Below are 576716 nucleotides of genomic sequence, written 5' to 3' on the forward strand. Positions count from 1 at the left end.
TATAAAGTAATTAAATGTAGCATATAGCCTGGTTGTAACACGGGCATTACATTTAACACAACCAAACAATTGAAATCTGTGACACATCAATGTCATTTCGAACATCGAAGGACCGAGATTGTATACTTAAGTTTAGTAGCAAATGTATAAACTCATTCTAAACACTAATCAGTATGTAAACCGGCCCTAAGGCAAGTGTACACGCTTGTAGAGGCCTTATAGGAAAAAAATAAATTATTGATTATCTCCGAAATGGAGTTAATTAGGATACCGGTGTCTTTGAGAAAGTTACTTGATTTAAGCTCAGGAATGTACCCTTGAAATTAACGGAAATCAAAAAAACACGGTGTATATTAATCGCAAACCTTCCTTGTTTGTCAGGATAGTTTGTATAAAAAAATAATTAAATATTTTTATCCGTTTTTCTAATACAGCAAAATAGTGTAGGTACATCTACTGCGCAACCGATCTTTGTATACAATGTATTGTAACGGTTATGAATAAGTATTTATGATAAGTATCATATTTTATTTGTATGTATGACCCGATAAAGACCACGATAAGACTGGCGCTTATTAAAAATCACCAGTCTTATCGTGGTATAATTTGGTAACAAAGGCAAACAATCTTATCTGCTAAGATCATAAATTGTTTATTATGACTACGCACCATTACGCAATGACAAGATTATAGTTCAAGATGTTAATGTTATGTAATGAAGCGATATCATGTCAGTTTTGTATTGTGTTTAGACGCAGGATGTCGTATGAGTGGAAGGATAACGTTGTTTTGATCACGGGGGCCGCAAACGGCATTGGAGCGGCCGTTGTGCGGCAAATTTTAGAGGAAGGTGCTAAGGTAAGTTGAGGTATTCAGGTTTTTATTTTTTCAAATTGTCTTTTAAAATGTAATGGTCTTTTCTCCTACGTCTATTATTAGATGTGTTCGTTTTTCTAGTTGATTATAAAAATTGCTCGCTAACGCCTATTTAATTAACTATGCATAATCTTAAAAAATGGTTTCAATACGTCGATAAAATTATAAAGTTGACAAACTCTTAGGTTCTCAAAGCGTAACAAACTACCATTTAACTACCCGTATATGAATTTAACCATATATACGTATTTTTAACAGAGGACTTTTTATACAGAAATTTCAAAAATTCTGGCCCTTACGATTAGAATATTAAGAGGATATATTAGTTGATACCCTTCCCAGTTTTGAGAATTTTAGGTAAAATCTCCGTCGTGCTGACGGGAATGGCTCCTTAAATTAGAGCGATAAGGACAACTGCAGCTTATAGGCGAAAAATCCTGCGTAAAATTTCAGATATCGAGGTTTCGTTCTTGACATTTTCCGTTTATTATTGCCGATTTTGAATGCTAGGCGTCTGTTTACGGCGCATTTATTTGGCTGTTATGAGCTATTTGAAGTAACATAGTTCTTATAGAAACAAGAATCTCATAAAAAGCAAAATGTACTGACACAGATTTACTGGTAATATTGACCTCATATAAAAAAAATACTCATCTAATAAGGCCAAAATCCAGAGAGGAAAATATACGAAAAAGTACCGGCTATAAATGAAAAAGCGCCAAGAGCATGTTGGACTATGTTCAGTACGAACATGTAGGGCTCAGTAGTAGCGGTCGAGTCCGTGTTTCGTTTACACGTTTCGAATACCCGTTTAGTGTTCTTGTCTGGAGCACTATTTCTATGAAATAATACGCGGAGATAGAGAGGATGAATATTTACATATAATGAGAGAATATTTACAATGATTAATTTACAATTGATTTGCAAATAAGATTTTAGCTTCCGTATCGTACGAAGGAAAATTGAGTTGTGAATGACATTGACTCGTTGTCTCGTTGACGTAGACGGTTTGTGGGCAGCCAGCATTGCGGTGCGCCACAGGACCCCCCTGGGAGAATCAGAGTCCTGCCTGTAAATGAGAAGGAAAGGTTACTTTCCGGCCAGACCGAGTGGTTCTCACCGGGACAACAGCTTGAGCAGGCCTAGCACTTATGCCTGTAGGTGAAGCTGTGTCGTTCTGCATGTAGGCTGGTTTGACGCGGTCAATGGAGACTGTCACTGGTCCTCGTAGTAAGTCCAGTGTGACGGTCTTGTCCGTTCTCTTTAGAACGCGATATGGGCCTGTGTATGGCGGTTTTAGTGATCCACGCAGTGCATCCTGTCTAAGGAAAACATGGCTGCATGAACTTAGGTCCTTGTGAACAAAGACTGACTTGTTTCCGTGCCTTGATGCGGGGACAGGTCTGAGGTGTGACATCTGGCGTTTCAACTGAGTGACAAAATCATCAGGCTGCAGGGTGTTTGAGGTATGAGAATGAAAGAACTCACCCGGGATGCGTAAAGGCTCACCGTACACCATCTCTGCAGCTGAGCATTTGATGTCTTCCTTCCACGCACTTCTTATGCCGAGTAGGAGGATCGGCAACACCTCAGTCCACCTCGTGCTGTTGTGGGCCATGATTGCAGCTTTCAGGGAGCGGTGAAGACGCTCCACCATCGAATTGGCTTGAGGATGATAAGCCGTCGTGTGACGCAGCTGTGCACCACAAAGCTCTGCCAAGACCTTAAACATACGTGAGGTAAATTGACGTCCTTGGTCAGTAGTTACGGTTTGAGGACAACCAAAACGCGATATCCAAGTATCGTAGAATGCATGGGCTACCGATTCAGCCGTGATATCAGACAGTGGCTTTGCCTCGGGCCACCGTGTGTACCTGTCAATGGCTGTGAAAAGGTAACGGAATCCTGATGAAGGTGGCAATGGGCCGACCAGATCAATGTGGACATGACTAAACCTTTCTTCCGGTAATTTGAAATTTCCAAGAGGAGAGGAGGTATGACGTTGCACTTTAGCACGTTGACACGATTCGCATGCACGTACCCAGGTACCGCAATCTTTGCGTACAGATGGCCACACGAATCTCTGAGTAACAAGTTTGATTGTGGATCTCGTACCTGGATGACTCATGCCATGGATAGTGTTAAATATCTTCTGGCGATGCTGCTTGACGATAAACGGACGTGGCTTTGCTTGAGACGTGTCACAATATAAGTAAACATTGGTACCTGGTACGGGTACTTTCTCAAGCTTCAGTGACGAAGATCGATTGGCAAGAAGTTCTTGTAGTTCTGGGTCTTCCTGCTGAGCTTGCGCGATGGCTTCGAAGTCTGGTGGCACGGCAATGGTCTCGATACGGGAGACCGTGTCAGCGGTGATGTTGTCTTTCCCGGAAATGTGTCTGATGTCGCTTGTGAACTGCGAAATGAAATCAAGGTAATTGAATTGTCTCGGGGAACATTTCCTGTCTTTTTGCTGAAAGGCGAAGGTGATAGGTTTATGATCTGTATAAATGACGAAATGTCTGCCTTCAACCATGTAGCGGAAATGTTTGACACTTTCATATATAGCGAGCAACTCCCGATCATACGCGCTGTATTGCGTCTGTTGCCGTGTCATCTTCTTTGAGAAGAAAGCAAGTGGTTGCCACTGTCCTTGCACCAACTGTTGTAAAACGCCGGCCAAGGCCGTGCTTGAAGCATCAGTAACTAGAGCGAGTTCTGCGTCCATAATGGGATGAGCCAGTAATGTAGAGTTTGCAAGACTAGACTTACAGTTCCGAAATGCCTCTAACTGTTGATCTGTCCAAGTTAGTGGAGACGAACTTTTCAGTTTAGGTCCAGTTACCATGTCGTGAAGAGGGGCTTGGTGTTCGGCAGCGTGAGGAACGAATCTTCTATAAAAGTTCAGCATGCCGAGAAACCTGCGTAAGCCACCGACGGTCTTTGGAGGAGGAAATTCCTGCATAATCTTTACCTTCTCGTCGATGGGACGCGTGCCTTCTTCAGAGACAGTAAAGCCAAGAAATGTGACTTCCTTCTGACCAAATGAACATTTGGATTCATTGATGAGCATACCGTACTCATGGAACCTATCGAACACTTGCCGTAGATGATCTAAGTGCTGCTCGGCATCTTTAGAATAGATGAGCACGTCATCGATGTAGGAGTACACGAAGTCTATATCTCTGAGCACCTCATCCAGGAATCGTTGAAAGGTTTGGGCAGCGTTTCGGAGTCCAAATGGCATGAATGGGAAGGAGAACAATCCAAATGGTGTTGTAATGGAAGTTTTGCAGATATCATCTTTGTAAACGGGAATTTGGTTGTAAGCTTTAACTAAATCTATTTTTGAAAATATTTTACTACCAGCGAGTCGATGTGCGTAGTCCTCTATGTGGCGGACAGGGTATCGGTCAGGGATAGTGCGTGCGTTCAGCGCGCGGTAATCCCCGCACGGCCGCCAACCATTGCCTTTCTTTGGCACCATATGTAGCGCCGATGCCCACGGTGAATCAGACGGTTGTGCTACACCGTCGCGAAGCATCTCTTCAAACTGCTCCTTAGCAATCTTCAGGCGATCTGGAGCTAAGCGGCGTGGTCTACAGAAGGTAGGAGGACCTGGAGTAGTTCGGATGTAGTGAACAGTGGAATGCTTTACCTCTCGCGGCAGTCCAGATGGTTTCGTTAAGCTGGGATACTCTGCTAGCAAGCGGTGGTACTCACTGTCACCCGAAATTGCCTTAACGCTGGGTTGGTTGCAGTGCTTAAGCTGTCCCGTAGTCGACAAAGTTGTTAAACTGTCAATAAGTAGTCTTCTATTTCTGCAATCGATAAGAATACCATAATGTGCCAGAAAATCAGCGCCAAGTATAGGTTTGTTTACGTTTGCTACGACAAAGTTCCAAATAAAGTCTCTGCGTAATCCTATGTCTAACTTTTGCTTGATTATGCCGTATGTATGTATGAGCGAACCATTAGCGGCAGTAAGCGAGTAGTTGTCAGGCGACTTGCAATTAGGCATAAAATTGCGTGGCAGAACGCAAAGGTCAGATCCGGTATCAATGAGGTATTGAATTTTAGTTACTCTGTCCGTGATAAATAGGCGGCAGGTTGTAGTAGGGGGACAGTCAGCAGCCGCCACGGTAGACTGTCTTGCTAGTTTTCCGCTTTAAAGTTGCACGGCGGAATGCAATTCCGTGCGTTGGTACTAAAGTGACTATGATACCAGCACATACCTGATTTGACAGCTCGATACCGACCGTGTGACTTCGATCTGCTGTGACTGCGCGACCTGCTGCTGTTAAAACGTGAACGTCGCTGACCGCTGCTGTTACCGGTGCTTAGCTGAGCAATTTGTTGCGTCATTTCGCTTTGGATGCGCGCCGTTATAGATTGCTCCATCTTCTTAAACATGTCTTCGAACGAAGTCATGCTTGCAACCTGCTTAAAAGAAGAACAAGGTGTCACGTCGATGATTTGGTCTGCAAGGATTGCGATGTCGTCTAAAGTAGCCGTCTTCTGAGACGCGATGATCGCTTGCACTTGAGTAGGTAAGCGAGTGGACCACAAACTTCGGAGAAAATCGTCAGTGACACTATCGCCAGCTAATCCTCTAAGGTGACGAAGGAATTGGCTTGGTTTCCTGTCTCCAAGTTCTTCAAATTGCAGCAACTGACGTCTTTTGTTTTCTTGCGACGTTGACAGTCGGTCGATCAATTGTTTTTTCAACTTTTCGTATTTATCTGTTTCTGGGGGCTTCGTTATGATATCCCGTACTTCTCGAGCCGTTTTGGGATCTAGCTCTCTGATAACCTGGAAATATTTCGTTGAATCCGCTTTCACGCCCCAAACGGCGAACTGCGCCTCGACCTGGGCGAACCAAACTTCCGCATCTTCTGCCCAAAATGGTGGTAACCTCATGGTTAACCGATCCACCGCAGCACCTGATCGTTCGGGCTCTATTTTCTTGCAAACTGAATCTTCGAATTCATCGGTCATTTTGAAAATTTTGAAAGTCGCGGGTCACCAATTTAGTGTTCTTGTCTGGAGCACTATTTCTATGAAATAATACGCGGAGATGAGAGGATGAATATTTACATATAATGAGAGAATATTTACAATGATTAATTTACAATTGATTTGCAAATAAGATTTTAGCTTCCGTATCGTACGAAGGAAAATTGAGTTGTGAATGACATTGACTCGTTGTCTCGTTGACGTAGACGGTTTGTGGGCAGCCAGCATTGCGGTGCGCCACACCCGTTTCCGAATAACACGTACACGGTTTTCTGGCCCGTTCCGCACGTGTAATTAAGAAACGTGTAATTAAGATCCGTCTCCACGGATAAACGGGTATTCGAAGAAACGGATCTTATTTACCCGTGGCTCCGGACACGTCCTTGACGAGTAGCGAAGGAACGAACCGGCGCGGCGTACTTAAGAGTCAGATTAGTAGACAAAAGATTCATGACGAGTTTCCGTCATATTTAACCTTATTCCGTGGTTCATAGAGTCGAAATTCAATAAACGGTTTACAGAACCCTTTTTGAACAGGTAGTTTTTGCTTGCAATGTTGCAAATACGAGTAGAAAATTAGAAATACAATAGGTATACCTATGCTAGTTATCAAAATAGTATTTTATATAAGACTTCAAATACTAATACTTTATGGTTTATTAATATAACTTGATAGCAATAAATTTAAAGTGCTTAAACAAAATAAAAACAATAAAGAGTATAAATACTTTACGTTACAATCTGGCCATGCATGATCTGGTAGGTGGTGGTAGGTAAGTATACAATATTCTTACCAATTGCATATCGACGCTGGAAAGGAGAAATTGGATAAGCGACATTTTCAGAGATATTGAGTTATATACATCGTTGGAATCGCCCGATTTTTCTGCATCGAATGGACTAGGTTTCGTACCAATCTGACGACTTTAGTGTCGCTTATCCAGTCGGTGATTTGGAGAATCACTGGTACATTTAAGTTACTAAACGACTTGGATTTCAACAAATTTTTGAAAAGCGGAGATTAGATGAAAAGTTATTCAATGTAATGAACCTTAGAGTTTTTTACTTATTTGCCAGTTTAGCTTATCCTTAACTTGGATAATTTTGCCTTATGACAACTAACCTTTCACTGTCGGTTAACTATTTTTACTTGGCCGAATAATAGGTTTTAATGTCATATAGATAAATTTACTTGACTGTCAAATGTAAACTTTTGGCGTTTATGATCATTTACCTAATTTCAGATATAAAACTTTTGTCGTTTATTCCATTTTACCTAAATTTTGTTGGAAGTTACCTAGTAAATTTTTAACTTACTTTCTTTTTGTTATTATTTTTCATACTCAGAAAATGCCAAGTTAGGGAAATAAGTAGATAAAATAACACTACATATATTTTAATCTAAGCTATACACGAGATAATATATTTTCCTATTTTGGTTTCAAATACAAATTTCCCATTCTTACTGGTACCTTGTAATTAAGTTGGCACTTGTTATCCTATATAAGACTCGTTACATAACTTATTATTTGAAATAAAGCTATACAAATTCCTTAAAGGGTATTTTTTATCATGCGTAGGTATGACAACCATTTCCTTATGGTCGATAACTATAAAACTCATAGAATGTAGATGTATCATAGGTTGAATGTGTCGCATAAGCAGCTTATCGAGTTTGAAATTGCTCCTTAAAAAGTGATTAGATAATTTATCTTGATTTGTTTCATGTCAAATTTAACGTATATAGTTTTTTGCTTGACTATAAAATAAGCATATTTTGCAATAAGATAGTTTTTACTCGATCAATTCTGATGACAAATTTAGCTTGGACTTTTTTACCTGACTTATTTCTTGTGAAACATGTTGGTAAGATAAATTTACCATAATTTATTTTTACGATCATTTTGCTTAAGCGACACTAAATTCTTTAATAACTCATTTGAAGATAAAATAATAATAGGATAATGTAGAATACATCACTATAACCACATAAAGTCTCTCATGTAAGAAATTCGTCATCATAATAAATTTTAATGATTTTTTTTATAGAAAGGGTTGCAGTTTTTTGGCTCCCCCGTAAAGTTAGCTGCGTGTCGCTTATCCAATTTCTCCTTTCCAGCGTCGATATTTTTAAACAGTTCTTATATTTTTAATAATTTGTATTCTGTATATTGTATGTGTGAGTTTTTACGAATATATTCTGTCAATAAGAAATGTATATTTTTAATCTAATTATTTTTTAAGTTACGTAAGCCAGACATCTTAGTATTATTATAGTAAACCACGTAAAAATTAATAAATACAGTGTAAACTCTATATAACGACACTGAAGGGACTGCGGATTTTTCGACGTTAAGTATAGAGAGTGGTTGTTAAATGGAGTGAAATAAAAAGGTCATCTTACTATTCTAAATATTCTAATGTATCTGTTTATAATATACTTAGGACATATTTTGCACAAGAAGAACATTCATTTCATTCAAATAACAACACCTATTAATTTATAACGTGTAACATCTTGTCAAAAGTCTAGTGCCCGAGGTAAACATGTGCAAGTTGATCATACAAAAACAAAAGACAAATTTTCTTAGAATCTCCGGTACGTCAGTCGAAGTAAACACGTGCTAGATAATAAGACAACAAAACAGCAAACATAAAAACGTACACAGCTGCAGTTTATATCAATTTCGGCAACTTAGAAAGTATTTCTTAATGATGTATTATGCCGTATTGTTGTCGTTAAATAGAGTGAGCGTGACGCTATATAGAGTGTATTACTGTATAGTAAACCAACCAAAGTCAAGCAATTTCGACATTTTAAGGAGTTTGTCGTTAAATCGAGTGACGTTATAAAGAGTTTACACTGTAATCATGTGTATCTGCCAATAAGTAATGTATTTACAACTTTTAATATAATTTAGTATGAATTTATGAAAAGTAAGACTTTTCTTAAATTCATTATCTTATTATCATATAAAATGAACTTTAAGACTGTACTAATAAATATTATTTACAATTTTAGCAACAAAACAACAAAACGATTTTAAATTAAAGTAACTTGGAAAGACTGTATTTTACGAATTGGCCGACTAAGTGGCGAACTGGAGTCATACCTACTTACCTAAACATAATATCTTAAAAGTCATATTTATTTCGTGTTCATTTGCTTCGATACATTTGCTTCTTTAATTTTAGCCGCTGCATTTGTTACAATTTCATATATGTGTAGACAGGTTCTCCTTATTACACCGACATAAAGCTTATAATTAGCTATGGCAGTTCTGATAATGGTTTGGGACCCTACTTGTTTTCGGCGATATCAGACAAAAGGGTATTGGAAAACAACACGTTCTAAAGTTCTAATGAATGGAACACCACCGGCCGGCATTTATTATCTGAGCACTAGTGTGAAAGTGACCCCAGTCAACATGAATGATTACCAATTTTGAGATCTATCTTAATGTATTTAGCAATATAATTGCAAGGTAACCAAGGTAGCATAGGTTTTTAAGGCTCTCGCGTGAAATCCTGCGTTTCAAATGCCGCTGTACTTTTTTTGCTTCGTTGGTAGATTAGTTAACAGTTAGGTAATTGATAAAAATAACAAATAACCACAAAGTAGTAGTAGGTAGTATTTGTCTGCATACCTATTCTTCGCGAAACTATATAACTTACACCATTATATATAAAATGTGTTTCTTTGATTGAAATGTAATATGTAATGAAATTAACTTAAAAGCAATAATAGTAAAAAAAAATTGGCCAAGTGCGAGTCCGACTCGCACACGAAGGGTTCCGTACCATTATCTATAAAAACGGCCACCCATCCAAGTACTTAAGTCCCAGAGCCCCACTTAAGTCTTTATTTTATTCTGTTTTTAGTATTTGTTGTTATAGCGGCAACGGAAATACATCATCACAGATCACGAGATACAGCCTGGTGACAGACGGACGGACGGACGGACGGACGGACGGACGGACGGACGGACAGCGGAGTCTTAGTAATAGGGTCCCGTTTTACCCTTTGGGTACGGAACCCTAATTAAGGTTCTAAACTAGGGACGAGTAAGTTCAAAATTAAAAATAGTAGACTATACACCGTGTTTTTTTTGATTTCCGTTAATTTCAAGGGTGCATCTCTCTTCTTCTTCGTCGTAACCTCATGACTGAGGGTCGTGACCGCCATAAGTTGCGTTTTCTTGGATTGCTCTCCAACCTGGCCGATCTTCTGCCTTCCGCATAGAGCCCTGGAACTTGACGCGTGTGACTGCCTCAATGGCATCAAACCAGCGTGTGGGTATTCTGCCTCTGCCTCTTCTGCCCTCAACCTGGCCACCGATCATCAACTTCTCTAGACTGTCGGGTCAAGGGTGCATACCTGAGCTTAAATCAAGTAACTTTCCCAAAGACACCGATATTCTAATTATGTAACTCCATTTCGAAGATAATCAATATTTTATATTTTTCCTATAAGGCCTCTACAAGCTTGTACACTTGCCTTAAGGCCGGTTTACATATTGATTAGTGTTTAGAATGAGTTCATACATTTGCTACTAAACTTAAGTAAAATCTCGGTCGATCGATGTTCGAATTGACATTGATATGTCACAGATTTCAATTGTTTGGTTTAGTTAAATGTAATGCCCGTGTTACAACAACGCTATATGCTACATTTAATTACTTTTTAATATTAATTTTTCTGAGAAAAAAAAGCAAAAAAATTTTTTTTTTCAAAATTAACTATGCCATTTAGTTTTCTTAAACGTACTTAACCATACCCCGAAGTTAACGGAATTCAATAAAAACACGGTGTATAGAATAGGGACACCTACTTCCATTCATATACAGAGTCATTTTTGGACCGTTAGCCATATTGTGCGAGGTGATTAGGTAATAGGTCATACTGAACAACTTTTTCTATGGGACCGACCTCGAAATCCCAAAAAAAATTTGGCCTTCCCATAGAAAACGTCGACATCCACTCGACCAAAATGTATGAAACGGCCAAAAAAAATTTTGTGATTTCGGAGTTGGTCCCATACAAAAAGTTGTTCAGTATGGCCTACCTAATCACCTCGCACAATATGGCATACGGTCCAAAAATGACCCTGTATTGTATAGTTGGTTAAATATGTTATATTAACACATGTGTTAAAACTGTTATAAATAATTAAAAAAAAAATCGTACGCTAAACGAGTTCATCTGAAGTCAACATTCAATACTAGACCTTGCATACCCAGAGCTAGAGCATTGATTAGCTCAAACAGTTTCGGATCCGTTCGGGCCGGTCTTAAGTACCCGTGTAAACGGAGATACGTATCTGAGAAACGTTTCTTGGGAACGGTTCTTGGATACGTATCCGGATCTCGGCGGTTCCGTGTAAACCGTGTTCTTAGCACCGCCGGTCTTAAGAACACGGGTATACGTTTCGGCGTGTAACACGGATACCGGGAGCCCTACTCAGTACCCCTGTACGTCACAACTCGCAACAGACAGAGTTACAAAGTGTTTGTTTTTTTGTACATGGACATAATATGGCTAATAAGTAAAAGGGGGTATAGTGTTATAGTGTTTTACTGTAAGCCGTATTATTTCTCCCACAGGACAGGCTATGCCTACTGTGGGAGTCAGCATAACTGTAACACTGCTATTTTTCTATTTCAGAAATAAAGAATTTGTATTTGTATAATTTGTGTTTACATATTTTTTCTTCGTTCTATTTACAGCACATTGCCATTCTCGACGTAGACGAGAAGTCTGGCGTGGCTCTCCAAGATGAACTAAACTCAAAGCACGGGCCCGGCAAAGCAAACTTCCACCGCTGTGACGTGACGAATGACGTTCAGCTGTTCGCAGCGTTCGACTCACTGGTCAAGGAACAGGGGAATATTGATGTGGTCATTAACAATGCGGGAATTATGAATGACGCCTCTAATGTTTACAAAAAGGAGATCGAAATCAATGTGGTTAGAATATTTGGTTCTTTTTAACCCTTTTCCAGGCATAGTACGACTTATCGACCACATACGCGCCACTAGAATTTCAACTTTAGCATTCCGATTTAAGATTCAAATTAGATTGCACTTTCGGGAAATTTGAGTTGTCTTCAAATTAATCATCAAAGCTGGATTAATTGGAATATATTTGGATTTTTCGGGAAAACCTTGTAGATTGGTGCGGCCTGGAAAAGGGTTAAAATAATATGGAAATTGCAAGGTATACATTTCTGGGCATGTGTAATTTTATCAGTCCCAGTCAGCGAGCAAGTTTTTTTGTAGTTAGAGACGGATAATATAGACGAAGCTCTTAGTACATTTATGACTTCGAAAAACGGTCCAATATTGATGATTGACACTTATCTAACACATATCGCATAAATGATATGTAGTTGGAGGCGAGCAGCTTTGAACATTACCCAATGCACAATTTCCCGCTATTAAAGATAAATCTTTTGAAAATCATTCATTATTTTCAGACTGCTCTTGTGACAAGCACATTGAAGGCCTTGGAGTTGATGAGAGTAGACGAAGGTGGCAAAGGTGGAACCGTCATAAATATCTCATCAATAGCCGGGCTAGCGCAGTCTCCCTTACTACCCATATATTTTGCTACCAAGTCTGCTGTTTTACAGTTCAGTAACTGCATCGGGGTGAGTATATTTTTTGCATAAGTTCAGTAACAATTATCTAACCAATTATTGACTGATGTTCTACTGAGTTGAACAATTAAATGTAAAAGGCTGTCAATAAAAATGTATCATTGTGTGTCATACTGGTACAGTTGGCCAGACACCGCAGATAGAATGAGGGATAAAAACCTATAGACTTGAATGAGACTCGACTTGTTAGAATAGTTACTGTGATTATTTACAGGGGATACTTTTTCTTATAATTTGATATACATTTTTAGAAAGAGGAATACTTCGCGCAAACAGGTGTGCGTGTGGTGACGGTATGTTTTGGAGCCACGGCCACTGAGCTGGTTAAACCGACCAAAGTAGGATCCCTCGACAAAAACGTTACGCCAGAGTTCGTGTGTGGCGTGTTTGAAGAGAGACTGCATATTCAGAAGTAAGTAATCCAATATAATACAATATAGGGGCCGATTTTGAGACGTCATAGGTAGTGAAGATGTAAATAGGTCGTGCTGAACACGTCTACGTTGGGGTCAACCTTGGGATCGTTGTGTTTCATAGAAAATATTGACATAATAATTCATTGGAATGCTGATGAAGCTGTCTCATAGATAGCTGTATTTATTGTTCGTTTTCGAGGTTGGCTCCATATTAACATTTATGTAAGTATGCCCTTTACATATAGTGAAATACAGTATAGTAGTAGTAGTAGTAATCACTTTATTGTACACAACACAGGTTTACATAATATTTACAGAAATAAAGGTACAAAGGCGAACATATCCCTGTAAGGGATCTCTTCCAGCTAACCTTCGAGTAAATGAGGGATAGTAACAGAGATACTACTGTATTTCACTAGTGGTTGAATGAAATTTTCTGTCGGTGCATGCTGTTTTATGCGGAATCCACCTCCCATCTCATCGTCCAAGGCGGCAGACTAAAGGATGATTCACGCTAGACCGGGCCGGGCCCCGGCCGAGGCGTCCGACATGTCATTTTCTATGACGGCTGATCGGTGATCACGCGTGGTGCTTTCCATAGAAAACGAAGCGTCGGAAGCTCCGGCTCGGCCCCGGCCCGGTCTAGTGTGAGTCATCGTTAATAGTCGTTTGTTGGGGAAATTACCGATTATCTCTAGCAGTCGCCTCCGATGACCGGCTCCATTGACTCCGGAGATAAGTTTGCTTAACCCTCGTGCCTCGAAGAAACGTGCGACGCTCAAGATTCCCCTTTAAGACCCATATTTAGGGGTAGCCATCAGATGAATTAATTGTCGAGTGTGATTACGGACAATAATTATGAGATTATTACTTTGGTATACTTACTGGGACCACTAAGGACTGTATCGTTTATTATGGGTACAACTTTACTTAGCCGTTTTTCTGGTATTATATTTTTATTAAAAAATTACACATATAGTTTAATTAGTGCTTTAATAATAAGTAACATTTCGTCCTGGGAGATCACGTAAAGCATATGGTTTGGACAATATTTACCTAATCCTCCCGAGTAACTACAACGATTTTGGACAAATACTACAAGAAAATTTGCGGTTTGCGAACAAGACGAGATATTACACAAAAAAATCGTACTATGTAAACAGCAATTACATATGATTCGTAAAGCGAAACATCTGAGCATAGTCTAATCATTTCTTTTAGTTGGAAAAAAAGTTTTGGATCTGTGCATGGTGGCCTTTTAGAGAATATGGCATGTTACTTACGACAACCCCGACTTTTGTATACAATATAACCATCATGGAGCGTTTCTATCGACCTGTTCTAGCCATGGTTCAACGCCATGAATGTCCGTTAGGCTTTGGATTTCGGTAGATTCTTTTAGCTGTTTCCCTCAATTCGCTTGCGTCAGAAATTGACGGGAATCCAAAATGTTGCATAAAAAGTCGTTTACATGTAAAAATTCACCACATGTATTCTGTGGATGTTCAATTGAGCAATCATGAAAAGGACACTTAGATGGCATATTTTGGCCTTTTGTTTTTTTAATCGTACCAAGGAATCGGTGAAATAGTCTCAAATTAAGCTCGATAAGCTTGTCCAAATTATATTTGATAGACGGTATTAAAATCATCATAAAGTCCCTAAAATAAAATAAATGTAAAACCTTCTAATATCAGATATGGCTTAAAAATACCCCCAGAGTATACCTTAAGAACATAGTAAGTAATACAAAATAATACACACGTCAACAGTTAGACCAGGTTTTATCTGTACCCATAATTAACGATACGGTCCTTACCAAGTTAAGTCAACACATGTTTTCAGGGTAGAGTCCGCGGCGGCGGGCTTGGTGACAGCGTACAAGCAAGCAGCCAGCGGCAGCACGTGGCTGGCCACGCGCGACCTGCCCGTGAGAGACATCACCGACAACGTCGTCCGAGCATACCAGATCCTTGGCGAATTCAATTAGCCTTCTCCCACATATTGTCGACGCGGAATCGGCAAAATCCGATGAGAAAAAGCGCGAAAAAGCCGTCGACGCGTCGGCAGGCTCCGGCCGATGCGAGCCGAGCCGAACGACGACTTTTTCGCGACGATATATCTGGGGAGACCCTTAGCCCTTTGAACTCGGCGAATACAATTAAATAAGGTTACATGGGGTAAGAAAAACATTGGGGCAAGAGATACATATGTAGGGAATCCTCATACTGCAAAATAAACTAAGTTTTTCTTACGCCACATAATCATAATGATAATCGTTTATTGCAACCATGGAATGACATGATCTTACATGGATTTATGAGCTTTAAAAAAATATATTGCGTTTTAATCGTGTTCAATTGCTAGTTAAAACCTACCCCTGCAAATAAATAATAACTATAAAGTATAAACGTATATTTATGGAAATATATCTCAAATAGGTATACGCCATACGCGGTAATACGCCAATCCAAAACAGCTTTGCGTATGTCATTAGAGTTACTAGGTCCCTAAAACTGTGAATGAAACCCAAATATCACACAATAAAGATGTGTAAAATATCAATAATACTGATATTTTAGTAGGTAAATTAAACGAATTCTAAAATTTTAGACGACAACGGTTTAACTCACTTGAATAAAACTTGACTTGACTTGGTTGTCGTCTAAACAGTTTAAATATGTCTCACGAAAGTTTAATTTCAATTCTAAAATAATATAATAATATAACACCTTTTACATAATATACAGAACCTAAATTAAAGATGATAGTATGCGTAAAGCACCATACCCACGCATTAGTCAAAACAGTATAAAGGGGCCCACTGATTAACAGCCCACCGGACGTTATCGGCCTGTCAGATAGAACAAAATTTTGACAGTTCCGAACAACTGACAGGCCGATACCGTCCGGCGGACTGTTAATTAGTGGGCTCCTTTACTTACTGACCTACGTAATTCAGTTTCCAAAAAACATAATTTTGCCGATTATATTGATAAATATGTTTCATAATCAACATCGATTTATTATAATTATGTACAATCACCACACGGGATTGTTATGCCATTTAGGGTTCTTGCTAAATTGAAAATTCTATAGCGTAAGTATGGAACAACCAATTTAGCTAGGACACTAAATGGCACAACAATCGCGGAGCATGATAGTACATAAATTATAAGCATTATATTGTTTTTGCCACACACGGAGTAGATAAGTCCCTACTTAAATTTTTTGCTCGTCATCACAGACTAAGCGAATTCGCGAACTACGTACTGTTTGATATGAAGAAGATAAATACTTCAAATCCATACCTATGTGATCAAAACTAAAATAAGATAAGATATTTTATTGTATAAACAGCAACACTTATTTATAACCGTCCATCGGTGGACGTTATGCCTTTTGTAATAAGGTCCACTAATGCACAGTTAACAGTGTGGGATGATAACAAGAAATTATGGCATGGCATGTACAGCGAGTATATCATAAGCCTTTCTGATGTCTTCAGTGATATCTTTAACGGGCTCATCTCGTGTGGCCAACCACGTACTGCCGCTCTCTCCGCGTTTGTAGGCTTCTATTATTCCTTTGGCTGCTGATTCCATCCTGAAAATAAAACAGTTTTTTCATACATTAAAATTAAGAACTTATTTAAATTAAATGCAATTCAGACGAACTTAACCACATGTTACTTAGGTAAGTAAAAGTAGGTTACCATCATATCATATTCAATTATTCATACTAAAATATTACACCATATTATGTATGGGTACGTTATGGAAAAACAACCTATATTAGGTACACATGCTTAATTAATTATTGTACCTATCATTTCAAGTATTTGTGGCAAAATAAAGTGATTGACGAAATGAAATATCGACGATAAATATCTTATATCGATGTTACCTTAACGTTATACTTAGATATTTATTACATTTTATAAGAATTACATCTCGCTGTCGAGACCTCAGGCTGCTGGTGCGCTGAGGGTAAGTTCTTCCTCCGGGAGCTGGGTCGTCGCCTGCTTGAAAGGGGCCTTGACCCCCGCTCCGGGTTTTTCCTGATGCAAAGGTTGTCCATCGCAGTCCAACGCGGCAACGCAGTGAGCGTGATGGGCACCTTTGCGTCGGGGGCAGCCCGGGACGAGCCATTTTTTTATATACTTATTTAGTTTATATTTATATTTAAGTTTAGTGTTTAATTAGTTTTATGTTTAGTTTATGTATTATTTTAATTATGAAATAAATTTGTTTTTTATAAGAAGATACACAACACGTTCGATATCTTCTTCTCTTTTCATATAGGTACTTATCTTTTCTTTTGGCACTGTATACTACAGTTTACGTTTTAAATTTTAAGTACTAAATATATGTAATAAAGAAATTATTTACCTGGCTTTGTAATTGATTTGTATTATTGAAATTTCTACTTACCTACACCAAGTAGAAGTTACATATTGTAAATATTAATCTATGAGTTATCGATAACAGATTTATCGATGTTTCATTTTCTCAAACACTCGTTTATGCCACAAAAACTTCTATGTCTGATCATTTCACTGAACTGCGCAATCTTCCTCTTTAATCTAGGTATTTTAAGAAGTCATCTTAAAAATTGTCCGATTTGACTGATTAACAGAACTCTCATTGCAGTGAACCAGTGAAGGTAATTGTGGAGAGTACGGCATCAATTTTGTTCAAGCTAACTCTGAAATTTTAATTTAAAAATACTTGAAACTTGCTTCTGTAATCTCATCACTGGAAATATTTCCCCGTATTGAGCGGCGAAATACTTGTCGAAGCGGCCTGTCTTCTGCGGCGTGAGTAGCCCCGTATCGGTACAGCCTAGACATACGGCAATCACTCGTACACCCGATACGCTGTAGTGCTCCTCCATCTGAAAATATTTAGGTTGTAGGTTGCGATTAAAATTAAACTGAAATGCATATTTTGTTATTTTGAAGAATTTTTCTCCACTTATATTTTTCAGTGTACTACTTAAGTCTATTAATGTGCAGCGTGAATCGATGTAGTGGCAACCAGGTAAAGTGTACTCACTCCAAGGCAGTTGCTGAATTGCAGGACCGCGCTCTTGGTACCCCAGTAGACTGGCAGCGTTGGTTGCTGGCACAGCGCGGCCACGGATGCCATGTTGATGATGGTGCCACCCCTCCCACCTTCGTCGCGACGCATCATTTCCAGCGCTCGAAGAGACCCAGTTACGAGAGCCGTCTGAGAAACGATCGTTAGTCAAGGTTAAGACCAATATTAGTTGGCCCCCCTCTTGGTTGATGATGGGTATCTATGGAAACCAATGGGATTCCCGGGTGCGTTGTTTTGGTACAGTTCCCAGCATGGCCAGCACCGTTACTTTCATAATCATAACATTAGCTCGATGATTAAATGGGTCAGGGAAAAATAAATTAAAGTTTGTAAAGTAATATATATATATAGATGGTCAAGCAGATCTTGTCAGTAGAAAAAGGCTGCAAATTTGAAAAATGTAGGCGCGAAGGGAAATCGTCTCATAGAAAATTTGAATTTCGCTCCTTTTTCTATTGACAAGATTTGCTTGACCATCTATATTAATCAATTCTATTTAGGTACTTACCACATTAATAGATATTTGCTTCTTATATGTCTGCCAGCTGTCATTCATGATCCCGGCATTGTTGATCACCACATCTATCTGGCCACGTGTGTTCTTGACCTCGGCCATGATGCCCAAGAACACTTCTTCATCGGTGACGTCACACTGGTGGAACTTCACTTTGTCGGGCCCGTACTTCGCGTTCAACTCGTCTTGGAAAGCTTTTCCCGCATCTTTGGCTATATCTAGTATAGCTACATGCTGAAATATACATATGTTTATATGTGAGTCTAGAAGAGTAGGGAAAGATAGTTAAGGCCTCGGCGAAATTGTGACCGATTTTTTTTTCGAAAGTAAGTTTGCATATTAACATAAATTTAGCGTTGTTTGAAGCTCCATCGATGTTTTCAAGCTTTAAAATTAAGTATATAGGTACTAAGTAAGAGTCACGTGAATCAAAATCAGTTGTTATATGTATTACCTGAACTTTTTCTTCCATCAACAGCCTGACAACGCCCGAGCCGACGCCGCTGGCCCCGCCAGTGATCAACACTACCTTGTCTTTAAAATCATGCATGTCGATCTTTGAGTTTACGTCGGCAACAGGGTTTTATAAATTTTATAATCGGGAACCACTTCTACAATTTAGATATTTGATTTTCACGGTAACCTCCCAGGCCCTACACAGGCTTCGACATAGGTTTCGCTGGTCGTGGTCGCGGCTAACTGATGTCCCAGCAAAATGTCAAATTAGAGATTTGTGCAACTACCCGTCACACGACCAGTGAAACCAGCGTCGAAATGTCGGTAAATAAAGGTAATAAAATAAATTCGGGATAGACCCGTCTATAAATGTGAATTAATAGGTGTTCAAAACGCGAAAGTTTTAAATATTATAAAGGCTTCATTGTTTTAAAGTTAGAGAGGAGATAACTAAAAAAATCTTTTGTCAAAATACATTTTTAAAGATTTCTAATCTATTTGAAACACTTATCCAACGACTCCTTACTAAAGGGTTGCAGCGAAAACAAAAATTATGGTTTTTATTTTAAATCAAATTGCAGCTTTCTACTACTAACTACCACTGAGCTAAGCTGCAGACGGACAGACAGACGGACATGACGAAATTATAAGTATCCCTGGAGCAAAGCCTCTAGGAATCAGAAGGATATTTATTTAAACTTTATTGCACAAACAAAGAGAAATGTACAAATGGCGGACTTAATGCCACAAGGCATTCTCTACCAGTCAACCATTGACATTTTTCACTCATTAGAACAACTCACAACTATCTTGTTCCGTGTGTAAAAGAAAACTAAATCAAACTGGCGATTCTGGCGTCATGAAACAAGGAAGTGAATTAGATTAGATTTGATATCGGTAAAAAAATAAGCGTTTTATCTACAACTTCATAGGTTATATCTATACCATGATGTCCATGATAGCATTGTTACGGGAAAGCGATGGTAGGTACACGGAAGTGAGGTTATAGGCCGTTTTTTGTAAAAATAAACGTCGGATTTTTTCTTTCCAAATAATACGTATGTAGGTACCTACTAGTGGCTCTGTAAGCTTTCGAGCTCGCGATAAGCTTAGAGAATGAAAAATATAAAAATAATTACTTCGTTGAGTCATTATCACAGGGAACTCACAAAAGTCATGTCATATACCCTACTGGTCTAAATCCGTGGTCTCTGCCTACCCCTCCGGGAAATAGGCGTGATTATATGTATGTATGTATAGATCCTATTGGCGCTTAAATCTTTTATGTCACTTTCCACCATTTTGAACTTTTTTGAAATATCTAAAAGTCATCTGCTCTCAAAAGTTTCTCGAGAATTGGTTGAAAAATGCGACCTGCAGAGGAGAACATCCGGACATATGAAAGCATTTTTGCCCAAGCTGAGACGGAGACCTTCGCTAACGCTCGGTTGATAATGAATAATCCTATATTGTATGCCCTAGTACGGTATCATGTACCGACTAAAGGTTGGAGCACACCAGAAAGCTCCGCACCAGACCACCGCCGCCTCTACCAGACCCGCTCAGTATTACGCACTCCCAAGAGGTGCTAACGTTTCGCCATCGTGGGCGCGGGAAGGGTATATTAAAAATTCCTTCTAGCTCAGCACTGGTATGGTTCAATTATAGAGTGCATTGCCCTAGAAAACGTGATCACTCTACATTTAGAGGTACCTAATAAAGTGAATGTGATTCTAGTCACTCCATGTCACGACTGCATTGATAACACTCTGCAACCGTCCACAGTTAGTCAAACAATTTGTGAATGAAACCCAAATATCACACAAAGGTGTGTAAAATATCAATAATACTAATATTTTAGGAAAAAAAAAGAAAAAAAGAAGTTTTTTTAAAAATTAGAAGAGCCGACCCCACCTAATGAGGGAATGAGCAAAGAAGAAGAAGAAGAGACTAATATTTTAGTAAATTAAAAGAATTCTAAAATAATATAACACCTTTTACATAATATACAGAATCTAATTTAAATACCTACCTACTGATGGTAGTATGCGTAAAGCACCATAAATGCCCACGCATTAGTCAAAATACTGACCTACGTAATTCGGTTTCCAAAAAACATAATTTTGCCGATTATATTGATAAATATGTTTCATAATCAACATCGATTTATTATATGTACAGTCACCACACGGAATATATTATGCCATTTAGGGTTCTTGCTAAATTGAACATTCTATAGCGTAAGTATTGAACAACCAATTTAGCTAGGACACTAAATGGCGCAACAATCGTGGAGCGTGATGGTACATAAATGATAAACATTACCTATATTATATTGTTTTTGCCACACACGGAGTAGGCAAGTACTTAATTTTTTTGCTCGTCATCACAGACTAAGCGAATTCGCGAACTACGTACTGTTTGATATGAAGAAGATAAATACTTCAAATCCATACCTATGTGATCAAAAATAAATAAGATAAGATATTTTATTGTATAAACAGCAACACTTATTTATAACCGTCCATCGGTGGACGTTATGCCTTTTGTAATAAGGTCCACTAATGCACAGTTAACAGTGTGGGATGATAACAAGAAATTATGGCATGGCATGTACAGCGAGTATATCATAAGCCTTTCTGATGTCTTCAGTGATATCTTTAACGGGCTCATCTCGTGTGGCCAGCCACGTACTGCCGCTCTCTCCGCGTTTGTAGGCTTCTATTATTCCTTTGGCTGCTGATTCCATTCTGAAAATACAACAAGACAAATTTCGTATTTTCATACACTAAAATTAAGTACCTACTTACCTACTTTACCTACTTATTTAAGTTAAATGCAATTCAGACAAACTTAACCACATGTAGTAAGTAAAAGTAGGTTACCATCATATCATATTAAATTATTCATACTAAAATATTACATCATATAATGTATGTGGGTACGTTGTGGAAAAACAACCTATATTAGGTATACATGCTTAATTGTATCATTTCCAGACATTTGTGTTGTTGTTGTGGCAAAATAAAGTTATTGACAAAATGAAATATCGACATGTCTGTTATCGATGTTACCTTAACGTTATACCTACTTATATATTTATTACATTTTATAAGAAGATAGCTACCGCGAAATTGTACAACACGTTCGATATCTTCTTCTCTTTTGATATATTGGTAGTTTTCTATTCTTTTGGCACCGTATACCTACTACAGTTAACGTTTTAATTTTTAAGTAGTAAATAATTATATGTACCTAATAAAGAAATATATTATGTAGCGCTTTGTAATTGATTTGCATTATTGAAATTTCTCGGTAACTTTAATACCTACAGCAAGTAGAAGTTACATATTTTAAATACTAAAATCTATGACTTATCGATAACAGATTTATCGATGTTTCATTTTCTCAAACACTCATTTATGCCACAAAAACTTCTATGTCTGATCGTGATCATTTCGCTGAACTGCGCAATCTTCCTCTTTTATCTATTTAGGTATTTTAAGATGTCATCTTTTTACCCGATATGACTAATTAACAGAACTCTCATTGCAGTAAACCAGTGAAGGTAATTGTGGAGAATACGGCATCAATTTTGTTCAAGCTAACTCTGAATCTTAATCTAAAAATACTTAGAACTTACTTCTGTAATCTCAGCGCGGGAAATGTTTCCCCGTATTGAGCGGCGAAATACTTGTCGAAACGGCCTGTCTTCTGCGGCGTGAGTAGCCCCGTATTGGTACAGCCTAGACATACGGCAATCACTCGTACACCCGATACGCTGTAGTGCTCCTCCATCTGAAATTATATAGGCTGTAGGTTGCGATTTAAATTAAAAAACAGACATGCATATTTTTGTTATTTTGAAGATTTTTTCTTCAATAGCATTTTTTTTCTGCAGCATTTTGTTGTCTCAAAATACACTCAGGTATATCAACTACGGTAGAATTCAGTGTACTGCTTAAGTCTATTAATGTGCAGCGTGAATCCGATGTAGTGGTAATCAGGTAAAGTGTACTCACTCCAAGGCAGTTGCTGAATTGCAGGACCGCGCTCTTGGTACCCCAGTAGACTGGCAGCGTTGGTTGCTGGCACAGCGCGACCACGGAGGCCAAGTTGATGATGGTGCCACCCCTCCCACCTTCGTCGCGACGCATCATTTCCAGCGCTCGAAGAGACCCAGTTACGAGAGCCGTCTGGGAAACGAAGTTAAGACCAATATTAGTTGGCCCCCCTCTGGGCTGATGATGGGTATCTAATTCTATTCCCGGGTGCGTCGTTTTGTTACAGTTCCCAGCATGGCCAGCATCGTTACTTTCATAAAATTAGCTTGATGGTTAAATACATCAGGAAAAAAAAAGGTTTGTAAATAAATATATAAATAATAAATTCTAGTTAATAGGTAGGTACTTACCACATTAATAGATATTTGCTTCTTATATGTCTGCCAGCTGTCATTCATGATCCCGGCATTGTTGATCACCACATCTATCTGGCCACGTGTGTTCTTGACCTCGGCCATGATGCCCAAGAACACTTCTTCATCGGTGACGTCACACTGGTGGAACTTCACTTTGTCGGGCCCGTACTTCGCGTTCAACTCGTCTTGGAAAGCTTTTCCCGCATCTTTGGCTATATCTAGTATAGCTACATGCTGAAATATACATATGTTTATGAGTGTAGTAGAGTAGGGAAAGATAGTTAAGGCCTCAGCTAAATTGTGACCGATATTCTTTTCGAAAGTAAGTTTGCATATTAACATAAATTTAGCGTTGTTTGAAGCTCCATCGATGTTTTCACGCTTGAAAATTAAGTATAAGGTACTAAGTAACAGTCACATGAATCAAAACCAGTTGTTATATGTATTACCTGAACTTCTTCTTCCATCAGCAGCCTGACAACGCCAGAGCCGACGCCGCTGGCCCCGCCGGTTATCAACACTACCTTGTCTTTAAAATCATGCATGTCGATCTTTGAGTTTACGTCGGCAACAGGATTTTATAAATTTTATAATCGGGAATCACTTCTACAATTTAGAATTTTGATTTTGACGGTAACCTGCCAGGCAGACTGCACTGATCATACTAATAAAATAAACTCATTGAAAGTCTTCATTTATCAACTCACATTTATAGACGGGTCTATCGCGAATTAATTTTATAACCTTTATTTACCGACGTGGTTTCACTGGTCGTGGTCGCGGCAAACTGATGTCCCAGCAAAATGTCAAAACAGAGATTTGTGCAACTACCCGACCACACGACCAGTGAAACCAGCGTCGAAATGTCGGTAAATAAACGTAATAAAATAAATTCGCAATAGACACGTCTAAGTATACCTAAATTTGAATTAATAGGTATGTGTTCAAAACGCGAAAGTTTTAAATATTATAAAGGCTTCATTGTTTTTAAGTTAGAGAGGAGAGAATTAAAAAAAATCTTTTGTCAAAGAATATTTTTAAAGATTTCTAATCTTTAATAATTTTACGGTTTAGGTCTCCTACGCGCGACCAACGCGACGTTTAGTACGCGACATAGTCTAATAAAACATGGTCTTCTATTCCCAGAGTGACACAGGCCTACGTCACAATAACATGGCCGCTATATATAGCGCTATCGCATATTATCATATAGCGCTGTCGCATGATGACGTAGGCTTGTGTCAGTTAGGTGACCTAGAAAAGACGGGAATGGAGTACCAGGCGGAGTATATTATTATACCATGGTACGCGATAAACGGCCGTCGTGAATGCTGCTCGCACTGTGAGTGCTTGAGAAAGGAGTCCTAGGCTCTCCGAAACATGTCGCGCGAGTGACTAAAAACAAGTGAGTCTAAACCGTAAAATTATTCAATGTTAGTATGTCTCACTACAGTTTAAATTCGATTATTTCTAATCTATTTGAAACACTTATCCAACGACTTCTGACTAAAGAGTTGCAGCGTAAAAAAAATCTGGTTTTTATTTTAAATCAAATTGCAGCTTTCTAGTACTAACTATCACTGAGCTGAGTTGCAGACGGACAGACAGACAGACGGCATGACAAAATTATAAGGATTCCTAGAGCAAAGCCTCTAGGAATCAGGAGGATTATTTAAACTTTATTGCACAAACAAAGCGAAATGTACAAATGGCGAACTTAATGCCACAAGGCATTCTCTACCAGTCAACCATTGACATTTTTCACTCGTTACAACAACTCACAACTTTCGTGCTCCGTGTGTAAAAGAAAACTAGATCAATCTGGCGATTCTGGCGTCATGAATTTAAATAAGGAAGTGAATTAGATTAGATTTGGTATCGGTAAAAAAATATGCGTTTTATCTACCTACTTCATAGGTGATACCATGATAGCATTTCTATTTGAAATATTAGAACAAATTAAATTATTAGAAGTATTAGAACAAATTAAATTATTTTCAGAAAATTAAATTATTAACAGAAAATATTTTAATTTGTTTTTATTTCAAGTAGAAACACTCCTGTATAAATTATAAACTGAAAGAAAAAGTGAGGAAGACCTCCAGTGCCCCAGGCTGAAATCGAACCAGCGTCCTCTGCTACCGCGGCATTTATCATAGTATATGACATTTATTCAGGGTTGCCAACTCCAATTTTTTTTTACCCCTAGAGCTCAACTTAAAAACCCCTAAAACTGTACTATTGTTTTGGAAAAACCACTAAATAAAAAATAAATAAATTATACGTTTAATTAATTCTTTATTTATCCATTTTCCAGAATTTCGTACATTAAATCATTTTCAACCGGTTTGACATTTTTAGAATTTTTCTATGATCATACATATGAACGTTATTTTTTTTTTATTTGTCATGCTCTGAAAGAGGATCATTGTTGTTCTAAAAGGTGTGCAGAAAATGATACGTTTCTGCAGTAGAGCATTTTAGGTTCCAAGTAAGATTTTATTATTTTTTTTACGATAATCAATTGAAATTTGGGTATAAAATTTGGAATTTGTTATACAATTTCCATTCTGATATTTGACTCCCCATTCCATAAATAACGATACTTTTGTCTAAATAATTAGTGAAAATACCCTCAAAAAATACTATAAAAAATTATACTTAGTCATGTTTTAAAAAAACACATGCATTTTACTTTCCTCGTATTCGAAATGAAAAGTAGAGTGTTTAACTCGGGTGAAAGGCATCATTTCAGGCTCGGACTATTAGCCAAACTACCTCGGCGGAAATGAGTGCCTTTCATCCCTTGGTTAACAATCTACTATTAACTATAACATTTTATTGGTTGGAGTAAATGTCACGCAAGATAACACGAATTACACGACACTTTTGGTGGAGCCCAACACTTGTAGCCGTAATAGACTACCGCACGTAAGTACCCTGCCTCTCCCTGCTCCGCCGTACTTGCTTGCTTTTAATTATTGCTTATATATGTATATATGTACCGGTACATACGGAGTTTCCAGTCGTCTTCCGTATGAAATGACATGTGCAAACGGTACAGCTCTACGAATGTGTATAGCGACGTCCCACGTCCCGTTCACACAGGTAATTTCGTAAGGAAACCGGGTAAAAATTCCGTATGTATGTGGCCGGCCTATCACCTCCCGACCCGACAAGGGGGCCCGACCAAAAGTATGGTCTAAACCGCCTTTAAAGCGACGAAAGATCATACAACCACGTTACAAATCACTGTATAGCGTAAATCCGAACGTTCAGCCGTGTATTTCCTTCTCAGTCGAACTTGCGAGTTCAAGCAACACAGAGTGGGATACACTATGGTATCGATAACGTTTCATTCCCAGTATAGTATGTAGCTTCTCACATCGTGAACACTTTTTCCATATCACACAAACATGGTATAGAAAAATCCCTGAAAAAACCACTAAAAATATTTAGCCCCTAAAAAAACCCCTAGCTGGTTTTTTTCCCCCTAGATCTAGTGGTAAAACCACTAAGTTGGCACCCCTGCATTTATTTCAGTTTAGGACAGCATTTTTACGGGAAAGCGATGGTAGGTACCAACACGGATGTCAGTTTATAGGCCGTTTTTTGTAAAAATAAACGCCGGATTTTTTATGTCCAAATAATACTACCTCCTACCTGTTGTTTACCTCTGCTTGTATTTCTGTTTTCTTTTGTATTGTCTTCTTTTATTGAGGTGTGTCGTGTCGTGTCGTGTCGTGTCGTGTCGTGTCGTGTCGTGTCGTGTCGTGTCGTGTCGTGTCGTGTCGTGTCGTGTCGTGTCGTGTCGTGTCGTGTCGTGTCGTGTCGTGTCGTGTCGTGTCGTGTCGTGTCGTGTGGTGTCGTGTCGTGTCGTGTCGTGTCGTGTCGTGTCGTGTCGTGTCGTGTCGTGTCGTGTCGTGTCGTGTCGTGTCGTGTCGTGTCGTGTCGTGTCGTGTCGTGTCGTGTCGTGTCGTGTCGTGTCGTGTCGTGTCGTGTCGTGTCGTGTCGTGTCGTGTCGTGTCGTGTCGTGTCGTGTCGTGTTGTATTGTATTGTATTGTATGTAATACTAGTGGCTCTGTGAGCTGTGGTGAAGACCTCGCGATAAGCTTAAAAAATACTTCGTTGAGTCATTATCACAGGGAACTCACAATAGTCATTATGTCATAGACCCTACTGGTGCTTAAGTCTTTTATGTCACTTTCCGCCATTTTGCCGTCGTGGGCGCGGGAACGGTATATTAAAAATTATTTTTAGCTCAGCACTGGTGATATGGTTCAATGATAGAGTGCATTGCCCTAGAGAACGTGGTCACTCTACATTTAGAGGTAATAAAGTGAATGTGATTTTAGTCACTCCATGTCAAGACTGCATTGATAACACTCTGTAACCGTCCACAGTCCGTCATCCGCAAACAATTTATGAGCATTTGGCAGCACCTTCGTTCGGCAAATCGTTTATAATCAAAAATTGCGTTGGGCCGAGCGTGCTACCTTGGCTCAATCCTGAACGGGTAAAATTAGGCCGAGAGTCGTAAAGAATTGAATACGATTGCTTAGGTAGTTTACAAAGAGGCACAACAATTTGGGAGTACACCCTTTGCAAATTTTTCTCAATTTGGTTGTAGGTTTTCAGTTCTAGTACTATGATCATGCACTCATGCCAAATCAAACAAAGCGGGTGCTTATTTTCGGGTCCGATCTCTTCGACCGACTAAATAAAATTGGTGACGGTATCAATGTTATCTTATCATAGTTAAATCTAAATCATATCCAATACACAAGTTAGAACGAATTTCTGAAGAGAAATAAAATTGCCCGTAGCTATTAAGTATGTTAATGAAAGAATTGATTAAGGTTTTGTGTTAAATTATAAATTAAATTATATTAATTATATATTTTAATGTATTTCTTTCTGTACCTACATAATTAACGATTATTGTATTGGTTTGTATATACCCTTAACTTGCTGCTGGAAGAGCGGGGTCTCCTGTCACAAGTATTGATATACTTACTAGGAGGTCCCAACCCTTTCTCAATTTGAAACACAATGATTGTGACCAATAAACGATTTTCGTAATAATATAATAGTTATACTAGAATAAGTATTACCTATTTATATTTGCATGTTTTTATTGACAAAGCATGTGAAACTCAATGTTGTAATACTTTCGCACTGACCATGTTATAAGTAAATAAAAAATTCTGATTACTGAATTGTGAGAAATAAATAATTCGTGTAGGTACTCGTTATTTAGGAGACATACAGAACGGCTTAGCTACGTTGCAATGACAATATCATGCAGGTTACAAATAGAGTGAGAAAAGTTTGCACGTTTTTATAATACATATTAACACAGGTGTTATTGACTTTATCAACATTCTGTGTTAGTATTGAGTTTATTTTCTTGTTAAGATGTCGTATGAGTGGCGGAATAAAGTAGTGATGGTCACCGGGGCCGCTAACGGCATCGGAGCTTGTGTGGTACGGTTGCTGCTCGAAGACGGGGCTAAGGTAGGTACTTGATTACATATCGTCATCGTCACTACTTTGAATAATTCTCGTATCTCACACTGCTACTCAAAGTTAAAAGGCAGTAACTCTGTACATGCATCCAATCAGTGGCGTAGCTAGCATGGGTGGCACCCGGGGCGGAAATTGTGGATGTCACCCCAAAATTCAATCAAAAATTTTAAATATAATTATTTAAAAAAGTAATAGTAATTTATGTTTAATATTCCATAGCTCACAATTATACTCTATTGCTTTCATTTTAGATTCCATGAACTTTCAATAGTCCACCCCTGGCGGGTGTTGCCTCTGCACGCGTTCTAATATGACACGGGCAGCATCCGCTCGGTGTAACCCACACTTCATAAGTGTCAAAAGGGCATCTATGTGTTGGCCTGGGCTCCGCGCACGCCTCCCAAAGGTCCAAGTCATCATTGTCCCGTGAAAGATATACAAATCATTTTTTATTTAAAAAAAATTAAAAACTTTTTTTGCCGAGTGCGAGATTTGGAAAAGATTCTGTAAAATCCCAATTCACAATGAATTTCAAATATTCTAGAGTGGTCCGGAGTCACCCAAATTAAAAACAGTGACATAGTTTCTCAATTACAGAAATAATCACATAATAAAAAAAACCTTTCTAAATAAAAAAAAAACCTACGAGGCGCCAACATATTATTGTTACATACCAGGTACCCACGAGGAACCCGAGAGATTTTAACTAAACATTTCTGAGGCCAAAATAAGAAAACAAAACTAAAAGAATTTACGCCAATTTCGCCCAAAAAAAATTGCTTTTCGATTTCTTGTACGTGTTTAACACTGTCACCAAAAAATTATTTTAACTTTTTTTTTGTCAATGGGATTGGCCGGTGGAAGTTTTCAGCAGATGGCGCCATCATAGCTTGCCCTGGCAATCCCTAGAATTGTGTCAAATTTTTGTTTTTTTTAATACCCTGGATGCCAGCCCTTTAAGCCAAATCTCATAGAAAAAGGGGCAAGCTATGATGGTGCCATCTATGCAAACCTTTGACAGTTGCCAACCCCATTACAGAAATAATCACATAATTAAAAAAAAACCTTTATAATGGTCCTGAATTTTAAAAAACCTACGAGGCGCCAACATATATTGATGGTCAAGCAAATCTTGTCAGTAGAAAAAGGCGCGAAATTCAAATTTTCTATGAGACGATATCCCTTCGCGCCTACATTTTTTAAATTTGCCGCCTTTTTCTACTGACAAGATCTACTTGACCAACTATATTATTGTTACATACCAGGCACGAGGAACCCGACAGATTTTAACCACGCATTTCCGTGGCCAGAAGAAGGAAAAAATATTTAAAAAGTTGACGTCAATTTCGCGGAAAAACATTTGTTTTATAGATTTTTGTACGTATTTGTAGATAAAATATAAATGCTATTTGTAAAACTATCACTCAAAAAGAATTTTAACTTTTTTTGTAATACCCACTGACTTAATATTAGAAATAGACACACAGAGCGGAACAAAAATGTCAACAAAATGTGGATCAGAATGACATTAGCTGCAAATTTGCATTGATGATAAAAACGCTTACGTAAATTTTGAGTCAAGATAAATGTTTTGTACGGAAAAGAACTTACTGTCGTAAGCATTAAGTGTCAAATTTGTAAACATTATTACCAACACTGTTAAAACTTTAAGTCCGATGGCACTAAACGTAAATTCACCTTTGTATTTACGTCAAACAACGTCAAACGAGAATAATGAACGAATGGAGTCCCTTTGGTACATTTTAATAGGTATTACTGTACAGAAAAACCGAAGTAATAAATGAAACAAATTTAATTTGATCGGGAGTTCAAATAAAATTAATTCATGGTAACAACCCGTGTAAGTTATCATAAAATAAATTTATAAATTTATTATATTTTCCTTGAAATAAATTCAACTTATTAAATAACTGTGTATTTTAGATCTACATAATACTCTTCGCACTTTCGTTCTTTGCAATATAGTGCACGGGGACATTCAGGTCGCTACTGGTACTGATTGGTTATGGTCTTTATCAAAAAAATCCTGTGGTTGTCACTGTGTTCAGACAGGTTTAACATTTACAGTTAGTCGATGTAAGCCCTTATTGGTCGTGTATATGTCGGAAACAGGGAAATGCGCCGAACACACAAGTGCCGTTTTGCCTTGTTTAAAACTGCATCACCCCTATCTCTTGCTATAATAGCAGTCCACTCTGCACGTCGCATAGGTTTTCTTGGAAATCTTGAATTTAAACATAATATTATATCTTACGAATTCCATATAAAAATAAAAAAGTATTGGCCTCACATCGACTCATTAGATTTTTGTTCCTTCACATTCCTTCTTTGGTACTAACAAAATAATTTATTCAAAATCATGAAATTACCACCAGATTACATAAATTATGTAATGCTATCCAAAGAACTAACCGAAAGAAATACATTCCATGCTTTTTCCTCGTTTTATCATTGTTGTTTTTGCATATTTTTACGACCATTTTACGACATTGTTGACAACTTCACATTTGAGCGGTCCATACAAGACTAAACGAAAAAGTAACGCGTGATCTGTTTTAACGTTACTTTTGCGGGGCCATTTTTTTGCGGCTGATTGGGTATCCAGTTCTTATTCTATATCAATGGTAATACCTAGTTTTTGTAAAGTGTACCTTGTTGTCACCTTTTTACGTGTAGGTACCCCACATATCCAAATATCATTATTGATAGAATGTAAAAAAGTGACAAGTACACTTTGCAAAAACTAGCTTTTACAATTATTGTTACTTAGTGCAATCATTGTAAAACCCAGTAACAATAAAAAAATGTTTTTAGCTGGCTGGTGGTACTGGCCTCTGAAACTAGGCGAATTCCAAAACGGTTTATAAGACATTTTAGTCTTTAAATATGATCAGGAATATACTGTTAAAATCTCTCGGGTTCTTCGTGGGCATGTTGTATATTATTTCCTTAATGGCGGTTGTGCAATCTGCCACAGTTTTACGAATTTTTATAGATGGCACTACTGATGTTCACCCCTGACTGATGGTCGGGTGTCACCTCTAAATGGGTGACACCCGGGGCGGGCCGCCCCCGCCGCCCCCCCCTAGCTACGCCACTGCATCCAATATATTTTTCTTTTGATTGACAGAACAAGATACGAGTTTTGTCCAAAGTAGTGCCGATATTTCGATGAAGCACTCAACGTATCTAAGGCGATCTGTGGCGATTTAACAAGGAGCGATCGACTACTCGCTCGCTCAAGAAACGAACATATTATTAGAGATTCATTTAAGCAAAACAATTTTGACATTGGAAATGTCTTTTCGTTCGCTCCAGTATACGGTCCGATTTCACGAAAAAGTGCGATCCCCTTATATCTCGGAAAGTTGTGAAGATATGATATTAAAAAATAGGCTCAAAAGACGCATAATAACGAGAGCTGTAAGGTGCAAAAATAATTATTCGAGAAAGTCAAAAACAAAAAAAGTTATGGTCGAAATAGTGAAAAAAAAATTCAATTTTTTCCGAATTTTTGATTTTGGTTCTCGATAATTTGGAAACGAAGAATGATATCAAAAATTTGAGAAAAACGGCTCTGGACAATTTAATCAGCTACAATTTGAGCCTAAAACAAAGACGATCGGGTAAAGGGTTTGCCCTGTAGCCTAACCTTAAAATAGTCAAAAAGTCAGAACGACATTTTTCACAGGACATTTATGACTTGATGTTCTGCAGAGTTCGTTATCGGTGTTTGTTGTGAATTATCGGGATTATGACGGCAGAATAACACTTGCACTGCGTGGGCTTTCAAAATCGCTGCAGATTTTTCTTGGTCTAACTCTATCCATCCTGTTTGAGACGGGCGTAGATAACGCACTATTCGACAATCTATGCATTCTTGTGGTGGTGGAAATAGAAATAGAGATAGATATAGGGAGAGGGAGAGGGAGAGGGAGAGGTAGAGGGAGAGGGAGAGGGAGAGGGAGAGGCAGAGGGAGAGGGAGAGGGAGAGGGAGAGGGAGAGGCAGAGGGAGAGGGAGAGGGAGAGGGAGAGGGAGAGGGAGAGGGAGAGGGAGAGGGAGAGGGAGAGGGAGAGGGAGAGGGAGAGGGAGAGGGAGAGGGAGAGGGAGAGGGAGAGGGAGAGGGAGAGGGAGAGGGAGAGGGAGAGGGAGAGGGAGAGGGAGAGGGAGAGGGAGAGGGAGAGGGAGAGGGAGAGGGAGAGGGAGAGGGAGAGGGAGAGGGAGAGGGAGAGGGAGAGGGAGAGGGAGAGGGAGAGGGAGAGGGAGAGGGAGAGGGAGAGGGAGAGGGAGAGGGAGAGGGAGAGGGAGAGGGAGAGGGAGAGGGAGAGGGAGAGGGAGAGGGAGAGGGAGAGGGAGAGGGAGAGGGAGAGGGAGAGGGAGAGGGAGAGGGAGAGGGAGAGGGAGAGGGAGAGGGAGAGGGAGAGGGAGAGGGAGAGGGAGAGGGAGAGGGAGAGGGAGAGGGAGAGGGAGAGGGAGAGGGAGAGGGAGAGGGAGAGGGAGAGGGAGAGGGAGAGGGAGAGGGAGAGGGAGAGGGAGAGGGAGAGGGAGAGGGAGAGGGAGAGGGAGAGGGAGAGGGAGAGGGAGAGGGAGAGGGAGAGGGAGAGGGAGAGGGAGAGGGAGAGGGAGAGGGAGAGGGAGAGGGAGAGGGAGAGGGAGAGGGAGAGGGAGAGGGAGAGGGAGAGGGAGAGGGAGAGGGAGAGGGAGAGGGAGAGGGAGAGGGAAATGTAACACACTTTCTTTTTGTAAATTTGATGTCCCCGACCTCTTTTTATAACAATAAACCGAGCAAACAGGCATTTTTGTGCAGCAGTGTTCACGCGCGCGTCTGGACTCGGTCTAGTGAAAAATCCAAGTGCAACTAGTTTTATTACCCGCGCTAGATTAGATTGACGCGCTAATCTTGTACCTCGGCAGAGGGGAAATAGTGCGAATGCCGCCTCCCTTCCGTGTTGCTCGAAGGTACCTATACTTATGCGCCACGGCGACAATTATTCAAACTTGGATACGCGTGTGGAAATTTTGCAATTTGTTTGTTCACATGCGTTATGTCCAGGATACTTGTGTTAGTCTAAGAATAAAATAATTATCATTCAACGTTGTAGTTTTATTTTGTAACTTTTTCCTTATCCAGACTTTCTCGTCGCTCAGCGACAATATTTTTTCGAATTCCGTAGATTCATTTCCAATGTGCTCGATAGTCGTGTGAGGCACGAAATCTGTGAATTTTTTCTTTGATCTACAGCATATTGCCGTTCTCGATGTAGACGAGACGTCTGGAAAGGCTCTCCAAGATGAACTTAACACAAAGTATGGGTCCGGCAAGACGAGATTCTACCGGTGCGACGTGACCTCAGATGATCAGCTGATCGCCATATTCGACTCACTGGTGAAAGAAAAAGGGAATATTGATGTGGTAATCAACAACGCGGCAATTATGAATGATAACGTTTATAGGAAGGAAATCGAAATTAATGTGGTACTTATATGTATACTTTTCTTATTATGTTTACAAAATCTAACGGTTCAGAGTTTCGCTTGTTAGGGTTCCGTACCCAAAGGGTAAAAACGGGACCCTATTACTAAGACTCCACTGTCCGTCTGTCCGTCTGTCTGTCAGTCACCAGGCTGTATCTCATGAACCGTGATAGCTAGGGAGTTGAAATTTTCACAGATTTCTGTTGTCGCTATAACAAAAAATACTAAAAAGTACGGAACCCTCGGTGGGCGAGTCCAACTCGCACTTGTCCGGTAAGTTTTTTAATGAAATGTGTGTATTAGGTACTTATTTTCAGACTGCTGTAGTAACCAGCACATTGAAAGCCCTCGAGCTGATGAGAGTAGACGAAGGCGGCAGAGGGGGAACTATCATTAACGTCTCCTCAACAGCGGCACTTAAGCAGACTTCTTTGATGCCTGTATATTTTGGCACTAAGGCTGCAGTACTACAGTTCAGTAACTGTATCGGGGTAAGTGTTCAAATATGTGTATTTAACAACACAACAATGAATAATAGGGTGTTGCTTATTTCGTCGAAATTGAAATTTTCTATGTCTCACCCCCTTAAATTGTTCTCTTTCAGTAAAAAACAAATGTGGATTTTTTTCAGAATTTTCAATTACGTTTTAGGGGTTGATACCGAATTTTAAAAATTTCACATCTTCAGATCTTTTTTTTTGTTGTTTTTTTTTCTCGTTTCTTTTTAAGAGACAACGGGTCAGGGTGTATTAATGTGCAGTTTAACATAAAATAATACCACTGTTTTTTTAAAGCTTATTAATGCGTGTTTTAGGCGTTCTAAATATTGATTTAGCAGTGCGCACTCCTAAAACAGGAATAAAAAATATTTAAAAATATATATTGACTATACCTAGTATTGAATTACATATAACTAGCTTCCTTATACAGGATGTATGAAGGATCCAAATTTTCTAAATTCGGTAGCGACCCCTAAAACGAAATTAAAAATTCTGAAATAAATCCACATTTGTTTTTTTAGTGAAAGAGAACAATTTAAGGGGGTGAGACATAGAAAATTTCAATTTCGACGAAATAAGCAACACCCTATGAATAAGTACAATTCTATGAACATTATGTCCTGGTAAAGAAAGGACGGTTAGCACGAGGGATTTCGTACATTGACCTGCCTGTCCCTATCTCTATCACACGCGCGAAATGTATATTGGCGTCCCGCTCATGATGCTGGCGGTCAATGATCTGTGCAAACGGGACAGCCATATAATTACGCGCGTCCTTTCTGTAGTTGATAAAAACGTTTCCGTTTGCAGAATTTGAATGTTTTTAACAGTTATTTTTGACTAGTGAGCCGTATTTGCCTTCGGTACCATAAGTGTAACAAAAAAATGGGACCTCATGGTGATTGGGATCGTTAGAATGGTCCAATAGTACCATCACTCACACTGTTAACCTTATGCCTTTTGTAATAAGGTCCACCGATGTATAGTTAGGAGTTTTGCTGTTTGTATGTACATATACAGGCTGATCAATCCAAACGGGTCAGTATGGAGAAGTCCGAAACTATGAGAGATAGCGAAATCTGTTCTTAGGAACCATGGCGTCGATTTTAGATTTAATAATAACGACATTAAACTTTTTTTTAAACTCTCATACATAACCGGGAATCGAACCTGGTCAATATTCTTTATGTAATCGCGTGTAGTATTTGTTTGTATAATTGATCCTGAAAGTATAAGGACCAACGGCTCGATTCGGGAAATGAATTAGAGATTCACTAGATATGAAATAGTAAAGATATGTGACGTTCCACGACAAAAGGTACCTTATGGCGGCTGGCGCTTACGTCGCATAGCGCCGCAATAATATTGGAGCGGCGTTAATAATAGCGTATTTGGATTGATCACCCTGTATATGTAATGAACAAAAATAACGATATGAAAACCTGTTTTAATTTTAACGAATCATTAACTTACAGAAAGAAAAATACTTCGCCAAAACAGGAGTACGAGTGTTGACTGTATGTTTTGGACCTACAGCCACTGAGCTGGTCAAGCCTACCAAACTGGGCTCATTGGATAAAAACATTACGCCAGAGATTCTTGCTGGAGCACTGGCTACAAAAACCCACCAGAAGTAAGATTTCATTTATAGGATCATATTTGACGTATTCGACCAAAAGGTACCACATTGTCGGTTGTTGATAAGGTTGATTTCAAATTGAAGCTCTATGGAAACAGCGCCTAATAGACAACCGACCCTTTTAAAATAAATAAATATTATAGGGACATTCTTACACAAATTGACTGTAGAAAGGTATAGAGGCAATAGAGAGTACTCTCTCCAGGCGGGTGTTATGCCTGGGGACCGAAGTCCATTGAGAGTTGGTCGGAAGCAGTGTTGGCCGTAATGGTTAATTCTAATTAACAATTAATAAATTGCATTAACCATTAATTCCGCAATTAATCAATTTCATTACGCATCAATATAATTAAAATTAGTTAGAATTAAATTTTGAGACGTTTAATTACATTGATTGTCAATCTGCATTAACGTTTAATGGAATTAAAAATTTTTTTTCATAAACTAATAATTAATGTTACTTTTGCTTGGAACTCGTGATACATATTTTAACATGAGACTCTACACTATATGTTTCTATACACTCATTATAGGTGTATTCCTATTTGTCCCTGCCATATGTGAGTTGGAGACAAATGGGAAACGGGGACAAATTTATTTGCAGAGCCTATAATATAGGGTGTATCCCTTTTGTTCCCCGCCGTTCATATTCATTCATATAAAACATTCCCATTTGTCCCAGCTTCATGCATGGCGTAGGTCACGCGAATCGGGAACAAATGGGAAAACATGGGAAAATGATGTGTTCCCATTTGTCCCTTCTCATGTATGGCGTAGGACACGTGGATAGGGGACAAGTGGGAATACACCAATAATGCACCCATTATAACCAATAATGAGTGTATTCCCATTTGTCCCTTCGGGGAACATATAGGAAAAGACTGCATATAAATATTTCCCATTTGTCCCCACCTTATTGGTGTGGAGACAAATGGGAACACATCATTTTCCGATGTTTTCCCATTTGTTCCCACCTGGAACAGATGGAATAGACGCTGCATATAAATCCCATTTGTCCCCGTTTCCCATTTGTGTCTACACCAATAAGGTGGGGACAAGTGGGAACACATCATTTTCTGATGTTTTCCCATTTGTTCCCAACTGGAACAGATGGAATAGGCTCTGCATATAAATCCCATTTGTCTCCAACTCACATATGGCAGGGACAAATAGGAATACACCTATAATGAGTGTATAGAAACATATGGGAAAAGACGCTGCATAGAAATATTTTATTTTTCCCCATCTCATTGGAGCGGAGCCAAATGGGAACACTAATATCGGGTGTATCCCTTTTGTTCCCCGCCGTTCATATTCATTCATATAAAACATTCCCATTTGTCCCCACCTTATTGGTGTGGAGACAAATGTGAACACATCATTTTCCCATGTTTTCCCATTTTTTCCCACCTGGAACAGATGAAATAGACGCTGCATATAAATCCCATTTACCCCGTTTCCCATTTGTCTCCACACCAATAAGGTGGGGACAAATGGGAACACATCATTTTCTGATGTTTTCCCATTTGTTCCCACCTGGAACAGATGGAATAGGCTCTGCATATAAATCCCATTTGCCCCCGTTTCCCATTTGTCTCTAACTCACATATGGCAGGGACAAATAGGAATGCACCTATAATGAGTGTATAGAAACATATGGGAAAAGACGCTGCATAGAAATATTTCCATTTTTCCCCATCTCATTGGAGCGGAGACAATTGGGAACACTATATAATATCGAGTGTATCCCTTTTGTTCCCCGCCATTCATATTCATTCACATAAAACACTCCCATTTGTCCCAGCTTCATGCATGGCGTAGGTCACGCGAATCGGGGACAAATGGGAATACACCAATAAACGCGGGGAACATATGGGAAAACCCTGCATAAAAATACAGAGACAAAAATTACGATGTTTATTCTTGTTAATTGTTAATTATCAATCACATTTTTAATTTTCATTCAAAATTGATTTAATTTTTAATGGTTTGTAAAGCAATAACCATTAATTCTTTTTAATTGGTAGTGGTTCGAAATAAATTAATATTAATGCAAATTGATGATCAATGCAATTGATAATTAATTTTCCTTCAATGGTTAATGGTTAATGGCAATTAACCTTTTCAATGGTTAATTTTTAATGGTCAATTGCATTAACGTTCGGCCAACACTGGTCGGAAGTTATATATATAGAAACTGACATTATATTCCGTAAGCGCGATGTAGGTCTCACATACTAATTGCGTTCTAGACGTAGTATCTTCTTAGCAGTTTGTGCGTTCTAACTCCCTAACGCCATCTGTTAGATTATTATGGCACGGCGTTGGCAGTGACAGGCTAGAGGAGACGCCACATCAGCCCCCCTTTGAGCGGAGGGGTCAGCGACGACGTATGAAGAGTGCAGCGAAACCAGATGTGCTCGAGCCAGTGTGGCGAGCGAAGATGCTCAGAGTCACAGGCGAGCGGAGCGGCTCAGAGCCAGTGTGACGAGCGCAGTTGCTCAGAGCCAGAGAGGCGAGCGGAGTTGCTCAGAGCCAGAGTGGCGAGCGGAGTTGCTCAGAGCCAGAGTGGCGAGCGGAGAGAGTGAGAGAGAGAGAGACATTGAGGTACCAGGCATGAATATTTACAAGAAGATATTTACAGGTATATCACATATGTACAGACTGTACAGAGGCATGCTAGGTGGTACACTCAGGGAGGGAAATGGCTTGCTGCGAGGCGGCGTCGTCAGGATCTTGAGGTCTTCATGGCTGTCCAATGTCGGAAGGTCACCAATGTAGAAAAGGTATAGAGGCAATAGAGAGTACTCTCTCCAGGCGGGTGTTATGCCTGGGGACCGAAGTCCATTGAGAGTTGGTCGGAAGTTATATATATAGAAACTGACATTATATTCCGTAAGCGCGATGTAGGTCTCACATACTAATTGCGTTCTAGACGTAGTATCTTCTTAGCAGTTTGTGCGTTCTAACTCCCTAACGCCATCTGTTAGATTATTATGGCACGGCGTTGGCAGTGACAGGCTAGAGGAGACGCCACATGACTAAGTCCCACGGTAAGCTCAAGAAAGCTTCTGTTGTGGGTACCTACTTAGACAACGATATATATAATATGTATACAAATACTTAAATACATAGAAAACATCCATGACTCAAGACCAAAATAAATATCTGTGTTCATCACACAAATAAATGCCCTCACCGGGATTCGAACTACCCACTAGGCCAGACCGGTCGTCTTTTGGTTGAGAATGGTACATATTTGCGTGAATGCATGTGTCATTAGGTACCTATCTACGCATTACATCAGTTTACATGCGGCTCCTGCAACTTCTTGCAAAACGCGTTTATCTCAGATTAACTAAATAAATTAGATTATGGTAGACTTTTGTCTACCATAGTTTAAGTTATGCTTAATGTGTATATCATGTTCTTTTTAATATTGGTGAGCAATAAAGAATATTTGTATTGTATTGTATTGTATTGTATTGTATTAAGTACAGCTGTAACGGACCTCAAAGTGATTGTTACGAGCACGGCAGATTTGGTTGATGCTTTTACGCTACTATTATTCAAGAATAAATATATTTTTTTTCATGAAAGACAAATTACATAATAAGTTTGCATTGATGTCAAAAATATAAGAATTTCTATCATGATCGACAAAGTAAAATAAAATAAAAATGAAAATAATAACAATAATAATGAAATAAGATTATTGCTCCAATAAAGATTGTCAATACAATTAGAATAAGAGTAAGTAGGTAAATACAATTAGAATAAGAGTAATAATAAGAGTAAGTAGGTAAATATAAATTCACAAACAAAATACAAATACAATATATTTAAGTCTTCGTTTAGCCACATTGGTAGAAATGTTCTGATTAAAACCAAAATATTACTTTGCTAATCCGCGAAAAGATAACGTGCTAGTCAATCAGTGCTAACCCGTTATACTTACTTGCGTATTTTTACATGCAATTAATATTCCCACCCTCCCACCGCAAAAATAACTAAATAACGGAATATTCCGTTGCCGGGCGTCAGACCGTCAACAACTCCTGAGGATGCCTAGTAGAGAGGCGAAACACGTGTCGAGGATTATTCTTTTGGTGGTGGTTTGTTATATTTATTTGCGTATTTATTTTTGCGGTGGGAGGGTGGGAATATTAATTGCATGTAAAAATACGCAAGTAAGTATAACGGGTTAGCACTGATTGACTAGCACGTTATCTTTTCGCGGATTAGCAAAGAAATATTTTGGTTTTAATTAAAATGGATTTCCGCAAAGTAACGCCTGATTCTATTCACTATTAGAAATGTTCTGACATGACCTCAAGAGGATTGAGATATTGTGGTGGTTGATACGGGTACAAATTAAATAAAACAAATGTTATCCATTGTTGTCTTCTATATACTTTGGACGCCTGATAAATTCGAATAGCATTCTTCTTCCTCACATTATTCCGGCATTTGCCACTGCTCATGGGAGCCTGTAGGCTCTAGTTTTTACGAAAGCGAGTGCCATCTGACCTTCCAACCCAGAGGGGAAACTAGGCCTTATTGGGATTAGTTCGGTTTCTTCACGATGTTTTCCTTCACCGAAAAGAAACTGGTAAATATCAAATGATATTGATAAATTCCGAAAAACTCATTGGTACGAGCCGGGGTTTGAACCCGCGACCTTCGGATGAAAGTCGCACGCTCTTACCGCTAGGCCACCAGCGCTTTGAATCTTCGAATCGAATAGCATTATTGAAGCATAATACAATTTTCAGAATAGAGTCGGCGGCGGCGGGCTTGTTGTCAGCGTACAAGCTAGGTGCTAACGGCAGCACGTGGCTGGCCACGCGGGACCTGCCCGTGAGAGACATCACCGACAACGTCGTCCGCGCATACCAGATCCTGGGCGAATATAATTAGCCCCCTTAACGCTGAGAAAATTTAAAGGCATCGTGAGATGTGCCCGTAGCTCCTAGAAGACTTATAGGTTAATTTGTACGCTCTTGAAGCAAAAAGTAAAAATTTTACGATGGCTTACATAATTATGGTAATTTCGGATTATGATTAAAGAGTTCAAAATGTTAAATTTTAAATATGATTTTTCAGTATAAAAATCCGCTGATGCCACCACCCTCCTTCTACGTGCCTACTTCTTTTACAGATTGGATTCTATATATGGCTAGGTACTAAAAAAACATATATAAGCTAATCACTAATAGTACAAGTTTTAAAGTATTCCAGTATAGGTACAAACAGCAACCTGGTGGACCTGATGCCTTTTGTAATAAGGTTTACCGATGGACAGTAAACAGTGTTGGGCGATGGTACAGGAGACGTCAAAGATATGTTTACATTTTTTGCCTTATTACATAGTCCGTGGCGTACACGACAAAAAAGTGTGATATACGGGAAATGATGATGATGAAATTTCCTTTTGCAGAGTTGCTTCTTTTGACTCACAGATTGATTTAGGAAGGGGAGCCAACCGGATTTTTGATGCACAATTTTGACTTAAGGGAGGGGGGGTGCACCCCGAAATTTGTAAAAAATTTAGTTTGGCTATGTGCGCAAGTTTGGTATCATTATCGGGTAAATCAAGGATGCTGAATTCATTTCTGATATTTAATTTATACGGTTTCATATAAATAATTTGAATAAAATAAAAAATAACATTTTTCTATTTTATTTATTTCCGAATAAATGCCAAAATTTTTCTTTTATTTATATATTCACAAAAAATAAAAATTCATGAAAAAGCACTATTATTCCTCGTTATAAAAAGTATACACAAAAAAAATGAAATGTAGACCTACTTTCGACCACCAGCTCACTGAATAGTATATATATTTGAGTTACTGTACAGCTATGAGAATTACGGCGTTTGATGATGATGAGATATCCTTTAGCATAGTGAGTCCTTAGAACCCTTAGATCATTTTAGGAACGGGAGCCACCTTGATTTTTGGTGCGGTGTGGTTGAAAGGTTGAGGATGATTTGTCCCATACAATCATAAATTTATGAAAGCATCTGTTTAGGTTTCTGCATTAAGTTTGGTGTCATTATCGAAAATTTGAAATTGGAAAATTTGAATAATTGCGGTAACAGAAATTAGGTTTGATCAAATAACGAACCATATGCTTTTGCCGGCGGAAAAACATCTTTTAGACACATTTAAACCTGACGCTTCAAATAAATTAGGGGACCCTCTCAGGAAAAATGTTTCCCTAAAATTTAACCTCAAGCAGAAACGAATTACGCAGGCACTACACTGGGGCAATATGTTGAGTTTATTTTGAATACACCCGGCGTTCGACAGCCACTTCAATAGCAATTGGAAAAATTACCTGCACCATTACGTGTGGAGTCGATTTGCGTCTTAATTTTGGTGAATTTTGGAGATACGGCCGAAGTAAGTACTCACGGGAACGTTTTTGTGGGTAACTCGGTTTTGTGAATGGCAATTTATTATATGCACTGTGCCCAGCGGAAATAACAAAGTCGGATGAATAAACGAGTAACGTATTTTTGTTTATTTACATTATTTTCCAATGACTATTAAACAGACTACCTAAAGGAACAAATAAGTGCCTATCACACCATTACCCCAGTATAAGTATGTATGAACCAGATTCGTCTGCATAATTTCATAATTCATAAATAAATATAAGTTGTTTTGACATGGGCCCTGGTTGGGCACGGCAATATTCTTAAATCTAAGGATTGAGTTTGTATGTATGTAGGTACTATTAACAATTTTACTGTAGGTACGTACGGTCAAGTGTAAAAATATGGGCGCATATAATATAACTTACACAAAATATGTCCCAAAGTTCTTAATTCGCTGACATAAGAGCTATGGGACATATTATAGTATGATGTGTGCACCCATATTTTTACACTTATACAGGGGTACCGACGTGTTGTTTAGTATATGCTGACCAGTGACATAGTTACCTTTTGTGCCAGCAGCTGGGGCCAGTAACAAGCCTAACGCACTGAAGTAGCCTTAAGAAACCTCTTTGTTCTGAAGTGACCAAGTATTGAGCAGGACTAAAGACAGAACTTCACCCGCAAATAAACATTATATTAGTTTATTTTTATTATATGCGTATTAACTGACTTCATATTTTTGTAGTCACATTATTAGCAGCTGTATGTTATTGAAAATACGGACTAAGGTACTTACATTGTATGGATGTAGATGTTTTGGTTTACACAGTTGGCGTCACATGTAAATTGTATGTCCACTACCAAAAATTATTGCCCATCACCATACCTACACCACAAACACCTGTTAATTTAACTTTTAGCAAAAAACTTGAAACATAGCCACTGAATATCGAATATTTATGAATTATCACTACAGGGTGGGCCAAAAGGGTGTTGGTAGTTTTAATCTTGAATTTTTCAAAACCGCTTGGCGGGGTGCGGCGGGGGGGTATGTTGCTATACGCCTCGTTTCGTGGAAATTTTATTGGCATAGAGCAATACACAGGAACGGAGCCTACATTTTGTGTATGAGCTTTTTACCAGAACCCTAAATCGTTGTTTACTGCACCATGGGTGTATCGACAGGAATATCATTTACGAGATTAACGTGAGGTTCCAAGTGTTAATGTTATACGCAAATTGATCATAATGGTTGAAACAACCAGCTCGACCATAGCAATAATGCCTGGCGGACGTCCAGCCTCTGAGAGAACGGCCGACATTGTGGAGCAAGCGTTCGGCAAAATCCGCAACAATCAACGCGTAAGAGAGTTTGGGCTACGGACAATAAAAAATTCAACATTGCGACAAGTTTTGAAGCATAATTTTCATCTTAAGGTTTAAAACATTCAGTTTGTTTATGAATTAAAACCAAATGATTCGAATAACCAATCAGATGCTCATCTCATTTCCGAAAGGAATGATAACAAATGGCCACCACCCAGCCCCGATCTCGGTCCTTTTGATTTTTTTTCTGTGGTATTACCTCAAATCTGTAGTCTTTGACTCAAATTCGAAAGATTTTGAGCAGCTCTTAAGGAAAAAAATTCGGAAAATCGCCAATATCCCCGAGGGGAATATTTCGAAAAAAAAATCCATAATTTGGGATTTTGCCTTCAAGAGCGCCTAGAAACTCAGGTTGGCCACTAATCTACACATTATTTTGAGTCATAAATTTCCATAACTTGTGTTTTTAAAAGTAGTATTAAAAATGTACGATTTGAAGTTTTTTTTTTTCAATTTTCAAACTTTTGGCCCACCCTGTACAACATCTTATAAGACAAAGTCCCTCGCCGCGTTTGTCTGTTTGTATGTTTGTTCGCGATAAATTCAAAAACTACTGAACGGATTTTCATGCGGATTTCACCTATCAATAGAGTGATTCCTGAGGAAGGTTTAAGTGTATAATTTAACTAACCCGTGCGAAGCCGGGGCGAGTCGCTAGTTATTCATATTCGCGAGTATTGCACTGTCGGACAGTCAAACGAGACAAGGAAACTGACAGTTATAAGATTTTTATGGTTATATTGGTAAAATATAGACTGACAGTATATATATTATCTGATAATAATAGGATGTAATTGCGTATTTTTTTTGGAAATTCTCAATAGAAGAATTCTCTATTCTCTATGTATTCTTTCTCTGCGCAAGAGTTAGACTGGACCCATTGAACAAAAGGTAATGTTTCCTAAAAAAGTGTGCGCGTGGTCACCGTTCTTATACCATAAGTACATAACGTCTCTCCTAAGAGGATCAGTACTCTGTTCAGTCTAAGAAGCTTTAAACAGAGGACATACTTCACCCACAAACTATTCCTGAGATTGCGTATATTGGAAATAGTTAGATGCTACTTGAATTTGGCCGGTAACACCTCTAACAGTTTCAAAATGTCAAGTTGTGTAGAGTTAAAATATTTGTGGACGCAATAGCGTATTAGCACGTGACACAAAGTTTTAAACATGCGGCATTAAAATAGGGATACTTATAGTGCGACATAAAATAGTAGAAATTAAATAAACTGGAACCTAACATTTTCCATACTGAATTGTTGCCATGTTTAAGCATTTAATAACTGGAGGCGCCTTTGAGAGCTTACCCCTCTGCACAATTGTGCAAACTTTTGTAAGGACTGACATGGCTATTTGTACGTTACGTACAAATCATGTAGAAATAGCTGTTGGTGGATGATCAAAAGTCACTTTTTATCAAAGATAATTATATATTTTCCATTAAAACTTAATTATTTTACAGAGCGATGTTAATAGTGGGAGTTGTTGAGAAAGAAGAGAGTGAGTGAGTCGGTGAAAGGATACACGAATAAAACCATTCGGTCAAATATGGTTGCGTTCAGAAACATAATCCCGGGTTTCGGCACCATTTATGTTGGTGGATGATTAAAAGTCACTTTTTATCAAAGAAAATTATATATTTTCCATTAAAACTTAATTATTTTACAGAGCGATGTTAATAGTGGGAGTTGTTGAGAAAGAAGAGAGTGAGTGAGTCGGTGAATGGATACACGAATAAAACCATTCGGTCAAATATGGTTGCGTTCAGAAACAATAGCAATACATTTGACGTCCCCTCCCCCGCAAAAATCGGCAGACTGTTTCGTAAAGAAAATAACAGCGATGACATCTCCAGTTACTAAATGCTCTAAGATTTAACGTCATAAATGTCACAGTTAGGTACGAAACGCCCTCATTTATTTTATACTATTTTATGTCGCACTGTACATTGTTTACTAGAGTCTGTTCGGAAAGAGAAGAGTTGTGGAATGTATTGGGCCTCATACATTCCACGATTCTTCTCTTTCCGCACAGACTCTAACCGAAATTAATTTGACAGAATGGGTAGTATTAATTTTGCGCTTGAACGAAACACGTGTTTTTGGCTCAGCTGGTCCCGGCTTTGGGCTATACTATGGGCACCGACGTGGCGTTGACTGGTAAATAGGGGTAAGATTAGTTAATTTAATAGGGACTTGATTCATCTCGCCTATTCCACCTATCCCTACCTGAAATACAGGGCTAACGACTGTTTCCCCTTACCTGACTTGATGAGCTGCCATTGTTTTTATTCCTCAACACGCTTTTAGGACTAAATGAAGTTATTAAAACTATTTTCATCATGCTGGGAATCAATTCTTCGAAAAAAAAAAACAACGGGTTGACAATGACATTGTAACTATAAATATTAATAACAGCGCCACCTAGTGCAAAATGTCTGCAACACTATGTATAATTGAGGTTAACGCCGTCTAGCGTTATTTCGTCGCATTATCTGAAACCCCTAAGCACATCACTGTGAGTACTAAAGTTATATTAGTACCAGTTTGAGGGAAACTCACTAGATGGCATTTAAATCAAAAAAGAAAAACTCAATGACATTGTAACAGTGTCCATCACACGTGACGTCACGTCTTACGTCTTACGCTCTCGTGACTTTAACATTTTTTCCCCATCACAAAAAGTGCTCAGCGCCGCTAAAGAAGTTTTTACTTCAAAAATCTAATTTGATTAGCCTATCTATACAAGGTAGAAAGCACAGAAAGGTATCTGTAATAATCTTAGAGGATATAACCAACAGAGACGCCATGTCGATAATTTTCGGTACAAAATAGTCTGCCGTATATTTAAACTTTTTATTGGTCCAAGCTATAGTTTCACAGACAAGACCATATAAAACTTTTTTTATCTACCAGAGACAACAACTTTTTAATCCGTCAAATTCACATTTTACGTTTAACGTCGTCCGTCAATCATGGTTTTTCGTCTGCTCATATTAATGTAGTTTCAATTATAATTTCTTACTTTAGTTTAAATAGCCTTGTTAAAATAAACAATCATGGCGATGGCCGAAAAGAAAAACGAGTATCCTGTGTCCGTGGAGGCCGATAGACGGTTACTGGCCTTCGACACTTGGGAGGACTACTTGGACTCCTTAATAGATATAGCGGATCTGAGAAATCTCAGGAGCATAACAACTTCTCGGACTGTTGCTGCTTTGGGATACAGGTAACATCCTATCCGATCCGACATCTATGGTCTGCCAAGGATGAAACATTAAATGCGATGTAATTTCGACCATTGAACTATTAGAACTACAGAACCGGCACAGTGAACCAGTATTTTGCGCCATGGGTTGTTGACGGCCGACATTTGTTGTCGAAATGTACTAAAGCGAAACGTAAATCTCGCGACCTAAACGCGTAAGCGCCATGATTTTCTCGGCGCTTACGAGGTTTTGGTCGCGTGGTTCACGCTGCGGTGCAGACAACTTCATTGTGTGGTATGGCTTCTCTATGAAGTAATAATAGCTCAATGATTTCGACAGATAGGTACTTGGCTTGAGACTCGATATTTATTATATTATAGTATAAGACATAAAAAAACTATAAGAACTTTAGTGGAGGTTTTCGATGCGAGGCACGACGCCTAATATTAGTGAAAAGTTATAACCGATGGGCGAGGTCTTGCTGAAATGCGAATTTATTCATTTTATTTACTTACTTTTCCTGCGCAATGAAAACTATTAATATCTAAGGTATTAATGATAAAATATAATACATGCTTTTTATTTTAATCTGGGCGTTTAATTGTGTGAATGTATGGGTGATGATACTGATGATTGATGATAAAATAAGCTCAATAAATGAGTCAATGATAAAATAAGCTTAAGTTTATTTTTTTTCTTTGGACACGACATTCGAATTAAAAACGAAAACTAACAAATTGTGATAATGAAATAGAATTGGCATTCCTATATTTTCCAATAAGTGACAAACATTTTACTATTTCAAAGGTATGTAAGTATTTCATTATTACTACATGTACCTACTTTCATCCGGTTTCAGAACACGAGATATTTTAATCATGTGTAATGAAATTATTGGAGTTATTTTGTTAGTTGAAAACCTTCCGCAATTTATTAACAATCCGTTTAATTGTGTTATGCCAGTATTATATATCGTCCAACATTCCACCAATACCAATAAATAACCTCAGAAATCAACTAATTAAACAATATTTAAGTTTTTCGGCATAATTTGCTGTTACTCCTGCTAAATCACCCGAAAGATGTGTTGCATTATATTTTGGCAGGCACTATTGGCATCGGCCATGATAATCTACCCGTAAATTTTACTTTTTAGTAATAAAACTGTTAAAAGTCGAGTGTTCAAGAAGTTGAATTAAAGAATAAGATGAGAATAATGAAGGAAAATAACCCGTTTTTATCCTTAGAGCTCATGGCGACACCCTATCAGAGAAAGAGTTCATCCAGCGTCGCGCATTTATCCACGAGATCGTATACCCGACGGTCAAGCCGTACGTGCTGGCTAGTGAGGGAACCGATGTCAGTGATCCCTTCAACCGTGAGCTGGCAGTTCGGGAGAGAGCCAACAGGCTTGGTATACTACAGGTGACTATGACTATCTCTGCCTGTGATCCATGTGATTGTATACCCGAAGGTGATACCATAATATGTGCTGGCTAGTGAGGGAGCCGATGTCAGTGATCCCTTCAACCGTGAGCTGGCAGTTCGCGAGAGAGCCAACAGGCTTGGTATACTACAGGTGACTATGACTATCTCTGCCTGTGATCCATGTGATTGTATACCCGAAGGTGAAACCATAATATGTGCTGGCTAGTGAGGTAGCCGATGTCAGTGATCCCTTCAACCGTGAGCTGGCAGTTCGGGAGAGAGTCAACCGGCTTGGTATATTACAGGTGACTATGACCAAAGAGAATTAAGCAGATATCTCAGCCATTGAACCATGTGATTGTATACCCGAAGGTGAAACCATAATATGTGCTGGCTAGTGAGGGAGCCGATGTCAGTGATCCCTTAAATCCTGTGCTGGTAGTTCGACAGGGAGCTAACCGGCTTGGCATACTGCAGATATGAAATTTTAAATTTACTAGCCGTGTCAGTAAGACCTTATTTTATTAAACCCTAAAGTGTCGTGTCGTGAAATATAAGCGCGCGTAAGCCAAACTGGAGCTAGGTAATAAGCTAGATTAACTTACTTGTTCTTAAAGGAGTGCCATAAAAAAAAATTTAAAAACAAAGGGGATGTACAGGAATGCAACAACTATAGAGGAATAAAGCTCATGTCACATAGCATGAAAGTATGGGAAAAAGTGATAGAGAGACGCCTGAGAAATGAGAGTGATATAACACAAAACCAGTTCGGGTTTATGCCGGGGAGAGGTACAACAGACGCCATTTTTGCACTTCGCTATCTGTGCGAAAAATACAGACATGCCAAAAAGAACCTGCATATGGTGTTTGTTGACCTCGAAAAAGCATACGACCGAGTACCCCGAGAGGTTTTGTGGTGGGCTCTGAAAGAGAAATGCGTGCCTGGGAAGTATGTAGAGTTAATCCGGTTAATGTACAACCGATGTTGTACACGCGTCCGGTCAGCTGCTGGCACCACCGACAAGTTCAGTGTCACGGTAGGCTTGCACCAGGGATCGGCTTTAAGCCCTTACCTCTTCCTGCTTGTTATGGACGCTCTGTCATCGGACATACAGTAGGAGGCACCCTGGTGTATGCTGTTTGCCGATGACATTGTGCTTGTTGGTGAAAACGAACTCGAGGTGCAGAGCAGATTTTTAGAAATGGCGGCAAAAATTGGAGAATGTTGGCCTGAAGATCAGCAGATCTAAAACAGAACACATGTTCTGCGATTTTGGCGGTCTCTCCAGTTTTGCTGCCATAGAACTCGATGGCGTTACATTGCCGGTCTGCTCCGACTTTAAGTACCTCGGTTCGCTCGTACAGTGCGATGGCGATATTGACCGTGACGTGAAAAACCGGATTAGCACAGGATGGATGAAATGGCGACAGGTCACGGGAACCATTTGCGACGCCCGAATGCCTCTTCGGTTGAAGGGTAAAATTTATAAATCAGTCATAAGACCTGCCGTCATGTATGGATCAGAGTGTTGGGCCCTAAAGGTGACGGATGGAAAGAGATTGCATGTAGCGGAGATGAGAATGTTAAGATGGATGTGTGGCGTGACGAGAATGGATAGGATAAGGAATGAGTATATAAGAGGAAGCCTGAAAGTTGCACCCATAACAGAAAAAGTAAGGGCAAATCGCCTAGCGTGGTACGGGCATGTGATGCGGAGGGATGAAAGTCATGTGACGAGAAAGGTATTACGAATGAATGTGGAGGGAAGTACGAGGAAAGGAAAACCGAGGAAAAGGAGGATGGACTGTGTGAGAGATGATATGAAACGAACGCAAGTGAATGATGAAATGACGGGCGACAGAGAGGTGTGGAAGAGAAAGACATGCTGCGCCGACCCCAAGTAAATGGGGCTTTCAGGTAGCCAAATCGATAAAATTTCAATTCTGCAGACGCCCGCTCTGGACTTATAAATGAATATGCTGACGAAACAATTCCTGACTTCCGTTTGTTATTCCACAGTCAATAATATTCATCCGACACTTCACGAGGGGCGGTTTCGAAATCTCCGGGTATATCGACTACGCGCACCGTCTTATATCAGAGAACTGGGTCCCTTTCTTCAGAGCCAGCAAGATGCTGTGGCCGAGGGACAGTGACCTGGGCTACTACCATTGGCGCCATGGGACTGTTAGGAGCAACATGAGCAGGAACTATAAGGTAAGTGAGTAGAAGCTCCAGCAGGAATTGTAAGGTAAGTGAGCAAGAACTTTTTGTAGCGACAACAGGTTGTCATCTTCGGCATTCTATTAACAGAATAACGGGGCGCTAAATTGCGCGTATAGTAGCTGTATGGAATAAAGTGGTTACTATTTGTATAACCTACTTCTACTTAAGTAAGTATTTATTACCGCTGTTTAAAATTATTCCGAGATAAAGGTGTATCCTTACCCTTACCTACATAGATTTAGGTTATAAACACCGCAGATGTCATTATTTTCATTGCAATGCAACTAGTGCAATTTGTGGATATGGATAAATCTGTTTCTCTGCAGAAAACCAATTTAGTAGTTTCAATAAGTAGATAAATAAGAAAGAAGGTGAAAAGATATTCAAAGCAAACGTTTGTCTTTGTACGTACATTATTGCTTTGTTTTCGTTTAATTGAAGAATAAAATAAATTTCGTTTGCTCAAAGAGTGCAACTATTTAAACGCAACGTAATTGCTTAGGTATTTATACGTAATACTATGGACTATGCTCGTACAAAGAGTGACATTTAAGGGTTTATTTATCCAAACGGCGACAGTAAGTGTTTTTATAACCAGGCGCCCAAAGAGAAAACAGTTCACAGACATCGCATTATAAGATATGACCTAGACTCGTCCTTTTTAGCCTGTCATGGACCCGGAAAAAGGACTGCTGTTCCAAAACCGACACGACCACAAGATCATCTGGCCTGACCCTCAGCAGGACCCCGGGCAGAACACCATGAAGCAGAGGATCTTTTCTCCGAGATACACACAAATAGAGATTTATGACCACGTTGTTAGGAGAAAAAGTTAAACAACTCGGTATAGTTTTATTATTAATAAAAATTGTATTTTCCCCAAACTACACAAGTTTATCAAAAATATTCTAAAGGTATACAAATAAATAATCTAACATATTTAATTAGTTTTACCTCTAAATATAACAGTTCCTTTTATGTTCTTGAAAACAATATTCACGAAATGACAAGCTGAGCAAAGCTCAGTGAGCATGTCATCTTTTTTCTCAACTCAATATAATATGTACTTAGGAACCGTACATGGTCCTTAATTTTTTCCAGTTATATAATATGCTACAGTCCTGGGCCTTAGTGTAAGTTTGACACATAATAATAACATAGAAGACATAAAAGCTACGTGCGTCCACACAGAAAGGCAACATTTGCGCGACTGCGGCGCGGCGCGGCGCACTGGTATTCATATTGAATTGGCGCAGAAACTTTTTTGAAGACGGTCTAAGGCCTAGGTACTTATTTACAACTGGGACAAAGTTTTGTAGTTCTGTCACGTAGCTGCAGTACACATTGCTACGCACATACGTGTTATTGTCTGTGTAAATAATGAATGAACTGTAAGTAATGTTAGATACACAATGTGTAGGTATGTCTAAACCGTAACAGTACTTATTTGGCTTGCTTCACGCTTTTCAGTCATTGCAATAAAATAAAGCAGTTAATAAATAAGTATATTAAATCTAAGTAAACGTCCCTTAATTATTTTGAATAATTTATATTTTAAATTACCTATAACCTATAACACATTTAATGATTTCAAACAATTCTCCAATCACAAAAACAAATTGAGTCTTGTGTTAAGGACCTATTGATATTATATTAAAAAATACTGAATTGGAGACCTTTCAATGTACATGGTAAACAATTTCATAATTTAATACTGCATAAAATACTACTTTAGAAATTAATTCCATCAATCAAATAATATAAGAAGTAATATAAAACTTAATAATTACATAAAAGTTATTGGTCCATCACTGAAGTTTGTTCTGGCTGGAATAACTTGCCATAGACCAGGTACTTATTATGCCATCGTGTTACCATAGTGGAATAGGAAGTGACGCTAGTCGATATAAGTAAGTAATATTCCTTTAAATACCTTTTAATCAGTAGGTAAGAGAAATCAATCCCGCTTCTAGTTCTATACCTAAATGCATGCATTTTAATCATAGCATTTCTCTGAATGAATTTGTAAACTATATACAATCTTTGATTCCCCATAATTTGTTCCCTTATCACAACATGAAATTTGCGGAGTGTTAGTTAAAAGGTAAATGAACTAAATTGTAATTGATTTTAATATTGAGATTGTGCTGATTCCAGTCGGGATCTACGAGCGGTTTCTCTGGAGGCATTCTTCACCTCAGCCGTGCGTAAAACGATGCCGAATATGTCTTCATGATATCGGTTATCGTCCTGAAACGAATACAGAAAATTGAGTTCACGTGTAATTATAATGGGACACTACATTTTGCATTCGCGGATAATTACGAGCCATCGCGTAGTTAAATACAGTGTGAAAATATCAAACAGTTTCATATTTTTAGTTTGATTAAAATATTCACAAACGTATATTGCCCAGTAAATTTTATTTAGTAAAATTAAATAAGAAGCTTCTGAACATCAAAAACGTTCATGATTGTAGTGTCTTTCCTAATTTGAATTTAAATGTCTGTAGTTTCAAAGTTCCAAATATGTATGTCAGTCAGCCAGTCAGTCAGTCGGTCTGTGTCAGGTCGCCGCGGAGGTCGGAAGCCACGACAATGATTATTTCCAGTGTTTTTTTTCACTAAAATATTTCAACTTAATTATGATTTGAAGCAGAAGGCAAAATCTGATAGGCATCATGAATTTCGAGTATAATTTGTCGTTAAAAAGAAATAACTCATTCCAACACTAAGTTTATACGACAGTACTAAAGTGCCCATATTCTAAAACTGTACTTAAAGAATGAGCGTAAAAATGTACTTTGTGAAACAAGTTACTACCATTAAGTTCATTATGAAATGCTCCGCCTCGAGCTCCGTGAAGTTGGTGTGCCGTTGCAGAATCTGCTTGAGCGTCTGTTGTACCTCTTCCGCCATCTTGCAGTCTCCACACACGTAGAAGTGTCCGCCCTCCTCCATGAGCATTCTGGTTATTGCTTTGCCCTCCTCTCTTAAGTGGTCTTGGACATATTTCTGCAATCGAATGTTTATTGTTGAAGTAATACCGTTATTGATACGCCCTCGGTGGCAATCTAGGATTTGTTAGACCTGTACCCCAAAAGCATAAAATTGTTGTAGTAATTCACCGAATCGCATTTCACCTTGAATGAAAAAGATATCACTAGATTTTTTTACTTGACGCACTTTTTCGCGTAGCTTTTGACATTAGTATAATTAAATTGTAGTATTAAATTTTTTATGTAGTATGTTACCGTAGACGCATTTCGCCGTGATTGACTTTTTCGCGTAGCTTTTGACATTAGTATAATTAAATTGTAGTATTAAATTTTTTGTGTAGTATTTTACCGTAGACGCATTTCGCCGCGTTCGACTGCTGCTGTTTGGGACTCTAATTTGTGTTAGTTTAAGAAGATAATTAGGTTTCTTTTAAGGAGTAATAAAGCAGCTTTGTGTCTTAGATCATTTGTTTTGCTTTATTTAACGCCAAGTATCCGAAATTAAGAATTACACCTATGTCTACAGAATCATCAATCTACTCAATCTTCATACTGTTGCGTTGAATCACGTCGCCAATACAATACACGATCGAGGTAAAATGCGACTAAAGTAATAAACGATTGAGTCATAACGCGAAAGTTAAATGCACGATCGAGGTGAAATGCGACTAAAACTAATAACGTATAAAATAATAAACGATTGAGTCACAACGCGATATTTAAATGCACGATCGAGGTGAAATGCGACTAAAACTTATAGCCACTAGAAAAAAAAACTTTTGAGACACAATGCGAAAATTAAATATGAGATCGAGGTGAAATGCGATTCGGTGAATTACTACAACAATTTTATGCTTTTGGGGTACAGGTCTAACAAATCTTACAGTAAACCCCCGCCTGGTGGTAAGCGGCTACCGATGCCTAAAAACGCATGAAACTCCAGACTTCCAGAGTTACTTGTTGCCTACCTTTCAAGAGCTTGTTCTTTAAGAAGGTGATTTGTGGCGTTCCATGCCTAAAAAAACCCTTTATCGGGCATGAAAACGCTTTAGGCATAAAACCTCACATTTATATTGATGGAAAGGAAAATAAAGTAATTTGAAACATATTTATGCATGGATGGATTTTGTGTAGTCTATTTTTATAGTAGAAAAATATCGTATTTGCCTTTTAAAATCTATTTCGGGGAAGGAAATTGCTTTCATTATTTGAATGTCGTGAATTAAGCATATTGTGTCAAGCAATTTTACCGACGGTTTTAACTATGTTATTGTATTTAATTACCGAATCGCTACTACCATTTCACATGCTATCGTGTCTCCAAATAGCCAACAATTTATTTACCTACAGTAGTGCTACATTGTTGGTGCGAGACAACTAGAGTACGAGTAAGATCATGGCTACGAATAGTGTGTGGTTTTCAAAATAAAGAGTAAAAAAAAACAGACATAAAAAAATATATTTAAATACAGTTAAAAGATTACCTTGTCCTCTTTTTTTTCTCTTGAAAGGGCTAAGAACACTTTGTTAAGAGTCCCTTCTCTAAGAGCTTGTTCTTTTTCGACTCTGTATATATCCATTCCCTTAGTTCGACACCCAAAGAATAACCAAACTTGTCCAATCTTCTCCTTCTTACTTAGTTCTTTTATTTGGTATTTTCTGTGATGCCAGAATCCTCTCAGTGGGGCGATACCAGAACCGGGCCCAATCAAGATGAGGGGTACCGACAAACTCTTTGGCAAGTGGAAGGTTGGTGCACTGTAAATAAAAAACTTGGATTGATTCCTTAATATTAACTCTTGTTTACATAAATTAAAGTCATATCATATTATTTTAGTGCCTTGGTGCAACCATACCTACCTACCTGCCTGTATGAAAAATAATTATGTCGGCATCAGGTAAGGATTTACACTGTGTTCAAAGTATTTTATTCTTTGTTAAAATGACATTCATGTTTATACATTTTGGGAACAGCATCTTACCGTCTTGTAAAAACGAAGATTTCGTCTTTATTTTCTATGAGATTCTTTAAATAGTTTGAGCAAACTCCATAATGAACTGGACCAGCACCATCTGAAATATAACAAGAAATTAATGAAAAATAACCAGCAATGGTTAGCGCGATCAGAGTGCATTACGGCCGTTGCGTAAATAAGAACTTACTTCGAACTTTGTAAAATACGATAGCTACAGTGAGATGTATACGTTTCGGGTGCGCCAGCGGCGACGAAGAAATAGAATAGAATCTTGGTTGTAAGGTAGGGAGAAGCGCTGCTAGAAGTGAACCCTGAGGCTTGCACGATGGTAAGTCTTCCAAAACTTCTCCTAGATGGGGGACGTGGGAATGCTTCCATTCGTCATATTTATCGGAGTCCTGAAATAAAATAAAATAAAAGGTTTAATTCCAACTCTTAAAAAGAAATCACAATTTATAGGCTTTGCTTTAAGATGACTTACCAGAATTAGTTCATTTATTTTCAACGTGTCTTTTTCGTCAGTGCAAGCTTTGGCTAAGTACTTCAAAACAGTCGTTGAAGGTGGAGTTGTTATGTCTACGAAACGAGTAAATAGATCTCGGATAGACACTGGGGGTATTATGCGTTCATGTTTCTCCCACGTCTTTGATGAACCTATAAAATTAATCAAAGTTAAAAATAGCTCCCCAAATGCGTATTTTCATACCTTTCGTTTTATTACAAGTCAACGTCCGATCTTACCAAGAGGCGTAAGTGTTTCCTTCATAACTTGTAGTTGTACAGGGACGTCGAAGTCTGTCTCTTTTAGTCTTTTCAACACCGAGTTTACAATTTCTTCACGGTTGCATGGCATAACTCCCAGATGATCTCCTGGGTCATATTTGACTTCATCCTGTAAGATTTCAAAAATGTTATTGTTTATAGATATGGTATTGCCTAATTTGAAATAAAAGGGTTATTATATGAATAAACTTACTCTTGGTTGCATATCAACAAATATGGTTTCCCGGTCTTCAGTGTGATCGCCTAGACGTTTAACTTTTTTGACCAAACTAGGAATTAATTGTCTCTTATATACACTCTCAAGGGCCTCTTTCATAGATACAGTTGTAGACGGTTTGCCGAATCTGACGGTTTCTTCCGTAAGCGGCAATTTAGAGATTGCGTTTCTAGCATCCATTAGCATATTTTCTTCTACGCAGAATGTTTCGGCAGCAACCTAAAACAATTAGATTTTTAGTAAATAGTTCTACAAGGGAAGCATGAGTTAGGGGCATCAAATGCTTAGGATCGATTTAAGTCCATAAATTGAATTCGGTTTTTTTTAATGTAAAATTAACAATTTGTTGTTTCTTTTCGTATACAAAATGTTATCGTATACCTGGAAGATTTTAGAAGACCAAGCACGAAATTCCTGTTCTTGTGCAAGCATTTCATCACCAGTCGCAATGTCCAAGATCCTTTCACCTCCCAGTTCTCCCAAAACTTTGTCGACAGTTTTGGCAAAGTTCGCAAACTTGGGATATGCGCTGGATCCCAGACCAAACACTGCGAAGCTGACATTACTCAACGGACCAAGGTGTTCGATGGATGATTCTCCGGTTGTACCTGTGTGTAAAAATGTAAAGATATAAAATCAACTCTTGTTTGAATATCGTAAGATTATGAAAGCCTTGTAATAATATTTCTTACTCCTATTGGATTCCACGCGCGAAAGAGATTTTTTGCATCTTGGTGGTGGTGACATGACGCTGTTAGTCCTCATTAAAGATTTTGGTGTTGGTGTCCTGAAACTGCAAAATTAAACATCTTAGAATGTTTGCAGGTCATTATGTATGGATCTAAGTATGTATTTTTAATTTTTCGTCTGTATAGTTACCCTGGGCTGGGAGCGCTTTGAGAACCATCTAGTTCATTTTCCATATTTTGTATTTGGAAGAGATGATCTATAAAATCCTGTAAAACAAAGAATTCACATTAAGTATTTGAAAAGCATGATTTATTTCTAAATGCTACAGTTTGCACTAGGTCAATATTTTGTAACGATTACACCCGATAGTTAAATTATACATTAATTCATTTCATCAAAAACAGCATTTTGGCGTACATTAACCTTGAGTCATTTTGTTGGTTATTTTTAACATTATGAGTAAAATAAAGGCGCTAGCGTATAGGATATCAATAAACCCATTAAGTTTAATAAAAAAATGTATTATCCATACCTGGCCGTTTGCAGGAGGCTCTCCATTGCCAAATGTTGACGTCACGATCAAAATCAGCGTTTCGTGTTCAATAGAGAACATGTCATACTCATCCATCGCGAAAACCTAGACAAAAATTAACAATCATATGAGCTGTCCCTTACTTAGTAATGGCTGGTTAGCCAAGATATTATAATTATGTTCTACTACTATTAAATACTTCATTGGGCAGATTATTTTACCTACATAATAATGGTAGCATACTGTGCACTGTAGGGACTAGGCCCTATATTATGACTACACACAAAAAATATGTATGGCCAGTTCATTGTGATGATGATACCTACATAAAATTTAAGCTTCGTTTACGGAAAACAATTCAATTTGTAACAGTTTACAAATTAGTGCCAACTCACCTGAGCATTAAAAGCGTGTCCAAACATAGTTCCTAATTCTTTGGCATATTGTTCAGATTTGCCTGTCTCCGTGGCATAGAGGATGGTGACCTTGACGCGACGGGACAGGGCCGTGGTGAATAGCTTGGAGGTGAACTTGACGGCTCGTGCTATTTGCTTGAAGTGGAATTTACGATGTGGCTTTTCTCCTGATTTTTCCCAGTTGTATTTTTTCCAAGCATCAGTCTACAAAAAAGTAGAATAGTATCAATGACGACAAATACAAAAATTTGCTCGATGCTGGCGTTGGCCAATGCTGATATTTAGATGAGAGATGTAACATTAACGTCGGGTATCAAACAAACATAAAATTATAATTATATTTTGCTAAAATTGCCGATCTCTTGCCATAGCTTGCATACATGCTTCTGAAACACTTAAGCTCGATTTTAATGTTTCTTTTCAAGTTTGAAGTAGGTAAATTGAGAAATTTTAATTTTATTAATGTGAATTAATAAAGCGTTTACTTACTTGATACTCATAAGACGGTTTCATGTAATAATTAGCCATTTCTTGGTGAAAAACTTGTGTTAGGGACGATGAAAGCGGAGGAACTATCCAGACCCAGTCAGCTGGGCAGCCTCCCCTGAAAAAATAGAAAGTAAGAAATAATTGAGATTACCTTACGCTTTAGGGAATTTAGGAATGTCATGCTTTCTTCACACAAATACAAAGTTATTTCAAATATCAGTAAGGTACATACGCTTACGGTCACTACTGGGATCCACACAATATTTGTTTAAAAATAGATTTAACCAACCTAGCCTTGTTTTCGTTTTCCAAATGCTTCATAAACTGTTCGGAGGCAGAGTGGTGGTCCACGATGGACACTGTGTCCCTGAGGAAACTGTGCAACACGGCTTTGTTGATCTCCACCACTGCCTGATCCTTCCAAAGGGATACCGCCGAAGTAGTCTCGAGGCCCATTTTCAGCGCTACTTTCTGCAAATTCGTATACATTTTAAGGCCCCGTAGGTTCAGCTTCTTCTCTCACTGAGTGTAGGGTCGTAGGCTGGGATGGCGGATGACATATTTTTGAATTTAGATTTTTTTGTAAGTATTAACAAAAAAGAAAGTAAATAATCTATGAGTTCGGTCACAAATAAAATTGTTCATTATCAGAAGCAAATTTCATATTTTTAGCTTTTTATTGCAAAAATTGTTACACATTTTTAAGGTGCGGTTTAGGCCTACGGTCATGAATCATGATTTTTTTCTATAGAGCGAAAGTCAAGAAATCAGGTTTCGAATCGATAAAGTTACTAGAGGAAGGCCTTAAGTTTGCTAATTAAAATTTTGGCAACCGTATTGTGATTTCAAAAAGCTCTACGATTTTTCAGGAACTCCGCTGGATGAACCTACTGCACCTTAATTCAAGCACGAGGAGTTAAAGAAATAATCGTTTAGAGCTAAGGGTTAATTGCTGGTTAGTTTGCAATAAAAATGTAATAACTTTTATTAAGCCCGGATGTCCGGTTGTAAACCTAAAATTCACTAGGCCATTGAGTTACAGAAGGATCAATTATTGGGCTATTGTAGTAATTAATCCCTTCTATAACTCAACGGCTTAGTGAATTTTAAATTCTATTAATTGCATTTAACACCAGCGGGTTCTGTTCCTGCATGCGCTTCATGCATGACACGAGTACCCGCTCGGTGTACCCTTTACATGAAAGTTTACTACGTTGCCCAAATATCCGGGACACCATTATTCCTGTACTAACAAATTCTTCATGACTTTCCAGTGTCTATTACAGTATAACAGTAGTATCGGTATAGATCTATATCTATACCGAAACGTTTTAATCACTACTATATTTTATAAACACTATTGTTTAAAAATATACGCACTTCCAATATATTATAGCGGCTGGCGTCGCAAAAGTTGCGGCAGCCGATCTCGGTGCCCATGTACCAGCCATTGAATGCGGTGGCAGTAAACTCGATGCCGCCGCAGTCCAGTCTCATGTTGGCGACGGCAGGCAGCGCGTACCATCGCAGGCCGAGCTCTTTGAACCAGTCCAATCTGAGAAAGGAAAAATTAATTTTAACATTAAAAAAGGATTTAAAAATATGTATGCAGAGTACTTCAGAAAGGGTAAAGTTCCCGTTCATGGAATTTGTAAGTTTGTGAGTGATTATAAAATATAATATGCTTCAAAAAGGAAGAATCTAAATTTAATGCCCTTCTTACCATATAAATAAAGTTAATTTCACTGCACAATTTACTGCCCTATCGGAAAAAGCATCCAATCTCGCGCGTGGTGCCACCTTATGCACAATTGCGTAAAGTTCCCTCTACAGAAACTCGAATCGAAAAATTTGCATGTCGACCTCGGCTCACCTTACTTTAAGGACCGACATATAAGATACAAGAGCACGTAATATTATTTTTCTCAAACATGCACAGAAATATTGCCTTGATAAATAGACTGTGAAAGATCATATCGTCTCGAAAACCACGAAACTATTACGAGACCTATAAGTTCATTTTCAAGGGGACCAGCGTCAGGTGTCGGTGGTTAATTAATGTGTATAACATTAATTACGGGGCAACCTGTATACAAGAACGAAATAGGTATTATATGTGCTTGTTTTCTAGAAACATTGAGAAGCATGTTTTTATAGTTGTCATTGAACTTGAAATGTTATTTTCTTGGGATATGATAGACGCAATATCTTTTCATCGTGGGTTATGTCTCACGTAGTGCACTTTAGAATAAGTATCGTACACTTCTAGCACGTTTCTCTCACTACCTACTTTTCATTTACCAATGAATAGAAATTGAGCTGAACTTTTTATCTAGTACCTACCTATATTGTAGCTTATTACCGACGCCGTTATTTTTATACAAGTCTGCATCAGACCGGCTGCCAGAAAGGATCGGAATTAGTTACTACGATCATGCATAATTTGATAATTTAAAATTTGTTAAAAAAAAAATCTGTGTAACGCCTCACCCATGGACAAATTGAGAAATGTTTCAAATCAGAGGCACAAACACATTGACGGTATTTGGTAGGTATGTAAAGTTTGTATCAAAGGCATGCCAGTGTGGCACATCGGGCAATCTGCGGTGCGGTTTGCGGAAGGGTACGAGAGTGATTCCTTGCGGGATAATATCTGTGGCCCTATTCATGAAAGCTTGTAACTTGTCATTGTACTGTAATTGGGATTATATTTTTATTTAAAAGAGATAAAAACCTATTATTATAAGTGTGACTAACTAACGCGTGAGAAAAATAAATAAAAGATGAGTGATAAGTATTTTGCGAGATAAGAAACGAGGTTCCCACAAATGTATATCCAAACCATTCGATTTGTAGGTACACGGCAGCATTTCCATAAATGTGCACATGAATCTGGATAATAGATACCGTAAAATTGTGTTTACAGTACCGAGATACGCGGAATTCTTGTACAAGAAAACATCTACAAAATTAATTCCTGAATCACCTTTCTAACGTCAATTTAATTACCAAGTTTATTTACGTACGCGTATCCCGTGTGTCATCACATCGTCATTTCGCCTACGTTTGACATCAATACGTAATGATGTCTTACACATCACCCATGTGGAACAATGACGTTTCCCTTTAAGATCATTGATCCATAAAATATACAATTATTACCTATTACCTACTCCTCAGTAGTATAATATTAATCTACCTACTATGAATACCTACACCTACACGTCGATAAATTAATTTATCATTCGTTATGAAACTTATGAAAATTAGGTAACAACTTGGTAAGTACCTATAAGTCCTATAACTATTTAAAATATAGGTATAATTTATTTTAGCAATAAAGTTACTGACAAGTCTTAATTTATATTTATTCTTATTTGTATCTGTTTAACATTATGCAATAAAATTAATGAACACATGTTCTTTCCAGTTTAGTTATATTTTGTGTCATGCTCGCTGTACAATAATTTTGCGACTACGATTTTAATTGTGGGTCGCTAAACTTAATAAGTTTTTGGCAAAAATTTCATTTTTGGTACAAGCTTTTATCGCTGACTGTACTTTTCTTACGACAGACAACTAGTACTCATCGAGACAATTCTAAAAACCCCTAACACAATTAGGTTGCGTTGTTTCATCACAGAGTTCCTATGGCCACCTCCTGTCTCCATCATCAGATCAGCTCGATGGTACCATAATATTGCATTGTCATCCGATTTATACATGCATGCAAAATTTCAGCTCAATCGGAAACCGGGAAGTGGATCGAATTTAACTTGCAAGATTTGATTACAGACCGACAGACAGACAGACAACGGGACAGGTGAAACTAAATAAAAGCTTGTAAAATGTATGATATCATATAAAGTTTCTATAATCTATATGCAGTGCAGTTAGATTATTATTATGGCATTTTCACAAGTCTATGAAATCTGAAATGCCATTGATATTCGTTTTTCTTCTTCTTCAGTCGGTCCCTCAATACTGAGGATCGTGACATCATATCCTTCTGTTGAAGACCAGGTTCCTCCATAGGGTTCTGTTCCCCGTTTTCGATTCGTTTTTAATCCGCCCCTTTGCCCTTTTGTGTTTGTAAGAAAGAGATAAAGTTAGGGGTTGACTTGTAGGTAGGTTACTTAGGTACTTACTCAGGATGCTCCATCTGAACTTCCAATACAATATCTCGGGGTAATTCGAAGAACTCTGGCTCCTTGCCGTCGGCCTGCAGGACCAGCGGCAAAATGTCCCACATCGTGTACGGCGGCTTCCATCCCAGCTTTATGCAGATCTAGTAAAAAAAACATTGAGTTTTTGATGCAAGTCGAAAAAAAAGTTAATAAAGTTGGTCAAGCAGATCTTGTCAGTAATAGAAAAAGGCGGCAAATTTGAAACTTGTGGGCGCGAAGGGATATCGTCTAATAGAAAATTTGAATTTGTCGCCTTTTTCTACTGACAAGATTTGCTTGACCATCTATATTTATTATTTAATATGACAATTGGCGGTCAAAAGGTTAAATCGCGTGGCATAGACGGATGACGTACGAACGTTGAACAGATTTTGGCTCTTTGACGTTTGAGTGAGTGTATAACTCAATGTTTACTAATACCTACCAATTGAAAAGTAAAGTTTTACCTATTTGGAGCCTTCACGGTAATGTAATACGGTTGAAATTTTACAAACAAAAGCTTTCTTTTAATAAGTTTTTGGCAAAAAAAATATTTTACGACAGACAACTAATACTCATCGAGACAATTCTAAAAACCCCTAACACAATTAGGTTGCGTTGTTTCATCACAGAGTTCCTATGGCCACCTCCTGTCTCCATCATCAGATCAGTTCGACTTTACCATATTATTGAATTGTCATCAGAACTACATACAGCTGCCAATTTTCATGACGCTACGATCCTTGGAAGATGGTTAAATTAGTTACCTTAGATTCCATTACATAGTTACATACAGGTCGATCATCACAGAGTTCCTATGGCCACCTCCTGTCTCCATCATCAGATCAGTTCGACAGTACCATATTATTGTATTGTCATCAGAACTACATACAGCTGCCAATTTTCATGACGCTACGATCCTTGGAAGATGGTTAAATTAGTTACCTTAGATTCCATTACATAGTTACGTACAGGTCGACCTAATAAAAGCTTGTTAATATAAAGTAGGTGGAACGTTAATGAAACTAAGTGCTATACTTAGTCCTTTAGTAAAAAAAAAACATTTTATCAAAAGCGTAACAAATTGAAAAATCCAAGTCTTGTAGCTAATAAATTTGTGAGATCTAATGAAGCCCATATTAAGTCTATGGAAGCATCTATAAAACAAAGTTGTCACAAATTACTTAACAACATGTTATTATGACGGTACTTATATTTTTTATTTTCAATAGTATGGTCAGACAGTGACAGAACTAAACATTCCAACAGTGTACTTAAAACTGGTCAGATGATTAGTCGTGAGACTCGTGAGAAGCCGACAAAATGGAAATCCCTATTTCGGTTCATTTCCTAATCCCGAACCACACTGGCTAGGAAATGACCACGTTGATTAGATCACATCCGTGAATTTGACTCATCTACAACCGCATCTAATCGACTTACCCAGCTCATTTAGACGGCTCCTTTATACCAATCTCAACAGTCATCAGTCTTTATGTACCTAGTTCAAGTTTTTTTTAAATTTATAATTTATATTGAAACGATCCGCTAGTGAACATTGTGTTACGGTGGCATGCAGCGTTTGCATTTGTATGGTACTGCAATGAGTTGGTACATAACTATTTTATAAAAATGTATCTAATTATTTTAGCTTATTCTCTATCGTTACCCTCTCTCTCTATCTTTGTTGCTAGTATGTAGAGGCGGATTACGTAAATGTCGAAGTTTTTTGTCTTATGGGAGAGTCAATATTTTATTCGCGATTCCGAGATTAGTCCAGTCGTCATCAAATGTAATATCTGGGAGACCGAGCTTTGCTCGGAAAACATATAAAAACTCAAAAATGCGCGTTTTCCCAGAGATAGGATAGGACCTAGCTAGATCGATTTTTCGCCCCCTAATACCCCCATATAGCAAATTCCATTGAAATCGTTAGAGCCGTTTCCGCGATATACACATATACAAGAATTGCTCGTTTAAAGGTATAAGATAGTGACGGCCAAAGTGGCCAAATATATCGGAACACACTTTCGTTACAATAGAAATCAGGATCTTGCAAAATATGGCTAAGGGTTAAAATCTGGCAGTGTGGCCCTTACTGCATACTTATTGTATTAGTACCAATAATAAAATGATTCACAGATATTGTCACGAGGTTGTACAATACAATACAAATACTCTTTATTGCACACCTCATTACAGAAAACAATACAAATAATACGGGAAGAAAAGGTTAAACAACTTGTGGTGTACTTACATTTGTAAATTCGACTCTGCCAGGGTCGCCCAAGATTGATCCGTCTTCTTGCACGTAGCCCGCGTAGTTGATGAGCTGTGGGTTCCATATCCTGTAGTCATGGTTGCCGTCTGTGCGTTGGGGGAATATGGTGATTGCCGATCTGTTCACAGATGATAAGGAATTTAAATTTACTAGTAGAAAGCTGTAATGACAGTGAGTATTAATAGTCTTCGGACATAATTTAATTCAAACATGATATTTAATAAAAGTATTCGTAGTATCATTAACTATATTTAACTATTATAGTAACATTTTGAAATCGTTTGCGTTTGTATATTTATAATGTAGAACTTAATCAACATTGTCTGGCTTTTAAAACGGAATTACATTACGAAATTGGTGGCGTGAAATTGATTTCGTGACATTAGTTTTATCAAGAGTTTCACGTGTAATTTTATATTTTCGTAATGCATGCATTAATTTCATGAAAGCAAATCAATTTCGATCCCTGCGCGATTTTTTTGGTGAAATTAGTGTCATGCAACTAATTTCTCGAAAGCTTAATGTCGCGAAAGTGTCTGCGCTGTGTGGACGTGTAGCTTCGATGCTGATGGGGCCATGGTCACTGCGATACTGTGAATTTCACGACACTAATTATTTCACGAAATTACTTTCGCATATAACGAAACTACTTACGTGAAATTGATTTCAACATGCATGATACTAATTTCGTAATGTAATCCCGGTTAATAAACAGTGATTTCTACCAATCAGGATCGCTGATTCTTTATTACTTCAGGCGATGGTTGTCATACCAATATACAATATGAAAAGCTGATGAAGAATGGGTTAACATTAGAACTGCCCAATAACAAAATCACACCACTTACTAACAGGTAACATCGATAAAAAATGGAATTGACCTTCATATAAAGCGGTTACACGATTGCAATAAAATGTAATACGGCGCAACTCGATACTATCACATTTTTTATCTCAGCATGGCGTTTTATCATGATCTCCGTTCGGCATCTTTAGATGTAAGAAGTGATTTGTGAGCTGACATTGGATCAGGCGAATGGAGTTCTTACCGAATATTTCCTTTATTCGTCGCGTATTTTATATGAGTACAAAGCGCCTCGTACATTCCTTTTGCAGTCGTCACTTCTCTACAATCGAACACCTGGAAAAATAAATGTTTTGTAATGTTACATTGTTTATTTTTCTCATGATAATTATACTCATCAGAGTCAAATCAGCTCAGCGGAGCCACGACAGTATTAATTTCTAGTACAGGTAGAGTTAGGTAAAGGCAGTTCCTCTAAAATAAAAGAATACCCACTTTTATTTTTATAGCTTCAGAGAATTTTGAAACTGGTTTACATTTAGTTTGATTAAGAGATCTTATAAAAAGTTAGTAAGTACCTACAAAATGTCCCATTTTAAACCTAACGCCAGACAAATGGCGTCTCATCTCAGTCTCGTTATAAGTTGTCGCCGGTCTTTAACTTTGTAACCCTAATTAAAAGTTCACATGTATTCTTTGCGGTAAACTCAAAGAAATATTATGAATGAGTTGGTTTATGCTTACGGTTTAAGCGCGCCTAAATTCTACTTATTTATAAGTACCTAACACTAAGTAAGCAACTAGCACTAACCTATTCTGGTCCGTAAATCAAAAACATTTTTTAAGTTATATATTTATTGGTTAGACTTCAATAGTTCGCAACCAGTTCAAGTCAAAAATTAAATATTTCTAATTAATTATCTCGCTTTTTCGGTGTAAAATATACACTTTCTGAACTTTATATAAAACAAGCAGATATTCCTAATCAGGATATTTCTATTCCATTTTACACAACGCAGGTACCTTTTGGTTTTGTAAATTTTTTCCTGATTGCTTTAGAAATTTGAATACGTAGGTACGTATGTTACGACTTCACCCCTGAGGCATTTCTTCACACTACTTGTATTCACATTCACACATCGCTCTAGCTGAACGAAAAAAAAAAAACGCCTAAGAATGTTATATAGGGACTTTGATAGGACTTTTTTATTTGGATGAAAAAGCTGTAGCGATACCATCAACGCTCTATTATTTCTGTTCACGAAGTGCAGATTGCCTCTCTGAATTCAACGAGTACGAAAAAACGCAACATTAAAACAATCCATTTTTAAATCCCTAAAGAAATTTACATTTCAAACGCTACCTTGTTTATGTCCAGTCGACGTCAAAGATATGTTTACACTTTTTGCCTTATTACAAAGGAGTAAGGTGCAAAAGTGTATACATATTTTTGACGTCGACTGTCCAAAGAAAATCGGCGCCAGTCAAAGCAAAACACGACATGAATGTTTGAAAAATCAGGTTTTTGTAAATTATGAATGGCAGCGATAAAATTATCTGCATTACGTGATATACCGAGCTATAAAAAGAGACAGAAATCTAATTACGTTTTGTACGAGTATTCTCGATATACCTGAAAGCAAAATAAAAGAAGATGATTGTATTTCTTCGTCTCTTCTACTCGTCGGATCATAACTGTGTATGTAGGCATACTAGTTAATGTCCATAAAAAAGCTACAGATCATCATCATCTTCCTCGCATTGTCCCGGCATTTTGCCACGGCTCATGGGAGCCTGGGGTCCGCAAATAATCCCAAGAATTGGCGTAGGCACTAGTTTTTACGAAAGCGACTGCCATCTGACTTTCCAACACAGAGGGTAAACTAGGCCTTATTGGGATTAGTCCGGTTTCCTCACGATGTTTTCCTTCACCGAAAAGTGACTGGTAACTAGTAGTTCGCCCTGAACTGAGAACTCGCGGTTTGCCAAAAATTATATAGAGCGATTGACTTTGTTGCACCTACTTACTCGTATAGTTCGACATAAAATAGTAGAAAATAATTTTCAAGAAAAAAAAACCGACTTCTTTGGGGGCCGTTGAAAGTACATAGATGGTGCACTATGGGGCTGTCCATAAATTACGTCATCGATTTTTGACGATTTTTGACCCCCCCCCCCCCCCCTATCATCATCCAAAAATCATGCTTCAAATGACCCCATTTCCTCCTACTTCATGCTACCGTCATCCGATGTCCAGACCCCCCCCCCCCCTAATTTGAAATGACGTAATTTATGAATAGCCCCTATGTAGAAAACGAGGTAAAACCACCCACTTTTCTAGTAAGCATTTCGTTTCTGTAAGGGTCGCAGTTTTAGCCTCACGAACCCACTTCTCTGATAGCAGTTCGGTTCTGTGAGGATTGCAGTTGGAACCTAACCAAAACCATTTTTCTATTAGCATTTTGTTTCTGTAAGGCTCGCAGTTCTAACCTAACCTAACCCACTTTTTTTCGGTTCTGTGAGGATCGCAGTTCAAACCTAACCTAACCTAACCCACTTAACGGCGCGTGCGGTGCGGTGTACGGGGGTTTGAGCGGGAGGGGCTATTAAATTTGGCATCATTATACTTTATACAGACCTACATTTTATGGTAGGTAATCATAGTGGTTTATTTAGCTTAGGTATCAGTGGTTTTCCGGGTCAAGGTCCGAGTCCGGGTCTGAGTCCGGGTCTGGGACCAGTTCCAAGTCCAGGACCAGGTCCAGGTCGAGGTCCAGGTCTAGGTCTTGGTCCAGGTGCAAGTCCAGGTCCAAGTCCGGGTCCAGGTCCGAGTTCAGGTCCAGATAAGAGCCCGGATCCGGGTCAGGTCCGACTCCAGGGCCAGCTCCGTCAAAATCGAAATTCGAAATCGCCAAACGTGTAGTCATTGAAGAGTTCTGTTCTGATCATCATCAGCAGTTCCACTTCATCAAATGTGACCGTTTATAATGTAAATTCTTGATTTTCTGATGAAAATACACAAATCTCTATACGCATGCCTTTAAGATTTGAGGAGTTCCCTCGATTCCTCATGGATACCATCATCAGACCTCGAGCTTGGCAAAAATGTGGCTTAAAAACTTAACTTGCTTAACAAACATAACGAAGAGGACAAATCGCCAAACGTGAACTATGCGACGTTGAAGAGTTCCGTTCTGATCATCATCAGCAGTTCCACTTCATCAAATGCGACAGATTTTAATGAAAATGCTTGATTTTCTGATGAAAATATAAAAATATCTATACGTATGCCTTTAAGATTTGAGGAGTTCCCTCGATTCCTCGTGGATCTCATCATCAGAACTCCAGCTTCACAAAAATGTGGCTTAAAAACTTAACTTGCTTAACAAACATAACGAAGAGGACAAATCGCCAAACGTGAACTATGCTTCATTGAAGAGTTCCGTTCAGATCATCATCAGCAGTTCCACTTCATCAAATGTAGTTTTTGAATGTATATGCTTGGCTTGTTGATAAAAAACATAAATCACTATATGTATGCCTTTAAGATTTGAGGAGTTCCCTCGATTCCTCATGGATCTCATCATCATCAACTGGGTTTTGACAAAAACGGGACCAATCTGTATGCATATACATACAATCAAAAAAATATTTTTTTTTAAATCGGTCCAGTAATGACGGAGATATGGAGTAACAAACATTTAACAAAATCGAATCTCCTCCTTTTGAGATTTGGATGTCAGTTAATAAATGAGGGCGCCACTTTCTACGTAGCTGTCACATTTTTGACGTAAAATGCTTACACATGGCAACAATTTATAGTCTGTCAAGCCATTTCCGTCAGTAGAAAAAAGCGGCAAAAAAATGTAGGCGCGAAGGGTTATCGTCCCATAGAAAATTTGAATATCGCGCCTTTTTCTACTGACAAACATGTTTGACCGACTACAGTATGGAAATTTTAGAGTTCCATTTTATTTAATTTATACTATTTTATGTCCCACTATAGGCGGCAATGGATCAAACATCGCGTGGATATATTACAAGGTCTGTGGAGCCCTTAACTGATACTGTATCTGTGGTAAGCCGAAATATTTCCTGTCAAATGTCAAATTCCTATATTATGTTTATTTTTATCTTGCTAATTATTTCAAAATGGTTAATTTAAAAACGATATTATAAAAATGCAAGTCGAGCACTTTCATTTGATACCAAACTCGACCATACTTTCTTGCAAAAAATGACCAGAATAGCAAGACCCCTCACAAACAGCTTTTTAGCCTTTTAAGCTCTTCTAGCTCAATAACCCATTGATCGAGCCTGCTCATAATTTAATGACTAAAATATAATGCCCTCAACTACACGTTTACCCAATTTCATTTAAATTAGAACAAATTTACTTAAGTTCTTGAGTATCAAACTATTCTCTGATAGTTCAGCTTAAAAACATCGAAATGCCGGGACGTGCCCCTAGCCAGCCGCGTGTCGCAAGTCGAATGTAAAGCCCCCTCCAGACTATGCGCGTGAATCGCGGGCGAAGCCGCGAACGCAAGTGTGGAGTCGATTTCGCTGTCTGTGAAAATCGACTCCACACTTGCGTTCGCGGCTTCGCCCGCGATTCACGCGCATAGTCTGGAGGGGGCTTAAGAACTTCGTTCGCTTCGCTCGCTCGTTCGAATATCAAATGATATTTCGTACATAAGTTCCCAAAAACTCATTGGTACGAGCCGGGTTCGACCTCCGGATTGCAAGTCGCATGCTCTTACCGCTAGGCCGCTAGCGCTTCAAAAAAAAAAGATCAACAGATATTTAATAGAAATGTTCTTGCTTAAGTATCTGGTTTACTAGAGAGTACGCCTTGTTTATCTAATAATATCTATTCTGTGGAGGTTTGCATAAACTGCGCACACGTTTAGCAACGTACACAACAAATTAGGTACAAGGCAGGCAAGTCAACCAACTCGAGAAGAAGTGCTATGGCTCTAAGGGCCTCTAGCGCAAATTTGAAGTTTCGTTATCTGCTTATCTGTCACACTTGTATATTCGAGTGAGAGAGAGGTAAATAGACGAACGGACAAAAGAAGTGGTTCGTAGCAGACCCTCTGCTAGCTTACAAAGGCATCACGTATCAGCCCGGTTGCCATGATTTGCGGTTAGTGCGGTTCCCGGGTTGCCCTCAGAACCCTTAGTAACTTGGAACGTTCAAATCGTTAATCGAGCATGGGCGAGTCGAATTAAACTAATAATAATATGAGAGAAGCTATTAAAAAATATATTTCTTTCTAATAATTAACATCTTTTGGCTAATTTCTACTCAGATTACGTATTGATTTAGAAAAAAAAAGTAAAAAGAAGTAAGAGTTTTTATTTATTTATTTAAACTTTATTGCACAAAATATATACAACAATGTACAAATGACGGACTTAATGCCAAATGGCATTCTCTACCAGTCAACCATAGGGCCAAACAGAGATATCTACAGTTGGTGCAGAGAGAGAAATATACCTATTGAGTGAATTAAAAAAAAGCAAACTATACATATAAACTACATAAGTAAATAAAATATATACCTATAAACAACCACATATTTATACAATACATACTATAAATATAATAATGATGGATATTATTCGAGTATATTTTTGTGATCGGAATATTTTGTACAAAACTGTTTTTTGTACGGAAAACTGAGGACAATTTTTTTTCTTCTTTCAAATCTTCTCGAAAACGTCACGAAGAGTAAAGAAACTTTCATTTTAGAAATGGAAAATTTCGCACCCTCTAGAAAAATAATGTTCCTCGTTTTAATGTTCGGAATCGAACTGACCAAGGTATTCATTACTAAATATGAGACAAATGAAGTTTGTTAATCATTGGTGTTATTTCTTTTAAATAATACTAACCTGCAATTTCTTCCACTGTATCCGGCCAATGCATCGCGTCGCGTTTCGCCACGCTAGTTTAGTCGCGTATACCAGTTCAGGGCTCTTCAACTCGTACGTGCCCTTTTTTTCCAACTGCACCTTCACTTCCTGCAGCCTAGCTCTGTGCGCATCCGAATTTTCTCTGCAAAAACATGACATTATTACTTATCAAAGTAAATAAAACCTTGTACACATAATTTTAAAGATGAAAAAGTGAACGGCTGGAAATGGTTTCATAAAACGTATTTTTATCACTATGCAAATAGTAGCTTTTCCGCAACGTTTCGCACTGTTTCTTTTAGTTTTTGCTTTTATCTTCAGCAGTGTTTTAATGGAAAAAGCGTGCGTTATTCCATTTCATCTCAATTTAATGTTGAAATTAAAGCTAGTGCATACGTGCACAAATTGTATAAACATGGTACATTATTCTGTGTAGATGTTGCACTGGGTTGCTTCAAGGCTCTTATGAGCTATAATCATCACATTTGTATGGCCTGAAACTCTTTTCGTCAAATATTCATTTGTCAGATAGATGCATCATTTCCCAAATGATTTATTGTGCATTTGTTACTTCTTCATCGTCAGCGCTTCCAAAAAAACTGTTGGCAAGCAAAAGAGTTGCATACAACATTTCAACATTGAGAGATAAATTTTCTTAAAGTAGGTACTAACGGTATACCATTTTTTTTAATGTTATTTTTTAAACATTGTGACATCAACGGCGCCTGAATTGAATATGATCTTGTTGTTATTCCGTCCCGATGTCCAAGTTTATTAAAAGAAATGTTGTATCACGTTCTACTAACATGTTTAGTAGATGACCCATTGTGTAAAAGGATTATAACTAACAGACAAATGCATAATTGGTAAATTTAAATATGTAAAAATCCTGTTGTCCTGAAAAACTCGGCCATGGTAAGTAGAGATAAGTATAAGTTGATTCACCCTACTGTATTTTATACACTAGCTCAGTGGGCCTACCGCAAACCACGTTCGACGTGTTGCCTCTTGTAAATTCGTACGTAAGTGTGACAGGGAGGCAACATGGTTCGTGGCCCTCAGGGTTGTCAGTGGTTATCCTACCTGCGTATTGATGCGTAGTATTCGTTGAAGAACTTTTCGGCGTCGCAGTATATCTCGTCGGGGGTGCGCACGGCGTCCGGCCGCGGGATGTCGATGACGCTGCCCGAGCACACGACGCGGGTGCAGCGGGACTCCTAAAATGTACCAAATAAAAGTCAATTTATGATTTTATCGACATCATAGCCTAGTTGGTAGCGAACTTTGAGGCCCTGGGTTCAAATTCCGGTCAAAACTGACTTTCTTTCAACAAAAAACGCCACTTTTGACACTGACTAATCAAATCCATATCTAATCACATCCTCTTACTAATATTAGAATACGTCTGCTTATCATAAATATATGTTTTTGATGATTTGTGAAATAAATAAATAAACATTGGACAATTTTTCTCACAAACGGTTAGCCCGGCCATCTTAGGCCCGAAGGTTACTAAACTCTTAAATATTTTTTATTCATAGATAAGAAGAAGGTTTGGAATAGATGGCTAGGTAGGTAAGGACCTTTCAATGCATGATCTAATTGAGAAATTATAACTCGACCATCAATAGATGATCGCTGATCAATTATCGTTCCTTTTGCATTGCACGCTATACTTAACTCGATCTCACAAAAACGAAAGAAAAAAAGACGGACCTTGAGACAATTATTCGTAGATCCATTGTAATATTTTTTGTTGAGGTAGCTGCTACCTACCTATTGCTATGTGCTATTGAACTGTATAGTAATTTACGAATACCTATAGTCATTCAACATTGCCATCAATCTATATATGTCCCACTGCTGGGCACAGGGCTACAATTATATTCTATTATAGATGATGAAATTGTGTGGACAATGTCATCACTTAATAGTTAGGAACCTATAATTAGTTTTTGTTTGATTTTGTAAAGGCTTTATCTCCGTACGTAAGGATGTTCATACAGTATGCGTAATGCAATATTGTTTTTACGAGTAAGAAGATAATTTCAAAAGCGCTTTCACAAATATAACGAACGCGTATGTATCGTGTATAGGTAATAAGTAAGTAACATACATATGTATGTTTTACTAAAAATATATTTGTGTTTGTGTTTTCCAAATTGATTAGTCAGTCAACTAATTTTGTAAAAAAAATAGTTTAATTTATTTTTATTTGTCATTATTATTTAGTTTATATTTATATTTAAGTTAAGTTTTTAATTAGTGTTATGTCTGTTTACTTTTTTGTTGTTATTAGATAAAATACAGAAAAAAAAACTAAATTATAATTTGTATAAATATAATAAACTGAACCAATAAAATAATGTGGATCAAGAATTCAAGATAATCGAAAACTTTTATGTTAGTCATACACCTTAATAAAGTAGGTTATTTTTTAAACTATACCATATTTATTATACTATAGTCTGTATCTTTAGGTATTTAAATAAAAGTAAACAAAATCTACCCTCAAATGGCTCCTTAAGCCAGTTTAGGTCAGCAGAGATCAAATAATGTAGGTTAAAGTCAGGTCGTTCAGTGACAGATCCAGGCGGTTTTGTATTTGGTTGGTTAACCAATAAATGTTATAACTACCCGAAAATGTACACATTGTTTGTTTACTTTTATTTAAATACCTAAAGATACAGACTATAGTAGCAAACCGCTAAACATCAAAAACATATAGTACGCTTATTTAATATATAATCAAACAACGAGGTATTACCAAATCGTAAATATTAAAGCAATAACATTAACATAAAATCGAACCACACAAGGAGCGTGTTCAAGTATAACGGTATAACTACCCTACCGCAATTGATCACCGGCCCATAGTTATCCAACAATACGTCACGTACATATTACCGCGATACATATATCGGCTCATTGAAGCCGAGAAGCGGCTTGATTACACGCGTAGTCGGAGACACAATGCCTTCGAACCCCTATCGATAAGTAATTACGGTTAATGCAAATATACAACAACTGTTACACGATTGCCGTAATTATAAATAGATTTGTGGGATTATACTGGTGAATAAATTTATCAAGAAGAATCATTTTCTTAGCGCTGTCCCGGCATTTTGCCACGGCTCATTTGAGGAGCCTAGGGTCTTCCGTAAAAATCGATAATCGAAATTTCGTTATTTGTCTTTATCGTATGAATATGCAAGAGTGATAAAGAAAGCTAAAGAAATTTCAATTTTCGCGAATTTCAATCTTACCTCATGAATTGGCAAAGGTACTAATAACCAACATTACACATCACACACACACACACACACATTACATACATACAGACACATTACTACATTAGACATCAAGAATATTAATGATTGATATCTCAAGAAGTTCTCGTATTATTTTTATAATAGTTGATTAATTGCTAAGCTGTTTTCAAAAATAGGAAAAATACATGGTGTTGTCTAGAGTAGATATATTGATCTCTTGTAGTACGGCAGATAAACAACTACAAAGTTTAACAAAAGTACATTTACAGCTTTTTTTTATACCTACAATTTACGTAAATTATTATTGAGTGCATTATGCATGTCGATTACATTTTAATCTCCTAGTTAAAAGCATTTTGCGGTAACACGAACCGCAAACAAAACGCGTGGTAGATAACGTTGATTATGTTGTTGTTGGTATAATGATTACCTTCGCTGTGGTACTAAAATATTTTAACATATTTTATGCTCACTAGTGTTCTATTAAGATGTCAAATCTACGAGTAGATTTATCGCCTATGATATCAGCTTGGTAAAACTGAGTAGACACCTTAGAAAGATAATGTAATATATATGTGCCATTATCAACCAAAAAGCTACTTATTGTTGGTTATAAGGCGCTATTTCCATATACATAGCTTCAATTTGAAATCAACCATATCGACAACCTCTTAAAAATGTCACATATTAATAAAACTTACTTTGTTTCTAATAAGCTAATGAAGATGTAGCTGATTTGAATTTGAATAGGATCAATTAATCAGGCAACTTAAAAAAATGCTATATGACCTACATAATCGTACATAATTATTAAAATATAAATAATGTATCCTAGGCTGTACCAATACAGTAACCGATTTATCGTTTTTTTTTTCCGTCATAAATATATTTGCAAGAAATAAGAAATTAATAATGTCTTTACAGTTCTATAATCTATCAAATCTAATTTTAGAGATGTACGTTTTTAAATATAACAACTTGAAAGAAAAAGTTCAAAATTTCTCTATTCACCTCGCGATTTCTGTTGGTTCGTTTTACGGTAATTTCTTAATTATTCTCATAGATTGCTCGGACTACTCTTACTGGATTTTTTTGCCTGTTCTGTTGAGCAGTTGCGACCAAGAAACAAGTAATTTACAAGCTTGTGTCTAGAAATTCATTAGTGACTTACCTACACTATGCTGAAAGAAGTTTCTTATTTAAATCGAAGTAAAGGGCAGACAGATCCCCAGTGGTTTTATTTTTCTTGTCATTGGATGGCTTGATAACCATGAAATTAAAAAAGGTGGTCGTACTATTGAATGCCTCTGTTCCTTGTAATTACTATGTATTTTGTACAAGTGAAGTGCACGGTTGCGACCAATTCACCATAAAATGTGTTTATTATGCGTAATAAAGGTTTTGGACCTGTTTTGCTATTTTTGGCAAATTGGTCTATTGATATCTTAAGGGGCCCACTGATTACCAGTCCGCCGGACGATATCGGCTTGTCAGTTAAAAGCAAAAATGTGACAGCTCCGAACAACTGACAGGCTAATATCGTCCGGCTTACTGGTAATCTGTGGGCCCCTTTAGGCTTTGGCTGTAGGTACTAGGTATAAATAAGTTCGCGTCGGAGAAAATTTTCATTCAGAGGTAGACGTAATAGTCCAATCATCACCAATTCATCCGAAATCTCTCTGGATATTTGCCTTCTCAAATTCCTACAAATATTTTCCAGTACTTGGTCAGCTTTACATATTCGTTTCCAAGTATTATAGGTAGGTACAGTCACCAGCAATAATATGTTACACAATGAAGGCCGCAAAAATATGTGACGCGCTCTTATTGTACTACGAATAAGACCGTGGCAGATATTTTTGCGGCCTTCGTTGTGTAACATATTATTGCTGGTGACTGTACTATATGCAACGTGCCCACTGTCCATTATCATAATTCTACTGTCTATTTCGCTCATATAAATTTTCCTGTGAATCTCTTCTGGTACAGTTCCACATAGAAATTCTGAGAATGTGTGCTCTAAATACGCTACATTTTGCCACGAAATTCATAATTTTACCCAATTTTACTACACATCTGAATATCTAGGTAAAATTATTCCTAGTCCTGAGACTCAAGTATAAAGTTTGAATTATCTACGTCAATTTCCAGTTCTAGCATCAACTTTGCCTAGTTTCATAGAAAGAGCTTAATTCCTCAAACGCCACAACTTTAATGCGGGCACTGCCTAATTATGATTGCTTTTTTTAGGGTTCCGTACCCAAAGGTTAAAATCGGGACCCTTATTCATAAAACTTTACGGGCCTGATTAGTAAAATTATGTTTTATCCCTTTCTTACAAATACATAAGTCAATATGACAGATAAAGACAAACGATTAAAAGCTAATTGAGGTTTGTAGCACGTTTATGAATAAGGGGGAAAGACTCAACTTTCCGTCTCTCTGTCTGTCACAAGGCTGTATCTCAAGAACCGTGATAGCTAGACAGTTGAAATTTTCACAGATGATGTATTTCTGTTGCCGCTATTTCAACAAATACCCACTAAAAAGTACGGAACCCTCGTTGGGCGAGTCCGTCTCGCACTTGTCCGTTTTTTTTTTTATTTGAGCGTAGAGCGTGACTAATACAAGGTGAACGACTTGTCATCGAACTAATTTGAAATGAAGTCCGGGTGAGGAAATTTCACAGTGTTCTTATCTTGATCGAATTAGAACTATTAGAAGGCATTCAGTGGCATTCGAACTTGAAATCTAAACTTGTTTTGATATTGATTTGAAATTATTGGCGGATCTTTTCGCGTGCACTCCTTTTATAGGCGCAAGCCAGCTGCACGGAGCAGAGGGTAATGTCAAATCATTATCAAATCAAAATCAGATTTTGAAAGAGGGAATGCCGCTCATTGTTTAGCTAACACTGTTGCGCGGACGCAGGGTATTTCCCGTATCCGTCTCGAGTCGGCTGCCTGATTGGTTGATCGCTATGCGTGACGTCATATGCAACTCCGTTACTTCGAACTTGGTGGTCTTGACTTTGTAAATGAAACCTGTTGCCGTGGCTCGATTCAGAAACAATACGGATAAAATAAAATTATACAGGTTAAATATTATATAATACGTATTGCGTCATAATAGCACCCCACGTAGGATTGAGATAAACGGAGAATCTATTGCATATGTCCAGGAGTACCTTTACTTGGGCCAAATAGTCTCCTTTCAGGCGCGACAAGAGATGGAAGTCGAAAGACGGACTGAAAACGCCTGGAGGAGCTATTGGTCCATGAAACATCTCATGAAAGGTGCGCATGCAGGAACATGTGCATACTTCCAATTCTCACCTACGGTGCACAAACTTGGTCTTTGACAGCGTTTCAGAAGTCCAAACTCGGGGTTTGCCAGCGAGCCATGGAGCGCAGCAAATATCCGGAACACCACACTGCGCTCCAGAACACAAGTCATCGATGTAGCTCGGAAAGCGGCTAAGCTGAAGTGGGACTGGGCTGGCCATGTCTGTCGTATGCCGAGTGAGCTATGGGCCAAGATTACTACAGAGTGGCAGCCCAGCTCAAAACGGGGATTTGGCAGACTACGTCGGCGATGGCGAGACGAGCTAGACTCCTTTTTAAAAGAATGGCCGAAGACTGCTCAAAACCGGGAAGAATGGAAAAAACGGGGGGAGGCCTTTGCCTAGCAGTGGGACACAACAGGCTCTCAATAAGAATAATAACGTATTGTGTACACATTCATTAATACTGCTTGATAGAGCTGGCCCAATTAGTAATAGGTCCAGTCATGAAATTTTATTATTACAGTTCAGTTCATAACAAAAGGTAAATATACTTAAAAAGAGAGCATTTGATCATATAAATATAACCTACAATATTGCATGATTCGGGCGTATTGTCATTGACATCAAGTCGGTATTGTATTTTATGTTTGCGAATACGACCCCGTGTGTGTTACAAATTATGTACATATTATATTGTTACGAAGAACAGCTGATGTAGGTATAATAATAAGGTATTTTCCGACCTATTATTCTAAAATTATAAATTATTAATAGTTGAAATTAAAAGTACAATATATGATAGTGTTTTACTTTGGTTTCAATATAGGTACATGCTTAGCTTGTAGTTAGGATATAACGACAAAAATATATAGGTCAGTAGGTTGAACTAGAGTTCTATAACAGTCCCGGAGAAGTGTGGTAACTGTAGGTACTTACGGCCTTACGGCAGTAAATATATCCTAAATTACGAGTCAGCTTAATATAAACATACAGGGACTTGATGCAGTAGTGGCGGTGCGTGAAAAGTATTCATATGTAAGCTGGCTGGACATGTACCCGACCATGAGTCACAGACAGTGTCAATACTGATATATACGCCAACGTCTACGTAATTTACTTTCTATACATCTCGCTCGCACTAATATGTCAGTACGAGCGAGATGTAAATTACGTTCACGCTAGCGTTTATGCTTTGCTTTTTCTTTTTTACATAACATGTAAGAAAATGTGTTTGAAAATTAAACAAGTCGATGGTAATAAAGTTCTGAACCACTACCACCAGTTATGACATTGACAGATACGCTCGCGTCTAAGTAACTTACTTTCTATGCATCTCGCTCGTACTCGCATATTAGTGGCATTAGTGCAAGCGAGATGTATAGAAAGTAATTTACGTAGACGCGAGCGTATCTGTCAATGTCAAAACTGGTGGTAGCCGTACTGGTAATAGACGTTTCGCCACTTAGGTGTAGAGCATGTGTAGAGCTATGCAACATTGTGTAATGATCTAATGATGAAGTGGGAACAGGTAGATATACTTAACTTAATAAAATAATTAAGAATTTACAGCGCGTTGATATGATGTAATTAAACATATATTCGTGAACTGTTTTATCAGGTGTGGCCTGTAACACGAGCAAATAATTAAAACATAGATTGTACTCCTCAAAAGGCGACACTTTTGTTCAACAACTTTTAAAAATTATGAAGTATTTAGACTCCCTATTTTTCATACAAAATAAATATTATCTTCAATGGACGCCATCGCCACGTCATATCATTGTGATTGACGTTGCTTGTCATGCCTTAAACATAACAAAATTCGCAATACATTGCGTCTTAGAATAAACTTTAAAGTGTATTAAAAATCAAACCACAAGTTATTTTTAAAAGTCGCTGAACAAATGTTGGTCAGTATGAGGAGTACAGCCTACAGTTAAATTTTTTGCTCATGTTACAGGCCACATATATTGATTTTAAATAACCCATTAGTTTAGTGGTATATGAATAAAGATGAACTTACCGTTTATAATATTTGCGTTTCGTATACAAGTTAGTAAGCTTGTGGTATATTTTAGCGATTAATCTGATTTCGTAAAAATAGATTGATCGAGTTCTCACATAAATTAAAATTGTTTTTCCAAACAAGTCGGAAATCCGTTATGAATCTCAAAAACTTCTTAATACTTAAATTTGCCACAGCTACTTATGCTTTAAGCTTAGCTAAATGTTACCTATTTTAGTTTACTTGAATGGTATTTAAAAATAACCGGTAGCCGGTATAACGTAGGTACCTAATCTTAGGCAGATTCGTGAAGACGTGATTATGATAATCGAAATACGTGGAACTATTATTACAAGGTTTAATATGTGAATAACTCGTTTATAAATATTGATAATAAATTCGTTATGAATAAATTGTTACATTTATATTGTCCTTTTATTTTTTTACTAAATTTGACTGTAATGGGCGAAGAACGTTGTCATTTACTAAATATTTACCATTTACTTACATATAGTGACTCTTCTCTTTACTTCAACGTGACGTATGATCAGAAGTCTAACTTTATAATTATAGTAAGTGTGATGTTCACTTTTACATCATTTATCTAGTTTACTTTAGAGGAATTATATTGTTTGTAGATAAATAAAACATTTTTTTGTTTTCGTCCATCAGGACAGGCTAAAGCTCTAAGCCATACTGCCTAGTCATAAGTAAAATTTTTTGTCTTTTCAGTAAGTTCAATCCGGTAAACGTCTTCAGTAAATACTATTCATATTAGGTCAATTCCGATAGTAATGTCTTCAGTAGTCTTCAGTTTCAAAATACTTTAAGTAAAAGCGCCTCTTCCAGTTATTTGGGCATATCCATTAAACATCCATTCTCATTGGTGATTTAGTTCTTGTAAAGCGATAGCGAACTTTACAAGGAACACATGGACAACCGGCCGTAGACTCCAAAATGACGGTTAAACGTGCTTCATGATTAATTCTCCATTCACTGCACACTACCACATTAGTTTACTGTATAATAGGCTATCGATATTACAGTTTAAACAATATTAATGAACAAAAAACAAAGCAATTGATCCCAACGCGTGACAGTTAAGATGGCGCTCGAACCGGAAGTCATAAAACAATTTATTATTCGGTCCATACAGTGCGCCCGTAACACAGCCGCCGCCATAATGCGAATGAATGTTGCCAGCACAACTGCATATTTATTGATGAACACCACAGTAAGTATGACTGTTGTTTACCTCTGCTTGTATTTATGTTTTCTTTTGTACTGTTTTCTTTTGTATTGTTTTCTTTTATTGAGGTGTGCAATAAAGAGTATTTGTATTTTATTGTATTGTATGACAACATTATGATAAATTCGAACAGCTGTCAACTTCTGTCCTTTAGACTTCTGATCAAAGTTCACTTGCGTTAATCTAGATTTTATATTGGAAGTAAAACTAAAGTAACTACTGTGTGAAATAAAATAGTTATTGACCAACTAGGCTTTCGGGTAGGTACGGAGATTATATGTACCTAAGAAGTTATTTAAACAATTTGTGTCAATACTACACATATATTTAACCACAAGGGCCAATTTTCTGCCCTTCATTAACGTAACATGTAACGTATTACCAGAGACGAGTTATTAATAAGAACTTTATATTAATTTTACATCTACAGGGTCTCTCTGAAATCATTGATTTTTGCTGAACATCAAAGCTGAGGTCAAAACAGTAGCTCTTATATCTTGGCTTTCGTTTGATCCATACTGATCGCGACACCGTGTAAGAACAATGATGACCATAACTTACTTACTTTTTACTCACAAATTGTTTCCCGGGCATGGGATGATTGATGATTAGTACACCTGATATTATAAAAGCAAACCAAACCAACACGTAGATGAATTTATTTTCGAATTCAATGAACTATAAGGCTGCGGTATACTTGAGACAGGAGAGTACGGCGAGCGGATACGCTGGTCCTGAGGGAACCACGTTCGACGTGTTACCTCCCTGTCACACTTACATACGAATTTACAAGTGCGACAGAGAGACAACACGTCGAACGTTGTTCACGGTAGGCCATCTGGTCCCGCCGCCCGTAACCTTGGGAACACTCAGAGACTTCACCCGCCAGGGTGTGATGTCAGACGGGAGTGAATGTCTGGAAATTGGATTGGACAGTCCTCATTATTGACATGTCTTTGGTAAACGGTGGTTGGCATAACGATGATAAAGTACTTTTAGGCGTCGTCTGACGGCCGTGAGAACTTCACGTGTTAATTTAATAACAAAGCGGGCCTGTAGCAAACGTTCCAGTTAAATACGCACGAGTTTCCCAACGGCTTGTTAGTGAGTTATTATTAATTTATTGGTACGAGGAATTTGCACGTGGGTACAGACGGTTTCCGATTCTGAGTAAAATGTCTGGCGGTTTAAGGAAACTTTGATAAGAATTAATTATAAGTGCTAATAACCCGCTAATAGCCGCAAAAAGCAGCTCACATAATACCTACCTATATTTTATTTTGATAGTCTTGGTATTAAGCTTAGAAATATATTAAAAGTGGAAAAATTCATTGTTCACCCAGGACAGTGAAATTTGGGATATTTTTTTATTTTTATTTTATTTCTGAGGTTATAACATCGTTCGCAGAGAAAATTAATTTAGTCTTGATATCGTTTTTAATTCTTTGAAAGTCTTTGAACATTTAGATATAATTTATGATCAGAGCGCTAAGGAGCAGATCATGTAAATCAATGCAGTCGTGCGGGAAATTCCGAGGTGTGATAACTTTATTGAGGATTCTGTCAATACTTAATATCACCAAGTTTGATATAATATAATACTAGTATCAAGATATTCATCGAAAGTATAAGATACTCATTGAAAAATCCCTATTGACTGTTATTGGGTTATACTCAGCATACAAATTGTTTTATTTAAGTAATACTGTATTGATTATCGAATGTTACTGAAATTTATTTACATTGATGTATCTATGTGGTATAATTGATATAAATTGCTGGTATTAATCTAATGGTTAAAGCACCGAATAGTGCCATTGTGTTTTTTTCTCTTGCCTTGACACCAAATCGGTACAATAGAACGGTAAAGTATCACAAATTACAACGGTCGCAAATGTACATTTATTATGCATCTATTTTATTCGTGGTTATGAGACGCATGGCTTATTATCTTCAAGAAAAAAATGGGACTCTCCAACTACTCTTATCTGATTGAGAAATATATGAACGAGGATGACATGAAAATGTTTCAAATCGCTAGTCATTGTGATACCTACATTTTGAGTCTGAAGTGTCATTGTCATCCAAGAAACTTTAATATTATGCTTAATTGCTGAGCTGCAATATAGTGCCTAGCATACACAATCTGGTACAAACTTAAGAGGCCCACTGATTAGCAGTCCGCCGGACGGTATCGGCCTGTCAGTTAGAACAAAAATTTGACAGTTCCGAACAACTGACAGGCCGATACCGTCCGGCGGACTGTTAATCAGTGGGCCCCTTTTAGAGAGATGTCTTTAACCGTTTAAACAATGATTGTTCTTTTCGGAAACTGTATACTTTATTGAGGTGTTCAATAAAGAGTGTTATTATATAGGTACCTACTGTAAATGTTAATTTAAATATTCTTATTCAGGCAGTTGTTGCGCCTCTACCACAAAGTAAACACACAATCCGGACATACGATACATGCATAATGCGCAGGGCACTCTCCGTTCACTTGGCGCGCAACCAATCCGCTTTCCACAACCTGCATCGTCCATAATGTACACACACGTGACACACAGTTTAGGCTCCTCTCGCTCTAATGGCTTGGGTAGGCGTAGGCGTTGCAACTGAAACCTAAAGGGATACTATTCGAGATTTTTTGTAAGCTTGTGACATTACTAATCTTTTTATGGCCTGAAACTGTGCAAATAATATGGTAGAGGCATGATGGCCATTTGGCAGAATTATTAAAGCAGGTTTGCTTTTAAAATCCGTGTAGCTAAGTAATGTATGAAAACACACTTTTTGTTTCTATCTATTGCCTCGATGCATTTTAACGCATTTTTGCCGTTTTTTAATACTTGGCAAAATGAGATTTCATTGTAGGTATTAGGTACATGCAGACCAACGAACTCCTCAATATAATGAATGACACTTAACAACATAAGCATGTCCATGTCAACACACCATTTTTGGTCACGATACTAATACGTAGTTAGGCATGATTATTTCCGCCGAACGCTGGACAAATGTTTGATTGTTGTGATAACGTTGGAAAGGCTTCGTGTGTGCGTGGAATATGAATTATCATTTAGACGAAACGCATAAGTATGAACTTTTTGACATACATTTTAGTGATAGGGATCTGCGTATTGTATTATTACTACAATAAAATGAAGACTGAAATGTTTTCCTCTATATTTGTCTACAAGAAGGGGCCGTCTAATGATAATTAATTTTTCACCACACCAGCTCGGAAAGGCTTATTTTGCACTTTAAAAACTGATAGCAAAGTTGCATTTTATTCACATGTGAGTAAAAGTAATCAAATGCAAATTTTGAGTTGTTTTCTTATGTTTGCTGGTAGAATTGACTTTTAAATGATGATTTTGGATGATAAATATTTAATAACATTCATTTGGATTTGATTTGGCTTGATTTTGTTTGATATTTTACATTTAATATTTGCTTAGGGTTGGTGTGGTGAAAAATTTTGTTTCACTCGGGGGCAAATTTGGTTTAACCCTCGTGCTTTGAAACCCTCGCAACGCTCAAGATTCCATTTTTCGAACCACTCGCTACGCTCGTGGTTAAATTTTGGAATCTTTCGCTTGCTCGGGTATCAATATTAGCACGAGCGGTTAAACAACAACTTTGCCCCCTTGTAACACAAATAACTATTAATCCACCGTAGCATATGGGCGCATATACGAGTAGCAGGTCCGTTGCCATCAGCATAGTGCAATTCAGTCCATACTGTCCATAAATACTTAGGTTATTACATATGTGACGCTTACTATAAGGGCGCAGTTTGTTTGTATCTTTATACGAATAACCTGGCAGAGCGTCCTTATGGAAAGCGACAATGTGGTACATTTTGCTTGAAAACAACACATAATCCAGTAATCCCATAATCCAGTGTATTTCAGTGATGCTTAAGTGATATTTATTATGCAGAAGTCCTTTGTAATCAGCCGGGCTAGCACATGATTGTCGCGAGAGTATCGCGAGCTAGACTACCCGTCTTTCTTTAGTTAACATAGTTAGAAAAAGACTCGCCGCGAGATACTGTCGCGCCAATCATGTGCTTGGCCTACAGTGATCATCTATACCTAGTACCTAAATGTCATGTCAAATGTACCTGTTATTTATAAATACTGGTTCGCCATGCAGATCTCTTAGTGATATCACCATGTATAAAAGTGAAGTAGGTACTTTATTCTCATTAAAATACAGTTGCATTTAAGATGTTTTCGGAACAAGACGTCGTGACTACTCAACGTGTCTTGCTCTTTAGTTTGTATACCTAGTTAATTCATTATAGCATCTTGCTAACTTTACCACAGTAAAATTGATGCAGATACCTAGAGATTTCTAAATAATATACCTAATTTCTGTAAAATAAAATATGTAAGTGAACAACACCTACTTATGTATGAAACACGTATAGGTACGTACGTACAAAAAAAAAGTAAAATAATGACGATATGTTACAATTTTATTATACCTATTAAAGGGTTCCTCGGACGTTGAAATTAAAGAACTTCTTTAGACTCCTTGTTTTATTGACCCAGTATTCTCAGTAATTTCACTCTGCACAATTCCTATTGTAGAAACTGCCGGCATTAACAATATAAAACCGAAATCACATAAGATTATCACCGCGTCTTATTGTTAGTTGCTTCCGATTGGTTTTTTTAATGCCTCCCTCAGTCCCGACATTTGTCACTTTTCCCGCGCATAAGTTTTTCTTAAAACGGTCTCACACTATTAAGCCACGTTCACATTTACATACAATTTGATAAAGTTAAAATATAAAACTTCAATTAATTATGGACGCGATGTCGGAACCTAACACTACATTATCGTTAACTATATTGGTGTGAAATGAAGGTTGACATTGCATTGTTAATATAAATATAATATGTATTAGGTAGGTATATAAAGTATAAAAAAGCTATTATTTAAATATACCTATGATCCAATATCAACTATAGGTAACCAAATTTGATTTAGCGCGTTTGTTAATATGTACATATTTGTGCGAATGGATAAATAACTGAATAATAAATACAGAATACAGAGTAGGTATTTGTATTGTTCATAGGTATGTCATCGCTTGACAGCTTGATGAATTGACATTACGGGTTGTCGATAAATGATTCCGTTGAATAATTTTCAAGCTTCGGCCTATATTAATCTCCTTTATTGACTTATATAAATTAGGTGAATAGACAAGTGCTAGGAAGTACGTTGAACTCAAAATTTATAGATTCGGTCGAAGAAATAAATGCATGCGATCATGAACTATTAAGGGCATAAATGACTGACTGGAAGAGAATTACATTTGGCATTAAGTCCGCCATTTGTACATTGTTGTATATATTTTGTGGAATAAAGTTTAAATAAATAAAATAAATAAATGCCTGTTGTACACCATTTTTGTCCATATGACAATATATGGGTATATATTTATGACTTAAATTAAAACACGACCTAAGGGAGTGTTTTAAATCGACACGAGTTGCGAATTACCTATTCGCACATGTATGTAGGTATAGTACAACGTTTTACAGTACATATGGCCCTTTAAATTGTCACGTAATGTGCTAATTATCGCACTAGTGCGGTAAAGTAGCACCATAAATATTGTAAAACAATAAAAAGTCTGGCAAATTACACGAATACTCGTTTCTCTTACGAGTGCTGAGAGTAATCCATAAAAAGATACCTTTACAGGATTTACATCTGAATTAGTTTTTGTAGTTACGTAGATAAATGAAAAGCGACAGAATGAAGCTGTGCCTTCCGAATGGACCGCCTGTTGCATATTTATATCTTCTTTGTCCGCGAACATTGGAAGTCACCCATTTATCCGAGTGATTGTAACTTAATTACGGTTAAAAACCCACGGTTTATTTACCAAGCGCTTTATGTGGTTGGTTTGAATCTGAATACATGCAGTTAAATCACAGCGTCGAGTTGGGAGAATTTAATTTAGTTAGGTACAGTCGACAAAGGTATGTTTACACTTTTGAACCTTACGCCTTTGTAATAAGGCGAAAAATGTAAACATATCTTTGACTTCGACGTACCTACTCACTCGATACGCGCTCACCTTTGTTACGATTTCCCGCGCGATACTTTCGCGGTCACCATCATACCTAACCTCGTAATAATCTGCTATCGAATAAATAAATAGCAAATAATGTAAAAAAAAATACAATAAAAATAATTATGGCAAATGTATGTTATGTACAGTCACGCTCCGTGATTGTTGTGCCATTTCGGGTTCTTGCTAACTTGGACATTCTGTAGCGTAACTACTGAACAACCAATTTAGCTAGGACGTAATAAATGGCTGAACAATCGCGGAGCCTGATGGTATACGCATAATTTATGTTAAATGGTTAGGTTAGGTTATGGCTAAAATCGGTCTGATTTGGATATTAATTTTAAAGTTAAATACGACGTATCGCTGGTTTGAAATGACTTACCGGTTGAATTATGAATCATCATCCTTGTTAAAAATCTTTGATCAATCGTAAATCGTACAAAAAGTACATTAAATTACCTATTACCTCATATATCTATGAAATCGTATTAGCCAGCCACTCTCCATATCAACCTAGTCAGCGCACCAGTAATACAGTGTAGAGTACGAGTATGATCGACAAACATTGACGTTTTAGACATTTTCTAAACCAATTAGAGCCATCCACAGGCGTTTGCTTAGCGCGGAATGTGTCCATCATAATCGCTTGTGTCAGCATCAATGCAATTGGAGTCAATTGGAATCCTGGTTTACAGAGAGACCAAGGTCGCTAAATTAAAATTTATCACTTTGTTTATAATTACTTTGTCTGGAAGAGATCGCTTTTTAGCGATAAGAGCGCCTGTTGTTTCCCTCTGCTTGAGTTGCTGTATTATCTGTAGGTATTATTTTCTTGTATTGAGTTGTGCAATAAAGAGTTTTTGTATGGTATTGTATTACATATTCCTATTTAGTAGGTAGGTATAAATTACAGGGGTTAGTTTGTCTTTCTGAATGCATTTTCTTATTCTAAAAACTTGGTATATTCTACTGTGGACCGTACTAATGAGTGGCTTAACTTAACAATGTGAAGTAATTTGGATGAATCATTTGAAAAAAAAGGACAAGTATTCATCTTCGCACCAAAATGCCATACAAATCTGAGTTCAGGAAAAGGTGAAAAACATGTTTTTAAGTATATTAAGTTCATAAGAATGAAAAAGTGAAGTGCTCGAGTGGAGACCACGGACTAGCAAGTGCAGCGTAGGACGTCCACCCACAAGATGGACAGACGACCTTGTTAAGGCCGCCGGAGGACGCTGGATGCGGGTCGCTTCCAACCGGTACGAAAGGAGGTCCAAGGGGGAGGCCTATGTTCAGCAGTGGACGTCTTATGGCTGAGATGATGATGATGATGATGAAGAATGAAAAAGAAATGCGGTTGTACACATTTATTGCATAAGCGTTTTATATTTAATGCAAATAGCCACCAAACTTCGTTACGCACTCTAAAAATTGACATTAATTGACCCTGCCACCACTGATAGAGTTAGTTGACCTCCCCCGGAAATAATAAGCAATAAGCCTATTGTTTTTTCGCTTATCTATTATGTAATCTCTGTCCCAAACTCTAATTTTGTTTACATTTAATCTGGGCGTGAAGTTACCTGTGAGTGCTGATAAGTGATAACATAACATTATTCTGATGATCAATTGACATACAATGTATGCATCAAGATACGGGCTTTGAAGTCGAGAATAGCCGATGCGGGTTAACGAATATAAAGCGTAAAATAATTAACAGTCAAAAACAAAAACCGGCGTGGTTCGATCAAAGTGGTCTGATACGTTAGATCATGTATTTCTAATTATCCCACCGACCATTTTATTGCTGATATGCCAAGGGCTTTGTTTCATGGATATTAAGTGCATTATTGCTTAAAACTAAATGAATTGGTTGAGTAGGTTTTTTGAGTTCGATGAAGGATGTCTGATAATGAACAAAAGTCATGAGATTGCTTTGGCGTTTTTGTTTGCAAATAGTGAATTCAATTGGTAATTCTTCAAAGTGCTAATAATGCTTTTATAATGTAGAGAGATTCTTTAGGATAGAGATAGAATAAAAGTACTATCAGCCGCAAAAGTTCATGGTGACTTTATCAATGAATTCATTCATAATTTCTCCATGAAATTTTGCAGGTCATGGTACATATTGACTGATACGTGTTATTATTAAATGAACTATTTTACTAAAAGCGTATTTTTTTTTCAAATTTGGGAATTTCTATGTTATTTCTACTTAGAATCACGAGCTCTTTCAATCCTAACAAGAAAAAAAAGCCCAAGTATCTAAAAAAGAATCTAAAAATTATCTTAATTCTGCCGTAAATTAAATTTGTTGTATCGCAAAATATACGCACTTACCATAATATTTACTATACTACCCGCCGAAGGTTAACCTACACTTAGTCATTAAAATGCTACATCAATATTATTCTAAATAACACAATCTCTGTGCGAAGCAAATTAAGTCGAATACCAATGGTCACTGTTACCATTGCGTTTCATTTGTAACGGACTTATTATTACTTATAATCAGTGCCGGATTTAGACATTTGCCGCCCGTAGGCTATGTCGATTTTGCCGCCCCTATCCATACCTCGCTTACCTATTATAGCTTTTTAAAGTACTTTCCAATCAGAGGCGTTTGATTTAATAGTACAACGTACCATAGTCATATTAAAATGCATATAAGGTGACGTCACTATTCTAGATACAGATTTAAATGGGCCGTTTTTGTCACTCAATGACGATGCGACCTCTTTATATTTTCCTGATCTGATCGGCGACCGGTGGGTACCGCTGGGTTTTCGCCATTGAGAATCAAGGTGAGGCGTTGGCAGTCAGGCTGGATATAGCTAAGGAGTTTGATCGGCCGTATTAGTAGACGGAAGCTGCTTCGATAGTGTGGACATTATCGCTGGCGTTCCGCTAGGTTCTGTGCTATCCCCAACGCTGTTACCTATTGCTACATATCAATGATAATTACAAATAACGTGCCTGAATGAAAACGCGAGCGTAGCGAGCGCGAAATTTTTTCGATAGAAATAACGCAATTTGATAGAAAATGGTACATTTTTAGGGTTCCATACTTCAAAACGGAACCCATATAGGATCACTTTGTTGTCCGTTCGGCCGTCTATGTCTCAATATAAAGGGTCTTGACATACATGACAGAGGGCGGCAAAATCGACAAATAAAGCGTGTTATTTAAATTTTACAAATAAATAGGGGAGCAGCAAAATTCTGGGCAACCCTATCTGAACTGCAAATATTTTTTTTTTTACCCAAATTTGCCGCCCCCTAAAATCTGCCGCCCTAGGCTTCAGCCTACTCAGCCTAGTGGTAAATCCGGTACTGCTTATAATTATATTTTGCATGAAAAAATCTTAGTTTTTTAAGAGTACTATCCCAAGAATGGCGGTGGGTTAACACTTGCCAAGTAATTGTGAAAATGTTTAAACTCATACCCCCTTATTCATAAAGAAAGATTGGAGAGCTGGGCCGGTGCTTACGGAAAAGGGGCTGCGAGTTATATGGATATGTAGTTCAACACTCAACAGGTCTCAATTGCAGAGCAACGAGGGAATGCTGTAGCTCTTACCAATGACAGAGCTTTGACTATTTGTTGCACCATTTCCAATATTTTCTAACAGGTAACTTCACTATTATACGCATATTGAAAGAAGCGAAATATACGAGAATTAATCCTAACAAATATGACGTTTACTTAATTTGAATTTAATATTAATTGCAGTTTGGTATACTTGAACTTTAATAATTTAGTAGAATGAAGATGAAACACCTAATATCGAATTGTCAACTAAATAATTTATTAGAATAGCAAAGGAATAATCAACCCTTTTGCTATGAGATTACGTAACTGTTAGCTATTCCATGTTATAATGGAATAGTTACTCAAAGTCGGTTGGAACTAGTTTAGTCTTTACTTTATACATAATAATTTGTAGGGACCGATTCTGTTGTAACAATTTGATATAGCTTTCGTCTTGTTTTGATATTTATGACCTTGACCGTGACCAATCAGCATTAGCGGCCAGAGCTGATCGGTGCTGACGAAATTAAATTGGGAAGGGAATCGTCTCTTAAGTCTTTTGCTCGCACTTAGAGTAGTGCACGTAAGATACATGATTGTAGGTCGTATCGTATCAAAATGTGATGAAAACCTTTTATATTATTTTAGATTAAATAAATCAGAATCAGCTTTAACGCTAAGTTTGCTTTAGTCGCCGGTAATTCATGAAAACATTTTTATCGGTGTTCTGCACGTAAATAATACATTAGTGGACACAACTGCTTCCCATCATTATTAACTTTGATCATAATACAAAAATGCAGACTTTAAGAAGTAATGTTTGTTTTTGTTTATTAAACGTTGTCAATATTGAGGCGAGGGATATATAAAGCTATATATAAAATATATAAAACAAAAAATATTGGATGCATATTCATATCTTCACATGTTTATATAATGTACATTAATTTATTTCAATCATTTACTTTATTTTTTATTTCAGTTAAATTATATTTTATCTGAATTTTAGGTTTCGGTATTGAAACGTTCGTGTAGGTATTTTTTTCTAGCCTGTTTGACTGTCCCATTGCTGGGCAAAGGCCTCTCCCCTTGATTTCCACGACTCCCGATTTGGTAGGTATATACAAATGTATAATAAATTTGTATGCATGAATACAAATATACTTCTAATTATTGATGTATCATCCAATAAAGGCAACAAGATACAAAATGTCAAAGGTTTGTTGTAACCTGTTTGTAACCAATATGGGAAACACTGTTTTTTATTCCTATCATCCATCCAATCATCCTTTTCTGCACGACTGACTTTTTTAAGAAACCTACTACTTTAAACTACCTATTTGTCTTGTTTTTGCTGTTCTGTTTCCTGATCCATAACTTGGAGAGCGAGCAGGTATATTAAAAGTTCAACTTAGCGGTTGGGTGCAATTTATCTGCATCATTAAACCCGTTTGTGTTTCAAAACCAGATAGCATTATAAACCTATTTGTTGGTTTTCCTTTTAACTGACATAAAAAAGAAGGTTGCGAATTGGTTGACTGAACTCCTATTTACAGATTGGTCCCATTTTCACCAAATTAATAACTTGTAACCCATTGAGAAAATTTCTCAAATAAATATGTCAGTAAAATTTCGGTCTTTGTGCAATTTTTTTTTATGTATAACGCATCATTTAGTATGGAGGACCTAATGGTTTGTGTACAAGGTTAATTGAAGTTTCCATTTGAACTATATACAATTTTATAAAAAATGATATAAGGAAAATACAAAATGGGTGATAACCCATTTTGTATTTTCCTTATAAATACCCAAACCATAAAAAATATTTATAGTATAAAAGCCACGAACTATTAAATTGCTTCATTCGTCGTCTCACACCCCTCTGCGAATTGTTCATCAAGTAAATGTTAAGAGATGTTTTCCCGCCTGGCTTATTTTGGAAAAAAATGAAGGTTAGCTTCCTAATTAACTGCACCTTCATATCCACTTATGATAATGTACAAACCAGACAAACATTCTTAGTGTTCATACAGGGTGAAATTTTAATCATCGGTTACCGGTTTTCTTATAAGACCTATGAAGTAGAGTTAAAAACTCCTATTCGTTTAAGTGGAAATAACGTGTGAATACTAGAGTGTTGCTTATTTCGTCGAAATTGAAATTTTCTATGTCTCACCCCCTTCAATTGTTCTCTTTCACTAAAAAACAAATGTGGATTTATTTCAGAATTTTTAATTTCGTTTCCTGGGTCGCTACCGAATTTAGAAAATTTGGATCTATCATACATATTTTTTTTTTAATTTTTCGTTTTTTTTTAGTGACTCAATGAGTCAAAGTATATGGAAGCTACTAATATGTAATTCAATACTAGGTATAGTCAATATATATTTTTAAATAATTTTTATTCCTGTTTTAGGAGTGCGCACTGCTAAATCAATATTTAGAACGCCTAAAACACGCATTAATAAGCTTTAAAAAATAGTGGTATTATTTTATGTTAAACTGCACATTAATACACCCTGACCCGTTGTCTCATAAAATAAAAACGTGAAAAAAAAAAACAAAAAAAAATTTCTTGTATGGAGGGTTCAAATTTTCAAATTTCGGTAGCAACCCCTAAAACGTAATTGAAATTCCTAAAAAAAATCCACATTTATTTTTTACTGAAAGATAACAATTTAAGGGGGTGAGACATAGAAAATTTCGACGAAATAAGCAACACCATGGTGAATACGCAAGTTGATTGTTCTTATTTGAATTTTTATGTCAAGCTCATATTGTACACAATGTCAAACAGGACAGGCACTTAAGTTTATTACTTATAGCATTGTATATTACAAGTAGTAGTAGTAGCCTAGGACTTAGGTACCAGTAGAATTATGCTTTATAAATTATTACTAAAAGTATGTAACTATTCGATGTACTTATGCACAATGAATTACGGCCACTTATTCATCAATTACTTACAGTGACAAGAAAATAGTGAATGTTACTTCTACGAATTAACTAATAATGTATGTTTTACGTAGGTAAATACAATACCATGCTTAAGGACTTCATCGATCATGGAAGCCATTTCATCTCGTCGTAAATATAAAGATAATATTTGCTCGTTACGTAAGGAAATAGGCACATTCAAACAATAAAAAATATCGACCTGTTTTAAAATTGATTTGACATTACTCGCAGCGTATAACGCTCTCACCAATGATATGTGTTGCGAGTAGGTAAGTTAAGATTTTTAATTTTTTTAAATGGTTCAAGTACAAAACAAAAAAAACTGCAGCCACTGATTTTTTAGACTAATAACGAATTTCTAAAGTCCCTAGAGTCCCTACCATGGACTTTGCTTTTGTTTTGAAAATTCCTTCTTCGTGATATAGTAACCTTGATATAAAAACCTTTTACATTACTCAGAAGGATATAAGTATGTAAAGAATCACTACCTGTGTATTTGTACTAACATTAGCTCTAAGTAAATTTTGTTACTAACAACTTTAGATATGGTTCTGAAATAAATGATTTAATTGATTGATTTCTTGACTGATTGAAATATTAATAGCCATTCAAATCCATTATAATTTGAATGGCTATTCATAAATGCGTATTTGTAACCACATACACGAAATTTACGAGGAACGTAGAGAATGCACAAAATGAACTGCTATAATCCTTACCATCAATATTATTTTATACCATCGCAATACTACTTTGGCACGTGTCAAATAGTGTTCCTGTCATAAACTAGTTCGCGTTGCCATAAACATGAGACTCAGATTTGACAAGTCGATAATCACAATGAGATTAGGCACAATGATTAGCATTACATCATCCTTTGATGGACCGCGGCTGTGACCGTTTTTTATAGATTTTCGGTAGTGTTACGTCATGCCTAAATATATTTTATGATCTATTATTACACGAATCAGGTCGGTGATTTGTGGCAAGAATTTGACACGATGGTTTATTTTTTTTAGGAAAAATGTAACGCACTGGAATATATATGAGTCAAATATTGTATACGTATATGTAGTTTTATAAGCACTTATTTATTTTAAAAAGTACTGATAAAAGTGTTGTACTCGTACCTATCTCAAGTCATTATGTTTTTAAGCGACTCCAAATTTCCAAAAGAAGATAAATTCGTGAGTCGTGAGTTCAAGTCTCACCCAAGACAGTAATTTTTCCACCTTTAAGTTTATTCTAAGCTTAATAGCATCGTACGTTTCTGCTTGTTAAAATTTAAAATGAGATAAATTCGGTTGTAGCTCTTTTTGAAGTGAAAACTTCTTTAGCGGCGCTGTGCACTTTTTGAGGTGGGGAAAAAATTATAAACTCGAGACAGCGTAAGGCGTAACGCGTAACGCGCGGCGAAAATGTATGCCTGAGCCTGCTGTTTCGTTTTTATTCACCAAAGAACTTTAGTCATAACGTACAATAATCAGGTCAATTATTTAAAACTGGACTTTTATATTAAGCAATAAAGCTCAATGTTCTAACGGGCTGAAATATGGGGATCTCACAGTTACATTCTAACTTTATATCACTCAAATATAATTCAATAAAGCTACATCTTGATGAAATCGCTAATAAAAGTGAACTCTAGTACTGGTGAATAAAACTCAAAATATCATGACCAAATATATTTAGATGCGAGGTCTGCAATGCAAGGTAACTTTACAATTTCTATTCGAATTTTAAACAATTAACGCTACAAATTTGAATTTCGAATTTTAAACAAGTTCACTGACCAGCAATTTCGGAACTAAAGTTTTTTAATAGAAAGGAGGATGGGTCAATTATACATAGTGCTGCAGACATTTTGGACTAGTCATTGAGTTTTCACTTCTGTCGGCACTCCCGGAGTGCAACCTGTTGTTTTTTTTTATTATTAAAGTTTGTTACATCCGAACTCCGTTATAGCTGGTTTGTTAGTGCACGACTCCTTGCATTTTGTGACTATGCGCTGAAACTTGGCACAGTTGATTTTTAGCTGGTCATGAGCAGATACAGACCGGGAGACGTCGAGAGCCACCACTCATTTAGTGGGAGGGAGGGGGGGAAGTTCGACGCTGCGGCGCTTCACTTAGAGCAACATTTCTCTAAAACTATACCTATTAGGGCATGTAATATATCATTTTCGGATAAATTGAGGATTAGGAATCTATTTTTAGAACAAAAACAATGCACTTTCTAACAAAAAAAAAGAATAAAGTAGAAAGGACTAAAAAACGTATTTTAGATTTTTTTATAATTACCAATTTTTTTTTAAAGTGTAGCAGCAATCTGAAATCTAAAAATATAGTCGTAAAGCTACACTTATTACGTTTAAAAATATATATACTTTATTATACAAATCTGTTGATAAATGGGAGATAAAAAATAATATTAAGCGTGGGTCAGAGTGATCTCAATGCAAAATATTGACATGAATAATTTAGATAAAATTTCCTACAAAAAAGGTTATTCAAACTTTTTCGCTAGGAGTAAAAACGATATTAAAGAGAGAAAATAAATTCTAAGGTCCCCTTTTTAAATATTGATCGTAGCGAAAAAGTTTGAATAACCTTTTTTACAGGAAATTTTATGCAAATTATACATGTAATAAAAATTTTTTTGCTATTGGCCATCGTTTACGAGTTGTTTACGAATGACTAATAAAGGGGACCTTAGAATTTATTTTCTCCCTTCAATATTTTTTTAAATATTGATCCTAGGGAAAAAAAGTAGCACTTATTTTATAATTAATCTGAAACAGATTATTTACGTAACAGATATTTTTTTGCTGTGGGCTACCGTTTACGAGTTATTTACGAAAAACTAAAAAAAAAACGATTGTAGAACAAATTATAAGTAACTTTCCCACCTTAATAATATTTTGCATTGAGATCACTCTGACCCACGCTTAATATTATTTTTTATCTCCAATTTATCAACAGATTTGTATAATAAACTATATATATATTTTTAAACGTAATAAGTGTAGCTTTACGACTATATTTTTTTATTTCAGATTGCTGCTACACTTTAAAAAAAATACGTTTTTTAGTCTTTTCTACTTTATTCTTTTTTTTTTGTTAGAAAGTGCACTGTTTTTGTTCTAAACATAGATTCCTCATCCTCAATTTATCCGAAAATGATATATTACATGCCCTAATAGGTATAGTTTTAAAGAAATGTTGCTCCAAGTGAAGCGCCGCAGTGTCGAACTTCCCCCCTGCCCCCCACTAAATGAGAGGTGGCTCTCGACGGCTCCCGGTCTGTATCTGCTCAAGACCAGCTAACAATCAACTGTGCCAAGTTTCAGCGCATAGTCTCAAAGTGCAAGGTCCCCATACAACGGTGTGCACTAACAAACCAGCTATTATTTCTCAAAGTTTATTGAAGACGACGATATGTTTATAATTTATACCTATATATTAGTGAGACTAATTAAAAACAGAAATCTAACTTTTAAATAAAATAATTTATTTTGTAACCTAGTTGCATCTTTATGCACAAATAGACACGATTCTCGTTCTTATAACTTGAATTCAAAACATATCTAAATCGCCACAATTTAAAAATACCTAAACTTAACATTATTACGATATGACAATAATACAGCTATGATCAAATATTTGTGATTAATTTTGTTTGTTCCGATTACTCAGAGAGCAACTCTATTTAAATGCTCGACTGCATTGCCCTTGTCAACATAATGTTTATGTTATTTGTTAAATAAATTATCGTGATCACAAGACATACCATATTTATATCTACACATTTTTTACTGGCTTTCCCACACAGTAAAATGATCTCACCAACCATTTTAACGAGATTGCAAATATTTATTTTAAATTTGAGACAATGAGAGAGTGATTTATAATATTCTAATAAAAACCATATACAGGCTGATTTCGGGGTCGTGGAGCAAGAGAGCTAGACATCATACAGAATCCAAAGATGAGCCTAATGATGTTGTTAATTATTGTTTATCACCAATAATGATGATTATTTTCCAGATGACAAGTAGGAAAAAACATTTTTGCATACAATTTGGTGAGCCTACTCAATGTGACGTCTTGTCGCTTTCCATACAGCGTATGCCAAAAGTCATAGGGTGACCATAATTACTTAGTATAACATTAATTTTACTTGAAAAATAAGAATAATTCAAGTAATTATCTTTTAATCAAATACTACCATATGATAATGTGGATCATTTACAGAGTCAGAAAAAGTGGTTCTGGATCACGACCCCGAAATCACCCTACAGATATTTGAATAATTAATTGACATACATAATCAAAAAATAGTAGTAGGATATGGACATTAAAATCCATCAATAACTTCGGTGGTAATTTAAGCGTCAACAGTTTGGCGAGTTTTATGTAATTTATAAAATGTATTTTAGTTTATCATGAATAAAAGATTAAACAAAAAGTATTTTTTGTTATATCTGTAAACAGAAAAAAGTACTTACAATCAAAGCGATATCATTTTCCCTGGTATGTAGCGTATCTAAGGTCTGCAATGAGCTGTCCAAATAGTTTCGCAACTTCATTGGCTGGTTTAACTTCACACGCAAATTTTTCTTTTCATTCACACTTTCAGCACTATTACCACTGAAGGGACAGACCGCGGGAATGTGATTCCCGTTAACGACAACGGGTTCCATTTTAGCCGATTTTTTATTTGGTTTTAAAGTCTCTTTCTCCGAGTCATGCAGGGCCAAGTGACCCTTACCACAGCAGAGTAATGGATTTGACATTATTTATTGAGACACCGTTCTCACGTGTGAATTTCTTAAACTGAAAGATGTTTGACTCGGTCATAGTATATATGCTTGCCGGCGTTCGGAGCCATACTGAGTGGACGTTGTCTCGGCAACGCCGTCATTATAAACAGCGCAAAAAATATAAACAAGTTGTAACGTCACTAGTTACATAGCGCTCGACGGAACTGCATGGGAACTTTAACATGGTTAACATGGCCGTTAAAGCGACTAAAGTATAATGTTTTTAACGCTTGAAACATCTTTATTTTAGCGTTTTTTTTATTTTTTCCCACTTTTATATATTGAGACCTTTGTTGCTACTTTTGTGTTATTTCTAGTCAGGATCACGAGCCCTTTCCATCCTTATAGGACAAAAAAGAGTTCTAAAATTTCCATACATTTTTCAAACTTTCCTTTTTGTTACCACCATACAAAGTATATGGGGAAATGGTAACATAATAGGAAAAAAACTCTGGGACCTTTTTTTATTCCATTAGGATCGAAAGAGCTCGTGATTCTGAGTAGAAATAACACAAAAGCGGCAAAAAAGGTCACAATATATGAAAATGACAAAAATAAAAGAAACGCTCATTTATCGATTGTATAATACATGTTTCTACTTAACTCGTGCGCAGCTCATCTGGTTTGAAGAAAATTAATTAACGGTAAGTAGGTACTTTGTGCACTCGAGTAATTTTTTGTGTCTAAATTGGTTAAGTTAAAACACGATTTTTTTAATAGTTTAGCGTGAGCTGTATCGTCTTTTGATATAAGTTACATCAATGTCACTAGGAAAATACAACTTTAAAACTACTTCCCTTTCAATTCTTCTATCCCATAAAGACCAATTTTACTAACTATCATGGTCACGTTTTGCTCTAGTCTACACCAGAATCTGGCCACAATCGTGTTTGAACGAGATAATAATAATCTTCACAGATTAGCGGGAGATGATGATACCTGATTTCCTTCTGATTATGATTTATTATTGGAATTTACAGTTATCAAATAAGGCCGTTGAACAGCCAAATGCGGGTTGCCGATAAGAATAGAAAACGCCCGCAGTTATGTTCGGAAGAATTCGAGCAGTATTTGTTTTGACAATTATTCATTGCAATTGTAGGTATGAATTTATTTCTGATTGTGATTCATAGCATACGTTTACATTTAAAAACACGAGTATTTGTGCCAATAATAGATTTTAATCTTCTCTTATGGTAACGTAATATCTACACCTAACGGCATAGTATTTTGAAGGTATCGATTTTAAAGACGAGTTTTTCTGAAAATATTAGGTAATCTTACTCAGTAAAATTAAATATGAAAGGTCATCCCAGACTACACTCGGTGGTATAAAATTGGCGCAGCTCTTTTACAAATGCGATTAACATCTGACCTTCTAAGACAAAGGCCATAGTCGGTTTTCCATAGTAAGTTGACCCTTAAGTCAATTTGATTCGGGTTTTTTTTTGTGAGTACCTCTTATGGTGAAGGATATTTTTGCTGAGTATCAACATCCTACTAGTGACAGTTTTTGAACCGCCAACTTACTATGGAAAACCGACTATGGCCTTTAGTTTAGTAATACCACTGTATATATCTATTATGTAAATAAATTTATTTACTTCAGACAAAAGAGGAAACCAGGATTTGTTACTTATGATATTTGTGATATTTTTCTTCAGCAAATATCAAATAATATTTCGAATAACATTCGTTTGGAAAACACCGGTAAAAATAGTTCTCTTGAATATTAATAAAGCCGCCGTGTATAAGTATATAATATAAGTAATTAGGTTTGTTATTTATAGTTTTTGTAAATGAGACTACATAGCACGTTCTATAAAAATCCTTCCCTTTTATTCTATAAGAACAAAACTAGTATATTTAAGTTAAGTGCCAAACATTTTTATTTATTGTTGTGTTGGTGCTTACGGTTGATTTAGGTCATCTTTCAAAATATTATAACCAGGATGATAAAATGATAGAACTATTATAATACTGTATGTAATATAAATAATAATAATAATTCAGCCTATATACGTCCCACTGCAGCTGGGCACAGGCCTCCTCTCATGCGCGAGAGGGCTTGGGCTATAGTCCCCACGCTAGCCCAATGCGGATTGGGGACTTCACATACACCTTTGAATTTCTTCGCAGATGTATGCAGGTTTCCTCACGATGTTTTCCTTCACCGAAAAGCTAGTGGTAAATATCAAATGATATTTCGTACATAAGTTCCGTAAAACTCATTGGTATAATACTGTACTTTTAATTAAAATACGATTTTGTATGGAATAACACAATGAAACACTCGAAATGAAATTTGGTTATGTATGATCGATCCATAAATGAAGACGCGTGCTTTGGTTCGTTTTGTCATGATAATAAAGTTTAGTTTTGACAAATCTGCGATCTATATACCTAATGACTTCACACAAAATTATGTTTCACCTTAGGCCCACTTGCACCATTCCACTACCCCAGGGTTTAGTGGTTAAACCGTTAACCCGTTGTCAAAATGTACTGGTAACCATGGTAACTTCAGGTTTAACCGATTAACCCCGGGTTAGCGGAATGGTGCAAGTGGCGCTTAGTGATTTATTGAATAGAATACGATCATAGTAAGGTTCCGAACCTTACTCACATTAAAAGCATAAATTATATGCGTAGAAAAGGTTCAATGGCAAGATATACGAGTAGTCTGATTTGGCAATCGCCTCAGCAACATAAAGGAAATAACATTTTGTACATAGACAAGACATGCGTAGGTATATTTTCTATATTTCGCCTTAAAATTTCAACTTTTTATTCAATCTATTTTTTTTATCAGAATCACAATTAACCCCTAGGCAAGTAGTTTTCAAATATATTAGTATAAAGCCAATTCACTTTAATTTTTTTTCAAAATGTGTGTCTTATTGTTTGTATAATTGAAGGATATATCCGATATTATTATACTCTGAACATTGTCTTAAAATATTTGTGTTGTATGAAAGAGACTCTCTTATATATATATATAATTATATAATATATTTATATAATAAAAATGTACCTTTTTTCATTTTTAACCCCCCACGCAAAGAGGCGTATTACATGCTTGACGCCAATGACTGTCTGACTTTCTGTCTGTGTGTCTGTCTGTGACTTCGTAGCTCTCCAACGGGGACCGATATCGATGCGGTTTATTAAAGTGAAAGCGAGTTTCCTTGCAGTTTGATAGAAATCGATCCAGCAGTTTCAAGAGTATGAGAGTTTTTCCAGAATTATATAAGGCATATTTGGCATGAAATAGATTATTTTGACATTCAGCAAAGGGGTTCTTAATTTTTAATTTAATAGTTACAATTTTTGATTAGGTACTTAAGCATTTTTTATTTGCTAAAAAACGCTTCCATAACATTTTTCTAGACATCATTCCTAACCCAATTAGGTATCATAAGAATTTTTAGGAGCAGTATCTCTATTTTTACCAAATTTGTTGTCGTTTGACCGGCGAGTTGACCTTGTTGACCAGACTATGATAATCATAAATTTTACCTTATCGCAATTTGATTTAAGCTCCCTGTATTCGTTTCGAGCACAAATGTCTGTCATTCTGAGTTACCTAAATCGAATAAAGACGTCTATTCAGTAGTAAGGTAAACGTAGGTACTGGTACTTGACGCGGTCCCAGTATATGTCATCTTGAAACTTAAGTCATTGTCAATAGAGGAGACAGTAAGGTGTCATCTATAGGGCATTAGCATGTCGAGCACTAGTACGTTTACCTTATGTAGGGAAAATCCCGTTTCAGAATATTAACCAACGCAATGAATGTCCTTGTGGTGATGAGAAAAACAGGTTTCCTTATTTTTTACCTTAAAGGGATGAATAACTAAGTGCAATACTTACATATACATGGTTTTCCTGTATTCAAGCAGTTCACAAGATTTTATAAGCTTTTATTTAGTTTCGGCCAAGCACATGGTTGGCGCGACAGTATCTCGCGGCGAGATAGACTACCCGTCCCTCTTTTAGTAACATAGTTAGAATAAGACGGGTAGTCTATCTCGCCGCGAGATACTGTCGCGGCAATCATGTGCTAGCCCGGCTGATAGTGTTTGGGGTTTTTAGAATTGTTTCGATGATTATTAGTTGCCTGTGGAAAGAAAAGTACAGTTAGCGATAAAAACTTGTACCTAACATGAAATTTTTGCCAAAAACTTATTTATTGATTAATAATAAATTCTGTCCAATTTTGTAGCAAAAAAACAACTTAACTTTGGGGCACTAGCATTAAGTTTACTTGAAAGTCCGCACTCTCAAGCAAGAACTATATAATCGTTTTATATATATGTATATATATATATATATATATATATATATATATAATAATCGTTTGTGTCTTTACAATTCTCGTTCTAATTAAATAGGTAATTCCAGTTTCTATTTTTGCGGTTTAAAAACACATGGGTTGATCCTTAGGAGAAAAATGACTGTGATAATCGCGATAGATAACTTAAATGAAAGCTTAGGGTAAGAGAATTAAACAATGTCGTATTTTCGAATATGAAGGAACTTTATTTGATCAATTACAGACAAATGTATTGAAATTCAAGTATTATACTCGACAGCGTAACATGTTTAGTAGTCTTTATTATTTCAAATAGTGCATAATTATATTTAACATTTGCGTGATATGATTTAGACAGTAACATTATTATTATTTTATTCGTGCACTCTATTATAAGATATGAACTCAGTTATTTGTAGATATCCCGTTATTACAATAATAAGGTATAATTAGGATTTTTATTTTAATGTAGAAATATTAGGTATCAGAAAAAGATTTTAATTTTATATTAAATTCTTGGAACATGAATAATAGAAAATATGAATACATTTCTTACAATTAATTTACAAGATCACAAATTTTCAACACTCACACTTAGCATTAAAAGGACAGAACAATTTTTGGAATACCACAGAATGGAGACAATGTCGCAAATATTAAAGTTGGTTAAGTTTCTTAAACCGCCATGTGTAAATAAATACCAAAATAAGTCAGTACTTATTAGCAGTGATCGTTAATTTTCCAGCAATTTTGGTGCAGCATTGTTGGTTAAAAGCATCTGTATGCCCTACTCTAGGTGGAATAGATAATTAGGGTTGATAACAGTAATATTAACCTTAACCAATCCTCTCCCTAGGAAAAAAATTAAGAAAATCCTTTATTTTTACTATGCTGCACCAAAATTGCTGGAAAATTAACGATCACAGCTTATTAGTCGTGTAAGTTTGACGTGGTGTTTATCAATGACCACTTTTGATATTTTTCAACACATGTGATTATTATATAGTATGTACTATTACCATTTTAAGATATAAAATACTTTCTTCGATTAATTAACAATATATTACGTTTGCGACAAAATAATATGAAAATTAGCCCTGACTGCTGAAATAATGTACAATTAAAATATAAAACTTAAATTACTTTTATTTACATAGAAATTAATAAATTCATATCTGTACAAAACTTAAAAAATTGTAATACCTGCTTAAAATATAAGTATCGTTGTATTATTCTATCTACGGGTAAAAGATGAAAAATATAATTTGGCTTTTAATATTCTAAATGAAATGCAGGCAAGCACTTTGTATGTTGGACAAAATTTTAGCTTGAAACACTTTTTTTATTACATTGAAATATTATTAACGATCATTTTCTATTAATGTTTATAGATCATTATTATGTAAAGTAGTAGATAGCTTTTTAATGAATATAGAAAATATAATGCATTGTGCGTTATTCACTTACAGACACCCTGCTTTACTTAATTCCAAAATATTTCATTTAGAAAAATGGAATCTAGTCATTTATTGCTACAATTAGCAAACCAAGTTACAATCACAGGAATAATTGCAAACAACGTAAATTATATTGCAATATAGGATTTTTACATTAAGTATATATCTCATTTTGCACAACCTATTTAAAATAGAGATCATTAAAACATTTGGCCAAAATTTGTTAACTAGATGTTTCTCTGGTGTTTATATTTATAATTGACTTCGCAAACCAAAATTAAAGCTCATCTGATAGCAATACAGCAAATTTAAACAAACGTTCATTATATAAAATCATGGATATAGTTAGGATATCAATATTAAGTCTCATCATCTTCATCTTAACTTAAGAGCTTTGATCTTGTCGGTGGACTGTAATCGCCACTCATTTCTTTCTTGTGCCAGTCTTTTAATTTCTTCATAGGACGCATTATTTTTTATTTGGCCGAGAAAAGTAATTCTAGGTCACTCTACTTCTCTTGTTTTTTCAATCCTGCCTTCCAGGATGTTTAGGAAAAACTTGTCATGCCGTATAATGTGTCCTACCATCATGCCTCTCCTATTTCTTATTGCATTTAATAAGCATCGCTTTTCCCCTATCATACTCAGGCCCTCTTCATTCGTCTTCCTTTCAGTCCAGCTAATCCTTTCCATCCTCCGCCAACACCACATTTCGAAAGCTTCCAACCTTTTTCTATCTTTTTGTCTCAGTGTGCATGTCTCACTCGCATACAACGCAATGCTCCAGATAAACACCTTTATCAATCGTTTTTTGGCTTTTTTTGAAATGCGTGCCTTAAGTAGATCTTTTTTGTTATTGAAGGCTCTTTTAGCCATAGCGATTCTCTGTTTGATGTCTTCGTCGTGAATTTTAAGTCTGGCTTTAAATATCTTATGACCGTCCCGTTGGGCTCATCACAATTTGTATACAATAAAAGTTTGAAAATGTTACCCATCAAGTTAAAAACCATGAAAGATTTTGCATTAAAATCTCAGCGGGTTTAGAAATGATCAGAGTTGCACGGCAGGAAGTTGAACATAAAATAATACACAAAAGGGCACCAGAGAACGGGCTGATTTGCGCCGGAGCTCTCATGAGCTATTTAATGCTATCAGAATTAGCGGTTAGACCAAAACCCTCATAATAATTATATGATATACGTATCAATGGAGTTTCATTAATTTCTCACCATCACTGGTGTGAATTTATGTTAAGTTTTCCGTATTCTTCTGGTTTGGTATACTATATTGTATCATTCTTGTTGTTAGTTGTGGGGCGTACTTGCTAGATGAGCGAGTTGGGCCTAAAGCGAGAGGACCGGCGTCAGGGCTGCGCGGCAACCCGGTTGCGCCGTGCCGACTCCCGCGACGCGCTGTGTACCTCGGCGGTACGGAGCGTGATGCCGAAGATGTCTTCATGGTAACGGTTCTCCTCCTTAGAAAGTATAAGTTAGTTTATATTGATATAAATAAAAAAAACTTGTAATGTTTCAAGAGTGATTCTCAAAAAAGTGGCATCGACAGGTTAAATTAAGGTAATGAAAATTTTTTTTTTGTATTTTTTTTACTTTTAAGAATGAAAAATATGTTTTACTACTTCAAGTACCCCAAATTTTCAAAAGGGAACGGAAAATAAAGAAGTTATTTTCAAGACTTACAATAAGCTATACATTGAACACAGGTTAAAGTTAAGCAGGTTACAGTGAAAAATATATTCATTTTTATTTTTTCCCTTGAACGGATAATAATACGAATGTCTCACTTTTAGCATAGATGAATAAACCTTCATACAATATTAAAATGATATTATTACATTAGGCCCCCTACCAAATTCTTAAAATAATCGAGACAAGTTAAAGTTAATATTCCGTTACAAAACCCCAGATGTCTGCCTTTAACCACTTGTCTCTACGAAACTACGACACTTGGGTCATGATGGTACCCTACGAACGGTGGTTAGCTTGATACTTACCTAATATTTTGCCATAGTTATGATCTAAATATTTTTTTCTGTGTATGAGTCAGATGCAATACCGCGCATGTACAGGTTGGTACAGGTTAGCAGTGAAAATATCCTTGGACAAACTTAGTGCGTAAGGCCTGTGCAAAGTACATTTTAAAAGGTATTGTTTATGTTATTATATAGCATGATATTTTATTTACATAAATTGATGCTTATAAAATCTAAAGAACTAAAACTGGAAGAGCGATGCTTTTGGACAAGACAGGTTACAGTGAAAAGTGCTACTCTTTATTTTTTATAAATATAAGTATTAAATTTAAATAAAAATAATGACTTGGCCTCGATAAACATTGTTTTAGTTTATCTAGATACATTTTTGTTTCATATGAAAAAAAAAGCAAATAAAGATACATTCAATTCAAAAACTCGATGACAGGTTAAGATGCCATGATATTTTGAGAATCACTCTCAAAATGGTTAATATATTGTCGTTTCAACGCGATATATCACAGTTTTGTATATCTAGAACGATATTTATTCAGGTTAATTTTAATGTAATTTATTAATTTAATGATTGAGTATGTTTAGGTATTTATCAAAGAATTGTTCTTGATTTATAACCACACAATTTAATAGACATTAAACATTAAATAAGCTTAAAAGTAATAATATTAACTATAAAAAATAAAATAAAAATGAAGGGTCTATGAATAAAACACGTCCTCCAAGTCACTGTCGTTGGGCAGTGTGCCCAGAAGGCTGGCCGCATTGCCACGTTGAATGGCAATGCTAATGCGTTGAGCAAAAAACTGGCCAGAGCTCTGGTCCCTTGTGGCGTCTATAAGGCGCGCCGCTAAGGCTCTGTAGGTATATCCGGCGCGCGCTTGGCCCCCACGGCCCCAGCGTTTCGACCCCAAAAATATAACTACTGCCAAGGGTGGCATATTTGCGGCGTTTGAGGTCTTCGATATTTCGACAATGTACCATTGTCTCCCATATTGATATTGGATTAGTGTTTAAATATAATTTCAACTTAAGGTATGTCATAAATTTGAAGCATTTTAAACGGGTCTCTATTGGTTCCCATAATTTTTTTGTTCCGATTTATTCAGTCCATAACGTTTTCCATCATAATTTTTATTAGTCATATTGTCAATAGTCATAAATTTTAACAATATAAATTGCAGTTCCGATTTTTGCAGGTCATTATTATTGTTAGTCATAAAAATTTGTTACTCATAATATTCAAAGTCCAGAAGGTATACCATTACATAATGTTGAAGGCAATAAACTTGCTTACAATAATCGTTGTAAGGTCTTTCTTTTATCGCAGGTTATAATGATAAGTAAAGGCTCTATTGTATTCCCTAAATTTTAAGTTCCGATTTTTTTAGACCATAACGTTTATCATCATATTTTTTATTGGTCATATTGTCTACCTACCTGGGGATTCTTTTTTATTTGGCTTACTAATTTCCCCTCCATTTCTTATTTTTCATGTAGTTTATTAAGCCATTTCGTCTCGCCAACGAGTCGACGGAGCCCCGCTTCGCGGGGCTCCTATTTCCGCTCTGAGGGACACAAGGTAACTAACGAACCTACCCGAGGAAACAGTTTTTTTATTGTTTGGTTTACTGATTTCCCTCCATTTCTTATTTTTCATGTAGTTTATTAAGCCATTTCGTCCCGCCAATGAGTCGACGGAGCTCCGCTTCGCGGGGCTCCTATTTCCGCTCTGAGGGACACAAGGTAACTAACGAACCTACTGAAGAAACAGATTTCATTTTTCTTTATATGAAGGATGTCATTAAAAATGGCCCTTTGTTTGACATAATTATTGAAAGTCATAATGTTTAATATAGCTCCTAAATATTAGAATATTAGAGGATATCATTTTCTGACTATCGAAATTCGAAACAGTAAGTTTATGGGAAACAAAGAGATGACATTAAAACGATATGATTAACGACCATTAGTCTGATAAAATATATGCCTTAAAATATTTCTGTATAATTATTGATATAAGTACCTTTGAATGTTATACTCATCAATTTTATAACTTTTGTGATTATAGCGTTTAATATTATAGATGTTTAACATTAGAACTATGAAACGTTATACTTAACAAAATTTATGACTATTGATGTTTATGTCCATAAATTATATGGATATCAATTTCTGAGTATCGAAATTTGAAACAATAAGTTTATGGGAAACAAAGGGATCCCATTTTAAACGTTTGGTCACAGGAAGTTACCAACCTTTAACTTAAACATGAAGCTTTGAACTTGGTCTTTGGTCATGTTGCTGTACTTCACTATGATTCCTCTGAGCTTTTGATTGACGTCCTCTGCCATTTTGCAGTCACCGCACACATAGAAGTGTGCTCCCCGGTTTATTAATAAATCGTGAATTTCCTGTCCTTCTTTTTCAGCTAGCTCTTGAACGTACATCTACAATAAAAAAAACCACATTTAGAAATAGAACTAAAAAAATTAACATTTTATAAAACATTTAATAGCGTGTCGGTTGGAATACTTTTGGAATTTTCTTTTCCCTGGATAAAGCAAGGAACACTTTGGTTAGGACATTGTCTCTCAAAGCTTGTTCCTTTTCTTCTCGATACAGGTCCATAGTCCTAGTTCTACATCCAAAGAAAAGCCAAACAGGGCCAATGTTACTGCGATTGCGAGAGTTCAGGAGTGCTCTTCGATGGTGCCAGAAACCACGGAAAGGTGCAATGCCGGTGCCGGGCCCGATGAGGATTAATGGAACTGATAAGTCATCGGGAAGATGGAAGTTTGGCGCGCTGAAAATAAATATTTGGTTAATATCTTCATTGAGCCTAGAATTTAATGAAAATAACTGGGATTTATGATAAATAATACCTTCTAATAAACAAGTATACTTCATCACCGGGATTCCGGTCCATAAGGTAGTTGGAGCAAACGCCGTAGTGAACAGGGCCTTCTCCCTCTGTTAACAAATATAATTAATAAAATAAATACTTTTGTAAAATGTGAAAAATCTAATAAGATTATAGGATTGATAGAAATTGTCACCTTGAGTTCTATACGTAACGACAGCCACTGTAAGATGTAATCGTTTGGGGTGCGCAATAGGTGAAGACGATATGGAATAAAATCTCGGTTGCAGAGGCGACAACAGGGCAGCCAATAGGGATGCGCTTGGTCTAGCTGAAGGAAACTGTTCCAATACTTCAGCCAATGTAGGGAAGTGGAAGTGCCGCCAATCTTCATATGCTCCAGGATCCTAGACAAAAATAAGCACAAAATCACTTAAAGATCAAGTCGATCAAGCAAATAAACTTATATAATAAAATTATTGGCTTACAGTGGCTAATAAATTGAGCTGTGTTCTCTCCTCCTCATTTTCACAGGTCGTAGCCAAATACTGCAAAAGTATCGTGGTTGGAGGAGTAGTGATGTCTAAAAAGCGTGTGAATAGCTCTCGCACACTCACTACTGGCAATCTTTCATGTGGCTCCCAAGATTTTACCGGTCCTAAAAATATGCAAACAGTTATAGTACTTAAAATATATTATCATAGTATAATAGATTTTTTTATTCGTTATTATTCTTCCTGTTCATTTACCAGCTGATGTATGCGTTTCCTTCATGAGCTGCAGCTGCAAAGCTTCGTCGTAGTCATCGATGTCTTTTAAGCGGGCTAGCAAACTATCCACCAGTTCTTTACGATTGCAAGCAATTATACCAACGTGATCTCCAGGGTCATACTTGATTTCGTCCTGAAAGCAATATTTGATTGTTATAAAACTATTAGCAATTGACAAATTATACGTGACATTCATATCTGTAATAATGTTGCTCAATATTACCTTTGGTTCCAGGTCAATGAAAATAGTAGATCTTTCAGCTGATTCATCGCCCAAATCTTTATTCGCCCGAACAACGCACGTCACTAGTTGTCTATTGAGAGTCGATTGAAGCGCAACTGTCAAAGTCGGGGCTTTGTTTTCTGGATGTGTAAACCGAACAGTTTGTTCACTCAGTGCTACCGTTCCTAGCGCTCTCTTTGCTTCTTGTAGTGTTTCGTCATCGTCCAAGCAGAATGTCTCACAAGCAACCTACAAATAAGTAAAATATAAACAAAGTTCATATAAAAAAATATTTATATCAATTTTTTGTTTTATTTTTTTAGTAAATTTTGCATTGTGATTGACATCTGTATTTACAATTTATATATTGTAATAATGTGCTACGTCCTCGGAGTAATTAACAATGGAGCCGCCATGTCTAAAATTTTCGGTACAAAATAGTCTGCCGTTTTTTGCGGGGGAGGGGCACATCAAATGTATAGGTACGTCATGTCAGATAAACGTCAGTCCATACATATGGTTGACATGTGGTTGACCATTGGCCGCCTTTTTTCGACAGAGGGGAACGCCTGTTAATGGCGGCTCCATTGTTAATTACTCCGAGGGTACGTCCCACAATAAATAATATATTAAAACACATTTAAATAAAGATAGCCGTTTAGTTATGGTTTTATTTATGGATAAACCCGAGACAAAAAAATACTCACATTAAATACACTGGAAGCCCATTTTCTAAACGCCTGATCTTGTCCACACATTTCGTCACCAGTGGCCACGTCGTGGATCCTCTCTCCGCCGAGGTCACCCAGCAGTTTGTCCACATATTTACCAAAATTGCAGAAATTGGGGTATGCGCTGGAACCCAGAGCGAACACAGCAAAACGAACATTGCTGAGTGGCCCAAAACTATCAATGGACACCGTGTCAGTGGCGCTTCCTAAAACAATGGTGAATTTTTTTTGTAAGCAAAAGTACTTGATACTTATAATGAGAACTAATCATCTGTATCTTACCTTTAAGTGATTCCAATCGATTCAACTGTTTGGGATTCCCCACCGTAAATTTTTGCATTTCCATTTGGCTGTTAGCTTTAATGAATGACTTAGGTGTCGGCATGTTTTGAGCCCTAAAATGTGTCAAAATGATATTATTTTCTTCTAAGACAATACCAATGTTAGGATCTTAATTTATTAAACTTATGTTGTGTTGATTCTTACCCGGCATCTTCAACTTGATCTGCGTACAATATCTCGCAAAGATGTTCTCCGAAAGCCTAGAAGTAAAATATATACATATAATGTAAATCAAAACTCACGTTAACACGTTACGTTGATTAAAATATTTACTTACCACACCGTTTTCTGGGGGATCACCATTTCCAAAAGTGGATGTAATAACCAACAAAAGCGCCTCGTGCTCTATTGAGGTTATATCATAGTCTGCCATGCAATGGACCTAAAACAAAACAAGTTCTGAAGTTAGCTACTGCGATGTTTCACTAGTACTTTATCTAGTTAGCAAACTAACAAAGTACCTGGGCATTGAAGGCATGTCCAAATATGACTCCTAACTCCTTGGCGTATTGCTCAGATTTGCCGGTCTCGGTCGCATACAAAACCGTCGCCTTAATCCTCTTCGAAAGCGCCCGGCCGAACAGTTTGGATGTAAATTTGACAGCTCGAGCTATCTGCTTAAAGTGGAACTTTCTGTTTATCGGCCTTTTACCGGTGATTGGCTTTGACTTCTGCCATTGATGGGTCTTCCACGCTGGTTCCTAATTTACGCAGACAGGGGTTAATAGGTGAAATGTTGCCAAGCTTTTGTTTCTTAATCAAACAAGATAGTGGTGGAGTTGGCGTTTTTACCTAGAGGTATGGTGTGGCATAATGTTTGGAATTGATTAACGTTTATTGCTGATTAAAAAGAGCTCATATACAGGGTGTCCCATAAGTGACACGTCACAGTGACACTGGAGGTAGACCAGGCCAAGAGGATTCAAACCAACTTAACATGACTCCAGTAAAAGTGGCACGGTTTTCGAGTTATTGCCAAATTAAGGCTTTTCATGAATTTTGACCGTTTTTAACAATGTTAGTGCCAGTGTGCACTCGGAAAAGTCTCGAAGTTAGTTTTTTTATGTGTACGGCATCATAAATAGTTAATTAAGATAACAGAATAGGTATTTTATTGATAAACAATGTAAAATGCAAAAAAGTACTGGTTTAATCTTGAATTAAATTCACAGCGAAACATTAATTTCGACTTTGACCTCCTGTCGTGAAAAAAAAATTACTAGAAAAGTAATGAGCAAATAACGGCAAGCTATTGAACATGTTATGCAGATTCAAAAATGGTATGACACATGTATTCCTGCAATAAAATAGGAATTATTATCATCTTTCAAAAGCCTCATAAAAAATAAGTTAAGACTTTGAAATCTGCAATCCGTTGCTACTTAGTAAAAATAACGATTTATGTTAAGATATCTCATTCTGGATACAGATAAAAAAAGCCTATTCAGTATTAGCCGAATGCCTAAAAGAAAGAGATAGAAAATGATTATCTCCCTTTTTAAGGGTATCATTGAGTTGATAAAGGTTCAAAGAAAAAAATACAGGTTGAAGTTTGAAAGGGTAGGTTGAAATAATTTTACAATAGGTGCTCGAATTGTTTTTCTCCGGCTCGTATGCACGCTTGGCACCGTTATGTAAAAATTCAAGTTAATTTTCTTAAATTAATTTCGGATATGTTCCGTGCTGCCTCGAACATTTTTTTCATTGGAGATGCTTAAAATGCTTAAAAGATAAAGTTTACTCCAAGCCAATAATGTCCCAAGAGGAACTACGGCGGCGTATGTTCGAAGCAGCACGAAACATATCCGAAATTAATTTAAGGAAATTAACTTGAAGTGTTCCAAACGGTGCCTAGCGTGCATAGTTGCATACGAGCCGGGGAAAAACATTTGAGCACCTATTGTAAAGTAAAATTATTTTAATAAATTGATTAAACTTCAACCTGCAGTATTTTATTTTCTTTGAACCTTTATGAACTCAATGATATCCTTAAAAAGGGAGATAACCATTTCCCATCTCTTTCTTTTAGATATTTGGCAAATATTGAATAGGCGTTTTTTTATTTCTGTATCCAGAATTAGATATCTCAACAATCGTTATTTTTACTAAGTAGCAACGGATTGCAGATTTCCTAGTTTTAACTTATTTTTTATGAGGCTTTCGAAAGATGATAATGATTCCTATTTTATTGCAGGAAGGTACATGTGTCATACCATTTTTGAATCTGCATAACATTCTCAATAGCTTGACGTTATTTGCTCATTACTTTTCTAGTATTTTTTTTCACGACAGGTGGTCAAAGTCGAAATTAATGTTTCGCTGTGAATTTAATTCAAGATTAAACCAGTACTTTTTTGCATTTTACATTGTTTATCGATAAAATACCTATTCTGTTATCTTAATTAACTATTCATGATGCCGTACACATAATATAAACTAACTTCGAGACCTTTCCGAGTGCACACTGGCACTAATATTGTTAAAAACTGTCAAAATTCACGAATAACTTTAATTTGGCAATAACTCGAAAACCGTGCCACTTTTACTGGGTTCATGTTAAGTTGGTTTGGGTCCTCCTGGCCTGGTCTACCTCCAGTGTCACTGTGACGTGTCACTTATGGGACACCCTGTATATATCGTTCGGATATGGTAACTATGTTAAATGTTTAAGTGAAACTGTAAGAGATGAAAGGTTGCTAAAATAAGCAAGGACAGACCTGATATTCGTAGGAAGGCCTGAGATAATATAGCGCCATCTCCTGATGAAATACCGGTGTGATGGATGACGACATCGGCGGAACGATCCATATCCAATCCGCTGGACAGCCCGATCTGCAGCAAACATATTCATGATATACATGATGTAATTTTTTAGGTGATACATGTTATACGCGATTGAACTCATTAGTGTGAGAAATTTTTGTTAAGGGAGCAACCCTGAAATTGCAAATAAAGGTCAGGTGTTTCATATTAAAGTTCAATTCGACTATTGTATGGAGACCTCAAAATGACACCCAGTAGATTAGAAAAGTACATTTTAAAAAGCATTAAAATAACACTGATTTCATGCCATTATTCATCATATTTACTAATGCCTAATGTTATGAAATTTTCGTATTCTTTGATCGCTTCCATTTTTAAGTAAAACAAATGCAATTATTTATCAGTTATCACTTTTCAAATTTGTACACATTAATTAGCACACTTCGCAGCCAGCAAGTCATGCGCAGTCATAAAAACCGAATAAGGTGTGAATTATACCTATAAAATAAACTATTAATTGTTTCATGGGAGCCTGATCCAAATATAATTCTCAATAGTTAACCAAAACGATCACACGACATTATGTTTATATGCCCGTTCTTAAACATGTGCATAATGTTATTTTGTTTACAGCTGGCTCAGTTCTCAAGACTGCAAGGACAACCTTAATGACAGGTTTATGGTCTTAAAACAGTGCATCATCTTCCTCGCGTTATCCCGGCATTTTGCCATGGCTCATGGGAGCCTGGGGTCCGCTTGGCGAGTAATCCCAAAAATTGACGTAGGCACTAGTTTTTATGAAAGCGACTGCCATCTAATCTTCCAACCCAGAGGGCAAACAAGGCTTTATTGGGATTAGTCCGGTTTCCTCACAATGTCTTTCTTCACCGAAAAGCGACTGGTAAAATATTAAATGGTCTTAAAACAGTGCGATGGTTGAAATTAAGTGAAACCGCGGATTCTTTTGTTTTTACTAGCGAGACCACTTTGAGGCCTGCATAATAGACGGATATACGGATATTTAGATTCCGGATTGTGAAGAAAAAAATAAATGGTGAATGTAACGTATTTCTTGTATTCTCGCGTCATCGTTATAATGGGTAAACATAATCAACAATTGACTTCGCGTTAGTCAACAATTTGCCTTGATAATATTATTATTCTCTAAAAAGTTTTAGCAAATTACTTTAGATACTGGTATTAGTTTAGCAATACGATCAAATTGTGAGAAATTCTTAAGTACTTACATCGACAGTGTTATATTATATTGTCTTTATACTGACAACTAAAATACACATTAAAAAACGCATTCACGATGATCGTATGAAGTAGTTATACAAACTTGATACGTATGAAACAAATTCAAATATGTAAGTTAATAAACTTAACATTAATTTCTTACCGTAGCCGGTTTTCATTGTCGAGATGTTTGATGAAGCTCTCAGAAGCGGTGTGGTGGTCGACGATGGTTGCATTATGCTGCTGGAAGCTGTGTAACACGGCCACGTTCACTTCCACTAGAGCCTTATCTTTCCATAAGGTCACTGGCGTTCTGATGTCACATCCCATTTTCTGGGCCACTGTCTGATATAAAAAAATACGTTTATTCCATTTTTATTGCGGTCTGAAATAAGGCATATTAGCGATATAATAGCTAAAAATGTGGGAGATCGTGCTTTGCTCGGAAAACATATATAAACTCAAAAATGCGTGTTTTCCCAGAGATAAGACCTAGCTAGATCGATTTATCGCCCCCGAAAACCCCCATAGAGCAAATTTCATCGAAATCGTTAGAGCTGTTTCGAGATCCCCGAAATATATACAAATACAAATATCTTTATTCAGTAATAAAGGACAAAGATATTTGTATTTGTATATGTATTTATATTGTATTTATATACAAATACAAATACAAATATAATATATGTAATATATATAATATTTTTTTATGTATTTATTTATATATAAATAAACACGAATTGCTTGTTTAAAGGTATTACATTTGCCCAAAAAATTTAGCATTCCTTTAAAACTTTTTTTTTTCAATGTAGCATGATCACCAGCATATTATACGTCCCACTGCTACCTGAGTCGCTAATCTCTCACAAGAGGCTTAAATTTTCACGCACAATGTTCAAAATATGTAATATATTGTAAAATGAAACTAAGTGTCATATTTACCATCTTGTAACAAACAAATACTTTTCTATCCCCGCCTTTTCATACATACATACACACACACACACACACACACACACACACACACACACACACACACACACACACACACACACTCACAGCATGCAATTCTAAACTCCTTTTAGTTTAATTTTTCTTCTACTTCTCTAATATTGAATATTTTGTTGTTTTGATATGTACCTCATTAATGTAATTTTACTACATTGCAACTTATGTTTTAAGAGTAAATCTTACTCTTCGTCTTCCGGGGTGAGGGCCTGGAGATCTGTAATACAGGTTTACGCCTAGTTCAGACTCCAGTCTCTCACAAAGGATATAAATCTAAGTTGTCCTTTACTCTGTCAATAGTTTAATATTGTTAAATGTATCCTTTGTGAGGTGGAAATAAATACATTTTTATTTTATTTATTATTATTTATTTATAATATGGGGTGTATCTATACAAAATGTTGAACAGACAAGTATCGTAACCAGAGTTTGAGTTGTTTTCTTTTAAAATATTCAATTATCATTTTTGCCATTTTATTTTCTAATTGTCAATGAGTAGTTTAAAAAGCCATAGCATTATAAATCATAGTTTTTTTTATTGTGATATTGTAAGCTTGTTTCCATTCTTTTGGCCTGGAGTGTATACAATTAATGCGAATTAAGTTTTCTCGAGATGTTTTCCTTTATCGAACGGAGATGGTTAAATATGAAATAATATTATGAGCATAAGTTTTGAGAAACTCATTAGAGTAGGAGGCGGGGCTCAAACTCTGGAGCTTTTGAAACCGCAAGCGCGCTAGTTGGGCTACCTGGCCCCTGTTTCACCACGCTGGCAAAATCACCTAACAAGTAGGGGAGATGTGGGTATAATGATCCCTCGGAGTAAAATGATTCCCCATCGTATCTGAGCAACTACTGGTGCCATCTATCTAAATATGCAATAAACGTATGCCCCGTGACCCCGCCAGTTGCCTCTTAAAATGTCATGACGGTACCAGCATGCAGCGAGATTTTATTAGGAAATAATTAAAAAATATATGTCTAATCTACGGTATGCCTATTTTCCGAATTCCATTACTTTTAGCACGTTTTATTCAAATTGTGTTTCACTGTCGGATCTTAATGATGTTTAGCTATACTTTAACGATGTTTATACTGACGTAAGTTTTTTGAAAGTTATATTTTTGTCGATGTTTTCAAATTTGGTGTTTGAGGTAAAATGATCCCTATTCGTAGGCGTAAAATGATCCCTGGTATCATTTTACCCCCTAAGTAATTTACTGTGAGCATTTCCTGTACAGGCCACAACATATCATGTCGCGAATTTATGTGCGCAAAGCCACTTACTTCCGAAAAAATGACCGTAGGAAGAAATGCTCAGGGCTCTTAATGCGATTAAATTATGGATTGCCTTTTAAAATAGCAAGCAAAATCTGTGCCCCTGACGGCGTTAAAAATAAGGCCAAAATAGAAAAAAAAAATAGCACTCATCTTCTGAAAATAAAGAAACGCTGGAATCGACTGACTTAAATGATTAAGACGAAGAAATCTTGATATTACAAAAGAAACATCTGTGATTATTTTAACTCTACCCTAGGGATCGTTTTATACATACCTATGTATAAAATGATCCTTTACTAAACCTTTAGAAAACATAACATAATTATTTAAATATATAAAAAAACAACGAGAAATAAGTAGGTATGCGTTACTTAGTTAAGTAAATGGACTATTCATAAAGACCTAAATCTTGTGTTTTTGTCTCCAACTGTGAACACAGTAAAGTTTCTCCCTTAAGGGGATCATTATACCCACATCTCCCCTAAACATTGACGATCTGTACCGTTGTCTAAGCAACCCAGAAATTGGCCATTGTCAAATTAGTGAAATACTCGACTCGTCTTCTAATAATTATTGATGTAAAACAAAAAACTTAACTTTGCTTTGTTTTTATTTTACCTAAGTTTTCCAAGTTCGAAAAATGAGTATGCTATTAACAATATTCACCGCCGCTCCCTATTGTTAGTAATGTAGGTGAACTTTCGCGTGTAAAAACCTATTGTGCATTGGAATAAAAGGTACAAACTTCAACAATAAGATCAAAGTTTCACGTATTTCAAAACGTGTTGGGAAGGTAGTCATGGTTCCTTACGAGCTAATAATCTCACGCCCGTTTATGTGATTTTATTACTGCAAGGGTCCGATCACGTCTGCTGCTTATCCAACGTGATTCCTGTTAACGATTATATTATATCGTTTACCGAATAATAGGAAAATAGATGGATATTTTCCTGTGACATAATATGCCCGTATCTTATAAACAAAAATAATACCTATAGATAAAAAAAGACGGTGTTCACAAGGAACCCGAAAGATTTTAGATTTTTAACCAAGCAAAAATAAGAAACACCACGCCGCGCTCTAAAACCCGCATTGCTGACGTAGGCGAGAAAACTGCTAGGCTCAAATGGGACTTGATTCGGTTAAATTGTGTTCTAATGTATGGGGAAGACAAACTAATTATAGCCAGCCTTTTATGAATGTAGTATGATACCTTAGGGTATGGCACACTAGCGTCCCTTCCCCTCCCCCTGATGCAACCAGGGGGGGTTTGTTTTTATTTTTTTGAATGTATTTGTACATAAAAAGTAAATGCTATTGGTAAACTTGTCACTTAAAAAGGATTTTTACTTTTTTTTCGTAAAACTTAGTTTTTGCAAAGTGTTACTTGTCACTTTTTGACATCTATCAATAAGGATATTTAGACTACGTCCCATAGTAGCCACATCGCCATCAAAAAGGCGTTTTGTATTATGTAACAATAAAAACTTGTTTTTTTTTTTCAATTAGTATTAACTCTGTAACTAGGCGAATTTCAAAAAAGTTTACAGAACATTTTTGTCTCTAAATATGATCAGGAATACGCTGTTAAAATTATTCGGTTTCCTCATGTTACACCGTGTATAATAAATCAGTTTCGAACCCTAAGTAAAAACTATGTTATTTCGAATTTTGACAAGCTAATACATAAATATGGTGCATCATATAAAAAAAATTAAAATGACCTTTTTTATTAAGAATTTATTAAGGATTATTTCTTTCATTGACAGTTTTTTCCTTTCCTCAAAAAATGTAAAAAACTGTGAACCGGGACATATTTCATGCAAAAAGGGGGGGTTGCGTCAGGGGGAGGGGAAGGGACGCTAGTGTGCGTAAAGCACCATACCCTAAGGTATCATACTACATTCATAAAAGGCTGGCTATAATTAGTTTTTCAAAAAACACAATTTGACCGAATCAACTGGGCCGGTCACGTCTACCGCATGCATCCGGAGAGGTGGGCTAGCTTAGCCACCAAGTGGATGCCGGTACCTGCCGCGTCCACGTCCCTCTAGGACGTGGACGCGGCAGGCCCATCGGAGATGGCGGGATGACCTGTACAGCTTCCTGAATAACTGGCCGGAGGAAGCACCAAATCTTGTGTCATGGAAATTAAGGGGAGAGGCCTTTGCCCAGCAGTGAGTCACTCAAATAGGTTAGGAAAAAAAAACAAGCATTGCAAAGGCCAAAAGAAGGAAAAGACATTATGTTATGAATATAGGTCAATTTTGCAGAAATAAAAAAAAATGTTTAGATTAGTTTTTTTCGAATTTTCAAATGTATTTGTTTATAAATAGTAAATGCTATTGGTAAAACTGTCGCTTAAAATTATTTTTATTTTTTTTATCTTTACCTAAATCTAGTTTTTGCTAAGGATATTTAGACTAGGTCCCATAGTGTCATCAAATCATCATTTAAAAGGCGTTTTAAACTACTTAAGTAACAATAAAAATATGTTTTTTTATTGGTATGAACTCTGAAAAGGTGAATTCCACAAAAGTTTATAGGACATTTTACTCTTTAAATATGATCAGGAATACACTATTAAAATCTTTCGGGTTCCTTATGATTACTCATGATTTCAAAGAGTATTTACACATTTAAGATTGATACATGACAACGGGTATGTTACAAGTACTAAGTAGGTAAGTACATATACTCGTAAGTTAAGATGTTTTTTTTGTAAACCTTACCAAATGACATGCCCCGAAAATGCCCGCTGGAGTGCGACGTACGTATGCTCATGAACATCGTGTATATCAAACACACACATGTAACAATAATTAAGGTTCTATGATCGACAACTTAGAAGATTTATTGTTAAAAATGTCTGAAACAATGATGTCTGAATATATTCAGTCTATTTAGACAGATACTTAATCCTATTTATATGTCTTTTTATGTAGGCATTATAAGCACCTTTTGCTACGCCTACAACCTTTTTTTTACTTTTATTATTCCGTTACCTAGCTTAAAATAGTTTGGACATATAGACATCGTGTTTATATATATCTTTCTTTAGATCTGTTAGTGAAGAATGACTAGTATTTTACGTGTATTGTATGCGAAGTGCTAGGAGCTTTAAAAGTGGTTGTGCCCGATGTTGCAAATCGAGACCTTTCGTGGGTACAAATCATAATTTCTATCTGGCATCAGGCAACTGTCACACATAACTAATGAGACCCATAGTTTTGTACCTACCGAGACTGTCTGAAATAGCAAGACACGTTCGTACGTTACCGTGAAAATACGAATGAAAATAATTATGCACTACATCTGAAGATTAAGTAGGTAAGTAGTCTAAAAATTACCTCAAGCATATTAAGTCGGTTGACATCACAAAAGTTCCTGCAACCGATCTCCGTGCTCATGTACCAGCCATTGAAAGCATTCGCGGTGAACTCGATGCCGCCGCAGTCGAAACGCATGCTCGATACCGCGGGCAGCGCATACCAGCGCAGATTTAGCTCTTCGAACCATTCGTACCTGCGCCAATCACATTTCATTAGGGCGTTTGGTGGTTAGATGGTTGCATTTTGGGACGTAGTTACGCTAAGTAGTTACGCACAAACGTTCCAATCCACATAAAGGATGACTCACGATAGACAGGGCCGTGCCCGGGCCGAGGCGTCCGACAAGTCATTTTCTATGACGGCTGATCGGTGATCACGTGGTGCTTTCCATAGAAAACGACGCGCCGGAAGCTCAGGCCTGGCCCCGGCCCGGTCTAGCGTGAGTCGGCTTAAGTCTGTCACTCTGAATTATTGAAGTTAGTGAGAGAAGAGAGTGAGAATATGTAATTTATTTGTATAGGTACCTACATACTTGCCTATAATTATCTACAAACATAAATCATAATACCTATTACTATGACAAGATTGTTTAGGATAGATCGTTAATTAGCAACATGATCACTGTTTATTATTATCACTGATATTGACTTGGGTGCCTTTCTCTGCATATATCATTTAAGCATTTATATGTTATATTTCTGTGCTTTAATTATAAATGTGTAATAAGAGTATATCTGCTGTATTTTAAAACGCGTTCAATAAGATTCTAAAGGGAAAAATAAGGCATTTGGAACGATTTCCGTGTGTAAGACGAGAAAACCTCTTAGAAAAGGCCTGAGGGAAATCGTGTTCATTTTAATCGCTTAAAGCAGGTTACCTATACAATAAGTGGATCGGGTGATAAAATTCTATTGAAACTCTTAATTAAAACCGAAGGCGATCAAAAAATCTATCGACATTTAATCACGAAGAGAAATCGCATTAGTCAATACTCACTGCCATCATGAAACTCAAATAACCATAACGGCTATGCCAAATGTTCAAGAAGATAACCTTGTTCACCTCGAAAATATGTGCCTCTTTTCACTTAGGTACAGCCTAGCACTCAATTATGAGATATCACGTAATTTAGACTTGCATTAACACCCGATAACATTATTATCAAAGCAATAGATTATTGAATGGGCACAGATTTATAGGCAATAAACGCAGATTGGAGATCACTGGACCACAGTTTTACGATAAGCAATCTACTCTGTATGGGCAAGCCGCTCTTTTCGCCTATTTGCAGGCCTTTACTCGCGAGGCACAATATGCATTCCCCGACTTTTTATGTTGGCATAAATCTGTGATGGAAGGCGATAGGGCGACGTGTTGCTCGTGAGTAGCCGTGTAATACATAGTTTGCTGTCGTAAATCGTACATCGTGTATGCAAATCCGGCATTTTATTTCCACAGAGGCATCGAAATAGGCCTTATTGCGATTTAGAAGAAAATTTGTTTTCTATTTTGCCAATACGCACTTCATTGGTGGTCCCATGGAGTTTTCGAGTTTATTCGATCTTTTTTCACAGAAAAGACATTTTTTACTTTCGTAAATCTGAGGGGTTTAGATATGGTACCTACGTATAGTAGTACCGAAAACTATATTTGCTATATAAGTAGGTAATATTTCAGACATGATATGTACGTTATATTATATTTATATTAAATAGGATTATTTTCTCGACTAAAATATTGAAAGAGTGTTTTTACTCGTAATAGAGAACTGAGCCATTCATGCCACTCATATTTTCTGCGTGTATTTGACATTCAATATGCCCACTTATTCATAGAATACAATATACTTACGTGGGATGGGTCATGTGAATCTCCATGATGAGTTCTCTAGGGATCTCGAAATAGTCGGGGTCTTTCCCATTGGCGGAGAGTACCAAGGGTAAAATATCCCAAGTGGTCCTAGGTGGCTTCCAGCCCAGTTTCAGGCAAAGCTGGAACAATTGCTTAAAGTTAATATTGCATATTATTCCTGGGAAATCCGGGTGGTTATAGTCTGTTGAACGAGACTGGGGAGCGGTTAATGAAGCCCTAAGGGTTTAATTAGCAACTTTAAAATGAGACGGTATGCCAAAGCCCGGCCACGTTTTATGGAAACTAATAGGTTGTATAAGTTAGTCGCTTAACAAAGCTGACGTCTTTTGTCATTTTCGCTAAACAGAAAACTTTTACTTGAAGTTTGGTAGTGAAGTGCAGTTTACTCATACAGATAGTTTAATGTATATAATGTATAACAACATATACAAAATAGATATTTGCAAATAATTTTGCGGTCAGCGTGAGGTCGGCGGTAAAAGAAAGCAGGTAAATTGGGATACGTCAAACATGGAGTAATTTATTTATACCGCAAACAATGGTTAGCCATTATCTGATAGTGTGGTTTCGATAGGATGTACGAGTTTGTATCATGTTTTTGCACACACAGGGGTACTAATATGAATACTTATCCACAATGTTTCACAAACCAAGCTTGAGGATTTATTGAATCATTTTCCTATAAAGTCTTCATGCATCTTTAATAAATGCAATGTTTATAAATGTATAAATAAATTTTATTATTTCCTTATAAATTGCGTACAAAAAAAAAAACAACAACTCGGAAAAAACAAATCTGAAAGGTCATACATAATTATTATTTATTTTAGTATTTAATTAGTATTTACCTTGTTTGTCGATTATTTCAGTACGGGAATTACTGCAGGAAGCTTTGGGAAATATTATTTGCTTTAAACTGTTTTTATACATAGTATATGCAGAGTTGTATCCATAAAGTAGTCTTTATTTTTATGGGGTGATTGTTATATTGTTTAATACACTAGCAGCTGAAAGCTGATGCGTGTATAATCACTACACTTGTTTTTTAACTTGTTTGATTGCCAAGCAATTAATTAATACCTATTCAATAATCATTTAATTTTATATTAATTACCTAATTATAAGTGTGTAATGTTATTGTTCATAAAATACTTTGAATTTATAAAATAATGGATAGTAAAGCGAGAACTTTAGTAGGTACATACTTATAATATGAGTACGTTAATTGGACGTAACCGAATAAAAAATGTCGCGGATAAATATGGACAGGCAGTAAATTTTAAATAAAAAAATGCTACTGTGTACAGTCACCTGCATTAATATGTTACACAACGAAGGCCGCAAAAATATCTGACACGACCTTATTTGTAGAGCCATAAGAGCGTGTCACATATTTTTGCAGCCTTCGAAGAGTAAAATACTATTGCTGGTGACTGTACGTAGCTTCACTTTATATGAATGTGGATTAAGAAAACAAATCAATTACATTGTTTACATTATTAATTTTAAATGTTTTATGGTAGTGTAAACCGTAAACATGCAAATATGAATTCATTTGCAATAATATATTTAAAAAAAATCTCTCTGTACGAGTAAGAAAGCTAAGATATATATAGTTCACTTTCGTCGTCCGTTATTCTCATTTCTTATTTTACTGTTGCTTTATGCCTTAATGCGAAAAAAGTCAGCCAAAGCTTTATGGCTGATTATTAATGTATGCCTCTAAACCCGAATCAGGTTTATGTTTTCTATTTGCTTCATAATAATGTTGACATAAATCGAACATGTTTTCTTTGGAGATATTAAGGGCCTATCGGGAATATAAAACCTGGATCGTGTATGATATGTCATTCATGTTTAACGACTTGTTGAACTCGGTTAGGCGGCGTCTATGTTGATATTACTGGAATAAGAGGTTAAGAAAATAAACATGTTAACATCATGCATGTATTTATACATTACAAAATACGTATTAATATATTTTATGTTTTTTTTTAATAGATCCATGCCGTATATAGCAACATAAAAACATTTTAAACTGATTATCTGGTAGAGATATAAGTAAGTCTCAACCAGAAATTCCAACATAATATCGTCTTTATTTTTTTTTCTTATTATGCAAAAGAGTGTTTTAGTTGACGTAGAACAATTCATTACCTATTTAAACTTACTTTTTAAATTGATAAACTTGAATTGAACTGGGGCTTACCTAAATAAATTGACGTAATAAACACAAAGGGCTGACGAATTTAAAGGAAGGTATTCTGTACTTCCCCAAGTAGAATTGTTGCCTTAAGGACAAGTGACAATATCGGCTTTAGTATGTAGCAGCTACTTGGCGAGTATAGAGTTGTTATGCTAGTCACATGAGAGAGTATTTACATCCATAATTTTATTTTATAGGCTCTTTAATTATTTTTAAACGAATAAACTGAAATATAAAAAGACGCCTTCTAGCGGACGCCCTAAGTAGTTGGCGAAAGAACCTTAGCTGTATTATTTTGTTTCTTTGAAGTTAGGTAATACCGAGATATTTTGTGTGTCAACTTTTTATTTTTGTATCGAGTATTAGTATCGTTTCAGTAGGTACTGAATTAAGAGGTGACTAAAAATAGTAACATTCTTATAAACTACCTGTTATCGAAATGCACAAGAACAATTTATAATTAATTCGCGTAAAAATGCAATGCTATAAAATATTTCAATAAACGTTTAATAATTTAAATTGTAGTTATAAAAATGTTCCAATTTTAAAATCGATCTTTTTTCGCCGAAGCAATTAAAGCGCTTGTCCCGATTAATTGCTTTTGGGTGTTAGGGGATGCGATGTATTATTGTGTCGAACTTTTTCTGCAGGCTTAACAATTACTTTGGATATGCTACTATAAAGCTTAGAATAAATTTAAAAGTGGAAAAATTACTGTCTATGGCTATGGATGAGGTCTTGGTGGCTCAGATGGCAGAGCACTGAAGTATCGATCCAGTGGTCGTGAGTTCAAGTCTCACCCAAGACAGTAATTTTTCCACTTTTAAATTTATTCTAAGCTTAATAGCATCGTTCGCAGACGTTTCTGCTTGTTAAAAATTAAAATTATGCTACTATAGTTAGTTTAAGTATGGCATTATCACTAATGTATTTGTACTACTTTTATCATTTACTACAAGATTCAATAACTAATATAATATCACTTTATCATGATATTACTTTTTAGGGTTCCGTACCTACCTCAAAAGGAAAAACCGGGCAAGTGCGAGTCGGACTCGCGCACGAAGGGTTCCGTACCATAATGCAAAAAAAAAACAAAAAAAAAAGCAAAAAAAAAACGGTCACCCATCCAAGTACTGACCACTCCCGACGTTGCTTAACTTTGGTCAAAAATCACGTTTGTTGTATGGGAGCCCCATTTAAATCTTTATTTTATTCTGTTTTTAGTATTTGTTGTTATAGCGGCAACAGAAATACATCATCTGTGAAAATTTCAACTGTCTAGCTATCACGGTTCGTGAGATACAGCCTGGTGACAGACGGACGGACGGACGGACGGACGGACGGACGGACGGACGGACGGACGGACGGACGGACGGACGGACGGACGGACAGCGAAGTCTTAGTAATAGGGTCCCGTTTTACCCTTTGGGTACGGAACCCTAAAAAACGGAACCCTTATAGGATCACTCATGCGTCTGTCTGTCTGTCCGTCTGTCACAGCCTATTTTCTCGGAAACTACTGGACCAATTAAGTTGAAATTTGATAGACATATGTAAATTAGTAACCCAAAGATGCACATGTTTTTTTATAATTTTAAAATACATAGGTTCGAAGTTATTTAAGGAAATAGCCAAAAAATGACCATTCCCTCCTTTATCTCCGAAACTACTGGGTCTAAAATTTTGAAAAAAATACACATAATAGTTCTTTACCTATAGATGACAGGAAAACCAATCAGAAATGTGCAGTCAAGCGTGAGTCGGAGTCGGAATTATGTACGGAACCCTAGAAACGCGAGTCCGACTCGCACTTGGCCGGTTTTTTTATATTCAGTGTGCTTTGTAATGTTTTGTATTCTTTTAATTAATGCTCTGAATCCGATATTTCAAAGAAAATCAATATTAATTCTTACAAAGTAACTACTAGTCATTTGTTGTAGTATTTTTGTTTCGACTAAAACCTATGTTTAAGAAAATATTATTAGGTTTACCTAATACACGAAATAACCACACAGGTTAGCTGAATCCTACAAAAGTCAAATCGGAGACGAAAACGACCAAGAAAGGTAAACCCATAATACTTTTATAAGTGCTATAAACTCACCTCAGTGAATTCACAGTGCATCGGGTCGCCCAGCACGGTGCCGTCTGGCTGCTTATAGCCCGCGTAGCTGATCAGCTGGCTGTTCCATATTCTATAGTCGTGCTCCACGTCTGTGCGCTGAGGAAACACCGTGATGGCGGACCTGGGAATATATACGGGTATAGAATACCTCAACGACAATTGCTGTCACATGTCTCTTTATTAAGAAAGCGACCTTGCGGTGTATGACGTAAAGTTAAATTTTAATTGCAAGTGATATGATTTTTAGAAATCAGTCGTAAAAAGTAACTCATGTACAATTGTACAGATGTAGTGCATAGTTGTTTTCCATCTTATTTTCAAGGGAGCGTACGAAAGTGTCTTGCTATTTCAGTCAGTCTCGGTACAAAAAGTACTGAGGTTGACTGAAGTAGCATGACAAATACAAACTTTTCGAAATACGATGGAAAATAATACAAAACAATAAAACAATACACGATGGAAAATAATGATGTATTTGTGGTGATATAAAAGAAAGTTACATCGATTAAATTTTGAGGAAAACTACGTAAATACGTAAGTTATACGTGAATTGAGATAAAGAGAAACTATAAAGCGAGCGTGTTCAGTTGAATTTTAATCAAATCGACACGTAGGTACTGTAGTTTTTACTTTTATTTTGGTCGAGCGAAAATTCTCTTTGCATTTATCTCATCGACATTTTCATGAAAGACTGAACCGGGAATTGAGCAGAATATATTATACAATGTGCACTGCATATCCTATGATGAAACCATTAATTTGAATATTAACAATGTACTTAGCATCTGCGTATATTGTAATTTGTAATATGCCATTAGCTGTAGCGTAGTAGTGTAGTAAAGGGAGATAATACACATTTACCGATCTTATTTTCTATCTACGTAGATTTCCTTAGGCCCCTATTGAGTGCATTAGTACAAAAATGACGCACGGGTTTAGTAGGGAAACTTGGAAATCCCTCTTGTCATAATGAGTTTATTACAGTGGTCTGGGGAAGCGACGCCATCGGCAAAATAAAGCAAATAGTTTTTTCCTGGTGGGTAAACCTGGGAGCTTATTCAAGTTGCAAACATAACGGGTGTGATGTGGTTACTATATAATATGTTCACATTTTAGCTAAGTGGTCGGCAATTCATACTAATTAGCACTTTGATGAGAATCCAGAAATCCCAGAGCGCAAAAACTAAGTTAAAATCAAAACAACCTAAACTTATAAGTCATGTCCAGAGAAGTCTGTGTTTAGAAGTGGAAAGGAAAAGTAATGTTGAGTGAATTTTCTTACTACTGAAATTGGGCTCGTTATCCGCATTGCTTGCTTTTAAGGTACGATTGCGATATTTTTAGTTTTCCAAAAAAAAATTGTTTAATAGAGCAAACCAATGTTTATATCTCTTTGGAATGTACACTGATTTAACAGGTTAATAAAAAGATTGGCGACTCCTGTCTTATTCTAAACTAACTGGATAAAAACGAACCTAATGTTGCCCTTGTTGGTGCTGTACTTGATGTGGTTGCACAGAGCTTCGAACATCCCACTTGTAGTTGTTACTTGTCGGCAGTCGAAAACCTGTTGAGAAAAAATTGGAATACTTCAGAAAAATAATACAACTTAAAGGTTAGCTTAAAGCGTATTAAAGCTACATTGATTAGTGCTACCATATTTTATAATGTCACATCTCTACGACTGTTATTTTGCCTTGTTTGTTTGTTACAAACTAATTTCAACTGTATAAAAATTGTACCAAGAATAATTCGAGACTAAAAGTCTGAGTGTCCGAGTTTTATATTTATATATTACTTATTACTTATGTTAGGAATATTGTTTTACATTAATTATATGCAATTTTCTTAAGTTACGTAGATAATCTTAACAAGCACTTTGATCTCAACTCAACTTGTCAGTGGAAATGCAAAGAAATCGGCAAAGGATAATTTAGTGTGCTTCCGTGAGCGGACTAACGTACGCTCTCCAATGAACTGTGCTTCTGTCAATATTTAACGTGAGAGGTTTACTCTTTAACCCGTTAGCGAATTTACCTGAAAAACATGTGGAAGTGTCACGGAGTTAGTGGTACTTTTCGATAAAATGTATACCATTTTGTTGTGTAAATATAGAGGTACCTAAATCATTTTAATCTAGGATGGAATCTCTTATTCATTAGATAATATCAATATCTGTCTCATACTCGTATCTCTGAAACTATGATTATTTATACTTTAACAATGTAAAAGGTAAGAAATGTCTAGTGGGATACTCGGAAATCATAATAAGTAAAAAAAAACTGAGTTTACAATCTATCCAAATAAATATCACTATATTGCTTGATAGACAACTATGAGAAAAAATTTAATAATTTTTTATCAAATTTTTAGTTTACTTGATATATGTATTTAGTGTTTTCTAATGGAACTCATATCCTAATCGTTCTGAGTTACGTAAATAAAATTCATATCTAAAAATGTATTAGTGTATATGTGTTATGGTGCACAATAAAGAATATTTACACTCTTACCTATTAGTTTGTTATGCCTTAGTTATGCTCTAACTTGTCATTTAAGAAGCAGATTTACAATTATCCTATATCTATTAGTATGTAATGTAATTAAAGCAGTGTCAGCGTAAATAACCAACTTTGAAGGTTCCCGCGATTGATGGCGGAAGTTTCTAGCCCGAAATAGGAATGTTAATCGACGAAACATTTTAAACAAACGTGGTAAAGAAGTGGGAAGAGTTGTACTACGTGTAGTTCAGCTTCTTCCCACTTCTGCTTGGTCTAAACGAAGGGTGACTGTCATCAATGAACATCAATAATCAAATGTTTTGCACCAAGTGATTCCAATTCGTTCAACCCTGAATAGGGACACGCCATTTCAAGTACGAAATCGCTTTTTTTTTTCATGCTTTGCACGCACGCGGATCCAACAAACCGTTAAGCGTGATCAATGAGACAAGTAAAGAAATTAGGGAATGTCGTTTCTGAGCTTGAACTTCCTGCTCACGGTGTAATAATGATTAATAAGATTAATGATTTCACATTTTTCCAATTTCTCATTTTTAATATGTTCTAATCTTTGTGTCAAGAAGTACGTAAAATGGTCAATGGTACAAGTATGTTACTATAAATTTTTAGTTTACTTGATATATGTATAAAATACCTACGCTTAATTATTTTCCTTGCTTAGAATAGTAGTTGTACTTAAAAATGTCGAAGAAAAGTTTCTTGGTGTTAGCTTTATATTTCGTAAACAGCTTTTGTTTTGGATCGTGTGTATTATTATTATTAAGTTTGGCTCAACCTCCAAATCATCTATACCTATTACTTATAAAATGTATTTTAATCTCTCATGTCATTTTTTATTTAAAAAACTTTTAGTCATAAAGCTGATATAAGGATGCCTAATCGTTTGTCATGAAAGTATTATTAAAATGATGGTCATTTACGACTTACGTTAAATCGTTCTAGCTCAGTGAAGTGGCTAATAGTGAGTAAATATTTGATCGCCACGGAGCTCATCACGTCAAGTGCGCGTCGGTTAAATTAACTACAATTTTATTACGACTCGACGGTTTTGGGGGCCTATTCTGGTTTTTGTAACAAATTAGAATGGTTTAGTATTAAACAATTGATTACAAAATGAGATTAAAATAAAACCTAAAACTACCTACTAAACTATTAGAACTAATACCTAAAAAATGTTTATATTAGACTAGATCACCCAAGTATTATCCCGGGTTATGAGAGGCTTGTTACGTTCCCCCTTTGGATCGCTGTGCCGACCCTTGGGGCAAGAAACGTCAATGATTTTTTTGATAGCTGACTAGTTATAATACGTAAGCTTTATGTAAGTACTTATGATAAACCAAAATTTATTACTATGTTATTGTGTCCCACTGCTGGGCAAATGTGAATTTTAAATCAACATGATTCACCAAAAATGTACATAACAAACATCTGCAAAGATAAACAAAGTAAGGTAATACCTATTTTTCATTTAATAACTTCTTTAGCATATAAACAATGAAGTTATGATAAGAAGTTTACTAATACAAGCCTTCGTTTTCATTTCATTTAATCACTCTTATTTGTGCACCGAAATAGGCCCTACAAAATCCATCAAATCGGTCCGATTAGCGGCAATCATGAGCGGTAATTACAAATCGCTCGCTATCATGTCGACGACTTTACACTAAGCCCTGGAACGCTCATTTAAAGCTTTTAACCACAGCCGATTGAGTGAATGGAAGTGAATGAATGAATTAATATTGTTGAAAGCCAATCGGGATGCTAATTTGTAATAGTTACTTACTACTACTTTTAGATGAGATTTTACCAAAATTTAATTTATAATTCTCTGAGATATGAATAGCGATAAATAAAAATAATTATCTTTATCAAGGCGCTCATGGCATTGTAGAAGATCCTTATTGACATGAATTTATGCAAAGCAATATCTGCTGCGGTCACATATTCGATGCATGGCCGTGGTAAACTGAGCTATTCTATGTTACAGACAGCCTCAATCTAGTTGTCGTCCAGGATATTTTCACACGTTTACATTGGATTGATTTTCACCTTTAACATTCTATAATCATTCTAAATACATTCTCGATATGGAAAAGTCTTAAAACTAAGATTGCATTTAAAAATTGCTACTTATAGCTGTGCTCGTATACTCGAATTGCTACGTATTACACTAGTTTTGCTTAGTATTCTCGTACACAAAAAAAAAACTCCGTGTTAGATCCGAGTGGAAACTGCGGTAACATCATAGTTTATTTTGTCACGAAATAATATTGTTACTCGCAGGCAAGCTGCTAATTACGCTCTGTTTACAGGGTTCCCTTGAAAATACAACAAGGGAAAAGGATGTCCTAATAATTGAACACATATACCTACACAGTTTACTTTACACTGGTTAGATTGTGATCAAAATTTGAAAATATAAGATTATATATTATTTTAAAGATAAAGCCAGTTACAATAGAATTAAAACATAATGTACCACTAAATATTGTTTCATTTTAAGCCTCATCTTCGAAAACATAAAGCTAATGGTAATGCTTTAACCGTTAAAAAGTTTTCTTAATTATTATTTAGATTGAAATAAAGTTTGAAAACAAAAAAAAAATACTTTTACATAAGGCAAATTGTGCTCCATCTTTGGTTTGGCTGTCGCCCATCTAGATTTCCGAGAAACATTAACTTCCGGAACAATTGTGTTGTTATTTGAATTGTTTCCTGTCGGTTTGAACTTGATAACTTCATAAAGTAAATCAGGGTTGATTGACGAGTAAAGCCGTTTAATTTCAATATTTGAATCGTTTTGTTATAATAACTATAGAGGATTAATTTTCTTAGACAAAGACTGCTCGATTAGACAAACAAAGATAACAAACAGCCTTGATTTATTTACATTTTGAAGTAATACTACTCGAAAATCATACATTTTATTGAATTGTACCTACCTCTAATGCTTATTTTTACGCTACATTTTTTTAAATTCATTCATATATACTCTCTAGTTTTAAACCATTACGAGATTTTTTTATGTACCTATTCATTTCATTACCTAGGCCCTGTATTGTCTGTAATGTAGTAAAGAAAATATGGCTTTATGAACCGTTTACGCGAGGTATACAAAAACAAATATAATATTTGTTATAAAGTACTAAATTATAATTTTAGAGAGTGTACGAAGATAAATCTGCCCTGCTTAACGATATCACAAAAGAAAATTCATCGCTAACTAGGTACAATAGTTTCTCTAACTGAGAATTCATTTTCGAAATCATTTGTTTATTTAATTCGGCTTAGGAGGCCGGAGGGCAGAAATATAGTGTAAGTACAAAAACACGATCCCGCTTGTACATTTTCCTGAGCCATTTTCCTAAGGTCCTTCCGTAAACCAGCGGTACCCAAATACGAACTACTGGTTAATTGCTCATATTTTTTTCCCCATTGCACTGCGAAATGGGAGTTTTCTCATTACAGTCGGCAAATTCATTTAGTTGCTTTGCTCTCGCCACTTAGGGGCCACTAACCAAGAACAAGGTAAATTGATTTGAGTGTTCTACTTTAGCATGGCTGGCTTCTTTTTTTTTCTCAAAGCTGAAATTAGTTTTTAAATTGCTGGTTTTTATGCAACGTGAAACTTTGTAGCAAATACTTAAGGAAATTACAATATTTTACAAGTCTAATAAAAAAAAGAAATTTTATTCCGCATCCTCACCTGCATACCTACGGGATTTAATCCATTGCTCTGCTTATTTTCTTCTTTTCTATCAAATAGGTACAGTGCAGTACTAAAATTGTCCCGTGCTCCGAATCTCTACGCGCGTCCCATCAGGCATCCACTCAGTGTAAGATACCCCTTAATTTTCATTAAAAAAATGTCATAAGTGTTCTCCGTGTTGTTTTCGGCTCAGCTTAGTTCTCCCAAGTAAAATATCCGAACACTAGTATACTAGTACCATTTATTTATTGAAAGGACATAAACCAACATTAAAATTAATAAGTAAGTAGGTAATCATTGTTATTAGTGTTTATGCCTTATTATTTTATATTAATAAGAATAATAGGAGGATGCAATTAACTAATTGCATTAAGGATGTTCTGGCAGATGCCTGCATCTTGACATTGGAGTAAATGAATCGTTATAATATAATGTTTTACGTGCATTTTCCTCTATTTGCATTTATAAACAATACAATTTAATTACTTATCTGTTGCAAGCATTTGTTATTGTTATTACAGAAAAGTATTTAGATTTTAATATGTTTTATTAAAAGCTGAGTGCTGTTATTGAAAAGTGTGAGTGCCCTGTTATGAGGCATTGGAACTATTTGCATACAGGCGACAGACCTCTCATTTTTAATGTAAAATAATTAGGAATTTAATTGTTTAATTTTGATTTTATTTTAATTTTGATATATTATTATTACATGTTAATTAGTTTTGTGTCGTGGATATTATAATAATTATTAATTATTTTAATGTATGTTTAGTATGTAGGCACTAACTCTTAAATGTTAAGTACTTGTAATACTAACAATTTTATGGACCTATGCAGTCTGAAATAAATATATTGAATTGAATTGAATTAAGGTATTTGATTCTGTAATGTACACAAAATTGAAGAATGAGAATTTTATTGAAATCGGTGTTAGGTACGTCAAATCATATGTCATTAAATATGTATAGGAGCGGTAAGCGATTGTATAAATTAAACAAAATTATTAATTCGTGCATTGAAAATAACTTCATGTCTATTAACAGTTCATTCATTTCATTCGTTTCTGTACAAATAAACGTCTTTAGCCCACTACAGAAATACCTGACTCCATCCTGCTAACAATTTTTTTCATGCGACATTGCAAGTACATACATGCCTAGTGTGTGAGGGTATACTTATACCTAGATACATGGTTAATATAAGGTACCTGCAGTTTAGACCACTGTATCCTGCCTATGCACCGGCTAGCATTCCTCCAGGCAAGCTTGCAACCGAACACCAACTCGGTGGTGGTCAGCTGGTAGGTGCCGGTCTTCGTCACCTCCTCCTGGACTGCGTTCCAGCGCGCTTCGTGGGCTGGGGTGTTTGCTCTGTATGAAACAAATACTTTAGAATATATTGCATTTTGGGTTATTTTGGAGTCGTAATCCTGAATGTCAAAAATGTATTAAGATGGTTATACTAAATAAATTCCCCCATGGGAATAACCACAAAATCGCGAAAACAAATCTAATGGACACCTTAGTAAAGTTGACGAAACGTATGATCCCAGGGGTATAAATATTGCATGATTTTCACATCGGTCCCATGAGAAAGCTTGTTCAGTATGACTATCTTAAGACATTTTAAACATCACAATCCCAAAATCTAGCACAGCTAAATTATAAATAATGTAATCAAGTGGTTGAAAATTACCTTCTGATGGAAGCAAAGTATTGGCCAAAGAAGTCCTTGGCGTCGCTGAGCACTTCCTCCGGTACTCTTGGCACATCCCCGCGGCCAGGGATGGCCATGACGCTGCCCAGACATGACTTCTCGTTGCATAGTGTTGGCTGTAACAATACAATTATTATATTAAATTATAACCATATTTTTAAGTTTAATCTGTATCAAATAAATTTTACAAGACCGCCTGCACGCAATTCACGAGCAAAGTTTTACAGTAAAGGAAAAATGCAGTAGGTAGCCTTCATGCCTATCAACACGGCTAGCGGACCTTCTGGACGGGGTATTATTTTTATAACTTAGATTAGATAGTAATAATTTTAAGTAAGTATATATCTATAGGTTTTTCTATTTTAGTTTTCTTTATACTGTTACCTTAAATTTTGATTACACATAGTTTTTTTTAATGTATTTATTGTTTATTTAGTTTTTACTTAATTATTCCTTTATTTGAATTATTAACTTGTATTTATGTGCTCAATAAAATCACGTTTACACTTATTAAGATGGATACGTATATGACTTTCATATGCAATATCGCCGCTATTTGGTTAAAGAACGCATTATTTTCAAACCGATATTTCAACCAATATTTGCCGTAGTATATATTCGCATTACGGAAACGAATGTTAAAGATTCACAGAAGTATTTCACTAATATTCCGGCTCTCGTCTGTCGTTTTCACGGAAGATCACTTATCAAAGCTTTGACTTTGAGCAAGCGAATAGGTATCTCTTCAAATATGTTTTACCTAGAGCAAGATTGAGCTTATATAAATATCAGCTGTATGTATGTAAGCCTAACCATTTTCGATAGTAAGGCAAATACAGAAACCCAAACCTCGGGTAGGTACCTATCCGCATTGCGACTGATTGAAATCTATTCAAAATTTAATTACTTACTAAACAAAATGAACGTCGACTACGTTCCGTGTTTGGTTCTTAATTCAATTACATGCATGATATTGTTCCAAACGTTCACCTGTTACTGATATTGTTATAATTTTTTATTTTTGTAGCTTGCTCATTTGAAGTATCAAAACGCTGTTCGTTAATCCTTTTGGATTTCTGTTTCGTAATGTTTTCATATTTAGAAAATTAAATGGTAACAACTCTTAAAAGCAAAACAAAACAACCAACAACAACAAAAATGCATCTCAGTATTTAGTGTTCTTGTCATACATTCGTAGTTTTAGAAACCTATTCGAAGCAAAACTCTCAGAACAAATTATACAAGAATTATACAAATGCGTTCAGCGTTTGTAGGAAAATTGTATTCAGAATCCATTTCGAATGCAATCCATTTATATGGTAAAATAATGGGAGTGCATGAATACTATTACTTATTATAGTTCAGAGACGTACTTATACCAATAACGCTGATAAATTATATTGTTTTTGCTTGAAAGAAAGAGGTCTAAATAAACTGGACACGCTCCCAAAGTTATAGGTATTTTTTCAAATACCTACAGAATACTAAACGGATGTTATGTTCTATAATAAATACGATTCATATCAAGAGATTGCGCCAAGTTTCGTATACTATTTGTGTCATACTTAGTAGGTAAATGTATATAAGCTCCTGCGAATTCTACACAACTAAAACGGCCTACCAATATTATAGAATAAAAACAACAACTGTAATTTACGTTAAATATCTCTTATACTGTCCAATCAATCATGGTAAGAGGAATTACATACGATATGCTATCAATAAATAATTATGTGTATGGTTTCGGGAGCCAAATGTAAAGCATCACAACTTCGCAAAGACAGATGGCCAAAATGTAGGTAATGGGTATTTAGGATATTTGAAACAAGATTTATAGAAAATATACCTACAATCAGTGCGGTGAGCATTTTGACTTTGGCTATACTGCCCTCCTAAGCTAAAAAACCGTATTTGCAGTCAATTTGTATGAAAACTGAATGCAAATACGGCTTTTTAGCTTAAGATGGCAGTATAATCAGAGAGATTTATCAAAGTTAATATAACCGGAAAAACTAAACGAGACGAATCCAACAACACGTCAAATGTATAAACATGTAAGTAATAGATCGAGTCATAGAAAAATGAAGACAATGCAAGCGAATTCTAATTTATTTCCCTCTATTTTCCTTAGTAGCGTGAGTAAGTAGCGTGTTGTTTTCTGTAATGAGGTGTGCAATAAAGAGTATTTGTATTGTATTGTAAGTTATTGCCGTGAATCGAAGCGCTGATGGCTTAACGGTAAGAGCGTGCGACTTGCAATCCGGAGGTCGTGGGTTCAAACCCCGGCTCGTACCTATGAATTTTTCGGAACTTATGTACGAAATATGGTAATATGGTATGGTATGGTACGGACCAATGTTTCGATCTTGGAAGAACTCAAAGTGAAGGAGAGATTATCGTCGACTGTTCAAATACGAATCCTCAAATACTTCGGGCACGTTACACGAAACCTAAACTCCATGGAACGTCTCGTTGTCCAAGGACGAGTAAAAGGCAAGCGGTCACGAGGTCGGTCATTTACGCGCTGGACAGACCTGATAAAATCTGCGACACAAACCACCATAGTCCAATGTTCCCGTAACGCCGAAGACCGTGGCAAGTGGAGGCGCATCGCGAGGGCTGCGTTATCCACGATAGATACGTCTCATCATACAACCACGACCACTCTGTCAAGAGTGAACGACTGAGGAGGAGGAGGAGGTACGAAATATAATTTATATTTACCAGTCACTTTTCGGTGAAGGAAAAAACATCGTGAGGAAACCGGACTAACAACTTATTGTTAGTCCGGTTTCCTCACGATGCTAGAACTAGGCCTTAGCCTAGTTTGCCCTCTGGGTTTTTGAAGGTCAGATGGCAGTCGCTTTTGTAAAAACTAGTGTCTATGCCAATTCTTGGGATTAGTTGCCAAGCGGACCCCAGGCTCCCATGAGCCGTGGAAAAATGCCGGGACAATGCGAGGAAGATGATGATTGCCGTGAAATTCTCTGTTTTCAAAAATTCAACCTGTTAACTTATAGCATGTAACAATTTCAGAGTATTTAAATCTATCGCAAATAGCAAAAAATATTCAACCATTAAATCATGCGGCGACATTCGATTTCCTATATCGTGTTATCGCCTACGCCTACCCAACAAACTTGGTTCGAGATTCATTCCCGCTCAGTTCGAAACCGCCTAAGGCTTCGGAATGTATATATTTCCAAATGCAATAGTTAGGAGTTGCGCCGCATCTATTGGTGTGAAATGTTGTTGGTTTTATTACAGCAATACCAAAGATCTTAAGTTTCTGGTGATATTTTATATTTTTAAGAATATTTAATGACCCTAGAATTTAGACGAGTAAGAATTATTCATCGTGAGCTCAGAGTAAATAAATACTGACTTCATTTAAAATAAAATAAAGTTTTACATCAGTGAGACTTTGTTTTGTAGATACCAAAACGTGACATTTTTTGCTATACTTATTTCTAAATTATTAAGTACAAAAACCATCATAATTGTAGCTCTTTTAATCTTGTGTTTGTATAGAAAATATGTTTCTGCGTTGTTTGGTTGTGGGAGTAAACATTGACGTTTGGAACATACAGATCGGTGGGGTAATAAAATCAGAGACACCGTCATGGTTGTTGAATGTAATCAGTGTAACGTACGTTCGTCACATAAACATATATAGGGACTGGATACGCTAATAATGTATTATCTTCGGTAATAAAAACGGTAGGTAAAGGGTAAAAATGTAGAAATTCATGTATATAGTATAGGTAGAATGTTCTCAAAATTGCTCTACGGAACGATTAAGGCGATCAAAAGGACAAGACATCCTACGAAGTTCAGTATTCATAATTACCAGTTTACCCTTTCATCGAATGTAACCGTATGTCTACAATTTCGTAGCACACAGTAAATGGGCAATATTTAAGATAACGTTAATATTTGGCTTTAATTGGCAAAGTTGAAATGAGTTCCATAATGTCGTTGGTTATGTTATCTCAGACTGAACGTTGCTCATGCTGTCGTATCTAGAAATCTAAGCTCTCGTATGTTTAAATATTTATTTTACTCAGTAGTATTATTGCTTTTGTTAGGTAAATATTACAGTCAATTAACAAAACTTATAAGTTTAAGTTTAAGTGACGTACTTGTGGTAGTGTTATATTTTTTTATAATAATTTTATCATATGACCAAATGACCACAGGTACTTATTTGGTATTTGAAGGAATAAGAATCTTAGAAACAATGAAATGCATGTTTCATATCACATGTAAAATATTAAAGATAAAGTTTACTGAATTGAAACATTTTGGTAGACGTAAAAAATCTGTGGAATTATATGTATGAAATATGCAGAAGCTCAGAATAAGTTAAAGTATTATTAGACCAGAACACTATTCTTTTGAAGTATAATTTCTATTTTTAATACTATGAAGAATAATATATTAAGAAACCAATAATTTTAAGTTAAGGACATTAAGTTAAGGGAATATTAAAATATTCCAATCTTCAGATGAGGTGTGTTAAGTGAGCTGTTATTGAAGTAATGTAAGAAAACTTTTGCTAAAATACCACAATGATTACGAAGTTAATGCGGTCAAATTGTTTTTTTTTCCTAATCCAAAATTTTACTTACCGCCATAGGGCAACCACTGTCATACAGGCGGTCGTAAAGATAGTCGTGAGTTTCCAAATTCTTCAGCACTTTCGGTATTACAACTTTACGAGGCGTCATCTTAGTTGGCTCTTTAGTCACTACTGTTCCAATTAGATCAACCTTCACGTTCTGCTCTTTCAAAACTACATCGCCATCCGTGTGGTCAACGGGACAGGTTTTCTCAACGCTAATATGAACAATCGCATTCATTTCAGCGTCATTCGCGTCTCCATTAAGCTTAATACCGTTTTCAACTTTATCGCCATTAAACACTTCATTGATAAGTAGCTTGGTATGATCTACGGGGCATTTTTCAAGAGAAAGCTCTTTTTGAGCAATCAGGACACTGATTAGATTCTCGCCGTGGACGGAAGAAATTTCTCCCAAAGGGTTGTTAATAATGGCATCAGTATTGGAAATGACACCGGGCGCCATTTTCAATTAGGAAAATATTAGTAGGAGAGATAGTAGAATAGTTAGTAATTAAAAACGGTTGGACAGTACGCAAGGCGCATGGGCGCGGATACACTGTGCTCGGATAAGTGATATTCGACGTATTTATAAGAGTGTTCAGTTATCTTGCGGACTTCCAGGTCAGTTTGCATACTGTCACACCAACAAAGGTCTTCTGTGTTAGCGGTGCGTGCTAGGGGTGATTCACATTTTGGCGATTGTACTTTAAGTTTGAATTGCTTAGAATTCGTAAATGAGTGAGAGCTACGTCATAAACATAAATATGTCAGATCGATAAAATTATGTACCTAGGTACCTACTTGCCACCATAATTATTATTGAATATATTTTTGACAAAACGATTTTTTGTATTGTTAGTACGAATACCCTACACTTAACCGTGCTACAGCCAAGAGGCCCTTATTTCATTATATTTTTAGCTTTTTATTACGCTCAATGTAACCAATGCAATCTTTTATTTAATTTCGTTTGCAAACATCCTCTATAAGTGGGTATTTTGGAAACTTTACGCTTTAAGGTTTTTTGGAAACTTAACGGCAACCGGCAAGACACTTGCACAACCCCTCTGGTGTTGCAGGTGTCGATGGGCGTCGGCAATTGCTTAGAATTGGGTGAATTGTCGGCTAAATTGCCTCCTATATCATAAAAAAACCATTTTGTTGTTAGAGCATTTCTATTTAAAGTTGTACCAAATTTGTTTAGTTAGTGGAAAATTGTCCCCACAATTTTTGGTCCGTTTGGTTACGGTTTTCAATATACAACCTTCTATGACCGTAACAAAACGGGCAAAAAAAATTGTATGAAATTTTGGGGACACTTTTTTCTCGTATAGGATCGGAAGAGCTCGTGATTCTGCGTGGAAAAAGTATAAAAATCCCAAAATCAAAACTTAAATATAAATGCCCGTTACAATGATCGCGTGTTAGGTGAGAAAATCGTACCTATTATAGGCCTTAGGCTATATTGATTAAGTATCCGTAAGAGTCAAATAAGTGGGGGCTGTAGATACTACTTCTGCCAGCGTATTTTGGTATTATGGATGGTATTATCTAAGTGATAAAATAGCTGTCACTTTTTAACACCGCGCGTTAGAAAGTGACGGGCACCGTTTTATTACGCTGTCACATAGACAAGAACGACCATCATATCCGTACTGGATACAGTGCGCATTAGTCAGGTGTTTCGCCTTTATTTGCGACTTTGAAAAGCTCTGCAAGGCCCCATGACTGCCTGCAGCACCTTAGAGTAGGCTTTGTAGATGTATGGTTGGTATTTTATTTGTTCTTAGAGCATTTAATAACTGCTATAATAACCCCTTCAAGAGCTTACCCCTCTGCCGAAAACCTTGCACAATTCGGCAGACTGTTTTGTACAGAAAATGACAGCCATGACGTCTCCAGTTATTAAATGCTCTAAGTATTTGTTGTAGGTATGTGCTTATACATTTTACGAGTAAATTCATATACACGGTGGCTAAAAAATAACTACAATCCCGTTTTAACTCACATTTATAGACGGGTCTAACGCGAATTTTATTCAATTACCTTGATTTACCAACGTTTCGACACAGGTTTCACTGGTCGTGGTCGCGGCTGACTGATGTCCCAAACTTTTCCATGCACTTTTCGTCGGGTAGTTGCACAAATCTCTGTTTTGACATTTTGCTGGGACATCAGTCAGCCGCGACCACGACCAGTGAAACCTGTGTCGAAACGTCGGTAAATCAAGGTAATTGAATAAAATTCGCGTTAGACCCGTCTATAAATATGAGTTAATATGTGTTCAAAACGCGAAAGTTTAAAATATTATACATTCCCGTTGCCAGGGAGGTTTTGGGATTATACTGAGCAATTTGTACAGTGGGACCAACCCCAAAATCGCAAACAAAAACATTACCCTCCCATAGAAAATGGACCAGCCAAAATGCATAAAACAGCCAATTTTTTTTTTCGCGATTACGCGTTTAGTCCCATAGTAAAAGTTGCTCAAGTATACTAGACTACTCGAGAAACTGAAAACGGTGAAAAATAAAGATACTACTCCCAAAAATACGTGTGATACCTCATTAGATTCGTCATGATGCCTAGAAAAATGTATTTGAAGCGTGTAAGCGTGTTGATTAGCACACAAAAAAAAATCAAAAGGTATAAACAAAAAAGGGGGAAGAAAGTAGATATTTTTTATTTCCCCAATATCTCAAAAAGTATTAATATTTAAGAAACCAAAATTAATATTATAATAAAAAGGAGGATATTTCCAATAAAACATTCCATACTTGTAGAACTGTATCTCCATTATATATACTTTTTATTCAACGCTGAACACAGCCCTCCGCGCCTCATTATCGGGAAACGCGCGCGTCGTGAAAAAGCGATTACGTAACATTAAATATAATTTTAAAGGTATTAAATATTCAGTAAAAAATAAAAAAATAATATGGTGTATTTAAAACATATCAACAAAAGTACTACTTGTAGAAATGTATCTTAAAGTTATTTTTTCAACAAGTTAGGCAATTGTTAATTTTTTTTTTTTTTTATTATTAAAACATTTATTTACATACAAAATATATACAGTGGTACTACTAAACGAAATTAATAACTAGCTTAAATCTAAAATAGGCCCTTGAGGCATTGTACCAAGGATGCTGGCGGTATTTCCTCGCTGTATCGCAATGCTGATACGTTGTGCGAGGTAGCCGCCAGCTCTTCGGTCACCAGTTACGTCAACCAGACGCTTCGCGATTTCTGCGAACAACTTATGCGCGCTGGGACCCCATGGACCTAGAGTTTCAACACCAAATGGTACAAAATGGTACTCTCTACCGAGGCTCTTATATTTGTTACGTTTTAGAATTTCGGCGCTTTCCGCCGCTCCGCCCGCTTTTACAGTAGTCCGTTGGAGGTGGGACGGTGCCAGTGTGTCTACGCAGGTAGCATCCCACACCAACATCCGTCCCAAGCTCCAAGGAACTAAGGACACTCCATCTGGCCTCTTGCCATCATCTCTGATAATGCCAGTCGGCTCAAGAAGAGCAGGCACATTGATGGTGGCAAGAGACCGACGGACTATGTCATTAAGCGACGCATGTCTCGAAAAACGGCCTGAACTTTTTTGACAAGATAATCCGTGGTGTCCCAGTCGGTCCACGTCCGTGCCACAAGAGCATTTACCGCTGGGATCCCTGGGATCTGCTTTACGCTGACGATATAGTACTCATCAGCGAAAATGCGGAAGACATACAGCAAATACTGGAGCAATGGAGAGTCGCGCTAGAGGCAGCCGGACTGCGAATCAGCAAACAAAAGACCGAATACGTACACTGCAATTTCAGCGGCAAAAGCAACAGTAACACCGTTAGTCTTGAACCCTGACCCCTGAATAGGGTCGACTGTTTCAAATATCTAGGCACAGTCATCACCACCGACCCAACTGTTGACACAGATATAAACCCAACGAATTAACACGGGATGGTTGAAATGGAAAGAGCTAACAGGAGTATTGTGCGACAAGAGAATGCCTGTACATATACATACTACATATTAAAGGCAAAGTCTATAAAACCGCCGTACGACCAGCTCTAACGTATGGCGCCGAGTGCTGGCCCCTCAAAAAACAACAAGAGGATAGACTACATGCCGCTGAAATGAGGGTTGCGCTAGGCTGGAGGTGTAACGCTGCTAAATCGCATCCGAAATACCCTCATCCGTGGTAGCTTCTGGGTGAAACCAATCCAAGAGAAGCTAGTGGAAGGTCGACTTAGATGGTACGGGCATGTAATGCGTCGTCCACCCGAACACATGACCCGACAAGTACTCGAAATGTTTCCGGCGTCAAAAAGAGGAAAAGGAAGACCCCGCCAGACATGGATAGCCATCATCAACAAAGACATGAAAGATGCAAATGTCACATCTGAGACAACCCGGGACAGAGCGTCCTGGCGAAGAAGGACTAGGAGATCCGACCCCAAATGATGGGATAAGGCTAGGCGGAGAGAGAGAGAGAATAAAGAAGGAAGTTTGAGAAAATTTTGTTAATTAACAATTTCCTAACTTGTTGAAAAAATAACTTTAAGATAAATTTCTACAAGTAGTACATTTGTTGACATGTTTTAAATACACCATATTTTTTGATAATTTTTAATGAATATTTAATACCTTTAAAATTATATTTAATGTTACGTAATCGCTTTTTCACGACGCGCGTTTTCCGAAAATGAGGCGCAGAGGGCTGTTTTCAGCTTTGAATAAAAATTATTAATAATAGAGATACAGTTCTGCAAGTATGGAATGTTTTATTGGAAATATCCTCCTCTATTATAATATTAATATTGGTTTCTTAAATATTAATACTTTTTGAGATATTGGGGAAAAAAAAATATCTACGTTTTTCCCCCTTTTTTGTTTATAACTTTTGATAATTTTTTGTGTGCTAATACACGCTTCGAGTACATTTTTCTAGGCATCGTGACGAATCTAATGAGGTATCACACGTATTTTTAGGAGTAGTATCTCTATTTTTCACCGTTTTCAGTTTCTCGAGCAGTCTAATCCCAAAACCTCCCTGGCAACGGGAATGCAGTTATTTTTTAGCCGGCCTGTATACAGGATGATTCAGGAGACGTGAGCAGGACTAACACTGCGTATTTCGTAAATTATAAGCAACTGTTTCGTATCAGTATTAGTGAGGTTAATGTTAATTTCCTAGTCGTGTTGAAAAAAAAAGTTATTAATTTATTTACGACATGCATGGTCACCCTAAAATTAGAATACTAAACTATCGATATTCTGTGTCAAATTGAATGTCATCACGGTCTGGTTACTTTTGAAAACTCGTATCTCACTCAAGTTTAACAGTTTATTTTCTTCGTAATCAAAATGCTGTCATTACGGTTAAAGACTTTAAAGAGGTTTTATGTTTATTAATTAGGTCTTGTAGGGTAACAATGATTGCAGAAAATTCAATTTGTCTTCACTAAAAAGTTAAAAAATAGGATAAAGTGTGGTTGTTTCACCTAAATACGACGGTGATCGATCAATTATCAGTTACTGAGTGTGCAGGATTAGTCCTGCTCACGTCTCATAATCAATCCTGTAGAATCATCCTGTAGTTATAAATAAAATATTACAAAATTCTCCTCTTTACAGAAGTTATAATATTGTATAAATTGCAAACTTGGCAGGTAAGCCATGTCTCAAGATCAGACTACATGATTGCCTAAAGTGGAAAGAACCTAGTTAAGGCTCGTGTTATATGAGTCGCTTAACTTCAAATTCGGGTAAATCCATCTGTCAGATTATGCGATTTTGGTACTAAGAAAAGGTAATAGAGTAGATATTTGCTGAGAGGGTCGAATGGATTTACCCGAGTTTGAAGTTAAGCGACACATATGTCCACTCACGTCTAAAATATGTAGGTACATGTTTTCAGAAAAAAAGTACCATTTCTTTAGAATCACGAGGACTATTAATTTAAAAAATCAAAATGTGTCCCCAGTTTTACAAACAAAAAAGTCAGTATCTATTGTTAGGGTCCATACAAAATACATGTACGTGGAAATGCGTCAAAATACTTACAAAGATTTTGGGATACTTTTTTTAATGTTCATTTATTATAGTATTTAAAACGGTACTTTTAAAAGACAACATTTTACGTAATAAAAGTAATACCTTTATTATAATTATTTGTATCTCCGTTACAAACTCTCGGGTTTTTAAGCCCGGTCATTTATAAGGCGTGCGTGGGGATATAGATCCAACACGTAGAGGCCGTTTGGAGAGCTTTGATGTCATGTAGAACGCCTGCTGGAACCCATTCTTCTTCTCTTCTTCCTTGTCGTGTCCTCATGGCTGAGGGACGTGACGAATGTGGACACTTTTCACCAGCGCTCTCCAAGTGGCGTTTGTCTCTGACGTTATTCTGTCCGCCCAACGCGTGGCCATACGTCCACCCCTACGCTTCCTTGCCATGCGGCCAGTAATAAGGAGCTTTTCCAGGCTATCTGGCCCTGTCCTGCTCAGATGGCCGAAGAAACCAAGTACACGCTGGGAGCAAACAGTGAAGAGCCTCGTTCTAAGTTCGTCGAGAATGGATGCATTTGTACGGCGTTCGGTCCATGAGATCCGGAGCATTCTCCGCCAGCACCACATCTCGAACGCATCTATCCTGCGACGGGTTTCGGTTTTGATGGGAACCCATTCACGGGTACATAAATAGATACCCGTAAACCGGTTTTAGCAGGTATTGGGAGCTATTATAGAAAAATGGAAAGAGTCCTGGTCTATGGTTTAAATTTGGGTGGAGAATAAGACTGGGCTATTGCTAAGAGTTCCCGGCACCTGCCATAACATTGTGCTATACGGTGTTATCGAGGCAGGCGGTGACTCGCCACTTGTTTGATGGGCACCTGATGCGCCATCTTAAAGACGGACAGGCCCAACACCGGCGTGAGCGGCTCAGGGGTGTCAAGAGGTGTGCTGCGCTTTCTCCGAAGTTACTCGCGGCGTTATGCCCTTTAACACTTCCACCCCTGGAGCATATAGCTCTGACAACTCCCCTCTGGATGGCCAATTAAGACAAGCCAGAGCTGAGAGTCCTGCGGCACTCCTTGGGGTCCACTCCGATCGATGAAGACACGCCGGAGACGGAGGGCCTGACCGACTCTCTGGAGCACTCGGGTCCGTGGGGTCGTTATCGAGGCAGGCGGTGACTCGCCACTTGTTTGATGGGCACCTGATGCGCCATCTTAAAGACGGACAGGCCCAACACCGGCGTGAGCGGCTCAGGGGTGTCAAGAGGTGTGCTGCGCTTTCTCCGAAGTTACTCGCGGCGTTATGCCCTTTAACACTTCCACCCCTGGAGCATATAGCTCTGACAACTCCCCTCTGGATGGCCAATTAAGGCAAGCCAGAGCTGAGAGTCCTGCGGCACTCCTTGGGGTCCACTCCGATCGATGAAGACACGCCGGAGACGGAGGGCCTGACCGACTCTCTGGAGCACTCGGGTCCGTGGGGTCGTTACTCCCCAACAGCTCGCCATAAGCTGCCCTGCGGATTATTATTATTGATTATTATTTGTATGTCTTTTCCATATCTCGGGACCATGGGGTCCCGGACCTTTGGCAGGCGTGCGTGGGGCCGAAGCCAACAGCGCAGAGGCCCTTTAAGACAATTTAATCTAAAAGCAAGGGATATACATGGCAGATAATTATTATCATTATTAACTTTCGTCCTCGCAATTCGCGAATTTCGGTTTTCGCGGTAGCCCCCCAGGTCCAATAATTATAATTATCGTTTCAGTTTTGGGATTTCTAATGCGACGTCTACAGGTCATAGGGCGACTAGTTTATTATCAGCTAACTAAGTAATTGATGTACAGTGTGCTCAGGTTTAGTAAAGATAATTTAAATTCCCTTAAATATAAACTTTAGTGCATCTTTGTAAAGCCCTTCTTTTTTGTGATATAACCTGCGGAAATGTAATGTCAAGCTGTTAATTAATACATTTCATATATTTCAGATCTAGGTACTTTATTGAAATAATGCATGTATTATTTACTCACATGTATTATGTGTTATTTTATCAAAATAAGATAATGCCAAAGTTCATTGCACTTCTATCGAACCTTTAAGTTATCAACATAATCAAATATAGATTTATTCACTCCGCGCAAACAATTACCCCTCGTGGTTTCTTATCACGTGCTTTAAACAATATTTGTACTAAGTCATGCATTTTGACTTCGCGCATTATGTTGACTAGTGATCTCTGGTCATATGATTCTCTTGTATAAATATTATTATTACCTTGTTATAGAAAATCTAGTACATCATTGTGCTTAGTCACATTTTTTGGAATTATGCGTAATATTTTTTGTTTTTAATTATTTTTGCCGGAAATAACCTTCGTTTGTAATCTATACCGTACCGAACTATACAAATAAATACGCACTCAACCCATAATATTTTTTTTAATCTGGCCTATTTTTTTTTTTTAAGTTATCAGTATATTAAAAAAGCGCATAATTTAGCTTCAAGCTCTGCGCATTTTTAGAATATTTTCTCTTCCTTTGTGTTTTCAATACGAAAATTTCCAAATAGCTTTCTCATTTTGCCGAAAATTTAGAGTCCCCTAGTTTGCTTTGTACGGTTTGTTCGAACTAGCTCTGTGGGAGTAAAAAATGGACTGAGACAAACAATGAACTCATTTGCCACCCGCCGCTCGTGGAATAGGGTCAGGAAGAAAAGCGGAATTAAAACGAGACGTTTTCCGAACGTTTCCTCTCCGTGTGGAGTAAATATGTGATATTTATCGATATCTGCATGTTACCGTAAAATGGGGTGAGTAGGCGCAAAACTGACATTCAAACCTCGATAACATTTAATTTTTACATATGCAAACTGAATGGTGTATATAATAAGTGTTCCGGACGTTTGTATTTTAGTTTTTATTTTATTTTGGGTAGTTCCATTTCATAACTTTGACAATAAACAGGAAATCCCACCTCACCCCGTAGTCCCTCGTAATTGGGGTGAGATGGGCTTTCATACAAAGGTGATTTTGGAAGATTGTTGGATCGATTTTTTTTTATTATGAGTATTACTATAGCTCCATTTTAAATTGGAATACATTATTTTTGTAGCAGTAGCCTTAAATCTCATCTCACCCCCCTTTCATCCCTTCTTTCCCCATTCATAATCCAACTCTCCCCACGAACCCTACTCACTCCATTTTACGGTACATATATATCGTAACAACAAAAGGTACTGGCAAGTTTGTCATAATACTTTTTTAAACTAAATATTGGACATAATTGCATTCTTTTTAAAATTTGTAGAAATAATAGCGTTAACCATTAACAGTCTCTTTAGTTACGGTGAAGAAACTAATCAGTACGGTTACCATCAGTTTGTCACTGACATAAACGCCGTCGAGAACGTAATTTACTTTCTATACGTCCCGTTTGCACTAATATGCGAGTGCATTTATGTCAGTGACAAACTGATGGTAACCGTACTGATTTCGATATGTTTATTTATGTTAGGTAAGTGTGTCAGTCTTATGTCAGATCTTTACCTATCATGGAATAATGTTGTTCCGGATATTTGAGAGGGTGCGCGGAGCCGAAGCCAACATGTAAAGGCTCTTTAAAGACATTTCTTATAATTAACTGAGAAGGCTTAGGTTGAAACAAATACTATTTAAGATAAGTTTGAATATCCACTCAACTTCAAATAAAAACATTAAGTAATATTGTCAAAAAAGTGCAGGCCGTTTTTCGAGACATGCGTCGCTTAATGACATAGTCCGTCGGTCTCTTGCCACCATCAATGTGCCTGCTCTTCTTGAGCCGACTGGCATTATCAGAGATGATGGCAAGAGGCCCGATGGAGTGTCCTTAGTTCCTTGGAGCTTGGGACGGATGTTGGTGTGGGATGCTACCTGCGTAGACACACTGGCACCGTCCCACCTCCAACGGACTACTGTAAAAGCGGGCGGAGCGGCGGAAAGCGCCGAAATTCTAAAACGTAACAAATATAAGAGCCTCGGTGGAGAGTACATTTTTGTACCATTTGGAGTTGAAACTCTAGGTCCATGGGGTCCCAGCGCGCATAAGTTGTTCGCAGAAATCGCGAAGCGTCTGGTTGACGTAACTGGTGACCGAAGAGCTGGCGGCTACCTCGCACAACGTATCAGCATTGCGATACAGCGAGGAAATGCCGCCAGCATCCTTGGTACAATGCCTCAAGGGCCTATTTTAGATTTAAGCTAGTTATTAATTTAGTTTAGTAGTACCACTGTATATATATTGTATGTAAATAAATGATTAAAATATGATGTAGTAATATTTATTTATCAAATGAGACGTAAAGGTTGCCGCTTTAATTCAGTCATTTTCCGGAATAAACAAAACCTTGTTTGTTTAACATTTTTTGTTGTAAATAATTCTACACTGAAAACAATTGACATCTGACAGGAAGTACAAATAAGTATACCTACAGGCAATACAGGTAAACCCTTGTACTATAATATTTATAGATTCATTACCACTGTAATATTTTTTCTTAGTAGGATACACATTTGCAAGTAAATACGATTCAATATTTTTCCGGGAACAATAATATCCCTCTGTTTTGCCTAACCGTACCGGCGGAGAACCCAGCCTAAGTGGTCATAAATTTTATCAAAGCTATAAGCAACAAATAAAAGTATTTTCCTAAACGATAATTTGTCATAAAACCCTATTCGGGCTTTATTCGCTGTGTACCGAAGTTGTAATGAAATAAAGTTCCATCTTCCTTTTTGTGATTACGTCTCTATAAATTGTTTTGCTGTGCCTATGCAAATGGTTTGTGGTGTAATGTTGTACGACTGAATCTGAGTTAAATGAAATGAAAACTTTTAGGTATACCTCCGGAATAACGAATTATCGTATTATCGACTGTATAAATATCTATCAGGCTAAGTTATCAGAAACGTCTATCGGCGCGATTCGGGAAATGAATTAGAGATTCATTAGATATGACATAGTAAAGATATGTGACGTTCCACGGCAAAAGGTACCACTGTCCCGGCTGAATATTGGAGCGGCGTTAATAATAGCTTAACCCATTAGCGGCTGAATTATTTTTATGTCGCCGATTTTGATGATTTTCAGATATATTAATATATTAGGCCTCAGAAACAGAAATATGAAATTAAAATTTAAATCCGACCTGTAGTTTAGAAAAAAAAATACTGATGCCGCATGGCATCGCTAGCCCTCTACCGTGTCAATAAAAACATGTTGTTATTTGTCAGCATTTATTGAACATGAAAGTTATAATCACATTTGGCAAAAAGTCCTGCAACATTGTTATCTAGATTGGCTTTTACACTGTTCCAAAGCACATTCTACGTACATCCTCAGCACATGGTACCAAATATGTAATGACCAACACCATCATAGCGAAAATCATCAGCAACTCGGATACCAGTCTGAGATTGTCGCAACCCTTGAGGACAGACTGTTTATTAAGAAGTCTGCATACGTCTGTATACTAATAACCAGCAAGTGATAAAAACTGTCATCACAACGTAGCTTGATGTTCCCAATTCTACTATATTGGCTAGAAAATCACTGGCTCGGCGTATAGGAAGAGTCGGTTTATGGTTCTATCTGAAGTTCTCTATGGAATGGAAACCGGGATCACGATGTCTTAGATGTAAACAGCATCACCCTACCACACCAGATATCTTAATAACAACCAGTGATGTTACTAATGAAGTAACAACCAACTAAGTGGGCAAGAGGTTCAACATAGCCACTAAAACTCAAAATCCTTACTTTTTTGACAGTAATTGTATTCGAGATTTTTAAAAAGCCCGATAAGATTCTAAAATCATGATGAAAACGCTAACAAATAGGGAAAAATAAAACATAGAACATGTAACACATATCAAGTGATAAGACCACATAAGCGGCTAATGGTGCCGTACGGCATCGGAGAATTTTCTCATGCCATATACAAAATCTGAAATCAAAATTTAATAGTCTATGTATATCATTGCATCAATTATACATCCCACGTCCTGATAAAATACATTACATAAATATTTTACCAGAAAACCAACGATTTCTGACCAGTTTACTTAGAATGAACACCAAAAATTTGTATTTTTTTCTATACCCAATTTTTGGGTACCTGAAACCAGCAGGAACAATTCAAGTTGCTTAAAACATGTAATTAAATTGATAACTGGTATCCTTGAGTATGTAATTAATCACAAAACTCCTTCATTTTCTGCTTATTGTATCTTTAGAGAGCGAAATACTAAGCACAGGAAAAGCGATGCCGTATGGCACCGCTAGCCGTTAATGGGTTAAGCGCCAGCCGCCATAAGGTACCTTTTGCCGTGGAACGTCACATATCTTTACTATTTCATATCTAGTGAATCTCTAAATCATTTCCCGAATCGCGCCGTAATAATCACGAGCTCAAAGTTTTTCTATAACTACTATATATAGCTACTTAAGAGGTAAAGTTCGAACATCCCGTCTGATAATATTACTCAAGGCTATATTTTTGCAAATACATAGAGTTACACCGAGTTTTAATAATAAAAACCGGCCAAGTGCGAGTCGGTCTCGCGCACGAAGGGTTCCGTACCATTAACAAAAAATCACGTTTGTTGTATGGGAGCCCCATTTAAATATTTATTTTATTCTGTTTAATAGTATTTGTTGTTATAGCGGCAACAGAAATACATCATCTATGAAAATTTCAATTGTATACAGCCTGGTGACAGACATACAGACGGACAGTGGAGTCTTAGCAATAGGTAGGGTCCCGTTTTTGGCCTTTGGGTACGGAACCATAAAAGTAAGTCACGCTCTAAACCATCCCAATAAACCTTTAAACAGGATTACATTGTGTAATGTTGCTAAGGACGCGTCATTCTGAAAAAAGCTTTGAATGCGATTGAACTTTGAAATGTTCGGATTCAAGCTGTCCGATCCTCTTACAATTGTATACATAACAATAGGCGCCTATTTCTTAGAACCTTCAAGATTATAGGTATATTTATGTGTCGTGATATCCGATCTGACATAGACAGTCTTATTCATGTTATTTCTTCATTTTAAACAGTAACAACATCGATACCTATCATATCATTACTAACAAATTTTAATTTATGCCTTGATAGACAAAATAGTAAAGAATAAAGTCTAATAGCACACCAGTCGTAAACACCGCACACACACTGCTAAACTGTGGAACAAACAGTCGCTTGCGGTATTTCCGGACCGATTTAAACTTCAATACTTTAAGAAAAAAGCGTACTCTCATCTTAAAGACTGGCAACGCATTTGCAACCCTTCTGATGTTGCAGGTGTCCAGGGGCTACGGTAATTGCTTACCATCAGGCGATTCGTCTGTTCGTCTGCCCGGTTTGCCTCCTACATCATAAAAAAAAACTTGCATTTCAAAAACTACACTCAGTAGGTAAAATAAATACTACATAATTTATCGTTCGGAACTTTCATCTCCCGCGGATAGTCGATAAATGAGTTTCACTAGCATCTTTCACTTTCAGTGTCAGATAGTTCTGTAAGCTCCAGTGCTCTGCGAGATCTAATTAATATCCGGCAGATATCCCGAAGGTTACTTGTATAAATATTCATCGGCGGAGATACCATCGATCTTTCTAAGTGTCGCGATTAATGGTGTGCCTAATATTTTCACGGTCTTGTTAAAATGACAGATGCTTGAGGGAAATGAGATTTTTTACTCAAAAGTTTAAATAAAACTGTATCATGAGAGGGACAGGCTCATTCAATGCGTTCAAAACTAAATTATCGCAATATATTTTAAACCACTACCCACCTTACAAAAAATAGTTGCGTGAGCGTGTACCTCTCGAGCGACTTTTGTATGCTACCGTAGATAAGATTACTTTTACTTTGTAACTCTGTTCTCGTGTAAGTGACTTGTATGTCTTTTATGTGAATAAATATCTATAAAACCTAAAAACCTATCATGAGCAAAACAAATTTTAATGAGTAGGTAGACAACGGAATCTAAGCAATATTCAAGTATATTAGGTAAAAATATGAATTGTATATTACAGAAATTAAAAATATGCGCTGATTGACTTAAGATTAAGTTTGTCCGATAAGTTTAGAGCAGGTGTTCCCAAATTGGGCGCCGCGGTACCCTGAGGCGCTGTAGACAGCAGATAGGGGCGCCGTGAGGCAATCCTCCTCACCATTGTAACATACCTATAGTAGGGGAGCCCAAGAGGGGATTTTTGTGTTTACTCGAGCGCGTCAGATTAAGATATGAGTGATATCTTGCTACCCCGTGTAGTCTACCTTTACCCCTTTTAGCCAACTATGTTGAGCCCTTGGTTGGTGGGGGGGTTGGTGGGGGATTCAACAAATTGTTAAGCAGATTGTGGATTTGATCATATTAGTCCAAATTAACGCTATAATTGTGCTATTACTAAATCTGATAATTATGTGCACGCATTTCCTTAATCTGACGGTTACAATGTAAAAATTAGGCGTCAAAATTGTGTTCGTCAGATTAAGAAAATGCCTACAAATAAGTGTTATATTAAGTTATAGAAAAAATATAGCATTAACGTGGACAAAACGACCAAACCCACAAACTGCTTAACGCTTTTTAACCCTCCACCAACCTCCCGAAATTTAAAAAAAATTGTAGACACTTTCCGGCTCGCTGGAAAAAAGAACTTTATATAACTTTTTTTTCTTCTTATCATCTAATATTTCGATTCTAATAGGTCTGTACAACGCTCGAGTAACTACACATTTAGTATCGTCGGCTCCCCAACTACTAGGTTAGGGCACCGACGCCAAAATTTTAGACTTGAAAATGCGCCGCGGACTGAAAAGGATTGGGAGCCCCTGGTATAGGGAGTTTAGTTTTTCTTATATTTTTTTATAGCAAATCTAATTCATGTATCAAAATGGTTTAAGAATTATCGCTGTTGGAGTTTTATTATTGCTCCTTTTGAATAACATTCATAATGTGTTCTTTGTTTTTGAGGCCGTGAATGTATTTCTATTTTCTCGCTTATTTTAACCAAATGCGTATGTAAAACACATTTTCCTCATGTATAAACGCTTACCATAAACTAGCAATAAACGCAGGATTTTCATTCATTCTTTGTAAGCACTGGTTGCTAAAAACACGTTTTTCGTGTGCAAATTCTCCCACCCATTTACAGGATAACTAGGTTTTCAACGAGTAGAATGAGGTCAGAAACTTGTCCCTTCCATGACCAGGCCACGGGTGCTAATGTTGCGTCCTTATTAGTAAGTACCTATACTCTGTACCTTTAGGTATTTAAATAAAAGTAAACAAAATCTACCCACAAAAACTGGCTTAAGGAGCCATTTGAGGATAGATGAAAACATTACATGATCAAATAATGTAGGTTAAAGTCAGGTTGTTCAGTGACTGATCCAGGTGCTTTTGTATTTGGTTGGTTAACCAATAAATGTATAAAGTAAGTAAAAAATAAAAAATAAAAATCATTTATTGCAGATCAATGATCCATAAGATGTTAGTAACAATTTTGACTTAATAACTAAGTTAGTCGGTACAGAATAACTACTGTCCGAAAATGTACTAATTGTTTGTTTACTTTTATTTAAATACCTACCTAAAGATACAGACTATAATATATGAAGTACCGTTTACTAAGTAAATTGTATAAGTTCGATTAATACAATCTTCGAGCAACACCGGCTTCCGACACGTCGGAAGGGAGGGACCCAAGCGATATCTTACCGTACAAATCTTTCTGCCATTTTTTGCGGGGGGAAAGGTACACACAGTCGCACTTCTCACACACTTAAGCCCTTCCTACACGGTCGCCGACAAGCCTTCAGACCGCGTGGCCTTGGTCCGTCCCGGACCGTGTAGACAGTTGTTTCCAACAAAATTTCGTTTGCCCTCCGGACGTCCTTGGCATGCGAGCGCGCGCCAGCGACCGCGGTATGAGCGGCCGGTCCGGAACCGTGTAGCCGCCCGTCGCCGACCGCACTAGGCCATTTCGCTTGGAGGACGCGCCGTGTGCGCTCGTGTGGTTAGCCATGCCATGGGTACTCAGTAGCATTTCTAATAATTCATCAAATACATTCCTCTTCATTCTCAGAAAGTAATGTATGTCCCCGTAGCGTAGTCCAGCAAATTCATTAAGTTGAAATTACTCAACAAATGCCGTTTTTTGAGCCAGCGTTTCATCCATACCCTTTTCTTTTTTTTACAAGCTTTTTATTAACTTGCAATGTACCTAATGTAAGTATGTAACTAGGGAATGCAATCTCGATATCGCAATTTCGAGATCTCGCGAGATCTCGCACGGTTTTTCGAGATTCAATCTCGTTGACAGGAAATCTCGATTTTTGCAATCTTGGTCGAGATCTCGATTGACATTTTCAAGATCTCGAACGAGATTGAAAGAGTGATCTGTGTGAATTACTTTGTTTTGAGTAATATTTTTGACCTTAGATTCATGTTGTTCAGGCAGTGTAATTGTGCGCGCATTGTAGCGCGCTCTGTGCGAAAGAATCGGGCGAATTTAGCGTACCCACAATTAGGTATTTATATGAATCGGATGACCCTACATTTTTTTTTAAGTTTCTCAGTGCTTGTCAAAAATATCAACTGAGCATGTTAGTGCCTCTACTTACAATGATAATTAAAAATAATTAATAACTAGGTACCACTTTTTCATACTTACATGCAAATTAGAGCTATATATTTCTTGTTTTTTTTTTATAATACCTATATGATTTTTATTAAATGTTAATTTAATTTGTTGTTTTTATTTTCAAAATACAACATGACGTACCCTATATAAGTAGTTTATACGGAATCCCTAGAGATTGTTGATAAAAATAACACATTTTTAATTACTTTGTCAAATCTCGATCTCGTCGATCTCGAAAGTCTGGTCGAAATACCCAATATCGATTCAGATTTTTCGTGCGAGATCTCGAATCGCCAATTTTGGTGCGAGATTGCATTCCCTATATGTAACTATGTTTGTACGGGTCAAATCTTGCAAGTTAAATTAGACCCACTTTCTAGTTTCCGACGGAGCTGAAAATTGGATACATATATAAGTCGGGTGACAATGCATTATTATGGTACCATAGAGCTGATCTGATGATGGAGACAGGAGGTGGCCATAGGAACCCTGTGATAGAACAACGCGACCTAATTGTGTTTGGGGTTTTTAGAATTGTCTCGACGAGTATTAGTTGCCTGTGGAAAGAAAAGTACAGTCAGCGATAAAACCATGTACCAAAAATATAATTTTTGCCAAAAACTTATTTATTTGTCATTGCACTAGTATGAGTCGGTTATTAAATTTGGCGCCCCGGCCAATAAGTTTTGCCGCCCGAGAAGTCAAGGAAGAAAAACAAAATGCAATCCACCAGGGGCGGCATACTCCGCCCTTAGAGCCATACGCCACTGAGTAGGTACTAATGCCACGCCAACTTTCTGAAAGGTTAGGGGCTCAGGGGGCGCTTGCAATACGTGTTGTACGTCCGCGTGTTCTGAACACACTGTGGTTTGCCACCGTCTAGCCAGACAACTCAGACGGACCCACAGACCTATTATTATTTATTACCCTCCCTAGATCAGTTGATCTTGTACCTAGGCAGAGGGGAAATAGTGCGAATGCCGCCTCCCTTCTGTGTTGCTCGAAGAATACAATCGTAAATTTTACCAATTAAATGTTATTCAATCTACTCTTTTAAACTATAGTCAGGAGGCCAATTCGCACTTACATTTGGATGTCTAAATTATGTCATTTTCTTATCCGGGAAAAGATGAAGCTTTTTTTATAACAGGGTGGCTAGTATACCTTTTCCCCTTAAAAAAATCGTTTGTCTTCATTATTTCACGGTTATGAAAATGTTCACTATTTCTCTGCTAACTCTCATTATCCCACTCTTACACTTGATTGCTAAATAATAACTCTTAATGTGCCCATCAAAGTTATAAATATTGATAATATGTAAATTTTACCTTATTTTCATAGTACCTAAATATATCATATTTTTCCAAGCGCTGAATTTACATTATATTGCACTGACTGAATTGTAAGTATTGTCTACTTTCTTAATACTTTTTGAGATTTGATATTTTTATTCAAATAATGGTAACTCTTTTGTTCGGTACAATTGATAAAATAATGGATCTACCCGATAAATAAATTTTGGCATCTCTCAGTCCATTAGGATACATTTAAAAGAGGCAGCACATTATCGAATTTAATTTGCCACAGCTCACTTATTCCACTTTGTTGGTCAACAGAATTTTATCTACATTCACCATTCTATGCAACGAATTTAATTCATCCAGATTATTCGCACATTGGCAGTCAGGGTATTAATAAGCAATTTCGGGTGCCAAGAGGTGAGATTTGAGATAAGGCACGTATCGCCCTTCCAAGAGCTTGTTCGATGAAAAAATCTTCGCATTACATTGTCTCAAAAAGATAACATCAAGATTGGACCTTTTGTTAAGAATTAATGTCGCCTAACTATCGGAAAAACTATAAGAAACGACTTGTGTCAATTGAGTGGAAAATGTGTTTGCTTTGTTGCATACAAAATGGCGTCATATTGTTAACGAAGCAATGCAACCTTAAGGTGCAGTTTTTTTGCATGATTATTAAAGTTGAATACTTCTTCTGTTTATTATTTTTCATTAGACATTCAAATTATTAGATTTAGAAAAAGTTTGATTTAAAATAGTTGTTGCTAAATGTAATTAGACTCATGCATTACTTTTTTTATATTTTTTAAATCATTATTGATATCGTTTGAACACCAGAAAGAATAAAAATACTTTTATAAACTTTTCCATTAAAAAATATTTAAAATGTTGAAAAATTTTGAGCGGTTGAAACGCTCAAATTTTTGGCACGAATTCGACAGAACTGATGACGTCACTCGGTGTGGACGCAACTGAGTGTGAGACTAGTGACGAGTCAGGTCATAATTCCATCTCTTTCACTCTTGGTTGGTCTTAACAATTTGTTTAAACGAGTGACCTCACGTAGCGTTTCGACTAATGGCGTTGCGTATCGCTCACCAGCTTTTCGCGGGCAAATTTTTGTACATTTTTAGGGTTCCGTACCTCAAAAGGAAAAAACGGAACCCTTATAGGATCACTCGTGCGTCTGTCTGTCTGTCTGTCCGTCTGTCACAGCCCATTTTCTCCAAAAGTACTGGACCAATTAAGTTGAAATTTGGTACACATATGTAAATTCGTGACCCAAAAACGGACAACTTACGTAAACGAATGAATTTTAAACATGGAGGCCACTTTTGGGGGGTAAATTCAGAAAATTAAAAAATGTTTTTTAAACTATATCGTGTTATATATCAAATTAAAGAGCTCATTTTGTAAATCTCAAATATTATTTTTTGTGATTTTAAATCTAAATAGTTTAGAAGTTATTTAAGAAAATAGCCAAAAGTTTGCCATCCCCCCTCCCTTTATCTCCGAAACTACTGGGTCTAAAATTTTGAATTAAATACACAAAATAGTTCTTTACCTACTCGTATAGTCTCTATAGATGACAGGAAAACCTATTAGAAAAATGCAGTCAAGCGTGTCGGACTAATTACTTAGTTTTTGATCCGACCCCTACGGGTTTTTTAAAGGCAATTCACTCGCGTTTCACATATAAAAAATACATTGTTAAAAATTGGGTAATATACGGAACCCTTGGAACGCGAGTCCGACTCGCACTTGGCCGGTTTTTTATTTATTATTTTAAGCAATTAAATGTTAATTTAATAACGGAAATGCATTTGTAACATGATATAACGGCAACAAACATCCGAATAAAAAATATTTCGTTCAAATAAAAATTTCATGCATGCCTAATTGGCATATAGGTACATATTTGTAATCTTTTGTACACAGTGGAAGTAGTTCCACTGTGTACAAAAGATTAATCTAAATGAATATTTGTGAAACGAAAAAGCAAACAATGCGTTTTATCTCTGCAGCGACTAGTTGAAGCAGGCGTTTTATTTATACAATATTTGATACAAATATTTATTTAACCTAATACGGTGCGAAGTTAATTCCTATTTTCAGTTTGTGTATTGACTATTCAATAGTTTTATTATCTTTATTTGTTTACAGTTTATTTAACGTTAATCTATACACACTCAGTTAATCTGGGTACATTTAATAATATTATCTATTGTGTTAATGACTATCAAAAGTCAGTGACCTTTGCCTATACTGGAAAAAAATTACGGAGGGATCGAAACAGTGGAATGAAGGAGTTACACATTGCTTTTTCTTCGAAGTGAGAAGGACACACTGACTCAATACTAATAATAGATACTTTGTATACTTAATATACAATACTAGCTTTTGGCCGCGACTTCGTCTACGTGGAATCAGTAACAGAAGCTAAAGTATAGCGCCAGGATAAAGTGTAATAGCAATCATTCAATTTGATAAGCTTAATTGCCTACATCAATTATCAGGCAATTTATTGACTCTCTAAATTCCACCCCCCTTTTCACTCTCTTTAGGGATGATTTCCGACATAAAAACTATCATATGTCCTTCCCCGGGACTCAAGCTATCTCTATGCCAAATTTAAACTAAATCCGTTCCGCGGTTTAAGCGTGAAGATGTGACAGACAGACAGACAGACACACTTTCGCATTTATAATATTATATATTACATATACAGTATAGATTTGAAGAATTTCAACGGCCTTAGCTTCAACGGTGTGCGTTGTCTGTCAGGGTCTTCTTAACCCTTATCTTGGCATTGTAACACCCGTGATACATGGAACTTTAAAAAATCTAGCACGTTCACTTTATTACCTAACAAAATAATTCTGCCATCAATATATCGAGCTACCCTCCTTTGTTATAGAAAAAAATAATGGACACAAGTGTAATTGTAAATTAATTAGTAATAATCAACATGGTGCCACGGAAACAACAGATTTCGGTTCGCACTGGAAGGTTTGCATTTATTTCTTAGATTAGAATATATTTTTCCATAATCTACATTTTGATGCATTTACTATCTGTTAATGCATACATATTTACAATGCGTTCGAATTTAAAAACATTTAATACACAGAACCTTACATAAAACTGTTATGTATTATATTTGATACATTGCCAAGAACTCAGAAATGTACATATCGAAAGGATTGTATTACATTTAATACATTGCCAAGTTGTCGTCAAAATAGTTTTACGGGTTTTATTTGTTTTTTTTTTATATTTGTAGCGTTACAAAACATGTTTCAAGTATTTAATATTAGTTGTCATATTATTTAGTTACTGAACTTTGATTTTTTTAAGTACTAGATGTTATTTAACTGTATATTCGTACGCTGTAGCATTATTGCTACGCCGTAGCCCGTAGCACGGAAAAATATGTGTATGGCAAAAAATTCCCCCAAAGTAAAAAAAAAATGTTTTTTTTTTGAGTTTTAATTATTTGTTTACTTTTCATATTTCACTCAACTTTTTGCTGACGACTTTTTTGATACTTTACGGGATCAAATTTTCCACCCATGTGATCAGGTATTCGTAGATATAATTTATTTTTACAGGTGTAATAGTCATCTGATGCTTTAGATTGCGTTTAATTAACAATAAATGATAATTTTTGTTACATTACATGTTTTATTTTTATTAAAATCCACATTTTTCTTCTAAAAAGTAGGTAACTATTTTATCGAGGGATTGGCATTGTATCAAATATGATACATATGATTTTCTGAAACTGGAAAATTCTGGATTTTTTTTCCTTATTTTTTAATAGTCTAGTATGCGCAATAGGTGGCGAAAAACTAAAAAAAAATTTATATTTAAGATATTTTGAGCCTTGCCAAGATAAGGGTTAACGGAACTGCCGGCCTAGCCAAGGTTACAATCGCTATCGCTTCGACAACGAAACGCTTTGTGTCTCTCTATCACTATCCATCCATATTAGTGCGACAATAACAGTTGCGTTTCGATCGCTACCCGGAGCGTAAGCGATTGGCATGTTGGCTACGCGGCTATTTACAAAAAAGAATTCCCTTAAGAATACATATTCTATCATTACAATACAAATATCAACTTAATTACTTAGTTGTCAGCTGTATATAAGTAAAATAAATATAATTTTAGTTACCCACGATCCAGTTATGAATGTTATGATGGACAGATTAAATATTTAGGTATAAAATCCGTACACTGGAGGTTTACCTAGTGAAGATAGTTTTATTCGAAATAAAAATAGGTACAGTCGTAAACAAGAATACTTAATCTCATATTTCGACAACTCAATATCTGATTTTGTTAACTTTGAAGAGCCAAGTATTATACATATTGCACATCTTTATGCATGTATGAACTTTAAACGATACGAGCGAATACCTTTAGAAGTAAAGTTGTAAAAGCGTTCGTATCTGACTACTTCTGACGTTCGTATATGTTTAACTTTAGCTCAAAGTATTTTGTTATAACAGGTACGTACCTAAATAGTTTTTCAAATACCGAAGTACCTATTCGTTAAATTAGAATACCAATTGGACCCGGGTATGTCCTTAAACTACGTCCAAGACCACCGGTGGACGGGCAGCAGCGTCCCTCAAATTCGGTGTACTCGACTGCGATCGCCAACCCGCCTGCCAAGCGTGGCGATTATGGCATTCACCCCCCATCATGATGAGCACAATAGAACCACGGCCCCGAGGTTCCGGCGACCCCCGGTGCTCTGGCTATGGTAGCGGTCAGGGCATTAGCGGGGTCAGGGGTGCTAAGAATCTCCGGCAAAGATCCGGCTACCCGCCCCGACGACGACTGGCCCTGGTAACACACAACATACGCACTATGAGGACTGACGAAAAGATCTGCGAGCTGGAAGAGGAACTGAGCAGGTTACACTGGGACATTGTAGGGTTATGCGAAGTCCGTAGAGAGGGGGAGGACACGACAACCCTGAAGTCTGGTAACTTGCTCTACCACCGGGAGGGCGACCAACAGTCCCAAGGTGGTGTCGGGTTTCTCGTTCACAAGTCCCTCGTAAACAACATAATAACCATCGACAGTGTGTCGAGCAGGGTGGTATACCTAATACTCAGAATATCCAAAAGATATTCGCTGAAGGTCATTCAGGTATACGCACCGACCTCGTCACACTCCGATGATGAAGTAGAAGCTATGTATGAGGACGTAAGTAGGGCCATACATACTTCTAAAACCTACTTTACTGTTGTTATGGGGGACTTCAACGCAAAGTTGGGCAAGAGAAGCGGGGATGAGTTGAGAGTGGGGCAATTTGGGTATGGGCAACGGAACCCTAGGGGTCAGAGGCTGGCCGACTTTCTGGAGAGAGAGGAACTCTTCATGATGAACTCTTTCTTCCAGAAGCCGCCTCACAGGAAATGGACCTGGATGAGTCCTGACGGTTCCACGAGAAACGAGATAGACTTCATCATGACCGACAAGAAACGGATATTCAGTGATGTCTCTGTGATCAACAGGGTAAAGACCGGTAGTGATCACCGAATCGTAAGAGGCACACTGAATATCAATATTAAACTTGAAAGGTCCAGCCTGATGAAGTCTACGCTCCGACCTACTCGAGCCTATGTTCAAAACCCCGAAAGCTTTCAACTCGAGCTCTCTAACCGCTTTGCTTGCCTAGAGAACTTGGCTTCAGTGGACGAAATCAACGACGGGCTAGTGGAAACTGTCCACACAGTAGGGTCTAAGTTTTTTAGATCCCGCCGTAAAGATAGACCTCAGAAATTGACCGAGCAAACCTTGAACCTCATGGCTGAACGACGCTCGCTACAGTTGCAGTCTCCCGATGACGCGGAGTCATATAGGCAGCTCAATAGACGTATATCTAAGTCCCTGCGACATGATCTGCGTCTCTTTAATACTAACCGTATTAAAGAGACTATTGAGCGAAACCAAGGCTCCAAAGTGTTCGCAAAGGACAAGTCTATTGGGCAAAGCCAGCTGACAAAGCTGAAACGGGAAGATGGCAGCATAGCGTCGAGCAAAGCGGAGGTTTTAGGTGAGATCGAGAGGTTCTATGGACAGTTATACACTTCGATCGCAAAGCCCGTTGACAGCTTGGTAGGAGATCCAAGAGCCAAGCTGTCCCGACATTATACCGAAGATATCCCGGACATCAGTCTGTACGAGATTAGGATGGCCCTGAAGCAGCTTAAGAACAACAAGGCGCCGGGCAAAGACGGAATCACTTCAGAGCTTCTGAGAGCGGGTGGAACACCGGTACTTAAAGTCCTCCAGAAGCTCTTTAATTCCGTCTTGTCCGAGGGCATAACGCCTGAAACATGGAGTAGAGGCGAGGTGGTGCTGTTCTTCAAAAAAGGTGATAACAACCTATTGAAGAACTACAGACCCATCACGCTTCTGAGCCATGTCTATAAGCTGTTTTCAAGGGTCATCACGAACCGTCTCGAACACAGACTTGATGACTTCCAGCCTCCCGAACAAGCCGGTTTCCGAAAAGGCTATAGTACCATAGACCACATCCATACGCTGCGGCAAGTTATACAGAAGACCGAAGAGTATAACTTGCCATTATGCTTAGCGTTTGTGGACTATGAGAAAGCCTTCGATTCGGTGGCAACATGGGCGGTGCTTGAGTCTCTTCAGCGATGCCATATTGACTATCGGTACATCGAAGTGTTGAAGTGTTTGTATAGTAACGCCACCATGTCGGTCCGAGTACAGGAGCAGAGCACGAGGGCGATTCCATTGCGAAGAGGCGTAAGGCAGGGAGACGTTATCTCTCCGAAACTGTTTACTGCCGTAATGGAAGACGCCTTCAAGCTCCTGGAATGGGAAGGACTTGGCATCAACATCAACGGCGAATACATCACTCACCTTCGGTTTGCCGACGATATCGTAGTCATGGCAAAGTCGATGGAGGAACTCAGCATGATGCTCGATGACCTCAACCGAGTTTCACAACGGGTGGGCTTGAAAATGAACATGGACAAGACGAAACTTATGTCAAATGCCAATGTTGTGCCCATCCCAGTCTCTGTTGGGAACTCGGTACTCGAAGTTGTTGACTCGTACATCTACCTAGGACAAGTAGTCCAATTAGGTAGGTCCAACTTCGAGAAAGAGGTCAACCGCCGAATCCAACTCGGTTGGGCAGCGTTCGGGAAACTACGTAATGTCTTTTCGTCCGACATACCTCAGTGCCTCAAGACGAAAGTCTTTAATCAATGTGTGTTACCAGTGATGACTTACGGCTCCGAAACGTGGTCTTTCACTATCGGCCTCATCTCAAAACTCAAAGTCGCTCAACGAGCTATGGAGAGGGCTATGCTCGGAGTTTCTCTACGTGATCGAATCAGAAATGAGGAGATCCGTAGACGAACTAAAGTCACCGACATAGCCCACCGGATTAGCAAGCTGAAGTGGCAATGGGCAGGCCACATTGCACGCAGAGAAGATGGCCGATGGGGTCGAAAAGTGCTCGAGTGGAGACCACGGACTAGCAAGCGCAGCGTAGGACGTCCACCCACAAGATGGACAGACGATCTTGTTAAGGTCGCCGGAAGACGCTGGATGCGGGTCGCTTCCAACCGGCACGTATGGAGGTCCAAGGGGGAGGCCTATGTTCAGCAGTGGACGTCTTATGGCTGAGATGATGATGATGATGAGAATACCAATTTAACACTTGATGGGCTTTTGCGTATTATTTTGATACAGTGCAGGGATGTAACAGCTTCCGTTAAGTCGGAACTACCGTTTGGTATTACACATCCGTTTCTGTTCCGGTTCCGTTACTTTTGAAACGGAAGTATATCGGATGTCAATGCTCAGCGCGGCGGCAGGACATGAGCCGTACATCAAAAACAAACAGGTTTATACCAGTTATTCGCTCATCGCCCCGCTTGCCACGTGCTGCACTAATTTGTTGTTTGTAGGTATTATTCGCGTTATTGAAATTAAAACTACCTATTCGTATGTGTTGTGTTGTGTAATGTGTACCTACGGATAGTACGCTACAGACTGTGTGTGGTGAATGTTAGTGAGTAAAAAAACGAACAATGAAATCAAAATTAAGTTCGATTTGGAATTTTGTTTTTAATAGAGATAGGTACCGTCCACCTATCTATCACGCAGATTCCGATTCTGGTTCCGGTTCCGTTTTCGTTTCCGTTTTTGGTTCAGATTTCGTTTCCGATTCCGATAAACTAAATTGAAAACATCTGTTTCCGTTTTCGGTTCCGATAAAACCACATCCGTTACATCCAACCATACACTGTGAAAGTTTAAGTTAATTACACTTTACCTACATGTATTTCGATTTTATGTATGGCAAACCCAATGAGGCCTTTGGGAAATTAGGCTTTAGAATAGAGCTGACAGTAATAAAACAGCCTTACTTTACTTCTCGTGCGTCCAAAAATATGTAAAAATTTTCATGACATAAGTAGTAGACATAATTATTGTTTATTGTACAATCGGGGACATTCCCGGTGAGCCACTTCAGAATTATTTTACCTCGATCCTTACGAGCGAGCTAAACTCCACCTCCCATAGAGTTAACCAATTACGATGCATTTCGGATTCTTTATCTTAATAATGAAATGAAAAGAGTAAAAACAGGTAATGAACAAACAATAGGTAAGACAGTTTAATTAGTTGTTGTTGTTTAGGCTAAGCTTCGCCTCCCCATAAAGATAACCAATTAGGATGTAGTTTGGATTTGGATCTTAGTTTGCCGACCGTCACAAAGACAATGCGGCAATAAACTTTACCTGAGCTAACTTTTTTCAACACCCACATTTTTAAGTGCCATGCTCAGTGGCGTAGCTAGCATGGGTGGCACCCGGGGCGGAAATTGTGGGTGTCACCCCAAAATTCAATCAAAATTGTAAAATATGTTTATTATTTTACAATTATAAAATTACGTTTAATATTCCATAGCTCACAATTTACTCCATCGCTTTCATTTTAGACTCCATGAACTCTCAATAGTCCACACCCTGGCGGGTGTTGCCTCTGCGCGCGTTCTATGACACGGGCAAGGACAGCATCCGCTCGGTGTAACCCACATTTCATAAGTGTCATAAGGGTCTACATGTTGGCCTGGGCTCCGCGCACGCCTCCCAAAGGTCCGAGTCATCATTGTCCCGTGAAAGATATACAAATAATTTACGTTAAAAAAAAATTAAAAACTTTTTTTGCCAAGTGCGCGATTTCAAAGAGATTCTGTAAAATCCCATTTTACAATGAATTTCAAATAGTCCAGAGTCACCCAATTAGAAATAGTGACATAGCTTCTCAATTACAGAAATAATCACATAATTAAAAAAAACTCTCTGAATAAAAAAAACCTACGAGGCACCAACATATTATTGTTACATACCAGGAACCCCGAGAGATTTTAACCATGCATTTCTGAGTCCAAAATAAGGAAAAAATACTAAGAGTTTACGTCAATTTCGCCAAAATAAAATTGTTTTTCGATTTTTTGTACATAAAATGTAAATGCTATAATTTGTAAAACTGACACCCAAAAATAATTTTTACTTTTTTTTGTCAATTACAGAAATAATCACAATTAAAAAAAAACTTTCCAAATTTGCGAAACTTTCCACATGAGAATTTCTCGTTTTTCGATTTTTTGTACATAAAATGTAAATGCTATAATTTGTAAAACTGTCACCCAAAAATAATTTTAACTTTTTTTTGTCAATTACAGAAATAATCACATAATTAAAAAAAAACTTTCCAAAGTTGCGAAACTTTCCACATGAGAATTTCTCGGTAACTTCTGAGAATGTTCTCGAGAACGAGAATTTATTTATTTATCGTAGTTTATACCATGAATATTCACGATAGTTTAGGTGTAGTATCCTTACCCCCAGAAAATTCCGACTTTTGGTCTACCGCTTCCGGTCAGAAAAATGTATGACAGCCCGGCCAAACGGTCAGACCTAGGTGGGGGGTGCTCGACCAAATGTCATATTGACGCCGCCATGTTTTTTTTTCAATATGGCCGACTTTTTTTTTTAATTTTTTCAAGTTTGTTTTTTTTGGAAAAATGCTACAATTGCAGGAAAACTGGCCACTTTTATTTTGTATGGCAACTTTTAAACGGTGCGTGATAGGTGGGGGGGGCTCGACCAAATGTCATAGAGGGCCCCGAGACAAAACAAACTGCATTAAAAAAAAATGGCCGACTTTTTTTTAATTTTTTTCAAGTTGGTGCGAGCGCGCTGAGATTTGGCATGGCGGGAGTAGGGCTTGCAAATATTCGAAACTTTCAGGTATTCGAATATTCGACTTTTTCTGACGAGATATTCGAATATTCGAATAATTATTCGAATATTTTAAAAAAATAAGAAAAGGAACGAAAAATCGGTTTATTATCGTTTTATTCAAAAGCTTTTTTCACATATTGCTAAAATTAATGATATTTTGCAGAAATCCACTTATTGACTAGATTTTATCATCCTACTCTGAAATACCCACGTTTATAAAAGCAAGTAAGTACCTAAAACGCAAAAATTAGACATTTTCAATATTTCTTGATAAAACTTTTTATTATAAATGCGTCGTTGCGTGAATTAATATAACTTTAACCATCTAAACACGTATGTAAGAGAGAAAACATTTTAGGAGGTAATCACTAATCATTTTCTGATTTAAATTAACTTCTTGTCGTTAAGAAGCCTGTAAAATGGCCTTTAATTCCATTGTATTTTGAATCTTTATTGACTTTATTAGTCTTGGCAAGTTTAGTTTTGATTCCTAATGGTCGGCTGTTATATAATAAGTTATATAATTGGTATTGGAATATTTAAGGGAAAAAGTTGGCTGACTACGGGGTGGATTATTTGTTAGCTAAAGGTGCATGGTTAGATTACCTAGTTCGGTAGGTTTGGTATGATCAAATTTGTGAATTGCCTTTATCGCAATTCACAAGGTTTAGATTTCGAATATTTGCTTAAGGTACGCTTTTACTCAATAAACAAAATGACCCTTTATCTTAAAACTTACGTAAAGTTACTTGTACCTAGAAAAAGCATTAGCCGCACCGTAATAAAACATACTTTTTGATTTCGTTTCCTTTGAAATTGAGTTAGGTTCTTAGGTTTAACTGTATTCATGAATCCTATTGAGAGGAATACAGTAAAAACATTATTTCCTTCGCATTTGGGTACCTTTGGGTACCTACGGTTCCTCATTCACTGTTAATACCCGGCAAAATACACAGAAACTGTAACTATAACGGATGAAAATAGATTTTACCTAGTAATAAAAAATATTCGAATATTCGAAACCTGAGCGGCCGAAGATTCGAATATCAAAACAGGTCGAATATTCGACATATTCGAATATTCGAATATTCGAATTGCAAGCCCTAGGCGGGAGATAGAGGCCTCTAGATTCCTATGTCAAAAAAAAGTTTTTTTGGAAAAAATCCAACATGGCGGAACAATAATTTCCATGTTCTGAGAACATTCTCGAGAACGTTTCCGCTTTTTGGGAATGTTCTGCAATTTGTACATTGCTATGCTGGTGCTACTGGACTATGAAACTAGGCGAATTCCAAAACAGTTTATAGGACATTTTAGTCTTTAAATATGATCAGGAATATTCTGTCAAAATCTCTCGGGTTCCTCGTGGGCATGTTGTATATTATTTCCTTAATGGCGGTTGTGCAATCTGCCACAGTTTTACGAATTTTTATAGATGGCACTACTGATGTTCACGGTCGGGTGTCACCCCCCAAATGGGTGACACCCGGGGCGGGCCGCCCCCGCCGCCCCCCCCTAGCTACGCCACTGGCCATGCTATTGGTCATCACTTTTTAACCGACTTCAATTTCATGGAAGGAGGAGGTTCTGTATTTGGTTGTGGCTATATTATTTTTTTTTTCTATGTACGTTCACCGATTACTCCGACATCCGTAGTCCGATTTGAGTAATTATTGTTTTGTTTGAAAGGAGCTACCTCTGAGTTGGTCCCATTTTAATTTGGTTCTGTTCTGATGATGGGATCCATGAGGAATTGAGGGAACTCCTCAGTTTTTAAAGGCACATGCATGGTGTTTTGGGCGTTTTCTTAAGCAACTCGAGCATTTTCTCCCGAAAACCACCAATTTGATGAAGTAGACCTGATGATGATGATTATTTTGATGATAATGATGATGATTTCTTTAAATGTAAGTATGTTCAGCGATTACTCCGGCACCTGTGATCCGATTTGAGTCATTCTTTTTTTGTTTGGAAGAAGTTACCTCCAAGATGTTTCCGTATTATTTTTGGTTCTGGTCTGATGATGGAATCCATGAGGAATTGAGGGAACTCCTCAATTTTTAAAGGCACGTGTTAAGTGATTTCGAGGTTTTCTAAAGTAACTCGAGCATTTGCTTCCGAAAACCACCAATTTGATGTACTGCAACTGTAGCCGTACCACGAGTTTGACATTGACATATTCGCTAACGTCCTTATGCATCTAAATGTAACTTTTTATGCATCTCGCTCACACTAAGGTTAATACGAGCGAGATGCATAGGAAGTAAGTTACACACATGCTAGCGAATATATCAATGTCAAACTCGTGGTAAGCTGGTAAGGCTACTGATCGGGGGTTAGGGTTAGGAGTAGGGAATGCAAATCGGTTATTTTTTGTATGGAAATATTCGATTTTTAACCGAAACCGCGGTTATTTACATACAAAAAATAACCGATTTGCATTCCTTAGTTAGGAGTTAAGGGGTCAGGGATTAAGGGGTCGGGGAATGGCGGTTGAAGGGTTGCTGGTTCAGGATCGAGGGGTTCCTGGATCAGGGGTTGATGTGCTGTGAGGTTGAGTGATCGGGGGGCTGAGGGATTGGGTCAGTGGCGGGGCGGGCGGATGGATTTAGTTGACAGGAATTATAATTTCCCAGACGGACTCGACAAGATTCCTGATTAAATATTTACTAAAGTAATAGGTACACGAATTTAGTGTTATACATGATCTTGTTTTTCATTCATGCGTCGCGCTCTTAAGGGGCCGGTATATGACGTTTTCGATTTAGACCTCACTTTGTAACCATAATTTGTTCAATAAATGTTTAATAATTGCATTAAATTACACGTAAATTTGTTCACGAAGAAACCGTGTACCGACTCTTTGTGCCATTATATTTTTAATTTGCTGTTATTCTCTACAAATCGACACTAAAAGTATCAAAAAATCAAAATATGGAGTTCCGTTTGAGACAGAAGCAAAACAATTTTGTCTTTGACAGTAATTGAATTATTGTATGATTCTGAAAGCTAGATAATTCAGCTACCAATTTATTATCGATTTATATTTTTACTCACAAAGACAACACAGAAATTCAATCTCAAATGTAAACTTTCGAACAATTTCCATACATTGACGACATCACTCAAAATTCTTCTTCAAGTCAGATGCCCGTTGGGGCTACACCGGAGCACACGTGTACTTCTTCAAATGAAAATGACAGCTTGATTTTCTTGCTTTTGACAATTATATTGACATTAAATCATATACGCATACGAGAAAGTATACCAGTAGATAAATTGTATTTCAAAAAATAGGGTACATAAATATCTGCTCGCGTCTCATTTAAATTTGATTTGCTGTTATAATGGTTGAATACCGCAGTAAACTATCTTAAAACAATACGATTACAGTCGAATTTAAGTATTATGTTCCTTCAAAACTCGTTTAAAATGAAAAAAGTTTAAAGACTCATCTTTACTGATTGGGATAAATTTTTATTATGCTGGTATCATTTTGCGTCAGTTTAAAAACGTATTTGACTTCTGTACGTCAATGAATTTTGATGACAATTGTAATCTTGTATTATATTATACAAGTTTTATCTTAAAATATTGCCTATTAACAGGAAGAGTTATGTAATTCGTATAAGTAATACCTGAAAGTCTTGTACCTAGATCTGTAATACCATGGATTGCGACGAATAAATGATAATGATTATGCCGTTCGTTCCGTCTATATGTATAATGCGTGTACGTGCTGTTCTCTGAAAGTACTAGCGAGTTTTTGCGGCTTTGGAGACCGAGATGAAGCTTACAGGCCAATGGCGCTCTAGTTATTGTTATGTATACCTATGTATCGAATGTTTTATAAATTACCTATAAAAAGCAATGTTTTACTTCGATTAGGTCTACATTTTGTGCATATTGCATATCTGAAGTATTTTCGTACTAAACTTGAAACTTTCGTTGAAACTAAATAAAATAATTATTCCAAATGTACAGTCGCCTGCAATTTATGTTACACAACGAAGGCCGCAAAAATATCTGACACGATCTTATTTGTAGAACCATAAGAACATGTCACATATTTTTGCGGCGTTCGAAGGTACCTGTCATTATCACCAACTTTGCCCGCTTTTTTTTTAAAACGAATTTCTCAAAAAACATCACATCATATGACTTTTTTTGCTCAGCACGTCCATTGTGATCAAACGCATCAGTTTATTTGAAAAAAATATATTTTTTACCCATTTTTTTGCGTTTTAGAGGGCGGGCAAAGATATCCGGGGTTTTCGCCAACATTGCCCACGTCAATTTGGTATTCAAATACAGCTCGTATGATGATGATGTCTAAGGATCACTTAAAGGTTTTGGGCAATCCTACCATTCCCTGTTAATAACTTAGCGATAAGTGTAAAAACTTTAAAATAAATTTGCTGGGCAATGTTGCCTACCCGTTTTTGCCCATTTCCAAATAAGGCTCGCCTAAGCATTTTACAAAGGCTAGGGTTGTCACTTTTGAGAAAATCTGTTACAATAGTTTAATGGCCAAAAATATGATTTTTGTTGTGTTTTTCATTCGTTAATGGGATAAAACATCTAAATAAAGGATAATAAGACAAATTAAATACAGTATATATTTATAAACTTATTTTAGTGTACAAACATAACCTTCTTTTACTTGCGAAGTTGGGTAAATTAGATGAAAGTGACAACCCTAATCCGTTTTTGGTGGTGGGCAATGTTGGTATGGATGCCAAATTAACGGATTACTTTGCCCACCGCTAAAACTTTTGTGTATTTAGGCCTTTTTAGTTTAAATCTCAATAGACATAATCTATGCTTCATGTGTTATAACTCAAACCCGGAAATATTTGTCAAAGGGTTCTCAATTTTTTCTACTTGCATTTATTATTTATAAATTTTTTGCCCGCCGAAATATACCCTATATTAGACAACTCGCTCAAACTCAAAATTCCCAAGTCAAGTTATGCACAAGTTTGGTATATAGTTTTGTCAGAAATATAACCTATATTCTACTAAAAATAGCAGGGTGGCCATAACTATTATATTTTTTTCTACATTAACGAATTTGTTTAAAATTGTCGTTTTGGGCAAAGTTTCCCTGGAGGCAAAGTTGGCGCTAATGACGTAACATATTATTGCAGGTGACTGTACATAAATGTTTCGGTGATTTTGAGATTATTTTTCAGGTTAGTTTACTAACAATCAAGTTATGCAGATACCGATTTCGTGAACGTATAAGTAGTAAGGTAGATTTTGCACCTTATGAAAAACCGTATAGAGTAGTAAATAACATTTTACATCTGACTTAATGCCATCTTGTTTTATTCGCTTTAATTGTACAAAACGCGTATCTGGGCAAAGCAATATTAGGTAGTAAAACAGTCAACAATCAAATGAATTAAATAGGTAGGTACGTCACGTGTGACATGAACAGACAAGGAAAGCAAGATTAAATGCATTGTTTCTCTTTCATCTTTCAATGGAACGCTTTTACCCTCAAAGGAGGCTAGTGGTCAATACTAAACTAAAAGTCCAATCTTAAAAAAACATGATGGGTCACTGACCTGTCCCAGTAAAGTGAGGTAGTGTGCGTGAAGTGCGCTTGTGTGTGAAATGGGGTAAATTGACAGAATCTGAAATTTTACCCACCGCTACCGTCGCCTTAACAATGCGTTAAAACTAAAATTGGTAAAATAAAAACTTTTTACAAAAAAAATTAAACCGACTTCAAAAAGGATTAAATAAAATATTATCCTTTTTTATGTATATGCGTTACCTACTGATATGTTTGAAGTCGGTGCCAAGCCAAGTAGTAACAATACCAGTCAAAAATAATCAGCTTTATGGCTATAAATCCCATTAGAACTGTACTAATAACTATTATAAATGTGTAAAGAATTCTGTCTGCCTCTTTGTCGCCTTTTCATGGCTAAACAACTGAACCACTTTAGGTGAAATTTGGCAAGAAGGTAAATTCCTTGAATTGTTTTATATTTTGAAATGTAGTCCTCTGGATAAGGGACGGGAAATAACTCAGTCCCAATCCCACACTTGCGTGCTATAGACTGTTCGAGCATTCGTTTAGCTCTTTAAAAAATACGACGGCAAAAAAATGCATTTATATTTACACTAATGTGCCGACAATTATGGTACGGACTGCGCCAAGAAGGTTTGATCGTGTGTTCTCCAGGTCCAGTCGACGTCAATGATATGTTTACACTTTTGCACCTTACTCCTTTGTAATAAGGCGAAAAGTGTAAACATATTTTTAACGTCGACTGTACCTACAGAAAGTACGTTCATTGTCGTCGTGTAAGGCAATCCAACGTAGGTAAATCCTTATCGAATCGCACCAAAGTCATGGTATGCTTAAAAATTTGGCTTGGCACCGACTTCAAACATATCAGTTGGTAACGCATAGACATAAAAAAGGATAATATTTTATTTAATCCTTTTTGAAGTCGGTTTAATTTTTTTTGTAAAAAGAATTTATGATATCGCCTGCCTGTCTGCAAGACGTTTAAACGCTTTTTGCCCTTAAGGTGGTTCACCGCGAATATCCTCGATTGTACATGTAGGGCTTGCAAATATTCGAAACTTTCAGGTATTCGAATATTCGACTTTTTCTGACGAGATATTCGAATATTCGAATAATTATTCGAATATTTTAAAAAAATAAGAAAAGGAACGAAAAATCGGTTTATTATCGTTTTATTCAAAAGCTTTTTTCACATATTGCTAAAATTAATGATATTTTGCAGAAATCCACTTATTGACTAGATTTTATCATCCTACTCTGAAATACCCACGTTTATAAAAGCAAGTAAGTACCTAAAACGCAAAAATTAGACATTTTCAATATTTCTTGATAAAACTTTTTATTATAAATGCGTCGTTGCGTGAATTAATATAACTTTAACCATCTAAACACGTATGTAAGAGAGAAAACATTTTAGGAGGTAATCACTAATCATTTTCTGATTTAAATTAACTTCTTGTCGTTAAGAAGCCTGTAAAATGGCCTTTAATTCCATTGTATTTTGAATCTTTATTGACTTTATTAGTCTTGGCAAGTTTAGTTTTGATTCCTAATGGTCGGCTGTTATATAATAAGTTATATAATTGGTATTGGAATATTTAAGGGAAAAAGTTGGCTGACTACGGGGTGGATTATTTGTTAGCTAAAGGTGCATGGTTAGATTACCTAGTTCGGTAGGTTTGGTATGATCAAATTTGTGAATTGCGATAAAGGGCAAGGTTTAGATTTCGAATATTTGCTTAAGGTACGCTTTTACTCAATAAACAAAATGACCCTTTATCTTAAAACTTACGTAAAGTTACTTGTACCTAGAAAAAGCATTAGCCGCACCGTAATAAAACATACTTTTTGATTTCGTTTCCTTTGAAATTGAGTTAGGTTCTTAGGTTTAACTGTATTCATGAATCCTATTGAGAGGAATACAGTAAAAACATTATTTCCTTCGCATTTGGGTACCTTTGGGTACCTACGGTTCCTCATTCACTGTTAATACCCGGCAAAATACACAGAAACTGTAACTATAACGGATGAAAATAGATTTTACCTAGTAATAAAAAATATTCGAATATTCGAAACCTGAGCGGCCGAAGATTCGAATATCAAAACAGGTCGAATATTCGACATATTCGAATATTCGAATATTCGAATTGCAAGCCCTATGTACATGTTATCTTAAATATTATGGAAGTTCACACCTTGTTTGAAGATAATTGTTGGCTAGATTGTGTATCTATCTCAAGCCGCAGTGAGCACAAGCTGCTGCGGTTCGTCAGAGCTGAGCTGCTAATCCTATCGCTTATCAAGAGCATACGACTCATCATACTCAGGTCAAGTTGCAAGTCTTGCGACGTAACGTCTCTCGTCTCTTTCGCTTTTACTTTTATTCTATTTTATACCACATCAGTGGCAAACAAGCATGCGGCCCGCCTGATGGTAAGCGTTTACCGTAGCCTATGGACGCCTAGACTCTTTAAAACACTACTTTTTTTGATAAACCCGATATTGTAGTCGCTTGGGAAAACTTCGGCTAGGGATAAAAAAATATTCTTCTGATAACCGTTAAATTAGTAAAAGTTGAGATGGGCATTTCTCAGGAGGGCCAATTTAACGTGTCCGGGGCAATAAATGATTGAATTTACTGTTCAATAAATCTGAATTAATTTAGGCATGATCTTCAGCCTATATTCTGTCCGGGACACTATCAAATTATTTATTTATTATTTATATAATACCAGAAAAAAAAATTCAAATGCCAAAAATGATGTTCGGTGGGAGTGTCCCGCACCCAGATTTTATGAAACAGAAAATTATTACTCAAGATGGGGCATTAGATCGGAGTTATTATGGTTATTCACGCATAAGGTATTAGTTAACTTATCATATTCTTTATATCACAATAATGTGTTTGCTCAACTCATTGCATAAAACCAAATTTACGATGTGTCCCGGGCTAGTGCCTGATTTCGGTGTAATTTGCAAAACATGTCGGTACTCCTTTAAAGTTGTAAACCAGGAACTCAGTGTCTCAAACATAGTATGCTTTAGTTGTGCCTTAACCATTGAATAAAGTAGAGGTACAGTCACAGTATAATAAAGTGATTTTTTAAAGGTTTCCCAGTCCTTCGGTGGGTTTGGTTCTATGTTTTTTTGAGATCGGTGGTGCAATTTACTCCGAAAGTTTTAGTGCATTTATCGTTATGTAAGTGGTTAAGAAATCCTCAAAAGTACGTAAATCCATCATTATTACATCTCCTCTGTATCACTCATACTATTTCTGTAATTGCTGAAAAGCGATTAATTTTGACATCGCTGGTGTTGATTTCCTTGGTTTCGGTGGATTTTTTGACCACCGATATCAAAAAAGTGATCACTGAATTCAAATCCTGCTTTGCAAACTAGTTTGTTGTACTAATTCATCACCTAAAAAGTGCAAGATACGTTGTATAAACGTAAAATTATGTTTGTAAGTAAATTAAGCCATAATAGGTACAAAAAATCACTAATTTACTATGAGTAATAGTTTTTTAAACCAGACGTGTGTTGAAACTTGTAGACCCAATGTTTCTTTCTCTGTCTTGATATTCTCTTCAAACCAATGAAGTAATATTATGTTAATTGTCCATTGTCCTCTGTATCACCTGAGGCCCTACACCTCGATAGCTTTTACACGTGTCAGCCATGTTAAATGAATGCAGTCAATTGGATCCCACTTCTTTTAAAATAACTTGTGTTTGTAAGTACTATGCAAGGTGCACCCAAGGGACAGGATGTTCAGAACAAGGGATTAAAAATAAAGTGTCCGTCAAATGTCGAGATTGCTTCAAAGGCACTGAGCGTACCTTACTGATCAATATTTCTAAAGGATAGCCATAGACACAAATTGAACATAGCAAATGTTTTAACAATCCTCAATGTCTTATGTCTTTATGTCTAAATATAGGAGTTACAATTTAGCTCATGTGTTTGAGGGTGCTGGAGATCATAATTAATAGGTAAATCTTCAAGCATTAGTCGACCACTTCAAATAGTTTTAAATTGATGGAGTTCACGCTTTAAAACTCTGTTATTCAAAAATACTTGTGTTCCGTATTGCATCACATTGCTTTATAAGTGCATTAAATATTTTACAAGCATTGAACACCACTCAAAAATTTCTTGTGTATCGGGTGTAGCTAACATAATTAAGTTTCTTTTTGATGCGTGTGCGGTCGGATTGTGTGAAACAAACATCTTCTCCTTCATGACACTAATGTGCAAATTTGTGGTCGACATGTCTGAAACTCGTTTCAGGACCATGCATCGCCCTATTATATGAGGACAGTCAAATAGTATGGGATATCTTCTAGACATGTTGTTTTACAAGCCGTAATTAGGTTATTTTAAAATCTTGGGTCTATATCTATTAAATTTATGTAAGCTTTCGAGATCAGTAGCCTTGTTACATCGCTTATAATCAAATAAGAATGAAAAATATGATTAAAATGTAATATAATTGAGATATAAAATTGAAATGTGATTTTTGTGTATGCATTATTGAATTCGGTGACGCCAATTGATTTCAGTGCTGCACATGATTTCGGTGTTTTTTAAATCTCAAATATCTTAAAAACTATAAGGTTCTAATGGAGGCCTCCAGTACCAATATTTTTTATATTAAGGCTAGATTTTAGGAAATAAAGTCGCATATCAAATAAGTTAAAAAAAAAAATTGTCACCGAAGTCAGGCACCGAAGGTCATCTCTGAGAATCGCCCAGATGTAGGTACAAGAGAGGCAGCTAAATTATAACCAAGGGGGTTATAACGCTCTGTAAAATTTTGTCTTTATAACAGACAGAAATGTCAAAATGGCGGATAGGAAGGACTTGACAAACGTTTATATGAATAATATAAGTTGGATGTCCGTTGGAAGGTCAGTCATCTTGTGGCCTGAATCGGAAACATTTACTACACATTTATGCCTAGCGCCAAAAATCTGACGGCTCCTGTGCTGCCCCCTATAGTTCATGCACGTTCCCTATTGTTCCTGTCAGTATTGAGGTAATACTTACATTGCTAAACAGTAATCTATTTATGTTTTCCCAGGTGTATTGCTAATAGTTTGTAGCTTTAAATCCAACGTTTCAAATGTTTTGACGCGAGTTTTGCACGTATATCACTCAGACGCAGTACCTATCAAACAGCTACAAGTTGTCGGACGAAATTCTCAATAAGTAAGTAAAAGTTGTTTTCTGGCAGCTAATTCTTACTTGTACCAGCCTTTGTTTTCAACTTCTGATTCACAAGTCCTAAATTGGTGATAAATTGATCAAGAGAGATGTCTCAACCAGAAATGTTACTGTTGGCAGCTAACAGAAGCGGTATCATGGTCGCATTTTTATCACCTGTCATGCCATGCGTCACTTTCGCACTTACGTATTTGTTGGAACGTGACAGGCATGGTGACACATGATAAAGAGCCGACCATCTTAGCCCTACAGATCATATCAAAAATAAATCCAAATCAAATTCATAAGTATAACGACGCTTAAGAATCAACTGCATGCCATAATTGTCTAAATTTTAAATTATTTGTTACTTAGACAGTATTGATTCTTAAGCGTCGATAAGTGTTTAGCACTATGTGTTAAAAACACGTAAGATTTGAAAGTTGGCCTTATTTTCTCGTGCGACTGAGACTGACACGCCAATGATCGGGAAGCAAAGGAAATAATATGTATCGTACACGGCCAGTCCCGAACTGAACCGAATGCACAATTGCGTGCCATTTCGGAGTAAGCCACTACGCAGCAGAGCAGCTGTGCACCGCAAGTAGATCGGCTGCGGTCAGAACGTAGCTTTCCACACGAATTCTTTAGAACTAAACAACGTTGTAAGTGGGTTTTTAGCATAAATCTTTCTGAACTTTTGGCTTTGTTCTTTTATTTATCTTATAAACATACCAAAAATATTGTCAAAAACAAACATAACACTGACAGGTTGAAACCAACTATAAATTAATTATGTAAACTTCATTACAAAAAATGACAAATGTAATGCCTAAAAGCATGGTTTATGAATAGATCATTAGCATAAACAAATATATTATTTTGGTATTTCCAAAATTTTTGTGGTAATACATGTGAGTATTAAATAATGGCGGTGGGCAACCAGAACTCACGTGAGCTTGAGTGCAACAAAACAAAAGTAAACAAAGGTTATTAAACCTCATAACGGCGCTATCGGTGCATCCGTTTATAGCTTGAAATTATACGACGGGTGTTTGACTAAGATAGGCGTATTGACAGTGTTCAGACTGTGGCATGAGAAACAAATAGGTATTGTTTGTTGTAAGATTTTGCTGTGTTGTACTCGTAATATACATATTTAACCACGGAAATAAAATAAATATTTTGTTATAAATTAAGTCTTATTTACCATTTTAATAATTAGCTTGAACGATCATTTGTATGGTTTCTTCGTATGTTACGAAATATATTTAGTGCTTCTAGTATTAATTAAGTAACCAAGTGCTAAATTAAATATGCTTTTTAATTTATGTTAAGTACTTACTGTAAAAAAGGCTATTTTATAGAATTGAAGTGAATGGTTTCTGAGTATCAAGAGATCGTAAGTATTCCTTGTGAAATTAGGCCAGACATCAAAACAAACGCCAGTACCTACCTACTCAGTTCATTCAGAGTTACATGCAATCTTTAATTAAGTTTATTACATACGACATTATAATTACCTAGCTCTGAAAACATTTCTAAATAAATAGTTTCCTGTGTAATTGTGTAAATATGATAGCCGCAAAATTCTGAATGATAAGCAGCACATTTTTCTACGTAATTTGACATCATGTGAGTTAGTGACGTTTCATTTCGACCAGAAAATTGTTTTGAAGACATAATGATATAATTTAATGTTTATGGTTATTTGATTATTATATTACTTACCTACTTAATATTTATTTTTTGGTTAATAAATTACTTACCTACTTTTTGATTATAATAATAAATAAAATCTTTTAAACGAATATCAACTAGGGGGAGGCGCGGCCGCGGGCATAAATAAAGCATAAGATGGGTAAGAAAAATAATCAATATTTACTTTGAATTAATTCAAAGTAAATATTAATTGTGTGTTCGTCACAGAGTAAAAAATGGATTTTTTACGACCAAATACCTCCGTATTTTGTATATTGATTTAATATGTTATACCACTCGGGTGATGAAATAATAATAAATATTCTAATCGTAATCACGCCGACTGACTCACTTCAGCCGTCAGCAGTAGCCGTTAATGAGCGAGAAATAATTACACACGCCACCCATTAGTCAGCATTACCCGCGATACGCCTCCGAATGTGCCGGGACGTCTAATGTATTTCATCACTGCAGCGGGGGCGTATTATGTGTCGCGATCGGTGACAGTTGAAGATGAGTTTCAACGTTGAATACCTACTATAGCGGTATTGAAACTGCAAGTTCAGTTTAATTTGGCTGCGTTTTGACATGTCTTGCACTATATCTAGCTTGAAAGCTATGAGCGCTTAAATTAGACCAAATTATTAGTTTGCAAAGTTTGGATGACCGTTCTGTTAAATCTGAAATTATTTATTTGTATTGTTACAGTATTTATTCTTATAAGGATGTTACGTACAATCTACAAAACATAATATTATGCATCTGACTTATACAGTTGCAAGGTCAGATGGGAAGATAATGCATTACAATTTTAATTTTGTTTAAGATTTTTGTTTTTCTTCAAGGAAAAGATGGTTTTAAGGCGATTGCGACACCTGGAAATCATCACAGAGCAAGCCAATAAAATGATTGTTTTTTTACTAACGAAAACGCTAGTCTTGTTATCTTCTGAGAAAAACAAAATGCCGTTTCGTATTAATTATTATTTTCGTATTTCTTCTACAAATTGTACCTACAGGTTTTTGAATGACGAATTATTTAAGTAGGTAGATATACCCACTGTTTTAAACAGTACTTCTACTATTACTACTATTATCAAATCTGCTAAGGATCGAGATTATTTGTAAAAATAAGAAAATAATAATTATGATGCGGAACATGTGACTCACGCAGCGGTAAAGTGTGTTATCGAAATGATTTTCATGTATGGATGTTAGTTGCCTGAAAATACATGATATTTGATTTGATTATTAATAAAAAAAATAAAAAAAAGGAACTTTGATGGACATTAAACTAACTATGGTAAAACAAAGTTCTATTTCGTACGAACGTGTCTTGCTATTTCAATCAGTCTCGGTACAAAAATTACTGAGGTTGACTGAAGTAGCATGACAAATACGAACGTTTCCGAGAAAATACGATGGAAAACTTCTGAGTCTTTTAAGTCCCGAGTCGAGTCCTTTATTGTTGAGTCTTTTTTAAGAGCAACTCAAAAGGACTCGAGCCTCCGAATAAAGACTCCGTCAACAATTTTATAGGTTTTTTCTAAATAACAGTAAATAATTTAATCGTTATTGTATGATTTGTGTATTTCGTGCATTTCGAATTTTTTTGTAAAAAAACAAGAGTTCTCTGAAAAGGACTCGAGTCTCTACAAAAGACTCGGGTCTCTAACAAGTGAAAAAGAACTCGAGTTTAGACTTAATTATTAAGAGTCTGAAAAACGGAGTCGAGTCTTGAAGTAAATGACTCCAAGGACTCGAGTCCTGACCAACACTAGTATTGACCTTACTAAAAATAAGTACCATTTTCAGTCCATAGCGTTTACTGACACGTAATGCGGCAGGGCCTTGTTACGCAAACATGTGAAGTGATAATGTAAGGCCCCGCGCACGGTAACTGCCGTTTAAAGTTACACCGTTTCGTAATTAAGCCGCGAAGTGTCGGGGGATGGGCGGTGAAATGACATGATTGCTAAAATTGGATAAGTGATTTAGGGGACCTTTTTCTTGGAAGCGGTGAACTTTTAATTAATAATTTAATTTGTATTATTTTTAATTAATTACCTAACTAAATATTGCATAGGTACTTTTTGTATTAGCAGTAAGAGAAATAAAAAAAAATATCTGCATACTTATCGGTTTTCAAACTAAATACGCTAATGCACATAATTTGGAGCAGTACCTACCTAACGTTCTTGGTAGCAATTTCTGCTGATGACTGAACCCAATCAATTTCAAATTTCAGAAGTTTGATAGATATAGAAGTTTTATCGGACAAACGAGCACTTTCACCGTTTGATGATTCGTTTTATCTTACCGCCTGAACAGGAACGGAGTTGGCGGTTTTGACAAAAACATTTTTTTAAATGAAGAAATCCAAAAACATATCATAGATGTTGATTTATTCTAATTATTATATAGTTAATATTTTTTAACTGCAATTATATTGTTTCTGCTTACTTTCTGGTGCACACGGCTATTATGTACTTGTTATTAGTTACGTTGTTAGGTACTCAATATTAGTAACTTTGAAGTCCAACGATACTTATAAGACATTTCAATATTGCCAATGCATGCCAACTTTGTGTTTTGTTCGTGTGTGAGCGTATTGGCGAAATGAGTGGCGGAATACAAAGCGAAAATCTGAACTTTCGCGAGCCACCGCAGAGACTGCTACTAATCTCACTTGTTTTCCCACGTCCCATTTTTCTTTATACTTTTTAGGGTTCCGTACCCAAACGGTTCCGTTCCCGTCTTTACGGGACCCTATTACTAAGACTCCATTGTCCGTCCGTCCGTCCGTCTGTCTGTCATCAGGCTGTATCTCATGAACCGTGATATGAAAACTTACTGGTTTTTTCCCGAGCAGACACAATAATAGGTTAACTTTATCCCGAGTTAAATCTAGCGTCTGCATTTTTTTTCAAGAGCATTCCTTTGCTTCAATTCCGGACACTGGTAACGCGCGTTTTTTTTCGTCTATTAGCGAAGTTGTGACAATTGTGACTCCTTTTTAGAGTTCCGTAGGCCCAAAGGGTAAAACGGGACCCTATTACTAAGACTTCACTGTCCGTCTGTCCGTCGGTCTGTCTGTCCGTCCGTCTGTCTGTCACCAGGCTGTATCTCATGAACCGTGATAGCTAGGCAGTTAAAATTTTCACAGATGATGTATTTCTTTTGCCGCTATAATAACAAATCCTAAAAAGTACGGAACCCTCGGTCGGCAAATCCGACTGGCACTTGTCCGGTTTTCATTTATGTTATAGAGAGCAAACGAGAATATAGAACGCATCGCCAGATGGTAAGCAAATACCGTCGCCTATGGACTGAATGAGTGTACGCTCTTATCTTGCAGGTTTGAAGGTCGTATCAGTGCGGAAATACGAGTACCTAAACAATTAAGTGCAAAACTCTTCTCCTCTGCGGCAGTTTTATAAAAAAACGACCCGCCCCGGCTTCGAACGGGTTAACAAATTATACACCTAAACCTTCCTCAAGAATCACTTTATTGATAGGTGAAAACCGCATGAAAATCCATTCAGTAGTTTTTGAGTTTATCGCGAACAAACATACAAACACACAAACAGACAGACGCGGCGGCGGGGGACTTTGTTTTATAAGGTGTAGTGATATGGTAGACACGCCCTACTGAACCTAAAGAAAATTATACTTAACGTTATGTAATTTTAATAAAAGTCTATTATTTCGAAAAACAGATAATTTAAAAACACCTTCATCATCAAACATCCATTGAATAATAAATACCGTCAAATAAACGTGCAGCTTAACACAAATGAAACACGTCGAAAGATAAAACCACCGAACAACAGTTTCGTTCAGATTTTGCAATTTTTAAGCGCCGGCAACAAAGTTGTTCCGGTATTCAATTCGTAGGAAATTACTGTTCCATTTGTGAACCATTAGCGCAAGTTTGCGGACCACAATCGAATATTCCTGCAGCTTTGTAGACAAATGGACTCTAAGCCCACGTTGCTGCATCTGGAATATTAGTGCCTACTGCAGTTTGCTAAGTAGGTACCTATGGTTTTGATATAAAAAAATACGAATATACGAATTATACCACAAGTAAGAAAATATGACGGTCTTAAAGAATAATATACCTAAGGTCAGGTGGGAAAAGTGAAACACCGGGACAAGAGGAACACTTTTAGGGAATCCTCATACTGTTTCTCTTAATAAACTATGTATCTCTTACCCTACCTGGGGCCCATTTCTCGAAGGATATTAGTCTAATATTATTAGTACCTATTCATACGATTTGACAGTTCGTGGACTAGTACCTAATGTTAGTATCGTTTGAGAAATTGGACCCTGACCTTACACTGAAATGTATAGATCTGAGCTCGAACCTAGCAAATATTGTATGTGAGAAAGTAATTCTGGATGCATCTTCAGGATATTGACGTAATAAGGAGGAGAAAACGAAGTAGTTTAGTTTCATGGAAGTATCTATGAAAGGTAGGTAATAAAAGTAGGATACGGGCCGCTGGCAATGCTATGGCTGTATTTTGTTTAGATTGGCTTCAACCGTCGGAATTTGCGACAGATCAATATTCAAAAATGTTTACAACACTAAGTGTGATAGATTTTCATAGCGATTAAATGTGGATATTTTCAAAGTATTCCTTATTCATACAATACAAATACTCTTTAATGCATACCTCAATACAGAAACTAATACAATGAATACAGCAACTCCAGTAAAAGTACCTAAACAGCAGATTTAATGCTAATTTTATAGGTCACACTAGCGAGAAAATGGTAACAAGTTCATGTAAACTGAAATAAATGTCATATACTAAGAAAAAGTGACCAAGGCCTATAGTAAGTATGTACTGTAAGTTCATGTAATTTTGCCAATCGCCACCATTGTAGTAACTACAATATTATTGATACATAATGAACAGAGATCTTTTGTTAATTTATTTATAACATTTGTTTCTAAAGGAAAGATATGTTTCTTGTCGTAACTGACAGTGAACGAAATTACGTTAATTGTTAAATACTCGTACCCTTTCAGATTAAAATAGCGTTTGATCGTTTCCACTTTCCACCTCACACTCACACTTTCTATTGGTGTCAATGTGATACCAGAAATGAGTCGCTTAACTTCGAACTCGGGTAAATCCATCTGTCAGATTATGCGATTTTGGTATTAAGAAAAGGTAATAGGGTAGATATTTGCTGAGAGGGTCGAATGGATTTACCCGAGTTTGAAGTTAAGCGACACAAATGGATTCAGCACCCCCGATTTATACGAAAACGATACCAAACACCGCCTAGCAGCTTCACTAATGTAGATAATCAAGGTAAAAGTGAAAGCCCTAATAAACTTTCAAGAGCGGATATCTCAAAAGCTATTCAAGATATCGAAAAACTTGACTAAATAAATCTTGTAACAAATGAAATTAACTTTCATTTTGTATAAGTAGCCATGTCGCTAAGCTGCATAGCTTCCGAGATATAATCGAAAAACCGAAAAATGGGACCTTCAAACCCCCTCTCCCCTCCGGCTCAAGGGCTACGGCCGGGGACTTTTGATATGTTCACCTCCTAACTAGTCCAAACAAAGTTACGGTGTCAAAAATTGTGCTGTGATATCGAAAAACTTGACTAAATAAATCTTGTAACAAATGAAATTAACTTTCATTTTGTATAAGTGCCATGTCGCTAAGCTGCATAGCTTCCGAGATATAATCGAAAAACCCAAAAATGGGACCTTCAAACCCCCTCTCCCCTCCGCCTCAAGGGCTACGGCCGGGGACTTTTGATATGTTCACCTCCTAACTAGTCCAAACAAAGTTACGGTGACAAAATTTGTGTTCCTATTTCCCTCTACAACTTTTTTTGAGCATTCGTTGCCTGACCTACAAATAAAACCTACAAAGTGAATTTGACAAAAAGTAAAATTTTGGGAGTACCTAGTCAGTTTGTTTAACTTCTTCTTCTTCCTTGCCACTTCCCATCATTTGGGGTCGGCTCTCCTCGTTCTAAGGCGCCAGGACGGTCTGTCCTGGGTTGTCGCACCTGTAAGTTGGGCTCACTCCAAGTCGCGGGTTATGGTAGCCAGCCACGTGGTTTTGGGTCTTCCATTGCCTTTTCTGGTGCATGGCATTGCCAGCGCCTTCCTGACAACGTGATCTTCGGGACGTCTCATTATGTGGCCATACCATCTGAGTCGGCTTTCGGTGATCTTTTCTGTGATGGGCGCAACTTTGTAACTCCCTCTGATATACTCGTTCCGTATTTTATCAAGTATTGTTACGCCTGCTGCCCATCTCAACATTTTCATCTCTGCAACATGGACTTTGTTTTCGTGCACTTTTTTTATAGCCCAGCATTCGGCCCCATACATTAATGCAGGTCTGATAGCTGATTTATAAACTTTCCCTTTTACCCGGATCGGCATTCTAGCGTCACAAAGATCTCCCGTAAGGGACCTCCATCTTTGCCAGGCAGCATTCACTCTATGGGTTACGTCAGCTTCGATATTAGCATCAGCTAGTCAGTTTGTTTAGCATTTTACCTTAATTTGTACCTATTAATTCACGGAACGGATACGGAAGGGAACATAATAAATTATTTATTCATGACATTATACAAAAATCTTAGAGCAATGTCGAGTTTTTTACGACAGAGAAGAAAAAATATAGCAAACAGTGTCATAATTAAACTCCCATTTTGTGTAGGCAGTTAAAAGCGCAGTTCCTTTTTCGTTTTGGTACAAAATGGTATTGACATTAAACCTAACGAGACTACAATTTAAGCGGAATAAAATGAAGCTAATTTTCTTTATAATTAAAAGAGAACGGAGGATTAAAAGGATTGACATCTGTTTCGGGATTCGGGCGTCTGTTTGTGTTTCGTTAGCGGCATTTACAAGTCGTGGGTCAGTCACAGAGCAAATCAAATAAGGTTTAAGAACCCTCCGTTTTGTTAGTTTTTACAGATTGCAAAATCATTATGCAAAGCGAGCGCTGAAGATGGTACTTAATTCCTAATTTCTTAGACGGGCGGTTTTCTATTGTCATTAGGAAAGAAAGAGCTTTAGTGAAGACTGAACATTGTACAAAATAGCTGTAATTGTATTCTGTTGTCAAAGTGTGTTAGTAAATCTGTTGCTGACTTCTTATCGCATGAGGTGGCAAGCAAGCCAACAGTTGTATAATAGGTCAGAGATTAAGCAAATTGGAGATTGAGAAGGGCTACGGTCCTTTGAAAATAAAAACTGGATAAAAGCTTACTTTTTCTATTAAACTGTTCTATCAGTAATATGTTCTGCGGAACCGTCAGTAAAATAATAATTAACGTACTTAAATGGAGTATATTAATTTATTTAGTATATATTTATTCCGCGAGCAACTTGCAATTGATGTATTTGTACCACCTTTGCTCTGTGAGCGGAAAGATCTGACCTTATGTTTCGATTGCTTAGGCCAGAGCCACACAGTCAAACGCTCGGATGAACCTGTGTAACTATAACCTCATGATTCATTACATTTTATACTACCTACCTACGCAATTTTTTACACTACTCCGGTAACAAGCATACCTACCTACAGTCCACCCGATGGTGAGCTGTGTTACTCTAGCTATATATATAATATATAGCCCTATCTAGGCTAGAGTCAAGTCTAGCCAATGAACGCTTGCTTCTTTAGGCGTTACGTTTCCTCCTACATGCATATAGGTACACTTAATATTTGAGTTATATCATAGGTACTGCAATGTTGTGAGAAAAGTTCTGCAGGGAGTTCATTACATATCCGGAGCATTCGCGAAAGGAAAATGGACCTAAATTGGTATCATTTGACAGTACGACTCGCATACGCTCGAGAAGCCATTGGAAAAACACTCCTGAAATGTATACACTTGTAATGAGATTCGGCAGGGTGTAAAAGTGTAATGTTAATGTAATTACGACCCCTGAATGGCAGAATTGACGTCTCCTATAATGCTGCGTATTTCTTTGATCTCCTCACATGTGTCTGACCAGTCACTCTGACCTATTACGCCACAACAATTTCATTTGCAATAAGAGACTCGAAACACAACCCCCAAGGGTCTAGATGAATCGGTTGCTTAACCAGCCGGAACAAATTAATGAGAATTTCGGCGGCAACATATGCCGAATATTTTCGGTTTGGTAATCGCTTACAATAAGTGTTTTCACGGCGAGCCAATTGTTTTCAGCGGGCAGGTTTCTATTGATTATCGGTTCCGTTATACATTAAGTTTGTTTTAATTAACATAGGCAAAAAGTGGAATCATAAATAACACAAATACTTACCTACATTGCGTGCAAAACACTGGGCGCTTAATTTCGTTTTGGGTGATTGTTTTCCCCGTTACAGTACAACCTTTTTGGCAAAATCTCATTAACAAAACTGAGCAGACAACACGTTTTTCATTGAAATTTCCTTTGTTACAGGTGTCTCAATAATTGTTTGGGTTACTAATTTCGCGGAACAAATTACGGATTCGGTTCGACATTTGATGGGTTTCGTCTCGTTTGTAATTACACTAGATCTCGCGATTATCCTGATTTGTAAGGGTTATTGTTTCAAAAAGGGAAATGTTTAAAGTTTAATGAATAACAACGTGTTATTGTTATAAATACTAAGAATCAGCTTATCTCAAATCTTGATAAACAATTAACTAATAATAATAGATAACCATTATTAAACAGTGGCTAGTAATTGACGATTTACCTATAGTAAAATTTCACGCAAGCTTACAATTCAGAAAGATAAGCTAGTTATTTATATTCAGACACTGAAATCGGCCGTGAATCATCATCTTCAAACTAATCTACTCCAGTATTAAAATTAATGCCGGAATTCGTTCGTCTAATTTTAATAACTTTTGGAATTTGTGTGAACTCGGTAAAAAGGCGCGCTTAAGAAACTTGGTGTCTTTCCTATATTTACCCATGAATAATGAAGAGAGCTTAGGATCCCAAGCTTGGGTTTTTATATTCTTTGTTTTAAGTTTTGGGTAGGTAATAATTTTACTTGTATAGAATTATTTATACGGATATATTATCTGTACCAACGAAGCTGTAGGTATAAAGTGCATAAGGATATGAAAGATTAGTTTGTTTTTTTAAATTGAATTTAGAATTAGTAAGTATTATAGTAAATTAATAAGTGCACCTTTTAAATATTAACATGTAATATTATCATTATTGAACCAATAAAGTACAGTCCTTAGGACGAAAGTGGAGGACCTGTGCGAAATCAATATCCAGAGAGGAAAATGGGGACTACGTTTGTATGGAGAAGCGGCCGTCCCCTTTCCTCTTAGATAAATAGCAGATTTTCTTTCTTTTCAAATTTTAATTATAATTGAGTGCCAAAGAGAACCCTTGAGATCCTGCCGAAATAGTAACTTTTGAAGGATTGTTGTTATAAACTATCTGCTGATATCTGTTAAGTGACCCGGTTAATGGTAAACCGGATCGACCGCAAAGCACTGAGCCAGGAAAACTGCCTCAGGTCGGTAATTGAAACTAGACAGCCGGGTACATAGTGTAAGCAACTTGTAAACAACCTAATGTCGTGAGCTATTAGGCTCAAATTTGTTTGGCTACTTGCTGCAAGCACATATCAGTAACCTGTGGCCAAGATTATTGGGGATGTATTAAGTGATCCATAATTTTGTCGGCAGCTTAAAATACATGTTTGTAATAATGGTGCGTGGAATCAATATCATAGTATAGTCAGTCTTAGGTTTGTAACTTGTCTAGATATTTATTTATTCCTTATTTAATGGACTTGAAGAAAAAATGTATATATAGGCAAGTAGGAATACGACATAGCTTAACTCCGTTTCATAAGATGTATTGCGTCTTTCAGTAGATTGATTCGATTGAGTCCCAGAGTAATATTTATTAGGTTTTAAATAACCGTATATTATTTCCACAACAATTGAGTAGGAAATTTGTATTCTTCCCACCAACCTTCATTTGATACCCATGTCACTGAACTCTGAACAGAGATTCGACTGAACTGCATTGGGCGCACGATTGATTGCAGGGCCAGGGAATGCTACTTAAATCAAGTAGCTAGCTAGGAATATTTAATGGCGAAAAGGAAAGAAACTAAAATATTTTTTTCAATAATAATGGTGAACAAGTGATTGCCTTTTCTCTCGCCTCGGCGATTAATAGTACATTATTACGTAAGTACTATTAATTTAATATTCACCGACCAATATTCAATTTTGCGTCGTGCCTACAAATTGATAAAGAAATAACAAAAAAACTTATATTTAAGGCTAAGCTAATCTAAAAGAAAGGAAAATATTTTCTACCATTATCTACAATGCTTGTATTTGTCAAGGATAATTCATATAAAAAAAAAGTTATTCAGAACCTATGCTAAAGGAAAGCATTTTATTACAATGTCCTAGGATCAGCTTTTGAGTTAAATAATATAAGCCAGCATTTACCGACTTCCTTGCCTCAGAAAAATGTTACTCGAAATAAAAAAAAATACCGATATTATAGAAAAAAGTTGGGCAGTTCAATGGGGGTAGAAAAATTGCTGAGAAATCTATAAGCTTACGTCAGTAATCTGACGCCATTTACCGAGATTTGGTGTTCATTTTGTTTCCAGCAGTTGGTTCATAATGCGAATATCGGTAAAAATGAAAAGGAGCCCTTACAATATAGGGTGAAATACCGCCAGCCATACTCTGCGTAATGACTTTATGGTCATACGGCACATCTTCAACTTTTATCATGGGACCAATGCCGAAATCGCGAAAAAAAAATTGCTGGTTGATACTGGTTTCATACATTCCAGCTGATGTGATGCCGCTGATTTCTATGGAACAGCCAAATTTTTTTTTGCAATTTAGGCAAGCCTTTAAAAATTCATATATGACACGCACTTCAGACACTATGTACCTATAACTAGATAAAAGTTAAGGGGCCTACCCCTTAATTTTGGATCGTCGTGCCACCCAAATTTTTTTTTCGCGATTTAGGCAAGCCTTTAAAAATGCATATATGACACTCACTTCAGACACTATGTACCTAGAACTAGATAAAAGTTAAGGGGTAAGCTATTACTTTTCAAAAACACTGCGAGTGAAAATGTCACTTCAATTAATTTACAAAGGTATATATTTACCTTTATCTAGATGTAATTCTAACGTACCCAAGAATAATATACAATCTCAGTGTAGAGTAAATTAATCTCCGCAGGTAAATGATAAATAGGTAGGTATTTTATTCGGGAGATGTTTTAAATTTATTCCCCAAGTGTTTTCTTATCCTCGGATTACGTTTCTACGTTAAGTTGTCGTATCTCATAAAAATTCAGTGCCGCGAATAATAAAAATTAGCCTGGAAAGAATATACATTACAAAGACCCTTAAGGTAAGAGAGATCATTTAACGGACAAAATAGGATTTAATAAAGTTTTCGAAGATGTATTTGTATTTTTACATAAATGCCCGACCGGTATTCAAAATCCAGCCTCCAGCTTCGTAGGTAGCTACGCTCGCTAACGATTAAATCTTCCGTACTTAACTAAATATTTTATTCTCTGACACAAGGAAGCTCAAGCTCCATGTTGTACACTTTCCGCAATTGAGCTTAATTGGAAAGGCTGAGCTTAAAAAACGGCAGCAAGCTAAAAAGAAGTTTTTGTACTAGTGTTTTTTGCCTATACCTGGTTCCTGGTTTTCTTAGGCCAAAAGAGAGAAACGATGTCGTTAACAAATAAAAATAAAACACCTAAAATAAAAAAAAAATGTTACTCATCATTTACCTGGCTAAAACATGGGTACAATTTTTAAATTCAAACTAGTTTGTGTTTTTTATTAAAATGACCTGCTAACGCCTCATAAAAGAAGTCACAGGTATTCTTAAAAATCTGCAGTACATCTTAGTGGTGCAATTAAATGTTTACCTCAGAATCTAGTTAAGATTACTTAAACGTTATCTATGTACGTTTATGAATTATATCTACCTATTTTTTCTTGGTAGTCCTAAAAAAAGTTTAAAGGTGGTAAATTCATGACCTCCTGTTTTCAGTATTCAATAATATAATACTTAATTACATCCTGTCATACTCTTGAATAATTTATAATTTAAGTGAGAGAGTACTTAACATATTCAATAATTAAATCATAGGAAACATTTCATTTAGCCCATATATTAGTTAGTTCCCTGTCATTACAGTACGGGTATACCATACGTTGTCTCACGTCGTGATATGACAGACTCGAGACAAAACTCTACATTCAACATGATAGATGATGTATGTAAGTACCGAATTATATCTATGAACATCTGGGAATATCTGGATAAATACACGCGAGAGTTAGCTTCGGACAAACCAGGATAGCTTGAACTATTAGTAATATAGTTAATACTTACAGATCTTAAGGTTGAATTTTATAAATAAGTAAATAAAAAATAAAATAGCGTTTATTGCTGTTTCTTTCCTTACAATTAATATATGCCTACTTACTAATAAAACTAACTAAATTAATTTAATCCTAACTTATGTCAATGTTATCGGAAACCGGATGTTTGTGTGGAACAGCTTGTCTGTCGACAAAGGCCTCATCTAAAGATTTCCACGTATTCCTGTCTCTTGCTAAACGGGTCCATACCGGACCAGTGATTTTCTTAAAGTCGTGTTCCCATCTTTTGGTTTGTCTCCCTCTATTTCTTTTGCTGTCTCTTGGATACCATTCTGTTACTAACTTAGTCCATTTCTCTTTACTTTCTCTTAGCATATGCCCCGTCCAACGCCATTTAAGCTGTCTGTAGACCGTGTGTGCATTTTTAAATTATATATTATATTTGCTTCAATCGAATAACTTTGAGTGGCTTAAGGCCACTTGCACCATCCCACCAACCCGGGGTTATCCAGTTAAACTGTTAACCCAGCGTCAAATTGTACTGGTAACTAGGGTAACTCCAGGTTTAACCGGTTAACCCCGGGTTAGTGGGATGGTGCAAGTGCCCTTTAGTATAGCATTAGCGGTAAGTCATTGTCTCACTGACGAGTAAAGGAAAAAAACCGGACAAGCGCGAGTTACACTCGCTTGGAGAGGGTTCCGTCCGTCGCGATAAGGAATCTAAGTCTAAAAAAAATAATGTATTATTAACCATTAAGACTAATAGTTACTATACCTGTATTGTAATAATTATTTATTTTAAGATTTTTATAATGAAATTTTGTTGTTTTAAATATATGGTTAGTTATGAACTTGTCAAAGGGCCCTTCTTCAGGTCTTCTTGCAGAATAATTTTTTGTACTTAGAATTTTTTAATAATGAATACTAAAAAAATAAATTTTAACTAAGTTAGAGTCTGTTTGGAAAGAGAAGAATAGTGGAATGTATTGAGCCCCATATACATAGCACGACTCTTCTCTTTTCGCACAGACTCTACAAAGGTTTTTTTAAATCTAACCCATATTTAATTATGGTAACTGAAAAAAGTATGTATAGTGCCGGATTGTAGTGGGAAATTACTAATTATGTTATCTATTGTGGTATTCTGCCTTGTAGTGTATTCTTTAATTTGTGGGCTGAAACCGAGCGATAAAAGGTATTCTGATATCAAAATTAATATTGAATTCTCCCGCTATAATAATCTCTGCAGCACTCAGATTAGTGACGTCGGGCTGAGCCCTCCGTTCAGATCGCTCCGCATGCGCACCCGCGCTGGGTGCCTGCGGCACTCAGATTAGTGACGTCGGGCTGCGCCCGCCGTTCTGATCGCCCCGCATGCGCGCCCGCGCTGGGTGCCTGATGCGGCACCCAGAGTAGTGACTTCGGGCTGCGCCCTCCGTTCAGATCGCCCCACATGCGCACCCGCGCTGGGTGCCTGCGGCACCCAGAGTAGAGACGTCGGGCTCCGCCCGCCGTTCAGATCGCCCCGCATCCAGATTCCGCGCGATCGAGACGCGCGGAGACTGATTTTGTGACACTGGCATTGATATTAAGTTAAACATAGTGCCTACATTATTTTTGCGTTGGTTAGGCGTATCTCTGTTATTTCAAGATAACAGATATACGTCTGACACAGCAGTTCGGCCTTCTCATTTAGCTACTTAAACCAATTATTTGTTATATGTTTGAGCACTAACCTCCTACAGCTCATCATTCGACCTTGCGTGGTGGTGCACCTCTCTCGGATGCTTCAGGCCTTCGGTCCCACGCAAAGCTTGGCCCTCGACCTTCGTACTAGCTGTCCACACCACGTTTCACGTAAACAATTGCGGTTGTGACTTAATTGTGGCCCTGATACAGCCTACCCGCAATTTCTGTTCTTAAGTCCGACTCACGCTTGACTGCAGACTTCTTATAGGTTTTACACTATAACTTGTACACTATAACTGTTCTCTGTTTGAGCACTAACCTCCCGCAACTCAGCCTTCGGCCGCGCGTTTCAATGAGCCTCTGCGGGACGCTTCGGGCCTTTGGCCCTACGCGTAGCTCGGCCTTCGGCCTTCGCAATAGCTGTCCACACCACGTTTCACGTAAACCATAACGGCTGTGTCCCTAAAACAGCCCAACCGCGTTTTTTTTCTTAAGTCCAACTCACGCTTGACTGTAGATTTATAATAGGTTTTCCTGTCATCTATAGGTGAAGAACTATTATGAATATTTTTTTCAAAATTTTTGACCCAGTGGCATCGGAGTTAAGGGGGGGGGGGGGGAATGGTCATTTTTTGCCTAATTCTTAAATAACTTCTAAACTATTTAATATAAAATTATAAAAAAAATATATTTGAGATCGTCAAAATAAGCTCTTTCGTTTAATATATAACACGATATGGTTTGCAAAACTTTCTTTTTTATTTTTCTCATTTCCCCCCAAAAAGTGCCCCCTATCTTCAAAATTCTTTTGTTTTCATTACGTGTCCGTCTTTGGGTCACAGACTTGCATATGTGTACCAAATTTCAACTTAATTGGTCCAGTAGTTTTGGAGAAAATAGGCTGTGACAGACGGACAGACAGACGCACGAGTGATCCTATAAGGGTTACGTTTTTTCCTTTTGAGGTACGGAACCCTAAAAATGGAAAACTTATCGTCGAGATGATGTTTTCTATTTTCGCTTTAGTTAAAAAAGAACACTGTTCATTATCCCCGAGTAAAACCTCGAACCAAAAGGTAAAAGTTAGCTCTCAGATTACACAGAGTTCAGGCAAGGTCTCAGTTACATGGTTTTATCATAGCACTGGACGCAAATGGTGAACTACTGGCTCAATGGGTGGATATGAACAACTTACACTTGGTATTTGATGCAAAAGACAAGGGAACCTTCCATTCTGCCAGATGGAGAAAGGACTATAACCCTGACCTAGTATTTGTATCCAAAGACCCGTTGGATCATCCACTTCCTTGTAGTCGATCGGTACTGTCCAATTTTCCGAACAGTCAACACAGGCCCGTATTTTTGGAGATTGGTCTTAAAATTCCCCTTCAAAATTCTATGCCCCTTCCGCGATGGAACTTTGCCCGAGCGGACTGGGTGAGCTACGAGGAGCAGTTGGATCTTAATGTGTCTTCAGCTAACTTGGACCCTATAGCCTCCAACTATGGAAACTTTTGTAAGCTGATAATCAAAGCTGCAAAGGCATCTATACCAAGGGGTTACAGAAAGGAGTATACCATATGCCATGATATGCCAGTATACCCAGATGCCATAGCCAATAGACTGGTTGAACTAACTAGAGCCAAAAGTGACAAAACCTTCACGAAGAAAATTAAGAAAGAACTGACAGCTCTCAAGCAAAACTCCCCAAGAAACCATGAGCTTGCCAGACCATTCAGTGTAGAGGAACTTGTCACCGCTATTCAGCAGCTCAAAAACAATAAAGCCGCTGGCCCTGATAACATCTTTAATGAGTTCATCAAGCATATGGGGCCCGTCGCAATCAGCTGGCTTATAACCTTGTTCTCTAACATCCTGGCAAACAATAACCTGCCGAAAGAGTTTAAGTTAGCAAAAGTAATTGCCGTGCCCAAACCAGGAAAGAATGAAAACCTTGTCGAAAGCTATAGACCTATTGCTCTCCTCAGCTGTTCTCACAAGCTGCTAGAACGTCTCCTTCTAGGCCGCATTGAACCTTATATAGAAGCTGTCACACCGTCCGAGCAAGCCGGTTTCAGGAAGGGCAGGAACTGTGTCGATCAGGTGTTAGCTCTGACTAACTTTGTAGAAGCCGGATTTCAAAAACGCCTTAAATCGACCGCGGTTTTTATCGACCTCACGGCGGCCTACGACACAGTCTGGAGGCATGGCCTGGTTTATAAGTTAATGTCAGCAATCCCAAGCAGAGAATTAGTAGACCTCATCTCCAACATGCTGACTGAAAGGACCTTCGAAGTTTTCTTGGGAAACAAGAAGAGCAGGAAACGCAAGTTGAACAATGGCCTTCCTCAAGGTTCGGTGTTAGCGCCAATGTTGTTCAACTTGTACATCTCAGATCTTCCGCATACAGAAGCTACAAAGTTTATATATGCCGATGACATTGCACTTATCTCACAGAGCAAAGATTTTGAATCTGGTGCCCAAACACTATCATCGGACTTAAAAGCTCTGTCAGCATACTTTAGCGCGTGGCGACTTATACCCAGCCAAAGTAAGACTGAAGTCTCCTGTTTTCATCTATACAACCAGATGGCCAGCTATCATCCAACTGTATACCTGAATAAAGAAGCACTCAAGTACAATCCCTGCCCAACATATCTCGGTGTTACGCTAGATAGGTCCCTGACCTATAAGGAACATCTAACCAAGCTCTCGCAAAAGGTAGCAACGAGAAATAATCTCCTCCATAAACTCTGTGGCACCAGCTGGGGAGCTTCGGCGGATTGCTTACGCACTTCGGGTATCGCGCTTGTGTACTCTGCTGCCGAGTACTGCGCACCAGTATGGCTAGGCAGTGCACATACCAACAAAGTGGACGTCAAGCTGAACGAGACCATGCGATGCATCTCTGGTACTATTAAATCTACTCCGGCCCACTGGCTGCCGGTACTAAGCCATGTAGCCCCGCCTCATCTCCGACGCGCTCAGGCTTTGAAGAGAGAAGTGGAGAAGATTATGAAAAACCCAACGCTACCAGTACATCAAGAGTTCTGCCACCCTCCTCCACAACGTTTGGTTTCTCGAAACCCACCCTGTGCTATAGCGCCAGGCCTAAGCGACTTCAACATCTCGGATAGGTGGAAAGCTGACTGGTCTACTGCTACGGCTGGAAAAGACACACCCTATCTTTCAGACCCGACGAGAAAACCAAAAGGGTTTCACCTACCTCGTAAGATCTGGTGCCGTCTAAATAGGATGAGAACAGGTCACGGCCGTTGTAATTATTTCCAACATAAGTGGGGTTGGAAGGAGTCTCCCCTCTGCGAGTGCGGCGAAGAAGAACAAACCACTGAGCACATATTGCGGCGCTGCCCTCTTCACTCCTATCCTGGCCCAGCTGAGGATCTGGATGCCCTGACACCCGACGTAGTTGCCTGGCTTAACAACCTCAAAGCTGTTCTCTGATTGCCTAATCATGCATGCCATACGATTAAATAAATCATAGCACTTTAGCGTCCCTTGCTACCACAAATATTTCAACCTTTGATATCCCTACGAAACTCATAGTCACATCAAACATTATTCTACTAACATGCAAATTGTTATACTAGAAAAATGAGCATACCGGTTACTATTCCAGTCTTAAAAGGCATTAGGTACGTCTCAAGATTAATCATGAAACATAGGGGAAGGTTGCTATCATTGGACCGGCGCTTTGAATGGACCATCTAAATATCTTAAAACCTACGCATGCTAGACAGAGATAGACAAGGTACAAAGTGTCCTTGAGCGATCCAAGCGGCCCCCCCGCTTCCTCAGTCGCGCCGCGCTTCTCGGCGACGAGTGACGTGAGCAAGTGTGTTTCGAGCGTTGGCGATGTAATAATTACGCGAAAGAGAAACGCAAGAAGTGTCATTATATTAGCATTTGTTTGAGTGTATTGACGTATGATGGTTAGAAATCTATTAATCATTAAATTTATAATAATAGTTTCTGGCCAGTCATTTTTGTTATTTTTATTTTTTTGTTATTTGATACCTAGTTACTATCAATGGACCGCATGTATGTCCTATAATCGGACCGGTCCAATGATGGCAACTTAAGACTTAGTTTCTTTATGTGGAGAAGTGTCCCACTTTTTGTGTTGGTGCACAGATGGTATTCTGTTATTGATTTATATAAAAACGTTTAAATACTCTTAATAAAAAATATATTCAAAGAAATAAAAATGTCAATTTCTATAAGTCTCCTTGATTGGACCATCAGCAAAAAATCCTAAGTCCAATCCAGTCCATGGTGACTCCGTGGTCCAATCAAGGTGACTCTGGTCCAAACAAGGCACAGTACGAAAAATCCTTTTCATGTCTTTTCTCCTAGATTATTAAACTGCATTCATTTGTCTGTAAGGTAACGAATAAATATATTTCAATGGTTCAAAATTATCAAATTTGTTTTAATTGCTTACATGAATTGTGTAAATTATAAGGCAGCGAAATTAAGTGGTCCAATGATAGCAACCTTCCCCTACTAGTTTTTTTCCTTGCGGCTTACAGTAAACAGTATCGTAATGTTCGTAGCCTGAAAATTATGATTATATTTACCCAGCTTATGTGCCTAATGCCTATACTAGGGAAGCAATGAGAGCCGAGTACATAAATCATACAATATGTTCGCGAGTAATTCGCTTAGTGAGATTATTTTAATGGTGCGCTTGAATTTGCAATTCCTGGGCAATAAATTATAGTCAAGGAAGGAGAAAGCACCTATTGTTTAAATCATCTTAGGTTACATGCGTCAGTCCTTTCTGTAAATACCTAATAATGAAAATAATTATTTTCATTTTGCACTTCTCAAAAAGGGAGCACTGCTCACATAAATTCAATAAGAAAATGTTTTTATTACAGACTAACTTTATTCCCCAGCGCTAGCAGCTACCTTTTATAATTTGTGTCTACATTCACATCATCCAATCTAAAGATTACATTCGGAGCTGCAGTTACTGTTGCAACATCACTACAGCAGCGTTGACGCGGGCAACATTTCTGTCAATTTTCTTCATAATCACTACACCTTATAAAACAAAGTCCCCTGCCGCGTCTGTCTGTTTGTGTGTTTGTATGTTCGCGATAAACACAAAAACTACTGAACGGATTTTCATCCGGTTTTCATCAATCAATAGAGTTATTCTTGAGGAAGGTTTAAGTGTATTTGTTAACCCATGCGAAGCCGGAGCGGGTTGCTAGTTAATACATATTATGCAGATGAAGATTCTATGAAGAGTTTGACAATGACATCGCCCATGCCAACCCTGCAGAAGTAAAGTTTATATAACATTATTATTCAGTTTCCCGAAATCGAGGGTTTCAATGATCGTCATTATAAGGCGAAGTATTAAAGTTTGCGTATTTAGACCTGTAACCCCTATATGCGAATTGCTGAACTTTGGTAGTAATTTTAATATTACAAGGGACAATAAAATAGTTGTAGGACTTCTGAGTTCTTAATATCAGGCTGGCTTTATGTTACCAAACATTCGCCTAGCCCATTGCAAGCGTGACCTCAAGTTTCATAACAATTGTGACGTCCCACGGTCAAAGGTACCTTATGGCGGGTATGGAGTTATGCATACCCCAGTAATCTACAATAAATAAGCTATCGATAACACAAAAGATCAACCTTCTAGGTTGCGTAGTTACAGAGATATGATTTTTTGAAAATAATGTTGTGAAATTAGCAACTTTACGATAGAGAAGTTTTAAGTTTAGCCGCCTAAAAAACGATGTTCCTGAAGTAAGTTACATAGTTGACTACAAATAATAATACCTTATATATGTGAGATTAAAAAAATATTGCGACTTGTTCTGTAATGCAAATAGAAACTTTTGATATCGACTGATTTATGTGTATACTAGCCAATCTCTTGAAAATAAAGTTTTATTTCATTTTCACGATTGATTGCAATGAGCTCTCAAGATTTAAATTCTATCTATTAGAAAACGACACTGACAGACAGTTTAAGCAAAAAACAATACCGATTTAGAGGTGAAAATGTATTTTCTGACTTTTTCATATAAAATCACAAAATAGAATATTTTTACTTTTAATGTGACACACAATCAATTTTTCTGAGCACATATGAAAGAAATTCTGTCATTCAAATGAAATAAATCCTAAAACCCCAACTAAATACTATATTTAACCCTAAGGGGCCTAAGTGCCACTTTAAACTTACATAACAATAACAGTATTTGCTCCATACATTTACGAAAAGGTACCTTATGGAAATAAATCTAATAATACATCACTACAAAATATCAATCATATTACAGTTTATCTTTTATGAATAGAAAATATTAATTTACATTAAACTGCCCCAAATTTAATTAGTTCTTCGTCATAATAATCTTAAAAAAGACCAATAATTTGTATGTAATGAAAAGGTACCTTGTGATTAAGTTACATGATGAGGCATGATGATGATGGAACAGTTAGGATAAACTAATAATATTTTGGGGTTAAGATGGTATAAATCGTCTATTTCTTATCAATAATATATTTCGGTTGCTATTGAAGATAAGCGGCATTGAGGTTCAATGACCTCAGATATTCCATAAGGTAATGCGTCGGGTATTGGCATTTTTCAGCAAACCAATGGCTGATTTACTGCATGCGACCAAACCAAATGAAGATTATTCTAGTTAAGAAAGACTTGACGAGAGTAACTTTGGTATAATAGCAGGCTACTTGGATTTGTGATGTCGGTCTATGTACGGTTATAATATTTGCGAGGCGCCCCAACCAGAACTGAAATTATCAAATTAGTTTTGCAGAATGCTAATACAGTTCTCTACCAAACTTCTTTTCCCGTATTGACTAGTTTTTTTGGGAATTTTCAATCTTTTTTCCATAAGGTACCTTTTCTACTAAACTCTGAGACGACATTACTAGGCTTATAACTAACTTATAACAAAAATAAAAACAGGTAAACAAACGTTACGCATTAAGGTTTCAGATCACACAATAAAAAAAAATTGAGCATTTTTTCACCTCTTTACAAAACATTTCATATCTCCGAAACTAGAAACCCTCATAAGGTACCTTTTCCCGTGGAACGTCACAATTTTGTGTGATGTAAGATCACACTTATACTGGTATTTCTAAGGTGAAGGGATAGCAGCTTTGAGCTAAGTTTAGGGCTGAGATGAAGGTAGTAAATCCAACGTGCGCGGGATTATTGCGGAACGAGATGTGTTAGTTGCGTTTGTTTCAGGGAGAACTTAGTAATACAAAAATCCGTTGTATCATGTATCATCTTCATGTCAGCCTAACAACGTTTACCGCGGAAAAGAATCCCCTCAAGAATCTATATAGTTAATTTTTTTAGCATTAGAACGATCTTGACGAGTATTTTAAAAATCAGTAACTACTCGTATTACTTATGAAAGCAAAAGATTGTAAATAATTGTATATGATTCGTAATTGTTACATATTTGCCGTGACTTATTTTTCAAAAGTGTTTTCAATAAAAAGACACGTCAAAATTGTTTACCTTTTTTCTAATCCTAAAAAAAACGAACTATAGAAGCAGCAACAAGCTGAGATGAGGCAATTTCGTGGCACGCTTGACAAACAGTACGACTTTTGCTTTACGTAATTTTTTTAGGTTTTTAAATTTTGATTAATAATTTGGATTGTTTTGTTCCTTTGTTTGACCCAGAATGTTGATTGCACAGTAGAATTTATCGTTGAACAAGTGTTAATATTACCCAACTTCACATAAACTAACACCGTAATTCGAATAAACAAACCTTGCATATTTATTTTACGGTCGCGGACCGGGTGAAATAGCAATGTTGTTTGAGCTAAACAATTTGCTATGCAGACGTTGGCACAAGTTGTTGGTGAAATTTTACATTTATAAATATGAAAAGACGGCAAAATAAAGCTAGCGCTATAAGGTGTCCGAAGTTCCCCGCCGCGTCTGTCTGTTTATATGTTTGTTCGAGTTAAACTCAAAAACTACTGAACGGATTTTTATGTTAAACATGATTCTTGAGGAGCATTTAGGAGTATAATTTAGTAAGTGAGCAATAATTTCTATTCAATAGTGTTCACTTTCATTTTGATATTAAAATGCAACCTATTTTCGTTTTTAAAAAATAAATCTAAAACTGATTAGATTAAAATTCAACCTCTTATTAATACCTATTCTGACTAGGTTTACAAAAAGCTCATACAAATTGATATATAATATATTACAACTGGTATTGCCTGTGTAGGTAAGACGCTCTTAATTTCATTTAAAAAAAAAAAACTCTTTCTCGTCGTACTGTATCAAAAAACTTTGTGTAATGTGCTTGGATTATTTGTTTTATCATATAAACACGAATCAGACAAAATGAACACACAATCGGGAGTACAATCGAGAGGCACTGATTTTAATCATTCAAAATATACAATTCAAAAATCTTACAATCACAAAATTACAAATGTCTTAACTTAAACTAACAACACAAAACATATTCACAAAATTCGCCCCGAGCCCCTCCAGATGTAAAGGAGCCCATCAAAACTGACATTTGATTAGTATTCTTTTTTGCTTTTACGGACTAAAGTAAGAGAGGCTTGCATGGAAATAATTCTCAAACCACGCTTGAAAACGCTGCTGAAATAACTCCAAACCATTTCCTCAACAAAATTACTACTTACTATTTTATTTCAGCACATTCACGCTTGGAATATTATTTTAGACTTGAATTTAAATACATTGTCTTGTGAAACTTAGAGCGACAAAACTTCCGCAGAACAAAAGTGTTAGAGGAAATTTATCAAACACTGTCTACACAATAGAGAAACATTGTATTGAGATTAGAGGTTACGATGAAGTAGTAGCTTTTGCCCGCGACTTCGTTTACGCGTAATAATGGATAAAAATTACCCTATGGCCATCCCTCAAAATATCAAATTTCATCAAAATCGGTTTAGCGGCGTAGTTGGTATAACTTTTCCTGTTGCAGTGAATTTTCTGCAGTGTCGCAATGCAATCTCCATTGGAATGGATTAATTGGATTACCTACTTTTTTTGTTACTTATTCTACAACAGTGTAAAATGAATTTTAATTATAAACTACCATTTATTGTAAAAGAGATTTGCTTTTAATTTTTTTTCTTGTTATCTTGCTCAAACTTATGTATAAGTATATGCACCTTTGTATTGAGTACAAAAATGCGGGGTATTTTTAAACTCTTAGCCAAATTATGCTAGGTGAAAATATAAATCATACTGAGGAACTTTTATTTTGGAAGCAACCCCGAAATCGCGATGAAAGTATTCTCTGATTAGATGTCAATGTTTGTGTCAGCCAAACATTAGGTACCAACAAAAGTGAATTGTTTTTTACGTTGTGGATATCAAAACTTGAAAGGCTGTCTATTATTATTATTGCCTATGGGCCCGATTCGGATTTTGTAATAGACATCTATTAAATATCTTTTAGACATCGCCAAGATACGATAACGATATGTTTAAGATCTAACCTGTCAAATTTGACATTTCTGCGATTCTGGAGATACTCTTGAACGTTTTCCACAAGATATTACTTAGAGATCTAATTCACATCTAATAGATATCTAACACGATCTATCTTAAAAGTGACATTGGTTGCCCGAATAGCGCTGCAAAAGAGAACTAGTTGAAATCTAAACTATAACGTATCTAGAATGGATCTAGTAAGTGTCGTCTCTTGTGAATATCTTGAAGTTTGAATACGGCAGTATGACATCCCAACTTTTCATAAACATTTCGGAAGTGTCTTCTGATTTTTAAAGCGGTTGTGTGTAGCTGAAACCGCCAGGAAACGGTTACGGTTCTAGGTTTTGTCGGGAAGAGTTGGTCAGATCTGTTTCCGTCATACATTTCCCGCTTGTTTAACTTGTGTTGCATTTCAAACGCTAAACCGTCCAACTTGCAAACAATACAAGTGTAAATAGGGAACAAATCAAGTTATTTTATAAAATGTGTTTTTTAAGTAGGTAGTCACAGTATTATATGTAAATTATTAACTGAAACAGATGTCATATACTAAAGTGACCAAGCAGCCAAGCACTTCATTTTTTTTTTAGTATATGACATCTTTCAGTTTAAAATATGTATAAGTGTAGTTAATAATAATATTGGAAGTATTAGATAAGAAAAATGTATCGGAATGTCAGATGCTACGAAATGTGACATGACTAATTCCATACATTAATTAAGTTTCGATTACCATTTTCTATCAACGACTGAAATCTTGGCAAGGTCCCTTAATCCGCTACTTTTGATGCTCACTGTAGTCGCCATCAGATATATCGGAGCGGCCAAGGTGCTCACAAATATCGGAACACGCCTCTATTGTCAGGGCGTTAGAGCGCGTGTTCAGATATTGTGAACACCTTGGCCGCTCCTATATATCTGATGGCGACTGTACTAGTAGAAACTTACTGCCTGACCTACCAACCTAGCTTTGTAGGTGCACGTGTACTTGTACAAGTACAAATTAAATTCGAATTTTGAACTCATATAGAAATAAAAGAAAGTTCCAAATTCAAAACCGCAAAAATTGCCCTGGGTCTTACGAAGCTAGAGTAGTTTCAGCTTGGCTTGGTCTATTTACGTAATTATAATATATTGAATGCGTAATCTTAGTACCTACCCATATTTCCTATAAGCAAACGTGTGAAAATCATATCACCAACTATAAATCTGATTAACAAGGATGTTTGTAATCTAAGATAATCAAATCCGGGGCGGCAGCTATCATGTCGGTTTACCATTTTAATCATATTTCGTGCCAAGATAATGTAGTGAGCCGTCAAAGTTGTAACTATATTGTGTCAAAGCTGTTTCATATGAATGATCACGCATGTCAGGTTACTTAATTATTGGGGGATTATTTCACGATAACTTGCTTAGTAAACAATAACCTTACTTACGTGTGCGGGAAATATCAGGAATACTGATGTATATTCCGACAATATACTTGAGACCTCTCTGATGTTGCAAAAGTCAATGAACGACTGTAATTCCTTACTATTAGGCAATTTGTCTGACTATAAAAAGTACAATAAAATAATGCTTAAATTAAAAGTACAAAAGTTACAAGATAAAAACATTTTATCATAAACAAACAATACCCAGGTTTTCTTAAATCGTTCAAACATACCTTGTAGCTAAAATAAAGCTTCGTTTTAATTTAAAAACACTGGTTTTATTAGAAGCTCAAAAAATAATTTACAAAAGTTGGACGGATGCAAAGAATCGCACGGCTTTAGTTTAACAACAGGAGAAAAGTTGAGATTTATTCATTTAAATTCGACCAGTCCAAAATTTAAATAGGAAATGTGTTCAAAAGGAAATACAATGGCGGTTGCTTAAAATATGCATGGGGAAAATGTTTCGTGAGCTGAGGTGAATTTGTATCTTACCTTTGGTTTGGTCAAACAATTAGTATTGAGATTAATGTGCCTGGCTTTCAGTTTAAAGTCGTTTTAGAGTTTTTTAATATTCTAACCCCCTTATTCATAAAACTTTACGGGCCTGATTTAGTTAAATTATGTTTTGTCCCTTGCTTACAAATACATAAGTCAAAATGACAGATTATTAGCTAATCGAGGTTTGTAGTGCGTTTATGAACAAGGGGGTAAGTCCCTCCTGGACCTCCCCCCCCCCCCACGTGCTGGATCGGTTTAGGTGGGGTCCAATCAAAGACTATTATTGCGGTCGGCTACGTATTTGACGTTGTCTATTCACTTGTTCAGTAACTAATATTGGAACCATTTCAATAACTGATAGTCGTTTGTATTACAGTAATTCTAATTAAACGGTTTCGAGCGAGATTTTTAACATCAAGGAGCGCTAGAATTTCCAAATCAAGTTATCATATTATTATATAAATCAAGTAATTTCATTTCATTGAAGTTTGTAAAATTGGAGAACATGATAAAAAAGAACTACATGAATAAAACACAGCAGCTATTCATGTCATGTCGGACAACAATTTGTCTGCATAAATTAAGTAAAGTGCATCTAGGACGCCGCTCCGTTGCGACAAAATAAATAAAGTAACTTAACATGAAAACCACTCCAGAAACTTTTTGGACATTCCACTTATTTTTAACCTCCCAAAGCCCAACGAAAAATTGTGTACCTATGTAGTCAGTACGGCCCAGGTACGGCCCCTAGTTCTACCAGTAGTACCTACTATTGTTTTATACTCATTCAGACCCAAGTACTTAGAAGACAACGTTATTGTATTTATACATCACCTCATATAGCAGTTTTTTTTTACGAACTTATTAAAGGGCTCACCGACAAAACAAAACAGTCCCTTATAAGTTCGTACACGCCAATTTCAATAAGCGCGAAATTTGAAAACAAAATGATGGGTTTTCTATTAAGTCCTATTGGTAGGACCGTGGTACGCTATGACTACACAATTAAGGAGCTGGGTCTGAATTACAAAGTTGATGTACTATGGGTAGGACCATGGGCCTTAGGAGGGTAATGCCAGACAAACGGTTTTTGTTTTAATTATAGATTATAATTGTGACATTTAGGTACTTATGTGTCACACGGACTCAGCCGCCGCCGTACAATAAAAGTTTGCCCACATTTTAATATGAAATAACTAGCGTTTTTCTCGAACAGCGATTGCTTTTAGTTTCAGCAATCAAAAGCAAATGTTTTTTTCCTACGATTACAAATCAAAGACATGTACGCTCGTAGACAGAATAGCCCCTATGACGGAACTAGCCACATTGACCTTATTATAAAATTTTGTCTTTGTATGCATAATTAGCAAAACTAAAATGTCAATCTATGGAACTTGCTAGCTATGTAAACAAACCGCCATAATTATATTGAAATTGTCTCTGAATGATTAATTTATTAGTGACTTTTGTTTACATAGTTAGCAAGTTCCATAGAATGATACTTTAGCTACAACTATGTATGCAGGGGTACAGTCGCCATCAGATATATCGGAGCGGCCAAGGTGCTCACAAATATCGGAACACGCCTCTATTGTCAGGGCGTTAGAGCGCGTGTTCAGATATTGTGAACACCTTGGCCGCTCCGATATATCTGATGGCGACTGTACCAGCTAATAGTTTTGGTGACTGTACCTATTTCAAAATAATGTAGAAATTACTTCAAAACTATAAAACATGGCTGCTAGTTTTAGAGAGCAAAAAAAACACTGTCACTAATAATAATAACTCCACGGCTGATTCGGCCACGGCGACTATCAACTCCGCGTCTGTCTCATGGCGTGATCGCAAGTGGCTGACGTAGTAACTGTCCCATTGTTTCCGCAAACGAATTAAAATAATTATTTTTCCCTATTGCAATTGCTCTCAGAGTAGGTACGGTACAAAACCCCTAAATCTTGATTTATCGCTTAGTAATTGCACTTAAGTGCTTTGTTTGGTCTTTCATTGTTTATGTGTGCACTTACAGTAGTCATACACTACATGTGCGGATCTCTGGGAACGAAAACGTACAGGGAGGCTTACAAACGGCCCGATTTGAACTTTAGGATACTTACGTCAAATATTACGGCTAGATACGATATGGATTGGATATGTCAGTGTCAAATGTGACGTTTTTTCAAACAATAACGTCACTTTTGACACTGATATTAATCTAATCCATATCGTATCTATAGCCGTAATATTTGATATAGGTATCTTAATTGTAATGTATGAAATATTTGCACGCATACATACGGGCCCTATGTCTGCTATGATATTAGTATGCATAATGAAATATACGTGGAATTATTTCAGTGTGGCTACCACCAGTTTGGCACTGACATAAACGCTATCGAGAACGTAACTTACTTTTATTCGTAGATGTATAGAAAGTAAATTACATAAACGTTAGCGTATATGTCAGTTTTGACAGTGTCAGTGACTCATGTCATGGTACGGTTACTGACACAATAATGATACTTAACTACGTTGATGAATTATGCACGTATGCATGCATGTGCCTTTCTATAAACTTATTCTTATTCATGGAACAATATAAAAATATAATAGATTATGAGATTACGTATAAACCGTAGTTTTATGACGGAGAACGTATTTTCGAGGCGGCAAATCTTGTCACAAGCTGCCATTATAACGTTAAATTTTCGTCCGATGTAGGTAAGCTAAGAAACGATTTACGAGTTGAAGTCGCTGCTCTAAAAACATCATCATTAAATCATTAGTTCAAATCCCTTTAAGGAATCTGAAACGCAACCTTTAAGCGAATATCTCTGTCTCGAGTCAGGTCTTATCTCTGTACATAATTAATCGGAGTTACCTTTCCTCCGCTTTTTTTAAAAGCATGCAAATTAAGCGAATTTTCTTGGAGCATCCGGTTTAACAGATGACGACTCTCCCAGGATGTGACAACGGGACGGCCGCCATTTGACACAATTTCAGTGGAACAGTTGAACAAGGGTACAGGTGAAATAATAATTCTCTTCTTCTTAGTCGTGCACTCTTGACAGAGTGGTCGTGGTCATGTCACGGTCGATTTCTGCGCCACCGCAGATCTTGCGATCCGTCGCCATGTGGCTCTGTTTTTGGTGGAGTGGGAGCAATCGTTGACTGAATTGCCTGAGTCCATCACAGTCTTAATGAGGTCTATCCATCGTGTTGGGGAGCGCCCACGAGATCTTTTGCCCTTGACTCTCCCTTGCACCACCAAGCGTTCCATGGAGTCCTCGTTACGAGAAATAATAATTATGGTACCGTAAACTTAGGTTAATTTAGTCCACAACTTACAACTATGGTCCAAATTAAAGCTCAAGTTCGTGTGAAATATGTAATACCTATATAGATACATTTATCTTGTAGCCGACGTCGAACTAAACTCTTCTTCTTCTTCTTCTTCTTCTTCTCCCATTATTCCCTTTTCCCCTTATTTGGGGTCGGATCTCCTAGTTATATTTCACCAGGCTTCACGGTCCTGGGTCGTCTCAGGTGTGATTTGGGCTTCTTCCATATCCCTCTTCACTGTTGCCAGCCATATTATGTCAGTCGGGGTCTTCCACGTCGTCGAACTGAACTACGATATTCAAAGAAAAATTATCTTACTTTTGTTTACAACGTAAAGTATTTTTAAAGTTAACATGCGTAGTGTCGACCCGAAAAATATCCATGTACAAATACCTAATTTAAGTGTATGAACATTTTGTTAGGTACGTCTGCTGTTTACTTTCTCTCTATCATTTGACTCGTCTGCTCTTCTGATTAGATTTATTAAAACCCGAGTCATTATGGCCCATGAATATAAATTGGACTAAATTGGCATTAGCTTCACCCAAATCTCTGTCAAACTGCAAAGCTTAGAGACGGCTTAGAAACGGATACGGTACCAGTGCAATGTTCTACTACCTTTGGGAAATAATTCTCAAAGACTGGTATCACAAACTTTGAGTTACAAAGAAGCTGCTTAAATTAATGTGTAGGTACTTTGATTGAAGGGAATCGTTAGATTAACAATAATACCTCAATTGAAGTATAGTTGAATTATCGAGAAGATGGAATTGCATTTGTAGTGGTTGTATGCTGATAGTACAAGAAAATAGAAAATTCAAATATAGAATGCCTGTAAACAAACAATACTACTACATATGCAATTCCACGCTCTCGATGATTCAACTATATATTGAAACGCGCTGCTATAACACACCGGGTATATTTAACAGTTTATCAATTATTGAAGACGAATGTGGTAGTAAAACATATTTAAATCAAAAATTAAGAAGTTACTAATAGGAACAACGCATGATTGAATAAATAGGATAGATAAATATATACATACAACTTATACTGTGTTCATATGATATCATTATGTATTAATCTTAGTAATGTAAGTTAATCATGTAAGTTAGATTAAGGAACTAACGTTGAAAATAAGTGCATCAACAATAAGTTAAAAAGTACCATACTTTACTGAAAAAAAAAATAGCTATATTAAAAACGGTAAATACAAATGCTATAATACAAAACATCCTTGTGTTCATTGATCATATGTTGGCTTACTGTTATTACTAGGTATACGAATTTTGTATCACGAGCTCTGTGTACATAAAAAATTGACACAAAACAGTAAAGTTATAGCATAGAGAAACAGTAAGAATAGAGTGCTCACTCTATTTTTGTATCTATGGTTCTAGTATACTTACTCAAAATCAAAAGAAAACGGTTCACTTTATTAAGAATATTCAAACAATGTAAATCATTTTCATTTCTCTTTAGTTTATACAACTCAAGTCAGGTATGACATATGATGATATCATATCTCGATCTCTTGATCTGCATCAGAAATGATCCACTTGCTAATGGCAGTACCTCGTTACGTCACAACCTTAATTAATGCTTAGTACGATTGACGACGCCATCAATGACTGTCGCTAATGTACAATGTAGATCTGAGATATGGCAAACTAAACGGTATGAACTATGAAGCGACAGAACGCGTAAATATAAATTGCTTGTATATACGATCGTGTTTCGCTACCTTTGCTATGACTTTATGAGTAAGCTGCGACTTCGACTGCGTGGTAATTTCAACTAATCGAAATATCTTCCATGTTTTACATTATTAACTAGAGTCTCACACAACAGACACAACACATATTTTTCGCTATCTGGACTTTAGTTAATAATGTAAAACATGGAAGATATTTCGATTAGTTGAAATTACCCTCCAGTCGAAATTGCCCCGCTGCATCTTATAAGGAAGATTATAAAACACAAGCTGTTGCCCGCGACTTTGTACGTCATATCCATATTATGTTATCTTTTAGTGGTTAGTGTAGTGCTTTCATCTACTTGTAGAGATAATATGAGAGAACGACAAAAGTACTTAGGTACCTACTCAAGTAATTATCACAAAATATTACATGGTGATCTTAAAATATCTTATCAATTAAATATATCTACTATTTTTTTCTTAAAGAATAATATTATAACGAGTATTCATAGGTAGTAATATGTAGTAACAATCTTAGATAGTTGGAAGGCTATATTCTGAACGACTGCAGATGCAATGTGTATTTGTTAAATCTCTTGTCACTCAATTTGATCACTATTAATACCTAATATGAGTAATATGTTACTTTGGGATCAAACAATATTAATAGATACAAAGGGTACGTTTCTGGATCCACAAAGACCCTGTCGCCGCAAGTCCTTAGAAATCATACTATTTTGAGCGTCCAAGGTTCGTTAATCACGCACTGCATTTTAAGTACATTATGAATGATGTACTTTGCCGTATACTGAATAATTTTATGAAATTCTGTATTCATTATTATATTAAGCAGATTTTAATAAGCGGGTGAGATGTGTTGTGTGTGCGGAGAGGTGTGGAAACAATTAATTTGTTACTTATATAGACGTACCCCCTTATTCATAAACGCGCTACAAACCTCAATTAGCTAATAATCGTTTGTCTTTCTCTGTCATTTTGCCTTATATATTTGTAAGAAAGGGATAAAACATAATTTAACTAAATGAGGCCCGTAAAGTTTTATGAATAAGGGGGTTAACTTTGTGGCACCTATATTTTGTCTATCATTAAAATAATTATGTAAGTGCACGAACCTTATTTAAATTCAAACTAACTCTTTCAATTAAAATTCATTTGCTAATTAACAGTTTGTACACTTTTAAACTTTCAGTTGCTTTTTCTGCTGATTGCAGTGAAATTCTCTTGAGACTTATGACTTGCGCAAACTTTGTTTTTATATTACAAATCTAATGAAGGTGACCGTTTACAAAACTTGAAGACGGTGAAAGAGCGGGAATGTACATTTCTATTTTCTAAGTGTAACTTATCTCACCTGTAGCGTGGAAATAGCTCGTGCAGTTTCATCTCTTTGATAAATTGTTGCGCTGACGTGTCATTCTCAACACGCTTACAATTCATCTCAGTACCGTACTGCACTGTACTTAGAAATGGAAACAGAGATCATTCGAATAAACTTTTATCATAATTCATATTCAAGAATAAACAATAATTCACGTTTTTTTTATTCGCGAATGATTTATTCGCGGATGATTTATTCGCGAATAATTTGTCCGCGGATAAATCATTCGACCACTTTTCAAACGACGAATGATTTATTCGTTATTTCATTCGAATAAATCCACGAATAGAGTTAATACAGGTGCTCAAACTATACATACATAACTTAAATTGTAAATATTTAAGGTTTTTGGTTTATTCCATTCAAATAAACAACACGAATAATAACACGTTTAATATGACTTGTTTTTACTCTATATTGGTTCTGACATGCTAAAGATTTTTAAGGGTTAAAGGATAAGCCCAGGTAGTATAATAAACAAAGGATTAGCGTGAACACTGAATTACTCACACACAAAGTTAGTAACTTTCTAGCCTGACCTAGAAAGAGATAGCTATATAATAAAAGAGTGAGAAAACCAAATTTTCTTAGCATTTGTTTGCTTCAGAGCGAATCTCATAACGTATAATTTATATTTACAGTAACTATTTAGGTAGTTGCAGGTAGTTGCTCTGCAATGCACATCATAGTTGCCAAATATTTCTAAACCGTGAAAAGTTAATAAGGTATTTCAATAAATAAATTATTCGTGGCAATTCATTCGACGAATAAATTATTCGACGAATAATTTATTCAAATAAGAATAATCATTCGACATTTTTATTCGTCATGCGCGATAAATTTTGTTATTTTTATTCGTTATTCGTCATTCCAATAAATTTTGCCCATCTCTGAATGGAAATATCAACTCAATATAAATGTCAGTTTTTTGATCTAAGTGTTGGTAACCGGTTTAGGACGTCTGTCTTGTCTATTAAATAAATTGAGTCAATCGTGATGTGTAGTGAACGAATGAGTTTCTCGACATTTAGGTTATTTGATATTTATCACTACCATTATGGACCGTAAATTGGGATTACTTTGAATAGCGGGGAAACACTGTTCACCGATTTTTTAGAAATAGGGACTTATTTTTTAATGCAAGCTTAAGAATTTTATGATGTGGTTGGCAACCTTAACAGATATACATACATAGTTCCGTATCCAATTCCTTCTAGTTTAAAGATCGATGATCAATGTTTCCCCGCGATTCAAAGTAGTTACTACTAAATCCTTTATAAAGTCGGTATAATCCCGTCCCGTATCACCACGCTTTCTTGGCGTTAATCTCAAACGCGAGGAAGTGAACTATCTGTACGTAAATAATTTTATTCTACTCTGTGCCTTACCCTCAACTAGGTATTTCCCGGATTGAATTAAACTTATGTTTGTATTAATAAACTTTGTTTATCTACTTGTCAAACAGTCGACGTGGCCGATTGACAGTTTAACCTCAAAATTCTCTGTTGCTGATCCGAAATAATCCGAACCCCTTGCGGGCTGAGGTAGGTAGGTAGGTACTCATAATAATAATTTAAGTCGCTTTAGGTGCAATGTCTGGAGTGCTTGTCAAGGATTCGAAATTATAAAGCATGTAGGTATAATGCTAACCCTTCTCACACAGCCTGTTCTACAGATTGAAATTTTAACCACCGTTCATACTCTACGTAGTAACTTTATAGGTCATACTAACAACTTTTATTATTGAGGGACCATGCCGAAATAGCGAAAAAATTTTTGGCTGTTTCATACATTCCGGCTGATGTGATGCTGCTGTTTTCTATGGGACAGTCAATTTTGTTTCGCGATTTCAGATTTGGTCCCATAATAAAAGTTCTTCAGTATGACCTATAAAGTCACTACGCAGAGTAAGAACGGTGGTTAAAATTTCAGCCTGTATAAAAAAGAACCATGCACTAAAACTGTGGACTTAAAAAATCAACTTGTATGTAATAGTAATTGAGTTGGAGCAATAATCATGGGTTGTTGTACGGTCACCACACGGGATTGCTATGCTATTTAGGGTTCTTGCTAAATTGGAAATTCTATAGCATGAGTATGGAACAACTAATTTAGCTAGGACCTTAAATGGTGCAACAATCGCGCGTGATGTCGGTAGTACTATTAGTTATTCTGTGGTGACGGTACATAAAATGGTACGGGATACTGTTAAATGATGTGATTCATGACATGGACGGGTTTACAGCGGCCACGCTCTCATACTTGATGATGATGAGTTGGTGAGCGCGCGTCGTCACACAATGCTCCTTCTAGTGAGTAAGCGATCTTTGGTTAAATCTTAAGGGTTTCTTTAGGTTAGCAACCGGACACGACTTGATCATTAATGTTTGAAACTGGGATGGGCTTTTAGTGTTTTAAGGCTAGTATCCATAAAATTAAGTACGATTAATTGAAGAGGAAGGCCACTTTAGAGAAAGTTACGATTCAGACCAGTGCAGTGCGTCTAGAGAGCTTAAGATGCGAAGTGCAAGTAGCCGTTATAACTGCATATTATTACAACCAAGTTATTTCAAATATTTCAATTGAAATTACTCGGGTAATATTCCCTATTACATAGATACTTTATGGAAATTTAATCGTGTATAAAAGAATTGCGTTTCCATTTAATTTAAATTTATCTTTCTATTGTCACCTTAATTTAATAAAAAAAGTAATTTCGATAGTAGGTAGGTACAGCAATAGGTAGGATAGGTAGGTTACTTGCAATAGTATGTTACACATCGAAGGCCGCAAAAATATGTAACACGATCTTATTTGTAGAGCCATAATAGAGCGTGTCACATATTTTTGCCGCCATATTATTGAAGGTGACTGTACTAAAAATTCTTTGCTTGTACATTTTTTTGTTGCTGCTTTGGCGAATAAATATTTCAATATAAAAACCGTTCATAAATAGTAGTACAAGCTGCTAAAAAGTTTAATTAGACACAAACTCTCTCTCGTTATTAAAGTTAGCAGTGTTTATTATATTTTGTTTCCAGCAAGAGTTGAGATTAAAAGCAATTTCATAATCTGGATGTGGATGTTTGATAAAAACTTAAAAAGTCATCAGAGTACCCAAAACAAAAACGGAATTGCAACGTAAAAAAATACATAGCGTAAAACACTATAACATTGCCCTTTCAACATAACTTTGCCCATCGCGTCATAGTTCAGAACAAGCGTAATAACTTAAAAGTATATTACTTTCTTCAAAAAGTGTCAGTGTACCGTGCGAATAGGCCTGTAAATCGATCAACCAGTAAATAGTTTTAGTACGAAATAAAAAATGGTAACCCTTTCAGTAGGTACGAGTACGTACAGTCGTATACAGACGTAGCGTCGTTTGCAGTGTCTTGGCACGTAGCTCGCTTATGCTACAAACGTGTAGCGGGAAAGGTTTAACCACCTTGATGCACTGTCGAGGCTACACGCTGAATATGGCTGCTACAACCCTGTATAAATACATTTTATAATGTTCTCCATTATGTTTTTTTCTAAGCCTTGCCTTAGTAACCATATACAGGGTGTCCCATAAATAAAGGACAACCTTCTAACCACCCACAGATCACTTTAGGCTAGTCCAGTCCAATGGACTTTAGTAAAAGTTTAGAGGTTTTCAACTTCCTTCACGTGATGACTATCTAGGCCATATATATTGTAAAGATGTAAATAGTATGAGTTATACAATTTTAGAATCAGTCATAGATAAACTATTTTTTAGAAAGTTGGTCATTTTATTTAACAGCGATAATAAAAGCGAAATGATTTTAGCGATCTGTGTGTGTATAATATCTAGGAGATGATTTTGGTAAATGAGGTGTCAATCGATTAGTTTTTATTACAAGCTTTTATTTAATTTCACTTGACCGTTGTCTATCTGTCTGTCGGTCTGTAATCAAATCTTGCAAGTTAAATTTGATCCACTTCCCGGTTTCCGATTGAGCTGAAATTTTGCATGCATGTATAAATCGGATGACAATGCAATATTATGGTACCATCGAGCTGATCTGATGATGGAGACAGGAGGTAGCCATAGGAACTCTGTGATGAAACAACGCAACCTAATTGTTGTTGGGGTTTTTAGAATTGACTCGATGAGTATTAGTTGTCTGTCGTAAGAAAAGTACAGTCAGCGATAAATGCTTGTAACAAAAATGAAATTTTTGCCAAAAACTTATTTTTTGTAACATTTTCTTGTAGTAAACGTAAAGCCATATTTAATCGTAACCGCAGACATAGAATTGAAACTCACCTTTCATCACGTGGCAGGTTCATTTCGATTGTTTGGCGGTGACAGTCAAATTACATCTCAAGTCAAACTCTGACGTTGTTTGCTTGTCTCAATACTCGTTCCGCAGAATATTGACTTGTGTTCAATTAATTCTTGACTTGTGGTTGTGACGAATATGGTAAATAAAAGTGCGAGGGGCTTTCTGATCATTCTAAAAATTAAAGATGTGGTTATACTACAGGTAGGTATAAAAAAAATAGGTAATATTTAGTATAGTATAGTGTATAGTATAGTATATAGAGTACTAACAATATTATATAAGTCATAGTCGTAAGTACTAACAAAAATGATCTCAGTTGGACCTTAAATAAATGAAATTGAAATTGAAATTTGCACTCTAAATTTTTATGAGGCCAATTCATTGTTAATAAATAATGTAACTTGATTTGTTATTGATATGATACGATCATGGCATATCTCACACATTAATAAACTAAAAAAAACAACGGGTTGCACTCCGGGAGTGCCGGCAGAAGTGAAAACTCAACGACATTGTAACTCAAAATATTAATAACAGCGCCATCTATTACAAAATGTCTGCAGCACTATGTATAATTGAGGTTAACGGCATCTAGCGTTATTTCGTCGCATTACTTGAAACCCCTAAGCACATCACTGTGAGTACTACAGTTATATTAATACCAGTTTGAGGGAAACTCACTAGATGATTTTTAAATCAAAAAAGAAAAACACAATGACATTGTCCGTCACACGTGACGTCACGCAAGCGCCCTGCGCCGCCTAAAAGAAACAGCAGGCTCAGTCATACATTTTCGCCGCGCGGTAGAAAGAGAGGGTTACGTCTTACGTCTTACGCTGTCTCGAGTTTAACATTTTTTCCCCACCTCAATAAGTGCACAGCGCCGCTAAAGAAGTTTTCACTTCAAAAATAGAATGCACGTTAATAAATTTAAGGGGTAACATGTGCAGGTACTACAATATTTTCAATGGAAAAATCGTCTCGCCACGAATATTTTGCCTGAGTTCGGTTTTTAGGGTTCCGTACCCAAAGGGTAAAACGGGACCCTATTACTAAGACTCCGCTGTCCGTCCGTCCGTCTGTCTGTCACCAGGCTGTATCTCACGAACCGTGATAGCTAGACAGTTGAAATTTTCACAGATGATGTATTTCTGTTGCCACTATAACAACAATGATAACAGAATAAAATAAAGATTTAAGTGGGGCTCCCATACAACAAACGTGATTTTTGACCGAAGTTAAGCAACGTCGGGAGCGGTCAGTACTTGGATGGGTGACCGTTTTTTTTTGCCGTTTTTTGCATTATGGTACGGAACCCTTCCTGCGCGAGTCCGACTCGCACTTGCCCGATTTTTTATTTCATAAGCAGCGTGTTTTGTTACGAATCTCATGATATACGGCCGCGACGTGCAACTTGAAGGCTTTCTTTATTGTTTCATATTACGGAGCACTTTCTTAATAGATGGAACATAATTATAATGAATGAGCGCTAGTCACATCATTATGCACGGTAAGGAGTCTTATCACACAAAGTACAGGAGCGTGACCTTTCAGTAATGTCCACATGTTTGTAACGATTATTACATGTGCGCGCGCAAAATATAAACGAATAATATACTTATAAGTAAACGGTTCGCTTGATGGTAAGCAGGTACAATCCTACAATAAATTCCTATAAGTAGGTATTAATGTTAGTACATATCTCCGGAGATAACAGATACAAGTTTCCGTCCCTTTAATATCCTGTAGATACAACCTGCTTCGAGAAAGTTAAAAGAGAGCGGGGCATTATTGGACGGGGTGTTTTTTTGTAATGGGGCTTTTGTAGTAGGTAGGTAATCCGCTTTTCTTACTATTTTGGTTAGCGATAGACTGAATCTATACTAGATGCTCTGCTTCATACTGAACGCACGATTCTCCGCAACCAGTCGTAATGGCAACCTTTTTGTTTTATTGGCTACTCGCTTGAATTTTTTTCTGACGCAACTCAAGGTGAGTAGCGTCACCTTGAATTGCGTCAAAATAAAATTATAGATCTAAGGGCCACTTGCGCCATTCAGGGTTAGTCATTAACTCAGAGTTAACCGTTAACACACAGGGTAAAATTGTACTGGTAACTCACCCCGAGTTAGTGGCTAAATTTTATATATCAAGTTTCAGGTGGTTAAATAAAAGCGATCTTGAATGCCATCCGAAATAATGACAGAAATAAAAGACGATAGGTCCAGAAGTTTAAGGTGGGGTCAGGAGTTTGTTTGGAATCCTAATTTTTTTAAAAGGATAATATAAGATAAGATAAAAGATTTGTATTCGTGACCATCACAAAACATCTACGAATATGTACAGACAACAACAGCAAGGAAAGAAGAGATCAATAAGATGTGCATCACGAAATAGACCCAACTCAGCATAATGCTAGCTATAAAGCCAGCGCTGGTCTTCCGTAGCGCTCATTCGGTGGTTTTTATTGATATAGAAGGCAAACGAGCAGACGAATAGCCTGGAGGTGAGCAATCACCGTCGCCCATGGACACCCGCAACACCAGAGGGGTTGGAATTGCGTTTTCGGAATTTAAGGTGCGAATGCGCTCTTTTCTTGAAGGTTTGAAGGTCGTATCGCTCGGATTAAAAAAAAAAGTACCAAACAACATATTTATTTATTTCTTGATATACATAGTGTCATGCAGCAAGAGGTATCGTTAGGTGATACTGGAGTGATGGTGAAATCAATTGAAATAAATATTTTGATTTTGGCAGTTTTTGATAAAATGGTTCTAATCTCCAGGACTACCCCTACTCGTTCCAAAATATTATACATATTTAATGCTACATGCGGATAAGTATTTATTTCAGGTATTTCCTTGTTTTCGTTCACTGTTAGGTATGTAATTAGTGGATAAAGACAATTATTACTAAAATACGTATAAATATTAATAAAATATTACTGAATGTTGTCATGAACGTTTTCTACCTAAAATTAATTACATAACTTCAGTTCAGAGCGAGTCTGCAGCACAATTTTAATCTTTTACTTGTTGACAGTTAATTAATTTTAAATATATGTATAAACCTAGTTGCTTGCGTAAATGTCGAAAAATGTGGTACATTGGTAATCATAAAAAGTTACAAAACCTGTCGGACTATAATACTCACGATGGTTCCCGTCAGACGAAACGAAAAACGCAATACTTATTAAACAAAAAAAACATCGAAATTACGTATTTCATCAAAAAAAGGACAAGCAAAATACCGTTTCTGTGTTTTACGGGACATGAATATTCTACTTAAATATAAATATTCGTCTTAATTAACGGTTATGTAAGGTTTCTAATTTAATTTCCCCTGGCTCCACCACTAGTTTCACTTCAAACTAGTAGTACTTACCTATGCAATCATGAATGAAAAATGTATTCCAAGGAACGGTGAGCTAATTGAAAAGTGCAGCTTCTCCCGAACACAAGCTTCATACGTAACTTCGCCAACTTCCGCACATTAAAGTTGCAACCGCGTAAGATACTGTTAACAATTAGCTATCAGTTGAGGGACTTGAGGGAAAAGTTTACTTGATGATGAGAAAATTACATAATAAATATTTTAAGAATGGGTCACTCACGTATTTTAAGTCGAAAAATGCTCGACATGTTTCACTCCGTACCCAGGAGTGTCATCAGGAGCCTGCGTTGACTTAAAATACGTGAGTGACCCGTTCTTAATATATTTAATAAAATATGTCTGTGTCTTACGGAAGGTTTGTTATTAAAATGGCATAATGCTGACGTACCTTTGAAATTCATACAGGTGGCAAATCGTTTTAACATAACAATTAATCAAAGTTATTTATAAAACGAACATGCTTTATAGAAAAACTATTTGATTAGTATGACGAGGGAAATGTTCAACTTAAATTTAATCATTTGAGCCAATTGGCTCGCTGTAGATTTAGGAGTATTGGTTAGTTACTAAAACAATGAGTGTGTTAATTCAAAGTTTGTAGACCTTTTAATTTTAAATAGACTTTTCGAGTATTTTGACAATATAAATGTGTTGATGAACAATATAAATGTAAAGTTCATTGAAGTTCTTCTGAAACTTCATTATGTAATTATTCTTATTAAATCATTTTATTGTTAAGTACACAAGTGATAGTAACGGGACGGTTCAAACGTACACTAACATCAGAATGATATTTGAATGATGTCATTCAGTTATCGTGCAGGGGCCTTACCATGATGTCCTTATTGCGATTCTGTTTAGGACCTAAACTGAATTGCTAAGGGACGGAGTTATGCGACTTATAAACTTAGCTCCGTCCTTTAGCAATTCAGTTTAGGTCTTAAACAGAATTGCAATAATCATGGTAAGGCCTCAGTTCGATCGTACTTGTCCGTATAATGTATTACCTGAAGCGAGGCGGACGATAACTAAATGACATCAATAAAATATCATTCTGATGTCAGTGTACGTTCGAATAGGCCTGCTAACCATTCAATAATTGAAGTGAATAAGATATAACTTAACGGAAATAAATATCTATTTAAAAAAAACACTACGGACTTTATAAATATATTATGTGCCTGTTTAAAATCTGTGAGATCGTGACCAGTGTTGGCCGAAAGTTAATGCAAATTGAAAATGCTGGCCATTAACCATTATAAATTGAATCGTAAACTGTAATCGTCCGTTACGGTATAAGGTTCAATTTATAATGGTTAATGGCCAACTTTTTCAATTCGCATTAACTTTCGGCCAACACTGATCGTGACCTTTTTAATAACAAGCATATTTAGCTGTAGATAATAGAATAAAGCTCCTTATTTAAAGGCCTAAGAATATCGCAACAAGTACAAATCTAAGCATACTTGCGTAGATTACGGTGCCCTTTCTTTTATATCAGTCGGTCAAATAGCTCAATACTGCTGCAGTCAGAATAAATCAGTAGGTAATTTACTTCAAGTTACGTTCTCAGTCATAGAGTGCATTCAATTCTCAAGCACATCCAATTGACCCGACGTCGTCCGATCTCCTACAAAATGCAAATTTTATTTTCTCTCACACTGACGCTATATTCAAATTGGTATAACTCTCTTTGCTATCAGCCACTAAAATATGGATATTTTTAGCTTTAGCTCGGACAAGAAATGAGCGACATTCAAACGTTAGAACGTCGAAAGCAAAAGGAATGCGCCGGCTGTTCAATGCTATCTTTATTGTTAGCATATTTTCCTGTTAAAGCTTCCCTGTCTTGAGAATGCGGTTTTATTCGCAATGATAATGTTAGATTTTAAAGAAGTAGAAAAAATACGCGTTCGCTTCTTAAACCACTGATAGGAATGTTGTTTCCAAATGGAAGCTTTTATTTAACCTAATTTAGCGGAAACAGGATAAGTCAACATATTGAAGAGTTTAACAATCAAATCAAGTTGGTCTTCCTGTACAATGTACATATATGTGGTGTTCCATGGGAAAAGGTACCTTATGGCAGCTGGCGCTTACGTCGCATAGCACCGCTGTAGTATTGAAGCGGCGTTAATAATAGCGTAAGCGCTAACCGCCATAAGGTACCTTTTCCCTTGGGACGTCACATATTATGCTATATCTCATACGACCGTAGTCCATTATTTCCACCCAAGATAATGAATTAACTTTTTTTTAATCACCCTTAAGGATGACTCACGTTAGACCGGGTTGGGTCCGGGCCGGAGCTTCTGGCGCTTAGGTACTTTTTATGACACATGACCGGTGATCACGTGATGCTTTCTAAAACGAAGCTCCTGAAGCTCTGGTCCAGACCCGGCCCGGTCTAACGTGAGTCATCCTTTAAGTTTATGGCTATTGATTGGATGAACATTATTATATATGTATATGAATATTTTTCTACTATTTCTTATCTAAACAAAGCCCTGTTCCAATCAGTGCCCCAGCAAAACCCTAATCTATTTTACAAGAAATGAAATTGCCTTTCAGTGCGCTCACTAACAATTCATAGGGCAACCTCGACTGGCTCTCAGCGTTGACAAATAGACTGTGATTCCCGCTGAGGTCGAATAAAAGTACATTAGGATGTACTTACAGAAACAAAGTACGTAATCAAATACTTAGTCTGAGGCTTTGTCCTATGATTCCTTGATAAATTTATGTACGGTGGATATGTTTTACATTGTGTCCATCTAATATACATATTTGTATGTTTGGTGATGCACGCTGGATGAAAACCTAGCGTGACACACGATAGAACGGCCCGCGTCCGGGCCGAGGTGTTTTTTTTTTATCCTTCCTTTCTTTCTTTCCTATAGAAAACGAAGTGTCGAACGCCTCGGTCCGGTTCTAGACCAGTCTATCATGTCAAGTCATCCTTACAACTGCGGTATTTTAGACGAGTAGGTAGATCTCATGTAAGCAGGTAAATTATCAGGTTTCCTAAAACTTAAACACGAAACAACAAAAGCACAAATTCGAACAATCCTTTACTGTAACATTTGATCAAAGGAACTTCTGCTTGCTCGTGGCTTAAAACTATTACCCGGTGGCTAAAAGCTGCAGTACCTAGGTGAGGAGCCGATGTGTTTTTAATCCTTGTTATCCGAAACACGGCTAAGTTGAAAATCCCGTAAGCTCATCAATGGAACATCAGCAAGTTTGTTCGGAACTCGGACCGTGCGCTGCACTCAAATAACGCTCCGTACGATTATGAACGATCGATGGCTTAAAAATGCGTGCCACTCGATTATCTGAAGGCTCTTATAAAAAACGCTTTGGTTATAAATAGAATCGCTGCTGCCAAAGCAGGGAAGGGCGGTGATTTTGTAGTGCCTATTCGTTTCGGTGTATTTTCTAAATTATTTATGTTGCAGCTCTTTGAACAGCAAAATAGGATAGGAATAGGTAGGTACCATTTTTAACTACCTATATTCAGAAGCCGTTCTAATACGAAACGTAAAGTCTAATATCACAATAAAAAAGACAGAAACAGCATAGAGAAGAGATGAAAACCATAATATAGGTAATGTATTTTTTGCCCTAAAATATGTTTATCTTTTCTTGTTCAGATTTTACTAACAAAAATTTACCATTTTATTTTTGTTAATATTGTATAACTGTTTATTTACCTTAATTTTCTCTAGTTTTTATAAAGTGTAACTCTGAAAGAGAAAAATGGTTTTCTCTTATGTTGGAGGCGAAAATCGTCTTTAGGTTGCTTAGTAAGCGCAGTTAGTGAGGACCGAGAAAACAAGATGTCCTTTGGCGGTAATAACTTGAAGCGATCTCGTAGATGTAGCGCATAAAACATAATACTATACTTACGAAAAACTACTTTTTCGTTTAGAACAAGACTTTTTGTTATGCAAGAAATTATATGTATATTTCAATTTCAATAGTAATTTATTCACAGCACGGAAGAAAGAATGAGCGCGCCGTTCACAGCGTAGCTACGCTCGTAGCTCTACTTTGTAGCATTTAGCGTCATTTTCCCAATAGTTAGGTACATATTTAGTTATTTTTTTTTCTTAGAGTTGTACCCACAATGCGTTGTCATGCACTGAATAGGTTAATAACGGCTCCTTACTTAATTGTCAGGAAAGTACTTGTCTTATCTATTACAATGCCACTACTCACATCACAGGTATTAGACCCGCGGTTTTTACTGCATATTTCAACAAAATATCGAGTACGAGTACACTAATGCTGTTTTTACGACGGAATACCCCACGTATTACGTTTTTATAAAACATCATTGTATTCGTTGATTAGTACAGTCAACGTCAAAGATGTTTACATTTTTCGCATACTTACAAAGGAGTAAAGTGCTAATTGATATATGCGTAACGAGCACAAATGACCGACAAAAATGGATGTACCGATTTTGAAGAAGTTGTAATCAGAAGAAGCAAAGATAAATACTAGTTTCTCTATCTTAACCTCGATGTTTTGCTAGGTGTAGAAAACACCGTATGTATACACGGTGGCTAAAAATAAGTGCATTCCCGTTGTCAGGAAGGTTTTGGAATTATCCTGAGCAACTTTTACTATGGGGCAAACCCCGAAATCGCGAAAAAAATATTACCCTCCCATAGAAATGGACCAGCCAAAATGTATGAAACAGACAATTATTTCTTGGGATTTCTGGGTTGGTCCCATAGTAAAGGTTGCTCAATCCCAAAACTTCCCTGACAACAGCAATCCACTTATTTTTTAGCTACCCTGTAAATTTAGAGGAAAAACGTATCATTGATACTAGTTTTAATCTTATTTAATGGATGTACAGTGAATGAAGATAGGCTTTTTCAGTTGTGCGTTGTGCCCAGCAGGTACAATTTTATGTAGATATAATAGTACTTACTAAAACACTCGAAAATGGCTTATCTTAAAATTCGTCAGGGGCAGTATAGTTTGACAAAGACTTTTATAGCAATTCGCATAATGTTTTAATAGTTTATTAGTAAGTACCTTTTCTCAGCAGCAACAATGCCATAAGTATATTATACATTTTGTCTTTACCATCCCATTCAACTGTTATTTTGGTGGTAAAAAGTGAACTTCAACTATACGAAATGTTAATTAAAATTGATGCCATACCTGGGCTATAACCGCGAAAATCGAAGTTCGCAAATTGCGGGCATCTATCTCTGTCACTCTTATTACGCCTTCATTGGAGTATAAGAGAAAGATCCCCGCAATTTGCGTATTTCGGTACTGAGTGATATGCTCTTTATTGCACCGTTCGTAATTAGATCCCTATAACGCTTCGATATTGAACGTCATTACAAAGTTTGAATGGAGAAATGATCATTTTGCATTCATGTGAATTGGATAATCAATCGAATTTTGTGTTTAAACACACTGAAGTAGTTTTGTAAATGACTAGCGACCCGCCTCGGCTTCGCACGGATTAACAAATTATACAACTAAACCTTCCTCAAGAATCACTCTATTAGGTGAAAACCGCATGAAAATCCGTTCAGTAGTTTTTGAGTTTATTGCGAACATACATACACACAGAGGCGTCACGCAGATAAACAGACAGACGCGGTGGGGGACTTTCGGCTCGATTCGGAAAATGAATTAGATTTCTACTAGCCTTCAACAAGTTACGATATGGATAATTTAAAGATATTTGTAAGATAGATATGTCAAATTTGACGTTTCCGCGATTCTGGAGGTCCTCTTGAACGATTTTGACAAGTTATGACTTAGATATCCAAGTCACATCTAGTCGATATCTAATCAAAATCAAAATCAAAATCAAAAATATACTTTATTCATGTAGGCCTAGCAACAAGCTCTTATGAATCGTGATGTAGATCTAGTTGATCTCTATCGTCTCTAGAGCTTGTGATTATCTCGAAATCCGAATAGGCCTGTTTGTTTTATAAGGTGTAGTGATTCGGTATTTAATCAACATCAACATATTCGTGTGTAAATAAATAATAATAAATAAATATTATAGGGACATCCTTACACAAATTGACTAAGTCCCACGGTAAGCTCAAGAAGGCTTGTGTTGTGGGTACCCATACAACGCTATATTTATTATACAAATACTTAAATACATAGAAAACATCCATGACACAGGAACAAATATCTGTGCTCATCACACAAATAAATGTCCTTACCGGGATTCGAACCCAGAACCATCGGCTTCGCAGGCAGGGTCACTACCCGCTAGGCTAGACCGGTCGTCTTAAATAAATATAAATAGTACTAGAAAACAAAGTGTACAACGATAATGTTCATCCTAAGTTCGTGAGTGTGTAGGTATAACTTGTGTATCTAGTTTGGGAGCAAGACAAAGTTTAAGCAAGCATCCTTGCTCTAATTCACACAAAACCCGCAATTAGGTTTTGCAATCGTGCTGCGACAGATGTACTGCGGCATGCATACATAGTTGAATGTCTAAAGTATTTACCATAATCACTGTCTCTAGCATAAATTGTAATTAAATGTTCTTATCCTTCTGTGTACACATGTTTAGTTATGCCACAGAATAAGTTATAGTATTATCATTCAGAACGGCCACGCACCGCCCCGCCCCAACTCGCATTACCTCGCCCCGCGACTGGCAGCGACATGAATCTGGCGGACTTCTGGCGTCCTCTCAGTAATGGCTCCTCTACACGATGGGCCAGCGCCGGCCACTCCAAGGGACGCAGCCATGCGGTAGAATGAGATTGCAATATCACTTGCTCCCTCTAACGCATAAATGCGTCCCTTGGAGTGGCCGACGCTGGCCCATCGTGTAGAGGAGCCATAAAGCGACTTACCCACAGATACACATTGACGCGTGCCGCGCACACATATAAACGCAAATGAATTTTGATCTATGGCGTGTCCGCCCTGTGGTTATACGGCCCGATTCGAACAATGCTTATAAGATCACAGCGATACGATACGATACTGATCTGTCAGTGTCAAAAGTGACGTTTTTGGTTAAGAAAAATGTCACTTTTGACAGTGACAGATCAATATCGTGTCGCCTTGACATCTTGATGATCGGGCCGATAGTCTAGATCTGATCTCTATGCTAAATATTGTTATTCATGCAATTGTCTGTAACACATTTTGTGAGCCGAATAAAAAAAAACAAATGCTTTTAGACATTTGGTTAAAGATAATAAACATGAATATGAAATAAATAATAAATAAATAGAACAGCCTTGAATATAAAAACTAACCCACTATAATATCGTCAAAAAAAATTACAGATGCATTCGATTTCTATGGCATTTTTGCGGTTGTGCTCTACCATCATGGTAAGAATCTAAATTATTTATTTATTTATTATTTGTTGGCCTGTTGTGTCCCACTGCTGGGCAAAGGCCTCCCTCTCTTTCTTCTACGCGTCTCGTTCTATGGCAATATTAGGCCAACCTTTCCGAAAGACGTCAAGATCGTGCCGCCACCTCCTTCTAGGTCTACCGTGACGCCGCACTATGTTTGGTGTCTTTCTTGGCCCACAAGTCGTTTGGCATACGGCAGATGTTCCGGCCTAGTCCCATTTAAGCTTAGCGGCTGTATAGAATCTAAATGTATCTCAAAACTTTAAATTTGTGCTTGTTTTCTTTGTGTGTCCATTTGTTTCCACGATGTCAATTAAAAAATTGAACTTAAAACTGTTTAATATCAATGTCGGCGGCCGATCGTAAGATAAGGCAGAACGTAATGTTCCTGTAATGTTTTGACGATAGTCACATTAAATCAATATAGGTAGGATAGGTTCGTTAGGTTGCTTCAGATGCCCGAAGGGCAAACTGCCCAGAAATACGGAGCTCTGTTGACTCAGGGAACGAGTCAAAGATTTTCACGTTTCACGATATGCCTAGGAATTTCATGATATGCCTGATCTTACGATCGGCCGCCTACATCGACATTAAGTAAAATATGACCGCACCAATATAATTATAAGTATTCTTCAGCTCGAATCGACCTCCGGATCTAAGAAACACTCTGCATTAAAAGACCCTTTTGTATAAGGAGCCCGGAAATACTCGTATTTTTCTTTCACAAATTGACAGTGTCGAATGTTAAGAAAATATGGGTCTATGGAATATTGTAGCTTCGATCAAAAGAAAACGCCTCACTTCGCCACGCCATTACTATTAAATTCTATTTAGACACCGAATGACGGTGGCCGGAAAAAATGCTATGGTTCCATGAAATATTTTTACTTAGGTACTTCTTATTTTGGGTTGAGATCTTTCTGTTCTATTTAGTGTATTAAATAATTCACCTAACTAACACAATGAACACATTTTGACTAGCAAGGTATAATAAATAAGTTTTTGGCAAAAGTTTAATTTTTGGTAAGTACAAGCTTTTATCACTGACTGTACTTTTCTTACGACAGACAACTAATACTCATCGAGACAATTCTAAAAACCCCTAACACAATTAGGTTGCGTTGTTTCATCACAGAGTTCCTATGGCCACCTCCTGTCTCCATCATCAGATCAACTCGATGGTACCATAATATTGCATTGTCATCCGATTTATACATGCATGCAAAATTTCAGCTCAATCGGAAACCGGGAAGTGGATCAAATTTAACTTGCAAGATTTGATTACAGACCGACAGACAGACAGACAACGGGACAGGTGAAACTAAATAAAAGGGTCAAACAGATCACTGTGTTATGTCTTTCCTGTAGACATACACAAGAGTTAAGGGCTATAAAGGTTAATTTTCTTATTTAACCCTTATCCACGTGAAAAGGTCCTCCTTTTATTTAGAGAACTATGATAAAATCATTGCTTATACGCCCACAAGCTGTTAACTATAGCCCACAGGAGAGAAAAATGTGCTGTTCGCGATAACACACTAGTTTTCTCTCCTGTGGGCAATAGTTAACAGCTTGTGGGTATGTAAGCAATGATTTTATCATAGTTCTCTAAATAAAAGGAGGACCTTTTCACGTGGATAAGGGTTAAATAAGAAAATTAACCTTTATAGCCCTTAACTCTTGTGAATGTCTACAGGAAAGACATAACACAGTGATCTGTTTGACCCAAAAATGGAATCACTTGCGTCAAAATACAAAAGGTGTAAGTATGTAGCAAATAGAGGTATTAAAAGCGATTTTTTTTACCAGACTTGGTAAAACGAATTTAAACTATCGTGAGACATAGGTAGGTACTAACAATTTAGCTAATTTACTATTACAATTAAGTTAATTTTTATAGTTAAAAACAAGTAAGTGAAATTGTGTCTCTGCGAATCTGCGAAGAAATTCAAAAGTGTATGTGAAGTCCCCAATCCGCGTGGGGACTATAATAGGCCAAGCCCTCTCGCGCATGAGAGGAGGCCTGTGCCCAGCAGTAGGACGTATACAGGCTTAATTATTATAATATTATAAGTGAAACCGTAAAATTAGCTTAATGTCAGATTGCGTTTTTTTGTATGGGTATTAGCTTTGTGTGTATGCACTTGCGGGCTTACGAGTGTAGGGGTATTACCACCCGTATGCGGTACGTACGAATCACGCTTCCCATATACTGTCGCTAACAAAAACCACTTTATTATGCACAGATAAAACGCGCGTCTGAAACAGCTCTTTACAAAGTTGAAGCGCAAGTTTTTATAAATTCTTAGCCGCATTTCAAACGAAACAAATCCTATTTTCGTCTTATCTCAGGCTTGAAGTAAAGCCTTCATTCTTGAACTCCAACAATACTTGTTTCCAGCTTATTGTGTTAACTGCAGTTCTATTATCGCCACAAACGAGTAATCTTGTCTAAAGACAACTGAATGGAGGAAAACGACAACGTCCATTGCAATGTTAGCTGTTCGGGGGCATCGGGAAAGGATTTAGTGGGATTAATTTTGTTACTTTAGATCTAAGAAGTGCGGCAGTCATTAAGAGCTTATTACATTGTTTACCGCTTAAAACCGCGTTAGTAGGATGGTTCAAATGGCGCTAATGAGTTACTATTTTTTCTACTACATATATTCTAGAAATTTTTGAGTTGCTATTTGGTGCTCTAAAATATATTTAAGAAGTAATACAGTATATATTAATATACAATCAATATGTATTTAAAATTGTGTGTAGATAATATCCTGTCAGTCATCTTGTCTATAATGGTTGTGCCGTATTGTCCGTATTGAGTTATCAAGTCGGTCACGAGTCAAAATCCGCGGCGAGTAATAAAGCCCTGCCTCGCAAATGACTCTATTTTGTGCGCCGTCACGTGACTCCGCGCTACGTGCGAAAGCATGCCGCTATCCATGCTCAAAACCAAGCATGTAACATTAACTAGTTATTAAATGACGGGCTAAAAATATGTAGATTTTTGGTTATTGTACATAAATGTTTAAATGTTGTGGTCTTTCCGTGCTTCACTCGTCCATGGCCCCGACGGAAGACCAGCGTTGGCCCATCCAGGCTAACACCATGCTGAATCGGGACCAGTTCGTGGCTAATATTACTTGTTATGTTATGTAATGATATGCGCTGTAATGTTATGTGTAAGTTTGTTTTTTGTTTCCCTTTTTAGGGTTCCATACCCAAACGGTAAAACGGGACCCTATTACTAAGACTCCGCTGTCCGTCCGTCCGTCCGTCTGTCACCAGGCTGTATCTCACGAACCGTGATAGCTAGACAGTTGAAATTTTCACAGATGATGTATTTCTGTTGCCGCTATAACAACAAATACTAAAAAGTACGGAACCCTCGGTGGGCGAGTCCAACTCGCACTTGTCCTGTTTTTTTTATCTGCAAATTCGTTGCCACGAATAAACTATTTCTATTTCAATATATTACATTTTTTCTTGGTTCGGTAAGTTTGTAGAAATTCCTAAACTAAAAACATGATTTTGCACTATCTACAACTTATCTGCTTTGTCTAAAAACTTGACTGGTACCTATATAAAAGTGCCTTGTGGCATTAAGTACGCCTTTTACATGTATTTTTTTGTGCAATTAAGATTGAATGTGCATGAAAGAAGAGAGAAGAAGAAAACCGACAAATTCAACATTGAGTAAGTTTTTCGGGTTTTGTCTCCCTGTTACACTTACTTAAATACTTGCTATATGACCCTATTTAACCGTATAAAATGTTTTTTATTTTATTTATTTATTTAGGAAACAAACTGTCACAAACAAATATGTTTAAACTTGTAGATACACAATTAGACCTATAGTTCCATTAATATAAAATAATGATATTGATAACAAGTAGAAACAGGGCTAATGTTCTACTCTTCTAGGTTATTCGAGTGAAACTTTTTTTTTACTAAAAATATAAGTTTAAAAAAGTCATGTGCAAAGTTATTGGCATTATAACTGACACAGTTCTTTATGTGTGTGTCTAGGTAGCTCACCTTCGCCCTGGGACGTGTAAAGTCTCCCTTTAGAAGATATACTGACTACCCTGTCAATATTTACGGATGCAATGCATCTTTTAGTAAAAAGCATTGCTATTTATGGAGCAACTGAAGGAATTTTATTCAATCTGGATGGGGCATCTCAGATTTCCATGTAGTTTTCAAGCACATTTGGGTAGACAGGTGGGTCAAACACATTTTAGAAAAAGGTTACTTCTGTGGACAATATAATAAAAGTAAGCGATGTATGTATCTTTGTCGCTTGATCTTAAAATTATCAATATAACGACTAGGAGTACGACTTATTTTCATACGACCTTGAGACTGCGTACACCATCTGTGACTGAACGTAAAGCAAACGCTAGGTCCGTAGCCAACGTGCAATCGTTAACGCTTGCACGTTGGCAGCGAACGAACCGCAACTGTCACTGTCGCACTAGTGGGAAAGAGATAACTACGATACGCTACGGAGCGTTAACGTTTGGCACGTTGGCACAGAATAAATAATAGTACTGCCGTACAGAAAGGAAACTTCCTACAAAACCGAAGATTGACAGCGATTCAGGGTCGAATCATGATATCCCTTTCTAATATATGGCACTATCCCTTTCGGCTATTTAGGGTTGTCAAAATTCAAGTGATTATCTTATCTGTGGTCGTGCACGCAAAAGGAAGCCAAGTGGTGACAACCCTAATAATTGCTCGGAGCAATGCTGAGCCGAGCGGAGCCGAGTTTGGCCGAAGTCAGGAGTTTCGCACCCCTGACGTTGGCTACGTGACCTGATTGCTGACATTGGTGTCGACGAAATGGAGTCAGCAGTAGTCTCATAAGGCATCTGGCTCGGTACTTATCGGTGTGTGAGATGCCACGATTCGAGGTCGTATCAAAATGAAATGAAAATCCTATCAAATTGTTATAATACATTCGGCATTTTACCTTAGGCCTAGGTTTTAGGTACCTGCTGCTGCTGTCCGAAAGAAGGGTAAAACTTATTTAAAAAAATGTGGACAATATAAAAACAAAAAAAAAACAATAAAAGTTAACGACTCTGGTCTGATAATCTAACATTTTTCTTATTTGAGTCTCAGGTTAGGTAGGTACTAAAAAGTGTATCCTACATGTAAGGGTGCAGCTTAAAAATTAGCTTTAGATTCCTTTAAGTTTTCGATGTCTACGGGAACGACGCGAGTATACTTTACAAATTTGATGCTACAGTGAAGCTAAATCATTACTTTGTTTTCTACAATTTGTGTGTATGATACATATGAAACAAACACGTTCTATCACTTGCCGTTCGGTTACGTACATATCCATGTTAATATTACATATACCGGAATACGTATACCTACGCGTCTCAATCATATTTCAGAGCTTTTTGTCGAATTGTTAAGACAAACAGAATAATGTTGCGTCGATACAAAACAGAATCTCTTTTATATTCATTATTGCGAAGCTATAAATAAAACATACAACAATGGGGGAATCGGTATCGCGGTATCTTGAGCGGTGTGAGCATTATTATGAAGAAAGGTTCTCATCGAAGTACATGAATGTAAATTAGCATCAAGTGGAACAAATAATGGAAGGCCCAGAAAGCCATTATCATAAAGCCTAGCATTTGCAGCGCGACTCCGCCGTTCTTAGTCACATACTTATTTTCACCGCACCAGCTCGGAAAGGCTTACTTTGCGCTTCAAAAACTGACAGCAAAGTTGGATTTTATTCACATGTGAGGCAAAGTAATCGAATGCAAATTTTGAGTTGTTTTCTTATGTTTGCTGGTAGAATTGACTTTTAAATGATGATTTTAGATGATAAATATTTAATAACATTAATTTTGATTTGATTTGGTTCGATTTTGTTTGATATTTTACATTTAATATTTGCCTCGGGTTGGTGTGGTTCACTCGGGGGCAAATTTTGTTTAACCCTCGTGCTTTGAAACTCTCGCAACGCTCAAGATTCCATTTTTCGAACCACTCGCTATGCTCGTGGTTCAATTTTGGAATATTTCGCTTGCTCGGGTATCAATATTAGCACGAGCGGTTAAACTTGTAAAACAAATAACTATTGTACGCTTTACTTTCGATATATTTCGGTACCGTAAAACGGGGTGAACAGAAATCGCGGGGTGAATAGAGAAATTTTGAACTTTTTCTTTCAAGTTGTTATATTTAAAAACGTACATCTCTAAAATTAGATTTTTTGGAATGCGTATAAAGTAGGCTTTTTTTTCTCTACATTGATACCAAAAGAAGTTAATCAAACTGCCTAAAAGTTAGATTTTTTTGACTCTAAAGTAACGTCTCGCCGAGGTAAGAAATGAAGCCTGTCTGAACTTTGTTCTAGCGGTAAATGTTTTGACATTAACTAAGTAAAAGTTAGCTAACCTGGTAATATAGTATCTGTAGTACCTAAATAATAAATAATATCACTAATTTTCTCTATAATAAAGCATTTTTTTGCAAAAAACCAATAACAAGCAAATTTACGTGATAAAGGGGTCAGCGGACACGCATATGGGGTGAACAGTTACGCCATAGGGGGTGATTAGATACAACAAAGGGGTGTAAAGACACGCCTTGGGGGTTAAAAGACACGAAAAAATAATTTTGTGTTAAATAGCTGTTTAACAGATATATATACCATTTGCCAATAGAGTATCCACATAATAATGACCAAATTCGATGCCTATGACAGCAAAAACTTAATATTTCTATTTACCCCTTTCTTGTGTCTATCGACCCCGTTTTAAGGATATGGAGAAAACAGGTAGTTTTCTTTGATTTTCTCTGAATTGGGTAGGTAAAAATTTATTTCACAAATGCAAAATCGAAGAACTAACCAAGACTCAAAAAATGATATCAAAATAATTACTTTTATCATTTGGATTATTGGCGAAAATCGTCCTTGAAGTTGAAAATCGTGTCTTTTCACCCCGTTTTATGCATGTCAGAAGCCTTTACGATGTTTACTAATTAATTTTGTAATTGGCACATGTATAAGTAGGTAGGTACCTACTCCAAAACTACCAACTTCGACATAGTTAACTAAAAGTTTATTACAATGTCATAAGAACTTTCACCCTGTATTCGTTTGTTTGGTCAAATTAATTAAATAATTGATTACACTTCTCATAATAATTATAAATAAAAGTCCGGAGGAATTTATAAAACATCGTAGCATGGTTAAAACTGATCCATAAAAATCTGCTAACCGTATCAAAGTTTCAATCAGAGGATTGAAAATATTAAAATGTCATTGAAATCGTTACATTGCTAAATTATTAATTACGACTCAGCCACCGCAAAAAATCGCAAATTACGAATTTTAAAAAGAATATTTGAATCGATTGTAATAAGTATGCATGACCTAGTACGACCTACAGAATAAAAATAATTCTGAATCACTTTGTGTTTTCCCAAAAGTGATAAAAGGAAACTCATCACCGGCGTAGCGTCAGAAGAGGCTAAATCAGAAACGTTGTTTTGTTATCGACGCGATAACAACGCGAAATGTGTTGATGGCCTAATCATTTCGTATTTTAGAAGTGTGGAGAAATACGTGGTGGGGGAACATCACCGTCAATTACAATTTCATGAAAAGGTACTATGAAGGCACGACGGCTCAGGGAGTCTACCTGACTTACCAAAGTGACAGATCGTAACCTCTACAGAATCTACAGATGTACTGCATTTTGTCATAAAGCGTCTAGCAGGCTAAGCGAACAAGAAGTGCCCCCAACGACGGATTTGGTCATTCTTTCAGGTGGTGTACTGGCAGGTCCTAAGAACTCTCTATGCTTAATATCTGTCCTCGATCTTCTTTTGTAATGTAAACTCATCAGTGTATCATTGAAAGTGTCATATTTTGTAAACCGTTCAAGTTAGATTAACCAAACAAAATTATATTTGACAACAATAAAATAGACTACAAAATGAATATGTTTAACCTGCATCATGTCCTTATACTTCATTAGAAAAAAAATCATTTTATTCTTCTTCTCATTATTTTTTATACTATTCGCGGAGGTACACCATCAAAAAAAAAATGCATGAGTGGCTACTAGTGGCTGGTATTAGTGGCTACTAATACCCACTATATACACATATAAAAATATTTGCATAAATCTTCGTGCGTCATGTCAAAAAAAAAACATTATCGAACAAGGATCTCGGAAACGGCTCTAACGATTTCGATGAAATTTGCTATATGGGTGTTTTCGGGCGCGATAAATTGATTTAGCTAGGTCTTATCTCTGGGAAAACGCGCATTTTTGAGTTTTTTTATGTTTAGAGCCGTTTCCGACATCCTTGTTCGATAATGTTTTTTTTTTGACATGACGCACGAAGATTTATGCAAATATTTTTATATGTGTATGTAGTGGGTATTAGTGGCTACTCATGCATATTTTTTTTGTAGGTGTACCTCCGCAAATAGTATTTAATTTTTTTTTTATAATGAAGTATAAGGACATGATGCAGGTTAAACATATTCATTTTGTAGTTTATTTTATTGTTGTCAAATATAATTTTGTTTGGTTAATCTAACTTGAACAGTTTACAAAATATGACACTTTCATTGATACGCTGATTATTTTACATTATCCTGAATAACTCGAAAACAAAAGAAGATCGAGGACTGATATTAAGCATAGAGTGTTCTTAGGACCTGCCAGTACACCACCTGAAAGAATGACCAAATCGTCGTTGGGGGCACTTCTTGTTCGCTTAGCCTGCTAGACCCTTTATAAAAACATTTGTCGTATGTCACGACTTATTATTGAATAGGCATTCAGATGTTTGGTGATTGTTTGAAACTTTATAGATAAGGATTCCTGAGTTGCTAGCGTATAAAATTTTGATAGTACTATTTATGTCTTCACAATTAAATTAAATTCAACATTATATTAAAATATTATTTATGGGTAAGGTTGTCGACGACATATTTTAACTTTGAGCTTTAGAGTTCGTTGACATGTTAGAATCTGCACGAGGTTAAATTTGTAGGACCTGTGGGACTAATAGCGAAAAGGACCCTACTATAACAATGTGACGACGTCAGTGGAAGACAGGTTTACCGTTAAAGCTACACAATAAAATGTACAAGGGTCAGTTCAGTAAAAGAATAGTACGCATCTATTCTATAAGGTAGATGTCCGAGTGTCTGTAGGCCCCCATTCCCACGGGCGATTTACAACGCGCGTTATAAAAGCGTTTGAATGACACAAATGGATACATGTGTATTTATTCACACGACAGCGGTGGCGCTTTTTATCAAGCGTTGTTGGATTTTCGACTTTAAGCCTTGGTCGTTAAATCGAATTTAGAGTGCGGACAGATTCAAACGCTTTTTTAACGCTTGTGAATGAGGGCTAACTGTCCCGGTAGATGTCGTTTTGAAACATAGGTACGTCATTAGCAAACCTCGGTTTAACGGGACCAAAAATGCACTTCTGCTAGTGCTTTATAACTAAATTTTGACACATATATCGACATCCATATACATCATAATAAAGGTGCCAACAGGGTATCTTCTATTTGGCTGAAGGTGTAAGATCAGTAGTAGTACAGTTTGTTGTTTTTACCATGATAATAATTTAGAGTTCATCTAAAGTAACATCGCTATATCCCACGGGTAAATAGTATCCCTTTGATGTAGGTTGTTTGTGTACTTATCTATATTGTAGTCTTTGTCGTTGCCATACTAAGACCTATCAAAAGGATTGGCTTACGAGCGCACGATGACATTATCGTCAAAACCTGGGAATATTTTAAACTGGGAAAACTCTTGAAAAAGTTTTTAGCGTGTTTTCTGGCTTATAGTCAAACTAGAAATTTATTTTCTTCGTTGAAACTGTCACACCGCGTAAATAACAAAAGAATTCGTATTTTAATCTTGACTTATTTCTAAATTAGATTACCTGTTGTACAGGTATTAAAGTTGAATAAGCCTTTTGTGATATTCCGTATAAAATATATAATGTACTTAATACACATAACACGACATTCTCCTTAACGATGTAGCATAAACGTCAATTAAATTAATATTATTTGTATTGAAATAACGTTCCTTAATATTTATGTAATTATAAGAAAGCTGCAACCACTTACCATAATACTGTTGGAATAGAGCGTGTCATAAGACTCTGCCTTGGAGCACACATTCCTGAGCTTGTAAGGTTTCTTCAGCGGCGGTGGCGGCGCATGCCCCTGTTTGTGCGAGGGAGACGCCTGCTGCTTCTCCCCTACATGATTGAGTGATGACTTGTTTTCCTTCTCTTTCATCAGCTTGCTATTGTGGGTCAGGTTGTTCTTCGTGAAGTTGCCGATTTGCTCGAACATACTCGTCAGGTGTTGGGACATCATTTTGATGGGTTACTTGTGCTTCTATCTACTTAACCGAATTCGAATTTTCTCATGTTCCCTATCTGCTGCTTTGCTTTCAAATTTTAGTGAAACATTTCTGAAGATTGTAACTTTGTCACTTAATTGTAACATTTGTAACCTACCGGTCAAATTGAGATAAGTTTATTGCACATGTCACATGTCTAAGAAGTGTGTCAATCCAAGTTTAAAATTTAAAATTAGTAATTTTAATAATTTTGTAACAGGAGCTGTTTCAAACGTAATGGAACTTATGGAACCCAAATTTGTTTCCCTAGAAAACCTAATTAACAAATTTAGCACAATGACGAAATGTATCTTGTATTTCAGTAGACTACACAAGGGAATTAATAAAACTTTACTCACAGAACAGAAGAACAGCTATTTATCCATTAAGTCAGGAGTTTACCTATTATGAATATTCAGGACTTGTTTGAGTTGGTAATAACGCCGTGTTGAAAGTTTCTAAATAATGCCTTATGAGACATATTTGGTTGTTACACTGTTTTTGTGGGTACATCTTTGTCTGCATTAGATTTATTAATGTTTGTGTTTACTGTGGCAAATAATTGCTACAACTATTTCCACTTATAATTTCACAGGTTCACGATTCATGTGATGTTTTTATATCGCTTATGGGAAATTATCGGAAAATAATCACTAACCCCGATTCTGATCTAACACTTTGTTAAGGCTTTCGATTAGTTTTGATACGACCTTGACGGTCGCTCGTAAAATTCAGTGAGGGTCATCTCATTAGGCATCTCGCTCTTACTTATTAGTACGCGTGAGATGCCTAATGGTCCAATGACACGACTCAAGGGCGTATCAAAACAAGACAATAAATCATCCCTTAGTTGTTTTTAGTTATTCTATGCCTTTTTTCTAGCAAAGCTTATTAAGTGAATGCCAATTAAAACTGATGCGCGTACTGACTTACTGTCATTTTATATGCGCAGCGTGATGTCTGTGTCTTAGTCTTCAATTAGGAATTGAAATAAATTTATACATGCCCTTTCTCTCCTAAATACAATCTAAATACAGCGTCAAACATGTTAGAGCGGGCCGACGTGTAAAACAATGTCGCGACATCGATACCGTCACTTGTTTCCGCCGGAGTTTGCCCGCGGGACTTGCCTAGTCTGTTTACACAATGTTAACGATTTGCAGATGAACCACTAAGAGCGCTTAAACAAACGTTTTATCTGTGTTCAAGTTATTTTCACTCGAATACAGAAAATTAAAAAAAATAATCGGACCTTATGTTACGAGCCAATATCAACAAATACATTGAATTAGGATACATTTTTAACGGACTTCCGATAAAGAGGAGTTTCTAGGCGAAGAAATCAGTTTTCGTTTGAAAACCAAGAATTTTAGAGTAACTGTAGTACATAGTTGAGAAAGTGCTATAATGGCTCTAAATTTCTTGAGACTCTAGGTAAGGTTAACCATTAGAATGCCTTAAAACTGCTCGACTGTTAAGTACATAACTGCCAACTTTGTAACAATTTGTTATATTGATACAAATTTTGTAAGGAATAATGAACTCTTCAATTTTCTTCTACGGCCATCAAAAAAAGTGTCGCCAATAAATCACGACGGTATCGCCGTAATTTTGGTACAATATTGTTTCCAAAAAGTTTAAAAATATTAAGGCAATATTTTGGGAGATTTTTTTTTAAACAAAAGCTCGGTAATAATGGCCCATCAAGAAGTTGCCACAAAGAGAACAGATCGCGGGCAAGCCCGGCGTCTTATCGCGACCAAGTTTCCTGAATTACTTTTATCGACTTTTACTCTTTGGTTTGATTGAAATCTAAACAATCACATTGTTCCAACAGTACTTATGTTTCTTGAAGAGTATTTACTTAAGCATATTTTCGGGTTAGTTACGTTACATTATTTAAATCAGGTATTAAAATTAGCTTTTCTGTGCGTGACGCAATTACTAATTGAGTAATAATCGAGCCGAAACATGTTGCGGAGTAAAGTAGCGTTCAAAATTAACTTACAGTTCTGTTTTAACTTGAAATTTCAACAGTTTGGATTGCTTTGTTTGTGCCTGTTCGCAAATAAATACAAATTCTTGATTTTAATTAAGTCGTCCGTTCTAAGAATAATAATAATGCCGTCACAGATAAACGGGACTGGCGTTATATTCAAAAGTATTTTACAATCAAATATTAATTTGCGTACCTCTTTGCATTTCAAGAAAATGAAAAAAGGAAAACATTTTGTTATTATTTTTGACAAAACGAAAACATAAATGAACTTACTACCCATATATTAAATACTCTTTTTTTGAATTCTATTCTTTTACAAAAATACTGGAAAGTTAAAGTTTTTAACTATGGTTTCATTTGTACTTCTTCTACTTCTTCTTCTTCTTCCTCGCGTTATCCCTTGTTTTACAAAAATACTGGTAAGTTAAAGTTTTTAACACTTCATTTGTACATTTATTTTTATTTGTTATAGTTTTATTTTGTTTTTGATCTTATATTAACATTTAAAAGAAGACTTTTTTCATACCTATAAAAGAGGTACCTAAGTGTACGAAGGCAATCTTTCGGTAGTCCGACAAATTTTTACCATGCAATATTTATGATTACTTCGGATTTTTTCTTGTTCTACTAAAGTCTAGTTTTATGCACAAAGAAATACAAAACACCCTCATGAATACATTGTGATGGTACAAAGACAGCATAAATTTATGCTAAGGGATTTTATAGAACCTTCAGAGCTTACGTTTTGATAGAATAGAAGAAATAAGATGATAGGTATATTAAGATGATAGAATTGGACTGTTTTCAAAGTTAAAACTTTAACCACTTTTATTAACTGGCCGCCCTAAACTAAAAATTAATTCTATTTACCTATAAACAGAATTCATTTTAGTATAAGGTTTCAATAACTGGCCACCTTATACTAAAATGAATTCTATTTCATTTCATTTAGACTAAAAGTGGCCACCCTATATAGGAGACGCGTTGCCCGTATAATAGGTAGATATATTTAATATTCGCTAAAAAGATACTTTCAGTTAAAACTAAAATAAAATGAATATTTCAGAAACTCTGTGCTGCAGCAACATACAAAACAAGCACTATTATGCACAGTTTCCATAAAGCTATTAGCTACTCAACATAATTGCATGTCTTTTCTATGGTAATCACATTGAAAAATATGACATATTATAATGCAAAATGTATGAGAATGCATCTTCTAAATCTGAATCTGAATGAATCGTCTAGTTTTAGTTTCACTATAAAAACTGGGAAAGGAACTGCTCTGAACAGTGTTGAGAAAATTCAAACTTTAGTGTGCGAAGTAGGCCATACTGGCACTTACACATCCGATTGTGCTGGAACTTGCAAATGTATGATATTTGACGGGAATAGTGGGAAATATTCTGTAGTGCTGAAAAAATCAATAATGCTGCTGAAAAGCGAGTTTAACTCGTAAAACTTGGGATGTATGTTTTCTTCTTTCCGCTACTTAAGTAATAATTACCTACATAATACTGTGAGGACACCCAATTATATCGTAATCACTTAAAATTAATTCGTTATATTTATTCGGTTTTGTAATATTATCTGTTACCATGAGTGAATTATTATAGAAAAATGTATGATAAAAAACAAAATCTCATTCTTGTTCGTGGACAAACGGCGCGATTCGGGAAATGAATTAGAGATTAGCTAGATACGATATAGTAAAGATATGTGACGTTCCACGGCAAAAGGTACCTTATGGCGGCTGGCGCTTACGTCGCATAGCGCTGCAATAATATTGGAGCGGCGTTAATAATAGCGTAAGCGCCAACCGCAATAAGGTACCTTTACCCATGGGACGTCACATATCTTTTTCATATCTAGTGAATCTCTAATTCATTTCCCGAATCGCGGCGCCAGCTGCCATAAGGTACCTTTTGCCGTGGAACGTCACATATCTTTACTATATCGTATCTAGTTAATCTCTAATTCATTTCCCGAATCGAGCCGAAAGTGTCATACCTACTTACTAGCACTACGTGTGTTTGACCAGTTAATTAAAACTGTAATGACAATGTCTTTTGTTGGATATTACAGTTTAAATATTACTAAGCTATAAGTCATGCGTAGCCTGTGCTCCGTTTAAAATAAAAGGGGCAGTCACGTGGGCGAGTGATGCTCATCCTCACGTGAAATGTCGAACGAGCATCGGTGTTAGTGATAACGGGGGATATTTTCACCTAGTTTCTTGATGGCCGAGTTGGTGACGCATATACAGGGTGTTTGGTACATCGTTTGCCAAATTAAAACGGCAGATAGGTTGGGTCATTTGCTATCTTCCTAGGCCTAGAAATTTTTAATTTTGCGCACTTTTTTTCCCGTCTATTACCAACTTGTCAACCGGACATTTCACCCAGTTGGACGGTTAGTACTTTTTTTTCCCAACCGGTTATCTGGTTTGCTGGTTAATATTAGGCAATCCTGACCTACACCCTGGCTGTAGGGTTGAAACTTTTTTTTTCCTAACTATTCATCCAAGCCGCAAACAAGGTGTTCTGTTAGTATTTTTTTCCTAATCAGCCAATTAAATTGCCAACCAGGTGGTCAGTTAGTAAATTTTTCCCAACAGACCAATTAGAAATGCCAGCTGGTTGGTCGGTTAGTATATTTTTCCCGACAGGCCAACCAGACACACCAACCAGGTGGTCAGTTAGTACATTTTTCTCAACAGACCAATTAGAAATGCCAGCTGGTTGGTCCGTTAGTATATTTTTCCCAACAGGCCATCCAGACACACCAGCTGATTGGTTGGTTAGTACATTTTTCCCAACAGATCAATTAGAAATGCCAGCTTTTTGGTCCGTTAGTATATTTATTTTTTGGGGTTAAGATGGTATATATAAATCGTCTATTTCTTATCAATAATATATTTACGTTGCCATTGAAGACAAGTGGCTTTGAGGTTCGATGACCTCAGATATTACATATAGCAATGCGTCGGGTAATACATTTTTCAGCAAACCAATGGCAGATTTATTGCATGCAACTGGACCAATTGAATATTGTTCTACTTAAGAAGGACTTGACGAGAGTGAGTTTGATAAAATAGCAGGCTACTTGTGTTTGTAATGTCGGTCGATGTAGGGTTATAATATTGGCTAGGCCCCCCGACCAGAACTAAAATGATCAAATTAGTTTTTCAGAATGCAAATAAGGACAGTTCTCTGCCAAACTTCTTTTACCGTATTGACTAGATCTTTTGGGAATTTCAATCACTCCTCCATAAGGTAGGTACCTTTTCTACTAAACTTTGAGACGACATTACTAGGTTTATAACTAACTTATAACAAAAATAAAAACAGGTAAACAAACGTTCAGCATTAATGTTTCAGATCACACAATAAAAAAAATTGAGTATTTTTCACCTTTTTACAAAACATTTAAAATCTCTGAAACTAGAAACCCTCATCAGGTACCTTTGCCGTGGAACGTCACATATTTCGAAGTGAAGAACTTTTTAATTTTATTTATTTATTTAATCTTTATTGCACAAAGGAAAATACAAACGTACAAAAGGCGAACTTAATGCTACAATGCATTCTCTACCAGTCAACCTTCGGGCAAAGCAGATAACTTGTAGGCGGTGCAACATCATTAATGTTTTTTTTATCATAAGTAATAAGAATATAAAGTTATGTTCCTCTGTTGGATTAATAAATACTGAATAATTATAATTGGATTTTTATTTATTATTAAGATGTGGTATGGCTTGGTTCGTATGTAAGGAAAAATGTACTAACCAACCAATCAGCTGGTGTGACTGGATGGCCTGTTGGGAAAAATATACTAACGGACCAACCAGCTGGCATTTCTAATTGGTCTGATGGGAAAAATGTACTAACTGAGCACCTGGTTGGTGTGTCTGGATGGCCTGTCGGGAAAAATATACTAACCGACCAACCAGCTGGCATTCCTAATTGGTCTGTTGGGAAAAATTTACTAACTGACCACCTGGTTGGCAATTTAATTGGCTGATTAGGAAAAAAATACTAACAGAACACCTTGTTTGCGGCTTGGATGAATAGTTAGGAAAAAAAAAGTTTTAACCCTACAGCCAGGGTGCAGGTCAGGATTGCCTATTATTAACCAGCAAACCAGATAACCGGTTGGGAAAAAAAAGTACTAACCGTCCAACTGGGTGAAATGTCCGGTTGACAGGTTGGAAATAGACGTTTTTTTTCCAGCTCTATGCCCGTTTTTCGTAAATTTCAAATTTTTACTTGCGCAGTAGTAAAAAAACCGTGGCCAATTTTTTTTCTAGGCATGAGTAGATAGCAAATGACTCAACCTATCTGCAGTTTTCATTTGGCAAACGATGTACCAAACACCTTGTATTATGTGGGGATATGAATACTATCTTGTCTATGAAAAAAATGTGTGGGTATTTGGAACTATGAGAATAATATCGGCACTACTTTGAAAATAAGCTCGTATCTTGTTCTGTCAATCTAAAGAAAAATGTTACCCTATATAATGTGAGGGATACATACAGAGTAACTGCCGTTCAACGTTGAGTAGTAGTGTCAGATACGAGATTTTTTCAAAGTAGTGCCGATATGCTTCATTGCGATTGCTATTGTCTTTTACTATAGTGATATTTGAAACAAATGCTTGATTCAGCTAATCTCAAATAACCTCATATGATTGAAACTTGTTTGACCGTTTCAGACCGTACAACTTAACATTGGTGTCAATATTGGTTTAAAATTACTAACGGGTAGTACCTCTTTGATATGTAAATTCAAATAAAATAAGACACTGGTAAATTCTAACCGTGTTATTCAAGATATAAGATGATTCTTAGCAAAAATAAAGCGCAGAAAAGGTGAAGTTATATTTACTTGAGTTTTTTAAATATGTAGTATGTTAGAATACGTCATTGAAATATGGTATGTTATGTTGAGACTGATTTCAAAAAAGTATTAATAACTCATTATAGAAATAATCAGCTAGGACGTAGCCAAAAATAAATATACCTACTATATGTTACCCCTTTGCAAATCACCATCCTTTTCAAAACCCATGTTGTCATTATGGTCATTACTTGACATCATTAAGGTTTCGTTGACGTCATTGAAATAATATCGGTAATTTGCTCATGGGACCGCGTCGATGGGATATTAAGTCAGCGCCTAGTGTGTTAAAAGAAGCTTACACAGCTATTTTAGGGTTAATGAGCTATTGAGCCGCTGTAGCTTTTATGCCAGTTTTGAACAAGAACAATGGATTATATTTGACGTAATAAATATGTTACACAAGTTTTTGCTAGCTCACATTTCATTTGTTAGCTGTGCAAAGTTCACTCTTATTCTTGTTTTCTTTTAATTACAGCGAACTTACGATATGTTTAGTTTTATGAGTTGTTTTAGTATTTCGTCAATTAATTTACACTTCTACACATTTAAGTTGGCAGCCTTTTAGTTACCACGAACTTTTAAATAAGGCTTTGTAGAATGTTTCAGTTGTAGGTACTTCGTGAGCAAGTCTATGGATTTTTGTTTGTGTGTTTTGATACAGGTATGTATTTTAATGAAGTTTATTCATTATAATACTGTTCATATTTAGGCTGTTTAATTTGGGTAATGCAAAATAATTTATAAATGAATTAATGAATACAAACTTTTTAGTTGTTCTAAAAAGCTAGTATTAATTAATGTGTTGTTAAGTTCCTTCTTTTAGATTATTCTGTGGTTTTTGGAAACTTTGGTTTTTGACTAAAAAAATGCTTTCGGTACACTTCAAGACTATTGATAGTTTGATCCTCTTGAGGCATTTTGTTTATTATTAGATTTGCTAAATATTTTTATTTATATTCTCCGAAAAATGTTTACATATTTCTTAGCCCTCAATAATTCTCTGAATATTGACAATATTATTAGGTTTAAAATATTTAAATTTGACAAAATTTTATAAACTTTAATCTTGTATTTTCTGCATGCTAAGTTTTCATTGAGGATCAGAATTATTTAGCCATACATTACTGACTGCTATAAAACATTTTTAAACTCAATCAAGTACGACCAAACTACCAAAAAGTGACAAAGTTACATAACATACGGTTCCCAAACTTTCCAGAACTTACTCTAACTTTTGATATTGGAATGACTATTAATTCATGGTTCACGAGTGTGTGCCAGGGTGCATGGCGGGGTGTCCGGCTGTCGCCGTGGTCTCGCGTGTACTGCCGTGGTTGGCTTCGAGAGGCCATCAGCAGTTGACGGCGACGAACCATTCTTCAGCGCGTGAACTACGCATGCGTGAACAAACTCCGCCCAGCAAAAGTTTTGGATATCTGAATGGAACTTTTACGGATAGTTGGCTTGATTGAGATGTTTGCCGATCGTTTATTGCTTTTAGTTATTCCCTCTTTTTCCTTTTTGAATAGAATTTTGAAAATAATAGAAAAATTAGGTATCCCATTGAACTGATTTGATATGCAAATATTGACAAAGCATGTTGTCAAAAAATTGGATTCAAACTCACTTTTTTAAATTGCTTTTGCCCAATGTTTTATAAAACGAAGATAGTTTAGTTAAATCTGTGACCTCCAACTTTGTAAACCACCAGTATCAACTAATATCCTTTAAAGTATAAGGTCGCGAATATCATTCCACTTTAATTAGTTTTTTTTCCCTCAACAAAACACAAAAAAAAATCCTAGCAAGCGAATATCACCCAGAATAAATTACAAGTAAAACACACATCCTTATTAATTTCATCTCAATTTTAACGTTTAGATAAGTACATAAAAAGTCGAGCTTAGATGACTATAATATTTTATTGTAGTTTTGAAGACAAAAGTGCACCACGACGTAGTAATATTAAATCTAAGAATGTTGCGATTTGCGCTGTTATCACACTCTCAATCAGTGACAAACACATTTTGTTCCCTAAAAATCGAAGACCAAACATGAAAACCATGCCAATTATTCCAGACGAAAGAAGTTGATGGTTCAAAAATAAAACCTATGCCTACACTTAACACTGACGAAGCCACTTTTATGTGGAGCCATCGATTTCAACGCGAATACCTTTTCGCCAATTAAAATAACCAAGCGTTCATTTGACCCCTTGTTTTGGCAGAAAATCTCGACGTTTTACCAAAAAATATGAATCCGTTAAAAAGTTTTTTGTTTAATTTGCTTATCGAATCTACCGGTTGAAAACGGGGCATTGTTTCATTCATTACAGGAAGCAAGAAAAGCCTATAATCTACATTTGGTGTATAATTAACATTTGCAAGTCTTTTGAAGTAATGTCAATTTACAAATCCGACATTCATGGGTATGTATCTAGGTAATTCTACAGAAAAAAAAATCCTTTTAGATGGTGCGATGCGAAGTTTAACTTTTGTGTAAAAAAAAATAGTCGCATATATATACCAAACCAATTAATACTCGTATAATAACTTACATTCGAAAAAACCGTACAAAAGGACAGATGGCAACAACATGACAATATTATACATGTAACACATAAGTCACTTTAGCCGGCCAGATATACATAGAAGCGAGGAGTATGTTTACACGCTTCCAAAAGTATTACTCCCAACAGCTGGTGTCCCTAACTCAGCAAGTTCTTGCTTATGGACAGAATTTGTCATTCCAAACTGTGCTGAATACAGACGAGAGTAAAACTCAGGGTAGGTACCTAACCAGTTTTTGTAGACCGACCGGGGTTCTCGAATGATATTAGTCTAATATATTATTAGTGTGTTCATGTGTTGCCATGGTAACCCATACGATTTGACAGTTGTGGACTAATAATCTTAGTCTAATATTATTAGTGTAATGCCATGGTAATCCATACGACGTGACAGTTCCTGGGTGAGCTATTTGCCTTATAATATGACGTAAGGCATGTCAAATTATAAGGTAAATAGCTCACCCCCGCCGACCTTTGCTAATAATATTAGTCTAATACCGTTCGTGAAATGGACCCCTGTCTGTCCTGTACCTGTTCAGTGTTAGATGCAGGTAAACACTTCAACTAGTACTAATTAAACTTCGTTCTCTAGCCAGGAGACCTGCCCGCAACTCTATGATATTGATATGCATAGTTATTTTATAATAAAAATTAACGATTTGTATTTGTGTATGCAGATTTATATTAATAAAAACCTAATAAGCGCGACTAATACTTTGTATTGCATTATAATTACAAATGGTGTAATTTTACGTAAGAAGTAGGTACTGTAATTTTACGTAATAATTACAGATGATATTTTGTTTACCTACCAAATAATAAAACTTTACATATTTTATGTAACCGTAAACCTACAGAAGAGCGGCGGTGCCTACTAGGTAGGTAGGTAGTAATATTTTGCTTACCGAGCGGCTCCGTCGTCTGAATCTTATACTATCTTATCTTCTATCTATACATATAATAAAGCTGAAGAGGGTCGAAAGTCTGTACATGGAAGATATTTGAAAAAAAGTTGGCTGGGGATACTTAGAATCGATAACAGAACACGTTCCAAAAGTTTTTAGAATTTTTGTCTGTTTGTCTGTTTATCTGTTTATCTGTTTGTCTGTTTATTTGAACGCGCATCACGTGAAAACGGCTGAACGGATTTTGATGAAAACTTTACTAATCTGTCGAGAAAATCCCCGGCCAGGTTATAGGCTATAAAAATTCAACCCCTAAAAGGGGGGGTAGCCACAACACTCGATTGACTTAAGTTTGCCCCTGAATCTTATGGCGCTACTTAGGAAGGAGGGGCAAACTTTTTTCAAATATGTGCTACCACTATTGAGTACCCAGGTAAACTAACAGATGGAGCTGAATTTAATACGTTGTGACATGAATAAGCCACCAAGCAAAAGATTTTGCCAAATTAACTCTAAGTTTAGAAGACACGGATATCAACAAAAATAATTGAATAATTATGTTGATTTAATAAATTAATAATATATCGAAAAATGTTCGCGCTCGCTTCGCTCGCGTTTTCAATAATTTTCTAAGATATCGCGACTGCAGCAGCATTACTCTGTTGCAACGTTGCTGCTGCAGCACTGTCAATTTTCGTGATAAAATGATGTGACTGACTTCCATGCTAAAAGTAAAAATGTACAACTGTCTGTCTATCAAATTGGGTTTTTATATCGAAAAATTTTCGCGCTCGCTTCGCTCGCGTTTTCTATTACTTTCTAACATATGGCGACTGCAGCAGCATTACTATGTTGCAACGTTAGTGCTGTAGCACTGCCAATTTTCGTGATAAAATGATGTGACTGATTTCCATACTAAAAGTAAAAATGTACAACTGTCTATCAAATTGCGTTTTTATATCGAAAAATTTTCGCGCTCTCTTCGCTCGCGTTTTTAATCACTTTCTAATATATGGCGACTGCAGCGGCATTACTCTGTTGCAACGTTACTGCTGCAGCACTGTCAATTTCCGGATAAAATGATGTGACTGATTTCCATACTAAAAGTAAAAATGTACAACTGTCTATCAAATTGCGTTTTTATATCGAAAAATTGTTGCGCTCGCTTCGCTCGCTTTTTCAATAACTTTCTAAGATATGGCGACTGCAGCAGCATTACTCAGTTGCAACGTTATTGCTGTAGCACTGTCAATTTTCGTGATAAAATGATGTGACTGATTTCCATACTAAAAGTAAAAATGTACAACTGTCTATCAAATTGCGTTGTTATATCGAAAAATTTTCGCGCTCGCTTCGTTCGCGTTTTTAATCACTTTCTAATATATAGCGACTGCAGCAGCATTACTCTGTTGCAACGTTACTGCTGCAGCACTGTCAATTTTCGTGATAAAATGATGTGACTGATTTCCATACTAAAAGTAAAAATGTACAACTGTCTATCAAATTGCGTTTTTATATCGAAAAATTTTCGCGCTCGCTTCGCTCGCGTTTTTAATCACTTTCTAATATATAGCGACTGCAGCAGCATTACTCTGTTGCAACGTTACTGCTGCAGCACTGTCAATTTTCGTGATAAAATGATGTGACTGATTTCCATACTAAAAGTAAAAATGTACAACTGTCTATCAAATTGCGTTTTTATATCGAAAAATTTTCGCGCTCGCTTCGCTCGCGTTTCAATAACTTTCTAAAATATGGCGACTGCAGCAACATTACTCTGTTGCAACGTTGCTGCTGCAGCACTGTCAATTTTCGTGATAAAATGATGTAACTGATTTCCATACTAAAAGTAAAAATGTACAACTGTCTATCAAATTGCCTATTTATACTGAAAAAATTTCGCGCTCGCTTCGCTCGCATTTTCGATCACTTTCTAAGATATGGTGACTGCAGCAGCATTACTCTGTTGCAACATTACTGCTGCAGCACTGTCAATTTCCGGATAAAATGATGTGACTGATTTCCATACTAAAAGTATAAATGTACAACTGTCTATCAAATTGCGTTTTTATATCGAAAAATTTTCGCGCTCGCTTGGCTCGCGTTTTTAATCACTTTCTAATATATAGCGACTGCAGCAGCATTACTCTGTTGCAACGTTATTGCTGCAGCACTGTCAATTTTCGTGATAAAATGATGTGACTGATTTCCATACTAAAAATTAAAATGTACAACAGTCTATCAAATTGCGTTTTTATATCGAATAATTTTCGCGCTCGCTTCGCTCGCGTTTTTAATCACTTTCTAATATATGGCGACTGCAGCAGCATTACTCTGTTGCAACGTTACTGCTGCAGCACTGTCAATTTTCGTAATAAAATGATGTGACTGATTTCCATACTAAAAGTAAAAATGTACAACTGTCTATCAAATTGCGTTTTTATTTCGAAAAACTTTTCGCGCTCGCTTCGCTCGCGTTTTCAATGACTTTCTAAGATGTGATAAAGGTGACATTCGGGTGGCGACTGCAGCAGCATTAGGTACTCTGTTGCAACGTTACTGCTGCGGCACTGTCAATTGTCGTGATAAAATGATGTGATTAATTTCCATTCTCAGCTGTAATGCGGCAATGAACGTCACTCAATTTACCAAAAAAATTCAATGTAATCTTAATGACCCTAGGGAGAGGGGGCACCATGGTCTAGAAATGCTTAGGGCATCAAAATATCTTAATCCGGCACTGGTCGTTTGCGGAGTCTAATGATTTGGGACTCGCATTTTATACGCATTACCATGCATTCCCGAAAACAATCGAATCATTCCCGAAAGTCTTGCAACGCATTGAGGTTACATGGGCCACGTGTCTTCCTCAGGAGTCTGAAGAAGACCACGGTTAGTGGCGGTCTAGCCACAGGCAGGCCGCTTCGCTTTCGCTCGCGCGCGTATACCTTACGGCTTACTGTATCGTCCGATATACACCTACTACCTACTCTGTCGTTTAAATCACGTGTAAAATTTGAATAAGGGCGAAAAAACTATTGACTTTGGAGTGTAGTTTTATTTAGTGGTACCTAATTGTAAAATATTTTATCTGGACTACAGTCCTCTAGCATATCCATCTGTCAACTTTACCTACTTCAAGTTCCGCCTCCAGGCGTGAGGGAGAGAAATTAGGATTAGAAATTAGCCGCTTACTGACACAGACCGAATTCCACGCGGGCGGAGCCGCGGGCACAGCTAGTATGAAATAAAGAATTTGAATTTTTGACCGTTATATACGTTTATATTATAACGTTATTATAGGCACGTTTGCTGTCTCAATATTATTATTATTAATTTATTAGTACAAAATAAACTTCAATGACTTAATATTTATTAATTGAAAATGATATAATATTACCGTCGCTATTTCTGAATACAATTGCAACGCGGGAAAAATCCGCCACAATAATATACATATAGTTACATATACGTGTACGGGTCAGATATATATATATATATATATATATATATATATATATATATATGTGTACGTGTATCCTACGATACGGACCTGTGGATCCTACAACCATTACCAAAAATAAAATCTCTATAGTCGTAAGATTGTAACGGATGATAGATAAGCATAAACAGGCGTAATGTCAGCTGTAAACAGTTTACACTTGGACGTAAAGCGCCGACCTCCGAGTTTAGCTGTCAAATGAAAATGTTCACGATTTTATCTCTTATCGTAAATGTGGGCTGCAAGTGAGGAGCGGGATTTCCAGTTGAACTACAAAATGGTGATTGAGGTTGAATGGCGAATGAACATACAAGTATAATTTATTTATTCCAATTTAAATATAGTGGTGTGACAAGTAAATATTTTAAACAACACTTAAGGTAAACGTACTAGTGCTCGACATGCTAATGCCCAATAGATGACACCCTGCTGTCACCTCTAATGACAATGACTTAATTTTCAAGATGACATGTACTGGGACCGCGTCGAGAACCAGTACGTTTAACTTATATAGGTAAGTAGATAAAAACGAAATATAAAATACCTCCCCAAAGTTACCCGCTTCTGGAATGGTACCTAGAACGCTGGCGACGTTGCCCCTTTGCAGGGCCAGACTTAACCTTTGTACGAAGAACGAGCCTGGCCTGTGGTTGCCCGCGACACCTATTATTTATTTTTATATTTTATTTTATTTTCGTACTGGAGTAAGTAAAACGCTTTCCTCCTCTAACTTGCCCTGGATATGGGCGCTGGATAAGGTGACAAACATTTCCGTTGTTAGTAGCATTATACTGCCCCACGACGCATAACAGCCGTAACTCCATCGGGAAACTCATACAATTGTTTACCGTATTCTCGGGCAACTACTTCCACATTGAAACTGGTATTTAAATGGTTGCTAGGTCGCTATCAAAATAAATTGATAGTATAATAATTATATATCATAACATACAGAAATAACGTCAACATGAAAAAAATATTAATTAAATTTTTTCTTCCACTTTCTCCCAATAAATTAAAATAAATAAATTGTAGGTATATTAAATATAATAACTTACAGAAATAATATCAACATAACAAAACGCTTTTTCCAATTTGTCTCAATAAGGTAAACATCTGAAGTTTTGTTACCGTGAGTTAAGTATGCTTTAAACGTTTTATGATTCTGAAGCATTAAAAACATGGAATTGTAATTGCTGAGATTACAGATAATGTTGTTGCTTTAAAATGTAGCAAAAACAGAGTAGGCAACTACTTAGTGAAATAAAACCAACTGGGTTTTCATAATCTTGTAAAAAATATACATTTTATATGTTATATGCAGAGTCTAGAATGTTATATTTTAGATAAAATAGTATAAAACCTCTGCGCTTTGGAAAACGTAACGTTAAAAAAAATAAAGATGACTAAAAGTGATCTAACTAAGATCAGAGAACCGTTAAATGAAGGATTTGCACAACCGATTGGTAATGTAATTTTTCGGTTAGCAGTGGACGTAATTTGGCTGGTATTATAAAATTCAGTCAATTCGTAGTACAACATAAGTTTCATTAATCTATATTTTTCAACCACAAAGTATTAAAGTATTAAATAATAAAGTATTAAAGCATATAAAACAATACACAACAAACAAACAATGAGAATGTATAATGTCAAAGGTAACTAGCCACTCTCAAATACTATGTAGGTAATAAAAGTTTTTGTGGACGTAAAATGGACTTTTCTACGACGTAGTAAAATAGCAGTGAACTAGTTTGTCCCAAAAAGGTTATATATAGTATTTTCACGAGTTCATTCAACAAGTTGTTGTTATGGAGTATGTCATTGAGGTAAAACATTTTAGTACAAACAAATGTCTCGTATCTGGACTGTGCTTGAGGAACACCAATACGAGTAGTACCATAAAATAAGGTACCGTAAAATCAGGTAATTTTAGTTCACAACTATGGTCCAAATTAAAGTTCCAGTAAAATATGTATCTTTCAAATTCAATTCCAAAATAAATGTAACGAGTACAAATCATAAAGGCTCGTTAAGAATCAACGTTAAAGGACTATATAGTTACCTGATTTTGCGGAACCTATATTTATTCTGTTTACTGAAAATTTTCACACTATCCAAACTATGCTCAGGAATAATTCTGCCTTATAGTGCTCCTATACTGGCAGTTAAGTATATAACATTTAGTGACAGGGACAACATAATTTTAGTGGTTATACAGGGTGTCCAGTGGCAGATTTCCGAATTCAAAATTTGATTTAAAAAAAAAACTAAAATATATAAACCAAACCTGTATACTTTTATAAAAAGATGATGAATGTGGATTGAATTTTTTCAAACTCACATTTTCTACCGAGCTTCCAATAAGATTAGCCGACGGTGCATAACAGTGTGGCGTATATTAAAATTAATATGGCAACTTACGTCTAGGAGCCCGTTTCTGATTTTATTTTATAGTTCTGAAATTTTTGGTTCAGAAAAGTGACTATTGTCAGCTGACAGATTAAGTCCGTAACAGTTTTAGAAGAAAAAATTAAAATCAAATTCAGCGTCTTGCAGTACTGAATAAAAAGCCGTTTTTTAGATACGCCTCAATAGCACGTGCACGCTGCGCTGCTCGCCAGCGATCCATTGTCACTAATTAATCCGCAACACTCACGAAACTAAAAAAAACACTGCGTCTCCTTGGCACTACGCGTTCGAAAATTATTTGGATTTTAAATCGGAAATTTGCCACTGGTCACCCTGTACTATCAAATCATGTTGTTCATCCGGTGTTGGATCAACATTAGTTTTATGGGGCATATAGATCTTGAAAAGATAGTTTGAGCAACGAACGATAGTTTGAACGGGTAGATAAATTTATTAGTCTACCCCGAACATTTATATAGTTAATATCGGGTAGTTTAGGGTTGTCTACCAATATCTCCATTGACATTTTGCTGGGACGTCAGTTTCCCGTGACACAGCTAGTGCAACCTGGGTGAAACGTCGGAAAAAAGATAAAATATTCTATAATCGCGTTAGGGCCCGATTCGGATTTTGAAATATACATCTATTAGATATATTTTAGACATCACCAAGATACGATAACGATATGTATAAGATCTAACCTGTCAAATTTGACATTTGCGCGATTCTGGAGATAATCTTGAACGATTTCCACAGGATATGACTTAGAGATCCAATTCACATCTAATAGATATCTTACTCTATCTAACGTAAAAGTGACATTGGTTGGCCGAATTGCGCTGCAAAAGAGAACTAGTTGATATCTAACCTGTAACGTATCTAGAATGGATCTAGTACGTGTCGTCTCTTGTGAATATCTTGAAGTTCGAATACGGCAGTTAGACCCGTTCATGACATTAATTATTAGTTTGAGCAAAGTCGAAGGAGATCGGCGCGGTAGATCGTCCGTCCGTCTCTATTGCTTTTCGACGCTGAAGACAGAACCAAATGGAAGCGTAATATTATGGAAAGAAGACGATCGAACCATCTTCTTGCATAAAAATCCACTGCAGCATACACTGTAGCTCCACGAAATACATCCCTTGCTCGATGTAACTCCCAGTTATTGTCCAACTCTCATAGGTATAATGTTTTTTTATAACCCAGCAAATAGCTCTCATAATGCGCCGTGGTCAGACCTTTGAGGTTATCATATAAATGTTGGCTACATTTATACGGGATTTTACATTTTAGCGACAACACGAGTCCTTACAATGTTTGAATTGGTAGCAAACTGCATGTATAAACGAAACAATGTTATGATAATAGCCTTTGTTAAATTTTAAGCGCTCTCGTGTTTCCCTAATTACTGTCTTTGTTATGTGGTTGTACAGTCACCTGCAATAATATGTTACTCTTCGAAGGCCACAAAAATATGTGACACGCTCGTACGGCTCTACAAATAAGATCGTATCAGATATTTTTACTGCCTTCGTTGTGTAACATATTATTGCAGGTGACTGTACTTTGTTTTTATCGCGCTGATATAATAAATAAATAAAACTTTTCAAAACACCTCGATTTTATCGAGTGATCATTTATTGATAATGATAAAGATTTAATAAGATTATTTTTTATATTTTTTTCTTATTTTGAACCGGGTCCGGGCCGGGGCAACCGACACTTCATTTTCTATGACAGGTGATCAGAGATCACGTGATGCGTTCTATAGAAAACGAAGTGGCGGATGTCTCGGCCCGAACCCGGGCCGTTCTAACGTGAGTCATCCTTACAAATTAGGGTACGACCTCCAGTGAATGAACACTTAAGCAATTTTCCAATGTTGAAAAATCATTTCTCAGCAATTATTAATCATTGGAATAATTATTTGCTATTTAATTAATCCTCATTTAATAAGCAAGAATGTAATTTGTGCGATTTTTTATTATTGTCGTAGTTTTTGAGTTATAGAAGAATTTATCAAAACATACCTAAAAACCTAATGAATGAACATAAAAACTAATGAATGAACACCGCAAAACCCAGTGAATGAACATTATTTTTATGTATTTAATCGGCACTAAAAATATTTTTTTATACAATAAAAGCGTTTCCAGCTATTTTTAGCAGATAAAGCGAAAGCGTTCATATCTTTTTTACCCGTCCATGTTGATTTCAAATAGATTAGAATGTAATCAAATGAATGTTATTCACCAATAAGACAGGAATATGTTAAAATAATGAATAAGAAAAATAAAATAAATCTTTGAAACAAGAAACAACGTGCAAATTTTGAAGAAAATGTGTCTGGTTCAGCAAATAATGCTTAAAACAATAAAAATTGTTCGTCGTTACATTGTTCATACATAGAATTAGTAGAAATCTAATAAATGAGTAAGCCAAATTTTTATAGTCTACTGTATTGTTCATACATAGGCATGAAAAATCTAGTAAATGGACTATAGAAAATTGGTTTGTTCCAATACTGGCTGAAAGAATCAGAATCATTTTCTATGCAGAATCACAGAAAACAAGCTCACAAACATTACGTTTACATTTAAATTTAGAAAAAAAGTTAAATCTTGACGACTCCAGTAAATGAACACACCGTTCATTTACTGGTTTCTGAACATTTCATAATCCAGTACTGGAACTATAAAAAGTAAAGACTTAATCGCATAATAAGCCAACAAAATGTACATTTATAGAAGGTTTAACTCTTAATCTACCCAAATAACAAAACTTTCTAAAGGTAAACTTTAAATAAGCACTTCATATGTTCCTCCAAACTTACACTGTTCTTACTAAACTTGGGATCTAATTTTTCCATACAAAACCTCAAAACCAGAAACACGTAAACTTCAAACGCCAGTCATATTCCAACTTGTCGAAAATAAATTGATCACGTGTTGCAATTGCATAGGAAACAGAGTTAGTAATAAGAAAAAAATACGACAAGTGGTAGAAATGGCTTTATTTCTTATTTTAGACAAAAGAAGTAATTTTGTTCATTCACTGGGGGGTGTCCACTGGTGGAGGGTTTACCCTACTACTGAGAACATTATAATAACTACGTTAAAGACCGGAATTAACTGCTTGAAACTAACACTGAGCTTGTGTGCCGTAGTGCCTATATGTAGTTTAATTAATTATCTTAACTGTATATCTTTAGAAAAACTAGTCATCAAATTTCTAGAACCATTTACGCTTCTTTTAAAAAATAATTAATATCTAATAGAAGTCAAACACGGGCAACACGGCTGATTTATCTCAAGAGCGCGATACTCTATTTTTGTTTCATTTTTGTGCCTGTATAAACCATTGGATTAATATTTTATCAGGCACGGGCTTTATTTTGATTATAAAAGTAACATTTTCTACGTTGCTTTAGACGCTCATCGTGTTTCAAAATCCCTCAAACGCTTACTTTATGTCTAAGGATTGACGGCGGTGTCAAATAAACCGAGAGATTTTCGCAAAGAATCCGAGCGCTGCGATACAGTATACATCCATAAACGGTCAGTAGGGCAACCGATTAAGATACCGTAGTTTCAGAGAGTAGAGTTTTTGAAAAATCGTAGAGCTTTTTAAAATCAGAATACGGTTGCCAAATTAGCATTCTTGAGGATTTTCTTTAGTGACTTCATCGATTCGAATCCTGATTTTTTGACTTTCGTTCGATAGAAAAAATAATAAAACGCATTTAAAAAATTTGACACATTTTAAATTCACTGCTAAAAATATAAAAATTACTTTAATTAATGCGCAATTTTATTTTAAAAAGGAATTCATCGATTACTTTTTTGTTAAAACTTACTTACAACAAATTAAAATTCACAAAACATGATATCCGCACATCCATCTCCGCATACCGCCGAGAGTAAAATGTTCCCATACTGTATTGATGTTCTATTGTGGCAATGTCAAGCACAAAATCCGCAACAGATACCTACAAGTTAAGACAATATTGGTTCTACCACCGACATGCTCAGCGGGAAAATATCAGATGTTTGTCGCAACGAGGTTCCATTAACCTCGTATCGACCTGCAGGTGAATTGCAATTTCATGCGAATTCTGTTTAAGATGGGAAGAAGAAGAAACAAAGAAAATACATACAAATGATAATCATGTGAGGCTGTAGACCAATAGGAATAGTTTTGTGGATGACAGTAAATATTAAGAGAAAATTTGTTTATAAATAAATATCCAACCAACTAATACAATGTAGGTACCTACGCTACGACGTTGATCACTTCTAAAACTTACATAATATATGCAGCGTCTTTTTCATATATTATATCCGAACATACTCTAAGGGTTGAATATGAAGGTCACATACTAAACAACTTTTACTTTGAGGCCAACCCGGAAATACGCGAAAAAAATCAGCTGTTTCATAGAAAACATTGGCATCCAAGACCACGATGCTGGAACTTAAAAGAGCCCAACGCTCCGTTTTAAAAGTAATGTTTAAGAAACCCTTTCGCTTTCCAACATCGGATCTCTATGCTGAAGCGAAGGTTCTTACCGTTCGTCAACTGTTTCTGCATAAAATAGTTGTGATCACCCATATATCATCTAAACACTTGACTTGTTACAATTCGCTCCTTAAAAAGCGCATATTTAATCTACCGGTACCTAAAGTATCATCTGCATTTGCTAAACGTTTCGGGGACTACATAAAGGCAGCAACTTACAACGCCATTCTCAAGCACTGTGATTTAAAAGATAGCACTGCAAATGAGGCCAAAAACACTACCTATAAGCTAATTCAATCACTGAGTTACACAGAGACAGAAGCTATTTTGCAAAGTGTCAATTCACTGTAATTTTTACCTTAGACTTAGACTAAGTTAATTGTTAATTTTTAGTTTTAAGTACCTATATAATGTAAGTTTTAATGTTACTATGTTATGTGATATTAATAGTATGACCTGCACACGATAACGAAACTCTGTTATACAACTGTAATTGGTTCCCCGCGATACAGGTGTAACCTAGTGCGGGGGCCCCTGGTAACTATGTTTGTAACAGTTTTTAGAAATAAATTATTCTTATTCTTATTCTTCTTATTCTTATAATATGATTCACCGAAACGTATGAGACAACAGATTTTACTTCATGATTTCGGGATTGGCCTCACATTAAAACTGTTTCAGTGTAACCATTACATACCTGTTCACCCCTCTAAGTTTAGTACGGTCAGCCATAACAAAAACACTCTGTATACCTACTTAGTCGGACAATGTTATTGCCAATAAATTTCCAAATATTATTGATGCAGTTATTACAATACCGTGAAATGTATGCCCGAACACTTCATCAACCAAAATGATCTTGAAGATAATTTCCAAACCACAAAGACGTTCGATATTGCCTACTCGACCTTTATTCGGTTTTAATCAAACCATTATAATGGGCACTCATTGAAGACTTATTAATAATCCCTGAGCTTTCATTTTCACCGTTTCTGTTATGTCATCGATCTATTTTATGAAAAGCTATTCTAATAATAATTAAATATCTTTAGACTGACAGTTTAAATACGGGGTTCGATTACCGTTAAAGGCTTATTACACTTTGCTGCATTTAGCGTCTTAATTGGGAAAGGGGTTGCTGTTTCGATATCTAAATAAATCAGTAGGTACAATTAATCTTATTACAGGTTAACGTTGATTAACCTAACCACATGTTAATGGAATACACAAGAAACGGACGAAAGGTATTTAACATACGTCTCTTACCTCCTCTATCCCCATTTTTTAATTCATAAAACTAACCAAACTACCCTCTTGCGAGTGAAAGGAGGCCTGTGCCCAGCAGTGGGACTATATAGGCTGAATGATGATGATGATGAACCAAACTATTGTTAAATTAAGTATGATATTCATAAACGATTATCTGCGGCAATTTAGATTTTACAAACTTTATGATTTTTTACATTCCCTAGAATTAAAGTTATTTGCGTGGCCAGAGATTTGAAGACCCAGAAGCTGCCGTGGAAGTCTACAAATCGGCCATTATGGTAATGCCTACTTCAGAGTACAAAAACTGTTTTAATTAATGGTTCAAAAGAATGCAGTAATGCATTGATTGCAAAATAACATAGTTTAAAAAACAATAAATCATAATTTATGTATAACCTGCAGCTTGTTTTTTTATTACCGATCATGTCGGTGTGCCCCTCGTATGAATAATACTATTTTCTTCCTGTTGCATATTTATTACAATTATAATTATTGACAATTAATGCATACCTACAACGCTCTAACAAGTGCTTAGTGACTAATAATAGGAATTGTGGATTGATTTTAAATCAGCAACTCTACATTATTTTCCATGAATCAAAATTACACTTAAATTTATAGGCTAGCAAAAAAAACTCTTTCACATCAATTTCAATTTCAATTTCAATTTTTTTGGTAGTATTCCCTTGAGGTTCGTGTCATCGAGGTTCCAATGTACCTATTTCGCCTGGGGTATGAGTATAATTATATGTATATAGAACAGCAGAAACTTTATTCAAAAGCGCTGCATTAAAACTTAACTATAACATTCATACATACATACATAACATTTTCACGTGTCTAAAGCAAGTCTAAAGTCTCTGCAAGGCGTGATTGAACAAGTAGGTGTCTACCTTTTACATTGTTCTCTTTGTCTATTTAAGAAGAAGCGATTTACATAAATTACTAAGTAACATAATCAATACAACACGATCAAGAGGCCGATTCTCTTTTAACCATTTGATATGGTTTTCATCTCATTTTGATACGATGATCAGTCTTGCCAGTAGGCAAATGACGCGCGCATTATTGGTATAACTGCGAGCAAAATGCCTAATAAGACGACTCCTGATTCATGCTCACGGTTTAAATCGTATAAATAAGATGAAAATATCAATCAATATTTTTACACAAAATCGGCCTATTCAGCTGTCACTAGTCACACTTTTACTATATCAATTTATCTTTTGTAATTGAGTTGAACTAGAAACAATGCCCTGACCTAATTAGAAATTCTTTTCAAATCATAATTGTTCGACAAGATAGTAAACTAGGAGATTGTTGTTACAAATTGATCGATTTCAGTGAATCTATTACATAATTGTAAACAGATTAAATACTTTATTCTTTATTATTCAATTTTATTGCCTATTGTTTTGACTTAAGGGTTTTTCTTTTTCTTTGGAAAAATGTTTGGTTTAATTTATTAACATTTTCATTTGTGTTCCGTAATATTTTAACGAAAAGACAGGCAAGAACAGTTCGATTCAACCTACGCCAAAATATTATCAACTTGTAAGAAATTTACACACATTGATGCGTATACAGACATGTTGTGCACACACTAACACAAAGATGATGTCCCATGTAATACCATTCTGTGCTGCGGTCGATATTTGTGGCATCATTTTGTATAAAAACACTTATGAGCAGTGATCGTTAATTTTCCAGCAATTTTGGTGCAGCATAGTAAAAATAAAGGATTTTCTTCAAATTTTTTCCAGGGAGAGGGTTGGTTAAGGTTAATATTACTGTTATTAACCCTAATTATCTATTCCACCTAGAGTAGGGCATACAGATGCTTTTAACCAACAATGCTGCACCAAAATTGCTGGAAATTTAACGATTACTGCTTATGAGTACAGGCTGTAACATAACACATAGAACGGCGCATAATTATACGCAATGATAATGACGAATTTGGCTCATTTCTGTGCAAGATGCAAGTAGGCACGCAATTGTCAAAATGTAGATGACGGATGACATGCGGTCTAAATACTTGGACAATAGTCCTTATTCAATAGGACGAGGCTCAATTTTAACGGTCACGCGAATCACTGATTCATTATACCTTTAACTGGGTTTAAATACGACGCGAATGATTAAGGACAGGTATTGTATCTGTTGTTTCAGAGACTATCACAATGACGCTACGAGTAAGTTTTTTTTATTTCAACGTCAATTTTTTACCTTTTTCTAAGCACTTAGTATTTAATTACTACTTAATATTTTCTTTTCACTCTTGCTTTACATTTTTAAATTATCTAAATTTTGATTGGCTCACCCTCTTTTGTAAAACTTGTAAATTAAGACCTAAATACGCATAATTATTGTTAAGTGTCATTATATTGATATTTAATGTAAAATCGGATCATTATTTGTCTTGGGCCTCTTAACGAAGGTTTTTTGACTCATAATCAACAGACGATTTATACGAACAGTAAAATGGGATATGTTGCAGTTATCGATTTCATAAATAAATAACATCGATTAAAAAAAAACAATCAAATAAAAAAAATTGCTGTTAAGTTGGCTAAAACTGTAAAAAGTTAAATTCACATCTTACATGCATTATAATTTATAATAATATACGTACAGAAAATTTGCAAAATTCCAAAATTGAATTCTAGTTTTAAATCATCTAAATTACAGTTGCTTTATACAGTTTTTTTTTTGCTTTCCAGACTATAATTCTCCTGTTCCTGGTATTTTTGTTTATGACAATCAACGATGTAACGTCTCAGACAACAGAAGCCACTTCTCAAGTCACACTGAGTTTAGAACAACAAAGACTCATAGCTTTTTTAAACGCATTAAATGGATATTCGAACACCACTAGGTTATTCGTACTTGGGAAGAAATAAATATAGTTTTTTTACTATTGTACTTTTATATTAAACTAACCCGCCCCGGCATCGCACGAGTTACATAAAACCTTAACAAATTATACACCTAAACCTTCATCAAGAATTACTTTATTGATAAGCGAAAACCGCATGAAAATCCGTTCAGTAGTTTTGAGTTTATCGCGAATATACAGACAGACGCGGCGCGGGACTTTGTTTTATAATATATGTATAGTACCTAATCAGTAATTAGTCGAACAAGTTGAAAAAGTGAAGTTATTACATTAGAGGTAGGTGTATGAAAATGTTTTCATGTTTGTGCCTTGTGACTAATTTGTAACTTTTTTTTTTTTAATAATTATTATTTCTATACTAACCTTTTGGGGGTTGATTTTTGTAACGTTGTTGTGGTTAAATGTTATTTTTTTATATTATTATTTTTTTGTTACAACTGAGTAGGTACCTAATATGCTACAAGTACGTTAAACATTTTGTATTTTATACTTAAGCATACTTTCAACAGAGAGTATTTTGGGTTTCCTAGAAAGAAAATATTTCAGGTACTTATCTTATTTTAGTAGTTAGATATACCACTTGATATATTTTAAACCAGTACTTGAATGTATTTCATATCCAAAAATCACTTGTTTGCTTAGTGGAGCATCTTATTTCTTTCTAATTTTCTTTTTAAGTCTTTTAATTCTCTCCTATTAAATTAAATATAATGGTTAAATAAGTTGTTCGCAGAAATCGCGAAGCGTCTGGTTGACGTAACTGGTGACCGAAGAGCTGGCGGCTACCTCGCACAACGTATCAGCATTGCGATACAGCGAGGAAATGCCGCCAGCATCCTTGGTACAATGCCTCAAGGGCCTATTTTAGATTTAAGCTAGTTATTAATTTCGTTTAGTAGTACCACTGTATATATTTTGTATGTAAATAAATGTTTTAATTATAGGGAATCCCAACCTCAATAGAATTGCTTGGATAAAGTTTACTCGCTGCAGGTACCTAATACTCACGTTAGTAAAGTCAACATCCAAAGTCGAGGACCAACAATTATTAGAGTGTTACAAACGTGAACGCGGTGGTCCATGATTGTAGGTACATTATGTAGCATCAAAAATACGGCAACAAACTACGCGTCAAAAGTATTGCATTCTTTAATAGCTTTACCTACAAATATTAAGTCCCTGTAAGTAGAACCATTAGACTGTGACAGAACGCGAACTGAAGAGATCTCCATTTGGGAGACAATTGTAAGATGGCAGACACTTTTGGAGACTGACTGTACGTGTGGACGGGAAAAACTCAGCTGCGGCAAATTCCGGACACGTACCGAAATCATCACGGATCGTACAATCGGCAGCAATATTTTCACCCTCTGCGCTACATTTTATGATGTGAATATGAGAATAAGCTTTGTTGTTCAGTGTACGTCTTTTGTAAATGTGTACCCATGTTTAAAGAAATGCGATTTGAGGAGGAAACGTCGATCATATTATAATTTAGCAAACAAATATTTTTTCACAACGATCATCCTTTGTTATCTTACCGAGTTTAATTTGTGTAATTTTGACAAGTTTTATTTAAATATCTTACAGACCATAATATTTACATACCTTTACTAAGGTACTTAATTCATACTAAAATATTACTATGCTAATTCGAGAAAAAGATAACGTGCTAGATCAGCGCTAACCCGTTATACTTACATGCAATAAATGTTCCCACCCTCCCACCGCAAAAATAAATACCAAATAAATATAACAAACCACCACCAAAAAAACAGTCATAGCAACTCTTGCAATGGACCCAACCCCGATATCTCGAAAAAAAATTGGCTGTTTTATACAATTTTGAGACATAACTCTAAATTTCGACATGCCCTAGCCAAATTTGACAGTTCAGACGTTACATCGCCACTAAAATTAAATTGTATTCCTTTTAACTTGCTAGTTTTACTAAAAATATCTAGTAAAAAGGGAAAAACTAGTTTTCAATCCACTAAATAAAAGTTGTCGCGAATAGAATGAATGCCTTTAACCTTTATTCCAGGAAAGATACCTTTTCATTTATTTAAAGACATCCTGCTTTCATTTGACGATAGTAACGAAAAGACTCAAAGGCGCGCTCTACACAATGCTTTGTGAAACTTTCTTAAAGTTTTGAACTCTCATGGTTGTTTTCAGTGAGAATGCTCAATTTTATACAACAATAAACATTCAAAGTGTTTATTGTATTTAATTCAATCTGACTGTAACTTATTACTACTGTACCAGTCATGTTCTATGGAAATGAGTTATTACCTATTGTACATTATATAAGAATAAAGAATAAGAATAAGAAACCATTTATTGCAAAACAAAAAACAGACAGGTTACATATAGGTTAGGTATATGACATTCATTACCATATTTTTGACATTCATTACCAGTTTTTTGAGTATTTAAAGCGATAAGACGGGATAAAAAGCAAGGTAAATAAGTAGTCTTAAACATCAAGGGATTAATAGCTAATCAATAATCAGCATTGTTTTAGCACTGGCAAAATCGCAAAGAATCATCAGATATTCTCATTGTTTTTCATGAAAAAAAAAACTGGTTCTTCGTAAATTTATCAAGAGGGAATAGAGGTTTTTTTTGTGCTACCCAACATTGTTTTATATGGATGTTGTTACCTAATAGATAAAAACATGCTATGTAGAAGTGAACACTATGCACTCGTATGCGAATAAATGTTTATTATAAATAACTATAAATTACAATAACGATAAGTTTAATAAGTAAAGTATTTCATACAAAAACAGCAAAAGTATGTGAAATCACGGAGCAAAGAAAAATCGCATCACCTCACCAATAATTTAGCTCAGTTGGTTGCCCGCGCGCACTGTGTAGAATATAATCTGACTTGATTTACGAGGTGCAAGAAGCCTGTCTACTTATAAAACTTTTTAAAATCAACTACGACTTTTCTCCCAGTCTAATTAGACCCCGAGTTTCGTTACAGTTATTCGTAGTCGTAGTTCAGAATTTATACTAGACGTACCGATTTAGCTGCTGCGGTATGCTTTGTAAGGATCTATATACGTGCGGCCGCCTCATTGCCCTCCTGCATTTTCCGCTACATGTCTTATCCAATGCATCGGTGGACGAATCGGTTTACGATGTACCATACCAGAGTAAATACTTGATGAAATATGTTTAAGTAGGTATATGGTGTGCAGATTTATGTGATTATATCCCTGTCCTATTTATTTCATACTTAATCTATTTCCGTCTCTGTTCTTGTTTCTCTGTCGTTAAGCAATGGGAACAGTCCAGTATTAGCCCGCTTCGCCGGCTGCATAACCTGAGGGCCTACCACGAACCGTGTTCGACGTGTTGCCTCTTTGTCGCACTTGTAAATTCGTACGCAAGTGTGACAGGGAGGCAACACGTCGAATGTGGTTTGCGGTTGATTTACGAAGTGCAAGGAACCGGCGGCGCGCGCCTCATTGGCATCGTCCTCTATTTTCCGCTATGTGCATCACCCGTCGCATCGATGGCAGCAGTGCAGTCGCTCTAAAATATTTTATGATAAAGGATTGATTTTTTGTAGCACTATGACACATTTTCACAGTTTTTAGGTATTCTCAAGGCGGGCTCAAAATGTGCTATTCTGAGTAAGTACGCGTAATTAGAAGCTTTGATCTACAGTGCAGTTACAACATACTTGTAACTACTCGTATGTCCAAAATTACATGATGTTAGCTGTTGTGGTAAAAAATAGGTCTCACTTTATTATGACTTTTATGTTTCTTTCCATAGGTTGTATTTAAATTACTGTTTTTCAATTAAGTTCGGTGTTATTTTCTACCATATTTATCTCCCTGTGAACATTGCACGGATGCACACTTCCTATGCAATTCACAATACTTCCCGCCGTAATAGCCATTGGAAAGCTCATTCAATCGTTAACCGTATTCTCGTGCAATAAATTCGAAATTCAAACTGGGTTTGCAATGAACGTTACGATACCTATATGTGCAGGGCAAGGCGCAGGCTGTAACAGGGTGGACGCTTCATTGCCCTGTGATTTCTCGCCACATGTGTCACCTAACGCATCGGCAGACAAATCTGTAGTTTGAATTTATAGTCGATATGAATGGGTACCCCATTGCGTACTAGGTTTATAGTAATAAGATATGTAATTGCGTGTCAGATGTGATTGACTTCAGTCTTTTTGGTTATTGGGTACTGAGGAGCGCGTAAGATTTTAGCTTGAAGTAGAAAATAGTTTAGGTAGGTAATCATTTAAAAGGCGGATAGGTCACTGCCAATAATAGTCAATTTATTTATTTATCATGGCATTACAGTTACTGGATTTAAATTAAATAGTCAATGTAAGTAAATTACAATTTCAAAATATATACATTTTTACCTTTTCACGAGAATACTTGTTTAAGTACCTACATGACATTGAATCATAACCTAAAGTTATATAATAAAAGAGAACTATATACTTTGTAAATATTATTTCCTAAATTCTAGATGATTATGTTATAAACTATTTTCGGCAGCTGTTTTATCCCAAAGTTTGAGATTGTGATTAGTATGTCAAAGGGAAGGGAGGGAAAAGTCTGTAGGATAACATAACAAGATAAAATCTGTAATAAATAAAATATAGCCATGTTCACTTTTTAAGCTATTACTAGACTTTTGAATAAAATATTTAAATAATAAATTACAATTTACAAAAAAAAGCCGTTGAAGGTCGAGTTGTGATTCGTGTGCGTAAAAGAGGCAAAGTGAATATGATAATTGTATCAATATGTGACATGATTGTACCAACTACGTATTGAGCATGCCTGTGCTATCTCGGGGCACGAACACTCAAGTGTTGGTAATTTACTTAAGTATTAAAGTTTTTCACCAGGCTCGATACCTATTACATATGATAGTAAACCTGTTTACAGTAATACAGGATTTATAATAAGTATATGCATATTTACGTCAATAAACTTTAATAATAAATATCGATTAGTATTATGTAGTACCTCGAGTTAGCACAGGCATGGTAATGAGCTGATCGATTTCAAGCATTGTTTTGCTTTTAATCTTCTTCGCACTTACCTATACCTTCAAATGTAATAGGTATGTCTTTCATCTCACGGAATACTTTTCATTATTCTATTTATAATTACGCTGTAATGGAAAACGAGGTCTTCTCACGCAACATGATTCGCCTTTGTCTTATATTCAATCACGAAATACATTAATTATGAACAAAAATAGGACCGTTAATCTTGAACACAGTTTACGTGGGCTGTTTCAACCAAACTTGGTACCATACTTATATGACTTTTCTCATACAAAATAAATTATATTATCATATTGTGTGCGTTCCGTCTATATCATATTTGTGTGAAGGTTGAAAGGTAATAATTAAAATAATATAATTTTCATTTTGGTTTTACAACTGCTTTTTGTAATTTATTTATGCAGTAGGTAACCATTTTTTTAGTTGAATTCATCAAATCATGGATTTGCTAAAATACTTAATAGGTACATTTATTTTCAAGTTATCTACTAAAAACTAAGGGTCGGTTGCACCAAACAAGTTAAAGAGTTCGCTAATTTTTTATGTATGGCAAGTTTCATAGTAAAGCGCTGGGGCGCGCCGGCTGACGTTCAGTCTGTCAAATGTGGTTGGTGCAACTGGCCCTAAGAGACGAAATAAAAACCAGCCAATCAAAGTCGATATTTTAATATTTTTAGTCAGGCTAGTTATTGCCTCCTTCAGCTCTAATAATGATTAATCGTTATTGAGGTCTGAAGCATTTTGATCAAATCATAATTTGATTAGCTTGAACTTTTGTTTAATTTGCATGTCTTGCAAAAAAAATTGTTACAGAAAGTTTTTATTGAGGTGTAGGAACTGACTGTTGAAATACTTATATTTGTTGAATTACTACTTATCTATTAATTTACCTTATTTAGTCAAGAAAATTGTCAATTAGAAAATATCTAATCTATGAATTTAAAATGGGAATACATGTGTGTTATCATTTTTAGATGGTAAACAAATAGGAACTCACGCAAAATTGATTGCAAATTGGCAAATCGATGAGCCGCTTCGCTTTAAAATAAAACGCTAAATATTCAACGTTAACGCTGTCCTTTCAGAAAAACGCATGGCCGCCGACAGCCCATAGTAGAACGCAAATAAAGCCGTTTTCAATATACACGCATATTGCAGTTGGCTGCAATTGGCTTAAAGCGGGCCTCTGTTCGCGCGGACTGTAACGCAGCGGAAAATTGGCTCAAAATGGACGGATCTTGATGTTTTAGAGATACGGTGTCGTATTGGAAAAGCTGTTGCTGCTGTTATTTTATTCTAAATAATTTCACTCGGGTTTGTATAAGTTAAGATTTTAGGCGCTCATTTTCACGTAGATTAGGCGATGGTTAACAAATAGTAAGTACACTTAAGTATTCATTTTATTATTACAGGTATGCACTTAAACAAAATACAACACAATGAAATACAGACTAACTTAATTAAATCTACCAAAATAAATATTCACTTAATCAATCAATCAAATCAAAATCAAAACGTTTATTCTGTAAGTAGGCTTAAGCTAGCTCTTTTACATGTCATCTTATAACTATATATACAATATTCTACTTTAACATAAATGCATCCTTATCTTCTACGAATTCTTTAACAGTATAATAAGCTTTTTGTAACAGCTGTCGTTTCACAATAACTTGAATTTATTCATTGACAATTTCGTAAAATTTGATGGTAACTTATTATAAAAGCGCACACTGTTAAATAATAAATGACATATTATTTACTCTATTTAAACGTAATCTTGGAATGGCCAATTTATTTTTATTCCTAGTGTTAACATTGTGTATGTCACTATTCAATTTATACATGTCAATATTTTTTTTTACATACATTATATTTTCGTAAATATATTGGGAAGCAACAGTGAGAATATTGATTTCTTTAAATTTATCCTTGAGAGACACCCGTGTCCCTAAATTATATATGTTACGTACAGCACGTTTCTGTAAAACAAAAATTGAATTAATGTCAGCGGCTTTGCCCCATAATAGGATGCCGTAAGACATGACGCTATGGAAATATCCAAAATACACCAGCCGTGCTGTCTCAACATCTGCAAGTTGACGGATTCTTTTAACTGCGTATGCTGCCGAACTTAGTCTACCTGCTAGTGTAGAAATGTGCGTACTCCACTGTAATTTTGAATCCAAGGTTAAGCCTAGAAAAACAGCTTTATCTTCAAAATCTAAAATTTCTTCTTTTAAAACGACCTGTGCGTTACTTGTATGCTGGACGTTAGGCAAAGAGAATCTAACACATTTAGTTTTCTTGGCATTGAGAAGTAAATTATTAGTAGTAAACCAATGAACTATAGAGGACAATACATCATTTATTTCATTGAAATCACTCTGTTTCCTTTTTACTTTAAATATAATAGATGTATCATCTGCAAAGAGAACCAACTTATGCTTTTCATTAACTATATAAGGCAGATCGTTTATATATACGAGAAAAAAGAATGAACCAAGAATAGATCCCTGGGGGACGCCCATTGAAATAATAGACCCCGACGATTTAGTTTTATTTATGTCTACTTTCTGAATTCTGTTTATAAGATAGGACCAGATGAGATCAAGAGCTTTACACTTCACGCCATAGTGGTTTAACTTGCGAATAAGAGTGTCATGATCAACACAGTCGAAGGCCTTCGACAGATCGCAAAACACGCCTATAGCATCTAGTTGTTGTTCCCAAGCTTCAAATATGTGTTTGATTAAGGTCGTGCCTGCATCCGTCGTTGACCTGCCCCGTGTAAATCCAAACTGTTATTTATAGAATAGTTTATTAATGTTAAAATGTGATAGCAATTGATCCAGAATGATTCTTTCAAAGATTTTACTTATTGCCGGTAGAATAGAAACAGGTCTAAAATTTGTAGGGTCTTTTTTTGATCCGGATTTAAATAATGGAATGACTCGACTGTGCTTCATTAGATCGGGAAAAACTCCTATATCAACACATGTATTGAAAATCATGGCCAAGTGAGGTGCAATAGCCTCCACTATCGATTGTAAAACTTTTACTGATAGGCCCCAAATATCTTCGGTCTTTTTTACATTTAATGTCCTAAACGCTTTAATGACTATTTGCGGTGTGACGTATTTAAAACAGAAAATCATCGGGCATTCCGGCACATTTGCTTTGAGCATATTTTCGGCCATAGAGGAGGACGAGTTAAGCGTTCTAGTCGTTTCAATGGGGATATTTGTGAAGAAACGTTCAAATTCATTTGCGACATCTACATCTGATTTAATAAATTTATCACCTACTTTCAGAGCAAAATTAGGATCACGTGATTTCGCTTTAGCAGTCTCACTACTAATAATTCCCCACACAGTTTTGACTTTGTTGTTTGAGTCTTTTACTTTACGTGCAAAAAATTTTATTAGCATAAAAATTTAGCCATGTGACATATATTTTTAAATAATTTACTATATGATTTAACATATTCATTGAAATTGGGGTCACTATTTGATACCCTTTATGCATATAGTTCATACAGCCTATTTCTCTTATGAAAAGTCTCCCAGGTCTGTGACCCTCGGAAGGGTGCCCATGACGCTGGCTATACATCCCCACGCTGAATGGTGATGTTTATTCTTTGGCCTAGGAATAAGCCAGCCTCAGGGTCACTCGAAATCTCACATATTCTTTTTAAAACTCCGGGAAAAGGATATGGTCGTCGCCACTCTATATTCCTATGGTTTTTACCGCAAACGCCGCAAATAAATATGACTGTGGCTAAGGTAACAAATTTATTGGATTTATTTGCAGCCAATATTATTAGTGTTTCTCCTTATTTGCTACATCCAACACCAGGGTAGGTATATTGTAAAAACTCAATTTAAATAGGCACGCATACAAAACAATGACAAGTAATAGGTATATTCGAATAATAATTTTCTAGTTGACCTGAATAGCATTCCGTTACAACCTGTCTCAATAGATACTCTAAAACTATCTGCAACACGAATATAAACTGAGATACGACGTTGTTCTCACTACATCAGATGTAGATCCTCTGTTAAAAGACAGTGTCATATGCAGGACCCGTATTCACCATAGACAGCTAACTTGGAAAACTTTAGAGCGACGCAGTGGTTTGGACGGTAGCTGATAGGCAATCAAAATTTACATCAAGTTCAATGCATCTGAATTGAAACCCCGTCATCCATAGTTTTTGAGGAGCGTCTGCTATCTACGCTTCGTGCATTTTGTTTATGATGAATTACGTCGTAAGTATTCTACGAGAGATATTTAACTTGTATAAGAGGATCATGAAAACAGCTCGAAAGCACTTGTTTGGTAACATTAAAGAAACTATTGGTTTACTACCTATCTCAGACAATTGGTACAAAATTTGCGCGGCGGTTGTTTAGTAGATGTTAACTTGAGTTTTGGGACTAAAACTAGTTCATATGTTACATTTTTACTTATGTAACGTAATAAAAATCAGCTTCATGTAGCCAAACCTTTAACCAATTCATAGCTGACCCTAGTTACTTCTTACCAACCGCATCAGTCATCCTGTAGACTTAAAAGACTTAAAGCCACTTGTAGCTAATCATTAAAGAAACTACAATAAAGAGTATTATTTTCTGTTTTAACAGATGCTAAATATAATTTAAAAACTATACAACTTTTTTTTTTCGTTTTATGCTGTAATATAAAACTAGGCGTAAAGTTGTTGCAAAGGTGGTCGAACTGACTATTCGCATTTAACAAACAAGTGCAGCTTGGCAACTTGATTGCTTTTTGAGCGCGCGGAAACTAGCAATTTGTTTCCTATTTACGCACAAACTAAGTTGCTGATTCACTCCCATTCACTGCATATCACAGATTTGGGCCATGCAAAAGATAATAAAAATATTTGGGCTCCTGTTTGCTATTTTTAATATCAATTTCCTGTACGCGGCAGCCAAACAATTTTTGCTTTTAATTTTCTTTCTATTTTTTTTTATTAGCGATTGCTGGTTTGGTTTATCTTATGGTATGGTTTAATTTTTAAATTTTCTTTTCATACCTATTCGTAATTTTGTTGGTGCATTTGTATAAGATATTATTTTTAGGGTTCCGTACCCAAAGGGTAAAAACGGGACTTACCCAAAGGGTAAAATCGGGACCCCATTACTAAGACTCCACTGTCCGTCTGTCTGTCACCAGGCTGTATCTCATGAACCGCGATAGCTAGACGGTTGAAATCTTTTTAAGTAAGTATTTATCTAGTTTTGTGCCGTAGCGCTTAAAAGATAAACATTAAATCAATAACTTTTAGTAACGAATCTATCATAATTATTATCTTATCAGACATGGGATAAGGATAAAAGTTAAGAACGTCCAATTCAAAAATCCACACAACAAATACTATAAACCAGCCTAGTCTGTCAACTTATCCACTGCACGTCAACAGAGCGTCGACACAATCCGTCACAAGGCTCCTAATCCGACCCACCTGCCCGAGCTTCCGATTTATTACCTATTCAAGTTTATGAGTCAGGCGAACGCGCCGAAAGGAACGCTCCGGGGACTACCACTTTATTGTTTTATGTCACGGGTAACAGTCCAATTTGTCTATTCACTTCTGTCACCCTTTTCACCCGGATAGGGATGATATATGGCTGAAAAAATTTGGCGGTAAACCCGTTGACTTTGGAAAATGGTTTTGAGAAGTGGCCAGATAATCTGGCCCACTGGTCAGATTTTCATTCATGCGTTGACTTTTTGGATAATGAGTACATTAATTGCACTGTCTAACTTCTAACCGAACTTACAGGATGCTTGGTTCATCGTTTGCAATTCAAATGGCAGATATGTTGAGTCATTTGTTATCTTTCTCAGGCCTCCAAAAACCCTTGTGCCCTCGGATTTTTTTCTGACTTTTAAGCAAGTGTCACGTGTGATTTACGAAAAACATAACACATTGAGTGCGAATCTAGTCCGTCCTTTACAATTTTGTTCGAGAAAGTTTTTTTATCCGCACATATTAGAAAGAATATAAACTAGAAAATACACGAAGAATTTTATGCACATACGAGGTAAATAAAAATTACGTACTTGTACGTGTATGTCATTGAATATAAGCTTTGGTTTTAAAATTACACGAATAAATTATTTCTCGGCATTATTTATGAAAAGACATTCTACGCTAGGACAAATATTGTAGAAATTATACATAAAAAATACTGGGCTTGAATTCATTACAGCAGATTACACAGTACACACCGACCGCAAATTACAAAATGCCTTAAACCACGTAAAAGTAAATCGAGCTCTATTTGCGGATTAAGGTAGAGTTTAATTTGAGTAATTCGGGATCAATTGGAGGCAATTACGGAGAAAACTATACTGAATGGATGTAACCAGAAACCGTCGCCATAATAAAGAATAAAATAAAATTTAAAAACTTCTTGGTTGAGTGTTGCAAATTAATCAAAGACTTAAAAATTAATTTAAAAAAATCTAAAACCTGTCTATGGTCCCACTCAGTTCAGGTATTTAATACCTAATTTATACTACCTATTTGCATTCCTATTTGCGTTATTTGACACATGTCACTCACAACAGCAATACAACCTAAAATGTCTTGCACATCGAAATCACAAAGGAAGACACGTCTTTCTTTGTGATTTCGATGTGCAAGACATTTTAGGTCCGTCGTTCTACGTCTTTTTTTTTTAAATTTAGGGTTGGCCGGACACCACCGTTATGAATCGGTAGTCGTCTAAGTAAATCGATATAATTTTTTCATTTTTCTTTTAATAAAAATAAGGAAAAGGTGGATAATTAAACTGTAAATATGGATATATTTTATCGTCACCTAACAGACAACAAATTTGACAGGGAAATAACATAAATACACTTTAAAATAGATCCCCAGTTCGTTTCGATTTTGACGATAGGTGCGACCTACTCGGTCGGTGTATTAAATGCATTAACCTTGCGGGAAAACCATATAATTCTAGCTTTATTTAAATCTCAAATAAAAATTCATTATACGTCACAATTCGATACTTCAGTCTAGGTGCCATCCAATCGTAATCGGTTGCTGTGACAATCGATTTGGGTTAGTTACATCTCTATAAACGTCAGTCATAATGTGTCAAATAACGCAAACAGGAATGCAAATAGTATAGTATTAGAGTTAAGTACTCCCCTTTTTACGGACCGGACATAAATACAAAATATGTTAATAGATAGAATACACAACCCTTCTTGTTTGGGTTCGCCGCACTTGGGTAAAAAACCTTCTCTCAGTATTAGTTGGTATTAGTGTCACTTTTATTATCCAGGCTTACGATCCTGTAAATAGTTGAATGCGTAATATCCGCACATAAGAATTCCGTTACAAACAAGAAATCCTTTCTTACGCTAAGACGCATCCGTGGGATGTAAGATTCTAAGACGATTCTTAACACAATGTCCTTCTAAAAGATATTTTTCCAGAAAACTCAACCGAAAACATTTTCTTTAGCAAACGTCAAGCTTTACAAGGGTAAAGAATTTTAAGGACCTTTACATTTCTTCCAGTCACAGTCGGAGATAAAAAACGATCCCCCTCGTGTTTCAAATGCAAAGCATTATTTTCTCATTTCTCTGGGAAATCTTGAAAACGTTTATATTTAGAAATTACTCGATTCTGATTTAGAGCACTGCATTGTATTTACTTTTATGGAATTTAACATGAAATTTCAACTTACTTACGAGTTTTCTGGAAACATTATATTGCTGTATATAATATACTTTTGGTAGGTACTCGTATCTCGTATTACCTAACAAATCATGCGTAAAAACTCTTGTTTCTAAGATTTAATTTACTTAATTAATATACTAGTAAATAAATATCATCAGGTTTCGTTATAATAACAGAAGGATTAATCTTGCTGTTTGTTATTTTATTAATGTAAGTACGTGAACAAAGTTCCACATCGAATTCAATGTTCGTATCGTGTACTTACACGAAACAAATTTTAATATTTTGGAATGGCAATTTAATCCTGTACCACATGCATCAGTTACCTATGTAGGTAATATTTTTCTCAGCTGCATGGGAAAACCCGCATGTTCCTGTAAAAAATAAATCCTATTAAGAACAGTCGGAGACATTGCTCTAATACCGTCTGCAGGCATTCTTACTGTATCAATTTTTTATTTAAGTGAGCCTTGAGTTTATTTATATTTTATTTTACGTAAGTGACTTATTCGGTAACTGGATCATATTTCGATTTCAGTTTGAAAGTCTATATGCAAATTGTGATGGGTATATTAATATTGTTGGAAAAATAATATTAAGTAGGTATGTACTTAGTTAGTACATACAGTTCAGAATAGAGGGAAACAAAAAAAAATTGAAAATTCTTACTGGATTTTTAAAATAAAACTGGCTTAATACGATACAAATAATTATGGTTTGATCATAATCCATTATAGAAAAAGTATAATAATTATCTCGTAAAATACCTTTGTCTTGTGCCCGTAGCCAAATTTAAATTAAATTATATTTTAGTTTAGATCGATGCAAGTAAGGTTACCAAAAACCTTTTAGTAAACAGGGAACCATTTTGATGACGTCGCGAATAAAGCATAACTCATCACGCATGCGGCGCGACGTTGACACTTGACAGTTTAGTCTAGCGTAATTTGCGCGCACAAAGGTAAGCCTTCATTAGTACTCTGAATTTTTTAGCTACATAGGTAATATCACGGGACTTTAACATATGTTCATATTCTATGGTAATCGAGTGAACACATGAACTATGTTAGTTTCATTAGAATTAAGTTGAAGAGGAAGACCTATCTATGACTACGACCTTAGGTAAGTTCTTTACATATGTAGGTATGTATCTAAGTACTTTTTACAGGTTTTGCAAAAATCTCCTTCCTCGCGTTATCCCGGCATTTTTGGCACGGCTCATGGGAGCCTGGGGTCCGCTTGACTACTAATCTCATGAATTGACGTAGGCACTAGTTTATACGTCATTACTTTGTGGTAAAAAATAATGTAAACCTGGCATTTACAGACGAGGAATTGTCTATACTTTGTATTTATCAGCAAATGATGTTTGTATGAAATAAATTAAAATAATTGTCTTCGTGCTAATAAGCGCTGATTAAACCGTCCACCATATCCAATATACATTCATGTCTCAAAAAAAACCAGGTAATTTTATCTCTGACTAACCCATTTACGCCGCTAATGCGGTATCAAATGACATATACATACACATCAAACTTCCATGCATTTAAACGACGGAAAATAAAAATAGGACAATTTAGTACCTACCTTAATGAATTACTCTACATACATACGAGTATGCACATAGCGCTACACAACCACATGTTTGGAACAACCAAATACTTTTTGACCCGAACTCCAAAGTTTATCGTACAGCAAGGGAGCTGCGTACGGCAACAAATAGGGTAGGGTTGTCGGTCGTCGACCACCGGTGATGCCCACAAGATACCGATAAGCCGAATATCCACCTTGATTGATGAATCCTGTCTTCCACCGCTGCGTTATCCAACTTTGACAGTTCGATTGGAGATTAGATAGAGTGGTTAAATTTACAGGATCCTTTAGACCTCACCAGTGTATAAATTTAAATGTTTTGACTGGGAATGACGTTCTTGAAGAAGGATTTCGTGTATATTAATTTGTTTTTAATTTATCAAGATACTAGCACAATTTCCCCAAACCTTATAAGGCGTGATTGACTTTTTTGGTTTTGCTTGTGAATGGAGAAAAAAATGAGAGGCCTGTAGGTAGACAGGCCTCTGATTTTTTGACTTTCAGTAGGATACTTACTAAAAAAGGGTAAATTAAAAATATTTCTTTTAAGAATTTACGTGACATATTCGGTTATACACCTAAGATTAAAAATAAAATATTTTTTTAAGAGACTTTAAAATATTCCTTATATTCTTATGAATTCTAAAATCTTCAATCAGCTTTTGTGAGGCACATGTTTTATGTCACAAGTGTCACAACGAAATAATTATAAATTAATTATTATCCTTTCTTAGACGTATTTTAATTGTATTTTATTTTATTTACTATTTTTAGTTTTAATTTAACTTTATTTTATAGATAAGTTAGTTTATTTTCTTTTTAATGTTTGTATCTACCTTATAAAAAAATATTATAAAAATGTATACCCATTAAAATATATTAATTAATTACCTATACAAAATAATGAATTATCTACTCTATATAAATACTGTAGGAGGATATTGAACAACAACAAACCGATACAGTCTGGGCTTTTAGTACGAAATACCGATATCAGCCCTTGGCGATGCTATCTGCAAACGATACTTGTTGAATACTCGTATAAGAATGATTGTTTACTACGAACTTGTTTTTTGTCTTAATTGTATCGTTTTTTATCGAGGTCGTGTTATCTATTGGAATTGAAACAAAAATATCGCAATTAAAAATATGTAATAGGTAAGTAGGTACATTTTACAATGCAGGGCCAAAATTGGCCAACAATGTTTACGTGAGTCAAATAGAAGACCGACACGGAATATTACACATTACAGTACATTTTACAGTTTTTCGTTTTTCAATCTTATATTTTTACACGATCTAAGGATGCCGATTTGAATAGGTAGGCTACTTAAAAATAAATAATAATGTTAAAACAAAAAAGGTTGAAAGTGTAGTCATTTTCTCAAGTATGTAAATTACATCGTTGTTCTAATCCATTTGCATATTTTAACATAAACCCATGATATAACCGATGAAATTAGATTTGTTCGGCTCATTTTTACCCTAAAGTTGATTATAAAGAGTAAAATAAACTTTGCAGCAGCTGAAACTCATCACACAACTCACATTTTAGAGGGTCGAGTTATGATTAATGATTAAACTTCTTTGTTAATAACGTTTCTATAACTATCGTTAAGAAGCTACCAAATATGTAAGCATGCTAAATGTATTTATTAATGTATATATCTATGTGAACATATCGACAGTTAGTAAAGTTATAAAATAATCTATTTCTGCGATTGACATTTTCTACCTTATATTCTAATACTTTCCTTGGCTACAAAGGTTTCAGTTGTACTACGGACTGCAATTCGTTTGTCTTGCGTTTGATTATCGCCTTCTATCTAAATGTGTGGGAAGTATGGTGTTTTTCTTGTATAAATAATATATAGTAAAAAATACCTATGTAGAGTCTGGCTAGCTAAATATTGTTGACAGATATTTCGTTGTTGTATCACCATTTAAAAAAAAGCTAAAAGTCTGTTGTCACTGTATGTCATTCATTCAAATTGATTGCGGTTTATAAGGGGTTTATATTAAATAATTAATAATGACTATACCGAGTGTGGTCCGCAAACTATTATTTAAGGGCACGTATTTAACCCGTCAACTAATTAATCGAATTTGAGTAGTTTAAAAAAAATTTAATGGGTACTAAAATTAATAGATTGGCAACAAAAAGAGATCCTCAAAATATATCAATATGAGACATCATTTTAATGCCGTTACAGCTTTTGTTTATTTTTAGGCAGGTACCAAATATTTATTTGGCAACTGAATTATTATATTGGAGACCATTTACGAAGCACATTTTAACAAGAAAACGGCTATCTATTAATTAAAAAAATTAAGTTCTTTCAAAATATTTTGTTTGGTCACTAATACACGGTACAACCTAACACGCTCCTCCTCGCTTCGCTCGTCGTCGCACCTATCTTTTGACTCTTGCAGAACACCGTGATAACTACATATTGAAATTAGTTATTAAATATTTATAACGGCAATCATTAGGTGTTTCGTGATTACGAATTTCGACTATACTCGTAAGTATAATAGGTACTGATCATTGGTAAATAAATTGGTGGTGTTTTGTGGATTAGGAAATTTGTTAATTTAAAAAAACAAGGTATGCATAATTATGTTTAAATTATTTAAAAATGGAGTATTTAAAGCTTATGTATATAAGTATCTTAGGTATTCTGGATATGTACATATATAAACAACCAAATTTTATGATCGCTTTACAATATTAGTTGCCAACTTATTATTTTAGACGCCAACCTATCAATTCAAGTTCCCTATAATTTTTTTGGGTGGCTTGATTTTGCTGCCAGTTTTTTAATAATATGATGCTTAAATTTGAGGTTAATATAAATTTATTGGCGCTAAAATATGAATGCACAGCCAAATTATATTATTATATGCCCAGTGAAAGTTCCTGTTTAATATTTTAGTTGCCCGGTTAATCATAAGCCTTATTTACAATATATATACAGTGGTACTACTAAATTAAATTAATAGCTAGCTTAAATCTAAAATAGGCCCTTGAGGCATTGTACCAAGGATGCTGGCGGCATTTCCTCGCTGTATCGCAATGCTGATACGTTGTGCGAGGTAGCCGCCAGCTCTTCGGTCACCAGTTACGTCAACCAGACGCTTCGCGATTTCTGCGAACAACTTATGCGCGCTGGGACCCCATGGACCTAGAGTTTCAACTCCAAATGGTACTTAATGGTACTCTCTACCGAGGCTCTTATATTTGTTACGTTTTAGAATTTCGGCGCTTTCCGCCGCTCCGCCCGCTTTTACAGTAGTCCGTTGGAGGTGGGACGGTGCCAGTGTGTCTACGCAGGTAGCATCCCACACCAACATCCGTTCCAACCTCCAAGGAACTAAGGAAACTCCATCGGGCCTCTTGCCATCATCTCTGATAATGCCAGTCGGCTCAAGAAGAGCAGGCACATTGATGGTGGCAAGAGTCTCGAAAAACGGCCTGCACTTTTTTGACAAGATAATCCGTGGTGTCCCAGTCGGTCCACGTCCGTGCCACAAGAGCATATGTGTGGCGTACACACCGAAACCCCGAGTCGCAAACCAGTCGCCAGTCTAAGGGAGGCCGGATCCAAGAAGGAGAGTATTGTAAGTTAAATCACAGTAAACATTATCCCAACTCCTTTGTGAATTTGGGTTGTCTGGAAATTGTTTGCCTGGGCAAGCAATTTTAAAAGCATTTTTGGCGTCCTCAAAGCCCGCGATCTCACATTTTGTGGGCAAAGCCCTTAAGATATTTCCTATGAGACCAGACGTGCTATGAGTGGACGCCAAAAAGGCTGGGGAAGCCACACTGGAAATTTTGCGAATTCCTAAACCTCCAAACCGAATAGGGAGGGACGCTTGAGACCAGGAAGGCTCACTTAGCTGAATGTTTAGAATATTTAAGTTCGTAAACAATTACGACAATGTGCGAAGTCGACGTGAAGAGTTGTATAACGAAAAACTGCAATGCTTACAAGTCGTAGACAATTTAGTAGGTTGGTGCTCTATATATTTTGATACTAAAGTATCTGAGTAAAGTACTAGTTCTAACATTTGCCTATAACTTTGATTAAGTACGTGAATTTATTAATACCAGAATCTCATAAACAGGACAAGTGTGTAAAGAAACGGATAAACTAGAAGTTCTGGAAAATATCAATAAAATCAAAACATTGGAACGTAAACATGTGTGTTTGTCGTCGACTGTACTTTACATATTGGTAGAAATTATGTGCGTTGACTTTGAGTGCACGTGAACGTATATTTCCTTAGGTACCTTACGTGTGCACAGAAAATCAATAATATTTTCTAGTATCAAAACTATAATTCCTACTACACAAAGTGTGACCAGCCCAAGATTTTATGAATTTCCCGCCAAACATTTGTGTAATATTCCAGTAGCCAGACTCTAAAAAGATAGAACAGTAAAAACAAAACCCAGTGAGTACTGGCCAGCATTTTTCACTCATCATGGACACTACAAATTCAATTGTAGTTTCACAGAATGGAGGATCCAAAATTTATAAATTATAAGACACAAATAATGGACTTTATATACATTTGATCGCTTTGCATAAGCGTAAATGACCTTGCTGTTTTCATATTGTAATGCTTGTTTAAAATTCTGAGCGTGCGATGCACTCTGAGGCTGCTCTATCCTATTGTAAAGCGTCGAGTCTCGTGAGCGTTTCGGCCCGATTCGAACTTTAGGAAACGTCAATTAATTGATCTAGAAACGATATGGAATAGATATGTCAGTGTATGATAGATTTAGTCCTTTAATTTTAAGTTTTTCATTTGATATTCGCACGCCAGAAAAGGCGTAATATGTAGAACAAATTTGTACCTACTTAAGACCACTATGTAACCATATTACTGCAAATAAACCATTTGTATTTGTGTATTTGTGTCAAATGTGATGTTTCTTCAAACAAAAATGTTACTTTTGACACTGACACATCTAAATCATCTAATCCATATCGTTTCCAGATCTATTAATTGACGTATCTTAAAGTTCGAATCGGGCAGTTTGTCTTTAACGAACAAAAATACTAGTAGCTCTGTGAGTATTAAAGTATTCAAACGTCTTATTACCAGCATTTTAATAATCCAGTTATAGGTAGGGTCAAGTTGGGTATAAATAAGAAAAAACAATGAACAAAAAAATATATTTCATCCAAATATAACATAGGTACGTACAAAATAATTATTTGGAAAAATGATATAATATACGTTAATATACATACAATGTAATCCATAATGACAAGGCTTATAATATGAGTTATATATGTTGCAGTCAAAAGTGTGAACTGGTCAAAAGAACTTTTAACCGACAAAGACAGGCAAAACTGCTTTTGACTGAGCATGTTGGTCAAAAGTAGTTTTACCTGAAAATCATACCTATTTCTGGCAGCAGTTTCGTTTTTAGGGCGTAGCAAAAAAAAAAATAACTCTAACCTACCTATCTCTGGGAACAGTTTCGTTTTTAGGGCGTAGCAAAAAAAAAAAACTCTACCTACCTATTTCTGCGAGTACTTTTGACTGATAGTAACAGTCACAATTACTATTAACCAATGATTTTCAGGTAAAACTACTTTTGACCAACATGCTCAGTCAAAAGCAGTTTTGCCTGTTTTTGTCGGTTAAAAGTTCTTTTGACCAGTTCACACTTTTGACTGCGACATATATATGTCGCATCCTAGTCATGATTACGGATGGTGAAATGACTCAAATGGTCATGAGTCCGTACTCATGACTCGTCGGAAGTTGCTGCGGAACGCAAGCGCCATCTGTGGCGCTGTACGGAGTCTAGGAGAGGGGGCACGAGAATGGCGAGAGATCATTCTACTTCCAGCAGTGGAACAGTGCGCTAGTCTCTTAGGAACTGTACCGCGTTTCGTCAGAACTACCTAGCCTACCTATTGATTTGTGATTACTCGTAACATTAAAATTAATTGTTCAAAGATACCTCATTAATAAAATAATAACAGTGTTTTCTTGAGTTTTAATTTTGATAATTATGTCCGATGAAGAACTCGACCCTCCTGATCCGTCATCAGATGTGGGATCTCCCCGTGTTGCCCAGCGACGTTTTTTTTGCAAATAGAAACGCACAGTTAATACAATCGCGAAGTGATACGCGTAATAAAGATAATCAGTGGCGTGAACTATTTGAGCGGCAAAATGAAAACATGCAACAGTTAATCAAAGCAATATCGGCATCGAGCTCGTCAAATAGTCAACACTTTGTGCTGCCGGAATTCAACCCTGACAAGGCGGAAGTGGATGCAAGATCATGGTGTGCGACCGCTGACCTTTGTTTAGCTGACAACCCACTAAGCGGAGGACAGCTTATCGTGGTGATAAGCAAGGCGCTCAAGGGTTCGGCATCGGCATGGCTGGCTCACATATCGTATCCTGGCATGACTTGGCCAGAGTTCAAGGATTTGTTCATCGCAAGGTTTGTCTGTACAGAGACAAATGCAGGTACCCTCATTAATTTTTCTAATGACAATCCAAATGAAAACGAATCGTTGTCGGCTTACGCTAGTCGCCTTATTTCCTCCTTAATGACTCGCTGGAAAGATGTAACTAAAGAACAGATTGCGGTATCGACAGTTCTTGCGCATATTTCGCGATATGATTCGCGCTTACAACGGCTAGCATTTACAACAGAAATTACGTCACGACAACAGCTTCAAAAAGAATTACAAGCTTATTCGTTTCTTAAACGTAAAATTGCAAATAATAGTGACAACAAAGCTGTTTCCGATTATAAACGATTAAAGCTTACTCCTTCGACTTCTCTAAAATGTTTTCATTGTGGCAAGGTTGGCCACAAGCGATCAGATTGTCGACAGAAAGGAAAAGATGCTAAGCAACTCCGACCATCAGCGGCTACAGCAGCTTCGGCTTCTCCAGCGCTACAACAACCGTCACCCAAGTCAAGCTCCATCGTGTGCTTCAAGTGTGGAAACAAGGGACATGTTGCCAGCGGTTGTACCAGCAGGCCCCGGACCAGCAGCGACGTGCCTGCCGAGCGTCGTGTCGAAATATGTGAAGTTCGACCTCCATTAGGGACACTTGAACATAGTGGTGAGTCGTTTTGTTTTTTTTACGACTGTGGTGCTGAGTGCTCGTTAATTAAAGAAAGTGTAGCGCCTAAATTTTGTGGCAAACGGATTTCTAATGTAGTTTCGATTACCGGGATTGAAAAAGGCTGTATAAAATCAACAGAACAGATTTTGTGTACTGTAAAAATTAATGATTACTCAGCAGAGCTCTTATTACATGTTTTGCCTGACTTTCATATGCGCGATGATATTGTGATTGGTCGTGATATTTTAGGGCAGGGCATTTCTGCGTATATGACGGCTACTGATTTCTCCTTAGATAGAGTTAATGTCGTGAATAGTTGCGATGTTGTAAATACCCTACCTAACTTTGATAACATTGACACGGACATTTCTTCGCAAGACAAGCCAAAACTTTTGCAGGTTTTAGAACGATATTCAGGCTATTTTACGACTGGAATGCCAACTACGCGCGTGACAACCGGCGAACTCGAAATAAGACTCAAAGATCCTAATCGTACAGTGCAGAGGCGTCCCTATAGGCTTTCTGCGGACGAACGTAGGTCAATGCGTGGTAAGGTTAATGAGCTTTTGCAAGCGAACATTATTAGGCCCAGCCGTTCTCCCTTTTCTAGCCCAGCACTACTGGTCAAAAAGGCAGATAACTCTGATAGGATGGTTATAGATTATAGGGAGCTTAACAATAATACTGTCCCAGATAGGTACCCGCTGCCCTTGATTCAGGACCAAATTTCTCGACTGCGCGGAGCTAATTTCTTTACAAAACTTGATTGTGCTAGTGGCTTTCATTTAATTCCAGTCAGCCCCGACTCAATCGAACGCACAGCCTTCATAACACCTGATGGCACATATGAGTACTTAGCAATGCCGTTCGGATTAAGAAACGCAATTTCGGTCTTTCAGAGGGCTATTATCAATGCTCTCGGTGATCTGGCGCATGATTACGTCATTGTGTATGTTGACGACATTTTAATTGTCTCTAAAGATGAAGAGCAAGGACTTGAACGTTTAAATACTGTTCTCGACATATTAACAAAGGCCGGCTTTTCTCTTAACCTGAAAAAGTGCTCATTTCTTAAAACAAAGGTAGTATTTTTGGGTTACGAGGTAGAGTCCGGTGAGATAAGGCCAAATAAACGTAAGATAGAAGCATTAACTACGCTGCCTCCTCCTGAATCCGTGACCCAATTAAGGCAATTTATAGGTCTCTCTTCTTACTTCCGTCAATTTGTGCCAAAATTCTCTACCCTCATGGCACCCCTTTACAAATTAACGTCGCTGAAGGGTAATTTTGTTTGGAAACCTGATCATGAGGAGATACGCAAAGAGGTTATTTCAATCTTGACGAACGATCCAGTCCTTGTGATATTTGACCCTCAATATCCGACTGAATTACACACGGATGCGAGTTCAGACGGATATGGTGCAGTCTTAATCCAAGTTATTAACAAAAAGCGCCATGTAGTAGCTTACTATAGTAAACGTACCACCTCCGCAGAAGCCAGGTATCATTCTTACGAGTTGGAGACCCTTGCTGTAGTGAACGCTATAAAACACTTCCGTCAGTATTTGCATGGTCTTCAATTTCGTGTCGTAACTGACTGTAACTCCTTGAAGGCCTCCCGCAATAAGGCAGATCTTACCCCAAGGGTCCACAGATGGTGGGCTTATCTCCAGCTATTTGACTTTGATGTAGAATACAGGGAGGGCAGACTTATGTCTCACGCAGATTTTCTTTCACGTAATCCTTTACCAGTAGCAGACGTCAGCCAGAAACACCCCGTCAAGCGAATTGAACAAAAGCGCGTGGATATTACCGAGCTCTCTTCAAACTGGCTTTTGGCAGAACAACAACGCGATACAGAGATTGCTAAAATTGTCGAAGATTTAAGTAATGAAGCAATAAGTAGAGACCTCGCTAATACCTACGTGCTTCGTTCAGGAGTATTACACCGAAAAATCCAGCGAAATGGTAGGACAAAATGTCTCCCAATTGTTCCACATGCTTTAAAATGGTCCGTTATAAACAACATTCACGAGTCCATAGTCCATCTTGGGTACGAAAAGACACTTGAGAAAGTGTATGATTATTATTGGTTCGAGGGCATGTCGCGATATGTTAAAAAGTTTGTGGACAATTGTGTGACATGCAAAGTGGCAAAATCACATACTGGTAAAGTCCAAGCCGAATTGCATCCAATACCAAAAGTAACAACCCCGTGGCATACAATACACATTGATGCCACAGGTAAGCTGAGTGGAAAGAACGATTGCAAGGAGTATGTATTTGTCCTTATTGACGCTTTTACGAAGTTTGTTTTGCTCTACCATACCAAAAATATTGACACTAAGAGTAGCATTCTGGCTGTAACTAAGAGTGTAGAACTTTTTGGCGCTCCAGCGCGTATAATTGCAGACCAGGGTAGATGTTTTGCTAATAGGGAATTTCGTGAGTTTTGTGATAGCAAGAACATTGAGTTGCATTTAATCGCGACTGGCTCATCGCGTGCTAACGGGCAGGTAGAACGGGTAATGGGTGTGATAAAGTCTATGCTAACCGCGATAGAGGCTACTGAGAGATCATGGCAGGATTCTTTAGGAGATGTTCAACTGGCGATAAATTGTACTGTTAATAGGGTCACAAAGTTCTCTCCTCTGGAGTTGATGATAGGTAAGGTAGCAAGGCCTTTGTCACTGATGGCTAGCGATATTGATGTTGATGTAGACTTAGAGGAAATCAGGGAGAACGCGGCAGAAGGGATAGAAAAATCGGCTCAGTATAATAAACAAAGATTTGACAAAACCAAGGCAAAACTTAATAAGTTCTCTGTGGGCGACTTTGTCCTGATTGAGAACGAAGAACGCAATCAGACAAAGTTGGACCCTAAGTTTAAAGGACCCTTTAAAATCATAGAGGTACTTGAAGGTGACCGTTATCTTTTGAAGGCTCTAAATTCAAAGCGCACCTACAAGTATGCTCATGATAGGCTAAGAAAAATGCCCGAGGGACAAGCACCCATTAACATCAGTGATTCTGAAATATCTGAACTGGAAGAATCTGATTAATAACTTTACCATATGGGTAAGTGTCTTCTTGAGTCGCAGTCATGAAAATCACAGGGATGATTTCGTGTATCGCATAAAACCACAGGGATGGTTATATGTGGAGTGACCACAGGGTTGGTTGTATAGGCTACAGGGATAGCCGGACAAAAGAGACACTGTTATCCAAATAGTTATTTTGAATATAGTAAAAAAAAAAACACGATGATTTGTTTTGATGGGTGCTTGTGCTCGAAATATTACTTTTGTATCCAGAAATGTAACTATTTTCTTTGCATAACGTGTATGCATTGTATTAGTTGATTGTGTAAAATAAATCATAGAAATAATGTGAAGATAATGAACTGGATAAGAAAAATAAAAGAAAATGGCTTTTTGGAGTTTTTATTGTTCAAAACGGAATCTCAGACAATTACTTTTGGTCAGGATTGACCGAACGATGATGATACTGTTCGTGTATTTTCACTGTTGCAGATTAACACGAGGACGTGTGACACGTAGGATGGCCGTGTCGCATCCTAGTCATGATTACGGATGGTGAAATGACTCAAATGGTCATGAGTCCGTACTCATGACTCGTCGGAAGTTGCTGCGGAACGCAAGCGCCATCTGTGGCGCTGTACGGAGTCTAGGAGAGGGGGCACGAGAATGGCGAGAGATCATTCTACTTCCAGCAGTGGAACAGTGCGCTAGTCTCTTAGGAACTGTACCGCGTTTCGTCAGAACTACCTAGCCTACCTATTGATTTGTGATTACTCGTAACATTAAAATTAATTGTTCAAAGATACCTCATTAATAAAATAATAACAGTGTTTTCTTGAGTTTTAATTTTGATAATTATGTCCGATGAAGAACTCGACCCTCCTGATCCGTCATATACATTTATAACTGTAGAGTATTCGGTTACGTCTCATTTTTACCCCGCTTGACCCTAGTGGAAGACATATTTAATTGTACTAAGTCTAAGAAAAAACTGCAATTCCTGTATCTCCTAGTTTAATTCAGCTATCACGCTATCACTCTTTTTTTTTTTTTTTTTTTTTTTTTTATGAAATAGGAGGCAAACGAGCAGACGGATCACCTGATGGTAAGCGATTACCGCCGCCCATGGACACCCGCAACACCAGAAGGGTTGCAAGCGCGTTGCCGGCCTTTAAGATGGGAGTACGCTCTTTTCTTGAAGGTTTGTAGGTCGTATCGGTCCGGAAATACCGCTGGCGACAGTTCATTCCACAGTTTGGCTGTGCGAGGCAGGAAGTTTCTGGAGAAACGCACAGTTGAGGACTGCCAACCATCCAAGTGATGAAGATGGTAATGTTGTCGCGTAGGGCGATGGCGAAAAGAAGCGGCAGGGATTAATCCGAACAATTCCTCGGAGCACTCCCCGTTATACATGCGATAGAAAATGCAGAGCGAGGCTACATCTCTACGCAGCGCCAAGGAGTCAAGCCGTTCCGAAAGACGCTGGCAGTCAACAATTCGAGCCGCTCTTCGTTGGATGCGGTCCAGAGGGAGAAGCTGGTATTGGGGTGCCCCTGCCCACAGATGAGAGCAGTATTCCATATGTGGGCGAACCTGCGCCTTATAAAGCTGTAGGCGCTGGGCCGGTGTGAAATACCGTCTCGATCTGTTGAGCACACCGAGCTTCTTGGAGGCTAATTTAGCCTTACCCTCTAGATGACCGCGGAACTGGACTTCACTCGAAATGTCGACACCAAGGATTCCGATACTGGCTGCGGCACTCAGGGGAGTGCTCTCAAAACGAGGTGACGCGACAAACTCTAACTTTTTTGCGGTAAACGCGCAAACCTGTGTCTTGCTAGGGTTAAAACGGACTAAGTTAAGTCGACCCCATTCAGAGACTTCCTTTAGGGAAGTCTCAATTTCAGACACAAGTTTGTTCCGGCTCTCGATGACGTTTTCCCGAGAAATATTGGTGCGGCCGGTGTAAAAGGCATCACCTGTACTATCATCAGCATAACAATGAATGCCGCTGATTTGCAGCATGTCATTGATATGCAGAAGGAATAGCGTGGGTGATAGCACACAGCCTTGGGGGACACCAGCATTCACAGACATGGGTTCTGAGCATTCACCGTCAACTACGACCTTTATGCTTCTGTCTGCTAGAAAGCTACTGACCCATACACATAATTTCTCGGGAAGCCCATAGGATGGTAGCTTCGAAAGAAGTGCTTTGTGCCAAACGCGATCGAAGGCCTTCGCAATATCCAAGCTAACAGCCAATGCTTCACCCTTTGTCTCGATCGCCTGTGCCCAACGATGTGTCAAGTAGACTAGAAGATCACCAGCCGAGCGGCCTCTACGGAAACCGTATTGTCGGTCACTAAGCAACTGGTGATCCTCTAGGTACCGAAGGAGCTGGCAGTTGATAATGGACTCCATTATCTTCGAGAAAAGGGAGGTTATAGCTATTGGCCTGTAGTTGGACGGGTTTGAGCGGTCGCCTTTTTTAGGGATCGGGTGCACCAAAGCTGACTTCCACGAGGTTGGGACTACGCCAGAAGTGTAAGAGAGCCGGAAAAGACGCGTTAAGACCGGTGCCAACTCAGGAGCACACATCTTCAGCACAATCGCAGGGATTCCATCAGGCCCACTCGACTTATGAGTGTCGAGGGAAAGAAGTGCTTTACGCACTGAGCTTTGGTTTAACCGGATATCCGGCATACAGCTCTCGCACCGCGGTATGGTCGGCGGCGCGTATCCCCCGTCATCCAAAGTCGAGTTGGACGCAAAGAGTTTACCCAGAAGGTCGGCTTTGTCTTTTGCGTCGTGGGCCAATGAATCATTTCCCATGTGCAGTGGCGGAAAAGATGGCGTGCAGAAATTTCCCTGGATAGCTTTGGCAAGAGACCAGAACGCACGAGTTCCCGAAGGGAGGCGCTCTAATTTCTCGCCAATTCTACCAATGTGCAGTGACTTTGCTCTGGCAATAACTCTTTTGAAGGACCTGGAGGCAAAGTTATACTCCTTTTTTAATGCGCTAGTCTTTACATCCCGTACTGTCGCTGCATCTACCCAGGCTTGGTAGCACTCTTGCTTTCGGCGAGAGGCCCTTTTGCAGAAGCGACCAAACCAAGGTTGGGATTTGCCACCAACAGGAACCACAGAGGATGGAATGAATAGCTCCATTCCCTGCAGCACAACGTCAGCAACAGAATCAGCAACGACATTGGGATCATCCGGCGTGAAGCAAACCTGCCTCCAAGGGTAGGATGCAAAGAAGGTACGCATCCCGTCCCAATCTGCTGACCTATAGTGCCACACCCGGCGGCTACAAGCAACTCGCCGACGCGGCGGGCACGCGAGTGGCACCGTACTCCGGATCAGGCAATGATCCGACGAACCAAGTGGGGCCTCAACGGAAACATGGTAGTCAACCGGATGAGAGGTCAGCAGAAGGTCCAACAGGGAAGGTTCCTGGCCTTCCACATCTGGGATTCGCGTAGGCGCAGTGACCAATTGTGTTAAGCCATATGCCAGAGCAAAGTTATAAACAGATCTGCCCGCATGATCAGTCTTGCTAGAGCCCAGCCATTCGGCGTCGACTCTAAGCGCCACTTGCACCATCCCACTTACCCGGGGTTAACTGGTTAAACCGTTAACCCAGTGTTATATTGTTCTGGGTAACCATGGTAACTCCAGGTTTAACCGGTTAACCCCGGGCTAGTAAATGGTGCAAGTGGCCCTAAGTGCCAAGATGGCGCAGATTTAAGTCATTTCGATAGAGTATTTCGATAGTGTTCGAATAAGAGCAGGAAAACTATTTTTAGTCTTACAACAAAATCTTGTTCAAATAATTTCTAGCTATCTAAAGTTTAATAATGATCGTGTTTGTGTTAGTGGTGATAAAGCCAGTGTACTTGAGATTATATAACAGTTCGGTGCCCCACTTACTGATCAGGAAACTAACTCCACTAAGTCTATGTCGGTCATAAGTTTGACCAACTTTCGGGTATTCACTACACACCTTGTAAGGACTCGTCTTTATTGGGAATACAATGTAAATGTTGCAAACATGTATCGTATAGTTAAAGTTTTGGTAACTATAAATGAGTAAACATATTTACGACAATATCTATAGACGCATATTTGTCAAATATAACGTACCATGTTATTCTAAACTTCATATTGATAAATAACTTCATCTCAAGTTCCGATGAAGTGTCCCTCTTTGTATAAGTTTTAAATAGACGTTTCTAGATATTGTAAAATTAACTCAAGTTGCTACTAAATTATTGTAATCACATGCACCTAATTGATCTGAATATAGTTCAATGTTGTGACACTAACGTTTAACATAATTATGTTAACATAACTATCAAGCGTTTAACATAACTATTAAAATGATCCTACTCATGTCAAGGTAACTAATTAAAGTACCTAATTAAGTAAATATCTGGGAGACCGAGCTTTCCTTGGAAAACATATAAAAACTCAAAAATGTTTAGATGTCTAGATCGATTTTTCGCCCTCCGAAAATCCCTCATATAGCAAATTTCATCGAAATCGTTACAGCCGTTTCCGAGATCACCGAAGTATATAAATATTATAATATATAAAGATATACGTATAGGTACAAGAATTGCTCGTTTATGTCAAGGTAACTCAAGATTATTAACACTGATTTAAACTTTCACGATTATTAAACATTATCAAACTACACAACGGGACTTAATCGCGTATTTAAGTTTTAAGATTTACCTCCGACGTTTCGAGGACCGCGTTGTCCCCGTGGTCTCGGAGAAGACTGGCTGAAGTTGACATCAACATCTTCTAGCCGCGCGAGTTTTCACTTCAGCCAGTCATCTCCGAGACCACGGGTACAACGCCGTCCTCGAAACGTCGGAGGTAAATCTTAAAACTTAAATACGCGATTAAGTCCCGTTGTGTAGTTTGATAAGATTATTAACAACAGAAATACACACATTTTTAAGACAAATACAAATACGAGTAGGTATCTCAGTGACTGTGTGTAAAATCCATGTTTCAATAAATCCTTAAAATGAAAAGAAAGTTAACAACTTTTTAGGCGTCTGGAAAGAGACGGTAACTGTAAGTATTCAATTCCAATTTATCATCTATTTTCCAAGGAGATTACTGAATAACCGTTGAGGTACATAAATAGTGTAGGTACTTAATAATCACTAAATAGAATTCTGAAGCATATAAATTAATAACAAGAACATTAAAGTGTGTGTTGGTAAACATATTTCGTAACAGCGATGCGGAAGGTACCTTTTGTGCCTAATTGAAGTATGGCCGCGAATCGTAACCCATTTGTGTCAGTTGCGGGTCTGTTTCTCTTGGGACTTGTAGCATTGATACCGTAATGTAAGGTACCTAGTAGCTTATTTAAATAAGTTCTTTTAATACTACTTTTGAAAACGTTATCTACTCATTCTATAATAAAAAATAAGTTCAAAAACTAAAACCCGAGTACTGCAAATCGCGCTCTAAAAAGTATGAAACAAGATAGAATTCTTATCTGAAATTATCATATAGGAAAATTATAAGAGTTATCATTTTTTTATATATTTACAGAGATTCAGGGGTCAGATTTGGGGTCAGGATTTCGTTACATACTTACAATAATATTTGAAGTCACCTTCGGCGCCTGGCTTTGGAACGCGTACAGCGAGCCTCGTACGTCGGGCTACGCCCGACTCTTTTAGTATGAGGGCGCCTTCGGCGCCCGGCTTTGGAAGGCGTACATCGTGCCTCGTACGTCGGGCTACGCCCGACTCTTTTAGTATAAGGGCGCCGAAGGCGCCCGGCTTTGGAACGCGTACATCGTGCTTCGTACGTCGGGCTATGCCCGACTCTTTTAGTATGAGGGCGCCGAAGGCGCCCTGCTTTGGAACGCGTACAGCGAGCCTCGTACGTCGGGCTACGCCCGACTCTTTTAGTATGAGGGCGCCTTCGGCGCCCGGCTTTGGAACGCCTGCATCGTACTTCGTACGTCGGGCTACGCCCGACTCTTTTAGTATGAGGGCGCCGAAGGCGCCCGGCTTTGGAACGCGTACAGCGAGCCTCGTACGTCGGGCTACGCCCGACTCTTTTAGTATGAGGGCGCCGAAGGTGCCCGGCTTTGGAACGCGTACATCGTGCTTCGTACGTCGGGTTACGCCCGACTCTTTTAGTATGAGGGCGCCGAAGGCGCCCGGTTTTGGAACGCGTACAGCGAGCCTCGTACGTCGGGCTACGCCCGACTCTTTTAGTATGAGGGCGCCGAGGGCGCCCGGCTTTGGAACGCGTACATCGTGCTTCGAACGTCGGGCTACGCCCGACTCTTTTAGTATGAGGGCGCCGAAGGCGCCCGGTTTTGGAACGCGTACAGCGAGCCTCGTACGTCGGGCTACGCCCGACTCATTTAGTATGAGGGCGCCGAAGGCGCCCGGCTTTGGAACGCGTACAGCGAGCCTCGTACGTCGGGCTACGCCCGACTCTTTTAGTATGAGGGCGCCGAAGGCGCCCGGCTTTGGAACGCGTACATCGTGCTTCGAACGTCGGGCTACGTCCGACTCTTTTAGTATGAGGGCGCCGAAGGCGCCCGGTTTTGGAACGTGTACAGCGAGCCTCGTACGTCGGGCTACGCCCGACTCTTTTAATATGAGGGCGCCTTCGGCGCCCGGCTTTGGAACGCGTACAGCGAGCCTCGTACGTCGGGCTACGCCCGACTCTTTTAGTATGAGGGCGCCTTCGGCGCCCGGCTTTGGAACGCGTACAGCGAGCCTCGTACGTCGGGCTACGCCCGACTCTTTTAGTATGAGGGCGCCTTCGGCGCCCGGCTTTGGAACGCGTACATCGTGCTTCGTACGTCGGGCTACGCCCGACTCTTTTAGTATGAGGGCGCCGAAGGCGCCCGGTTTTGGAACGCGTACAGCGAGCCTCGTACGTCGGGCTACGCCCGACTCTTTTAGTATGAGGGCGCGGAAGGCGCCCGGTTTTGGAACGCGTACAGCAAGCCTCGTACGTCGGGCTACGCCCGACTCTTTTAGTATGAGGGCGCCTTCGGCGCCCGGCTTTGGAACGCGTACAGCGAGCCTCGTACGTCGGGCTACGCCCGACTCTTTTAGTATGAGGGCGCCTTCGGCGCCCGGCTTTGGAACGCGTACAGCGAGCCTCGTACGTCGGGCTACGCCCGACTCTTTTAGTATGAGGGCGCCTTCGGCGCCCGGCTTTGGAACGCGTACATCGTGCTTCGTACGTCGGGCTACGCCCGACTCTTTTAGTATGAGGGCGCCGAAGGCGCCCGGTTTTGGAACGCGTACAGCGAGCCTCGTACGTCGAGCTACGCCCGACTCTTTTAGTATGAGGGCGCGGAAGGCGCCCGGTTTTGGAACGCGTACAGCGAGCCTCGTACGTCGGGCTACGCCCGACTCTTTTAGTATGAGGGCGCCTTCGGCGCCCGGCTTTGGAACGCGTACATCGTGCTTCGTACGTCGGGCTACGCCCGACTCTTTTAGTATGAGGGCGCCTTCGGCGCCCGGTTTTGGAACGCGTACAGCGAGCCTCGTACGTCGGGCTACGCCTGACCCTTTTAGTGTCGCCTTTTGGACCGAGTCCGGTGCGTCACATAGGTACGTTTCAGTATGCTTCGCCTGACCACTGCGAATTTTAACGAGGTGAATATACTAAGATTACTAAGCAACTTTTACCATGGGACCTAACCCGATCTCGTAAAAAAATTTGCTTCTACTTCCAAACTTCTATACCTATTCACGTTATAAAATATTGCAGGTCATTTTAAAAAACACCATGTATATAGTGGCCAAACAAATTTCTTTTGAAAAATCCTTCTTGTATCGCCGTAGTCGCGTAACACGCGGATAGATAGAATCCAGAGCGATTGTAGATTCGTAGTTCGAATTACCTACCAGATAAATTAATGTTTTATCGGGTGCATGCAAGCAAAGCCGGGTGCAAAAGCTAACAATATGTATATATTTGAAATGTGCTAATTGAGCTCTTTGAAATGATATACAACACGTCATCATTACTTATTTTAATTTTTTTGGTTCGTGACTTTATGACCTCTAGAGGGCGCCGTGTTCATTTTTTTGTGACGTCATATAGCCTATAACCAGCGGACCATTAAGACGATTCGAATGACACGTCGTTTGTCAAATTTCAATTAATACTTTAGAAGTTATGAGGGAACAGATGAACATACATACATACATACTTACATACATACATACATACCCACAAACATACCGGTCAAAATCATAACCCTCCCTTTGCGTTGCCGTAGTCGGGTAAAAAATAACTAGTTTGTCCTAATAATTTTATGGGATATAATTTATATGTATAGGTAGTTTCAATTTCAATATTAAGTATTGTTTTTTGTTTACTTAAACTTTACTTCTATGATTCTCACATATTTAAATGAAACTTATTTATTACCTCATTGAATAAATTAGAAAATTTTATAAAACCTGTTTATTTTGAGACAACTTAGTGAAGAACTTCATAAAAAAATTGAACTGTTTGAAATCTAAGAACAATGCAAATCTAATTTGATTAACTGACACGAGATTTCATCATCATGGATCCTGTAAAAACGCTTAAGTAACTAAAAATATCTTTGGGATAATCATCAGATAACTACAGCGAGCTGCAAAAGTGTACCTATACTATACAGACTTTTATGAATGAGTTCCATTCATCAAGCGGGTATGCAGTTTTGTTTGCATTGCAATGGCTCAACACATTTGGTGCTATAAGGAATACATGAAACCAAGTTTGCTGATATCTGCAGTATTACAAAAACAGAATGGAGTAATATACATGAGACTTAATTGTACTTACGCCTTTTACTGTTTAGCGGAAGCGGTAGTATTGGGTCAAACTAATTAGTTAGTACATAAATGTGAACTTTATGTCTTAACTCCGTGCTTAGTAAAAGATAAATCTACAGAAAAAAATATTGCTAGTTTAATTTATGCATTATTATTGCTAATTTTATGACAGCCATGCCGTTAATAAAAAATACCTAAACGATTTCAAATACAGAATACCGACGACTAAAATGCTTATTGAAAAAGACAGAGGATATTATATACACGTAGGTATATTTAGCACCTATTAATGTATTGAGCTGTGTACTTTTTTGTTAGTTTGACATTTACTTAGGTATTGAACTAATAATCTTTCCTAACACACGTGAAGTATGATGACAGCGTTAAGCAACCGTCGGCAACACATCAAAATTGCACGGCGTTAATCAACTTCGAAGAACATTCACTCCCATACCTCTGTAATTAGCAGCTAGTACTAAAAGCGAATTTGTCGCTCCATTATATAGGAATTTAATACGAAATGAAGTAATTTAAGAGATTAAATATAAACATGTACTTTAGGCTATTTGAAAAACTATAGTAAGCTTGGACTTATCAAAACAATATACTAAATATTGTCAGAGAAGGATTTGTTCTCTGTAATAATCAAAACAAATAAATAACACAAAAATATTTTATTTTTGTACTTACACTAGAAACTTTATTTAATAATACAATCTAATGGCACTGTGCATTGCAGCGTATACAAAGCTTGACAACATCGACTGTCAGGATAGCTCACTGCAAACAGATTTGTAACTTATTACACGCTCAACCAACAGTGTTAAGGATGACTCACGCCAGAACGGCCCGGTTCCACGCCGAGGCGTCCGACACTTCGTTTTCTTTGTAGGATGATCAGTGATCACCTTACTAATTAGTGATGCTTTCTATAGAAAACTGTAGGGCTAAGATGGTCGGCTCTTTATCATTTGTCACCAAGCTCGTCACGTTCTAACAAATATGTTAGTGCGAAAGTGACGCATGGCATGATAGGTGATAAAATGCGACCATGATACCGCTGCTGAAGTGTCGAACGCCCCGGGGCGAACCCGTATCCTTCTACCGTGAGTTATTTTATAATTATTTATTTTAAATAACCAAATATAATCAAAGAAACCGACAATTTGTAGAGTACACTTTCAAGGAATATTATTGAGAAGAAGAAGCACAATTAAAGAATTTCTAAGTACAAAAAGGCCAATTGAAAAATTTAGTGTTCGTGAGATTTACATCGCGTGTTCTAGTACTGTGCATCCTATAATCGTCTCGCTTAAGAAACTATACTTAACGTATCATCGTTCGAAACTAATAGGTGAACTTGTTATCACAAGGTTATCACTTCCAATGACGCAAAAGTCACCGGCAGTTTTTGTCACTTTTTTATCACAAGCATATCATCAAAAAATGGTTAAAAACCACTTAATTTAGTAATAACTGTAGCATGGGTTGGATCTCAATCAAATCGCTGAAGACTTGGGTATTTTTAATCTTAAAATTTGAAGACTTCACAGACCGGTTACCCCCTGGTGGCTATGTGTAGGTACTTTGTCTATTCCTTTCTTTAAAAAAACTGTATTTTTTGTACGTCAAGGTGGTTCAAATTTGAGATCAACCCATCCTCATAATGTTTCGGCGCCGCAGCAACCGCTCCATTGCGTAGAACACGCGATCCGACCCTCAGTATGGACACACCACTCCTGATCTTCCAGGCACTCCTGATATGGAATCTGGGAAATGGACCTTACAAATATCCTTCCATGATTTGTCTGCTTGCTTCCTCGGATGTCTTTCCACGTTTCCGTACCCATTATATCCGTTGTATCCGTAGCCGGGATATTGGTTCTGGTAGCCGTAACTCGGGTTTCCATAACCACTGTATCCGTACGATCTTCTTCCGTTGCCGTTGATGGCATCGTAGAGAGCGTCGAAGAATGGGGCACTATCGATAGACGAAGCTGCTAGAAGCAGAACGATCGCGAGGACCAAGAGACGTATGGAAGACATTGCGGAAGGATTGCAAGTGGCAATTGTGTCAATTCAGTTCGCGGTCAACGTGACCTCGATCCACGGAAGCTCGCGGCGGGGCTGTGCAGTTGCGAATGGTGTCGGGTATACCCGCCGCCGGTTTATATACCGGCCTCGACTCATCCGACGGCGGCAAGGAGGCGCGTGCGCCGCGCCGGGTTCACGGTCCCTACCCTGGAATCGCATTGAAGTGTTGACACTTTACAGATTACAGAGGTTAGGTTACTACGTCTGGTGAGATAACCTTACATCATTACTTAGTACGACGTTATTAGGAATAACAAGACGTCAAGGATTTTATTTAACTTCTTGCGACACTGGCTAATTTAACAACAAACATTACAATTACAACTTTTGTATGTAGGCAACTTATAAATGAGTGTACCGTATTGCCGTTGAGCAGTTGTAGTTTGAACGTGACAAATGCTCCAGGTGCTGGGACTTTCCTGTTATCGGTTATAGCACAGTTAAGTGTTCTTAGACGCAATGTTAAGGTAAGTCAAGTTCAGCGCCGCCGTACGTTCACCTCTGGCCGTGAGATGCATTTCTTGATGACCAAGCCGGTCCGGTCTTTTTGCTCGAATAATTTATCATTGTTTTTAAACTTTATGAGTTGATTCATCGCTTTTATAACTATAAGGTGATTTATACACGGTAGCGAAATAAACATTATAGTACATTATTTTTTATTGACTCTCGAATATTTTCGTCCTCGGTTTTTAACAAATGCGTAAAAAATAATTATTTCACTGAAATCGCCACATAATTATGTTATTATAAGTAGTACTAGCACTCGTACCTACTACGTATTTTTTGGATAAAATTAAAAATGTTAATGTCAATATTAAACACATAATTATTTGACATAGATAAATATATTAATGAGGTACAAGTAATCATTTGATGCTGAATGATTAACATATCTTTTAATTCTTTAGCATTGAAGCAAACCTTAATCAATCCTTAGCCATGCCCTTTACCTGAGACTAAAGTTTCTTGTAATGCTATTCCCTATGTAACGATTTTCCTTGCACATTAATATAAAAAAACCGGTTAAGTGCGAGTCGGACTCGCGCACGAAGGGGTCCGTACCATTACGCAAAAAACGCAATATAAGAATAAAGACCCAACGACGACCCGGAACAGATATAACTGGAGAAAATTGATTGGGAGAGCTGAACCCAAATAAAAGTAGGATAAGGCCGGAAGAAGAAGAAGAGACGCGGCAACAGAAATACATCATCTGTGAAAATTTCAACTGCCTAGCCATCACGGTTTATGAGATACAGCCTGGTGACAGACAGACAGACGGACGGACAGCGGAGTCTTAGTAATAGGGTTCCGTTTTTACCCTTTGGGTACGGAGCCCTAAAAATAGAACAAATAAATAAAATAGTATAAATATTAACACAAAAATCAAGGCTAATTGTTAAGCTCATCGTGACCTTCAGTATGTTTAAAGCCAGACGCCACCACATTGTCAATACGCATTGATGTATTTAAATCCAATTATTGTATGGTTCCTACGTGTCTGCTGGAAATCATGTCCTTTGTCCGCCGTGAATGGCTCCGCTCAGCCAGAATGCTAACAAGACACGGCAAATAGGATACCTAATAACAAGCCCTAATTGAATCGCGTGCAACCGCATACAGTTCATTAACATAGTTATATGCAAATTTTCAAGAATAGTGAAAATAGTAAGGTATCAAAATACATATATGCAGACCTTCCTATTTTTTTTTAATATTCACACGGGACGAATGACAAGCAGAAAGCAAAATATATACTTACATACAAACATGAACGCTGAAAACAATACACTCTTTTTTTTGGGCAGTCGTGTAAAAACAGGTAGATTACAATTTTTACGTTTTATATCGAGAGTTTGAAATTACGACTTGTCATAAATTATGTACCTACCTAAAGTTATTAAGTGTAAAAATATAGGTGCACACAAGTTTCTCAAAAATACCTATGTCTTATAGGTCTCAATTCGCCGATGTAAGCCGAGCTATGGGACATATTTTTCCGCAAGTTGTCTCCATACAATTTTTTATTATTTTGAACACTTTTGTAACATCAAAACTACTATGAAACTTTATGGGCCAACTTTAATTCAAGCTCACGTAGACAATATTCCTTTAATTTGAAAGGTAAATGAGTGGGGTATAGAAATTCTGGTGTGAACTATGTAAGTATAAATATTAAACAGAATGAAAAATTTTCATAGATTAGTTGAATTTGTTCTTAGAGTAGAATGAAATCGACTGTGGCTGTCCATTTCCCAGAAGAACGATACATATATTGAAGAAAACCAAATAAAATTTGAATAAAACTCTCTCTAAGCCAATAAATTACAATGTAGCAATGTTTTATACTCTGTGAACGAATTGTTGATGAACAAATGAAACTAGCGAATATAAGCGAGCTTCGCAAACGTTTTCCAATCGAAATGTTCAAAGTCTGGCGAAATACCGGCGAACAGGCAATAATGGCTAGCGATAGGCTCGGTGCTGGAATTTAATAGGCTTAGGTAGCTTTGTACACTGTGGTTATACCAAGTTATGGCCTTAAGTTAAGTGAGACAACTTGCGCATAGTGTCTAAGTGAGTACGAAGATGCATAATACTAAAGGCATCTTACCTAAAGTTGGTATGGGATGCAAGCAACCCCAGCAGACGTATTGGATATTGGCCCGCTATCACGCTTGAAATGGCGCTGGTGTGACGACTCCTTAGCAAGTAAGAGACGAATACTAGTCATGTCAAGCCATGCCTCGAGCCATGCCCATTAAGCGCGACCATAAAACACTTGTAGGATCATATTTATCTGCAATATACAGTTTGAATTACTTAAAAATACGGGTAAAGGATGACTCACGCTAGACCGGAGCTTCCGGCGCTATGTTTTCCATGGAAAGCACCACGTGATCACCGATCAGCCGTCATCGAAAACGACATGTCCGACGCCTCGGCCCGGACCCCGCCCGGTCTAGCGTGTCATCCTTTACTCGTTGGACGATTTGCTTGCTTAATAATTTGACGTATATTAACCTACAACCATAGGTATGGCCCTTTTGTCGTTTTTTTTATCACTAAGTACCTACAGGAGTTATAAGCGAAACACAGATTCCATACAAATATTTGAAAGCTCCTTGTAATTAAAAATAATTAAAAAAAAACTAAAAAAATAGGGTTAGTCTTCCACTTGTCTCTTACGTTATCAACCACACTTCACGCCGTCGTTGTCTTTGTCCATAAGGTATGTCATCGGCACCTCATATTGCACTTTTGCTGCCAAGTGTTGTAGTCATAATTTAGTTTTCAATAGTACATACCATCTAATTGGCAATGTTGTGGGTCAAATGTTATGCTTAAATAAACAAATCTTCCCATGCATCTCTAGCCTTACCTTCCTGTTATTGTACAATGCAGTTTAATAAAGCACGGTGCCCCTTGCACTTTATAGGGCAAAGCGTCTTAGACGACGGGGCCAGCACCATAGAAAGCATTCCGAAACAAAATTGTGGAGAATTAAAAAATCATTACGTGAAATACATTTAATATTTATGGTCCCAACTGAGATTCTAGAGAGCAGACAAATTCAGCTTTACCTAGCCCATAGACTAGGAATCCTCTAGACCGAGTTTAGAGCAATTATTTCATGCAACCGATGATGCCAAAAATGCGGGGGTGCGCGGGACGAGGTGAGCGAAGTCCCGTGCCGTGATTGGTCCGTTAAAACGACGAACGAGTTCACGGACGTCACACAAATTAGACACTTTCGACTCGAACATGGAGTAAAATTACCGTATGAGTGGCAGAGCGGGTAGCGCGACTATGCTAAGTCTGGAGGATGTTTTGTCTGTGACCTAGCCTAACCCATTTATGTTGTTACTATGTATTTACGGTCATGGTTCATTTCTTTTGACGGAACTTTGACATACATTACTACTTATTGCATTATGGACAATTGACGCTTAACATGAGATTATAAATGATTGTTAACAACTATTCTTAGAACTTTAGTTAACCTTGAATCATCATTCATTCAACATTGGACATAAATTTGAAAAAATATAACTTTATCTGAAAATATTTAATGTATTTTATTTACTTGCCCGCCTCATCAAATTAATAGGAGAAGGATACTTTGGATAGGTATTTATTGGTTTTACTGTCGCTGTTCTGTGTGATATGGTAGAGATTTTCCAAGATCAGACGAAATGAAACTTTACGACAAAGCCGGGACAGAAAACACAATACGATAAAATATATACTTATTTGTAGCAAGAAAGTGAAACACAGAAAAGAAAACTTAATAAGTAATATGAATAGTTGATACACATTAATAGCTAATCTACTACTATGCACTAAATTTTAGGGAAGTCAAACCTACAAGTAGGTAGTCAAGTTCTTCAGAGTAGTAATTTTTAAACAGAATTAAGTATAATTAAATATTATATTATGGAAGAGCTTACGCCGTCATTAGTAATATCTTATAATTGCGAAATAACGGTATTTAAACAAAATTCGGATATTTTTTACACTCTTGTCATTACAGACAGGTGCTAATTTGAACATATTCACAAGTTGTACTGAAATGGTTGCGACGTAATATTAAAAGCAATTATTATTTTATTTCCCACATTCACTAACTCAGGTGCCCGCTTAGAGTTAATAAACCAAAACTAGGTCAAAATCATAAGATCCAGTCCAGTTTCCTTATAACTCCATGTAACATAAACGAGAAGACTCTTTATAGCCTGTGTTTTCAAACAACTCCCTAGCCGGCAGTTGGAGTCATTATATTTACTTAGGACCAGCTTACCTCCTAACTTATTGATTTAAATGTTTACCCGACGGGTTGACTGCCTTCTAATGACTATCGATAGTGCAAATTCGTTACTATTTTTGGATAGTTTGCTCAGGTGTTGAGTTTATTGGGAGTTGCGTTTTTTTTCGTAATGGCCCCTTCAAAGGTTTGGTTAACCCTTTAGTCCGTAGCGGCAACATACTTGCCATCATATTTAAAACAAAAAACCGGGCAAGTGCGAGTCGGACTCGCGCACGAAGGGTTCCGTAGCATAATGCAAAAAACGGCAAAAAAAAACGGTCACCCATCCAAGTACTGACCCCGCCCGACGTTGCTTAACTTTGGTCAAAAATCACGTTTGTTGTATGGGAGCCCCACTTAAATCTTTATTTTATTCTGTTTTCAGTATTTGTTGTTATAGCAGCAACAGAAATACATCATCTGTGAAAATTTCAACTGTCTAGCTATCACGGTTCGTGAGATACAGCCTGGTGACAGACGGACGGACGGACGGACGGACAGCGGAGTCTTAGTAATAGGGCCCCGTTTTACCCTTTGGGTACGGAACCCTAAAAACGCATCGCTGCATCAAGAATTACTGTTCGAAATCGAATGACTAGAAATGAATGTCAAATGGTTAAAGGGTTAAATATGGTTAAAGAAGGAGTCATAAGTACTTGATAATTTTTAATTCCGAACATCAAACATCAAACATCAAACATCAACATTTATTAAGCAAATAGGCCACAAGGGCACTTTTACACGTCATCATTTAATTTACATAATTACAAGCAAAAATAATAACATCAACAATTTTATAAAATAAAACTAACAATTCAATCTAACGTATTACAATTACTAAGAGATGTATTTGATCTCTTAATGTCGAATTACATAAAAAATACAGATACAAAACACAAAAAAAAATCTATAATATTTAGAGGTGTAAATGTCCGAGATTGCATGTGCCAATACGCTTGTCTGTATAAGATCTCATAGTGTCTATAAGTGTGTTTACAAGATAAAATTTATGACTAGAAAGGAATGTCAAATGGTTAAAGGGTTAAATATGGTTAAAGAAGGAGTCATACATGATAATTTTTAATTCCGAACATCAAACATCAACATTTATTAAGCAAATAGGCCACAAGGGCACTTTTACACGTCATCATTGAATTTACATAATTACAAGCAAAAATAATAACATCAACAATTTTATAAAATAAAACTAACAATTCAATCTAACGTATTACAATTACTAAGAGATGTATATGGTCTCTTAATGTCGAATTACATAAAAAATACAGATACAAAACACAAAAAAAAATCTATAATATTTAGAGGTGTAAATGTCCGAGATTGCATGTGCCAATACGCTTGTCTGTATAAGATCTCATAGTGTCTATAAGTGTGTTTACAAGATAAAATTTATCACCCTCATAATTTTTAAAAAAATTTTTTTATCGGGTACAGAAAACTTGTCAAAAAAAGAAAATAGTCATATAAACAAGAAACAGCTTACAGTGACCATCCTCGTCAGGCGTATTTTTATTGCTACGAGTTTTAAATCTTGTTATGCTTAGCCATAAAAAAGGCACGATTGATTAAATGCTGTTCTTGTGTTTTATGAACATTAGTTTTATAATATTATGTGTATTTTAATAACAATTGTTTTAGAAAGGCGAAAGAGGTTTAAAAAGTCTAGTAAAAGCGAGTCTAGTAATATTCTTCTTACTTAGCCTGAGACAGCATAAAATTTAAACTACTTAAGTAAAGAATCTAGTAGGAAACGAAATAAAGAATTTTATTATAAGCTTATGAAACCAAAAAAGCAATTTTATCTTTACGGCAAAGTAACCCGTTTTAAAACAAAACTTATTTTACCGACAATGTTATTCTAATTTATGAAAATGAAATATCGTCATTGCATTATTCAAATGCATCTCATACAAATCAGCTCCATAAAATCAGTGTAATTGAATCATTCATGATATAATCTTGCAATAAAGTGTAGTAGGAAGAGAATCCTTTATTACATTCATAAATATATCATAATAACAATACACAGAAGTCGAGAAGTCAGGGATTGGCTAATGAGTAAATTGCCGATATCTTTACAAAAAGATATGTATACCTGGAAATAAAGTTACTGAATTCGAGCATCGTATTTACGTACCTAAACATAGCAGTTTATTTTAGATTCAAAGGTGTATCTTAACAAATAGTATCTTGAATTTCGAAAAATAATTGTCGCCGTAATCTAAACAAAGGTGAAATTTTAACGAACCCAAGTTGGTTGTACGCCGCAGTGGGTTGCCGGATTCGGCCTTAAGATCGATATACCTATACCTAGTTATATATATTTTTTTTATACATATATGTATATATATATTAATTATGTACATTATATACTATTCAGCCCTGTTAGTCGACACCAAAGAAATCTCACATATTTCTAGGACCTACTACCTACCTAAAATGTATTCTGTTATAATTGATTATGGAAAGTACTTACTACCACTTTCCCTGCAACCCACAGTTTTTGTGTTCTTTGAACAAGGAGATTTGAATGTCAAACGAAAAGGCGATTAGTAAGTTTTATACTTAAAAAAAACAAGAATGGCTCTAAAATTGTACTCCGGATGTCGATGGTAGAACACACCAAATGGCCTATTAAAGGGAAGTGGTGGCCGTGCATTATGGAACATAAAACCGTTATACCTGCTCAGATGGATAGACCCAGCTTTTACTTTCATGGCGATTGCGTTAATAGAGGTAGTGTTTATTGGCTGAGTTCAGAGCAAACCGTGTGGTTATTACCGTGGCTTATCAAGAGTAGACGAGTTGAATGCTTAGGAAAACCTGTGTGAATATGACTTCAAGGTCCGGAGCAACTCTGTGCTATCAAGAAACACGTTAATTGGTTCGCCGTAGATTTCGACTTGAACAGTGATTAGAATATTATCTACCCTATTCACAATATTTTTTTGGCGGTTGTGATTGTATGGACTACCTTGATCTCTACGCGTCACACACGACACATATTTTTCAATATATGGACATATATGGCACTCTAGTTAATAATGTAAAACATGGAAGATATTTCGATTAGTTTAAATTATCCCGCAGTCTAAATTGCCCCCAACATCTTATCTATCTACTCGTCTCTTGAGGAAGTACACTACGTAAAAGAGGGTGACAACGGGAAGAACTAAGTTTCGATACGTTTTTTTTGGTTCATAACAGGAATTTGGGAAACTCTCCTGTACGTTAATGTGTCCTAATTAAACTCTTTTATCAAAGAGATAAGTTTTGTATCCAGCTGGGAGTCGTAAGTTATTTTTAATTGTTTGTTTTTAATTTTATTTTAAACAATAAATAGATTGGTAAATGTAAAAACTGTGATTAGTCTATTTTTTATCCCGCAATCTATAAGAAGAAGAAGAAGAAGAATCTATAACTACTCAGAGAGACCTAATTAGTCGATGTTATCAATACCTAACTTATCCAATACTGCTGTCCACATTTGTGAATAAAGTGTCTGTTTTGGTTATTATGGGACATGATTATGTACACTAGTATATAGTTTTTATGCGACCAGAAACGTAAACAGAGTCATTATTTACATCTTAGTATTTACAAACCATGCACGTCTTCCGCTAATCTACCTATAATTCTTCAAACAATGATTTCGTTCGTAAACTTAGGATGATTCACAATTTTTAGAATAAACAAAACGATCAACATTATACGATGCAAAAAAATATACACAGTAACTACTATTTTTCGACACTAATGTTGGTATAAAATTTAATGTCATGATGATAACAACATACACAGACATTACACATGTGTAGTGCATAATTGTTTTCCATCGTATTTTCTCGGAAACGTTCGTATTTGTCATGCTACTTCAGTCAACCTCAGTACTTTTGTACCAAGACTGACTGAAATAGCAAGACACGTTCGACGATGGAAAATAGGTATACACTACATCTGTATATGGATGCTCTTTGTATTTAGTTAGTTGCAAGCAAAATTATTTGCTATATTGCTATATTATAGCCATTAGGCTTTAAAACGTCGCAGGGAGACTTTATAAACTATCCATAATGAGTCACTTACCTAACAGTGAGCAAGTGAAAAAACAAGGTATCTAACGAAGCAAAATAAGTTCTCAGTTGGCTAACATTCATTACACTGACAAACTAGCGAGCAATTGACTTGAGTGTGTTAATGGTGAAAAGAAAAAGAACAAGCTAAGTCGAAACCGATCCAGTTAGTTACATTACCTTAATGTCTGAAGATGGATGGATATATTAAATTTTGCTAATTATAATTAAAACATCGCTGTCGCCGCCGGGGGTTGTGTAAACGAAACCAAACTGACTGTGACAAATTGCAAGAAGGGTGATACAGAAAATGCTATGGAGCCGGCATTAAAAAACTTATACCGTAAAATGGGATGAGTAGGTGCAAAACTGACATTCAAACCTCGATAACATTTTATTTTTACATATGCAAACTGAATGGTGTATATAATAAGTGTTCCGGACGTTTGTATTTTAGTTTTTATTTTATTTTGGGTAGTTCCATTTCATAACTTTGACGATAAACAGGAAATCCCACCTCACCCCGTAGTCGCTCGTATTTGGGGTGAGTTGGGTTTTCATACAAAGGTGATTTTGGAAGATTGTTGGATCGATTTTTTTTTATTATGAGTATTACTATAGCTCCATTTTAAATTGGAATACATTATTTTTGTAGCAGTAGCCTTAAAATCCCATCTCACCCCCCTTTCATCCCTTCTCTCCCCATTCATAACCCAACTCTCCCCGCGAACCCTACTCACCCCATTTTACGGTACTTATTCTTTTCAGGATATGCACTAAAAGTACCCTTACTTTTAGTGCATATCCTGTTCCTGTTCTGTAGAGAAATACTAAAAAGAGGCCATATTACTTAACTAACTAACGTCTAATAGGTACTCACTACTCACTTCAGGCGGGCGTTGTGCCTGGGGACCGAAGTCCACTGAGAGGTAGGAACTTAGGAAGGAGTATAGTTATATACTTAACAGTAAGTGACATTTGAAACTCCGTAAGCGCGATGTAAGTTTCTAACTAATTGCGTGCTAGCTCCCTAACGCCATCTGTCAGATAATTGTGGGACGACGTCGACAGTGACAGCTAGAGGAGACGCCACACATACCTAGGTATCAATATTGATGTCAAAAAGAATAGAAAGACTTAAAACCAAAAAATATAGTAAGTAGGGAAAACCTATAACTTATCATGCAATAAATATACTGAAGAGGCTCGATAGCATAACGATCAGTGTTCTTTATGAGAACCTCGCACCATTCTTCCACAAATTGTGTCCTTAAAGACTCTTGAGTTACTATTACTTCTTTACGCAGATTTTACGATAGTCTTAGGAAATGTAAATTCATCCTTGTACCTTTATTAGTAATTATTGTGTTCTAACAATCAAGAATTCTATTTTTCTTATAAATATTTGATATTAAAATAAATATAAAATACTTAAATAAACTTTAACTTATTTGATATAAATTACTTCAATATTAAATTGGCCGTTATAAATTTTTTGGCCAAATGTTCTTGAAGTTTTTAATGGCACAGTCTATTTCTTGTGACTTTTGTTGTTTTCATAATAAAAATTGTTGACACTAACACGGTGATAAATGTGCTTTGGAAGTATGTAAATAAATTTTAAAGAAACACGGTAAATAAAACGCCACTTATAGCGCTGTCTTGGTCAAAAACGATGAAATAAAACCGGACAAGTGTGAGTCGGACTCGCCCTCGTTTGTTGTTATAGCGGCAACAGAAATACATCATCTGTGAAAATTTCAACTGCCTAGCTATCACGGTTCATGATATACAGCCTGGGTACGGAACCCTAAAAACATCAATATTTTAATTTATCCTGTTGTTACTATTCGACTCCTCGGATTTCCCGTTATACTTTACCTACATTTTAGAGGGAATATTTTACAGTTAATGCTGGTGTCAGTTCCCGATCTGACGTACCTACTTGTTAACGGGATTAGCGCTTCCCGACTGACTTGGGAACTTAAATGAGGAAGTGCTGTGTATTTTTTACTTTGAAGTCCGCATTGAGCGTGGAGTTTTAAAACTTATGAAGTACTTACCTATTATTCTTACTGACTTAGGTATAACATTCTAAGAGGCCTTAATGCCACACGCCAGTAAAGAAATAAGTACCTAAATGAAAAAGTATTGTGCTAGCCTTATCACGACCTCATCATCAAGTCTAACCGGCACGACGTTCGACTAATTTTCGTAATAAAAATGGAAATTAAAGCCATATTTAGACGATGCGAGAACTCGCATACGAGTTTCATTACATTGCTGTTTTTGATCGGTCGGTAACTCCTATGCGATTTTAGTTACATTGCAGACTGTTGGTTACGTCCAATTCAACCGACCGATCAAAACCCGCAATGGTATGAAACTCGCATGCGAGTTCTCGCATCGTCTAAATCGGGCTTACGTGTTACAAAATTACTCGCACCGACACCATAATTATACCACCGAAGTCATATTAAGATTTTGATGTCTGTTATACTAATAACCAAAATACACTGTAAATACTAATAACTAGAATAATTCACCAGATGCCATTCAATTATCTCGAGTAGACTCAGCGATATAACTGACCTTGCGCAAGTTCACTGCCAGTGCGCATCGCGTTTAGCTATTCGTACGCGTAGCAATTCATGCGGATCACTGCTGAAAATACTAACTAACTAACTAACTAATATGGCTCAGCGATCCAAAGAGGATCTTGGCCTCCGAAACGAGAGCACGCCACTTTTCCCGATCCTGCGGCGATTCCTGCCAATTATCGGCTTGAAGCTGACGCAGATCCGCTTCCACACTGTCTCCCCAGCGGTATCTGGGCTGCTGAAAATACTGCACAATAAAATTAAAAACCGTGCAATCTAAAGTTGCAATACCCTTGACATGAGCAGCCAGCGCGAGTAACGCGCGCGCAGTGCTTAAACTGAGACAGTAACCTATGGAGGCTTAGAGGAGACGGCTTGTCTAAAATTTTCGGTACAAAATAGTCTGCCGTTTTTGGCGGGGGAGGGGCACATCAAATGTATCGGTACGTCATGTCAGATAAACGTCAGTCCATACATATGGTTGACATGTGGTTGACCATTGGCCGCCTATTTTCGACAGAGGGGAACGCCTGTTAATGGCGGCTCCATTATGGAGGCTATGGACAACTTAAGATGTGTTACATATTATTTTCCCATTTGTAGATAAAAATCTCACTATCTCGCCAAATTAAGATCCCAAGAGAATTCTTAATAACGTAAGTGGGATATTTATTCTTGAGGACCTATGAAATAATTATGATATTATTTAAAAGTGAAACTTTTATTTCCAATTGTTACAAATTCAGTTAATACTTTTGGTAGGATTTTTGTTTATTGATTACCTACATTGTATCCATTCTTACCCGGTTTGTTTTGTGACAGAAAACTACAAATTATAAATTCTTATTTAATTTGAAAATTACCGGTTAACTACTCCCTAGTCCACAAAAAATCGTCACTCGTTGAAAACTGTTTACTTCCACGACCACACGTATCTATTAAAATACTATTGTTAAGTTTTTATATGGAGATTTTTTATGAATAGGTATCCATTAAATTTAATTAGTCGGGTAAAAATTTTTTTACTATTTACTAGGGTGTGAAAACTTGATATTTATATACGAGTAAATCGGTGAGTAGGTAAAACAAATGTCGAGCACTTTGAGTGTGAGTAATACGTACGCTGTATGTGTAAGTAAATATTAGCCTGTTCTAGATTTCTCATACCTAAGGTCTAACATATTATGTTATTGCCATTGACCTTAATAGGGCTTTGCAAAAGTGACAAAGATTTATTTATATTCCACTATGTTATAGTATCAACTATGTAGATATGTGTTCAACTGTACAGAATACAAAACAATATCAGTTCTGTATTTCGACCTAAATGATTAAAAAAAATGTATTTCCTCTAGTCCAATTTGCGTTAGGATCTGCTATTATTAGATACCTATAATGAGAAAGAATAAGTCACACTATAAATTATGATGTTAAGCTTCAAATTTAAATAAGTACCTACTTCATTAGAGTGTATCGCACAGTTCTAGTTGGTTTTTATTCTACTTTAAATTAATTAAAACAAAGAGTTTCTTTACAATCGTGGTCAAAATTCTAATATTGGAATGTAAATGTTGTCCGAAAATAATAAATATTTATTCTTAAAAAAGGAATACAATTTATTTAAGTAAGTACGTATCCACGACTAACCCCGGGAACCGCAAACATACAAGCATCATGACCTTGTTACCCATAGAAGATTATCACAATATTTGACCTAGATCATCTAACTGCTGCAGTTATGGCCCCTCCCGAAATAAATCACAATAACATCAACAGTATGTCATCGTTAGATTTATGTCATATCTTATTTTGGGGCAAAATTAATCGGTCTCTTTCTCTCTCAAACTTAGTATGTCCATAATTTATGAACGCAAATGTTTTTGCCATTTGTAATTATACTGAAATTAATTTCCTGTCTTATTTGCGTCCAGAGATAACAATCAAGGAGAATTTCAAAGAATTGATCGTATGTCTCGCAAATGTTATTCGGCCTCCACCAGTCGGCATTGGACGACAATTACGACAATATTTGTCGCCCGGTTGAAAGGCCGGAGAGATTACAGGCAAATTCGGCTCGTAATAGTTCGGAGGTCGTTCCGTGTTATGATTGACGGAAGAATTGCAAGACCTTAAGGTCTCGAGTTTCCTATGGCATTGGGATAGTTTAAGATCTAAAGGTCGGAGGATTTTGAATTGATTGATTCGTGATGGTTAAGGTTGTCTGCTGTCGTTACCGTTGTTAGCTGTTGATCGTCACTACAGATGGACGCCAAATCGGTAAAGAATGCATGAATGCACATTTTAAGTAGGTACTTGTTTTACTAGTCCAGTTGAAATATACACATTCAATACTCTGCGACGTCTGCATAATACCAATGTCCACAGGTTTCCAGTATTTTTTCAAATAATATAATTGTTGAACTTGTTTCCATTGTTGACTTTTTGGTAAGCAAGTAAACAGTTATATACAATGTATAAGTATAGTATGTAGTAAGAAGTGTATTTATATAAGTAAACAATACATTTTTACCCAACTTCTGCGATTAAAATTATAATAAGAGACGACGCAGTTTGTTTATTCATAAGCCATTTTTCATTCCAGTAATTGTTGTTTACCCAAGTATTGATGAATAGGCTTTTGTCGTTGTAAGACGGAAGGACAGTTTTTGTAAATAAGGATATCGTCTTATAGACACATCTTTTAATTAATTTTCCATTAAAAGGAGTAGGTACCTATATGAATACATAAAGTTTCAATGAAGGCTTATGGAAGTTATATTGATATGACAAAGGCAGATGAGGTTAATATCCTTGAATCTACAGAAAGTTATATCAATGTTTGTCTTTTAACATATTCCTATTTCAAAAGACGGCACCATAATCATGACGAGAGTTAATAGGAAATTGTTCTACTCGTATAATAGGTTTTCTGAACTCAGCATGTCCTATTCCATTTAAATTGAGTTCTTATCTGGTCGCATAACTTATCAAAATATCATTATGGTAACAATTTGGCATATTGCCCTGTTCGCATTATTATTACAAATATCATAATTATGTACCTACCGTGATATGATTTTGTTAAAATATGTTTCCCAATTTTGGTGCCAACAACCAGCATATTCGTATTGCACATGACACGTGTCACATCAACATCAGTGATTCGATAATACACATTGTTATCTAACCCCAACGATTAGATGCTGCAACACTTGCAGCTCCGTGACATTGACTTCGAGTGTATAATGCACTACCGTGTGCCATCACTTGTTGGCTGTCTATCAGACAATATTGGTGTGAGAACGCGGAATGCAACCGGTTATCCTGGTCGAGTATATTCTCATTGCGTGAACGCCAGCGAGTCTTTCCCAGACTGTGAGCTGTAGACCTGGCAAGCCCGCCATTTTGAAAAAGTTTTAAAACCGAATTGACTACAAACGTAAAAACATGAGAACAGCGACCTGTAGGTACCTACGTACTACTGGTTGGACAGCCAGACTTATGAAGGCATTTTGGCTGAAGCTAAACGGAAAAAAATATTATTCGGGAATGTGGTAGCTACAGAAAAAATAATGGAAAAGTAACGATTTCGGATATAAATTATTTAAAAAATGTAGACATATTTAATTATTTTATTTTATGCCACAATTATTTGTTTTTGTGTCTACTTGACAAAGCCTGGGTCGCATGAACAGTAACTATGGATTGACGACTTGTTTAATTGTACTTAGTTCTATAAGTACCTGTGTAAACTATTTAACATATTTACACCTATATTTCCTAATGTGTATTTGAAAATATCGTACATAATTTGAGCTTGATCAAAGGCGTATCAAAACAAAAAACTGTTTTGTGAATGCAAGTTGACACTTAAAATTAAGAGGAAATATCAAAAATTAATGATTTAGGTGCTAAAAATATATCTTTATAATGGTTCGTCTGAAGTGTTGCGTTCACGTTATAACAACCGGGTGCCGAGTGCCGACGCATATGCGATGCGCAGTGCCATTCCCGGAACAATATGCGTGATGATTTCCGTCGTTTAGGAAACGCCCTGCAAGTAGGATTGATATGTTGAAGCCTATAAAAATAATTGCCTGTGAATAGTGGGGTACATAGAAGCATATATGCGATAGGTATGAGTAACGAGTGTTTGTAGATTATACTCAACTTCTTATGTCGTATGTTAAATTTCGGTAGCATCCTTAGTTTATGCGTCGGAAACGATTTTATTATGTATCTGTGTGTTTACGAATAAACTATTCTATTATATTAGCCCATATCACGAGTATTTACTACATAATATGTTATGGATCTATCGGGTGGAACAGAACGAAGGACTGTTATGCAAACGGGGAATTGTTTACTTTATTTTTCACTTAATAATCACGTCAATATTTCTAACCGTTTTTGAGATACAGTTTCTGTATGTTTCAATCCTAGCAAGTAGATCCTATGAATGACATGACATGTGTCAATTTAAAATGTAAATAACTTTTTTTTTTCTAGTTATGTCGAACTATTAAGTTTGTATGCACTAATAAATATATTAATGTTTCGTACATTAATAGATGACCCCTAAAAAAATAACTTTGTAGGGTTTTCTGATATAAAAATATATCATTTTAATGGTTTTATTTTACAATTTAATCCAGCTTTACGATTATAATAACTCGATTGTCGATCACTTAGATAACACTATCCTTTCAGCTCAGTCTCTAGAAATGTTCCATTCTGTATAGGTTTTATTTGCTTTACATGTATTGTACAGTTTTGAAGGCCACAAATACTGCTGAAATAGGTAACTGGAGACAAAGTAGGTACATGTCTTGTCGTAATTTGAGATATAAATGTTCAAATTACTATAAAATGTACCTTATTGGCACTTTAAGAAATTGTAGGTATTTAAATATAATGTACTTAATTTAATTTCCAAATAAAAATTCACAAAGCGTCCCTTAAACGGCGTAGCTGTGTTTCAAGGTAACCTTATAAACCTTATAAGAACTTATAAATACGATGAATATGGAACATATGAAACACACGACAAAACGCCAGGGGAATCACGGAGTACACCAATTGTATAATAATCATACATGAATCATTCATAGGTACCGAACTTTAAAGATACAGGTTTTGAATAAAACCGTTAGATTTATGAAACGGTCACAAATCTCTGTTCCGAATAAAAAATACAGTTTTGGAAAAATGTATTCAGATGAATGAAAATTCAGAAGAAGGTTTATATACATAATAGTAGATTGTGTCACAAGGGAGCAAAATGACATATTTACGGCGTGGGCGTACATTGAATCCTGAAGGCAGCAAAGGATTCTCAAATATAATTAATCCTGAACGTAGTGAGGTATTTAAGTATTAACGGCCAAGGTGGAAATAATTTCGCTACCATGTGACACATACTGCTTTTCACGTCACCATGAAGAATTATTATGTTTCAAAACATTATTTATGCTAAAAATAGTACCTATGCAAAAAAAGTAAATAATAGTGTCCTAGAACAGAAAATGTCCCACAATGATCCCTCCTAGCAGGGAAGAAAAAGCCTTGCAAAAATATTTTATCAGATTTGTATAAAATTTCTTTCTTACGGGTTTGAGGTTTTTGAACTGCCCGTGCATTTAAATATGCGTAACAGCAGTAGCATAATCAATTTTCAAACCACGTATGTCTTAAACTAGATTGTGTTCAAACGTGGGTCGAGGGATAAACAAATTTACCTTTTTGTAGAGTTCGCTATAGCCTATAAAAATGGGAATCCGGCCCCCGACTCGATAAATGGGTTACTTAAGGAGCAATTTTGTTTACGCCTATTTAGAGAATTTTGGACAAATATGGACGTTATAAGTACAACACCATTCAAAATTAAATGAGATTATTTTTAGAAATTTTCTTATTCGTTCTATTTTTATGTAGTTACTAGCGACTCGCCACGGCTTCGAACGGGTTAACAAATTATACACAGCCTAAACTTTCCTCAAGAATTTCTCTATTGATAGGTGAAAACCGCATGACAATCCGTTCAGTAGTTTTTGAGTTTGTCGCGAACAAACAAACAAACACACACACAGACATACGCGGCGGGGGACATTGTTTTATAAGGTGTGATTGTGATTGCTAATTTTGACCAGGTATGTTGGTGTAGGTAGCTGCAATTAAGAATCGGCAATATGTTACTTCATACCCGGCAACATTGCAAAAAGCGGTTAGGTATTTTCTCAATCAAAGTAACTAACTAGATCAACTCTACGTAGAACAAAATAGTGGATAGGATTATAATCAACGAATGTCTCACTAACTACAATTATTGTGACAAGAAACAGGTTATTTTATTGCAATTAACCAGAACTTATGTCATATGTGTAAAGTTTTAATAAATAAAATAAAATAAAAATGTCACATTACAGTTTAAGGTAGACTATGATTGTTATGAAATAATATGGAATGGGAAAGGCCTAGTTAGGGTACAAGGAGCAAATATTTAAGTCTCCGACCATGCTAAATTTGCACAGACTTGGTCACTTGGCAGTTGACTACGCATACAAATCCCATACTAGTTAGCATGGTCCGTCTCTAGGATGCCTATACCATGTCTAATTATAGTAGGTAATTAACTAATTAATTACTATTAAATCGCGCCAATTTTACCTAAGATAAAAAAACTTGGGTGCCATCTATTGACAATTGCGGGGATCACTGGTACTTTACTTAGCCTTTCCTACTCCCAGTCGTTCTACCTTAGCGCCTACAAAGTTCGCATGATATCGTATAGATGGCGATACCTGTTCCTATTTTCTCAAATTAACCCTTTGTATGCTTGCGATGTCGTTAGGTGGATGTGTCGGACGTATATTGAATAAACTTCAAAGTAGACTGGCTAAAACTTGTACTTATACATATATAGGTGTCGGCAAGAGCAACACAACAACAAATCATGTAATGACAGATTTTGAAATTAGTGTTCTTTTTCAAGTTCAAGTTGAACAGCCAACTGCAAGAAGGACCAAGAAGTTTCTTTAAGTTTATATCGGCTGAATATCGTGTGCTTAAGTCACATTCACTCATTGCATATGAGAGTATATAAGAGTTGTAGTACCTACTTAATAGAATGGTTTGTGTAGGAATAACAAGACACAGATCATGCAATAAATAATTTATTTCAAAAACTTCTTACTTATCATCATTTAACTCTTCGTAATCAATGTTTTGAACGTGAAATTAGGTATCTCTGCTTAGCTATTATCCATCATTATTGTCATCCAGGATGAACCTGATGCGGCCTATCTTCCATTATAATGTTGATTTGTAAAGTTACCATTATAATGACCGTGTTGTCTCTCTATGAAACATTTCGGGTTTTAGATTTCATATACTTAGGAAATTGGGTAAAAAACTGATAATTTTAATTTTTAACAAGCGTGTCGTTTCTGTCTGCTAACGATGCTACTAAGCTTAGAGTAAATTTAAAAGTGGAAAAATTACTGTCTTTGAGTGAGACTTGAACTCACGGCCACTGGATCGATACTCCAGCGCTCTGCCATCTGAGCCACCAAGACCTCATCCATAGCCAGCAAATCTTTCCACCATATTACGGGTCAAGGGGACCCTAGCGACATCTACCTTAAGATACATTTGAAATTTGGTGATTGGAGATTTGCTGGCTATGGATGAGGTCTTGGTGGCTCAGATGGCAGGGCGCTGGAGTATCGATCCAGAGGCCGTGAGTTCAAGTCTCACCCGAGACAGTAATTTTTCCAGTTTTAAATTTATTCTAAGCTTAAAAACTGATAATTAAATGACTCTTTAAACGGGTTGACAAAAGTTAATTGATTCTGTCATTATGAGAATGGGCACTCCAAAACACCAATCGTCGCTTTAAATATTTTAAATTAAGTAGGCAAGGTCATTGGGCTAGTTGGTAGCTATTTAGAAGGATTTGCGCTTTCATTATTGCGCTTTATTACCATTTGAGACCTGATAAAATCACGTTACCTTTTATCATTACATTTTTCAGTAGAATATAGCATCAGTGGTGCAATCTGCAATTTAGTTTTTAACCCCATTGGAACAATGACATCGATAACCAGGGACCAGCTCTACGGAACCTTGTCACTTGAGAACTATCAATAGAAGACAGTAAGAAGAGACTTCCTGGCCCCAATTTCACCACAGTGACAGGAGCGACAATTGTAAAATCACTGTTGCTGACGTCACAGGCATCCATGGACTACGGTTACCACTTACCATCGGGCGGGCCGTATTCCTGTTTGCCACCATCATTGTATTATTTAAAAAAACTTTATTATATCGGAAAAAACAGATATTTCTTTTGCGAAGTTTCTGACAATTGTCAAGATTTAGAAGAATTGTAGGTAATTCTTGACAGGTAATGAGGTATATGTCGGAATTTCGTGACAATTGTAGTGTTTCTTGTGACAATTGTCATAAACTTAGCAAGAGAAATATCTGTTTATTTCCGATATAATAAAGTTTTTTAAAATAAAACAATGATGGTGGCAAACAGGAATACGGCCCGCCCGATGCTAAGCGGTAACCGTAGCCCATGGATGCCTGTGACGTCAGCAACAGTGATGTTTTACAATTGTCGCACCTGTCACCGTGGTTAAATTGGAGCCTGGTATTACTTAGAACATGAAGACTACACCATGTGGTGTAGCGGTAAATTGACGTAATTTAGGGAAAAGGAACCAATCCACAAAAACAGCAATTCAATTTAAACTTGCTGTCAAAAAGAAAAGTAATGTTATTAAAATAACATATTTGAAGGATGGATCCTTTTCGCTAAACTACATATGTCATAATGCCGTAGACACAGGTGCGATTCCTGCCTTGGGCGCTCGAAGTCATGATCCCTTTTTCTTCAGTATATGATATCTATTTTAAATTATAGTTTTGGTGAAGGGAAAACAAACCGGAATTCTCATACATTATGGAAGACGATACAAACATTTTCTAAATCCAGTGTCACTATAATTCCTTAATTAATAAATTCACTAGCTTATTTTTAGGATACCTAAACCGAAATAATTGAAAATAGCATAACAAAGCGGGTTTCAAATATTTTAAATATTAAACTCATTTTCTGAATAAAATAGGTAATAACTTTGTAATATTTGCTTTATGATTCTCTATCTAAAATTTCAAATTTTTATTCGGATTTCTAATAGCATTTTCAACTAAATAATAACGCTCCATATAGATTTTAATGAGTAATCAAAGTGTTTCTTCATTTTTGTTTCAGTGTTACATTTAGTTGAATAAGTTAGCCATATATTTTTATTATTTTCACTAATAGTTAACGCGATATCGTAAAATTTATGAATTTCCCTGGGAAACAAACAATATCACTTTAATACATTTCTAAGATATGAATAGTTTTAGTTATATTTACACCGTTTCCAATACAATAGGATATTTCATGAATTACAATATTAGGTCTTCTACATTATGAATGATTTTTCAAGATGGTAATAATTGGAATATTCGTAACAGTAAATGACGTTAGAACAATATTTGACATCAAAAAAAGAATTACAAAAACAAACGAGTCACAAATAAATTTTATAATATTCATAACGACATACGAACAATATTTTATATAAAAATGGCAGTTTTATATCACGTATACGAATACTAGTTAAGTTATTCAGAACACAGGGTATGATTTCGATTGCACCAATCAAACAACTTTAAATAAAATTATTGCCGTACCGATATCATATTAATCCTAAACCACCTATTATAGAATGCTACATCAGACACACCAGAGGAAAAACACGTTTTTGAATTACGAGTAGTTACTATCCCACCGTTCTCGATCAAATGTCTCATTTATTTTGACGCACATCCTTGAAACCAAATTTTGACTAACTGGGCGTTTCTCAAAAGCTTGTAACTTATAATACAAGCGGATGTCACTTTTTGACAGCTTTTCTTAGAAAGGGACTTCTACTTGTATTACAAGTTACAAGCTTTTGAGAAACGGGCCCCTGGTTGATAGTCATTGCAAGCTATGCCAAATAAAAGTTCCGTTTTCACTTGACAAAATGGCCTAGAGCATTTAGTAACTGGAGACGCCTAGGCTGTCATTTTCTGTACAAAACAGTCTGCCGATTTTTGTGGGGGAGGGGCACGTCAAATGTATGGCTATTTGTACATGATTTGTACGTGACGTATAAATAGCCATGTCAGATAAACGTCAGTCCATACAAAAGTTTGCACAATTGTGCCAGGTTTTCGGCAGAGGGGTAAGCACTTAAAGTCGACTCCGGTTATTAAATGTTCTAAGCAAAATGGTGTATCTGCTATAGTGTTATGTAACTGTGCCTAAACATTAACGAATGAGAACAATACTTGCTACGAATTCACTTTTTATGTACAAATGTTGCAATAATCACAATAACTCATAACTCAAATTGTGCCAGAGTCGATCGGCCACTCACCCAGAATCATACATTGTGCGTTATCTGTATAATTTTGCCTCGTTTGACATCTTAATTTTAAATGTATTTACCCTTGTACATATATTTTTTTTTTGTGTTATATTGAAAACACATGTAGTTACAAAAAAATGTGATTTCATTGCTTTTGAGTTTATTTAATTATTAAATATAAATAGATATTTCATCAACATAATTTCTTTGATTTTTTTACTTGCTTGTATTTGTTTTTCTTGGTTTGTACCATGAATTTTCGTTGACTTATTATTTTTCTCTTACGTAAACTTTTTAATTAAAAATCACTCGGGATTTGAACAGTAAACTTTTTTACATAATTTATACCAAGTTACAAATACCGATCGACTGCACTTGGTCCAAAATTTAAGAACATTCTCATCTTTGAATCCCAACCTTATTTACATTTCTAAAAACTTCGACTTCTGAACCAGCTGTGAGGACTCAGCCCTTCAATTTTAAAAACACTATCCATTATCATTATTAAATATTAAATAATCAATCGAGATCGTCTATAATCCAATAAATTGGCTGCATACGAAAAGTGTTTAAAATGCGAACACTTTTTCACACAACCATTAATCCTATCAACAAGTCGAACCTTAATCGCTTCGCGTCTAATCCTCTAAGAATACCAACCAACACTTTTATTGCATTAGCTATTTACCCATAATCTTTTTACTCACATAAAGACCAGCAAGCAACACAGCGCAAAAGTGAAGAAATTAGGCAGACGCTATTTGTTTTTTTGGTGACATTAAATTAATAGGCTCCGCTTGTTCTACCTAGGGGCTATTCATAAATTACGTCATTTCAAATTAGGGGGGGGGGGTCTGGACTGGACATGGGATGACGGTAGCATGAAGTAGGAGGAAATGGGGGCTTTTGAAGCATGATTTTTGGATGATTATAGGGGGGGGGGGTCAAAAATCGTCAAATATCGATGACGTAATTTATGGACAGCCCCCTATTGAGTTTGGGTCACAGACATAGGTGCTCCTGTACTAATTTATTATACTCGAATAATTATTACAGTTGCACCCGTGTTCATTAATCATGTAAATTGTCTACAAAACATGAGTTTTACTGTTTCAATTTCTGTATACTCGGGCTATTGTAGTACCTATGCAACGAAAATTATGTAGGATGCAACTCAGTAAGCAGTGCTGGTTGCGTGGTAGAAACAAGTAAAATTCCAGAATAGATGTGTGGTGACCTCGCGCTCTTTTTAAACGTTTCAAATAGGTATAGTGTCTGTGTAGTCTGTAAAGACAACTTAATGAACTAGGTATACAAATAAAATCATTCATTAATATTAAAATATTTTTGTGCTTTTGCGTGTTCCTAACTGACCCTTATGCGAACAAAGTTCCTCAACAACAGTACATTTCCATCCTCAGAGCTGGCGATTTGGAAAATAAAACAATATGCCATAAGGACTCCGCGCGGGAAGCACGTCACACGGTGGTGACGCGGTCTACTTCCACGTATCGCACGGAGTCCTCGCTTGGTCAGCAAATCACTTCTTTCTCGTCGAAGATGGCGGTGTCTGAGGAGAGGCTCTTCAGGCGTTGCTGGAGCGCGGAGCGGCGCCGTCGGCAGTTGCGCGCTACAGCCAACTGTAATAAAAAAATAACTTTTGTTAAGGCAAGAAAAAGAGAAGAGTAAGCAGCATATCTATCATCTATGTCGCCGCCAGATCATAGAATTTGATCATTCCATGAAATGCTATTTTAGAATTTTATTGATCACTTAGTTTAGACTTGTGTTTTTCATGATCATAATATTATAATCATAAAATTATCAATTCTAAGATCTGGCTAAGACATCTAAATATACAATAACTAAAACTTGTAAAATAATCTCTGCAAGATAGGATATTGTACCATGAGCTGCCTCACAATACATCGTCAGCATTATTAGCATGTATCAGTCTACTGTTAGATATAGGCCTCCTCGGTGGCACGTACCTAATTCAGCTGGATCTTCAGCAGCCCTCCCGCTACTATTCATTACGTTATAATTATTATCGCCCTGCTTATGCTTAAAATAAGTACATACCATAAATATCAGGTATCACACAACATAAGCACTTAGGATGTAGACTTGCGGGAACTGCCCAGAACAACTTGCTTGGTATAAGTAACAAGGACTCACCACAGCGGTGGCTACCAGCACCGCGAACGCCAACATAGCCGCAGCGTAATGCGCCGGGACTCGCAACAACGCGGAGCATTGAGCCAGACGCTCGTCCTCCCCGTGCGGGCACTGCGCGATCCCGTCACACCACAACGCGGGTTCTATGCAGGCGTCTAGAGATGAGCAACGGTACTCGCAGTCGCCGGACAAGGCGAAGACACCGCCACGTTCACTGGCGTGTCTGGAAAAGACGGAAGTATATTTGTTATGTAAAACAGAATCATTCTTCTATGGAACAAAAAGTATAAGGCACGCTGCGCCCCAAAGTTGAACTCGCAAAATTGGCTTTCAGAGCCTCTTAAATTATACAGGGCTATTGGGCGCCTCGTCATAGCTATCAATTCTTTAATTTAATACTACGCATCCAATAGGGGCTCACAGCGACATCTATTGCAAGAAGTAGGTATAAAGCTGCTTAAACGGCGTCAATCATGTTGTTGAAAATCGTCAACACACTAGACAAATTCCTTAGAATATAAAGTTCGTCGTTCACTAACACGCCGTGTTATCATAGGACTTGATTTCTGCTAATAGGTACTTTAAAATTATACCAGCATGATAGCTGAATGAACAAGAAGGCTTTTACTATCTTTGATGAAGTTAACGGAACAATCGTACTTAAATCGTATTGCATCTATAACGTAGAAGAAACTACCATTTTCTTACCTTCTAGAAAGTTCCAGCCAAGACACGTAGTAAGAGCCGTGTTCCACCGCAATGAGCTCCACTGAGAGAGACCTCGGCCAGTCCAGGTCGAATCGCTCCGGCGACGGCGGCGGGCCCAGCACGTGACGCGCCAGACCGTCTACTTCTTTCGACCAGCCTTCGGAGAATATCTCGACGACCTCCTCCCACTGAAATCATAACATTTTTTATAGGAATCGGACACCTACTGATGAATGTGGTTAAAAAGGATTAATACTAAATAGTCATAATATATAAGATTGTTTACAAAATACAACTACCTACGTTCAATAAAAACTTAAATGGGATTCCACGCTCGCACTTGTTAAACATGTATCTATTAAACAAGAACGAATCGATGTTTCTGTCGATCACTTAACGATATATATAGAGGATATTCATAAATCTTTCAAAGTTCTTTAATTGTATCTCACTAAGCAAGTCCGATTGTTTTCTGATAAATGTTAATTGATTTATTGTTTTCACCACTACTATTGTTTTTGTGAACAAATAATAATTTATTTACCTGTTCTTCAGGGGGTTGTGGACAAATGAAGATAGGTGATAATCCACCAGCATACACCGCTATTCTATTCTGCGTCCTGCACAAATGTCGCAAGTCGGGAGCCACTGTAATGTTGTTCAGAAGAGTGAAGTTGTCTAGCTCCGGTTCTTTTATGATGCTGCCCTGAATCTGCAGGTACAGGTAACGGCCTGGTGACGGGTCGATTAGCCACGGACGATGTTCACAGTGTTCCTGTAATGTGAAATAAAACGGGTTGATTGACTCAGTCACGGGGAGAGTCAGTTAATCTGATGTGACGGGGAAAAATTTGATTGCAAAATTCCTGTTCGACGGGTCTTTTGATTTGGCTTTTTATGGGTTCCATGTTTTTTGCAAGAATTGTTGTTCTAATTTTTTTTACTGTATTTGATTAAAAAATGTGGGTATTTTTTTAAAACGATTGAGGTTTAATCCAATAGAGATTCCAATGAACAAAATGTTTCAGCTTGTGCTGAACTAATGAGGAATAACAAATGAATATTTTCTTTAGCGCATGTGTAAAAGACAGAATAGCTTCACGTCTGACTACAAGATTTAACCATGACTATACTGTCAAAGTTGACTAGGAGAAATAAAAACCTACCGCTTCCGATGCTGGGTGCATAGCCGCCAGTCTCAGGTCGCCACTAGCGCCATGCACCTTGTGCGAGCTCTCGCACACCGTATCCAGCCTGATGAATTCCACCGACGCCTCGAAACCGAAGGACCTGAAGTCGTCTACAGCGGACATGTTTACTACGTCGAATTTCAGCTCGGCGATTGTCGAGGTCGATGTGAATTCGTAGTCGTTGATGTCACTGGAAATTCAAAGCAAAAACGTATTCAATACTTTATTGTACAGTCAGCAGATAAGCGGGCAAGGCGATGAAAATAAACTGAACACACGTTGATTATTGTAGGATTAATGTAGGAGGATTAATGTGTACAACTATGACCCTTTTCTCTAGACTGTACTTATTCTCTCCATACGTACGTTATCGATAAGTTTCTTGTAAAAGTAATAGCATTAGTCTTGAAGGTAAAGTTAGCCGTTAGGTTAACGGTGGACATGCGGTCCTGATGGTCTTACAATGTATTACCACCTATTCGACATCCCACTACAAGTTGTACGTCACTTTTTATAGTATTCTTTTTTTGTGTTTTCTTAGATTGATTCAGATTTTTGGGATTTAAATGTAAAGGTTTCTATGACTATTAGGTATAACTAAGCTAGGTTTAGTATAACTATTTCATTGAATACGTTAATAGAAATATGTGTTACCTGCACAAGCAATCCCTTGGCACCCCCGGCCCGCCATCTCTCCACAGCCTGTCAAAGATCCTGACAGCCGCAGTCGGGTCTCCTGCGCAACGATACCAGGGCGAATGCGCGGAATGAACTGAGCGACAAAGACGGCCACCACTGCGGACGCCCCACACCCGGAGCCGAATCACTTCGCCTGGATTAGCCTCGAAACGGTAGGTGCAACTGAAACGAGAATACCGATATCTTTACTAACCAGTTGAAAATATTATGCTAAACCTAATGGTTTCGCATTATCAGATTGCTTGGTTCCGATGCTTATTGTAACGCAACGCATATAATTAGACGTACCTATAGTAAAATAAAGATGACTAGACATAATTTATTCTGATTGGCCTCTAGCCGGAACGCGGATCCGCGCAGTGAGTATTGAATTCTTATTAATTAACAATTAGAGTTCAATACCTACTTACGTGGATCCGCGTTCCGGCATTCGAGAGGTTAACAAACCAAACATAATATTTTTATATGCACTTTATAAATATCCTAATCCGACTTAAGCTTTAATATATGTACACGTACGTGAAAACGTACCAAACGAAAACTAATGAGATTAAATGCCTTATTATAATAATTGTACTGGCACTGCTCACGCTAGTATAATTGGATCTCATGCCAGTAAGATCTGCATCTTACCTTATATTTCTTGAGCCACCGCGACCATACAGGAAGACATCTCTAGGCGAAGAGAACGTGACAGGTGGATCTGGGGGTGCCTCAGGGAAGGATCGGGAAGAAAACCTTCTAGAACATGGACCGCGACCCCACGGCTCACCGTCTTGGTGGAGGTCGACGAACTCGTACAGGGCTTTGAAAAATATTGGCCTGGAATTAAAGAAAACGAAACAATATTAGCACAAAAAATAGTACATTGTAGGAGAGGACGGAAAACTGCTAAAAGATGGACGAGTGAGTTTGAGGGCCGACACGTTAGTGGAGGCGCTCAAATAATACGAGTCCATCTTTAGCGTTTCCGGCCGAGGCATTACATAGTGCTTTTCACGACTACTGCGAGGAAATAAGAAAACATTTGCATAACTATAAGTACTAGCCCGCGATTTATCTGGTAGCAAATTACTAGCCACTGCTTGTGCTGTCTCTTGAATTTCGGTAGGCGTCAGCATAAGAATATAATTTTCTTCACTAGAAGAACTCATTTTTATAGCGAGCGTAGATACGTGTTTCTTGTATTTTTTAGTCAAACACAATTTACGGGTACACTACATAATTCCGAAATATTTTATGCCGAATTTTAAAATATCGAATTTTATTATTCCGATTTTTAAATGCTCGACCCATCAAAATTCCGATTGTCGTAATTACCGAACGATGAAAATCACGAAGTTTTATATTTCCGAATAGTAAAACCGACGATTTTTTAAATTCCGAACCACATAATTTCGAAACACCGAATTTAACATTTACGATTTTTGATATCACGAATTCCGAATTGTCATAATTCCGAAATTTTGAATTCCGATTTGACGTGATTCCTATTTTTTAAATTCCGAATAACGATATTCCGAATTTGTTGTTAATAAATAAAGGTACCTACGTTTCTATGGGGGGTAGTAGTGCTAACGTAACCTAAACCTACTTTTTTTAAAACAGTTATTTACTGTAGGGGTCGTAGTTCTAAAATAACCTATACCTACTTTTCTGTAAGCAGTAAGTTTCTAGGGGAGGGAGGGTCGCAGTTCTAACCTAACCTAACCTAACCCACTTGTCTGGTAGTAGTTGGTTTCTGTAAAGGTCGCAGTTCTAACCTAACCTAACCCACTTTTCTAGTAGCAGTTGGTTTCTGTGAAGGTCACAGTTCTAACCTAACCTAACCCACTTTTCTAGTAGCAGTTGGTTTCTGTAAAGGTCGCAGTTCTAACCTAACTTAACCCACTTTTCTGGTACTAGTTGGTTTCTGTGAAGATCGCAGTTCTAACCTAACCTAACCCATTTTATAGTAGGAGTTGGTTTCTGTGAAGGTCGGAGTTCTAACCTAACTTAACCCACTTTTCTAGTAGCAGTTGGTTTCCGTAAAGGTCGCAGTTCTAACTTAAGCCACTTTTCTAGTAGCAGTTGGCTTCTGTGAAGGTCGCAGTTCTAACCTATTCTAGTAGGAGTTGGTTTCTGTGAAGGTCGGAGTTCTAACCTAACTTAACCCACTTTTATAGTAGCAGTTGGTTTCCGTAAAGGTCGCAGTTCTAACTTAAGCCACTTTTCTAGTAGCAGTTGGCTTCTGTGAAGGAACCTAACCTAACCCACTTTTATAGTAGCAGTTGGTTTCTGTAAAGGTCGCAGTTCTAACCTTACCTAACCCTCTTTTCTAGTAGCATTTGGTTTCTGTGAAGGTCGCAGTTCTAACCTCACCTAACCCACTTTTCTAGTAGAAGTTGGTTTGTGTAAAGATCGCAGTTCTAACCTAACCCACTTTTCTAGTAGCAGTTGGTTTCTGTGAAGGTCGCAGTTCTAACCTAACCTAACCCACCTCGCTAGTAGCAGTTGGTTTCTGTAAAGGTCGCAGTTCTAACCTAACCTACTTTTCTAGTAGCAGTTGGCTTCTGTGAATGTTGCAGTTCTATCCTAACCCACTTTTCTAGTAGCAGTTGGTTTCTGTAAATGTAGCAGTTCTAGCATGTCCAAATGATTTAAATGCATTTTTTTTTGCAGATCAATTTTAAAAACGGCTGACCATTTTATTACTTCCCTTTTGAAACCACAAATTTCATTATTCCGAGTTTACAAAAGATCGAATTTCTGAATTCCGAATTATTTTATTTCCGATCGGTCAATGATTTTTCGGAATAGACAAATTCGGAAAAAAAAATTTCGGACTTTTTAAAAATCGGAACTTTAAGCTTTCGTTCATATGACAATCGGATTTTGAGTATTCGGAAATAGCGCAGTCGTGATTTTCTTCTTTCGTGGTTTTCAAAGTCGTGATTTCGATATTTCGGACGTATAAAAAATCGTGATTATGAAAATCGAGGTTATGAAAGTCGGAAAAACATATTTCGGAATATTTGGGTGTTCCCACAATTTACACTATCCAATTCAGTATTTTCCGATCCCGCCTTTTTTACTTTTTGTATCACTTTTAAGAGGCGTTTTTCTGTTGTTTGCTTCAAACCGACTCTAAACTTAGAAGCAACCACAAACAGCAACAAAAGTAAAAAACGCCTTAAGAGTAAATCGAATGAACTGACTGAATGAATGGTTTTGACATTTCTTTTTTTTTAAACGAGAAATTGATCCTATAAATAACCTAATTTTATTTTTGAAGGAAATAGTTGCGCCAAAAAAGACCTTTTATTGATTTTTATGTTTTAAATGATACTCATTGCTGTAGCGAACCGTCACCAATGACAGATGATGATAACAATGAAACATTGTAGTAGTGGTGGTTCAGGTGCTACAGCTATTGCCTACTTTCCAGCTTGGTTTTAGACCATCTATTGCCACATTTCCGAACAGTGGCGTGAAAAGAATAATAACTGTTCAGTTTCTTTAACACCTTACGAAATATGTTTGTTTACCTATAGGTATTCATGAATTTAAAATTTATTTACGAATATTCATATATGAACATGAACGTACAAGTTACGGTATATTGTGCAAAAATAAAATCCAGGTGATTTATTTATGAATAATGACTGATGCCCCTTAGTTAGTATCAGGAATTATTTAACCTATTACAGAAGCGTTTTGCGTTATACCAGGCGTGGCTCACTCCGCGATTTCGTCGCTTTGCTACAGGTAGCTAAAAGTACATCCGTTCGGCCCTAATTTTGGGGTTTGCCATAAGCCGCGGTCATATCTGTGCTGATCGTAACAGACGCGTTTTGTTAGAGAGCAGAGTGAGTCTACTGTACCTAAAGTCTATTTCAATAGAACTTGCTAACTATGTAAACAAACCGCCATATTGAAATTGTCTCTGAATGATGAATTTACTAGTGATGGGCAAGACTCCTACGAGTACTTACTACTTTACTTATGTCAAACCATATCGAATAATAAAATACCAAAAGTAAAAAACAAGTAGTTACTTATTTTTAATTTGTTTAATCACGATCAGAAGACAAATTAGTACTTAAGAATGATGTATTGATGTGTTTCATAACCGCGGCGGTAGGTACAGAGCGTGGGTTGGGTAGTGTGTAGCGGGTTTATATCACAAACTTTAGTCTCAACACTACCCATCATAGACAATTGTAGAATTTAAAAGAAACAAAACCGTCATTCCATCAGGTCCTAATAACCTAACTTATGAACCCATTTTAAACTTTTAATTAAATATCCAAGATACAGTTATATATTTATGTATTTTCCGGAACGGACCGTTTCAATAGTGTATATGTGTATGGTTTCAATGGTGTTTGATGAGGTGGTGTGAAAATTCAAAGAGAAACAGTGATAAAACAAAGTTACCTTGTTTGTTTACATAGTTAGCAAGTTCTATTGAAATAGACTTTAGTACTATTACTTATTCTGTGGTTATACTTAGTAACTAAACGTTAGTGAGAGACAAATCCTAGATTTTTAACGGCGTGCTCATATATCCTGGGTGTCTGCTAGTAGCAGGACCATTCTAAGAGCTCTGACGATAGACGAAAGCTTTTAAAGGCTGATTAACTTACTTCAGAGCTGTTCCCTGTGTCAACTTCAGTTCCAACGTCAGCGAGTCTCCTTTCGACAGAAAGCTCTCTGTACGTGCGCAAGACCTGGATCTTCTTAAGATGGCATGCTCACAGGTCCTGGGTGCTCGCTCGCGGCAGAATCGGGCGATGAGCGTGGCATTTGTGGGCGGTCGACCAACAATCACTGATTGAGCTGATGTCGCGCGAGACATTTGGACTGAGCGCTCCTTGTCACTGAAATAGAGGTATTTTTTTAATTAATAAATACCACTACCAGCATAATTAGGTTTTATTTTGCATTGCATTTGCATTTGCATTAAAATTAGCACAAAAGTTATTACTGTAACACGATCCAATTGTATTTAAACCGACGTCATTCATTTGCAATTAAGCCCTTACTGCATATAATAAAAAATATTTGTTGAAATTTGAACTTTAATAGCTGTCAATAGAGTTAAGTATCATATCCGCCGTATATGGCTTCGTATGCGGTAAGGGGTTAATTGCGGACTAAAAGAAACTCTGCTTTACCAGATATAAATGTCTGGATTAATCCCGTGAGAGTCATCAGGTACGAGTATATAGACGTATAAAGTACGACGACGAACTTACCAAAAAATATCACTGCATCCGGGTGATATTCTCATAGGACCGTCCCAAATATTTAAATGGCTACCGCAGTACTCGTCTTCGGGCAAATTGGGATTAAGCGCATTAATTACGTAGAATTTTAATACGGAGAACCATACTCTGAATCTAGGGGCGGAAAATGAAGGCCTTCTGTATATAAGGTTCCGCCCTGACGGCCCAGATGTGTCAATTCCCTGCATATGATAAAGACATGTTGTGTTCGGTGGCAGAGAATGCTGTGGGTGTTCCAAAATCCCCCTTCCCGTGCCTCTGATCCAGAACTCGCAAGCTCTTTTGTTCTTAGCATATGTCGGCGACTGTTGATCGACGAATCTAACCTGAAACAGATTAATTACATGAACAAAAACAGAACGCAATCGTTAATCAAAGCAATGAAATGGAAACGACGTTCGAGGAATCTAATTGTTTTGTCAGTATATAGGGTGGAACATTTCTAGAGACTGAGCTGAAAGGATAGTGTTAGCTAAGTGATCTACAATCGAGTCATTATAATAGTAACTCTGGATTAAAAAATAAAACAAAATCATTTAAATTAAATATTTTATATCAGTGACAACCCTACCACTACAAAGTTATAATTACATTTTAAATTGACACGTCATGTCATTAGCTTGACTTTACATTCGATGCTCGGATCTACTTGCTATGCTTGCTATGTTTAACAAACTGTATCTCACAAATGGTTAGAAATATTAACGTGATTAATAAGTGAAAAATAAAGTACGTAGCCTAAACAATTCCCCATTTGCATAAAAGTCCTTCGTTCTGTTCCACCCGATATACATGTTTGGCTTAAGTTTGTGTTGGGGTAAAATAACATGGCCTCCAGTATTTGCTTTTAAGTTTCAGTGCAAAAAGGGGACGCGTCCTAATTTCGTAGTTGAAACAATGTGCGGATACAGTTTGGTCGCTGCCCCATTATGTGCTCGGGCCTTCGGTACTAATTACACTTTGGCCGGAGCCCAAGCGGGGTCTCTAGGGCACTTCTTGATTTATTACCGTTCACCCGAAACGAAACACTTTAAATAATTCTGCGCGATGATATACTCGTGTGTTATCGTTAACCCCTTTCAGTAACATATCCGATAGGTACGAATACACTCAAACGATAAATATTAAAAAACACATCGAACTACAGCAAGATTCAAAATTGCATGGACACATTAAAAATGAAGCCCATTCATACAGTCGCCTTGCAATTTAGCCGTTGATTTGTGGGGGTTTTCAGAAAAATTGGTACCATTTACTTTTTTTCGAAAAATCATCAACATTTGGGTTATTTAGCCTCAGAATCACGAGTACTATTGAATGAGACAAATAAAAAAAGTGCCTCAGTTTTTCATACAAATTTTGGGTGTCAGTTTTGTAACGGTCCATACAAAATGTATGTGAAAATGGCTTACAAAACTGTATTTTTTTTGGAACATATTTTTGTGTTCTTTTTTAAATCGATAACTCCTCGTGATTCTGAGTAGAAATAACCCAAAAGTTGATGGATTTTCGAAAAAAGTTAATGGTACACTTTTAAGTGAAAATGCCCTTATACATAATATATTTTCATGGTAAATTGGAATGGTGTTCTAAACAGGTACATAGTTACAGATGAACAAATAGGTATCGTAAATTATTTCAGGGTTTCTATTGGAACATTAATGTAAAATGGTTTGGGTTCCTATTAGGTATAGGGAGCTCCAATTGAAATGATTAATTAGAGATAATATTAATATAATAGAATAGAATAGAATAGAATAGAATAAATGTTTATTGTATAACTGTGTACATACAAAGGTGGTAATTTACAAAAGTAATAAGTATCAACAGTTGCCTGCTAATGATATGTCTCCAGCGTTATGTTAAATACATTTGGATTATTTGAGGATTTCGTTTGCACGATGAATGGATAATTGATATATAAGCAGTATACGTATTGTAGATAAGGACATTGATTATTTTAATACTTTTATTTTAAATATGCTATAAGAATTAAGTTTTAAGTTATTCATATTTGTTAGGTATTTATTGTATCAGGCGTAGGCAAGTCAGAATCTTCTATACATAAAACTGAATCTATAATAGCCATAAAAGCTTCTAAATTACCTACTATAGATACTAAAATTACAAAGATGATCCTTATCGCGGCTAATGATCATTAATAATGAACACTTATCCAGAATCAACTTTTCGCTTAATTGCAATTTGGCGAGGAGCCAAACCAGCTCCAGAAACCGCTTTAAAATTGTTTAAAAACAAGCCACCGTTAAAATCGTATTACAACGACGATAAAGTACTAGTACCTATTCACACTGCACCATAAAAGCAGAATTTAACCGTACCGAATATAATTTGTGTTATAATATCGTTAGGATTATAACATTAAACTATTTCAAAGTATAATTTGCATTTACAGTGAATGGTTATAGTTTTGGAACCACCGCCGACGCTGAGACGGAATTTGCATTTATTATACGAGGTAGAGCAAACGCTGACACTTAGATAACTTTTTGCAGTCGTTTTGCAAATGACGTTCCAGATTTGTATAAAAAGCACTTTACTTAGTCGGGATATTTTAAATCTTACCTCAACTTCTAGCTGAAATCCGTGTAGTGACTGCAAAGTCGCCGGCTGCAGGAATGTTCCAAAAGGTGATGTCGTGAATTCAACTAATAATTCAGGTCCGCTCGATATCGCTTCAGGGACGGCGACCCCGCCGCCACAAAACTTCAAAATAACAGGATCTCTCGTCGTATAGCCGTCGTATACGGTAACATAGTCTTGCACTTCGTCGCATTGTTGCCAGACTTTCAGCTCCCGCCCATTGTTTCCGCGCTCTTGTTGAGACGCGGCGTACAATGCCTTCTGACTTCTAATTGAGACGAGCTGACCATTCGGCTGTTTCACCACAATTAAAGCGTGTTTTCCTTGAGGCACTTCGTGTTGTCGCACGGCGTAGTAACAGGTCAAGTTTCTGGGGTAAACGCCTGGGAAATTTGGCGACTGTAGCCTACAGTTTTTACGATCGCAGTCGCTGAAGATCCGCGAGCAATAAGTTCCGGAGATCAAATCCCCGAGGTAATACTCGGTTTTTGTCGTTCTAGCGACGTTCGTATCTTCACCCCGTGATATGTTTACGGGATAAGGCATAGGCCTGAGCTTGAAAAAAGGACGTTCTGAAACGAGAAATTGTTATGAGATTTGTAAACGCTTTTTGTAGCCTATTTCTCTTGTTTTTCCCGTAAGAAAGTAATATCTCTGTGTGACGTTTTATTTATTATACGGTTTATGGTTCTAGCTGAATGTGAAGCATAAAAGAGACGTATGTAATTTGCAAATACGACATAATACTAGTAGCGACTAATGTGAATATGTTTAATTAAATTTACCTGATGGAGGGGTTCCTCCAAATCGTACTGTGGCATATTCTCTTCTCAGCACCTTGTACGCCATACGGAAATCAAAATTGTAATTGTTCTGTTCTTTCGATAAGTGTAGTAAGCGTATAATGAGCGTAATGGATTTTGTTTCGCTGTAGTATATGGACGGGCCCCACGAGGTCCCGCACCATGAGCCGCCGACTTGGGGCCTACTGGCCTCTTGGATCTGCATGTAGCCATCGGGACATCCATCTTCTGTGAAGGATGTAAAGCGACCGAGAGTGAAACTGTCGAATAACACCTGTAAAGACAAAAATAGTTTTAACCTCGTTGTAATCCTCAAACTAAGGTCTTCAAACTAGTCAATTTTTTACCTACAACCTAATCAATTTTTTAAGCTCATAGGTAGAAAATATCCAAGACTGGAGAACAAACTATTCGTGTTCATCACATAAATACCGATATGCCCATATTGCTAAATCTATTATTGAATAATAGGTAAGTATAAATTTAAATTCTTCTTTTTATTTGTATTAACTATTGTAGGTATTGTAGGTACAAGTAGGTAAACATTAAAATAGTGCCGAATACAAGTCATCAAAGCTGATAATAAAAATCCTGGCATAATTCAACTCATTTCGACAAACGCAAACACTTGAAATATGTTAAAATTCCGAATATGCAAGAATTATTTTTGCCACAAAAGCTCGGTTTGCGGCCAAAAAGGGTTGAGGAATTTACCTAAGCAACGTTTTATATCATAATTGCAAGTGGGACCCCAGCACCTTTTTCATTAGTACGTACAGCCCTAAAACAGAGTACATACTTACTTATTTAATATTACAAGGCATGGTCGACATAGGTACGGTACTAACTACAATGATGTACTTAGTACCGTACCTATAAGTACCTTGTACATTTCGTTACAAAGCGATTATAATATAATTAATGTAGAAAAAATTAAGGCACTTTAACAGCGTCAAAGTTAAAATGTATGTAAAACAGATTTTTGTTGTTGTTAATGTTTTTTCGACAATAAATTCGTTTTAAACCAGTTAATTTAGATACCTACCTATTCTGCGAAATAACGATAAAAATATCATATATACGGCGATAGCCGTAATAACCAATTTGCATGGTGAGGCAATGCAGTTCTAGAATTTATCGATTACAGTAGTAGTTTACTGGAAATATGCATACTTTTACTTCAATACCTATTCTAAACTTTCCGGAGATATCTCTGCGTTAACATTAGTGTCCGACCGAAACATGTTTTTTTGCCGAAACCGAAACCGAAACCGAATGTTCGGCTTTGGCTCTAGTTTCGGCCGAAACCGAAACCGAAACCGAACCTTTTGTAGACTTGTTAAAATCGTTGAAAAAATATAACACTTTAAACTCTCGCGTTTTGTACACATATTTAATTACACCAACGGGTCTACCGCGATATAATTTCATTGTTTTTACCTTTAATTCCGACGTTTCAGCTGAGTTACACCAGCTGTGGTCACGGAAAGACTGACCACAGCTGGTGTAACTCAGCTGAAACGTCGGAATTAAAGGTAAAAACAATGAAATTATATCGCGGTAGACCCGTTTGTGTAATTAAATACGTTAAAAAAATGTCATAAAACCGCTTTTACACCCATATTATGGAGCTGTCAACACCCAATGTCCTTGAAATTGATGTTACTTAAGCAGTTTTTTAAGAAAATTACTAGAGTTAGACCAAGATAATTCTGCAACGATTTTGATAACACACGCAGTGCAAGTGTTATTTTAAACGTCAAAACTTCTATGAAATTATGAGTTATGACGTATAAATAACATTTGCACTGGTTGCACTGCGTATGCTATCAAAATAATTGCATAATTTTCTTAGTCTAACTCTATTCATTCACCATCAGTCAAGCTAACATGTAGATACAGGGTCAACCAAAAACGCGAGCGCAGCGAGCGCGAAATTTTTTGCTAAAATATCGCAAGGCCGGGTACCGATCTTCACCTGGGCCTAAAAGTCCGAAGTGTCCCAGTGAGGCGAACTTTCATGAGAAGTCAAAGCCGCGCTTCAGGCTTCAGGATAAGTAGTTGAGCACAGACTCCAACCAATGTCCATTGTATTAAAAAGCGAGATATTTCCTTGAGCGCTGGTGGCCTAGCGGTAAGGTCGCAGGCATAAACCCCAGCTCGTACCAATGAGTTTTTCGGAACTTATAGGTATACGAAATATCATTTGATATTTACTATTTGCTTTTCGGTGAAGGAAAAACATCGCGAGGGAGCCGGACTAGTCCCAATAAGGCCTAGTTTACTCTCTGGGTTCGAAGGTCAGTCTGATGGCAGTCGCTTTCGTAAAAACTAGTGCCTACGCCAATTCTTGGGATTAGTTGTCAATTGGACCCCAGGCTCCCATGAGCCGTGGCAAAAATTCCGGGATTACGCGAGGAAGATGATGAGTTTTCTTATTATTCCTTTGCCCATGCCCAGTAACATGCGACAGTGCTATCTCATTAACTCTGATACAATTAGACAGTGTGCACGTTATAGGTATTAACAGCCTCTTAAGACTGCGTCTAGTGGCGCCCTCATTAGTGGAATTGTGTTTTGATAATAAACCAATTAATTACTGTACCTATACATGAATCAGTATATGTAGGTACATATTAATATTGTTGTCCTACTTATTCCCCAACTTTTGGTCTTTGTCACATAGTTTAGTTTCATAGTACGAAGTACCATTTCGTAAGTTTCGGCCCGGCCGAAAGGTTCGGCCGTTTTTTGACCGAAACCGAAACTACAGCCGAAACATGATTTTTTGGCCGAAACTGGCCGAAACCGAAACCGAAACCGAACCTTCGGTCGGACACTAGTTAACATGCTAAGTCATTTTAAATTTCAGCAAAACCCAGAGCTGCCTTAATGCGATAAACCAACATCCATCTTATACCGTAAATAAACCTCTACTGAATCCACAATTTAGTAGATTTGTTTTACGTTGAAGTTACAGTTTAATGTACAGAGCTCCGAGGCAGTTGACCAAAATAGAACTAGGCAACGCGGAAAACGCAATTTGAGGGTGCAAATTGCATCCCGCCTGTATCTACTGGATAAAGTGTCGATAAGGATTCGACTCCGTTGAGGATTTGTGCTTGGCAACAAAGAGAGGACAAATTTTATAGCAGGCTCCTGCGGCCCGGGTCGATTGAATGTATTTTAGCGACGATTGCTCAGAGATTTTTTGCAGATGCTTTTGCTTGTACACAATGGCTGCCTAAATTTCAAAAGAATAGACATGTTATACGTAATTATTTGCACTTAATTTTTTATAAATATAGGGGTAACTTTAGGCAAGATAAATAATAATTAATTTTAAAGGAATAATGCTTAAAATAATTACCAGGGTTATTTTTTCAACTGTCTAATTTTATTAGTGTCTTAATTTCTTATTAGAAGAAGGATAAGTTTTCCCCTTCAATTCGAAAAAAGTAGGTTATAAAACTAATAAACAAATAATCTAGAAAGAATTATGTTTCACCTTATAGTTTGTTATAATATGTGTTATGTATATGATATGTATTTCAGAAATATCTAGGTGTGCCCTTGATTTTATTCTGACGTATCATTCTCGCCAAAGCTGATTCGGATAGGATCCAAATATATTCCAAAGCAAGCAAGATGAAGCAAAAAGGAACTGACATTTATAAACAAAACGTGAAGAGAACGAAATTGAACTCGACGCCTTTCGACATATACGCGTTATTCGCGTGGAAAATACAATTTGATGTCGCGAGACACGGTTCTCGCGAGTCTTTGATGAAATTTAAATGTGCTACCGCCAACGAAAACGCGTCGTGGCATTTCAATTTCCGTGCCGAGTGTACACACGTGGTGTAAACAGGTTACGACCTAAGCTGGATTGCAGTCTAGACTTAAATTTGCCATATCTACCAAACAAGATGGAATTCTATTACAATTTTGCTGGTCTGAATGAGATTTTGATATTGCTTAGAAGGGATTGGTCGGGCTATTTTTCAGGCAAAAATATGAAACTGTATTGGCAGTGAGTCTCAATTTTTATTAGCGAGTTGTTAATCGAAACAATAGTTAAGTACATAATCACTTAATAAAATGAGTTCGTTAATATTTTCCAAAAAACATAGGTTTCTTTCATTTTATGCAGCACCGTAGAACTATATAGCTACGTATGTAGTAAAAGTGAAGTATATCTCGTCGGTACTTAACGACCCAGAAATATGCAGGAAAAACTCAATCGAGGTGCTCCACAAAAGTTAACTGAGGTATACTTTTGTGGAGCAACACTGTGCAACAGTAAGTAACTAGGTAATAGGTAACTTACCTATGTCCACGTGGTGCAGTGTTGTTTTACAAAAGATAAACTGCAGTGTGGATGCCCCTTCGGGTGGCAATTGTCAAGTTTGTGAAATACGGCCCTGGGGCGCGTTTCTCAAAAGCCTGTCATTTGTAATACAAGTGGAAGTCCTTGTCTAACAAAAGGTTCAAAAAGTGACATCCGCTTGTATTACATCATATAGATAGGGTATGCTTCAATAACATAAGCTATGCCGATGACATGGTACTGTTGAGCCCGTCGGTCGGTGGTCTGAGATTACTTATTGAGAGGTGTGAGTCATATGCCCTAGCGCATAACCTTAAATATAATGTAAGCAAGAGCGAGTATATGGTCTTCAAAGCGGGAAGCAAGTGCCCATCACACATCCCACCCATTTGTTTGAATGGCATGCAACTGAAAAGGGTTATCTCTTTTAAATACCTTGGGCACTTGATAACCGACGATTTCCGTGATGACGCTGATATCGAGAGGGAGCGGAGGGCCTTGGCCGTGCGGGCCAATATGATAGCTCGCAGGTTCAGCCGGTGTACAGCGCAAGTAAAAATAACATTATTTCGAGCGTTCTGTACATCGCTGTACACCTGCAGCCTGTGGACTCGATATACGCAAAGGGCTTTTAACGCCATGCGCGTACAATATAATGACGCGTTCAGGGTACTGTTGCGGCTGCCTCGGTACTGCAGTGCGTCCGGCATGTTCGCTGATGCTCATGTGGACGGATTCCACGCGACACTGCGCAAGCGCTGCGCCGCGACGCTCCGCAGGGTGCGCGACAGCCGCCACAGTCTCCTGGCCGTTGTTGCTGACAGATGGGACAGTGGCCTGATAAGGCACTGGTCCTCTCTGCATTTGTCATTAGTACCTAAGTTAGTCATTTAAGTTTATTTTTAAGTTAACCTTAGCTATAAGTTTTTTAAATTGTTAAGATGTACTAACAAAATATGGACCATGTTTGTCTGAAATAAATGCATTTTATTTTATTTTATTTTATTTTATTTATTTTTTATTTATTACAAGTTACAAGCTTTTGAGAAAGGGTGCATTCACACTGCAGTTTATCTTTTGTGTAGAAACACTGTGCACTGGAACGGGCCCCTGATGTGTTGCCTTCTAAAAGACAAATATTTTACGCTTCTATAAACCCATAGGCGATAACTTCTGAGTTTAGCAAGTTGTGCAAACAGAACTGTTTCTAACTATTAATAGACTACGAGTTGCTTTCAAAGTTAAGAGCTGCGACACACTAAGTTCACCCAACTTTGCTTGCATCGCCAGAAAACTAGACGGGGAAAAATCAACACGATTTTCTACATTAATAAAATGTAGATAACCGTGAGTAAACATGTTTTTCGCTTGAAAATGTAGTAAAGTTTTCATCTGAACTCTGATTTCACGTTTCATCGGTATTGAACCGCAAAAATATAAATGAAAGAAAGTTTTTTCACACAATGTCAATATTATGCTTAGGTATTTATGTAAGTTGGATTTAGTATTTTTCAAACTGGAAGGATACGTATCACCTATCAAGGTACCATCTCCGTACAATTTCTAACCTAAAAATTCCAAATGTCGCAAAATTATATTGAATTGACGTCTATCAGCGTAACCTTCCAGCTTGAAAAATATTATAGTACCTATTTGCATATTCATTTTTGGTAGTTTTTAGGGTGTAAGATGTCAAAATTCAAAACAAAAACCTTATTCATCAAATAATGAATAATTCATAAAGTGGGTAGGTATGCACTTTTGCAGCTGTGTTTACATCACGATGTTGATGAAAAGTATTTTTTGTATTTTTTTGCATGCGTGCTTTTATTTAGGTTTCCAAATTTGAAACTGTAAAATAAAACATATAATGTAGCTACGAAAACTTGAAACCCAAGATTCAATGTGACTGTATTGTATATACCATAAAACGCAGATATACCTTCTGGGTCTCTGTCTACTAAGTCCACAAACCAACAGAAGTCCTGTTTCCATAAGCAAGTTACACACATCAGTTTACTCATTAGCCCCACATGCCTGCGAATCCCTGTTAGACTAATCAATGAGGCACTTAGTCTTACACAATTCGACCTGAATTTGAGCCGCTCAACTTCAAACTCGGGTAAATCTATCTATCAAATTATGCGATGTTGGTATTAAGAAAAGGTAATAGGGTAGATACAGTGAAACCTGGTTAAGTGGGACCTGGATAAGTGAGAAACCTCTATAGCTGGGACTCATGGTGCGGTCCCGACACTTTAGCACTGAATTACCTCTGTTAGTGAGATAAAACGAACCTCTATAACTGGGATTAGTTGTTGTAATTTTATAGTTACATTTACCTCTATAATTGAGACAGAGAGTGTATTTTACCTCTTTTACTGAGACTATATTTATAAGATTACATTTTCCTAATTGTTTTTTTAGAATTTTATACGAATTACCTCTGTATCTGAGATAACGTCAATCTATGACCTCTCTAACTTGGACTTTATTGATCTATTTCCGTATACTTACTAACTCTTAGTCTATCCACAAATTCCGCATTTGCTTAATTGTGTTTAAACGACTTCAAGTTTCATTTAGTTACTTTATGTAGTTAAAACTATCGAAACGAAAGCTGAAATCTTGATAAGTAACACGAATAAACAAATTTTCATTTAATAAATTTCTAAGAACCAATGAATTCCGTATCAAATTTAATTGGAAAATCTATCCTTTGGAAAATCATTCAAAATAAATTCAAAGAAATATTTAAACAGACTTAAAAAATATTTAGGGACAAGGATTATTTTACCTAAACATTTAAAGATAATTACAAAATACCTTATTAACCACCTCTATAACTGAGATATATCCTCTATTCTCACCTCTATTAATGGGACCCTCTGTAAATGAGACAGAAATGTATTTGTACCTGGCTAACTGAGAGCCTGGGTAAGTGAAATACCTCTTTAAGTGAGACAAATCTGCTCGTCCCTTGAAGTCTCACTTATCCAGGTTTCACTGTATTTGCTGAGAGGGTCGAATGGATTTACCCGAGTTTGAAGTTAAGCGACACATTTAACATTGTTAGTTAAAACTTAGGTAATAAAGAAAATAGAGGGCTCGCATTACGTGTATATTAAAAACAGTGTTTAGGATACAATACAACTAAACGTAGGAAACTATTATGAATATGAATAATATAACTGAATGGGTGAATAAATGTATTTCATCTAAATCACACAAATACTCTTGATATATTAAAATAGTAAGTAGTTTATATCACTGAATTTAAATTTAGTGCTCAATTTATGAATTTTGCATAGGGTAAGAACTCTCAAATAAAATAAATAACATATATTATTCACAAGCGGACACTAAAATTTTTATTACAAACAAAACTACCCAGTCTTATTTCACAAGCTCCTTATTTAGAATTCTCTTTCAAAAAAGTCCTTGAGGGGCCTGAGGTTTATTCGGATTCTAATAACTAGTTATGAATTTGATCTGGAGGACAATTCAAATGTTAATTTTGCCTTAAAAAAAGACGTCATTTTATTTTCATTCGCCCGTGCGTCTCGCACGCGCCAATACATGTACGAACACACGCGAATAACAACTAGTTGCCCTCTTCTAAATATCATGCAAAAGTGCATACCCACTTTATGAATGAAATTCATTGATAAAGTGGGTACCTCATCATCATTATTCTTAAGAGCCTAGCTCTTGTCGGTGGAGTAATCGCCATTCCGTTCTTCTCTCTGCCACTGTTAAAGTGGGTACCTTATGTACTTTTGCAGCTGGATGTACGTTCAAATTGGCCTCTTGAATTTGTTATCATATGATCTGCCACCTATCAAACGTCACATGTTTGGTGGAAGAAAAGAATCCTTATTTACCGGAGTAGACTGCGGCTGCCTCGGCCGCATTCCGACTGAAGTGGCCGCCTTTGTCTACATGCTGGAATAATTCTACTTATTTCGCGTTTCTCGTTAATAATATAACAATGGAGCTTTTAAAAGAGCAGTACTGAATTTTTCGCGCGTTCTGCATGCTTGGAAGCTGAATGGTTGTACAAATGTTATATTTAAATTAATATAATTAAATTTATTCTGAACGCAAACGAGAATTATTTTTGATCGTATCAAAACGATTGTGACAGCACTGAAATTATGAAATTTAATCGGATTATGTATACACCGTGTTTTTTTTGATTTCCGTTAATTTCAAGGGTGCATTCCTGAGCTTAAATCAAGTAATTTTCTCAAAGACACCGATGTTCTAATTAAGTCCATTTCGGAGATAATCCATAATTTATTTTTTTCCTATAAGGCCTCTACAAGCGTGTACACTTGCCTTAGGGCCGGCTTACATATTGATTAGTGTTTAGAATGAGTTCATACATTTGCTACTAAACTTAAGTACAATCTCGGTCGATTGATGTACGAAATGACATTGATATGTCACAGATTTCAATTGTTTGGTTGAGTTAAATGTAATGCCCGTGTTACAACAACGCTATATGCTACATTTAATTACTTTTTAAACAAAAAAAAAAAAAAAAAAAAAAAAAAAAAAATTTTTTTTTTTGAAAATTAACTATGCCATTTAGTTCTTATAAACGTACTTAACTATACCCCGAAGTTAACGGAATTCAATAAAAACACGGTGTATAACGCGTAAAATGAATTTAAAATACATCTCGACGATTCGAAGTTCGAAGTGGTCAACGACCCAATGAACGGGGATTTTTTAAATTAATGATAATGATAATTATGGCGGTAACCGAAAGACAAACACAAAACACCCAAACAACATTTCCCAAAATCAATTTTGTTTATTTAAATTTATTATCGTGACAATCGAATTTAAATGCAGTATACGAGTACTTCGGAGTACATTTGTTCGCCACGGCCACCTGCCTGTTTTGCAGTCGTGGTTGCCGCTCCCGTATTGGCTTATACAGCCATGAAAAACGTTGTCGCCCTGCCAGATACTGTTTGTATAGTCTGCGATAGACCGAAAGGCCTATGATGATAAGCCTCGTTTAAATACCCATTTAATCCCCAACTTAAATCGACCCTGGCCAAACCTGTCGACCCGGTTAAATTGCTTTGAATAAAATAATCTTTTTTAAGCTCTCGCTGTATAATCTACAATATCTACCATTATTACAGAGTTAAGGATGACTCAGGCTAGACCGGGCCGCGACCGGGCCGAGGCGTCCGAGGTGTCATTTTCTATGACGGCTGATCAGTGATCACGTGGTTACTTTCCATAGAAAACGAAGCGCTGGAAGCTCCCGGTTGCGGCCCGGTCTAGCGTGAGTCATCCTTTAATGGTCCTACTCCACTTCACCATAAGGGGAGATATTTTTACCCCAACCGTCCATTGTGCTATTCAGGCTTTTTTTAAATCACTTCACGCTTCTATGGCCACCCTTCACCACCCTCCACGCAATTTTCCATAACTCTAATAAAACCCTGTACATATACTACCTATCTTAGACTCCGTACTATGAAGCATTTAAGAAGACACGTGGTCACCGCTAACAACTCATAGATATAGACGTTTTTGTACTTGTAAATTACTTCGCCACACAATTGAATTCTACTCCTATTTATACCACTCACTAGGCAAGGCAAATGTAGGTCTAGGTAGGTCATGTATATATATATATATATATATATGTATATAGGTCATAAACTTGGATATTCATACAGTATGGTGGCGCTCGTATGTTAAATTAGTAGAGAAGCCCATTTGACTTCCATCAATAAGATTGTGGCGATAGTAAATCGTATTGTAATATTATAAAGTTTGTCAAGCCATTTCCGTCAGTAGAATAAAGCGGCGAATTTAAAAAATGTAGGCGCGAATGGTAATCGTTCCATAGAAAATTTGAATACTACGTCTTTTTCTACTGATAAAGTAGTTTGACCGGCTATATACACGCCTGCATTTCGTAGCGCTTGACAGTTACTAACATATTATCACATCACTCGTCTATAATAACTGCCAAGTGCTACGAAATACTATTTTCACATCACCTATTCGAAAAATGGCTTTTTCTTCCCCGCTAGGAGGGATCAAAGTGGCACTTTACTTCCCTGCTAGGAGGGATCAAAGTTGTACTTTTCTGTTCTAGGACACATTTTTTTTTTCATTTTTACATAATTTTTTTAGCTTAAATAGTGTTTTGATACATGATAATTTCCTCATTTTTTTTTTTCCGCATAGTTGATGTGAAAAGCAGTATGTGTCACACGGTATCAAAATTATTTCGTCTTGGGCGTTAACACTTCAATCCCTCATTACGCTCAGGATTCTCACTACGTTCGGGATTCTATTGTAGAATCCATCGCTTCATTCAGTATTCAATGTACGCCCTTGACGGAAATATATAATTTTGATCCCTTGTAACACAAACTACTATAGTTATGCTTCATCGGAACTGAAAAAAATCGCTAAACTCATTGCGTAATTTTAAAAAAGCTGAACTAAAGTAGGTACTTAATAAAGAAATACATTTTGATGAATATCCTAATAAAACCAATTATGTTGTTACAGAGGGACGTGATGTAAAACATACCTAGTTGCGTAAGTGCAAAATATTGTGTTACTGTTATGCAAATATTTCTTTCAGTGTCATTAAGTAAATGGTCTCTGAATAAACCCCTGCCTAACACAAGCTGAAGCTCACAATATAAAAAGGTCACGTTTTTCAAGACGAGACACGTATGAAACGCCAAGCGCGGCATATGAAGTCGCTTAGCATTCCAATTTTATTTCTGACATTACATTTTCTAGCGAGATTTTATGCATCACTATTTGATAGAGAAGTTATGTGTTTCAAATCTTCATGCTGGACATAATTTATCGTCATGGCTTTTGATATTTATGTTACGTGTTTGGTAGCGTTAGAGTCGGGCCAAGCCTTTAACTTTGCTTGGAATTTGAATGAAAAAATATGGCAATGTCATTTTTTTATGGAAATGTAACGTTTATAATAACACTCTCCTTGTTAAATCAGTACAAAGTTAGATTAGACGGACTCTTGTATATTTACCAACAACTGAATGGGACCCTAATTAATATTTGTGTACAGGAATTGAATGTTGCCGTTTATCTCCTAAACTACAATTGTAATTGAATTGTTATTTTCTATTCTGCCGTCCTAGTCTAAAAGGCAGTTTTTCGACAAAAGCTAGTTTCGAGATAATCGCAAAAAACCAACCCAAACATCTTTCTTGAATTTCTACGAAACGGAAAAACTTTTTCCATTTTTTCTTTTTGTATGTGGTAGGTATATATATGTACTTATTTTAGGTATTTATAGTATGTTTCTAAACAGCTCAGTTTTTTTTAATTTTATAAAAAACACTTTAGATTAGTATTAAGCTTAAAAATGTGTAGGTCGTACTAGTCAAGAAGGCGGTAAACATGCGTTATGCGGCGTTCTAACTTAGTTACGAAGTAGAAACTAGGTGAAAACGCCGTATATGTCACATGCTGCCTTTTTGCTTAGTAACAATGAATAATTCCCACTTGAAATCCTAAGTTAAAAGACCTTATAGCAGCTATTCGGCCTTTTTGGTTAGTATACTAGGAAAAATTAAGATTTTGTCCAGATTTTCGACTAGCGTGCTAGTGTAAAAAAACGTATACCACCAAAAACACTGAATATACGGTTTTATAGATTAGTATTTATGGAAGAAATGGGAATTAAAAATAGACACGTAGTTTAAATGTTTATTTATATACGAACAAAAAACGCCATACTACTAGGCTATTATTAAAAAAACGAGATCCAGCGATTACTTTTTGGATTATAATCTTAATTACCATACAAAATTAACACATAAATTGGGTTATTCCCACTAGTTACCATCAAGTTGTTACCAGTGGTAACTAATGGGATTTGTTTCCCAGTAGTTACCACTGGTAAAAGGTGGGATTTTTTCCCCAGTAGTTACTACAATTTTGTTAGGGTTCAATAAAGCCTTTATTTTTATAGTATTCTACTTATACTGTGTTTATTACTATTTAACTATAACAACTTGATGGTAACTAGTGGGAATAACCCGATTTATATGTTAATTTTGTATGGTAATTAAGATTATAATCCAAAAAGTAATCGCTGGACCTCGTTTTTTTAATAAAAGCTTAGTAGTATAGTGTTTTTTGTTCATATAATAAAAGACATTTAAATTGTACTGTAAAAAAATGCTGGTGGTAACTACTAGGGAAAAAATCCCACCATTTACCAGTGGTAACTACTGGAAAAAAACTTCCCAGTAATTACCACAAAACTGAGTTGCTGGTAGCTACTGGGAAGAAAGGTGGGAAATAAATTCCCAGTAGTTACCACTGGTAACAACTTGGTGGTAGATACCTAACTGGTGGGAAAATATGTACAAATTTTTAATGTGTACAGTCTTTCTGATTTTATTTGTATCATAGGCTAGATTTACTCGACTCTACTAATGACATTACATGTAATTCTAATGAGCATGAGCAACGAATCTTAAAAGAGTGCGCAATAAGCTCAGCCGAATTATTACTTCCCATAAAACCGGAGATTCGTACTCATTTTAAAACAACGTGTTGGATTGTAATAAATTGCACATACAATAACATAAGGTATATCTATACCAGTACCTAATTAGTTTATATTCCAACAAAACTAATGAAATAGAGGAAAAATAAGTTTTGTATGAAAAACTTATACTCGCTGTATTTTTTTAACTATGGTATCTGAAGCTACACATTAATTACAGGCATAGATATACCTTATCCTTTAGTGAGTACAAAGTTTTAGAGCAATCTACCTAATCGTTTTAAAATGAGAGCGTAACTACGTTTGTATGGAGATCCCCGCTTGCTGCTGACTTAAATCTTAGCAACCATCTATCTTTGTAGGTGACCAGTTTTCGCATACACGTAACTCACAATAATACATAATGTTTTACCGAATTCGTGGCATCTCTAATAGTTATTTTAGTTTGTTATCAATAGGCATCGAATCATCGAGAGTTTCATCGCACGGTAAGACGTTAGCGAGTTGTGTAGTCTACATTAGCAACAAAATTAAACTCGTATTAATTCCTGTACATACTATGTCATTTATTTAATTCTAAAACGCATTTTAGCGGTTGTACCTAATTAAAAATCAGATTCAAATTTTAATAAACATATTTTTCTATAGATTACAATCTCATAGCTTTTACTATTTTAACATACAACTATTACCTAATACACAAACATACCAATTTATTTTAAGATACATATTGTTTTTTTATAAAACCCACTTAGGTATTTAATGGCCTAATATATATATATAACTCTCAGTTGGTTTTTGGATGGACCCAGGTTCCATACAAAGATGCCCATGGTCCTTTGTCCTGGTTATCTAAATACTTAGGCGGAAAATGTTATTCTGTCCATAAGAATTCTCATTAAATTTCCCTTTAAAACATTTTTCAATAAGATTTAAACTCTTTGTAATGTCAAATACCTACTTGGCTTATAGGGAATTAAACCCGATACAATTAGCTCTAATATAAATTTGATTTTATTTAAATAAAAGCAGTCAAACCGTCGAATGAAAAAATAAAACTTAAACAACGTTTGCTGTAGAAAAGTACGTATGAACAATTTCATCATCACAAACTACGCTAGAAAGATGTATTTGCTGTCGAGCGTAAGTATTTGCGAGGCAATTTTAACGTATATACCTTGATAAAAATGATAATACTCGAAGGTACTGATTGTAAACACTACATATTATTGATAACATATGATGGTAATGCAATAATAAAGTATTTTTCTTACTTTGGCGTTCGGTCAATATTTCGCGCGCAAAATGCCACCTCCGCTCGCATACCGGCAGCCACAAGCCTGCGCTTGCGGCTGACGGCTTTTACTTAGAATAAGGGTGTCTTTCGGCGCGCGGAGAGCATGACGAAGGTTGGAGCATATACTGCGTTATAGACTAGTAAGACGCACTTTCAACCATTATAAAAGTTTGTTTGCGTTTAATACGACGTCCATACAAAATAAGAAGAACGTATAACATTTATACGTTTCTAAAGACTATTATGGTGACGTAAAAAAGTTAAGTGATACTAGGCTTAAATGACGTATGAGACATTTAAACAAAAAAAAATACTATACGATTTTTTAGACTAGTATCAGATCTAAAATTTTGCTAAAGATCCTAATCTTACAGCGCGTATAGGGTGTTTTACGTATTTTTAGCCTAGTTTTTGGCTTATACGTTATTTTAGGCTAGACATGGTGGATAAGATTTTACGCAAACCAGAGCGTAAAAAAACGTATAGCTGCATATACGTTGTTTTAGCCTGGCTTTGTCAAATAGTCGCTTTTTAGACTAGGAATGCTTAGAAAATTAGTGCAAATACGGTCTTTTTACGATATTTTTCTCGAAAACTAAGCCACTTATCGGAAAACGGGCCAAAGTGGTCGATGCATCTCGATCTCTACATTACGAATATCACAAAAAGTCAATTTTGGCAAAATGTCGAAAAACTGCCTTTTAGCTTAGGAGGGCAGTATTAAGGTTGCCGTTTTCTACGTTTTGTGATGCTTTTAAATTTTGAGTTTAGCCTTTGGTAATTATTAATTAATTTAAGTGGTTGTCTTAACTAATTCCAATTAACTGATGTCAAGGATTCTGATAAAGGGCAAAGAGCTGCCGGGATGTGCATAAAGACATAAAATATTTTTATTTCAATAACTTATTTTTCTTCGTATTGGAGAAACATTTTGGACTTACCTACTGGAGACAGTATAAGTCACATTAACATTTCTGATTGGCCATCATATAACTACTTTGTGAAATAACGTCCTAGCTACATCATGCCAAAAAGTGACGGCATCGTTAGCCGCTCTATTAGATGTCATTGTTGAGTTCTGAATAGAGCACTTGACGTTGCCGCAACAGCGTCGTCGTCAAAAATTATTATACGTGTTTCGCCTTATTACAATGGCATAAGGCGCAACAGTGTTAACATATTTTTGACATCGACTCAAATATCCTTCTATCTCCTTTCCTCTCTAGTTACAAAATGAGAATAAACGAGACCACACGATCACGGTCAGATTGAACTATTTGCGTGTCTGAAGTACAGGAGATTGAGATGGATCCTTTAAAAAAAAGATTTAAGGAGAAATTCGTGATCACGGTCTCTGTAGGAGGAATAAAGAGTGACATTGTTATAATATTGAAGACTTATCAACCATCTGTGTAAAAGGAATCTTTGGAAAGTATCTACTTTATAACCAATTAAGTTGAATAGGAATTACAAACCATTATATATACTTATTTGTGATTATTCTTGTGAACATCCATATTCCTTTCCACCAGATTAACCCACAAACTTTTCCGAAGTCCCATTTTACAAATTTAATCATCCATAACTAAACAAAAATATTCTATTCCAATGACAAATTTAACCCTCTACAGACAAATTAATCCCAAATTTTAACATAAATAAGCAAAGTACGCTACCTACGTACTATACAAACATACATACGTAATTAAATCCATATTCCCTTAGACACATAACGTGGGCGTTCTCATTACGTTATTCGCAACACAAACAAATGGAAGCTGTCATATTCTACTCGTGTCTAAAAGCTTTGAGATCCCACTACAGATTACTTGCTCTATAGGCTGTATCTTTAGGTATTTAAAAGAGAGTAAACAAAATCTACCTTCAAATGGCTTCATAAGCCAGTTGAATGTAGATGAAAACATTACATGATCAAATAATGTAGGTTAAAGTCAGGTCGTTCAATGGCCGTCCAGGTGGTTGTGTATTTGGTTGGTTAATCAGTAAATGTTATAACTACCCGAAAATGTACAAATTATTTGTTTACTTTTATTTAAGTACCTAAAGATGCAGACTATTAGATGGAGCATGTTTGATGACTTGAACACGCGTTTTGGTATACTGCTTATATATTAATTAGGTAATTACCATTACACTCCGTATTGTTGCGGCATTTAAGGTCCTTGCTAAATTGGTTGTCCAATACTTACGCTATAGAATTTCCAATTTAGCAAGAACCCTAAATGGCATTACAATCCCGTGTGGTGAATATACAAAACGACCACTTGTCAGTTTCGTCCACATTTATATACGACATGTAAGTATGAGAATAAGCCGTAAAGAGTAAATACCGGCATACAGCTGAGATGATATATGCAACGTGTCAAAGGCTTTCTCGCGATTAGACAGCTGTTATTTCATTTTCCCCTGAGAATAAAGAGAGATTTTCCCCGAGATAAATCGGATGTTAGGTGGAATAAAATAAAATAGAAATGGAAACAAGTCATCAACTCATCTCTTTTATTCTCTTTTTTATGAATTTAATAATGTAGGTAGGCAAAGGCACTCGATGCGTATAACGTGCACGTGCACTGTGTGCACATTGTAATATGTAATATGGATGCTTATTACAGACGGCTCACCACTTGCGTGACGAACGCGTGCTCGACACCAACATTTAAACGCACGCGCACGTGCACAGATCTACGCACACCCATCCGGTGTGATCTGACCTTAAGTATTTATGAGCAAATATAGTTCAAAAATAGTCACCTGCACACAGAAAAATAACTATTTATCTTATCATTTGAACTCAATAAAAAGGGTCAATGCAAAAAGAACGCTCGTTACAGTTTATTGCCAGATTGCCCATGAACCACGGACGTAAAAGACGTTTTAACGAGCCTTATCGAGAGATAATTTCATATCGGAGATACCGCACGCGAGTAGTTTGTGATAAAATTCAGCAAACACCTTTTTTATGTAGTTATCTAAAATATTTGATTTAAAGAGTGTTGTTTATCGGAAAGTGTGAAAGATGGCCGCTTGTGGTTTAAAAATGTCGGCAAATATTGAAGACAAAATATTTGTGGTGACCGGCGGTGCTGTTGGGGTCGGTGCTGGAGTTGTCAGGGCATTATTAGCAGAAAATGCGAGGGTATGTAACACTGATAATAAATACATTTTTAATAATAATAACTTAAACATTACGACTTAAAACTTTTTGGGAAACAATAGAGACCCTGATAAAACACCTACGTAAGTTTTTAGATTTAAGTGTGAATTGTAAACATACATATCTGAGATGAAGAAGCGAAATGAATGTCACTATCACGGTGATACACATTTAATTTGACTTGAAATCTATATTTTGACATGAGTTTTTGATAGATATGTATCTAGCCGGATAGGTCTAGGTAAGTACGTAAAGAAAACCCACGTCTCGAATGATAGATCTTTTTATTACTGATCTGTGTGCGTCAGCAACACGCACACCATTTAACGGTGCGTACATGCATACGCAGCTGTTTTATTGGTGCTCTCTGAAAAATAACAATCTATTAAACAACGTTTACACCGTTTACAACATACTCACAACTCCTACTCCTAACAGTTAATAACAACAAGTAATTTCCCCAATATTGCAGCACGTCGCTTACCTCGATATTAGAGAGCGCGAGGGCGAGGCGCTAGAAGCCGAACTCGCCAGGAACTTTGGCGCCCTAAGAGCCAAGTTCATAAAATGCGATATTGCCGACGAGCATCAGCTCAACTCGGCGTTCACGCAAGTTATAGACAAATATCGTCGGCTAGACGGTGTCGTTAATAACGCCGGCGTTTTGAACACCGATGAGACGCTGTACTTTAAGAAGATCATTGACATTAACTTTGTAAGTATTATTAAACAAACTTTTTAAATCGTGATTACTAAATCGAGAAATTGAGCATACTTTTATCATTTTAAAGAAGTACCTACTCATAAGTATTCCGCAAAATGCGAACCATAAATGTTTTTGCTATAATCAATATAATCATCCCATGCAGTATCGCAAGTCAAAGAACATTCTGTTTTAGCATTATATTCTTAATGTGTACATATTATTGCTTCCGTTACTAACATATTAATTCTCCCCTTGTGTAATAATCACACTTTCCTACTTCATGTTTAGACAGCCACAATCCAAAGTTCGTTAGTGGCATTAGACTTAATGCGGGCCGACAAAGGAGGCGCGGGTGGCACAATCCTCAATATTTCTTCCTTAAGGGCTCTCAGAGGTGACAGTCAGCTACCTGTGTACGCTGCCACAAAAACCGCGGTGCTTCATTTCAGCAATTCCATTGGGGTAAGTTCTACAAACTGCATTATGGAAGTTTCTACATGTTCATTTGATCAGTCCTTAAGGCGAACTTTGCTCTTTGCTCAGTTTCAACTCAATAAGTATGAATATATAGTTTGTTGATTTTGTGAGATTTTTCTTTGTTGTTATATTGTGTTTGTGCGCATGTTTATTTTTGCAAAATAGAGAGAATATCTTGTGCATTTTGTTAGAATAATATCATAAATTATAAATATCTTTACAGGGAAAACAGTACAATCAAAAAACAAATGTGAGGGTTATGACTGTTTGCCTTGGTCCCACTGATACTGCAATCCTACACAGAAACAGCTTGATAGATGATAATGACTCTGCATTCACATCCAACGCAGACGAAATACAAAGGTAAAAAAACTTGTATGTACATAGGTATATATTATAATCTTGAAGGCAAAAGATGAGATTATAACGAAAGACTAACGGAAGAATAGCAATATGTATATTTGAAATAGTATGTTGTCCAACATAAAAATTTATGCTAAATATTAAATTTTTCGTACTTTTAATTTTTCTTGCACCTATTACTACTTGTTCTCTGTTTGGCCCGAGGGTTAACTGGTAGAGAATGCCTTCTGGCATTAAGTTCGCCTTTTGTACAATTTTTACTGTGCAATAAAGTTTAAATAAATAATAAAGAGTAAAGGATCGACTTAAAAACCAAACCATGTTAATGTTACACACAAGTCAATATTACTCACGAAGCGAAGCGAATTTCGTTGTTCCTCATGAGTATTCCTCCTATTCATATAATCCTAAATCCTGATATATGCAACGTGCCAAAGGCTTTCTCGCGATTAGACAGCTGTTATTTCATTTTCCCCTAAGAATAAAGAGAGATTTTTCCCGAGAAAAATCGGATTTTTGCGGTAAAGTCTCCGCCAACGTAAGTGGGGTTCATAAACATTTTTTTACGAGTTTTTCTTTGTAGGGTTGAGTCGGCTGTGACAGGCATTATAGAGGTCATCCGAGGAGGCCAAAATGGAACTACGTGGATGGTTTCCAATGACAATCCAGCTGTGGACATCACAAAAAACGTCAACGAAAGCTATGAAGTTATTGCCAAAGGTGTCAAAGATTTGTTATTGCGACCATGAATGTATTTGTTAATTAACACGCAATCTTTGTTTCAACGTTACTAAACTTACGGATCTGTGATGTACATTCAAAATAAAACCGATTCATTTTCTCATTTGCACATTAACATATCAGATACATTTAGTATCCTAAAGAAAAAATAAATTTCAGGAAAACTTATCGATGAACTTGGAACGGTTATTTAAACGGTCTTTGAATGATAATATTGGTTCTTCTTTTGAAAGAGCGATCGACGCCATCAATCGGACGTTAAATTTCTACTTCCATTTTACCTTTTTCGTTTATATTTATTTTCTATTATTGGGGATGGGCGATTTTTAAAATGTATTTTGTTCATCGTCTTTTAATAAAAGATTTATTGACGCATAAAAATCGAGTTCTTTCTTTCCCTTCAGATATTTAACCTTTGAAATTTTGAGGGTTATTCATAGTACTCGAGTAAATGCTCCTCGTGTAAATATAGAGAATAAATTCCTTGCAAAATTGTATGCAAAAGCGCAGTAAGTCGGATAAATATCTTGGAATACCAACTTAAACACGCATCGCAATGAGGCATATCGCAATCGTTAAAGCAATTAAGCGTCGGTGTTCTAACTGGGGACGTGGAGTTGGCAGCAAAGTGCAGTTGTCGCTCCTCCCCCAAGATCTGGTTAATTTATGATCCAGAATTAGCCTTAATCTAGACCGCTGCGCTTCCAGGCGGAGCGACACAAAAAGGGACAAACACGTTGTCTAACTGTGCGCTGAATTCTGGTGTAAAAAGTTATTTTTTAACAATTTCAAACGTAATTCGCTCACGGTTTAGTGGATTAACGGTGCGCGGTACAAGAGAGAAATATTCAATCACTGGGTAGGTCCATTTACGCGCGAAACTGTTTTGGGTCAAACAGATCACTGTGTACTATAATATAAAGTATAAAGGTAAAACTAGGGTGTTATCGCGAACAGTACATTTTTCTCTCCTGTGGGCAATAGTTAACAGCTTGTGGGCATGTAAGCAATGATTTTATCATAGTTCTCTAAATAAAAGGAGGACCTTTTCACGTGGATAAGGGTTAAATAAGAAAATTAGCCTTTATAGCCCTTAACTCTTGTGTATGTCTACAGGAAAGACATAACTCAGTGATCTGTTTGACCCTTTTATAGCTTTATCTTTTTCGATGTACGTTAATTTAACACTAGAATAATAAACAAATTGTCTGTATTGGAAAACTTACCAACAATTTTATTAACCTTCCTAGGTATAATGATGTCTAGATTTGAAATCTAATGTGAACGTGTGACTTTTTCATAAACATAAAATACATATGTGAGTAGATGGTAGCTTTACCGCAAAATGTTTATTTTTAACCGAAGTTAAAAGTTGTGCTTTTAAACTTCCGTAAAGATTTTAAGTAAACTTTCACTGATGATACTTACAGTGAGTGGATCTTTTAGAAGTTGGAATATGAGTATTTTGACGGTGTAAGTGGACTGGTGTTTGCGCTGTGTTAAGTAGAAATACTTTTTAGCAGTTTATAACTTTAAATGATCATGTTTGGTGTCCGAAGTAGCCGAAACTGGAGGTCCCGGGTTTGAATACCGGGAAGGGCATTTATTTGAGTGTTTGTCACGAATATTTGTTTCTGAGTTAAGTATGTTTTTTACTTATGTATGTAGTACCATCTAGTATCGTCCAGTACCCACAACACAAGCCTTTTTGAGCTTAGGTACTGTGGGACGTAGGTCCATTCGTGTAATATTGTCCAATATTTATTTATTTATTTGTATTCCATGTTAATGTTTCATTCATTTCTATCAATTGTTGTAGCATAAAATTCTAATCGAAAGATCAGCGCTAGAAGCCACCAGCTTCATACCGAAATGAGGCCATTTCGTTGCTTTGTGACCCCTTCTCCTTTCTACTTTTTGCCGTTTGTATATTCTATTTTGTGTTCTCTTTTGACATATAATTATTTCTTAACTTTATTTATATCTAGAAGATAAGATATTCAAAATGGCAAAACCCTAAACAACTTATTTGTATAGGTGTATCGCAACATATTTTTTTTTCATTAATAAATGAACTAAACTAATTAATTTGAATGTCGTTATAGGTACCTACTTATCTATCAAGTCAGAAAGAGCTGTTCAATAATAAACGAACTTCTTTTTTAAACATTCACTGATTAAGTATACCTAAATAGAAAAATAAGCTTACCACAAACAATAAACAAAGAGAAAATGTTATACTTACTTTAGCACACATATAGATAAATCATCAAATAAGTAAGACAAATGAATGAAAGATTTATGATCGCAATATAGTTTCTAAATAGAAAACTTTTAGCATCAATTGTTTCGAGCGCTCAAATAGAACAAGAGCAATGAGAGAATCTATCGGTTTATGGTACGTAAACTAAATTCGTTGTTCCCGAAAATCAGCAAATTCCAATAAACTGGTTGACAAAAAGATAAAAATAAAGTACCTACGTTGAATAACAAACTTTGAGCTGAGTGAGGGCTTTATTTCAAAAATAGTAGTAAATGGAGAGCTAAAATTTATAAGTAGGTAAGTACCTAATGAGCATTTCTATTGACGCTCTATCTACAAAAATAAATTCCTAATTAATTAAAGGGAGTCCCCAACTCCAGTTCTCATAAAACTGTTTAAAGTCTCAGTAATGGTTAAAGATTCAAACTTGAACCTGGGAACTCAAACCACACCACAAACATCAAGGATTTATACATTCTACAAAATTGGATGACGGTACTGAACCCTTTGGGTGCGAGTCCTACTTGCACATGAACTTTTTTTTAAGTTTAGTCAAAACAAATCAATGTTTACATGAATTTCGGTAAACTAATTAATTTGAATGTCGTTATAGGTACCTACTTATCTATCAAGTCAGAAAGAGCTGTTTAATAATAAACGAACTTGTTTTTTAAACATTCACTGATTATACCTAAATAGAAAAATAAGCCTCCCACTAACAATAAACAAAGAGAAACTTTGATACTGTACTTATGTATTGTAACACGGTCCATTTACGGAGGCTCCGGGCCCAAGAATTACGTCAAATTGGGACTTTGAACCGTAACCTTAATGGCTGTCTTTAAATTATAACCCATATACCCCATAATAATAAATGAAGGCAAGATCTAAAGTGTCGTTCTATGGAACTTGCTAACTATGTAAACAAAAGTCACTAGTAAATTCATCATTTTTGACAGTTTCAATATGGCGGTTTGTTTACATAGTTAGCAAGTTCCATAAAATGACACTTGAGTTTAACAACTCTATTGTTTTCAAAATTGCGTGTTGGTTTAACCGTAAGTTGATTGATCATTGTAGGTACGACATTCTTACTTTAATATTCACATCACACAAAATTTACTTAAGAGTTAACAAACGAAGAACGTAACTTCGCTTAACGTAACGCTCTAACGTAAATTGCTTGACGGCAGCTCCGTTCTTGTGACTCTTAAATCGTCACTGTTAATTTCACTAAAACGTCTGCAACATATCGCACGCTTTCAGCACAGTGTGACCATCAATAGCAGCAGTAATAGCATTGGTCTAATGAGTACGGCCTGAATAGCACTGTATCAATGTGACGCAAACGACGATTGACCCAGTTCCAGATTCGACGGAACCACGGCACGACAGGTTAGTGCTCATATAGGCTTTGTGGGGCTTGTTACTTGGAAAATGCTTATTACGTTTAATAACAATTCGCTGGGAAACTAAAATACATAAAATAAATGGAACCTGCAGCAGGACTGACCAATTGCCCATACAGCCTTCGTGATGCCGTTTTCGTCAAAATTGTTCATTTTGTGCAAAGGAAGATCATTATTTACACTTTTTTCATTAAACAAAGAGTAGTAGGTACTAAACAAATCACTAAACAATAAAAAAATAGATGCACACATTATTTTCTCTTTGATTAAAGACTTTATACTTACTATGTTTGTTGTTGATATAAATAGAAACCTTTATGACGGCTACAGATAGTGCATAATTATTTTCCATCGTATTACTCATACTCATACTCATATATTTTATTGCGTTTCATGTGTACAGAGGACATTATGATATAAATACAATTCATTCAAGGGTATAGCAAGGGTATAGCAAGTATTTTCTCGGAAACGTTCGTATTTGTCATGCTACTTCAGTCAACCTCAGTACTTTTTATACCGAGACTGACTGAAATAGCAAGACACTACGAATGTGTCTTGCTATTTGCGTTTCCTTAAAAAAACGATGGAAAATAATAATGCATTACATCTGTAATCAGATACCGTCGCCACATTGCGTAGTTATGTCAAATTATTGTCACGACGCAAAGCTGTACAGCCTGAAATTCGGGAATCAGCTGCAAATGGTGTTAAAGGTATGAAAGTCGGCACGATTATTCTTTAGGCCATTTGAATCAATTTGAACCGTAGCACCAAAAAAAAAAGAAAACCAAACGGAAAGGAGTTATGACGTCATCTTTTTTTTGTATGGAAAAAATCAAAATTTTGTTCAGAAACCTATCGTGTGTGGTATTAAATGAAAGGGCATTTTGAGCCGGTTCTAAAAATATATCACATTATTATATTTCCGTAACTTGCATTCAATTAAAATAAAAATAATTTTCAAAACATACCAAGTTTGGGCTCCTCCAGATACGAAACTGTTGAATTATTTTTTGTTAAATATACCTCAAGTAATACCCAATATCCTCATATCTAACCCCAAGAAATTAATTTCGAAAATATTTAGATTTAGTATTTTTTTTTTATTATTATTACAAATTGTGATCTATCAATCTATCAATGAAACGGCCTCCTAGCCTAATCGATAGTGACCCTGCCTATGAAGCAGGAGGTCCCAGGTTCGAATCCTGGTAAGGGCATTTATTTGTGTGATGATGATGATGAACACACAAATAAATGCCCTTGTCAGGTCACTATCGACTAACACACACACTATCTCTTGTTTTTACCTAACTTTAACGGGTAGCTGCAATTTCTTTGTCTACCCCGAACATTTTTATAAACTAATTTCGGGTAGTTTAGTGGTGTTTTATTAATATCTCCGTTGACATTTGTTGGGACGTCAGTCTTTCCGTGACCACAGCTGGTGCAACTCAGCTGAAACGTCGGAATTAAAGGTAAAAACAATGAAATTATATCGCGGTAGACCCGTTTGTGTAATTAAATATGTGTACAAAACGCGAGAGTTTAAAGTGTTATATAACAATGATATCACAATGGAGGAAAACAGCAAAAAGTCAATCAATATTATTCCTCAATCAAGCACATTATACAGTTTAGCACTGCTTATTGAACCACATCCTACTGGAGGGGAGAAACAAACACAATTTCCGGTCACTGCGTGGACCGCCTGACCTGTTTTCTAGGGTGCCTTACTTTTATGTAACTTACTACGGGACCCAGATCGGTGTTCGATACTGCATAGGTTGTCTGTAGGTATATGTATGTATAACATTTAAAACTTTCGCGTTTTGAACACATATTAAAAACATGGGTATTTAATATTTATACCGAGTCGAACGCTAATTCATTTTTAATTCCGATGCTTTGACGCAGATTTCACTTTTCATGGTCGCGGATATAGTATATTATTTAGTAAGTTTATTTAATATAATATTACTTTCTAGGTACTTCGTAGGTACAGATACAGTTTGGTTTGGTGAATAGTTTGTATTTGTTTTCAATGTAAGGTATAGTTTCAACCGGCCTGACTAATACCTACAAGACAGCTGCTAAAAACTTTTATATAGGTTCATGATAATAATCGTTTTGACAAATTATTTAACAAGAAATAATAAGGAATTTACTTTAACTCTGTTATGATACTTATGATTTATGATATACATCCAAAGATCTAAGAAGACAAGTCTAAAGTTATCTCATAAAAATTCATGAACAGGATAAAAGGAAATGAGAAAGAGTGAAGACAGTGTACACAAAAAGGCTGCCTTAATCCGTAAATCGCTACATCCATTCTAATGTACCTCAAATAAAAGTTCAGGAACAAAGACGTGAAATAAAAGTTTTCCTAGTTACTGCAAAGTCTTTCTAATTGCATGCAAATTAAAGGATACAGTTCTAACAGACAACTCAGTGGAAATTAAACCGTGAAATGGGTAATGAACGAGAAACGAATTCGAAAACAAAACCTTGCTAGAACGTTAATGAAACAAATTGGTTACCTTAAGCTGGTAATTCTTTCCAAACGATAAATTCTTATGTAGCCACATTTAGGGCGTTGAGTGTTGAGCAAGACACGATAAAATACCTACCTTACAATATTGCAGCAGTGTAAATATTATGTATGAACTACGAGTAATAGACGTACCTGTTTATTAGAACTAATAAGTCTTAGATTTCAGTGCAGTTCCCATTAAACAGAAAGCTGCCGGTATCAACCGTTGACTTGATCATTAACACTTTCAACACCAAGAACCCGACTGTCGGGTACACTGTTCGTAGCGACTACGCGCTACATACGACGAAACCGTGGCTACGCGCTACGAGCGTAACCCGTAGCACTTAGTGGTATTGAATGTGTTAAGGGTGAAGTTTCTATTAAATTTTTTGATATTATACTAGAGAAAATGGGTAAAATGGCATAAATGGGCAAATTAGAAAGTACAAGGTTGACTAAATTTGAATAGAAAAGACGTAAAAAGGCAAACGATTGTACTTAAACCTGAATATATGCTTTGAGGTAATTTTTTGAACTCAAAGTCGAATGAATAAAGCTGTACGAGTAAATTTGAATACTTTTAATACTTCTCTAATAAATACAATGTAGGATTGTAGGTACATTTATAATAAGCAGTAGATATTTTTTTAAATTCGAAGCGTTAATTACACTACTTATACTACTTGAGATTAAAATATTGTAGGAAATGTATTTTAAAACCTGAAGCGAATTCTCGATGTTCTATTTGGTTTCAAAGGGTTTCCGGGTACCTACTCTACTATGACGACATTCAAAACGTGAACGCAAACGATATCTGTTTTGTGAGCCCGTGTCCCTCCACGTGGAAAGTACCTACAGAACCAATCGACCTGAAATGCTGCATGTCGACCGTGTAAAGGCAAAAAGATGGATTCTAGCATTTTTGCAACCGGCACAAAGGGAATATGTGGGTACTGTTTCAGTTCGATCAGAAGTAGAATATGTTTTGTAAAGATGGTGTTGGCGGTAGTTATTAGCTAGCTTTACGTCGGTATACCGTGATTTTTGACATATTAGCAATTTTTTTAAGAAAACGAAATAAGGGCCCCGGAACAAGCAAGATTAAAAATTGTAACTACCTATACCTACTCGTAAATAGGTTGTTATTGCCAGCTTTGGGGAAGAAGTTGGCGGCCGCTTCAATTATACCAAAACGTAATATTATCGATCTGGAAAATACGAAAAGCTGTATTTAGGGGATACGGTGGGTGTTTACTGTTTATATCTTGGAATACACTGTTATTAAAGCTACTAATTTAAGCAATCACATATTATTTCTGAATTCAATAATTGCTATGACTCGTTCCGATTTTGATCGCACTTTTGATATTTTGAGGCAATCTTGTACATTGTAGATCTGTGATATGTGATCTGTGGGTGTGTGACAGTATTTTTTTATTTCGTAATTCAATACTGTGAAGGGGCCTTAATCTTATATGACCATTGCATGGTCATCTTCTTAAGAGGATATTAGACGACCACTTCTCTATACAAACGTAGTCTCCATTTTCCTCTCCGGATCACTCCTCCGCGCGGTCGTCCCTTTTCCTCTTAACCACTTTTTACGATGCGTGCAAGCAATGTTAGGATCTCGTGACACACGCCACATTTTCATGGGACCAGCAAAGTGTACGTGTACTGCACTGCCTTTATGCTGATGTCGGAAAATTTGTAGATGATTTAAAATATGACATGTTAATGATTAACTTATTGACCTAGCAAGTACTTTATGTGTGTAAACTGTAAACACTTTTTTGTGCATAAGATAGGTTAAAAACATAATAGATAAGTACAATGTACATACACAGGCAAATTCTACTTTATTTTTGCATAATAACAAGACATTCCAATAAAACAGACTAGTAAACTTCTATATAGTATAAATACTTTTGGTCCTCATCAGAATGTAAGTGTACGTACTTATCCTAAATACCTTTTGTTGTATTTAGTAATTGAACATCAGATCTCATAAGCATCTATCTACAGGGAGTCCTCGATTTATTCTACGTAGGTACCTAATAGGAATACATAGGTATACGTTTTACCCATAAAGTTGATTCCAATTCAAATCAATAATAATGTTCACTGACTACATCAAATATAGCTTTAACTCCTACATTTTCCTACAAAGCATCATCGAACGTCCGGATATTATGTCAAAGGGATGGATTGAAACAAGCCCGTTGCCTCGGGCCAGTGCAGACTGCTTGATTCTAGATAGTAGATACAGTTATAGAATTGTAAAGCCCGTTACATACAAGTGAATGTTCTATTAAGTTATTAACTGAACGATTAAGTTTCGTGAATGGGTCTTTGAGCGAGTCTTAAGAGAAATGCTTCGAGCCCGAAATTACTGATTCAAAGCACCGATTGTGAAGAGAATCTTTTGTGCCAATAAACTCGTATTTTACGAGTATATACGAGTCGCTTAACTTCAAACTCAGGTAAATCCATCTGTCAGATTATGCGAGTTTGGTATTAAGAAAAGGTAGGGTAGATATTTGCTGAGAGGGTCGAATGGATTTACCAGAGTTTGAATTTATGCGACACATACTTAAATTCAGATAGAAAGTAACACAACGAAAAAGTATGCAGATTACATTAGTCACAAAATATGTGTATAACATAGGTAAACGTTACAAACAAAAGTTAAAAATAAACGTTAGTAATTGTTTATATATATCCTAAATATGTGTGACAGCTTGAAATATTCATTCCTGACGGTAAAACTCCTGCAATATTGCCCAAGAGTAAATATTTTGTACCTCTTAATTTTGACGCAGTTATCAAAAACTTTTATGCAAGTAAAAAAACAACGGCTAAAATGAGTATTCAAATATCACTTCATTCGTGAGTGCCAGCCCTATATAAGTGCGGTAAGAAAAGACTTTTCTGACAGCACATTTTTCATATTCCTCCATTTGGTGCCCGAGAGCGTTCCACTATATTTCCCTTCATATTCCGGATCCCGGGAAGATTTACCCACGGGCGGATTTGACTTGCCGATAGTTTTGTCTATTTTCGGTGCATAGAATATCTCACTTCGCGGTGCGTTTAAATGTTAAAATTATTGCTTATAGAATAGGATATTATAAACTTAATTCGAAAGTAAATCAACCGAAATAATGACACTTATTACATTGAGCGTGACAGAAAACGTTTTCAATTCATTATTTTATTTCAACAAAACTAGGATTAAAAGCAATTTACCCAATCTGCGAAACCTTGAGATTTTTCACATTGCGAATAGGGGGTTTGCGAAAGAATGTATTGAAATATATTCTTTCCCAAAACCCTTAATCCTTTTCCAATATACAGATCGTTGCTCTAAGCTACGAATAGAAGGTCGCTTGACAAATGACGCGCCACGTTTATTCATTAGTGTCTAAGGTCGCCTGTGTCGCAATCAATAACAGCTGAAAAGCAATTTGCTGGATATTCATGAGAACACGTAGTCTACGGCCACATTGGGACATTTGAGAGAAGCGACAAGGGATTAATTATGTTTTTACATGCACAAATTTATACCTGTATTTGGCTTCTCAATCAGACACAGAATAAGTAATAGTATTATTATACCCAAGAGAACGTATAAACAGATTACAACTTGGTTCTGTATGTAGGCCCTGCGAACGTACCTACACCTAATTAATTTTCAAGTCTGACATAGCGCTTACTTTTGATGCAGGGGAGATCGACCAAAGCGGTTTCTCAAACGGTATCGGGGTAGGGCACTATAAATTTAGTACAAAGCTTTCACTTTGTACACGAAAATTTCATACGGCGAAATTGTGTTTTAATTGGTCCGGTAGTTAAACTAGTTTTTGATCTTTAAATTAAATTTCTAGTAAAGGCATGATGAACACGAATATATCAAGGATTTCATCTATGTATTTAAAAACATGTAAGTATCTACTACATGTTTATATTATCGCACAGTACCATAGAGAAGTTTCAAACTTCAGATAGCTTAACATGAATTGCGTTATTGCACGCTACTCCATTCGACTTGAAGTCGCGCTTGACATATGGAGTCAAGTATGTAAGTCATGAATATCACGATAAGCGGTCAGATTGCGACTTAAGTCAATGTCTCTAAACATATATTAATATATATCTTACCTGAACCAAATCCCCATGCACGCCTCCAGGCGCTGTGATGGTAAGGAGACACACGTATGGCACAAGATCTTCGCGCGGCCGATGGAGCTCCAATTCGTACGTCCGACCAATGTCCCCGTAGTAAGTTTTGTTGCAACCTGGTGACAAGGAAAACGTTTGTGAGTTTATGTTAATTGTGCGGCTTACTTAAATATACTAAAATATAGGTAGTACTCATAGATAGATAATTATCGTGTTCAGACTTGTGATTACTATTTTTGCAAAGGTAATACCTAACACGTCGGTTACTATTTTTGCAAAGATACCTAGCCGGGGACGATCTCCAACTACATAGATGGAGCGATCAATTAAAAGGGGCCCCATCCTCAACCAACTTTTGCTCAGTTGTCAGAGACGCGATGAACAGGCACCGTTGGAGGCAGATCATAAAAACCAGGAGCATCCACATCCACCGATGACCACGATCCTCAGTCATGAGGGAGCGACCACAGAGAGAGAATACCTAGCAGGCAATCGTATCCTGATCAGTTAGTCTGGAGTTCAGTATCAACAAACAGCAAACAAGTCAAACAACCGACATTTTCTGTTGACATTGGTATCCATAGAATTTATTTAAAAACTTAAAAAAAAATTGTAAGTACATTATTATAACAAAGTGGTTAGATAAATGATTTAATGAGACGCTACCTACCATCATTGTCCGCTAGTCAGCGCCTAGTCATCCATGTATTTATGCTAATAGCACTTAAGTATGCCTCGAGTACCTAAATAGGACATTTTTATTGTTTACATTTTTATCTTAAGACTTTCACATAAACACCCAGACAATAATAACGTATTTCTTTTTTTCATATCTAATTATTTTCGATGTACAAGTATATACCATATTCTGAACCAATTAATCACTCGTCCCATGACGTCTTTATCTTTCCCCGAACCGTTTTTGGTAATTTACATCATTTTGTCGTTTGGACCAAAGCTGAAATTGACGGCGGATTGAAATACGAGAAATCCGGAATAATTTTATGATAATAAAATAAACTGACGATATCGTAAGTATGACTTTGTTTTTAGGGTTCCGTACCCAAAGGGTAAAACGGGACCCTATTACTAAGACTTCGCTGTCCGTCCGTCCGTCCGTCCGTCCATCCGTCCGTCCGTCCGTCCGTCCGTCCGTCCGTCCGTCCGTCTGTCTGTCACCAGGCTGTATCTCACGAACCGTGATAGCTAGACAGTTGAAATTTTCACAGATGATGTATTTCTGTTGCCGCTATAACAACAAATACTAAAAACAGAATAAAATAAAGATTTAAATGGGGCTCCCATACAACAAACGTGATTTTTGACCAAAGTTAAGCAACGTCGGGAGTGGTCAGTACTTGGATGGGTGACCGTTTTTTTTTTTTGCTTTTTATTTTTGTTTTTTTTTTATATGGTACGGAACCCTTCGTGCGCGAGTCCGACTCGCACTTGCCCGATTTTTTCTTTTTTAAATAAATAATGAAGAACAATTTATAGTCAGATATTGTCAAATAACAGTTTTTACAAGCTTTTATTTAATTTTCACTGTTAGTAACTATGTATGATATTTTGTTAGTGTGGGTCAAATCTTGGAAGCTAAATTTGACCTACTTCCCGATTTCCGATTGAGCTGAAATTTTGCATGCAGATGGAAATATTATATGATAAAGTGGAGCTGATGATGGAGGCAGAAGGTAGCCATGGAAACTCTGTGATAAAACAACGTAAACTAATTGTGTTTGAGGTTGTTAGAATTATCTCGATGGTTATTAGTTGCGTGTGGAAAAAAAGTACAGTCAGCGATAAAAGCTTGTACCAATAATTTGATTTTCGCAAAAAAAAAAATGTTCATCACAGTGAGACCAATACCGTAAAACGGGGTGAGTAGGTTTCGCGTAGGAGAGGTGGGTTATGAATGGGGAGAGAATGTTTGAGAGGGGGGTGAGAAGGGATTTTAAGGCTATTGCTACAAAAATAATGTATTCCAATTTAAAATGGAGCTATAGTAATACGCATAATAAAAAAAAATCGATCCAACAATCTTCCAAAATCACCTTTGTATGAAAACCCCTCTAACCCCAAATACGAGGCACTTCGGGGTGAGGTGGGTTTTCCTCTTTATCGTCAAAGTTATGAAATGGAACTACCCAAAATAAAATAAAAACTAAAATACAAACGTCCGGAACACTTATTATATACACCCTTCAGTTTTCATATGTAAAAATAAAATGTTATCGAGGTTTGAGTTTCAGTTTTGACCCTACTCACCCCATTTTACGGTACCAGATTATTTAGCTTAAACATTTTATATGAACGAAATGTTTTATGTTTTCAAGAAGTATTACGTTATATACTTTTCAAAAGCAGTGTAACAAACTTGTTCCATGCACGAATACAATCCAATGAAAATATTTGCGACGCTTCCGAAACAAACGACCTGCATCCCCAGACAAAGCAAAGTTCTCTTTAGGAGCGGAACTGTTACTGGCACTACAGAAGACATAATTTAAGCAGTACGATGAAATAAATAAATAATATGATTTACGATCACCGCTTTTTCATTGTTGAGTTTTATTGAACTTAAATTCAAATTGTATTAGTTACAGAAACGCTTAATCAGATTAATACATTACTCAATATGTTATTTACCTATAATAATAATCATATTGTTTGCAGAAAATTATGTAGATGAAAAACTCTCACCCTTCCAGCTTAAGGTTGGTATTCCACCTGTCCAAAGTGCATTGCGTCTCACTCTCTCACTAAACAAAATGTGAGATGCATATAATACACATTGGACAGACGGAATACCACCCTAAGTCAAGAAATTGGACGGACGGACATTGAGCGAAGTGAGGTCTTGCGATCAATCACTTTTATGTTTGTATTTTGTATAAATATTAGATCGACGGTCGATTTCACTGTCTTTGATCCAAACGTAATTGCTTAAACATGCGGGGGATGGCAAGAAAAAGCTATTGACATGAAAAAGGAAATACAGAATAAGTTTCCTGGTAATAAGTAGGATATTCGCTGCTGCAGGTAGGTTGTATGAAGCGCAGTATAATAGTCCGACCTAAAGACTATTAGAATTAAAATCGTGTTGTAACACTTGTAACAATATATTACTATTATACTGACAATGAAAGCTCTACTATGCCTATACTTTGCTTACACGTACATCAAAGTATACAACAGAAAGTTGTACTTGCCTCTTCTTCGCCGCTCTAGAGTGCTTTCAGGCTGATTGGCCGAACAATAAATAAGTGTCTGTTGTCTGCATGAGGCTCATTTTTCTTCACTCTTTCACGTAGGTTACACGTGCGAAGTTAATATTTGAGTAGCGTCATGTTTTATGTGTTATGAAAATATTTATGCTTGATGGATTAATATTTCTAACATATTCAGGTGCTGGGAACACATTTTTGCTACTCAAAGAGAGAGAGAAACCTTTTAAGCAATTGTTTTGTCCATATATATACGAGTATACCTAATATTTAAAATGCGTCATTTTCTTTATGTTTTTCTTTTTCATCAATCACTTATATAAATCAATTAATATTCTTCGAATTGTAAAGAATCTAAGTAACTAAAAATATTGAATTTTATAAACTTTTAATAGATATGTCTACATTTTTGAGTTGAACAAACCATTTTCATCATCAATATGGCAAACTTATTTCAATCGCCGCGCCATATATTTGCTTCATATTCTGTCGGTGCCAAATATTTTGCTTTGTTCGTTACGCCTGGTAATATTTTTTCGCTCTTGTCGAGTAAATATTTCGATTTATTTCTACAGATTAAAATATGGTTGTGTGTAGTGCAATATAGACCTTAAATTATTTGCTCGACGTTTTCAATTAATTGTGTATCTACCACCTACCTACCTACCTATTAATTGTGTACATTTATAACAGGCTTTAATGGGTCATCTTAAGACTAACCACCCGCCACCACCATGGTGTAATAATTCATGTAATAGTTATTTCAACTAGCGAGAATAATCTTCATGTTTACACGATTAGAGATTGAGATTATCATTAGTATCTACCGGGTGTGGCCTGTAACACGAGCAAATAATTAAAACATAGATTGTACTCCTCAAACGGTGACACTTTTGTTCAATAACTTTTAAAAATTATGAAGTATTTAGACTCCCTATTTTTCATACAAAATAAATATTATCTTAAATGGACGCCATCGCCACGCCATATCATTGTGATTGACGTTGCTTGTCACGCCTTAAACATAACAAAATTCGCAATACATTGCGTCTTGGAATAAACTTTAAAGTGTATTAAAAATCAAACCACAAGTTATTTTTAAAAGTCGCTGAACAAATGTTGGTCAGTATGAGGAGTACAGCCTACAGTTTAATTTTTTGCTCATATTACCCACACCCGGTATATTCATTTCATCCGGCATTAATATAAATCAATGAATACAAGTGCATAGGATGTTTACTTACTAAAACTGGAATACACAATCACAGTAAAAGCTTTAACATTTTATTACACGAACTCAAGTTTCAAGTAAACAAAACTATCTATTTCAATATATCGTACGTTTGAACAACGTCCTATACTGTAATAAAACTCCTGATAGCGGCGCGTTTGCATTGGGCAATCGTGTCGGACTTGTCGGCAAACACTTCGCATGCAGTCCAATAGCACTGTAATAGATGGCCGAAACGCAAACAGTGGCCCTCACATGGAATACACACATTGCTCTTTCAAGCGTATTATTAGTTGGCTAACTTTAGTGGAAGCGGGTTAATTTTCAGCTTGAAAACTCGCTAAATATAAGCAGCTTTGTTGGAACAGTTTTAGTTGTAGCGTCGAGCAATATTTCTAGGTTTATTTTGTTGGCTTGTGGTTTATTGTTAAAATGGATGGATTTAGCCTTTCCATGGATTTTAGTATAATAATAACAAGTAACTAACTTCCTAACCAGGGCCGATTTTAGAAATTTCGAGCTTTCGATTTCGTCACTTGAAAATCTGTGGAAAATTGTGAATTGATATTTTTGAAAATACGAGCAATATAAATTGGCAATCTAGTGGCATTGACCACTCATTTTCAATTCTATTTGTAGAATTTTTTAAATGCCTAGCAGTGGAGATAATATATTGAAGGACGCCACACGAAATCGAGCGCTCGAATTTCTAAAATCGACCCCGGGCGTTTATTCATGAAAACATTTAGGTTTTAGTAAGTAGGTTCTGGTATAAAATAGCGTCTTCGTTTTTGGTATAAAGTGTTTTGCAAAAGAACCAGGTAAGGACAATAGTATAGTCAAAATAAATAAATAAACTTGAATTTGACTCGCAAAGTAACAAAAACACTGCAATAGCATCAAAAATCTTCATCAACACAATTACCTTAATAATTTGTGATTTTTCATTTGAAATATAATATTTACTGATACCTAGTCACTTTGCTCGCAATGCTCAATGCTCAAATCTTATTTCGATCGTGTGGTTAATGTCGACTCAAAGGCAAAGCTCCATATCAGGAAGCACGACTTTGCTTTCCCGAGCTCCAAAATGCATCAACTGGAGGGCTCTTTCCTGCCAAGTGGCTGCGGCGCGTCCCATATACTCGTGCGATGTGAGATCTTACTAACCTGATGTTTGCAAATGCTGTGGTGCGCAAGTTTTTTTCGCAAATATTTCATGACACACAAAAGTATTCTAGTTATTTACATTTTAAAACAAGTAAAAACATTATGTTAAAGGGCCTATCGGAATTCGGATGCTCAGAAATCAATTTTCGTTATGATCGGGTCAAAAATCTATAAATTCAAGATGGCGGCCGTTTCTTTTATAATTTTTTACTTCGAATTTACATATATTCAGGACGAATCCTCAGATAATTATAATATTAGAGATACGGATTACTGTTATTAACGTAGATTTAAATTAGAACATCGCGCAACAAACTATCAAAAATCTAAAAACAGGAATGCCTGGAAGTGCAGACTGTATATGCAGCGCCCAAATTAAAGCCGCCACTAAGTTTAATGTATGTATTTACCTAACGTATATGTATGTATTTACTCATTATTGTACAGAAAACACGAAACACAAATATGGTACTTAGAAAAAAGAACTTTAAAATATAATATTTTCATTGTAATGTAACCCCTCTGCCTCCTTCTCTCGCCCTCATTCTACGATTTTCTCGAAGTTTTCAAAATGCATCGTGTCTCAAGTATTAGTATCTTAGCAATCTACGAGAGAGCTCTCAGTGGGGCATCCGAAAGTTATGTGTGTCGTCGCTTTGTTCCAAGGAGTTTGAATCGGGCCAGTGGATTTGAGGTACTGGGCTTTTGAATGGTGACTATAAATAAAGATAAATCGAAAACCGTTTGTTTTATATAGTTAGATGTGAATGGTGTTTGGAGATAATTTTATTTTATTTAATCAATTTGTAGTATTTATTTTGACGGTTTTATTGGTTCAAGGCACAGAAGGTCTAAACATTTTAAATTATAAGGACATTGGATCTCAAGCTTAAGAACTTTTCTGAAGGAATCTACATATTTATTGCCTTTGTTTCTTTCAAAACCATCGTGTTTCATTTCCGGTGGCTGAAAATCCATTATTTTTTATTTGTTAAAGCAACCCTGCTTACTACAATAATCCTTCTTTGTAGCTGCCAAAATAAAAAGAGTTTCAACCTTCTAATCTAGTAATATCCGCCTTTCATTTCAAAGTTCCATTAAAATGCCTATTCAAAGCGTGCCGATAAACCAATTGCATTTCGCCACAATATTGAAATTGAATGGTTAAATTGACGTATTTAGTGGGGTATTAGCTGTGTGAAATAACAACGCACATTTATGGAAATTGCAATGGAGGCACTCGCAAGAAAATTATGAAAAGTACCAACGTAACGTGCATGGCTGAACTCGTTTGCGTGACCTGAAATCTGATATCGTATCTAGGGTTGGTCAAGAATTAAAAGTAGGTAAGGTTTTACATAGATTTTTGGAAACAACCTGCCATTTAAATTGTTGTTGTAATTAATTAATTAGCAACATAAGTAGCTGTAAAAAGTAATCCCTAAAAGATATCGTAACTTACGTTTCAATAAATAATTAATTTAAAAAATATTAAAATAATAACCGATATCACCCTATAAGAATATTCAATTCGATTTTCCTATAGCTTTCAAAGAGATCGCTGATTTAAGTACTTTGATCTTATTGCATTTGTATGTTATATTGAGTCTTGTTTAATTGTTCACACTTTTATCAATGAAGTGATTTTTTAATTTTTAACGAAATAAATAGGCAGACCGACGAGCGATGGCTCGATGTAGTGAAAGCAGATATGAGCGTGAACGGGCTCACATGAGACGACGCTGACGCCCGGGATCGCGCAAAGTGGAGGAAAGCAAGTAGGAAAGCGGACCCTGGCAAAGGCCGGGATAACGCTAGGTAGAAGAAGAAGAACGATATAAACTTATCTATCTATACATCCTTTCGCTCATGTGGCGATGTATGGCACTATAACAAACTAATCATGAGTTTTTTTTTTAAATGCTTATAGTTAGTACATATTAAATATTTTGATTGACCAACAAATCTGACTGCAAATGTCCACGCACTTGCAAAGTGATTTTATTTAAGTAAGACAACCCCAATTGTATGGTTGAAAGGAAGACACTGAGATTCGGATGTACCAGGGCGACATGAATGTAAAGGAGCCACAAATCATTAAGTTAGGACGTAACACACTTCCTTGCCAGCCCATCGTTAATCATGCGCAGGCACAAAGATCGTCGATTCTTTATTTAAATGGCTCTTGCAAATTGGAGATGGGCAGAAATGAAACTATATAAATTCTTTAGTAGCAGTACGTATTAATAAAAAGCCCGAGAAATCTTTCCGAATACACCCTACATTATATTTAACTAAAATATGTATCGCAATTTAAAATGTTCCGAAATGATACAGAACCATGAATTATGCGCAAACCGTTAAATATGCGTATTGCATAAGCCTTGAAAGATTCTCCAGCATAATACGGGTTTACGCGACCACGTAAAGTGAAACACTCGATACGCATTTTACGTTCTCGACGGCTATTCGTCTTATCTCGGACGGTTTACTACCGAACCCCGGTAATGGTGTTTGTGAACGAACGCTGTTATCGACCAGTTCGAAATTTTTATTTATTTTTACAAAGTAGATTCCACCATTCGTCCCTTCTGTTTATTTACGTGAGAATATTGAGCGTTTTAATTACATTATTGTTCCTAACTTACCTTTAACTTTTTACTTGGTTTACATTTAGACGATTTTCATCTGAGCAGTTTTCATTTTTAATTCTCGCTTTCGCTAAAGAAATATAAAGGTCTATTAAAGTAAAAAGGAAAAGTAAGTAAATAACAATAATAGGTCTGGCTACTGAAATATTACACAAATGTTTGGCGAGAAATTCAAAAAATCTTGGGCTGGTCACACTTTGTGTAGTAGGAATTATAGTTTAGATACTAGAAAATATTTTTGATATTCTGTGCACACGTAAGGTACCTAAGGATATAAGTTAAATATACGTTGACGTGCACTCAAAGTCAGCTCACATAATTTCTACCACTATGTAAAGTACAGTCAACAATAAACACATATGTAAACACGTTCTCACCATATACCATTGTTACAAGGCGAAAAATGAAATGAAGTGTAAATAAGACCTAGCTCGATAATACCGTAATATTAATCCATCACCAAAAAAATACTTCAATACTATGCCAAATATGCTAAATACTAAGTATCAAAATATTTATAGAGCACCAACCTCCTAATTTGTTTACATTTGTTTAGGAGTTGTAAACATTGCAGTTTTTCGTTATACAACGCTACACGTCGACTTCGCACATTGTCGTAATTATTTACGAGCTTAAATAATAGTTTGCGAACCTCACTCAGTATAGACATTATTAATATTATTTAAAATAAACCCATTATAAACCGCAAACAATTTGAATGAATGACATAAATTGACAACTGACTTTTAGCTTTTTTTTTAATCATAGACAATTGGTAATACAACAACGAAATATCTGTCAACAATTTTTGACTAGCCAGACTCTAGATACACACTTTTGTTTGTCTACCCACTCTACCCTATTGGTTGGCGCCCTGCGACTGTAGCATGGTAAGATTTTTATCGCCTGTCACTATGCCTGTCACTTTCGGACTTACATACTTGATAGAACGTGACAGGCATGGCGACAGGCAATAAAAATGCGACCATGCTACAACCGCTGGAGTGACGAACAGAGAGCAAAGTTGGTCGATATGCATAATTTATCATTGGATACAATCTTCTACGCTTGAAAAAAAAAGTTGGTAAGTATCTACTTTCCGTATTAAACAATAAATGAAACGACGTATAAGGCTTAAATAAACATCTTTAACGAAAACTTGCATACTTGTATATATGTAATGTATATACTCGTAGTATATGATGACAAATTAGTAATCCAGTTTTGTTTGCTACATGCTTTCGTGTCTAGTATACAATTATTTATATACTCGATAAGAAAAAATACATGTCGTGTTCCAATTTTAATTTAATTTTGCGTTAATATTGTTGTTGTGTTTATGCTCAACAAAGTGAACAAAGTGCTAAATTTCAATCAACATTGGTGTGGATGGTTTTGTTCCAATTATTGTGTACGTTTTTTATTCGAATTGCTAGAGCAAAATCAATAAGTAATTTCATCCAGCTGGTGTATGTGCCATAAAAATTATATAACTATTTTGTCACTATCTTGAAGTGACATAGAGTTAAGTAAGGTGTGTTCGGGTAAGATGGAATTTTTGATGCGATTACATTGGATCTACCGTACCTAATAAAACAGGTGTTAAAAAATTGTATGGGGACATTAGGGGGTGAGAGCCATTATTTTCCTGTTCCATCGGTAACACTCCGGTAATACGGTACCAATGAGTAGGTACCTATATTTAAAAAAAATATATACTTATAATTATTGACTTAACTTTGTGACTATCTACGTTGGAAACTTGATGCAACTACTGCTTGCAGACTGTTGGGTCAGCCACAATAGGGCAACGGGCGCAGTTATGTGGTAGAACGAGATGAATTTATGGTGCTTTATTCTTAGTGTCTAAATACAGCATTGATACTTAACTAACGTAAGTACCTATAAGTAACTCTAAAGTATAGTTGAATCATCGAGAGCGTGGAATTGCATATGTAGTAGTATTGTTTGTTTACAGGCATTCTATATTTGAATTTTCTATTTTCTTGTAATATCAGCATACAACCACTACAAATGCAATTCCATCTTCTCGATAATTCAACTATAGTTGATAGTTAAAGCCATAATAAGTAAATAACTGTGTTATTTTTTGTTAGAGCGGAGTTTAAAATTAACTCACACTTTTCCATCTATTTATAATATAAGAAAAGACTCTCAATTTTAATTTTAGTAACAAAATAGAATAAACAAAACAAGCTGACCGCTTGTTGGGATATGCAAAGTACTGTTGCCTGCGCGCGTTAAGGCTGCATTGTTATACAGCGGTGTTATTCAATATTTACGTTCGATGCAAAGTTGTGGATTCACACAGTCAATATTGGCTTGAAATTCCTATAAGTTTTTAGCCGTTCCATTTTAAACATTTGTCCTTTAGTGCCGTTCGCGTCATTGTCACACTATATTGCGTCATAGTGTAGAGGTACACTAATATACACTACACACTATACATACACTATAGCGATGTGTATTACAGGTATTACTAAATTTGCAATAACGTCATGCTTTTTTCCAGATGGGATTGTATTTTGAGCTAAACATTCGACGCAGTACATACTACAAGATGAATTTCTCCATTTCATGTTTGACACAAAATTTCAATTTTGTACACAACCACGTAAAAACAAATCAGAAGCAGGTCAGGGGTCAAAATTAGTACATTACGATACAAGTGCGGAAAGTAGGAAATTCGCAACGAGTGGCGATAAATTAAAACACGACCGTGTTATAAATCGACACGAGTTTCGAATTACCTAGCTTTTAGCACGTGTATTGTATAACGTTTTACTACTCGTTTACGTATTGTCCTTAATCCCGCCCTAGGGCGGTAAAGTAGCAAAGTAGATAAAGGCGTACATTGAATCCCGAGCGTAATGAGGGATTCAAGTGTTAACGCCCAAGAAGAAATAATTTTGATACCGTGTGACACATACTGCTTTTCACATCAACTATGAGGAAATTGTTATGTTCCAAAATATGTATTATTTAACCAAAAAAAATACTATGCAAAAAACAAAAAATCGTGTCCTAGAACAGAAAAGTACAACTTTGATCCCTCCTAGCAGGGAAGAAAAGTGCCACTTTGATCCCTCCTAGAGGGGAAGAAAAAGCCCTTTTTCGAATAGGTGATGTGAAAATAATATTTCGCAACTAAGACAGCGTTAACGTAAATAAGTGTACAACCCCGCAAGAGTGCTGACTTCGCGGTGGATTGTTTGCCGTCTATGGCCCGCTTCATAAAGTCTGCTTTGCTTCATTGATGAATGATGAGCTTGTGAAATGTTTCATGCTTAAACGGAATATTAATGGTACTTTTAATTGAGTTTTAAAGCTTTTGGTTTTAAAATTGTATTCGCAACTTTTAGTATGAAATAAATGTTTGTAGGTTTGACAGTTTACAAAAAAAATCAATAGTAAAGTTTTTGTATGTGTTAAGGAGGTACTTTTGAGCAATCAACTTCCATACTTAAGTATGACTCGCGCTATTAGAAATAGAAATAGAAGAAATAGAAATAATTTTATTCGTGAGCACAAACACAAAATAAAAACTTATACTGTACAGAGAAACATAATAAAAGAGAAAGTGCCACGAAATGGTCTCACCTCAGCATGTTGCTGGCGACTTCCAGCGCTGACCTTCCGATAAGACCATCCGGTGAAGCAATCACGACAGGTAACATGAATAACAAGAAAATTAATACTATATACATAAAGGATAACAACAAAAATAATATATACAAAAGACAAAGATAGTAATTAGTTAAAAATACAAAAGACAAAGATGGTAATTAGTTAAGACTACATTACATTACTCGTCCGAATCAGTGCGGTACCGCACCGACTGGACCTAACCATTTGCTGCGTCCTGCAACACCGACGACGCTGCTGTATGTGTCCCGATTACACTACCTTACGAAGGTCGAGGAGATCGTGAAGTATGTACGAGCCAAGTCCGGATTCATCCTGAGGGTCGTGAAGTTGGAATCTCGACACAGTGTGAATTTTAATTCTTTTGTGCTGAGCGTTCCGACTGAACATCTAGCGACCTTCACCAAGGAGGAGTTTTGGTCGAAGGGTGTCAAGTTCCGGCGGTTCCGCGGCCGGCTCCCTGACACTGCGGGGTTGCGAACTGCATCGCAGCCATAATTGTGTTTTTAGTTTTAAGATATATTTTGTAATAACATGTATGCTAGTTTTAAGGTATTTATCTATGGGCCAATAGTTGCCTGAAAATAAATGTTTTCATTCATTCATTCATTACAAGAAATTACTGTGTATGGTTTTACTACGTACAATACATCTGTTATATTATCAGGTCAAACACATCTTGGCCGTACATTACGCCTGATATTACAGCTAGCGCCATGCGGCAGCTGCGCAAACTAAATTAAAATGACAAACAAAACAGGTCGATTTGTTACGGACAAAAGCAACTTAAGCAATACTTTATCGACCTTACAGATTTGACTGCTTATAGACAGTCAAAAGAGGGCGAGAATAACAATTTTAAAAGTATAGAGCGGTTTGGGCCCGAGACGTGGCTTCCGACACTTCTTTTTATATGACAGGTGATCAATAATCGCGTGATACTTTCATAGAAAACTAAAAATACGCCCGGTCCGGCCCAGGCCCGCACCGTGGTACCGTGAGTCATGAGATAGTTCGAAAAGTGTATATATGTTTATGAATTTTATGATACTGACTATGTATTAACAGTATAAGTGTCTGGGCATCCTGCAGATGCAGCTGTAAACTTATACCTAGTGTTTGTCTGAATAAAGAATTTAATATTGACACCGTAAAGAAATAATGATGCCTCACATTTTTGTATTCCAGTAAATTAATAAAAAAAATATTTACACTTATTGCATTTATAATCTTTATTTTTTTCTTCTATATTAACACTCCGCAACAATGTTCATGTGCAGTCAACGGTAAAAATATGGGTGTACAAATCATCTCAAAAATATGTCCCATAACTCTTAAGTCAGTGAATTAAGAACTATGGGACATATTTTTGAGTAAGTTGTCTACACCCATATTTTTACCGTTGACTGTGCAATAGGAGTATTTTCCAAGTCCATAACAAACGAGGGTTGCGGGCACAATAAAAGAAGGAAGCCAACTTCAAATAACAAAACCTCGTTACCCAACCCTTAACGACGCGATGAGTTTTCACCCTGCACCTATGTAAAGTTCAGACCGCACAAAAAAACGTTTCTCTTTCATCCCTGAACAAACACAATTGGCGAAACAAGGCTTGCAAAATGTGAGCCATAAATTTCAAATATACTTTTTTCCTCTTAAACTCTCGAGTTACCTACCTATTGGCTTAGGTCTTTTGGAATTTCAATTTAACTTATAATAAGTTTGGCAAGTTGTCGAAATTAGAGCGGCGTACTTTTACGAGCTGACTGAAATGTAGAAATTGCTCGGTATTGGGCTGCTATAAATCGGAGTTTTTTCACGCGACTTGGTAAGTGGTTACGAAATAATTCAATTTACATTACATTTACAAACTAGTTACAACAAATTAACATGGAAAACAGTTATGCCATGGAGCCAGTTGCGGATTTTTATTCTTTAGATTGTAGAGATTTAAATTATACGAGTATGATGATACTTAACGGCTCATTTAGACGGTGGAATGTGCGGTGGTATTTGATTGGTCGGCTGAATTGGATGTAACCAATAGTCCTCAATGTGTATGAATTCGCCCGCAGTCTAAATCAGCCCTTACTTACATAATTGAATTCATTCAACATAAGTAAACCTATTAGCAGCATTGCACTTATTTAAATAAACAATAAAAAAAATATTCAAAAGTCCGAAAAAAAAGAGTTAGGTACATAATACGTCTCCGTGTCTAGTAATAATTTAAAAGCTTTTAACCAGTCCGCAAACTTTGCGCTCCGAAATTGTACCTAAAAGAAAGCAACTAAATTCCGCAAATACAGTAAATGCTTGCCCGTTTGTGTGAAGCCGGCCAGCTGCTCATACGGACCCATTGTTTTTAGCTGCTCCATTTAGAATGCTCCATTTAAATTTTTCACGCGTCTAGAATGTATGCACGAAAATGACGAATATTCCAAACACTTTTCCAGCTACTTAAATGAACTCAGACTAGATGCAGATCAAACTGTATAGCTGTGACAACCTAAGTTTAGCTTTAATAGCGACATCTATGTACTTACCTAGACTGTAAAAAATCGAATTATGCAGAATTTTGCACTAGTTGCCAGAGGTGAATGTGAGAATTGCCAAGGTATATTCAATTCAATAACTTGGCAATTCTCACCTCATGTTACTACATGAGTACATCATCATGTTATTACAACGTGGATGTATTGCGGCATTTACGTAAACATGAGTACAATATTACGGGACGAGAACAAAGTCTGTAGGTATTATACTTAAGTACCGAGTAGATGATAATCCATTTCATTACCTACTAAACTTTTCGATTCAGAACTATTTTGTGAAGTTAGGACAAAATAGTATACATTTCGATGCTAGTGCGGAAAGTATGTCATTACTTCACGAGTACCGAGATATCTTGCCACAAGCCGTAAATATATTGTACTATTATTACCTAAGTATCGTTATTTACGATTATTTGTGTATCGTATATTTATAAAAACAATATCAAATGTTGCCTTTGGAAACTTAAAACATGTTTGCAGTAAGAAAAAACGCCTCTTCTTTGACAGGCGTTTCGGCAGCTATTCCGTTCCATTCAGACAACTTATTAAGAACGGTTTTTCAATATTCAATATTAAAAAATAAACGTGTTATGATGATGAAGAAGTATGTAATAAAATATGAAATATGTATATTTTTCGTATTCTTACATTAAAAGTAGGTTTTAACCTTTTGGACGCCAATGACCGATATATGCGCACCGTAGGTTCAACGCCAAAAACTGATTAATCGGTCACAGACCACAGAGCAACATAGACCTACGGGCATATGCATAAAGTTCAATTTCAGTTTTGACACTTCGGTGACGTGGCGTCAGCGTGACAGCTTTTGTGTTTGACACTGCGTCGAAAAGGTTAATGTTGATTACGACGTTTAAAGGAAACTAATATTAACATTCATCAAAAAGTAGTCATGAATTGGAACAAGTATAAATTAAAAAAAATTGGAAAAGTGAAAAGCACTAGTTCGCGAAAACCAACTTTCCGCACGCTAAACAGTTACGTAAAGTAGCACTTTTTGAGCAACTGTATTAAAAATTATATTCACTTCTCGGCTACTTGTCAGCTTTTTAGAATAGAATATTTTATATTTAAAAGAAATATCGAATTTATTCTCTTATTTTAAGTTAGTCTACGCGACCGAGCCCACTTTGCCATATGACATAGAAAGACAGCTTTGCCAGCATTTTGGAACTGCAAATACATACATTTTAAACGCGTCCTTACTGTTTAATAAACTCATTTTTTCCTTGAACCATTGTATGCTGTTCAAAGAAAATTTCTTTAATAAAGGTTTCAATTTCGACATTCATTGCTTTAATCAATATAGAACAATGCTTTCCTTATTACATTTATGTTGAACGGCCTCCGTTAAATTGAAAATAGAATGACGACTTCTGAAAGCAATTCAATTATCTAAATCTTCTACTCGTTAATAGAAAACTGACAAAATTACGTGAAATAAACGAAAATAAGATACTAAAGGAAATAATAGATTGAAAATACTGCTACTTATATTATTATCTTTGAATCAATATAGGGTCATTGCGTCAGTTCACCGTCCAGTGCCTGTTTCCGTCAATTTGGCGTAGTTGCTACAAAGTATTGCGTATCATTTGAACATACAGGTATATATTCAAATTATTCGCATTTCTTGAATAGGCATACATACCTATATTCAAATTATACGCAATTATGTAGCAACTACGCCAAGTGGACGGAAACAGGCACTGGATGGTAAACTGACGCAATGACTCTACTCGGCTAATTTATTTTTATTTTATGCACTAATATTATGGAACCATTACCAATACATTTAAATAATAAAATACTTATAATTATTATTCTCATGAATAAAATACCTCATTATATTTTCTACTTGTCATTGGCATACAAAAATCTTAAAGGGCCCACAGATTAACAGTCCGCCGGACGATATCGGCCTGTCAGTTGTTCGGAACTGTCAAAATTTTGTTCTAACTGACAGGCCGATGCCGTCCGGCGGACTGTTAATCAGTGGGCCCCTTTAAGGGGCCCACAGATTACCAGTTCGCCGGACAATATCAACCTGTCAGTTAAACTGTGGGCCCCTTTAGTTGACCAAAAAGATTTGCTTTGGGTTGTGTTCACCTGATGCTAGTTTTACGACGGCAGCGCCGCATGACGCATGAAAATGGGGTCGGGTTGGATTTAGTGGAGCAGTTTTTTGTTTCAGCACTGACAGCTTGTTACGGGGCCCTGGATATATCATGTCATGCGGCTTTAATCTTTATGTGGCTGGGGTACTGTGATAGACAGTGATCGTACATTTTCCAGCATTTTTGGTGCACGAAGTGTTGTTAACGGAGTTGGTATAAATAATTTCAACCCTAATGATTAATTGGTGATAGATAATAGGAAATTCTATGAATACTCCATTTAGAAAACACAGAAAAGATATAATGTTTAAAACTTTCATGTTTTGAACACATACCTATTAACTTACATTTATAGACGGGTCTATCGCGAATTTATTTTATTACCTTTATTTACCGACGTTTCGACAAAGGTTTTACTGGTCGTAGTCGCGGCTAACAGCACAGATAGTCAAGTGAAAATAAACATAAGGCCAAATTCAGCTGTTGTAAACAAATAATTCTCAATAAACTATTTAATTACACATTTTATAACGAAAGTCGTGAATTTTAACAGGCTACTATATCCTGTTAATATCGCTAGGGATCACTGTAAGCGGATAACGATACACGGGATGATTAAAACTGAATGCGCGATTAAACCCTCCATTACCAGTTATTTCCAGGGATGACATTCTAGTAGCTTAACTGAGAATGGATGAGTCGAAATCTGAAAAACCAGAATTACGTATGTACCTAATGCCTAGAGTTCAGACACTAGGCGGCGCGGCGATTCATGATAGGTAAATATCGAGTTTAAGTTATACTGGTTTACACGAGAACTCAACTCTCTTGCACACAATCAGTAGTACAAATTACATGGCCAGTAACATGATAGATATTTTAAATGGGGCACTGAAGGCAGCTACGAGATCCCGTGCTGTTACGCTAAATAAATGGCTTAGGAGCCATCCCTAAGATTTTTATTGACATTTACAAAATTTAGGAAAAAACAGTCAGCGACAAAATCGAAAACGTTGAATTTTTTTAGACCAATCTATTCTACTCGTATCCAGGATCAAAGGCTTATTTGAGACCAACTATGCTTAGGGCACTAGAAAAGCCACAAATGAAAGAAAATATTTGTCATACAATTGGTACCTATATTAAGTTGGATTACGATTGGACTAGGATTGAAAATTGTGGTTTGTACCCAAAAATGTGTAGGGCTGTGATTCGTCCTCTACATCGTATCTAATTCAGCAGATCTCCATTGCAGTTCAGCGGGGAAGTGCAGCGGGAATGAAAATTTTCATCCAAGTACAATTCAGAGTAGGTTATTTTTTGACAGATGCTCTATTGTTTAGTTTAAATTTTTTTCTGAATTATATAGCCCTCAAATATCGTCTGTGAAGATTTACAAGCATCAATCCAGGTCACGGGTTTACCTCCCGAGAGTAATTGGATTGATGAGAGAGCGTCGAAAGGTGAACGCAGAGCACTTTGTTGCTCGCTCCGTCGCGTGTGCTGAACTAATTCAATTATGATCAGCAAATGACCTAATGAGCCCTTAGCCCCATTATACAGGACTATTTTTTGTTGAGAAATGAACATTTTAAATGTTTAACCCCTATTGACATTTAATTTGCAGTGTTGAAAAACGCACAGTAAGATAATATTCTTGATTGTATGTGTTTTTTACAACAACTAGTCTTTAAATTTACTATTAATATTTAAAACAGTTTCCAATTATCACTTATGAAGTTGGTATGGTTGCTGTTGTCAAGCTACAAATATCCGTTTACAGAATTGAATATTCGTGACTTTTGCCTTCTTACGCGATGCTAAATCAGTTTTATTATTTCAAAATTTTAGTCAAGTGAAAGTTTCTAGATGAAGGGCTTCTTCTCTGAGAATGATAGGATAAGAAAGGGTAGTCTGTGCAATCTTAGGTTGACTTTGTGTGATACCATGGTCTAATAAAACATGGTCTTCTATTCCCAGAGTGACACAGGCCTACGTCACAATAACATGGCCGCTATATATAGCGCTATTGCATATTATCATATAGCGCTGTCGCATGATGACGTAGGCTTGTGTCAGTTAGGTGACCTAGAAAAGACGGGAATAGAGTACCAGGCGGAGTATATTATTATACCATGTGTGATACTGTAATTTTCTTTTCTTTAAGTTAGCTTCTTACTCTTCAAGAATATCGCAATATTATAGGCTTTTCCACTTGTCGCTGCGGTCTTCAGTTCGATGAAGAGCCATGGCATCATCATCAGTAGCTTTTTGAACGCCTGGGTATTAATTTATTTATATGAGCCGAGAATGTCCCACTGATGGGCACCTCCCTTTCCTCGTATCTCGATCTTAACTCGTCTCCCACCGTTCCTGTCAAAGGCGTCGAGGTCATCTCGCCAACACCTGTCAGGTTTGCCGCGACCTCGGGTTCGATTTTGTGGGGTTATTAATAGCTCTTCTATATTGTAAGTACATGTAGTTTAATGAGTAAATAATTTCACAGCTCATATGTTGATTGGGCTAGTGGTGCGAGCTAAGTGAGCACTGATGAGCGGCCGCGGCGCGGCTAAGCGACCCATCGGACGTGTTTAAACTGCCGTAATGGCCGATGTTCCTAGGCAATTTGCGTGCATGGTTTGGTAATTTACTCGGCCTTTTTACATTTCAGCCGTGTTTGATCGCATCTCTGTGGAAAATTGTTGATGAACAGGAAAACGCTTTACTAAATGTAGCCTGGACTTCAAACAACATTTTATCAAGGTATTGTTAAATACTTTTTGGCTTTTCCGTTAACGATATTGATATTAGTTTATTGACATTAATTTTTACATATAATTAAAAATCAGAAGCTCTTTTTATTTAACACTTTAATTAAATCCGGTTTTATTGTCATAGTTAAATGTGACCGTTGTTTTTTTGAGCTGATGATGTATCGACTTAACTTTATTCAAATGGCAGCTTAACGTTGCCACGAGAGGTAACTTCTTTCTGGTTCTGTGAATAAGTTATTACTTTGAGCACACCTAAGATGTGAGGAGCTTACTGAAAAAGGATTAAGAAAGCCCTCCTTCCTGGGTTGACTGTAAATGTAAGCAGAATAAAATACATATAAATAATGCAACCAAGTTTCATATTTTTTATAGAAATTATTTTATTCATCACTATCATTGAACACATCAGCTGTCAAACAGGAATTAAATACTGATGTGCCGTTGACAATTTTCCAAAATTGCGAAACTTCCACATGGAAAATTTTCAGAAATTGTCATATATTTGTGGGAAAAATTAAAGTTTTCTGTTTACTGTGAACTTTTTCTGTTACTTATTTCCGAGAAATATTTATTTTTTTGGAAACCTTCTGCAACTTGCACATTTGTAGATGGAACAAGTTCACAAAATGCCGGTCAAATTTTCTGTACAGACTTCTCCGACGACGTCAAAGAAAAAAATGGCAATAACGGTCAGATTGTTCACATTCATTCGATTCTTATAGTATTTATACGTGTTTTCATGTTTAACTAAATACCACAAAATGCCCTCCCGTTTCAGTGTATTGTCGACGTCAAGACTCGTGTGATAGGTATCTTATTAGGTACCAAATAATAAGGTGAAATATATATAGAGTTAGACCAAGATAATTCTGTAACAAGCAAGTGTTATTTTAAACGTCCAACTTCTATAAAATTATGCCGTATAAATAACACTTGCACTGTGTGTGCTATCAAAATCGTTGCAGACTTATCTTGGTCTAACTCTACGTATATTTGACGTAGACCGTACATGTTGCAGTTATTACCTCAGCACCACCCCGTAACTAAAACTAATGGGCTCTAAGAGCTTCCTGTTAAGAATATACAAATGGGCTGGAAACGATCCATTTTATGGGGAGGTTTAATGGGCTTCTATGGCTTTCTGACATACGAGGTCGTATATAGGTATTAAGTAGCCTTAATCTTCAACGTATGTAATTTTGTATATATATATGTCTTGTTATTATTGATTGCATTTAAAAAATAATAGATGTCGCTGTTTTATAGGCTATGTCTTATAGGCAATAGGTAAAAAGATATTTTGCTTTAAGTTGTCAATTGAAGCAACAATTTTGATTACTTATAGTCGTGAGTTCAGTGGTAATAAGTATATAGTTATTTAATGGAAGTAACAGAACGTTTCTAATCATATTGTGAATGTAAAAATCAAATTGTAAATTTTAATCGTTACTAATCCATAAGAAAAATGTACCGAGTAAATATTATCAATACCCGTAATATCATATTACACGGGATATTTAAGGATTTATTACAATCCAAAAGTAAGTATACAACTAACATACAACGTTTCCTTGCTTCTACATATATAAATATATGTTAAGTATTAGAAATAACAAATTATATGTTATTGGAATGTGGTGATTATATCAAAATATATCATATTTCTGTTACATAAGACCCGAAAACATAATGTAGTAATGAGAAGCCTGTAAGATAAGGAAACGGATCAGTAGTCAGCAAAAGAAAGTTTCGTTACATAAATCAGGGATATCTTGTGTTTACATCTGAAAACACGTGTAAGCCCGGATTCTTGCAGATACCGTGGGTTAAGAGGGCTCCTCTTTGTACTAAGGTGTCTTCTTATGTATTTAAATACTAACAGGCCTATTCGGATTTCGAGATAATCACAAGATCTTGAGACGATTTAGAGATCAACTAGATCTACATTAGATATGGACTAGATGTGACTATATACAATTTTATTAATAACAACCAAAATCAACACAAGAAACTAAACGTTAAAATTAAAACTAAAATAAAACAAATCTTAAACTAAACTTATAAGTAAAAAATGCTCCCCAGGTCACCTTCATGCGTTATGGTGCCCAGAAGGCTGGCAGCGTTACCTTTTTGGATGGCCAGGCTTATCCTCTGGCCGAGGTAGCTGCCAGCCCTCCGGTCACCTGAGGTGTCAATGAGGCGCTGTGATATTTCCTTAAAAAGGCTTTTTGCACTAGGCCCCCACGGTCCCAGAGTCTCTACGCCAAACGGCGCAAATATGTAGCCCTCGCCGAGGACAGCATATTTGCGCCGCTTGTTCTGCTCAATAATGAATATGACTTGGATATCTAAGTCATAACTTGTCGAAATCTTTCAAGAGGACCTCCAGAATCGCGGAAACGTCAAATTTGACATATCTATCTTACAAATATCTTTAAATTATCCGTATCGTAACTTGTTGAAGTCTAGTAGAAATCTAATTCATTTTCCGAATCGAGCCGATACTGTCGCGTGACTTTACTGAAATACTACATCTATCTGTACTGAATTGCTCATTTCCGTAACGCGCCACTTGCACCATCCCATTAACCCGGGGTTAACCAGTTAAACCTGGAGTTACCAGGATGACAGTAACATTTGACACTGGGTTAATCCCGGGTCAGTGAGATCGTGCAAGTGGCCCTAAGTGGCTGTGTAAGCATTTTTGCTTAGCGAGTCTGATTTTAGAACAGCTTATTAAAACTGAGTAAATGTATGGCTCCGCTACAAGCAATTAAAATTTGTTTTGCTTTTCTGTAAACGGTACAGGTATGTGATGTTAATGAAAATAATAATATTAAACCGTCATATTTTTAGAAAAAGTGACTCCTGAGAGGTAGGAAAGGATACAAATAACATAGGTAGTAACAAAAAAAATATAAATTAATCTGCCTATAAAAGATTTAGATAAATTAAGATTATTAGATTAAGATAGTATAGATTAAGATAGGTTTAGTTTAGTTTTAATTTGTATAAGTAAGTGTGTGATTATTGAAATAATTATCTGTAATATAATTGTATTATACATAGGGTTACCAGATGACAGGAATTTTCCTGACATGTCAGGAATTTTGACAGGAAATTCTAAATTTGTATCTGGTAACCCTAATTATACCTACATGTTTGGTGATTTAAAGGCATGAATACAACCAAAGACATATGTAACTTCGTATAAGACGAATAAAGTCTAAGGAAAAAACGTGCCTCGGAATTCAAGTAAAAGTCATTCTCGAATAGATGCCGCACACACCTTTAGCCTATCCTCGGCTAGATGGCGTAACGACACCGTTTCATATTTAACAATTTTAACACATAGATATCAGTGAATGAACATGGATCAAAATGATATAAAAATAATAAAATCATTTATCCATATATATACATTTTTTGATAACTTTATACGTTTTCATTTTGAGTTTTAGTCGTGTGTCGATAGATGGCAGTAAATTTACAGTGACTACAAAATTTACAATGAGAGGACCCCTCTATACTATCTATTCTTTTTGATACAACATTAAGAAGGTTGCCTATAAAACAACTAATAAGGCTTCAGGTTAGCATAATACGACAGCTCTAACTAAAAACTAAGTTTAACACATTCACTGCCAGGGTTCGTCCTCCTTTCAGGTTCTGCGTTCATATGCGCTTTTCGCTACATACCTACGGTTTTTCCCATGTTAACGGCTATGCTCGTAGCACTAGGCTCACGCTGGCACTGAATGTGATAAAAGAGGCATGTGGTTACATCGACAAGAAGATGTAATAAAACATTAGTCACGTATGTGTCAATATTAATAATGCCATAACTTCATCGCACGAACAAGAAGGACGTACAAGAGACGAACCTAATGCCATTATCTTTGTACATGAATAAAGTTAGACCAAGACAAGTCTGCGGCGATTTTGATAGCCCACGCATAGCAAGTGTTATTTATACAGTTAATTTCATAGAAGGTTGACGTTTAAAATAACATTTGCACTGCGTGGGCTATCAACATCGCCAGGCGTGGCTCACTCCGCGATTTCGTCGCTTTGCTACAGGTAGTACAAGTACATCCGTTCCACACCAATTTTGATGGCTAGCCATAAGCCGCGCGTGGCGCTGTCGCCACCTAGCGGCCATATCTGTCCTGATCGTAACAGACGCGTTTTGTTAGAGAGTGAGTCTTCTGTACCTAGTACTATTATTTATTCTGTGACATTTCTGCTGACTTTTCTTGGTCTTAACTTTCTTTTAACTCTACATTAATATCAATCTAGCTTCATTGTCACGGTAAAGGTACCTTTGTAAAATGTAGCTCAATTCAATGTCGGAGCAGTGAGGAGCCAAGCTATAAAGTGGAGGTTTTATCGGAGGCTTCCCAGCTTCCGGTCGAGGCCCGGGATAAGGTTGTTACTGATAATGCCTCGTTACTGGGATGGTGTAATAATGTATAACTTTGTAGGTACAGCTCGATCGAATGCGGTGTTGACATATTTCATATAATGAGATTGGATCGGAAATGTATTAGAGGCGCATTTGGTGGATTTTTATTTTAAATGTTGTTTCAATATCTGTACATCGTTATCGATGGTTGATAATATTATTATCATCATCATATTACCCGTATTTAAAATGATTGCTGCTAGACTTAAGCCTCATCAAATGACTTGAGGAATGGTTAAAATACTTTCAGCTTGGCTACATATGTACAGTCGCCATCAGATATACCGGAGCGCCCAAGTTGCTCACAAATATCTGAACACGCCTTTATTCCCAAGGCGTTAGAGTGCGTGATCATTTTTGAGCACTTCCGCTCCGATATATCTGATGGTGACTATACATATTATTATTATTATGAGCCCATATTGTCCCACTGTTGGGCAAAGGCCTCCCTCTTATTCTTCCACGTTTCCAAGCTGGTCCCGCCATCTCCGACGAGGTCCACCATGACGCTTAAGCTACATCAGTTATTCCAGTTTTGGAATGTAGTATTGTATTTTTAATGCGATCGGTTAATTTATACATAACACAGATAAATTGCTCAAAGATCTAGAAGGTTTCTTTACAAATTCGCAAGTCGTCCGATGATAACCCATAACTCTTAATCACAATGGTATAAGAAATACTTCAAGCTATAAAAGGGTCAAACAGATCACTGTGTTATGTCTTTCCTGTAGACATACACGAGAGTTAAGGGCTATAAAGGCTAATTTTCTTATTTAACCCTTATCCACATGAAAAGGTCCTCCTTTTATTTAGATAACTATGATAAAATCATTGCTTACATGCCCACAAGCTGTTAACTATTGCCCACAGGAGAGAAAAATGTACTGTTCGCGATAACACACTAGTTTTCTCTCCTGTGGGCAATAGTCAACAGCTTGTGGGCATGTAAGTAATGATTTTATCATAGTTCTTTAAATAAAAGGAGGACCTTTTCACGTGGATAAGGGTTAAATAAGAAAATTTGCCTTTATAGCCCTTAACTCTTGTGTATGTCTACAGGAAAGACATAACACAGTGATCTGTTTGACCCAAAAACTCTTCTAAGAGCCCTTTGATTGACCTTTGAGTAATAAAATCTAAAATGAAATTTCTGTTAGATATTTTTTTCATCACGGTTTTACGAATACGGTCGGTCGTAAAAAACTATGTCGGACACACACACAAACGATAGTTTTAATGGTCTAGGACTATTGGTATAGAACTATTTGTAGATAAACATGATATTAGAGTTAGTACAAATATAAACTACGAATTCAGGAACACATAGGTATAATTATATATTATGTATCAAATCCGCTTCTTTAATCCCCCTCTTCCTTTGAATACATGTTTGCTAGCATTATAGTATTTTGATCGTTTGGGCCAATCTTATAAAAGTAAGTTTTCAATTTACTATTTACATCCAATAAAATCAGAATTAATGAATCAATTTTAAATTTATGTAGGTATATATATTAATACACTCTCTTCCATTTAATAATTACGGTTGCAATCATTTACTACTATTAGGTAGTTACTGTTTTCTCTGTGCCTAGTTTTATTTTCTTGAGGCGAGTCATAGATAACATTATTTAGTTCTTGCACTATACGTTCAATAACGGCCCTATTCGAACTTTAAGATACGTCAAATAATAGATCTAGAAACGATATGGATTAGATGTGTCAGTGTCAAAAGCGACGTTTTGTTTCAAGAAACGTCAGATTTGACACTGACATATCTAATCCATATCGTTTCTAGATCTATTAATTGACGTATCTTAAAGTTCGAATCGGGCAGTAATAATGTGCAAAGCGTTAGCGAAGTCGAAAACATTTTCACGAAATATTATGCAACGATTATAATTTGCGTTCAAAAGAGAACTGAAACTTTAAACTTTAATATCAAGTTGTTAAATACTTCATTTTTCAATAAAACTCCTGACTATCGCGCTGTAAACTGGCTCAGTTCTTAAACAACGATTTATGAATAAAGTTGATGATGAAAATCTGAAGAATAAAGGCTCTTGGCTCACTGGCAGCGAGCCAGCGGCGATTACTCCCGTCCTGGTAATTGTCATAGCTCACCGCGTTCAGGCGAGAGGCGAGCTCATGCGAACCAGTATACGTGTTGTCTCCGATTTTGCTTAGTTGCAACCAATCTCGAGGCCCAAGTAAGACTGATTTGCCAGAGCGTTCGCCATGCGAGCCTGGCCTGTCCACGCTAAACAATGGTAGTATAGGGCCTGGGCATTCATCGCGATCACTTACCAAAGATTCATTTTAGGAAAACCAATACAAGCGTGAGTTTAGAATACGCGTTCGCATTTTAAATTTGGCGTTTACAAATGTAGCCAATGGGAATGGGGAACTTCTAACCGTACTCACGTAATGAATATGATTTTAATTTCGAATAATGATGTCAGCAGTTTTAATAACTTAGTGCCTTGGAAAGTGAGTGAAATTACTGTCTGTTTTTTCAAATCGATGGTTTCATTTTGTACTTTACAAAAGTTTCTATGTAAAGTTATATCCAAGTATTTAGCATGACAGGAAAAAAAATCTTAACTAAAATCTTGTTACAAAATAAATTATTCTCGATGGGATCTCATTTCAAAAACCCATTTCGCACCAAATTTACTCGTGAAATAATCACGAGGGAAAACAATATTAATACGAACAAAACAGTTCAAAACAACCACAAAACCAAGATTAAAATCGCTAATTTCAAAGTTAACCGTGTTCAAACGAACACCGCAAAATTAAAAAGTTTGTGTTTGAGATTAAACCGAGCGTGATTAGGGATATGGTTATTTTACATAATTTATTTTACATCATCATCGGCATCGTCATAAACTTAAGAGCAGAGCTCTTGTCGGTGATGCAATCTCAGATGCACATTTTTTCATTTTTTTTATTTTTGAATGAAATAAATCACTAGAAAAATATCAGCCGGCCTAGCCAAGGTGACAATCGCTATCGCTACGACAACGAAACGCTTTTTGTCTCTCTATCACTCTTCCATATTAGTGCCGTAGTGCGACAGTGACAGTTGCGTTTCGATCGCTACGGAGCGTAAGCGATTGGCATGTTGGCTACGCGGCCTGACTCCTAAACCATACTCAATTTCACATTCAATACATCGGAAAGAAAAGAACTATATGATTTGGTCATTTTACCATTACACTGAAGACACTGCTTTGTTTTTATTATAAAGCTACACACATATGGACATCGTTTTGACAGTTTGAAAATTTGACTTACTGAACTCCTATAGATGTTACGTGGATGTTACTCTTCTGCACTCTCACATATGTAAATTGTATAACTATAAGCGAGCGCACATTCGATGTGTTATCTATGTAATTGTAAAGCCCACTTTCCAGAACAAGGCCCTACACGGAATCCCAGGAGTTGATGGCTAAAGTTGTTTCGCAACAAGTTTCGTATTTATACCTGCCGACACCTCTGAAGGAAATTGAACATGGGAACTTTGCCTTTATCTGCACGCCACAGTTTGAAATCTAATCAACGATAACCTAGAGCTAAAGTACGTGTTGTTTGTTCTTCCTGAATACTCTTGTGCCTTGTTTTTAACAGCTTTAAATAAAGTGCTTACCTTTTTCCTAGTTCGCCAAAATACTGGTTTACTTCTTCAAGTGCGCATCTTACTTTTACAAAAAGGTAAATTATATTGTTGTTATTTATGTACGTATGTACAGTCAGCTGCAGAGATAGTTAACTCCCCCTGCAAGGGGGGTCAGTTATCTTTGCAGCTGATCTGATACCATAATTAGTAGGTACTAATGGAAAAAGTAATAGGTATACAGAAAAACTAGCTTTGTGTCCGCTGGTTTCGTTTTATTTTAGTTTTTGGGTTATTAGTTATTACTCTTACCCGTAGGAAGAGCTGAATATAAATCGTTGCTCGCATAACTTTAATGCATTATATAATTGTCTAAATAAAGGTAATGAACTATATAAAGGATTAGGTATTTAATTTAATTTCTTTTGTAATTTAAATCATTCGCAATTACCATCGTTGCGCAAACTCAAACAATAGAAGTCCTTTGTCATGTATTTTTAAGTTTTCTACAAAGGTTAAATACATTCCAGTATTTTCTTCTTGAAAAAATGGCAAATTACCTTTGACTGGTACTTTTTACTTCACTTTTTGCTTGATTACACAGTTTCTCTTTACTTTTATATTATATCCCGAGAATATAAAGTACCTAGTTTCTGAGAGACTGATTTAATATTTTAAGAGTATGCTTTCCAAACAGTTATGTAATTAAATTTGAATGCTTATTTGCGTACACAATGGATTAAATTATATCTATTATATATTTTAAAAGTTAGTAAAAATATATATTTCAAACATTAAAAAAATATACTTTTCTTGTAATGCTAGGTATTCTAATCAAATCAAATAATTATAAACTATGATTCCGGCTAAAATATCAACATAATTCAAAGTAACATTAACTAGTACTAAGACCACCGCTTACATGAGCCTTCATTAGATGAGACCTGATTGTAAATTCAAACTCGCGCCAAGTCTTGTACGAAACTTCGGTGTCCTAACTAAGCTTTACTAGGAGCCGAGAAAACCTTATCTTTAAGGGGTTGAGTGTTGAGTTGGCCACTTACGCGAAAAGAAAATACATTTTAAATTCCAGACTGCAGTTTTCTTAATTATTTTTATAACAAAATAATTTATGGTATTGAGGATACAGATTACATGTTGCATTTTTGCGGTATTCGACCGATTTGAGAATGAATGAAGTGTGTGCTTTGTAGGTAAACATAAACTACACAGGATTCCTACGATTATGCAGTTCCTAGCCACTCCATATTAAGTTCCTACTCGGTTGAGGTACGGAAGCCAGGCCCCATCTAATTTGCATACACTGTTAGTCCCTATTAGTAAACCATCCGCTGTCGAGTTTACACATTTACAATGGAAATGCGATGTAAAAATTCTACCTAGCATTTGCATGTTACAATTGCTAAGGAATTTGAAGGGATTGGAGATAAGGGATCATGAATATTATTCAGTATTTATTTGTAACAGCCTCGCAAGAACATTTGTGTTCAATATTATCAACCTATTTTGCGGAATAAATTTATGGTTCAATCATTGTACCTGACCTTATAAATTATAGGTAGGTACTGTAAGTACTCTTACACAATGGTGAATGATTAAAAGTACAATACAATATTTATTTATTTTTTCGCTTTAGGTACAGCCAAGAATTCAAGTTCAGTACCATGTCGTACCTTGTCACAGTGACAACGAGATCCCTAGCGATTTTCATATTGATTTTCACTGTGACAAGGTACAAAATGGTACAGATATTAAATTCTTTGACTGTACTTACATATTTATCTAAAAATCACCCTAAATGTGACTGCACAAGTATAGGTAAGTATTTTAATTTGAACAAACATAGTTAATTAAGTATAACTAGATATTAATTTATTTAAGTAATACCACTGTATACATACCTATATCTTGTTTGTAAATAAATGAGTTTTTTTCTAAAAAAAAATTAAATATAATTTTTTTGTAGAAATTATGCAAATATACTGAAGATAAGAAATTGAAAGTAAAATAGTGGGAGTGGGATACCGTAAAATGTAAACGTACCGTAAAACCTACCCCCGTAATTACCTACACCTAAGTATATGTCGACATTTAATATATGAGTCATACAAATACAAATAACTTTATTTTGTATGAAATATGGTACAAAAGATGGTGAGACAATATTATACATACCACATATCTCACCAGCATCTGGCATCTTTGTATTCGACATTACATTAATTACTTACACATAAAATAATCAAGTGTTTTTTTTTTCGTTAAGCAGCTATGTATTTAAATATGTAGTTATGTATTACTGACAATATTTTAAGTACTTGAAGCAAATAAAAAATGAGCCTATGTTTATCTAAACAGCTTCGTAATAGCCAATTGAGGTAAAGGCTGAAATAAATACCAAATCGCTAAGTGTCGAATAGAATTAAGGCCCTGAAATAAATGAGGGCTTATTACTCAATCCCCGAAGAGATATCACAGCTGAATTCGTTCATCTTGATATAGCATCCTACCCCAATTCGTTTTGAAACCTCGATAGACGTGGGTCACCACACATCAATACCTGATAATGAATCGGATACACATCGATTTCGTTCAATTGGGTTAAGCCTAGGCAATTTATGAAAATGGGAATTGGATTACTTCTATGTCACATCTCCGTAAATAATGCAAAAAATAGCAAGTATCTTTAAAATCAAATGTCGTCAAATGTTTTTCAAAATATTGACAATATCAAAATAGGCAATGAAAATGCATGTGAATTATTTACAAAAAAAAAGATACAAATTCGAATTTAAACTGTTGTGAGACATACTAACATTGAATAATTTTACGGTTCACTTGTATAAGTCACTCGCGCGACATGTTTCGGAGAGCCTAGGTCTCCTTTCTCAAACACACTACAAGTGAGTCTAAACCGTAAAATTATTCAATGATACAAATTATAAATGAGTTTAAGTACATGTACAAAAGTAAATAGTAAACACTCATTTTATGTCGAGCGCTGAAAATTTAACAATAAATAGGTACATAACATAAATTTAATTTAACTGGAAATGTATCTAATTAAACTGTGAATCCCAACAATTTTTAAAGCACGCTAGTTGCAAAGTTAAACATGCAACATTGTGCATTCCATTACTTTTCCTCTGCCGTCCAAACTGATGTAAAACCATAAGCTTGTATCTAAATACGAGGTTCAGAACGACTTACGACATTTTTCTGTTACTGGCTTGTAGGTAGATTAAAGGATTCATGTTGAATACAGCTTGAACACGCATACTCTCTTTCTCTTTCAAAGCAGTTACGAATTGGTGCATTGTAAACAAGTTGAGAACTCCCGCTAGTAAAGTTCTAAACTAGTGGCTCTGTGAGCTGTAGACCTCGCGAGCAGAGCTTAAAACTGAATAAATGTATGGTTCCGTTGTTTAGTAGAATTTAGAGAATCTAATTTGACCATAAAAACTTATCTATCAATTCCTTACAAAATTCGGGAATTGGTTTAGATATGCGACCTGTAGTGTAGAACATATGGACATACGAAACAATTTTTGGCTAACAGGCCAATTCAAACTTACACTGATATCAGAAAGACATCTAACTGATGTCATTTAGTTATCGTGCATTTCACTCGTTCTTGTCCGTACATGTATTGGCGCAAGCGAGACGCACGATGACTACTAATAACATGATAAAAATATCATCCCGATTTCAGTGTACGGTCGATGCCCCTTAAGTATCCACGTCGCCATACCAATTGTATAGAAAAGTGGATAGAGTTAGACCAAGAAAAGTCTGCAGAGATTTTGACAGCACACGCAGTGCCAATGTTATTTGTGCCAGTGTCAAAATCTCGGCAGACTTTTCTTGATCTAACTCTACTTATGTTAGGAAACCAACATTACCTTTGAATTAGCCTGTAAACTGCAACTAAGAAGCTTCGTGCGCGAGTGTGGCCCATAATTTCCGAAATCATTTTTTCTTCAAGGCAATTACTCCGTTCTCATATTTTGCGTTGCCCATAATTTCCCGAAATCATTCATTCTGGGTAGCAATTACTCCGTTCCCATATTTTCCCAATGGTTTTTTTCCGCAATCGCCTATTTTTAATATTTTTAAATTAATATTTTCCTTATAATTTTCGTTCTTTTAAATATCTAGGATAATATTTTCTTGTTACTGTATATTAATAGTGTAGTAATTATATTTGTTACTTGTAGGTATTTCACATACAACAAATATTAAAAACACTAAACATAAAACATAATCTAAAAAAATACAAGTAAAAAACCAAACGCTGTCAGCCAATAACTCTAACCTACCTATCTCTGGGAGCAGATTCGTTTTTAGGGTCATCAAAAAAAAAATAACCCTAACCTACCTATCTCTGGAAGCAGTTTCGTTTTTAGGGTCATCAAAAAAAATAACCCTAACCTACCTATCTCTGGGAGCAGTTTCGTTTTTAGGGTCATCAAAAAAAATAACCCTAACCTACCTATCTCTGGGAGCAGTTTCGTTTTTAGGGTCATCAAAAAAAACCCTAACCTACCTATTTGAAAAAAACCTGGTTATTTTTACCACTAGCATTAAAAAAAGAGAAAATATGGAGATAGAGAATATTTAGTTAGTGAAAAAAAAACCTACCGGTTATTTTAACTACTGGGATTAAAAATAAAAGGGAATAAATTGAGAAAGGGAAAATTTAGTTTATGAAAAAATGTCCACGAAATATAAAATAAAGCGAAAAAATTCCACTGGGAAAAAATGAGAACGGAGTAATTGCCTCGAAGAAAAAATGATTTGCGGAAATTATGGGCCATTTTAGCGAGGCGATCCAAATTAAAAGGCTCTAGGATAATGATAATGACTTTGAGCCCGGGAAAGCGCAACGTACGAGCAACCTACAGCTAGTTCCCTGAGCCCAAGGTCGACCACTACCCTAGGCAATGTTAACCCCTGCGATTTATGGATGGTGACCGCCCATGCTAGAACGTAAGTGGAAATTGACTCCTGGAACAGCCATGCCCTTGAACTTAAACCGCAAAAAAAATGTTCAAACAAAAACTCAAACTAATACGCTTACCTCGCGCTTCGCGCTCGCTTGATCAATCAGCAATACGATGTTTAAGTGCAAAAAATAAATAAAAAAAGTTGCATTTACTGGGGATCGAACCGGGTACCTATCCCATATCCTTGCTTGTAAGCGTCTTTTCAACTGCGCTATGATAGCATTTACATGAGCTGACGAAATTTGGCTACTTATTCTCGAGTAAGAATTTAAATATCTAATCTAAAGAGAATAGAGTGTATAGGGCACGTGCGTGAACTATAGGGGGCAGCATAGGAGCCGTCAGATTTTTGGTGTGAGGCGTAAATGTGACGTTTATGCTTCCGATGTAGCCCACAAGATGACAGAACCAGGCGTGTCTCACTCCGCGATTTCGTCGCTTTGCTACAGGTAGCTAAAAGTACATCCGTTCGGCCCCAATTTTGGGGTTTGCCATAAGCCGCGCGTGGCGCTGTCGCCACCTAGCGGCCATATCTGTGCTGATCGTAACAGACGCGTTTTGTTAGAGAGTGAGTCTTCTGTACTTAGTACTATTATTTATTCTGTGACAGAATATGCATAAGGAAACGTACCTACAAGAACGGTAGATGGTAGAACTTGTTTTGGCAATGTACATGTTTCCGATTCAGGCCACAAGATGGCAGACCCTCCAACGCGGACGGTCCCTTTATGTAGTAGAGGGTTATTTTAAGTGACATTGTATATTGTGAGATAAATAAATCATATCATATCATATCATATTGTCATACTAAATGTTGTAGTCACAGTAAATTTACTGCCATCTTTCGATACAGGATTAAAATGAAAATGAAAAAAAAAAAACAATAAATTTATATATGTATGGCTAAAAGGTTTTTTTTATTTTTAGAACGCCATATGATTTTGCCCCATGTTCTTTTACTGATATGAGTAAAAATTGTTAAATATAAAATGGTCTCGCCATCTAAACGAGCATAGGCCAAAGGTATGGCGCCGTATATTCAAGAATCAAATTTTCTTTAAAGCGCAAAAAGCCATCATCTCTTGCAAAAAATAAACGAATACGCCCGCGCTTGATAAATAAAAAATACGATTTTTTTAATTTTTTCAAAATAGAAAACAACAATTCATACGAAATTTATGTATAAAAAAATACAAAAAGTTATGAAGCAGCATACAATTACTGGGGATGGAACCAGGGACCTCCCAATGCAAACAAAAAAGCGAACGTTTGCTAAATGCGCCATGATAGTTCTTACTAAAGCTGACGAAATTTAGCTACTCATTCTCAAGTAAAAACTAAATATCTAAATACCGCCGAAACCAGCGATACAAATTTCCTGAATTTTTGGCCATTTAATCTATAAACATATATCAAAAAGAAAAAACTCTTATGATATCGATACGACTATTTGTTTAGGCGACAGGTATCACGACCCCGCCATTTTTAAAAATTTCCAAAAACCGGATTGTCAAAAAAATTTTATTTAGTCATAAAATTCGGTCACAAAATTTCACGAGAATCGGTTAAGAATTGCGACCTGTAGAGGAGAACATCCGGACATACGAAAGCAAAATGCCCGAGTCAAAACGTAGACCTTCGCTTCGCTTCGGTCAATAACATGGTGCTAAGAGCTTTAAATATAGTAAATTAAAAAAAAAACAATACGAAATTTATGTGTAAAAAGATACAAAAAGATATAATATCCCATACAATTACTGGGGATCGAACCCAGACCCTCTGTGCAAACAGAAAAGCGGACGTTTACAAACTGAGCCAAATAGTTCTTAGATAGGTTGACGAAATTTAGCTACTCCTTCTCAAATTAAAATTAGTTAAAATTAAATATCTCAATACCTCCGAAACCAGCGAAATAAATTTTCTGAATTTTTGGCCATTTAATCTATAAACATATCTCAAAAAGAAAACACTCGTATGGTACCGATACCACTATTTGTTTAGGCGCGAGCTATCACGACTCCGCCATTTTTAAAAATTTCCAAAAACCGGATTGACAAAAAAATTTTATTTAGTCATAAAATTCGGTCACAAAATTTCACGAGAATCGGTTAAGAATTGCGACCTGTAGAGGAGAACATCCGGACATACGAAAGCAAAATGCCCGAGTCAAAACGTAGACCTTCGCTTCGCTTCGGTCAATTAACTCCCTGCCATACGACTAGCACGGTGGGTATTTAGTACGCTGAAATTATATTACTCTGAGGTCTCGACGTGACAGAGTGGGTGAGGAAGAGCGGCTAATGTAGGTGCTAATTCAATGTGCTGACATAATTGGATATTAAAACCATAATTTTATCTTGTTAACAATCGCGGAGTAGACGGATAGAATTAGAAACATTTTAGATTGCGCGCCGTGTTTTCTGTAAAAGTTAAATGAGCAACAATGGTAATAAACGCAGAGGCTTATTTTCTTAAATAAATCATCGGACTAAGGTAAACGTACTGGTGCTCGAAGCGGTCCCAATACATGTCATCTTGAAACTTAAGTCATTGTCAATAGAGGTGACAGCAAGGTGTCATCTTTTGGGCATTAGCATGTCGAGCACTAGTACGTTTACCTTATACTCACTAGACCAATATCAAAAACAATGAACGAAGTTATAGCTACAGTCATGAGTTGAGTAGGTAGTAAAAACGAAACGGTGTCGAAAACAGCCAAAAAAAAACATTTCCACACGGGAGTCACCATGCGTCATTTACGTTAACTACCCTTTTGTATAAATTCATGAAAAATTGTTTTAGGTATATGATTTTCATCAACGTCGATTCGACTTTGGATAAAAAGTATAAAAGTGGGTCGCTCAGGCGTAAGCGTTTTCAAATGTTTCAGTTGACCTGCTCTAACCTCTTCGCTTGAACTGTTACTAAGTTCGCTACCTATTTGAAAGTGGAACGTACGTTGAGACGAGATTTCGTCTTAACCGTTCTTTGAGAGCTCATGAGATGTTATTAGTTGCGTTACGTGTAGGTACATTACTTCGATTTAATCGAGTTTCGACTCTGAGGCAACTTACGTGTGTCGGAGTTCTAGTTTAATGTGAAAGTGATTGCTTGCGTCAACATTAATGTAGTTATTTCTACGTGAGATTCAATAGAAATAAATATATCGTAGCCAAATCTTAGAATTAATCATATCAAGATGAGGCAATCATTTTCATGAAATAATCGGTTGACCACATTATGAAAAGGTCAATCCGAACCTAACCATATTAGTAGGCACCGTCTATGTAAACTACGTGTACAAACAGCGACACTCCTAACAGGACATCGGTGGACCTTATTACAAAAGGCATATATATATATATACAAGGTGTCCCAAGAAGTAGTCATATACTGAAGCTGGGAGGTAGAGGATCTAGAGGGCTGTCTGAATCACCCCCATGTATGTTCCGCGATTTTTCGTATTTTCGGAGTTATGATTAAAAAAAAAAGAAAAAAATAATAATTAATTTAATTATTAATTAAATTTAATAAAATTATTATTTTTTAATTTTTTATTAAAAAAAATCATAACTCCGAAAATACGAAAAATCGCGGAACATACAAATGGGGGTGATTCAGATAGCCCTCTAGGTCCTCTACCTCCCAGCTTCAGTATATCACTACTTCTTGGGACACCTTGTATATGTACATAGTTGATAAAAACAGTTAAACTATCTAAAAAAAGATTCTCTAGAAAATATTTTATAGTTCCATCGAACGATCACGAAACCGATTGCTTTTTAATCTCACTAGCAAACTATGAACATTAGTAAACATTGCAGCAGGCGCGGTTAAACTTGCAATTTATAGAGCTCAGGAAAGCACAGAAATAGTTCCATTGAAAACTAATAATTGTCGATTCAACGGCAGGCTGGAATGGCGCGCAGGACGTTAATGTGGAATATTCGGAGTATACCATTCGATGTGTATTGAAGCTATAATTTACTAATGTGCACACAATGTACACCCAGCTGCTAAAGTGCATGGCCACTCATTGAGTGAATGAATGGTTGGTAACAGATTTTTGTCACGGAATATTAACTGACTATGGGGAGAGGGCGTATTCAGACATCACTTTTGAATCACGTGAATGGGGGTCTATTGAACATTTTTCAACAGAGGATGACTCACGTTAGACCGGGCCGTGTCCGGGCTTACTTTTTTATGACATGACAGGTGATCACGTGATGCTTTCCACAAAAAACGATGCACCGGAAGCTCCGGCCCGAACACGGCCCGGTCTGACGTGAGTCATCCTTAAGCCTGCATTCATACCCTAACATAATATATAATTATTTGGATTTCGTATATAGGCAGCCTTCATTAGTATTTCACGTGAACAATAACAGTATCAATCTTTCCCAAAAGCCACCCATTAAGATTTATTGTTCAATCTTTTGTTGTATTGTACCTTCATTCATTTCAATTTTATTCATGTTTAATTTCAGTCGTCTCGAGATAACATTGCCCTCGCTGGACCAGATTGCGTTCGCGGTTATATATCTTATCACAAGCGACACAGAACCCATTATCCTTTGTTTATCGCCCCGAGGCCTGGCATTGTGGCCGACGTCATTAAAACTTAATAATGGTGGATTGAATCCGCTGTAGCCTAGATTATTCACATAGTAAGCGGAACGCAGCCAAGCAATAGCCCCACGTGAACCAGTGTAAGTCTGACCGCGATTACTCACTGTTGGTATGGGTCTTGATATAATATTTAGACTGGATAGCGCAACGCAAATGCTGGGCTGTGTTCGGTAGTACAGGACCTGCGTTTTACCGTCCAACGACCATATGTTTATTGTGAAAAGAGGAGGCAAAACTCTCCTTGATTGGATAGCAGAGTTTTGGGATATGACGGAAATTTCAAGTAATTTCGGTGATATGTAGACTTTTAGATAAAGATAAAAAATAAACCTTTCACAAAGCTGCTATTTTGAGTCAAGTATTCCAGATATAAATTGTCTCTAGTATTATTTGTTTCTAATAAAAGCGTTATAGACTGATCTTACATTTCTTGACTTAAGTGGCAGTGGGCGGGGCACATTGCTCGTATAACCGATGGCCGTTGGGGCGGAAAGGTTCTCGAGTGGCGACCACGTACCGGAAGGTGCAGCGTGGGTAGACCCCCCACAAGGTGGACTGACGACCTGATTAAGGTCGCAGGAGTCCGCTGGATGCGGGTGACGCAAGACCGGTCATTGTGCCACTCTTTGTGGAGGCCTATGTCCAGCAGTGGACGTCCTCTGGCTGATATATATGATGATGATGATGACATTTCTTGACAAACATGGAGCTTTTAGAGAGTCAATATAAATTCAATAAGGTAAACGTACTGGTGCTCGACGCGGTCCCAGTACAGTATGTCACCTTAAAACTTAAGTCATTGTCAATAGAGGTGACAGCAAGGTGTCATCTATTGGGCATTAGGATGTCGAGCACTAGTACGTTTACTTTACATGATTTATGGACACCCATCAATATCAGCCGAAAATTTGAAATTCAAGCAATACAATAATAAAATAGCAAACTTTCACTCTCCGATCGCGATTTAACGAATTTGCAAAGTGAAATACGCAAAAGGCGTAACTCTAAATCAGGATTAAGTTAAGATTGGTTTTATCTACAGCGTTACAAAAGACGCAATGGCTTACAATTCAATTTAAAGTTAAACCTTTTCAAAAATTAGCCACGCAGAGGATGGTAAATTAAGGAAACCACAGGATCTTATTAGGCACCTCTCTAGCCATTAGACCCTGGGTAGTGATGTGCCGTTCTTGAAATATTTAAGAATAAACCAATTATTTTTTTGAACATATACATTGAAAAAAAAAATCCTAGAACGGGTGTTTCTCAATCATGAATATTTGTAAAAGTAATAAAATGGCCAACAAAAGTTTTCATGAAAATAAATTTATGTTTTTAATTTTGAACAGAATGTCAATGGTTTTACTAAAAGCAAATATTTAACTTCTTAGAATCAATTTTCATAATGAATAATTAGCAGTTAATTAATATTATATCCTATTTTAACCATCAATAAGAATATAATAACTAATAACAATCTTCTTCTTTATATTTAAGAGCTGTGCTCTTGTCGGTGGAGCAATCTCCAACTCGTCCGGTCCTCTGCCAACTCCTTAACCTTCTGGTATGACACGACCTGAACCTTTTCTTTTATTTGGTAATAATAATAAAAAAAAAAACATTAAGATTTAATTTTCTATCTGATATACCTATGCATTAGTTATAATTTAACTTACTTCAGTTAACATAATTTATAATTATGAACCTCCAGGTCTTTTTGGTTGTATCTTTTGTTGCGGTACATTGCATTTTTGATATATTTATATTTATAACCCTTATTTAGTATTCCTGAGAATACTTTTATTTATTAAGCTATTTACTACATCACATCCCTACTCCAGGCTGGCGGCATTGTGCTTTGCCAGTACTAATTTAATAACGGCAACCTCAATACAACTATATTCTGCTGGATGTACGAAATTTAAACTGGCATCCCGGTAAACGGGTGTTATAATTTTGGATTTAAATAGCTCGCAAAGTAAATTAAGATTTTAATTTAGCTTTAAGCGGCGTAAATAAGCTGGCTTTTAGAAAGGGAGCCGGGGTGGTTTATTAATGAAGATAGCGGGGATTTTAAACTGACCTCCAAGAAATAAGGAGCTTCTTAATTTGAGGTCATATTCTTTTTTTAATATTACCTAAGAACTCTTTAATTAATAAACCGTTTTGTTTAAACACGGGAGATTTAATAGAATCGTAAATATTCAAATGAGATTAAATAGTAACAGCATATATTTAATACGCTATACCTTCTTAATTAAAAGAAAACAAGATACATCATTTATGAACTATATGTTTATTCGTGAAGATATTTATTAAAAATACTGTAAGTAAGTGAACTCAATTCTCTGATTTTATTTAATACACTAAAAAGCAATTTTTCTTCTCGTTTCTTACAGCTATAGCTTAGCGTATAACTTTCCAATCAAAATAGTGAAAATATGTATTATGAAATATAAGTAAATTAAGATAGTTTCCAGGCTCCAAGAAATAATTAAACTAAAAAACTTGGAAGATCAGACAAGACACAATGGCCATAAATATGGAGCAGCTTCAAAACTTTCTTCATAAACACGTCGCCGGGCAAGTTAAAATTAGTTCCTAGGTACTCTATTGGCGGAATCTGGGTCAACATAAGAACTGCACTATACACATGAAAGAAAACAGACTTTAAAGTATCCAATAGTCATTAGGGCATTTTGGACATGAAAACAAATGTTAGTGAGTAAAACTATGATTAAACAAAAAAATATCGTAGGTAACGTCACATGACTAAAGGTTATTGTAACACACAAAACCTACTTATCTAGGGTGGTTTCGCGATTTCGGGGTTGGTCCCATAGTAAAAGTTGCTCAGTATAACCCCAATACCTCCCTGGCAACGGGAATGCACTTATTTTTTGGCCACCCTGTATAGAAGAATGTTAATAGTCACTATTACATCAGCGAAATATCACATTCGACATTCCTCATTTCCACAAAATGTCAAAGTTCAATATTTCTCAGTAGCCAGGTTTAAAGAGTTACCTACATAAATTACATAATACATATCTGTGTATTAAGTATAGGTATATACTCCTATCACGTTATGCCATCGCAATAAAAGAAAATGCCGACCGAAGGAGGGCATCAGAAATGCGGATGATAGATTGCATTTCTGCTACGTTAAACCTCGCACCTGTGCACCTGGAGCGTATGGAAGGTTGAGAAAAATCACGGAAACAACGGGATTCACTCGAAAACGAGTAAAGGATGACTCACGTTAGACCGTGCCGTGCCCGGGTCGGGGCGACCGACATGTCATTTTCTATGACGGCTGATCGATGATAACGTGGTGCTTTCCATAGAAAACGAAGCTCCGGAAGCTCCGGCCCGGCCACGGCCCGGTCTAACGTGAGAGAGTAATCTTATCAAAGTGTTATGCTTGTATGATTAAAGTTGTATAGGTATACATTTATCTTAATGTACCTAATACTACAGCCTAGCCAGTTTGCAAGATTGAATAATCACATCACATACACACACATCGGTAACTCGTGGCATTTAGGTAGCACTTAAAAGATTAGTTTAATTAATTCCTTTTTTTAGTGGTTTCTTTTTCTCGACTCATATAGGAAGAACATTGTCACATCACTAGTCTGTTAGAAACTGTCAAGTGCCACGAGTTACCGATGTGTGCTCATCACTAATCTTTTAAGTGCTACCTAAATTTTATGCCACGAGTTACCGATGTGCTTAAAGCTAAATATGGTGTCATAGTCGTGAAACTGACTATTATTATTTATTTTTCAGTGGTGCGTATGTTTCACTGTGAGATAGTCTTTAGTTTTATACCGGGTGTGGCCTGTAACATGAGCAAAAAATTAAACTGTAGGCTGTACTCCTCATACTGACCAACATTTGTTCAGCGACTTTTAAAAATAACTTGTGGTTTGATTTTTAATACACTTTAAAGTTTATTCTAAGACGCAATGTATTGCGAATTTTGTTATGTTTAAGGCGTGACAAGCAACGTCAATCACAATGATATGGCGTGGCGATGGCGTCCATTGAAGATAATATTTATTTTGTATGTAAAATAGGGAGTCTAAATACTTCATAATTTTTAAAAGTTGTTGAACAAAAGTGTCACCGTTTGAGGAGTATGATCTATGTTTTAATTCTTTGCTCGTGTTACAGGCCACACCCGGTATATGTTCGTAACTACTCGTAATACTCTATTTCGATCATAAATGGAAAGTTAAGTTTAATAATAACTACATGTCCATCTGACCATTGGTTGACCTTAATTTGTCGAATTTTATGATTAAATTACGGCGTCGATGACCTACCTGTACCTATCCACCCGTAGGTATTATCTAGCAAAAGCTCTTCAGTAATACATTTACAATTAATTCAATCCCTTTGTCTGAAGGCGGAAGAGCGATCAGAGAGCAAATCCATTTTTCTGAGATGGAGACTGAATCGAATTGAAGCGAGCTCGTGTCCTCGCATTGTCTAACCTGATTATTATCAGTTTCCTGTCCTATTATAGAGACCATGGGTCTTGTTACAAAGAAAATTAGGTTCCTAATTTTAAAAAATATTGGCAAGAAAATCAGAGATAAATTTATTTCGAATAGGTACCTGTATGTATTTGAATTATAAGTGTAGACTTAAATAGTGTAGAAATACCACTAGAGCAAAATAAAGTCACCGTTCGCTAAAGAACAATGGCTTCCAGTAATAATCTGGTCGCTATTCCCATTGATTGTGCGAGTGTTAGGTGAGATCTTATGCAAACTAGTTTATCGTGACCTTATGGAACCATAGAAAATATATTACACATTTAGCTAACGTGAGCCTTTTATTTACCCATATTTGTTAGGCGAAAGGAATAATACTCTAGGACTAAGCAAAGTAATTTCGTTTCTAAGTCAATGGAATTAGTTCGGAATCTCAATTTTGCCAGCAGCGGGAAACTTGGCCTCAATGTTGCACGCTAGCCCATTACCAAATTATGGTTTTTGCATATTGCACCCGGAAAATGTAGCTGAATTTCCTGATCCACGTTTAATTACATTAGCTTTAACTTTTATGACTTAAACATATTTCTGCCTTTAAGGCTAAAGTTATAATGTACAGTGTACAGTCATAGAATTTAATTTCCGACCCATTTTATACCTTGTCACAGTGACAATAGAATGAGGCCTCTAGTGACTTTTCTATTGATTGTCACTGTGACAAGGTACGAAATGGGCTCTAAATTATATTCTTTGGCTGTATCTAATAACAACTCAGGTGTAAAAATCAATTTAGCCATTTGAACTGTAGGATATACATAGGTACCGCACAAATATGGACATATAACTTAAATATAAAACCTTACACTATATTTTTTTATCGAGAGATATTAAAAAACAGACATTGAAAAAGTAAACAATTAATTATATACATTGTATACTTAGTTAAATGTATTCTTGAACTACTACTTTGTTTTTACCTATCTTTTTATTTTTTTAACACATTCAGGCGGCCTAGCCAAGGCGACGATCGCTTGCGCTTCGCCATCGAATCGCTTTGTGCCTCTCATCGGCGCGATTCGGGAAATGAATTAGAGATTCACTAGACATGAAATAGTAAAGATATGTGACGTTCCACGGCAAAAGGTACCTTATGGCGGCTGGCCCTTACGCTATTATTAACGCCGCTCCAATATTCAGCCGGGGCAATGGTACCTTTTGCCGTGGAACGTCACGTATCTTTACTATTTCATGTGAATCTCTAGTTCATTTCCCGAATCGCACCGTATCACTCTTCCATATTAGTGTATTTCGTTCGCTACGTAGCGTTAGCTATAGGCATGTTGTCTACGGGGCTAGTGCCAGCGCGAGCTACGCGCTACGAGCGTAGCCGATAACACAGGAAAAACCGTATGTAGTGAAAAACGCCTACGAACAGAGGCGGGTTGCTGGCAGTGAATGTGTTATTAGGTATTGTGTTTAATGAACCTCCAGGTCTATTTGTACCATCTCTCAGTTTTGTACATCGTGTACAACATATGTAACATGTTTACTGTGACTGTTTGTGTTAGAAATAAAAAAATAAATAAATGTTCTTATAAATCAAATATTCTGGTTACCTGCTATGTAGGTAAACATCTCTAAGACTATCAAATAAGAAGGAATCCCGCAAAAACCTACCGTGTTTGTGCCTTCACTTTCTTATTCCATCGTAATCCGTAGAGACAGATAGCTTAGTTTCCGGAATAAAACATGAGACTATCAGACGCTAGACGTACCTATACATTTATATATTTAAATTATACAGGATAGCTGAATTCCCGAGCGAAAGCAGTAAAACTTAATACCTAGGGAGCCATCGAGTGAAAGTCACGCTAACCTCTTTTATAAGCAACCAATCAAAAACTTAAGTACCTACCTACGGATGAATAGACATTATTCATCGATTTCGCTTAAGGCAAATATTGTATGTACGTGAAGACGTCAGCATTTTGGTTGAAAGACATACTCCCTGTAAACGTACTGATAATATTTCATCACGGGACATAGTATGTAAAACCATGAAATTTCATACCATGCTAAATGCCATAGTATTATAAGTTATAAATTACAATAATGTTTTGCATAGTTTAATATTTTAAATTTCAACAATAGGAATATATAAATGAGATTAAAATTTTAGCCCTCATATGGCGAAGCTAACTCAAGGCATGCTAAATCACACGCCCACAGTGGCACTTAGCAGTAACGTCCCGGTTTCCTCATTTGGAGCATCTGCCGCTGGCGCCCCAAGATCTATGAGCCCAAGAGGCGTTTTCAGGAATGAATAGCCGAAATTACATTAGGCAATTCGTGTGCTTTTTCAATAAAGAGGGGGATAAAGACAGCCATTACTCTCGGCGATCGAAGGGTCGAGATCGGCTCGATCAGAGGTATACGGGTAAAGATTAGACGTTCATGCGTCAGGTAATATGTTTACGCGTGGCGTCGGCAATAATTTATCAAAGGAAATTTGCTGTTATGGAAGCGAACCATCTTTATAATAACATCAATATTAGGTACTTATCTTAATATTAAATGCTCAGAACAATGATGAATTATTTATAACATATTTTAGTGTTTACATCAATTATAATTTGTTCGGAGGTAGAAATATCACAAATTTTTATTGTTCTCCTCTAGCCTTTTGGCGACTGCCAATTGCAATGTTATTTTGCTGATGTGATCTAGGTTTTAGGTTAATCTACTATCAAAAACATCTTAGCTTCTACATAGATTACTTTTAAATCCTCCACGCCGCCTACGAATTATTCGATCCATTTAAATCCGTTCTAAACACGAAATTAAAAGCAACTTCTCCATAGGCTCGGTAGAGAAAGTGAAAATAAATTTCTATTATGCTTGTCACGAGGGACCCAAAGTTGACGGGCAGCGGACGCAAACACACCCCAACGGGATAATTTTAACCTTAAAAGTTGGGAGAGAAAATATTTTTTGCTCGTTTAATTTTTTGAGGATTCATTTCCAACTTAACTTTTTATAACGTAAATGTTTGTAACGTACGTATAATACGATTTATTTAGTACCGTTACATTTGATACGTTCATCCGCGATCCATGTCACTGTTTATATTGAATTTAACACAAGTGTTGAAGTTATCTTAACTTTACGCATGGTTCTCCAACTTTCATGACATTTACTGAAAGTTGCTACAGTCAAAAGTAATCTTATCATCATGTGCCTTGCGCCTACATTCGTTAAAATATTGTGACAAGGCGGCTTAGCACGGTCGCGTTTTTATCCCTTGTCACCATGCCTGTCACGTTCTAACAAGTATGTAAGTGCGAAAGGGACGCGCATAGTGATAGTCGATAAAAATGGAACCGTGCTGAGCCCGCTGGTTAGAACGATTGAATTTCTGTTTAGGCCTCGAAACAATTTAGAACAGCCAATCTGAACTTGACCTGACCTTAGATTTAACAGTTCTAACGTACAGTGAACTATGCTACAAATGCAACAATTATGCCAGCCAGCTACGGAAAGCTGTGAATAGATTTTGGGGTAGCGTTATATAAACCACACAAAGACCAAGGATGTTGTGCGAATTGCTTACCGATCACGCGCCAGTCTAAGGCTTTAGAGAACTTGTATATCATTCAACGAATAATTAAGTAGCTCTAAATGTCCATCAGCCGACAGCCACGGTGAAATAGGTAGGTAACAATTAAATGAAGGTGAGCAAGCAGGTCAAACCATGTCGCAAGATTAATTTCCAGCAGTCACGTTTTCCAAATTCTAGTTAAACGAACAATATACCTGTCATACTGATGTGCACATGCAGCTCCGATATGTGATTGAGACGGCGTTATGCACATATAGCAGCGCGTGGATATCTATTCAATGTGAAGACCGTTATAAACTCAAACTATACTAGTTCGTCCGCACTCGCACAACCAATGGAATACGTAGCCGCCTGATCCGGCGATTTGGACTCGTTAAACATGTCCGGGGACGCTCGTTACCGGTGCGGGATCTGTATTATGAGTCTTTATGTAAATTGGAATGCAGCTTGTTCAACTGAACAAAATGGGAATGCATCACTGCCATGATTAAATGCGGGTTGCGTTAACAAAGCAGCTTTTAGTAGCCTCATAAAAAAATATTTGTCGTAGCTTACGAGTCGAAAGTAAACTTAATTCTGCGTGTCATCTCAGCTACTCGTATAATTATCATCTGTACCGGTGACAAGATTGGGCCTAGAAAACTCTTGCTAATTAACCTTATAAATAACCTGACCTGCGGGCTCAGCACGGTTCCATTTTTATCGACTATCACTATGCGCGTCCCTTTCGCACTTACATACTTGTTAGAACGTGACAGGCATGGTGACAAGGGATAAAAACGCGACCGTGCTAAGCCGCCTGAGGTTTAAAAACCTGTCTCATACTACACATTTAAGGTTTAATTGCATAGTAATCGTTAATTAGAATGTCTTTGAATGTAGCTTATTGATTTTTATTGGCCACACAATTTGAATTTATTGTTAAGGATAAAATCGACACAATACTTTTCATTTCATTTAACATAGAATTAAATCTGTCCGCGGTAAAGACTCTTCTTTTTTTACCGAGCGTTATCCCGGCCATTGCCAGGGTCCGCTTTCCTACTTGCTTTCCTCCACTAGAAGGTGGCTATTCTAAGGGTTAACCAGTTTAAAATATTTATTTTAATTTTTATGCAGGTAATGAGCGCTCCGTAAAGCTGTAATGCGTATTCATTATTGACCGGCCATTTGGCCTCGCACAGAGCCAGGCTCGGAGTCGTGCCAATTCAGGCACTCCTCGTATCGACCCACCTGGAACGTTATTCTTTCCACTTAAAGTATTCTCTTCTCACAGAGAACCAGTGTACGTTTGATCTCTGATTACGCGTAGTACGTACAGGAATAAAGTTAGATTTATGTTGGTTCACTGGGAGTGTTTGGTAAGTATTGGGAAGTACAATCCTGTCCGACGATCTACTTAAGCCGATTATTTTTCCCCATTTGCGGACACTTGCGGTTGTAAGTGTTCTTGTTTAGTTAGATGCTGATTAGCTATTTATATTTTTGGCCACAATAGAAAAAAATACAGACTGCTCAATTTTTTTAAATATTTTGATTTTTAATTTATTTGCAGAATATATGATATGTATGCAAGATCGGGAGTATTTACATATTTCTGTTGAACCGATAATCAATGTGTTGTTATTTACGCTATGTAACTATTTCAGTTTAAAGAATATATTTAGTTTGAATTTAGTAGTCCGTAATTTAAAAGTATGTTTAGTTGGGATAAATCACCCGAATACATAATTATAAATACAAAAACATTTTGAAAGTAAATTCTAAATACTTAACTCCATTTTATACCTATCCTTAAACGTAAATTTTGCATCATTTCATCTGCTTATTTTGTTGCTTGGCATTGTTACACTTAATCGATGCAAATAATTTTACTAATCTCACAATGTGCCAAGACAGGATATCTATCAATTTTACTTAAATATTCCGGCACCAGAATTTGGCAACTTGGCGCAGTAATTCAGTTTTATTTCCGCAGAACTTGACCTAAATATTAAATAATGAATCTGAAAAAAGAGGCATTTAACTCTTTAAATGTAGCCAGCCCGAATAAGATTATTATTAATCTTATTACGCCTTAATTACAATTTGTAGTTTTACATGTATGTAAAATGTATAATTATTGGTGCAATAAAGAATATTTACTTACTTACAATCAATCAATAATATATCTATCTATGAACTGAAAAAGTAGCTTTTCTATAAATAATTATATGTACATAATTTAAAAACACTTTGGCTTAAAATCAAATAAAATATAACTTACGTGTGCAGTGCCTGGGTTCATCCGACGAATCCCCGCAGTCGTTACTACCGTCGCAGAATCGGTTTATCGGTATGCATTTCTTATTAGTACATTGATACTCCGAGATACGACATCTAGTGTCGTTACCCGTTAGTACTGGCAAACTCTCTGGCTCTGGAATGTCTTTTATGGAGTACGAGTCTCTTTGAAATCCGGTGATAATGCCATTTGGAGTCTCGGTGACGACGTCGCAGTCGGTCAGTTTTATTGTGATGATGAAGATGATTTTGACAGCGATGTGGTATTCTGAAACAAGTAATGTTAAGGTTGATTTTCTACTAGTAAGGAATACTTGACGACGACTTGTGTTCGAATAATTAGCATAAGCTTTAATTATAAAACCTTTCTAAATGGAACGTTGTGTTACTGGCCTGTGACCTTTCCTTGATATAGTGCAAGAGAAACTTGTTTCATTAACCAGACCCTCGCCCTCAGCCTAATTATGTTATAAACTAGAAGTTTAGACTTTATTTATATATTAGAGAAATGGTATCCTCTAGGGCCTTTGCCAAATTCAGTTAGAAGCATGTTAGAAGTACAGAATATGTAAGTTTAGACATAATTTCTGTATCACATTTATGACATTTGTCAAGTACAATAATTGTTATAAATCTCGATGTAATATTATATTGGATCTTTCGTGATTATAAAGGATGACTCACGTTAGACCGGGCCTGAGCTTCCTGTGCTTCGTTTTCTATGGTAAGGCCAGTCCATAGATACCTATACGTCAATATCCTTAAAGCGCTACCGCGGCTAAAGAGCACACAGCAGGGTCCCACAACAAATAAACCTTACAATAAACAGGCAGTAAACAAAGCCAAGGTAACCTGAGGGAGTGAGGGCCTACCGCGAACCACGTTCGACGTGTTGCCTCTCTGTCGCACTTATAAATTCGTACGTAAGTGTGGCAGAGAGGCAACATGCCGAACGTGGTTCGCGATAGGGTCTCTGAGTGCCGGTTGATTAGAAACGTACAGTAAACAAGGTAGTTCCCCGTCATGTTTGCTTTTAATTTCGTTTCGTTTATTTGGGGAACAACCAAGAGTACTTGATTCGATTTGCTGTTGGTAGGATTTTTCTCGATTTTGTGAGCTATAACATTTTTAGGGTTCCGTACCCAAAAGGACCCTATTACTAAGACTCTGCTGGTCGTCCGTCTGTCTGTCTGTCACCAGGCTGTAAAGTCATGGGGTGTCCTTCTGAATCCCTAACAACGTTTGCCCTAAAGTCACTTGGCTTAACTGGTTTGTCCTAATGGGCACATGCCCTAACGATCAATTGTCATAACGATTATTTTCCATAATCCTAACCTTAGACTCATTCGTTTAGCCTAAGACTCATTTGTCCTAAGCATTTGTACCATAACTATCAAGATCCCTAATGTTTTTAGGGTTCCGTACCCAAAGGGTAAAACGGGACCCTATTACTAAGACTTCGCTGTCCGTCCGTCCGTCCGTCCGTCCGTCCGTCCGTCTGTCACCAGGCTGTATCTCACGAACCGTGATAGCTAGACAGTTGAAATTTTCACAGATGATGTATTTCTGTTGCCGCTATAACAACAAATACTAAAAACAGAATAAAATAAAGATTTAAATGGGGCTCCCATACAACAAACGTGATTTTTGACCAAAGTTAAGCAACGTCGGGAGTGGTCAGTATTTGGATGGGTGACCGTTTTTTTTTGCTTTTTTTTTGTTTTTTTTTTGCATTATGGTATGGAACCCTTCGTGCGCGAGTCCGACTCGCACTTGCCCGGTTGTTTTTTACCATATTCTTCGAAATCCCTAACAACGTTTGGCATAAAATAATATGCTCTAACTGTTTTGATCTAATGGCTATTGCCCTAATTATCAATTGTCATAACAGTTACTTTTCCTATTGATCAATTATCATAACAATTACTTTCCATAATGAATGGTAACGAACTGTTGCCACAAAAGAGGGTTAGGTTAGGTTAGAACTGCGACCCTTGCAAAAACGAACTGCTGCCACAAAAGTGGGTTAGGTAAGGTTAGAACTGCGACCATTGTAAAAACGAACTGCTGTTAAAACTAGGTTAGGTTAGAAATACGATCCTTGCAAAAACGAACTGCTGCTACAAAAGTGGGTAAGGTTAGGTTAGAACTGCGATCCTTGCAAAAACGAACTGTTGCCACAAAAGTGGGTTAGGTTAGGTTAGAACTGCGACCATTGTAAAAACGAACTGCTGTTAAAACTAGGTTAGGTTAAAAATACGATCCTTGCAAAAACGAACTGCTGCCACAAAAGTGGGTTAGGTTAGGTTAGAACTGCGATCCTTGCAAAAACGAACTGTTGTCACAAAAGTGGGTTAGGTTAGGTTAGAACTGTGATCCTCGCAAAAACGAACTGCTGCCACAAAAGTGGGTTAGGTTAGGTTAGAACTGTGATCCTCGCAAAAACGAACTGCTGTCACAAAAGTGGGTTAGGTTAGGTTAGAACTGCGACCATTGTAAAAACGAAACGAATTAGGGAAATCAAAATTAGGGCATACGAGTGTTAGGTCAAGCAACGATAGGCTAAGTAAAATTAGGTAACATGATGGTTAGGATATATAATTTTTAGGCCTAACAATAATTAGGCAAAAAAAGAATTATGCTACATAACATTAGGATAAATACTCAATATGGAAAGTGCCATTAGGGAAAAACATATTAGGACAAAAAAAAATCGGTCATTCGATAATAGGGAAACCAAAAGGGTAAGTAATAGAACGTATACAAACCTATAATATATTGCTCAGAATATATAAATTCAATTAGTATAATTTTGAATGGCATAACATGCAATAAGTATAACGTGCGATACGTATAACAATGAATTCCATAATTTTATAATGTATAATGAACTTTACATATAATATCGTTTATGATAAGTATAAAAATGTATAACGTTGAAATAATATAATATACAAAACAAATACCACGCAATAAACCTTACCTTTTATTTTTCTGGGGGGTAAAAGTTCTAACCTAACCTAATACTTTTATGGTAGCAGTTTCGTTCTCTGAGGGGTCACAGTTCTAACCTAACCTAACCTACTTTTCTGGTAGCAGTTTTTTTCTGTGGAAGGTCACAGTTCTAACCTAACCTAACCTATTTTTATGTTAGTAGTTACTTTTTCTGTGGGGTAACAGTTGTAACCTAACCTAACCTATTTTTATGGTAGTAGTTTCTTTTTCTGTGGGGTAACAGTTCTAACCTAACCTAACCTACTTTTCTGGAAGCAGTTTCTTTCTCTGAGGGGTCACAGTTCTTTCTCTGAGGGGTCACAGTTCTAACCTAACCTAACCTACTTTTATGGTAGCAGTTTCGTTCTCTGAGGGGTCACAGTTCTAACCTAACCTAACCTACTTTTCTGGTAGCAGTTTTTTTCTGTGGAAGGTCACAGTTTTAACCTAACCTAACCTATTTTTATGTTAGTAGTTACTTTTTCTGTGGGGTAACAGTTGTAACCTAACCTAACCTATTTTTATGGTAGTAGTTTCTTTTTCTGTGGGGTAACAGTTCTAACCTAACCTAACCTACTTTTCTGGAAGCAGTTTCTTTCTCTGAGGGGTCACAGTTCTTTCTCTGAGGGGTCACAGTTCTAACCTAACCTAACCTACTTTTCTGGTAGCAGTTTCTTTCTCTGAGGGGTCACAGTTCTAACCTAACTTAATCTACTTTTCTGGTAGCAGTTTTTTTTCTGGGGAGTCACAGTTTTAACCTAACCTAACCTCTTTTTCTGGTAGCAGTTTCTTTCTCTGAGGGGTCACAGTTCTAACCTAACCTAACCTACTTTTCTGGTAGCAGTTTCTTTCTCTGAGGGGTCACAGTTCTTACCTAACCTAACCTACTTTTCTGGTAGCAGTTTCTTTCTCTGAGGGGTCACAGTTCTAACGTAACCTACTTATCTGACAGTAATTAGTTTCGATGACCTATGAAATACTGAGCTATCCAAATAATTTTACTGATGTTTTGTTCAGATACTTATATAAGATGTTATTCATTATTTTAATTTATATGCATAATGAATGCTATATTAAATGTAATTAGTTTATTTGTATGTTATACCAAACAGGGGTATGTATATTGTATGTTATATTATTTTTATGTTATACTTATTGAAAATATAGATTTAGTGCATTATACATAAGATTAGTATACGTTTTGAACGTTTGTAAACTGAAATTATACCAAAAGTTCGTATTCATTATGATACGCACCCAAACCAAAATTAGGGTATACGAGTGTGTGGACAACTGATCATTATGACAAACAATATTAGGGAATGCAAAAATAGGAGAAAAGACTTAAGGGATTCAGATATAGATCCAAGTCATGAACCGTGATAGCTAGATAGTTGAAATTTTCACAGATGATGTATTTGTATTTCTGTTGCCACTATAGCAACAAATACTAAAAACAAAATAAAATAAATATTTAAGTGGGGCTCCCATACAACAAATGTGATTTTATTGCCGTTTTTTGCTTAATGGTACGGAACCCTTCGTGCGCGAGTCCGACTCACACTTGTTTTATATCCATTGTGCATATCATGTAATTCAAGAATTCATCTCTTGTTTTTCAAATAGGCAAACTACTTTAAAGTATTTTTTTTATTTCTCTTAATTCGTTTTTCTTACTTTTTTTTCTATAAACAATGATTGCAATTTAAAATAGGTACCTATTTTAGAATTTTATCCGAGTTTTTTTACCTAAATATTTACTTTGCAGTTACTCGGTTTCTTATTGATATATTATGATATATATTGATTATTACTGTATGTCTGTGCCCTTCTGTTATCTAATCATTGCCAAAACCTCTCAATCTGTAAGTTACATTAAGCCACATTAATGGGAACAGAGTCCAATTTCCTTGGCATCGAATTTATTATTCCTCAAGCTCCAGAATTAACTACGTGAGGCACCTGCAATCTATTTGAATTCAAAACAGCTCATCAATATGGATTCATTTGGCCCCATGATGATACTGCGTGCTTTGAACCGTGTACCAGTGAATGTAATAAAGCAGTCACAACTATTGTTTTTTTTAGGGTTCCGTACCCAAAGGGTAAAAACGGGACCCTATTACTAAAACTCCACTTTCCGTCTGTCCATCTGTCCGTCTGTCCGTCTATCCGTCTGTCTGTCACCAGGCTGTATCTCATGAACCGTGATAGCTAGACAGTTGAAATTTTCACAGATGATGTATTTCTGTTGCCGCTATAATAGCAAATACTAAAAAGTACGGAACCCTCGGTGGGCGAGCCCGACACGCATTTGTCCGGTTTTTTGTTACGTTCCGCCTTACGTCTGCAATGTTCGTATTAGATTAATATCATTTTTTTACGTTATCATAAAATATTGAGCCAAAACATATTAATATGCATGCAAAAAAATATATTTTTCTGAAATAATTTAATTTGTTCAAATACTTTAGTATTGTTGGCAGCGCCATCTCTCTCGCTAGCTCAGTATCACATGAGTGATCTAGTTAGAAGGTTCGAACCATATTGTTCTACCTTAGAGATGGCCAGGGGACGCCATAAGCCTTCAGTAAGAAGTGCATATACTTGGAAAATTTGACCGTTGCCGCTGTGACCCGGTGGCCGAGTGGCTTAGGCATCTGCCGCGATAGCAGAGGACGCTGGTTCGATTCCAGCCTGGGGCACTGGAGGCCTTGGTCACTTTTTCTTAGTATATGACATTTATTTCAGTTTATAATATGCATGCATTTTGTGTCCGCTGTATTTTCAAAAAAGTAATTTTAATTTTCAAATTTCAAATATCACAAACACATCAGCTACACATCGGTAACTCGTGGCATTTAGGTAGCACTTAAAAGATTAGTTTAATTAATTCATTTTTTTTTGTGGTTTCTTTTTCTCGACTCGTATAGGAAGAACATTGTCACATCACTAGTCTGTTAGAAACTGTCAAGTGCCACGAGTTACCGATGTGTGCTCATCACTAATCTTTTAAGTGCTACCTAAATGCCACGAGTTACCGATGTGTACATCACATACTTAAACCATTCCATAACTAACAACAACAAGGATGTACTGCAAACGTTGAACAGTATACCTCCTTGTTCATAATAGGACAATATTGGCGACCCTCTTCAGGATTACGTTCAATCACTAGCACATGTTTTCTGGTTCCTTAGTATAAATAACATCACATTTTTCCACCCCATAGACTCACAGCTCTATGAAGATAATTTCCAACGCGCAAGTACTGCAATGAATGGGGAATAATTTTCAATAACTAAGGAAATCCAGCTCATCCCCGCAATAACTACGAGGCTCAAACTTTTATTCGCGAGCTCAATATGAATGGATATATTTGAGAGAAACTGTCATCAATCTTTCCGTGCTGCGGCGATGACACCCTTTCATGCTTCTTCTTTGTATTGGAGCATTAATAGGCTGGTCAAAGATAAATCTTTTAAGCTCGGAGTGGGAGCCGTCAGTTGGCGCCCAATCAAGGTGCGGTGAATATTTTGTTACAAATTGTGTGCTGACGGTTTCTTTTTCGGTTCTTCACTGCATTTTAATGATTGACGTTGCAGAAAAAAATCTCTAAACGAGTAAACATTAGTAGGCATTGAGTTTTTTTGGTTACAAACGGTTAACGGTTGACTATATTCATCTTTGAAGTAACTGTCGAATGAAGCTTGTATATGACAAATGTAACAAATTGTATTGGAATAAATGTTAGAAAATCATATGAAAGGTTTTATAAAAAAAATCAAAGAGAACATCTACATGTGTAAGTACATAACATTTTTCGTTTATTTATTTCCAACATAGTGCAAACAAAACGCATTTCGCTATTGTTGCACGAACTCTAAATCCCGCAATTTCTCAAAAACTACTTGAAACTTCATTATTATTCGCGGTTCTGGACCCGAGCTCACAATTACACCGAATAAATGAATCATTAAAACAATATTCGCCTCAGAATCTTCTAAAATTTCTGTGTACCCTTTGAGTTTTCAGCAAACTTTTATGAGCAAATTGTCTCAGAAGTAGCGAGAAATTCCATTGTTTATATCGCGGTGGTTGAAAGTTGGGTTATTAACTTTGCCTTAAGGGTTGTTAATGTTGCACATTAAATAGTATAAATGCGACCCCCAGTTACACATATTCATTACTAGCCTCGAGGTCACAGTTGCACTGGTTTTTGTGAGGGTTAGACTTACATACAATTGGAACGCGAAGACAGTTCAAATCCCGCAACGTAGGCAATAAATTATACTCTCACGTAGATAATGCAAGTCATTTACAAAATTGTAGACGTTGATATTGTTCTTGATTTACAAAGTAAAAGTCGTTAAACTTGCCATGAAATGTGCTGTAATGCGCTCAATTTCCCGACAATAATAAATATACGTGAATATTAAATTAAATACTTTAACACATTCAATACCACTAAGTGCTACGGGTTACGCTCGTAGCGCGTAGCCACGGTTTCGTCATATGTAGCGCGTAGTCGCTACGAACAGTGTACCCGACAGTCGGGTTCTTGGTGTTGAATGTGTTAAATAATTTGGTACCAAAGAGTAGATCATGCTACGCTCCGTAGTAGATATTAACTACATTCTTTGGTGCTACAGAGTAGCATGTTTGTTGCTACGGCTTAAAGACGCTGAATTCACTCTAATGCTGGGCCGATTTTTTTTATTTATTATCAATCTTTTGTCAGATTACGATAAAATTTGTTGGTTTGGTGGAGTTCCCTATTATGTACACTAGAAGCGCAATTTCACCGCGTGTCCTAAAAGGTCTTCCTCTGATTTACGAAAACGTATGTGATTTTGGTAACTCAACGGGAAATATTTTTTAATAAGTAGTAAACTTCAAATCGATTCGCACCAAACAAAACTTTTCAACCCGGTCATATAGCAAATAAATATGACTAGTTTAGTAAGGCATTTAAAGCATTCATAATGTATGAAGTACAAATAGTATGTAATTAAGTTTAAGCTGTCGGAACACTGTCTCAAATGCCAATTGGATTATTGGGTATTATTAATGGGACATTACGGTTAATTATGTTAGATTAGTGTCGTGTTCTAATTCGTCATTTATCATGAATTATTTAACAAACTACATTCCCACTAGTTTTATAGACCTATATAGCATTAAATTGACACCACAATTATAATGCCAATTCAATATTCATACGCCCGTTACATCATTTTGATATTGAGCTCCAAGTACAGTAGTCATTATACCGTCACGTAATAACTTGCCACGTCACCTGTAAATAGATTCAAAGGATCCCAAACCTGACGCGCGCTTTCATCTCGCATAATACCTACAGATCGCGGTTGGCTTATCACTCCTTCGATCTGACAAGGGCCTATAAATAGACTAACCAATGAAAATGGGTTAGATTGTACAAACATTTTATGCAAAGTGATCCGTTTTCATTGCTCGTAGGGATGCGGCATTTTACATGTCACCTGCACCGTTTAGCATATGGTAGATGAGCGGTGGCACCACAAGTCCCTTAGGATGTTGCGTTGACGTTGTAGCGATTATAGAATGAAATGTGTTTAGGTATATTTTCTTAAAAAGAGTTCAGAGTATTTATTTATTTTTTAATCACTATGCAATAGAAGTAGGATAGGAAGATTGAAACTAAACTAGATTTGAACTAACTTATCGATAAGTAGAAAAAATTAATAGCAATGAACATTCAATTTATGTTTTCTGAAATTGGTTATAAGTTGAAATAACCATAACAAAAAACAATATTTATAATTTACATTCGATTTAGACTAACAATAGTAAAAACTGAAGGTAAAAAATGAATGTAACAAAACCAATTAAAGCTGCAATAAAATTGTTAGTTTTGTGTGCAAAATATAATTACGGGTTTTGTCCTAAAAATCGGGTAAAAAAAAAACAAAGAAGACACAATAAAATTGTACTACATTCGTTAGCTTTTCAAAACATTTATATTTACCAGATACGCAGACAACGGTTTCCAAAATTTTATAAAGCGAGTATTCTAAATATAATGTTCACAAAATTGATATTTGAGTGTACTTACCTACCTAATACTTTGAAGCGTAACAGAAATAATCCCGCTGGATAAAATGTTAAAATGTAAAGAGTAAAGTGGCATAACGAGTTGAATATAACGAGTTGGATTTAACGCGTTAGGCTCGTATTAACGGCATTTAAGCAAATTGGATGCTAATTCGACGCCAGGCCAGATGGAAATTACAGCGACACACGAGGAAGTGAACGAGATCGCATTATTTCAGGGACTTTGTAACTAAGTGGGCAGTTGAAGAAAATTGGAGGTGTAGATAGCATTTGCATTTGCAATTCGTGAACATACGTTTAAAGGTTTTCTAGCTTCTGCACGTGACTCCGTCTGCGTGATGATGATAATTGATAAAAACTACCCTATATCCTTTCCCGGGCCTCAAACTATCGCCATACCAATTATTAGTTAAGCGTAAAGAGGTCACTGACAGACAGAATGGGGTTGGCAACTGTCAAAGGTTTGTCTAGATGGCGCCATCATAGCTTGCCCCTTTTTCTATGAGATTTGGCTTAAAGAGCTGGCATCCAGGGTATTAAAAAAACAAACATTTGACACAATTCTGGGGATTGACGGGGCAAGCTATGATGGCGCCATCTGCTAAAAACTTCCACCGGCCAACCCCATTATTATCACATCTGTAAAAAACACTTATTATTGTTTATGGTTATGGTACTATTTATGATAACCTGTATAAGTTATATTTTAACCAACATCAACATGAATTTAACCACTTGTAATTCCTAGTTCCCACCATGGCACTTTGTGAAAATAGTTTTGAGTAAAAGAAGAAGCTCAACCTAGTTTTTATCTAAACATTTAGGAACTACTTAGTTAGTTTGGAACAGACAAACGTGGTTTAACTTAACCGTTAACTATTTCTTAATCTTCTAACATTACTAAAAATAGATATATATGGAGGTACAATGAAGATGCCAATTTATGCCTATCACAGCAATTTTAACGCTTCTTTAAAAAAAAAACATGTCGTTTTTCTTTCTCGACTTGAGTAATTTTCTTACTGATCACTTTATTAGCCAGTGGATAAAATAAGAACAACAAAACTAATCTACGTTTGTTAAAAACAATTGCAATTTATGATATTTTTATTTATCCAACCTTCAAATCCGCGTGAAGAGCAATTTCCAAATCAACACCTAGCCCTTAGAGGCCGGCCTCACAGACTCCCAGAGGAAATTATAGAGCATCTCGACAATAGGGATTGTCTTCTGCACGAAACTCATTTACATATTTTTACGTTTCTTCACATTTCGATTTACCGGCAAAATTGCCCGACTGAGATTGAATAATCAAAATGCTCGGAAGACTTATTCGAAGCCACTTTTTCTTAAAGTGTCTTGTAGTAGTTGTGAAAGTGTCAGGCTTGATTTTTCATATGACATGTTCCCTAGTTGTAAGAGTCATCATCATCATAATTTAAGAGCATGGCTCTTGTCGGTGGAGTATGCGCCAGTTTTCGCGGTCCTCGGCCAGGTTCTTTAGGTCCCTGTAAGACATTTGCTTATGCTTTTAGTTGTTGTGTATAGCTTGCTCGTGGTTTTCTTCTTGCTCTCCTAGCTTCGATCTTGCCTTCTAATATAGTTTTAAAGAAAGTGTCGTGTCTTATCAAGTGACCTATCATTTTGCCTCGTCTATTCTTTATGGTCCTTAGTAGGTTTCTCTTCTCTCCAACAATTTGCAGCACTTCCTCGTTCGTTGTACGAGTATGAAAGTAGAAATAGGAAACTAGGTAGGTATATAATTATTGAATAATAGGAACAATATAGGAGCATAGCAGGAGTTATTTGGATTGAAAAATGAGCGTTTTTGAGACTAACCTTAGGACCATTATTTTATTCACATTTATTTTTATATATCTTTAGTTATTCAAATAAAATAATTATGATCCACCTTGAAATTTATGGAGGTAGTTGTTATTTTTTATAATTCATAATTTTTTTATGTTGTAATCAGCCAACTAGCATACGAGCCGCCTGATGGGAAGCGGTCATAGTCGTCCATGGACATAAGCAACATCACAGGAGCCACTTAAGAGTTGCCGACCTTTGAGAACCCTAAATACCCGCTTCTTGAAGAATCCCATTTATTATTTATGTATGTAATTTTCCTAAAAGTGCCATCTGTAGTGTCTATTTTACTGGTGTGTAAATATAAAGTACCTAAACATTGTAATGACAATGGTATAGGATGGGTACAAAAGAAATCCTAGTTCGGCTGTATTGGTGATATATATTTATTATATCTAAAATGATTGAAATTTCACCTTATCTCGTGTTCTATACAATTCCCCAATTTATCGTCCATAGATCTCCTAGACCCGTCATAAGAGACGACCGGGCTCCTTATTGGAAACTTGTCAGCGCGCGTGACGGGCGCGGAAATGTCAACTGCGCTGACATCTGCCGCTGACTGGCCCAGAACGCTTTCACGTCACATCCGTTGGGTGAGCAAGAATCCGTTCTTCTAGTTTCGTTCTACATTGCAGTTGTTAGTTGCAAATGCTTTCGTATATAAAAAATATACAAACATGCTCCTGATCGATTTTTGTTTACCTAAATACAAGTATTTAACTTGTTGCAAGTGTTAAATGCCTTCGTTAGATTTAGGACATTTTTTTAACCTAAGCTCATTGGCTTCATGGACCATCGGTTAAATCAGTAAGTGGTCGTCGTAACAAATAATGCGACATAACACAATGGAAAAGTAACTACATAGGGTGACTGCTATACTTATTGGCCACTACATAACAACACACACACACACACACACACACACACACACACACACACACACACACACACACACACACACACACACACACACACACACACACACACACACACACACACACACACACACACACACAATTAATTGGCAACCCCTAACAAATTACTATATAGTGGCCAATAACTAAATAACTATAGCATAACAATAACAAAATACAAGGACACAAAGTTAAAACCGTTATCTAGTGATATAAACCAAAAAACCAAGCTAATTAGCGGTACCTACATATTACAAATGCAAAAAAAATTGATGCAAACATGTCCCTTAAATTATATATCCTAAAGTTCCATTTTCAAAATTTGTTTTTGATATAAGTACCGTTATTGGGCTTATATGGGTAGAAATACGTCCGTAAGTATGACAAAGATGCGACTAAATTACAATATCTAAATCCTTTACTCTCCGAACCAGCGTGTAGCGACGTTCAGCTGATATTAGCATGCATAGCTTCATCCATGAATAGGAATGCTGATTAGCGGCAAGCATTTGCAGGCTTAGGATACCATGGATGCTTGAATAGTTAGGGCTCATTTAGACGATGCGAGTTTCATTATATTGCGGGTTTTGATCGGTCGGTTAAATTGGACGTAACCAACAGTCCGCAATGTAGCTAAAATCGCATGCGAGTTCGCGCGCCGTCTAAATCAGCCCTGAGTTCAGACAGCTCAGTAAATGTGCACTGTGGTAAATTAATAAGCAAAATAAAGTGGCCTAATCACAGTTTAGTGTTCTAAAAAGGCACTAGTATACCCAAAGCCTAAGGTTGTCTGGAAGAGCCACTTTAGCAATAAAACTGCCCCTCGTCTGCCTCTATCTTAAATCAATTGTTTTTCCTTAAATTGTATATTTTAATTATTAGCAATATTAAGGCCTTTCTACTCAGCATTACATATTTTCCATGCTAAAGTTGAAAATAGGTTTAATGCTGAGTATTGACTTAGTTCTAGAAACTTTAAGTACGGGGTCAATCACATAATGGCCCATCTCGAAACTTGCCTATAACTAATGAAAGTCATTCAGAATAAGTATAAAATATTCAAATTGTTGTCTCTGAGATAAGTCTGTAAACTGCGTTCGTAAAATCACTGATGTCAAATTGCGCGAATATTTTAACAATACCTTTGTTTTGCTAGGTACATAAAGTTTATAAAAGAATAAACCCGTGGCTGTATAAAACGAAGAAAATTTCAATTTAAATAAGCACACACCACGTTATTAAAGCCACACACAATATCTCCGTGCGGATATTAAAACAACGCCAAGTACACAGAGGCAAATAGCATGAAATTTGAATACCGAGCGAGGGCAAGGCCGGTAAATATTACATTCGAAATAAAACGCGTGCGACATGTAGGGCGGGCCCGTAATGTAAACAAATGTATTCCTTCGTAGTAATGTACCTTGGTTTTCTTCCGCGAGAGGAAAGTTTAAAGAAGTAGTGCCCTGCGGGCGTGTGATGGTCGCAGTTATCGAAGTTGATAAAGCAGACGTTAGTTTTTAACACAGTGCGGAAGAAACAGGTAAAACTTGTCATTATAACGCTACCACGTCGATAATTACGACATGATCGAAGAGTACTAGGATTACATCAAATATATCATTTTACTTGATTTAATTCGACTTTAATATAAAATATCTCGGAGACCGAGCAAAGCTCGGGAAACATATAAAAACTCAAAAATGCGCGTTTTCCCAGAGATAACACCTAGCTAGATCGATTTATCGGCCTTGAAAACCCGTATATAGCAAATTTCAACGAAATTGTTAGAGCCGTTTCCGGGATCCCCGAAATATATAAACAAGAATTGCTCGTTTAAAGGTATAAAAATATAGATTAAAGTGATAATACGTAAGTTCTTTAATGAAAGAAATTAACGAATGAAAAAAAAACGATTTCATAAACAGATTTACAGTCTAAATAAAGTTAGCGACAGGCGGTCTTATCGCAGGCAGGCATTATTATGTTGTAAGGTGGAATAAAAATAAATGATAATAAATGTATTCGGTAAAAAAGAAAAAACATGTAATGTTGGCAAAATATCTTAAGCATTTGAAACCGTTTGTAGCTGCTTGAGTGCACATAAGCTTGATTCGGGAACCTACTCCTGAGGGTTTAATTTACGATAGACCCTTAACGTTTCCTTCCCGAACTTCGGGCCTAAATACCAATAATCTGCAAGCACACTTCAGGGACGTTGGGATTTTGACCGAAATCGCGCACTGTTGTACTTAAGTGCTGTCTTCACCTGAGCTCAGATACTAATATATATAGTTTGATAGTAACGATCCTGTTACTCATCTTCTCGTAAATACTAGAGTAACTAAGAAGAATGAAATTAATAACAAATAGCCAGTTATCACCCACAAAACACAGTGTAAACTCCATATAACGTCACTCGATATAACGATTCACTCCTTATAAAGTCGACAATGATTGGCTATAGTTGCTTTATTTCCATATTAATTAATCTATATATGTATAACGAGAACTCTCTATAGCGTCAAAAAACGTCCGTCGAGTGTCGCTATATAGAGTTTACACTAATAATGTTTATGGATTAAAAAGAAACCTTGTCGACTATATTTTTGTAACTTTATATTTTTGAATCATCCTATTTTCCAAGACACGATGCCCTACACTTATATGTAAGTCAATTGGTGAATTATTTAACATAATATAGATTACAGCTAAGAGTTGCATAAAATATACTAAATCAAAAAAAAGTAAAACTAACGCAACTCATAAAAGATAACAACGGAAGTCCTCATTATTGTATAAAATGGCACATGGACCACCGGTTAGTTACGCAAAGAAGCATATAAAAAAAAAAAAAGTTAAAATGTTGTTCATCGTAACGTAAACACCCCTATAATCGACATGTTAAGACCATCATTGCTATGACATTATGATTGAAATTGTCGATTATTGGAGCTGTGTCGGGCACGTTAATTGAATCATTTTCAATACCGTTAATCGAGTGGGTCACCTTTGTAAGTCGATACCAACATCAAAGACCGGAATTCCAAATTTCTTCCCCTCTCAGCTTACAATGATCTTTTAAGTTCGAAGCGTAGCCTTCTAATTCGAAGATCGGGTCTATCGACTATCAGAAATTAGGTCAGACTGAAAGTTAAGAATAAGTTAGTGCCAACAGATTCGCGAAGATACCCAGTTGCCTAGTTAAATTAAATGGGTCGTAACTTCGATTGCTTCTAGTGCATTTGATCCGATGGGTACAACATCAACAACTAAGTAAGTTATACTCGTAACTTGTACAGCGCTTTGTGTTTGTTGTGATCCGGTTGTATTTAACATTAATAAGTTTACATGTAACGGCGTTGGTATATTTTGTATAAAATTCAATCAACATTTGTGAATAACATTTGTCAATAACAGTGAATAACAGCAATAAAAATACCTTGACGCAACTGGGCGAGACGTAATTTATCATCAAGAAATTTTGTATCAATATAACATTAACCGGGGCAGATGCAGACCAAAAAAGAGATGGCGGGATGACCTTAAAGATTTTTGCAGCGACTGGCGGGAACATGCACCAAACCGTGACGAGTGGCGGAAGAAAGGGGAGGCCTTTGCCCAGCAGTGGGACACAAAATAGGCTATTAAAAAAATACCTATTTATGCAATAGTATGCATCTTGCCAGCAAGTTTAATCGAGAACTTAAAGCCCAGAATTAATCCAAAATCCTATTCCGTTCGTTAACTATTGCACAAAAGAAAAACTTAATATACGAAAGGAGAACTTAATGCCATGAGAGATTCTCTACCAGTCAGCCTTAGGGCAGAAAGGTTGTACCTAGAAAAAGGATGTAATCAAACTTCAAAGCCATCTCAGTTCACCACCGAGCTAAACGGCTATTTTTGTAACAGAGTTAATTCAATCCATAACTGAAAACCCCGCCACCTCTACCAGAGTAAACAAGTCAACAGCTCAAAATATTTCCTCATCGCATCGCAATCTTGGTCGCTTTATTTAGATTAGCGTGGCTGCCATCTCAGTATTCATGACGTCATGACTCGAAGGGTTTCAAACTCAGAGTAACGTATAATTCCACAATGAGTTTCCGCGTAATCATGCTTTTGTGGAGTCTTTTGGAAGTGAAATTTTGCTCATATAGTCTCGTATTATGATTACAGAGGGTGTTATAATTTTCACATGTCGGTTGTTACTTGTTTATTGTGGTATGTTATGCGTAAATGAATAATTCGAATTTAGAGTTCTATAACTTTAATCAAGTAAGTTTCAAGTTACATTTAAAAATTATAAGCCTAAACCCAATGCATATTATACATAAGCAACTTCTTATATAGAATATCGGTATCTAGAAAAAAACTTCTAGATATCGTCATCTAGTTTGTGTAGTTAAAACAAACAACATACCTATTATAGGTAATAAAATTATGCAATGTTATTTTTTATTGTATCTTGATTTTATTTTGATTTTTTGGTTGTCTGGAAGAGATCGCTCTTAAGCGATAAGACCGCCTGTTGTTACCTCTGTCTTTGTTTATGTTATTGTACATTTATTGTAAACTACGTGTATGTGAGGGGTGCCCCTTAATACGCCTAACATTAATTGTCATAATATGAATTCGCATAACAGTTTTGGCATAACATAATTGTGCATAACATTAAACAGGCATAACATTAAAAAAGCATATCACTTATTGCGCATAAGAATGTATCCGCATAATTTAAATATGCATAACATTATTAACTATAACTTTATTTTGCATAAAATGAATTAGCATAATTTAATAAAGCAAGAGAATTAGATGGATCAAGGCAAAACCAACTCGGTTAGGTTAGGTTGCAGGATCGAGCGAAACGAAGCGAAGCTTTTGTAACAAATAATATTCTTTTTGCTGTAAAACATTATTAAGGCGTAGTAAGTTCGTGTTCTTATTTTATTTAAATAATTTTAGGTGTTTTTAATATTTAGAAATAATTAAAAAAAGCTTTTATAAATTTGATTTTTTTGTCCATATTTTTTTAAAGTGCATTTTAGACCTATTTTAGTGTTTTTTTTTTATCTAGCAAAAGTCAAAAACTCAGGATTCGAATCGCTCAAGTCCCTAGAAAAGGCCGCAAGATTGCTAATAACATTTTTGGCAACAGTATTGTGATATTTGTGATCTAAAAAAAACGCTACATTAACTTAAAACTTCGTTCTCTGAATCTACTGAACCTTAATTTGAGCCGCTCTGTCTACATTTTTATTAATTTGCCTTTTATATTTATACCATTTAATAATTATGCAAAGTAACATTATGTTTATTATATTTATCCCAAGTCATCGTTATGACAATTTACGTTATGCGCATTAACATTATGCGTACTCAGTTATGCGGAATAATGTTATGCAATTTAGAAATTATGCGTAACATACGTTATGCCAATTTGAATTAGGAGTATTACGTTATGCGAATTAATATAGACCCGTATGTGAGGTGTGCAATAAAGAGTATTGTATTGTATTGTATTTTCAATTACTTACCAAAGAGTATACCTACCAATGTAATGAATAGGGGTAACTTAATCATATTTGTTTCAATGCGCAGTGGTATCACTTATTTTTATACACCGTGTTTTTTTTGATTTCCGTTAATTTCAAGGGTGCATTCCTGAGCTTAAATCAAGTAACTTTCTCAAAGACACCGATGTTCTAAGTAACTCCATTTCGGAGATAATCCATAATTTATTTTTTTCCTATAAGGCCTCTACAAGCGTGTACACTTGCCTTAGGGCCGGCTTACATATTGATTAGTGTTTAGAATGAGTTCATACATTTGCTACTAAACTTAAGTACAATCTCGGTCGATTGATGTACGAAATGACATTGATATGTCACAGATTTCAATTGTTTGGGTGAGTTAAATGTAATGCCTGTGTTACAACAACGATATATGCTACATTTAATTACTTTTTAAACAAAAAAAAAACTAAAAAGAAAACAAAAAAAAATTTGTTTTTTGAAAATTAACTATGCCATTTAGTTCTTATAAACGTACTTAACTATACCCCGAAGTTAACGGAATTCAATAAAAACACGGTGTATAATAAATAGAGCATACAAATAATAGATATGTCAGCGAAAAAGCAGCGTATTTAATGGATTAAAACGCTATAATGTATCTTTTTCAAAATACTGCTGATGTAATGTTGACTGACCTGCGTTGCGTGAACGATGAATTCATACGGAACGCTTCGAATACCGCAGGGAAATATGCGGTTTTACTTAACAGCATATCTGACTCTCATGCCCTTTAGAAATATGAAGCGTACCTTGTACGCAGCAAAGACTGTTTTTCAATAACGGAAATCGACCGCGATAAGAGTTTCTGGAAGTAAAAATGAAAATGTGAGACTCGCTCCATTAATATCCGTCGTGTTTGGATTACTCGTGTTTTTAGGACAATTTCTTTGTGCGAGAGCAGCTTTCGCGAAGGTTACTTTAATCCCTTGATAAAATTGAATAGAATGTCTAAAATCCTTTTTATAAGCGTTGCATTTACGAGTATAAGTATATAGGTAAAATGACCGGATCTTTCGACTCTTGAAACTGGTTATTTTCTTGTTAAATCTTCAATATTTTATTTTCAAAGCCACAAAATTATTGGTACCTACATTCAAAATCAATCTTAAAATCTACTTAACAATTTACATATACCCTAAAATAATAGTCCTAACTTAAAATCGAAACACATTACTGAAATACAATCCTACTTACTTACACTATCAGCCTCATTCCGACCCCCACCCAGCCCAAAAGTGCCAAAGATACTAGCGGCATTACCGCGCTGGATGGCAAGCGATATATGTTGGACTAGGTAGGAGCCTGAACGGGGCTCGCACCCTCTGTCACGTAGGCGTGTTTTCTTGTTTGTTTTTTCGCAGTGGTCGAAAAAGGAAATTAATTTTAAGACACATTCCAATTGCGCTTTAAAATTTTAAACTTACTTTTATGTATATCTAGAAGAGTTCTTAACTTGAATTTAATTTGTACTAGTACAAGTGCGCTAAAATAAATGCGCGCGGGACTTGCGGTTGAGGTTTTCTGCAAAAGAACAAACTGCCCGATTCAAACTTACGATTATACGTCAGTTAATAGATCTAGAAACGATATGGATTAGATGTGTTAGTGTCAAAAACGACGTTTTTGTTTAAAGAAACGTCACATTTGACACTGACACATCTAATCCATATTATTTCTAGATCTATTAATTGGTCTTCCGGTTCGAGCGCCATCTTGATGGTCACGCGTCGTGATCAATTGCTTTGTTTTTTGCTTATTAATATTGTTTAAAGTGTAATATCGATAGCCTATTATACAGTAAACTAATGTGGTAGTGTGCAGTGAATGGATAATTAATCTTGAAGCACGTTTAACCATCATTTTGGAGTCAACGGCCGGTTGTCCACGTGTTTCTTGTAAAGTCCGCTATCGCTTTACAAGAGCTAAATCACCGTACACTGTCGTCTGTCTTGTACTAACCGTACAATTTCAATCGTATTACCCTGCTACTACGACCTTGATACTGGCGAAATAGCCCCAATGGGCTCAAGCCATAATTTAAAAAAAATGAATGAATCTATTAATTGACGTGTCTTAAAGTTCGTATCGGGCCGAAAGTACTAGTAAGCAAACCAAGTAACGCAAACGATGCTCATAATATTGTTCCAACCCTCGATTAAACGGCCATGTGTTCCCAATCGCTCTCAATGTCAAAACATCCTTCAAGTTGATCAATGTTGGCTCTGAAGTCTGATGCTTAATCAAACGTGTGTAGGCAAACAACGGTGGGAAGGTACCTACTTGTAATTCTGAGCATGTTGTTTATATTGTGGTTGATCTCACGAGTTGCTATATACTTATGTTTACTTTATCCCCCACAATAAAGTAAATTTGCATTTGGGACATGTTTTTTTGTTCTTACTTCGCACTTTTTTGATGGGAGTTACTTCGGACGATAGTAACAGTGACCGTACAGTAAAAACCAAGCATTTTGTGATACACATTACACTGAGATGTGAAAGTTACGTGTAAATTTTTAGAAAGTTACGTGTAAATTTTTAGAAAGTTACGTGTAAATTTTTAGAAAGTTACGTGTAAATTTTTACAAAAACAATGAGATTTTTAGTACCTACGTAATTTTTTTTAACTCTTCGAATGATTATCTAGTTAGGTACCAATGTTGTAGGTGAAGTGTGGTCCAAGAAAGTGATAGGTTATAATTATGTTTATGTATGTACTGTATATTTAACCGGACATTAATCACGTTATTAATTACTACGTAAAAAATCCTTGGAATTCAACTACCCTGTTTAATACAGGTAGGTTAGGTAAATAGGTACTCATAAAATATACCTTTCGAGAAGTAATCTCACCTTCGAAACACCAATGAAAGCTCTCCAGAATCCAAATATCCGCAAAATGAAACGAATGCCTTTACGGGGGTTTTCTTTTTTAAGGAGCCCGATATTAAACCCCCTGATATTCTGGGAACAATTCGTTGCGGTCCGATTCACAAAGCTGTGAGTGACGTCATAGACAGCCGGAGCAAGCCGAAATTAATCTTTTGTTTGAATTTTATTGCTTATAAAAATACAGATGATACGAAATTGAAAAAAAAATAATAGATAGGTAGTTTATTTATTTGACTAAAAGTGTGTCATGACATGACCTCATGACACTCATGACTCACTGACAATATAAGTTTTTCCGGTAAATTGTAATGGCGTTATTCATAAACGCGTTACTGGCCTTTGCCTTTATCTGTCATTTTGAATTATGCATTTGTAAGGAAGGGATGAAACATAATTTAACTAAATCAGGCCCGTAAAATCGTATGAATAAGGGGGTAATAGTCTAGTGTTCGAAATTCAACCCAAACTCTTTCACAATGAGACCAGACATGGCCCCTGTTATCAACGCTGATAATTCTCCATAATTGCTGATCCAACAATTCAATGAATTCGTTTTTCAATGAATGAAAAGGGGACTGTCAGGGAAAAATTGAAGAAATTTGAACCTTATGTAATTTTATTTTAAGTTCAAATTTCTTCAATAAAATATCTCGAGTTATCAACTTCTTCCCGCCGTGTACCGTTTTATTCCCTATGAAGTTAGCGGGAATACCTATCTTACTACGAACTACATAACCTCGGTCTAATATCAAAGCGCGGTTTATAAAAACAAAGCGAGGACTGGATTACTCTTTTTTATGTTTATGTGCCTATAAAACCGTCGGCCGTTATTATTGCATTTTAAACCCTTGAAATATGTAATGAAAACCGGCTGGCGTATAATTTAGGTCTTAAAGCTACGTAGACTGTTTTATTTCGGTTTCAACAGTAATTATTTACTGTGTGTTACGATATAAGGTTTCACTAATTAATGGTGCCTACTGATAGCGTATTCAGAAAATATGATACCAGTTAGATTTCAATTATCACGCGTTACGCTTGCGAATAAATAATACCACATGCTACTAGACTGGTGGAACTGTACCTACGCATGTAATTATACTAAGTATATTTGCACACACATAATATTACATATATACTTTTACGTTATTTTTAGGTAGAAAGAATTTAATATACAAAGCCATTGCAAGAATTGTCGATACAATTATCATAATCCCCACGCCGAGAAATTGGTCTGACAATCTCAAAACTTTGTCGCGAAGCTTGACCCAAAATCCATTCCGTTCCTCATAGAATTTTATTGGAAAAGAACCATACAAGTTCATATATATTTTTGTTCTTTGTTATATGAAAATAACTCTTAAAAGTTACGTACCTATGAGTGTTTTTTACTCCATTTTGTAACTAAGAGCTCTTTTTCAAATATGTACATATCTTCAGCAAAATGTTAGGTACTAATTAAATACTTGTTTAATACAAGACGCCGCTTCACAACTCATTTCTTTGAACAAACAAAATATCAAGGGAATTTTAGTAACGTTTAAAAGTTTTCCAACATTTTTTCATTAGCTTAGTACCAAAGAAAATCTAATGAAGTGGAAATTAAACAATAATAAAATGCTTTTGAAAGTTTGTGTTGCGTGAATGTTCATTTATTAACTTTCGTGGTGTAATGTGAAAAAAACCTTGAAAGCATAGCCTTGGGCCTAGTAAATTACGTAGGTATACCTAATAATCTTTATTTACATGTAATATATCGCGAGGTAAGCACAAAAAACACAACAAACAAACATACAACAAACATATAAAAAAAAAACAAGGGATTGCACTCCGGGAGTGCCGGCAGAAGTGAAAACTCAACGACATTGTAACTCAACATATTAATAACAGCGCCATCTAGTGCAAAATGTCTGCAGCTCTATGTATAATTGAGGTTAACGCCATCTAGCGTTATTTCGTCGCATTACTTGAAACCCCTAAGCACATTACTGTGAGTACTACAGTTATATTAACACCTGTTACGAGTTTAACTTTTTTTCCCCATCACAAAAAGTGCACAGTGCCGCTAAAGAAGTTTTCACTTCAAAAACTTACTTGACAATAACTATAAATATCGTAAATAAAGAAAAGAAAAATTATTGTCGTAAAATTACGTCGTTTGAAAATTCTGTGACAAACATAGTCACTTTATTTAAGCCTTCATGCGTCGTCGAAACGGCATTCTCAATGGTATTTAATATGAGGCAAAATTCCCGAGGTTTTACTTACTTGGATATATAATTTACCTTCAGTGGCTTGTCATAACTCACGCTGTTTTGAGACGTTCACGCTGCGTTTGGTCTTAACCGACGACGTCATAATATCCACCGCATACTTGGTTAATGAAATGTGAACTTTAAGTATTTGTGAACTTGATTGATTTTACAATGATATTGTTGAGTGGTATAAATATAAGTGTATTTAGCTTAGGTATAATAGGGATCGTATTAGAAAGCCTCGGCTACATGAGGTAAATATTTCCTTTTAGATGTTTGATGTTGTTGATTAGTTGGCACAGTATTTGATGTTGGTGTAATGAAACGTCAAATAGGTACCACATTAACTTATTTATACTAGGCGAGGACATATATTATATCTCATAGAACTATTGACAACGGTGGCAGAAACGTTCTTGAATAGCAAACACGTGCCGAAAGACCCAAAGTGGGAAGGACAAAATACCTACACTAATGATCTGCTAAGATTGCTGTTTAGATGTGGTTTACTTAGTGCAGGCTTCGCTTCATGAAAACAACACTAATTATATGAAACTAAGTAATTAATAATGTGTAAATAATTTTATATACATATAACGTTTTATACAAATATGGTTTCAATGTTAATTCGTTATACGGGCTACGTGATAACTAAAAGACAAATATGGTTTAACTGTTATTTTGCTACAAGGGTGATAACTAAAATCATACCTACCGTTCCAAACACGAGTTTAATTACGAAACTTGTGTCATATCTGGCGTGTCAAACTTTTAGCCAAACATAATGAACACAATTCCACAAACTTACCTACCTACCTAATTTAATGTAGAAGTAAATTTACTTACTAAGTAACATTGTTAATGAATCTCTCTGGAGTTAAGGTTACGTAAAGGAGACGGGTTCATAGCTCGCTGAAAACATTAGGCATCCCTTTTTCGTTCATTCGTTTATGAGTAAGGCTGGTCGCACATTGAATACAAATTTAAATCATATATAGGTGATAAAAAAACCGAGCAAGTTCGAGTCGGACTCGCGCACGAAGGGTTCCGTACCATAATGCAAAAACGGCAAAAAAAACGGTTACCCATCCAAGTACTGACCCCGCCCGACGTTGCTTAACTTCGGTCAAAAATCACGTTTGTTGTATGGGAGCCCCACTTAAATCTTTATTTTATTCTGTTTTTTAGTATTTGTTGTTATAGCGGCAACAGAAATACATCATGTGTGAAAATTTCAACTGCTAGACTCATTGATATAGAATAAGAACTGGATACCCAATCAGCCGCAAAAAATGGCCCCGCAAAAGTAACGTTAAAACAGATCACGCGTTACTTTTTCGTTTAGTCTTGTATGGACCGCTCAAATGTGAAGTTGTCAACAATGTCGTTAAAATATGCAAAAATAACAATGATAAAACAAGGCAAAAGCATGGAATGTATTTCTTTCGGTTAGTGCTTTGGATAGCATTACATAATTTATGTAATCTGGTGGTAATTTCATGGTTTTGAATAAATTATTTTGTTAGTACCAAAGAAGGGATGTGAAGGAACAAAAATCTAATGAGTCGATGTGAGGTTAATACTTTTTTATTTTTATATGGAATTCGTAACATATAATATTATGTTTAAATTCAAGATTTCCAAGAAAACCTATGCGACGTGCAGAGTGGACTGCTATTATAGTAAGAGATAGGGGTGATGCAGTTTTAAACAAAGGCAAAACGGCACTTGTGTGTTCAGCCCATTTCCTTGTTTCCGACATATACACGACCAATAAGGTCATCGACTAACTGTAAATGCTAAACCTGTCTGAACACAGTGACAACCACAGGATTTTTTGATAAAGACCATAACCAATCAGTACCAGTAGCGACCTAAATGTCCCCGTGCACTATATTGCAAAGAACTAAAGCGCTAAGAGTATTATGTAGATCTAAAATACACAGTTATTTAATAAGTTGAATTTATTTCAAGGAAAATAGTATTTAAAGACGAATGCTTACTTATTAAAAATAAATTTGTTTTATGATAACTTACAAGGGTTGTTACCATGAATTAATTTTATTTGAACTCCCGATCAAATTGAATTTGTTTCATTTATTACTTTGATTTTTCTGTACAGTAATACCTATTAAAATGTACCAAAGGGACTCTATTCGTTCATTATTCTCGTTTGACGTTGTTTGACGTAAATACAATGGTGACGTTACGTTTAGTGCCATCGGACTTAAAAGTTTTAACAGTGTTGGTACTAATGTTTACAAATTTGACACTTAATGCTTACGACAGTAAGTTCTTTTCCGTACAAAATATTTATCTTGACTCAAAATTTACGTAAGCGTTTTTATCATCAATGCAAATTTTCCGCTAATGTCATTCTGACCCACATTTTGTTGACGTTTTTGTTCCGCTCTGTGTGTCTATTTCTAATATTAAGTCAGTGGCTAGACTGCTATCACGGTTTTTGAGATACAGCCTGCGGGCTCAGCACGGTTCCATTTTAATCGACTATCACTATGCGCGTCCCTTTCGCACTTACATACTTGTTAGAACGTGACAGGCATGGTGACAAGGGATAAAAACGCGACCGTGCTAAGCCGCCTGGTGACAGACGGACGGACGGACTGCGGAGTCTTAGTAATAGGGTCCCGTTTTACCCTTTGGGTACGGATTTACGGAACCCTAAAAACTGTCTAGTACTGTAATTTCTAAGGACATTTCACTTTTAGCACATCACAAAATTTTGCTCTACAAAGAATGTAACGAAGACGAAGAAATTTTGCATATAGAGTTTTTTCTCTAAGACTCAGTTAATAATTTGTTCTAATGAGATAAAAAAAGTATTTTGACCTATATTATTTTCTATCTTGATTTCTTTCTTTTAATACGTATGTATATTATTTTTTTAAGATGTAATGGACATCAATTTGTAAGTTTGGATCGGCTCGGCGCCTTGAGTTCGGCGAAATGCGATAAAAATGTGAAAACATACTGGTCCTGCGCAAATATCTTTGACTCGAATAAATCAAAAGTGTTCGGTGCATTGATCACTTTGCACCATACCAATGTTTTGCAAATTAAACAGAAATCACCCACTCGCATTAGATAAATAAAAATAGTAGGGGAGACCGAGGTGAGTTGTGACAGAGGAGAGTTGTGACATTGTCGATTTTTTGCAATCTAATAACTGTTAGTGAGCTCGCAACAGTGTGCGTTTGTTAGCTCGCAACTTGAACTAACAAACGCGCGCTATTGCGACCTAGTTTTTAGTTAATAGATTCCAAAAAATCGACAACGTCACAACTCTCCTCTGTTACAACTCACCTCGGTCTCCCCTATAAAAACGTCTACAATGTGTAACCGCCTTAACAAAGTTCGGGCCGAGTAGCGAAAGCCGGTGTGCGACCTTTGGGAGTATATAGACTAGGAGACACGAGTTTAAGGTTCAATACGTGCCTATTATGTTTTGTGGGTGACCTAAAATAAAGCGTAGGTGACTTTGATACAACGAATTTTTTTTCATTCATTGGAGCAAGGTTTGTTTAATACGGGAGAATTCAATTGAGGCTTTATTAGATTAAACCTTTATAGTTAACTTGTTTTATTTTATTTATTTTATTTTATTAGAAGACCAACAGCGTTAACAAACAATATAAACTTATAACTAGGATACAATCATAAAGCCAATAACAGGTCTCCCTAACAGATACAAAAGAAAATATTACGGATTTGCTTAGGTACTAGGTATAGTAGGTATTACAAATTTTGTGTGTGTGTGCGTGTGTGTGTGTGTGTGTGTGTGTGTGTGTGTGTGTGTGTGTGTGTGTGTGTGTGTGTGTGTGTGTACGTATGCGTGTGTTTGTTATTCATTCCTCCACTTGATTGTTATGAATTTTTTTCGCAATCGCATTTTTAAATGTTTTTTTATTATTGTGCACAAATGGATCGACATCGCTAAACTGATTGTTGTACGTTTTTGAAATTCTATATAATACTGAATTCCTGCCATAATTAGTATGATAGTTAGGTAAACTAAGAAGACGTTGGTGCCTAGTATTTACCTTAGGTGTGAAGTATTTGATCTCAGCTATAAGGTTAGGACAATCCACATCACCTTTGACTATATCAAATAGTAAACCCATATCGAGCAATACCCTCCTATCCTCTAGGCTCATTATATTATACCGCTTGCAACTAATCTTATAACTTATGGATGGCTGTTTAGTACGGTAATTCAGGTATCGTAAGAACCTCTGTTGCAGTCTTTCAATTCTTGATTTGTAGGTAATGTAATTAGGAGACCATACATTGGATGCGTACTCCAGAACACTACGTACATAGGTAAAATAAATCATTTTTATACAGTCAGGGTCGTTAAATGCCTTACAGACTCTCATCACGAAACCCAGGTTCTTGTAAGCTTTGTTTATTATATTATCAATGTGATCTGACATCAACATTTTACTATCTAATAAGACTCCTAGGTCTCTTATTGATTGAACTCTTTCTAAGCTGGTTTTGTTTATAGTGTAGCAAGCATGAATTGGTGATGGCTTTCTAGAAAAAGTGATTACTTGACATTTAGATGCATTAACCGTTATTTTGTTTCTGTTGTAGTATTGTGAGAGAGAATCTAATGTTTTTTGTAAAATATTACAGTCAGAGGCATCTTTGATTTTAATAAATATCTTTTTATCATCTGCATATAACAGATGTTGAACAGGTGAGTCTATACAAGTGTAAATATCAAATATATATGCATTATAAAATAAGGGTCCTAAATGTGATCCCTGAGGGACGCCAGATGGGACATAAATATGATTTGATCTGTAACCACCAATAGTGACGAACTGTGACCTGTTAGAGAGGTACGATTTTATCCATCTTAGTAGGCAGCCATGTATGCCTAATTTTTCTAACTTGGCCAACAGGATGACGTGGTCTACTCGGTCGAAGGCTTTCTCGAAATCAGTGTACACCACGTCAACCTGTCCACCTCTCTCCATGTTACTTAGGACATAATTAGTAAATTCGGTAAGATTAGTAATTGTAGATCGTCGCCTAAGAAAACCATGTTGGTTAGAACTGATGCCTTGCATTATTGTAGGATAAATGTGATCGTAAACTATTTTCTCGAAAATTTTACTAAATATGTTTAATATTGAAATGGGACGGTAGTTTTCAATATTTGTTTTTGATGATTTTTTATGTATTGGGACAACATTGGCCTCCTTCCATTTATCGGGAAATATGCCCTCTGATAAAGAGCGATTTATTAATATCGATAATGGAATACTAAGAGCTTTACTCGTGTTACGTATAAAGTATGGCGCAATATTATCAGGACCTGCAGATTTAGTAGTGTCAACCTTACTCAGTAACGCGGCCACAGTGCTAGTGGAAACGGTAACCCTGCCGATTGTGTGCTCATCACCCATAGTGGGGACATTTAGACTTCTTAAGTCATAGTTATCACTCGGTTCCACGTACATAGTTTTGAAAAAATCGATAAAGCCATTACAGATATTAGTCCCATCACAAAGAGATTCGTTTTTATACGTCATGGTTTTAGGATATGAGGAGCAACCACGCATTGATTTTATGTAGCTCCATATTTTTTTTGGGTTAACTTTAATTTGTTTTTGAGCCAATAATATGAAATCATTATAATCCTTAACTTCCAATTTATTGATTTTTCGTCTCAAATAGGAGAATTCTAGGTAATCAAGGTCATTATGATAACGTTTCCATTTTCTATGGGCCTTCCATTTGCGTCGTATTAAACTTATCAAATTTTTACTATACCAGGATGGGTACTGCTTAGAGTTGAGATTAGACTGTACTTTGGGAATAAATAGATTAATACATTCACGTATTTTTTTGTAGAAGCATTCTACAGCTGAGTTTAATGAATTGAAAGGAGCAAGCAGTTGGTACCAGTCTACTTCGCGAATATAATTGTTTATTTTTTCAAAGTCACCTTTATAATATAATATTTTTGTGGTATATTTTTCTCTTAAAGGTAAGATCTGTAAGTCGTAAGGCACGATAGAAAAGCAAGGATGAGCTTTGTCCTCTTTTAAGATTGGATTAAGTATGCTATTAATGCTTAATGAAAAATTGCTAAATACAAGGTCAAGTGTGTTCCCGCTTATATTCGTAATTTTATTCCGTTGTTCTAAGCCAAGATATGAGAATTCCTCTATAAGTTCAGTACCGGCTCTCTGAATTTCAGCAGAACCTTTTTTTAAATAAGTTGGTCCATCACTAGTCCATTGTATGCAGGGCAGATTGAAGTCGCCAACGATCATATAATAATCCTCAGTATTTTGGCGGTGCACTTGGGCTACTGCTTCAAGTACGTTCTTAACATCTTTGGGTAGTGTGCGATAGTTGGGTGGTAAATATACTGCTGCTATATGAATATTATTTTTTGAACCAAATGCATTGGAAGGTACCGTTACCCATAGTAGTTCTGTAGGTGGAGTTGCCCTCTCCACTCGTAACGTAACTCCTAGTTCGCGACGAGCGCATACCATGACTCCTCCACCCATAGTTACATTCATCAGACCTAAATCTCTATCCAGTCTAAAAATGTCGTACTTAGAGTTACATAGTTCGCTAAGTATACCTGCATGAAGCCATGTTTCGGTTATTATTAAAATATCGTAGTTACGTAATAATATATTTCTGTAAAAATCTGTCGTTTTTGTGCGCAAACCGCGCACATTTTGGTAATATATGTTTAGATACACGACAGTATATGCGAGCAATATTGTAGTACAAGGACGATTATGTACAATGCATACACAAAAACCCATGAAAATAACAACTTATTACAACTATACAACGCTGTAGGCACGAAACACATCAATGCAGTTGGCTCAGAGACGTAAACAACTTTTTCTATACGTTGAGATTTCAATAAGACACATGTAACAGTAACACAGGTAAGCACATTCGTGGTATTGTATGCCCAATTGTTGCAAATGCAGATCTGTGATTGTTTCGATGCATGATAGATAATTAAACAGGAAAATAGGTTTTGCAACGAAATAAGGTTTAGTTCAATGATAGAAACCGCGCGGACCACTCTGTTTATGTATACTGTGAGAACTAGAGGAATTAAAAAATGTTGTATACATGTTAACGAATGGCGTAAAATCACGATTAATAAAAGTGTTATTATATTTTGCATATTTGAAATATTACACTTTCCGTAGAAATGCAATTTGGAGTATAATATTATGATAAACAGACGATTAAGTGGCGAGTATGTGGATACAATAGTGGAATTGGAGATGTGAAAATAGTGTGTGTGAGTGTAAGTGTTATCTGAGGTGATTCTTAGAAAATATTGTAGGTAAGTAGTTTGGTGAAATAAGTGTACAATATATGAAGGGTGTAAGTGGCACAGCAAAAGTAATGTTAAAACTATAAGTAAATCAGTCATATTTATTTCATAACAACTTCTTTAAATCTTTGAGTGATTCGACTGCTAGGACCGGAGCTCCGTCTGACTTCCTGGCGTAAATGTTGCATTCTCGAACCCAAACGTACTCGTATCCTCGATTCTTTGCCGCAGTCTTGCACTCTTTGAGTACTTGTTTCCGTGATGGTGTAAGATGCTCGTTCACATAAAGTCTACGAGATTCTCCCTGTAGGTCGATGTCTGACGTGGAGATGCCGCGGGTCCTTCGCAAGCCTGCAAGGATGTTATTTTTGTGTGTACGATTCCTCAATTTGACTACGATGGCCCTGGGCCGGCCCTCTCGAGGTGTCATCGCACGTACTCTGGTGACGTGTTCAACATTTTATTATTTATTCAGACATGTTATTCAATGCCTCAAACAGTTATCGAGTTTATTATATGTAATAAAAGTCGCAACAATAAATAAGCTTAGTAAACACGCAATGATATTCGTTTTGCTTCTCAGAACAGTATTAATATACATAATATTCTTGTAGACCGAGGTATTATTTTGTAAATTTAAATGTATGTACATGAAATTTGACAGGAATGTAGTTCATTTAAGTACCTACATAGTTTCAGTTCTAATCGAGAAAGTTCAGAATGGAGAGTCAAAATATCCTGTTGCGAGGTCTCTGTTCAAGGCGAACTATTAGTATTACTAAGATTTTTCGGTAAATTTAATGAAAAATGCCGGCCACGTTGCAAATTCTCTTTGAAAACTGCGTGAAAATGTGGATTTGCGTCCCAGCTGTCGAGCGTTGTAGATTGTCCTTTATTTTTATCGTTCTCGCCGTACTAAGTTTGAATTGCTTCTTGCGACAAAGCTTTTAAAGGATTTTTTCTTTTTATACTCGTAAATGTCGATGTTGGTGGCTGGAATAAGTCAACCTAAACAGAAGTGGTATCATGGTCGCATTTTTATCACCTGTCATGCCATGCGTCACTTTCGCACTTACATATTTGTTAGAACGTGACAGGCATGATGACAAATGATAAAGAGCCGACCATCTTAGTCTTACAGGTTTGCTGAGCCTCTATGTCTAAAACGGGGACTCAGTTCGCCATATTGCAGTGACAGCGACCATTCCTACGCGTACATGTAGAAGATAGTCACAGTTTATGTAGACAGATAGTAGATAGATAGATAGATATATGAGATATATGATATATGAGATAGATGATGATGGTAGATGTAGATAGTTTTTTTTTGTGTTTTCGACATTTAGAGACTATACACATCTCTAACCAATAAAGTATCTAATATTTCATTGATTCCATATTTGTAATCGTTTTTTTTTTGTAAAGTTGGTTATTTTTATTGCATGTTAAAATTTGACATGTAAAAGTGCCACTGTGGCCTATTTGCTGAGTGTTTGATGTTCAGCTAAATTAGATTTTAGGATAGTTAACATCCATGTTAACCTGTAAGTTATTCCTTCTAGTTGGTGTATTTTTTAATTTAGCTGTAGATTTTACCAGTGCATGTCTGTACATGTACACCTACTTTCATATTGCTTTTCACCTGTCCTAAACATGCTTGCCTTAGTACACTTAAAGATTGATTATACCCCTTACTTTAATGCCTTTGTTACATTCTATATATGTAGTTCTAACAAACATAAATATCAAAATAATGGATGTTTTTGCGTGGAGATGGGTCACTGTGGGCCGTGAGTGTCTGAGGTTTGCGTGGAGATGGGTCACTGTGGGCCATGAGTGTCTGAGGTTTGCGTGGAGATGGGTCACTGTGGGCCATTAGTGTCTGAGGTTTCGTGATGGAACGTCATTTGTGTGTGACAGTGACGTATGCTGTTTGCAGTATTTTTTAATATTTTAGTTTCTCGGTCGGTGTATTAGTTTATCCTGCTAAGTATTATATTATATTTTTAATCTCTGAGACTTAGAGATAACAACTAATAGTTATAATAGTAACCCGCGCTCCGGGTTTTTCCTGGTACAAAGGCTGTCCATCGCAATTCAACGCGGTAACGAAGCGAGTGTGATGGACACCTTTGCGCCGGGAGTAGCGCGGGGAGGCCTCTTTCACTAGTTTTTATATTCCTTGTTTATGTTTAGATATATTTAGGGTTCTTAGTTTTAATTTAGTTTAATTCATAGATATATTTAGTTCATAAGTTATTTATTTGTATTTTTATTGTCTTATTCGTACGTAATAATTTTTTTATACAATAGTAACTGTTTGTATGACCTTTCCACGCTTAAACTGATGAACCAATTAAGATTGGTATGTTGATATGATGATGATTCATAAAAACTACCCGATTTCCTTCACCGGTCGTTAAACAATCTCCACATCACCTCCTAGGGTAGTTTTTAAAAATCATCATCATCATATTTTTTTTAAGTCTAGGAACATGTTAGTTAGGCATTAGATTACATTTATTTTTTGTTTGCCCTATATATCGCTACGGACTACCACTCTACGGTGTACCAATTGTTAACTACAAAGCTATTTACAACGATTGTCATTACTAATAATTTATTTCCCCTCACGTTGGCAAATAGGGGCCAGGAAAATGCGGTAATGTCGGTAATGTACCCACATACACTTGAATTAATTGAAGGCTAAATTAGGTAGGTACTTATCGAAACAAAATACCTGCAAGCGTTGATTTTATGAAGTTAGAGCTCAATTAAGTATAGTTAGGGTTCATACTTACGTCGAATTGAGTACTTAAATTATACCTAATAAATCACTTGAATTTTTAAACAACCGGGAAAAAACTATTTGAAAAACAAATAATTGAATAGTTATAAAACTCGCTAGTCCCCGCGTAGGTACTTGTACAAATTAAATTCGAGTTATGAACTCTGAATAAAAGAATGTTCCAAATTCAAAAGCGCAAAAATTGGCTACGGTCTTACGAGGATAACATGATCTAATTTTGTTGATAGCAATGTAGGATTGTAAAAGAATATTAAGATTACATTGACATTAAATGAAACATTTTTTTGTTACCTACATTAATTTTTATCGAAGTGGTACTTAAACATTTATAATGGGTAGGTATATGTTGCTTACCTTTATAAATTCGCATTTTGGCAGCACCGCACCGCGTTCTTCTTAGAATAGGTCACAAAAATGTCATTTTTACATATAATTTTGTAACATTCTACTGCTTTAGAATTACGATATCATTTAAACCTACGTCACACATAACTGCTAAAATCTACTATTTACCGGTATATTTATACAGTTTATTAGGAGATAGTTGATGTTAATTATAAGGCTCTCGCTTTTACTGAAGTGCAACTGAAAACAAGAGGCAACTTCGCGCGGGAAACGTGTCAAGGTTATGTTCTGCCACACTGCACTCACATACGTAACTACTAAAAGCCTCAAACTATTCCAACTTATCTTCATGAACACCGAAACTTAACCTAAACACAACACTCAGGTTAGCTAAGCCTGGCAAACGACGGTCGGTAACCACGTCGTTCCATTTTCGAACTATGACATTTTCAAAATTAGTGCCATCCCGTGCAGTTGCAGCGACGCGACGCACCGCCTCTGCTCCGGGGTGGCTGCGGACTGGTACTACCGGCAGAGGCCGCTGCCCGCGAAATTGGCGCAATTTCGACGCATGCGCGGTGTACTTGCGAACCGGCGGGAGCTCCATTAGGGTTGCCAGCCGTGCCGTTTTCCCCGGACAACGCTGCAATCGTTTCTTAAGCCTATAAACTTATCGTTTTCCCAAGGCTCGCAGGAAAACTTGTTAAGTGCATTGACGGAAAGTTTGGATGGGATCCGCTGAGGTACTGATACGAGCCTACATATATTATCAAGAATCTTAGGTGAAAGGGTGTGTTTATTCGCGTGTTTAATTTCCGCTGTTTGTTATGTAACCAAAATATTTGTGTTCAAGAGATTTAAAAGTTAGGTACCTACGCAATTAATTCTATATTTATGTAGTACTAAACTGTCTCAATTGAACTATGAAAATCTAATAAAAAATATCTATATACCTACTATAAGTTTGAACCTAAAAATAGGTATTTGACTTATGCTTTAAAATGATCTGTATTATTTTTTGGCTACATTCGTTAAATGTAACAATGTGATAAAATGAATGCAAGCCGTTTTATCAAGTAAATGGTCAGTGACAGCGCAGGCATCAAAGCCGCAACATGTAAGGTCGCAATAGTAATGCAGCTGCAGTTGCCATCCGAATGTCACCTTAAATAAAACACTGGTGTTCAAAAACGCAATAAAACTACTCTAAGCATGAAACCAAGACGAGAGTTTATAAATACGTAATCAGAGGCCGTCCCGATTTAACTTAGCAATCATGGTAACCCCCCAACGTCCCTGACTTGATAGGAAAACCGAGAAACGTGACGTCAAACTCCCGTTCATAAATAAATGTAGGTTAATCGGACCAAAACAATCCGTACCATTTGCTACGTCATGACTGTCATGAGGCTATTTCGAAGACAGGAAATTTGATTAAGGTATGATGCGAATACTTTTACTAGCTAACGCCAGCGACATCGCCCTCGTAAGATTCGTTAAAAACTTTGAACCCAAAATTTCAAATTTAAAGAGCCTTTAAATCTGATTTTTTAAAAGATATAATTGCAATTTGTACATACGTTCGGAAATATAATACCTTGATTGATTCTATACATCTAAGTACGAGTATCTATTTTTACAGACAATTCGGCATTTGTTATTCACTCATAAGTCTTGATATCTCAAATACCTAACAAGTTTAACGTTCAAAAATAGGGTCCCGTATCCTATTTGCAAGCGACGCCGATTGTTCGTACCTCTAACCCTACCCTTATCATTCATCCTGACCGGGCCGTTATATGCTTCATTGGTCGAATAATGCTGTAAGTGGAAATAAAACCTTAGGTGAATATGACGTTGTCCTTCTAAACGCTCATTTCGGGCGAAAACAGAAATGCTCTTTCTTAACGCCCCGTATTGTTTTGAATATTCGGCTTTAAGTGTTGTCCTAATTGAGATTTTTTTGCGCGAAGTGGGTCGTTGAGCGTTGCTTGTTTTTTTTCTGTCCACCTTTCACAGGCCAAATATATCACGACCGTCATTGCAATAAAATTTACACATGGAATCATTAATGAGTTAAATTTAAACAGCGGTTTATTATATTACATTAGGTACGAGTATTAGGTATGCATTTTTCCAGGGTGTGTACCTAATGTTTTATATTAAACAAAAACCAGTTTTTTACTCCTACTAAATTCATACAGAATAAAAGTCATAAAGGGGGGCTCGAAATAAACAAGGTTTGGACATCAGGTTGAGGAGGTAGTCTGCCAGCCATTTCCATCACTAAGGACAAGGTTGCAGATTTTAAAATTTATGAAGAGATGAAGGGTCAATCTTTTTCGCCTTACATATTTGAATTTTGCACCATTTTCTAGTGACGGAAACTGTTAGTAGTCGCAGAATATTTCTGAGGAAAAATATAAAAAAGGCACCATTAAAATGAAAAGAAATCACACATACCATTTAATTTGTTAGTTAAATTCCACGTGCAAATAGTGAAAACTTAATTAATAATAACCGTTTACAATTCAATTGTCGTTATAAATTATAGCTTAATCTAGAATAAGTTTGAATCAGACTATCAGAGAATAATCTATCTGTATCTAAACGTATTTATGTATGCATAGTCCTGACAAGAGATATTTAAATGATGATAATCGTTCATGATCATGACAATTTTTTTCATTTAAAGTGATACAATATACGCCCTGTATAGAGTTTAAGACAAATTTAAGTAACCTTTATATACTATAATAACCACAATAACAGTTCTAGAAAGTTAAGTTTTCAATGAATACATATTATAATATTTATAGTCTGATCCAATCTTACTGCATACTGGGGTTTACTCAACAACGACATACGTGGGTTCTGTCATAACGCCACAGTTGTTGTTTCGCGTTGAAATGTGAACATATCCGTCGATGCCCCAATACGGTCCATACGAATTCCTGATGATCCAGTATGGTTCGCCGTCTTTTTCTCCGTAGCCAACCAAAGTCACCTCATGGTTCATATCATCTTTTGAGTATTTGCTGAAATTAAATTAACTTGTTTATTATTATATTACTTATATCTCCATTTTGGATTTCAAGGGCCTATAAATCCCGGTCTTTTGATAGGCTTGCGTGGGGATACAGATCCAACACGTAGAAGCCCTTTTGAGAGCTTTAATATCATGTGGAACGCCTGCCGGAACCCGTTCACAGTCGCAACAATAGACACCCATGAACCGGTCACAGCAGGCATTGGGACTATTCTAGAAAAAGTGAACCCGGTGTATGGATTGAAGTTTGGGTGGACAATATCGTAAACCGGTGGCTAACATTTCATTACCGAAACTATAGTTACGCATGGGTATGCGTAATTAATTAAAATTAAACTCGCAAATAATCTACTAATTCATCAGATAAAAGAATAATAGAAGAAGAAGGATAGAAGAAAAAATATGAATAAAAGACGTAACTAGACCACATAAGACTAATTCATTAGATGTTACCACTCGGTATCGTATAATATTCCTCCGTCGTAATGCGTGAAAGCATCTTCGGCGTCAATGGAAACCGATAAAGGCCCGTGATTTATAAGTGCGATCTGTAAAAAAAAAAACACAATAATAGTCAACGGTGTATATTTATTTATTTTTTATTTTAATCTTTGTTGCACAATACATGAAGGTACAAATGGCGGACTTAATGCTTTAAAGCATTCTCTACCAGTCAACTAATGGGTCAAACCATAAAGATTATGTAGGTGCAGTGTCTTTAAAGTAAATGAATTTGTAACAAAGACTATACATATATGAATATAAACTATGTTGATAAACTTACACATATACTTAATACAAATAAACCTACATAGATACTATACATATTTATATACCTAGTGTGAATCATTAAGTTGACGAAGAAGAAAGTTTGTCAAGGAAATGCTTGCGCAGCATGCGCTTGAATGTGAATTTGGTCTGCGCTTGTCTGATAGAGAGTGGGAGACCGTTCCAAAGTCTGATAGCCTGGACAGTGAAAGAATTGGACATGAAACCCGTTCGATAAAGTTTAAGTTTTTTAAGTATATAAAGTTTAAAGGGTATTTATTTGTATGTTTATAACAAATATCTGATTAATAATATATCAACAGTTTCGACACCTAAATAATAATTAAATCGTCTAAATGAGCCAATGTCTTTAAACAACCTCATTTACAAGTAAAATGTTCCGTCGTGTTACAAAAAATTATTCATCTTATTTTTGCTTTACCTTCAGAGCTTGTTCGCTTAATGGAGTCACATCAGTCCAACCACGAATTTTGTAAGTGGTCGTCATGTTTTCAATGTTGCAATACCCGTCCTGTAACACATTTCAGGTAAACAATATATTTTTTAAATGTTGATAGATTCGTAATAATTCGTTATTAAAACAAATGAAAACATTACACAAATACCAATTAAATTTCATTCACGCCAAATGCATAACTTCACATTAAATCAGCATTGGGTTTCACGCTGTTATTTTTAAATAGATCCCAAATAAATGCTGGTTATAATACTGTTTTAATCTTGTCTGCTGATGCAATATAATTATATGAAATTTTGATGTGAAGATAATTTGAGACCGGGAAAAGGCCTTTGGAAAATTTTCATTACATACATAGAGTATCATTCATTTTCGGTAAATAACTGGCATCATTTTAGTTTTTTTGTAATCGAGCATTTAACTACAGTACTTATTTACTTATATATTTACCTGTTTGCTATATGGTCCATATTCCGCTACCGTAGGCAAGCCATGCTTCATTATCCATTTGTAGGCAGAAATATCATCTCCACCATCACAGCCAGCATTTCCCATTCTAAATATAAATAATAATGGTTATTTAATTGTACTTACTTACTTCTTCTATCTTTTTTTGAATTTATTAATCGCTGCTGACCTCAAGCTGCTACCAAAAAATGGTCTTTGGGGACCTTCCCTTACTTTTTTCAACGGAATTAACAGACTTAATAAATAATGTACCTAAATAATAGCTAGAGTCAGCGCCATAAATTCCATTAAGTTTTATCTTAATAAGTTTTATCTTAATTTTTTAAGGTTTTTATATTTAACCGAATATATTTACCCCCAAGAACAATCCAAAAGAGCCTGATTACTTAGCGATATCAGCATGCCACCTTTGCTTCTTGCCAAGGCTCCTTCGACAGCAGCGGTCGTGCCAAAAGTCCAACATGAGCCGCAACTGTCTTGATCTATGTATCAATTTTGTTTATTAGTAGGTATTCGCAATCATAATCCCGGAATCGAAATGAGAATGTTATAGGCTAGCCAAAACAAAACTATAAACAGGCTTTAAAAATATCCATGCAATATAACAGAAGAAGTAAGTACCTACCTACCCGCTAGGAAAATTTAAACAAGACCTTTGGCACACAATAATATGTAATAAAAGAATCCAAAATCACAACGTAATTGAATTATTCATTCCATGATTTAGTTATTCATTAATTTACAAGGAATAGCCAAAAACCTTAAGATGTTATATTATTGATTAAATAACTTATCTTTTTGTTTTCAAAACATTCTCTGTGCTTAATAGTTTTAATGATTCTCGTTACGAGACAAATACAAAAATGGCCAGTATTTTGGCCATTGTCGAGTTAAGTTAAAAATGAAAACAGGTTTATATACAGGGTGACCTTAGCCATTGGACAAACCCTGAAATCCCACGTAGGGTTACTTCTCAGAAATGCTCTAACGGTAATATTTTTTTTAATTAGAACAGAAGATAAAAAAAAAATCAAACAAAAGTTATTTCCAATAATCGACAACAAAAAGAAACATATACCTACTGTATTAATCATAGGCAGTGCTTTTGACAATTTGTTTGAAAATGTGCGACAATGATGACATTTGTCAAAAGTCAGAATCTTATTAATGTCTTAAATAAAAAAGGTGATCAAAACGGTCGAAGAAGGTTTCATACTATTTATTACTTCAGGAGCTACTAACACATACAGGTTGCTCCAAAGTAAAGAAATCGTAATTTGATAATTTCTTCGTAAACGCTACACCGATTGTTATGATACTTTGTATACTGGTTCTAAATACCCTAATGCATATGTACATTTCGGCTTTGTCCAATGGCTAGGGACACCCTGTAGATATAGACGGGCGTAGTAAGCAGCTTACCTAAAACCGGACCAACGACTCCTTCAAGCCTTAAATCGTATTGCGATGGTAACGTTTCCGATATTTTCTTAATTTCTTCGTGTGAATATGGGAATCGTATGTTGCCAACTGATCTTGGTTTATTTCTTCGTAATCCTTTGTATCGTTTCAGTTCCTTCTTTGTACGATCAGACATTTTGTTCAAAGCTAACGTGTAGCTCAAATTTTTGCGATTTGTCTCCTTAACCAATCTAGTAATATCAAACATAAATCAAACATCTTAGCTGTTTAATAGTTTGCGAGATGACCAATATTCATTTTTACACTAAAGAATATAGTTCCTTTCAAAGCACTAAAGTAACGACAATGTTCAAGTGACTACGTATATAAAATAGTCAAAGGTAGTGAGTTAAAGCCTTCATGATAATTTTGTTGAATAAAAAATGCAACAAAAGAGTCAAAATCTCGGGTTGATTCTAACCTACGTTGCTTGATAAAGGGTTATTAGATTTTATATTATATGCTATATATATCGAAGACATTGTATCGAATATATTATTTGATATGTTGTAATAAAACTTAGTTGAAAATGATTGTCTATGTCTAACCTCCATTTTTCACGAAATATACTTTTCCTCATCTCGTGTTCTGCCTGGTGGGAGTACTGTTTGTTAAATTTCTGCTTATATCTGTAAGAACATAGCACGCACTTGTTACTTAATTTTAATGGATTTATTCAAAAAGCTTTAATGCACAAACTTGTAATAAATACTTAATACAAACGTATAGCCATGATACTTACTCAGCAAATGCTTCATCTAATTCGTTTTTTTCTTCTCCTGTCATTGATTCAAGATAATTAGAATTAGGCACCTTTTTTACGTCATAATCATCGTAACCACTTTTTATGCATGTATCTGAAAGTAGGTAATCATTTAATTTAATTTCTTGGTTTGTTAATGAAACTCTGAACTAAATAAAAAACTCAGACCATTTATATTGCACTAGACGCAGCAACTGCACATGTATTTTTTATATGCTATAATGGAAATCAAATGTAGGTATTTATAAATTATGATTATGTACTTACACTTTTTATATAGTTTGAATACTTTTTTATTAACTTCGGGGGAAAAGTTGAAGTAATCGACGATCTGATGGTCCTTGAGATAGCCATGGCGAGTGTCGCTCGTACGTGTTTCGTACCTTAAAAAGTATTTTTATTAATAAAATTACATACTAGGCAAATACTCTTTAGTGATCATTTATGGATAGATCTTATAGATGTGCAATACGGATGAAACATGCAAAACTAAGCACAGATGGCACTGTAATCGTTAAGAAAATTGACTTTCCTATTTATGGAGCACTTTACGAACTAGTACATAGCCCACAATATAATTTGTATCCAACAAAAAAGAATAACGGCGTGTTTTGAAGCTTGTTACCAATCATTGAAATATTTACCACTGCCAAGAAGAAAAAAGAAAATGGCAAATCTTCGGAATTTATGGGGAAAGAGAGAAAATAATGTATGTACCTAATTAAAGTGGTTTACCTGACTGGAACCCAAGATTTAGCGGAATGATTATAATAAGCCCACAATTCTTCATTTGTCACTTCATTTTCACCATAACTTCCAGTAAACTTCACACATTCCATGCCCTTCATATTTTCGTTTCCTTTAACAATATATACAAAGTTATAACAATATATATAAGCTGCAGGTAAAACTGATTAAGTAACGTATCTTAATTCATATTTATATTTAACATCAGTAAAAAGAATGCAGTTTTCATAAATATTATTTCGATACAGGCATATTTACACGTATGTCGTATCTTACACCTTATAAAACAAAGTCCCCCGCCGCGTCTGTCTATCTATCGCCATAAACCAAAAACTACAGAACGGATTTTCATGCAATTTTCACATATCAAGAGAGTGATTCTTGAGGGAGGTTTAAGTGTATAAATTGTTAAGGTTTACCCGTGGGAAGCTGGGGCGGGTTGCTAGTGAAAAAATATGATTGAGAAGACATAGAACCAAATGTAATAAAAATAAAAATTGTATCCATAGCTAGATGTAGCACTCTGATTCAAACTATACAAGTGTTAGTTCTTTACTTTTGCGGTGCTGCAGCAATGCAGGTATATTTATTTATCTGTACGAAAATGGTCGAATGCTCTTACCAACTTCTTCTAAGTTACTGGTTGTTGGGAGAAAATATATAGGCTCTTCTAGCTCATCTGGATCAGTATCTGAATCCTTAACCTGATAGCAAACCTTCTCGTTTGTTTCTTCTTCAGTAGTTTCAGGGTGAATCTGTGGAATGAAATCTAAAGTTCTAGAATCTAGAGCTATTACCATAATTTACTTTGATACAATTAAATAAGCGAACAAATCATGTAGAGAAGCAAACTGCATTGTTAACGATACATGTATATAAATTACGGGATATAGTTTAAAATAATGTCTAAATTGATCTTACGATCACCACTCTTTTAGTCTTTATGTTTTAACCTTTTCGCGGTCACATCAATGAAATAATAAAGTGCCATCAACTCAACGCCATGTTAAACATTGTACGTAAACAACGCGTATAACTTTATATTAGCGGGGTTCATGCTTAAAATGATCTGACCACAACAACAGTGTTAAAGGAGTCAGAGCGTGTTCACATCGTTTGACCACCTCACGCGTCACTATATAAAATGTAACCAAGAAGTAGCCAACATAGGGCCTAGTCAAGTCACAATCATACATCGAAAAAACGCCAAACGATAAGAAAAAAAACATGACAGATGCTACGAAATTTCCACACATTAATTAGTTTCCATTGGCGTTTTCTATCAGCGATTGTCATCTTATCTAGGCCTCCAAGGCGGACTTAACGATAACGATTTCTTCCAGACAGGTTTTGGGTTGCCATTGTGTTGAACAAACGAACGAGTTATTTTTGTTAGGTACCTACCTCGAAATCGATTTTATAACCCTCCTTGATTACTGGTATTCTTATTTGTTTGACCGCTCCATTGTTGGCATCGAGTCTAGAGAGATATGTTGACCGCCTGTAAAAAAATGTATATGACAAACGGACAGATGGACTAGGAAAAGGACGTGATAGCACAAATGTGTTTAGGGTTCCGTAGTCAACGGAGCTTAGCTCAGTATTAGAATGCTGAAATTTTGCAGTATCAATCGCGCCAAAGTAGACAAATAATGTTTACCACCTTACACTAGGTACTCTATGCAATTGGATCGATTTTTATTTTAATTTTGTAATATAATTTGCAAGCGATATTAAACCTGTTTAAATTAAAAGATTAAAAAACATCAGTGCTACGGGCAAGATTCGAACTCGTGACCTTTCGGAACACCGGCATGATCGCTCTAAATAAATAACTAAGCTACCGAAGCATGGCCAGACCCATAAGAATCTAGTCTAGGAAATTAACAAACACAAACGATGGTAGGCATATGTGTAGAGAAATTACTAATATAGTATTTGCTATAACCCGGAAATCAGGCATGCGACAGTGGTGCCAGTTGTCAGCTTTAGGGTAACATTCCATTTCCAACGACAGCTGCACTACTGTCAATTTTACTATGGAAATTGACAATGACAGCGACGCGGTCAGTACCGGTAGTGCAGCTGCGGTTAGAAATGGAATGTTACCATTACTCTGAATGAAATTAAAAGTTCTTACCAATATTTAAAATGTTCAGTCCAGCCCGATGTCAAGTACAGTTTTGTTGCTTCTATGCTGTATTTTGTGGGCCATTTTAAGGGCGGATATTCTTCGTTTTTGATTGACACTGTTTAAAAAAAAAAAATATGCTTAAATATAACTTGTAAGCAGATTTGTATTTTATTTCCATAATATAATATAGCAACACGAAAAATCGAACTAAACAATCATGTTTAGTTCGATTGTGAATAATCCTCTCAAATACCAATATTTATGTATGTAAAAGTCGACCGTTTTATCAAATTATTAAATTTAAATTAATGGTTCTGTGATAAAAATATTAATGAATATGAACTAATTACAAATTATATTCAAATTCAAATAAATCATTATTTCAATGTGAAATTATCGCAAATACTAATGAGATAACTATAGATAAATAAACATTAATATTCATATTAATAAAACGTTATTCAGCCGTAAATCCTTACCAGGTTTGTCAATATTGGTTCTCTTCTTTATTTTCTTCAGAAAATAAGGACGGTGTACATCGCCAGTCGAAATTGATTTATGTCCGCTTGTTTCGAGGTTTTGGGGGATTTTATCAATTTCCGACCTGCAAAACGTTGATAGTATTATTTATCAGACAGTTTGAATTAATTAAGGCAATGTTTCTGTTTTAAGGGGCCCACTGATTAACAGTCCGCTGGACGGTATCGGCCTGTCAGTTGTTCTGAGCAGTCAAAATTTTGTTCTAACTGACAGGCCGATACCGTCCGGCGGACTGTTAATCAGTGGGCCCCTTTAGGCACTTAGGCCCACTTGCACCATTCCACTAACCCGGGATTAACCGGTTAAACCTAGAGTTACCATGGTTGCCAGTACAATTTGACACTGGGTTTACTGTTTAATCGCTTAATCCCGGGTTATTGGGATAGTGCAAATGGCGCTCAGTGGTTTAAGTTTAGTTACCAACAACAACAGAGCTGTAGATATACTCGTATTAAGAAAATGAATCTAAACTGCTTTATTTTATTTTAGTAATTTTGTTAATTTACTGTAATAGAATAATTATGACGAAGTCAATCAAAATCTAAATCATACACAAAAACAGTATTAAAAAATCACTTACGTCAAAATTTTCGTAAAAAATCCTTCATCGGTGGGTTTCACATTCTCAGGCTTTTCATCTATCGATTCAATTATACCGCTTTCGCTATGTTCATTAGTCCCAATTCCTGCGGTCTTACATGCGTCTGAAAATAATCAATTATTGTCTTTCTACAAAATTTGTATGGATTATCAAAATGTTTTGATATTATTTGTCACTTGTACAAACAGCAACACTCTTAACTGTCCATCGGTGGACTTATTTCAAAAGGCATAAGGTCCACCAATTTACAGTTAAGAGTGTGGGCGACAGTACTCTACCGACCTTGTATTTCCTTGGCATTAAATGTATTAGACTACAATCCAGTGAACCTGTTCTATATATAAATGTTTAGAACGAGTAAATTTTAATATGTAATATTAATAACAAAACTAGAGACACAGACATATTAAATATATGAGCGTTTTTCGACTTAAAATACGTGAGTGACCCTTTCTTAATATGTAATATGTCTACGTTTAAAGTATGTTTACCACTTTTGCATGAAGCATAATCTTACAACGACTGCCTTATCAGTGTCGAACTGACATATTCGGTAACGTCTGCCTACATCTAGCTCGCACTAATAAGCCAGCTAGATGCATAGAAAGTAAGTTACGTTCAGTAGCAAATATGTCAGTGTCAAACTGGTGCCGTAGGTATGTACAGCTTTACTAGGTTTTAAACCGTTTCTTTACATGCGAGTGAACGCCCTTCGCTCAAATGCCGCGAAGAAGTGGCACTACATAAACAGCACTTTATTATGTAGTAGGTATTTTAACTTACACTTTTTGTATTCGTTGAACACTTCTCTATTGACGATGGTTTTAAAGTTGAAATAGTCGTAGATCACATGATCTTTAAGAGTGCCATGTGTAGTGTCATTTGACCGCTTTTTGTATCTGAAATAATATATGAGTTAAGGTCAACGCGTATATAATACAATGCCTTTTATTGCACACCTCACATATAGGTATCAATATATGTATACCTAATATATGTAAAAGCGTTTTAATCGTAAGGGTAACATTCCATTTCTGACCGCATCTGCACTACTAGTACGAACGCGTCGGTGTTATTGTCAATTTCTATAGTAAAATGAATGGTAGTGCTGCTGTCGTTGGAAATGGACTGTCACCTTAACCAAAACTATCCAAATTTACCTGACAGGCACCCAAGTTCTGCTTGAGTTGTTATTGTAAGCCCATAATGTATTTTTATCAATTTTCCTGGTTTTTTCAGTGAACTTCACACAACGTATGCCCTTTATAGTTTCGTAACCTGAAAGATTGCACTTTTTTTTTTTTTATTTCATATGGGACTTTTATTCGTCCCAATCGAGGTGAAATTAACGCGTGGCATTAATGGCCTATTAGATGACCATCTGAACGTCACCTATATTTATTTATATTTTATTTTTATTTATTAAACTTTACACATAAGTTAACAGTACACCAAAGCACTTTTGTGGTATATAACATATTATAATATGTATTTATAAGTAAAATTTTAATCACTAGGTATTTATTCTTACCATTTGCATCGAATTCATTAAAATATGGCAACCATTTATAAATTCTAAGTGGTTTATTGCGAGTTCCAATCTCTTTGCGACAAGTAGTTTTGTTTGTTTTATACCAGATCTGAAAATCAATCAATCAATCAATCAATTGAGTTCACGGTTATCGTTGTTTGTTAGTTTGTATGAAAAATAATTAATTTGATAACGAATCCCTTAAAAGGCACACAGTAACGAACCTCATACAACCAGAAACACTTAATGTAAGTACCTAGTACTTATACACATATGAAGACTAAGGAGTATTTCCTAACTACGCTTAATATCGCATTAGGTAGCTTTTCTACCGCTTGCTACTAAGGGCCACTTGCACTATTCAGGGTTAACCGGTTATACCTAGAGTTACCATGGTTATTATACCGGTTAACCCCGGCTTAGCGGGATGGTGCAAGTGATGGCCCTAAGAAAAGCAAATATAGCAATGAGAGATTTTTTGCAAGCGAGTCGAGTGTTTATCTTTAAAAAATTCTAGGTGCCAGTCGGCGATTAAAGGATGACATACGCTAGACCGGGCCTGAGCCGGGCCGGAGCTTCCGGCGCTTCGTTTTCTGTGGAAAGCACCACATGATCACTGATCAACCGTCATAGAAAATGACATGTCGGACGCCGTCCGGTTTAGCGTGAGTCATCCTTAATATTAAGTATCCTATTTATAAACGGGTAAGTCAGTAATTTTTACTTACTAACTCAAATATCTCTTATTCACGTACGTAAGTAAAGTATTTAAAAAAAACAATTTTATACTTGTATTAAGTATAGTTAGTTACATTTTCAACTAAGAACTTATTACTAGGTACCATATAAAACATATTCGATTACCTCGTATCTCATTCCGAAGCCATTTCCGATATAAATTCTTGAGAAATCATCGTTGACATCAAATCTAGTGTAGATGTCAATTGATCGCCTAAAAGTAGCAATAAAAGGTGAATCAAAATAAAAGGGGGCTAACGCAAAATTGTATTGTTATATTGAATTTTTACACATAGTAATCAGAGGAAAATGTTATGAACATTTTCACATCGAAACTAATCTATAAGTATTCCTTTACAAGGGAGAACTCCAGCGAAACCTAAAAGGGTTAAAGTTGGATTGTTATAAAAAACACGAAAACATGTCTATTTTTTTTTCCAGTTGTATATCCGCGTTAGCCTGCATAGCATAGCAGTATATTATCGAACGAGCGAGCGAAGCGAAGCTCTTACATTCGACTTGAAATTTTCGGCTGGCTAGGGGCACGTCCCGGCATTTCAATGTTTTTAAGCTGAACTATCAGAGAACATTTTGATGGACAATAACTTAAGTAAACTTGTTCTAATTTAAATAAAATTGGGTAAAAGTGTAGTTGAGGGTATTATATTTTAGTCATGAAATTGTGAGCAGGCTTGATAACGGGGTTATGGAGCTAGAAGAGCCTAGAACTGAAGGCCCAAAAGCTTCTTGTGAGGGGTCTTGCTGTTCTGGTCAACTCCTTTGCAAGAAAGTATGAGTGACAATAGTGTAGTGTAGTGTAGTAGGTGGAATGTTGTCTGGTCAAATGTGGTGGGTACGCGAGAAAATAGGCGTATCAGCCATCTTGAATTTTCAATTTTTTTATTCAATCGTGTCGAGTATGAAATAGATGTGTATGAATTTACACTACTTTAATATTTTTTGGTGAAAGGCGAGTTCTCAGTTCGGGGCGAACTAACTAGTAGTAAATATAAATGAGGTTACCGAGGAATTTTACCAGTAGGTTTTTTTTATACGCTATTATATTATAAAATAAAGCGCAAAAAATAAAGGTTCTTACCAGTATTTTAAGTGTGACGTAAAACCTGTTGACACAAATCGTTGCGTTCCTTCTAGGCTGTACTCCGTAGGCCATTCAAGGGGTGGTAATTTGTTTATCTTGTCTGTAAAAAGTGTAATAGTTATTTTCACCTCAGCAGCTCGAACAAGGGTACTTTGCTTCTTAAAAACAGTGAGCAAAATGCGATTTTGCTCACTAAGTCATTTTGTCTCACTCAGTGAGCAAAATCGCATTTTGCTCACTGAGTGAGACAAAATGAGTGAGCAAAATCGCATTTTGCTCACTGAGTGAGACAAAATGTCATTCAAGTGATCTTTATAGTCAAATGTCATTTCAACATGCGGGGTCTAATACAAGTTCGATATACTTGGGTTCTATTATCTCTGTCCCTCTAGGTATGTTCTCACTGCTTAGGGTGAACAATTTTGTGTACTACACGAGATCAAAGTTATTTACATCTCGTGCACTTTTGAATCCCTTACTACGCTCAAGATTCTAAATTAGATTCACTCGCTACGCTCGTGAATCTATTATAGAATCTTTCGCTTGCACGGGACTCGAAATAAGCACTCGAAGAAATATCAAACTTTGATCTCTTGTTGTACAAATAACTATTGTACAACAAGAGATCAAAGTTTGATATTTCTTCGAGTGTTTATTTTGAGTCCCGTGCAAGCAAAAGATTCTATAATAAATTCACGAGCGTAGCGAGATGCAAATAACTTTGATCTCATGTAGTACACAAAATTTTTCACCTGAGCAGTGAGAACATACCTATTAGACAACTTGAAAAATGTAATCCTTCTTCGTCACTTACTATGCACTCATGTTTTCTTAAGATATACTAACAATTAAGTTTAATTACCGCAATCGAACACAAAAACAAAACGTAATAATAAATTTCAGTAAAATAATATGGAAATAACGAACATCAACTGACACTAAACAGGGACACCTTGCTGACAGAAATAAAGAACAACATTCCCGAAATATACAACTATCTCTTGCATTGTTATGCTGACCCTACAAATTGATCTACCGTGAAAATGTTTTATCTTCTGAAGTCGGTTGTCAGCAAGGTGATCCTCTCGGGCCGGCAATATTCAGTTTGGCTATTAACCCAATTATTCAAAATTTAAAATCAAAATTTAACGTCTGGTACTTAGACGACGGAACCCTGGGAGGCGACCTCGAATCAGTACTGTCAGATCTCTCAACTATAAAATCAAAATTTGAAACAATTGGTCTAGAATTAAACTATAGCAAGTGTGAACTTTTTATTAACAATACCTCTTTAAATTTTTCGGATATAAAACCAAAATTTAATCTGCTTACACCAAACATCAAAATAATAGACAAAGACTCTCTCTGCCTCCTTGGGTCTCCTATCTTTGAAGAATCCTACTCAAAATTCACATGCGATACTACCTCTAAATTTCAAACTTATGAAAGTCGTCTTCTCGAAATTAGTCCGCATTTCGCTTTAACTATTATCAAATTCTGCCTTTTTGTACCAAAATTAATGTATGTACTTTGCTGCTGCCCTTTTACAAAATTTCTAAATTTATTAACCCCTTTCGACGACTTGATAAAAACTAATTTGGAATCAATTTTGAACCTGCAGTTTAGCGAAGAGTCATGGACCCAGGCATCCCTTCCCATTCGCCACGGTGGATTAGGGATCCGCAAAATTTCAAGTGTTTCTACACCGGCGTTTTTATCTTCCGTTCATAGTTCAGCAACTCTCATAGGTAAAATCCTGAGGGCCTGTCCTCCAAACTATGAGATTACTGGCTTAACGGAGTCTAAAAACGCCTGGTCCATCGCCTGCCCGGGTAAGGATTTTCCCGAAAATCTAAATTCGCAAAGGGCCTGGGACGACATACAATGCAAAATTACTTATGACTATCTTTTAAGCCGCAGTACAGGTTCTGCACGCGCCAGACTGCTAGCAGCCGGTTCCAGGGAGTCCGGCGCCTGGCTGCACGCCTTCCCATCGGTGCATACCGGCACTTTCCTGGAGCCGCACACTGCGCGTTGCGGCCTGCCCGCGACTCGGCGTCCGGGTCTGTGCTCCACATAGGTGCCCCTGCGGCACTGACGTCGACGCCTTCGGACACCACGGGCTCTCCTGCCAAAGGAGCGCCGGCCGCTTCTCTAGACACGCCGCGCTTAACGATATTCTCCGCCGGTCTCTTACCAGCGTCAACGTACCGGCTCTTCTCGAGCCTCCTGGCCCCAATTTCACCACGGCTACAATTGTCAGTGACATATGTCGAGCGACAATTGTCAAGCGACAGGTGACATATTACAATTTTATAAAATATTTTCTATAGAAATACTTACAAACATGACAGGCATTTTGCTACAATTGTATGTATTACAATTATGTTGTGAAACAAAAATTATTTTTCTAGTCGACATATTTGTAGAATTGTCGGTGAATCTTGACAGGAAATGAGTTATATGTCGGAATTTCGTGACAATTGTCGTGTTTCTTGTGACAATTGTCATAAACTTAGCAAGAGAAATATCTGTTTTTTTCCGATATAAGAAAGTTTTCTTTAATAATACAATGATGGTGGCAAACAGGAATACGGCCCGCCCGATGGTAAGCGGTCCCATCCCATGGATGCCTGTGACGTCAGCAACAGTGATGTTTTACAATTGTCGCACCTGTCACCGTGGTAAAATTGGGGCCTGGTATTGTAAGAGACGATGGTAAGAGACCAGACGGAATGTCACTAATTCCGTGGAAGATGGGTCGGGTGCTGGTGTGGGATGCCACCTGTGTGGACACCCTAGCCCCGTCTCATCTCCACGGCACTACTTCAAAAGCCGGCGCGGCAGCAGAGGCGGCCGAAAAATTAAAAAAGACCAAATATAGGGGTCTCGGCCCCGAATACGATTTCGTACCTTTTGGTGTCGAGACCCTTGGCCCGTGGGGTCCGAACGCGTCTACCCTTTTTAAGGATCTATCAAAAAGGATAGCTGACGCCACTGGTGACCGTAGATCTGGCAGCTTCCTCGCACAAAGAATAAGTATTGCGATACAGCGAGGAAATGCTGCCAGCATCTACGGCACCATTCCGCAGGGGGATATTTTGAAATTTTTTATTTTAAGTTTAGTTTTTTTATTTTTAGATTTAGTTTTTAAGTTTTGTAGGTTAGTTATTTAATTATGTTTTTTTTTTCTAGTTATGTATATTAAGTTTGTATGCACTAGTAACTACATTCAATAAAAAATTACTGACACTTCAATTAGCAACTTTTTTTTTGTAAAAAAAAACTTCGTAAGATACGGTCCGAATTGCGGATACGTAAGAAAGAGAGAAAAAGAAAGTCTTACAATAGAATAATTAATTTTGCTTGATAATCTGTGTATTTTTTGAGTTCATTATTTTAATTGTACAATAATATACCTAAAATATTGTGTTTTTATCAGTTTTTATCAAATCCTAAACTTTATTTTTTATTAATTAATTATTAAGAATTCATACTTGTACGTGGTTTGGAACGATGCTTTCTGACGTTTTTGGGGGTCTATTATAAACTATCAATATACCGTTGAATGTGGTTTGAACTTTTTTTTGTCTATTTATTTTTGCTAACACTGTGAAAGGGACAGAGATAATAGAACCCAAGTATTTCGAACTTGTATTAGACCCCGCATGTTGAAATGACATTTGACTATAAAGCTCACTTGAATGTTATTTTGTCTCACTCAGTGAGCAAAATCTCATTTTGCCCACTGTTTTTAAGAAGCAAAGTACCCTTGTTCTAGCTGCTGAGGTGAAAAGGTATTTTACCATTGACGAATTGAAACGCTTTGGGTTGTCTGTAAAATTGGTTGGTTTTCTTTGACATAATGAAAAATAAGAATAAGAACAAGAAACCATTTATTGCCACACAAAAAACAGACAGGTTACAAAAAATAATAAAATATAAAAAATGCCATGTGCGGCAAAAGGAACGGGCTCAGCATACGCTGCGTCAGCCATTTCATAAAGCCGCGTATCCATTAGAGGCAGCCTCGGGTCGAGCGGCTGCCTCGCCCCGAGGCCGCGCAAGTGGAGACGCTTGCTCAACCTGAGGCTCGCCGCGACACGAAGCAAATTCGTGGCTGCGAGCCGAGCCATATTTTGTCGGTTTTTTTACCGTGCTCAAAGGAGCCTCAGTCCGAGCCGTGCATTTGATGGAGACGATCTACGCGTTTTGGCTTAACTGCACACGTTGCGGATCAAGCTGAGGCGATTCGCCTCGAGCTGATCACAACGTGCCTCGAGCCTTTATCTCAGAGCGAGCAGCCTCAAACTGAGGCTGTTTGCTTCAAGTTGAAGCTGCTCGACCCGAGTTTGCCTCTAGTGGATACGCAGCTTTACAAATTGCCTGCGCAGCGCTGATTTTCAGTCCGTCCCCTTCACTGAACCACATTGATATTTACGCGGGTTAAAGGAAATTTAGTAAATAATTTGTTTTATTTTACTTGTTAAGGACTTGTATATAAAGCGTATTTTTAGGGTTCCGTACCGAAAGGGTAAAACGGGACCCTATTACTAAGACTTCGCTGTCCGTCCGTCCGTCCGTCCGTCCGTCTGTCACCAGGCTGTATCTCACGAACCGTGATAGCTAGACAGTTGAAATTTTCACAGATGATGTATTTCTGTTGCCGCTATAACAACAAATACTAAAAACAGAATAAAATAAAGATTTAAATGGGGCTCCCATACAACAAACGTGATTTTTGACCAAAGTTAAGCAACGTCGGGAGTGGTCAGTATTTGGATGGGTGACCGTTTTTTTTTTTTGCTTTTTTTTGTTTTTTTTTTTTGCATTATGGTACGGAACCCTTCGTGCGCGAGTCCGACTCGCACTTGCCCGGTTTTTAGAAGTTACTCAAACTTAAATTAAAGTTTAGTTTTCTTACCATGTTCGCCAGAGACTGTGTACGCCAGGCACAGCAAAAGGGTGACTTTTACAACCATCGCACGTTTGTGAGCAAATGCGCAAAATTTTTAACTTTTATAGGATGTTCTTATCAAAATAAAATTGTTAGTTAAAATAATTTATTATAATGGATAATTTTATAAAATTAATTACGCGTTATCTAAATTAAATACATACAATTTAAATAATATCGGTTGCACTAATTAGATTACATTTTAACTAAACAAGGATACGAGTATGCATTACTCGTATTTTAGATACAAATTTTGCTGTTATGTAACTAGCGAACAAATCAAATTATTCCACCACCGGCCACCGGTGGACTTCGTCACCTTTTCTTTAGTGTCAGGGGTCACCAAATGGCGGACCGCGGTCCGCATCTAGATCTAGACCTGTCTAGACCTCTGTCCTATTTTATTTTTTTGCTTATTTAATAAACTCAATGATAAACGGACCGCGATATTCATTTTATTTTAAGAACCGGACCCCTAAAGAAACTAATACCATTCTATTTCAGTTTGCTGTTATGATTAGTTTTATTCAAAAAAGGGCATCGTGAATCTACAAGCTTCACTTTACCTTCATAAAGGGAAAATATTGTATTTATAAAATAATTCAACATCTACTTGAAAATACGTCTTTTGGCAGACTATGTCCCCAGTCCTCGTACTCAAATGAATGAGATTAATACACAGACCACAGTCATACCACAGAATAAATAATAGTACTACCTTACAGAAAAGAAACAACCTACAAAACCGAAGTTTGACAGCGGTTCAGGGTCGAACCCTTTCTAATATATGGCACTATCCCTTTCGGCTACTTAGGGTTGTCAAAATTCAAGCCATTATCTTATCTGTGATCGTGTACGCCAAGGGACGTCAGGTTGTGTCAAACCTAATAATTGCCCGGAGCAATGCTGAGCCGAACGGAGCCGATAGCAGGAGATCTAAGGTCCACCACCTTGCATTTTGGAGACAAAGCAAACCGCTTGGAACAGGTGTTCCTGGGGGTGATCTGAGCTGATTAAGCCCGGTTGCCAAGAGTTTCCCCCCAGCTGGTGGGCAGGGGAGGGGGGGAAATAGTGACTCCGGCGCGCCTCACTCTAAGCTTTATATCTGCATACATCTCGCAACTATATCAAGTTTGGTGTCTTTTTCGTGTAATTCGAGGATGAAGAATTCATTTCTGTGACTAAATTTTTACTCACCCATACAAAAAAATCGGGTAATTCAAAATTCAAAAAAAAACTTTTAATTTTTTTTTTCGTAAATCCTCTAAAAATTTTAAACTATGAGGATTTGCTCTAGAAAAAAAATACCTGTGAATAGCCCAGTTATCCTACTATACAGAATAGTAAACTTGTCAAACATTTTTTTTCATAACTCTGTTAAAAAAAAATGTTTTGTGTCGCGCGGCGTACCTGCATTGTAAGAGCGGTATGCAGCGTTTAGGATCTTTAAAGTATGTTTAGATGATTTCTGATAAGTTGTTATTCTTCTGGTTGTAGATTACATTAATAAATTACTTCTGGACGTGATATATATACAAATATAAATTAAATATATAAATAAAGATGTTGGGAAAACTTTCGCCAACAGAGTTAAGTATTATAAATGTGATAAAATTAACATTATTATTTGTATGTCTTTTCCATATCTCGGGACCATGGGGTCCCGGACCTTTGGGAGGCGTACGTGGGGCCGAAGCCAACAGCGCAAAGGCCCTTTAAGGCACTTTAATCTAAAAGCAAGGGATACATGTGGTGGATACTATCCCCGAACGCACAATGTGATACATCCGGAGATGGTCCCCGCCAGGTGCAAAGACTATTGCAGTGCAGCACTTTTGTGCTGCGATGGGAACTAAGGTCATGGGCTATAGATTTGAAAGTTGGATGGACTGGATAATGGGCTATGGGAGAGACTAGCGGACATCTGCCGTGACAATCAGTCTCAAAATTGTAAATGACAGGTGGTGACTCGCCAACTCATTGAGTGGGCCCCGCAATGGCCGCACGCACAGTGTGACAACAGGGCAACACTTTGGAGTGGCTGTGAGGTTGTCGAGAGGTGAGTCTGCGGTAGCCAGATCCCGGTAATCCGTTCAGCAGGCCGCCGGCGTTATGACATTTTACACTTCCAACCTGGAGCATAGGTCCCGCTTTTGCTTCTCCATTCTGGCCGGCCAATCAAGGCAAGCACAGAGGCGAGGGCCAGATGACAGGGCCCTCTGGAATAGGGGTCCGCGGTGTCGCCACTCACCGTCAGCTCGCCACAAGCTGCCCCCGCGGGACATTATTATTATTATTGTGGTGTTGTGGGCCTTTGAGTGTCGCATTGACCAGCATTGATCTATTGTGACGGCCCTTTAAGTTCATTACTAATGCCCGTTGCATCCGGAAAGTTCCAATTTCTTTGGGCCGTAATGTTTTGTACCTCATAGGGTTGCACTACGTGTCGCCCTAGGTAGGTACTTCTTGTTGACATTAGTAGTCCACAAGAACAGAGAATGTGCATTGCAGTCTCCTCTGACTCCTGACAGAACCTGCATGTTGCATCTTGTTTCTTGCCAATTTGAAACATATGTTTGTTCAACTTGCAGTGTCCAGTCAGCATTCTGGTCACCGCGCAGGTTTTGTGCCTTTTGAGTCTTAAAAGCTCCTTAGCAGTTTTGCTGTTGAACCCTTTGATCAGAGCTTTCGAGTGTTCTTGTCCTTTAACGAACTTCCACCAATCGATTGCTCTCGTTTTTTCTAAGTTGCTGAGCAGAGAATATGCATCACGTTTTGTGCTTCAACAGAAGGGTTCTGGGCCGACCAGTGGTGTGTCTGCGCCCTTTCTAGCAAGTTCGTCCGCTTCTTAGTTTCCGTTAATGTCGGAGTGCCCTGGTACCCATCTAAGTGTAACTTTGTTGGAGTAAGCCAGTGCATTTAGGTTTGTTTTACAGTTCTGGACTAGTTTTGAGTTTGACTCAAGGGATTCTAGTGCCAGCGGAGCAGCCTGGCTCTCTGAGTTGATGTAGATATGCTGGTGTCTTAGGTTTCTATCCAGGTTGATCTCCGCACATTTGTTGATGGCGAAGACTTCTGCCTGGAAGATTGAGGCCAGTGTGCCCATGCTGACGCTAGCTCTGAGCTTAGATCTCTCACCATAGATCCCACATCCTACATCATTGCCTTTCTTGGAACCATCTGTATATCAGATGTGGCTTCCCTCTTCGACGTACATTTGGTTGTTGACCCATTTGTCTCTAGGAGGTATTTCTACTGTGTACAGTTTGGTGAGATGACATTTGGTGTGCGTGTCATCAGTGGGCATGCTAGGGGTTCTATTCGCGAAAACCCAGGCCTTTAGATTGGTTAATGCCTGAGAGCGCCATTTTTGCCTGTTTAGCGTGCATATTCTGTAGACGCACTGCTTGGCCTCCTTTTGCACCTGCAAGTGGAGTGGTATGATGTCCAGCAGTGCATCTAGGGCCGCTCCCGGTGTCGAGGAGTAGGCGCCTGTTACTGTTAAACAAGCCGTGCGTTGCAGGCTGTTTAGAGTGTCTATTGCTGTCTTTTGGCTGGTTTTGTTACACCAGACTGCGGAGGCGTAGGTGACAATTGGCCTCACTACCGCTGTGTATAACCACATAGCAATTTGGGTCTTAAGCCCCATCTTGCTCCTGCCATTCGACAGCATGACCACATGGCCATTTTCGCTTTTTGTATAATGTTTCTCAGGTGAGGGCTCCAAATTAACTTTTGGTCGAAGGTGACCCCTAGATACTTGACCTCTGCCGAGAACGGTATTATTTGTCCATTAAGTCTTGGTTTTGTGAGTTTATCGAGCTTCCGTTTCCTTGTGAATGGTTAAATGGCTATTACAGTCTTGCTCGGATTAATGGACAAGTCATTTTCTCTACACCATTTGAATATTGTGTTTAGAGCTCCTTGCATTAGGTTGGATATTGTGTTGAGGCAAGGGCCTTTGACGATGACTACAAGGTCGTCGGCATATCCTTGTGTATCAAAGTCTTGGCCTGACATGATTGTAAGAAGTTGGTCCACTGCTAGGGTCCATAATAGTGGGGATAAAACGCCTCCTTGTAGGCACCCTTTAGTGGTATAAAATTCATGCTCTATATATAGTATTGATGGTCAGAGTGGCTACTCTGTTCGAGAGCATGCTATGTACCCATCTGGTGGTTTCGTCTACTCCCTCTAATTTCATACCAATGAGTATGGTCTTTGTGCGTATTGTCGAAAGCACCTTCAACATCAAGGAACGCACATAGAGCGGTTTGCTTTTCCTCTAGGGTTTTCTGCACCTTGTCAACCTGGTTGAAAATTATTTCGGCGACACGGCGGTTTTCAGTTGTGTCGCATGTTCCGGTGTAGGATTTGGTCTATGTTTGGGGACAGATTATAGCCCCTCAGCAACAGCCACCATGCCCTGCTGACTGGGGCTGGTCCAAACAACATGGTTATTGGGAGCCCATATGGACAAGCCTACCTGCGGCGGCTGCTGCTTGTTTAGAGCTTAATCGTTGCCGCTGCAAAACAAAATGCCTAAGGAGGTGCAACTGCGTTAAAAAAACCTAAAATGCACAGTCCCATGGGCATGTAATGGCAATTACGAACAATATATATCTTATTTTAACCCGCATTTTTTGTCAAACATCTCCTATGTTAATTTTATCACATTTATAATACTTAACTCTATTAGGGAAAGTTTTCCCAACATCTTTATTTATATATTTAATTTATATATGTATATATATATCACGTCCAGAAGTCATTTATTAATGTAATCTACCACCAGAAGAATAACAACTTATCAGAAATCATCTAAACATACTTAAAAATCCTAAACGTTGCATACCGCTCTTACAATGCAGGTACGCCGCGCGACACAAAACATTTTTTTTAACAGAGTTATGAAAAAAAATGTTTGACAAGTTTACTATTCTGTATAGTAGGATAACTGGGCTATTCACAGGTATTTTTTTTCTAGAGCAAATCCTCATAGTATACATTTTGTAGAGAATTTTGGAAAAAAAAATCAAAAGATTTTTTTTGGAATTTTGAATTTTTCGAATTTTTTGTATGGGTGAGTGAAAATTTAATCACAGAAATGAATTCTAAATCCTCGAATTATACGAAAATGACACCAAACTTGATATATTTGCGAGATGTATGCAGATATTAAGCTTAGAGTGAGGCGCGCTGGAGGCACTTTTCTCCCCCCTCCCCTGCCCACCTGCTGGGGGGAACCTCTTGGCAACCGGGCTTAATCAGCTCAGGTCACCCCCAGGAACACCTGTTCCAAGCGTTTGCTTTGTCTCCAAAATGCAAGGTCCCCTTAGAAAACGGGACCTTAGATCTCCTGCTACGAGTTTGCCCGAAGGGAGGAGTTTCGCACCCCTGGTCATGCATAGAATGGGAAATCAAACTACCTCCATTTCGACAATTGACGATGATGTTTATCAATCAGATAGACAGGATATAATCCTTTTACCCCCTTATTCATAAACGAGCTACAAGCCACAATTAGCTAATAATCGTTTGTCTTTATCTGTCATTTTAATTATGTATTTGTAAGAAAGGGATAAAATATAATTGAACTAAATCAGGCCCTTAAAGTTTTATGAATAAGGGGTTACTAAGTGTTTATAATCGATTGTTCCGTAAATATAAAAGATATCAAAAAATGTTTAATTAATATCGAAAGCACGTCCAATGTGTTAAATCGCACCAACTACTTTTTTTTATATAAAATTAGAAATATCCAAAATATTACTGTTAAACAATTGAATGTCAATCTATGACATAACAAGGAAGTCACTTAGAGACATTTTAAACAAAAAAATGTAATTACGTCGTCATAAATAAATGTAATTAATTATTTTATAGAAAAATTGTTTTATTACATTACTACTGATTAATCATGTAACAATATGCATATCATCATTCTATCTCTTACTGTAGATAAATTAAACCACTTAACAAACGTCGTACCTAATAAATGAATGGGGCGTTTTAATTTAATATTTTGGATATTTCTAGTTTTATTAAAAATATTGTAGTTTACTTACTGGGTAACATAATGTACTTTCGACGTTTGTTTAAAGCTTTTTGATATCTGTTATATTTACGGAATATTCAAAATAAACACTAACGATTACACCCTGTATATCTTTCTTAGTTGGGATATTAGGGATAATATTAAAAGGGTTTATTTATAGAAATATCCGAGATTAAAAAAAAAAACTAACTATAAAATGCTATAGGTAATAAGTAAGTATATTTTCATTTGCTTAACCTAGTTACATTCCACGTGTATTAAATATGATAATATTATATTCTAAGCAAGTTCGTCAAGCACATAGCCAAGTTTCGTCGTTAGATTATGTTTATGTATGACTTTTTTTATGCAATAGCATAAGTAGCTTCATTCATTACGCCGCAGTTATTATCTCTAGCAGATATGTAGACATAACCGTCGATACCCCAGTATGGACTGTTGGACTCTTTGAGGATCCAGAACGTATCGCCGTCTCTTTCACCATAACCAACTAGGGTCATGGGGATCTTTTCTTCTTCATCATCTTCGTCGGATGCGTCACTGAAAAAAAATGAAACATTCTAAATTTATTTATTTCAAGAAATTAGCATTCCAAGATTAGTAGTCTAACAAGAAGCTCAGCATGTAACGTGAACGACAGATAGACGGACATGGCAAATCTGTAAGGGTTCCTAGTTGACGAGGGAACCCTAAAAAGGCAGCTTGAGCCCCGACCTAGACTAGTCTATGATTCATCGTTCGCATCAAGCCACAACCATTTTTAACGATTTCATTGGTGCAAAAAATTTTAAATAATGAAAAATATATCAAGACCTTTTCCATGAGTGGGTAGTTCTACAGAAGTTCTACAGAAATCTGTATAACCCGTGTAGAAAGTGTATAACCCGTGCCAAAGTTCCATACAACCACAACTGTTCAGCGGAACCAGAGGGCCTACCGCGAACCACGTTCGACGTGTTACCTCCCTGTCACACTTTTACGTGCGAGTTTACAAGTGCGACAGAGAGGCAACACGTCGAACGTGGTTCGCGATAGGGCCTCAGGAGAATGAGATTGCTGTAGCCTCCTAAGGCTCAGCCATACAAATCTAAAACCCAAAATTTGCCACTGAAATTTGAACCTATAGTGCAGGGAAGAGAGTTTATTTAATTTGTTTAAAATTTTAACGAAACAAAAGAAATGCAACTCTGTTCCAATTTAATATGGTTTAAATTTCATCGAAGTGAAAAATTACTATAGGTAGGACCTTGGGCCTTAGAAGGGTAGAATGAGCCAGCAGTTCAAATTCAGTCGTAAGTTACCGTAAAATGGGGTGAGTAGGGTCAAAACTGAAATTCAAACCTCGATAACATTTTATTTTTACATATGAAAACTGAATGGTGTATATAATAAGTGTTCCGGACGTTTGTATTTTAGTTTTTATTTTATTTTGGGTAGTTCCATTTCATAACTTTGACTATAAAGAGGAAAACCCACCTCACCCCGTAGTGCCTCATATTTGGGGTGAGAGGGGTTTTCGATACAAAGGTGATTTTGGAAGATTGTTGCATCGATTTTTTTTTATTATGCGTATTACTATAGCTCCATTTAAAATTGGAATACATTATTTTTGTAGCAGTAGCCTTAAAATCCCTTCTCACCCCCCTCTCAAACCTTCTCTCCCCATTCATAACCCACCTCTCCCCGCGAAACCTACTCACCCCGTTTTACGGTACGTAAGTATACACCCAACTAGCAAATCTATGTGCTATAAAAGTTGAGAGCACGTTTTTATTTTCGCTTTTTGGTGCTATAAACGGTGTAAAAACAGTCGAGTAAAAGTCCTGTAAGCGTTTACTCAACGCGAAAAGGCGCACTTATACAGACTAAAAGTGTTATAAAAATCGAGTAAGCGCTGTATAAGAAGCAAATCGATGCTGTAAGAGTTGAGTAAAAGTGGATAAAAGCACTTCTAGTGTTTTAATAGCAACGATAGTGCTTTTACTCGACTATTTGTTCTATAAACATTAGCAATTTACTATTACTCAGTAAAAGTGTTCTATAAAAGCAGCCGCACTGCTTTTTCTCAGCAAAAATGTTTCGTAAAGGTAGCCGGATTGCTTTTACTCGGCATTTTAAATGTGTAAGAGTGCAGTAAATGCTTTTATTCAACTAATATGTGCTAAAAACGATCTCAGGTAAGCGATTATATTTCAATTATTTGATTAAGTTTGAGGCCTAATCGTCTTCGCGTGTCTACTAAAACAAAAAGGTACTTAAGTGTTTTTTACTGCTGTCATCCATGACATTTATTTTTACCGTGATTGTCTACATAAGTATTTACTGTCTGTAAGTACACGTAATACAGTAAAACCCAGCGCGAAAAATACTTTATTGATAAAACCAAAGGCACTGGTTCATATATATTCATGGGCCGCCTATTTTCTTAAATTTCAATAAAAAAATATTAATAAAAATAAGTAAAAATTTGCTTACACGATCTAGTTTCTGTTATATCTCATTAATTCGACTATAAGTCGAGTAACTGCGTTTACTGCTACACTTATAGCACATGATGTCGCCATGTTTATGGATTTATAGTCCGATGGCCGACTGCATGAAACCCTACCTGATAAAAAAATTGAAAAATCCTACTCTGTAGGGGTAGCTGACTTTTCAACCGACGAAAAAAAAAACGGAGGAGGTTCTCAAGTCGACGCGTATATTTTTTTTTTTTTATGTATGACCACGCATAACTTTTTACAGAGATGTTCGATTTTGATAATTATTTTTTTATTGGAAAGGGTATACCCCGAAGTTGGTCCCATATAAATTTGGAAAAAAAAATCCAACCTTAAGGGTAGGAAAATAGGGGATGATTGTTTTTTTCACTCACCGATTGTAACGTATGACCACGCATAACCTTTTACAGAGTAGTCGTAATAATAATAAAAATTTGGAAAAAATCCTACCCTAAGGGTGGGAAAATAGGGGTAATTTATTTATATTACAGAACAAAATAATAGTTAAAGTAGGATTATTAATATAACAGTTAATAGCTAAACCAAGGTAGGTAGCTATTTTAAAAGTAATCAAACATTAAGCATGTAATAATTTGTATAAATTATAGCCACAGAAAATTATAAAATAAAAACTTTTTAACAAAAAAAATAACCGCCGAAAAAAAACTAAAACGAAATAAAATAAAAAAACCGGCACTAACACGAAACGAGTCCCCCAACAAAAACAATAGCACACTGAAAAGAAAAAAATAATTATTTTGTCTTCAATAACGCAAGTGAATACCTATGAACTATGTATATACATACTTCTGAAATCAATCACACAAATCTGCGTATTTATATATTTACAATCTGTTATTTTTGGAGTCGGTGCCAGCCTCAAACAAACTTGAGCACCTTAATAGTGAAGCACCTGCACCGACTCCAAAAATAACAGATTGTAAATATATAAATACGCAGATTTGTGTGATTGATTTCAGAAGTATGTATATACATAGTTCATAGGTATTCACTTGCGTTATTGAAGACAAAATAATTATTTTTTTCTTTTCAGTGTGCTATTGTTTTTGTTGGGGGACTCGTTTCGTGTTAGTGCCGGTTTTTTTATTTTATTTCGTTTTAGCAGCTTCAACTGCTCTTGGTTGGCCGTGGCTTAACTTGGCAAATTTTGCGCAAATGGCAAAAAAGTGGTACAAATATTCATCAAAAAAACAAAAGTGGTCAGCTACATCCTGTGTTGGCAGGTTCCTGTGTCCGACCGAATTTGTGGTACCAAGTGAGCTACAATTTACCTCATCGAAAAATAGAATGTCACTTGTATGGTAGGATAGCTGCCATTGACTTTTTTTTTAATGCGGACGGACTGAAAACGCTGTCAGGCTAAGGTGAGGCCGACCAAGACATATGTCAACAAATTTAATGTAGGTATTACAATCAGTTGTTTTGATTCTATTTTTCGATGAGGTAAATTGTAGCTGTCACGTGGTACCACAAATTCGGTCGGACACAAGAACCTGCCAACACAGGATGTAGCTGACCAGTTTTGTTTTGCTGTCCTCAAAGGCAGCTATCCTACCATGCAAGTTTCATTCTATTATACGATGGGGTTTTTTTTATGAATTTTTGTGCCACTATTTTGCCATTAGCGCAAAATTTTCCAAATTAAGCCGCGGCCGACCAAGAACAGTTGATGCTACTAAAAGTCAGCTACCCCTACAGAGTAGGATTATTCTATTTTTTTGTCAGGTAGGGTTTCATGCAGTTGGCCACCGGACTATATTGAAACGTCAACATGGCTGACTTGTGCTGTTAATGTAGTTCAAAACTCTTTAAAAGTACTCTAAGCTGAATACATTTTGAATAAAACCTGTAAATACACTTCAGCTCCTATAACAGCGGTTTGAACCCCATTACCCGAATTATGATATAAGCGCGCTGTTACAGCAGCATTGTTGCCAAATGGTTATTTGATTGCTTTTAATAGGCTTTTATAGCAACAGAGAAGAGAGTTAAGTAACAGTTGTATTAAAGCGCCTTATTCAGACAATTAGCTAATCTATAGCTGTTATATGATTTTAATAGAACAATTATGCTGAATAAAAGTGATTTAGTAGCGCTAACTCAGCATTTATTAAAAGGTGGAATAAAAGTGCTAAAAGATGTGTGTGAAGTGCTATAAACGTTTATACGACATGATTATAGCACTAATTAGCGAAAATTGCTAAATAGTCGAGTTAACCGCTATTATACGATATATTGGTGCTTCAACAACCGTAACTCGGCTGTTATACGATTACAGGCTGAGTAAATCAATTCTTATACGACTATTTTGCTAGTTGGGGCAATATTTATCTGCTACCTAGGAATTTTGCTTGCTAATTTTTTGAGTGAAAGTATAAGATGAAAGTAAATGAACTTCTGGAGTATATTTACCACGACTCGTCGTAAAGAATGCCTCCATCATACATCATTAGGCCGTAGCCTCCGTTTACATTTACAGCTATAGGCCCGTGGTTGATCAAAGCGATCTGTAACAATTATTAGAACAATACAGTAAACAATAACAACAATGCCCAAACACAACACGCAATGCCTTATTATTCGCCGTAAACATTAAAGGCATACCAATGCCTTTAATGTTTACGGTGAATAGGCACATCGATTCATGATTATGTTAATATTTCCTATTTTCAGAGTTCGGATTCAAAGGAGCCTTATTGAAGAAGTACCCTCTACCTTAAGAAAAGCCACTACCTAAATATGACTGCTGTATTCGTGTTCGCATATAAGGCAAATTGTCAAACAAATAGTTACAGGCCCTGAGACAGGCTACCACTTTTTCTTAGAGTTTTTTATTCAAGTTACCATCCAGCATATGATTTAGTTAGTCTCTGTGAATAGTGTGAATGCTAAAAATATAAATAGAATAAAATAAGATACCTTGAGAGCGTCGACACTGTTCGGGATGACATTCGTGTATCCTTTGATTTTGAAGGTCTTCGTCATATTTTGCAACTTACAAAATCCATTCTGAAACAAAGAAAATAAATTAAAAGCGTAGTAAAGCACAAAAAAATCAAAGCCGAGTGCCGGTTTCCTTAAATTAGCGTACCTTACCAGTGTTGCCAACTTGGCATAAAATATGCCAGATCTGATCTGATCTGAAACTGAATGAAACTGTATGAATAGGTACCTTGTTAGTGTACTGGCCATATTCCTGTTGTAAGGGTAATCCATGCTTCATTATCCACTCGTAAGATTTCATAGGACTTCCACCCTTACAACCTTTATTTCCGTATCTGTGGAATTAGAAAACAATCTATTTTATGAACAAAATATATTGTTTGTATAACGTTAATAATTTACTAACAAACCTAGATTTAGTTGTTTGCATCTAACTAATGGTCAATCGTAGTGTCTCCGCGAATCTTTACTTAGATCTTTTATTGCCGGTCTACTAATTATATCGGCACTATTTTGAAAAAAAAAACTCGTATCTTGTTCCGTCAATCGAAAGAAAAATGTGGTAAGTAGGTACCTATCTATGGGATGCACACAGAGTTACTACTTTTCGACTTTGAGTAGCAGTGTGAGATACGAGATTTTTCGTGTGAAAGTAGTGACGATATGTGGCTCGGCCCGTGCCCACGGACAAACTCGTAATTTACTGTACTTGTACGTGAGAGTGAACCTAGTTAAGCAATAAAATTTGTATTCAAAAGATCTGGATCACTTAGTGCAAAGAGCTTTATTATAATAAATGAAAAATGTAGAATTTAAATTAAATTACCCCCAGGAGCAATCTACGAGAGCTTGTTCACTTAGTTTCATCCAAGTACCTCCGTTGCTCCGAGCCAGGGACCCTTCCACGACAGCCGTAACAGCAAAGGCCCAATCAGACTCACATCCTTCATTTAACGCATCTGGAATTCATTCGTCTTTATAGGGTTATAGATGGGTTATAGCATATATGTGACAACGCTAACTTTGAGTGTATTTGATGTAATTTCTCTTGATCTGTAGTTCATTCAGGAACTTACCCGAAACAGGACCTACAAGGCCCTCCACCCTCAAATCGTATTCCTTAGGAACAGTGTTTGCTATTTTTTTTATTTCCTCTTCTGAATAAGGAAAAGGTATCCTTCCAGTTTTAGGCTTGTCACTTTTCGGACTTCTGTACTTCGAAAGTTCTTCGTCAATACGGTCGGATAGTTTATTTAGTGCTAGTTTATAGCCCAGATTTTTATTATTTGAACTAGTTACTAATCTGGAAAGGAAGTTTAGCATAAGTTTAGTTTAAAGAGATAATAGTATGAAATTATAAAGTACATTTTGCAAAAGCCCAACGAAAGTGTCAGAAATAACTATATAATATACTATTATTATTTACATATGATAAAATCTATATACGTTACGTTTTCAACCAAAAGGTACCACATTGTCGGTTGTCGATAAGGTTGATATCAAATTGAAGCTATATGGAAATAGCACCTTATTGACAACCGACAATAGGTAGGTAAGTACCCTTTTGGTCGAAAATGGCACATATCTACATATTTGGTTCATCAAAAGTCACTTCTACAATATACCGACTTACGAGTAAAATAGTAGTAGTTTAAAATGTTTCGTTACCTCCAACTTTTGTAGAAATTACGTTTTCTCATTTCACGTTCTTCCTTATTCGCATATTGTTTTCCAAACTGCCGTATATACCTAGGAAATTCAAGAATATAATATAATAAATTAACATGCATCGATCGTTTATTGCATATAATATAACAATACGACTACAAAACTATGAAAGTGTTGATTATGTACAAAAATGTAATTCAAGTCAATGTACTCCATTATTCAGTCGTTGTTCTGTAGGTAAAATATTTTCACTTAAGCATTGTATGTGTAAACTGCAAGTAACTGTTAGTATTTAGTATCTAGGTTAAGTATATTACATAAAAACATATACAAAAATAGTCCTTACGTAGAAAATGCATCATCAAATTCCTTAATTTCTTCGGCATTTAAATTCAGGAGATAGTTATCATTGGATTTACTTGCAGCTTTTTTATCATTTTTGCTGGTTGTGCAATTATCTGTAAAATAAACGATACTCGTACAAGTTGTCCGTACCACACCGGTAGATTAAAGAAAACATTAATTTGTGGATATTAAAATACACAAGTCTTAGTAACTAATGAAAAAAAAAATATTTGTTGTAGGCTCGATAAATACATACATGCGACTAAAGGTAACATTCAATTTCTGACCGTAGCTGCACTACTGCTCCGATACGTCGATGTTATTGTCAATTTCCATAGTAAAATGAATGATAAGACAATGAATGACAGTAACGTCCCAACAGTAGTGCAGCTGTCGTTGGAAATGGACTGTCACCTTTATGCGGCAAGCAGTGCCGTGCAGCAAATAGGCTTGTATGTATATGTACATCCAGAAGCGATAATGCATTGGCCGTCTCAACCACTCTTGATACAGCGTTGCAACAATCATCCGTCAGGGATGCAGTGGCCAATTGGCCATTGATGAGGTAAATACGAATGTTATTAATGTTCTAATTTACGTCAACTTACAGGTCATTTTAAAAACATCTAAATCAATGTCTTCGTTAAAGTTATAAAAATCCCAAATCTCGTAATTGTTTAAATATCCGTGCCAATCATCAACCTCCTTGGTTTTGTATCTAAAATCATATAGAAGAATAACAATCATTAGAATTTTAAATATCCCTGCAGTGCTTTTAACATCTTGAAGACTGAATTTCATGCCAGCATATAAATTGAACTCCGTTTAATTGACAAAAAGTCAAAGTGCTATGTATACACACCTTCTTGAGCTTACCATGGGGCTTAGTCAATTTGTGTATAAATGGTCTATAATATTTATGTATTTATTATTTATGTAGTAGTATCCCCTTTGTTTTTGTTTGTTTTAAGACGCAATGAAACAAAAGAAATACTACTTTATTTGTTTCATGAAAGGTTCAAATTACATTGCAACGAATATGTACATTTTAATGTCCATTTAAACTCACGAGGTTAAAGTAGGAGGATATCTAGAATCTAGTTTAAAGTAAATTCATCAATTGTAAGGTAGGTAAGGAATTTTCACCTTACGGGAATCCAATAGTCGGTGTTGTTTTCAAAGTAGGCCCATAATGTCTTCTCAACTTGTGGTCTCGTTTCCCCTGCATTTGTGAATATAACGCAATCGATGCCTCTTATATTTTCAATACCTTGTAAATTAAAAAACAGATGATAAAAACACGAATATTCATTATATAGGGTAACTGCTATAGTTATTGGCCCCTACATAGCAATTGGCCACTCTTAACCCTTTACCGCATATGGGTCCAAATTTGGAACGTAATGATATTATCCTCGTGGGTTGATATAAGCGTCATCTGTTTTACTGAACTTATAAGAGGTAGAAACTATGAATATTACTGAACGTTTTCTGTACTCGATACAGCTTCTAACTAGTTTGTGGTCCATATGACGTTATCATTTCCACCGACGTCCGGCAATTTTACTTGCAAGTGTGACTGACTACTTTGTAATTAGCTTTTCGCTGTTATGTTTAGTGCAATGAATAAATTTCCAGCGTTGAGTATTAGAAAAATATATGTCGCGAGATTTTACGGTAAAACATGTAAGCATTTATATTCAAATTACTATGTATGATGTCGTGAAAGTTTGTTCCCGAAATGGAACACTATGCGTTACAAGCTAGAAGGATTGGACTAATATGGAACATTATGCATTAGTGATTTTTTATCTGTTTTCCAAATATGGAACCTTATGCACTCAGGCAAGCTACTTCTTTATTTTATTTTTATTAAGTTGGGTACGTTAGCCGCATTGTTAAAAATCTGTAGATAACGGGTGACAGCTGGTAGCTACAGACAACCAATAACGATCAAATTATTTTACTATGTCAATGACAAACAAGCATACGTTCCGTATGGTGCTACCATAGCCTATAAGTATAAAAATAACAAATAGTTTTTGAAAATGTAAGTGTTTTTTTTTTAAACTTATGCAAGTGAACTGTATGCAATATATGTATGGATACATATATTGCATATAGTTCCAAATTTGACCCGTTTAATAATCGGGCTCTGGTTAGCCACTAATACATAAAGTTCCAAATTTGGAACAAATTGTTATTTACTATTATTTTTAATTGGGTCGAATATAGATTTTTTTCACAATTTTTTTTATGTTACATTTATAGTGTTTTATTACATATATTTAATTCGGGGAGAATAAAAAATCCATGCGGTAAAGGGTTAACAATAAGACTTCTATTGGCTTATTTCTTTCTGATTTGTTAGAAGTGGCCAATTACTATGAAGTGGTCAATAACTATAGCCGTCACCCTATCTTAAATAATATTATTAACGTCGCGCCGCACACCTCACACGCCGTTTTGTTGTCTAAATAGTGTTTAGAATTTTATGAAATTCACACAATGTATTTGTAATACAGGCGTCTTAACCTGAATCTAATTTTAAATAAATAAATAAATAAATAATGCATTCAAGGCAAAAAAAGTTAACGTGAAAAAAGTTCCTCCAACCTTGCTCACTGAGATCACGTATTGCGGGTAAAAAGTCTTCTGGTCTAACAATCATTGGCTTGTCCTTAGTACACACCATCTTGTTTGTCTCTTCCTCTGTTGTCTCGGGATGAATCTGTGTAGGTAGAAAGGAATAAACTACACATTAAAACTTAAGTTTTCTTGATTCTTGTACAATACAATTTATAAGGTAGTTTCAAATTAACTTGAGATTTTAGACACTTTTTATACATCCTTATGCAAAGGGCTCCTTTGCATCTGGAGGGGCGCGGGGCCAATCTTGTGAATAGTTTTTGTGTTTGTTAGTTGTTACAGTAGGTTAAGATTTGTGTAAGTAATTTTGTAAGATTTTTGAATTGTATATTTTGAAATGATATAATATATCCTGTTAATGAAGGGGTTCTTGACGTAAACTCTATTAATATGATTTGTACCTCGTATTTTCCTCTGCCCTTTCTCGTGCCTATGGATATTTTAATTACCGCCCCATTATTGGCTTCCAAGCGCGAATTCGTAGATGATCTCCTGTTAATAAATTTTATATCAAAAATGCTTATTTAAACATCAACGAACGCCCTAAAAATATAATATTTAAAAGTTTCGCGTTTTTAAAACCTATTAACTCACATTTCGTCGGGTGACAACCAAAAGTCACTAACTAACACCATTAAAATTATTGGACGATAAACCGTGATACAAGTGTAATAAAGTGCATTGTTACTTTATCATTTGTTGATAGTACTTAGTGACTTTTGCTTGTCACCCGACGATTTATAGACGTGTCTAACGCGCCCAAGCACACGCGCGCGGGGTTTCTCGTTAGACCCGTCAATACAAAAATATTTATAATTTATAAAAATGATAGTCTTACCAGTATTTAAAGTTTTCGATTAAACCAGATGACATGTAATATTTTGTGGCTTCGACAGTGTACGTAGACGGCCATTTCAGAAGAGAATAGACTTCATCTATTTTTACTGCAAAATTTACCAATTTAATTAATAGGGGATATTACTGCAATGTTCTGCCGCCAGAGTGCAGCAGTAGTACTCTAGTAAATTCATAGACTAACTTATACATACTGTGCCTTAAACTGTTTTTTGACAAGTTTTCACAGACAATAAAATATGACATTGATGCATCAAGGCGGGTTGTTAACAAGGGCCTACCGGTAAACGCGAAAATCTAATCTTTGTTTACTGTACGTGTACTAGGTACGCCACCTACGTAGAGCTTTGCCTAATAAATATTCCCTATTACATTTATAGTTTATAAGTTTTGAAGTAATATAATATACTTGTACTTGTACTTAATTTTATTTAGGTAATTGGAAAGTGTATTTTATTAGCGTATAGAGATGTTTGAGCTACACAACTTACCCGTAGATCCGTAAATTAATTACAAAAAAAAAGTTCTTTGTTTACTTTTCTAATACGAGTCACATGCAAAAATCTTGTTTCTTTCACATTGTGTAGTATACTTACATCTAAAAAACACTTTTAAAACTGATAAATAATTATAGTTCATTTAGCAATACTTATGTTTTTAAAATTGCAATATTAAAGAAGAGTCAACTTCAATATAAGTAGGTATATGATTATTATTTTTTACTTCTTTCTGGTTTGAATTGTTCTTACTGTATTATGAAGTATAAAAAAACACACTATCGTATGTAAATGTGGGTATATTACTTTTATTGATTAATTTACTTGATTAATTAATAATAAACAAAGACGTTCAAAATTACCAAGTGTTACTTTTCTTTAAAACCTAACTAGAGAGGTTTTTATAACGATTACTTTATCTCAAGTATGAAAACTTTTAATGCATTTTGCAGCCGGCTCGAAGTACGCGCTACATTCGAAACCGATAACACGCATTCTCCTCTTTGTAGCAAAAAACGGCTACTAGCGGGTCACTATCACTGGATGGGTTCTCTTGCTAAATTATATCAATTTTTCACAAGTTAAAGCTTTCTTACCATGGCTTCCAGCAGTCATATACACTGAGCAAAACAGCAATATCACTTTCAAGATCATTTTAACGTTACAAAATGCATGAAAAACGACCGGACTACATTTATATACGGACTGATAAACACATTAATTAATTAAAAATATCACATTATTCATATACATTGTTAGATTTATAAAGGTTACGACCTAAAAAAAATATTAATGGTAATATGATAAGAACTTATTGTTAATTATTCATTAGTCAACCTACCTACAAGCTTTAGTGTAACATTCCAAATAGATACAATTTTTTTGGTTTATTTTGCTATTTACTAAGATTCAATTATGTCAATATTCAAGGGTGAACAACTTTTCACACTTAACCGAAATAGACATCTACCTGGCTTCCACAAACCACATACTCACATATCAGTCTCACATATTTTTTGTTCCCCACCATTTTTTTAGTATGGATAATGGTGGGCAACAAATAAATCCGACCAATCACAGTGTCGCATTTGCGTATGTTTTGTCCCTCACGGAGGCACGCGTATACCACTTTTATACGATCCTACCTTCTATGGGCTGGCGTGACTCTCCTCAGTGCGTGTGTGGTGAGTGTTGACCCTGAGCAGACGGTCGAACACATTGTTCTGGAATGCCCCCTCACCAAATTCAAGGGACAGATTGAAGACCTAGCGAACCTCAGTGAAAGGGCCATCGAGTATCTGAAGAGTGCAAACCTCAATCTCTAGATTAATAATTAATTGAATCCAGTGACTGTAATGCCATACGATAAATAAATGTAAATTTTCGTCTAAAATACAGACCTACAGCCCGATTCAGATTCCTCAATTTATTATGGATTTGAACTGGTTTTGATACTACCTTGAAGATCGCTCATGTTTGTCGAAACGTCGAAATTGTGCGTGAGATACGGGCCAATATTAACCCATATATGCCCATTGGGTCGTTTTCGACCCACTGAACAAAACTAGCTCCTACACATTAAAATTAGTAGGGGAGTCAGCCTGTAACCTTAAGAAGTTTATTAAGGTAAACGTACTGGTGCTCGACGCTGTCCCAGTACCTACTTGTCATCTTAAAACTTAAGTCATTGTCAATAGAGGTGACAGCAAGGTGTCATCTATTGGGCATTAGCATGTCGAGCACTAGTACGTTTACCTTACTATCATTATCAGTGATCGTACATTTATCCAGCATTTTTGGTGCAGCAGAGTGGTGTTAACGGAATTGGTATAAGTAGATAATTTCAACTGAAATGGTAAATTAAGGTTAATATTAACGTAATTAACGCTAATTAATCATTAGGGTTGAAATTATTTATACGAATTTCGTTAACAACACTTTCTGCACCAAAAATGCTGGAAAATGTACGATCACTGATCATTATTAGGCATCTCAATTGCACCAAAAAGTGCGAACGAGATGTCTAATGGGACGATTGCTGATCACATTTCGCCAGCAATAATCAGCATTAGCAGCTAAAGCATTCAGGTGTCTTTATTTATTATGAAATAAATAACTATTAAATCACAAGCAAACATGGGGAAAAAGTGGTTGGAAAATTAACTATGATGTAGATTAAAGTCTCCTGATTGTTTTTTTATAAGGGCGCAACAGAAGTATACTTTCAGAAACAAATAGGTTTTTATTGTTCTATTTCCGTGATGCCTTTCCTAAAATCGATACCTTGTGAGCTTGTGACACACACTGACAGTTGCTGATGTTATGATTTACGAAAACTAGGTATACTGCATACCTATATTTTGTATAAAATAACTAAATTGATTATTTCTGAAAGTATACTTCTGAGAGAGTAGTGCCCATACAAAAAAAATCGAGAGCCATGAACCTCTACATCATACTAAAATTTCGTGAGATTTGACTGAAACCACTTTTTCCCCGTTTGCTGCGGGGTCCTTTGTATGCTTTGTATGTATGATTATTCAGTTATCTCTGGAGCTGAATGTATCGTCATAAAAATAACCATAAAAAAACCCTATCCGAACCGATGTAAAATAATCCATATGGTTTATTTTTATGTCAGTAAAAATAATTGCAAACTCACCATAATCATGCTAATGCAATAAATTTAGTGACTTATTAATTACAGCTTTTCTCTTAATCAAGTAGGTAGGTAACTACATATTTTATCAATGGAAATACTTTACCGATAATTTTAATTATAGAACAAAATAATTATTAACTTGATTTTAAATTCAAACTGAGGTAAACCCTAGTTTCACCGGCGACAAAGCTACGTAGCTTCTAGAAATAATAGCTAAGAACGCGTAGAATCCTACTCAAGAAAGTACTGTCTATATATCAACACACCTAAGTGTAGATATTTTTTCCTAAGTAATAGATATTTTTTCCAAACAGGTCAGAATATAGTGTGGAGTGTTTTTAACAAGACAATAAGTAAAAAGTAGTCCCTTTCCCTGTACCAAAGATCTTATGGGTTTAAGTAGGATTCTGATAAACACCTACATAAATATTTCCTGACAAAAACAATCCCGGTCGTTTAGTCAGGGTTTTTAAGAATTTTCGGGGGTCTTTTTCTTATTTTTTATATATAATACTAGCTGTGCCCGCGGCTCCGCCCGCGTGTAATTCGGTCTGTGTCAGTAAGCGGCTAATTTCTAATCCTAATTTCTCTCCCTCCCCTGGAGGCGGAATTTGAAGTAGGTAAAGTTGACAGAGGGATATGCTAGAGGACTGTAGTCCAGATATTTTACAATTAGGCACTAAATAAAACTACACTCCAAAGTCAATAGTTTTTTCGCCCTTATTCAAATTTTACACGTGATTTAAACGACAGAGTAGGTAGTAGGTGTATATCGGACGATACAGTAAGCCGTAAGGTATACGCGCGCGAGCGAAAGCGAAGCGGCCTGCCTGTGGCTAGACCGCCACTCACGGTGGTTTTCTTCAGACTCCTGAGGAAGACACGTGCCCCTTGTAACCTCAATGCGTTGCAAGACTTTCGGGAATGATTCGATTGTTTTCGGGAATGCATGGTAATGCGTATAAAATGCGAGTCCCAAATCATTTGACTCCGCAAACGACCAGTGCCGGATTAAGATATTTTGATGCCCTAAGCATTTCTAGACCATGGTGCCCCCTCTCCCTAGGGTCATCAATATTACATTGAATTTTTTTGGTAAATTGAGTGACGTTCATTGCCGCATTACAGCTGAGAATGGAAATTAATCACATCATTTTATCACGACAATTGACAGTGCTGCAGCAGTAACGTTGCAACAGAGTACCTAATGCTGCTGCAGTCGCCACCCGAATGTCACCTTTATCACATCTTAGAATGTCATTGAAAACGCGAGCAAAGCGGGCGCGAAAATTTTTCGATATAAAAACGCAATTTTATAGACAGTTGTACATTTTTACTTTTAGTATGGAAATCAGTCACATCATTTTATCACGAAAATTGACAGTGCTGCAGCAATAACGTTGCAACAGAGTAATACTGCTGCAGTCGCTATAGCTTAGAAAGTGATTGAAAACGCGAGCGAAGCGAGCGCGAAAATGTTTCGATATAAAAACGCAATTTGATAGACAGAGTTCTACATTTTTACTTTTAGTATGGAAATCAGTCACATCATTTTATCACGAAAATTGACAGTGCTACAGAAGTAACGTTGCAACAGAATAATGCTGCTGCAGTCGCCATATCTTAGAAAGTTATTGAAACGCGAGCGAAGCGAGCGCGAAAATTTTTCGATTTAAAACGCAATTTGATAGACAGTTGTACATTTTTACTTTTGGTAGGAAATCAGTCATATCATTTTATCACGAAAATTGACAGTGCTGCAGCAGTAACGTTGCAATAGAGTAATGCTGCTGCAGTCGCCATATATTAAAAAGTGCTTAAAAACGCGAGCGAAGCGAGCGCGAAAATTTTTCGATATAAAAACGCAATTTGATAGACAGTTGTACATTTTTACTTTTAGTATGGAAATCAGTCACATCATTTTATCACGAAAATTGACAGTGCTACAGCAATAACGTTGCAACAGAGTAATGCTGCTGCAGTCGCCATATCTTAGAAAGTTATTGAAAATGCGAGCGAAGCGAGCGCGAAAATTTTTCGATATAAAAACGCAAATTGACAGACAGTTGTACATTTTTACTTTTAGTATGGAAATCAGTCACATCATTTTATCACGAAAATTGACAGTGCTACAGCAATAACGTTGCAACAGAGTAATGCTGCTGCAGTCGCCATATCTTAGAAAGTTATTGAAAATGCGAGCGAAGCGAGCGCGAAAATTTTTCGATATAAAAACGCAAATTGACAGACAGTTGTACATTTTTACTTTTAGTATAGAAATCAGTCACATCATTTTATCACGAAAATTGACAGTGCTGCAGCAGCAACGTTGCAACAGAGTAATGCTGCTGCAGTCGCTATATCTTAGAAAGTTATTGAAACGCGAGCGAAGCGAGCGTGAAAATTTTTCGATATAAAAACGCAATTTGATAGACAGTTGTACATTTTTACTTTTAGTATGAAAATCAGTCACATCATTTTATCACGAAAATTGACAGTGCTGCAGCAATAACGTTGCAACAGAGTAATGCTGCTGCAGTCGCCATATATTAGAAAGTGCTTAAAAACGCGAGCGAAGCGAGCGCGAAAATTTTTCGATATAAAAAACGCAATTTGATAGACAGTTGTACATTTTTACTTTTAGTATGGAAATCAGTCACATCATTTTATCACGAAAATTGACAGTGCTACAGCAATAACGTTGCAACAGAGTAATGCTGCTGCAGTCGCCATATCTTAGAAAGTAATAGAACACGCGAGCGAAGCGAGCGCGAAAATTTTTCGATATAAAAACCCAATTTGATAGACAGACAGTTGTACATTTTTACTTTTAGTATGGAAGTCAGCCACATCATTTTATCACGAAAATTGACAGTGCTGCAGCAGCAAAGTTTCAACAGAGTAATGCTGCTGCAGTCGCCATATCTTAGAAAGTTATTGAAAACGCGAGCGAAGCGAGCGCGAACATTTTTCGATATATATATCAATTTATTAAATCAACATAATTATTCAATTATTTTTGTTGATATCCGTGTCTTCTAAACTTAGAGTTAATGTGGCAAAATCTTTCCTCGGTGGCTTATTCATGTCACAACGTATTAAATTCAGCTCCATCTGGTAGTTTACCAGGGTACTCAATAGTGGTAGCACATATTTGAAAAAAGTTTGCCCCTCTTTCCTAAGTAGCGCCATAAGATTCAGGGGCAAACTTAAGTCAATCGAGTGTTGTGGCTACCCCCCCTTTTAGGGGTTGAATTTTTATAGCCTATAACCTGGGCGGGGATTTTGTCGACAGATTAGTAAAGTTTTCATCAAAATCCGTTCAGCCGTTTTCACGTGATGCGCGTTCAAATAAACAGACAAACAGATAAACAGATAAACAGACAAACAGACAAAAATTCTAAAAACTTTTGGAACGTGTTCTGTTATCGATTCTAAGTATCCCCAGCCAACTTTTTTTTAAATATCTTCCATGTACAGACTTTCGACCGTCTTCAGCTTTATTATATGTATAGATTATTTCTTTTTTACCGCCGAAGCTCGCTTTTGGAAAACTCACTTTGGGAAAATATTTTTTTTTTCAAACCTTAACAAAATTAAGGTATGTATTGAGTCCAGGACGCGCTTTAAAATAAAGCTGACAGGTACGTGCGGACAGTTGGACATGAACTTCATACAAATGGTCGGTGAGTAGCGATCCGCGCGACACTAATAAAACCAGCCTTATTTACTTTTGTAAAATGTGGTCTAGACGTTGCAAGCCGCGGGCAAAAGTATGTTATAAGAGGCAGTCGTAGGCGTAGAAGTGATGCAGCTTTGATAAAAACAGTGCGTAAAATCACAGAACGCCCCGTGAGCACTAACCGAACTCCATTCAAACTGGATCTAAACAATGCAAGTTTATTATTTACAGAATTAATCAGTGATCATCAATTATTCGAGTGCCACTAGCTAAGGTTAAGACAATGTTTTTATCTGATTAATTAGGTATCTTAAACACTTCTAAAGGGGCCCACTGATTAACAGTCCGCCGGACGGTATTGGCCTGTCAGTTGTTCGGAACTGTCAACATTTTGTTCTGACTGACAGGCCGATACCTTCCGGCGGACTGTTAATCAGTGGGCCCCTTTAATAGCGGTTTTGTAAACAATTCAATCGATATTGCGGGTTTACTAGCGTCATACAAACATTTCTACTCGTACCTACCAAATCCCGCGGTGTGGCGATCGAATCGCCGATCATGTAATAGGGTTAATTTCCCTAAAAAATAGCTTACTATTGGAATTATTATAACAAGAAAATGTACGTAAGTTATGCTCAATATCACGGGTTTCAAACAAGTAATTTAGTTAACTTCGTATAGTTGCAATATTTGTGCCATTTTCAACCAAAAGGTACCACATTGTCGGTTGTCAATAAGGTGCTATTTCCATTAAGCTTTAATTTGAAATCAATCTTATCGACAACCAACAATGTGGTACCTTTTGGTTGAAAACGTCACATTTATGTATTTACCGGATCTACCTGCTGCAGTCGTGTGTTTTAAACAGGAGCATTATAGTTTATTTAAAACGCCATAATATCAATATCAATCTTCCTTGCCGTATCCGGCAATGGCGACTCCATCAACAATTCCTATCCGGATTATGAAATGCCAAAATGCTATAAACGACTTAGGTAGTTGAATTACTGATTATCGTCACCTATGTGCTACAACCATATATTCCGGTAGTGATAGGTTTATGCCTCCCACGCGGTCCCTTGGGCCGCGATAAATAAGAGATTAGCTGACGCGTTCAAGATCTCTGCTTCGGTAATTAAATTTTATTACGACTCCCTAAGTAAAATCAATGAGTTTGAAACTGATTCCTAAAGTACGAGTAAATTAAATTAATTCTTGTTTGATGTTTAGAGAAACTTGTTCAACTCGGAAACGCTATTCGAGTTTATTAATGACAGCAGACAGCTCAAGATATCGGGATCATGGCCACTTTTGTATTCATAAAAAACACGTCCCGTCGGTAGGATACGGATTGCCTGATGATAAGCAGTTACTGTAGCCTATGGAAGCCAGCAATTACAAGGGTGTTACATGAGCGTTGCCGACCCTTTAAAAACCTGTACACTCCTTTTTTGAAGAACCTGAACAACCCCTCGGTAAAATCTCGGGAACACTCTTCTAAGTACATATAAATCTACCAAAGACTGTCTTATAAAGGAAAGTTTTTGACTTAGTAGTAGACGAACGGTCAACTAAGTACTTAATGTTCCGTGTGCCTCCGTTTGTCACTTAGGGGTCATCCATTAATTACGTCACACGAATTTCTAGGTTTTTTGACCCCTCCCCCCCCCTTGTCACATTTGGTCACATTTGGCAAACCCCTCCCCCCTAGTGTGACGTCACATTTTTTCTACGAAATCCTCAAATCGAATTAAGTAAGTACCTAAGTATTATTAATATTTTATCAAAATATTTTTGACGATATAAATATTAGTAATTTTAAAACCCAAAACTGCTTAGGAAAGAAAATTAAAAGAATAAAAACGATTATCGTTTTAAAAACTTGTTATTTAAATGTACAGCGAATAAAATAATTTAAAAAAAAATTTCGGTTACTGATGAAGTTAAAGTGACGTCACAAAGTTTGTGTCTCCCCCCTCCCCCATGTCACAATATGTCACATTTTCTTGACCCCCTCCCTCCCCCTAAACGTGTGACGTAATTAATGGATGACCCCTTACGGCTCGATTCGGAAAATGAATTAGATTTCTACTAGACTTCAACAAGTTACGATACGGATAATTTAAAGATATTTGTAAGATAGATATGTCAAATTTGACGTTTCCGCGATTCTGGAGGTCCTCTTGAACGATTTCGACAAGTTATGACTTAGATATCCAAGTCACATCTAGTCGATATCTAATGTAGATCTAGTTGATCTCTAAATCGTCTCAAGATCTTGTGATTATCTCGAAATCCGAATAGGCCTGTTAGTCGTCCCTACAAATTTACTGGTGATATAACAGTTATTCGAAGTTGGATAAAAGACAAAAGTTTCAGTGAGGGAAATTGGCGTTTTATTGTACTCAACATAATTAGGTAGGCACCCAATTATCGAAAAACAAAATGTATTTGTATAATAGTGTAGGGCACCGCTTAACAAAAATAGTGCTTGAGAAATTCGGCATACTTAATCACTCATGTATGACCTCAATGACCTATTATAAAATATATTCGATTCGAATATATTTGTCACATAGAAAAAATATTTAAACTAGTGCGACTACCACCAGTTTGGCACTGACAGAAACGCTAGCGCGAGATGTATAGAAAGTAAGTAAATTACGTAGACGTTAGTGTATATGTCAGTCTTGATGCTGTCAGTGACTCATGGTACGGGTAGGTATACCTATATAGGTTAAATCCTAAATCTAAGCTAGGCTACCTCCCACGAATCTGCCTACTCAATTGTCAGTCATTTGTTTTGAGTAAGGGCAGATATAATGTATTTAATTACACAAACGGGTCTACCGCGATATAATTTCATTGTTTTTACCTTTAATTCCGACGTTTCAGCTGAGTTGCACCAGCTGTGGTCACGGAAAGACTAATATGTGTACAAAACGCGAGAGTTTAAAGTGTTAGATATAATGTAATTGCTAGTAAACACTCAAAGTTTGAGCTGTGATTATGTCAAAGATGAGCCAATTATTTATTAACAGCAAATGTGCCCAGACGTGAACAAATTGCTTTAGTGTTTTAAGCAGGCGTTTCATGAAACCTACTATAAGGGCTTTTTATAGGCAAGTATGGAGATATGTAAGTATATTGATTTTAAGTTTAAAGGTTATTTTTGTGCATTATATATTATTATTAAAGAATAATTTTATGATAGGCACAATCAATTCTAATAAATTAGAGTCTAATTATTAAACCGTACAAATAAGTGACAAATTTTTGTTTTCAAGTGCTTTTGAATGTACTTATATAGTAAAAATACTTTCAATATAGGTTATGTGTAAATATAGATACAAATAAATATCATCATTTAGTAGATACGAACTTTCGATACTTTTCGTCGAATATAAAGTGTATTATGATTATAAATAAGAACCTTTACAATGAACAAATATAATCCATGAACGCGTGAGCTGTAGGCAATTAATATTCACACTCTATTCGAATGGATATGGGTATGGGGTGCCTATTCAAAAACCACAGTATGGTAAGAAAATTCCCAACCCATATTAATTTGCCCTTCATCAGTGTTACGAGTAGATTATACATACAAATTTAGGATAAGGTGCAGGGGAGAAAATTTAGACTGCGGGGTAATTTAAACGAATCGAAATATCTTCCATGTTTTACATTATTAACTAGAGTCAAACACAACACACACAACACATCTTTTTCGCTATCTGGACGGCACTCTAGTTAATAATGTAAAAGTTGTAAAACATGATAGATAATTCGATTAGTTTAAATTACCCTGCAGTCTAAATTGCCCCTCTGCACCTTATATGTAATAGCATTTATCCTGCCTGGAGGACAAACTTAAAGGGTCAGGGATAATAGAAGGAATTCCTGTGGGCGTTGCCCACGGTTTCCAGCCAAATAAATCTTAGGCCGCCCACAAAAAAACACTGAGATCTTTTAATGAAGATGAATCTCTATGTTCCTTTTGTTTGTTTATATCTGCTCTCACGTTTGATTCTTTGCTTTCTATTTAGATATTTGAAAAATAATTAAATTTCGCGACGCCGGTGAACTCTTTGATATATAAGTCGTATTAGAAATATTGCAATCAATTTATTCTATATTATTCTGAATCAGTTGCTTTCTGATTTATTCTTCCTGGCTCATTAGCGCGAAAATTTATCCCAAAATGACATTTTAATAGAAAATGCAATTATTTAACTGTATATGATATCATATTGCCACTTTATAGCTTTTAATCGTATAAAAGCTTCCGCCCATATACCAATAGTATAATTATGTTGCAGACTCTACCTCACGACCTCACTATACCGTTTTATTAGCAAACCTCTGGGGCCCATTTCTCGAACGGTATTAGTCTAATATTATTAGTGTGTTGCCATGGTAATGCATACGATTTGACAGTGTGTGGACTAATAATATTAGTCTAATACCGTTCGAGAAATAGGCCCCTGTTCGACCCTTTCTAACGAACACAAATATCTAAATGATGGATAAAAACAAACGATTATCAAGAGCTCGTTAGAATTGACGGGCGTTTATAATTATGACTAACGGCAATAGTCTCTACGTTGTGTCATCATAAGCACTAAATTATAAAACACTATGTTTTCAATTTTATTGCTTGTACAAACAACAAAACAAATCACAACCGACTTTTAATAGTCTCAAAATTAATTGCATGTAACCTGAATACAAACAGATAAAATAGGCAACAACAGAGATCCCACAGAGTACACGTCTAATTGATTTGCGTCAGTAAAGTTTATCTCCACAGGCAGTCTACCTTTAACGTCGTTTCTCAGTGAGGCAGCTATTAATATTTCGGCTGTAGCCATTTGTTTAGCTGTCTGCAAGCCACAGTGCGCTATTGTTTTATGTTTTATGGCATATTAAATGTTTTGTCGGCATTTCCAGAGTTAGAAGGGGCAGCAAATAGAAAACCTTATTTGCCGTTACTCTCAGTAGTCTCAGTACTTATATATGTATTATTTAGTATGAGCAAAATGCATTGCAGATTATCAAAGCTTGTATGTCACACCAGAATGATTTGGCCACAAATGTTCAAAACATTTACATATGTCTTACTTATAAAAACGAATCCGTGCCACTCCTGATAAACAGTGACTCTGACTTCTCATACCAAAACCAGCATATACTTTTTCGATTTCTTTAATCTATAAGCGCTACTTGCACCATCCCACTAACCCGGGGTTAACCGGTTAAACCATTAACCCAATGTCAAATTGTACTGGTAACCATGGTAACTCCAGGTTTAACTGGTTAACCCCGGGTTAGTGTATCTGCATGGTGCAAGTGGCCCTAAGTCGCATGACCAAAAATATCTCAATAAGTCATCCATAGAAGGTTTGTCATATATAACCTCTAAAATAGGCCTTCTTATGCGTACCAAAGACTCGTCACGCGTGACCCAATAGAGCTTGTTCAAAAGAAGTCATGCCTTACTCGTAACTGACACAATACTAAATTAGTACAATTGTGCACTCAATCTTTAATGTATAAAATGATAACAAAGTCCATGTCAGTTAAGGATGACTCCCGCTAGACCGGCCGAGCCGTCCGACATGTCATTTTCTATAACGGCTGATCGGTGATCACGTGGTGCTTTTCATAGAAAACGAAGCGCCAGAAGCTCCGGCTCGGCCCCGGCCCGGTTTAGCGTGAGTCATCCTTTACATGGGGTCAAAACTAAGAACTTCTACTTATATATAAACAAATATGTAATAGCATAATAATGACAGATCTCAACATCCGTTGATTATAAACCTCAGATGCCTACGTAAGATACTGAAGATCCGATGGTCTGATCGTGTTCGGAACACCGAAGTGCTGCGTAGAGCAAATGTGGGTGGAATCGAGGTATACCTCATGCGACGTCAGCTTCGGTGGTGCGGTCACGTTTCGCGGATGAACGACCGGCGTGTGGCTAAGCACATCTTCTATTCTGAGCTTGAGGAGGTCAAGCGGAAACAGGGCGGCCAATCCTTAGGTACAAAGATGTGCTTAAGCGTCACATGAAAAAGTGTGGCGTAGAGCCCTCGCGATGGGAGCAGCAGGCAGCCGTGCGTACGGAATGGCGGGCTGCAATAAATGCCAAGATAACCGATTTTGAATCTCAGCGGCGCTTAGAGCTTGATGCCAAGCGTGATAGAATAAAAGCCAGACCACCTGCGGCAATACCCTATAACTATGTAAACGGTGTGCTCACATGTCTGCAATGTTCGCGAACTTTTACTAACAAGATCGGCTACATCAGCCACTTGCGAGCACACCAGCGACAGCAACGGAGTTGACAGCAGTCGCCGTGGCCGAAGTCGGCCGTGGAGTTATTATTATTATAAATAAATATCTACCGTAAGTATATTTGTTTGTGATTCACACGTATATCAAAAGGCGTCATACTCAACTTACGTAATAAATTATTATGTAAGTTGAGTATGACGCCTAGAAGACAAATATAGGTACTATTATTATATTTATTATTAATAATAGTATATTTATCTTTAGTAGTAGTAGTAGTAATCACTTTATTGTACACAACACAGGTTTACAAAAATAAATTACAGTAATGGAAGTACAAAGGCGAACTTATCCCTATAAGGGATCTCTTCCAGCTAACCTTCGATTATCTTTAATAAATTATTAAACTCTTTTTTTATACTTACACATAATTATTTTCCCTTAAAACCCCAACATTTAAATAATAGTCACTCTAACGAATTTAAGTATTTGAGTTTTGAACTAACGGCCCAATTCGAAGATATGGATTAGATATGTCAGTCTCAGAAGTGACGTTTTTGTTTGAAGAAATGTCACATTTGATACTGACATATCTAATCCATATATTTTCTAGATCTATTAACTGACGTATCTTAAAGTTGGAATTGGGCCGAGTATACATAGTTGGATGATATTACCTACAGTAGCGGTTCAGACGAATCAAGAGATCACCGAAAACTTTCCGGCCCTTTTATTATTTAAACGTGGATTGAACGTGACAATGGGAATTAACGGATACTCCCAAGTTCCTGATAAAGGTCATTAATCCATCACTGGATTGAATCGGCGGAAAAGGGTTCGGAAAGTCAACTAAAGTTACCGGAACAGCGGGAGTTAATCTGCTTATTACCCTGATTTTTACCTCTAGCCGCCCATACGTCAAACCTTGCCAAGCAAAATGAAATTTTATTTTGTCAACGCAAAGTTCAAATTAGAATGGAACAGGAGACCTTTTTATAGGTCTCTGGGCGGCTAGAGGTTAATGAGATACAGGAGTTTAAACTTTTGATGGCGGCCAGTAGTTGTAATTGAGCAGATGGCACAATGGCGATTGATTAAATGATGTAAAGTTTTAATAACGGAAACAGGTCAGAAAAAGAACCTGTTTAGTACCTAACTTGTAATAGACTTTAGTTCGTCCACTATTTTTCGTCGAATTGCTGGAATTCAGGTAATAAATAAATATTATAGGACAATTTTACACAAATCGACCTAGTCCCACAGTAAGCTCAATAAGGCTTGGTTGTGGGCACTAGACCACGATAAATATAATACATAGGTATATATAAATACTTATATACATAGAAAACATCCATAACTCAGGAACAAATATTTGTGATAAGCAAACAAATAAATGCTGTTACCAGGATTCGAACCCGGGACCTCCTGCCGGCCTAGCCAAGGTGACAATCGCTATCGCTACGACAACGAAACGCTTTGTCTCTCTCTATCACTCTTCCATATTAGTGCAACAGTGACAGTTGCGTTTCGACCGCCACGGAGCGTAAGCGATTGGCATGTTGGCTACGCGGCCTGCTTCGTAGGCAGTTTATGGTACCATTGACGGCCCGATAAAGGAGAGGGAAAGTGGAAATGCGACTCGAAACTTAAATAGAACAAAGTATCTCGATTGAAAAGCTGTAACAAACATATAAATTATATCCCAATGGTGTCACAAAATGTTAAGTAGGTTTTTGAAGTGAAAACTTCTTTAGCGGCGCTGTGCACTTTTTGTGATGGGGAAAAAATGTTAAACTCGTGACAGGTCACGTGACCGTAAGATTCGTAAGACGTAAGACGGACACGTGACCTGATCGAAAAACTGTTACAATGTCATTGAGTTTTCACTTCTGCCGGCACTCCCTGAGTGCAACCCGCTGTTTTTTTATCTGTATTATCTTTGTCTCTAATGAGTCAATGCACTTCGCACAGCAAATTATATTTTGAAGCACGCCCGTCCCATGACTAACCGATCGCACACAATATCATTACCTAAAAAAAATACTGGATTGCGCCTTTCCCGTATTACGTCCATCTTACATTTTTACGTTTGATGGACATCTGCTTCCATCTGAACTGACAGTATTAAACATCAAAGGGTTTGAATCACTGTAGCAACAAAAAAATTGAAACTTTATGTTAATTTAATTATGCTTCAATCCGTTTTAATCGTATCAGAGCCAATACCAGACAAAACCTGCGTGTATCGAAATAAACGTATTAAGAACACTCAATTTAATCCGAACGATATTCCGTCACATCACACGTCGGCTTACGTCAATTTATCTATTATCCTCTTACTTATACAGTTGACCACAAAACTTGTTTCGGATAGACTAGTGCTTAATAAGCAACTGGATTTTAATTTGCTTGGGTTGCCCAGTATACTAAGCTACAAGTCTGACTGGGTTTCGGTTTCAGAATTATTGAACTGGCTTGAGTGTTTTAATACTTAATAATAACGTGTTTATGTCAATCGCACAAATATTGTATGATAATACATTTCAGTTTTGTTATTGAATAAATATTTTATACACCATGTCGGTGGTATTAACATTTATAAATGTCCACTTAATATTGAGTAAATACAGAAAACAAATTTATAGCCCATTGGCTATAAAAGAGAGTTGGCCTAGTGAAAAAAATCATTCGTTGAGGTGACTATTACCACAGAATAAATAATAGTACTAGGTACAGAAGACTCACTCTCTAATAAAACGCGTCTGTTACGATCAGCACAGATAATGGCCGCTAGGTGGCGAGAGCGCCACGCGCGGCTTATGGCTTTCCCCAAAATTGGGGCGGAACGGATTACTTTTAGCTACCTGTAGCAAAGCGACGAAATCGCGGAGTGAGCCACGCCTGCTATTACTTAATTATTGGGTAATTAGTTTTAATGTATCAAATTATAGTTTATTTTGTAAAAATATACAGCCTGTAGTTTTGAAGCTACCACATAATTATTATGGGTGTAGTTAGTAGGTATACCTACCTATATAGGTCTGAATGAATAATACATAATATTGCAGTCTGTTAAAATTAAATTATTTATTTATTTAGTCGTATGGCACAGGTGCATAATTCTTGCAATGCCTCAGGTTTGTCACTCGCTTAGCACCACCCAGGGGACACGTGCAGGGATGTGGTAGGTAAATCTTGCGGACGCGAGTAACATTCGTCCCCCAAAAATTAAATTAATAAAATGATACGGAATCGGAAATATATTGTTTTCAATTTATTCAATCAAATCAATCCAATTCTTCCTGTATAATCGCAATATATGTACTTAGTAATTTCATTCCATGACAAAGCAAGCCACCTTCATAAACAAGGAGTCTTGTCCAACTCGTTCACAATCCTTTCCCTCTGTATCAACGCGCGTAATAAATGAATTTAAATTGGATAATGGCCGTGTCGGCTGCGCCCGGACGTCACCAATCTGTTCACTTGCCGCTACCGAAACTGTAATAAATACGGCGTTTATTGTATTAAACCGCTTTCTGCGGGATAATGTTCCCTTGTTAAGACGGTGTTCATATCGGATGCTTAAGGATGACTCACGCTTTCTATTGGACAGCACCACGTGATCACCGATCAGCCGTCATAAGAAAATGACATGTCGGTCGCCTCGGCCCGGGCACGGCCAGGGGCCTATTTCTCGTACGTTACAAGTTCACAAGTCTACAAGCTTACATTTAAAATTTCATTGTACAAGTGTGTTTTAATTCTGTTTCTCGTAGGAATGATTACTACAAGTGCTACAAGGCGGCTGTCTAAAGTTAGAAAATAGGTTTGTTTACTATGCAAAAAGGAAATGCAATGGCCATTATAAATGTTATCTTAATGTCAATGTCACTATTATGCATCATCATCTTAATAAGAGGAAAATAAAATGGCTGACTTGTGTTTTCGGAATATACAAGCGTATAATAATACAAGTAGTAATGAAAAGCGTTTCTCAAAATTATCAATTACAAGTGTAAAATCAAACTCAGTTTCGTCAGTCACTCTATGAATGTTTACAAGCTTCAGGGTGGGTCAGTTTTTTTTTATAATACGGGTGAATTCGTTACAAAATTATTATGTTATTGGTCATTTACTGGTTCTTTCCCAATTATAATAATTTCATACGAATGAGTTTACTGTTTTTTTTTTGGAGAATAAAAGCTAAATTTAAATAATATTACTGATTTTAACGAAGTGCATTCAAAACTTACACGTTTGAGATCTTAAAAATGCAATATCTTCATTTATTTATTAATCGATTTTTACCAAAAACGCATATTAGCAGTTTATAGAGACTCCTCATTATTTCGTGATAAGTCACAAGCTACAAGTATAAAGTACAGCTTTTGAGAAACGAAATTACTATTTTAGTATATAATATCTACTAGTGTTTGTCAACTTGTGAAACAACAACACTTGTGAAAACTCTTTTATCCCCGCTCTTGTAACAATTATACATTTACGTGAAACGGAAACTTGTAAAAAATATTGAAATACAAACGTTACCATAGATACACACTTGTATTACAAGACTTGTAACGTACGAGAAATAGGCCCCTGGTCTAACGTGAGTCAACCTTTATTCGCAAGCCGCTCCGATGTACGAGCGGGACATCGATATATATCAATAGGTAGATTTTAACCACGCTAACATTGCACAAACTTGGCAGTAAGAATGCATAAGTACATAATAATACATATCGCTATAAGCTCCATACTTGACGTAGCAATATCGTTCCGGACCTTTGGGAGGCGTACGCGGAGCCGAAACCAACACGTAGATGCCCTTTTGACACTTTAATGACGTACTGTAAATGATACACTTACCGAGCGGATGCTGTCCTTGTCCGTGTCATGGGACGCACGCAGAGACAGCACGTCCCAGGGTGTAACAACTATATTTATTTTATAGTTACGAGTATTGTTAAAATTTACGGATCATATATATATTTTTAGCATACAATCCCATCTACTGATACTTCGTATTTATATTGTTTTCTACAATAATTTAAATATATCTTTTCACACAAAACATCACATAAAACACAATTATCTTACATAGGTACAAAGGCACATATAAAATCTCGGTGTTTACTAATATAGTTGTGTAATATACCTGTAATTTAGCTCGTAGACTTGCTGTACAAAAGTCTGGTAGGTACCTAATAATTTAGCTTGAAATCACCATAATTTATTCACACAACCGCCACTTACTTTGACCAGGACTTGTCGCAACTATAATTGCGTTGTGCTAATTGTATTTGCAATTTAATTATTAAAGTGTTCAACTACGAAAATAAGATAAGTGGGTTTTGGGGTAGAGGAACGGCAAAAAATAGACATACATACAAACATTCACTGTATCCGGATAGATATTTAGGTTTAAGATTCTTTATTCTCACTAGGAATTTGACAATTCACTTATTATGAGAACTTAAAATTAGACAATAGTAGATTGTTAACCAAGGGTTGAAAGGCACCCATTTCTGTCGAGGTAGTTTGGCGCTCGAACGCAGTGAGAGCGCCAATAGTCCGAGACGGAAATGGTGCCTTTCACCCGAGTTAAACACTCTACTTTTCATATCGAATGCGAGGAAACCAAACAAGACAAGGCAATTTCGCAAAATCAGTAATTGAAGTACCCAATATACCTACGGCCATGATTTTTTTCCTTAGGACTTACTTGCAATCGGAGACTTTACATGTGTGAAGATTAATAAACCCTAGCGAAAATCATTCAGATTGCATATTTACGAAAACACACATTTTTTAACTAACTGCAGTAATTTTAAAATGATTTGTTCATTATAGTGTGAAAATCAGCGGGATTGCCTCATACTTTTTAATTTTATACTTTTTCGTTCTAAAAGCCGCCACAGACTACCGGACCGCACCGCGACCTTGGTACGCCGCACCACGCAATAACATAATAAAAGTATTTTAAATATTAAATAACAATGTAATTAATAATATAAGAAATTTTTATCTTGTATTTTATTTTATTTTTATGAATATAGTGCTAAATAACTTTAAAAACCAATTTAATATCGTACAAACGTTTAACTGTGGCTGTATAAGATTCTGCCTTTGCTCATTTACGCAAGTGTAAGGTTTAAAAAAATATTTTTGGTGTATTCCTTTTGGTTCGAGTCTTATGAAATCGAGTAAATAGAATTCAACGAAAGAAATTAAGAATAATTTGTTTTTAACAATTTACTTTCATCGTTTTTTATAAAAAAAAGGATCAACGTGGGATTAGTAAAATTAAACAATTACCAATTGTTACAGGCGAGGAAATAAAGACACTATTTTTCCATTTTGTTTCCACCCAGTTGTTCGTGGGACGGGGACGCAGAGGAGTACACCACTTTTCTGCGCTAGAGCATAAACGTATCACTTTCTGCGCACCTTTTAGAACAACAACGACCCACTTTCAGAGCATGAGATATGAAAATACATTTGTTTTGCATGAAGTTAGCGAAAGAACTAATAACATGGAGGGTATTTAAACATACAGTAAAATAAAATCTATGATGAGATATGTACTTACAGCGAGCTGGAAAACCGAACGGACACATTATGAATTAGGTCATTCATAAAATGACCATGCAATTTTACTGTTGGGTGTACGCTCGCAAAGTATTATCCATCTTCACCAATAAAGTAAAAAAATAAAGATATACCTACACTTTAACGTTGTTTCATTGGAAGAGATCCCTTAAAGTAATAAGTTTGCCATTGTACAGCCTATCCAGTATCATATTTGTGTGTTTGTGCGTTCTGTACAATAAAGAGTTATTTCATAGTTACCTACTTACCTACAGGATGTAGTGCATAATTTTTTTCCATCGTATTTTCTCGGAAACGTTCGTATTTGTCATGCTAGTTCAGTCAATGCCAGTACTTTTTGTTCCAAGACTGACTGAAATAGCAAGACACGTTCGTAAATTTCCGTGAAAATACGATGGAAAATAATTATGCACTACATCTGTAAATAATTACCTACATGACTTAAAACTCAAACATACTGCTAACTTATAATAATCGTTATAGTTCTTAGAGCATTTAGTAACTGGAGACATAATGTTTTCTTTAGTCAGGTAATTTTAAATGGATTGCATGCTGCAAGCGTGGCGAATGCTGAGGGTATCAAGATGTACACTCAGCAGTAGAAGTTAAGCGGGCCAGGTGTTCAAAATGATCTTATCGCGACTTCATTGTTAAGAGAATAAGAGCGTGTCAAGGTAATTTTGAACACCTCATCCGCTTAGCAACTTCTGCTGCTGACTGTACACGGACTTAAGTTTTGCAAACATACAACGGTAACTGTAAGCAAAGTATTGGTGGTCTACCATTAGACGCGATGAAATAACGGGATGTAATCGCGGCATTATGAAAGCCGAACTATCCCATCACTAATTGCGGGAGCTAAGCCCGTAATGAGCTGCGCACACGCCAATACAGATCCATCAAGAGAAGACGTAAGTGTAAGCAAATTATTATTGTAGTTAGGTTTTTATGGAATAGGGAACTCAAGCCATAACCGTGGGAATGGACGGGAACAATAAATGTTTATTTGATAATAGCGGCGAATTAGAATGAATTATTTTCTACTCCATTAATCGACACGGAACTTGGGGCTTCGCCATCGAATCGCTTTGTGTCTCTCTATCACTGACAATGATAGTTGCGTTTCGTTCGCTATGGAGCGTTAGTGATTGGCATGTTGTCTACGGGGCCAGGGGGCTGATAGAAAACGACAGCCGAAAGTTAAAAAATGTATCATCGAGAATAAGTTAAACATTTGAATGTTTCTAGTAATAGTGTTGATGTTACCTACTTGCCTTGTGTAGCAGTATCTACTAATTACTTTAATTAGTTACTAAAGTAAATTGTAATTTCATTCTAAAAGAACTTCATTATAAAATAACCGTACATAATGTCCAATTGACCATGAAATCGGATCGTATAAACCACCTGCAACCAATTAGGCATTGCTTAATAAAGCGGTGGTGGCCGAGTGGATATGACGCCCGACTTTCAATCCGGAGGTCGCGGGTTCAAATCCTGGCTCGTACCAATGAGTTTTTCGGAACTTATGTACGAAATATAATTTGATATTTACCACTAGCTTTTCGGTGAAGGAAAAACATCGTGAGGAAACCTGCATACATCTGCGAAGAAATTCAAAGGTGTATGTGAAGTCCCCAATCCGCATTGGGCTAGCGTGGGGACTATAGCCCAAGCCCTCTCGCGCATGAGAGGAGGCCTGTGCCCAGCAGTGGGACGTATATAGGCTGAATTATTATAATAAAGCCAATTTAAAAATCAGTGATACCAGAGCACTGAAAGCTAGTAAAATATGACCCGGACCTAAAAAAGGTACGATTTTACCCAAATAATTACAATTCCAGTTTTTGTGCTAAAACAAAAAAATATAGACAGACAGCTCGAGGTAGGTGAAACTAAATAAAAGCCCATCCTTCTTCCTCGCGTTATCCCGGCATTTTTGCCACAGCTCATGAGAGCCTGGGGTCCTCTTGACAACTATGTAATCCCATGATTTGACGTAGGCACTAGTTTTTACGGAAGCGACTGCCATCTGACCTTCCAACCCAGAGGAGAAACTAGGCCTTATTGGGATTAGTCCGGTTTCCTCAGGATGTTTTCCTTCACCGAAAAGCGACTGGTAAATATCAAATGATATTTCGTACATAAGTTCCGAAAAACTCATTGGTACGATCCGGGGTTTGAACCCGCTAAATAAAAGCCAATAATTAAGCTTAAATAGTAACGCCTTAAATTTTTGCCAGAGATAAACCAACCACATAATAGAAATTAAGAGGCATTTCTCATCAATGCGAGACAAATAGACAATTGAAAATTAGCTGCGTGAATCAATACTCTTGTTCTTTCTCTCGGGACTTTAACTTTCGAGAATCATGCTGTTAATCTCGGGTAGGCAATTTCATCTTTTATTATCTCATTTGAGTGGAATTTAACGCAACAATGACTGGCTCTTAATTTCATTACCACCCACGGATGGACTGAGGGTATCGTTTGACATGCGTGAAAGAGGAAAGGTAGTAAGGGTACATGTTTTTAGGGTTCCGTAAGTACCTCAAAAGGAAAATACGGAACCCTTATAGGATCACTCGTGCTTCTGTCTGTCTGTCCGTCTGTCACAGCCTATTTTCTCGGAAACTACTGGACCAATTAAGTTGAAATTTGGTACACATATGTAAATTAGTGACCCAAAGACGGACATGTAACGTAATTAATGAATATGATAAGATTTAGATAGATTTCTTTATTGTCAAAGCTGTGTCTGTGTGACATAGGTCTTATAAATAAATAAGTACATAGAATTTTAAACATGGTGGCCACTTTTGGGGGGTAAATGAGAAAATTAAAAAAATAAGTTTATCGAACAATAACGTGTTATAGGTATGTCAAATGAAAGAGCTCATTTTGAGAATTTCAAATTTATAATTTTAGGTATATAGGTTAATTTATATAGGTTAGAAGTTATTTAGGAAAATAGCCAAAAAATTACCATTCCCCTCCTTTATCTCCGAAACTACTGGGTCACAAAATTTGGAAAAAATTACACAAAATAGTTCTATACCTATTAGAAATGTGTAGTCAAGTGTGAGTCGGACTTAATGCACGGAACCCTTGGAACGCGAGTCCGACTCGCACTTGGCCGGTTTTACGCTTATTACAGCTGTTTTAGGTCAAGCAAAAGCAAGTCAGGCAAAAGTATGGTGGGTAGTCATCGCTGTCGGACGAACAATGGTCTTTTGTTGACGAATGGAAACAAATTAGCGCTATGATGAAGTGAAACGTGACTCCAAATTTGCAAATATAGGACAGTCTTTTCTTTTCCTCAAGAATGATTTTTTCATGTCGACTTTAAGGATGACTCACGCTAGATCGGACCGGGGCCGGGCCGGGACTTCCGGCGCCTCGTTTTCTATGGAAAGCATCACCGATCAGCCGTCATAGAAAATTACATTTCGGACGCCTCGGCCCGGGCCCGGCCCGGACTAGCGTGAGTCATCCTACACTGTTCAATCTACTTATACTATACGTATTTGATTAGAACTTATTAACAGCCTATATTATTATGTGTCTATGCTCTACAATCGATTCTAGTGGAAGGACGCCTTCGATAAGACCTATTTATTTTATTTTATCTTTAGTGCTTTGTACAAAACTTTGTTCACGAAGCACTTGGTTGGGAAGTCGGCTAAATGCATTTTTCTCGGAGACTTGTTTGACGTAGATACCTACCTAACCACTCACTTGCTTTTGGTAACTGTAGCTACCAGCTGTCATCCTTATTTTATTATAATAATAGAGGTCACTAAAAAATATCAAGCATGTGAGTGGCTAAAATTTGGAAGGTTTATAGCAACTACTATCACAAATACTGTGCATTAATGAAACCCGCTTATCATGAGGTTGTATTCCTATTGATTTGACGGATTTAGTTTTTCATGCTCGAAATTGTCATGTCGCTTGTCAACTCTGACGTATTTGTCATTGTTGTAAATATTTCGTGTAGATATGTTACCATCTTTAAATCTTTACAAGTTGTCGATACTATAGACGTCAATTACTCCAGCCATTGACACGGGAGTAGCTGCCGGCGGTGCAAGGGTTGTGAATCCCTTCACTTACTAGCACATGCCTCTATCAAACCAGGATAGTATGACTACTGACTACCCTCAGTAATTGTGGATTTTGAGGTCACACTGATACTGGTTTCCTATGGGAGTGTACGGAAAGCGATGGGAACAGAGGTCGGCGCGCGCGCAGGTAGTTCAGCCCCGAGCGGCGCCGCACATCCGATCTCTCGCTCGCACCACGTGGTGGGGCGGCTGCGAGGAGGCGCGGGCATGTTCGAAGCCCTGTGCTACATTTTTATTAGTTTGTAACCGTTCTTTGACTCAGCACCACAGCTTTATCCTTGCGTGCTGTTTATCAATAACATTTCGGTAAATAAAGTCCAACAGATGAGTGACGAGACGGTGAAGCTTTTTGAAGCTCATGCGCGCTTTGGCGTCATTCGGCTCGGGCATGGCGAGCCGAAAGCTGATTAAGGTTGCCGCGATCATCGCTTTCTTGTACTGCACCCTGTTGGTGTACCAGGGCGGTGTCTCTAACTACCAAGAACCTCGAGTGCAAGTGCAAGAACTGACTGTAGACCCAGTGACTAAATCTAGTGTTAATAACAGTGATCCGACAAAAAAGATAACGTTGGATGATTTGTTTATAAGTGTTAAAACTACAAAATATTATGAAAATACAAGACTGCCAATAATATTGAAGACATGGTTTCAGTTGGCAAAAAACCAGGTAAACATTTTGTATTTTCCCGTTTAATTAGTTAAGTTTTTAAGATAGACGTCGGGCCAACTGACAAACTTGTTTGTTTAAGACGTCAGTTGTCCCGGCAAAGGATTTATAAAGATGTCAAAACAAGTTAACCAACAAGATTAGTCAAATCAGATAAAGTGAGTAGGTACCTACTCGTACCTTGTTAGTGGTCAACAATATTTATTTTTACAAGAGCTATCATCCGCCAGCATCTTAATGACTGTTGTTCCGAACTTGCAGTGGAAGAATTTTTAGGTACTGAGCGAGGCGAAGAATCATTCTTTTTTGCACTGGCTATTATCAACAATTCAGTACATAGGTATATTATTCACATTTTCTTGATTATTTTGTTGTTTGTTTAAATGTGGAAAATAATGATTAACTTAATTTATAAGAGAGGCAGTTTTTCATTGAAAATCGGTCTTCCAGACAACCCTTGAGTACCTAGTTTAGGAGTTTTGTTTTTAACAAGTCTGTTATGGTTGTAGACATACCTATCGCTGGCCCAATATTACAGGCTTACTTCCTATATCTACAAGAAGAACAAGAAATTGTACAAATTAAAAAGTGGCACTTTTTAATTTCTAAAAAAAATTTGTCGGTCTATAATATAGGGCCAGTGATGTGGCATTCAATTAACGTGTCAAATTCACCAACATGCTTAGAGAATTGTAGGCCTTATGCACTTACGAGTAATACGAGTATAGGTAAGTCATATCATAAGCAAGTAGATTTTAGGTAATATTGTGAAATAAATTATCTACCTACCTACTTTAAATATAAAACTGTAAGAACACCGGCCTGATGAATGGTACAAAAACAAACCGAAAGTTTCATTTTTCTTAATTGAGTTTAAATCCGAATAGAATGAGTATAAATTCATTTTACATAGGTAGTAGAAAACTATGTTAAAACGTAACATATTTTAAATTACAGAATAGGTAAGTACATAATACATGTTCGCAGTAAAGTTACTGATAGCTTTTGGAAAAACGATGCAACCTATACCAACATTTATGAGCACCTTCGTTCAGTTCATAGTATATAATATAACATAATGGCAATAAAAAGACAACCCGCAGAGTTAACTTTCAATACTAGGGTGATAAATGCACTAGAAAGAGCGCAGCAGGTACATTATAGTGTCTTCACGCGGTCAATATTGCCATTACCTTTGGAATTGCTTATAAAACATCGACTTAATTTTCTTCTCTCAGCATCAGCATGGATACGCAATGAATCTTAAACAAGCTGAAAAGCCAGGTTCCTATAATAAACACGTTTGAATTTCCAACACATTATTATTCCATGAGCATACGGGACAGGACCGACACAACATTATTATGCAAACATTTTTGGTGATTCCATTTATCATAGGCCGAGTATAGCATGCGATTTGGGAATTCCCGAAGCGATATATTGTCTATAAAATGATCATGGATATAACAAACAATAGAGAACGGTCCGGATTCAGTCGTGCCCTCGTTCAACTTGCATTTCCTGCATGGAACGTGCATAATCGACCGTTAATCCGGCTCGAAGGACCAGCATTATATATTGTGCGGGCGCTGCGCCCGCGCGTGGGCAAGGCGCGCGCCGGCCACGTGACCCGATTGTGATGTTGCATTAGCCCTTTTGTATCGAAACTCGAAAGCTCGTAGCCGATCGCATTTCGAACCGTGGTCTTGTTTAGAAACTGTTTTACATTATGTTATGTTGCTAACTGTACCGTTGTCGGATTGCTTTCAATCAAGTTCTTATTGTTTAAGGCCGTAATAATTGGATATTCTGTTGGGTATACATTTATCAATTGTAGAAGAAACAATATTCACTTAGTTTACATAACTACCTAATTTATTTAAAAAAATATATACTTATGGATGGACCAGCAGTATTTGGTAGATACAAAATCATAATCCCGTCTAACGAAAAGTTATTATAAGTAGAGAATAGTTTGAAACATTATGGATTTATTTATATAAGTATAAACGTATTTACACTCCTTCAATTAACCATGATTTGTATTAGCAATACACTAGTATCTCTGTTTTAATCCAGTATAATACATTTCTAAAATTTTGCATATCACCGTAAAAGTAACAACATGTATAATATGTATACGTTTAACCTATGATAGTTACCAAGTATCGCGTCTCCTCAGCAATGCACTAGTAGGTATAAACATAAAACTCACACCCACCCAGGTAATGACAACAGCGCTTAGCTGTTTGTCGACGGACGTCGAAATGTTTCCGGCTATCGTGTTTCTTTAGGTTATCTGCGTTATTTTGAAATTGTAGCACGCACCTTAGCTAAGTTCTGAGAACTGATGCTTATCTCGTGTTATGTTACTGAGGAGGGTATTTTGTTAACAAGTTTACACTCATGAGCTCATGTTAATTAATAAGGACCTAATGTGAAGGGAGAAACACCTATTTTCGAATGACAGCTATTTATACTTTGCACAAGTTTTTAAATATATATAGACTAATTAGTACCTAACACAAATTGGTAAGAGTGTAATGTTGACTTCTGTCAATGCTTTGTGATTAATAGAACTTGATTTTTAATTACATTTACGGTTTAGTTGCGACATTTAGTTTTACCTTGTTATAAATATAAGTACCTAATCAGTAACGAAATCTTTTGATTTTTATTATATCATGACAAAAAATGATACATACTTTCATTGTTTTCTATCCTTAACTAGCACCGAAAAACCTTCATTTAGAAAATTAAACTAAACGTTTAAGAGTGCTTAGCGTAATTAGCTAACAAAATTAATAGTACAAAGAAACTCTCCTTCAAAGATCTCAAGTAAAAACTCATTAAAAATTAATTACTTGTTCACAAGGCAATTGAAACGAAAAGTCTTCCTAAGCCATTGCGATTGTTTTGTATTCTTGAGGAAAAGTATTTTTAAGTTGAAAGTGTCACTGACACCGAATCATAAATGATTTGACTCTGTCTGTCGTTAAACTGGAGAAAATTGTATATAAATAAGACTGCAAAATATTCCCTGAACTAACCTAAACGCATGTGATGAATTTTTAAACTGGGAGTGGTGTTACTTGTTACACGATTGGTAGTACACATTTACCTATTATGTTGTAGTGTTATTGTTTGAAGCAAAGTTCGAAGGAAATTCATTTAGTTTTTTAGGAGTAGCGATAAGATAACACAGAAAATGCTCTTTAAACCACCAGCTTTGTTTGGACTTAGTACGTACACATATATTTTCACTACACCAGCATGTAAAGGCTCTCCTTATTTTTCAAAAACTGATAAGTTACATTTTCTACAAAAAAGTTGCAAAGTAAGTTGATGATTAAAATTTTATGTTTTTTCCTGTATCGATGGCGTTTCGTAAAAAATCTCGGTAGCAAAAATAAACCCCCGCAACGCTCAAAATTCTAATTTTGGAATTTTATTTCACTTGCTCGGGTATAAATATTAGCACAAGGGGTTAAACTTTGCGTCCTTGTGAAACGTACTATTGTGGTCTTAAAAATATCGTTCCAAAACGAAATAAAAACAATGACTAAATAAATAGTTCATGAATAAAAACGACAACACAAACGACTAGTTTTTTGCTTTGCACATCCATCTAAAGTCATATTTCCGTAAACGAGTGCCACATGTGTGAATCTTATCAGTGTCACAATAAATCACCAGTTTAAGCCGCAATCCGCTTACATTTTGCATAACTTGTATTTTTTATCTTCTTTGCGAATAATATTTTTCATGAATACTTTTAAAACAAAGATATCAGACTAATGACAAACAATATACCCCATGGGACTAAAACATTCACTCGTACTATCTATTCGGGTCTGGATACATCATAATTGAATTCATTAATTGATTAACCTCATGTGTTTCAAGTGTTCATAGTAAGAAATAGGTATTTAGGCTCACGTAACTATTGAAGGAGAGTAGGTCGGTGCAAGCCGTGCTTAGTGATTTTCCTAGGTGGGAATTTTCCCGGAAACGTTCCCAGGAAATTTCCCATATGAAGGGAAAGTAGGGGAATTTTGAAATTGCGCATAGATATACTATTTTATTATCAGAAATTCAGTCAACACTTGGCATCTTAAACTTTTTTCAAAAACATTATAAACTGTATATCATCCGCCTACGTAAATTCCCTATACTCCCGGGAAATTTCCCATTCTTCCCGGGAAGTTTTCCATTCTTCCTGGGAATTTTCCCATAGTTGCTGGGAATGATTCCCCGGCCAAAATATTTCTTTTTTTACAATAATACGCCATTATTCAACAAAATCTATACAAATCGTCACAGTTTAATCAGGGTGAAAATAAGTTAGGTACTAATAAGAATAGTGAAGTTCCGTAAGCTTTTTACCAAGAAACTCTTCTACATACGAGTGTTAAGGACGTGTTCTTGTGAATGTTTTTGCATTACATTATGAAAATACCCAATAAAAAAAACCGTAGCCATAATTTTTTGGAGATTAAAAAACAATTGTATCTATTTGTATATGGAGAAAATTTCGAAATGGTCGTTTTCGTTAAAATTTAGAATTCAAGTACATCGGAGGCTTAAAGTGATGCCATATTTTTTTTAAACATCCAAAGTGGCGAATGTTGTAAGCAAATCCACTTTCCAAGTTTTTTTTGGGAAGCCACTTTGCATGTAACGGTTTTTGGCTACTTTATTTTACTAAACGCAGTTACTTGTCTTTATAGCTAGCTTTAATTAAAATTGTAATACACTTAATCTGTTTCAATATTCCCCTGTTTGGGGAAAATTCCCGGGAACACCGGGAAATTTCCCATGAATTTCCCATATGGGAATATTCCTTGTTCCCGGGAAATTCCCACGGCACATCACTAGCCTTGCTCTGTCAGCCGGCAACAAGATTGTACAAATGTACACTCGCCATAAGATATATCGGAGCGGGCAAGGTGTTTACAATATCTGAACAAGCACTCTAACGCCTTGACAATAGAGGCGTGCTCAGATATTTGTGAGCACCTTGGCCGCTCCGATATAGGTATCTGATGGCGACTGTAGATTGGTAACTCCTCCGCCCCAAATGCTAATGTAGCCATATCATTTGCAGCTTAGAGTTGAGGTCGTATTCAGATAAGTACCTATGGTGACATTGATGACTGATACAAATTTAAGATCATTATCTGAGTGGCGAGTTCACAACTTCACACACATACAAGGATGTAAAAACACCCTGTTAACAAGCCTTATAGATCGACGCGCTTCAGTTAACTAATATCATATTTAGTTTTTCTGAATACGCTCCTCGGTAAATTAATGTGAAACGGTATTTAGCTCATATTATTATATTGAACAGTATGAGTGGTGGTCAATGGTCATCTTCTGGACATTAGGAGCTTTAAGTTATTGGAATTATGAAGTTATGAATGGGGTACTTATTTATTTTTATTATAAGTATTTATGATTATTGAATAAGGAAATGAAGGTTAATCTAATTGTGTACAGCTGCCATTTAGTTGACTAAATAGCCTTTGGTCATAAATTGTTTCCTGTTTTTAAGTTCGTCCGTCCATGACAATTTTGAAATAGGTACATATATTTATTGCCTTGAGGTAATTGCTTGCTTGATTTATATTTCACCAAGTCATAAGATATTAAAACAATACCCGTAATAAATGTGCATTATTCGCGGTTCATATACCTACTTATAAATGCCATAGAATTGTTCACACTAGGCATGTTACCATAAATACGTTATTATGTTAATTAGTTCAAAGCGTGACAATTTTGAGTAATTAATCCTATTGTATGCACTTCGGTTACTAGGCAATCATACAATGCACGTTTAAGATAATATTAGTTTTTGTAGGTACTTAACTAATGTATCTTGTACACATTTTATTTTACTAATAACGTTTATTTGGACATTAACCGTACATTAACCGGATTATTCGAACACCAAAACCGTTGGTTACCTATTTGGAATAAGGAAGCGAGATGTGCGCTACGGTGGGATATCTGAGGCCCTACGTACTGCGATATACGAAATTCGAAATTTATTTATTCGCCTCTCTATCGCTCGATTACGAGTATGCAAGAGCTACAGAGACGCAGATAACGTTTTTCGATTTTTCGATGTTGGCGGTAGGATCTCTGTCGCGGAGGCTTAGGTATAGTACCGTATAGACAAGTAGGTAGGTATAGGTATGTGTCCGCAGCAAAACGTCACAATTTGTCGCTGGCCATAAGGACGCCTTGACAGGATATTCGTATAAAGATACAGGCAAATGTCATCCTTATGGTAAGCGACAAAGTAGGATCTTTGACTAGACTTCGACACATATTATATTAGGGGGCAAGCGGAGTGACATTTGAAAACTTCCTCGGACTTCGTGGTCGAACTGTACATTTTGAATTGTGATAAATTCTTTAATATATGTTATTATTATTAAACTGCGTGTCATTTTTGTTGCAGACATGGTTTTTCACCGACAGAGATTATCAACTTCATCAAATCCAAACAAGTAAGTTTGTATCTCAAAAATTTTTATAAGTTAGTTATGATCGGCAATCATTTTTTTTATTACTTGTGAATACGTACTAAACATTTAAACATTTTGTCTTGGCTATTTGTTAATTTAATTACATTGACCACGTTTGAGTTAAATATTCAATACCTCAAAAATAACCCAATATCTCAATGTCTCTGAGCATCCAAATATCATATGCTAAAGCAAATTATTTTGTTGACAGATGGCCACATGGTGAACACCAAATGCTCTCCAACTCACTCCAGAAATGCACTTTGCTGCAAAATGGCAGTAGAGTACGATCGCTACTTAGAAAGTAAAAAAAAGTGAGTAATCATTAAATTCTACAAAATTATTTCTGCTTTGCGACACTTTCCTTATTTCACAGGACGTTGGAAATAGTTGGGATGTTGAAGAAGCATGCGCTTTTGCAACAGGCAATATGCAAAAACTCAATAAGAATAAGTCTTAAGCGTGTGTCTAATAAAGATATATTTTATTTCCGACTCGAAACTATAGAAATTATAATTAAATTTAAAAGAATCAAAATGTTGGTGCGCCACAATATTAACATCGAGAATTGTCATACACGCAAAGACTACAATTTAGTATAGTATTTTATGCAACCGTTGTTTAAGAGAGGACAAAAAAGGCGAGTGGCGTGAGTAACAATTTGAGGCGAAGCCGAAAATTGTTAATAAAGACGCCACGAGTATTTTTTGACTCAGTTAAACAACGTTGCATACAATACTTTTTCTACGACCAAGCACTTACTTTGAAATAAAATTGTGAATTTAACAAATATTCTTAATTCAAGAAGTAGCCAAAATGGAGGGTACGGGCGGGAAAAGAATGAATGAACGAATGAAATTAAAAAAAAACTGTGTATGGTTCACTTATTTGTCAGAGATGACATTTAAAATACGGTTGGCAACACTGTATTTCATTCAATATTTTTTAAGTGGTCATTACACGAAGTATCGTAAAATCGCCAAAAAGATACTGCGTGTATGCACGAATTCTTTTTTGGGGAATAGACTAAAGACTTGTCTTGACAACTATAAGGTAGGGTTTTAAAGGTGTGTGCACGACCCTTTAAATGACAAATAAAAGTACGGGAGTAGAAAAATTTATTTAATGACTCTGACGTCAACACCGATGAGACCAGACATCAATACGGCACATCACTCATCCAATACATCCGGGCAATTATAATGCAATCAAAGCAGAATCTCACATACTAACACTATTAATCTGTATAATTATACCAATGCCTGCAATTAGTTTTACATGCTTATAAATAAAGTTGCGTGTACGTCAATCTGGATCAAACGGAAATTGAGGGTTATTTTAAAAAGGCGGGGCCTGTCGTGGGATTAATGAGAATAGCACACTGTTATACTTCATGATTTTTTATTGTTCTAATGTGAAACAAAAAGTTTTAAAGCAACGGTAATAGAATAGGTAACGATATTTTTAAGTCTCTTTGACACCTATATTTGAAACGTATCTGGTGTATTTTGTGGGCCGCTATCTAGCTCGATACATGTAACTAAAAGATAAAAAATATTTTTCTGTAAATATCAATATGCGACACCATTCGGTAACTCTTTGAAAATAGCGAAGATCGTTTTATTGACTTAGCTAATAGGTACTTTTGGAAAAAATCGCTCCGAAAGTCCAAAATAATGTCTAGAAACGTATGAACCGGTTGTACAAAGATGAAAGAATTCAGAAAATAAGTAAATCTACACAAAAAAGTTACGCGAAAATACGCCCTTTTGCTTGTATGATGCTATGTACAATAAGTACCTTCCATTATCCATGGTCTGACACCTACCGGCCGGTTTTTTTAACAATAATGTCATTGCGTCTATAGCTCTTAGCCAGAACAGCCGCTAAAATACTATGAAGCTATACGGATGGTGTATAATAGCTAGAAAGCAAATTACACACCCCACCGATCTCATTCGCAAACAAATTGAATTTCATATAGGTACATAAATTAGGTACTATAGTTCCAATTAATTTTGAAATCATTTCTCGTTATCTCAACAAACTTGGGCTAGATTACCTAAATATCATGGTGGTTTGGACTACGTACACATACCCTTGGAGATCGTTTTTGTTTTTATTAAAAACAAGACGCTCTTAACTTCTGTTTTTAGAAGCTGTGCGGGTAAATATTGGGTTTCCGTTTTGTTTGTGAGGTATAATGATCGTTTGATGAGTCTTCGCCTTCGTATGCACAGACCCCGCATTAGGTTATCGACAGCAAATGTTTATGTTCTTTAAAGAGAGATCAGAATAAAAATTAGCACTTAAAGCTTTTAAAGTTAATAATGTTTTAAATTTATTATGTTCATTAAACAAAAACTTTTATTAAGCTCTGTAATTTTGAAGTCTTAAATACATTTAACGTAAATCAAACCAACTATGTAAAATGCCTTTGTGTGCAAAATCATGAACAAATATTTTTTGTGCTCAAATATTTTCGTCATCCATCGTATAATCAAGAATATTTAAATCACTCTCGCATTTTAAACATCATCAAACGTCTGCCGAGTCGACTAAAATATCAAAGGATCTTAATGGACATCTTATTACACCATCGGTGTCCCCAAAATTTGTTTAGGGACCACCTTTCAAGGATTTTTGCCTATGCTGGTTCAAACATTAATCCGCGGTCTGATCTCGAACCTCAGTGTTCAAACACACAACAAACGTTAATGGTTTTTGGAGAGCAAGTCCAATATTATTTTGGGCTCACAATAATTTTCACGCGTTGACACAGCGGCGATGGGTATTTTTATTGGGTTTGTTTTCCCATAAAAGTCACAAACTGGGTTTTTAGTTCATCTTATAGCGTACACGCAGTAGTTAAATAGATTTAAATTTAGAGACGATAGCGACTCGTTTAATTCCTACTTCTTTTTTTACAGTATTTTGCAATACGATTTTGTTTCCTTTCTGCAGACGACTCATAATTACAAATACCTATAGACAAATTGCTACACGGGTGTACAAGTACATAGGCTACATACTAATCGTGGGATATTACAAGGCATTAGGGCGGAATAAAATTATTTTATACAAATAAATAATGCAATTTTTTAAACAAAATACCTATTTTCACCAGACACCAGAGATGTGTTTTCAACACATTTTTCACCAGACATAGCTAAGTACCACCATTTCGACAGACAGAACTGTTATTTTAAAATAACCACGATCAAATCGATTTAATGGATTGGGAGCAAGAATTCGTTAAACAACCCTCTTTTTGCTTCGAGTGTTAAAATTAAAGTCACTTTTTGATAAGCGAAATAGTAAACTTTAAAAACTGTTTTATCTGGAAATGACAAAGTAAACCGCATACACATTAATTATTTTAAGTGTGTAATGTCCCCAAAGCTATAAAATTGGGTAAGCCATCAAAAGCTACCGTGTAACCCTAACGATCAAATTTAAGACCTGATGTTAACCCAAGTGACGACCGGTCTGGTCTAGTGGATAGTGACCCTGTCTGCTAAGCCGATGGTCCTGGGTTCGAATCCCAGTAAGGGCATTTATTTGTGTGATGAACACTAATATTTGTTCCTGAGTCATGGTTGTTTTCTATGTATATAAGTATGTATTTATCTATACAAGTATGTATATCGTCGCCTAGTACCCATAGTACAAGCTTTGCTTAGTTTGGGGCTAGGTTTGATCTGTGTAAGATGTCCCCTAATATTTATTTATTTATTTATTTATTATTAAGTAAACCCATAATGGCATTTTAGGAAATTTTAAGAAATCCCGGTGCTATTTGCTCTTGTGCGGACCGCCGCAGGATTTAAGAAGAAATTGGACGACCACTTCACCATACAAACGTAGCCCCATTTTCCTCTCTGGATTTTAACATTAAGTATAGAAAAACAAAATTGATGTTAATTAACTATGCCTCTTCGCCAGATTTTATTTCAATTTAGTCAACAGTAAAAATAATTATTCTGATCCCTATTTATTTTCTGCTCCTAACTCTAATATAAATTAAAAATCGATGAAAGTCTAATAAAGGGGCAAAGCTATGGTAATATACCTACATCTGTTTGATTAAAAAAATATTTATTTTGCGTGTAAATGTCAATATTCTGAGAGGAAAATAGGGACTACGTTTATATGAAAAGCGGTATCCACTTTCCTCTTAAGAACGGCCGCTAGTTGGCGCCGAACGATCTTTTATTGGACCCAGGTGGCTGGTGTAATAGGATTATGGGCCCTGAACACTGAGCTAAATATATCTGGAATATCTAGATGGTTGTACAGGTTTACTTGAAGGCAGTTTTCTTATAAATATATTTTTTTAGTGTCTATTAATTTTAGACACTGCGCGTGCAGTCAGAATTTTATAAAATTTTATTAGGGGTTTTAACCCGTTAAACCGTTAACCCAGTGTCAAAGTGTACTGGTAACCATGGTAACTCCAGGTTTAACCGGTTAACCCCAGGTTAGTGGCATGGTGCAGGTGGCGCTTATGTAATTAATTCAAATAACTGATGTGTGTGAACTGTGTTAGTGACGAAGTATTTTTTTTTATATTTGGCTTTTTTGCCCTGTTTTAAGTTGTAAGGTAAAAAAATATGTTTATCCCTTAATATTATAATATTAATTTTCTTAACTCTGACCTTCTTATTTCATAAAACAGCGAAATTCTGTTAAATTGTGTCCCTTTCTAACAAACACAACTGTCAAAATGACGGATAAGAACAAGCAATTATAAAGAGCTTGTTAGACTTGACAGGCGTTTATAAATAACGCCATATAACTTTTACTCGTGGAGGAATAATATATCTTTCAAACTATTCATAATAACTTATTGTTCTAACCTCATTTAATGCTCGTATAGTATTTCACCATCTGTCAATCAATTAATTCTGTTCGCCTTTTAGCTCCGTGTTCGGCCACTTAACGCGAGGCGCCTTGCCTGGCCGTAGGATCGCTTGTCCGACACCTAATCTCCCCGGCATTTACGGCCTCCGCTTTGACTTTAAGTGGAGTTTCGCTTAGATTCAATATTCATGCATAGATACAGGAATGCTACGTAAGCAAGAAAACCTACACGGTATAAACGGTTATATGACTTTAAAATTAAACAAATATTTACACAATTCTGAATTATCGCGCATAATTAGGTTTTCATAATTATTGAGAACATCCTTCATTTTAAAAATCCGTTGGTAATTTAGTTGCAGCCCGAAAATAACATTTCCTGGAACAAACGGGTGAACGAAATAGTTAGTTAAGTAATTTCTGATTCTGACAGGCCTATTCGGATTTCGAGATAATCACAAGATCTTGAGACGATTTAGAGATCAACTAGATCTACATTAGATATCGACTAGATGTGACTTGGATATCTAACAAGGAAGGGTACCCAACTGTCCGACTCCGATTTGATTTATTTTGATATATGTTATAGAGTAGTCTAAAATAACGGACACGTATTTTTTTTAGCTGCCCAAACTCAACCTGTTAGGAGAAAATGGCCTTCAAAGTACTGAAAATTGTCCAAACCTTCTAATTTCTGAGAAGAGACTTGTTCAAGAAAATTGATAATTAATTACTGGTTTCGTTATATGTTGGAAAACATGAATAAAGAATGGGGACGTGTTTTGTCATTTCACCACAAACTAATTTTTTATATAAAAATATATTTATTATATTTATTTATTATATATATACTTTTTTATATAATAAATATAATAATTAATTATCAATTTTCTTGAACAAGTCTCTTCTCAGAAATTAGAAGGTTTGGTCAATTTTCAGTACTTTGAAGGCCATTTTCTCCTAACAGGTTGAGTTTGGGCAGCTAAAAAAAATACGTGTCCGTTATTTTAGACTACTCTATAACATATATCAAAATAAATCAAATCGGAGTCGGACAGTTGGGTACCCTACCTTGTAAGTCATAACTTGTCGAAATCGTTCAAGAGGACCTCCAGAATCGCGGAAACGTCAAATTTGACATATCTATCTTACAAATATCTTTAAATTATCCGTATCGTAACTTGTTGAAGTCTAGTAGAAATCTAATTTATTTTCCGAATCGAGCCGCATTTCTACGTTTAATGACACTGACTTTACACAAATTTCACTTTTCATCTTAAATTGACAGAATGAAACAAAATTAATGATCTTTAATAATGTGTCTCCTTTCGTTAAACATCTGTCTCGCCGTTTATGCTTCATCGGTTAAACATTGCATCCAGTTCGATCGAAACAGATTATTTTTTTAACCTCGTATCTCTATTTTTCCTTATTATGGAATATCAACCCTATTAGTAAGGAGCAAGGTTTCCTTTTCCATGCTGTGATTTGGAAAGATTGGGTATTAACAAAGTAACCAATGTACAAGAAACCTGATCGTGATTATAAAGATAGCGGCAGAGCCGTTTTGTCGTACGCCTTGCAATCATGTGGTCTCGCATGGTAACAGTGCACAGAATTTAACAGTGTTTAAATATTATTCCTTCGCAGTTTGAGTTCATTCTACGCCTTTATGAAAAAAATAAATAAAACACTTCAATAATTATAATAAAATTATACAGGGTGGAAAGGCACGACGATCCTTTCCGGAAATGGGAGATAGTTTAGCCTAAGCTCTATATTTTCTCCATAGAAACTATGTTAATATGGGCAACCGTTTCTAAATTATGACCTTTTAAACATCCACGCAAAAAACTACTTTGTTCTAACCCTAACAGGTGACAGGGTCAATGAACTTACTTGTAAACAATCAGTATTCGACAGGAAATTATGCTAATTTGTTGCCATCTAACCATTTTTAGGACTGCTTACAGCACGGTAAGAATCATTGCAGGATTTTCGCTTTCTTAGTGGTTCCACTTGTTCAATAATTGAATGAAATAGTTATGTTATTCCTTAATATTAATAATACTAACCACAACATTGTTTACAACGACAGTTCAAATGGTGACATTGACAACCACTCAAAAGTACGCAATCGTCTTATAAATATCTCTGGTTTCCTTGACTGATAAAAAGGTTTTAGTTTCTTAACACGTTTCACAAAATTATTTTCGAATAATTGGAAACTATTTAAAATAATAAAAAATTACATGTAGGTTGTGTTAGTTGCACCAAATGAACTTGCAAAAATGAAATACTAAGAATAAATCAAGAATAAATACTTCTTCAATACCAAACTAACAAACCTTCTTGCGTGGTAGGAAATAGACAAAACGTCTGATGTTTGAAATTAAATTTTCATTGAACTATACTTATTGAATGTCATATTCTTCAAATAAAAATGTTAGATGCTCGTGGCTATTTAAATTTGTGGGGCTGTGTAAAAGATATGGTGTACCAAACCAAACGGAATGTGAAACTGCGGACGAAATGAGACAAAGGCTAATTGGTGCTTTCTGCGGAGGATAAATGACGAAGAGCATACACTATATCGCATGTGCATCGACATACTCGGGTACGGGCTGCGGCGGCGTTGTAATACACGGAGGTACATTTGAACACCGTATGTGAAAAGAAGATAGTATTAAATATTGGAAAAAAGTAATTATCTAAGAAAGTAATAAAATTGTTTGTAATATTTTTGCATGCATTTGATTTATTTGACATTTATGCGTCATTCATACATCATTGCGATACTGTCAACGATCGGAAAAAAGTGTAAAGTCCCGAGCTTTCCCGACGGAGATCCTTAATCTAGCCGTCATGTGCACATGCTATAGGGTTATCACCACAGTTAAAAAGTAGTATTTTTGCAATTTTTATTTTTTACTCAATTAACGATTCTTACCATTACCAATAGTCTCTGTATCACTTAAACGCCTAATACTTCCGGGAAGGATCGTCGTGCCTTTCCACCCTGTATACGTAAGCTGTTTATTATAATAAATTAATTTTAAGTAAGTATTTCCTTCTTGTTACACCTTCATATAGTACTTGTTATAACTTATAACAAGCACAAATAATACTGTAATTATTTATTTACTGCATAAAAAGTAACATTAATATAGTTTTCTACAAATAAACGAAATACACAAATAGAAGATAAGGCATAATATGAAAAACTAAAAGTCTATGTTTGTTAAAACTATGAACTTTTATACTAGTACCCAATTAGGTAGAGTCTGTGCGGAAAGAGAAAAGTCGTAGAAAGTTATGGTGCCCTTGCATTCCACGATTCTTCTCTTCTGCACAGACTCTAATTTACTAATCTTTCATTTCATCTTAAGCGATCCTTCTTACTAAAAGTCAAATGGATTTTATGATCTTTTTTAAGTTATTACCAATACCTTACTGTTAATCTGAGTACTGCGGGCTGCGCCAGCGCCGCTCCTGTTATTTGCGTCGGCGTAATGCCACTAAATTATACCGCACTAATTACACGACGCTGGACGCAATTCCACCACGCTTACACAAAAACGCTCATTTCAATGGCAAACTTACGTCACTTGTGACATTCTAAACTATAGAACCTAAAGTCACCAGGCAAGGTTAGCAGAATTGTATCCCAAATCCCCATAGCCTTTTATATCGTAATCACAATTAAGTACTTGATGTTTTAATGGCATTGAATTCTTGTGGGACTTGATGTTATTTTTAGTGTTAGTAAATTGATATGGGCGCCGTATAAGTACCTATAGAATCAAGTAAGCCTTCTATTAAATTTGTCCTAGAGTGGATTTAGCTGGTTGTTAAAGTTACATAGGTACCGTAAAAGTATAAAACTTTGCCTTTTAACATAGCTTTGACGCGGTGGGCAAAGTTTTATACTTTATGTATACTGAATGCTTCGTTACAATTATCATAATAAGTCAACCTTCTTTACGATTGTATTTTCTTATGTGCAATGAAGATTAGATAAATAAATCATACAAAACATCCCGCTCGGTTAATCTTGAATTAAGTATAAGTAGTACAATCTTTAGATGTATTTTGGTTTCAATATGGCTAATGTACAAGGCGTTGCAATGTATTGCGTTCTTACATAAAAAACACCATAACAAAACCAAACAATACTTGGTAAAACAATGAAAAATATTAAACTTTGTACTGAATATAATGTACAGTCGAGTTTAGGAAGATATTTACAAGCCAACGTTGCAAAAATATATTTATACGCCTCAGACACTGAAAATATTAAGGACGGGTAAATATTTTTTTGTAAAATTGCCTTGTAAAGATATTTGTGAATGTACTCGACCGTACAAAACTATTCCCAATTTTTTCCTTTGCCGTAACAAATAATTTTGTTCCAGATGGTTCTGCCACTTTGACGACGACAACTACGTAAACGTACCACGCCTAGTGGAAGTCCTCCAAAGATACGACTACAGAGAGGAGTGGTACCTCGGCCGGACCTCGGTCTACAGGCCAGTGCTGATCTACCATAAGTCCAAGAGGAGCAAAAAAACGAAGGTTGATCATTCAAAAGTTAGCATGCTATTCCCAAATTGCATACTGTTTTCAATCATTATACTGTTATTCCTATTGTAACCAAATCAATTCGCAGATTAAACAGTACCCGTACCGTGAGTGTCAAAACAATGTCAAAACATATATGTTACCGTCTACGTACCTAATTTACTTTCTATACATCTCGCTCACACTAATATGCGAGTACAAGCGAGAAGCATAGAAAGTAAGTTAGGTACGTTCTCGATAGCGTTTATGTCAGTGCCAAACTGGTGGAAGCCACACAGGTACCTAAGTCAATACGAATACGTGCGGCTGCGAGGTATATAGCAAATGTACGAATTAGCAATTAACATTAATCAATGTGTCAATAAGGACAATAAGCCCCAGTGTAATGATCAGCCACACTTATCCCGCAGCCACACACACCCGTATTGTACTAACCTACATATCCAAATACATACTTGTAGCTTTCTTGTATACTTTCAGCATAAAATAGAATAGAATAGAAATGTTTAATTGCCAGAATACGTTAGAATTATGTAGGTCTTAATACAGTTTTACAGTCAGTATTCAGTCGATATAAAGCCGACATGCAAAAATTTTTGTAAATTACATTTACTAGCAGGGTAGGTACAGCAAGTAGGTACGATAAGGAAGTGTACTGTAGAATTAACACATTAGTTTTTTAACATTGTTTTTTGATACCGTAAACTGGGACTATGCGATACAATTTTTGGAGTAAAACATCAATAACTCCATAATTTATAACAAAAATATTGTTTATGTACGTTTAATGGATAAAACGCATCTTTCTCCATCATTGTATGTAAGTACTAGACATCTTTGAATTGTTAACACAGAACGAGTAATGATTATTTATAGAGGTATTCCCAAATATTTCATGGACCCATAGATTTCCATATAGCCCCACTGGTTTTTACTGAAGTTTGAAGCTAGTGTTGTTTTAAACGTGACTGTGCCTATTTGAGACGCGTTAGAAACGACCGCCTAAGGAAATAAAAACGGGGTAACCATAATTTCCTAATAAATTTTGGAACAAAAAAAACACAAAGTTATGCACACTAAACAAGATTTCCGAAAATCTTTTTTTAGCTGTAAAATACCTTTTATTTAACTACACTACACTCACATGTATATGTATCCAAAATGTGCGCCTTTAAAATTCCATAAAACTAACGTTTTTGATAGGAGTAAATCAATTAAAAAAAAAAGGGTATAATCTGAATATATATTTTTGGCAAATCAAGATAGAAAATTTTCCTTTTCCTGCCCCTAAATCTTTATAAAAAAGTTACTAAAGTGTATTTGGTAAATTCATATGGTTCTTAAATAATAACAGGCATGAATAGCAGTGTCAATAACAGTCCTATCATTCGCAAACTTAACTTTTTATTACAGTCCACAAAAAAACATATGAAACGTAACTATTGCCTCTTAAGTACATGACATGTAGGGTAGATTTTTGTCCTAGGGTTTCATGTTTGTCCATCTTTGATACGTAGTATATCTTTATTTAGCAGCGTTATCCCGTTAAAAATAAAGCATGAACACCCTACCTTCATAGAAATGTTTATAAGGTGGGTATTTGGTACTTGAAACTAATTAACTCCAAAAACCACAACCATGATAATCTTACTTCAAACTTATAATTTATTTTTCCCAAATAGCCCGTGGTTCTCAATTAGCCCCATTTACGGTACCTATTGTAAATAACTGATTGATAGTAAAACTAACAAAAAATATTTGTTCCAGTTAAAATATTCGTTTTGGTTCGGCACGGGCGGTGCTGGAGTATGCTTGAGCCGAAGTTTGGCTTTAAAAATGTTACCTTTTGCGAGGTGAGTCGATAAACTATTAGATAACGAACATGTACAATTGTACAGACAACAACAGCGTGAAAAGAAGAAATCATTATGGTCATTGGTTATAAAGCCAGCGTTGGTCTTCCGTAGGGCCCATTCGGCGATGCCACGAAGGATAACACAAAAAGATACATATTATAACATTACAAAAATACAGAAAAGGACTATTACTTACTTCTAACTTAAAACTTTCTGTTCTTTATATCCTGCTACCCTAAGGTTGTCTGAAAAAAATTGTAAATCTGTTTTTATTTTTTTTCTTTGTGGTGCAATAATAGTAGGTAATTTTATAGTCTTATCATTTAGGCCAGGGGTCTCCAAACCCCGGCCCGCGGGCCAAATCCGGCCCGCAACGCGTTCCAATCCGGCCCGCCGACACCCAAAGCGACGAGCCAGGCTCCAGGGGTTCAGCCCTAACAGCAGCAACTCCGGCGTCGACGGTGGCCCGCGCGAAAGTTTCTGAGGCGCAATATGGCCCTCAGGTAAAAAAGTTTGGAGACCCCTGATTTAGGCCCATAATTCGAATCGTGTTAGAAGATCGTGACAATCTCTCAGTAAATCAAATAAAATAATGGTGAAGTAAAATTTTGTGCAAAAATCCATTACCATGAACCAATTAACTCAGTAAGCAACACCATTTAAAGAGGAATACAAAGCATTTTGCAAAATCACGCCACGCATTATCAGAATACAATGGAATTTGACAGCCACAATTTATCTATAATTTTAAAGTCAAATGTGTGAGAATCTGTTCCCCACCATTATTTAGCTAAATTGTATTGAGTAGGTAGGTATATACACAATATTATTTTGTTAAACAGGAATCAATTTGTGGTGACTACGCATAACTAACAACCTTGCTCACATTCTGTCTAGATGTTTAATAATGTACCTATTATCAACATACATTTATTAGTTTTAAATATGAACGATTGCTAAAATGATAATTGTTGCAAATAATGATAATGATTAATTCAGCAAATATTTCGACATATTGGGAATAATTTAGTAACAAAAAGCGAACATTGGGTTTCTTTTCTACTAAAAAGGTTCATAGTTATATAATACAATACAATACAATACAAATACTTTTTATTGTACACCTCAATAAATATCAAAATCTCAAAATCTTATAAATGCATCTCCGAGTTTATATGTTTACGCTTACATTAAGTTATCGTTTATTGGCCGATTATTAGAATAAAGGCCTATTGTAAGTCGATACTCTTTTGTGATACTCTAGTGTTCTCGGATACTCAAGTGGTTGTACAACTGCCGGACATTCAAGCCAAGCAAGCGTGTAGCAAGGACTTTACACGATTACTTTCATCTTTGTCGCGTAGTACGCTTGAACGTGCACAAGGGCTTTTACTTTAGTCATTGGCTATAAATGATATAATACAACAAAGCTGACAATTGATATAATGTCAGTTTTTAATAAGAATTAAATTCTAAGCTGCCGTAAATAATTAATCGATGTCAGAATTAGTGCCAAGGTTGTTGAAGTTTCTGACCACCAGTTGCATTCCAATCCAATAACAGCTACGTGTTTATGATTTGCTGTAACCAAGTACGGCTTGACTTGCAATTTATATTTCATATTAGGTATATTATTTTTATATTATGTTGCAATTTGACCTGATTTAAACTTGTGTACAGATTAGTACAAATGATGAAACTATATTTTATTTTTTAATTGACTCCGAGTTGAAATATAAGTAAGCGCAGTCAACATACGGAACCTTGATACAATACTTATTATTATTTATCTTGACATACCTACCTCCGTTTCTCATGACTTGGTTATTAAATAATAGTATAGAGCTAAATCTTTTTTTCGTGAAGGGTAAATATCACACAGTTATTTGAGGTAAATGTTTAACAAGTAACTTTCTTTCCAGTGGTGGGCGGTTCATCAGTTTTTGTGATAACGTTCGGTTTCCTGACGACGTATCGCTTGGATATCTTATAGGTAAGGTACCTACTATGTATTATGACTTATTTCCGCTATTTTTTCCGTACCCAGAGTTTATTTATGCAATTCACTAAATAAGCTACAGTCAAAATTAAATTTAAATTCCAACTCTGTTGTCAAACTAACAAACATTTGGTGTAAAATTTGAAATTTGCCGTGGCCGATTCTAGAATTTGTAGACGCAGAGCAATTTCGGACTTCCGTAGAATTTGAATTAGTTAGCTAGTTCCTAATTTGTGGCCAACATGATAAAGTTTTCATATTGTTTGAGCCTTTATTTCCGAACAAAAATAATTTGTGAAACAAATTTTGTTTCCATTCCATTGTCACGTATTTTTTAGACATTTGATCAGATATTTAGATCCAAAAATAATATCATTGCACTGCTTTCGTACTTACATTATATTTATATATTTTACTAGAAAATAAATATATACCCCTTTAATCATAAAACTTTACGGGCTTGATTTAGTAAAATTATGTTTTATCCCTTTCTTACAAATACATAAGTCAAAATGACAGATAAAGACAAATGATTATTAGCTAATTGAGGTTTGTAGCGCGTTTATGAATAAGGGGGATAGTCGTAGTCGATTACTCCACAAAAATATGGATAGCGCGATTCAGGGAATGTCTACGAGAAAATACATACTTGCGCTGCAAAATACATACATAAAATAAAAGAGTCGAGATCGGAAGAACTTATCAGATCGTAATTGTCTCTTTGTCCACAGAAAACATAATGCATATAAATCTGACGGTGGTACCCGAGTTTCACTCACATTTGGAGCAAATGAAGCTCTTGGACACAGAGAAGCTGAAGGATCAAGTCTCCTTCGGCTACAGCTTGGTTAAAGACGAGTGGAACGTAGTCAACGTGCCGGGTTTCGACACGCGGTATGATCCTACTAGGTGAGTAAATTTCAATATCATCTGCACCAAAACGATACTAAATATTAGTAAAAAAATACTTGGTAGTATGTAAGGTCAAAACGGCTAAGTGTGACGGCCTTCACATAAGAATAAGAATAATATTTATTTGAAAAAAAACCGGCCTAAAAAACATTGGGGCCGGTTCACACATTGATTAGTGTTATACAACTTTATACACTCGCACTAAACACTAATCAATGTGTAAACAGGCCCCAATGTGAAGGCCGAAGGACGACCATACTTACCTTACTAATATTTACTTACATTAAACTTATCTATTTTGTCTTAAAACGTTTGTAACATTATTCATTAAGTCTGTAACTGGACAAATGTGAAGAAATACACCGGTCATTAAAATAACAATATCTATCTTATCTAATGATGTTCGTGAGCTAACTTTTTTTGAAGTGAAAACTTCTTTAGCGGGGCTGAAGTGAAAACTGCTTTGTGATGGGGAAAAAATGTTAAACTCGCGAGAGGTCACGTGACCGTAAGATTCGTAAGACGTAAGACGGACACGTGACCTGATCGAAAAACTGTTACAATGTCATTGAGTTTTCACTTCTGCTGGCACTCCCGGAACAAGTGCAACCCGTGGTTTTTTTAAAGAAAACCTCGCTTCCCGTAACGTGAAGATAAAAGCAAATTACGACTTGGCTTCCATTGTTGCAGGTTCCTGTCTCTGCATTGTTTCCTGTTCCCGCATTTCAAGTTCTGTCCGAGATAGCCAACGTGTTACACCTGTGTGGAAAGCTAGTTTATCGAATTTATCTCTGGTTGCCTGATATAGATTTAAAGTATTTTTGTTTCCTTTGTGTTTCTTGATTTTAACGTTTCCCAAATATTTATTAAGATTTATTTATTTTCTAAAAATATATTATTTTATTATCAGGATATTTAGATTAATTTTAGGGATGATACGTTTCTAAATTTCAATTATTTTAATATTCAAAATACAAATTAATTATTTGTCCAACATACATTTACCGTAAAATCTGGTAACTTTAGTCCACAACTTACAACTATGGTCCAAATTAAAGTTCCAGTAAAATTTGTTTAAGTATTTTTCAAATTATGTTGAGTATATAATACCTATAGAAAGAGCATTAGTGTATCTAAGCTCCAAAATAAATGTAACGAGTACACATCATAAAGGCTCGTTAAGAATCAATGTTAAAAACTGGAGCATAGGTTGTACTTAAGGACTTTAGTTACCTACGTGATTTTAGGGTATCATTTATATTTTATTTTTTTATATTGTATTTTTTAATATTTTGTTTATAATAACTACTTTGTTCAACTTGCATTAATAAGAAAAAATCAACACAATAATTGAAAATGCAAAATTTGTATTTATCTATGTTTTGTAACAAAATGAATCTAACTTGTACAAAAATATGAAGAGTTATGAAAATGCAATTGACAAAACTAATGTCACTGAAAATCGCACATTTCCATTTTGTTAATAATCTTGTTTTCTTTTTGTTTAATAGCTTTTATTTTCAGACATAATTATTTAACTGGTAAAATAATTTATAAAATGTAATGTAATATAACTTGTTTCTCATTTGTCTGTGAAACATTAATGTAAGTAGCTTATCACTGAGCCAATCACACTCATCAATATTATACGAATATAATCTACCATAGTTCTACTGCAAAACACAATAATATTTGAAAACTCATTATAAACTTTTGGTCATGTAAGAAGGTACAGAATAAAATGTACATAGTTTCTGTGCCTATTTGAGCGCGGCTGAATTATTTATGTCGAAGACCTCGCTGTCAAAAAAACGAGAAGGTATTTTTAAGTATATAAATGTCACGAATTCAAAACCTACATGGGTGATGTAATAAATGTTGTCTTTAAAAAAAGTCTGTGATATTAGCTGATAATTGTAAGTAGACGCAAAATGTGCTATTAAAATGTTATTTAAAATCTCTTTCAAGTCATGTTATGATATTGTTTATAAAAGAATTATTTGTTTATAAAATAAACAATTTCAAAATTACAATATATTTTATTTCCATAATATTTAGTTGTACTTATCGATTGTCAACAGCCTTTGGCATCATGACATTTTTATCTATTACATCAATCCCTAAGTCAATATGAAAATCGATAACGAGAAGAGACCGGTGAGAACCGTTCTTAAATAAACATAAAAAGCATATTGGCGACGTTTTTTTCCCATAAGCGACTTCCTTTTCCAATGAAGAAATGCGTTAGACTTTTAATTTGACGTTTATTTTAATGTTATAGCATTTTTATAGGCGCCACATATTCGTCGTCTCGGGTTAAGTTACTGAGACATCTGCGAGGTATGCGTATATACATTCGATACCTATTCGAAAAGCCACCACATCCATCAGCTCACACCAAATTCGACGTTACACAGTTGCAACAAGAATTAAATTTCGACAGATGTTTAGCTCAACTTAATGCATTTTGGTTTTGAAAATATTTGTGTGTGTTTGGAAGTGTGGGCGGCTATAATCCGTCTGCCTCCGCCCGCCGTGTATGGTCAGCTGATACGGTATTTATTTTATTTTATTCTTTGCTCTCTTGGTCATTATTTTGATCCTTAAGATTTAGATATTGTAGGAACCTTTTTTAGAGACCCGTTTAATTTAAGGCCCTTCCTAGAGTGAAAATTCTGGTATTATTCTTAGGCATCTAAGCGTGTCTTTGACTATTGTATAGCCTCATTATTCATGTCCAGAGATACATTTTATTGAAAAGTGTATTAGCTATTATTAAATAAAGAAGAAAAAAACTTGGTTTGTACAAATAAATACATAAGTAGGAGAGGCAATTTACTTACAGAACCAACACTGCGCTAGTTTGATTTGCACTCGGTCAGATTTTCTAGTCCAATGTCGTCCATAAATTAGGCAAAGCCCAAAGACAAGTCCGATCCCTAGAAGGCCAGTAAGACGCTTGAATAGAACATTAAGCATGAAAAGACACCTCTTAACACCTTCGATAAGTATTCACTGAGCACGATCTGTGAGCCGTAATCGGATAGAGCCACCGAACTTGGCTGACATACTGCCGTGTTTTGCGATACAAATGCAAATGATTCAATGTTTAGCGAAAGGTGTGCCGCTTAGGGGCAGAAGGCAAAACATACAGTGCTATCATTACAATTGCTTACCGAAGTATTAAACTTATGCGAACCAGTATCGCTGTGATTTCCGACAGCGCAGTCATTACGGATCTCGAGGTCACGTTACATTGGTACGCCTAAGTACTTAGCGTAACCGGCGTAGCCAATAGGAGAGGTTAAGCGAGCATTGAAGTCGGAAACGTGCACTATTCACCCTTTCCTAGTAAGGAAGTGACATGATATCTCACGTTTAAAAACCTAAAAGTGGATAACGAACTTTCGCTGCGGTTTTGAATATTATCATGAATGTTTCAACTATTTAGCTAGAAACTGTATTCAAATCTTGTATGCACAACCAAGCATACCATACGTTACATTTGACCATTTCCTTGCGAATATAATATAGTATTTATGTGCCATTGTGTCAACCAGTCTGCGCCTATTTAAAACGTGCACGGAATAAATAAACATATTTTATTCCTGATAGATGGAACTAGAATACATAGGGGAAGCGAAAACTGTATACCTACAGCATACAGGACTCTTAAAATGGAAATTTAAAGTACAGTAATATTATCGCCTAAGAAATGAAAATAATGCAAAAAACGACTTGGAAAGTATTCAGTATGAGAAAACTTTGACTTAAGTAATGAAAATGTTGTGATGTAATATATCAGTAGGTCATATTTGAGAATAGAGAAACAAGCAAATGCCAATAAACGGTATGGGTAGAAATTCAGGTGGGAAAAAATTCGAATGGAAAATTGGCTACGCGGCATTAACAATTTTGGGGAAAAGATCTATACACTCATTGCATGGATGTACGCGCACTTTTTTGTTAAGAGTCCAAATAAACAATTTTAGTTTTCATTAGGCTCTTGGTTCAGTTTAGTATATTATTTTATTTGGAAAAGATAAATATATTATAAAGTCCTTATAATACGTACATCATCATCAATTACCAAATAAAACCCGTTTGCACCGGTAACAATTTTATTTTAAATTGTATCCATTGGTTCCTCAGCCTTTTTTTATTCGAAGGACATTTTATCGGGTATGATCCGATTGTAAAAACCCTTAACTCCTCTCTACTTCGCGCTTATTCCCTGTTACGAGCGGTAACTTGATTGTCTTTGCATTGCCGATAACGTAACAAGTAAAAAACTGATCGAAACATTTTTTAAACATAAAAAGCCACTTGCTCTTAATAACCCCTTACGCTGAAGATGCCATAAAATATATGTTGAAGTAGTTAAAGTGGAGTTATTGCAGTGTTCGTAAGCTGTTAAGGATTACCCCCACTTGAAACGGGCGGTAAGCGGCTTATACTCGCAAACGTTGCCGCCGTAGATTTCAGCATTGTTATTAAATACGATTGTTTAGACGATTTAACGGGGGTATATTTATACCTAGTCATGGTTCATACCTACGTCGAGAAAAAATTAAGCTAATTTCAGTTGAATTTGATTCAAAATGCCATCTGGTCAAGTCTCCCGGTCTCTCCCTAAAACAATATTGCGATAGATAAATAGATAGTCCAATTTTAAAAACTTGTTAGGCATATTGACCTCCCACAGAGCAAACATTGTAGGTACATTCCTGCTAGTATCATATCGCTAATACAACTAAAACCATATTATCCAAACAACTAAAGGTGTCTCATTGGAGCCATTGGAATGTTTATTCAGCTTTTATAGTGTGATAAAAGTCTGTTGACTCAATCGTTTCAACGGTTATGTAGAATCAAATTTCAAATTCAACGGCTAATAAAATAGTTGAAACTCATTCCTCCTTAAACGTTTATGAATGCGCGTTTGACATAACAAATGATACCGAAAATTATTGATTGTCAGCGATCGCTAACGAGTTGATATTCATATTGAATTGGTACCACATTAATTTTAGATTTTCTTTTCTAAATAGGACCACCATATTGATAGTTTCCTATAGATTGTTGCGCCGGTATCGAATGTCTTTACAATAAATGTAGGGTTTAATGAGTGTTAAGAAAGGAGTAAAGTTAAGGCGAATGCATCATGTAACAGAATACTTTAGTGTTTAACCTTTTATACAAACACACACACACATACACACGCACCGTATTTCATTCCTTTTTTCTTTCTTTTAATTTCATAATTTCCTTAATTATTAGTTTATTAGATTAGTTTCTTCTTAACCTTTTGCTTACAAATTGAAAACTCGGCTGCCACGTCACAGGCATAGCCTAGTGTGGGGCCACAGGATATATATATATATATTGTCAACAAGGTTATTTCAAATAAATATTATTCTTATTCTTATTCTTAACGAGTATATCTTACGTTAAAGATATAAGTGCACTTAGACCCTATCACATTTATCTTCTTAAAATGGATATTATAATATAAAGTTTATAACTTGTACTTTATGTTTACACAATTTGTTTAGTTGGCCACTTTTTATTTTAAATAAACTACATAGTACACTTTAATATTAAACAACACGTATTCACTTATACATAATAGTGTAAAGTTGTGAACGCGCTCTTACTTTACTAGTTGAAAAATTGCATGTTTGATTTTATGTTGTTTGTAAAAATACTCAGTGGAGCAGGTTAACAACTATTGTGTTAAGTATACCTTACTAGTGGGGTAAGCGGTAAGCCAGTACATCAGTAACGTTAGATTAGACGACCTATAATTGTTATGACCTTAAAATCTCTCTCTCTCTCTCCCTCAAAGGGTCTAATAAGAGTAATAAGGCGAAACAAATGCAAGGATTACAAGTAGGTACGAAAGAGGTTTTATTTCTAGTATTTTTATAAGTTTATCTATTGGTTAGGGAGATAAGTCCATATTAGCAGTCAAACTGCCTTCTCATCTATCTACCTCTTTGACTTTTTTCAAGCAACTTATTAGTCGAATTAGTTTTAAACTAATTTCCTTAGACGCTTGAATGATTAATTAAAGCGATTGTCACGACGATTCGTCTCACGGCGGTGGGTAAGAAGCACCTGGCATTCGGTAACATCGTTTTTTAAATCGATTATTAGTGCAGAGTCACTTCGAGTAATTGGAATCCGTCCAAAATTCTGAATTTAGAAACTATAGGGCGTAAGTGCCAGGTACTAGTAGTATACTTTTAACTTATTTGATTTGGAGAGGAAATTGGTTCTGCACAAAGAGGTGGTGCAACGAGCGGATCTGGACCGATTAGAGTCATTACATGGGCGATTGTGGTGAATGATGTTTTTGTTTGATAATTTTATAACTTTTCCTTAATCAACCTTAATAATAACTCAGCTTCCTAATTGGGAGTACATTCTAATTTTTGCTTCAACGTTCGGTAATAAAATAATTTCGTCGTTCCAAATAAGAAGTAGTTTTAGTAGTCTTGCATTAAAAAAGGGTCTGCTGGTTTTTTTTAAATATGATAATAGGGACTAAATGCTCGTGTCAAATCCAAGTTTTTGATCTAAAAAGCAATTAGGCAATGACCTAATTTACACGACAAACGCCAACGACAATATCAAACCACTGATTTAAACTTTCACGATTATTAAACATTATCAAACTAACTCATACTGTTTATAGAAAACCTACGCACACTGACAGGTATTTGAACGCCCCTTCTCACCACCATCCCCGTCACTTACAATCGGTGGTTACCTCGCTAGTAAACAGAGCACATAATTTGTGTGACCCTGAATATTTAAAGAGTGAGATGTCTCATATTCAGGAGGTACTAAGGAGGAACGTGTACAAGGTAAAAAAGTGGCAACCCAGACGAAAGGCAAGAGGGAAACGTCCTGATGTCTCCAGACAGCCGGCATTTTTGCCGTATGTAAAAGGGGTAACGGATAAAGTTGGCACAGTACTTGGAAAGTACTCTATAAAGACAGTGTACACTCCTTTATCCAAAGTTGCAGGGAGCCTAAGGTCACCGAAGGACGTTATTCCGTTCCAGTCACCTGGCGTTTATAAAATAGATTGCAGTTGTGGTAGTTCCTATATCGGAGAAACTAAGCGCACCATAGCAGAAAGAGTTAAGGAACATACCGCAGCTGTCAAAAATCGTCAGGTGAACAAGTCTGCCGTGGCTGAGCATTTGCTGGAGTCAGGACCAAACCACTGGATTGAGCTGCATAACCCTAAAATCCTTTCCACGGATCGCCATTTCTACAGTAGAAAAGTGCGGGAAGCCATTGAAATCATAAAACATTGCAATTTTAATCGGGACGAGGGTTTTAAGATCTCATCCATATGGAATCCAGTCATTAGCAAATGTAAGCGGAAACGAATATCGACAGTCGATAAATCGAATATCGTTAGTGGTGTGTCGACAGAGTAACATCCCTAGTGCGCAAAACGTTCAAACTGATAAACAAGACCAAGTGCGGGTAGTTCGAAAAACTCGCGCGGCTAGAAGATGTCGATGTCAACTTGAGCCAGTCTTCTCCGAGACCACGAGGACAACGCCGTCCTCGAAACGTCGGAGGTAAATCTTAAAACTTAAATACGCGATTAAATCCCGTTGTGTAGTTTGATAATGACAATATCAAAGACAGACACGTCACTATACCTTGTTCCTTTTGTTGGTAGATTTGCAAAGGTCCCTATAATCTTGTTCCGATCAGTCTTTTTTTCAATTGGTTTACTTGTCAAACCAAACAATAATCGAGTCATTTCCCTTGCTCAAAAGGTCTGCCTTCCTACTTAATCAGTAAGTACCTACTTACATAATTTCATAAAGTTAAGCCTTGTAAGTTTGTGTTAAGAGTGTTTTTTTTTTCTCAAAGCACAATTAATCGGTACGAACAGTAAGTTTTAAATGTTAGGTACGTCACTATACGTTTTCTAATAGAAGCGTTTATACCATCATTTACGCATTTTGATTTAGCGTCATTGTACAAAAATGTCTCTTTATCTTTTAATGGTAGACATAATACATTTGCCTACTCACTCATGCCCATAAAGTAAAGAGAAGACATTATCTCTTAACTCGAGTCTAAAAGGTACATTACCAACCACTATCACTTAAAAAGTTTTCTATGTATCAATCCGTAAACGTATCGATTAAACGGACTGGTTCCAGAATTAATGAGTAAGTATAAACATAATTAAGCTTTCAAACGAGCAGCAATTGATCTCAACTGCTTATTTCCATTTCAGTAGCTCCTCCAAATTGAATTTAAGTAATTAAAACATACGGCGTAATTTAGAAGTTCGATAGATCGGCTGAAGAAGAACATCGATCTTTTATTGATTAGTTTAAGAATTAAGTTCAATTAATGGGTCCGTTTGCTATCACGTCTTATTTTTAAAGGAGAAGGAGTTTTATTATTTTTAGGGAAAGTTGACACAGCACACACTGTTTGAGTCGAGAGTCTGTATTTCCAAAAGGTTTTATTTTTTATCTTCTAAAGGTGTAAGTAATTCAAAACACTTATCATCTGTTTATTTACTCGTATGTGTATAATTGCCGGCACAAGATCCCTTTTATCGGACTCGAACTTAAAAAACAAACCCCGAATTTACCTACCTATGCGATTATACGTTTTTAATTTTCACTTAACTATTTAGCTATAAATAAAGTTACATAAATCGCGGTAACATGATCAAAATGTTATCGTAATACTTCATATTAATCATAGTTTTTACTATCCGTGTCTAATATGACGAAGTTTAATGATTACATCAATCGTTGTTAAAACATAAACCCACACAGAACACGCTAATGCATGTTCTCTGAATTTATGTGTAGAGAACCCCAGGTTTTAACCATTACATTTTTTACCTGACCACGTTAATATAATTTGGATGTTGTAGTATTTTATGCAGCAATAGTACCTATCATCATCATCATCATCATATATATAAAATCGAAAAACCAGAACGGGATAAAAAACGAGCGAAGAAGCGAGATGGCGCCTTACAAATTTCTAAAAAAGTTTTTGACACGTATCTCGAATACGACGCACGTATGATAAGAAAAAACTGTTAAAATCTATTATCTAAATATGAGAATAGAACTAGAGCATAAAAACTATCGCTTTCGATGCGTATTTAATTTACAATAAGCAAAAGAAAATTTCATAACAATCTTCATTTTACGGTGATCGACCATTTTCGGCAACTCTCGGTTAGTTTCGTTTCGGTGGTGGTACAGACAAAATTATTTGATGTGGTGCTACAGACATACCCAATATTTATGTTTGTCATGTTGGTATACAGTTATTGCGGCGTTTTATTACACGAAGTAAAATAAAAAGTGCTGACAACCTCAACCTTAGTCTATAACCATACGAGTGACTTAAATGCCATAAATGACTTATCAATCAAATTAGTATTATCGTATGATTATCGTGTTAATAATTTGTATTTTATTGTTTTAAATTTCTTTTTGAGTTATATTATTCAGATTGACTTTCACGGCTTCGGCAAACATTACCATTCGTCCGGGGAACGGGCTGCCGAGATGGGCCAAAAATATCAGTTCAAGGGATGGTGCCCGTAATAATGTGTGTGTGTGATAATTATACTTTAATGACTTTACAGATATAACCAATTCGGGAACTGTTTTCTCGCGTAATACGATACGACTCGACCAGGTAGGATTTTTTCTTCTTGCTGAACAGTCCCCATCAGATACATCGGAACGGCCGAGGCATTCACAAATATCTGAACAATGTAAATTGTAATGTATAGCTGGTCAAGCAGATCTTGTCAGTAGAAAACGGCGGCAAATTTGAAAAATGTAGGCGCGAAGGGATATCGTCCCATAGAAAATTTGAATTTCGCGCCTTTTTTTACTGACAAGATTTGCTTGACCAGCTATAGTTAAAGTGCATGCTCAGATAATTTGGAGCTTAAGGGTTGCTCAAGATCTGCTCAACCTCGGCCATGGCGACTGGCGAGAGCTATCGCAAGACCGGGAAACATGGCGTGATCTGGTGTCGGAAGCCAGGACTCATTTTCGGTCGTAGCGTCACCGTAGCCGTCGTAAGTAGTGTCAATATCCAGACAGGGAAATGGGGACTATTTACGTTTGTATGAAAATGCGATTTATGGGCGGTGGTCGTACATATTCGTTTTAAGGCGGAAATTAATCTAATGAACGTTTTTGCAATTGGACTTATAAAAATAAATAATAATTTTGGGTTAGCATTTGAATCACGCATTATAGGGAGGGACGGGGGGAAGGGTGGCATTTTATAGGGGTTGATCACCCCTTTCTAACGACACCCGATTTGTGTCTAGGAGACGCGTAGTTTTTTTTTATAAGTGTTTGAAATTACGTGTGACGGAAGTGACGGAACGAAATACAGTGCCAGAGTCACCGTTAGGTACGACGACGAGCGAAGCGAGGAGGAGTGTTAGGTATCTTGCGTTCACAACACACCCGACTCGCTGTCAAAAAAGAAATACAGTGGTCAAAAACATGTATACGGACAAAGTGCTCAAAAATATGTAAACGAAATTTCAAGTCCAAATTGGTTACCCTTTCGTACGCTTTGGTTGTTTTATTGAACATAACCTCAAAAAATAAAAAAAATATTTTCGTGGTAACTATTGATTTCCTAACTTTGGGGATGGGTTCGGGGGGGTTCCTACTCCCTCCCCCCTCCCTATAATGCGTAATTCAAATGCAACCCCATAATTTTATGTTGAAACAAGTTTTAAATAAATAGCTACGTAGATGAAAAAATACAATCTTGCCTTTTATCAAATCACATCATTTTTTGAGAAATTTGCGAATTAAGTTATCCAAATATCGGTTACAAATAAAAAGTCCCTATCACAGTTATAAACCCTGGCAGGGTTCAATACATAATAATATCGGTATTTAACTAAACATAAGACAAACTCTTTATTTCATTTACGCGAGCGGAGCTGCGGGCCCGCCTAGTACTTAATAGAATTTAAATCTGTGGCGTGGGTTTTGAGCCGTAGACGACTGTTAAACCTAGAGAAAACATAATTAAACAATTCGTCTCTTTGAACCCTGACTGTAAATTGCTAAACAGTCAATTAAATAATCTAGATAAGGCACGATGCCTTAATTACTAGACCCGACGTTCAGTCATAGTTCAAAGATTACTCGTTTTGGTTGAGCAACTCAGCGTAGGCTGAAGTTTAAGTAAGGTAAGGTGGGGTAAGACGAACATAGTTTATTTTGCTCGGGGCAGATAAACGGCATAAGGGTTCCATACAAGTGTTTGTCTTGCCCCGGTGATAGTCTTACCCCACCTTACTTTATAGAAATAATCACAATTAGAACCAGTTTGACAAAGACACAACTGATACTAGTGACACCAATGACATCATTATGAACATTATGCGGTAACTTTGCCATGTAGTTCATTTGTCAAACTCCGAGACTATTTTTTTAGACTTTACAACCCTAATAAAATTTATTAATCTATAGTTCTTTTTTTTTAGCATTAGAAAAAAGGTAAACAATCTTGATGTGTAATTTAATTGAAAAACACGTTTTAAAAATAAGTCACGGCAAATATGTAAAAAATTATGAATCTAATACGATCATTTATATTCTTCTGCTTTCATAAGTAATAGTTACTGATTTTTAAAAAGCGTTTTTCAATTAAAAGACATGTGAAGATGGCTTACATTCTTTCAAGTTCTTTCTAATGCAAAAAAAAAACGAACTATATACCCAGTAATTATAATTGAAAAGATAACAAAATAAATACTTTCGCAATCATTGATCAACTACTAAGTCGAACTTCCAGACTTAATAATGAACTGAACTTTTACTGATTATAATCAAATTAATTCTAATGTAATGGAAACTGGCTCCACTGATTGAGGACAGAAATGCAATTACCACAAGCTTTGACTTTTTATCTATTAATCAACGTTATCAGTGGAGTTAGTTGAGATTCATGATTCTCTGCGCCCTCTTGTCGCAGTCAAAATACCATAACCAGTATTTGGTAATACAATTCACATTTTATGCTCCCTGTGTAAGTACTAGCCGCACCATTCAGATGCCATACAAAGCTCAATAGGTACTTGTAATGTTTCATAAGAAATACCATAAATCCATTAAAGAAATTGTTATTCAAATGCCTTGTTTTGGGCAAGTATATTATGGGAGTTTTTAATTTACCTATATGTCTCTTAGCGCCACTTGAACCATCCCGCTAACTTGGTGTTAATCGGTTAAACCGTTAACCAAGTGTCAAATTGTACTGGTAACCATGATCACTCCAGGTTTAACCGATTAACCGCTGGTTAGTGAATGGTGCAAGTGGCCCTTACAAATATAAAAATAATGAATACGTTAATTGTTAAGTGTACCTAAGAGAGTGTTTTCTATGACAAAGTGACAAGTGTCTAGTTATTATACTGTTTCATCTTATTCTCGTGGCAGTTGCTTAATCTACGTAGATAGTAGACACGTGCCTCTGATCTCTGGTTCAAACTTCCGCTACTTTTGTTGTTTATTAACCTAATACTAATTTGCTTGTCTAAAGTTTATTTACATCTCAATTCTTTATTTACTTTCTTATAAGGTGCATTAAACTTGGAAAGCGGCTTAGTTTTCAAAATGGCCGATATCTATAAAACTAGAAGCACTTGATATGTACTTTAGCAACACTTACTAGACATGAGTAGTTCGCGAATCAAAGATTCAAATGAAGTACTTCACTTGATGTCACTCTTTCATTCACTAGTTCAGCGCGGATTCATTTAGTTCTTTACTTCAGCAGTTCAGTTTAAAAATCTGTTCATTTACTTGCTCATTCGCTTAAAGAGTGACAAGGACGCCATGTTAAACCTTCGATTCATAAATTAATTTACTTGAGTGATTCATATTGAATGAAATTATCTATCAAATTCTTCATTCAACTCAATATATCTGCGAATGAGAGAAATGAAACCAATACTTTTGATATAGATGGATCTGTTGAGCTACTGAACTAAACTGAACTAGTGAACTAAAAGAGTGAAGTACTTCACAGCATACGAAAGATGCATATCAATCTTTTCTTTTCAGTGATACATTTTGCGCATGTCTAACACTTACGCTACTGCAACGCTTACCAAGGCATCTTGTTTACTGTTGATACAGTAGAAAGTGCTTCTATAGTTGAAAGTTTAGTAGATATTCGTCGGCTAAAGTCGCAAAACTCGTAACTCCTCCGGCGGCGGCGGTGGTGGTGGTAAATATTGTTGGCTAAGGTAGCAATTACTAACGGCTCGATTCGGAAAATGAATTAGATTTCTACTAGACTTCAGCAAGTTACGATAGGGATTATTTAAAGATATTTGTAAGATAGATATGCCAAATTTGATGTTTCCGCGATTCTGGAGGGATTTCGACAAGTTATGACTTAGATATTCAAGTCACATCTAGTCGATATCTAATGTAGATCTAGTTGATCTCTAAATCGTCTTAAGATCTTGTGATTATCTCGAAATCCGAATAGGCCAGTAATTTCCTTGAAATGGAGTTACGAGGTTTGCGATTTTAGCCGAATCTAAAGTAAAGGTACATATTTGCCACTTTAAAAATTACCCCGATTTCATAGTTATTTCAGTGCACCCTACGAATCGTTGCAGTTGTTGGGTTGGCTAATACAATATATGTATGTAACTTATACCTTTAAATTCTTGTTTATTTATTTATATATATATATTTCAGGGATCTCGGAAAAGGCTCTAACCATTTCGATGAACTTTGCTATATGGGGGTTTTCGGGTCGAAAAATCGATCTAGCAAGCTCTTATCTCTGGGAAAACGCGCATTTTTGAGTTTTTTATGTTTTCTGAGCAAAGCTCGGTCTCCCAGGTATTGTATTTAATTAAGTCAATATGTAGCAGGATATGATAGGCGTTTTACAGTTTTAATATTAATTATGTATAGTAACTAGCTTCAGTTAGAAAAATCATTGCTAAATAACAACGTCGATTTTAAATATAAAAGTCATCAATCAAATTTAACTTAAAATACCGGCTGTGGCCTGTAACACGAGCAAATAATTAAAACATAGATTGTACTCCTCAAACGGTGACACTTTTGTTCAACAACTTTTAAAAATTATGGAGTATTTAGACTCCCTATTTTTCATACAAAATAAATATTATCTTCAATGGACGCCATCGCCACGCCATATCATTGTGATTGACGTTCCTTGTCACGCCGTAAACATAACAAAATTCGCAATACATTGCGTCTTAGAATAAACTTTAAAGTGTATTAAAAATCAAACCACAAGTTATTTTTAAAAGTCGCTGAACAAATGTCCGTCAGTATGAGGAGTACAGCCTACAGTTTAATTTTTTGCTCATGTTACAGGCCACACCCGGTATAGCTTTGGTTGGCTATGGTTAAGCATACATTTTATTGAAAAATATTTCTACAAGCAACCGAACCTTTTTATAGTCTAAAAAGAAAGAGTAGGAATTAAAAAGTGGCAATACTGTAGTGTCGTCCCGTTTTCTTAGATTGATTTGAAAGGGACGACACTACAGTATTGCCACTTTTTAAATTCTACCTACTCTTTTTTGTCAGACTTTACCTTCATAACTCATAACGTAGCATAATCAGTGCACAACAGGCAAGGATTTAATGCCGCCATAATTCTCTACCTAACAGTTTATCTAATTGAAGTATTTGTATCCTTTCACTGGCACCGGACAATGTGCAAGAGTGCCATTCTTATTGCTTACCGAACTCATAATTCAAACATGCCATTTTAGGACCTAGAAATTTGTCAACATTAAGCAAAATTATGCTCCTGTTTTTATCACCTTGATTATAATTGCCACCTCATAGAAACCATAAAGGGTTTTTTGCGCAAATTGCGCATTTGTATTGTTAGTTGAAAGTGAATTGGGTAGCATCTCGGAAAATCATATTTAAATAATTTTAAGAGCGTTAAAATAATTTGCAATCTTTTTGATGGATAGGTTGAATCAATGAAGTCAAGCTCAGGAGTCTTACTATCCATCTCCAAATTTAGGAGGCACGCATCAAGCTTTGGGGTAAAAGAAGGCAGCTACTATATATTGTATTCGTTAATTGTCTCCCAGGTACCTAATATTGTACTACAGATACCTACAACAAATCCTCACTGCTAAGCCAATTTGCTAGTCAAGGAAGAAAAGGCTAGAGATCAGAATAGTCGACGTGAAGCAATGTCTCAGTAAGCTATAGCAGTATCCGAGTAGGGTGCAGTCGTGACCCGCCACGCCCGCACTACCGGCACAGATTGCCAATCTCCACCGACCATTTTGTTTAGATATGACGGCTTGTGCCAGTACGTTTCTAAATGCAGTGTCACGTTTGTGTCGGGTGTTTTCTAGAACAGGTGTGTAGTTAGAATCGTCAAACTGGTATAAAAATATTAATATGGTATAGATATGAAACTCAATATCATCGGCGAAACAAAAGCCCATAGACTTTGCTGGTTCGGTCACCTACTCAGAATGGGAGAGGATCGTGCTGTCAAGAGGGCGTTCTGGAGACGACCGACTAGTGGCCGTGCCGGGGTCGGCCCAGGTATCGCTGGTAAGACAGTGTGACGGCGGATCTGCTTCAGCTTCGCGTCAGTAACTGGCAGGAAGTTGCGCAGGATCGGCACAGGTGCCACGCTCTCGGTTTGGAGACCAAGATTCTGTGAATGGAAAGAGCAAGCTCAGGCAGTCTGCAACAAAATTAATAAATTTGTATTTGCAATAAAAAAAAATAGACTTGTAACATCACATAAAACTGCCCTGTCAGTATATTACGGATACGTGTGTTCTGCTCTCAGATATGGAATTGTATTGTGGGGTAACTCATCTGACATATCGAAGGTTTTCATAGCTCAAAAGCGCTGCATACGAGCGATATTCGGTTTAAAACCTTTAGACTCATGTAGACCTATATTTAGACAACAAAGGATTCTAACGCTCACATGTTTATACATCCTGGAGGCATGTACTTTTGTAAAAATACACATGGATCTATTTCTAATTAAAGACAATAATAATAAGCGAATAATTACACAAAAACCTTTAAACATGCCAGTAGCAAATTTGAGCCTATTTAAAAAGAATGCCTATTATATGTTAAGCGAAATTTATAATGCAGTGCCGAAATCTATTACTAGTTTAGTTGGACATAAATTTTATACAAATCTTAAGACATGGCTAATTGAAGAATGTTACTATTCATTAAATGATTTCTTTAATAATAACAATTTATAGAAATTGACATATTTATTACGTATTCTGACATTTAGTATTAATTATTGCCTTATTTTTACAATTCATATAAATTTAGATTTCAAAATAGCCAAATTATTAATGATTAAAATTAATTTTCTTTTTGCTCTCAACTCTTAAGTGTATATAAGATTGTTTGCATGTTGCATGTTGTAAGACTTGTAAGTGACTTTAGATATAGGTGTACATTTTGCATGCTGCAATTCAGCTAAATGTGTGATGCTTTTTCAACTATAATATTTTAGACCTTTTGTTACCACATTTAATGCAAATAAAGAGCTTACTTACTTACTTACTTAATCTCTTTGGATTTGTGATCCAACACAGTTAGTTAGATATGAATATCTACAAGTTATTAAGCGGGATTCTCTGCGCCAAAGGTGCCAATGTTTTATTTTGTGTTTTTTTTTTTCTAAAATAGCTAAAATCTATCATGTTGAGTAATGTAGCAACTCCGCAACTATTGATGCTATTTATGTATTGTCACTATACTATTTATGTATTGTCACTACTGTTTTCCCCGTCGCATGCTGTTCGGAAATCAATTTTGAGACGTCTCATTTGAAAATCGACTTTTTTACCACAAAATAAATTGAAACTTACTCCGAATGCAGCGGGCAATAGGATTTTCTGTAATTAATATTTGTGTCACAGCAATAGATACATACCTTCCAATTCATTGTCTTTGGCATTGAAAGATAATATACCGGACCTACCAGTTTACTCCTACGAAGTCGAACAAAGAACTTAGACAAAACATGATCCAATAACAATGTTATCTAATATCGACGCCATTTTTTCTCCTCGAGGTGAGTGTCAAGTCAATTTGTATCCATTGAACGCTGACCTTCCATCAATATCAGTAGTCCTTGGCCACAAAATAAGGAAGAACAGAAAGGTAAAACGTTGTAATAAGGATGACTCACATTAGTCCGGGCCGGGTCCGGGCCGGAGCTTCCGGCGCTTACTTTTGACTGCATTACTACAACGTTGTAGACTTCTTCTTCTTCTTCTTTGTTACACTCTTGACAGAGTGGTCGTGGCCATTATGTAGACTTTTGAGCGACTCGTTTAACGACACGTCGCCATTCCTCCCGTAGAGCTGCTTTCCGTGAGCATTCGAGTTGTAGACGTCTACAACTACGTTAAATAATAATACTACAACATCGTTATCAAATGTCAACCAATTAAAAATAGGCTGACAGTTGGACTCTTAAGATCGCGCTCTAAACATTTTAACCACAATTTTAACAAATATAATGCGTAGAAAATCAGTGACAGCGGACTTTTTATAAGTTCGTCGTTTTATATTGTTGCGGGCGCATAATTGACATATGTATATCACTTTAGTTTCGATAATAGGTACCTACCTCATCTTAAAATCAAGCATCAATATTATAAAATGACCTTCTGTCTTCATTTATTTTGTGGTCCGGTCCTTACCCACGTTCCTCTCATTTTTCAGGCGATATTCTTAGAGCAGCCTATGTGTACAGCCGTAGTTAAGTAGCGGTAGTATCCGCAGTGCAGTTTTCTGAATTCGTGTCGCTTTAAAATTTACCATTTACGTGTTTTGGTTAGAATATTTTAGCAATACTTGGTCAGCTAGCAACGAATAGTATTTCAACTATATTATAAATTTCCATTAAAACGATAAATACCAAATGTGAATTTGTAGGGAGAGTTCGGAAAGCTTACGGCCCACCGTAAGCCAACCATTAAGTCTCCCAAGATTTGTCTATAAAAAAAAAGTGCTAGAATCAAATTATTTATTTTATCAGCACTCCCGTAATTATACTACCTACTCGGGCAATATGTCAGCATTATGTCAGACTTGAGGTAAATTCACAAACTCACTCATAGCGATAGGAATTGTAGGATTATTTTAATAGTGTACATAATTGTATGACAGTCATTCAAATATTTTTACTAACATGTCACCATGCCAATAGCGGATGGTGCTGGGCCTAAAATACGGCGTTGCGTAAACAAGAGATTTCCTTTGGCAGGATTGGTCCTTAGGACCCAAGGATGGATTTAAAAAGTGGAGCCACTGAGATTTTTGATGTAAATTTTTAGGGGGGGCTCTCAACTTGATCTTGATATCTGTATCATTTAAGCTACTAGGCCAAGTTTGGTATCGTTTTCGTATAAATCGGGGATGCCGAATTCATTTCTGATATCATAATGACACCATTCCGAAGTAAAAACACATAAAATATGAAAAAAATCCTTTTATTTAAATTCCTCTTCACGCTTAAACCGCTAAACCAATTTAGTTAAAATTTGGTACAGAGATAGTTTGAGTTCCAGGGAATAACATAGCCTACTTTAAATCTCAAAAATCATCCTTTAAGGGTGTGAAAAGAGAGGTAGAAATTTGTATGGGGATTCAATAACCGCTGAACCGATTTAGATACAATTTTGTATAGAGATATTTTGAGTCCCCGGGAAGAACATAGGATAGTTTTTATTAAAAAAAAAACACTTAAAAGTGAAAAGGAAGGTGTAAGATTGTATGGGGAATCAATAACGGCTGAACTGATTTAGATGAAATCTATGTCTACATCTTTGATTTACTTGAAAATGATACTGAACTTGACATAGAACTTAGAACTTAAATAATTATTAACATCAGACGTCGCCGACGCTTAAAACCCCCCACCCCCCACCTGATCCAAAAATCTGGGTGGCTCCACTTCTTAAATACATCCTTGGGTCCTAAGGACCAATCCTGCCAAAAGAAATCTCTTGTTCATGCAACGCCGTGGTTGACCTTTTTATGCTCTGAGCACACTCAACTACAACGATGACAACACACGATGAATCAGACGGCAACAAACTCAGACGAAAGCCATTTATGAATGCAGATTCAATAAACGATCGTCAAGAGCGCAATGCCACAAAGTACCTACTACAACACGTAGCTTCACAATCGCACGAGTATTGTGCTTCCTCAATTACGACCATGTCGTTTTAACTTTGTAGAATCCCGAGAGCATTGCCGATACGTATGAATAAAATGTCGTATAAAAGATTAGAAATGGGATGTTATAAGCTCTTCTCGATTTGAGTGACGGCTTGCATTGCCTCGCCTACTGGTGAATACAAATAATATGTGCATGACATTCGTATTCAAATACATTGGAACCATGATTAATTACTCTTTGCACGTCAACATTGGATGAATGTATGTTTGCGTACCTATTAATAATAACTGAAGTTAATTTTAATATGTAGAACAGTTCAGTAAATTGAAATACCTAGGTTTCATGGCTTTAAAATTAATAATTATTACCCTAAAATAGTAATTCTTCTAATAAATTATATTTGAATAATGAATAAACATTGCATATTAAATAGTTAAATGCTGCTCAAATTCAGATAGCAGGTATATGTACCTACAACAGAATTGCATAGCGAAATGGAGGATACGTCCGGGCAAGGGAAGGGTATTACTTTTGTGACGTCTACGTAGACAAAGCTGCGGGCAGAGAATAGTTAAATAATAATTGAATGCTTGGTACCCCGAACGACGATGAAAATAGTACATTGTGCAACATGGGGCGTAAGTTGAATATTGCAAACGAGAGTAAGTTAAATCGCGACGGGTTGCCGGAGCGATTTATAGACTCGAGTTTGCAATATTATTACGCCCCGAGTTACACACAATGTTTTTCATCACACTTGCAATACAAAAATTAAGTATAAAGACAAAAAACTGTTAATTATGGCACTAGAAACTTCATAACTCCCTAGGGAAAACGCTTTTTCTATAACTCCCGCTAAACCTGCGTGCAATTCCACATTTACTGAGCGAGTGTGAAGAAAAAGATTTAGACACAAAAAAATATATATGTACATATTATATTCTATTTCAATGAGAATATTGTGTATATTCTCATTGAAATGAATTGATTCTCGGCAAATAATAATGTTAACTATTTATATAAAGTAGATAAAAATAACTGTAAGTTCAAGTTCGCCATACATTAGGTATGTAGGGGAGACCGAGGTGAGTTTTGACAGAGGAGAGTTGTGACATAGTCGATCTTTTGGAATCTATTAACTAAAAACTAGGTCGCAATAGCGCGCGTTTGTTAGTTCAAGTTACGAGCTAACAAACGCAAACTGTTGCGAGCTCGCTAACAGTTATTAGATTCCAAAAAATCGACAATGTCACAACTCACCTCGGTCTCCCCTACTATAGTGTACTTGATCTTAGCAAAACGGACAGACTATACCACTGTACAATAATACTCGTATATATTTTATGTAAATAAATAATCATCACTAAATAATTAAAAAATATATACCTACTGGTGAGAAACAATTTCACATACTAGTTAGTTTGAGTACGTCATGCCAATTGAACTGAATTAACTTTTGTTTCTGGGAAGCTCTATAAACATTCTGAGAATGGAATGAAGCAGAAACACTAAACTTCGTTCATTCACTGCAATGTAAGAGAAACGAATGCTCGATTCGCTAAAGAATTTTATATTGCACTGTAGTAGTGTGTTATTCTTATAAAAGTATAATTATATTATGTTACTGTGTATTACAGTGGTGGCAAAACAGTGTAAATTATCTTCCCGGCCGCGCGCAGCGTAAACAATGCACATTATGTATACCTCGGAACTCTCATTTAAATTTAACTAAATAAATCATTTATTTATAAACAAGATATATACAGTGGTATTAAATGATTATACGCTTTATACGCCTACTAAATAGGAGCTTAGAGCTGCCTCATACCTCATCGTTTCTATGTACGAAACCAGTTTACAACATTAATTTTAAGCTAAGTTCTAGGACTTCTAGGTCTTAAGTTAGGTCTAAAGTTATAGATAGAAGCATAGATTACTAACATGCGTAACTAAATCGCCTAGACATTTTATAACTTTACTCTGGAAATAAATTGGACAATTTCCAAGCAGCAAGGCTTCATTAATAATATCTATCGTCCTGCTACCGTTATATTAACGGTCCAAAGTGCTATTATAGAACCTAAATCATACCTGGCTGCGGTCAGACTGGGGTAAGCGAAAACCAGACTATACAATTTCTGGATTGGAACAGATATCGAATAAGTGATGTAGTGTTGTGAGTATACTGACTGGCTATAAATTTAATGCTTAAGCAAGAGATATTGTATGAGAAGAGAAGTAGACATAATTCAGGAGTGGTTGACCACGATTCGTACCTACTTATTTACATGAATAACTAAAAATAAGAATTGATTACTAAGCCCTGCTTAATCCATCAGGAATCTTAAAGTCCGTAAGACAAATAGATACTATCAGATATAGGTACCTGCCTAGTACACAGCAATAAAAGCTTGTAAGTACATTTTTGACACTTCTGGTACTTATGTATCGTACCTATCGGAGATTACTGTTTGTTTCAGAAATGGTAATCACTAATCACCTAAAAATAAGTTTAGGAACGATCAACATGTAAGTATGGGCTACAATTGGCCATAAAATACATACCTACAGGTACTAGGTAGGTATAATACTTCTTTAGATATACCTACAGCTAACAATGGAGCAAAAAACTTTCACTGCAAATGAAACTAATGAAAGTATTCACAACCATTTTAGTAACGTTAATGTGACTGTGACATTACATACCCAAAGTAATGCCAATTTGTGTTGCTAATTCCAACCAAGGTGTGTCCTAGCCAAGGCTGCGATTGTCATTTGGCGCACCTTCTGTACAATAAAACGTGGAATTTACTGTACAGTCGGCTTTTAAATATGGCCAGATCTCGCTGGCCTCTGATCCGGATTAAAATACATTAGACGTCGGTCCACAGTACTTGTAATCTAATTTCGATTGCAGTTGAGTCAAGTGTAGGTGAACTAGTAAAAGTTTTTTTTTATTACGCATTAAAGGGTCCCAATGTTTGACATAAAATAGGTGATTATACATTAATTTATCTTCTACATTTACTTAGAATATACCTCAAGTATAAGTATGTGATCTTATTAGAAAATTTTCCGTCAAGATGAAGTCACAATAAATATCAACATCATCAAATACAATACAACTAACAGGCCTATTCGGATTTCGAGATAATCACAAGATCTTGAGACGATTTAGAGATCAACTAGATCTACATTAGATATCGACTAGATGTGACTTGGATATCTAAGTCATAACTTGTCGAAATCGTTCAAGAGTACCTCCAGAATCGCGGAAACGTCAAATTTGACATATCTATCTTACAAATATCTTTAAATTATCCGTATCGTAACTTGTTGAAGTCTAGTAGAAATCTAATTCATTTTCCGAATCGAGCCGTAACGCTTACTCCAACATCATCCCTTTACCTGCGTCCAAATTTTATTTGGCTGCTGTTTAACTGATCAGTGATCACCAGATTTAGTAAAAATTAATACCAAAAAAATCTATTTTACCACCCTAAAATAATAAATGATCACCAAAATTATAACACCATTTTAATGTGAAATGATTACCAATTTTATTACATTTTACTATCCTATTAAAGGAAATGACACCAAACTAATCATTATTAACCCAGAAATAGTAAATGATTACCAAATTTCAAACCCCATTTTAATGCGAAATGATAACCAAATTTTTACATCGAGCTATCCTATTAAAGCAAATAACTCCAAAATAATCATTGTAAATCCAAAAATAGTAAATGACCACCACAATTGTAACCACATTTTAATTAAAAATGTGCAAATATTTAATATATCGTTATCCTATTAAATTAATCAATCCCCTTCGTCACCTTTTTCTAGTAGCATTTTATTTCTGTAACAGTTGCAGTTCAAACCTAACCTAACCCACTTTTCTAGTAGCATTTCTTTTCCGCAAGGGTCGCAGTTCAAACCTAACCTAACCCACTTTTCTAGTAGCATTTCGTTTCTGTATGGGTGGCAGTTCAAACCTAACCTAACCCACGTTTCTAGTAGCATTTCTTTTCTGTAAGGGTCGCAGTTCAAAGTGTTCAAACCTAATCTAACCCACTTTTCTAGTATCATTTCGTTTCTGTATGGGTCGCAGTTCAAACCTAACCTAACCCACTTTTCTAGTAGCATTTCGTTTCTGTAAGAGTCGCAGTTCAAACCTAACCTAACCCACTTTTCTAGTAGCATTTCTTTTCTGTAAGGGTCGCAGTTCAAACCTAACCTAACCCACTTTTCTAGTAGCGTTTCTTTTCTGTAAGGGTCGCAGTTCAAACCTAATTCTGTACGGGTCGCAGTGCTAACCTAACCCACTTAACTGATAGCAGTTCAAACCTAACCTAACCTACTTTTCTAGTAGCATTTCAGTATGCTACTAGAAAAGTAGGTTAGGTTAGGTAGGTATGCGGTGCGGGGTACGGGGGGTTGAGCGGGAGGAGCTAGTAATTTTGGCATCATTTTACTTTATTTGGTAATATGTATACATTTTTTGGTAATCATAGGTTGGTTATTTAGGTGAAAATATCGCATTAATTTGGTCTTCAAGATTTGGTGATCATTAATGATTTTTGGTGATCATTCAATATATTTGGTATTCGAATACAATTTTAAGTGCAGTCGTAATTAAAATGGTGGTACTTTTGTAATTTTAGGCCTTATTTTTTTGGTGTTCAGTAATATTTTTTGGCAAGCATGATTTTTTTATTTAGGGTACCAAAGTATTTTTTGGTGGTCATTATATTTGTAGCCATTTTTTATTTTTGTTCGTGAAGTAAACTTTTTTGTGTTGAAACTTTAATAAAAGCCCCAATTACCTATTACCTAAAAAAACTGCCATTTACAATACAAGTAGATGGCATACATCGGTAAATGTGGATAAGTTTCAATTGTATTTTTTGTAAATTACCAGTAAAATCTTCATCAAAATCACAGTTAAGAATACGAGTATACTGGGCAACCAGGGCGTCCGACTCGCATGGGATTAGTAGGCAACCAGAATATCACTAGTTATTTAAATCGTGAATTAATGTGGCGGAACCTCTGGTTAGCGGGTGTGGCGTTATTATAACGAGTCCGGCCACTTGCTCGATTAATTAAATTGTTCAATTTACAGATCCAATTTATCCAGATGATTTTCACGCTGAATTACATTGGGATCGCGGTGTTCATAATAATAAACTGCAACAATTTGCGAACCTGTTAATTATTTTTGAAATAATGTCATGTCGTAAAATAAAGCACATTTCGTTTATTGACTAGTGCAGTCAAGTGTCAATATTAGCGTATGAAACAACGCACCGAAAGTATCTGCCACTCTAAAATACTTTTTCAACCCAAATAGAGATATATGTATAAATACAGTTCGCGTTTGCTGACTGTATCAACAATACAATTTTGTACCAGCATCAGTTAACAAAACAATGAAGTATCTGGTTCTCTTTCAATTGTGTCTGGCAGTTTCGAGCGAGATTTTTTCTAAGACTTACAAAGGGAACACGCTTGCCCTAAATACACTTATAAAAACTTATAACTACAGCTATACATTTTTGTTTAAAAAATGAAGGAAAAAAGCACGAACACAGTGACTCACGATTTTCATTACATTTTGCGCCCCGCACTGCATTCTCTACAGTAAAGTGCAATTATACCGAGACGGACCGAGATTTTAAAGTGTAGAATTTCATAATCGTCTTGGAAATTAAACTTCAAAATTAGTCGCATTCTATTGTTTTGCAGAGTGCATTATAACAACATGCTACAGAATTTTAGTTCTACATAAACTCTGTCAAATGAAATAAAACTTTAAAGAAAACTTTTGATTGAAAATACCTATATTCAGTTACTCGTGTTAGGCAAATAGGTACTTGAAATTGAAAAATGGTTAACGGGGCGATACTAGAGTACCTAAGTATATCCAAAATAACAGAATAAGTACAACTAATAGCTGATTTACCTACACGTCGCTCAAAGGAAATTAATAATCTAACTTTATTTTGCCTGTTTGCTTATTAAAGTTAGATACTTGTCAAGCTGGAACATGCTAGTTTCATTGGGGGAGGAGTACCTAAGGTATAGTTCGTAGGTTTCTAATAGAGCCTGACGGCTAATCCTATTGTCTTTTGTTAAGTAAAACCGCACTTGCTACTTACCTGCAAAAAAGGGTCTTAATTATTCTTTTTGGCACCTGAGCGCGGGCTAGTCCAACGCTCAAAAAACCAGTGTAGGTGCGCTCTCCGATAACGCGCCTTTGTTACGCATCTCGATGACACATTTTAGACTGGTTCTGTAGCATTCGACTCGCCGGCACTCAGTAACCGAAGTACTGTACTTTTTATGCAGGTGGTTGTGGCACGTGGCACGAGCGGTTTTACTTAACAATAGACAATAGGATTAGCCGTCGGGCTCTATTAGAAACCTACAAACTATAGACGCAAATAGTTGTATAATTTTTTCATTCGAACTCTGTTTCAGATTTGTCTTCCTTATTTTTTTTATTAGGTATGGTTTACTTGTACTACCTACCTACTTTACCAAAATTTAATAAAAAAAAGTTGTTCACCATCAAAAAATACTAAATCCGCTTACCAAATATAGACTTCATACGACCGAAATCTGACGCACCAGACTGACTCTCATTGCCATTTCAGATGTTCCCATGATGATCTGTATTTATGAAGTTGAATCGAAGGATATTTTAAATAAAATTAACACAGGTAGGTACCTGCATTATGCAGCCTAGAAACTGGAACAGGCCACACCTGTCTGTCCTATCAAGCAAGCTTACGGTTGCATGTAGTTTAATGGACACTATTATTAACCACTACTAAAATAATATTATGCTTTATACGTTAAATACATATTCTACTTTATGATCATACTTCATGTAATACGTACGTAACTATCAACCGTTCCGAATGAAAATGAGACGTTGTAAAATTTCACATCATAATTTTTATAACCCGTGCTTATCGTTTTATACGTAAATGCATTTAAAACATCCATTTGGGCTAATTCCAGTGAACTTAGTATTGTTGATGGACATATTTTAAGTAAATGTCCCGTAATAATAATAATAGGTACCTACCAATATTGGTTTCACTATGCCCATACGTGAATGCTCTCTTATATATTTTATTATTTTCCTCACAGGAGCGTTTTTTTAATCTAGTATCCAAGAGAGAGCCTGGTAGTCCATTTCGTGTTGTATTGTACCCGTTCTGAGGGTCTACCGCGAATCACGTTCGACGTGTTGCCTCCCTGTCACACTTACGTACGAATTTACAAGTGCAACAGAGACGCAACACGTCGAACGTGGTTTACGGCAGGGTAGGCCAGGCCCTCTGGTTAAGCCAACACTGTGGATTCGATGTATGTGGTTGGCCACACCGTTTACTAATAATACTTGTGAGACAACTAATCACCAATATAGGTAACAATTTGATAAGTGATATCGGTAAATCAAAATTAATATTCCATGACCAATCAGATGAATGTAAACCTGCAATCTGCATAATATCGGGCGGTAATAATTCGTTTATGACGCGTCGAATCGCGATTTGATTTATTCCAATCCAGTGGGTTTAGTGGGATAAACAGAGCTAAGACCAATTTATATTAATAAACAATTAAATATATAACTTTGAGTATCAGGAAAATGGTCTATCATAATTATGTAGGCCGCCGTACATATAGTTAACAGTTTAAGAATCGCGCACTGTACTATTTTAGTACTGCGGCTGTGGAGATGAACTTCTAACTAAAAATGTAAGATACTCGTATTACTGGATAGGTTCCCGATACCAGTTTTCCATAGGTACTAAAGTTAAAATCAGTACACCGACTTTCTTTCGACATGTTATAAAAGGAGTATAAAATACCAACAAATGCTACTCAAATGGTTGTTAGAATCGGACCAAGCTAACTCTACACTCTACATGGCATTGATTCCAATTACAAAGTGTGGTAATGTCATTACACGACAAACGATAATCTATGTAAAATCGAATCGAAATTACCGCAAGCGAACCTGAACATAACTCCATTTAAATCATTTAGAACGAAGTTATGAGCAAAGTTAACCAATGCACATTGCTCGTGCACAAGTTAAATTTAATTAAAACTAGAAACTAACACATCTATTTATTTACTATTTTAGTTCAGGTAAACTTTACTTTCCTAGTGGGTGCAATGTAAACCCCGACTCGTACCAATGAGTTTCTCGGGACTAACGGACTGATTCTTGTTTTAATAAACGTCGAAAATTAGATCTCGACACGATATTTCTTCATACAAAAACGCCACTTTTGACACTGCTGACAGATCCGATCCATATCGTATCGAGATCTAATTTTTGACGTTTATTAAAATTAGAATCAGGCCGTTAGTTGTTTACGAAATATCTTTAGATATTTAACCCGTTGCTTTTACAAAGGAAAATATTCCGAGGAAACCTGCACACCTTCGAAGACATTCAAAAGTTTGTTAATGTTAAACCTATTTCATATTTGTTGATGGGTTCATTATTTTATTTGTACTTTTATATACCTATGTTTTATGTGTCATTTTACTTTTCTATCGAATCTGAGTGTATTAACGTCGTTCTCTTATTTTAACAAGTTTATACTATTTACGGATTTTACTCAAGAATTAAGTACCTACCTATATGAAGGCTCCAAAATGTTATATTATGATGTTTATTGTACAATTCAAATGTTTCTGAACCATACTAGTTAAAGAAAAAGATCCATTAGCTTATTAATAACGTAATTTATCTTGATCAACTGGAAATACAGCTTCCAGCGTCTTTGAAAAAGACAGTGTATCTGGTTGACCACAGGCGGTATTTTATCCTAGGCTGCACTAGATAGACCGGTCTAGATTACTACAGCTATTTTACTCAGGTAAATTAAAAAGAGCGTATTCATCATTGGAACGTGTATGCAGTTATGCTCTCTTGAGTTTAGTAAGATTACTCGAACTGCATATTATTACACGCGGTTGCAAATTAAAATAAGTAGGGACAAGCGACGTTGGATCTGTCATAATGTTGATGCAGAGTGATATATAATGATTAATGGTTGGCCACAAAAGTAGTTCGCTTTGGTATGATTTTAACGAAGCTGAATACAGCTGTCATCTGATTCGTCTGAATATTTTAAAACATTAAAATCAAACGTAGTTCATAACAGATGAAGATGACACATGCACCAAGCTAGCCACAAAATAAAGATGACGCCCTTTTATTTTTAATTAGCGACCCGCCCCGGCTTCGCACTTTTTGAGTTTATCGCGAACATACATATACATACATACAGACAGACGCGGCTTTGTTTTATAAGGTGTATTGATGATAATTTAATAATACTACCATAAACAGGTCGATGTACTAAAACTCTTTCACCTAGTATTGTTCCGGCTATTTCGTCCAGCATCTCATCGGCAACCCAATCCCAAGATTGTCAATTCCAAAAGTTGTCAATGACTATAAAAGTTACTAATAGACGGACATAAACATGTCAGAGTTATTGGATTTGGGCTATTAATTAAAAGGCACATAGCGATCTTTATTATCGCAATATTGTAAGGTAAGGTGTGCTCCTATTCAATGCTACCAAGGGACTAAAGAACAAGCGAAGTCCTTAAGATTAGGAACTATATATGGACTGTTGTTTTTTATTCAATAGTTTACAATAGTGTGAAAGAGAAAATATAACAATCTACACAAGTATATCTATTTTACTCTTACAAAAGAGTAAGATAGATTTAGTTTTGTTAATTCCAACAAGAGTTCCTTGTATATATGTATTTATAAATAACAATATTGTTTGCTTTCATTTTACGTTGTAGCCTTTCTACCAGACTATTGTTAGGAGGTTTTACGTTCCTTGCATTTCAAGAGAACTCTTTGTCTCATAGTTGCAACTGCCCCGACTGACCCTATCTAACCGAGTGTTCTAAGAATGTCCGTATTTAGTCCGCCACAAAGGCCACTGGACTGGTTTTAACACCGAAAGCCCACATTAACCTTCCAAGACAATAATTATTGGCCCAACCTATCGCTACACGACACCGGCGTTATGGTAATATCACAGATCACTTACCCACTAAATAGATGGAGCGTTGAAGACGAATTGTGTTCTCAAAGAATTGGTGTTAAGAGGGTGCTAACGCAAAATTGTAGTTATAATATGCCATGAAAAATTTCACACGGAAACTAGACTATAAAATTTGAGAGGTCAAACACTAAGCGAAACTTTAAAAGGTTTTAGAAAGAGATCACGAAAACATGTCAAATTTTATTTTATTTTTAATTATACATATTGTTCGTGAGACTGCATATACCATAGCAGTATAGTACATATACAATACATTTATTTTGTTTCCATTCCATGACACCCCCTCTTAATACTTAATATGTATTATAAATACTACCGCAACTCTGCCGTCTGTTTGCGAAAGCTTTATATTTGGGAAATTCACCCCGAGGCCGAATTTCATGCGGGCTGCTTTCAGCTACAAGCTTCTATGCTTGTGCTTTAGAACCTACGTACTCTAAAAAAAGCATGAGAGCACAACCGCTCATTATTTATGTTACGTCCACTGTACGATTTTGTGCATGTTATATACATCTAAACTATGTACGAAACTAATTCTTGAAACTATAAGAATTAACATAATCTGTTTCTAACTATACTTAAAATAAAATGATTTCTCAATGAGTTTCATTGAGAAATATGCCTCGCTACGCAGTATGTCTTCGTATATTTTCACTTGGCAATGCGGAGTCTATTAGACCTAGTCAAAGCTAAGAACAGCGCTGACCAGGGAAATTATTAAGCACATTAGTTTAATGTGCCACGACTCGTTTTCAAACAAAACGACCATTTAGCGGCCATTTACATAAACATGTATTCTAATAGTTCGACTGTAATTTAAATACTGCTACGACGGTGGGTACATTCTAGCTACGTGAGATATTTGGAGTGCAGTAGAGTTTGCATGTGTGCTTTAACCATTATAAATTCCCTTAGGAACTCTTGGAACTCTATGTACACTTTGTGCAGTCACCTGCAGAAATAGTTTGTACCGCCAAGTACACTATTCATGCCAGAAATTGCAAATATTTCCCGATATGTCACATGTTTCTCTAATAAGAATTGGCAGGGCCATATGATCGCGCAAACACTTTTTCGCGCTAAGGTACCACATATTACTGCAGGTCACTGTCCCTATAGTGTAACAATAAGATAAGTAAAAAAAAAACAATACAGTTTTACTATACAGGCGTCCGGTTTTTATCCCATGGCCCAGTATTTATTCCATCGCTTTCATCCAAAAGCTTAGTTCATTTTAGATTCCATAAACTCTCAATTGTCCTTACGCCCTGGCGGGTGCTACCTCTGCGTGCGTCCCATAGCACGGGCAAGATCATCATCCGGTTGGTGTACCCCTTACATCATCTCATTAAAGTGTCAAAAGTGTTGCCTTCAGCTCCACGCACGTTCCCAAATGTCCGGTACACCATTTTTCCGTGATGGGTATAGATATATGTTGGACACGTAGGATATATTACGTGTCCTACTTATCGCGTTTCGTTTACAGTAACAATTTAAAAATATACAACATTTACTACTTAACGTTTAATTAATTTTGCGTGTTGGCTGTATATAACTCATTCATTCGTACTTTTATAGCGGTATATTATAGGCTATAATTAACTACACTGAAAGGCTTTCAGCAATATTTATAGGTATTTAATTTTTTTTTAAGCGAAATAAAGTATATTTTACTTTAAAATAAATGTAGCCGTGTAAAGGGACACTACTTATATAAAGAAAATAAACCACGTATAAGAAAACGGTAATAAAACCTCAACACTTAGTGAAATCAACGGTGAATCTAACCGCGCTATCAATATCATTTCCTAAAAGGCATTATAGGAAACCACACTCTATAATAAAGTCATTGACCCTTAAGATGCTATTATTAAAGAGAATTTCACCTTTTATCAATGTTCACTGGACAAAAAGCAAGTCTTTGGAGCTTGAAATTGCCGAGGCGCGGCCCGGTCGAAAACCACAGCACTTGTCCGGCACAAAATATAATTGTCAGTACACTGACTTTGCAGTTTCCAAAGAGTCATTTGCAATCCGCAGTTAGTCAACTAAACTAACTCTGCGCCGACTTTGAAGTGACAAAGCATGCAAAAGCCACTATAATGAGGAGGAGGAGGAGTTAACGAGCTGACCAATGGTCATGGTAAGCAATAACACCAGAGGGGTTGCAAGTATATTTCCGGCCTTATTATAGGCCATATTAATGGGAGTACGCTATTTTCTTGAACGTCATATTTTTTATAGGAATTTGACGTTTAACACTTCCACAATGTGTCATTGCAAAATTAGTGCAGAGTTAGCTTGCTTCGACTCTAAATCAGTTGTACTCTAATCGGGTAGGAACAAAGTTATTTCTCTAAAATTAAATCTTGAAAGTATACTCTGAAATATTTAATAACTAAGTACAAGACAATAATTATTATTGACTGCGCCGGTATTTTAGGACCAGGTGACAGCCAGGGGTCTAGTTCTTTAGATAGGTAGTTCAGTAGTTCTATTGAAACTTAGACTACTTATTCTTATAAATTTACTGTAGAGTGCAGAATTATTTGAATGGGTGTCTGGGTTAATGTCATCTTTATAATAAAATGTAAGAGTACTTACATTGCAAATATTTAAGGGAGCAGGGGGTATTATTAAATATCATTGGCATTAAAGAGTTAAACAACTGATAAAATTATTTTGTGTAGTCCTTGAATCCTTTCATTTAGAATCTTTTATCTTACCACATCTTTGGAAGTTCGTCTAAAAGCCACTAATAGGCGGTGCGGTTTTGAGCTTCGCTATTTCGTTCAAAAGCGGTGAAATACTTTTATAAAGCGTTCGATACGCTTCAACATTTTGCGGTTTTATATTGTATCGATTACGGCCAACTTTGTATTAAAAGCTTTAAGTTATTTATGAGAGTTTCAATTAAATTGGACTAGCTGACTACCTATATAATACGTTCGTTCTTTTTATCACGACTCAAGAACAATTAAATATTGGTAGTTACAGAAAAATTCTACCAGTTTGTGTATAATCAAAAGTGCTCAGCATACTGTTTGAAAAGCAATACTACTCTTCTTTTTGGTTATGTAATTAGTGTTTATTTCCATTTGTAAAACTATTTTGCCTTACAACTTAAAAAAATCAAATAAAACACCTGAACGAAGATATTATACTTATATTTGAACCATAGTTGGGAGCTTTTGGACTATAGTTGGGAGGTTTAACAGTACCTACAGAGTCTAATCGTATCATACCTACGTTTCATTCATATGCAGTATAGTCATGTCAACCTAAAAGAGCTCGGTGTCCGCTTCAACTTGGTATAGGCGCTAGCCCTTGCGGAAAGCTTTCAACCCATAGTGGTACTAATAGTTACCACTATGGGGGTTAACACCAACATCGGCTCCAAAAGATCGGGCAGAGGTAGACCTCTTACGACCTGGACGTCTGTCATAAACAAAGACCTTAAGGGACCCAAAGACCCTACATGGTCTTTATGTAGATGTCTCGACGACTCACAACAGTTACACCTGGCGAACAATGACGAGGAGAGCCAACCCTAAATGATATGGGAAAAGGCTAGGCGAAGAAGAAGTAGTTACCAAAAGATTTTTTGTAGGAGATAGGTACTTATTTGTTTGTATTCTTGTATAAATATTTCAAAATTTTGTTAGTCATATCCAATGCCAAAGGTAAATTTATTTATCTAGCTCGATTGTTAGAACTTCTTGAACTGGCCGAAAAGAAACCTCTAACGTCACCCAACTTGTATAGAAAGAGTATGAGATTTCAGAGGGACTGGTAGTAAACTAAATTAAGATAAGATCGTTATAAAAGTATCACTATTTCCCCTTCGGCCGCGTACGCAACCGGAGCTTCGTAACCAGTTGCGATCGAATACTTTTTCGGTCTTGTACGAAACCGATTGCGATCAAAAACTATTTTCTTCTCATACGTAACCAGTTACGATCGAACATTTTTTGTTTTTGTACGAAACCTCTCGACCGTTCGTAAAACCAGCAAAGACTTTCTTATTATAAATTTTAATGTACTAATAATGCACACGTTATACAGGTAATTAAGCCCGTTTAAGCTAACTCTGCACCGTGTTTGACGATGTTTCACATAAACTAACCTTTATACTAGATTAATTTTAGACATATGTAACTTTTTATATTTACATAACCAATTATGTTTACATTTACCTAGACCAAAAATCGGTAATAGTACGTTATTGTTGGGCGAGGCTCGGAAGTAGCTACTTGAGCGCCATTCATTTATTACGTAAGACGATTTAGGGGGGAAGGGGGTCGAAAAATCGCATTTTTTCTTACAAGGGGGAGGGAGGGGGTTTTCATAGTTCTTACGTAAGATAATAAAGATGCGATTTTTTTAATTTCTATGCAATGATGACGTTTAAAATAATACTTCCATAATATATGCTATCAAACACGGTGCAGAGTTAGCTTAAACGGGCTTAATTACCTGTATAACGTGTGCATTATTAGTACATTAAAGTTTATAATAAGAAAGTCTTTGCTGGTTTCATGAACGGTCGAGAGGTTTCGTACAAAAACAAAAAATGTTCGATCGTAACTGGTTACGTATGAGAAGAAAATAGTTTTTGATCGCAACCGGTTCCGTACAAGACCGAAAAAGTTTTCGATCGCAACTGGTTACGAAGCTCCAGTTGCGTACGCGGCCGAAGGGACTATTTCAGAGATATTTGCACTTTTTCTCTAAAACAATTCACCATTCGTTTTGAGGTTTTTTTTTTGTTTTACATATATTATAGTTTTAACAATATTACCTTATTAAAAAGCTATTCGTGATTAGTTTTAATTTAATTTTCTATATAGGTAGACTTATTCAATTTGTAGTACAAATACTATAGTATAATACTTTTAAATGAACGAACTAATTATCCTTTGAAACATAAAGCTTACTAAACTTAATTAGCTTTTTCAGTAAATAAGGTGCTATTTCATTTATCACCAGCACCCAGTTTATTGCCTCGTTGTTTCGTACAATTTGCGTGCTCCACTATTCCAGTCGTGTGGGGTCCGGCTTTCACCAGATAAATGTTCTAGTTGCTCGAAAGCTCCGTCTGGTTTGCATAAAAATGATAACGATTCAGTCGTTCAAACTCTAAAGGACGTAAACGATGGTATTGTTTTGGTAAAATTCTTCGTTTTGAGTATAAGGGCTGGACACTCCGGTTAATTAACTAGTGCCTTCTAGAAAATTGACTTCAGTTTTAGCGCTAAGTGGACAGTCTCTACTTACGTAAACCAATTGAGTTTGATTCAGATATGCAAATAAACACAACCCAAATTACACAATTAATCAGGCCTTATTATGTTTAGGCGCTTTTGGTATTTTCACTTTGGCATTTCCACTAAGGCGGAGATTAGCGGAGATGAGAATCGACGTCGTAAACCACATATTTATCTTCTCCACTCCGCTGGATTACAACCAATACTATTGGTCGCATGTCTCTTTTCATCTCCGCTCATCTCTAAGTGGAAAAGCAGCTTTATGTTAAAAAAGAGTGATTATAACGAAATGAGCCGAATAAGAAAAGAATCCACTATTCTGGATTAAAAGCTTATTCAATTACTCCGATCTTATATCAAGCTGCTAGCTCATTTCTTGTCGGATAATCACATTGCGTTATTGTTTTCAAAAGCTCTAACACTAATATTCCATTAATTTAATATCACGCTGAGCTGCGGACTAAATAATAGATGATGAAAGGAATCAATACAACCCATCATTAAGATCATTAATATCATTATGATCAAAGACCAATGGCTAACAATGACTAATGATAGGCACAGGGACTTAGGAATTAATTATAGGGCTCGGTGTAGACGTGAGGTTACAGTGTCAAATGCCGACAAGTTTTTGTAATTATAGGTACCTAAGTAGGTACTTGCCCTTTTACCAAATAATACAAATCACCTTTACTTATAATATAAAAAGATATTGAAACTTCATTTCTTGGGCACCGAGCTTTACTCGATTCCAAATTATGTTACTCATAATAAAAAAACTAAAATTTTTAGTAAAATTGCAATGTAGGTTTTTTTCTAAATAAATCTTTTTTTTTATACAGAGCAACTGCCTATAAAAGTGCCACTAATTATTGCTTACTTATATTACGAGCCGTTACTATAGCACGCTACATAAATAATAGCATATTAGAGAGATTACACAAGTGCGCATGCTTAATGTGATTGGATATTATCAGCTCCTGTATTTCTATTAAGTTTTATGTTGTTTTTAATTTTATTTTGTATTTTTTACTTTAATGCTTTATTTATTGTTGTTTATATTACTTGTTACTGCAATATCAATTTTAATCAGTTCCTTAAGTTTTCATTTCAGCCTTTGCTACTCCTCTGCACCAACCCATTGCAGAAAAGTATTGGTTGCAAATGTGTAAGTACCAGATATTAATTTAAATTAAATTTCGCACACGATTTCGCACTTTGCAGAGCTCGGTACAACTACAGTTAATGGAATAATTTTTTTTTTCTTTAATTGTTACATTACTGCGAAAAACGCCCTATTATACTAAAAGATAATTATTATTGTGATTAATTCCGGTTACACAGTAATATTTCATTCCCTAAGCGCCACTTGCACTTGCACTATCCCACTAACACGGAGTTAAGCGGTTAAAACGTTAACCCAATGTCAAATTGTACTGGTAACCATGGTAACTCCAGGTTTAACCGGTTTACCCCGGGTTAATGAATGGTACAAGTGACGCTAAGAGTCTGATTGGTAATATTTCTATAACAAGTAATTTATTGTAAGTGTCATAAAAGAAGTGAGAGGCCAGCCACCTACCACGACAATTTTACGACGCTTTATTTTAAAATCGCAGTTAAAGGTTAAAACGATTGTTTGGAAATTGAGTTTTACGACAAACTTAACTGGCTCTTAAACTCATTTATTATATAATAAGTATTATAAAATTAATATAAAACTGAAACTAACTATAATAATAAATAAATTTAATTTAATAAAGAATATACCTATTGTGAATTTTCCACTACAATTAAAATAACTAAAGCAAAAAAAATTAAAATAATACCTATCATAATGGCTCTTGTCTAGGTCTATTTTAACACAAATACCTATATGTATGTACTTATTTATTATTCTAAAGACAGTTCAACGTCTTTTAAACTAGATTCAGCGAACCCCGAAGCCATTAGGTTCCTAGAATTAGCATGATGTTTTAGATCTTAATATTCATAATTAAAATGTTAATTTTTAACATCAAAAACATTGGGACGAGTCCGTTACCGAATTTTAAAATATAAGTCTATGTAATATAGGTACATAAATTTACCTTTATATTTTATTTTAAATTTATTTTTTCTTTTGTCGTTCACTTTCATTATCAGCTTGTTAAAAAATAAGTACCCACGCACGCATTTCTAACGTTAAATAAACAAAGTAGCAATTCTTTTGTCTCGTAAAATTATCGAACAAAAGAAATTCAACCCAATTAAAATAATACTATGTATATTCAAACATCTTTAGCAGAAATTTTGTATGGTGGGAGACTGGGAGTATCCTGCAATAAAAGTAGCAAATAAAATATATAAAAAAAAATTTAAGTATAAAATTAACTACGTACAATAATGACTAGTGAAATAGAAATATATGTAAAGTTTACTGGAACAAATAATACCTACGTATATTTAAGTAAAATAAAGTAATATTTTGCTGACAAGTGCAAGTGCCTCCCATATGGCACCATCACCAAGGGTGGACATTCATTTGAATTTCAAATTTTTATACAACACCGGCCATCTTCGTGTTAGAATTTAAATTATTCTCTCACGATATGCTAATAAATAGGTATTTAAACAGAGAATATTAGTGGTAAGAATAACGTTTACACTTCTGGGATGGGCTGTATCTTATTTCAAACCAGTTGAAATAAAAGGTTGGGCGTTTTCAACCAATTAACATGTCTATAAAATATACCTTTTTTTTATAAACGATAGGTGAACTGACGCGAGCACCCCGTATTCGGTTTCCAGGTTCTACTAATTTACGACTGATACACAATTAGTTGTACATGTAAAATTGTAAATTATGGCAACATTAGAGAGGTGTTAAGATTTAATAAAGACTGGCTCGATCATTACCGCTTTAGTTCTGTCTATAAATTTTGTTTTAATAAATTGGCGTGACATCATTAGAATTCTATTAAAGTAGGTAATATATGTGAGATGGTAGAAAAATAAGGCTTAAGAATATGACTTGTATATCAATGTCGTTATTTATGCTGTTGTTATGCTTTAAATGCTTTCGTTGTTATACTTTAGTGCATGTGACAACGGTCAGGAAAGTCTGATTGTACGTTTAGAAGTCAGAAATAATCTAACAGGTGACAGATTTTATACATAAAATGGAAAAATAGTAATAAAGGTACGTGAGGTACGCGATATCGTATGGAGATTGTCCGTCTTGAAATTTACTAATCTCTGTTTATACCTAAACATTATCAGTACCTATTACATGTACAGTATCGAAAGTAACGGATCTGACAACCCGTCAAAATTCTCTACTAATTTCAAAAAGGTAAAGATAAATCTCTGTATGTAGAACAATTAGACTGTAACAGATAAATTAGACCGTGAAGTAGCGTAGCGGTAATAATTTTATATGGAAAGAAATTTCAGGATGACAGATACTTTTGGAGCATTGTTACACCCGCTACTACTCATGCTGACTGTACCTAACACAAACAAAAACAATAAGATATATATTTAATCAAGTTACCATTCTCACCACAACTCGTAAATAGACAAGTTAAAATATGCACATAAGCTTACAATAAACGCATAAAAGTTAAAAATAGAAGTTAAAGAAGATAAACTTGTTTGCAGTAAAGAAAGAAGTGAAACTGGGTGCTAGAGGCAGGTGGCAATGGGCACACAACACGTCATTACAAGTTGCAATTATGGTGTAAAAAAACTAAAAAGCTGATTACGTTTGGATCGAAAAATTATAAAGGCTATTTCCTCATGCCATAGGTATGGTGTGTATGGGGTCCCTTTGTTTCCCATACAGTTTTAAGTCATAATGTATTGTTTGTCATATTATCGTTAGTCATAAAACTGAAATCGTTAACTTTTCAGGATTTTCGTAAGGTTATTCTGTAGATGGGTTAGGTTAGGTTAGGTTTGTTTTATGGCAATTCTGAAAAGTTACGCGTTTCTGAGAAAAACCAATTATGACTAACGAAAATTCGGACAAAGAATACATTATGACTTAAAACTATTTGGGAAACAATAGAGACCCATGGTGTATATGTGTTTATATGGTGGTAACACGACTCATGTTTTATCATTAATTGCAATGTAAAATGGACCATTATAGTCTTTGCTTTCCTCGCACGTAGTTATTTATTAAGTTTTTATTATAAACGGAATTAGATATCATAATAAAAGGTACTAAATAATAAGCTATCAAGGCATCAGCCTCGGATAAATTTATTTCAGTTAAAACATTTTTAATTGTGGTAGGTATATCTACATTTGAACACCATGTAAAAATATATTAGATAATAATAGTTCGTTGACATTTCAATAAGCATTTATTTAGCTATGCCTCAGAAAAACAGACTAAAAAAATTGTAAATGACTTACTATAATTCTTTAAATTTTGTATGCATTTAGACGGTTATTTTTTGCGCACGGCTCGTACATTTTTATTCGTTTTTGTTTGAAAATAAACTGCTTAAAGGCCGAAGCGTCCGACATGTAATTTTCTATGACGGCTGATCGGTGATCACGGGGTTGTTTTCCATAGAAAACGACGCGCCGGAAGCTCCGGCTCGGTCTAGTGTGAGTCAACCTTTTAACGAATCTACTCTAGATACCTATACGGACTAATTACACCCCACATTACCCAGCAAAGAGAATTGAAAAACAATTGAGAGTTTAATGAAAACGTGGCAGAGATCGCCGATGCGAGAGCGCGAGCAAGTAGCAATTACATGCGCATAAATTGAGGGTGGCGGTCCGACGTGTAAACTTGCAAGCAAACTTACTACTAGGTACTACTACTAGTGGGGGAAACTGGTTACGTATTCCTGCAAGTATTTACCTAAGGGAGTAATTTGAATATATTATTAATTTATTATTCAGTAACTACTGGCATGGGTAGTGACCATGATAGAGGTAGTGAGGTATTTTTACGTTGGTAGCAAGCCAGCTGCAATCGGTGGTTTTTATCAAATCACTATTCTGTGTCAATATGATTTTCTAATCGAATTTAAACTGTCGTGAGACATACATACTAACATTAAAATAATTCTACGGTCGGACGCACGGCGGTCGTGAACGCCGCTCGCACTGTTAATGCTTGAGAAAGGAGACATAGGCTCTCCGAAACATAATTGTCGCGCGAGTGACTAAAAATACGTGTGTCAAACCGTAAAATCATTTTAATGATTTTCTAATGTCAGTACAACTACATAGGTATTAAGCGGCTTGCAATTGATGACTGCTTATCATATATACTGAACCAATTTGCTCAACGTTTTAAACAATATCGAACTCAAGACGCAATACGTCTAATAAAATCAAGGAAGATTTCGTTATACAGATATTCTCATATAATAACGTTAACCAGTTTTGAACATGTAATCTGTTCAGAACGAAAATATTAAACCGATGTGGGAATGAAGCATAAAATTTAAGGTTGCTCTCAAGTATGTAAAATGAAAAGCAAGATGGTGCGTGAATGACGTGTTAATTGTGAATTAGGACATGAAAACATTCTATACTATTTTTACAATTTTGCGCTTTTAATGACGACAAAAGTTTATGCCATTCTGTAAATAAAGATTTTTCATTTCCATAATGGACACGGATAGTTGTTCCAAATACTTTGGCACCTGTAAACCTTAAAAGACAAAATGTCCTTTGTCGCGTGTCCAGGTCCAGGCTACCTCACTGCCAACACCACAATCGCACTAATTGGCCTTCTCGAACGTTCATGTTTATTTATTTTGCCCGGAGACAAAACGTGCCAGGCTGATAAACTGCTACTTACCGCCCGCGGTTGGTAACCGAGTGCTTTTCCGGAACATTTTACTCGACTAATGGGATATATGTGTGTTTACTTGTTTAGCCTGCGTATATAAATCACTAAATCAGGATAATGGTAGTGGGGGTCGTAGTGATAAAATATTTATGTACAGGAAAACAAAACAATACCTACTACTCCGTAACTAGTCGAAAGTAATAACTAACTACGGCTTTATACGAAACAATATAACATATAAAAAAAATAAAAAAAATATTATAGGACATTTTTACACAAATTGACTAAGCCCCACGGTAAGCTCAAGAAAGCTTGTGGGTACTCACACAACGATATGAATAATATATAAATACTTAAATACATAGAAAACAACCATGACTCAGGAACAAATATCATCATACAAATAAATGCCCTTGGCCAGGATTTGAACCCGGGACCATCGGCAGGGTCACTACCCACTAGGCCAGACCAGTCGTCAAATATATAGATGTGAGAGTGTAACACCACCGAACATTTAATTTTTATACATTAAAACAGTAAATATAGCTACAAAAAATAGTGGAAAATCGTACGATTCATAATAAACGCCGCAGCATACGTTACAAAAGATGCTTGGTTCGATAGCGCCCTATTTCCTACTAACTGATTACATTGATAATAACACAAACACTATCTTGATGAACCATGACATGGTGTCAAACGGAGCGATAGCTATCATAATCCTGTCCAGACATCACAGATCACATAACTTTAGATGAATCATATACAATACAATACAATACAATACTCTTTATTGCACACCTCACATACACGTATATAGTTTACAATAAATGTACAATAACATAAACAAAGACAATAGAGGTAACAACAGGCGGCATATAGTTTGCCGTAACCATGCGTTGGTGCTCAAAGACGTCTCCGTTTCAGCTTGAGCAAAAATGTTTTTTTTTTTGTAGATTTAAATAAATAAATAAATAAATATTGGGGACATCTTACACAGATCAAACCTAGCCCCAAACTAAGCAAAGCTTGTACTATGGGTACTAGGCGACGATATACATACTTGTGTAGATAAATACATACTTATATACATAGAAAACAACCATGACTCAGGAACAAATATTAGTGTTCATCACACAAATAAATGCCCTTACTGGGATTCGAACCCAGGACGGAGCGCTGAGCTCGAATTTGGCCGACCAATGAGAAGCGATCAGTCTGTCCCTTTCATATTGAGACTTCCTTGTCTTGATCCGCCCTTCTTTGGTTAACCAATGACAGAGTCTACATTATTTTACCAAGTTTATAGTGATTACTTGGGAATCTACTTAGGAATTGGGAAATAAGTTTAACCATGTTTTTTCCTAACTTACTGGGTGACCTAAAACTTATTACGAACCTACTACTTAAATAACGGATATTTTGAATACTTATGACTACTGACAATCTAATCGCAGTTTTCCCTACCTATCAAATAAATCTTTATTGAGAATACAGTCTTAATCGAATTTGATCTTAATCTAACTTATAATTATCCGCGTCTTGTCGTAGCGTCTCTAACAGTCTGCATCGCGAACGGTCTAGAATGCAAAATGACCACTTTTTTATATCACTAGGGTAGCTTAGGTTCGTTAGTTATCTTCAAATGGCCGAAGCCCAAACAGCACAAAATAGGAGTCCCGCGACAGCGGGGCTCCGTAGTCGTTATCGCTAATGTAAAGATAAAACGAGTAGGCATTTTGCGTTCTGGATCGTTCGCGATGTAGACTAAAAGTGATATAGGCAAAATATTATACTAGTCATTTTGCGTTCTAGACCATCCGCGAATAACCCCTGAGAAACATGACTCTAGCATAGCACTCGATGTCACACAGCATGACTACTGCTTAGCGACAAAATATATACCAGCTGTATAAATGTGTTGTCTTAAAAATTTGCTTTACAAATTTAGCTCAATCTGGCGACCGCGGCACAGTAAACTTATCTCCATTAAAAAGACATTAAAGGCGTTAAAAAACCTAAAAGGCCAACGCAATGATTTGGCAATTCAGCCGCAATTTGCTTGTCACTGATATGGTGTAAAAAGTCTTATACATAAATCATATAATTAAGAGAAAAAAAGTGTAAGTATTTGAAATCGTATTTGTTTTAATATTCATTATGTTTCTGTTTTTTTTTATGTTCGTTTGGTCTTTTATATAGCCACTGTAGCTTAATAGGAATCTAAGTAATTAGGTATTTCACTAATTCCATTGAACGTATAAGTTATTAAAAAAAACCATGAGTGACCACTGTTAAGATATGAATTACTACGATATTGACGACGAACATGTCCTTAAATTATCTGATGGCTACAAATACAAGCAACTCATGAAATAAACTACTTTTTCAAGTAGTTTTCGCAACAACCACATCAAGACTTCATATTTGCCTGGCAAATCAGTTTCGATTTATCAGCTGTTTACAAGGACCTAGCTCGAGGAAGCGAACACGCGCCTTCGGCTCCGAGCTTATCGACACGTATAAAGCGAACCGTGTTCCCGTTGGTTATCGAAAGTATCTCCTCATACTAACCAGTACACTGTACTGTATGTACTGTCTATACGTATAACAAGCGTATGTGAAATTCGTTAACTCATTAGTTAAAATAAAAACTTTCGCGAGTCCCAGATATATTTAATTTATTAAAACGGGTCATCACTCATCAATTTAATATGCGTGCTCATATTAAATTACACGAACAGGTCTTACTACGATATAACATGTGTAACAATCGCGAGAGTTTAAACTGTTTAAAGTGTTATAATAATATGCGTGCTTCCGTTGAAGCTTCTCGTTATCGACCGAAACAAGTCGAGGAAACTTCGATTTAAAAAAACCGGTCAAGTGCGAGTCGGACTCGCGTTCCAAGGGTTCCGTACATCATTAAATTTTTAACAATGTAGTTTTTTATGTGGAACGTGAATGAAATGTCTTAAAAAAACCCGTAGGGGTGGGATCAAAAACTAAGTAATTAAGCCCGACTCACGCTTGACTGCACATTTCTAATAGGTTTTCCTGTCATCTATAGGTAAAGAAATATTTATATTTAAGTATATTTTTCAAAATTTTAGACCCAGTACTTTCAGAGATGAAAGGGGGGGGGGGGGGATGGTCGGACAGGCAGACAGACGCACGAGTGATCCTAGTTCTAGTTCCGTTTTTTCATTGTGAGGTACGGAACCCTAAAAATAAGTGCTTTTGTGCAGTGAACTACATTTTATAGGCAGTAGGGTCGTGCTGCAATACCGCAGGCTGTAACAGTGCGTTTTCTAAAATAAATATTGAAAACCTGATTCTTTCAAATCTGGACGTTCTTGGGCTCATTATACTCAGAATCGACAGCATTCTCCATTCCACCATTAAAAAAAGATGTCCCAAAATGTCCATTCCATTACGTCACGTTTTAGTATGAAAAAAAATTTCACTTGTATGTGCGTGACGTAGTGGAACGTACAATTTTCATTCTGAGTTGAAAGAACCCAAAAATACCAGGATCTGTGAGAATCAGGTTTTCGATATTTATTTTAGAAAACGCCCAACAGTACTTCTGGTGTATTTGTAGTCTAAATTCGAAGGGGCTATTCATAAATTACGTAATATCAAATTAGGTGGGGGGGGGGGGGGGGTCTGGACATCGGATGATGGTAGGAGGAAGTCGGTGGACGTAGGAGGAAATGGGATCATTCGAAGCATGATTTTTGGATGATTTTAGGGGGGGGGGGGGGGGGGTCAAAAATCGTCAAAAAACGATGACGTAATTTATGGACAGCCCCGAAGGGTACCTCAAAGGCAAAGTTTCTTCCGAGGTAGGTATCCGCACGGTAAGTACCTTTACTGGCCGCGTAGCCAACATGCAAATCGCTTACGCTTTGTAATTCGTAGCGATCGAAACGCAACTGTCACTGTTGCACTAATATGGAAGAGTGATTAGATCAAGAAAAGTCTGCAGCGATTTTGATAGCCCACGCAGTGCTAGTGTTATATATACGTCATAATTTCATTGAAGTTTGACGTTTAAAATAACACTTGCACTGCGTGGGCTATCAAAACTCTGCACACTTTTCGTGGTCTAACTCTAGAGACACAAAGCGTTTCATTGTCGTAGCGATAGCGATAGTCACCTTGGCTAGGCCGGCTGGTTCACTTCAGTTTCATTGTTTTTACCTTAAATTCCGACGTTTCAGCCGAGTTGCACCAGTGGTCACGGAAAGACTGACGGTACGGTACGGTGACGGTGCGGTAGACCCGTTTGTGTAATTAAATATGTGTACACAACGCGAGAGTTTAAAGTGTTATAATATAATGGTTCGCTTGTGTTAGTAAGCGATGACAGTAGTTCCCTAGCAAGCACTAATAGTTACAAGGAAGCCTTTGCGGTATGCTCCTGATAAGTTGTAGTGCAATTTGCTTTACTGATGTTGCACCTAGACTTGAGGTAATCGGGAATTTGTAGATTAGCGGAATGGAACAAACGCGTAAAGATTATGGTAATGGTAATGTTAAAGTAAGTGCTGGGTTACACTTAGCTCGTTTTTACTTAGGCTACTCGCTCGCTACTACTACTCGCTAAGGTTTTACTTAGTTTTCTTTGTAATCGACAGTGTAAAAACGGTATAAGTCGATGATTTTTTTTTAAGTTTACCCCAATCGTAGCCGTTACAGTTGTCACTTCCCTTTCATGCATAATGCCTACATTCATGTACTGATGTACATGTTGAAAAGTTTTCAGCTAAATTTTCACATGGGAATATTTCGAAAATCTTCTCATATTTTTATATGGGATCGAAATTTCCCTTATTTCCTGTAAAACTTTACTTGATTTTCCTAGAACTTTTCCAAATTTTTGGAAACTTTCCGGTATTTGTACATTTTGACCTACATGAGAGAAGTTCTCGTGTTGTGGGATGCATGTTGCATATGTGTAGACCGAGATGATAATGTGTGCAAGTTACTAAAAATGGATTCCGAAACACGTTTATGGCCACTTGCACCAATCACTAAACCGGGGTTAACTGGTTAAACCTGGAGTTACCATATACAGGTACAATTTGACACTGGGTTAACGGTTTAACTGGTTAATTCCGGGTTAGTGGGATGGTGCAAGTGGCTCTTAGCAGCATCTACGAGTAAAGAAGATGTAACGAGTTCATTGAGGTATCACTGTAAAACTGTGTAGATTGTAAAAACGATCTCACCTACTCCATTCTCACGCTTTTTCCACAATAAACCTACATGTTCATGTCTAAACAATGCCTCTTGTGCATCGTTCACAGCCACGTGTTTGGTTCCCACCGCGCATGACGCCGATATGCGGGCATATTATCCATGCAGGGGCAAATTCACGACTCTGAATAAGATGGTAATGAAAAAATCATTTATTTACATACAAGATATATACAGTGGTACTACTAAATGAAATTAATAACTAGCTTAAATCTAAAATAGGCCCATGAGGCATTGATGGTAATTAATTGATTTGGAAATCGGTTCGTGGCTTTTATACTTATGTATTTATGTGAGTATTATGTGATCAGTACTAGGGAATGCTTCCGTTGTCCGGCACTAATTTTGTAGGGTAAGAACTAGAGATTCTCGGTTTCGATACTGGTCAAATAAAAACCAGCACTGGGATATATTCTACTAGTAAGGTAGTACGTGATCTGCCAATTAATATAATGGCTATGATTTGGTCATTAGGTCATTACCAAATTTTTTTTAAGTGAGTGTCCAATCGCATGCACTTGTTAAAATATGAGCCCGAGCCCAAAGAACTTATACTCATATCGAATTGGTATTAAATTACCGTTTCCGAATGATGTCCAACACCTGATTGGTTATATATTACCCTCAATAGATTAATATTTCTCTACATCTACTTCAATAGCCTTTAATCGGTTTTGAACGGCCTTTGATTGAGAATAATAAAATTGGTGATTTGCATATTCTGATATTCTTCGTAATATGTTGGTTTAGAGACTTTAGAATGTTCTCCTTGTTTTGGTTTAGTACGTGGGGTTTCCATAGGTAGTTCCATTAACAACAATAACTTTACTGAACATTGTTTAAAGGCTTGATGTACAGATGTAGTGCACAATTATTTTCCATCGTATTTTCACAGAAACGCACCAACGTGTCTCTTGCTATTTCAGTCAGTCTCGGTACAAAAAGTACTGAGCTGAGCTGAGGGTAACTGAAGCAGCATGAAAATTACGAACGTTTCCGAGGAAATACGATGGAAAACAATTATGCACTACATGCGTAAGTGTTGAATTCAGATAGTGCACTTTATTAACTCCGCTGTATCTAATGGAGAAAGACCAGCAGTAGTAGGTACACAATTCAAAAACAATGACCTCAAAATCGTGCCGTCTTATTTTTATAGAAAGAAAAGTTACCTGTCTATTTTATTTAGAACAAATAAAATGTAATCTAATATTCCTAACACACGTAGATCCGATCCTTCTTTATTAATATGAAAACCCAACCCGATCTCCGTGAAAGTAAAATAAAAGATGTCGAAGTGTCAACGTGATAAAAACGTCCAAGACATGCGATAGTTACGTACGGAGGGCAACCTACATTTGCTCGTTTTCATGAACCGTGTTTACACGTCTATAGAGGTGATTTTCGTGTTACTTTTGTTGCTAGTTGTACTACCTTGTTACGTGCAAGGGACTTGTTATCCCCTACTCCAGTTATTGAAGGCAATAAATCCAAATCAGGAGTAAATAATCCACTCATTGACAGCTCGTTATGCTCACTGTTGCTATATTTCGATGGGGGTTAAATTAATAAAGACAGGTACGATGATAAATTTCAAATCCCATTCATGCTGAGGATGTCAATGGTACTTGAGACTGATTTTTTTTAATTGATTAATTGTTTATTTAATAGACATTTATAAGCATAACCGTTGCACCAAATCGCTTACAAACTAGCTATACACTATAGTAGAATTTAAAATACAAAGTTTTAGTAACAGCTTTGTTTATTTATAATTTATGTCATCAACATTGTAAATTTATTGCATCGAATACAGTTAAAAGTACATATTTCTGATACCTAATAAAACTAATAAATTAAGAGTGACTGTCTCGTACGAGCGAGAGAGAGAGGGAGAGAGAGAATGAGTGAGTGAGTGAGTGTGTGTGTGACTACCCAACTATGGTACAATACACGGTGTAACATGAGGAAACCGCATAATTTTAACCACGCATTTCTGAGGTCAAAAGAAGGAAAAAATGTAATATGAGTTTAGGTCAATTTCGCAAAAAAAAATATTTTTTTTGTTTTGTTTTTTCAATTTATTGAATGTGTTTGTACATAAAAAATAAATGTTGTTGGTAAACTTGTCACTTAAAATTGATTTTTAATTTTTTTTTCGTAAAACTTACTTGTTGCAAAGTGTTATTAAGTCACTTTTTGACATCTACCAATATGGATATTTAGACTACGTCACATAGCAGCAACATCACCATCAAAAAGGCCTTTTACACTATGTAACAATAAAAGCTAGTTTTTTTTTTATTCATATTATCTCTGAATCTAGGCGAATTTCAAAAAAGTTTATAGGACATTTTTGTCTCTAAATATGATCAGGAATACGCTGTTAAAATTATTCGGTTTCCTCATGTTACACCGTGTATAACACGAATATATTCGTTTAGGTGTAACTAGGTATTATGTTACTGTCAAAGTTCTAGGGCAAAATATATTATGTTTACAATGAAAACAAAACCTCAGAAAATACAAAAAATTACGATGGTATTTCGTTTCGGAGGCCAAGATTTTCTTTGGATCGCTGAGCCAAAATCGTAAGTTAGTTAGTAACCCCCTTATTCATGAACGCGGTACAAACCTCCATTACCTAATAATCGTTTGTCCTTATCTGTCATTTTCACTTATGTATTTGTAAGAAAGGGATAAAACACAATTTAACTAAATCAGTACCGTAAAGTTTTATGAATTAGGGGGCTAGTATTTATACCCAATTACTAAAACTTGCGGACCATAGTTGCAGTAGGTACTCGACTATAATAGTTAGGTGATTTTACACTAGTCAATCTAGTTAGTAACAGCTATTCATGCGAAACAATATAAAACTTTTTCTAACACATTGCTCAAATCCAATTACAGCTCCCTAGTCTATAAAACCAATACACTGACTAAAATTGCGAGCGGCAAAAGTTAGCCGACTTTTTGTTAGGGACAAAAATAGAGGCCAACTGTGATAGTTACTAAACTCAATTTATGGGAGTTATTTCGGCCGGAGCGTACATTATCTGGCTTAGCCGGTCGGCTAGGGTTGCCATATGGAAGAATTAAATGTCCTGATAAAAATCCTGACATCACCCTAAAAATCCTGACATTTCTTGTAACAGAGATTTGGCGTAGCTTGAATGACGCCCCGGCGGCGGGCTGCGCTCTGATTAAAACTGTGTAAACTTTGTAATAAATATATCACGTAAACATTTTTTTTATGAGGTCATTCTTAAAAATCCTGACACTTGCCAAGTCCGGCCGCAATCCGGACAAAGGGTCAAAAATCCTGACATGTCCGGACAAATCCTGACGTATGGCAACCCTACGGTCGGCGGGACCCGCTGGGATAAATTGCCAATTTTGAGTTACACCACTTCACACTGTTACCTTTGCTAAGTGAAATGGAACGTGAGCGTTTTAGGTTATCGTTAGTGTACGCTGGCAAGTTACAGGTAGTA

The 576716-nt window shown here is 36.4% G+C and overlaps 12 protein-coding genes and 3 long non-coding RNA genes across 17 annotated transcripts; 5 read left to right on the top strand and 10 right to left on the bottom strand.

Annotated features, from left to right (window-relative positions):
- Positions 1-724: 724 nt before the first annotated feature.
- Positions 725-14959, top strand: LOC134792743 (15-hydroxyprostaglandin dehydrogenase [NAD(+)]-like). The gene is made up of 5 exons (XM_063764046.1): positions 725-858; positions 11620-11859; positions 12369-12542; positions 12803-12963; positions 14813-14959. The coding sequence occupies exons 1-5, from the start codon at positions 760-762 to the stop codon at positions 14955-14957; spliced, it is 819 nt and encodes a 272-aa protein (XP_063620116.1). The 5' UTR covers positions 725-759; the 3' UTR covers positions 14958-14959.
- Positions 14960-16419: 1460 nt separating this feature from the next.
- LOC134793213 (15-hydroxyprostaglandin dehydrogenase [NAD(+)]-like) lies at positions 16420-19165 on the bottom strand. Its single transcript, XM_063764790.1, has 5 exons — positions 19038-19165; positions 18578-18817; positions 18025-18198; positions 17709-17863; positions 16420-16573 (listed from the first exon to the last, which is right to left on the bottom strand). The coding sequence occupies exons 1-5, from the start codon at positions 19131-19133 to the stop codon at positions 16423-16425; spliced, it is 816 nt and encodes a 271-aa protein (XP_063620860.1). The 5' UTR covers positions 19134-19165; the 3' UTR covers positions 16420-16422.
- Positions 19166-21638: 2473 nt separating this feature from the next.
- On the bottom strand, positions 21639-24051 carry LOC134793214 (15-hydroxyprostaglandin dehydrogenase [NAD(+)]-like). Its single transcript, XM_063764791.1, has 5 exons — positions 23909-24051; positions 23454-23693; positions 23062-23235; positions 22683-22837; positions 21639-21789 (listed from the first exon to the last, which is right to left on the bottom strand). Exons 1-5 carry the CDS (start codon positions 24002-24004, stop codon positions 21639-21641), a joined length of 816 nt encoding a protein of 271 aa, XP_063620861.1. The 5' UTR covers positions 24005-24051.
- Positions 24052-28874: 4823 nt separating this feature from the next.
- On the top strand, positions 28875-41567 carry LOC134792748 (15-hydroxyprostaglandin dehydrogenase [NAD(+)]-like). Its single transcript, XM_063764050.1, has 5 exons — positions 28875-28977; positions 34255-34488; positions 34805-34978; positions 36463-36620; positions 41402-41567. The coding sequence occupies exons 1-5, from the start codon at positions 28879-28881 to the stop codon at positions 41544-41546; spliced, it is 810 nt and encodes a 269-aa protein (XP_063620120.1). The 5' UTR covers positions 28875-28878; the 3' UTR covers positions 41547-41567.
- Positions 41568-47382: 5815 nt separating this feature from the next.
- Positions 47383-52212, top strand: LOC134792744 (cilia- and flagella-associated protein 299-like). The gene is made up of 4 exons (XM_063764047.1): positions 47383-47633; positions 48861-49038; positions 51062-51259; positions 51934-52212. Exons 1-4 carry the CDS (start codon positions 47464-47466, stop codon positions 52102-52104), a joined length of 717 nt encoding a protein of 238 aa, XP_063620117.1. The 5' UTR covers positions 47383-47463; the 3' UTR covers positions 52105-52212.
- LOC134792738 (nitric oxide synthase-like) lies at positions 52108-99865 on the bottom strand. The gene is made up of 22 exons (XM_063764037.1): positions 99459-99865; positions 73627-73760; positions 72523-72685; positions 66866-66957; positions 65793-65934; positions 63518-63657; positions 60750-60924; positions 59659-59840; positions 59370-59484; positions 58860-59084; positions 58465-58569; positions 58122-58198; positions 57935-58035; positions 57624-57850; positions 57219-57461; positions 56984-57134; positions 56724-56896; positions 56430-56640; positions 56249-56339; positions 55751-56024; positions 54091-54282; positions 52108-53518 (listed from the first exon to the last, which is right to left on the bottom strand). The coding sequence occupies exons 1-22, from the start codon at positions 99744-99746 to the stop codon at positions 53399-53401; spliced, it is 3621 nt and encodes a 1206-aa protein (XP_063620107.1). The 5' UTR covers positions 99747-99865; the 3' UTR covers positions 52108-53398.
- Positions 99866-104292: 4427 nt separating this feature from the next.
- Positions 104293-247631, bottom strand: LOC134792736 (nitric oxide synthase-like protein). 2 transcript variants are annotated; one of them, XM_063764036.1, is made up of 23 exons: positions 247339-247631; positions 238930-239249; positions 136238-136374; positions 135750-135912; positions 129784-129875; positions 128288-128429; positions 123954-124093; positions 122121-122295; positions 116645-116826; positions 115197-115311; positions 112941-113180; positions 112757-112861; positions 112624-112679; positions 112420-112532; positions 112114-112343; positions 111407-111655; positions 111163-111316; positions 110902-111071; positions 110610-110820; positions 110436-110523; positions 110086-110356; positions 109809-110000; positions 104293-107019 (listed from the first exon to the last, which is right to left on the bottom strand). In XM_063764036.1, exons 2-23 carry the CDS (start codon positions 239182-239184, stop codon positions 106909-106911), a joined length of 3591 nt encoding a protein of 1196 aa, XP_063620106.1. In that variant the 5' UTR covers positions 239185-239249; positions 247339-247631; the 3' UTR covers positions 104293-106908. The 2 variants fall into 2 exon arrangements, with proteins under 2 accessions (XP_063620106.1, XP_063620105.1); XM_063764035.1 differs by lacking the exons at positions 238930-239249; positions 247339-247631 and adding an exon at positions 140890-141547.
- A 75105-nt stretch (positions 247632-322736) lies between these two features.
- Positions 322737-446311, bottom strand: LOC134792739 (uncharacterized). Its single transcript, XM_063764038.1, has 14 exons — positions 445812-446311; positions 412674-412958; positions 365105-365241; positions 335078-335369; positions 334275-334864; positions 331659-332014; positions 331047-331280; positions 327052-327240; positions 326374-326580; positions 325696-325909; positions 325074-325304; positions 324530-324717; positions 323822-324044; positions 322737-323283 (listed from the first exon to the last, which is right to left on the bottom strand). The coding sequence occupies exons 1-14, from the start codon at positions 445825-445827 to the stop codon at positions 323176-323178; spliced, it is 3270 nt and encodes a 1089-aa protein (XP_063620108.1). The 5' UTR covers positions 445828-446311; the 3' UTR covers positions 322737-323175.
- Positions 352126-354744, top strand: LOC134792742 (15-hydroxyprostaglandin dehydrogenase [NAD(+)]-like). The gene is made up of 5 exons (XM_063764045.1): positions 352126-352424; positions 352915-353157; positions 353437-353610; positions 353849-353988; positions 354572-354744. Exons 1-5 carry the CDS (start codon positions 352305-352307, stop codon positions 354735-354737), a joined length of 843 nt encoding a protein of 280 aa, XP_063620115.1. The 5' UTR covers positions 352126-352304; the 3' UTR covers positions 354738-354744.
- Positions 446312-448622: 2311 nt separating the features above from the next.
- On the bottom strand, positions 448623-453640 carry LOC134793045 (procathepsin L-like). The gene is made up of 10 exons (XM_063764570.1): positions 453525-453640; positions 453057-453172; positions 452769-452883; positions 452575-452655; positions 451988-452217; positions 450921-451047; positions 450548-450653; positions 450062-450151; positions 449305-449399; positions 448623-448840 (listed from the first exon to the last, which is right to left on the bottom strand). The coding sequence occupies exons 1-10, from the start codon at positions 453635-453637 to the stop codon at positions 448651-448653; spliced, it is 1263 nt and encodes a 420-aa protein (XP_063620640.1). The 5' UTR covers positions 453638-453640; the 3' UTR covers positions 448623-448650.
- A 502-nt stretch (positions 453641-454142) lies between these two features.
- Positions 454143-455780, bottom strand: LOC134793215 (uncharacterized). Its single transcript, XR_010144510.1, has 3 exons — positions 455677-455780; positions 454941-455037; positions 454143-454291 (listed from the first exon to the last, which is right to left on the bottom strand). It is a non-coding gene; the product is annotated as an uncharacterized LOC134793215 (long non-coding RNA).
- A 1822-nt stretch (positions 455781-457602) lies between these two features.
- Positions 457603-458448, bottom strand: LOC134793217 (uncharacterized). Its single transcript, XR_010144511.1, has 3 exons — positions 458343-458448; positions 457972-458089; positions 457603-457710 (listed from the first exon to the last, which is right to left on the bottom strand). It is a non-coding gene; the product is annotated as an uncharacterized LOC134793217 (long non-coding RNA).
- Positions 458449-471389: 12941 nt separating this feature from the next.
- Positions 471390-479942, bottom strand: LOC134793218 (procathepsin L-like). The gene is made up of 10 exons (XM_063764792.1): positions 479822-479942; positions 479284-479393; positions 478677-478788; positions 478331-478411; positions 477739-477965; positions 477489-477621; positions 476892-476997; positions 476639-476728; positions 476132-476226; positions 471390-471737 (listed from the first exon to the last, which is right to left on the bottom strand). Exons 2-10 carry the CDS (start codon positions 479288-479290, stop codon positions 471542-471544), a joined length of 1047 nt encoding a protein of 348 aa, XP_063620862.1. The 5' UTR covers positions 479291-479393; positions 479822-479942; the 3' UTR covers positions 471390-471541.
- A 1354-nt stretch (positions 479943-481296) lies between these two features.
- Positions 481297-482269, bottom strand: LOC134793219 (uncharacterized). Its single transcript, XR_010144512.1, has 3 exons — positions 482163-482269; positions 481726-481816; positions 481297-481406 (listed from the first exon to the last, which is right to left on the bottom strand). It is a non-coding gene; the product is annotated as an uncharacterized LOC134793219 (long non-coding RNA).
- A 23920-nt stretch (positions 482270-506189) lies between these two features.
- Positions 506190-529511, top strand: LOC134792741 (fringe glycosyltransferase). Of its 2 annotated transcripts, none has more exons than XM_063764043.1 (8): positions 506190-506726; positions 513199-513247; positions 513477-513579; positions 522544-522718; positions 524477-524562; positions 526488-526558; positions 527296-527473; positions 528167-529511. In XM_063764043.1, the coding sequence occupies exons 1-8, from the start codon at positions 506418-506420 to the stop codon at positions 528219-528221; spliced, it is 1026 nt and encodes a 341-aa protein (XP_063620113.1). In that variant the 5' UTR covers positions 506190-506417; the 3' UTR covers positions 528222-529511. The 2 variants fall into 2 exon arrangements, with proteins under 2 accessions (XP_063620113.1, XP_063620114.1); XM_063764044.1 differs by having other exon boundaries at positions 506192-506726; positions 522544-522703.
- The last annotated feature ends 47205 nt before the right edge of the window (positions 529512-576716 follow it).

This window comes from Cydia splendana, chromosome 8, assembly GCF_910591565.1.
Source record: "Cydia splendana chromosome 8, ilCydSple1.2, whole genome shotgun sequence".
In the NCBI taxonomy this organism is placed as follows: Eukaryota; Metazoa; Arthropoda; class Insecta; order Lepidoptera; family Tortricidae; genus Cydia; species Cydia splendana.

Bases quoted from the DNA above. Each gene is read 5' to 3' on its own strand.
- LOC134792743 (XM_063764046.1), top strand. From the start codon at position 760: ATGTCGTATGAGTGGAAGGATAACGTTGTTTTGATCACGGGGGCCGCA. The intron at 859-11,619 runs GTAAGTTGAGGT...TTCTATTTACAG, and splicing joins TTTTAGAGGAAGGTGCTAAG to CACATTGCCATTCTCGACGT. The intron at 12,543-12,802 runs GTGAGTATATTT...ATACATTTTTAG, and splicing joins AGTTCAGTAACTGCATCGGG to AAAGAGGAATACTTCGCGCA.
- LOC134793213 (XM_063764790.1), bottom strand. From the start codon at position 19,133: ATGCATGATTTTAAAGACAAGGTAGTGTTGATCACTGGCGGGGCCAGC. The intron at 17,864-18,024 runs GTGAGTACACTT...AAATATTTTCAG, and splicing joins AATTCAGCAACTGCCTTGGA to ATGGAGGAGCACTACAGCGT. The intron at 16,574-17,708 runs GCAAGTTTCAAG...TTTTATTTTCAG, and splicing joins CCAGTGATGAGATTACAGAA to GATGGAATCAGCAGCCAAAG.
- LOC134793214 (XM_063764791.1), bottom strand. From the start codon at position 24,004: ATGCATGATTTTAAAGACAAGGTAGTGTTGATAACCGGCGGGGCCAGC. The intron at 22,838-23,061 runs GTGAGTACACTT...ATATAATTTCAG, and splicing joins AATTCAGCAACTGCCTTGGA to ATGGAGGAGCACTACAGCGT. The intron at 21,790-22,682 runs GTAAGTTCTAAG...TTGTATTTTCAG, and splicing joins CCCGCGCTGAGATTACAGAA to AATGGAATCAGCAGCCAAAG.
- LOC134792748 (XM_063764050.1), top strand. From the start codon at position 28,879: ATGTCGTATGAGTGGCGGAATAAAGTAGTGATGGTCACCGGGGCCGCT. The intron at 28,978-34,254 runs GTAGGTACTTGA...TTTGATCTACAG, and splicing joins TGCTCGAAGACGGGGCTAAG to CATATTGCCGTTCTCGATGT. The intron at 36,621-41,401 runs GTAAGATTTCAT...TACAATTTTCAG, and splicing joins GCTACAAAAACCCACCAGAA to AATAGAGTCGGCGGCGGCGG.
- LOC134792744 (XM_063764047.1), top strand. From the start codon at position 47,464: ATGGCGATGGCCGAAAAGAAAAACGAGTATCCTGTGTCCGTGGAGGCC. The intron at 47,634-48,860 runs GTAACATCCTAT...TTTTATCCTTAG, and splicing joins GTTGCTGCTTTGGGATACAG to AGCTCATGGCGACACCCTAT. The intron at 51,260-51,933 runs GTAAGTGAGTAG...CGTCCTTTTTAG, and splicing joins ACATGAGCAGGAACTATAAG to CCTGTCATGGACCCGGAAAA.
- LOC134792738 (XM_063764037.1), bottom strand. From the start codon at position 99,746: ATGTCAAATCCATTACTCTGCTGTGGTAAGGGTCACTTGGCCCTGCAT. The intron at 57,462-57,623 runs GTATACGATAAC...TAATTGTTTTAG, and splicing joins GGTCTTCTAAAATCTTCCAG to GTTGCTGCCGAAACATTCTG. The intron at 56,897-56,983 runs GTAAGATCGGAC...TTAATTTTATAG, and splicing joins GGAAACACTTACGCCTCTTG to GTTCATCAAAGACGTGGGAG.
- LOC134792736 (XM_063764035.1), bottom strand. From the start codon at position 141,345: ATGGCGCCCGGTGTCATTTCCAATACTGATGCCATTATTAACAACCCT. The intron at 136,375-140,889 runs GTAAGTAAAATT...GTATTGTTACAG, and splicing joins ACAGTGGTTGCCCTATGGCG to CCAACACTATGCAACGAGAA. The intron at 128,430-129,783 runs GTTCGTTTTTAT...ATATATTCCCAG, and splicing joins ACCAACAAGGGCAACATTAG to GTCCGCCATCACGGTGTTTC.
- LOC134792742 (XM_063764045.1), top strand. From the start codon at position 352,305: ATGGCCGCTTGTGGTTTAAAAATGTCGGCAAATATTGAAGACAAAATA. The intron at 352,425-352,914 runs GTATGTAACACT...CCAATATTGCAG, and splicing joins TATTAGCAGAAAATGCGAGG to CACGTCGCTTACCTCGATAT. The intron at 353,158-353,436 runs GTAAGTATTATT...CTTCATGTTTAG, and splicing joins AGATCATTGACATTAACTTT to ACAGCCACAATCCAAAGTTC.
- LOC134792739 (XM_063764038.1), bottom strand. The intron at 326,581-327,051 runs GTAAGATGCAGA...TTCTCGTTTCAG, and splicing joins GGTGGCTCAAGAAATATAAG to TTGCACCTACCGTTTCGAGG. The intron at 323,284-323,821 runs GTGAGTCCTTGT...TTTTTATTACAG, and splicing joins TGCTGGTAGCCACCGCTGTG to TTGGCTGTAGCGCGCAACTG.
- LOC134793045 (XM_063764570.1), bottom strand. From the start codon at position 453,637: ATGAAGGGCATGGAATGTGTGAAGTTTACTGGAAGTTATGGTGAAAAT. The intron at 452,884-453,056 runs GTAAGTACATAA...ACCTACTTTCAG, and splicing joins ATTCAAACTATATAAAAAGT to ATACATGCATAAAAAGTGGT. The intron at 450,654-450,920 runs GTAAATATATTC...ATTTATATTTAG, and splicing joins CTTTTGGATTGTTCTTGGGG to AATGGGAAATGCTGGCTGTG.
- LOC134793218 (XM_063764792.1), bottom strand. The intron at 477,966-478,330 runs GTAACGAAACAT...CTTCCTTTCCAG, and splicing joins AATTTCTACAAAAGTTGGAG to ATTAGTAACTAGTTCAAATA. The intron at 476,729-476,891 runs GTACCTATTCAT...TCTTTGTTTCAG, and splicing joins ATGGCCAGTACACTAACAAG to AATGGATTTTGTAAGTTGCA.
- LOC134792741 (XM_063764043.1), top strand. From the start codon at position 506,418: ATGCGCGCTTTGGCGTCATTCGGCTCGGGCATGGCGAGCCGAAAGCTG. The intron at 524,563-526,487 runs GTGAGTCGATAA...CTTTCTTTCCAG, and splicing joins AAAATGTTACCTTTTGCGAG to TGGTGGGCGGTTCATCAGTT. The intron at 527,474-528,166 runs GTGAGTAAATTT...CCATTGTTGCAG, and splicing joins ACGCGGTATGATCCTACTAG to GTTCCTGTCTCTGCATTGTT.